Source organism: Dermacentor variabilis, chromosome 10 (genome assembly GCF_050947875.1).
Source record: "Dermacentor variabilis isolate Ectoservices chromosome 10, ASM5094787v1, whole genome shotgun sequence".
In the NCBI taxonomy this organism is placed as follows: domain Eukaryota; kingdom Metazoa; phylum Arthropoda; class Arachnida; order Ixodida; family Ixodidae; genus Dermacentor; species Dermacentor variabilis.
This window is the reverse complement of record NC_134577.1, coordinates 29,633,074-30,209,789: the sequence shown is the minus strand read 5'-3', so window position 1 is coordinate 30,209,789 and position 576,716 is coordinate 29,633,074. Positions and strand designations below refer to the sequence as shown.

General features: G+C 48.2%; 8 protein-coding genes and 1 long non-coding RNA gene across 11 annotated transcripts in view; 1 reads left to right on the top strand and 8 right to left on the bottom strand.

The window, feature by feature from the left end:
* LOC142559984 (uncharacterized) overlaps positions 1–29,323 on the bottom strand; it is a gene marked incomplete at its 5' end in the record, with an annotated part of 57,944 nt that extends 28,621 nt beyond the window's left edge. The window contains 9 exons of the mRNA XM_075671708.1: positions 1,061–1,333; positions 3,337–3,540; positions 4,907–5,104; positions 5,919–6,203; positions 7,311–7,586; positions 9,180–9,425; positions 13,269–13,562; positions 16,641–16,916; positions 29,248–29,323. Of these exons, the coding sequence (XP_075527823.1) occupies positions 1,061–1,333; positions 3,337–3,540; positions 4,907–5,104; positions 5,919–6,203; positions 7,311–7,586; positions 9,180–9,425; positions 13,269–13,562; positions 16,641–16,916; positions 29,248–29,323 (2,128 nt within the window). The remainder of the gene's footprint in view (positions 1–1,060; positions 1,334–3,336; positions 3,541–4,906; positions 5,105–5,918; positions 6,204–7,310; positions 7,587–9,179; positions 9,426–13,268; positions 13,563–16,640; positions 16,917–29,247) is intronic.
* Positions 29,324–63,401: 34,078 nt separating this feature from the next.
* Positions 63,402–127,476, bottom strand: LOC142560250 (uncharacterized). Its single transcript, XM_075672204.1, has 15 exons — positions 126,521–127,476; positions 94,463–94,732; positions 87,020–87,140; positions 86,720–86,913; positions 85,234–85,385; positions 82,455–82,599; positions 81,346–81,431; positions 75,882–76,104; positions 73,993–74,304; positions 72,545–72,751; positions 71,700–71,864; positions 69,610–69,694; positions 69,448–69,517; positions 69,293–69,379; positions 63,402–67,724 (listed from the first exon to the last, which is right to left on the bottom strand). The coding sequence occupies exons 1-15, from the start codon at positions 126,732–126,734 to the stop codon at positions 66,336–66,338; spliced, it is 3,720 nt and encodes a 1,239-aa protein (XP_075528319.1). The 5' UTR covers positions 126,735–127,476; the 3' UTR covers positions 63,402–66,335.
* A 12,172-nt stretch (positions 127,477–139,648) lies between these two features.
* nompA (no mechanoreceptor potential A) lies at positions 139,649–260,585 on the bottom strand. Of its 2 annotated transcripts, none has more exons than XM_075672200.1 (17): positions 260,206–260,585; positions 228,913–229,000; positions 211,159–211,259; positions 209,819–210,089; positions 203,310–203,585; positions 185,312–185,608; positions 182,706–182,954; positions 165,015–165,915; positions 163,945–164,106; positions 160,624–160,798; positions 159,996–160,144; positions 158,558–158,703; positions 158,387–158,480; positions 145,567–145,714; positions 144,393–144,690; positions 143,320–143,453; positions 139,649–142,793 (listed from the first exon to the last, which is right to left on the bottom strand). In XM_075672200.1, the coding sequence occupies exons 1-17, from the start codon at positions 260,371–260,373 to the stop codon at positions 142,593–142,595; spliced, it is 3,858 nt and encodes a 1,285-aa protein (XP_075528315.1). In that variant the 5' UTR covers positions 260,374–260,585; the 3' UTR covers positions 139,649–142,592. The 2 variants fall into 2 exon arrangements, with proteins under 2 accessions (XP_075528315.1, XP_075528316.1); XM_075672201.1 differs by having other exon boundaries at positions 165,015–165,912; positions 260,206–260,584.
* Positions 185,862–187,290, bottom strand: LOC142560249 (uncharacterized). The gene has a single exon (XM_075672203.1). The coding sequence runs from the start codon at positions 187,154–187,156 to the stop codon at positions 186,149–186,151; it is 1,008 nt and encodes a 335-aa protein (XP_075528318.1). The 5' UTR covers positions 187,157–187,290; the 3' UTR covers positions 185,862–186,148.
* Positions 256,614–259,362, bottom strand: LOC142560248 (uncharacterized). The gene has a single exon (XM_075672202.1). The coding sequence runs from the start codon at positions 258,879–258,881 to the stop codon at positions 257,271–257,273; it is 1,611 nt and encodes a 536-aa protein (XP_075528317.1). The 5' UTR covers positions 258,882–259,362; the 3' UTR covers positions 256,614–257,270.
* Positions 260,586–262,557: 1,972 nt separating the features above from the next.
* On the bottom strand, positions 262,558–268,001 carry LOC142559983 (uncharacterized). Its single transcript, XM_075671707.1, has 2 exons — positions 265,720–268,001; positions 262,558–262,768 (listed from the first exon to the last, which is right to left on the bottom strand). Exons 1-2 carry the CDS (start codon positions 265,998–266,000, stop codon positions 262,558–262,560), a joined length of 492 nt encoding a protein of 163 aa, XP_075527822.1. The 5' UTR covers positions 266,001–268,001.
* Positions 268,002–277,375: 9,374 nt separating this feature from the next.
* On the bottom strand, positions 277,376–281,148 carry LOC142560246 (uncharacterized). The gene is made up of 2 exons (XR_012823327.1): positions 280,661–281,148; positions 277,376–280,566 (listed from the first exon to the last, which is right to left on the bottom strand). It is a non-coding gene; the product is annotated as an uncharacterized LOC142560246 (long non-coding RNA).
* Positions 281,149–281,154: 6 nt separating this feature from the next.
* Positions 281,155–369,342, bottom strand: dome (cytokine receptor domeless). Of its 2 annotated transcripts, XM_075672196.1 has the most exons (16): positions 368,805–369,342; positions 350,245–350,355; positions 308,221–308,470; positions 306,647–306,937; positions 305,014–305,143; positions 302,843–303,030; positions 301,981–302,135; positions 297,210–297,449; positions 295,765–295,990; positions 294,127–294,492; positions 293,330–293,497; positions 291,893–292,078; positions 290,147–290,237; positions 286,764–286,836; positions 285,490–285,669; positions 281,155–284,681 (listed from the first exon to the last, which is right to left on the bottom strand). In XM_075672196.1, exons 3-16 carry the CDS (start codon positions 308,336–308,338, stop codon positions 283,203–283,205), a joined length of 3,891 nt encoding a protein of 1,296 aa, XP_075528311.1. In that variant the 5' UTR covers positions 308,339–308,470; positions 350,245–350,355; positions 368,805–369,342; the 3' UTR covers positions 281,155–283,202. The 2 variants fall into 2 exon arrangements, with proteins under 2 accessions (XP_075528311.1, XP_075528312.1); XM_075672197.1 differs by lacking the exons at positions 350,245–350,355; positions 368,805–369,342 and adding an exon at positions 315,200–315,418.
* A 197,565-nt stretch (positions 369,343–566,907) lies between these two features.
* Positions 566,908–570,886, top strand: LOC142560244 (uncharacterized). The gene is made up of 3 exons (XM_075672198.1): positions 566,908–567,172; positions 568,475–568,568; positions 569,994–570,886. Exons 1-3 carry the CDS (start codon positions 567,020–567,022, stop codon positions 570,449–570,451), a joined length of 705 nt encoding a protein of 234 aa, XP_075528313.1. The 5' UTR covers positions 566,908–567,019; the 3' UTR covers positions 570,452–570,886.
* The last annotated feature ends 5,830 nt before the right edge of the window (positions 570,887–576,716 follow it).

Below are 576,716 nucleotides of genomic sequence, written 5' to 3'. Positions count from 1 at the left end.
AATGTGCCCACTTCAGTGAATCACACCGATGCGTGCCGCTGCGATTTGCCTAATTCTCTGTGTCGAATAATTTTTCTGAAGTTTTTTTTCCTTATTTTTTTCCTTTTTCCATATTTTCCACAGGGTAGTCAGCCGTTACTTACACTGGCTAACCTCCCTGTCTTCTCTCTCTCTCTCTCTCTCTCTCTCTCTCACTCAAGTTCTGAAGAACAGGAAACATCGTCATTACAAACTCACTCGGTATTTTTCTTTAGCGTGCCTTTAGGAAACTCGGCACCGCTTTTGCGGCCTTCCGCATGGCGAATGCCAGAGCCAATGGTCCCAAAATGTTTTAATCCCTGAAATGATTGTTTCAATTGTTTTTGACTGATTGGCGCAGTGACCTACGGTGCCAGTTCACCCACCCAATGACGAGTACATTTCTTCAAAAAAATGCCATTACGAGGTTATCCAGAGATTCGGATGGTTAATAACTCATCCCAAGATTGTTTTAAATAGTTGAAATTTTTGGCGGATTAAGCGATAACAGTTTAATACCCCCACCTATGCTTTGGAAGTGCACTGTCACCAACAACATCCAAAGCGGGCACATTCCTCGAGAACTCTTATCGCCTACTGACCAGGACATCCTCTGGGCGTGGGTTCACGGTCCCCTTTTGGAATTTACTCCTCTACAATATCAGGGACTCTGGCCTGGTCCTCGCGTGGACTAGCACTGGTAGTGGACTGGTACTGGGCTTGACTTATCCTCGCCAGTATTTGGGCCCCGAGACCCCAGTATTTAAATTCTGTATATAAAGACGTTCGTAGGTTGCGGACGAGGCCAGCGGCGTTCGCTGTTTGGAACCCCTCCGCACACGTTTCGTCATCGTTCGATCGTGCCAATCTCGTTAGGGCCTTCAGAAGAGTACAGGCTTGGGCTGGATGATAATGCATAGTGACACTAGAAGCATAACGCTGGAAGGGTCCCGTCTAGTCTTTGTCGATCGTCCTTACCGCGCTATGCTTCTACTGTAACTCGTTAGGGCGCTCGTTTTTTTTCCCTCTCTCTCTCTCTCACCGGGCACGCAGATTCCTTCGAAGTACGTCTTTCCGGGGCTGGGCCTCAGGTGAGCCGGCAGCGACCCGGAGTAGTAGCCGGCGATGTAGCACTCGTGGCGCCGGTAGTCGATGCTGAACGAGTGGCAGTCGTCTCTCTGCTCGCATCGCAGTATGCACTCCTTGGTCATGCCGTCCGCCGGGGCCGTCAGCAGGATGGGCCCCGGTCTCGAGGCCGACTCGTGGCCCGACACCCGGGCGAACGTCAGCTTCTCGCCGGCGCTGCAGTGCCGGACTGGACAGCGATGGAGAGAAAAAAGAGAATTGTGGAGTTTCGTGTGCCAGAACGACGATCCGATTATGATGCACGCCCTAGTGGGGGAACTCCGGTAATTTGGACCGCCTGGGGCTCTTTAACGTGCTAAAATCGCGAGCTTTAGCGTGCCTAAATCTAAGTACACGGGTGTTTTCGTATTTGGTCTCCATCGAAATGCAGCCGCCGTGGCCGGGATCCGATCCCGCGACCTCGTGCGTAGCAGCCCATCACCACAGCCACTAGTAAGCAACCACGGCGGCTCATGGACAACGAGTGAGATGTGAGAAAATATCAGACGATGTGACTACAACTCGCTTCTATTATACCTTTAATCATATTAGCGCTCGTACATTGCGTGCTATACACTCTTTTGTATTCTGTACGTCCTCGTCTGTTTAGATGCTCGTCGCAGTCTACATCACGACTGCTTGTGTGTGTGTTTGTGGCTTTGTGTACGAACTAAGTGTGGTGCGACTTGCTGGAAGTCATATTTGTTTCATAAGCATTATATGTATATCGTAATTGCACACCGTTTTTGTTTTGCGCTGTATAAATTACCGTGTCTTTTAATATCGTTTCATCCACACCCATATAACGGCCCGTCAGGCCCAAGGCACGAGATCTGAGAAAAAGCTGAATATCGCGGCAACCTCACAACGCAGTCTTGTATTTACATTTCGGGCCTCGACTAGAATATGGTAACAACGTTGTAGTATATAGTTTTACGCGCTACTGCTGCCGGCTGCTCGGGAATTGAACGTCTTCGGAGATATCATGGTCCGTAAACTTTGGCGCCGAGTGTACCATAGCGAATAGTGAAATCTGTTCACTAATGAAAAAACAGTGCCCTAAACATGACGCCGAGTCAATAATGCAAGCGTTGCGTGTTCGCCTTAATTGACATTGTCGTGGTACGCAGAATGCTCTTTCTTTTTCGTCCAATTCACTAAGGTTTTATTATTTTCTTCTGTAATTTTTTCAGGATTCCAACGAAATCTTCAGTGTTTCAGAGTAGCAATGAATTACACAATGTGAGCAAGATGCACCAACCCCCAACATTACAAAGCACCAGTCATGCAGTTCACAAATCATCACAACTTGCCCATTCTGCATTTCCAGTAGCGTATCGGTTCATACAAAGCAGGCACGACACATTTCACGATGCATGATAACAAGCACGTTTCCATTCATTCCACCGCAGCCATAAGAGGTGCACGAGAAAGAGCACTGTTATCACCCCGAATTTGCAACAAACCATTCTTTGGGAAAGTAAATGCAACCTCACAAATGTTATTAAACTTGGGAATGGTGACTAGATGAGATACGATTTCCACTGCTTTCGTGACCAAATGAACTTACGATCGACATAATCTTCGCGTTGTATTGTTGGTATTTTCCACATGAATTTAGACGGTTCACATTTCAAAGCTATTCGAAGTGGACTAGTTTTGCAGCAACATGTCCTTATTCACCCAACTGCGTTGTATCTATTCAGTAAAACCGTTCCAGTGGGAACTTCCTCCAATGTCAGAACCGACTGCTCTAACATTACGCTTCACGTAAACTATAGTGTCGGTTTGACGAAAAGAAGCTGGAGGACGTGTCAAAGACTGATAGTAGTCGGTTGAAACATAATGTTGAAGTCAGTCTTCCAACGAAAGGAACATTGGAAGGAAAAAGTGCAGAAGGAAGGCAGGGAGGCTATAGCTTCTCTATGACCTCACTATAGCCCCCCCCTCCCCTTCTTCCACAGTGCTCTTTCTACGCGCTCCTTACGCTCCACTGTACACCGCGCGACACCACCATTCCACCCGCTCGCAGCGCCGAGCACCCAACATCCGTCCGTGTACCCAGGCCAGGCAGTCCAGCACCCGCAGCCAATGCCGCCGTTAACTCGCAGGCTGGGGCAAATTTCGGAAACGTAGGCTTACACTGGTTCCCTTGGAGCTGTAACGAGGTTCGCGGCACGCTCTCGGCGTTACCTGTGGGCGGGAACAGCGTGGGCGTGTGCGGCGGTTGCGACGTCGGGAAGGTGGGCGACGAGCTGGTGGGCCCACCGCCCGTCGATGAGGTGCCGCCGCCACCGGCCGCCGTGGTGCCCGAGCCGCTGTCGGTGACGCCGGCGCCGTCCTTGCACGAGCGCTCGTAGAACAGAATGCCGGGCCGGGAGTTAGTGCTGGCCGGACCTGCGGCCCAAGAGCAGGGAGGAAACTCGCTCGGCGTGAGTGCGACCCGTCAAACATAGCGCGTTGGGGCTGGCTGCGTTTCGCTGACGAATAAGTGCAAGGCGAAGGGGGCTCGCGGGAAGGTGGATACTTGATCAAGAGTGTGGAAACTAAATCGGCTCAGCACGAAAACAGTGTACGCAAGAGGACTTGCCACCGTCAGAGTAGTTCAGGTCCTCGACAGTTCCCGTCGTCTTCAAAGTCATACTTACATTTGTCGGTTGATCAACAGTGGACGAGTAGGAGGGGGAGGGAGGACTCAGGCTTTCTGAACAAAGCTAACGTTTCGGCAAGGAGGCTTTTCTAAATCGCGGCTCTCCCTGACGCAGACAAGTCTCCGTGCCGAAACGTTGTGTTTGTGCTGAGGCCTCCCTTGTTCGTAGACTGTTGATCAACTGAGAAATGCGAATATGACATTGAGAATGACTGGACGGTACGATCACGCACTTTGGAAAAGATGTTATCGCAGCGGAACACTCGTGGCATTTCCGAAGTAGAAAGCACAGCTCAGGGACAAAATGGCACAGAGAAAGCAGTGCCTGACACTAAATTACAGCTTTGACTCTTATTTATGAGAAAACCTGCACAATTCGAAGAGTCATGCGTGCCGAAAACATCAACGGGAATATGGACACAGTTCCAGCGTCACTGTTTCGCTGTGTGTGTGTGTGCCTGGTGTTCCTTCCCCTTTCCTCCTTGTCTTGCCCCTTGGACTGTAAGAAAACCGTGGCGTTGGGCCGGCCCGAAAGCAACCGTGTTTTACGCGAAAAGTGGCTGCAATAACTTCAAGCGCTGGCGTGACTCAACGGTTCCTCCGATGGGTACAAACGTCTCCACAGCTTTCTCAGAATTCGTGCGCTATAAGCAGCGATGTATACTCTATCTCGCAAGTCGTTTGCAGCACTGTAGGAGCTACAGGACTCCTTAGTTAGCCAAAATGAAGGCCGAATGCTCCTAGAGATGTGTTCATCCGCGCCGCCTCGTCTGCTCAGCGGCTGCTGAACTCGCCGTGTACGGCGGGCATGCCCAATGGTCTTATAACATGTCCCGTATCGCTGCAACTTATCATGTGCCCAGACGAAACGAAACTCCATAATCGTGCCATTAATCAGACAGTTACGCCTGGTACTATGTTCCGCTGCGCAATGATATTGGCTGTGCACGCTTCGTGCTTTCAGCAGCGCTGTAAACGACTTGTGAGATGGAGTATGGGCAATAACATGTTTCAGAGCCCAGCAGCGAGGAGGTCGCAAGCCCTGCTGCTTAAAACGGTCAGTTGCGAAGATATACGCAGTGATGTACTTTTTTTTTTTTTTCGCGCACTTACCTGCGCTTATGCGATCATCGCCGCTTATGAAGCACTGCCCATTGCTCGGGTAATAGGCGAACGAACGGCAGTTGAAGTTTGGGTATGTGGTGCAAAACGACTCGCATGACTGCTCGGAGATGATGCCGGTCATCTGCACCACGTCAGTGTAAACTGGGTAAGCGTCCGCTGTCTTCTCGTAAGGGCACGTTGGTGACACTGGAAGAAGCAGGAGGTTTGGGTGGTATCAGAAAGAGCGGCGTAATAAGTGCAATGCAAGTATTTGCTTCGGCAAAGGCCTTTGCAGGCCATCACCGCATAAAAGAACGAGAGACAAGTGAAAATCACAAGGATACGTCTTCGAAAGACTCATGCAGACCTAGAAGAATGTATTTTTTGTTAAGTACAGGCTAAACTTTCATCCAGAGTAGCAAAGTTATAATGGTGAAGCACGTTAATTACTTTGCAAACGTTAGTGTAACGCAGTTAATTAAAATAGTCTTTTGCTGTGGCTTGAAATGATCACTTCTTCACAGTTATGACGTGCTACTTGCAATGAAAAGGACGAAAATTAATACCTATTCATACACTTGCACTCGCCCGCGCGCCCACAGAAACCTTCACACACAATGCATAGTGAATGTAATCAGTTGGCGTGATATACTCGAACCTTGGAGATGCAGTGCTAGGCGCTTCGCACAGGACGGAAAGGTTCTAGTCCTTTTTTTTAATGGTACAGTACTTGACCTAAAATAGGTGGTGTAAGGTAACCTATACAATACGTGCGTGTGTTCCCTGTGTACGTGTCTGCACCGGACTTAATGCATGATCCATACCAACTGGTGCAACATGTATCCGTACGGCCATGCAACACCTCTCCCGTGTCCATTAACTAATGTCTAGCTCCCTCCCAACATAAGAATGCGCGAGATTGTTGGCCTCGATAACAAAAGCTAAGCGCTTCGATTAACCTCCAAATTTCAGATCTCTCCAGCAATATCGTAACGGACAAGGTCAGTGTGGGCGTGGGTACCTTCCAGGCACTGGTTCTCCAGGTAGTTGATCCTCGGGTTCGAGCTCTTGATCGTGCCGTCCGGCTGCGTGCGCCTGTCGTGGCGGCTGAGGCGGCACTCGGCCGTGTCGTCGAAGTACACGGCCGAGCGGCAGTCGAACGCCTGCTCGTTGAGGCAGTACTCCTCGCAGTCGCGTCGGCTCTGGACATGCGCGAACGACTTGTCGTACAGCGTGGGCACCAGCTCCAAGCCGAGCACCCGCTCGAAGGCCCACGCCTTGCCCTGGCAGGCCGTGGCGAAGTTGCCTGTCGCCACCGAGAGAAGCAGGCCGTACACAGTAAAGATATAGGTTGTCAACGTGTGTGAACAGTCAACGTATCTGGAAAGTCGAGATGTGCACGCTTAAAAAAATAAAATAAAAGGGTCATTGTGGTTACCAACTAGTTGTCACGACATTCACTGCATTGGTATAATCGCGCTTTCGAACGGTAGTATTCGTAACAATGTGGAGTAAACAGGGTAATCCCAGTTACCAATTGGTCTCAGATACCGGTTCGGGACGCAGATAGCCCCACTGGATACGATGTCCCTAGCCTATAACTCTTTTATCGGATCCGCTCTGAAATGTGCAGGAGTGGGTCTCATGAAGGCTTCTTATACGCTAGAAACATCGTATCCAGTGGGACTGCGTTTATAATTGATAGCTGAGGCCCATTAGTAACAGCGACTACCTTGTTTAGTCAATAACGTTACTAAATCTACCGTTACCAAGCGCCCTTGCATCAATCTTTGAACCGCCATTCATGTGTGAAGGCTACGCAAGGATATTTGCGTTTCACTAGAACATGGCTCCTACAGCTTTCATTTTCGTCGCACATGTCTACTGAAGCCAAAAAGACGTGAGGGCAAACGTGAGAATGGCCCACCAGTTAAGAGTGCGTTCGTTTTAACCATCTTTTCAAATCATTATACAAACCTATAGGGCACACTTAGTAACCGACATTATGTGTGACGTTAGCGCACGAATGTCGAAGAACGGAGCGACTCGGATGCTTTTCTTTCCATTCGTTCTTCGCTTTTTTTTTTCGTTCGTGCGCGCGCGCGCGTGTGTGTGTCTGTGTGTGTGTTGTGAAACTAAGCGCAATTCAACGACTGGCTTTCTTATAAATTCTACTCGGATCTCTTTGCAGGCCCTCAGAGTCGCCTTCTTAGTGCCTTATGGGTATTCCGTGCCATTCTGTCTCATCAAACGACTACGGATGTGCTTGAAAAGCTCACTTTAACTCCATAGCTCCAGTGACGAAAAAGTGCTAGCGCCGACCCAGTGCGCCCTGGAAACGTCCGGTGACGCACCCAATATCCCGATACTTCTGGCAAAAACTCCGCGCCGTGGGAAGCGTAGAGCCACTAACCTCTGAGGCATATCTTCTCGAAGTAATTCTCTCCTGCCCTGGGACTCAGCTCCTGCGTCCTTCCCTGCGAGTTCCGGTCCAACTTGTCGCAGCGCATGTTCTGGTAGTTGACACTGAACGCCGGGCAGTCGAGGCCGGCCATCTGGCAGAACTGCCGGCACTCAAGGGTGTTTCCCAGAGCGCCGGGGCTCGACAGCGGGATGGCCGAGCGCGCGGCCGAACGCATCACGAAGCCGGTCATCTTCTCGTACGTGAACACGCCCAGCGTGCATTGCTCTGTAAAGGGACACGTAACGTTACGCCACTGTCAACGCAGTTTGAAAACGTTCAGCACTTTTGTGTAGGCACTTCACAGAGCGCTGCCGTATACGCCGTCGGTGTGGGCTCTCTTTGCGGAACGGTGTTATCGAACTGTTAGCTTCTGGGCCTGCATTCACAAAAAAACTCTCTTACGATAGAATTGTTCGTATACGAGCGGATTCCAGCCAATCACCGATGCTAGGCTTATTATTAGCGAAGGCAGCAAGCCAATGGCCAAGAGCACTTGCGAACAAGAAGCTTTGTGAATTCGTCCCCTGGGGCCGGATTCATAAACCTGTTCGCTTGTAAGCGTTCTTTGTCGTTGGCTGGCTGCCTTCGCTAATAATATGTCCGGTGTCAGGATTGATTGGAATTTGTTCTTACGAAAAACGAATACAGACCCTGAAGTCTACGATAGTAAAGCTTTGGTTTCTGCGTTGACGCGCAAAACAACCATCATAATTTGTTATTGTGATGTGTGCTGAATGTCTATTCACATGCCAACGAAATAAATATCTCCGCGACTGCCGCGCAAACGTTTTGTACCGAGAAGCGCGCGTCTACGCATCTCGCACATTTTTTCGGTGTCCCATAGGCACAAAATTATTTGTGTGTTATTATGCTTACTTTGGGTGCTGCTTTTCTTTCCACTCAACTAGTATAAAAGTCGAAACTCGAAGATGCCAGCTCTTGCAGCGACAGTACCTAATTCTATACTTCCGGGAAACATAAAACGACTGACTACTGCTCGTTTGAAGGCGAGACAAGACAGCTGTATTGAGCGTACGTCTTTTGAACAGTAAAGCAAACTTGTGGTATTTTATTATATCGTTTCGCAGTAAAGGAGAGCGAGAGAGCTATAATAGGCTTTTCATTTTTTTTTTTTTGTGGCTCGGGGCAAGGATTTCATATGGAGCTCAACAGTGCTTCCACTAACCAATGAGCACGAAAGACCACCTCATTTATTAACAAAGCCCCCCCCCCCCCCCCCCCCCGTGTTTGGCCTCCAATTATTTTCTTTTCATCCCTAAGCGTATTCCTCCACGTAAGGTATGCAAACCGGATGTAGGCCTGTCTTTTCTTGCCCTTTGTAACTTTCTTTACGAAAGCGAAACATTCATTCCCTCTCCCACGTGCGTGGGTATATATACTGGATGCGTGCGATATGCGTATGTTCCCAAGCATACAACTTCGGCTCTGGGTATGTACCACTGGATATGTGCCCATTAATCGGCCGTAATGAATATGACACTGAGATGCGAGGAGTCCACAAAGCCTTAAATGTGTTCAAATATGTGCCGTGCGTCTCTGTGCCTACACCTCTCGTTAGCCTTCTTCCCTCGACAAGCAGCGTACACCGCCTTCGGCCACGTGACGTAGACAGCTAACATCTGCAGGCGACGAGACTAGCGGTCACATCATTTAGATTCTAGCGTCGCGTCGTATCTTCGCGTTTGTTTTAAATTTAATCATTTACGGCCCCGTGGTGTTATCCAGCACAAAAGACAAGGGCACTACAATAGGCCAAGGTGCCCCCAAAATTAGGCAAGGTCACCATGACAAGCGCACCGGTGATGCACTTCTTTTCTCCGTAGGCCGCGTTGGTCATGGGCGGCAGCCCGCTGGGGCCCAAGCTGATGGTGTCGTCGCCGCTCAGGTAGCAGCGGTTCTCCATGTACGAATAGGCGCGGCAGTTGAAGGTGGTCTCGCGGTCGCACTGCGTCTGGCAGTCGTCCACTGCCGTGGCGAACTGCAGAAGATCCATGGACACCACGCCCACGCCGACCCGAGTCTCGTAGCGGCACGACGTCGGAGCTGCACGCCAGCAAAGCGGCGCAAGGAGAGTCATCATTGAAGCGGAGGGTTTTAGTGCGAAAGTTGTGAAAAACCCTTTTGACTAATAGAGAAGCCAGCGTCGGCGACGTCACCGCCGAAGACATTACAGACTGGCAACGCTTGCTCTAAAGCATACACTGCTCCCACCGATGCACATGCCCGGATACCGTGCTCGGCCGAAGTTGACGGCTCCTCCAAAATGGAAGTATGTAAGTCCTATACTGTTTAACGAGCTATGGAAAGAAGAATGATGGGTGTAACGTTAGAGGATAAGAAAATAGGAGATTGAGCGAGGGAACAAACCCGAGTTAACGACATCTTAGTTGAAATCAAGAAGAAAAAATGGGCATGGGCAGGGCATGTAATGAGGAGGGATGATAACCGATAGTCATTAAGGGTTACGAACTGGATTCCAAGAGAAGGGAAGCGTAGCAGGGGGCGGCAGAAAGTTAAGTGGGCGGATGAGATTAAGAAGTTTGCAGGGACAGCATGGCCACAATTAGCACATGACCGGGGTAGTTGGAGAAGTATGGGAGAGGCCTTTGCCCTGCAGCAGGCGTAGCCAGTCTGATGATACTGTTTGCAAGAACGGCCTACTGTCCAGCCACCCACGTATTCCCAGTAAGTCGCCGCGACACACCGCCTCTTTACTGACTCACACTAATGTGGACGAGGGGCTGTTGTTGCAGTTCAAGTCATGCAAAAACAGCCTGCGATCATTAGAGACATTTAGCGTGTCCGCTATTCCGGCAAACCAGGGCGGTTTGGGCGGATTACCGGATGGTCGGGGGCATAAACATGAGCGGCTGGAGCGGTGCAGCCGCTTGGTGTTGTAGAGCTTAATCAGACAAACACAGAGCTAAAATCTCAGTAACCTACTTTATTCTGCTTCGTTGTTGGCTCAAGTTTTCGGCAGTGGCGTAATTGTGTTCAGAATTACGCCGCTGTCGAAAACTTACACCCCAGCTAAGAAGAATATAGTAATTGACTCTTTGTTTAGGTGGTTGAGCTTTGCACCACCAGCTGGCGCCACCAATCTGGCCGCTCACGTTTACGCCCCCGACCATCCGGTAATCCGCCCAAACCGCCCCGGTTTGCCGGAATAGCGGACACGCTAAATGTCTCCATTACCAGGCCTTATCCACGTGGTTTTAAGCAATCAGCACACTGTGTTGGCTCGGAGCAGCGCTTGAACAGCGTACACTCGGTGTATTGCTGGCCACGCGCCAGTTAAATAGTCTGAAACAAGACAGGGGTTCACGAGATGATGCAGACGAAGGGATCACGTAGGTTCGAACAAGAAATATGGCAGGCTAGACCAGTGAATGCAGGCCCCAGCGTTTCACATTTCTTTCGACCTCTGTTTATCATACCGAGCAGGTGAATAGTCTGCGAGTAACCGTTATTTCCAGAAAAAAATGTAGACGCCGGTCTCTCCAAATATTAGCAAGGAACACGGTGTGCTTCCTTCGAGAAGCTGCCCTGTGCTAACACCTAGAACACTGATCGAAGACAACATCTGGAAAACAACATCGAAAGTTCGATTAACCGTTTACGGAGTGTTTCGCATAGGGTTGTCGAACTCTTTTTAACTTTTGTACACCCATTCTTCTCTTCCTCGCTGCGGGGTAGCAATTTGTATATGCTCATCTCGATAATATCCAGCTTCAACTTTTAGTGTTTTTTCTCTCTCTCTCTCTGTCTCTTTATGTACCTATGAAAATGTTCAAGAAAGCGGTTGGACACGTGTATCATACTTTCGAGATAGACAAATGTCTAACCACTGCTGGAATTCCAGATATTGCGCAGTGGACAGTAACGTAAGATCTGTTTGACTTAATATTGACTAATTGCGCTTGGATCACCAGACCAAGGTGAACTTTAACCTCTACTGCAACGGAACCCGTCATCATCTCTTTTGTAGGTAGCACCGCGATGCGGTGCAAGCACCACATTTTCTTTTCATCAACTTGCTACATCCTACGTATTTTAGCGCAACTCATTTGGCTAATGCATAGAAATACTTACGTGTGCAAATTGGCACGTGACTGTAATCAATGCAAGTTGAAACAGCTCATCAGCGACATTGCACACGTGTGTGCTTGTGACTGGGTGGACCCTCACGCTTTGCACTAGGTTTTCCCTACTGTAAGACTCGTTTCGCTACAGACGACTCGGCAGGGATAGGAAGCAGTTGAAAGCAGCTCCCTTCTGCTGAGAATCAGACATTAGCCCCATCAGCTCACGTCCGCCAAAGTCAATTCAACAGGCTCTACAGGCTTCATAGAATAACGGAGAATGGAAGAATGTTAGCCACTGCCTCTGTGGTTTCCGATTGATCCGTTCTTATCTGGCCGGAAAGGGTTACAAAAAGGACTGCTGTCCACCGATAAGGCAGCCTTGTCGCACTGCAAAGCCGACCTCACTGCTGGCCCCGAGGAGAGGTCAGACATCAGCATCGCTAGCGCAGGAACTAAGTCGGCATTAGGCAAATAATACCTGCGCATATGTCCAGGCAAGCGTAACGAACGCACATCCATTTCCCACTCACATTTGTAACATACACTGAAACGTCCGTGGCCAGAGGCCCGGGGCTTCCCATATCTCTGCCGCCAGTGTGACGCCGCATCGAGCATAACCTTCCGCGAGAATTGTCCTCCCGTGGCACTAGAGGTCTGACGCTGTGCGACCGTCCTCAAAAAGAAGCCGGAAGTGAAAAGAAGAGCGCGGGTGGGTGGGCAAGGGGATGATGGAAAGCAACCGGACGCCCACGTGACACCGTCCTCTGCAGGCTTGGCCCTATTCAAAGTCCACTGGTCTCATTTGTGGGCGTACGTGTGGCACAGTTACCCCGTTTTTTGTTTCTAAACCGAATGAATGGCCGGTGAAAATCCTTGAGCTCAAAGCCAGCGTCGCCTTCTGTGGCCGTGTTGGGGACCTCGCGGTAGTGGGGGCCCGCTTCCCGCGTGCGGTGGGGAGGCAGCGCTGCTTCAAACGTTCCGCTGTCTTTTGCGTTGGCCCTCGTGTCGAGTACGTGGTGTCGTAAGGCTTCAATGCAAACAGAAGTTTTGAAACCCATTCAAGCATCGCGACTCGGAACTGCCAACACAAGGCCCGCACATTCCGTACACAGTGAGGAGCTACGATAATCCAAACCGCACTCCGGTCCATGACAGACACGGTCACAGGCGGAGCCCACAATATTTTGCACGACGTCAGCATGCCTTCCGCCGGTCCACCTGTAGAGATGCTAACAGAGGGATAACGACGACGGCAAATGGGAGCGCTTGCGGAACATTAACGGGTCTTTGGCTCCGTAACAATTCTGCTAAATTTTTGAGACCGTAGCCAGGCCACATATCTGATTCTACGCTAAAGGAATGTAAGGCAACCTAGACGTGCTCATAATTGGATAGTCTTGCGATCATTAGAGGAAACGCAGATAGGTCGGCCTGATGTAATAGCCCTCCCGATTTATTTACAGGGTAGGCATGAGCCTAAGATTTCACGTGGACGAGGAACGACACATGGTAGGAACACACTGTAGGGCACAGGAGCACCTTTATTGTGTTGTTCCTCGTCCGCTTCAAATGTTGTGCTCATTCCTACCCTGTAAATGTTCGCAAACTCACCCACCAACGCACATTACTAAAGCTGCAGCCTGCTCTACAGCCTGCTACTCTGCTAGGAAGGGAGGGGGAGAATAAAGAGGGATGCGAGGAGTGGTGATGAGGATACGAGCTCGTGTCCGGAAGGGGCTGTTCAGAAACTGCAAGCCTGTCCACAGGGAGTCACGCGTCGTGCGCATGCGCGTATACGTACCGGTGGCGGAGCACTGGTTCTCGAGGTAGTCCCTGGTGCTACCGGGCACCTGCCGGAAGGCCTGCGGCTGCGAGCGCCGGTCCTCGCGGCTCATGCGGCACGTCTTGGCCACCTCGTCGTAGTCGGCAGAGCGGCACGGAAACGCCTCTTCGAGCAGGCACATCTTGGCGCACTCCTCCTTGTCCTTGACGTTGTGCTCCTCGCGGTCCACGAAGCCCTCCAGGTGGCCCTCCTTGGCCCGCTCGAAGGCCCACAGGCGGTCGCCGCACAGCGCGTCGAAGGAACTCTTCTGCACTGCGCACAGCAAGCGAGGCGATTGAACTTTCTTTTTGTTTGTCTCGAAATCTCGTTAGTCGAAGATAGCGAACCGGGCGAGTTGGAAATTATCCCTGAGATCATCATCATCATCAGCCTGGTACGCCTACTGCAGGGCAAAGGCCTCTCCCATACTTCTCCAACTACCCCGGTCATGTACGAATTGTGGCCATGTTGTCCCTGCAAACATCTTAATCTCATTCGCCCACCTTACTCTCTTCCTTCCCCTGCCACGCTTCCCTTCCCTTGGAATCCAGTCCGTAACCCCTAATGACCATCGGTTATCTTCTCTCCTCATTACATGTCCTGCCCATGCCCCCCATTTCCCAGAAAATGGGCTGTGTTCTGTGATTCAAAACCGGCATTACAGTGCACGCAGTCAGTTCTCCGACACGGATGTCATGACCAATTGACATACGAAGTCGTGAAACTTCACCGCGATGTCCAACAAAAAGGCCACGAAGTCGTTTTTCAGTGGGTACCTGGCCACTGTGGAATCAGTGGCAATGAGTCCGCCGATATCGCTGCTCGCACAGCTCATCAAGAAGAGCACTGCATTCCGATTCCGCTTTCGAGGACTGACGCTGCAAGGCAGCTTCGACACCTGGCACGTAGCCTCACAGTGACCGAGTGGAACTCGCAAAACTTACGACTTACACGACTACATCGACTAAACCCATCCCTGCAGCTCCGACCTCCACCCGGACTTCCTCGACGTGAAGCTACGCTTCTCTGTCGCCTTTGGTTAGGAGTGGCCTTCACAAAGGCATACTCCACATTAATTGGGGTGACTGACAGTGCCGCATGCGAGGTCTGTGGCACCGAAGAAAACATCGACCACCTGCTGTGCCACTGTCCAAGATATGCCCTAGAGCGACAAGAACTTGCCAAAGCTTTAAAAAACTGGACAATCGGCCGCTTTCTGTGCAGGTGCTGCTGGAACACCGCCCCCATCGCCCGTCGGCCCATAAAGCGGTGAAGGCACTTTTGTGTTTCTTAAGGACGACGGGTTTGTGCGACCACCTGTGACTATTAAGGCAATTTCTGTAAAACCGCACGCGTCAGCGAACTTGCCACAATTTCATTCTTTCCTTCCCTCCTCTCTCTCCCTGTGATCTTTGCTTTCCCCTTTACCATTCCCCCGGTGTAGGGTAGCCAACCGGACGTTATTCTGGTTAACCTCCCTGCCTTCTTCTTTTCTCTTTCCTCCTCCCTCCCCCCATTTCTTTTTCTTGATTTCAACTAAGATGTCATCAACTCGCGTTTGTTCCCTCACCCAAACTGCTCTTATCCCTTAACGTTACACCCATCATTCTTCTTTCCGTAGCTCGTTGCGTCGTACTCAATTTAAGTAGAATCCTTTTTGTAAGCATCCAGGTTTCTGCCCCGTAAGATCCATGAGAGCAGCTCCATCCATCCATGAGAGCAGCTCACAGCAAACGGAAATTTGTCAAGCACTGTTTCTCCCGTCCTTTCCTAGTGCTTTTGTTCACTGCACACTGCTATCCTGGATAGCTTATATCACCAAAATTGAACAACGCTAAATGACGTGCACAGTAGGGGCACGTACAGCTAGACAACAGTGCTCTCTGTTTTCATCATTTGACTTATTTTGCGTGTTATAATTAGGCACTGTCTCGTGTTCGAGGGTAGGGCGAAGGAGTTTTGCATCACGTTGCTCCTTCTGTGCGTTATTTCATTGTGTGCCTATTTTCCGCGGCAAATGAACGCATATATGTATATTGTCAGGGAGCAAAAATTATAAAAGATGGTGTTGGCGAATAAAGTGTCACCTGGTGCCCATGGTCAGCACTGGCGTCCTTCGTTTATATCTGCATACTGCCTTCGTTTGTTCGCGCTGTTGAACTTTGAGAACGTTGCGCCAACGCACCAAAACGGAAGTAGTAGAGTTTGGACCTTACACCAGCTGTCACATCTGCATGTCTCCTGCACGTCACATCCGCACTTTCCACTGAGTGCAACATGCTCATAGTGCCCCGTACGAGTGAGGGAATCAGATGCCTACCACTCAGTAGTACGGACTTGTACCGACTTGCGAGGGGAACGCTCCTGTCTCTTAGTGCAGGCTGGTCTATGGTACTGTGCCACAACCAGCTGTTACCGCTGGGTACACAGCAGATCACCAGGTACGACGCCGACGCTAGCCGCAGGAATGGGAATGTAGTAAGACTGAGGTGATTCCTAGCTGCGATTCCGAAGAAAAAAGCTTAGCCGGCCTCGTCGTGTAGTCCTAGAACAGGTAACCGGTGGTTCATTAGAGTACCAAATTGTATGCCAAGGGCGACCGCGGACAGGCGTCCTGTCCGTGTCGTTCCTACAAGTCCAGTAATATGTTACGTGAGATGATGTCGGCCCGGGCAGGACAGGCGTAAGGGAGACTGATGATAAAGGCATTTCTTTTGTATTACTCCCCGCCCTTTGTACCTACCGAGGAACCACATTTCAGAGAACAGCGGCAGAACAGTTCTCAATATGCAAGACCCTATATTGTTGTATCGCGCTCTCTCCTACCCGCTTTGCAGTCTTTCGTAGCCAGAAGTACATGGTAGCCAACCGGAACGAATTTTGGTCAACCTCCCGGACTTTCTTCTTGTATCTCCATCTTTCTCAGTGCTTGACTACACTCGCGTTCTCTTTATCTTTTCATTAGTTAGAAACATTTGAGACAAAGTTCAAGGGAGAAACTTCTTTTTTTAGGTGAGTAAAGTTGCAGTCATACGCATCGTTCCACGCAAAAGCAAGTAGGACTCACAGTTATTTAGTTAGTTAGTTATTTAGTTAGTTAGTTATTTAGTTAGTTAGTTAGTTAGTTAGTTAGTTAGTTAGTTAGTTAGTTAGTCGGTCAATTGGCGAATCACTTAGCGAGATATTCATTAAGTTAGTTTCTGGTTACCGAGTCAGAGAGAATGTTGGTCATGTACTTAGGTCATATTTTCTGCCTTAAATGCAACAGAGGTGACTTCGCGCCGGGCACGAGCAATATAACTAAGTTAAAGAGCAAGAGTAAAAAAAAAAGAAAACTCGTGCATCAGATACCTCCTCTGAAGCATATCTTCTCGAAGTAGTTTGTGCTTGGCGTAGGCACGAGCAAGTCTCGGCGGCCGGCAGAGTTGAGGTTGAAGGAGGAGCAGCGGAAGCCGACGTAGTTGAGCGAGAAGGAGAGGCATTGCGCCTGCTGCTTGCACAGGTTGATGCAGTCCCGCGTGAGCGCCTGGTCCGGCTGCTGGAGCAGCGTCTGTCCGCTCACCGAGCCGGAGTAGGAGAGCCCCGTGGTCTTCTCGAAGCTCTCGATGCCACCGAAGCAGTTCTGGCCTGCAAGACAGAAAGCGGCCCGAGTTTCACAAATGCCACGCTGGAGCTGTGTTTGCTTTGGAAGTGAGAGTTCCGGTGCAGATGAGCTGGTGTTTGGAACAAGGAGATTTCCTCAGGAGGGGTTTTGGGGCGAGTTCTGTGGTGTATAAATCGCATTACAACACGCAGTTTGACGTCCCAGAGTGCCTCAGCCATAGTTAAGGACGCCCGTAGCGGGCGGTAGCGAATTAATTTCAACAACTTCTGGTTCTCTAACGTCCACCCTAAGTAAGGTAGACGAACGGCGTTCGTTGGCTTTGTCATAATGTTCCATAACGTTGAAATATGCTATGGCATTCCCGTATATACTCAGTCCCAAGTGATAATTACTGCGGCTACATATACTTTTACCAAGCGACGCTTACATTATGAAAACTCCCCAGCAACTATATCTGTTCTTTCCATCGTTCTTTGTTTTCACAGCTGTTCTCCCGGCTAGGTTATCAACGTGGGTAGCCTGCACTGTTCGGTGAAGAAGCCTATAATCGTCGTCGTCTCCCTCTGAAACCTTCTTGTTCGTCGTCTCTACGCTTGTTGCTCACATCCACTGTTTTCTTCATTCAGTAGTTTGTCCTCCGGCATATAAAACTGGTGGCGCTTCGTTAGTACAAAGTCTTAATTTGTTATGCGGTACAGTTTCTTTTAAAGTAAGCTTTCTTATCTAGGCGTTTGGTGTTATCGCAGGTAGCTTACGTGGCTAGTGGGCATTAACAGCAGGAAAATATTTTCGACGTCAATTTCACTATTTGCCTAAAATGAGCTAATTACAGTTTTAATTACTCATTTTAGGGCTCACGTGGTAATTGCGAAATGGAAGCCGAGCTTAACATAAATCCTAAGACTGGCACCACTTTCGATATATCCGTCATCCATTACAGTCATCCTAGTCGCGAACTGCTCGAGTCATGCTTATTGCGAAATGTCAACTGAAACGCCAGTGTAAGTCTTGAGTGCATATTTGATATCGTTTATCCGGGAAATGGCACTAGTCTTAGGATATTTGCTAAGCGGACATGATTTCGCTATTGGTCATTTTCAATATCGCAATTACAACACATGGCTAATTAATCACTCTTGAAATGCTAATTTTAGGCTAAGTTTGGGTAGTGTCTATGCATTATTATCAGAATTATTCTTGCTGCTAATGTTAATCTAACCACGTAGCCACATGCAAAAATAGCAGAAGTCTAGAGTTGAAAGACTTTTTTAATAAGGTTCCTTCGCACGAAAAGAAACATCATATACGTATTATGCATGCAGAGCAGGTTCCCTGCTGTACACTTCAGCTGGCACAACTGGTTGAAGCTTTATGTACTCTTTTACCAGCGGAGCTGTGTTAAGTCGAGCCTTCGCCGTCCGTTGTCACCCATGGTGGCAGCAGGCAGAGCGCGCACCGGGGAAGGGGGAAGGAGCGGGGTATAGGGGCAGGTGTTTCGCCGGCGCGCGCCCTTTCGCCCCATGGATTCTGCTCGGTGCGAGCAGCAGCGGGAGCTCACACGAGAGCGGCAGCGCCGATGTAGCACAAATGCCGAGCTTCGAAAGCGAGAAGCGCAGGCAAAGCGCCAGCGTAGGAAAGCCGCTATCGCCGAGGATCGAGAACTGAAGCGCAAGCCAAGCGCCCGTGGAGGCAAGCCAACCCCCACTTTCAAGAGAAGCCAACCCAATCCAAGTGCCAGCAGAGGCAAGCTAATCCCCAACTTCGAGAGGAGGAGGCCGAGCAGAGACTTTGACGCAGACAGATGCCACCCAGTGAGGGTGCCGATGGACGGCTCAAGAGGGGATTCCTCAACCGTGAGTGCGGCCACAGCTGCAACGTGTGTGATACTCTGTGGTTTGATCACAACCTCTCGCAATTGAAGAGTGTGCGTAATCCGGAACCGAAGCACGAATCTAGCAAAACGACGACAACGAGACAACGAGACTTGAGAAAACTACCACCAGCTGCGCTATTTTGGCAGCTTTCATTGCGTGGAACTGGTTTTACCTTTCTTTTTCAGTCTTTCCCATCAAATTTTAGTTCTTTCCTATATACATATTAAAAATTTATTAGTTTCCTTTATATTGCGTAAATATATGCTTTTAGCACTTCCATGCTAGATTTATACCTATGCTTGTAGCACGTGTATCGTTTTTTTCCTTGTGTGATCCTAGTATCGATGTATACGTTCTACCAGCTTTTTAAAATTGTCGTGCTAATTCTTTCTAATACTTTTCTGTAATACGAATTCTTTGTACTCTTCATTGTATTACCCCACCCTGCTAAACTTCCTGCTTGAAATTGCGGTGTCTAGGAAAGAATTCTAAATGAATAGCCGATTTACAGTCCATTGATGTTCTGATGAGGCTAGACATCCTTATGAGGTCGCGCACGTTAATTTTTCATACGGCGTGATACCTCTTATCACACTGCTCTCCTGTGTCCTCCTTTTTCTTTCTTGTCTTTTTCTGCGTTGATTTCAAGTATGTACCTCCTATTGTTTTCTACTCCTATACTTCGATTACTTTCTATATTGCCCTCAGCCCCTTGCCAAGTGAACATCTCCGTGTGCCAGCTCTGCATGAATAATACACATGAACTGTGCAGGTTTGTGGAATTTATGACGTCACCAAATTACCAAGAAGTACTGTGCAGCATTTCTGCTACATTTTGCTTTCCATAGCAGTTAATCATGGAAGTGGCATAAACTAACGATGCGTATCAGAAGGTCATGTTTAAGGCACATGTATTTGTTGGCACATGAATGTACTCAATTCCATTGACAGATTACTCTGTGTTGCTAAAGCCTGAATAGCCTTCATGCTCGTTGGCATAAATTTGATCACTACCTTGCAAGTCATTTCTATACACAGTTCACTCATTCACTCACTCACTCACTCACTCACTCACTCACTCACTCACCTACTCACTCACTCACTCACTCACTCACTCACTCACTCACTCACTCACTCACTCACTCACTCACTCACTCACTCACTCACTCACTCACTCACTCACTCACTCACTCCCTGTTCGCAGCGTATAATGCTTATCTTCTCTGTGGTACGTGACATGACCTAGGAGCTAATACCGCGTGCCCGTGAGCTAGATCAGCTCGACGCTACTAGAGCACGGCACTGCTTCAGTGACGAGGTCTACTCGGTCTCCTGGAGCTAAGGCACACCCGCTAAGCGTGAAAGAAATGCAGCAAAGCAACAACTGGGCTGTCGGGGCAAGCCTTGGCTGTCGTGCGGAGAAGACGGCAGCCTCCTTGATGCCACAGCGCCGTGTAGGCCCTATCAAAGTCAAGTGTCACGTGGTTCCGCGAGTATTGGGGTTCTTACGCTGGCGTAGTGGCGGTTCTTAACGACTGCGCCGCCAGCAATAAGGTTCAATTACGGACGCCACCACGCGAACTCTCGCTCACAAATTGACAAGAGGTCCTGCGTCTTCCAATAGGAAAACGTGATAGGCGCTGCAGCTATTGCCTTTTCCCCCCTGTCTTTCGGTAACATAAAGAAAGGTGTCCTGCTCTCTTCGTAATTGCCCTTTTCCGAAGGGACACTGGCGACAGATCAACCTTTTTCTCTTACAATGTCACTATTGTGCGCGCGTGTGCGTGCGTGCGTGTGTGTGTGTGTGTGTGTGTCTGTCTGTGTGTGTGTGTGTGTGTGTGTGTGTGTGTGTGTGTGTGTGTGTGTGTGTGTGTGTGTGTGTGTGTGTGTGTGTGTGTGTGTGTGTGTGTGTGTGTGTGTGTGTGTGTGTGGTGTGTGCGTGTGCGCGCGCGCGTACGTGCGTACCTATGTCACAGCGACACACAGCCAATCTGGAGGGAGAGAACATTTCATTGTGACAAAAGCAGTGAGATCGTGAGGATTGGCTAAAGGCGGGCAAACTCTTCGCTTATGCTTGCGTACACTTGAGAATGTACACAACAGCATCGGCGTAATGCGCGCAGCCTAATTCTATTCTAGGTCTATTTGGCTGCGGAATTGGCGACAGCGTTAAGGAATTGTCGAATTTATTCGGCACGTCATGCGCCGAAGGCACACTTCGTAACAGTGATAACCCGCTGAAAAACAAACCCCGACAATTTCAGCGAAAATATTTTCAAAAAAGGAGGCTGTAGGGTGCTTAACCGAAAAAGCGGCCCCTTGGCTTGCTTACTCGCGTTGAAGGGTCATGAAGGACTTCGAACGAGTCCTTTAACTGTTCGTAGAGGCTCCTAGTTCGTTTGTCTGGAAAGCTTAAATTTCATCGCCTGTGCCTTTCTAGCTTACGGTGGTAAATCACTTGATGAGGTTATAGTATGATGCGACCGTTGCGCCTTTCTAGCTCGAGGCAGGTGGTCACAGGCGGTCATTCCACGCACTTGCTAAGCACCGGCTACCGATGTGGCCACCTCAGTCCGAAGCGCCCTAGCGTGGCCATGTACCCATACTGGGGGCGATAAAAGTGTCTGCCTAGACGAGCCACGCATTATGTGACAGCATGCAGCACGTAATGATCGTCTCGAGATACACTCTGCGTGCCGCCACAGTGATGTTTTCGTTGTAAAGGAAACGGAAGCAGTTGCGGATAAAGAACGTATTGCGGTACACTGTGAAATAACATATGGGGGAGAAAAAAAAAAAGAGACGACAGAAAGAGCTTGCGGATGAAAGTTCGCTTTCTCGGTTGTCTCCTTTTTTTTCTTACATGTGTTATTTTACAACTGCGCCACAACACTTTTATTAGCTATGCAGCAACTCACCCAACATAGTACCGTGCTCAAGTAGTTGCGGCTTTCGTGAATGGTTCAGAGAGATTCACTTCGACACAAAGTTCATGCGTGCTCTTGCAATCTTTGCGTTCTTAAAAAATAATGACCGATACATGCTTAGCTGCTTGTGCGTTCAAACTTGTAGAAAAAGATATATATATATATATATATATATATATGTATAACGCTGCGCAACTATGGCTTTGCTATGATGCCGTCACTAACACAAGAATATTAGGAAACATCATTCTATTACGCGAAAACTAAGCATAAGACACATTTTCCGGCGTTTCTACCATTCATAGACCGGCGCGCTGCGCTCGGTTCCTTCCAACAGCACGATCCCGATGGCGCTCGCCTACGCCCATCCTCAGCCCACGCAAGAGGCTGCCTTTCTACCAGAAAGCTGGTCCACTCGCTCTCGTGCATAGCGCTCGCCGCCGGCGTTTCCAAGTACACATTACATTTGCATACGCTGCAGCTTGCGGGAATTGTGAGACGCATGCAGTCAGGGGTCTTTGAATGCTATCGCGTTCCACTCTTAAAGACGATGCTTAAGCGTCCTCCAGTGTTTTCTTGAATATATTTAACCCTCTCAGAAAGAAACCCGCATTTTTGTTTTCTTAATTGTCTACAGAGGAAGAGCGATCGCTTCGGGGCCGAAATTATAGCTCGGAAACAAAACAAAAAAAAAAAACGGAAATTAACGCGCCGCGGACGCGAGCCACACCATTTCGACGTCGACGTCGACGTGCCGCACCAACGCAGCCAGCGGCATGCGAAGGGGGTCCTGCTTTGCAGTATTTGTTTTCCCGTTAATTACTTATTTCTTTTCCGTCGCAGTTGTGGCGCGAGCCGCAGGCTCGCTGTAACCGGGTCACCGAGGAATTCCGCGTCGCTTCTCTTAAATTTAATTACGGCCGCGGAAGAGAGGAAGCCGCACACAGTCGCGCCGACGCGGCACATTTCATTGTGCGCCCATTATTTTTTAGTGCGGCCCGGGCGAAAACGAAAGGCGACGCGCGCTCTTCGCCGTCGTCGGGCAATCTAAAATGTCGGCGCCACAGCCCTAATTTTTCCGATGCGGCGCGGCAATCCTTTCGCGCCGCGGGTCTCGCATACGGAACGACTGGCGACGCGAAATATGCCACGACGAATGAATTAAAGACACGCCTTGCGCGGCTAGGGACCTCACGAGACACCGGAGGAAGCTATATATATATATATATATATATATATATATATATATATATATATATATATATATATATATATATATATATATATATATATATATATTGTAGAGAGCGTCGACGGAAACGAAGCAAGCGCAATATTGATTGGTTCGGGATTAATTATGCAGTCCCCGGAATCAAAAGATGAATCAGGAGTAACGAACCTCTCGTCATTTGTTGCGGGCATCAAAATATAGGTGTGCAACGGCGCACGAATCAAAGACGGGAAGCCGCTGTGCTTCGGGTGTCAGGAAGTAAATATGTAGGGTTTAGAAGAATATATATGTGTGTGTGTGTGTGTGTGTGTGTGTGTGTGTGTGTGTGTGTGTGTGTGTGTGTGTGTGTGTGTGTGTGTGTGTGTGTGTGTGTGTGTGTGTGTGTGTGTGTGCGCCAGCTAACATGGACTACGATTTCAAGAATACCCAAGAGCTCTACAGAAACCGTACTGACTGCATAGTAGCCGTAGTCGTACGTACTTACGGCGAGCATTTGCTTTCATCATGAAGTATTGCTTAATTAGTGAACTTTTTAAATTATTGCTTGAATCGCAAACATATCAATTACAAAGTTGTAGGGTACCTTGATCAACCTCCGAATCAAGCATTTGTTTGGTGCTGAAGTGAGTCTGCTTGCTTTATTTTGTAAGCCCTCGAAATATGCGAAATACGAAATAGATGCCCACTCGCACGCCGCTACTACATATATATATATATATATATATATATATATATATATATATATATATAGAGAGAGAGAGAGAGAGAGAGAGAGAGATTAATTAGTGGATTGCCAGAAAGTAAGATGAGTAATTGCAGGAACAAGTAGTTTTTCGTTTAATATGAGCGGGCCGCGCTTGCTTAGAAACGCGGAAGTAACCGAAGCGTTTGATGTACGAAAAGCTGCCGCATAGCAGAGATTCTTTCCACGAATGGGGAAATGGAAGTATGCGTTATTCGTACGTCTTGCTCTCTTTTTCTCTTTTTCTGCTGAAAGATATGGCTGGAGAACGATATTTAAACGGCACTCGCGACCAAAATAAGGTGCGGCGCATTTTAGGAAGAAGACTATTTACGTAGTCTTTCTTGTGTCCTTGTTTAGCGTCTGTTTATTATTATTTTTTTTTTGCGCAGTGTTCTCGAGTACATAGAATTAGATTCGTGGCTCACAGTTTTCGCGCTCTCTGGTTCTTCATCGTATGCTGCAACGGGACAGCACTTAATTATTGCTCGCTTCTGCTCTACTGTGTACTTGTGATAATGGAGTCAGAATTCGGTGTTAGTGAGAGTGCTATAGAGGTATTTTCCTTTTTAAGCTTTTCCTTTGTTTTTTTTTTTTTGTATTCTTATTCCGCACCGGTAGTTCTCTCAATCAATGCTTGAGGTTGCTTTGGCGACTCGAAGAGACGGCAGTATCGTTCACGAATAAGCAACGACGGGCGGTGCGGGTTATAAATAGCCTAACACTGAATCGATCATGGTTAATTGGCGAAAATACATATTTAACAACGCTGCACTTCAATAATATCCACAACGCTTCACGCGCTGTGTGAATAGATGAAACCACAGCTCTCAGTTTCATCGCTTTAGTGCCCCCAACCCCAATCCCCCCGATCTCTCAGCTAAATGCAAACTCATGGGAGACAGGCTAAACGTTAATGTGGATGGCGGTGGTGTCGCGGCAGAGGGCATTAACTAAGCTAAACTGGCGTGGCCGGCCGGCAAACGTTTCCCTTGAGGATCTCTTACGTTTATTAACAAGGGCATTTCATCAAATGTTGGTGTCGCAGAAAATCCGGCGTCGGCGTCTGGCGCCGGCGTCCCCGCGAGCGAATATTTCCGCATATATTTAGGTGTATGTATGTGCCACGCTCTGCTATATATGACATGTGGGTTATATTGCCACACCATTCTGTGACTTAAGGTTGCTCATACCCTTTCTTACATCCTTGACAAAGTTATTCCTCGGAATTTTTGAGAATGACATCCCACAAACAAATGTCACGAAAAAAACACCCACAGCGCATGTCTCTCATGTTAAATTTTCTCAGCCTAAAATAAATAAAGGTGTGTAAGGATAACAGAAACCTTGAAAATAATGAATTTTCTTGGCGCAGCGCTGCACTACCTCCGGGATCGGCCCACGCAAGAGGGCGCGTTTCTTCCAGATAGCTCGCCTTCGTGCATAGCGTTTGCCGCCAGCGTTTCCCGGTACGCGTTACGATTACATAAGTTGCAGCTGCCGGGAAGCGTGAGAAGCAGTCAGGGATCTTTGAATGCTATCGCGTTCCGCTCTTACCCCCCGTATTCAGAAATGCATCTTAACTTGAAGCCCATGCTTGACTTGAATGAAATAACGCCTGTCGTGAACGCACCAAAAGAAACGAAATGAGCGTCTTGCGCGCGATCACAACAGTCGTCATTTACGTCAAGGTCAAGCATGAGCTTCTATTTAAGATGCATTTCTGAATACGGCGGTTAAAGGCGAAGCTTAAGCGTCCTCTAATTTTTTTTTTGCTTTTTGTTCCCATCAGGATGCGGCCGCCATCGTCGCGTGGGCGTGCTCACGCGCATGCTCACTCACGTGCGCGCGCGCGCGCGTGTGTGTGTGTGTGAGAGAGAGAGAGAGAGAGAGAGAGAGAGTGTTTTGCACGTTGGGTATCTGCGCCGACCCTGTGGTGTCTATTGCTGCTGACTCTGTCAGCCTCAAGGAGCGATGGCGTCCAACTGTCCGAAGTATTACTTCCCCAAGCACATGTGTTCTCTAAAGGTGCGCCCATATAACACTGAGCTCCACGAACACAGTGAATTCAGGTGCGGTAATCCAAGACCTGTACTGCAAGAAACTACTCACTTATAATCCTCATGGGAACTACATATGAGGTATCCCGTTTAACGTTAGCCAGGCTGTTCAAAGGGAAAAAGAAAACGAAGATTAACCCCACAAAGCCCAACGTATCATTTTTGATACGCTGAATTTGATGCCTGAAAATTTTGATTTAGCGCTGTAAATCCAACGTACAGCCCGTACTAGACTTTCTGATATTATGGAGTGAATGTTCAGTTGTGAATAATTCAGCAAATGAATTACTAATTAAGCATACTAATTAATTTTTACTGAATTAAATTCCGCGGTTTGTGGCGGCTACTGTAAATCGCCCCCACGTGTCACCCACGCGATGTCTCTCGCGATCTCACGATTAGCGGCGCAGTCACGTGTGTGAGCAAGTTTTTATATTCGTTGACGCCAAACGGTGTTCGAGCTTCGTTGGGCTAAGGTGAAACTGCGCAAGATATGATTTTAAGGCCTACGGTGTTAGGTCATCAGACCTCCGACGGCCGAACACCGTAGCTATTATAGTCATATCATGCACCGTGATTTCTTTTTTTTTTTTCAACAGCTTGGCTAGCGTTAGCTGGGACACACGGTATACTTCGAGGCCAACCTACGTGAGTTTAAAAGCATGCTAAGCAGCCATACATGGTCTGATCGTGCGCGTATAGGCTTCCTTCCGCAGACTAGAAACAAAACGCCTTCCATACAAAATCTCTCGTAGAATTCGTGAATCGAGACACGATGATTCGAAAAGCGTTTCACTTCGCAACTTAACGCGGCAAAACAGAGAGCTAGAACCGACTTTCGTCCCGGCTTGAACTTTGAGGCCCCACTCAAAACCTCATACGCATGTTCTCGCCTGAATGCATCTCGCACACCATGTACACGCTGCATGCACGGTGCTACACCGATGCGCGGCCCGCGGGGGTGGGCAGCTGGCCTTATACGGCGGGCGCTTCGCTATTCTTCACGGGAGATAAGTTATGCAAATTGACGGCGACGTGTGAGCCTCCATTTCCATACATCAGTATAACGCGCTTGCGCATTAGCGCGCTTATAGAGACGGGCCGACCACCCGCGCGAAGCCGAGCCTGAACAGGAAAAGGCTGGCGCGGCCGCCAGCCTTAATTCAAATGCCCGGCGGGGGCCGATGCCAGCAGACGGCTGCGAACGACTGGCAGGATTCCTTTCGCTAATCTCTTGCCTTCTCGAAATTAAAGCTGGTTTTCCTTCCATTTTTCCGGACTTAGTCATCCGTGATCGAGCCGGAAAGCACACCGCTTAGCGCTCTATAGGCATTCGTCGCACTCGCCAGACGCATGGGTCACGTGTTGCGCCTTCGACGTACACGCCCTAAAACGAAGTTTTAAAGCGCGACAAAAACCAGAAGAAAGAAATATGAGCGACGATTACAATAATCCCTAATGCGAAATTTGAGCGCAGGTGTATACGTCTTTTCATTGCGAGATATATTGGCTGGCGCGCCCAATCTGTTTTGTGCGGCACGTTGCAAACGGAGTGAATAGTGGCGCGACTGCCTCGCTAATCGGGGGATCACGAGAGAGAGCGCGCGGGTGACGTGTGGGCGCGATTCACAACAGCCGCTGCAAACAGACCTGCGCTAATGCAGCGCGTTGTTTTCATAATAGTATCCTTGGACATGCTCGCCGCATGCCATCGGTGAGCAGACGACGCGCGCTACTCTGGCGCCAACTCGTAGCCGTTGATCGTCGCCTGAGAGCGGCACTACGCTTTTCTTCTCACGTTTTCGCCATACCCTCCTCCTCCACTTTCCGCCTCATGCTTTCTCTGCAGCCTCCTCCTCCACTTTCTTCCCTCCGCTCTTCTCGCTTTTCATCCCCCGCTGCACTCCGCGTTCGCTTTTTCATCCTTCGCTCTGCTCGTTCGCTCGGTTATGCCGACGCGCGCCGACGCGCGCCGACGCTCAACGTAGGAACGGTGCGTTTAAGAGATGCGCTCTAAAAATTAAATTACTTCTTTATTGCCTCGAAGCAGCGCAATTGGTTGCGAGGCACACCGTGGTGGAGGGCTCCATATTAATTCTTAGTACCTATGTTTCACCTATATATGTGTTTCACCCATGTATGAGAACATATGTAGGTTTCACATGCTGAGAATGGCCTGTAAGATTTTTTTTATTAATGGAAGCACTCGATAATACCTAGTACTGACATTTACATGATTTCTCTTCTTTTTCTGCCACCTGGTGATCTTGGTGTCATTTTGCTTCAAAGGTCTTGCCACTGCTCGAAATCAGTGCCAAGGCTTTGCGAACGCCTCACTATATCCGTTGAAATTCGTTCGCTATAGCCGAGTCTTTTCGAATGCTTAGCACTTTTGTACTATCCAATGATATCCTACGCCTGTTCTTTTATGCTACCCCGGCTCCACTCTCAAACACGCGCTTATCCATCCTCCATACAGACCCCGCTTCCGCCGCCGCACAAATACATCCCTATGTACATCCCACCGTCACACACGCGATACATACCTATATGCTCAAGCGTTGTTGGGCTTCTTGCGATCTACCTGACTCTGTGAACGTCTATAGTACTTCCTGTCTTCTTTTGTGTGTTAACATTAGGAGTGTCAAAGTGGGAAGCCGATCATGTGGGACACAGGTAGAGAGGGGAGCTTATAAGACCTCACATATATGTATATATATATATAGTGCTACTGACTATGGGCGGCTCCGGAACCCCGCCAGTTGCACTTCGCTCCCCGAAGAGGCAGGACGTGTGCGGAGTCAGCTCGTGAACTACACTTTCCAATGTGCTGAATGCGTACCTTCCTGCCTTTCTTCTCTCTCTGTCTCTCCCCTATATGCTGTCATTTATACATTCTCGAATATACGCAATCTGAGCGATTTCTCTGGAATGAACTAGGAAAGGTGTACCACGGAAACTTGACCCGCGAGATGCGATCTGACCCAATCGAAGACCGACGACTGCGCTCGCCATTTTCGTTGTGTGTTGCTTGTCCTTTGGACGCAAGTTTACCCAGCAAATAATTAGAGTCTCAGCTCACATTTCGTGCAGTATTTGGTTCTTCGCCCCAATTAAAACGTGACAATGTTCCACCTCGCCCAGTTTTCTTGCTGTTTCTTGGTGCCGCTCGTGTTCAGAACATCATAACATATACAACCAGCACCACTTGCACAGCTATCATAAGAAATAGTGCTAATCGGATTAACACTGCCAATCATCTCCAAAGGATGAATGCGCCGCCCAAGATTTTCTTCCTCTCACTATCTCCATATTAAAGCTCGCGTGATACGTATATTTGGCATATTTAACCACTCCAGAATTGCTTTCTGTAGCAGGGCTCCACTGTTAGCGAAACTGAATAATCTATTCATTACACCGTTCACAAAGTTGGCTTTTGCTACCTATGCTAGTACGTTAGGCGGCTTTGTATGGCGCGAAGTTTGCCCACTATGTTACGTGTTGAAGAACGTTCACTCACCCCATGCAGGCGAGGCCAGAAGCGCCGTTGAAAGGGCCAGTATCCATAACCTGGCTGCAGGGCCTGCAAGAAACGCAACACAGATTGTTGGCGGTTTGATTTCGAAGCATCAGCATAACAATTGTAGAAAACATTGGGCAGAACCCATCTCACGATGACTGTCGACGGTAATTCGGTTAGTTAGCATTGAAACAGTAACGACGCAACGGATTTCCACCTTACAAACGAGTTATATGTGAGGCGTGCATGGCAACGGGACTCTGCCGTCGCGCTTTCATAAGAACACTCACCGCCATCTATCGGCGCTGCCGCAAGGCCTGCGCATGGCCTCCGAAAATCATGCTGCTCCACACCATACAAACGCTGAGAAACGCGTCATGCGGTAGCCGGGCTCCTCTCACTGTTTTTTGTGGGCACACTGCGCCATCTAGTGGCACTGCCGAGAAGTCCGCGCGTAGCCTCTGAGACGAGAAGCGTGGCGCGCCGGTGTGTGCTAACGCCGAGGATCATTCCCTCGCTTGCCGCACACCCAGTGGCCGAAGATGGCGAGAGGTTCATTCAAGAGCGGCGCATATCGAGTGCATTCACGTCGCAGCTCGCTAAAGCGTTGGCGTGAACGTCGGTCATTGAAGAGCGTCAGCTGCCTGGGGCAGCTGTCGCGCAGCCTCCTAAGGCGTGGATTGCTGCCTTTGAGGAAGACGTGTTACGTGGGTTCGATTGCGCCCTGCATCGGAAAACATTAAGTGATCTTTTTGTTGTTCTTATTGTTTAGAGCGGCACACACCTGCTGGCACATACCCAGTGACCGAAGTTGGCATCAAAAAGTTTCATTGAAGTACAGACTGAGATACACAGTGCATTTCCTCTGCGCAAGTGCTACCTGCACACCGCGGGGGATCGGCCGAAAATTGGGCGCCTTGCACAAACTGAGTAGAAGTTTAGAAAATGAAAGGTCTTACTGGGGACAGACAGACAGGCTGAAATACTTTATTGATAGCAAGTGAGTTTGGAACCTCTGTGTACGTGGACCCCCGCGCGGTCCCACGCTGGGGTCAGACGTGTTATTGCACGCTGTTCGTAGTGCGATGCTCATATGGTTCGAGAAGTAATTTTAATGGGAGCCAAGAAAAAAGTCTTCACATTGCGAACGTCCCGGCGGCTGAACTCCAACGTGGAAGTTCCGAGGAAAACCAGGACGGGGACATTCATACTGAGGCCAAGCTTGCGTATGTCGACCTCGAGAAACGTTCTTCTTACTGAGGAAAATCGCTGACAAGCAAGCAGAAATTGGTCAATTGTTTCTCGTTCACTGCGCTGTATACGCAGAGGAGACACCGCCAAAGCAGGCGTGTGTAAATAGGAATTTAGTGCTGGGACGCGGTAGCATCGCCTCGCTGACGCAAATCGTGGAGGGGTATCCTGTAAGGGTCTACCTAGGGGACTGCCCATTTCGGCCGCTGCTGATTGGATGGAGTTGTGCGAGCGAGGAGTATACGAGCGGCCCCAGCAAATGAGCGGCGGTTGAAGTGGACATACGACTAGGCGGACTCTTACAGAATACCGCCCCACCCCCCACCCCCCGGTCGGGGGGGGGGGTATTCTGAGACACTCTATATATTAGTATATATTAGTATATTAGTATATTAACTGAGACAGTCTATACTAAATACGCAATCTTTTTGGAAAAACGAGGCTGGTGCGAAGCAAGGCATACTGTCTGGGTGCTCGAGGTGTTACATTGGTCACTTTTTGTTCCATTTCAAGCCACTCCGACGTGTTAATTACAGCGGCTTCCCACATCTTCCGTCAAGGCCACGCGCTTTTCGAGGCCCATCGTTACTAATGCGATTAGCGTTCTTTGGGAACTTCACGCACTTTTTGGTACGTCCGTCCGCAGCTAACATCTTTTACGCCAACTTGGGGGCCCGAATAGACAACTCGTACCATTGGGTATCTGGAACCGGGCGTGTGGCACTCGGTATGTGATCATTCTTGGCTACTCCTCCGGAATGGGTATACGTGCCACTGTGTAAGTGCGGCTACAGATAAGCAGAACAAGATGAAAGAAGTGAAGAAGCTGGAAATAGAACATTGAATAACTCAGCCAAGGAGAAGCGAAGAGGTCGACATCAAAAGCAGCCGAACGTGGAGAAAGAAGTGATCAGAATGGGACCATAGCACGCACAGAACGAGGATCGTTGACTTTCATAGAATACAGATGTTCGTAACGAAAAAAAATTCAAAAATTGGGCAACACCCTAAATGAAGAATTTGGCAATGCGATGTGTCTTTACATTGCTGTCGACATTCATCGTGGCGTGGGTACTGAGTGATTTTCTTCCCCACAGAAATCGAGCACGGTCATTACGCGACAGGGAGACGGTTTCGCTACAGCACGGGATGTCCGCGCCACGTAAGGCGTACCGGGACGGGCGTCATCGGAATGCGCCGCCACCCGGAATTCGTCGCCAGCTATGCGCGACCCTCCCTCCATTCGGCTGGCGCTTGTCGAACTGGAAAGGGTGAAGCGACGACAACAACGCGTAACGGGACCCTCTGGGCTAACAGGGCGCGTAACAACCGTGTCACCCGGCGCGTTCGGCAGGCGTTTCCGATGAATATGCCCCAACGTTACATCCATCCGCCATTCCCGTCCCTCTCTCTTTGGCCTGCGACAGGTGAACACATACTCCGCAACGGATCAGCGCTTTTCAGCCCGATTTCTGTCAACTCACACGCTTCGGTAAATACAGGAACCTTCGCGGCTGCCGCTTCCTTGCTCTGTGTGTTGGTTTTGTTTGGCGTTTCGGAATTTTCGTCTTTTCTTTTCTCTCTCTCTCTCCCTCTGCATAACGATGCCTGTCACATCTATAACAGTTCGTAGCCTTTTCTACTTCCTTTCTTTTTTTCTTTTTCGAGGCTTCCCACCTAGAGTCCGCTGGCTGCAGTTCGAGCTTCGGAACTGCGACTGACTGGCTCTGGCGGTCACGTTCACGCACGGAAAAAAGAAAAGAGAGGGGGGAGAGGGGGAGAGTGCGACAAACGCTGCGCCCGCCGGAAGTAGCGCCTTCGCTTCCGGGCGTTTCTGCAGCACGCCGATACAGTTTTATTATTTCGAGTCGCTCGGCGCGCGACCGCGGGGCCATGCCACCCGCTGACTACGCTGCGGCGACCGCCGGCCCCAGAGAGCCAGCCTTAAGCTGCTGCTGCTGCCGGAAGTGATCCTGCGGCAACGCAACGCGAAAGGTCCGGGCGCGCTCGCGCGGTCTTTCGCGTCTCGTCAGAGCAGACAGACGCCACTCCTTTCGTGAAGCGCGCCAGGGCGCGCGCTTCTCTTTATTCAAGGGCAGGGCTTCGGGTCAGATCTGTAGAGGTCGGGGCGCGCGAGACGCGGACCCGAATAATCCGCCCCAATCTACTGGGCTCTATACGAAAGACCGGGGCGGAGGAACGTAAAAGAAGGAGAGGGTTGACGCCTGCGCTTCAGAATCCCTGCGCTTCGAAAGCTCCGAACTGCGCGCCGATGTAGTTGTGTACAGCAACGTGGCTCTTCTAGTACTCCTGTGCCACGCGCACGCTTTCAAAGAGCGTCCAAACCGAAGACAATTGAAATATGTAGGAACGCCATTGATTCCCTTTTGCGAGTTTCCCCAAAGGAGCCAATCGCCATCGAAAAGCTCGATACCGTTCGGGCTTGATAGCGACCGAGAATTCGCGTGTGACACCGGTGTAAGGCAAAAGATTCTTGGGTTGATGGGATTCGACGTCTCAAGGCAACAAACGTGCTGGAAGAGATACCGTGGTCGAGAGCATCGAAATAATTTTCGCCATCGGTTGTTTCGCTCCGCGTGCACTTTGCATTCGGCGCCTGTCGAAGTTCAGCCGCGCGGGCCAGGAATCGAACCCGTGGCATCGTGCCCAGCAGTGGAACACGACTGCAGAGCCCTTCTATTGGCCAGCAGCTGCTTACTGAGGCTCATGCTTCTTGAGCGAACCGGTGAACACGGGAGACACGAGCACAGGGAACGGAGGCGCTATTTCCAACTGCCTTTTCAATATAGAGCAACACTGGCTTCGCACGTCTCCACATTACATCACTTTGCCATCGACGCGGCCATACATAATATCGCAAAGAAGCAAGCAAGCTCTTTATCTGAAAGTCAAGTGTGTTCGCCTTTATGTAGACCTTCAATACTGATCGCTTTGCCCTAAAGGCATGATTATGAACCACTGAATGCCAGCATCAAATGGGTACATGCAGTAGCATAGCCAGATAGATTGGTTTTTTTGTTTTTCTGGCTGTGAGCACCTACTTGACCGGGGACTGGGACGGGGAGAAAAGCGGGAGTGGCTGGGAAACCCGCCCACTAACACAGAAAATTAGCGTGGGGGAGCGGGGGGGGGGGGGGGTGCTATCCCCTGGCTACGTCACTGGGTACACATGTGCGACATTTAAGGTGGCTTAATTGATCACTAAAGTTAAACTGTCGCAGTCGTGGTTGAGGTTGGTCGCACGAGGATCACTGCGAATGTGAGATTTGAGTACACCATACCTATTTCGTGCAAGAAAAGCCGTAAATGAGCGACCAGGAAGCGACGACGAAGTGACGACAACGACCGGAGGGGTACATTTCCGCTGCGTTAGCGGATGATGGAGGACAGTCGTCGAGGAGCGGACCACAGCGACATGTTTTTCTATGCCTGCCGACTATAGGGAGCGATCGAGTAAGCGAGCGTAAAAGTAACCATGCGCATTATAGTGGGTCACGCATTACGGTTAGACTCGATAACACTGTCCCGGTGCACTGCATCACCGTGGTCCATCATCGTTCTGAAGTAGATTAAAAAAAGAAAATCAAATTCTGGCGGTTTACGTGCCGAAACCACGATTTGAATATGAGGCACGCCATAGCGAGGGACTCCGGATCAAATTTGACCCCCTGGGGATGTTTCACGTGCGCTCAATAGACAGCACACGGGTATTTCCTGAATTTCACCCCCATTGATTGATTGATTGATTCATTCATTCATTCATTCATTCATTCATTCATTCATTCATTCATTCATTGAGTGAGTGAGTGAGTGAGTGAGTGAGTGAGTGAGTGAGTGAGTGAGTGAGTGAGTGAGTGAGTGAGTGAGTGAGTGAGTGAGTGAGTGAGTGAGTGGGTGGGTGGGTGGGTGGGTGAGTGAGTTAACGAACGAACGAACGCTGGTGAGGCTGTTCTAAAATACGCGGACCTCCCACCCAACTAAGGCCGACGGCCGATGCGGCGCTGTACGTAACAATTTGCAGAGTGCCCGTTCCCTTCGGCGCGGCGCATGCGGAGGCTTGCCCCGGCAAAGCACCTTTGGCTTATGCTGATCCCACGGAGAAGCGTGATGGAGGCTTCGAGCTGGCAACAGCAGAAGCGGCAGTGGTGCGTCTATTCAGCGGCCTTCGCGGTATGAACGCCTCCTCCAATCTCGGGAAGAGGCCCCCAAAAGCCTCGCAAAGTGAATCGGGTCACGTTTCGGGACGGCGCGCTGCCAGTCTTCATCTATCCTGACGCGCGCGCGCCCTCGTGCATGCGCGGGGCGGGGGTTCGTTAGGTGTTGGTTCGGGGAGGAGGCGCGGCTCTTCGTAAATCTCGCGCCGGACAAGGTTTCAAAGGGTTCCGCGCCGTGGCAGGCCCTGTTGTAAGACGAGTCAGAGGTGTGGTCCATGCGGAAGTGCCCTTCGAGCTTACGGCTGCGTGAAAAGCGTCCTTTGCTGGCGATCGCGCTCTTTGGAGAGCTTGGAGCACAAAGAATATTCGATATGAAGGAAGTCGGTCCACAGCTTCCCATGACTGGCCTCGTACATAAAGAGAGAAGTTCACATGAAGATGGAGGCTTGGAGTGATCAATGGCGGCGGAAAAATGAATATCCCTGCAGCCAGTGTTTTGACGAAGAGGCTTGTCTTCGTCAGGGCAGCAGCTGATTTCCGTTGCGGCGCATATGTACGCGTAGGTCACTCTCCCTTATCCCCAATGGAGGAGGAGGAGAGTAAGCGGGTGCACCGAGTAAGGTGAGGGAAGTCGAAGTGTTAAAAAATGAAGTTTTTCTATGTTGTGATGGAGAGGGTAGTGCTGTTGGTTGTTCTAAGCAGGAGGAGTGACCAAACGGCAACGTTGCTTTTTCAACCACTGTCGCACTTCATTCATAAAGATCATGGGTGTCAGTGCGGGAAGACCATAGTGAAGCGAACGTAAAGCTCAGTATTGAATAGTGGAACGATTATGTTGATTTCACAAATCTGTGATTAAAAAAAAAAGATTGGCAGCCGCCGCATTGCCATTATGCAATAACCAACATGCAAAATCGAATCGCGCTATGTTTCAGTATGCGCGCTATCGCTGGCTGGTATGATGGTATTTTTCCCCAGAAAGGATGAATATGCGCACGTTCCAGCGTCAATTGTGAGTGAATTCTGCCTCGCGCAAGGGAACTGAAATGTGGCACGGCGACTTCAGGAAGCTATTGTGCTGAACGGAAGGCCTCGGTATGGGTCGACGATTATCTCATTGTGCTGTAGACGCTTATCTTACAGAGTTTGAACAGTTTGCTGCTACATCACTGTTTGAAGCCGTTTCGAACTCAACGACTTGTGTTGGTTGGCTCCAGCTAGTGCTGACGTCGGGGCAAACTTTTGTTTGCCCTAAGTAAGTTCCCTTCTGCCGGTCGGGCTGCGATTCCAGGAACATCGAGAGGCAGTCCGGAAAAAATAAAACTTAACGCGTAATCGAACCGTTCGCGACATGAGACACACGTCACTTTTCACAAAAGGCGAACAGGAGTGAAGAATCGCTTCCGAAGATCGATGAACGGGGAGCGTTCACGAATGGCTGCATCCTTTCACGCAAGATACAGCAGTTTCTGCTTCTGACAACCACCGAGACAGACAAAGGTGCCGCATAAGTTTGCCGACCAGGAGATCTGCGTGGCTGTAAGGTGGGTGACGTCCGTTTGACAGAGCACAAAACCCTGTGGCGAATGTTTAGGCCTCTCTGTCTGTGCCTTCAGCGCAGTTTCAATTTCTTGCGTGCTGCGTTAAAAAAAAAAGTTACAGTTAAATTTGATTCATCGCCACTCTGCTTCTAAAGCCTGCGACGTTTCTTTTGTTGACATCTTCGGTTAATTCAAACTTCGCGATGAAGTTGAAAAGATCCCGGAGGCCCATAAGCCTTACTCAGCGTCATGTGTCACGGTGATGACAGTGACGCCAAATGACTAACCCTGGGTTCACCGTAGGCTTCTTATTGGCAGCTCTTATAAAGCCGACTTGAAATTCCATATTTCAGCACCAAGTTATGCCAATGACGAGTCGATAGTGCTATGTATGGGAACATCTAGAGTTTGTCTGTGTGATTGTAGCGCGTGAAAATGTAGAATTTTGGACTTTTTCAGCTACGAAATAATCAGTACGGACACAATTGCATTTGCGACGCAGAAAAGAAAGGAGAATACTGGGGTCTGAAGTTCACGCTGACTTTGCACTTACCGAACGCTTTTTTCATCGAAGATGCGTTCTCATTTCGTAGTACGTTCTTCTCCGTCTCGTGGTACTCGATCTCGATCTGGTTTGCAGAGTGCATTCTTTTTGTTTATGGCGCCTCGATTGTATTGATTACTTCATTACGAATGTCCCAAAAGGCGCAATTGTTACATTACCAGGTATCCGTGGAGTCAGCACCATTAGAGTCTATACTCACAAGAACATATTATGTGTAAGTGTTAGACGAACGCGCTTGCTTGTCGCAGTCAGTTTCCGGTTGCCACTCCGGTCGCTGTCATATATGGCTGGCGGCCGAGCTCGAGCCAAAACGCACTAAGTCAGAGAAGTCATGTGGATACCGATCATGGTCATGCGCAGCAAATGTGTCTTGCACATAACGAATGTTATGTAAATTTCATGTATGCCTTCCGAACTCAGTCGTGTTCTTTTCCACTTCCATAATACTTTTCGTCCTCAAATACTCGACGATCGGCGAAACTCCTCCTTTCCGCTGCGTTGTAAAAAAGTAATGGCAGTTTGAACTCGAGCTAGATAGCGTGAAAATACATCATATTGTATACACCGAAATGTCGACAACACATTTAAAGAATATTCTGAGTACTGAACCAAGGATATTCTCAGCACGTTTCGAGATACGTACAGAATGCTAATTTTCGTGTTGTATTTTTTTCAATCGTTTGCTACACATTGTAATGGGTAATTAAGGCAGCGCCACTGCAGCCTACTGCTAAGTCACCGCCACGTGCAAGCATTGGTGCTTTTCCCATCATCTTTCATTAGGGCCTGCATCTCCGCCGTATTGGTTTAGAACAGTGCCGCGTGGATTCTACAGGGCGAAGTATTCAACATGATTCAACAGAATCGCCACTGGTTTACGATTGCCTTTGCCAGGGGAGACACGGAACGATTGTACCGGTTAATTGAAGAAGTGGAGAACGTACCATGCCAGTTCAATCACCGGTTCTGTGTTCCACCATTTCGAACGCACGCGCCGCAATTTTCTGGGTTCGTTCTCCGGGTGAGGTGACCACGAGCATCGTGCCGTAGGGCCGCACGTGCTCTTTGCGTCACAGAAATGAATGAATGAATGAATGAATGTCTCAGATGAAGACTAGCCTGTGGCGTTAGAGGCGTGTGAGGTTATTGAGTATATTGTTGTGGAGGCGGTGGATAGGTTAACAAGAAAATTAAATTGCGTGGTTTTCATTACAAAAACCACGATCTCATCATGAGACGTACAAGCCGTAGTGGGAGGCTTCCAATTGATTTTGACCACCGGGGGTTGCTTTACGTGCACCCAAATCTAAGTACACGAGCTTTCTCGCATTTCACGCCCATCAAAATGCAGGTATCGCCGCCGGGAGTCAAACCCGCTACCTCGTGCTTAGCGGCGCAGCGTCATCGCCACTTAGCCACCGCAATGCGTGGTGGTGGAGGGTTGGGGACGGGTGTGTGCTAAAGTTATACGAAGGCCACCGTCAAAATACTTCAGCAACGCCGCAGTCATTGGCAAACAAGGCCGATTTTGAGGAAGTCTGTGCGCTCGTATTGTGTACTTCCTCTCGTCTTTCGTCCAAGTTGCGCTGCCCACCCATAGGAACATGTTCAATCACCAACTCGCCCAGCTTGCCGTGTTAATGCCCTTTTCATTTTCGCATGCGTTCACAGGCCGATGTGCGGATATGTCGTGTTCTTTTTTTTTTTTAGTTTTTAGTGCCCAGTGCATAGTAAGGAGTAAACGCCGTTTGTAAAGATAGATTCAATCGTACTATCATAGTAGCTTCCGGAGGAGAGTGCGTCACGTGACTCGTGGTCACGTAATGGAGGCGTCAGCGATGATAGAGTCACGGATGGAAAATGCTGTACTCAGATTGGGTTTGCACGTTACGCGGAGTCGTGTGTGTGTTCCTTTTGTCAGTCACCGTTACTCTAAAGGGACATTAGAAAATATGACTAAATCGGACTGATAAAAGCATTCTATAGAAACTATATGTTTGTTAATTTCGGAGTAATATGTTGATTTTTAGGAAAGAAAATGAAAGTCCGAGATGTAAATGTTTTCGTTAATATCGCGCCGAAACACCGCCGGCGCTATGCCAGCGTGATGCTACGGATTACACGGAGATTTTTGTCTTGTTTTAGCCGTTGTTGCGCGCTAAATGTTCTTGAAACTTGCCAAGTTCAATCTTGGACCCTTTCAGAATGCAGCGTAGTCAATATTTACAGACAGAAACTGAAGTAGGCTGGAGCAGACTGCGCCAACATGCACGACGTAACCCCTAGCTGGTTCAGGAACTTCAAGGCGACGGCGCTACCCGTCTTTGGTTTCTCGCGCCTTTACGACTTGCCAACACTCTACTCACGGTATAACAGTTGCTTTTTTATATAATTTAGAAGGGTAACCTAATTCAAATTAGTTCGACCTATCTTGATCTTTAATGTCCATTTGACAGCGAACAGGCTATGTCAGGCATTGGCATATGTACAGTTCTTGTGGCATATCTTCTACTTGTTACTTTTATGACGCGTGATGAGGTAGTATGCTGTTCGTTCCATCCGCTTTCTTTCGCTGTCGTCAGGCGTTCGATGTTGAGGTTATTTCGACAGTAGCCTGAACCGCCCATTTAACGCCACATGGATGATCCGCCAATATCGGTTTCATCGCTTCAAAGCGGCTTACAGCACCGTAAAAGATATTTATTCAGATACTTTCATATGCCATGTGTTTAATGGCCTCGCGCATTCAGGAATTTATTGAAATAATTTCTCGCCTCCTAACTGCACTTTAACCTTGTATACCACGTGTAGAGTTTTTTTTTTTTTTTCAGCTTTCTATTAGATGTCTTTCGCTGTATCGCTGTATTAGACTTGTATGATGCCGTGGCTACTGGAACATCCCGGAAACCATTATTAATATTTTATTGCGATCATTTCAAAACGCACGCAATTGGAGCACGCCTTCATACCATAGGGTGCTTTTAGCAGGGCTTCTAGTTACGTCACGGAGACCAGAGTCAGTGATCACAAATCACAAACTGGTGACTGACCTAACTTATGGGGGCAGCGATCGAAAGCCAAGGCTTGACTGTGTGCACTGCGCTAAACAGATCGACCCGCGCGCCAGTAGCATGTGCAAACCACCTGACCACCACCTCCGAGTTGTGATATGCACTTAAATGTTTTACTAACACACTTTCGTCCACGAAGCAGCCCTCCAGTCGGCGCCTCTTCACGTGTACGCCTTAACAGGCAATATAATGAAGTGCATGGTGCGTGATGGCGTAACGTTAAGCGAGCTGTGTGGATCAGGGAGCAAACGGGAATAGCCGATATTCTAGTTGACATTAAAAGAAAAAAAATATGGAGCTGCAGGGCAGCTCACGTACTGCGTATATAGTGCAGATTACCGGTGGTCTACTATAGTTACAGAATGGGTGCCAGCGAAAGGGAAGCGCAGTCGAGGACGGCAGAAAATTAAGCGGGGTGATCAAAGTAGGAAATTTGCAGGCGCAAGTGAGAATCGGCTAGTGCAAAACGGGGGTAATTGCAGATCGCTGGTAGGTTCTCTCTTCCTGCTGTTGACTTAAAAATAGGCTGCTGCTGGCGATGATGATAAGGATGCGTGAACTGGAAATCGCAGGCCTCACGCCATGATTTCGGAGTCGGCAGTTATAAACAAAACAAAAAATGCGGGACAACTCGGTATTGTGAGTATACTCCGCATATTGATTGGAGATGCCCGTTACTTCCATCCCGTGAGTCAAAAAAAGCAAGTTTGTCCAAGCAAAATAGCGCATAACGTGCAAGTTACGAGAACTGCATCCGCATGGGGCACATCTACTACCAGTGCACGAAACGTGGTGATGCCTTCCTGCAGTTCCCGCGCGTCATCCGTCAGATAGGACACCAAGGGTCACTAAATGTCTATTTAAGTACTTTACGGAGACGGCAGCCTCCATAAATATATTTGCTACCGCGTGGTGTGACGAAACAGCGGAGACCACATGACAAGGCTAACGAGCCACATGCAGCAGCTTCATCATCAAAAGAGCAGACGATGCGCGCATACACGCGCAAGCCCCTCCCTACTCCTCCTCCGTTCAGACCACCACTACCACCACCACCACCAACGTGCCCTTTTCGAGATTCCCATCACTTACGGCGGCTTCGTGAGGCCCTCATTTGCGCTTCTTGCTTCTCATCCAGCTCTGCAACAGTGTCCGCATGGATGTCGCTCCCGATGCAATCCAGCTTCCGCACAACCACAGTTCGTAGGCGCACTCTACGCAGAACGCGGTCCAGCTAGGCGCGCAGGCGAGTCGCAGTTCCTACTCCTGGTGCGGCGCAAGACACGCCGTCGAGTCTCGCTTCTTCAGCATCGGCCCTCTGTTCCTGCTGTGCCCAAACCTCGCGTAACGACTCGCGCACCGACGCCGTGGTCCGAATACTCGGCACGGTCACTGACGCCGTTGCCAATTACAGCGTCGAGGCATGGCGCGCTTAACGAAACGGCGTGACGTCGAACTCCACCAGATCGCACGCACGCAGCTCCGCAAGCGCCGGCCCGACGGCAACGCCACCGTCAGCGCACGGGTCAGCGTACGCGATAACGGAAACGACAACGTCACGCCAATGGGGGGCCCAATGGCTGGACGACCGGACGAGGTTGCATTGTGTGTGGCTCCACCGCGTTTGTCCCCAAGCCCTCTCCCTTCCCCCTACTTTTTTAATTTTTTTGCTTCTTTTTGGCAGTGTCCGGTGGAGGTCCGCATTATGCCCTCGCGGCAGATGGCATCCCATAGCTATAGTCGGATCCAAATCGAAACGCACACCGAGTCCGCGCTTTTGAGAAGCAGCGCGTTACCGATATGATGCAGTGGGGTCGTGCTTTATATTACGGCTTGCATTGCGTGTCAACCGGTAATGGGTCCTGGATGTCAAGGGTGGCTTTGCGCGGCTCATCCGCTCTTCAGTGTTAGGCTTAGCGCAGAGCCTCCTGGTGACGCTCTACCGCACTGAGCAGCCGCTTCGACTCGAAGACACCATTAACTACTGGGTCACTTGTACGAATTGCAGTGGGCGGGGAAGGTGCTTAATCGCAGGGAAACCGCACTGTTGGAATTTTTCTGCAAGTTTGTTGGATTTAATATAATTATTTGGGGGAAAAAATTGGCAGTGGCTTAGCTCGGCTATGCCAGGAAATACGTAGCGAAAGCTAAGGCATAGCATGCATGTTAGCATTGGTTAATCTTGATTGCAAGTCCAGGTTAGTCTGGTTGTCTATCTATGTTGCGGCGTTTAGCCAGTCGTTCGGCGCGCTGTTCGTCTGTTTCCTGGGCGATTCGTTTCATCTTCATCTCGTTCCGATGTCGATTCCAGGCCTCCTCCTGCTTATCGGAATTGTGGCCGTCCATACTGCCGCCTCACCTGTGGTTGCGGCACACGCGAGCTCTCCTTTTCAATCCTCCGACATGTTATGAGGCATGCGACGCAGCTGGCGAAGGGAGCGGAGGCGAGCGCAACGGCGATGAACGCGGTGTGACGAGGAACGCGAAATCGGCGAAATCGCAAGTTCGCGGCCAGTAAAGCTTTCGCTTTAAAAAATTAACGTTTTACAGGAACGTTAGCGTCGACCTGTTCCTAGACGTTAGACTTGGAAAAAAAAAAACAAGACAAGAAACCAGTGAATGTGCTTCTTGCCTTATAACCGGTTGAATGTTAGCGCTATGACCGCGATTGCTGTACTACGTAGGGCTTTGTCTTTTCCTCATTTGTGCTGAATCACTTCTTGTCTAGATTTACGTATTTACACTTACAACTGGCCTTAGCGCTTGCGCCGTCGCTGCAGTAAATTTGCGTGTTGTGATTTTTTTTTCAACTTGGCACATACAAATCAAATCACTCCTCGAAGGGTTCCAGCAGTTGTCATTAAGATCCCCAAAGATCAGCGCTCATCCACTTGAACAAAAAAAATTGTTTAATGTTCTACTGATGCAACGAGATGAAATCGTAAAAAAAAGTGAGCATGTCATTAAATTATTTGCCCAGAATATTTAGATTACACGAGCGGTCGCACACAACAGCATCAGTAGTACACAGTCCCGACATCAGCCTTGCTCAAGACGTGAAATAATTTATTGGCTGCGACTGGAAGATTTCGTGCGGGGTAACCATACACTGCTGCCACACTGCGCATAAACGGGTCTATGGTTCGTGAAGGGACAGAAAATATACGAGGACGAAGCAGTGGGAACGTTGTTCGTTTCCATACGCTTACATTGGAGGCAAGGAAAAGAATGACAGAGAAGTGGGCGGAGGGGGGGGGGGATGGCAACTTAGGAGTCTACATGCAAGTCTTGTAGAATCCTCTGTGTCACAGAGGCACCCACATGTCCGTGAGATGAGAGAGATAATTTTTAACGGAAAGGCAGAGAGGTCGGCCTGAGCAAGGACATGCTGCGTCCACTGCGGCTTCCTGCGCCGGGGAAAGTTGAGACAGGCAAGGAGAAGGAGTGATGGCGATAACATGGGGATAACGATGCTGCAGGGACGCAGGTGTGTGTGTGTGTGTGCCTATATGTGCTGTTGAGTGTTTATCACTGTATATGTCAAAATAAACATCCAGCATCTGGAGTAGCATGTGAGGCTAAACGTCTGGCTAACATCTCCAGCATCTCATTAAAGCTTCTCTTTCTCTCCCTTTCACTCCCTTTCCCCTTCTCTCTCTCTCTATTTATCCTTCTCTTTCATGTCTGCGCTGCATTTCTTGAAAGGTAAGACATCTCGCTTTTTCACAGCACTTCTGTCTTTCACATTCTTTCTCTACTAAGCAGATGACGCAAACTCTGAATTTTCAAGTAAGTTGAAGTACTAACTCAAAGCCGACCACCCACTCGAATCCAGAGAGACACTGGGAAGTATTACTTGGCTGCCCACATTCTACTACACATTGAAATACGAATCACACCAATTTGTTCGAGCGCATGCCATTAAAATTATTTCGGTGCTGGTATCGACGCAATCTTCAGCAGAAGTGAGACGCGGAAAAACGATGAAAAAAAAAAATGCATGGCAAACCTGTAGCAACACAAGTTCTCGTGCTTCCACGACTTCGTAGAGCCCCTACAACGCTGTATGCGGTATGCGGCATTCTGAAATCACTCTCGGTCAGAGCTGGCACACTGGTCAAACGGAAGGCGCATTTTAATTGTTCGCGCCCAGTATGCGACGCTGGCAAAGGGGGTGAGAGTGAGAGATAGAAGAAAAGAGGAAGAAAGAAAGGAAGCGGGATTGCGATTCTCGCCGTGAAAACTTCATCGTCCGGGCGGAAGTCCCAACCCCTGTGACGCCGAGCTGCCGCTACGCCGGCACACACACAGAGAGAGAGAGAACAAACTTGCATTGTGACACGTCGGGAGGGGGTCTTCACCCGAGCTGCGTAATGACACGTTCCGCGCCCCGTACTGCGCGCGAAAAAGGGGGATCGAGGAAGAAGGGGAGGGGGGGGGGGAGGGAGGCAGAGTCAATCTCCAAAACTCATTTGCATGCGCGCGCATTTGCAATGCAACGGGCGTCGACGCTACAGTGAGAGTCCTTCAACCATCGGAAGCGTTTTATGCGAGAGTGCGCGACGAGAGATATTTACTGCGACTCTCGAGGCTACGGTCCCAGCTCGCCCTCTCCCTCTATCACTTCCATCTGCATCTCTTTCACGGCTTTATTGACGGCACCGGCGACTTCTTTCTTTCTTTCCTTCATTGTTTCTTTTTCTTTTGGCGGCATTTCACAAAAGAATACTCTTTTGCATGGAGAGGCACGTTTTCGATTCACCCCGTATACTCTATATACTCACTCGCCTGACGCTCTCCCGACCGCTCTTTGCATGGAATTTGCTTCTGACCTTTTGCCCCCTCTTCTGTACACTGAAAAACACACAAAAAAAGTTCTCTGCGTCTATCCAATCGACATTCGCCTGACAAACAGTTGCCGTCGCGTACGAAAGAATGGCATGGGCCATATTTCTTATCGGCGACATGGCGCCGAAAGCTTCTAAGGATTTTCCAGTACGTGAACCAGCTCAACGTTCTCATCCCAACGGGCCTGTGGAAATACATTACTTTGTTTTCGTTGTTTGCCGTCGGGAACACGGGAAGATGATATGAACAATAAAGAGAAACGCTAAATCAATTTTCATTGATAACGTACTCTTAGAAAACTCGATTTTCGTTAATATCAAGGTACTATAGGTTGGTAATTCATACAAAAAGTGTAGAGGAGAGCTTTCTTTTTAACATTTCATGTGCAGAACTTCAGTACCCGAACCTCAGCTTGACGTCACAGATTTCAAGGTAGTAGTCCTTTTTTGTTTTCGTTTTTTTCCTATTTGGCGCATTTTGGCTCTAAATGTTTTTTGAAGTTTGCTAAGTTCAGTGTTTGACTGCTCCGGAATATACGGTGCAGTCCATATTTACTGCTAAAAGAAAAAGAGGACTAGGCTTCTGCAGACACCTTCATAATTTGTGACGTCAGGATGAGCACGTGGAAGAACTTAGAGCCGGCGTATAACCTGCCGCCTTTCGTTTTCTCCCTCTTTTGTGACTTCCCTGAGCCACTTCTCACGCTAAAAGGCAATTTGTTGGTGTTGTTGAAGGGTAATTTACAAATGCAGCCTGCTTTTCTTTGGCGTTCCTTTCATCGCTTTGCCAACCTCCAGTGAGAAAGAGAGGGCAGACAATTGGGCGGGAAGAAAATGGAGAGGAGGGGGCTGGAAAACCAGTAAGTGAAAGCGCGCGCACAGACGCGACTGTGGGCTGCGCGCGGCGCAGTGGTATACTATGGAGCTGTCTTTCAGAATCGTCGCGTTGCTATAAGCTTACTACGAGCATGACGCGCTCTAGACCAGGGTTGCAACGCCGTTTCTACTGCGTAGACTAGTAATAAGGCTTCCTGAAAAGTGTGTTTAGAAGGGACTGCAAGTCCCGAGCGGACAGTTGGCATCGCTGATGCATCTGCTGCCGTTTCAGTGCAGTTGGGGAGAAATGATTCACAGTGTACACGACCAACAGAAGTGGAGTTGACAAGCACGAAGCGAGGCGACGAACTTGTCCTTTGCACTGCCGCTAATCGATAACATTAACCAACTTGGCCAACTCGCCGTTCCTGTATGATTTAATGAGCTTAGTCTCGACCATTTGTATCGGAAGTTCTGAAGCTTTCGTATTTTTCCTGGCCGGGGGGATCTTCGAAAGGTAATAAAGATCTGATGTGCGTCATACACAGCAATACAAATACATGTCGGGATGAAATAAATTATATAAGACCGCCTAAATATCAGAGTAGAGACAATTACTCGGGTTGCGCTTCGTCCAGCAACAGAAGGAGGTAGGGAATTTATTGCGCGTCCCCTTCAGTCATAAGCTACGATAGACTGTGTGAAAGTTACATAATTATACATTTAGGCACTGCATATTATATTTTAAGAAGGTCAAACTACTAGGATATGCATTCTAAATTTTCCAGTGAGCTTTTATATATAAAAGCTCACACCTAAGCTCGTCAAAAAGATGACGCCCTGAATGCCAGTACACTACAGCGATATTTAAAATCTCTGTAACTATATACAGCTATATTTAAATGCTCTGTAACTACACTTACAGAGCATTTAAATATTGCTGTAGTGTGCTGTCATTCTGGACGTCACCTTTTTGACGTCATGAATGATGTGGTCTTTCGTCGTTTCCTTCTGAGAAAGTTTTAGCCCAATGAGCTTTCCGGCTGTAGCGGTACTCTCTATTGCTCCCAGTAGCATTATCTCTCAAGATATTGGTCCCCGAATTCTAAGGCAAGGTCGGAGGCGGGGCTAGTTGGGAATCCATTGAACGCAACAGATCACGTGTGCGAGTGTGTTAAGTGAATAGCTTAATATCCTTCAGACTTTTTCAGCTGTTTTCGTGGTCGGTCGATGATCTTTGGCGAACTCGGCAAGGAAAACGTTCGTTCTCTCGCTCTCTCCGATTGCCTCTTTCGTTCGTTCGTTCGTTCCTTCCTTCCTTCCTTCGGGCTGTGCGCTTAAATTGGTAATCATCTTCGATGGTTTCTGCATATTAAAAAATATATTTCTGCCCTTCTCGATAAATATCTTAGCTGGAAGTCAGCGCTTGTGTCCGTCTCTTAGTTCGGTCATCCGTCCACTGGTGCGCTGTTGCTTACAAGCGAGAATGCTGACAAACTTTCGCTAAGGCTCTTCAAGTGATATAGGCACCTCGAAGCTTCGGTAGCGAAATCAGCATTACAGCTAGCGTTTTGATAGTGCGTTTCGCGCTTTACGAAGGCACTTCGAGACGACGCATAACTATATCTTATATCCTATATCCATAACTATCCTATATCCCAGTGTAGAAACTTTTTGTAGTGCCCTGGCATTCTCATAGCATGGACCTGTATCTCATCAGTGCCAAGAACAACTTACATTTGAATGAAATACAAAACAGCATGGATGACGCATGAACAACGGAGATGTTCACACTCCTAGGCGACGCTCATTCATATCACCAGCTGCTGGGAACGTTTGCATCCTCCAAGCGTTCCTAAGTACATCCGATTCCTCCTTGCTACCGATGTTACTTAGTGAAGTGCATTGGGCGGCATACACGATTAGGGCGCACGAATGCCACACACGGAAACAATAGAGCTATTGTCGACATCTAGGGACAATGTTCAACAAAAGCGCGCACGATATAAGCAATCAAAGTGCGGGCGACTGTTGTTATGATGCTACGAACTTTGTTCAATTTGCCTGCTCACTTGAAGCCACCTGCTACGGCAGAATCGGTTCGGAGATATCTTTAGCTTTAATTTTTCCTTGGACAAGGAGTCTTTCAAATTTAAAAGCATTTGTCTTACGTCGTTTTTGAACACCGTGCAACAAGATCTCGCCACTATTTGCACCCTTGTCGTTCTCTTCCATGCAACATTCCGGCTAAAATCATGTTTACGCCATGTTAGAACGCAGTAATGGGTCCTCAAAATGTCACTGTAACATAAATGTACGCTAAAGAAGTAACTCTAGCGAAGGCGAGTTAAAAATATTTCATCCAACTGATCAGATGCCGTCCCATAAAGATCGGAGCAAACGTTGCTTTCAGGAATACATTTACACACTCGTGGCATGTCACTTGACCTTTGTTGTGGTCCTAAGGTCACAGTCATGCAAAAATGGGTCGTTCAACTCACTGTGAATCTTGAGAGAATTAATCCAGATAAACACAACCGCAAAAACAAAAATAAACACTAAGCGCCCTTGACGTGTTTGCGCAGTCTGTAGGACATATTGACCAGTAAGTGCTCCGTTTATAACATCTTTTTTCCTTCACGCCACAAACACGCGACTTCAAACTGGGCCGCCATCCTTCGGCCACCCTTGTGAATAAAAAATTTAAAAAGAAATGAAATAATAGACCGGTAGAAAAGGAGTTGAATTGAAAACTAAACACGGGTGAATATGGGGCTCGCGTCGGGGCAGAACCATAGAAAACCAGTCGCGAGCGACACACATTCCAACGTACGTCGCTCGAGTCCCGTCGAAACCGCCGCGGTGTCCATCCAAGAGGCGGCAGGATGTAAGCTTGGCCAGCTATCCAGGTTCGCAGGCGCTATCAAAAGGATCATCGCGTCCCGGCGACGGCTTTGGCGTGCGTCGCCCCTTTGTCCAGCCGCCCAGAAATGTAGGTCGCGCGGAGGCTGGGCGCGTTTGCCTTTCCAACAGGTGCACGCTAGGCGGGCACACGAGATGGCGCTGTCCAGTCTAGCCACCGCACGCTATGGGCAGAAGAGAAATATTCGATTTATCTAAAGCGTCTCCTGCTTGCGAGCTTCCTTACTACTACTACTACTACTACTACTAATACTACAACTACTGCTACTACTTCTACTACTACTTCTTCTTCTGCTACTACTACTACTACTACTACTACTACTACTACTACTACTACTACTACTACTACTACTACGCTCTTAGGCAAAGTTACACCCTTTGGCTTGCCCCTTCTGCCACACAACAATAATCGTTATCTGCCTTGATGCGTTTCCTTTCTTTAACGCTGCGAGCCCGGAACTTTCCAGTAACGAACGGCACGCGCGTTATCAGAGGGAGCACTCCAACGGGTGTAAATTGTTCTATGCTGATAACGCGCGTGCCGTTCGCTACTGGAATGTACCGGGCTCGCACCGTTAAAGAAAGGAAACGCATCAAGGCAGATAACGATTATTGTTGTGTGGCAGAAGGGGCAAGCCAAAGGGTGTAACTTTTCCTGAGAGTGTACTACTACTACTACCACCGCGACCACTACCCTCTTCTACCTATTACCTTCTAGGTAATAGGTAGAAGGAAGAATAATAGAAGGAAGAAAGGTAGAATAGGAAGACGAAGTGATTCTTTGATAGAACGCTTCTACGTTTGTCTCCGCTTTTTCGCTTTGTTTTCCTGCATTTCTGGGAGCTGCCGCTCCCTCCTTGCGGCAATGGATGAAGAAATCTCCGAGGACTTTCCTGATGTGCAGCCGTCAGGTCGGGTAGCGTCCAGGAAACGTGGAAGTGCGTCAGGCGACACAGACAGCGAGGCCACTGAGATATGTTCGGACAGCTACGACTCATCGGACGATGACTTCCAGGTCGTGATGAGTAGATCAGCGAAAAGAAGACTACTGCAGGCATCTTCATCGCCCAGTGCTTCTACCGTGAAGAGTGCACCGCTGCGCTGGCCGCACACTGTGCTCTTCATGCCCGTGGACCCGGCGACCAATTTGCGGCTCCTCAACAGGCAGGTCCTCTCTTGCTTACTTGAGAGAATCGCACCAAATGAGATTAAAGACGTGCGAATAAACTCGCGGAAGAATGTCCTGGCAGTTGATGTTTTACATCGCAGCGCCCTACAACACCTACGTAATATAACTGATATCGACAATGTAAAGGTGCGATCAATGATCCCCACAGGCGGCGATGGTACTGCGGGCGTCATTTATGACGTCGACGTTGCCATTTCTAATGACGACTTGCCAACGCTGATAAAGCCAACGACAGAAGGCAATATCATTACAAGGATTTCCAGATTGGGAAACACACGCTGTGTGAAGATTTTGTTTGAAGGAGACAGCCTTCCTTCCCACGTCAAAGTAGGACATGTCCGCCATCCAGTACGACCATTCGTACCGAAGCCCCTCCAGTGTTTCAAGTGTTACAAGATTGGCCACGTGAAGGGTGTCTGTGTGAACAACGTCGTGTGCCCGCGGTGCTCTGAGTCTCATTCAGAAGACGCCTGCAACGCACATGTTCTAAAATGCCCTAACTGCAGTGGTCCTCACAAGGCCTCATCAAAGGATTGCCCGCGGATGCGGACGGAATTCACCATCCTAAAACGAATGGTGCGGGACAATTCGACGCATCGAGAGGCTGCTACCGCTGTTCGGCGACGTCGGCATCGCCACCGAAAACGTTCGCGAAATTCCGAAACTGCAGATAGGTACACGCCAGCTACCGTCAGACGGACTGCCGCATCACCGCACTGCGCCACCAAGACAGATACAAGGAAAGCAAACAAAGCGGGGAGGCTCGCCCGTCCTGAAGAATGGCCTGAGCTACCGAGCGCACAACTCCCTGCTCAGTTACCTCAAAACGCACCGACTTCGACGGCTTCTGCACCTGTTGAAGCGACGCTGACTGATGATCTCCAGGTCATCAACATTCTGCGGTCGCTCATGAATGCCATTCGCGTTATACTTACCAACATGAAGTCTACGTCTGCGCAAAGCGCACTACAGGTGCTGGACACTTTGAGTCCAGTACTTGCAGCTCTTGGTTAAAATCATGGCTCTCCAGAAGCCGTCGTTTCGTGACGAAGTCCGAAACGCGTCGATATTTCAGTGGAACGCTAGAGGACTGAAGTCACGCATGTCGGACTTTCGACAGTTTGTGTTCACGAATAAGTTCCCAATCATCGTCATCTGCGAGCCCTTATCAGATAACATCAGACTGTCCGGGTATGAGTGTTTCATGTCCGCCACCCACGGAGAATGCAGCAAGATCATCGTATTCATGCGACGTGATCTTACGTATGTCCATCACCCAGTGTCGCCTGACCAAGAAAACCAATACGTATGTCTGACAGTAAAGAAAGGCAAGCTCACTTTCACATTAATTGGAGCCTACATATCGCCCTCAAGTCGGCTGGACTGCGAGAGATTACGGCGAATCACGACGGCGACTCCGCAGCCTTTGGTGATTACTGGAGATTTTAATGCCCACCACCATATCTGGGGAAGTTCTAAGATAAACTCGAGAGGCAGAAAATTAGTGTCATTTGCCTCCGAACAAGAACTGTGCTTGTTAAATGATGGAAGCCCCACCTTCCTGCGTGGAACTGCCTACTGTAGCTGCCTGGACCTGACCTTTGTTTCACGCTCTTTCACTAGAAAGGTCAGGTGGTTTCCGGATATTGAAACGCGGGGAAGTGACCACCTACCCACTTATCTTAGGGTTGAAGGGTTGACGGACTCCAGGTTAGCCGGCGTCACACAATGTATCGACTGGCCAATGTTCAAGTCAATTGTCGAAGACGGCTGTCAGGATGACTTATCCTGTAGCCTAGAGGACATCATAAAAGGTGCCTTAGAGGTTGCGAAAAATTCGCTTCTGAGAACGTATACACGCACCGAATACGACATCGAGCTAGAGAAGCTTCGTGCAATTCGTCGTCGTGCAGAACGAAGATACAGGCGCACGAAGTCTGTACATGACTTGAGGTTGGCCAGAAGAACTCAAAAGAAGATTCAGCGTCGCATGGACAAACTCGCATCGCAAAGATGGAAATCATTCTGCGAATCTTTGGATCCACGAAAACCTTTGTCTCACATATGGAGAACTGTTCGTGGTCTCCGTGGAACCCCACAGCAGCGCCACCCTTTTAAGTCTTTGGCCCTTCACCAACAATGCAGCGAGATTGACGTAGCGGAAGCTTTCTGCAGGAGGATTGCTGGCGAAACTAGTTCCGCTGGAACATCGCCGCTCCGCCACTCACCGATTTCACGCGACCCCCGCATGGATAGTCCTTTCTCCATGGACGAGCTCGAAGCTGCACTGGCCTTGTGCAAGCGTTCCTCTTCACCAGGACCCGACGGTATAACCTACCGTGCCCTATGTAATCTTGGCGAAGAGGCTCGAAAAGTGCTCCTGCTCTTGTTCAACAGCTCCTGGCAGACAGGTACGGTTCCCCAGGAATGGAAGACCAGTCGCCTAATTCCACTACTCAAGCCTGGCAAGTCGCCTGTAGACATTGCATCATACCGACCAATTGCGCTTGCCAGTTGCATCGGAAAACTAATGGAGAGGATGGTTCTAGCACGGCTAGAATGGTACCTCGAACATTACCAGGTATATCCAGATGCAGTGGCCGGCTTCAGGCGTGGCCGTTCTTCCATAGACAACGTTATCGACTTAGTCACGTACGTCGAGCACCAGAAGTCCTGCAAAAGATTATCTGCTGCCCTGTTTCTGGATGTTAAAGGAGCGTACGATAACGTAACGCACGAAGCGATTTTCAACGCGTTAGAGGCAGTAGGACTTGGCGGCAAAGTCTATCTCTGGATAAGTAGCTATCTACATAAGAGATCCTTCTTCGTACTTACCGAGGATGGCCCGACCTCGCAGCATTACAGTAACCGCGGGGTGCCTCATGGCGGAGTACTCAGCCCAACGCTCTTCAGTCTAACACTCATTGGACTCACCGACATCCTGCCAGGCACCGTTAGGCTATCCATCTACGCCGACGACATTTGCATTTGGACGTCGGCTGTGACGCGACTGCAGCTTCGCGCGCGGCTTCAAAAGTCAGCCACTTTAACGTCCTCCTACCTTAGAGAACAAGGACTTCGTATATCATACGAAAAGTGCGCAGCGGTGGCATTTACCAGGAAATCAATGTCTCCATACGTGATATCCGTCGACAGACACATGATCTCGTACAACACGAGTCACAGATTTTTGGGAGTGGTCCTTGATAAAAATCTCTCCTGGACCCCTCATGTGAATTATGTGAAAAAGCGCCTGACAGGAATTTGTCATATGTTTAAGTTCCTTGCAGGAAAGACCTGGGGAGTACCAATACACTCTATGCTGCAACTGTACAGGGTCCTCTTTATTGGATTCCTACGGTACAGCCTACCGGTCATGTCCAACACCTGCAGAACTAACCTGAATATAATTCAAAGCATCCAAGCCCAAGCCCTCAAGATCTGTCTCGGTCTACCGCGGAGTGCGTCAACGACTGAGGTTATTGCAGTCGCTCAAGATTTCACTATTAAAACGCACATTATCATTGAAACAATGCGTGTGCACATACGACACGTTGCCCGGACCCCTACCCACCACCTAGCAAGTCTCCCAGTAGATAGGCCCCACACGACATTCAGTGCGACTGTCTTTGCGCACCGTGCCTCTTTTAGGTCAGGTTACACACCTGCGGCAAGGCCTTCCAGTCCTCCATGGTGTATGCGCCGTCCTCAAGTGAACCTTACAATCCCAGGCCTTCAGAAAAAGTCGGACTTGCCATCATCAGCGCTCAAGCAACTAACTTTACTTCTCTTGTACGAGAAATACAGTGACTGCACACACGTCTACACTGATGGATCAACTACATCAACCAGTTCCGGCGGCGCTCTATTTATACCAGCAATGAGAATAACCAAGCGGTTCAAGACTTCCCATGTCACTACGTCTACAGCTGCAGAGCTCGCGGCTCTCCGCGACGCGCTTCAAGTAATAAATGCTGAAAGTCCTAGAAAATGGGCGGTCTTCTGCGATTCAAGGCCGGCCTTGCAATGTGTGCAGTCGTTTCTCCGACATGGAACTCACGATCAGCTCACGTGCGAAATCGTGGAACTTGTTAATCACTTAATAGAAAAAGGCCATGATATCTCTTTTCAGTGGATACCAGGTCATTGCGGTATCATTGGAAATGATGACGCCGATAAGGCAGCTCGGACGTCAAACCAAGAAGACCGCTGCGTCCCCATTCCTCTCTCAAGGACCGACGCCGCGAGGCAACTTGGCATTCTAGCACGCACGATCTCCTTGGCAGAGTGGAACACCGCACATACAAGGCGCACAAGACTGCAAAGACTAAACCCGTCACTTCAACTCAAACCTCCAGCGGGTCTACACCGACGTGAAGCGTCTCTTCTGTGCCGGTTATGGCTTGGAGTTGCCTTCACGAATGCCTACTCAGCACTAATTGGAATGACTAATACTCCTGCATGTGATGTTTGCGGATGCGAGGAGAACATTGACCACTTATTGTGCCATTGTCCTCAATTTCAAGCACAAAGACAGTCTTTGTCCAACACATTGAGGACACTCGATAATCGTCCTCTGAGTGAACAGACCATATTAGAGCACCGTCCCGACCGATCATCGGCTCAGAAGGCAGTGAAGGCACTTTTGTGTTTTCTCAGAACTTCTGGTTTGCTCGAGCGACTCTAACTGAAGTGCTGTCCGTACACGTACCTACACCTTCTCTCTCCCTTCTTTCTCTTCCCCTTCTCCCATCCCCCAGTGTAGGGTAGCCAACCAGACTATTGACTGGTTAACATCCCTGCCTTTCCTGAACTCTCCTCTCTCTCTCTCTCACCTTCTAGGTAAAATGTTTGCACCTTTTAGGGCCTACCTTGTCTCCGAACATTGTCATCGGTCTTGCTTGAGCATTGTCCTGTAAACTCTGCGTTCCCTACTTTCCGGTCAAGAACGATATGCTCTGATAACTAGCATGCCGTTTATGACATTGAATTACAAGGTGCGCACCTTTAAACAAGAGGCACACGAGATAGTAACGATTATTGTTTGATGACGAGGTATACGTCTTCCAGTCAACTCGAAGAGACTTTATATGCGTAGACGCGCTAGCTAATAACGCTTGTTTATTTCCTTGACGTTACTGAGGAGGCGACACCTCTGCAGCATCGGTGTCCCTCGGGAACTCTTTATTGAATCGCGGCAGCACAGAGGGCAGATGCACAGTGGTTTTGTGCGTGGAGCTTGTACTGAAATTATAGGATGCCACCGACTACCGTATGCCACTACTACCAATTGCGGTAGCTCTGTTATTGCAGTTACTGTACCACGAGATCTATACCACAAGAGCATTTGGGCTATGGTTTTGAAGTGTAGTCCTGGTAACAAAGGACAACGTCACATGAACAGGACCAATTGGAAGTGCCTCATGTTTTGTTTTAGTTACTGTTAGAGTCACCATTACTTCTACTCGTGCTATTACTACTACTATGCTGTCACTTAGTACCTGTAATAATTTCAACAACACTAGAGTAACCATGTCTTAAAGGGACGTTAAAGTAAAAGACTAAATATGTTTAAACTGATAATCTGGTGTTTCGAAACACTTTATTTTTTGGTTAATTTCGGGTAAGAGGTTTATTAACCCTCCGCGGTAGCCCAGTGGTTATGTTGCGATTGTCTCGTTTGGCGCAGCGTACGATTTTGCGCGCTGTGCACGAGAACACGTGACTAGCGTTATAAGTCAGTGCTACACGAACACTGAGGCAGACGCAGGCAGTTCACAGCGGATGATGGCGCGCTGGAACGCGGTAGAAAATGAGATAGTTTCGGTGTCTGCGCGCGCGACTGCACGACGGTGGGGACAAGCAGGCGAAACGGAAGTGCATCTCTCTTGTCTTTGTTTTACTTCGTAAAACAAAGACACGCAGGCATTCGGTTTACAGATTTTATTATTTCTCTAAACTTTAATTCGTCTATTGAAGCTACAGATAAAAAAAATAACTGATGTCACCTCGAATAATTCTCCAAGTCAGGTGCGACGTCACAGCACCGCCACGTGCGTAGGCTAAGTGCGGTATACGTCGACTGTTCAGCTGGGCGGCCGGAATTCACCGGCGCGAAGCGTCTCTTCTTTGCCGGTTGTGGTTGTTAGTTGCCCTCACGAAAGCGTATTCAGGACTAATTGGAAAGGCCGACAGTCCTGCATGTGATTTCTGGGGCTGCGAGGAGAACATCGACCACCTATTGTGCCACTGTCTTCAGTTTGGAGCATAAAGACAATCTTCGACCGATGCATTCAGGAAACTAGTTGATCGTCTTTCGGGTGAACAGACAATACTATACCACCTTCACCACCGACCATCCGCTCGGAAGGCACTAAAGGCACTTTTGTGATTTTGGAGAACGTCTGGCTTGTGCTGGCGCCTGTGGCTGTAGTGCTGTTCGTGCACGTCTCTCTACCCTCATCTCTCTCTTTCTCTGCCTTCTTTCTATCCCTCTTCTCCCTTCTCCCAGCGCAGGGTAGCCAGGTGGACTCTTGACAAGTTAACATACCTGCCTTCCTTTTATCTCTCTCCCTCACGCACACACTCTCTCTCTCCTGCTGGGAACGCGGCGCCCGCGAGGAGAAGGGTAAACGGCATTTGGTTTGAAATTTAAGCTCTTTCCGCGGCGTGCAGGGATATAATGCTTAGCAGACGCGATCGTTAGCGCGCATCGTATTGCTCAAAATGGCCAGCCCTTGTGAGGGGCGAAAGCCTTTAGTGGTTCATACCCCCGATTATTATTATTATTATTATTATTATTATTATTATTATTATTATTATTATTATTATTATTATTATTATTAGTTATGGAAACATAGAAGCACACACAGGAAACAGGGAGGGAGCAAGCTGACAACTGCCATAGAAAGGGGCACAACGCCTGCCTACTCTTTCGGGGAGGAGGGAATGAAAAGAGGAGAAGATAGGAAGCAATGAAATCGGAAAGAAAGTAGGAAATAAACAAACGACAGAGACACGGACAAAAGAAAGTAAAAACACGGAAAATATGTCTATAAACGGGAGGCCAAATCAGTTTTCTGCGTGGAAGTTAGCAAGACTCTATATATAGGGCCTGGTCGCGTTGATCAGCACGCCCTCACGGAAACAGGCAATCGTCAAGGGTCGCACACTCGAGTCCAATCAGTCCATAGTCCTCAATTAGCAGCGCACGTTGTGTGACGAATGCCCCGACGGCCTTAAAAAAAAAAAAAAAAACGCTCGTCTCCCGGTACAATGGTTCAAAAACTATCATCATCAGCGATCGTTCATACCCCCTAAGAAAGCGGCAAGGTGACGACGCGAGACGGCGCATTTCCAAGTGGGCAGCAAGCTTTCGTCTTCACGTGTTACGGGAGTGTAACATGCTGCCGGTTTATAGAAATGTAGGAAACTCACAGCAATGTCCATAGTTGCGTTATTGATATGTTGGAGCGAAGTTTCAGCTGTGGATAGTTTAGCTATCCACAGCTATCTACAATGTTAATTACTAACACCAAATACTAATTAATTAATTAGTACAGTAAGTAAGTTATAATTGAAAATACATTTCTTAGTTTTTTCTACATTGGTACTATCCTTGTCCAGTAATAAATGCCCACAGTTTGGTCCAGTTTTCCTTAAAATGGTACTATGTTTGGGCGTTGTAAGGTGAGGAAAACCCAGCTGGTAAAAATAAATCCTCAACCCCCCCTGTGGCGTGCCTCATAATGATATCGTTCTTGTGGCGCGTAAAACCCGATATTTTATTTAGTTTCTTTCAGAGGTTGATTTCTAGAATGGAAAGTGAAGGCCGAAGCATTTCTTCCAATTTCGCGTCGAAAAAGCCTAGCGTCGGTACGTCAGTGTGGCGCGACATGTCAATGTATACTCTTGTATTTGGGCTGTTGTGGGGCAGTAAATATTCGCGAGACTGTCTAAGTTCAGTCTTGGGCACCTTTAGAATACAACGTAGTTATAAAATCTATTAATAAATAACCCAGGCCGCAGTAGAGGCCATAAAATTCAATAACGTCATGGCTAGCTGATGCGGGAACTTCGAAGCTGCGTCGCCACCCGTCTCGCGTATTTTCTGGCTTGTCAAGCCTTCTTTCCCGATAACGTTTTTCTTCGTTTTTTTTTTCTTTTCTGAGAGTACTGTAATAATGTAGCACAACTTAATTTTATATTCGGTCTCTCTCTCTCCCCCTCACTTTCATTCTTTTTTGCATTGATTTGTCTAGAGAAGGTTAGAAAAGCGAGGGAATGAAGCCACGCAAGGCTTCCTCCCCCCCTCCCCCCCATTCCTGCGCTTTCTTTCTTTTGCAACGGCACGTTAGTGTGACGTCACGGAGCTTAATGTAATTTGGCTGGCTTGGATCAATTTCGTAATGAAAAAAATATTTACAAAACTTGCCGTACAGTTCTTTACAAAGAAATGGAATTCTCATTTTTCGATAATCTATGATCCAGTTAGGCGCAAACGCTGTAGTGCAATCCATCAAGAATTTCTTACTCGGTTTTCAGCGCTGTGAGGGCGACGGCTCTTCGTTTCAGAGGCAGTGCCATGATAGCGAGCTTTCTACAGTGAAACCATATAGAAGCAACAACCGCACTTGCAAATCCCATGGAAGGGTTTGCTGTTGAGCGCTTTTTGAATATTGCGCTTACGTCGCTTACCCTGCTATCTGCCGTCACGGGGACAAAGCAGGCGCCTAGCTGCAGTCGTAGTGGAAAACAAACAAACGGCTGTGGAAGTAGCTAAGGCTTGTACGCTGGTGGAGCCATCTATTGACAATGTAAGCAACCTTAACGGTAAATTGTGGCCTCCGGGATTGCGGCAACTGCTGATACAGTCTCGGGGGCCATATTTGAATTACGTCCTCCGAGATCTACAGAGCGCGCATCCGGCAGTCCCACCTACCCCATCTCAACCATCGTCGTCTGTAGCATTATCCAGGGCGTTGCGTTCTTTCGAATAAAATATTTTCTCAAGGTTGCATCCAAATAGCGTAATTTTAACACCAGACACTTTCATAACCAACATATTTCCTAGCTGAGCAAATCGTGCAAGCAGAGTTATTGCAAATAAATGTTGAGAAATCAAGATGCTGAACTTCAGCGGACTGTAATGTGCTCGGCAGAATTCACAACGTAAGGAAACGAAGCACTTAATTTATCATTTTCTCTGTCTCCGCAAAGTAGAATTCGTATTTTTGCACGGACTACTCTCACAGCTCACAGTGTTAGGTGTACCTTTTCTGCGCGGCGAAATAGGAGCATCACAACTTTTGAAACATCGCGCCTTCTTCCTTCGCCCCGCCATCTATCGCAGTTGAGGTACAACTAGCACAGTGCCGCCATCTACTGGATGTTTTGAAAGCTGATACTCTTCCATCGGCCGCGGCATCTACCGTCTAGACGCCGAACTCTGATGTGCAACCGCAGCTTATATTTTCTAGCGACGTTGTCTGTGAAAATCGCAGACGAGATTTCTTTATACCCGTAATGCAAAGTCTTAAAAAAAACATTCTGTGACGATTACATTATGCAGAAAAGTAAAGGCAGCTTGTGATGCATATAAAACCCCGCATAAGAGCTTGCTCGAACGCCGGGGGTCGTGGCGTGCTCCTGTAATCCAGCTGCTTGGAGGCCAGTGCTAGAGGACGGGTTGAGACTGGGAGTTCTGCTCCTTGTTGATCTATGTTGATCGGGTGTCCGCGCTAAGCTGGGCGTCGATATGGCGACCCCAGGGGAACCCGGCGGTGGCCAGGTCGCCTAAGGAGGAGCGAACCGGCCCAGGGCGGAAACGCAGCAGGCAAAAGCTCCCGCGCTCTGCAGTAGTGGGATAGCACCTGTGAATGGGTGGCATTGAGTAGCCCAGTCGATACATTCGGACCTAGTACTTTTTTTTTTTTTCTTTTTTTTTTTTTTTTTCGGACGTCATTGGCGGGTACGAGAGCAGTTACCAATTTTTTCACCTGTCTGATATTTAAATCGGCCGGCATAGTTGTTTTCCTGCCTACTGCATTGGTGGACGACTCTTACGTTAGGCGACGTCATATATTCAGATTTATTAAGCTGGACGCTGATATTTGACATCTGTGAGGTCAGCGTACCCTCTGATCCCGTCACCCTGCGTGGCAATTCGTATGACTTTGGTTCGGTGTACGAATTAATGAGCACACAAAACGAGTTCACTAAACGTAGAAATAGCGCGTTTACAAAACGCAAACTGCGGCAGACTGTACTAGAATTGCGAACAGCGCAACACGGCATGTTGCTAACAATTAGCTCTTCAAATCAATTCGTATCGAAAGCCATCGATACACTTCGTCCCCGCATGCACGTCTACTTCAAATTTCCGGTAAACCGCTGACCATGGTCGGGTGCTCCATGGCGTTGACAGTAGCCACATGCGACTGTGCGTGCTTGTGCGAGTCATTTTGGAGTCATTCATACAGTTTTTATACAATGTTGACAACTGTACGATATGCCTGTAACAGCTGAGACTGGCCTGGCCGGTGTTTTCGTGCGTTACAAACCCTCCATTCCAGTTTACGAGGCTCACAGGCAGCGACAGTTTACGTCGGCGAAGTGCGAATTCGTTGCGTTCAGGCTCGCGTCACGCTATTAATGGTGTTGGCAGTAAACGTCTGTGATTGTATTTGCAAACGGCAGGTTAAATGAGACAGACCACTGCAAGTTTGATCGAACAATTTCTCGTGACGTTTGGGATACAACGACACTGCCTGCGGTACCGGCACTCACATTGGTTTGCTCAGCTTGCTTGGAGACACAGTGGCGCCATCGGGTGGGCGCATTAGAAGCGACTTCGCCTCTTGGTGTCAGTGCTCACCACTGTATGGCGCCACATAACCGCGTGAAAAATAATATCGTTCGACGTGGGGCTTTTGAGTTGTTTGTACCCTAGGTCCACTCCATTCGCCCTGCACTTCGTGAACTGGCCGGTTCAGTGCCGGTTCTTGCTACTGTAAGGTAAAGATTAGCTAGTGCGGAACGGGAAAGGCGCATCATGTGCGAACGCTGCTAGACGAGTGCCCGCGAAAAGAGGAAGTGGCGCGGCGCTGTTTCGTGTTTCGCTGGCTTTCTTTCAGGCTTGGAAAAAAAAAAAAATGTTTCGGCAGCATGTTACACTGCTGTAACATGTGAAGGCGAAAGCCTGTTGCACACTTCTTAAGGCCGCGCCTCGCGTCGTCGCGTTGCTGCTGTCACAGTTCGGCTTCTTCGGCTCGTTTTCGACGCTTAGCTGCGGCTTACATTTTCTCGGCAGGGTTCTGTCTGTCGTGCCGGTGGTTTGAATGAATATATGCACTGTTCGCTTCACTTTGCCGATCGCTTGTAGCCTTTACTTCCCCTTTCCCTTCCCCCTAGTGCAGGGTAGCAAACCGGAGGCTTTAACTCTGGTTAACCTCCTTGCCTTTCTCTCATTTGTCTCTCTCTCTCTCTCCGTAGCCTCATCCTTAACGGGGTACGAGCCATTGCGTTTTTTGCTTGCTTACTGCTGTATGAGCCATTGCTTAGGGGATATTAGCAACTGACAATGTGTCTTGGCGTTTTTTTTTTTTTTTTTTGCAACTCGACTGTACCCACGTTCCTGTGCGTTGCATGCGTGATTCCAGTGATTGTGCGTACTGTACGCTTCACCTTGACTAGTGCTTGTAACCTCTGCACTACGAGAGGGATGATCCTTTGCATTTTTCGCCTGCTTAGGAGGGTACAAGCCATTGCTGATGATGATAGTTTTTCTACCATTGAACCAGCTAACGCGCCATCGGGGGTATGAGCCACTCAAGGCTTTCGCCTTCAAAGTATTGTCACACGCATTGAGCAACAGAAAGCTGGATCGGGAATTTGCCAAGATTGTCTACAATTTCTCACCGACACTTTCAGTCTGGATATATTATTTAAGGAAGTGGATTAATCAACGGTAACTACGTAATCTGCTGGCTGCAGTGATTTGATTTTAATTTTAAATGCAGCAGACTTTATCAATATGGCCGGGCGCAGCGGTTGTTGTGAAAAATTATTTAGCCGCTTCCGCGTATAAGATGGGAGATCCCGAGATATATATTACTGTCGAAGTCTGCTTAAGACAATGGGCTGTCACGTGTCTTCGGCTTGGCTTTGCGATATGCGAGACTCCGCGTGCAGCTTGGACACAAAAGCAGCACACAGCATAGCGTGAGCGATGGGGCAGTCGTTCGCAGCCACTGTCTTTCACAGCCTCACACCCAGCTCCTTGTTGTCTTAGACGCCGATCCGGACTTGCTAAGGTTGAAATTAGAAGTGCACCGCAGTTGCAGAAAAAGACATATTCAAATTTTTTGAAATGTGTACTAAAAATTTTATTGCTTATGTTATCGACTGTTCTTCAAAAAAAAAATGTGAAAATTCAGATTTCATTTTGCAGTCACGCTGGATGAGAATTCGCGAATTCTATTCCGGGAGTGGGCGCAATAAATCGGGCTGTGACATATCAGTCAGCGACTGTATCTGTATTCTTTTGCACTCACACTGTAGACCAGGAAGGAAATAAAACGTTATAAAATTAGCGGTGTCGTTACGACGATAGTAAATCGAGTACAGTCGTACCTCTCTACAACGAGCGGAATCACGTGCATAACGAAATGCATTCTATCTCGGTTCTATTGGGAGCTGTGCGCTGCGCGGCCTTTACATCGTAGTAACCTCTATAACACATGACTTCAGAGGCGCCAGGCCCTTCGTTATAAAGGCGTTCGACTCTATTGCAAGGTAAATTCGTTTCACATATGCCAGTCAATGAAGTGTCGTATTGTGCCTCCGCCTGTGCACCTTCGTGGTGGTGCTGCCGTAGACGTTATTGTCGCGTACTCACTGTGCCGTCCTCTACGTCGTGTTGCCATCATCGTTGTGTGATCGTTGTAGCGATGCCGCCATCGTAATGGTCGTCATCCCAACGTTGTCGCAGCTGTCGTTGCGCTGTCGTTGTCGCATGCAGCTAAAGTTTGCACAGAATCGGCACAGATTTCCACCAACTTGGCGGCGCCGGGCGGCCGTCACGGTGCCGTCACGGCAAATGAGTTTTTTCAACTAGAGAATCAGCGAAAAAAAAAAAATTGACTGACGAGCAAGTTGGCAAAGAATCATGCGCGCATTGTAGAGCGAACGGAACACACAGGGCGACGACGTATTTCTGCCACGTCGTGTATTATTCCGTTTGCTCTACACTGCAGACGACCCACTGAAAGGTCCAGATATTTTTTTCGACAAATACATGTTGCTACCTGAAGGTCACTGCACCGGCACCTCAAATATGGCAAGCCTGCGCTCTCCGAGCCATGACGTCACGCCCGAAGATGGTGAGTCCATTGGAAAAGTACGCTTCGACGAAACGTGCTTCGTGGTAGGCGTCGTTCGCGTCGTCCATTAAAATGCATGAACTCTCAAAGCCTTCCCTGTGACGTCTTGGCTAGAGGTGCGTGGGCCTTCTGCTCTGTAGGAGATGTTTATTTCTTGACAGGTGCTTAGCGTGCAACAACTTTGCTTCACAAGGCTACTAATGCTGTAATTGCCACCATACCGCAGTGCAGGAAGCACGCACAGGCAGGGTCAAACGTTGACGGGGCGCGGGTTACGCGATCAAGTCGAATATCAGCCCAGTTCTAGCTTCCGGCGATGAAAACAGTACACGACTTCATTGGTCGTCTACACGTATATCGTCTACACGTACACACCTACACGTAGGTGAATGTGGTTCGGTGAGAGCTTAACCTCGAAAAGTAAGACAAAAGTTTATTATTGCATTTACAATGTACCCCGATTTATATACAGTGTGGCATGTTCTGCCTTGGAATATAAATGGACGGTGTCATCCCGTGAAGACACTGTTGTACTTGCGACATATGTAATTATGTAGTGAGCTTGACCTTGGTCCTGTGAAAGACTTGTGTGAAACGACTAGATTTTCCTTAAGGAACATCAGAATAGTCATTTAAGATTTGATGAAGCACTCGCACAATGAATGTCTCTATGAAGTATAAGTACTGAAGCACGTTGAAGAAGAGTATTTTTTTTCTGTGTCCCGTCTTTCTTTTTTTTTTCCCCTTCATGCAGTTCTACTGCCGACAGGTACCTCCCAACTTCCAGGCACTTAGCACCTCGGAAATTGCCGAGCAGTCACGATAAGCATCCGAAACTGACGGAACGTTCGACATGTGGACGGAATATAGAGAACTTGAGAACTGGCTTTTGCATAAGCGTTGTACCCTTTACGGAATACCGGGATACCGGAGCCGTGAGCGGCAGTAGTAACGCTGCTAGTGGCATCTCGTGACGCTTTGTCAAACTATAACGCAATTGAACCTTTTTTTTCTGCTGCGTTACTGTTCGCGTCGAAGGAGAAAAAATAAAAAGGACTGCTTGTAAACGATTAGGCCAATGCTGACGCTTTCTACATAAGTAGAGAAGGATTCGTCATGGCAGTAATAGCTCTGCGCGCCACCTGGTTAATGCCTACGCCACAAGATGACGCCACCAACACGGACATTTAGGCGAACGTGTCTGGTAGGGGTAAGAGCAGCACACTGGGTAGATTTAGCAAGTCTGCAACTCGTGGCCGTTTGCGGTTCACCGTATTACCGAAGCCATGGGTGGCGGTAGCAAAGCTGGTAGTGACACCTTGTGCCGCTTTGTCCAACTACGATTCGTTTCACAAATTTCTATCACGTCAGTGTTCTTCTTGTCGAAGCAAAATCATGAAATAGTCTGTACTTTAACAATCTTGTGGCTGCCAACGCTTTACACCAGCAGTTACGTAGGATAGGGCAGGTCACCGTTGTATTCGCTTTGTGAGCTCCCTGATTAAACCCTGCGTCAAAAGATTTCGCTGCCAGCATTGTCGCAGCCGCACAGTTCGGCGGTAAACCACACACGGTAAGAAAATTGCGGACGAAGTAAGACTTGCTCTCTGTTAAGTACAAGCTAAAACGTTCTGATAAACGTTCTTGCCCTAGGGGCTGTCTTGAACGCCGCATAGCTTCCTACTAAATTCACTAGAGCGAAATCTGGCGCAAATGACGTCGGGAGTTGCAAGAGTGGCGTTCAGTTTGCATGTGAATTACGGGTCGTGCTCCCTGATTAAACCCTGCGTCAAAAGATTTCGCTGCCAGCATTGTCGCAGCCGCACAGTTCGGCGGTAAACCACACACGGTAAGAAAATTGCGGACGAAGTAAGACTTGCTCTCTGTTAAGTACAAGCTAAAACGTTCTGATAAACGTTCTTGCCCTAGGGGCTGTCTTGAACGCCGCATAGCTTCCTACTAAATTCACTAGAGCGAAATCTGGCGCAAATGACGTCGGGAGTTGCAAGAGTGGCGTTCAGTTTGCATGTGAATTACGGGTCGTGCACAGGTTTCCCTGTAAACTTACTCTTTCTGGCTTCAAACAACTTTGTGACTTTCGAAATTGTAATATATTATGCTGCGTGATAATTGCAACAATTCGGATTATGTACACGCGCAGAAACTTATTACCCCCACGCGCTTACAGAAAGAGATGCGATTGCTAGGAAATTTGGGAAGATAACATCAGAAGCTCGAATATTATCTGAACCAACAAGCGCGAATATTACCTGCTGACAAATCCGCGTACCACCTGTACATTCCTATGGTGGTCGAACGATGGCAGCGCCAGATTTGCCTCTGGCAGTTTTAGAATGAAACTATGCTGAACTACAAGACGTTCCGCCATGTTGTCAGATTCCACTATCTTGCTTTCTCCGATTCGCTCCAACGATGGCCTATTCCTTTCCGATTGACTCAAAGGAACAAACATGGAGGAATCCGACGTTGTCCCAGGAAAGCAACCTTGCCCACAGTTCAGAGAGTTTCATTCTTAGACCAGTAGAGGCGATCTACCGCTGGTGACTGCACATAGCACCTCTATGCTGGTTCATGTACCACAGGAGTTTCATGGGAATAGTCTGAACTTCACCTTCTTAGCTCCTACGTCCATGTTGCTTCTCCTATGCACGTTCCTGTAACTGTTTGTTTAACGTGAGCTTCGTTATAGGTTAATTATTAGTTCCATTAACATAGGGACAGTCGCCTCTTCTCAGAACCTCAGGGGCAATGTTCAGAGTATAAAAATATGGAATGATGGTGCCCATGATCAATGTGATTATCCACGAGGCCTAAGATATCCGTGACGTAGCCTATAAAGTATCGCTATTCATTTATAGACTGAAAATATCGTGATGAATTATTATGGTTGTAGATGTTCAAAACTGAAACGCTTCAAAACAAATATCGGGAGGCTAGATCACAAAGGAACATTAAAAACAAACAAAAAGGCGAGAAATTCTCCGTGCCTTTTCTCGACAAAACTTTGCCCGAACATAGAATTCGTCAACTACTTGTGACTCCCAGACCGGTTAAACGACTCGCCAGCACCAGATTTACCTCTATTAATCTTAGTAGGAATTTCCTTTATGCCTCGGTCGGCATTGCGCAACTACACGGTCACTCTAGGCATCGTCAGAGCACGCACTACAGAAATTCGCTCCCGAGAGGCTTCATATGCGCCCAAGCGGACGACACCTCGCTGTTTAGCGCATTACGGTAGAATGACCCGTCCGCTCAAGCGCCCCCCCTTAACACCCCCCTCCCCCCCCACCACACACACACACGGATCACGCGTTCTTTACAGCACGCGCGAACGCACCCGCGTCGCAGTCCCTTCGCTTCGCCAGCACTTCCCACGACGTGTAACCGCCGCTGCGGAGCGTCGGTTTTGCGCTCATCGATTCTCTGGCTGGTCCCGAATACTCGGCACTCAAGAGGTCGGCCGCCTCCTCCGCGCACAGATCCCACTCTGCGGCTGGTTCCTCGCGGTCACCGACACCACCACTCCCTTCGAGGCACTCTGGCGGTGCCAGCGCGGCGACGTAGCAGCAGCCCTCGGCAATGGGCGATGGCACTGCGACCGCCGACCGTTTGGCGCAGGTTCCGGAGTCTTCTCTCGCGCCAGAGTCCGCACAGTCAGGTGACATCGTTGGGGCGCCAACTTTGCAGTAAGCCGGGGCAGGCGCGTCACTGTTCGCTTGGGACGGGTCCCCGTGGTTTGGCGCCCTCAACGGCTCTTGCGTCGCCTTCACGTAGGGCGGCGCGCAGTGAACTCCCGGCAGGGCGTCGTTGACGTCCCCTAGGGACGTGTTCAGAATGGTGTAAGAGTCCAAGTGGCTTCGGCCTTCGGAAGGTGCGCCCTCAAATGCGCACGCGTCGAAGCCGGCGCGAGTGTAGGGCTGTTCGGGCTGACTCTGCCCAGCCGTATTGTCTTTACGCCACGGTGCACTGCTACACTTCGCTTTTGCGCAAGCCTTCGGTGCGCTCTCGCGCGGCTTGCTCATCGACAGCAACGACGGAAACGGGGTGTAACCAGAGGCAGTGTTTTGCGCTTTCTGTGGTGGTCCTTGACTAGAAGAAACAACGCGTAACGGAAGCGATGTCGTGCATCCCAGCTTGGCGTAAGGCTGCATGCGCCCTTCCACCTCGCCGACGTCGGCGATGCCGTTCTCGCCGACCTGGACGTAGGGGGATGCCGGGGCCTGACGTGGCGCTTCCACAGGCACAGCGCAGTCCGGGGGCTTTAAGGGCTCCGATTCGCTCTCGTCGCCGGCGCTCGGTTTGCCGAGGAAGGCTGCGAATTTGCTGTAGCCTTTTTTCTCAGCTACTGAGGGTGCGGCGCCTCCAGACTGTGCGCCGAATCCACCCAGGAACATCGAGGACAGCCTGGAGTAGTTGGCTGACAAGGAAAGCGTTGGCACGTCCTCGGGGGCATCCTGAAACGTTGAGAACTTGGAGTAGGCATCGTTTGAGTCTGGCTGTGGGTCGTCCTGGGTGGTGGAGACAAGGGAATAACCGGCTGCCGGTGGATTCGTGGAGAAACTCTTATCGGGCACAGATCTCGTCTCAGCAGCGTCGGCTTCGTTGCCATCGCATTGGTACAGCTCGCCGAATAGACGGCCAAGTTCTGGACACTGCGAGCTGTCTTCGACTTTTTGGGCTTCACTTAGTGCAATCTGGGTGGAAAGAGAAAGAAAGAAATTGGAGACAACCCTGAAGTATTCTGTCACGTCTGTGATGCTAAACGTCCCAGTAGCAAGAACGTCACTAGTTCAATGAGTACTGGGACACAAGCGCAAGTAATCCGCTGGATGGGGTCAAAAACACATTTTCATGCGAGTGTTCTGCGAACTGACTAGTTGAACGCGGTTCTTGCTTAACGACATTGGGAGTGCTCTTAGCAGGATTACACATCTTAATCCGTATAACGTATAGATTTATTTTGCTTTATTGCATTGCTTCCTTATGTACGTTCCGCCGCTCGGACCACTGACGAAGCGCGATATGGAATGGCATTCAAATAGCATCGTTACATTCTACGGGGCGTGTACTGACGTCATCGAGACCGTCATATCGTTGCAGAACCAACACGATGAAAACCTGCCCATTATCTCGATCCGCTTCTCTCCGTCAGCACAGTCTAAGTTGGGAACGGGATAACTGTGGCGTGCGGGGCTTCACGTGATCGCTTCCCATACCAGGCCTCGTCGCTCTTCTGTGCGCCCAAAATGCGTGAGCGCTTCCCGCCAACCGGCGTAATGTGTTATTACGCCGAAACGTTTGTTCTGCGCCACGACCAACAGTAAACAACAGTGCACGACAGTTCTCCAAGTTATTTTACGTTATAGGGTGTGTTATTTCACTGCGCACTAATTCATGTCAGCGTGGACTGTGTGCGCACTTTGCTCAAAGTCTTTGTCTCGGAGAGGGACGCCTCCTTTTACTGTTAAACTTTTCGAGTCTGCTTCGTTCACGCTCAGATAATCTGTTAAATTACCACCGTATCTGCTTGCTTATGTGCCTGTTGTACACCAGATGATCCGCAAGTAACATGAAAAGCAAAAATTCGAAAACAGGAAAATATATGCGCAGTAGCGTACTGCGGTTTTCTCGGATATAACCAGAAAGGCGCGGAATTTTTTAATTAACGAGAAATCTTATAGACAGGATCGCTAGATTTGGCATTCAGTGATATGGCGCTTCGGTAGTACCAGTAGCGTTACAGCACCGCCTGTCCGTGAGATATTCAACTAAAATTTTCCGACGTGAAAAAAAAAAAAAACTTTGTCTTTGTGTACACTACGGTGAAAACTGCATCGTACTTTTGTATCTACACATCCGAATATTCTTTCTTTCTTTATTTTTTTATTTTTCGTAACCTGGTACAGCATATTGCTCTTATAGGAGGCAGCAGTCGCATAGTGCTCATGGATTCATGTATTGCGAACTTGCACTCTGTTCTCGCTGCTGTATCAACAAAAGATATCGCTTTTATGGCGAGAACCGAGTACAACGGACCCAAGATACCTAGCAGAGTAAATGCTATGACATGTAATTCGGGTATACTTTATGGGGCATACGGCGTATCATCTCAGTGAAACATCTCAGTGAAACATCTTTCATCTCAGCAGACGCCATATGCCACGGAACACATTTGATACACGGTACCGAGAGATCTGTTTTTAACATCCCAACTCTCCATCAAAACTATAAAAAAGAAGTTGTGCAAAGTTTCCACACCCACCTGTGGCAATCCATAGGGAGAGTCTTTGCTTCCTAACACATATTCTCGTAGGTTCGAGCGGACGCTTTCGCTTTTCTTGATAGGTTCCTGCGAGAATACGATTTGGGGGCACTCGTGTTAATGCGCCAGATTGTTATAAACACTTTAGAATTTACCTTCGCGAAGTCTGCAGGGATGAGTACTTTGATGGGGGTGTTCTTGTACATCGAGATGTAGTCCGATACACTGCAAAGAAGTGGCAAGTTTGCTTAGCTGATTTGAACTCTGCCGACCTGCGGATTGGAGCAACCATAACTTCTGCGCCTTTCGTGTCTTACCGTTTCCAGGAGAGAACGGCGACAACGGCGACGACCACCAGGGCGACGTACAACACGATGAACGGAGTGCCAATGAAGGACAATGCTGCGTAAAAAAGTAAGCGCAGATTATAAAGAAACGTTGAGTCTCGGTTACGGCGCTGTACCGGCACTTAATATCTGAGACCCGACGTGGTGGCTTAGTGGCTATGGGTTTACGCTACTAAGCCCAAGGGCGCGGGATCGAATCCCGGGGGTGGCCTCATTTCGATAAGGATGAAATTCAAGAACGCCCGCGTACTGTGCATTGGGTGCATGTTAAGGAATCCCTGTTGGCCAAAATTGATCTCTAGTCCCTCACTACGGCGTGCCTCATAATCAAATGTTGGTTTCGGTATGTAAAACCAAAGTTTTCTTCCGATCTTTCTTTTATATATATCTCAGAGCATTGCAAATCCTAGAGCTGTTTAGACCTCGCAATAGCATACGGAAAAAATATTACAGTTTTAGCTCGTGCGTAAAGATATTGCACTTCATGGTCTACCAAAAAATGTCGACGGCAGATGATGATGGCCATAATCTTGATCATTAATGGCATCGCCTTCGTCTCGAGCGGTGAGAAATACAGACCTACAGCGTGAGACAATAAGATTTTAGTACATCTATTGCAATATAGAATTCTACCTACCTCTATCTTGTAAATTTACATAACGCTGGTGACGAGACCGCTGCTTTTCTACTTTTTCCCTACTTCTTTTTTCCCTACCAATATTCTAGTCGTCTCTTGTGGACCTCCATCGCTTTAGGTCTCCCATGAGCTTTCAACTCCAGCGCTTCTGGAAAATGGACGTTTTCGTCCAGTTGTAGACATGTGGATATATCTTCGGATATATACCAAAGCGGCACCAGCAGCTGTGATAGCGCAATCTTATTGATACTTCTCCAACAACGCGCTAGATACGTTTTGTGTGTGTGTGTGTGTGTGTGTGTGTGTGTGTGTGTGTGTGTGTGTGTGTGTGTGTGTGTGTGTGTGTGTGTGTGTGTGTGTGTGTGTGTGTGTGTGTGTGTGTGTGTGTGTGTGTGTGTGTGTGTGTGTGTGTGTGTGTGTGTGTGTGTGTGTGTGCTGCGTCGTTGTTGTAGCAGAAGGGTTCTGTACGTGTCCTCCGAGATTGGGTGGTGCGCGTGTGGAGGCAATGTTCAGTGTAGTGGTGGTGGTTAATGCCAGAGTGATAATATGGCACCACCAGCGCTTTTGCGCGAGTACATGTCTTTGGCATCATTTTAACTGCAGTATATCTACGGACAGGCTCATTAATCTATTTTACGACTCAAGGTGGGCATGTAATTCAGAAAGTACTACAGTAAACAAAGGAGAACTTGTGAGTCGAAGTGTGAAATCAGGTATGGACGCTAAAATAACTATTATTGCTAGCAAAAGCGAAATAAAATTGGCGAAGTCACACAAGCAGCAACAAGAACATGCAAAAATATCTAACTTAGACAGAGGAAAGAGCCATGAACCACTTGTAACATTTGTTCATAATGCCTGTACGCAGGTACAGGCTGTGCTGCTTCCCTACACAATTTCCTTTTTTCTTTTTCTATACGTGTTCTACAAATGAGCGACCAAAAGCGCAACTTTGTAAGTCGAAACATAGCTGCATTATAAAATTGATGTATGTATAGCCTGTGAACAGCTTATAAACTAGTATTATGCCTTCCTGTGGAAGTTCGCTTCTGTCTTTGTATAATCTACAGAAATGCTATATACAACTGCTCATAAACAGTGCAACATCAATGGATTGTCTACGGACTGACTTGTAGCTTAGATGAAGGTGGGTTCAACAGCGCTAAAAAAATTAATATGCGAAGGATAGAACTAATATTCCATGTGAAATAGGAAAAAAAAAACAGAGAAAGCTTCTCATAACGCAAGTACTTTGTTCTCAGGTGCCGATAAAAAGCATGACAAGTGAACTGCCCTGAGCAACAGTTCGATGAAGTGCAAAAAAAGGTGCCACCCGGAGGCTTGTTTTCTTGTACACCGCCGCCTTTGGCTATATTCCAGCTCCCCGCTTCTTAATTTTAGCTAAGGCACTGGCAATACCTACATTTCGCTTGAGTCTTGAAAATAAGAGGGCGATGATGAACCGTTGCTCCATCTTCGAGCATTGTCCTCACACTGGCATGATACGTGGTGGCTGGCTCCAGACCGGACAGGCGCACCGCCTTTTCCGGGCCCACGGCGTGATCTAAACACTGCGTGAGATCAGCGTCTGCGAAAAGGAAAACGAAGGCGGCTTTCTCGTTAAGCACCAACTGCAACAAAACTTTTTACTGCTGCTATATTGGTTGCATGGCGGGGGCTGTCCACACAGCAACATGCAGAACACGAGGAAAGCTTGTTTCTTTTGCCTCGCACGTGTCACCAGAAACGAAAGGCTTTAGTGCCAGTCTGGGCACGTTGCTCGAGTTGATTCCCGAGTGCTATAAAACGGCGCTCCGCCTTCTGTTGTGAAAAATATTTGGGATAAATCCCCCGCGTTTCCTTGTACGTTGTGCCGGGTAGTGTAGTCTAACTCTGACCGTCAAAGTAGTGCAAGTGAGCCCACCTGTGTTCTGCATAATAAAGCAAGAAATAATGGCACAAGACCTGTACATAAGATGTTGCTTCATTGGTGTATCTAAAGCGCACAGGCCTCTTTACGTATTGCAATAAAACGCCGTCCCGCTTTTCTTATTTTTATTTTTTTTCCAGATAACAACTCTTCGCACAGCCCAAAGTTTTCGGTAACAGTGTTTTATTCAGCGGGAAAATTTGATGCCAAAGGAGCAGTATTTCCTTGTCGTTACTACAGAGATACGCAAACAATGCAGCGCAGCATTATAGACTTACAACTGCTCCGGGAGGAGTTTTCGGGGCCGATTGCCGAGATTTCAGGCCTCAATAACGTACCTGAGCCATTGTGTAGGCCCGTAACAGTTGTTCCTTCCAAGGACGTGTCGTTTCGTTGTGGCTCGTCCTGACCCTGGATGGCACATACACGTACAACTCGGCTGGCGACGAGGCCGGAACACTTAGTGAGGAAAGCAAGCTGCACAGTCGTGTCGGTGATTTCATCGTAGTGGACGGCGTCTTGTCCTTCGAATAAGTTCTGGTACTCTGGAACACGCAAATAGACACCTTGAATTGAAAAAAAAAATTCAATAAACAGCACGATTCACCCCATTAGCGAACGCATTCTAAACGGAAGCCACCCATGCGCTGAAGTGTCCGACATTGGTGCAGTCAAAAGTTCGACGGAACACGGTTTGATCGGATAGTATATATTTCAACAATATTGACTTTTTTACAAGCACTGCCTAATGTACTGAGGAGAACGCAGAAATGACAATCATTGACTGGCAAGACCAAGACAGTGAATTGACGAAAGCTAACATTCGTTGGTTCCAGTGCTTGTAAGAGCAAAGGGCAGAGTGGGAGAAGATAGGGGGGGGGGGGGGGTAGGTCATACGGGCCGCGGGTACTCGACGAAAAGGTCTCAGATGTTTGGAGAGCACTGCAGCGAACCAGTAATTTTTTTAGGGCTCGTATACACGAATTCACGGAAACAGCTGGGGTCCCTAAGGTATCCATTGCTAAGACTAAATTAATGCCAAGCCACCTAGCTGCTCTGCTGTTTTTCAAGCACATTTCCTCACCCCGCGTGAATTTTAGTGAGGAAAAGTTGGGCTGCATTGACCACCCTTCCATTTTGGGTACGAAAATACCTGCCACACGTGAAACAAGGTAGTATATCAAACCTCATTGACACATCTTTTTTTTTTTACGTTTTCCCAGCTCATACGCTCTGAAACGCCGGTCCTGTCTGGCGCCCATAGGGTCACCTTTATTAGCTTCCCGGTTGCTATGTTGAAAAACTGAAACGGCGCACGACTGACGCCGCGACGTCATCCGTCGAAGGCATATTTGTGGACCGCCGCATGTTGCCGATGAACACAGTTACTTCGTGTCTTCTGAATAGTGACTATCATAGCTCCAATTTAGTGAATTCTCACTGGGTCGTTGGCTTTCTATTTAAGTTAAAAAAACGTTTCATGTTGGAGCAGCTTTTTCCCCATCTGTAGTGCTGCCGCAATCGTTATCGCATATTACGTTTTCCCGGATCGTGCGTTCTTTTACTTTGTGATCCCCCAAGGAAGGTTACAAATGGGTTCCATTATGGTACAGATATTCTGCATGCTGGCCGTATATTTCGTTTCACCAGAACGCGTCTAGCTCCTTCGTGGAACGCGCTTGCTGGATGGCAGATGGGTCGTTTTAGACGTGCATCTAGAAGGATCCATGAAGCGAATTGCAAGCGCCATTGCTCGTCTCAAGTATGATTGGTTCGATTGTCTCACCTTTGCTGCGAGGAACAATGCAGTCGATCCACACCATGGGCGACACGGCCTGCGCCGAGCGAGTAGCGACGCCGTACCTGCACATTCCCGCGAACGCGCAGCCGACCGCAGTCATGACGTCTCCGGCCGACTTCACCGTCGCCCAGGACACGTCGCCGGCGCAGGACTCCGCCTCCTTGCCGTCCTGGCTGCACCAGAACAGCGTGTAGTGGTGCACTTGGTCGGACCTCCTCTTCTCCCACTTGGCGAGCGAGAAGCGAGACGACGAGTCCCTCGCTTCGCTGATGTAGGCGTGTTGCACCGGTGGCAGGACTGCGGCAATGAGAAACGCCGCATATAGAAAGAATCTTGAGATTATTCGCCGCTGTCTAAGCACGGCCCCATTGAATGCCACCGGAATTCCCGACACCGCCATCAACCCATTTAATGTCCACTGCAAAACGAAGGCCTCTCCCGGAGATTCTCTAGTCAGCCCTGTATTGCGCCGACTGACCCCATCTTATGCCTGCATGTCTCCTGATTTGATCACGCCGTCTAGTTCTCTGACGTCTTCCGTTACACTTCCCTTCGGTTGGCGCCAATTCTGTAACTCCAGCTGAGGCACCGGCTATCTGTCCAACGCATTACATGTCCTGTCCAGCTCCCCCATTTCATTCTCTTAGACTCAACTAGAATATTGGCAACCGCGGTTTGCAGTATAATCAACAGCACTGTCCTGTTGGCTCATAACTTTAGTGATAATTTTTCGTTGGATCGATCGTTGCGCGGTCTTTAGCTAAAATGTGACCGGCTTTAAGAGAGACTGCGCTCCTGGTCTACATTGACTATACAACGAGACACGAGTGTATCAGCTTTAACCAGTTGAAAACAAAATGAGATAGAGACGGCCACTCGGGACAATCCGCGTAAGCGTCGTTCGAAGCTGCGACGCTAAGTCGACGATGCGCATGACGTAGTGTCTCTGAATCCCTGAGGTGCCGTTCTTTCTTCAATATTGTACCGGTGATCGCACAGAGGTAGAAACAATAAGCGAACATATTTACAATATACCACAAGGCTGTCGAAACAGTGTGGCACCTTGTTCTCCCTCATCTTCCCCCTGCCAGGTACTGCTGCAATGTGGGCGGGTTCATACACATACGCCTCTTAACAATATATTGATGTTAACGTTGCCAAAATGAAACGGCGCTGGTGACTTTGTGATATTTAGCTCGCCGTATAAGTGGACCCATGAAGGGGATAGTGTTCTATTTGATTCGGAACCGGTACTGTACAAGTCGAACCCGGTTATAACGAATAAGCTGATGGGTAAAAAATAATTTAGGGGCGATTTTGCTAAGTGCGAGGGAAATGCGTGAGCATTGCGTGTGTGTGTGAAATGCGCGAGCATTACGCGTATATATATATATATATATATATATATATATATACACACTTTGACAAAGCCTATGACACTGCTAATGTTAACGCTTTAAAATTCGATACATCAAGAAGTTGTACATACCCAAACTCCATTAACAGACGTTTGTGACGCGTACGTTACATAAGGCTTTGTTGTCTCGAAAAACGAAACTATAAGCGTAGTAAGAACTAATTTTTGCCAGTGCCTCGAACTGTTTCTCAGCGTCACTGGGTTAAAATAGCGCTCTGGATTCGCGAGATATCGCGTACACCTGCTCCGGTCCGCACCCGGCAAGCTTCTTTATGGCTTTTTGCAGCGAACTCCCCATGCCCGATGTATTGAATGTCATGTTCGTTAAGAAGGGGAGATGATATTCCGTGAACACGGTTCAGTAAGTTCGACATAGCGAACGGTTCACTATATCTGCGTTCGACTCCTGTCGTTTATGTTCGCTTCGCGCGATGCGAGGTGGGTTTGTTTCACTTACGGAGGTCGGCGCTGGGCACGAGCACGCGAACGCCCACGTGCGAGCGTCCCAGCTCGTTCTCCGAGTACAGGTGGAACGTGTAGCTCTCCACGCGGCTCAGGTTGAACAGGTCCGCGTAGGAGCGCTCGCCGGACACCCTGTGCGAGCCGCAGTCGCCGCTGCTGCTGCACCAGTGCAGCACGTAGCTCATGTGGTCGCCGTTCCACAGAAACTTGGGCACTCGCTGCACGCGGGGGTTCGTGAGAAGACGGGGGAGAGGGAAAGATGCGAGGAGGAAAAGTCGGCCGTGCGTGTGAAAGCATCGCCGTTATTTGTTCAAGCACACTGTGAGCCCTATTTCCTGAACATGCAGGAAAGAAAGAGAGAGAATGTGTATAAAGGTAATTGAAGAAAGGAAATTTTATTTGGGGATAAGCCCTCAATCCAGGGGCCCTATATGATGGCGCTTTCGACGTGCCTTGCCCGGTGGGCCAGCTTGCGCCAGGCTCAATAAGTACGAGTAATAATCTTGGGAACAACAAAAGTGAATACATACATGTGTAAGAGAAAAAAAAGAACAACGTAGGACCAAATAGTTAAAATATTGAAAAGAGCATTCAACAAGAAAGTCAGCGCACACATTGCAACACGCGACGTTCACATTGTCAGGCAAGCTACAAACAACATATTTAAAAGCCAGATGCATCATTACGTGCAGCACTTGATGGGACAACTGGGAGAACGTCGCTTTTCTGGGAACAACCAAAATTTTTGCTTAACACGTGTGGCGAACTGGTGTTAACATTCATGACATCGCTCGGCAGCCTGTTCCACAACTCGACAGCTGATGGGAAAAACGGCAGGTGATATTCCCCCACTTCTGCTTATTGGTTAAGCCTCCTTTCAAAACTACGCGTTCTTATACATGTTGCCGGAGCTAGCCGGAGCCTGACACTGCCTCATCTTGGAGACTGGGGCGAAACTGAATAATTTGTATTTGATCCGCTGCCTCGTCCATCTCGGAGCAACATAATAGATTACTTCGTTGATTTAGAAGTCTCAGAAAGGGACCCTTGTCGACAGGGTTGTAAGAAGCAAGAAAGTTGTAAGTGGGGCGACTTAATCTACACTCGATCGTCTTGTCGCGACCAACGTTTAACAGAATACTTGCGAAATGCGAAAAACTTTCTGTTCTCACGCAACCTTCAATACAACTTGAATAAAATTTCTCTCCACTTGAGAATCACAATAACATGCAGTGACCAGATATTTACCCGTACTTCAAGCATCATCATCCCGATCAGCCTATCATTATGTCCACTACAGGACGAAGGCTTCTCCCTGCGATCGCTAATTACCCCTGTCTTGCGCTAGGTGCGCCTGCAAGTTTCCCAATTTCATCACCTCACCTATAGTTTTCTGTCGTACTCGACATCAGTTCCCTTCCCTTGGCACCCATTCGGTAACTCTAATGGTCCACCGGCAATCTACCCTCCGCATTATACGGCTTGCACAGCTCCATCTTTTTCTTCTCCTAATGTTGTCTGGAGTATCGGCTCTGCGCTGGAATATCTCTGGTCCCACACCACTCTCTTCCCGTCTCTTAACGTTACGCCTAATAGTTTTCGTTCCATCGCAGTTTACGCGGCCCGTGTTCTCGAGTTTCTTTGCTAAACTCCAAGTTTCTGCCCGGTATGTGAGCACCGGCAGAATGCAGTGATTGTACACTTTTCTTTTCAATGCCAGCGGTGAACTCCCAGTCAGGATTTGTTAATGCCTGCGGCATATACTGCAAGCCATTTTTATTCTTCTGTTAATTTCCTTTTCATGATCACGGGTCCCCTTTCATTAATTGACCTAGGTAAACGTACTCCTGTACAGCACATGTACTTTCGGGGATTGAACCTGGGACAAACGGCTTTTTTGGGGCGGTCACTTTACCATCTCAGCTAACCTGCACGCTAGCACATCGCTGAGTGAGGCCGAATAGATCTGATAGACATTGAACATGGCAGTTTGGTTCTGCGTAAATATGCAAAGTGGAGGAATACTTTTTATTCAAAAAGCTGGCAAATTTCAAAGAAAATGAAATGTGCAAGTTTGTAGGTTGGAAACTCTACGCCGGAAGCTTATATTTCAACGTGCGTTTAAAGAAGAAAAAAGGATTGGAAGCACGACCACTCTGATTGTGGTGTTCCAGGTGCTCAAGGTACCGAACTTCGTCCGATACGGAGTCACCCTGATACCGTGCCGCCTCTACAAGAAACAGATCGACGTCTGCCAGCAGTGTGGCCGAGTGGGACACCGCAAGGACGTGTGCCCGACTCCCACAATCAAGACGTGCCTGGCCTGCGGACTCGCGAACCCTATAGAAGACCATCGCTGTACCCCAAAATGTCAGTTCTGTGGAGACGACCACCCGACCGGAGGCCGAACGTGCAAGGCGAAATACAAGATCCCCTACGTAGTGCGCAAGCGACTATGGGAGCGCCGACAGGCCGAACGCCAGCTGCTGTCGGAGAGCGATTTCCCGCCACTCGACAAGTCGGCAGATGCGCGAAAGTCAAGGACCCCATCGGAAAACCGCGCGCCCAAATCCAGAGACAGCAGCTGCTGCAAGAGAAGACTCAGCAGGAAAACATCACCATCACGTGAGCGAGTGAGCTGGGTCGACGCAGCGAAAGGAAACAATATAAGGGACGCGCAGAAAATCACCGAAACCACGAAGAAAGAAGATATGAATAAGGTGCGGGAGGCAAATGAGATCCTAAGACAAGAAAACGCGGCGTTGCGAGCGACCATCAACAACCTCACGAAAGAGATCGCCGAGATCCGTCAGTTGCTGCTATGCAACAACGAGCCTCTACAGAGACCCACGCCAAGCACAAGCAAGACCGAGGAAACGACAACGAACATCCAGGAGAAAGCCATAGAGGAACCGGCACCGAAGAAGTGAGCCGTCGAGGCCACGCGCACGCAAACAGAAAACGATCGCATCGACAGCCTCGAAGCGAAATTCGAAGCGACATTCAGCAAACTCGAACAGCTAATCACGACAAACATCGCAGCAGTGACAGCACTGAAACAAACAATGGAGACCTACCAAGCCGAGAACAGGAACAGAGTCGCCTGCATCGAAAGGACCCTACAGCCGATGGTAAGCCACCCGACGTTTGCGCCCCTCTTGTCGCAACATCCACCAAACCAGGGAGCCCCGTACACGCCAACGCAATCATGGCCGCCAACGCAACACCGGCAGCAGCAGGTGTAACCGCGTGGCAGTGGAACTGTCGCGGCCTCGGAAGGAAGAAGGCAGTCATCGAACAGCACATCGTACATGCCGCGCGCAAGCCAGACGTTATACTACTACAAGAAACACTAACCGACGCACCGTCCCTCCCCGGCTACAGAGTGCACAAGGGACCGCCCGACGGCACAGGCCTGTGCACCCTGGTCAGCAAGGGACTCACGTTCGTCGAACACGAGCTGCAGAGCTATATCAAGATCGAGCACACGCTCACCGAAATCATCCCGGGCAGGAAGAGAAAAGGAAGCATATTTCTGCTCAACGTCTACAGCAACCCATCTCATAGAAAACAGAGATTCAAGACATTACTTCAACGCGATGAACCCTGCCTGGGGCTGCAACAAGTACACAGCAAAGGGCCGCGACCTGTACCAAGACGCCACGGAACTCGACTTCACCCTCATCACGGACCCGACACATCCGACGAAAATTGGTAACTCTGTGTCCCGGGACACCACTCCGGACCTCACGTTCGTCAAGAACGACATCCGGGGCGCGATCACCTGGAGAAACACGGGGACCGACCTAGGCAGCGACCACACCATCGTGGAAATCGGCATACCGGAACACAACGACACCAGCATCAAAACACACAGATGGATAGACTGGGATGCCTTTCGAGATGCCAGAAGCCAGGAGAGCGACGGTGACGACGAGATCGAAGACATCGACTCGTGGACGGCCGAAATCACCAAGAGCGTACGCGACGCGACCAAAGAGATTGAAACGGGCGCGGAGATCGACAAAGTAGACAGCCGGCTTGCGCACCTCATCGAAGCCAAACAGTCGATACTCAATCGCTGGAAGAAACAACGGCTTCACAGCAGACTGAGAAAGAAGGTGGCGGAGCTGAACCGCGCGATCGAGGATCACTGCCGCGCTCTCTGCAGGCAACAGTGGAACGAGATCTGCAACGCGGCAGACGGGCAGATGCATAGCAGGAAGACGTGGAACCTGCTGCGGCACCTGCTCGACGAAACCAAGACCAAGTCGCACCAAAGGGACAGACTCGCCAGGCTGATACATCGGGCGGTCTCAGCACACGACGTCGACGAAGTCACCAGGCGCATTAACGACAAATACCTGCCGACTACACCTACCGAACAACACGCGCCGTACAGCGGCCTGCCTAACGCGAAGCTCGATCGTGACATCGACGTCGAGGAGGTACGCGCGGCCCTGCACGACCTCAACAGCCGGTCGGCAGCCGGCCCAGACCTCGTTACGAACAAGGCGCTCAAGAACCTCGATGACGGCTCGATTGAAAAGCTCGCAAAATACTACATGTGCTGGAGAGCGGGCGCGCTGCCAAAGCTGTGGAAGACAGCCGAGACCTTCCTGATTCCCAACCGGGGAAGGCGCCGGACACGGATAACCTCCGGCCCATCTCGCTCACGTCCCGCGTGAGCAAGGTGCTGGAGCACGTCCTGCTCAACAGGTAGCAAGACTACCTGGAACGAGAAGGGCTGTACCCGGCCACTTTGATCGGCTTCAGACAGCACCTCAGCACGCAGGACGTGATGCTGCAGCTCAAACGCCAAATCATCGATGATGGCGGCAGCGCCCGCGACAACAAAGCAATACTAGGGCTCGAGCTGCAGAGCGCCTTCGATAAGGTGAAACACTCGGCGATTCTGTCCCGTCTCCAAGCTCAACATGGGCGAAAGATCCTACAACTACATCAAGGACTTCCTCACGGACAGCACCGTCCAGCTACGAGCAGGCGACCTACAGACGCAAGAGAAGAAGCTCGGGAGCACCGGCACACCGCAGGGATCGGTCATTTCGCCGATGCTGTTCAACCTGGTAATGATCGGAGTGGCCGAAAAGCTCGGGCACATCGAAGACGTCAGGCACACCATCTACGCGGACGATATCACGGTATCTTGCTCATCCAATGGATATGAACCGACATAATTCAACGAGTCTTTTCCGTCGATTTTACTCTGCTGGTATCATCCACCGCCTTAGTGAGGGTGATTCTGGCGATAACGTGGGCACGTCGGTGGCCAAAGCAATGGCCAGGCACGAAAGGAAGAACAATTGCAATACTGTCTTAACATTCTTTAAACCATGATCGGATAGATCGTGATTGTCCCTCTCTGTATTACTACAACAGTTTTGTATGTACTTGATTTAAGGTAACAGGCGCATGAACGAGGGAGCGTGAGTCGTTACCTGATAGTAAAGTCGAACTTTCCGGCGGTCGTCGAGGTCCTGGATGATGAAGCTGTTGTCAGCCACTTTGGGCAACACTGTCGGTCCTGAGCAGGAAATGTGCATAATTTTTTAGTTATTGTATCATACTTCTCCGGTACAAAGGAAAACCGAATCGCAGGGTGTTGCATATTTACGTTTAGTAATACCGAAATAAACTCCCCTTTGTTAACACGGTGAAATAATTGTGACTATACCAGCGGACAACTTTTCTGGCTGTGAAGCGAAAGCTATGGGGCAGGAGATTCTGTACATGTATTCAGAGGCAGTGTAGTCCGGGCGCCATTTGGCAGCACTTTCGGTTTCGGTTTTTCTGTCGAGACAGACACAGTTAACTCGGCGTGTATTTCTGGAGCTAATCGATGTTTACAAATTTCCCATATGTATCGAATTCTGAACAGCGAGCTACGGGCGACCTGCGTCGGAGCCCGAAGCGGCCGTATAGAACGCGCAGCTGCATTTTAAACTTGAAGCAGCCGCTACAAAAATGGAATACTTCAGAAAATAAATACCGGGCAGATGTTGCTCACGTTTCAGTTAACTTTTTGTTAATTCCTCCCAGATTAACGATTTCAAATTGAGATCGCCTGCCGAAGGCGTCAGTCAGTCAGCCCGCAGGATACAGGGCTAGGGTTCAGGATTTGGAGAAAATTATAATGGATTATGGTTAAGAATGAGATGTGGGATCATTTATTCACCCCCGTGCCTTTGGGGTGAATGAGAATTATAGTTAATAAGCGGTGCCGCATTTCATAACTTTTATGCCGCTTTCGTGCCGCCTGGTGTACCGTCTACACTCCTTAGCTGACAGGAATTACCCACCGGGGTGGCTTAGCGGCTACGGTGTCGGGCTCCTAAGCACGAGGTCGCGGGATCAAATCCCTGCCGCGGCGGCCGCACTTCGATGGGGGCGAAATGCAAAAACGCCCTCGTCGAGTGCATTGGGGACGCGTTAAAGATCCCCTGGTGGTCGAAATTCATCCTGTGTCCCCCACTACGGCGTACCTCATAATCGAGTCGTGGTTTTGGCACGTGAAATCCCAGAATTCAGTTTAGCTGACAGGACTCACGTGTTTTGTCGGTCTTGCAGTAGCGACTGTGGCTGAAAGGGCTCCATACTTTGTCCGTGGCCTTAGCGAACTTGACCCTCACTGAGAACTCGTACCGTGTGTTCGGTATGAGCTCCTCAACAGTGGCGGCGTGCCTGTTTTGAACCTGTTGGAAAGAAAAGTTGGTCAAACGTCTTTATGGCGCGTCGTTCTTGAAGCCTTTATAGATGCATTTATCTGATCTTCCCGACCAGTAATTTTTCGTGCGTTTTGTAAGTGAAGGTTCGAATCCTCCAAATCTTATAAAAATGCTGGCGAGCGCCACAGCGGCCTAAGTAATTTATTATAAAGTGCACAGTACCTGTTCCAATGAATCAGTTTCTGTTTGAATATCTATAAAAAAGTAGTGAATGCGTCATGACGTCATACGCTGGCTCGAGGTGCCATTCTGGACGTTTTCGATTTCCCCATATTGTCAAATTCTGCAGTGGCGGCGTTCTGAGGCAACCAGAGAGGTCGTAGTATAGCCCCCTGAGGCAATAATAGCCGATAATGTAGCCACATTTGACTATAGGCGATATTTGATAATATGGCGGATTTTGACAATGCACAGAACTCCATTTTCACTCCCTTCCTGCTATCGCAATACCGCAAAAGAACGAGTGCAGTGTACTTTCTTTTTTTCGTTTCATTATTGGGGAGGGTTTGCCACAGGGCATAAAGAATAAAAGAAAGTTAAACGTTTCCAACTCTGCATCCTGCACGAGCATGAACCGCAGCAGTGTCTTTGCAATCTTCTTGTCCATCACCCAGCGCTTGTAGTTGTCAGGTAATTGCGGCTTCAGTTCAACCTTTATTGTTTCGGTAAAGCAGATCGCCTGCGTTCCAGGACTTACACAAAGAAGACAACCCGCACCAATTTATTCGCAGTACTCGATGACATACCTCGCAGTCAAAACTCGAAAACGTTACTCGCAGTTCAAAACTCGGAGGACCGCTCAGCGGCGTTCGTGTGGACATTAATGCTTTCGCATTCACAGCTCATAAGTGCTTAGGGGTCCTCGGTGTCTTTTTTTTAGTTATTCATTCTTTACCGTCTTGAATCTCAGGTACCCTCGCCATCAAAAGAGAGAGAGGGGGGGGGAGGGGGAGGGACAAATGAAAGTCAGGGATGTTAACAAGGGCTGAGCCCGGTTGGCTACCCGGTAGTTGGGGAAGGGGAACGGGGAGGGAAATATTAAATGAAGAAGAGGAAGTGCCCTGTGGATATCGCCGAAATAGTAACAGTTCCCTGCTCTATATCACAGACGGTCACTCAGTCCAGTAGCCTCCAAAAATGGCAGCAACGCTTTTGTGCATCGAGTGTGTCCACTATGAAGCCCGTGCCTCGGTGCTAGCCGCATACCATTTTTTCTCGCCGCATACCATCTTGCTCTTGCCAGAGAATTCAGCGAGCCCTCCGCGTGTCCTGAATAGGCACGCTCTATATTTATACTTAGAAAATATGGCTCACAATGAAACCAAGTATGCGAGACTCAATAGGAGAAGAAAGATTCTGGGCATTGATGTTGTCAGTAGGAGCGGGCTGGGTACACTGCGCCATATAACGCAGCTGAACAACACCAAAGTCCGGTGTCGTACACTTAGAGACGGTACCACCACATGCGTCTATGATATTTCACATAGATACATTGAACGCAGATCTCACAATACTTATAAATCCTGCCAGTGACGGTGTTGACATGGTGTCCATTGGCCACCTTGGGAGTACACGCTGTGTCAAGGTTACATTTAAGGATGAATCCATCCCCTGATATGTCATGGTCAGCCACTTTTGGAATACAGTTCATGAAATTATTCCAAAACCACTTCTGCACCACAGGTGCCTAGAGCTTGGGCGCGTGAAGGTCATCTGTATACAGGCCCAGTGGTGTGTGACGGATGTGCGGAGAACCACACAAAAAGAATAAGAGAGAAAGAAAAAAAGAAGACCTGCGGTGCAGCTATCTTCAAACCCTAGAACTGCCAGGGCTCTCATGGCGCCACTTCCAAAAACTTTCCTCAAATTATTAATATCCAATTATGAACCCGCAAACATCATTCCGTTTGCGGGTTACCGGAGGAGCGTAAACGTGAGTGGCAGCGTTGAAGGCACCACCTGGACGCGCAGAGCTCAGCCAAAGACGGAGTTATTATTGCAGGAACTTCGTTCTTCATTGTATAGTTTTGGCAGCGGCGTAATCGTGAACACAATGACTATTAAATTGTTATATATTTTTTTACGAGAACACTGATGAAGCACAAAGACCTGTCTGTAAGGCATTGTGCTTAGAAGAATCGTCACAAGATGTTGGTATACCAGCGTCCGTTAACCCGCCATTTCGCAAACGCCATTGCGTATACCTAAATAACGAACACGCAAAGGCCCTCCATTGCCGGTGATGCCATGACCGGCTTTTCGAGAGCAACTTTGGTAACAAATTGAGGTAACAAACTTTCATAACTTTGCTAACTTTCGTACGTGCGAGACGCATGTGTGTGTCAGTGATAGAAAATGTGCGTCAGTGCAGCTGTACAAGCTAATTGTTAGCCACAGTGACAAGGTCGTGTAAAATATAACGTAATATACAGAACTGAGTTGTCCTCATGGTGCAAGTACGTGGACTGCCGACGCTCTCACACTTGAAGGTGAGAGGTAGATCTCACACTTGTAGGTCTCACACGCAACTCCAAAAGACAAAAAGCGATAAAGACGAAGCGAGAAGCTAAATTCCGCGGCTGCGGCATCTCTACAGCTTACCGATATCAAGATGTCTTCGCCATTGTCCTGTTTTACGCTCACTTCATACACGACGTCGGGAAACGTCGATATACGAGGCAAACTCGTCCAGTTCACGCTGGCATTGAACGCCATGGCATTGCAATACACGCGCTTCGGGGGTTCCAGCACCACTGAAAAAAAAAAAAGGATGAAAGAAAGGCGCTTTTATAGATGGCCCGCAGTTCACAAAAACATATTATGTTTTATGAAAAATTTGTAGCCATATTTTACTTAATGCCGGTTTCGTAGCATGTAGTGTAGGAAATTCAAGATGTTTCTTAACAGAAAATTCAAGGCTCCGAGAAAGCAGTTTAAAAAATAGAAGCACTGTGATGCCCGACAGTTCCACTACGAAACGCTGTTTAAAAAAAAAAAAAACGAGCGAACATTGTTTTTATAGCACACGCAATTTTAAATAAGATGCTAGTTTCTGAAGTCTTTATCGCATAAACCGTCACAAGCAACTACAAGAAAGATGGCTCTATAGTCCAGATGCTAATCTGACCGAATTGACTTGCCGCCTGTGATTGGAAAACCTTTTCTGTTACCTGTTTTCTTTTTGTTCTTCCTTTTTTCTCTTGTTTTCGCCTCTCGCTCTTTGTCGTCTTTACAACCCCTATATCCACCCCACCCAAGTGCAGGGTAGCGAACCGTAAATTCGCCTCTGGTTAAGCTCTCTCTCTCTCTCTCTCGTGGTGAACCGCACAAATTAAATTCAATAAACTTAGTAGAAAACAAAATTCAATATTTCTTTATCGCTTCGCGACGTTCGTTTCAGGGTTTCCAATCCAGATTATGGCATTTTCACAGTAACGGCTTTTTCAAGAGATTCAGAGATCGCTACAAAGCCTGTTAAAGTCTCCATAGCATCACAGACAGTATATCCTCCTCCGTCCAAAGGTCCACTTTTGTGGACATCGGCGTTTACCTTTTCTTTTAGCATGAAGCCAATAAAGATGAGCTAAACTATTCTGATGTAAGATTAGGCTACGAATGCAAGCTCCACTATATGTCATGCGTTTAGTCTATATTTTGCCAACGGTTTCGGTAAATGTTCATACTTTTTGTTTGAGACGTTACGCTGCACTATCACCGACCACGACAAATGGATGTTTATTACATTTCAAATGCAACTCCACATGACGCGGCAATCCAGGATGAAATAGAAGGAACAGTGAAGGATACGAAGCGTCATGTGGTGTTATTATACCTGTTGAAATATTGTTTAGGCACATAAATTAAGTTTTATCTGATCAAACTCCAAGAATTGACTCCTTGTGTACCTTCGGGGTCGTGCTTTCGTAAGCCCCTGTCATGTGATCAAGCAAGCAGCGTTTTTTTTTTTTCGCCGTTCGCAAGATATTAGCTGAAGATGTGAACACACGGCTGGATCTTCCACACGTGTGTACGACGCATTTCACATCTCGTTACAACGGTTAGCAGACAATCAAACAATGAGACCCACCATTGGCGAAGTGGTCCACGACGTATTCCCATTGGTTAGCGCCAAACATGTTGCTTCCGACGACCTCGAAGCGGAGGACCTCTTCTTCGATCCGGTAGATGATCCTTCCAGATGTCTTCAGCTGACACGTTAAATTTCGCGGCTCGATGCCCACGGATTTGTTGCACTCGATACGGCTGAACACTGTTCTCGGCCTGTTGGTAAACCAGAAAAAAAAATTAAATTAAGAAAGACCGTTAGTGGTCATATTCGTGACGTGCCTTTCTACCTTCTTAATGTACAGCAGAAAAGAATGTTTACCCAACTCGCAGGCTGACGGAGTACCGTGACTCGACCCGGTTGTCCGGAGTCTCCCAGGTACACTGGAATGTTTCAAACTTGTCTCCCGAGCACGTAGGGGCAGGAGGCATCTGCGGAAAGTCTGCAATGTCCAACACAATTGACTTAGGGCTTACAGTCCGTATATGTCTCTTCGGCCTCATCACATTAGCGTTCCGAGACGCCTTCACTTGAGCGCTAAACCTTTCTATCACTTGTAATGATGAAACTGACCTTGGATGAAACTGATTTTTTCCCTTTCCTTTCACAAACGTACTACATTCAGTGCCGATCGAGGATTCCGAGCACAACGATTTCTCCTTTCCGTTGTACTTCTAATGTGGTCTTTACATTGTAGCTTCTAAGGTAGACAGTAATTTGCAAGGAACATTGGCGATGAATCCAAAGTTAGGCCCGCTGCTGTGGCTGAGGGGCTATTTTGCCGCTGAGCACACCGGGCCTGTACCGTCTCGCCAAAATTTATGTGTGCAAGAATAGCTGGCATTAAACTCTATCTATCTATCTATCTATCTATCTATCTATCTATCTATCTATCTATCTATCTATCTATCTATCTATCTATCTATCTGCCCCCCCCCCCCCCACGCCATAGAGGAAAGAAAAAAAAATAGGAGAGGCCCTGAGGTCATGTTTTCACTCCGAAAGGCAGCCATCTTGGAGTGTGCCATCTGCATTTGCAACTCCATTCAGCTTGCCGGAGATAATGGGCGCTTGCTTTCAGCTTACGTTGTCACGAGCCACCGAAGTGTGCGCCTGCTGACACCCGTCACAACAATAACCTGCCAAACTTCCGTCACAGCTTTAGTGAAGCTGACGCGCCTCGGTGTTTTTCCGTAGCACGATGAAATATACGGCGAATCTCACTTTTAGGAGGCCGACAGCAACAGCGAGAGCTTAATAAGGAGCGCGGTTGCTTGGCAGCGAGGATGGTTGGCTCACCAGTCCCAGAGCTCCTTTGCGAAAAATACCGCGTGACTTCCGCCACACACTCTTAAGCTCATCCAGGCTGGCCTCTCCTATGCCTTCCTTACTCCGTGCATCGCGCTATAGGGTCCCATTTTGTTCCCTTTACTTTTGTTGCCGACTTCTTCCCTTCCCTGTAGCGGACTGCTTCAATTTTCTTTCTTGCAGACTTCACGCCTGTTGTGCCCTCTCTTCTGGGAGCCAACGAATGGGACAAATCCGTTATGGGTTAGTTTTCGTGCTGTCCAAGAATGTTCACGCGGCCATTTGCACGTGCGCAATGGTCCAGGTTGTCCGTTCGGACACACACGCAGTGGTGCTACATGCCCAGTTGCATATAGTCAGTGGACCCGCCGTGGTTGCTCAGTGGCTATGGTGTTGGGCTGCTGAGCACAAGGTCGCGGGATCGAATCCCGGCCACGGCGGCCGCATTTCGATGGGGGCGAAATGCGAAAACACCCGTGTACTTAGATTTAGGCGCACGTTAAAGAACCCCAGGTGGTCAAAATTTCCGGAGACCCTCACTACGGCGTGCCTCATAATCAGAAAGTGGTTTTGGCACGTAAAACCCCATAATCAAATCAAATCATATAGTGAGTGGGCCATGTTGTCTGTTCGGGCACAACCTAGTAACCCAAGTTGTTGGGTAACGTTCGCATACTTTCGCGTACTTAGCTCATCTACGAAGCTTTGAGTGGGTGTTAAAAAAAAGTCCAAGCATTAAAAGTAAATCGCAGGCCTGCGCACTGGTGTCCGTCATATCCCGAGTTATATTGCCACGTGGAAAACCCCGTCAGTAAATCAATCACACAAACACTTGTGGTCCCAAAGGACATTTGTCGCAACCGCCGCTTCATTGTGCTCACGCGTTAACGGTCACCGACCCTCATGCAAGCTGCCGTCGATGGGCCTAACATATCAGAGAAAAAAAAAATTGTTCGCACTGATCGGCATTGTTACAAGCAGCACTCAACGCTCACACATAACAGCGACCAACACATGACGATCAGCTGATGGGAGACGTCGCCTGTATGGCAAACAAGAGCAACAAAAGGCGCTTCCTCTTGAAAATACAGGTTTTAATCGATACGGATTGCTGACAAAGCGCCTTGACAAGCTTGAGCCTTCGAATCAATATCGGCGTTCGTTGAATTGTGCTCGTTGTTTCCAGTCGCCGAATGCGTGATCTTATCGAAAGAAGGGTGATTCCTGGAACGACCAACACGCATTCTGCCTAACGGCTGGCTTTGCCGCAATGCCTTCTCAAGCCAAAGCGGCGAGGTCATTCGGAGAAATTGCAAAGTCGTCACCTTGGCCAACTAAGCTGCACAATTTGTGATTACCATGTACCTTTCAAGTATCGGAGAGCGGTGTGTCGTGTTTCCTAAATATTAACTCCTACGACTACTTTCAAATACAGATTTATAAAATTTACAAGGTCCGTAGCAGCTCTCGTGCGCAAAATTAGAGGGCCTTCAAAGAGCAGATAACGCATATGCAAGGATTAAATCACTATGATGCCCGACAATTTGGAAGCGAAACACTGTCTTAAACGACCACCAGACATATTATTTTTTTAATGGACACTGAGCGCAAAAAAAAAAAAAAAATTGTGCTCGCTCAGCCTGTTCCACAAAAACCATCACCAGCCACCACAAGCAACATGGCTGCCTACCACAAAACCCTATCGAATTGGATCGGATTAAATATGATTGCATAATCGGTGTGCCGGTCGTGATCCTTCCGCTGCAGTAATAAGGGGGGAAAAGAAAGGAGAGAGAGACCACGAAGGCTATGCTTTTGTCAGCTGCATGCACCGGAGGCGATTCGTGGGGAAAAAAAGCGCGTTTGAATAGACGGCAGCGCAAAAAAAGACACGGATGGAGACGAGACGACAAGGATGAGCGCTGAGCTTCCGACAATATACCGAATGATTGACGAGTATATACGTGCTGTCCGAGCCAGGGGTTATTTCAGCTCTTTGTCGAAAGCGTGATGGACGCCATGCTGATGCATCCCATCCCCAAGTCTGGACATGCATTCAGGTTGTGCGATTTCCCGTGTCACACGCGTTTTACTCTTCTTGATAACGAATGTGTTTACAAGGTTTACAGGATAACGGATGTGTTTACAACACTGAAAAACGGTGGGACGCAGCTCTGCGCAGTCTGATGTCCCAACGTGGGAGCGGCCCTCTTCGGGCTAGGAAACTAGCGCGACCTAGTGGACCTCAATACAGTTTTTCCATCCATCCCTCCATCACTCTATGAAATATATTTTGTTTCCGTATATGGAGAAAATGCGTAGCCGGCATATGTTTTACCTTAAACGCATCGTGAACGAACTCCCGGAACGGTTAAAAAAAGAAAGAAACGCAGTCCGGGAGCAGCATACGCTTCTGTGAAGATAGCCAAATTTTAGTGGCAGTGCGTGGCGCGCGGATCTCGCAAGTGGATCGCCGACGTCACCTTTTGATCAAACACTCTCTTTTCAAACGAGGCCTTCTCCTCAACCGCTTCGAAGCTGCCGCCGGCTTGCATAAATGCCATGTGCAGTGTTTCCCTAGACGGCTGCTCTTGATTGACAGCTGACATCAGCTGAGTCCGTTTCTTTCTACAGACTGTTGTGCGTATTTATTGAAGCGGTTTAATATACACGCAAGAAACAAGCGAAAGTGGGCATTCGAATTTCGAAAAGGCTTACGCGTATACTTCCGGTAGAAGCCGACTATCGTCTGCTCACGCTCGCCCGCGCCCGCCCACATAGGAATTAAACTTTGGCTACCCTACTTATCGGTGTTGTAGCCGTTGGGTCTCGCTTATTTCGTTTAGTTTTGAACACGCAACTAGCCCCGGACCACACAACACTTTAGGTCAGACCACACGTTCGCTTGCCTGTGCGCGCTCACTCCTGCCTGCACCCACCTAGGCACCTTGGCAGACGCCGATTCGTATTAATGTCTTGACAGCGCTGGTGCCATATTTGTTTGTGAAATTTCTACAACTTCGTCGCTGGCTAGTAGAGCACACGTTTATCTTTCAATGCGTCCGTACGGGTCTGTATGAGTTACTCTCTCTGTCTGTCTGTCAAAGCAGGAAGAAACAAAGGTAACGCTCACATGCTGTCTGTCTGCATAGTTGCGCAGCTGCATGATATTTTCCGGCACCTTGGAAAACTTCAACTATTGTCTTCAACGTCCACAAACCGCACAGTGCGAAGCGCCGCGGAACGATTTCGACCACACGGCGTTCTTTGGAGCTCACTCAAAACGTGATACACCAGTGCATTGGCGTTCCGCCCAAACCAGGACGCGGTTTCCGCGACTGGGAATCGAACGCGCAACCTCTTCCTCGGCAGCGCAACGCCATATCCACATTAGCCACCGCGGCGTATAATGCCACCTCGGAGCTCTTGCTGTCGCACTACTTCTAGATAAAATTACCCGGTCACCTTGACCGCAATGGAAGATGCGAACTTGACAGAAGGATAACTTTAATAGTCGTTAGCGCTCATTCCGGTTTTCAGTTTGTATTTACATCCTCGGCGCTGTATAGGTACCGTCTGACACGGGCATAAGCTGCCGTCAGGCGCGCGATAAAACCGTGGGTCGGACGATCTTGGCAAGCTGCCCTGTCGTTTCCGCAACCATCGTGATGTCCAATATCTCGTTCACGACTCGCGCAGAAGTGTCCGCGGGATCGAGAGCCTTACGTCAAAGCCGACGGCACCTTATCGCTGACGCCTTGGCTTTCAGGCGAGACGCCGTAAAGCGAAGGCCAATGTCACGGCATTTGTATCGATTTCCAACAGGGAATGCGTGTCGATCACTCCACTGGTTCGACAAGTACGGCTTTCGCATCGAAAGACACCGCTATCTTTTACGGCGAAGCTGTATACCTCTACCGTCCAAGGAAATTTTCGTGTCGTAAACAAAAAACTCCCCATACGTGGGCCGATCCCGGAGATACTGCAATATCGGCCCGACCCGTGGCGGAGGTGAAGCAGGCGGTAAGCACTCCCCATACGTGGGCTGGTCCCGAAGATAGGGCAATCGTGGGCCGACCCGTCGCGGAGGTGCAGTTCCCCATTAAGGGGCCCACATGCACCGCTTTGCTGGTCATTTTTCTTCACAGAGTGGAAGGGCACCGAGTTTCTCTCTCTCTCTCTCTCTCTCTCTCTCTCTCTCTCTCTCTCTCTCTCTCTCTCTCTCTCTCTCTCTCTCTCTCTCTCTCTCTCTCTCTCTCCCCTTTATGTGACAGACTCGTGAGGCACGCAGTGGCGTAGCTAGGTCGTCTGGCACCCGGGGCCCATAGGTCTTCTGTCACCCCCCTCCCCGGAAGTAGCCGGCGGAAAGAGGGGTGTCTTCAGACGTATCTGACACCCCCCCCCTCACTGGCCTCTTGCACCCGGGGCCCACGGCCCCCCGGCCCCCCTGTTTCTACGCCACTGGACGTACGTTTGCTTCCCGCCGGTGCTGACGTCACGATTGCGAGAGACGTCCAAGAAAATCAACATCGTGTTGCGTACTCAGCACTTGTCCTCCTCTGTCCCAGCTCCACTGTGCACCCGAAGTTTCCACAGACTCACGTTGCACGTATAGGATCTGATTCAGACACTCCGGAATCTGTAGTATGGAAATGGCTAACAATGTGTTTCGAACTGTACAGCCATGAGCATGGCGTGAAGGACGACGTTAGTGAGCCCGAGAGTAAAACGAGCACACTCGGTCGGAGTCGTGAAAGTATATTTACTGAAACGGCAGTTGAACGTTCAACTCAGCACGACAACGAGAAAATTTTCGCACTTAAAGCTTCAGATTTTTTTAGAACGCGCTCTCGTAAACAGATATTTCTATGTTCTGTTGACCGTCAATAGACACATTACAGACTTGTAGTGTCTCCTTACCCGTATGTCCTTTTGTGTATATTAAGCATATACAGTACAGACGTGTCATGGCTCGTCATTCGGTATAACCTGCAGGGTTCCCAAAGAGCGTTCGATAAACCCTAAATGCTTTAACATTGGCCACAGTAGGCTTCGGGTGACAAATACCCCAACAGGGGCCTTTAGGGGCAATAAATTATGATGATGATGATGATGATGATGAGATTGTATCATCTGAATTTCGCGTCAACGGTAATCTTATCACCGATATTGTACGGCATAGAATTTTTACGCACCAACGCCACAATATGACTGTTGGAGAAGTTTTACTTGATGGCTCGATGCCGATTGAATCTGACCAACCGGAGGTCCACAACGTGCAGCCAAAGCTCACTAGAGGAGCGTTCGTTCCACTTCCACCAGAATTTTTCTTCTCCTCCTTCTTCTGCTGCTGCTGCAGTCAAAAATCGAACCCGCGAACTTGTGCAGAGAAGGAGAACACCGCAGGCATCGAGCCACCACGGTATAGTCAATCTACAGACTATCAGTAAATCACCTATGGACTAATTTTATCTCTTGTCGCCTTCTATCATCCTTCAAAAACTTTTACCCCGTCACATGGCAGCCAGTTCGCTCTTACAGCGACCTACCTCGCTGCTTCTCCCTCTTTGTGTTCTTCCCCTCCGCCTCAGGCACACTCTTCCTCGTTTCTTCTTATATCTTTTGCTCCTGCCAACGCGCAGGGTAGCCAACCGGGCTTTACCATGATTAACCTCCATGTATTTCTCAGACTGTCTATCTCTCTCCCTTGAATAACATCTCGACAGTTTCCTTAAGTGATATGCTCAGAAGTCTGTGAAAGATAATACAATGAAACACTTGTTAACGACGTCTGTATATGTGTGCAAACTGGGTAGATGTTCTATAGCCAGAAGAACGAGTCTACACGAAGACCGTAAAGAAGCAGATTCAATAATAATTCAGGTTGCATTTCTCTTGCTGTACGTGTACGTTTTACAATGGAGGGGTTTCGCCTTGCAGCATTTGTTGTATATTTGCCGCGGTGGGCCGAAATCAAGTCAGTCGGTGCTATGGCGAAGCGGGCAAGCAGTGCTTCTCGTCGTTTTCACCAGCACCGGCCCAGTGCCTTCAGTAGAGTGTATATCATGTTTCGACTGAAATTTTATTACATTTCCTAGCCCTGCTGTTGTTAAAGTGAATTGTACAAACATTTCATGATGACTCCTTTTTATTATCTCTCTTTGTTAATCCGCTGTAGTTTTTAACATAATGCTTGCTATAAAACGTAGAAACTAGGGCTGGTTGCTGTAGAATAGTACAGATTTCGGAAAACCAGCGCCGGTCTTCTGAAATCTGAACCGTGCCTGCTACTTGATTTTAACACGCTACGCTGCGTGTGTCATTAAGCTTCCGAAAATAAGGTGGTTGAGAAATCGTGTGCTTACACTTACGCCATGGACCCTGTTAAGGGACGTTACCTAAACTGCGTACTACCTATGACTATTTCTATAAACTAAAGTGAAAATGAACACTCACAACCGACAACGAGGCCAGTAGCGTTGTACACCGACTCGCAGGCCCCTCCGCTGACGATGCAGTAGTAGGTCCCCGCATCGGCGTCCGTCACGTGGGGTCTCGTCCAGGTGACGCTGGTGGCGTTGTTCAGCCGCGTCTCCGATTTAGGCACCAGGTGGTCGCGCGAGCGCAGGATTCCCATCTGGAATTTCTGCTCCGAAGGCCACCTAGTGAGCGTGCACGTCATCTGGAACTCTGACCCGTTCTTGAGCGTCACGTCCCGCGAAGCCACTGCGAACGGGAAAGTAAACAGGCAAACGAAGACGTCGTTGATTGCAAACAGTTTCTCATAACACTACCTGATGCTGGCCGCTAAGTTTTGCGGGCGATAAACAGTGTTCCACGCCGACCTTAGATGTCTAAGCAGGTCACTCCGCCCAACGAGTTTCCTATCAGAACCAACTCCGTGCGTTACAGCGTTGGGTACGTGGGGCTCGTGTCAGCGGATCAGTAACGAGAGCCGATGGTGCGTTCTGGCAAGGGACGAGTGCTCGCCCATCGTGCACTGCTAATCTCTCCAGCGAGCTTCCATTGAGTCGGCGTCACGCGGAGGGTGACTACAGGTAGACACTGGAGGAGTCCTTAAGCTTGTGGTTATCTATCGCGGTTGGCTGACGGCACCTGTAGCTTTCGCTACACTGCATGCAATTATTGAGCCGGAGCGTGGCCTCCGCGATCGCTACGACACACCGGTGCGATCTCGGAGGCCACGGATGGAGTATAGGCAACTCCGGAGCTGTGAACGTTCACATAGCATGAAAATTATGCGCAGTATATGCATCTGTCTAATATTCGTGCCCGTTCTGGCGTTAGACGTTCTTGTGGCTTTGCATATATTTACGTCTTTGTAAATTTCCAAACAATTATATTTTTATATCGCATGACGGCAATAAGGTGCGCTTCAGATGTTTTCCAAGGAACACAAAGTCAAATCGTGGTCACAATTACCCGAACTCTTTTATTCAAGGTGCTCGCCTCAGTACGACTGACGTAACAAACCAGCGTCCCGCATTTCTTCATCGATCTATTCAATGTTTCGGTCATTAAATAATATTTTTACCCATTCTCATTTTTGTCTTCTATGGAGTGGTTGTCGTTACGTCTTTTTGGCTATACTTTTTCTCAATACGCAAGCAGCTAACTTTTGGAGTTGTAGAATCTCCGAGCTTCTTTAATTCGATTATTAAACGAGCGACGAGAGGCAAACATGGTTTCCTCTGAATTCCCCAAGGGTTAGACAGTGGACGTGAGCTTTTAAGCAGGTCTGCGTGGACGGAAAAACTATGCAACGAGTTCAAATTCAGAAATACACACGCAAGCCCTGCAGTAAATTCAGGGTTTCTGGCCAAATTTTGTCTCGCAAATTGGACGATTTCACGAAAAGATACCGAAAAACAACGAAAAGACGACATAATCGTCAAAACGAATTTTGAAACAAAAAAGGCGACGCAAGTTAGCGTAGAGCTATGATGTGTAATTAGGGCGATAAGGCCGAATCTACACCCAGTTTAGGGTTTAATTCGGCCTTATCGGAGATAAGCCGAATTAAACCCGGAGGTAGTTCAGTCTGAATATTCCGATGCCGGAGGTACTGCATTCTAAACAACCACATTGTGCCCTGCGCCAAAAGGCCTTGTCTTCCTTCGGCGTCAACCGCTGTAGAATCGCCTTTCTATTGGTTCATGGAGAGCTTGCGCAAGTAACCAGCAGCGGACATTACTAAACCTGATCCTGCTCGAAGACCCTAGCCGAGGGACAGAATGATAGTATGCATCCTTAGGAACGTGAAAGCATTTCTTGAAGCGGAATATTCTCAATCTCAACGCAAACTCTTTGCTTAAGAAAGCCTCACGTTGTTTCTAAAGAACACCTCTGACTGCCTCGGCGATAGACAACTAGCTATGTGAGAACTTAGCCCACTACGTAATAGGAATGGACCAGAAAAATGAACGACACGTTTAGCTCCGGGTGGCTTATTTTTACAGCAAGGCGAATGCAAATGCAAGAATCATCCAAGAAAGGCGATGCGATAATTGTGGCCACGGCGGTGCGATGATAAGCTAGCACAGAGAGAGTGACATTACGCAACGTCTCGCTGCGTGACTTATCTATATGAAGCTGCTTGCGTCAGCCTTTTGTTGCGCAAAGAAAACTTCATGCCTATGGCGCGGTCCCCTCACCAGATGTCCCATTGCATTCATAAACAACGCGCCGCCTAGAATGGTACGACGCGCCTTTATCGAACGTAGAAGTACGGCACGCATTGTTTTACGGCGGGACTACCGTTTAAGTGGTAATAAAGAAAAAAAAAAGGCGCAGTTTCGCCCGAAAGGAGAAGCACCGGTTGCGATAGCAAATTAATAGATAGCTGTACGAAGTAAGGGTAGCAGTTCGTAATATTCGCTTGTAAACTTGTAAACATTCTCTTACTAACTAAATTAAAGTTGATAGAGTGTGTAACCGCGACTGAACGATGACGTATAAGGAAACAGACAACACAGACAGCGCTGTCCCTGTGTGTCTCTTTCTACGTCCTCGTTCAGTCGCGCTTACACATTCTGTCATGGATTCAAACCAACTAGCCCGCCAACGTGTTTTAAGTAAGTTTTAAGCAACAAGCGCGGTGTCACACGCGCACGGGTAAACATGAACACATCTCGCTCAATGGGCGCGGAAACTAGCTGTCGGAATGCCGGAGTGCGGAATCGCGACAGCAGCAGCTAGCGAATTTACGATTGTGCATCGCTCGCTTGAACGCGAACAAAACGTCAAAAGCACAGCGCATACGAAGCTACCGGCACTACGCGCACTCTGGCAGCATCGATCGCAGGTCGCTCGCTTTCAACATACGGCGGCCGCACGGCCGCGCCTAAGTAGCAGCCGCCGTAGAAGACCCCCCCCCCCTCCCTCCTCCCTCGCCTCACCCTCATGTCTAGCGCGCGACAGGAGAGGCCACGCTTCCGACACGCGTTCCTCGCTCGCGCACGGGAGCTCGAGCCACGTTCGCCGTCTCACCCTCGCAAGCTTTCACTCGCACACGCAACATACGGCGCGCATCGACGATTTGATTGCCCTTGAACCTTATACGGAACCTCACGGCGACGCCGACGACAGAAATGCGCCTGGAGTGTGCATATAATTGCCATCGCAATAATATCACGCCGAGTTAGACCGGCAGATTGTTCGTCTAGGAGTATGCAACTGCGTGCAATGTGCCAATACATGTTTCTGTTGCGTAGAAAATTGCCAGCGAAGGTCTCCGGTGCTGGTCTCGAATTTGAATTGTCCGCGCTAAACCGGACGAGTTGACGTAATCCTGACGTGGCCTATCTCTTTCTTTTATGCCGCTGTTTGTGAATCAGCCAGTAGTGAACTCACAAGTCACAATATATTCTGAAACAGGTGGCGCCACTCGAATGTTTTGTTTCTTTAATTTCCTCGCTTACGAAAGTTCTGTTCTCGCTACGAATTAGGATATTGTTATTACAAAAGCCTAATGTTTCAATATAACTCGACTGAAGAGGAAGCGTGAGCTTTGGAGTCTCCTATATATATATATATATATATATATATATATTTGATTTAGGCCATCAATATTTTTTATATGAAGTTTGTTGAATATCGCAAACTTTCAGAAGAAGGCAGTATCACTTCACAACTGTGCTACTCACATACATATTTAACATGATCTGCTTATTTTTCTTTTCTCGACGATTTAGTGTGCCAAGTAATATCTGTTTTCTCGGAGTATCCCAAACCTTCCCTTCTTTGGCAAGGCACTGATACGCGAGTGGGCGGCACTTCTTCCTGTGCCTGAAAAACGCAGCCCATGTCGCAGAGGCCGATCACCGTGACGCTGGTTCGCGAACCAACCAGGTGGCGCCGCCACCATCTGTGTGAGTGTGTGGCGAATACACCAGTTTCTGTTTCGATACACAGGAGGTTCTCGCATCATGAAAGCAGGGCACCTTGGCCCTGGCCTCCGAGCTCGCCACCAGCGCACCTTGCGCCGTTGAAATCTTGGAGGCAACGTTTTGGCTCGGTAGGCTCCCGCCATCGATGCGGCTGCCACGACCGAGCGCAGCCGGAATAAGCGCGACAGCGCGCTCGCTATTTTTGTTACGAGCAACGTTCTCATAAAAAAATTCGCTTTTCGATGGGGACGAAATGCGAAAACACCTGCGTACTTAGCTTTAGGTGATGTTAGAGAACCCCGGGTGGTTCAAATTTGTGGAGCCTGCCCATACGACGTGGCTCCTAATCAGACAGTGGTTTTGGCACGTAAAACCCCATAATTTCTTTGCACAGTTCTCATAAGAAGGTATTGTTAGAGATGCCAGCGAATTTTTCTCTGTGTCAGACGTCACAGTAACGTTAATGACGTCCGGTCCAGCATCTCGAGGCAATGTTTATTGTGAGATTAAAATATAATAAGTCATTCCCAACCTTCATACTTGAGAATTCGTACGTAAATATTATGGTGGTGGTGGTGCAGCAGGCGGTGTTAGCCTGGCATACATAGCCGGCAATTGTTCTGCTTGAGCTTCCTATGAGTGTCATAGCGTGCGTCACCAGGCGTCGAAGGGCCCCGTGTCTCGCATGAAGACAATCAGCCGTCGTTGCGCCCTCTTCCCGATTGCCACAGACCCTCCGGGTGAAGACGACGTCTCCGAAGGTCCTGTGCGAAAAACCGTTCTTTTGCAGACTGTCGACCATCGCTTTGCTTTCTGCGCAGAAGTGCGGGCACGTCCAAATGAAATGTTCGATGTCGGCGATCTCACCACAGAAGGCGCAGAACGCGGGAGCGCATCGTCCAGTCTTGAATAACCAAGCCGAGGTGTACGCGGAGTCGGTTCGAATGCGGCACAACAGCGTTGCTTCTTCCCGACTAACTGCGTAAATGTAAGTACGAGAGAGGTCTTGCATTTTAAACAGCGCAGCGCCATTTATAACTAAGCTGCAGCCGGCAGGTGAAAACAACGTGCAACATTACAACACTTGGCCGTATCAGCTGCCATGCGCTCAAAGCGTGGCGTTATTTGACAAGGTAGAAGGGATGTTCGTGAGCGTTCCGATACGTGGCGTGCGGGTTTGCCGATAAACGTTGTTCTCTCGTTCGAGTCCCGTTATCTCTGCCCCGAGATCGGAGCAACAGTGAATCCATATCTGTAGGTGGCGTTGCAGCTGTGTCGCAAGAAAGAATTCGTCGTCAGGCGCAGCTCAATGTACGCCACTTGAATCGTATCGGATTTTTTTTTTCATGTTGCAAGTACACGTCGACGCAGAAGATATAAGAGTGTACGAATAGCGAATTTTTTTAACCGAATCAGATACGAATCGAAAACTGATGGCAAGGAAACGAATGCGAGTCCAGTTATACGAAACTGCCTTGTCGTCGTAAAGCGCTTGCGTTCGCCTCAGGTTGTTCTTATTTAATCATGATTTATTATTATTATTATTATTATTATTATTATTATTATTATTATTATTATTATTATTATTATTATTATTATTATTATTATTATTATTTACAGGGTATTAAGGTGCAAGTGTTATCTAATCGTTCTAGTGTCTCTATACTGAGGCAGCGGGCGACAACGTAAGTGGCAGCATCCCCAGTTTCATCGAAACAAGTAATGACGCGGAATCAAATAATTAACAATAATATCATGTTACCCAACCTAATGATTTGGCAGAAGCCTTTTATTTTCTATTTTTATTTTTTCAAGAACACCCATTAAGTCCCTCACAGAGGGTACTACATAGGGGCTGGGGCTAATACAACACAGGAGTAGCACAATAATAAGTATATATTACGGTGAGATCGTAACACTAATCTAAACAGTGTGGATTAATCTTTAAACTAAATAAGAAAGTGCTATAGAAACGTTTCAGACGTTTAAAAATAAGTACCGAATCCGAAACAGGCAATGTCGCCATAACTGCCGACTTGAATGCGATTAGCATAAAGGCTGTGTCTACTCGCGGACAGCTTTCTGTCGCTATGAACGGAAAGCTGCGCGGGCGGAGTGTCTCCACCTGTGTCACCGGACCCATAGAGTTTCGTACAACAATTATTGTTTGAAACTCTATGACCGCGCCGACTAGTCCGACAGCGTTTGACAGTGCTTTTGGTCGCTCGGAACAGATGCTGAATAGACGCAGCTTCCACGTGCGACGGTTTCGCGTTTGCCTAGACGAGGAAAGGGAAGAGCCCCAAAATAAGTGAACCTTTGTGTGCAGCGGTGTGTTCTGTCTTATTCAACTGTTGCTAATAAAGCGTGTATGTTTTTTCTATTCCCCAGCTTAAGCTAGCGTGGGTGAAGGCGCGGGGCTCTATTTCAGAAGCGCTCTTTCACGTGCGCGCTTTGCCACCGTTGCTTTCGATCCGTTCACAGCCACAGAAAGTTGTCCGCGAGTATAGTGGTACACCGGTATCGCCACCGCCGAGGGTCGTCATCTATTTTTCTTAAGAGGTCGGGAGAAACGTAGAGATCTAAGCCTCCATCCTGCAACAGCAAAACGGTGGCGGCAGCGCCGTGAACGCGTCTGGATTATCCGCGCATTTGCTGTCGTAATAATAAGTACACGCTGCACGCATCTATATTTACAGTCCATCGATTCATGAGTCGGTGGAAAGTGAGGCTCGTTTGCTTGCAGTCCCCTCGTAGATTAGCGAACCTAAATGCGAAATACTCTCGGAACTGTTCTTTAAAAAAAAAAAAGATCATTAGTCTCTACTTGAAGCTATTAAATGTCAGGCCTGGACCCAACCGGTAACGCAATATCCTGCGGTTCGCTGCTCGAAATTTCCCGGTGATCACGCATATACACCCAAAGAGAAGTTTGCACCTTTTGAGGCTTGGCTTAAGTCCAAACAATAATCGTCGTATTTTATCTCGCCTGCCATTCTTTTTTTTTTTTTTTTTAGCGACGCGTGCACGATATTTTTATGTCAGAAAGGGCATGCGAGTTATCAACGTGATATATCACTCTTGACAGGAAAGTAAGGAGCGCAGAGTTTTGAAAAACGGCAATGGCAAGCAAGGCAGATTGCGATTAGTGCTCGGGGTCAAAGGACGTATACGTATTTGTTAAGGTGTATATTAAACGAGGGTAACGAAAAAAAATGCCAGGCGAATGTTTAAGCACAAATCTAGTTAGCGCTAGCCCAGCTGGGCAAGCTCCCTCTCACGAAAATTAAAAATTCTTGGAAACTCGCCTACACAAACATCAGCGCGAGCCGCTACGAAGGCGCTGCTGCGCTATTTATGGGGCACACCGGACTGTGCGGCAGGCTATGCCTGGGCCTAGAATGTATTAGTGGGACGTTGACACGGTGGCTCGCTACGTAACGCCTTCGCAGACTGCATGTGTGGCGGTGCCCACACAAACAAGTTCTGTACTCTGTTATTTGTCTCATTTTTCTCCGATATGTCGCACCCATTGCCCCCTTTCCTGGTACAGAGTAGCCAATCGTAGATATCCTCTGGTTAACCTCCCTGTCTTTCTCCTTTGCTTTTCTCTCTGTGTCTGGTTGTGGAATATATGTGGCAGCAAGCTTTGTCCGGGTGCACATGTTTTCCGTAACAATATATTGTCGCGTACGGGTTTGAACCGCTGTGGACAAAAGGACGTTGTGAGGTGAAGAGAAGGTTGAAGTGTCTCGGCGATCTGCAGATGGTGTTACCTTGACTACTGAGCTACAAGCTCGTAACTGCATATATTGTGAATACATATATATTCTCCCCCGTACCATTTTGGTGGAGGCGCGGAGTATATATATATATATATATATATGTGTGTGTGTGTGTGTGTGTGTGTGTGTGTGTGTGTGTGTCAGAACAACATTATTTTTTTTTATTTACCGAAGGCGTTACCTTGACTTTCATATCCAGTTCCGACGTGCGATAGCCGAAGTTATGGCGACATCACGACATTGCTTCAGTTTTGTTCCCGCGTCACGGGATCTTGGTCGAAATTGGGTTGCAGATTCGCGCGAATTTATCGGCGACCCAGACGTCATGCTTTCACGGTGGTATTTTTATCTCCACCTAAACATTATCTGCAGAACGTTTGATCCAGTACAAGGGGGCCGCGCAAAGAATGCTTTAGGATATACAAAAGGGAAAATGGTTTCACCTGCATTAGTGCCTTGCATGCTGAGCCAGAAAATTTATTACTTTACTGCGCAATAACGAAAGTCGCATGACGACGAAACGCTGAAGTTCCCGCGTCAGCAGGCCCTGACGTCATGTCTTTCGAACGTCATATGCTCGGGCCCATTGTATTGTATTGACTGTATTTCAAAAGAGCCAGAAACTGAATTTAGTAAGTTTCAGGAACATTTGCAGGGTCCTAAACGGCGGTACACGAAAACATGCTTTGAAATCTCTGACATCGCACTCATTTATTGGAGCTGGAATACAGGCACGTACATTAAAAAAAAAAAAGAAGAAGAGGAACGTTTACTCCAACTTTCTTTTCTAAAAACGAACCTATTGCCACAAAACTAACGAAATTAGACTCTTGCAAGAATACATGCGAAATAGTTTTGAAAGTCCAAGTATTGGAACGTGCTTATATACTTCGTCACTGCTATTGTAGTTCTGTACAAACTGACTCCGCCTCGTAATTAGTGAGTAGCCTTGTCGCTGTAGATGATCCATCTAAACTGGGGAGATGGCGTTTCATTTGCCGAACGACTTATCGCTCTGCACTGTCCGCGGCCGGCGGCGAGTTCTGCGCCGGCATTTGCAAGCCCGCGTCAAGCTTGGATTGTCTGCTTTCCTAAGTTTCATCTTTCCGCGTGACCGTTTGTTTACGTCTTGTTCAGAGAAAGGACAACGCTCGTATTCATCCTGTCGTGGGAGTCTGCAAGCTTGCGTGCTTGTATGAGGCGCAGGCGAAGCTGTCAGCCGACTAAATAAACGACCGCGGTTTACAAGCTCCGCAACGAATGCAATGTAACCGTTCTCGCCGGACGAAGTACACCTGTTTCCGGCGGTATCTCTACTGTTACGTTATGCAGCGTTTGTATACGTTGGTTTGGTCGTGCGCCTAAACAGCAGTCGCACAGAACGAACAATATTTTTTTTTTTTTTGTCTTCTGTCCTCCGTTTGGGCTCTGGGATCTTCCTCCCCCCTGTGCTCTGGGAGATTCGGTATTACTGGTCTTGGGTCTGGATCTCGATCTGGACCGCGATCTCGATCTGGTTCTGTTCGACGTCGAGCGGCCCCTTTCCCTTGCCTGGAGCTTGGGGTAATCTTCTAGTCCAGATCTGTCCCTTGTACGATGTTCCGACCGCTGTCTCCAGTCTTCCCGTCCTGGCCTGTACAGTCTTTCAGCTTCCCTTTCGTGGCACATCGCTGCTTCTTCCTCTCGTCTGACTCGCTCCCAGCGGCGCCTCTTTACCAAATACGGTAACTTGTACCTGGCATTACATCGGCGATCCGCCGTAGGGTGGTCTTTGCCGCAGAGCTGGCACTTCGCTTCGCACATATAATGACATCACGAAACATTATAGGTTAGAGAGGCGCATGTTCCCGCGACCTCACGCGAAATTGACAAAAAGCAGTCTGTCGCATGGCGGCAGTTACAAACTAGGACGTATCCGAATCCTGCGCTCTCGCACATCATATATCCGTATGTATATCCTACGGACAAATGCAAAACATGTGAATCCAGAGCCACTCTGGAGCATATATTATGGGAATGCCGAGGGATAAATAACAATAAAGAAAACGCGGCCTCTAGCAGCAGCCCTCGCACGCGCTGGGAAGCCGCGCTGCTCAGCCCCGCCCTCGAAGATCAACTATGGGCCGTCCAGCGGGCCGAGGATGCCGCCAGGACCCACGAACTCCTGGCCGTCACCTAGGCGGGGCCTTTGGCCCTCCCCGCCAACTCGCAGGGCACACCATAAAGTTCTTTCCTCCTCCTCCTCTGTCCTCCGCTGCTTTGATTGGGTGACGGCGTTAAACCTCACAAATGGGCTCCGTGTTAATATATGGCGCCCAGGGTTCTCTAGAGCGCACGCAAAAAAACTTCACGTGCAAGTCTTTTTTGCATTTAGGCCGATGACCTAAAGTTCAGCAGCAGAACGCCGCGTCTCCGAGCCACCACTTCAGGGTGCTATTGTTATTGTTGTTGTTGTTTATATAACAGGCATAATCATCATCAGCAGTCTATTTCAGGTCCACTGCAGTGCGAACATCCTCCCCAGTGATTTCCGATTAGTCCTGTCTTGTGCTAGCTGATTCCAACTTACGCCCGCATATTTTCTAACTTCATCAACGCACCTAATTTTTCTGCCGTCTTTGACTGCGTTTCTTTAGCTTTGAGACCTAATTCCACCGTATATCTGGCATGTGCAACGTGTAACTTTAATCATATGTAGATACCATACAGTTGGCTGCAGGAACGTAAGTCAGGCCGACCTCTCTGCATTTCGGATCATTAAAACTTTCTCTCTCTCCCATCCGTTTTGAAGAGGACAGAGCTAAACATTCGCAGTTTCGCCCTAAAAGCCCATTTAGAGCATAGATACAGGTAAATATTTATGGAACAACATGGTGACGACGACGGCGAACATTTGCCTGCATTGTCCATATAACTGCTATCGCAGTAATAAAAGAAAGCGAATAGGAAAAGATAAAGAAAGAAGGAAAGTAGGAGGAACGCATACCACAGCATCTCTCAGGTCAACAACAATAACAACACGTACACAGTACGAACCCTACAGGCGAGAGTCAATAAAGTCCACTGGTTTAGAATATTTCTGTGCCTCGTGTCGAGATGAAGCTCGACCTTTCGGAAGGAAGAAATCGTCGAACGCACTCCCAGAAAGTTCAAGTCGTTGGAAATTGCTCAGCAGCGCAAAGCGACAGCTGTTGAAAACTGGCTATCTTATATCGGCAAGCGCTGGAGCTTCTCCCTGTGCTGCCCAGAAGCCGCGCGCGCACGAAGGACTCGGCGTCCTTCTTTGCCGGTGAATCGGATGCGCTCCATTTTGAGTGCGCTACAAAATGTCATTTCTCGGATGCGAATGAAGAGAATGTCTTTACGTTAGGTGTTTCGCAAGTTACACACGCTTGCTACGTTTCGGAATTGTAATTAAAGAGTTTTATCTTGGCCGCCTGCTTCTTGCCGCTCGGGGCAAGTCACCGGGTTACCGACGCCGCGGACGGCAGTAGTATAAAGCCCCTAAATCTTTGTGAAGTAAAGCGACAAGTGGCCGGCAGTGTCTCGCAGTTGTGTGCCAAGAGAAAAGACAACTGGAGGACGCTGAAGCTTCCCCTTAAAGAGTGGAACGCGATAGAATACAAAGACCCCTGACTGCCTCTCATGCTTCCCGGCAATTGCAGCTTATGTAACCGTGTGACGTTCACCGGGAAACGCTGGCGGCGAACTCTATGCACGAAGGCAAGGCTTCTGGTAGAAATGCTGCCTCATGCGTGGATCGATCTGCTGTTATCGTTTCACACTTTTAATATTTCAATCTGAGAAAAGTTAACGTAAAAAAAATATGCGCTGTCAGTTTTTTTTTTCTTTTTCAGTACATTTGTTTGTGGGCTGCCGTTCTCAAAATTCCGAGGAATAAACTTAAAGTCCGTGTGACAAGGTGTCGCTACCGGCGATATGACTGCCGCCACACAACTCTGCAGTAACAAGCTAGTCCGCAAACGATAGCACATTTACGGACAAACTCTTGTGGGCTTTGCGTGTAACAACATCGCGACACCACGACTGCCCGCTTCGATCCAAAGTCAGCCTATTTACTTTCTCTTCGTAACGTTTATGATGAAATCAGCTCTCACTTAATGTGATCTTCCTCTCAGGACAATGTCGGCGACATTTTGTCGTAAAATCAGGTGTATGTTATCAGACTGTTACGCCTAAAAAAGACGCTGCCGTTGCCGCGAAGATGTTTTGTATTTCCATATAGCAGATGTTGCCACATCATTTGACGTCGGTCACCCGTTCACAATTCGCAACCCCCGTATAGGGAAGACTCGCCTAGGATGTACGCGTATACCGTCTTGCATGCATCTATAGTAAACAACCCAAACGATTTACTAAAGCTGTCCGATAACGACAAGGGTGGCGATGTGGTCTTCTTGGTGTACATCTTGACTAGAGGTGAATGAGCGCAGGGAAACAATAACGTCCAAACGCGCACCCGATGAGTAACTCTAGCAGTAGGGATCTTGCGTGGCCGGTTAACGCACGGCCAAATAGTGGTGCATAGTGTACGACCCTTTCGCAACACGTTCATCCGGGTGAGTGCGTTGTAAGCGGCGCCGTACGAGCAGTCGCGCGTCGTGGGAATTGCAAGAGCTTGCGGGAATTCAAGAAGGCGGCTCGGCTGAAAGAGGCGATATCTCTGCCGCGTCAGTAGGACTCCTGAGAGCAAAAAGAGACGACGATGTGCGCAGCTATATCGCTCCTGCAAGGAAACCTAGTTTATTTGTCGCCGGCTCTCCTTTGCCAAGCCCTCCGCGCTCGCCTTATACACCACAAGCATTCGCGGGAAGTAGGACGCCCGCGAGTGCGCTTTCAACGTCAACGCTTGTTTACCGTGCGGCTTGAGCAGCAGCTACGTTTACACGAACCCGAAAAAGTCGCCTCGAGTCGGGTCGAAATCCGGCCGTCAACTTCAAGTTCACGTGCCGAGTCGGGCCGATCGATCGCCGAGGCGAGTTCGATTAGCCGGTGCGAATACAAACGCTGGTTAACTCTTCCATCCCGCTTGGCAAGATATATGTAAACCTGGTCGAGTCGGGCTGCGTTATCTCGATTTCTAACTCGACCCGCTCGCATCGAGTTCATTTAACGAAGTTAGTGTCCTTCCCTAATAGGATCCAACTTCTGATAGCGCGTTCATATGAAGTATGCATGAAGGAGAGGAAATGAGAAAATTCGCAGGCATAAGTTGGGGTCAGCTGGCACAAGAGAGCAGCAACCAGAGATCGCCGAGAGACGCCTTCGTTCTGCAGGGTGCATAAGGAGACCGATTACGTGATGACGCTCTTGGACATTTATTTATACAGCCTCCACACATATACACACACACAATCTCTCTCTCTCTCTAAAATAAAGAAAATAACGGTATAGCCCATCTCACGGTGAGTGTCGACGGTAATGCGACGAACATTCAAGCATTGTAAAGACACACTGTATCGCTGAAGGCACGTTCATGGTCACGTTCATTTCATATGCGCAGTGGTCATTCTGAGACTTCCATTGCTTCGATTCGCAAAAGCAGAGCAAAGACAGAGTTAGAGCAAAATAAAGTAGACAACACAGCGCATGGCTTTGACGCAGTTCTCCTCTTTGCGCGCAAGAGCGGATTCAGTCTTCAACCTTGCGTGCAAGAGAAAAGTCACAAAATTACTAAGAAGGATGACATCACTCGAAAAATAACGCGTCAACCTTTCGCGGCGACACTTAACACGTACATCTCTGCAAATGCGACCGTGCGGCAGCTTGATCGCGCGAACTGTAAACTGAAAGTTAGAGCAAACATGCCTCGGCGCGCATCTGCTGAGCTCTCACGGATGTTACCTCAGGAGACGGTCTGAAGTGACGCTGTATTCTGACGTCAGCGAGCCTTGTTGAGAAACCGAGAATTCGCACCTGGGGACTCATCCGTTCTTTCCCGGATCTTGCTTGACGTTCTCTCTTCTGACGGGAGCTTTGGTTAGATTAGTTATGACGCTGAGAACGTATGTGGCAATTAGTCACGATTGATCTTTTGATGCAAGCTCTGGTAGCTTTGGTGAGATGTAGTTACGATGCTTAGAACGTATGTGTCAATTAGTCATCACTGGTGGTACTTAACCTGAACATGTTCCGCACCGATTCGCTGCTTGTTCGTGTTTCGCTGGCCCCTAGAAAACATTCGTTCGTATTTCTACGAGGATAGCGCTTTGCTCTCTTTCAGACATACCTAGTCTATCACCTCTGTTTAGAATTCTAACTTCTGGGCTAGCTTGTTGTGTCGCGAAGTAGCGCTTTGAGCAAAACGAGAACAAGGTGAAAACAGGAGCCAACGTTGCGACCAGTGGACTTGTCTTCTTCAAGCCGACCATATGCTTTCCTCGCCACAGCATATATAGGTGGGGTTTTCCCAAAGGGGAGAGGGCGTAAGGCGGGTGGGTGCGGCAACGATCGAAGGTGTGTTAGCATGTCGAATTGAGAATGAAGGGGTGCTGTGCACAAGGCTAGGGACCCGGGCGCCTGTCAGTCACGTGTCAACGCCCGTGTGTCAGCGGCCGTGGGAACGGCGTGCACAGCAGCCCTCTATTAATAGCCTGTTTCACTGGTGGTCGTAGGCTATCGTGTCTCTGAGAGAGATAATAGAAGGAGCGGCAGAAACCGGTGCTTGTAAAAAAAAAAAAAGAACGAAAAGGAAAATACTTCAACGGTCTTAATAAATAAATAAAGGGGGAAAACGGAAAGAAAAAGGAAAAAATAAAGAAAGAAAGGGGCAAAAAAAAAAAAGAACGCTAAGAAACCAAACCAAGTGCTGTTGCCTAGAGCGTGAAAGTTAGCATAGCGAATAGATTGTAAAGCTCCCTTTGAAACGTTTATGCCTATTGGTTGCAACGTCTTGAACTTATGGATAAGGTATGATTCTCTGTATTTTCTTTCTCGTTCCGAGCGCAAATTTGGCTGTAAGATGTAGCGTTTAAGTTCATCAAAGTTATGACATTGTTGATTGAAATGCTCGGCGACGGCTTTGGGAAGCTTTTTAGCTGTGTCCGCGCGATGCCCGTTTAATCTGACGTTCATTGATTGCCCTGTTTCACCGATATATTGTTTCTTACAGAAGGAACATTGAAACATATAAATCACATCCGAGCTTGTACAAGTGAAGCTAGATATGACTTTGTGTGTATAACTATTTGCGGTGCTTTTAATTTTAATGTCACTTTGAAGGTGCCTGCAGGTTTTGCACCTGGGGCGACAACATGCCTGTATTACGGGGGAACGGTGTTGGCTGACTTTTCAGTGCACTAAAATGTCTTTAAAGTCTCAAATTTAAACAGGGTAGTACCGTTCAGTACCGCATGGTGGCACGGTGATAAGGGGAGCGTTCTTGCATTCTTTCTTCCTGACAGCTAGCACCTTGAGGCGTCGCGCCTCTGGTAGCAGAGTATGCTATCAACGGCGATGGCAGGCTCTACACGCGGTTCGGAATGCATTCATTGCTTGAAGAAAGTACCGAAGTACCGGTTGGCTTCCACGTACTTGCCCGGGTAAGGTACGGTGGTAAGGGGGAGCGCTCCCCTCAGCAGAGTGCAATATAGTGCCCCCCCCCCCCCTCCGAAAGAAAAAGAAAAACCACCTCCCAATGCCTGCTTGAAGTATTCTTGAAAAGTAAGCGGGGTTGGTTCTTCATGAATTTTTCGTTGTCCATCAATAGTAAACGTTTCAGCAGCGCAATTTCAGGCATACGCGTGTCATACTTTTTATCCAAATTGTTAGTTTAAAAAGTATGAAGAACGCTTAACGATTTTTAGCATCAGATTTCTACGTTGTGGTTGCCCGTAGTGCTAATTAAATGTGCAGACGAAATTTGCAGGCAAACCGGAGCCAGCACGGAGGCCCAGGCGCCCTCCTTGTTCGCTTGCTTCGCGGCGTCAGACAGACACCACCGATTTCAGGAGCTGGCCAGTTAGGCTTCCGCGTAAAAAGAGAAATACTGCACGTTAATTATTATGACCCTAACAGTGGCTTTACACGAGCAGTGAAGTATAATATTTAAGTCCTTATGGTATTAGTTTTGCGTGCTGTCCGGTTAGACACTGCGTAAGCAAATAGCGTTGCTGCTGGCGCACACCTTTCCCGGTAACCCGGTAACCCGGTATACGGGGTTATCAAATTCACGCCCCATAGGTGGCGCATTCTGAATTAAAAGTGCGGATCTTAAAGGCTGTGATTTTGCTCTTTGCATGCGGCGGAAGCGATTGAGGAAGCCGGAAACACGCCATAGACGTCGGATTTCGGGCACCACCCATTCCGCAAACGGCATTACGTTTACGGTCTTACTAAAGCTATCTGTTAGAGAGCTTTAGCTTGTCCGCACACATCTTGCCCTTTTATGTATTATCTGGTTGCCGGAGAGGTGTATGGCATCAACAACGCTGGTGGCGGCATCTGGCGACGCAGAATGTAACCAGAGTTCACGCTAAGGTACTACTGCAGTGACTTACATGTGCTACTTAATCATTTGTGCAAAGCGTTAAAAGCACTAAAATATTGTTCTGTGTAGTCTGCATCTGAGACTATGAGGAATGTGATGCATATTTAATGCCTATTTTTCTAATTCCAAGTGGCTTCCCTTGTTCTTTGTTGCAAACTGCTAAATGGCTGAAAAGTTTCAATTCATCTATCATCATTATCCTCGGTTTCTTTAACAATTAAACCTTGCAGAGAAACCAGCGATGTACTGTACTTGATTCCAAACACTCGAATCCATGACAAATCAATGAATGAATCAATCAGTAGGCCCTGTCTGGCCTGTACGTTCGAGCTTAAATGTGTCATTTCCCGCAGCTTGCAAGACGTCATATATAGACGAGATAACAGTTGTTTCCAAACAGCCTGACCAGTACACTTCCCAAGCTTCGGGGCTTTCGAGGCTTAATGAGAGAGAATGGGATGATGTTATGCATCTCTGAAGTGCTCCAGAAGGTCTCGCTCATCGCGGTCGTTATACCTAAAACCTTTTAGTGAATAAAAAGTACTGGCCAGAAGAAAGCAAAAATAAGAAATAATGAAAGACTGCCATCTTCTCAGAAGCAACCGGACGTCCCAGATTTCTTTTTCTCTAGAGTTATCTCGCCACCGCATATCGCGGCCGGGGTTCACCGACCGGTGCCACACGGCGGATAGCGTCAGGCGCAAGCGATAGGCCCTCCGAAACGCCGCAGGTCAACAAGGGTTACCGCCAGATTGTCAGACGGTGCACAGTCTTATCGGCTCGGTTGTTTGGCGATTACCGCGAACGACCATGCTGAGCTGAGCGCCGCAACTCTATACAAACACCCCGCGTGCGAGAGCACTCATTGAGAAGGCGGCTTCACCGACAAGCAGCCTCGTTTGCACACACGTGTTCCTGCGCCACCGGACCTCCGAGACCAAAGTCATCGGAGAAGCCTGTGTGTGTGTTCATTTTTCTTTCTTTTTTCTCTCGAATCGCTCCTTTCTTGAGAGTGCAGTCAACAACGGCTCGTGTGACCAAAGTGGGCAAGGCCCGTCCCAGGCTCACTGATTCGCTCGCAAAAAAAAAAAAAAAAAAAAAAAGAGCCTCACAGTTTCGCCATAAGCGCGAAGCAGTGAATGCTAGAGCAACATGTTAGAATATTACACGAAGTGTAAGACTTGTAGCTGTACAGTGGCAGTATGAATTGAAGTAAACGTAAGCGAAGTAAACACGAGCTGTTGTGCTACGGGTCCTCTTTTTAAATCCTGCCATCAGACAGTTTCATTTAGGTTTATTAATTAAAGACAACGGCTTTCTTGGCCACTTTACCACCAGATTTCCGTATCGGGTGTGTTCTAAACCTCTCTCCTGGGCTGATCCCAGAGGTTGTGCACAGCCGCGCTAATAAAATTACATCATTTCCAGGTTTAAGCTCTGTTATTGTTTCGCACTGTATTTAAGCTTGAGAAGATTTAAGATGAAAGGCATCATGAAAGGACACAATCCCGCGCGGTTCGTGTGCCTTGGTTGCCAACTGCACTTTTTTTTCTTTAAATTGTATCCTACTGTAGAAATGGTTGTGTTAAGTGGTTCAAGTTCTTTGTTATTACTCTGCACTCTTAAAAAAGGTCGTCATATTCACTAGCTAAATACCAGCATATTATTTCTCACAAAAATGACTGCCTTCTTATTCAGTGAGTGTAGGAAAACGATGTTCAGTAATTTTCACTACGTGCTGACGCTAGAAAACAATACTTAGTACTGACTAAATACTACCTCGGTTGGGCAGTTATTAACGCTACTGAACTATAATTACCAACAATACAATGAGGCCTATTCTATATACAAGTGCCGCTTGCATTGTCAGATGAAGTCGATGGTTCCTTCCTCTTGGCTTCACTTTCTATATATATATATATAAAGGAGAACCACGTCCTCTCGCTATATATTAATTTATCAGTTGAAGGTATATATACGTAATGTTTACCAGCGACATTAAGACGCACTGACTCTGTGTAAGAATGTACTACATATCGGGAACGAGCAACGATAAGCAATAACACCCTTAGAGAACGACAAAGCTGCTCGAAGAACAACTTCAAGAGTATGTACTTTGAGGGAGTGCATTTTGTCCCAGTGGGCACCTATGTATTTAGTTAAATACAGCTGTGTGCAGAAATTTGTAAGCTCTACTGTCGGCATATATGTGTGCTACCGCGTCGCACGTAACTGTTAGTCCAACGTAACGAAGAACACTACAGTTCATCTCATTTGTGCATAGGACTGTCACAACCGCAGTTTAATGGGCCACGGCCTGTCGAGGCAGTAGTGGCTTAGTAGTTGGTAAAACTAATAAGAAGTCTTTCTGGCTAGTAAAGGCAGCACTTACTAGCTCTACTAGCCGCCGGCTAGTACAGAACTAGTAAGACGGTATTAAAATACATAGTAGTCTATTAAACGCGAGCATTTATTGGCTATTTACTAACTTTCTTTAAGCGTGTATTTCTGTTGCACTACAGTGGTGCAGGATTACCGTAGAAACACCGGTGCCATTTATTACCTTTCTCTTTTAGATTATACATTCGAAGGACAGTTTGGCGTCACGTGTATCTGCCGGCGACTCCTTTTCGCTTAGTCAACCAGTACACATAAAAAGTTAGGCCAGTAGAACAAAAGGCGAGTGTCGTTGCGTAGGAACACAAAACACATTTAAACTATTTGCACGAGTTCAACCACTAGCATTGCAGGGAACTAGTGTCTTTCTTCATCTTCTTCTTCTTTTCTGTCTTCTACGGCAAGCTGCCATAATTGGTGTTGACGAGTCACAAGGTAAACACATGATGTCCTTCACCTTCACCGGTGACTGGAGGAGGAGGAGGAAAAACTTTATTTGCTCTAATTGATTAGAAATTAGCGGTGGCAGATGTGGTCGGCCGTCTTCACGGTCTTATTCACCATCTGCGCAGGGTCGACGCCCCTATTCCAGGGCACCACTGAGGGTGGCTACTCGGTGAGCGTGTCTTACTATAGTCCATGCTGGACTTTCGGGTCGCTGCTGGAGAGCACCCTCTCCCACTGTTCCGCACTCGGGTCTTTTATTTGAAGGAATTGTTGGTTCTGAACGCATTCCCATGTAATGTGGTATAAGCTGGGCTTGGCGCCGCACCAGGGGCAAATGTCTCTATACTGGGTTGGAAACATCTTGCTTAGTGTGTTTAGATTTGGGTATGTTCCTGTTTGCAGCCTCCTCCAAGAGGTTGCTTCATGCTGATTTAGGCTGTTGTGGGTTGGAGGGTATTTGATTCGGACCCCCTTATAGTAATTCAGAATGTCTGAGTAGCTTGGGTTGACTGGTATGGGTTCCTCAGGGTCGGGGCTTGTGGCCGCTCGGTTTGTGTGCTCTCGAGCTGCCTTGTCCGCCCTTAGGTTCCCTTCTATTCCAGCGTGTCCCGGTACCTAGAAAATTGTATGCCTGACTTTGTTGTTAGCCCTGCAGGAGCGGAGGATGTGAAGCGCTCTGCGTCCTATTCTGCCGTTCATGTAATTCCGACACGTAGCTTGCGAGTCGGTGAGTATCGTTAAAGACCTTTCGGATCGGCAGCCCTCCACTGCCGCTAGAGCTACGGCTATTTCCTCAGCTTCCGTTACCGAGCAGTCCTTCATTGACGCGCTGCTGATCGCTTTGTAGTCCTGGCTTATTACTATCGCAGCTGTTTTTATTATGTTTGTGCCTCTTTGCTTGGCGTATACTGCAGCATCTGTGTATACTGTTGTGTTTTTTGTGGCCAGGTACTTGTCGACGTATTTCGCCCTTGCGTCCCTTCGCGCCGTGTGGAGGTTTGGGTCCATGTTTTTGGGTAGGGGGCTAACAGTGTATGTTTTCCGATATTCATCAGGAATCCCCTCCGTTCTTTGGGTTTCTTTGATTGATTCCGCGAAGCCTAGCCTTATTAGCAGTTCCCTTCCCGTTTTGGTATGCTGGAGTCTCATGAGCTGTGCGATACTTTGGGCTCCTTTTAGTTCTTCGAAGGTGTTGCTTATACCAAGTGCCATTAGTTTGTCTGTCGATGTATTGTTCGAGCATGACAGCGCCGACGGTAGACGAGGATGGAAGCTCTGTGTCAGTTTTGGCTGTCGCTAGCATTTATAGTCTTTGACGCCACCAGTTCGACTCCTATTTCGACAATCATCTTCCGCGCGCATGTTACTCGACGAGAACCTGAAGCTCAACTTGTGCTGTGAATGTCGCTGCCATCTGTGAGGCTTTTTGACGTTGGGAACCAGGTGCGATGGGATCTGGTCGGAAATGGTAGCCGATTACAATGGCTCTTGTCAAAGCTTTCAATAAGATGTTCGCCATCGTGGTGACAATAAGTGACTGGCTGACGTTGACGCTTTTGAGACCTCTGATAAGACAGTGCACGAAATGTAACTGATGCCTCATGAGTGTCACATCTCATCTCCCGCAAAAAAATAGCAACGATTGGCAGCTTTCGCAAACGACTCGAGTACACCTGCACAATGCGGCGCTTGTCGCCGAAGCGAGAAGTGAAGATCTAAGTGGCGTTTTCGTGGCAATTTTTTTTTTCTTTTTTCGGTCCAGCTGAAGCCTTCAATCGAACTTGCTGGCGCGCAGCGGCTATGAAGCTTTCGAGTGTTGTGAAATGTTACGCCCTTTGTCGGACTTTCAGTGGCGAGTTTTCACGCCTCGAACTGTCCCCGGAATCCAGGCTAGTGACAGATTTTTCCGCCGAGCGTCCGTAACTGTAGCGGCTAAGAGCTCGATTGATCTTTTCACATGAGGTCCTTGACGAGGCTCCGCAGAAGGCGTCCTTCTATTCCGAAGTCGCGAGAGAATTCCGGTTCTGTCGAAGCATGCATCTTCGGACTCCATCGCTGTCTCAAATTTGCCGCGAAGTCTTCATCGGGCATGGTGGTTTCTAGCTCGTCATTAAGCTAAGTGCGTGTTGTTCGCTTGCATTCCTTCGATCAAGTACGAAATCGCTACCCTCCGCGGTGGCGTATAGGTGGCTTTGGCGTTGCCGCTAAGCCCGAGGGGGCGCGATGAAATCGCGGCCGCCGCGCCTGCGTTTTCGATGAGGGCGATGTGCAATAACGCCAGTGTACCGTGCACTGGGTACACGTTAACTAATCCCAGGAATGGTTAAAATAAACCTGGAGCCCCTCACTACGGCGTACCTCGTAATCGTATCGTGGTTGAGGCACCTAAAACTCCGGAATTTAATTTCCTTCTCTGTGTGCCTCATTGATCAGCCGCGCGTTCGCCGTACGGGGCGACATTCGCTTTTCTTTCAGCCGGCGCATCTTCCGTGTTCCGGACTCGTGTTAGCAGAGGCTGAGCTCGCCTTCACGTTGCAGGGTAGCAAACCGGAGGTTTTAACTCTGGTTAACCTCCCTGCCTTTCGCTCCATTTGCATCTCTCTTTCTCTCTGTCTACGTCTGAAGCTTACAGTGTCGTATTTCGGCAGCGCTGCCCTGGCGGGCATTCGGGAACGTCCTCATCTGCCCTTCCCATGTGCCTTCTTCACGGCGAGTGCTCGTAGCGGCTTTCGACACCAGAGTTTGTGGGGAAAAAATGTCATTGTCGTTGCGTTGGGACGCAAAGTATATTTACATCATTCAAAGAGGCTGAGCAGTTAATGTTACAAAAACAGTCCACAGCGGGCTTTGTGTCTTTCCTGTTGTTGTTTTTGTTGACCGGAGTGGTCGCGGCGCATACTTACAGTTGTTCTTTTTCTCGTTCTTGTTGCGCATCGAACATGTGGGTTATACCGACTAATGGGGGACCAGCCAAGAAAATGAGCAAATTATCCCAATTGATTGCCGAAATAAATTTTCAGGGTTCGCATATATTAAGGGCTGTGGAAAGGCGAAATCATCGGTTGACAGTGACTAGGAATACTACTGTAAGAGTCACAAGTAAGTAGATGAAGAGAGCAAGGAAGCATATAAAGGACACACAAATTTAACAGCGCGTTTGTTTGGACGTTTGTCTGGACGGCGGAGCAAACATTTCTGTGGCTGAATCGCGCAGTCGAGACTCCAAACGAAATAGTAACAGAGTGTGCTGAATCCAGACCAACGTCTTCAAAGAGATATATCCAAGATTTTTTTTTTCTTCCAACAAGATAGAAAGAAGTGCTCCGTCTTGTACATGCCGCAACGGAACACCTGTATGATTGCTGCTCATGCTTATTCGCTCTGACTTTCAGAGGGAGCAGATATATTCAACGAGGTAGGCTCGAAGGAGGTGGGAAAAAAATATAATAAAGGAAAATGTAAATGAAAGTCGGATGACGCTCACGCGTTGTTCACGCAAAAATTTCGAGTCAGGCACACTGTACGTCCCAGCAAAGTAATCTTTCGCCGCGAGTAAAAAAAGCAAGTTCGAGTAGACTCTTCGTGCGTCACTGTTGGCGTCTTGGCGAAGCAGTGACGCGTTAGCTGGCAAAGTATAGTGCGCAGTTCGCCTTGCACTATTTCGTGCAGTGTTTGTGGTAAGGAACGTTCGCGGGTGCGAGCGAATATCCTCCTTTCGAGAAGCAAACTAAAAAAAAAGTGTGATTCATGCTCGTTTGTGGAAGTTGCGCCTCACGGTGGTGAAGTAAAGAGGCTCGGCTTTTCTTGTTCCTCTTACCTGTCGGGACTTAGCTACTGGTCTCTTATAAAGCGACAGTTTGGTTTCTTACTGCTGGTTTCGTCCAGTGTTTCTCAAATTTCTATTTGGACCCCCCCCCCCCCCCCCCCACACACACACCGTCCATTATTAAGCATCCCGCTAACCTTGAAGAAAACGATTAGGAGGGCGTTTGCGCCATCCAGTACACGTGAGAAGTGAGCCGAGCGCAGTACGAAGACTAATAACGAAGACGAATATGACGCGTTCAGTCATAGTCATTACATGAACAAGAAGAAAACTTAAAATTGAAGACCGCCTCCGTAACTGGAAATGCCACGTGCTAGAACACGACGAAGGCGCTGACGCCAGTTCTATCCGGTGCACACATTTTGATCTGGTATTAACCAATCTTGGCAGCAGGCTGAGACGGCACACTGGACAGCCAATCTGCTGGTCGTTAGCTCGATTCCTCGTAGTACAATGGGCACTTTCCTTTACCTGTAATTTTCTCACAAAGGACTTTGGGATTCCGGCGACGACACCGACGGACATTAAAACGACCGGGTCATTAAGCCTATACCAGCTTTGTTTTAAAACCGAGTAAATATTATACGGGTTACAGGTGGACCATTACTTTCTGTTCTATGGTCATTCTGTGCGTCACGAGATCTCGCTACCAGCGTTGATACTACCGTGTACTTCTCCCTAACCCAGTATACCGCAAGACGTAACAAGTTTACGGACAAGCTATAACTCCCTGTTTCTCGCTTAGCGGCCGTAACATCAGAAACACATAGCTTCAGACGTGGGCACTGAGGTTGCACCCGCGCGATCCCAAGTCTCGGTGGCATTTTTATGAGCGGTGCCACTTGATTCATAACGAAAACGCACGAAACAGCGCTCGTATGTCCCGTTCTAGTGCTGCAGCCCCTTGGCTTGCCACGCCCCAGCAAACGCTTTCCCTGGGCAATAGAAGCCGATCTCGAAGGGCGTGCTTTTGCTAATTACATGCCCTGCAAGCGATTGAGGAGCCGGAATCACGTCATAGACGCCCCATGTTGGGGGACCACCATTTCTAACTGTTCACATCATTTCGATTGCCCCTTTCCGCACATTGCGTTGCATCCTCTAAAAGCGGTCACGTGCGCTTGCTCCCTTCTCATCGAATTCACTCTGCTGCTTGTCACCTCTCCAAAGCGGCTCAAAAATGGCTGGCGTACTTTGTTTCCACTAGTAACCTAGTGGTTGCATGGAGCGTTTTTTTTTTCTTTCTTTAACACGTTGCAGAGCCCTGTCCGGCAGGACTTCACGCATTCGACTTGTTCCGACGTATTCGTCTGTATTATCTTCCTTTGTTATTCATGTATTTGTATTATTATTTTCATATCTTTATTTTTTTGAAGAACACCGCACCTCTCACTTGCAAACGACAATGAACAATGGGATGACATTTAGAGGCCGCAGTAGCGTTCCTGTTCGTTTGTTTCACGTAGACCGCGGCCGACTGTCTTCGCCCGTGTTGCAAGATATGTCTTTCTTTCTTTCTTTCTTTCTTATTGCGGGGACAATAGAAGAACGGCGTGGTTTCTAAAAAAACACGGCAAAATGTCTCGAGTCAGAAAGGCTTCAAGAAATCCAATCAGCATTCGTGTGCGCGGTTTCTCAGCTGTCTTTCCGGCTCTGAACGCATACTTGAAAACGACGCTAAAGAGAGAAAAAAAAAATATTTTCTTTTGTGTCCGTAAACTATATACTCTTCTACAGATTCAAAGACACTAATACTCTTACCGCTATAAGACGCTCGGTAAGCGAGACGAAGCGCATTAACGAAAGACGGGGCGCGGCGACGTCTCCGTGAAGTTCCCGCGCCAGCTGGCTGCGAAAGTCACGGACTTTGACAGCGTCTTCAAACCCTTAGTGAATTCTGCATCGGTAAAAATAGAATACATTGTGTTCTAAAAGAGGCAAAAAAAATTAACATCGCGAGTTTCAGAAACTCGTGCTCGGCCAACGCGCGGCCTAAATAAACACTTAAACACGAAATAACACTTCGAAATTCGTCGCGTTACAGTGGCGTACACCGCCATTAGGGATTCGGCGCGGAAGTAAAAAAAAAAAAAAGAAACTGAATCTTTGATCTTAATTTTATCCTGTAATAAACCAGCCTACACTTTCGAAGTTGGCGACATTGGTGTTTTGAAACGACCCTTCATGCGTGTAAACTGATCGAGCGTCTTGCTTTGGCGCCCTTTGTGTGAAACGGAAATGTAGAAGGTGACTTCTCTCAGCAAGGCGTACGCTGAGTCACCGTTGTTTATTGCTAAAAGCAGCCACACGTGTACGGGGCGGGCGCAGAAAAGTGCGCATTACGCGCCCCCTGCGCACAAATCTTGACTTTGAGGCGCCAAGCTTCTTAGTATTCTCGCAAATCGCGCAGGTGGCAGTAAAACGTTCGATGATCATTCTTTTCTTTTCCTTCTTTTTTTTTTTTTTTTTGGAAAGCAATAAAGACGCGGTTCTGCCGAGGCACGGCAAATCTCAACCCAGGAACGGGCGCCTAAGAACTGTGCCCTAAAATTGTTCATAGCTGATTGCCTGTCATCAACTTCCGAAGTGGTCATCGCTATCGAGCCGTCAAAACGCCGTTTCAATTCGCCGGTCAACATCTGGTGGACGTGTTCTCGGCGCCCTTCGGTCGTTCGCCATTTGCACTTAAGCGACTAATCGTAATACACGACCGCGAACGTTCACGTTTCTTGGAAAAGGGGGACCAAATATGTAACATAATATAACACAACGCTGAGTACAATTCAGCCATAGAAATGTGCTGATCCTGTGTTACAATCACAAAACTGTGTATATACGTCACGCAATATCAAGCAGATAGACACACGTGAGTTTAAGAGCCGAAAGCTTCTCTCCATATCGGAGAAGTCTTAGACTCCACTAAGGGATGAAGAATTGAGCAGAACTTCTTAGCGCCTATATGAAGGCCGCCTGTAGGAGCTTCCAGGAGAGAGAGTGAGAAAAACAAATTATAAGGTAAATGCTCAGCGATCGGACTTCCGACAAAAGTCTGCAAATCTGCAAGCTTGCCAAGTTCAGGTGTTTCGTGCGTAGCTGCGGGATGCTGAACTGAAAAAAAAAATAATAATAATGACGAGATATGCTCTTTTTGTCTGTATACAAATTAACCTACTATATTAGTGCCTGTATATGTAGATTTTCTGCCTACCGCGTATTTGATTGGCCGCAATACTGTTACTCGCCATGCTTGCTCAGTGGCTATGGTGTTAGGCTGCTGAGCACGAGGTCGCCGGATCGAATCCCGGCCACGGCGGCCGCATTTCTATGGGGGCGAAAATTAACACCCGTGTACTTAGATTTAGGTGCACGTTAAAGAATCCCAGGTGGTCGAAATTTCCGGAGCCCTCCACTAAGGCGTGCCTCACAATCAGAAAGTGGTTTTGACACGTAAAACCCCATAACTTAATTTTAGTTTTCAGCAATACTGTTAGCACAACAATCATTATACACCCCACCTTCGTTGATTTGTGGTTTACTGCCTTCCCCTGCTGAACATGAGCTCCTGGATTCGATTCCCGGTATTTCGAAGTATAGGCAGAACATTATAAAGCTCCTGCGCCTTCGTTATACCACCGACAGCATCGGGTGCCGCCATTGCTTTACGATTCCGGGTATCTCTCCCTCTCTGCACAGACGCTTTAGCGGCTGACTTTGTTACCGGAAAGACAAATAGATTTATCAACTTTCTTGCTATACACGAATCTTCGCTTCCGAAACAATTCTCTCAGCGTTCTTTCCGACGCAGTGGGTGGTCAACAAGACATAGATCATACAAGACACATTCGCGCAGCTGCGTTTGCACAGCAGCCCACGTATCGCGTTTGTTATTCGAGTCGCGCTCCGTCGTGTGCAGATGCGACTCGAAGCACTACAATAACGACGCTGCGATCGCACGGGCTGCGTGGTCTGCATATGCCACACGAGCGCGAGACCTATTCCCATAAAATGACGCGCGGAGAGTTCCTCTAGAAGTCAGTCGTACATAGATAGATAGATAGATAGATAGATAGATAGATAGATAGATAGATAGATAGATAGATAGATAGATAGATAGATAGATAGATAGATAGATAGATAGATAGATAGATAGATAGATAGATAGATAGATAGATATTGGTTCCAGAAACATTTCTTGTTCCAGCTGTTGATTAATTCATCTCTGTGTACCGCTCCATTGTTTAGACGTTATGTGATTGCTTATTAGTCTAGATACTACGCTACGTTATGTAGGTGCCACATTTACGTTACGAAGATGTTATGTTTATATCGTGCACGCTAAGAAACAAATTCACCCGCAATTACGATCCTCCCTAATGCGAAATTTTGAGCGCAGCTATATACGTGTTTCTATTTCCCGACATATTGGCTGTTTCGGAAAATCTATCTCGCGCGACACTTTGCAAACGGCACGAAGCATAGCGCGACTGCCTTGCTAATCGGGAGATCGCGAGAGGCAGCACTTGGGTGACCCGTGGGCGCGATTCGCAGCAGCCGCCGGGGACAGACCTCCACGCATGCAGCGATTTGTTTCCCTATATGTTATCGATGGCGTCATCGGTGAACAGACGACGCGCGCTACTCTGGCTCCATCTCGTAGCCATCGTCGCCTCAAAGCCCGTCTTGCAGCATACTTTTCTTCTCACGCTTCCTCCATACCCTCCTCCTCTGGTTTCCACCTCGTAGTTCTGCTGTACCCTCCTCTTCAGCTTCCCTTCTCGCGCTCTCTTCGCTGTCGCCGTCTTTCATCGGCGCTCCGCGTTCGCTCTTTCATCCTTCGCTGTGCTCGTTCGCAAGGTTACGAGGACGCCGACGCTCGCGGCAGGAACGGGCGCCTAAGCGCTGCGCTCTAAACAAAGAACAAACAGGACATCGGCCATGTCGTCCTGGATACATTGTTTCTCTTCAGATGGCAGACGCTAGGCATGTATTCGGTTCGGTCACAAAATTTAGCTGGCAGACCATCTTCGATTAGAAGATAGATCAGGTGCACACCTTCAGCGAAATCGCTACGGCGCCAGCGGCTCGACACCGGTGTCCCACTGGTGAAGTTTGAAACCAGTACACACACACACACACACACACACATATATATATATATATATAAAGGAAGCGCATTAGGCGAATAAATAGCTCTATATCATGTTTTTATTCGAGGGGGGGAGCTGCCATCAATCCATATTTGCTGAACGTGGAGAATCATCCGTTTCTGTTATGAATAGCAGCTGGGTCACCTGCAAGCGAATGGGGCAACGCCTGCTGCACTTGACAAGTATGATATTTTGAGGCGCTGGAACGCAGTACGTGTGCGAGGCGATATCTAACTAAGGAATACAACGCAGAGACAATGACGCGGGAAGCACACAATATTGCCATGCACGCTCCTATGTGAGCGTGACCCAGCCGTTCATTTCGGTGGAGTCGGCAAATGGGTCGTTGCGAAATGAAAGGTATTTATGAAAAAAAAAAAGGAAAAGAAGACAGCACCCAGGCGCGGAGAAATGAAAATGAATCGTACAGTATGTGGCCCCTGATGCATCGCAAACGATTTATAACGTGAACGTGTACCTTCTTTGTCACTAACACGTTCCACGCTGTTATTGTGTTTCTATTAGATGACACAGGGGATTTACTCGAAGATTGGACGTAGCACCGCTGTTGAGCTAAGAAACAGCGACAGCGGACTTTGTCCTTGCCACAACATGTCACCGTTGCGCTCGACTCTCTGGCGCCGTGAAATGTTTAGCTCAGACGCGTAACTGTCGACGCTTTGCCGCTCGGGGTTATAAGCTGACGCAGGCTGTCCAAAAAATTCCTATGCATATCCTATGCCAGGTTATACGTAGCGAAAGCTAAGGCAATGGTTAGCCTTGGTTAATCTTGATTGCAAGTCCAGGTTAGTCTGGTTGTCTAGCTATGTCGCGGCGTTTAGCCAGTCGTACGGCGCGCTGTTCGTCTGTTTCCTGGGCGATTCGTTTTCCTCTTCATCTCGTTCCGATGTCGACTCCAGGCCTCCTCCTGCTTATCCGAATCGTCGCCGTCCATGCTGCCGCCTCAACTGTGGTTGCGGCGCGCGCGAGCTCTCCTTTTCAATCCTCCGACATGTTATCAGGCATGCGACGCAGCTGGCGAAGCGAGCGGAGGCGAGCGCAACGACGAGGAACGCGGTGTGACGTCATGTGCCTCCTCGAAGCACGGCCACGGCGAAATCGCAAGTTCGCGGCCAGTAAAGCTTTCGCTTTAAAAACGGACACACCGCCTATCTTAACGGAGCGCTGACGTACAATACATATTCGACTTAACATTTCCCTGCTTGAGGACTGGTGGAAGGGCGTTCTCACGCGGGCCCGCTAAGCTAGACTCGGCGAGTATTCCCTGACGCTGTGACTGAACGTTTGCCGCGCAATTCCAACCCGGCTTAATCTAGCCGGCAGCGTGTCGCGCAGCTAGGCGCGCATATGTAGTCCTCGCGCGCATATATACTTTTCGCCTGTGACGTCCCGCCGGAGCGAACCGCGAATGCGGAAAAACAATCTGGAGGGGCGCGTTTCGCTTTCCGCGTTAACTCGACTTCGTTAGAGGCTGTGACCGCGCGACACAAAGACGGTAATACAGACAATGCCGTCATTCGCTGATGTGCGTGCTCTTGACGCTGGTGCAGTTTTCACGGAACGCTTAAGGCGCCTGGCAACCCTGAACTCGCCCGGCAACGCTCAATCCGCCCATGGCAATTTAAAGTAATTATACGAAAGAGAAGTTCTCTGTCCCTGTTCGCGAATCAGACCACCGCGATAGTGCAGATGCACGGGCACATAAAACGACATTTTAACTGGCTAACGCCCTAATGTTTATAGCAGTTGGAGCGGTGCCAAACGGGCGAACTTATTGTCATTCACCTTGATGTAATTCATCCATTAATGCGTTCGCTGTAGGGCTGGTTCGGCCGCGAAATGCGTACTTTCAACGCAGTGGCCTGCGCAGATGCAGCGTACCTAAAATATTACTGCTGTTGCTGCTCGAGTCCGCACCGGCGCCGAGCCACGTAAATACGGCCGCCAACAGGCAGGCGCTACGAGTGGTGGTGGTCTGTGGCAGCAGGCGGGGGGGTATATAGTCTGGCACGCTTAGCCGGCAATTTTTCCGTCTGGGCATCTCGCACATCTTTAGCAGGGCTGTCCTCGTCGAGTACGCGGTGTCACCCTCGATATGATCGGCAATATACTATGCAGATGTTTTTTTTTTCTTTTTTAGTAGCCGGTGGCACGTAGCGTAATTGCAGCCTTCGAACTCAACTACTCCAAGCCGCGGCCATTACTCTCGCGAGAAATCGAAACGCATAGTCGACTAAGTAAGGAAGATCGCTAATCAACCTTCTTATTGGTTGTCTTGGAGGACGTATTTCAATTCAGGAATTGTAGCCGTTGAGTACGCAAAGCGTATCCTTCTTGGAACGCATTATAAGGATCACAGGGGTGCGCCGTGAAACTTGCGGCCTAAGTGCGCTGTCGTTCCGCTTACTTTATTAACAAACCGCCGTTTCGTTCGTTGAAGCGCAAAAGTAACTGGGACGGCTGCGTATTTCGTCGCAGGCTTCGGTAATGAATATCTCGAAACTGCAGTGGGCGTCCTGAAGAAATTGGTAATAATAAATAAAGCTTTAGCGATTCAAGCTCCTTGCTTCAATTTATTCCTGATTTTTCGTAATCTGCGTGAAAATGTCCACGACACTAATATTATATCCGCACCCTACAGTTAACGTAACTGCGCACTTTCTTCTAAACGGAACAAATCTGCAGTAGCTGAGCGAAATTCATTCAAGTCCTTCTGGGGTAGCCGAATGAGCAAATTTCTGCGTTTAATGCATGCTTTTAATGACAAGGGTACGAGATACCACCGCGACATGGCGCTAGTGTCTGCCCGCAAACCATACAACAACAACAAAAACAACAACAGCAACAAAAAGAAGGTCCGGGCACCAACCAATAGCACTTTTTTATCGAGTCGTACGTCATCGCAAAAACAGCCGCTCGTTTCTAGGTCACAGAATGTTTACGCAACGATAGGGAAGCGATACTGCAAATGGCAAGTGCAGATTAGTACTGTGGAGGCGCTCGACGGGATGGCGCCAAGTGTATTATGCAACTTCAGGTGCCAGGCAGCTTTTCATGGGCTTGCAACATGGTATGGCTGACGGTGCGGTTCACCGTCGACTCTCGCTGTCTACGCAAGTTCGAACGCCTGCATTTATGTGATGAATGGGCTCGGTTAATGAAACTGACGCCTTCCTGCTTGGATCACATGAGGTCTGCAGTATCGTGTAGATAAAATAAGTCCTGTAATCCCACAAAGCCCAGTGTATTTATCTATCGCTGCATAGCGTAGACAAATAAAGTACCTGAGGTGCAGTTAATTTTTCACAGCAGTAACTCGTGTATAACAAATCGTAACAATACAAAGATGAATTAATACATTCTGTAGCCTTTTTTCTCGTAATTGCATATTAACTAATGTTATTAGCTTAATTATTAAACGTTTGCTTAACAAAAATTAATTATTGGTGTCTACGCGCCAAAAGCCACGACATGATTATGAGGCACGCCGTACTGGGACACCCCCGATTGATTTTGACCACTTGGCTTTGCGAGAACGCTCGCGTACTTTTAGATTTAGGTGCACGTTAAGGAACCCTAGGTGGTCAAAATTACTCGGGAGTCGCCCACTACGGCGTGCCTCATGATCAGATCGTGGTTTTGGCACGTAAAAACACCTGCATTTTATTGTGTTGTTAATACCTTTCTTCTTTTTACTTGTTCTTTTCTTTTTATGCCAGGGCCGGTATAAAGTAACGATTCCCCTCTGACTATACTGCATTCCTTGCTTATCCGCGGCTCACGGCCTGCCAGCGCTCACCGTGATAACGCTCACGGTGATAACGCGCGCTCGCACCACTGACGAATAGCGATGAGGAACGTAACGGAATCGTTTACGCTCAACCGATCCGGAGCATTGCGCAGCGCGTATGCAGCTAACCAAGTGACCGCACACGTCCGCACACGAGAGAGCGTGAGGGCCTCGCGCGCTCACCTCCGTCGACGTCGCAGGGCGGCAGGGCAGTCGGCGATCCGTCGTCGGTGGTCGTTGGCGCGGTCCGCGGCGCAGCGACCAGCGAGACCGGCTCGAGCAGCATCGGCAGCAGCAGCAGCAGTAGCTCCAGCACGGCCGGAAACGGGGCACCGTGCCATGTCCACGGGCGCCCGGAGCCCGGCGCGCACGAGCGTCGACCGCGCAGCGTCGCCATCAACCCGCTCACTCGGCACACACGCACGCACACTTCGGTGGTCGCAGTAGTCGGCGCTGTTCCACGCGAGAATCCTGACAATGCGGGCCCATGGCTTTTACGCCGGCGCTCCAACCGCGTGTCACGCACGCCGCGAGTGCAAGCAGCGAGTCGCCGAAGCCGACTGCTCGCTACAAAGCTACTTCCCGGTTTGCAGCCGCGCACACAGGCGCACACAGGCGCACCAAGGCGCGCGCCGCAATCGGCGACTCTCCTCGACTCGGCAGATTTGATTTTTTTTTATCCTCGTTTTTGAATCCTACAGGTGCACCAGAGATGGAACGGCGACGCCGACATTCGCTCGCGCGGCGCGGAAGAGAGCACGCCGCGCGCGGCTGGTAGCGGTAGCTTTACTCGTAGCAGTTGCAGACGCACGATGTGCCCGGCTTCCCTGAAGGTCTCCCGTGCCACGCACGTCGTCGGCGCTCGTCTGCTACAAACGTTCGTCTGCTGGCCCGTCCGTCCACTCACCTCGCCGTCAAAGAACGAACAAAGAAAAACGGAGGAGAGATAGCAAGTGGGCGATTGGAGGCGTTGCGCCGCCCTCCGGGCTCTCTCGACGTCGAGAGATAATCGGTCTCCCGCCGACGAAGCTCAAACACTCCGCGCGCGCCGCTTTAGCGCACTTGGCGATTTGCCGCCCGTAGCGAGGGCTGCGCTCCTCCGCTCGGGCGCTGCTATCTGCAGCGCGACCGAGCAGCCGCAGGTCGCATACAGTTGCGTCCTCAGCTGCAGCCCAGCATACGGAGAGAGTCTGTGCGCGACGGTGCACCCCGCAGCGTCATCTCGGGCGGCGTAAAACGACGTTTTGTGTCTCTCTCTCCCGTTAGCAGGAGAAGCTGCTGCCGCCGGTCTCGGTGTTTCTACGCGCTGCGTGCGAGTGCCTGGAAACGCGTCTCGACGGTGCGCCGAAGGAGTGATACATCGCAAACCCATGTTATACACGGCAGGCAGCGCTATACGAATGCTAGGGATGCTTCTCTCACTGTTCCCATTCGCCACCACAAAGTGGCAGTGCGTCGTGTATGAAAGGCACATATACAGGCGTCACGTGATTCGGTGTCACATTAGGCCTCGTATAGCTTCAGGTCGCAAAATGTGACGCATTCATCTGCATCAAAGGCGCTGCATCTCGGAACTGATTCACCACCGAACGAGTGCAGTGACACGTTCCTGCCACCAGCTGCCAAAGTGCACCGCGTTTCTCTCGCGACCAAAACTTAGTGCGTTGCCTTTCTGCAAGCACGAAGCTGCGCAAGTAATAAGTGATTTGACGTAGCCCCGTGTCCAGGAGTGGTGGTCGCAATATATTGCTATAATGGAGGTCACTGAAGTGACGAATAGAATAGTGGAGGTCGCACAGCGTCGTCATCGTATCCGCGGGGTTATGTCAGACAGTCAACTCAAGCCGTATAAATCGGCCCCCTATGCTTCGTCCTGACCAGACCCGCCCCTCCTTAGGGAGCTTGCCCGGGGGGCGGTGCCGCGAGACTTGAAAACCTAAACACACTTGTCAAAAATTACCGAAGAGAGAAGAAAAAGCGAAGGGCCTTCCGCGCCATCTTGGCTACACTTAGGCCTACGCTCCTTTTTCTCAGTTGGAAGCATCCGCAAAGCACGTTGAAACATTCATTCACATTGTAACAATGTGAACTAGACATTCCGTGAAAATCGTAACTCGACCTGCATCGCAAAACGCGCCGAGTGAGGCTTATATGACCGTGGCACTCGCAGAGCTGCGTGCAATACTTTTTGCAAATGTATCATGGTACAGGTATTGTGCCACTGTCCTAAATTTCAAGCACGCAGACAATCTCTGTCCAACGCATCCAGGAAACTAGATGATCGTCCTCTGAGTGAACAGACAGTACTAGAGCACCGTCCCCACCTGTCATCGGCTCAGCAGGAAGTGAGGGCACTTTAGTGCTTTCTCAGAACGCCTGGGTTGCACGAGCGGCTTTGATTCAAGTACTGTCCGCGCATGTCTCTATACCCTCTCTCTCATCCCCTTTTCCCTTCCCCCAGAGTAGGGTAGCTAACCAGACGCTTGACTGGTTAACATCCCTGCCTTCCTTGTATCACCCCTCTGTCTCTCAATCATGGTACAGGCAGATGATACTAAGCCCACGAGCACTTGAGGTGCATATATAAGATACTGGTAGGTCGAATGTATGCGGTACTTGTCGTTTGTATCTTAAGATACCTTGATAGAGCAGTTAATTTCTCATTATGGCTCCGCTACAGGGCCACTGCAAGTTTGCAAGTGTTTACTTGTAAATTTCTCCTCTCCCGCCAGCAGTTCCTGTCGAATTTCTTCTATTTAAAAGTCATTTCTTTTTGTTTTCTCGACAATATGATCAGGTATTGCCATTCCGCAAGACTCCACGGGGCCAGCTGGCCTTTGCATGAGATCAACGTAAGCGTACGCTAAGCAGTGAGCGATTTTTCCACGCCACCTTTGGACTGCTTTGTAGCCTAATCGCAAAACAGGTCCGCGTCTTATTTAACGGCGTACTCGTTTGCACATGGTCGCAATTTTCCCACACTGAGCTTCAGTGCATAATCTGCATATTCAGCAATGAATAGGTTCTACAGATGTATATAAGACGGTTGACAAACAATACGTCACGCTATTCTCTTTTAATTTTTATGCGTCACTGATGGACAGCAAATGTGTCGTAGGGCGCCAAGCTACTAAGGACGTGCAAACGCTCGAAACTTGAAACAGCGAACGTGGTAACATGTACCACCTCCCCGTTTTAAATGAGGTGCTCTTATTTTCATCATCATTATCATCGTGAAAATAACGCGATGCGTCCCTACCAAGGCTTAAAGTTCGCGTAGATGTAAGTGAAATTAAAGCTCGTGGTGGAGCAATATGCGCCGCTGACCATGGTCTTCCAAAACGCTCATCTTGATTTCACTTTGTAACCATCAGACGAAGAAATGGTAGATCTTGATGTAATGACAGAGAAAGCATCAGACTATCATAAGCCGCGCTCAGCTCTTCGGTAGAAACTCACATATATATATATATATATATATATATATATATATATATATATATATATATATATATATATATATATATATATATATATATATATATATATCGGCGATTACCTGCATTTGACAACAAACTCTTCTTTCGTATTCTCATGAGAGTGCATTGGACAAACATGGAAAGAACGGCAGTTTTCGAAATACGTCTTCTCACGATGGAGAAAATGCGCAAATGTGCATGGAGCTAACCCTTAAAATATTACGTTCGATGACGTATGAAAAGTGGAAGGGAAAGTAGCGTTGAGTGGGTAAGGGTAATGGAGAGGATACCTTCTACGGAGCTATATTGACTAGCAAAGAACGATATTAAAAAAAAAAGGAGAGCAGCTATGATAATTCAAAGCAATGAGCACTACTGTACGAACACCTCTAAGGTCCGGTTCTCTGAACGCGGTGTTACAGGGGAATATCTGTCGATGACGACTGTATTTCTCTTTATAGCGTCCCAAAATAACTCAGAAACAATTAAGCATGTTTTGCCATGTCAAAGGGTCCACGCAGAGGTAAATAAGGAGGTGGTCAGTCTTTCGAATGCTCTGAGTTTCAAAGATAGTTGGGATAAAGGTAAATAAGCATGGGTTTGGCATAGCGGTGGGACAGAGATGAGGGACAGCGGTGATAAGGTGACCGCGGCTAGCAGAATAAGTGCGATAAAACGATTCTCTCGTGTTTATCGCTCTCTTCTGCTGCTTCGAATTCCATTGCGGAACGTCTCTGCGGGTACTTCGCGGGGATTGGGTCAGCGCTCGTGAAGAGCAGTCAAAGTGCTCAAAATCTGAAGCGATATATGCATTGCAGTTCCAGATGGAAATGTTCCTGCACTGTGCAAAGTGTATGTCGAAATGTGGGCGTGAATAGCAATACATTTAATGACACGTGTTCAGAATGTATTTGTCGGGAATGGGCCTTAGGATAAGGTTTCTAACAATGCGGTATGCTATACTTGACTTCCGTTGACTGACTTCCTTGACACTTTCGTGTCTGTTTAGCGACACTTTACTTTTTTAATTTTGCGACCGCCGACTTTCTTCGGTGACTGACAGAACAATTGGCAATATTTCAGTGACTTCGCAGTTATGAAGGTTGCTACGGAAATAGGCTTCTAGGACGCACTTAATTATTTAAAAGCAGCACACGAGTCACCTAAATTGGCTGTATAACACGTAGGCGTTAAGGCTGTGTGACTACGATGAAGCAATGGTTGCCTTCACAGGATTGATCGTGATCACAAAATCATGCTTTCTTTTTTAATTCTTACCGAAACCACTTTGAATGGGTCTTCGCGCTGCGGGTTCTGCACTTTTACTAAATACATTCGATTGGTGGTTTGCAAATCTTATTCTGAGATGTCAAACGCAGCAGTTGAAAAATAAGTTGACTGTAGAAATGCGTGCAGGTAGGAGCAGCTGGGCTCGTTCGCGTGAGCCTGAACAGACTGCTTGCTTATCGCAAGGGTTCTGAATTTGGACAAATCAGTACTTCGAAGAGCCTTCAGACCAAGCAGCGAAAGCGTAGTATTTGACCTGCGTAAAAAGGTCACGTGATTGCCACCACCGTGTTAACAGGAGACGTTCCGCGTAGTGCAGAATTTTGCATCCTTCCAGGAGCGCCGAAAATTAGAAACTTCTCAGGGATAATGTGGACCAAGCACCTTTGCGTGCTGGGGAAATCACATTGCTTGTACGCGTTTGAGTTGTGCTGCTTTTGAAAACTGACAATCTGAGGGTGAACGCCGAATTTCAGCTGTCATCGTACGTTGTTATGTAAGTATAATTGTAAAGTAAAAGCCCGACCACACACTGATGCTAAATTTACTCTTTATTCCTCACTCACAGGGGCCCAGAGGAAAGAGGGACGTTTCTGTAAATGATTTACTACATGCTAGCGTATGTTAACGTTATCAAAAACCTACTTAAACGTAGTAGCGATATTGCAGCAACATTTACCGGTAATTAGCTGGCTTTTTCTTCTCAGTTCAGCGGCACACTTAAAACGATGATGGCAACACTGTTGCAATCTTTCTTGTAGTGACTATAATTAGTAAGTTAGTAAGATTTATTTAACTGTTAAGATACAGTGGCACATCGCATCCATTTTCCTCAATCACGGTTGGTTATTTAAAAATATTAATTGGCATAAATGTGTCGTCTCGTAAAATGAACTTTAACTGCCGTGAGTCACTTGCCTCGGCGACTCTGGAGGATTTCGTGGATTTCGCTACTAGTGCGTCTGGTAGCTTGAGAAACACGATACCTGGCATGGCGTATCGAAATTACAGATACCGATACACGTCCTGCCCAAGGTATCGCGACACACCTGCAGGATACCCAAATAGTATCTTATAAGATAGTGTCTCATATGCATATGTATCTTCCCAGCTTCCCAGCTCTGTTGCTAAGGCTGAAAAACGCAGGGTTGCCTGCGGCTTCGCAGCGGTGGCGTCTCTGGGCAGCCCGTACTGTTTGTGTTGCAACCGCGGTCTCCAAGCGGGAGGCGAGTTTCGGCGCGCGCGCTGCTACCGTGACAAAGGTTGCAATGTGGCCTTGTTGGTAATGCATCTTCAAGGAGCGTACGGTAGCGCGATTGCAAGCACGAACATAAAAATAAAGTCGACAAATTTGTATCACATGGCTTTCTCTCCCTTCATTGTAAGCAAATTAGGTGTTCCCCTCTCTTCGAATTAACAATAATTACCGGTAGAAATAAGTGCGAACTCGCTAGACTTATAATAGAAGCCGAGCAGATTGATGCCTTACGGGATTCAGGTATCAGCAAACCGTCATTGGCTCTCTCTGAAAAAGAGCTGAAATTTTTGCGCATGGCTTGACATACCACTTACAAAAATGTTTCGCTCTGATTGTTTATCTGTTCACGTGGCAGCGACTCATGTTGGCTGAGTGCATAAGTACGACCTGGTTTTCGATAATAAACATTGTTGGAAGTTAGCGCTGTGTGTACCCCTGTGTCTTCTTTTGTCTCGTCTTTTAATCGCGCTACCCTGCACCCCTTGAAGATGTTGCCGTGAGGTGTACGCTGACGCGCATCGCGTTGTGTTCGTTTTATTCGTCGCCAACGCCGAAGCGTGGTTTTCCTCGGGCAGGCAGTCGTCAGGTAGAGACGAAAAAAAAAAAAAGAAATCCCCTAGTCTAATCGCCGGGATGCGTTTGTGCGAAACAGTGTGTACAGTCTAAGAATACGCAAAGGCAACGGGGGGAGGGGGGGGGGGTGTCCTATTCCTGGAGTAACTCGCGTTTCTCACGCAAAAGTTTAAAACTCGATTTTCTGCGATTTACTCGATTCTTGTTGGAGTGCGTTCATCTCGTGCTTTGGCGCTCGTAAACGTGCGCTGATGTAAGTTTTGCGGAATTTTTTAACGTCATCTGTGTCAGGTAGCATAATTATTTTCCTTGAGCGAGATTGCTAAAAGAGACGGACATTACTAGCCCGAGAAGTCCAATCATATATTCTACTATTTAAATAAAGTCACGGTCTACTTAACATCTTAATTACCTTACGGCACGTATCAAAGTTTACGAATTGTAGCTGGTGAGTTTGTAAGACGTTCGCGCTTGAAATGAATTTACAGGATGACACTGGTTTGGAGATATTATTTACCAAAGTGTGGCACAAAATACATGGACCTTCCACAATTTGGCTATAACAGATTGGCTATTCAGTTGTACTGCCATCTCGCGATATCCATGCCGTGCAGCGGCAGCTATGGGTTACATGAACCAGCAAGAAAAAAGAAAGAAGAATCGGGAAAAGGGCTCCTTCATTGTCCAGTTCTAATCGATCTTGGGGTTACGATTAGCAGCGCGCAATGGGCGGACCCTTGTCCCTTCTTGCTACGCGCAGTTGGCTGTCCTAACTTACACACATAATAATCTAGTAAAACACTTTCACGATCTAGTGTGTGACACGTAACAGAAGGTCGCGCAATTAAAGACATAGTCGCGTGGGATCTATACATGCAATTAGACTCCTGTGCTCTTTGTTTCATGTAAATGCTACATATTTAGCCGCGCATGCTGGTGAATAAACAGTATGGCTTTAATTCTAGTTCGTAACCGTGGTACGTGATTGTTTCTTTGTTGCAGTGCCTTCTGTTACAAATATGCACATAATTTTGTACATGAGTTACGTAAGTTCGTGCACGTAATTGCATATATAAGTGTATACAAGTTGCACATGACTTTGCGCGTCGTTCCTATAACAGACTTTTTCGGTGGGCACGAGGCCAACCAAGCCTTGAAAGCTCTGCAGGGAGTTGATGTCGCCGTTTCACCCCCCTCAGTGCACGTTGCATCATCAGTTGGAGCCGGTATGCAAACGTGAAGAAAGCTCACAACGAGCGAACAGAGTTGAAGAGGTCCGTTTACTCACACATCGGAAAAGCGGCCGTGGATATGTACAGCACGCCTATGGGTTGGTGCGCACTATAGTACGTTCTTTGTTCGCGGGCCATTCTTGGGGTACTTACGGCCTCAAAGGGTCGCCCGGTGGCATAACAGCGGTGAGTTAGGTTCCGCTTTTGAGTGAGCGGTCTTTTGTTGCCTCATCCACGTCGCTCTTGTTCCTTGAAGGACGTTCCTGCCGGTCTCCCTTGTCTACTATACTTCAACTTTATTTGTGGTAGTTAAAAAGAATATGAGCGCAGAATTGTATTGGCCGTTCCGGACCGTAGCCGACTATTGATCCATGAACGTCGAGTCCACATTGTGATGCACTGATGGGGTAAGAATGTGACAGTATAAGAGAAACTAGAGAGAAATAGAAAGAAAAGAAAAGAAATGAGAAGAGAGATAAGCTTACAACAGTTACAGTATCTACAAAACACGCCAAAAATGATACTGCGTCAAAGAAAGATGGGAAGATGGATATTTTTCCCCGAAAGTTAACAGGAAGTTGGGTGTGGTCGAACAAGGGGTGTCTTATGTTGCGACAACGAAGCTTGCCTTTCGTTGGGAAAACAATTGCTTTCCTAGGCATTGTTTACGTAGCTACCTATGTCCCACTCCAAATGGGGATTAGAATGAGCGATTGCGTAGAGCAGGGTGGATGCAAGTGTTCAAAAACTTCGGTTCTGTTTCTATAGCGGGGGCACGGGGGTGAGAGGGAGGGGGTGGAGTAATTACCGGAAGAGGTTCTGCACGCCGATGATAGCGATGAACTACCATGGTACAAACCTTGCTGTCACAATGCAAGCATGGCAATGGACTGCCACTGACAGCTCAGTACACGCGCATGCAGTGCCGAAATGGCGAACGTCAATTAGTCTCCAGTGTGGACACAGCACCAGCTGTGGGTAACGTGCCAGCGTCGGGATTCGGCACTATAGTCGTGTGCCGTTGTTGATCATTATCTACATTATGCATTTTCGAATGACATGCGAGCCGCCCGCCATACGTCTCTCGAATACAGTTTCCTGTCAAGCAGGGTATCTGTTCCGGATCGTTATTTGACGTTGAAACAGATGGCAATGCACAGGAAAGGCGGCTATACGCGGTTTAATTGAGCGCTCAGCACGTACTATACGCGTGGACGGAGGAAGAGCGGACAGGACAGGGAGCTGACGTTCAATTAAAGCTGATCGCATCCTCGCGACGAATGAATAAATGCTCGCGAGAAAATAAAATTCACTCGCCATCCCGGCCCTGTGAAAGTGGATGTCCAGCAAAGCTGTTGAACACCACCGCTACAACTGCTGAAGAGGATGCTCAAGGCTTTATTGCTTTAGAGTAATGGTAATTTAGAGTAATGACAGTAATGACAGTAATGGTAATTTTGACAGCACGCCATCGCTGGTCGTATTGCCGTTTGTTTTACAGTGAAGCGGTTAGCCTCTCATTGGTCGGCATTTTTCACGTCGTCGTCCGTGGGCAAAAATGTGGGCCGATCCTGGAGGTATCCTGGACAACAAGCACAAAACAAGCATCTGAGCGACGTAATTGATGATAAGGTGCTCCTGATAACAATGCGAACCACGTAGGGCTCCCCGCATGCGTTTGCCGGTAAGGATTACTGTTGCGCAAGCTTCTGAGGCGACGGCAGCTTGTGACGTCGGGAGTGACGTCACTAGCCTTTCGTATACAAAAGCAGCCGCCTAGCAACAGATTTTATTGCTGTAGGAGACCCTCTCTGGGTGCGCAAAGCATAGTTAGGACTCCCGAGGAGCAGCATGAATACGAGGAGCGGCTGCTACGGAGGAAAACTTTAGTTAGAAAGCAAAAGCATGCCGCTTCGGTCAAACGCCACCGGCGTCCACTCATGCGGGTAGCGTCCTACTAAATCTTGAAAAAACAATTCAGCAGACTGTGCTGCTGCTTCCCTAGGCGTGGAGCTGTGTTTTTTATTTTACTTTTATTTTCAGAACTTTCTGAACCTGTTCTTTCAGGTCTATGCTGATCGAGACAACGTTTAAACACGTTCGACCTCGTTGCTCAGTGCACAGGCCTGCTATCTAGGAGGTGTTGTCTTAACTAGCAGAAATCAAGCCGCTTGAATCCCCGTAGTCTTCTTGTCCAATGCCACATTGGTGCTGTATACTTTCTTTGAAGTTTTCTTTCGTTACTTACTCCAACTTTGTTCTTGTTGTTTAAGGGTTGTGTGAACATAACAAAAGTGGAATAGAAATTCAGATACTGTCGTTAAACCGAGGAGTTAGCGCGAGGATCCCGAGGATATAGCAGCATAAAAATTGAAGCAGCACGAGGCTCCTGCTCCTCGCACGTGAGGGGTGACGCGATAGATTATTTCGAGCAGTGATACCGCCCCATTCACCCCTCCTCGCCCACCCTCCACCCCGCGACTTGCTTAGGAACACGTTGTCTTTCGTCGACTTCAACTGGAGGCTGAATCGCCCTCCACCTTCTTTTTTTCCTTCGTGAAAACTTCGCTGAAAACTTTAGCCGCTGCGGCCTATTTGGAAGGTTTGCCAGGATGTAGTAGCCATATAGCATTGATATTGGTCTGGCTTGAATATACACGCTTCTATATAGTTTTGTGTATACTGTCACGTGGTGGTGACGTTAAGAACACAGTAGCAATACTGTGAAAGGCAAAACTAGATTTTATTGGGCGAACCTGTGCCCACAAAACAGGCTACACTTATAGCACAACGAAAGCGGCGAACAGAGTCGGCGATCGTCGGAAATCTGATCTGCGGGTCAAGCGCGTCGGCTTTTATAGAGCAGTCGTCGAATGTTCCAGACTAATCGTTCGGACCCGCGTGCCTTCCACAAAGTTCTACACCATTCGCGTCAGGTGATGAAATCAGATAACATAAGTCTCGGCGACAACAGACAGCGGATAGAAGCATCGATAACTTTCCAGAACCTTCGGATACATGCAGGCGCGACCCATGCTGTGCGATTGCATTTGTTAGGCGGCGAAACGTGGTTGCCCGATAAAGATAAGTACACGTGTCAATACACATGTCGTACATATTGAATTATTATGCATATATATCTGTGTATTCTTGGGCCACTGCAGTCGAACCTGAACCTGATGGGCGTGTGTAAAGCGAATTATTATATATATAGGGCACGCGAAGTTCACTGACCGACACGTATACTCGTGTGCAATAGTTCCCTCATAAGGAACTGCACAATGGCCGCATAGAACTCGAGGCGTCCGCTACCATGGCAATAAATGCATAAAGGAAAGTGGACGGAAGGAGACCTAACTGCACTAATGTGATAAGAGTGCGTCGGATCAAGTGCAATAACATGCGTGAACTGTGTCAGGGACACCGATCAAGTGCGTTATCGGACAACCGGTGCGTACCTCGCTGCATGATTTCACCGTCACTCCCCTTCATACTACATGTACTTTGCTGTGATTTTTTTTCTTCCTTTTTACCCCAGTGATTAGTAGCAGGTCAAAGACATGCTCCTCCGGCCGATATGTCCACTTTTCCTCTCTTCAAACCTTCTTTCCTTTGAGTTGGGACGAAATTTATTTACGCAGATTGTACAGTAAGCAGTCCCGGTTTGCGTAAAGAGTCTCAGCGTTTATCACAAAAGAAGGACATGTGTTTTTTTTTTTCGTATCTCTGACTATGCAAATGAGTTTTCCCCGAACGAACGGGGAAAAATAGCTTTTGTGCACGGTGACCTCAGATATCCCGGTGTTATCGCTGTCCTGCTGAGCCCGAGGTCTCGGGTAAATTTCTCGGATCCGGCGACCGCATTGTGATGAAGGCGGAATGAAATAAATGCCTGTCTGCTTAGATCTAGGAGCACGTAACAAAAATTCCAGGTAACCGAAAGTAATCCAGAGCCTCCGGTTTTATCGCTGTCCTGCTGAGCCCGAGGTCTCGGGTAAATTTCTCGGCTCCGGCGACCGCATTGTGATGAAGGCGGAATGAAATAAATGCCCGTCTGCTTAGATCTAGGAGCACGTAACAAAAATTCCAGGTAGCCGAAAGTAATCCAGAGCCTTGCTTTACGACGCTCGTCGTAGCACCTGTGTTGCATTGGGTCGTCGAAGGCACTCAATTGATGACTCAAACAGTCGAGCGATAGACTCGAGTTTCCGATTTGAACATCTCTGAAACAGAAATGCTCTTGTCAGGGTGCCACGTAGTATATTTCGATGGGATTGTTGTGCATTCGATAGAAACAGGGGCATGGTTTACTTCGATGTGATTTAGGGCATGAAAATGCACGCAGCAAAAATTGCCAAATACAGCAAAATACAGCAAGAGAGAAATAACAATTAAGTAAACGGTACCTAGCAAAAGTTTAACTTGTTTTTAACTATTTGTAACCTCGCGAGCTGAGTTTTCCTAATACTTCATTTCTAACTACAAATTTAGTTTTAAACGAAATGCAACACCGTCGAATGCGTGCACCGCGAACGCGCTCCTGGTTTTCAGTATTGCCTTGCCTGGCACCATATCTCGCGCCTACTAAACTGGGCACCTTAATTTCTTTAGATCTTTGAATTTTCGAAATTTCTTTTAGTTGTTCCTGGATCTCAGTTGAAATTATCCCTTCATTAGTCACTAATAGCAAGTAACTTCGTCTTTCAAACGTAACCGGGATGTTTGTAGCCAGTTCGGAATTTACCTGGTGAAAGCATGTCAGCTTCTTTCGTCTGTTTGAATAGAACAATCGCAGCTAAGACTGCGTCATAGCTTACTACTCATACCTACGTAGACATTCTGGCTTTTGCAGCATCACGCACGAATCACGCCGACAATTAGTCTGTGCTGTGAGCTTGGGCAATCGAGCCTTGATTTATTTAGGAGGAATAGAGGTGAATTCCTTAACGCTTGATTTCTGCCAAAAGCCTGCTTAGTGAATCAGCGAATAAGAAGCGTGGTTGTTGACTGTTTGTGTGCATACGTGGAGATGGGGGAGCTGCACGACAGTGGGGCCCTCATCGAGCAAAACTCTTGTGACATCTTCAGCGAGCTGTCTTTCAGTGTTTATCGCCTTCATTAAAACTGCCGCCCGCCGACGGCCATACTTGAGCAATCGAGCTTATGTATATTTATTTATTTCGGAGGTCCGAAAAAGACGCATTCTTAGAAGTTTGCAGTCTGCCAAAAGTTTGCACTGCGATTGAGCGAATAACAGGTGAAGTTGTCGATAGTGGTTACAGAACTATAGGCTGCACCATGCTTGATCCATCGTGCACTCTCGGCAAGCTCAATCTCTCTTTACGGCTTCAGCTTTTCGCCAAGCATTGAACTTCACAGTGTAATAATTGTTACCTTTGGTAAAGTCCCTCCAGGGCAACAAACGTCCCCACCCCCCAATACACATAAATATGGTGACAAAGAATATGCTCAGAGACTAAGGTATTGTCCACGGCATTTATTCGATTACATCAACAAGAGGTCAGAGTGCTCGCGTAAAAGTAAAGACTCAAGACGCTTGCTGAGCTTTAACCACGCGCCCAGCAAGGCAAGACGTTTCATGTTCGTATATATTATATTCGATTAAAGCATTGCGCTGGTCGCTACAAAATGAAGCATGCTGTAGGGCACAATCTAAGGCACACATCGGACAATTTCCGGATGCAATTGCGAGTGACAGTGTGATAAAGCAAAGCACGTAAAAAAGCGCTAGCTCTTGCAGTGCAGTGTTGATAACTGACTTCATTCACCGCTGATCTGGTCACGCGGTCATGGAAAGGTAATAAGTGAGGTATTTCGATACCGATATTTATGGCCTGCCACCGGTGAGTATTCTAGCCTTTATCTAGTGCACAGCACAATTCGGTCGAGAAACTCCACATAAAGTATGGACTCTTATGATTCTGATTCAGTGCTAGTCCTTTTCGCCCTCTGACAGTGGTCCGAGCTGCGCTCCGCTCACGTTATCTCCGTGATTGGCCCGTCGCGAATGGAAGACGGTAAGAAGGTATCGAATCGCGATCATACTCATGTTATACCTATCCTGGTTACTCGCACCGATCCACATCCCAGGCCTGTAAGTTTAGGGATGAATGTGCGTAAATTCATGATGAGCGACCAACCTCACGCTCGTCCTATAGCTACATACTGTTCAGAGCGAACTGCTTCAAGCTCTTGTTGGGGTACGCGCAGGGCTTCTTTCGGTCGTCGCTTCTGTCAAAATTGTCGTCCGTTCGCCTAGAACCACGCCGATAAAATGCCCTCAGAGGTCGCCGATGTCAATGCGTCGCTCGCATAAGTTATTTACAGAACACAAGTAAGCCAAAACACATAAGTTGCTTCTTCAGTTTCTCTGGAAGTCCAGCTCGATAGAAATTGAGTGATTTTACAATACGGAGGGAAAACATCGATGCACGCAATGAGACAACACTGATTGCATTTAAGACATCGGAGCAAAACAATCGAAGCGCTGTCGTCGTACTCAGTTTTGCTTCGCGCGGCACCATTGTGCTCTTCGCGTTTCGAACGTACGAAACGTATTCAGAAGACTGTGCCACGAATAAAGGTCAAAGACGGACGACCGGACGTGCCACTTGTACGAGCTATCTTATCGCGCGTACAAACGACTCGCCCGTGCATAATCAGAGGCCACGTGCCTCGATCGTTTGCGTCCGCACCTCACGCCCACCTTCCCATCGCGTTCTATCTGTTCAGTCACGAGGCGCTTTCTCGAGTGCCCGCACGTGCTCGCAATCCTTCCGCGCCGGAAGTTTAACATAATAGGTGAGATAGTCAGAATATAATATCAACAGTCAGTGCTCAAGCTTCGCGTGCCGACATCAGCGCCGTAATACACACCCTAGCGAGCGGAGGGAGTAGTTTTCAGTAGCACGTGCGGCCATCTTGCGCCGGCGAATTCACATCTCGTCTCGAGGCACACGTGTCCATCTTCCAACGTGCCTGGGGGCCATCGCGCTTGCACGTGGGAGCGCATGCGCTCCTATGCGCGCGAAGTGGTGCCGTGTAGAATTTCGTGCCATTTTGTTGCATCCCTACCGGAGGGTTTCAGCCTATTTCAGTGCACGTGACTGCTGTAGCGCCTCCGCACCACCGCTGACTCGCCATAGACGCGGTACCGAACCGCCGCCGTCAAGTCCTTTACTCTCGCAACTGCCACGAGTATAGCAAATGGAATAGGAGTGGAGGTACGTACAGCTCCGCACACTAAACACGCTTATGAAAGGCTTGGCGAAAAATAGCATACGTCGCCAGAACCCCAGCTAAACGTCCAGTCCCCGGCGAACTTCTCTCAGCAGAACAGGAAGATTGAAGATATTTGTGTCCAGGAGGCATTGGTTATCCCTTGCGGTATGACAGATTTAAGTCCATGCGTGTTGAAATGCAGTGGCTGTCACTCACACATATTTTTGCAGCAGCTGTTTATGCTCGGCATATTATCCAAAGAGACAAAGCAAGAACACGAAAAACTTCAGAAATTAAGGAAACACAGCTTTGCGCGCGAATTCAACAGCCGGAAGGCAACTATGCACAAGTCCTGCCCGAGGCGCGAAAATACAGTCACGTGTCATTGAGCGCGCCTTGCTACACAGAAGCTTCACCGCTGGCTTCACGTGCACATTTAACTTACACCTCTATAACACATTTCGCGGTGCAGACAGACACAAACGAATACTCAAGAAGAAACAATCGCAGGGAGCAGCACGTGTTCATCTCCTTGGTTGCCACACACTGCGATATCTGTGCAATGACGACAGTGGCTGAACCGCTGATAGCCACGAGAGACTTCAATACACTTTCACAGGAGTGGTCTAGAATGCAATAATTTGAGATATATGTTCAAGCCGCCGTTATTCACTCAAGAAAAATGTCGAATATTAAAGTAATGGGACGACGAATCTACGTTGGTAATGGAGCAGCGAGATAATGAATGCTTCCGAGTATTTCTCTAGTGTGATTCTGTCAATAAACACAATTATCTTTTGTATTGCTAGCGCCTGAACAAAATAGAGCAAAAGAAAGTGCGTGTTTTTTAGGCAACACTGTGTGAAGCAAACTGAACTTGTGCAGAGAGAACCGTGTCACAGTATTCTATCCGTGATTATTTTTTTTAGCCTGTTAATTTGCATATATGTATACTGATATTACTCTGTACATTAACAATAAAGCAAGGGCGACTGAAAATATATTAATATACACCTCCTTACGTCTGGTACGGTATTTTGCGCGCTGCAGAAGAAGACAGTTCTACCAGAACACAATCCCGCATTGTTCGTTTTCGATTCCGTTCCTTCGTCGCTCAGTTCGCTCGGATTAAGCTGCCCTGTTCACGCAGCCCGTTCACACCGGTCAAATGCCGCCCGCGCCGTTCAGTCAAAGTCGCCTTTCATCTTGCCGACGTGCGACACGGTCAGGCTTCGCAGAGACCGGGACCTCTCGAACAGCGAAGGGTCCGTGTAGATCGGCTCGCTCGGGTCCTCGAACTTGGAGACCGGAGGAGCCGGCTGGAACTGGGACACGTACATACTGCAAGGACTGGGCGAAGTCATTCCGGCCTGGGCCTCCTTCACCTGTGGTCGGAAAGGAGAGAAGACGGTCAGAAAGAAAGAAAACATCGTGTTGCTGTCATACCAACACGGCCTTGCAAGACTGGCGGTGGCTGGGCATGCAGTCAAAATTGACACGTGGTGTCTCGCTTCACAGCACACCCTTATAGACCGGTGGCTTTAGCAAGCGTGCAGTCAGCGTCACTTTCCCCTGTCAGCTTTGTGATTTACCTTTTTTCCTGGTTACGACGGAATCAACGGGGCAAAAGGTACGATGGATGAAACTGCAGTACTTACTGGATGAACTCGATTCTTTCTTACTCACTGCCATACTATGTGACAGACAATAATGCTAAAGAAAGCACAAAAGGGAAGTTAATCGCCATGTCTTACTTAAAGTTCTTGCTCCTGCGCAGCAGCAAACCACCAAGCGTTGATCAAATATGCGTCGCGGGGGAAGGCGTTCAACGGGCCATTTAAGCAGTACTGTGAATCTCATGCTCAAGGTCAAAGGGCCTTGTTGAGGATAGCTGGCAGGGAGAGCACTTACCTGCAGCTTGACCCTTCGGACATAGAACGTGGCTCCCATGGCAACCCCCACGAGGGCGCAGATGAGAATAGCGAGTACCACCACCAGGGCGTAGTAGCCGGACTGGGCGACGCACACTGTCGGCTTCTTGTACACTGTCGAGAGAACGGCAATTAAAAAAAGAATTGAGAATGTTCGCTGAAATACACGGTATTACCCGCTTAGTGATTATCGCGTGGCGCTTCTAAACGCGAGGTCACGGGTTTATATCTATATATATATATATATATATATATATATATATATATATATATATATATATATATATATATATATAACGGAGTCCGCGACGTCACACTGCCGTAACGGCACTGTGGCTTCGGCAGGACATTTTCAGAATTTATGTTGCAGAATTGCTCTGTTGTGAACTAGTTTAATACTGAACGAGTAACGTATACTGCACAAAGAAAAAAATGCAATACAAGAAAGGGCGGAAAGGAAAATAGGACAGAGCACAAATAAAGAAAGAAAGATATGCGCTCATGTTCTATCTTCCTTTCCGCCTTTGTTGTGTTTTGAGTAGTATGCGTTACTTGTTTATTTTTAAAAAATTATTTGTCCAACATATTCTTTCCTAATGTCGCCGCGGAATTAACGGAAGTAGAGTTTCGAAAGAATATTTTACCGGTCGGAACTGATTTACTGTTTCTAAAGCGAGTTAAATAGTTAGCGGGCCGCTATATAGAGTGTCCCTTTAACTACCCACGATGGCGGCACTCTACCTCCTTACGTAAAATTAGAAAGTATTAGGTCAAGGGGGACGCAAGCGCAAGCGGGCCCCAACGCCATTGCGTCCCCTTAATCTAAAGCTCTCTTTCTCTCTACACCACACACATCGTCCGTGCTCTCTCTCTCTCTCTCTTCCCCTTCCCTATCTTTCATCGCCCCCATCCCTCTCCCATGTGTAGGGTAGCAAACCGGTCAAGCTTAACTGGTTAACCTCCCTGCCTTTGCTTCTCCACTTTTTCCTTCCTTCCTTCCTTCCTTCCTTCCTTCCTTCCTTCTCTCTACGCCACCGATCGCCTAATACTCACGTGCAGACGGGCCGTCGTGCGGAATGTCGGCACGCGACAGGTACACGTGCAGCAGCTCGTGCACCTCCTCGGCTTCCTCCTCGCTAGAGTTCGCGGCCCTGCTGGCGTTCTTCGCTGGCTTCGGAGACTGGCCGGCCCCGTCAGTCGCGACTGCTGCCGCCGCCTTGGTGGCGTTGCTCATCTTCATCACGGGCAGCGCGACGGCAGCCGGCGCAGCGGGCTGCTGCTCGGGCACGGAACGCCTCCGGCGTCCCCACGACGGGAACGTGCCGGGCCGGCCGCGGTCGCTGCAGATCACCTGGCGAAGGTACGGTGCGCGTGGTTGGTGTTGGGCTGCGGAGGTCGCGGGATCGAATCCCGACCACGGCGGCCGCATTTCGATGGGGGCGAAATGCGATAGACACCCGTGTACTTAGGTTTAGGTGCACGTTAGAGAACCCCAGGCGGTCGAAATTTCCGGAGTCCTCCACTACGGCGTGCCTCATAATCATAAAGTGGTTTTGGCACGTAAAACCCCATAACTTAATTTACCGATACGCGTTGTCTCAATTCACAATCTCGTGGCCTTGCCAGCGAAAAGCCTGCTGTTAAGTAGTTTCACATTTTGCGTACGCATATAGTTATGGTAAGCAAACCACATGGTTTGGGAGAGAATTCAGAAAGTCATACGAAAGAACCCCAAAGGAGTACAAAAGGACGCAGTCCGGGCGTGGCGCTCTGCGTACGCAAAGGTCCCTTTGAGTACCCAAACCCATTTGCGTACGCAAAATCTGAAACTCGATCCCTGTTGGGTGGCATCGCAGCACAAAGTTACTGGGCAGCTTCAAGAGAGAACTTGTACAGAGACATAAAACTGAAAATGGCATGCGGATAATTGTACATTCCTGCACCCGCATTCCCCTTTTCAAACCACCTGCATAAAGAATATAAATCAACCTCTCCGGCGGACATCAAACGCCGTCAATTTCGCCATCTTGTCTGCTCTGATTGGCTCACAAGGTCGCTATGCCGTCTCTGATTGGCGGAAACGTCAACGCACAGTGGAATTCGACGACATGGCGGAATTTGGCAGTGTCCGCAATTTCTCACTTACGCAATAACTGGATTTCTTACTTATGTATTTCGGCCACACCCGCGGCTACGCGTAGTAAATAAGGGCATCGGGAAATCTTACCGGCTCGCAAGGACCGCGACATGTTCGCACTGTCGCCTGGAAGACGAGCAGGTTTGAGTCCGGTATCTTGAAGGCGTAGAACTCGGCTTCCAAAGCGCCGTCTGGAGCTTTGTGAAGCTCGGGAAACACGTACAGGTCGACGGGGCACCTGCGAGTAGAGGCAGCCGTTACCACCAATGAAGACATAGCACCCCGTGTGCTAGGACGTCCCTGCACTCGAAACCCCACCGCGACTGAAGGAAGCAGACGGCAGCGCCACCCGTCGACAGAAGTGGTCGCTGCGCTTCATTTGCGCCGCATTGCAATTCTTAAGAAAGGTAGTGTGTTTTTCAGCCGAGGGGCGGCGCTGTGCCCAACCCGGTGGAGCGAAGGGACAACTTCGAAGACAGGATCGTCGCAGAATACAAGTGTGTAGTATAATACGCGCCATTGAACAAAGTACGCAACGAAGGCGATGCTGCCTTTCACGCGAACTTGCTTTACTTTACAAAGTGGTGAAACTCGGAGGCAGTGGAAAGCCTTTAAAGCGATCAGCTTTCGTCTGGCTCTTGCGTCCGTTTTCTTGGCGGGCGGCCGCAATTTCTCAGTCGATGCAACGGGGCGATAGTTCTCGAGCAACCGAATTGCATGACGCGTATTCTCTGAAAAATCTCGCGCTGTCGCGCGAGATTTTTCAGGCATCTGAAGACGCCATGGTTGTTGCTGGCGCTGTGTCGCGTTTCTCCGCCGCCTGGGCCAGCGACTGCGGGGAGCGTTCGTCGCCAAAGTCTGCTGCACACTTCCCGAGATGCGCTGTTTTGTTTTGCCGGCCCACTGCAGCTTCCTATATATAGACCGACTTCCACAGTGCCTAGGGTTTGCCTGTTAATAAAGCGAATGGTCAGGGGAGTGTCTGATCTCCGTGTTGAGTGAACGAGAGGAGAACAAAGCGTAGGTGTGCAGCGGTTGTTGTGTCATCGTGGTCACGCTGTCGTCATTTCATTGTCGTTGTGCTGCCGTCGTCGTGCTGTCACCATCTCTCGTCATCGCACCAATATCGTCGCGTTGACGCAGCTGCTGTTGTCGTCGGCTCGCTGTCGTGCCGTCGGTGTCATGCTGTGTCGCTGTCGCCACGGCGAATTGCGGCACACACTAAACATTTTTACACCCTTATGGGTGTTAGGAGGGGTGCTTTCGGCATTTACACCCATGCTCACACCCTTCTAGCACCCTTTTCGGCCAAAGCACCCTATCACAAGGGTGGATACCACACATAAGCTGTGACTTTGCTCAAAGAAGGGTGTTAAATCGAAGCCTGAAGGGTGTTGAACGTATTGATGCATAAATCTGAGTAACGTGTACACGTCCACGCATTCAGCAATGTGTGTATGTATTGCATTTTTAATGCGAAAGCGTTTCATGGCCTTTCAGGTAGGAAAGGTGGCGTTCTCCGCAACAACAATCCATACGGGACCCTGCTCATGCCAATCTTGTCATTTCCCTTGAAAGCATTCAGAAAGCATTTAGAACCGCGCCGCCCGTTTTATTCTCTCAAATTATTCACTTCATTCTAGCGTCACGTCCATGAAAAAAACACTAGGTGAACCTGACCTTTGGTTACGTCGCAAATACTTTCGTCTCTGTCTTTTTCATAGAATATGCTAATTTAACCCTTCTCGTAAAGAAAATCTTTTCACCACACCAAGTTCTCGTCTCGCATCGACCATCAACACAAAATTGATGTGCCATTCTTCCTTTTTGCCAAGAACAGCCACTGAATGCAACCGCCTTCCCGCCTCCACAGTCTCAATTTGTGACACCACTAATTCAAGGTCGCCGTTCAAATTATCTTATGGTTTGATTTTCTATTTTTGCGCTGCATTGCAATTATTGCATATTTTCACCACTTCTTTCTGTTGTGCCTACTAGGCCTCGAATGTATATAATAAATAAATAAAATGTGAAGTCATCACCGTCTTGGATGACGTCAGTAGTGATACAGAAGGTAGTAAATACAACAACGTTAAGTATGAGCAATTATGGGTAAATAATGTGAAATAATGTGAATAAGGGTGGAATAAATTGCATTAAGGTTCGTACAAACTATAGCACGGTGCATTACGGGAGATTATGGTAGAATTGTCAAGAACACGCGACAATGTATGAACTAACGTATCATGGTCACGTGACAATTCCAAGTGTAGATGCGTGAAGCGATTAAGTTTTCCCATTCCTAAGTGACTGTCGATATTTCTTCAAGGATTCTGATGTTACTGGCATGACGGCCACTCCAAAAATGTATCATCCAGAAAAATAACGCCCTTTCGCTTACAATTCCATTATCATTATTTTTCGTGCTCTCAGGAATATTAACATGCAATTAAACACTTCTAGAAAAACTGCAGTAGCAGAGCGAAAACACGAAAGCAACTTGCGCAATTCTGCACTAATATTTCGGTGCCCTTAATAGCCCAACAAAAAGTGGTGAAATGGAATAAGCTGTTTGGATACATTGCTGAACAAACAGGGACGTGCTGTTGGACGAGCCTCTGCTGTACAGTGGCATCAACGTACAATTTGCATGGTGAATCCATAAAGAAGACTTATAGAGGCGAGATCACGTTGGAAGTTCTCAAACCCGAATTTCCACGTACCTTGCCTAATTCATTCAGAGGTTTACTAAGCTACTGATCTCCTTTCTAAGTGCATCCTCAAATACAGCTTGTAAGGCTGAGCCTATATGTTAAGGGCTGGTGTCGTCAAAGCTGTAATTTCTTATCCAGAGCATACGCACTTGCAAACGCAGTCTTCAGTCTCCTCATGAATGTTTACGCGTCGCTGTCACACGACCAAGATGTGAGCGTCTTTATCGAGCCATGATATCGCTGAAACTACGCTGTGACCTCGCAAAGTTGCTTCGTTCGGACGCAGCGAATAATCTAATCGCACCAGCAGAAGGGCGCCGATCGTCTCGCTCACGGTCCCGATTTGTGTACTGTACCCTCAGTGATGCAGCACAGACTGCGCCCCCCACCCCAAAATAAAATGCCCGGCACGAAACGTAGTAGCAACTACCCGCCTCACCGCTCTAGTTAGAGACCACAACGAAGCAGCAGCAAACAGGCGGCCATGCGAGCATGCAAACCTGTCAGCATAAACGTTCAATTTGCGCGGCCGCTCCATGCCCAATGAAAAGCGACCGGAAGTGACGGCCAACGCTGTACCATCACTTCGGCGCGCGGCAGGACGGGAAGGCGGAAGCTGCGCCATCATGCTCGTTTTCGCGTGCGTTCGCGTCGCGCGCTATGCGAAGTAATTTTAAACGTGTGATTAGTTTTGCGCGCGGGGTAGAAAAAGATGTGGCCCATGCTTTGTGTATTACTCGTGCCCCACTTCAAAGCAAAGCGTTCGTACGCACTGGAAGACGGATCCACGAAGGCTGAAACGAGAAGTTGCAACGTGCCCGGTCGGTAGTACTGGCATGATCGAAACTTTCAGGCAAGTGCCCGTTTATTTGGTATTTGTTTTGTTCGCTTTAGAAATATCTCACTGTGATTTCGTAGCATAATTCATAATTCGCTAATGTAAGAGCAAGAGCAGCTGCACTCCTACTAGGGCAAGTTAACTACCTCGATCGCGTCCCGTGTGACTAATGTTTGTCAAATCTACATCGGGCGTGGTGCGCCTGCATAGTTACGCTTTGTTTCTCAGCGCTTGAACGTTCATTGATGTGATTCTCTTGTGCGTTCAGCGCGGCTGCTTGTAATACGGTCGTTCGCACTTCAGTTAAATGTGGTCGACCACTTTTGCGTCGCGTAGAAAAAGGACTGGCTTAGCCACCTTTCGAAGGAACCGGCGCGGTATTGGTTCGCCCTGATGCGGTCGCGTGCTGCTCTTGCTGCTTGCCGGACGCCTTCAGCATTTTTTCGGCTCGCTTTGTCTGTGCGTGTGCGCGTGCTCGCGCTCGGCTTGATTTGTGTGTGCGTGCGTGTGTGCGCTCAGCTCAGCTCGCTTTGTGTGTGTGCGTGCGTGCGCTCGGCTCGCTGTGTGAGTGTGTGTGTGTGAGTGTGTGTGTGTGTGTGTGTGTGCGTGCGTGCGCGCGCGCGCGCGTGCGTGCGTGCGTGCGTGCGCGCGCGCTTGCGTTCAGTACATGCCGGTTTGTATGGGCCGGCGTGTTTGCGCGTGTCTAGTGCGTACGTGTTTTGTGAGTGTGTTGTCTGTGGGTCGCTGTGTGTGCGTGCACGTGTTAGCGTGTCTGCCTGCATGCATGTATGTGTGCTTGTTTGTGTTCATCAATGTGCGCGTGCGCGCTTGTGTGTCTGCGCTTTGAGAGTGCGTATACTTGTGTGTGCGTGTGGGTGCGTTTTGTGTGCGTGCGTATGTATTGCATGAGGCCGGTAGAGTTTTACTCGCAATAAAACTCTTCCGATTTGGTGCAGCGAGTGTTCCCGCCTGAAAGCCGAGTTTGGTTTCAAGCCACCCTGGACAACTGCTGTATGAGGCGTCGTTTCTCGGGAGGACCAGTGGGAAGGCGCCAAGTATACGCTTCGTCCAATTCCTCCCATGCCCTGATGAATCGATATCCTTGTTTTTTATTGTGAAAGGAACGTTACATCCAGAGCATAAATAAATGATTAAGAAATCTGGTAGTGTGTTCCGCCATTACAATAATTCCGATCTTAAAGACGTGGATTTCCCATTAGCCCACATTTCTTTTGATGCAGACAACCGCTGAAATTGTTAGCGGCAGGTTATTCGAGACGTTCTACGTATATAGCAATTGTCTTCAGGAGCTTTAATGAATTTTGAAAATTTGAAGTGTTGTGCTTTAGAGGTATCATATACAAGCTTTAGGTCTCCGGGTAATTTGCATGCCCTTCGAGAGCTGTCGCCTATAGCCCTATTGAAATTCGTAACTACAGTTTGGAGCACTGGGGAAGCTAGAAGGCTTGTCCTGGCTCTCGAGAAAGTGTTTAAGCTGGAGGTGTAGGTTGAGGAGTTTGGGGTTGGTAACACAAAGCATTTTTTATGCCTTAGCAGTAGGAGGGACACAGGATAAAAAAAATGTATGTGTGTCAAGCACAGGAAGCTGCTCATGTGGTAGAAGCATGTGTGTGCGTGTGTGTGTGTGCGCCCATGCATGCGTGCGTGTGTGTGAATTCTCTCCTCAAAAGGGAGTATGTGTGTAAGAGAGCTATTTCTATTTCATTGCTGGTCTGTTTGCCAAGAATTGGCAAGAAAACACAATAATCAATTTAACTTGAAATAATAAACTTCAAAGCATACTGGCGTACTGGCGACAGCAGCATACAAGCATGCAGCTGTGTGACAATCTTAATGCATGACTGCAACATCTGGAAGGAGGCTTGCTTCTTCTTCAGTAAGCAGCACAAAGTCCATATTCTTGGCTTTTCTCGTGCAAACCAAAACGAGGCTCATTGCCAATGATCTTGTCTTTTGTTCTAATAGCATTTGTTTATCTTGTACTTAGAGCGTCCTTTCTCGCAGGTCATGCAGATAGTAGCAGCAATTTCACAATGCCCAGCCTTGGCGCCCCCCATCAAGAGCAAGCCACTTGCGTTCGCCTTCAGACAGATGGTTAATGTCTTCTTGAAAGCGGTTGAGAAGACAACATTGTAAGTAGATATAGTTGTGTAGTGTAATATAATAAGTCAAGTTATAATTTAAAACTCAGGCTCCTTGGCCGCCTAAGCTTGATATGATGTGCAGTTGTCTGTGGTTGTAAATATTGCCGATGGTACAGTGCATACTGCAGGTATGACTGCAGGTATGCTGAAGTATAGATTGGCATTTTCTTGATGGTCTTTCATAATGAGGATTTTCTTTGTGCAAGAATATTCACAGAATGCCGGGGCATTGTAGCATCATATTCTTGTGCATTCACTGCTAATTTCGTATGACCTTCCTGCTACCAATTTATTTGCAGGAAAGGAATATTTGTTTACTCTCTGCAATGATCTTGTTATTTGCTCATTGCATTACACTCTTCTACCTTTAATTTGTTCCCATATAATTATCGAAACCTTAAAATTTCAGCTGGTTTTATTTTGAATGTAATATCAAAATCAAAATGCACCGGATTGCAATCTAGACTGCAAGGGATTTAAAGAAATTACAAGAAACCAGGACCTCTCGGGAGCGTTAAAAAAACGTTTCCGCAGGTAATGTGTTTAATTGTACTGAGCTAGCTTCTCACGAAAATTGCAAGCATATTTCATTTCACATAGTTTTGCAGGATATAGCAGGCCTATCATAGTCTCTGAGCACAACCTTACCTCATTTGCATCATGAAAATGTCTCATGCTTAATTTGGGACAAGTTTTGAAAAATGAATGTATCATAATTTTGAAACTACACAAAGTATTGGTTGAGGCTGGACAGTTTTCAAACAACTTGACCATGTTGAACTTAGCCATTACAGGACGAAAAAAAACATGCACAGGAGCACTCATTCAATGAAATGTGATGCTTGTGGTTATTTTACACATGCAAAATGTACTTTTAAGCGAGAGAGGGCAGGTAGCCAATTTACAACCATTGTGACTCATGCGCGTAGTAGCAACACAGGATGAGAAATGGTTGTGTCTCTGAGGTTCATCGATTATGTGAAAACTCATATGCAGTACCCCCCCCTATGAGGGGTAACCGTGCAATATGTTTTGGGCAAGAAACACGATTGTTCTAGGAGACAAGAAATTTCAGGCTCTAGTTGAGAGGCTACAGAAAGAAGGACCATGTAAATAGTCACAGATTAACATAAACTGCATCGGAGTAGCATCACAGTTTAGAGCATGAGGAAGGATCATAAGTTTAAATAAGGGAATACTACTTGTCAGTGCATTGCCAAGCTAACCCATTGAAAGAAGGGGGCGTGCTCTAAGAAAAATAGTTGACAACACATGCTAAATTTTCGAGGAAAGTATGCCAAAATGCCCATTCTTACTAAATTAGTAAATAAGAAATACACGATAAATTTTAGGATGCAGAAAGTGTAATAAACTGCATTGGAGAGTTGGATATTGTTGGGCTGGATGCATGTATTGCAGGGCAAATGAGAATGCCAGTGGGGATTCCCTCATTTTCATTTTGTGTGCACTCTCTGTAAAACAGTTCTCTTTGTCTCCTAGTGTGATAATGTTGTGTAAAAACAGTCATTTTTAATGCCTTGTGCATTTCACTCTTAATGTGCCATATCCCGTAAGTTTCTCACCTGCAGTACTTATATATAAAGTGTAATGCAGATAGATATATTGCAGATTTCATAATGTCAATTTTGTATTAAGGTCACATACACACTCTTGGACAAATGTCTGTTGTTGAGAGATGTCATTGGTAGTCTTTAAACTTTATTCACTCTTATTTTCTATGGTGAAAAGGCTACTGTAAATTTATGTTTTTGCTGCTGTATGTGCCTTGTGTTCACAATGACATAGTGGTTTAGCATTCATAGTAACATGCAATTCCTTAATTTGCAAAATAGAAACTTCTATCTTTCACTTGTCTTGCCCAGTTGCCTGAGCGGTGCATTCTGCCCAGTCACATTAATTAAGTTTGTTACTTTGAGGAGCTTGTTGCATTATCAAATTTTCCGCAAAGTACATGTGTAATTGCACGGACTGAATTCTCATCATTCTCTTCTTATTTTGCTAATGCAGGATGCAAGATTCCAGCAATGCCATGCGCTGCATTTATTGGTCAAGATGCTCAGAGAATGAAGTCCCTGCACCTCGTGGTTAACCGTGAACATTTCTTTTTCTTTTGGAAAGCTAAAAGCCATTTGCTGCATCACTTGCATTTTTGCAGCTCAGATGTGTACTATATTTTTCTAATTTTGAATCAATATTGGCTGTTCAGTATAAAAAATGCCGTACAGCGTGAAGGACAAGGACTGTGAGAGACACACTCCACTGACTTTCAACAATATTTTATTGCGTTGCCACATCGTGTGTGTATACACAGAGGGGTCATGCGCAGAAAATGAAAGCCAGTCACAAGGGGTGTTCTAACAGCAAGTCATTGTAAAAAGAACATGGTCACTTGAAAAAAAAAAACATCACAATTTCTATCTGTTTAGATACAAAATTTCACTAGGGGTCAGCGTGATAGAGGGGGCACTAACGCACACACTACCCAGTTTTCTGGTGAAATCAGCTTCAATAATTTACCGGGTGAGCTGTCTGTCGCTAAAACTTCCGTATCTTAAAGAGGGGCATGCAGCCGCTGTCCCGGCAATGAATGCCCAAGTGGCCTTGAACAGTGTTATTGATGTTGTTATAGTGCTCTCTTAAACGATCATTTAGGCGCCTGCCTATCTGTCCAATATATTTACTGCCTCAAAATGGGAATTTGGGAAACCACATTCGTTGCACACATCGCAAAACGTTTTCTGTGCCCGGCAGAGCAACAACTCTGACGTGATTTAGGCGCGTTTACACACTTACAGAGCCTTGCCAGCTTTTCTGGGGCAGAGAAAAGGACTGTGATTTCTGCAGGTTCCCTAATCTTTTTTAGCCTATGGGAGACATCATGAACATACGGTAGCACTGCAAACCTGTGTCTTTCAACCGGCTGGTTCCTTGACCGAGTGCGCTGATCATCTTTTGTGCACTTCAGAAGCTGTTCCGCTATGGCTGAAATTAAGGCCAAAGGGTAGCCAACCCAAGAAAGGCAATCAGCCTGTGCAGCAACGCTATGTTGCATCTCGTGGGAGCAAGATTTATTGAGGCTTTAAGGAGGCAAAGCTTTACAATATCTCATTTGACTTTGTTGGACAGACAGGCAGGCGCCTAAACAATCATTTAGGAGAGCACAATAACAACGTCCATAACACTGTTCAAGGCCACTTCGGCATCCATTGCTGGGACTGCGGCTGCGTGCCCCTCTTTGAAGGTACGGAAGCTTTAGCGAGACACAGGTCATCCGGGAAACTATAGAAGCAGATTTCACTAGAAAACTGGTTAGTGTGTGCGTTAGTGACCCCTCTATCGTGCTGACCCCTAGTGAAGTCTTGTATCTCAACAGACAGAAATTCTAATGTTTATTTTTTTCAAAGGACGATGTTCTTAGTACAGTCACTTGCTGTTAGACACCCCTTGTGACTCATATTCTGCGCATGCCCGCTTTTGTACAAATACACATGATGTGGCAACATAATTAAATATTGTTGGAAGTCAGCGCAGTCTGTCATCTCTCGCAGTTCTTGTCATTCAAGCTGTACGTAATTTTATCTCATTAATTGAAACTATCCCAAGAAACTACCCTTGTTCAGTATAATTATAATGTTTGATACGACCATTTGCTGGCAAATGTTAACAGTGTGATATTTAACTTGAACTTTTGCATGACTGCCTATGCCTGTGTTCTTTTAGTAACCAGAGTATGGCTAATTTATTAAACCATATTTGCTAATTTGCATGCTCAGATGCTATACCTTAATCTTGAATTACTGCATCTAAGTGCAAATAATTTAGAAATTTACTATGTATTTTAAAACACTGTCCACATTTTGTGCTCAGCAAAATCGTTTAATCAACAGTGGTTTGTTTTTATCAGGCCTCCTACTGCACTTTGCACCCAGGCACTAGTAGATGTGGAATATGCACTCTTTTGATTTATAGTAAGAAAAGAACCTATTTTCAAACCATATTGTATATGTACCAGTGCCTTAGAGTTACAAAACAAAAATTTATAGAAACTGGTATTGTAGTTAGAAAAACCGCTACACAGCACCTTCAGCCCAGAGAACTCTCGTTTCACAAAAGAGGACAAACAATGTAGGCACTAAAAAATTTACGTATTTTTTGTGCTCAAGTGATCTTGTTGGAAATAGAAAATTAGCAATAAGGCTCCTGGCATAAACCTCACTTAAAGCATGTCTGTGCTTGGAAAGTATTGTTTCAGTCTAAAAAATGTTGGCCAGTTATGCTTTACATCGACTTTCCAAACTTTTCATAATGCTTTGCGATTACATTAGTGTACAAAATAACAGGTGTCTTTCTTGTGCGTTTGCTCTGCATTTCAGTTGCTTCCCTAATTCACCTTTGCAATATGCCTGTTTTTAAGGCATCAAAACTTGAATTTTCGTTCACTGGAGCCTAATACTAAAAATTTATTCCTTTATGTGGCCCAGAACACTGCGAATCAACCCAGGCTCTTTCAGTGCCGCTATACATAGTTTCTTCTCTAATAACAGATTTGATCAATACATATATTTTAGGTACCTTTGTGGGGAATGTACATGTTCTTGTACTTACCGATGTGTTTGGTGATTGTGCATGTTTATATTTCATGTGATTTATGTATGTGTTGTACTCTGTATTGCAGCATGCAATAAATATATTTGCGTTTTCTTGAAAATGCAGCATATATCTTACCAGTCTGTGTTGCATGTTATTTGGATATGGAAATCGTGATAACCTTGGTGTTGATATACATGCTCAAAAGTGTCAAGTTTGCTAGGTTGTATTTGTGCAGTGAAGACAGGTTTTCCAATATACACCATGAATTACTAATATGTAATGTGATCCACACGTATAGGTGTTGTGTATGCCTATCGAAGCTTCAAGGCCGGCTGTTCGACAGTGCGTTTGGTAGCCGAACTTGAACCTTCTGGCACACGCAATAGTTGCACGTGGATCGCTGTACATAGTAGTAATTGAAGGCGTGTACTGCCGAATCTGCCTTCCATACACGCTAGAAATAAAAGGGTGTACACCCTTCCAACACCCACACAGATGGGTGTTAATTTGGACGAGCACCCTTACACCCTAAATTTATTTTGCTGGACACCCTTCCTTTAGGGTGCTATAGTGGCACCCCAACTGTAGGGTGTAGACAACAGCACCCTTAGGGTGTTCGTCTGGCGACAAACTGATTTACACCCTTAAGGGTGTTAAAATGTTTAGTGTGCAGCAACACCAAACACAGTTATGTGCGTCAGCTACACGCTTCTGCAGTGATGCCAGTTTGTCCGTTTCATTTCTGCGGTCCGCATAAGCTGTTCGCTTAGTTTGACGATCATCACCGGTATCGTTAGTGCAACAATTCCTTCTTTGTTTCTTTCTTTCTTTCGCTTCTCTATTTCTTTCTTTCTCTTTACTACATCGGTCGCACTCCGTACATGAAGAACACTCTACACGAAACGCTCCGACATGTTCCTCGGCAATGTGTTTGTTCATTGAGTTTCTGGCGCAATACTTCTCTATGCGTTACGAAGCGTTACACACACAGCGTTTCCGACTTTGTCCTCCTTAAATGGTCATAGCCACAAAAGCATTTCCCACTCTCGTTTTGCCGAATTTCCTTTCAATTTTTTTTGAAGCTCGGTTGGATGTCACTGCGAAATGAAACAGATAAATCAACAAAAAGAATAAGCCAATCGCGCTATAATTTCTCTATTGCTAGTTAAATGGCATAAGACGTCGAATTCAGCGGCTTAATGATTTAACCCCCCCCCCCCCCAATTTCCCTTCGTAGAAAAGTGTCTAAAATTTCCCCCTTTTTTTTTCTTACTTTGCCTATTCTATGTCATGTTCTCATTAAAACACCTTGCATATAATCGGAACATTGAGTAAGAAAAACATGAGCGACTTTTAACGCGCGCGCACACACACACATAGACACACACACACACAAAGATATATATATATATATATATATATATATATATATATATATATATATATATATATATATGAGGCTGCAGGGATCCGGTAGTTGAAGAAGCACTAGTAGGTTGAGCACAAACGTAAGCAACATCATCAGCCATTCCACTCTTTGAAAGTGGATGACCAGCAAAGCTGTTCACGCGGCACAGCGGTGGCACAGAGTTTTGAACAAAGCTACGAACTCATTTACCGTGATTTTTGTATACATTCGCTTGGGACCGGAGAAAACTAGAAACGCGTGACGTGTCGACGGAACGGCCACGACGAGAGAGCGGAAGTAGATAGGCAAGCGCTCGGAACGCCGACAAAGGGAGGGCACTGCGAACTTTGGCCGACGCGGGTCAAAGTGTTCTTACCAGCGTAATATGTGATACGCGTTCTGTTTTGACCCAAGATATTAAACTTACTTTTGTAAGTTTGTGGAGTGCCTGTAGCCTTGCTTGCTGAGCGCTTGTAGCTTCTGCCTTACGGGGGTATGAGCGATTACATTTTTTTGCTTGCTTACGAGGGCGTGAGCCATTGCTTACAGGGAGGGGTATGAGCCATTGCTGCTGATGATGATATATGTCTGTTTTGAGCTTGTTCTTCTTTGAAACTTAGGCTGTTCTGTTCGTTGTATGCGTGACTCCAATGGATGTACGCACTGTTCGCGTCACTTTGCTGAGTGCTTGTACCGCGTGCATTACGAGGGGGATGAAGCATTGCATTTTCGCTTGCTTAGAGAGGTATGAGCCATTGCTGCTGCTGATGATGATAATTTTGTTTACGCACACGAAAAATACGCGGAACCCTAACCATGTACAGCTTCGCTGTAAATAAAAGAACGATGCTTTATTTTCTATGTTTCAGCCGGGGTCCAGCCTTCGTCATGGAATATTCCCTGACCAATGCCGGATCCCGGCCACCGTTATCGATGGGTCGAGCCGACATGACTCGTTTTGCACAGCAAAATGCGCTTTGAACAAGACGCACTGGTACTTTGACAATATCCGTGCAATGTTTTAGGACGAGTCCAGTTCGGTCCTGCGAGTTTAGGGAGCATAGTGAATGACTGTGAGCCAAGCATGTAAATCATTGCTATCATACATTAGAGCCTCCATTAAGAGCAAAGCAATGTGCAGTTGAGACTACTACCATGCCACCCATATACGTACCCTCTGGAATCGATGAGGTGCACCTGTCTTCCGGAGTAGGGGTCCTTGGCAATCACGTTAGTGGCAAAGATGTCGCTGTAGAAATCGAATTGGTCTGCGAAGATAGCATGCAAAAACTCCGCGCGTTAAACTCACAGCACGTAGGTCGCATGCATTTTGAGCTGCACTTACACTTTCCCCTTGCCTCTAGCCTGAATGTCAGCAAGTCCCCTACGGCGATGGTGGTGGTTGGAGTGCCCCGGTACAGGATGCGCAGCTGGACGTTCGAGGTCAGGATGTTCTGGGCCGGTAGATGCTCTATCTGCGTCGGGTACCGGCTGCGACCGATATAGAGAGTACGAGTTATTACGGTCATTACGGGTTTTCAAGCATAAAGCGATCAAAGAGCGGAGAAAGAGCTGCCTGGCAACTGCCACCAGAAGGGCTACAACGCCGGACTTCTGTGGCGTAAACAAGGTCCATATAAAACGGATAGCGAGTGACCGATAGGAGGGAGAGTGAAGATAATGAGTGATAAAACGAGGAGAGGGGAAAAAAGAGGAGTAGGGAAGGGAGAGAACGCGCTCTGGCAACGGTGCTTTCTCGCCGCAAGTTCGTATTAAACTTCGTTCAGAGACATCGTACTTTCTTGTTAATGCTAGGTACAGTATTTGGACTTAATAACATTACCAGATGCCGCGTTAATCTCCTGACCGCGCTAGCATTTTCGTGTGCGCCTTGGAAATTCCGCTATCAATCCCTTTTCGCACGTGTACTGTTCTGACAAAGAACGTGTCGTGTGCAGCTAGTAGTGCCTTCTTGCCGAAAGTTCATTTCAAGTTGTGTAAGCGACAAAATGTCATACTTTAAATGTCATGAACGCACGCGCTCAGGCAGTTTCATACGTCGCGAAAATTCCGAAATATCACGCCGTTAGCACATACGCGAGCCTAAGGCGATGTTTTGAAAATTTCGCCATGGTGGTGGCGTTAACGTTTCGTTTTTTTTTTCTACGAAATTATAACTGCAAAAATTGTGTTCTTGCTAGTGATGCTAAGCTATAAATGCATTAGCCCTTACAGTAGCGTGACGTAAGCGCAAGACGCTATACAAGAGGACCGCTCAATCTTCATCAGGGCAAAAACAACTGTTGCTGTGATATATATATATATATATATATATATATATGTCGCTAAGTTTCCTTTTGGGATATTAGCCGTGAAGGCGGCCACGCAAGTCTTTGAGACAATGTAGTATTATTACTTAGCGAGTTAACCCCAATTTCCCTATCGGGTACATGTGTCGTTTGAACTAGCGACTACAGACAAGATAAGGTGCCCGGTAGTGGCTTCGTTCAAGAGATTTCTGAATGTTTATCATCAGAATGTTGAGCTTGCTTTCACCGCTGTGCATCCCTCTTTCTACGTCATCATCATCTTCCCTCGTCACACCTTTATGTCTCCCCGTTCCCCCTCCTCCTGTGCAGAGTAGAAGGCTAGAGCGCGTTAGCTCAGGCCGACCTCTCTGCCTTCTTTCAAATAAAGTACCTCTTTCTAGCCACTTTTGTGGGCCGATGCCGAAGATCATGCAGTCTGAAATTTGGGCCGAAGGAGAAGAACACGGCACTTACCCGTCCGTCCTTGTGTCCAGGTAGTTAGAAGTCACAACGGCTTCACCAGGCCCCGAAAAGTAGCACGTGAGATTGTATTTCTTGTCCCTGCTTGTCTGCACGTAGTCGTTAAACTGGACCACGACTATGTTAGTCATCACGTCGCCATACTGCAAAATGTGATGAATATTTGGCTTAGTTGACCGAACGGGAACATGATAAACACAAAGAAATACGCCGCTCTACTTTCGGTATTTGTAATTAGTATGGAGGTGTTGGGTCTTGACAGACTTGCTTGAAATGAGGCGTGTTCTTATTGGCAATGTTATAATGTTCACTCCTACAGTGATGAAATATGAAGCATCTGACGCCCGCCAGTACTCGCCAGAATATTTAGCACCCTCTGGTTGTTTGTTTCAGCCCGTTTAAGTCTGACAAAGCGAAAATGAGTAGCCAGCATCCCACATGAGGCCGAATTGTTCCACACACAAGGCGTAAAATCTCGCCGCTCAGTGCGAGCAAATGCGCTGTACGCACACAGGCACATTCATCCCACGACACATTTGAAAATCTGACTCCGCATATGTCCCCACATGACGCGCGCACAGACACACCAAGTTTATCCACAGTAATCCCGTCTGCATCTCACCTGCTGGGTGCCGCAACGGGGAAAACCATTGGCCCGGCTTATCCTCAGCACGTTGACGCTTCCTCCGTTCCCGTCGTAGAAGCACGAGTCGTAGAAACCGTACGTGTATATCCGACCGTAGAAGCCGTCCACGGTTCTCAGGGAAAACTCCATCCCGTCCGGCGTGCACGTCTGGCTGACTGCGATTCGAAACGATTCATCGCTAAGAGTCCCTTGCGTACAGAGCAAGGCAAGGTCGGCTGCATCGCAAAGTGGTAAAACATTCACTCCTTAAACCTAGCTTAGAAACATCATCACAAAAGGTCCGTTGATTTGGTCACAAAAGGTCCGCTCGGGCGATCGCTGTCGGAGACCTTTCACTTCCGCGAGATTTCCCGAGACTATCACCGGGCGCTTCCGCGTCCATGAGCGACAGCGTTCCCGGCGCGCTGTCTTGGCACAGTTGACACAGTATCAGAACGCTGTGGCCCAAACACGCCCAACGCATCCGGCGTTGGTCTCGTGAAATGTCCTATAGTGATTGCCCAATAAGACGGCCCTACCGTGGTGGGCGACCCCGCGCAAACCGCCATCTTCTGTATGTGCCCATCACTTGTCCTCGACTTTTCACATCCACCCGCCCCACTCCCCGCCACCACTTCCCCATCGCGGGTGGCCGACCGCGGCTTCACAGCTTCAGGATCAGCAGTGCCGGGCTAATTTCATCGACGAGCCACAGGTCATAGAGCCAAGGAGTGAACGTAGCGCCCCCTTGTCGGATTCTAGCTCTCCAACTAGAGATAACAGCAGAGCTCTGTATACATATGACCTTGAGCTTCACCAAACATTCTGGAGCACGAAATAGCGTACTTATTTTCTCTCTACTTCTAACTTAGCATCAAATTGCACTCAGTAGATTTAGTTTAAGAGGAAGCTTTAGCTCGAGTACTCCTATCTAAATACATGTAAAAGGAGAATTCGTTTTTCTCGGCAACCACTGCACCAAATTTGATGAGGTTTGTTGCATTTAAAAGACAAACTTAAAATCTAGTGACTGTTGGTTTCGAATTTTCGAGTTAGATTGTCAATTTTTTATAAAAAATTGGCAAAAATCGAAAATTTTCACAAAACGAAACTATCAAGTTTACAACTCTGTAACTCAACCATTAAAAATGATAATACAATTCTGTGAATTGCATCTAATAGTACATCTAAAGCGGACAAAATTGATATGTGACACATGAATATAAAAAAATTTAATCATAGGGAAATACAACTTTTGCAAAACCGTTGTAACCAACGTAACAAATTCACGTAAGATGTAAAATGACATATTGAATTTGTCCGCTTTGAATGATCTAATGGATGCCGTTTACAGAACCGCGATATCAGTTCTTGATGCAGAGCTATGAATTTGTAAACTTCGTGCTTCTATTTTTTTCAAGCGGTCAAATATTTGAAAATCGTTTTATAAGAATTCAAGCCCTAAATCGAAATTCCACTTCCAACAGTCACTAGAATTTACCTTTCTCTTTCAAATGCAACAAATTTCATCAAAATCCGTCCTGGAGTTATCTCATAAAAACGTTTTTGCGTTTTACATGTATTTGAATAGGCCGCGTCGGAGTTGGGCCCGAGCTAAAGCTTCCTCTTAAGGGCTATGGTTTCGAGGAAGACTTTTGGAAAGCCCAAGGATAGCTAGCTAACCATTATTTCGATGTTAGTCCCGTATACCACTATCTGTACTGCGCGGAACTCCTTAACGCCTTAGATTGACACGCTGTCTCTCTCAATTATCTATAGTAGCTGACAACCTAATAATTACAAAGGTATATATACACTGTTCAACTGAAAGGAAATCTGAATAGATGCGCTGGCCAATTAGATTCGTTAATTTACTTACCTGACATTAAGCGACAGTGCTGCCAACCTCGGAAGCCAGCTTTCCCCTAACTCGGATTAGAAAATTCCCTGGATTTTCTTAAATGGTTGCAAAATATGGTTCTGTAGCTTGTTACTATCATTTATGTATATAAATTCTTGCTTGGGTTATGCAAATTGACTGCAAATTTTATAGCTTAAGTTTATCTCTATGTGGGCTCATTATAAGACATTCAAATAATGAAGTCACTGGGCTCAAGCTGATATGATGTCGCAGTGCAAATTGTGCTAAGAAGGCAGGCTCCTGTTTAAAGTCTTATTCGCGGAATACGTCCGCACGTATACACTTTGTTGTCGTTCAAAGTTGTTTTGCACCTAGAACAAAGTGCCAATATTACACGGAACTTTATTCAACTTGTAAGGAAGGCAGGCGACTGACCTCCCTTACAGAATGTAGGAGTATCAAAACAGTGTGTCAATTCTCGAAAACATTGTAAAATATCCGAATACTTTTTTAATGCCGTGTACTGACGTAGCACCACCACAACAAGGCGCTTACGCGTCAACTGCAGCCAAGCATGAAGATGCACGACAAATTTTTAGCTTTCCGTCAAAGCAAAACTGACCCAGACACATCACCACTAGGATGGTGTCTAAGGTTTCTTTGCCTAATGGCGATCCCCGGTAAATTTTAGATTTTAATATAGGCGTGCGTAACGGCTCTTTATTAGATTTGCTCGTGCTGGTTCGTTGGTTGTTGCAGCATACATTTGTTTCGTCGGTTGCAGATAAATACTTCATTTGGAATGCACATACATCGACAGCCCAGTTACAGAGGCATGAGCACAATCAACATAGCAGCAGTACTTCGTTAGAGGGCTCTGGGCACCCACACTCTGTCGTTCGCTGGGCGAGATGTGTTCAGTGCGCTGTTGTACAATCAAAAGCAATAGCTCGCATGCTAATGCCAAGTAGTTCGCCTTGACTATAAATCAAAATGCGCTGTCACGTCAGCATTTTTTCCACTTCAGTGCCTTCGCGCTAAATTGTTTTTAGATTTAAACAAATGTCTGCACTGAACACTGCCTAAAGTCCCTACAGTTGGCAGCCCCGTCAAGCAGTTAAACGTGTTTGAAACAACTATTTTCTCTCCGTCCAGATCGGTCTTTATGTCACTGTTTCAAGGTCACTTGTGTCACCTGAACGTCTGGGCACATATTTTAGGGCATCCTGATGCCACTGCTCAGGTAAATGGAATATTTTAGCTCGAAACAACTAGCCTTTTATTTTGTAATCAGCCTAGTATTCGCATTAGCCGACCAATGTCATTAAGCTGTGAGCGGACTACAACTGGTTCAGCACTCTTTCAGAGGTGAACAGCAGGTGCGCCGAGTTCTTGTGGCCGGGGCTTCTTTGTAATTCTTAGGTTGGTACCGATGATAGTAACTGATTTGGAGACACTTGCCGTCCAAGCAGTCGCCTCCCGCTCCACCTGGGCCGTGTCCGAGGTCGTCGCGCTCGTAGTAGTCGAACTGCGTGCTCTGGTCGAAGTGGGCGGGGTTGCTGAGCTGCAGCTGTCGGGAGTCGTAGTCGCTGAGCTCACAGTTGTCCGGGAAGAATGCCCTGAAACATGCGTACAGTGACGCAGTGCGAAGCAGGAACGCGGTGCAGCAGCAGCCAGCGCGGTGTTTTCTAGCGCCAGATATATATCGGAAGTGCCTGTTTAGTTTCAGTGCTGTGAAATTACCATCGTGGATCACCAGGCTCAAGTTCTGTGGAGAGGAAAAAGAACTCAACGAATTCCTCCAGCTGTTTTCGTGTTCTCGTCCCCAGTCGTTCCTGCGTTTTCTGGCGCTAGGAAATCACCAATCGTTTTACATCAGCCGGGCCAAACCGCTACGTTGTTCATTTAATGCACGAAAGACATGGCCGCACTTTTTTTATAAGCTGGAGTCTAAACGCGCTTTGATTTAGTAAAATTCATTTTGTTTTGGTGGCTTCCTTCCGTAGGAAAAGTGACGTTCTGCACGCCATAATCCTCGGTTCATAATATAGACCCAAACATCCACAACCTTGGTCGCTTGTTAAAGCAGTGCATTTTATTAGATGTCTGCTAATTTTAGGGGCATTTTGTTTTTTCACCCAAGGTCACACCCAAGGTTTTTTCACGCTCGGTCACAGAGACGTTATATTTTCTGGCCTTGTATGCGCTTTTACACGAAATTGAAAAAAACGCTCAACATCATCGCAATCAGCTTACTTGGAGACATTCTAAGAGACGTGCACTCCCAAGTACAGAGGTACTGCTCGCAACTCCTTGAACCTGCCTGCCTTTCGGAAGAGTCTGCTCGCCCGACATCACATTTCATTCTCGAGACCATTGAAGTATGTTGTCGATTCATATTGGGTGCAAGCAGGGAAAACGTGACCCATCGCGGTGTGCGAAAGCTCTCAATGTGGAGTTAAAGACGGGACAGCCAAAGTACTTCCACTTGAAGAAGACGCTGCCGGCGCTGCATCCAGGTCCTCACCTGAAGTTGAAGGACTTGCAGTGGATGTCCTGCGCTTCGGAGCAGGCCTGCTCACACTCTTCGAGCCGCTCGGTGCGCACCACCCGCCTCACGTAGAAGCTCTTGAGCCTCGTCCCGTAGCCCACCCGCCGGAACACGGCCGACGAGAACTTGCACTTCTCCGCCAAACCTGGCGGAAGCGGCGGCGCGAACGGTGGCGGCGGCGGGCCTCCCGGTCCCGCCACGGGGGGCAGCGGTTGGTGGGGCACGTGCGGAGGCGGGGGAGGCGGCGGGTGGGCGGGAAACGTCCCCGCTCCGCCGTGGATCGGCGGCACCACGCCGCCCGCTCCCGCGGCAGCTCCGCCGGGAGCTCCGCCGTATGGACTGGCGCCGTAGCCGCCGCTCCCGTAACCGCCTCCCGGAAACCCTCCGGCGACGGAACTGCCGCCGTAACCACCACCACCACCGCCGCCGCCGCCGCTGCTCCAAGACCCGCTTCCGTAGCCGCCGTAGCTACCCGTGGAGTAGACTCCGGAGCCATAGCCTCCCGAGGACGTCCCGTAGCCACCGCTCGCCGAGCCGATCGAGGAACCGCGGCCCGGGAGTGGGTGATAGCTGGTCGGAGGCCAGCGGCCGTGGGGGTAGCTGGGCGGGTCGTAGCCGCCGCCGCCGGCTACGCCGGGCGACGGGTAGCCCCGGTGGGTGCCGTGTATGCCGTGCCAGCCGTGGTGGTAGCCACCCGGGCCGCCGGAGCCGACGTGGCCGCCGAAGCCGGGAGTCGGTGGCGGTGGACCGTAGCCGCCGCCTGCGGTGCCGAAACCGGGAACGGCGCCTCCCGCTACTCCAACGCCGCCGCCCGCGCCCGCTCCGCCGAGTGCAGGTCCGTAGCCGTGGCCTCCGGCGTGGCCGGCGCTCCGGTCTGCTGGCGAAATGAACGCAAGAGACGAGTGAACGCGTCGAAGGAGCTCGTCGCAAATTAGCAGCAGCTCGAAGGCACCACAGCTCTTCGCGACCAGCGCACGAAGCTGGTGGCGTACATACGACCACACGAAGTTACATCACCTTACGCCGAGAACAGCGGGTGTGCTGGCGACCCCCCCTCCCCCTTTTTTCTTTGTTTTTTTTTTGGCGAGGATAACTGCACGTGTCACGTCTAACTACGATTCGGAGAGTGCTCTCGGGCTCCGTGATGGACGAAGTTCACTATATTTCGGCCACAAGGGTAATGAACGTTCACCGTGGCGATTACAAGAATAAGTCCCCGAAAATGCACTCAAATAGGGAACACGTGGTTCGAGCACTTGTTCCGGTCGTTAGAGTGTAATTTCCTGTGCAAGACAAGGTCAGCCGAGTAGTCTAGTCGTTAGCGGTATCTCTATAAACTATGCCATAATTATAATCCAGATATCGGCATCTTACGCTTCTCAAGCTTTACTGTGTATGTATGGCGTGCTCATATTTAAGTATTACGGAATTTTGAAAGATCGCCTGTGGCAGAAAGCACAGTTCTTGCCCTTGTACTTGATTATTCGAAGACGCTGACATTATTAGCATGAGAAATTGCAACACATATTCAGATAATTAATGAAAATTCAGTAACTAATTTCGTAATTAATCACAATACGGTACTTTTCTCAATTTATGAATTCTAACCAGTCAGTTTGCAAGACGTATACACTTGAAATGAATTTCTAGGATGACGCCCAATTCCGAGATATTGAAATCAACACGTAACAATATTATTTGTCAACGTGTTGGATGAATTACATAGGCGTTCAGGTCGGGGGGGGGGGGGGTACTTTTGTGTTCCAACGCATAAAAGAGCGTTTTGTAAAAAAATTAAGTGGAACATCAATGCATTTTTACGGCGAGTTTGGTGGCGCATATCTCTAAACTGATGTCATTCTGGAAATTCATTACAGTGAATGCGCCTCGCAATCTCACCGGCTACAATTTGTAAATTGCCATATGCGCCGTAAAATAGTTCAGAAGCGAACTGGTGATTTTTTTTCAGTTGGCTGAATGTGTTTCGATCTCTCGGGCAGGTAATGTCCGCCTTCTCAGAGTAATCCAGCTCAAGGACCAGAATTATGTGCAACGGGGTATTTTTGCAAAATTCCTTAAAATTTAAAGATGAAAACTCCGTGTAGTCGAAACGGTGGAACAAGAAACAAACGTGCTATCCTTGAGTTCGCAGGAAACGTACTTCACTGGGGACGCCTTTCTTGAAGTTTGCGCAAGAGTGGAATGTTCAGTTTTCTGAAGCAGTCAGCGCGAGTAGGGAAACGAGACTTAGTGATGTTCATCGTTTTAGAACAAAGCCAGAAGGCTTCCTCAGTGGGGCAGTTGGCAACTTTGCTAAATCCTGATTGTGAGAAAAAGGCCACACATACGCAAAGAAAACAACGCAACGAAAACCCGCGCCTGTGGTTGGGCTCTTCTTGTGTATGTCCCATTTTGCTTGCGGACACAAACGCCATTACCCAGAATCAGCCATGTTCATCTCTATGCAGTTGCGCCTTCGTTTAAAACATCAAAAGAGCACGTTATGTTTGGATGTATTAGCAAATTACTCTACTGCAATAGCAAAATGACAACCATTAGCGGAGGATTATGAATTTATGGATTAGCGGTACATTGCAAGGCAAAAGGAAGTGGCTGGAGTACCTTATTGACGGACAGGTAGTGATAGGAGAGATAGAAATAAGGAATTGATTGATTGCATTAGTGGCCATATTGATGAGTTCGAGAAACCGGGCCAGGCGATATTAGTGGGAAATATGAACGCGCACATGGATGATTTCGACGGGTATACTGATTACAACGGTTTTGCAGTGCCGGATCTATGTGATGAACAAAACTTTATAGCAGCTAACAAGGACAATAAATGTCGTGGACAGACAGCGTGGCAATGCGGAAACAGGCAGTCATGTTTAGACTACGCCTTAGTCTCAGAAATGGTCTGTGAACAACTAGACCAAATGATAATAGACGAACATGGAAAATATAGCTTGGGTAGCGATAATAGACGTTGAACGTTAAAGTTTGTGACCGATACTAAAGCAAAACACAAACCAGTAGCATCAGAATTTCTGAAAATTAATGAATAGCAAATAACTGAGATCGCAAAAAACATAGAGAAGAAAATGAAGGCTTTTCGTACTGCAGTCTGGGAATATAGGGAACTGGTAGACGTTATGCAGCAGAAAATACGGCAGACACGGCAAAAAAGAAAAAGAATGTTGTATTGGAAAGAGAAAACCTACGTGAGTGGTGGAACAAAGAAATAAAGCAAGCTAGACAAGAGCGTAAGCAGGCGTCTGGGGATCATCAATAAGCCAAAAGCTTGGGATTACACGAGGAAGAGGTTCTCTTTAGACGGAACGGATATCGAGAAAAGAAAGGGGTCGCGAGTGGGTTCGAACAAGGGAAAATTAAACGCGCAAGTGAACGCTGGTTGCGTAACCATTCCAAAGAGATAAGGATTCTGGAACCATATAAGGGCATTCGAAGTTGTAATCGAAAATTTCCAAATGGCTATAAGGGGCGAAGAGGGTAACATCCGCGAAGGAGGCGATGCGTTTCGGTACATCACAGACGTTATTAAGGATAACTTCGGCGCGAAAGAAAGCGTAGTTCAGACTCCAGCAGTTCAGTCTGAGCGCTAAAGGTTTAGCATAGAATACTTTTATTGGAAAACAGCAGAATGTCCCTATTAACGCGGCAGCAGGACCCCATGAAATCCGAATAAAGCTAGTCAAAAATTTCGGTCCAAAGAGCAACGCACTGCTGAGTAATGCCATAGAGCAAGTGACTGGAACGAAGGAAATTCCGGTTGGATGGCGTGAAAGCATGAACCTCATCTACAAAGGCAAAGACGATAAGGATAAGACGAGCTCCTACAGGCTAGTTGGCAATGGCAATGCAAGCAATAAAATTGTGACTGTCGAAGTGGGTGGAGAACAAATGATGTACTGGTGGAACTGCACAATGGGTTCAGGCAGAGGCAGACGTTTAGAGGATAGTACGTGTGTACTAACTCAGTGCAAAGGGATTTCAGTAGCTCACAATAGACCTTTATCGATAGCATTTTTAGACATTGAAGGAGCCTATGAAAACGTAGACAAGGAATTGTTATGGGATATTCTTAAGCACGAAGCCATGGAGGACGATTTCCTGGAGTTACTGAGGAAGATATATAGAGACTATCGAGCGCAAGTTGTACGGGAAGGTCGAAAGGTCATGAAATGGTGGGAATTAACCAAGGAATGAAGCGAGGACGTTCTCTGTATGCATTGTTGTTCACGCTTTATGTAAAGGGCATAGAAAGATGAGTGAAAAAGAGCGAAATAGGGTTTGATTTATCCTACATCCGAAATGGACAAATGGTACAACAGAAGCTCCCTGGACTGATGTATGCGGACGACATAGTGCCACCACCGGACAGTAAAAGAGATTTACAGAAATTTGCGTGGCGTCAGTTCAACAGCAAGTCACACCCACAGTTAAGCAATATAAAATACCTCGGCGTATACATAAACGAAGACTTACTCAAGTGCCCACCAAGAGAATCTGAAAATAAAGGGAAAGCGCAGCGCTGCAATAATGAAACATCGAGCACTGTGGGTCTACAATATCTGTGAGGTGATGCCTGTAAACGTAACGAGTAATAATGTCAGCGCTAACATTCGCAAATTCCATTCTATGCTTAAAAATCGGATATCTTGTCGCGGCTGGAAGTTAACCAAAGGTCGGTAGGCCACTTGACTTTGGGAGCCCACGGTAAAACCGCAAATCAGGCAGCGCAGGGGGACATGTGCCGAGGTTCTTTTGAAGTCAGAGAGAAAAACTGCACAGCGCAAAATTAGTCTTGAAGAAAGACTCAGGAACATGAATGAAAATAAATGGGCAATTCCAGTGCATAAGTGTCATCACCATCCATCAGGCTATTTTTATGTCCACTGCAGGACGAAGTCCTCTCCCTGAAATCTCCAATTACCCCTGTCCTGCGCCAACCGATTCTATTTAGCGCCTGTGAATTTCCTAATTTCATCACCCTACCTCGTCTTCTACCGTCCTCGACTACGCTTCCCTTCTCTTGGCACCCATTCTGTAACCCTAATGGTAGACCGGTTATCTAACGTACGCATTACATGACCGTATTCCTTCACACACTTTAGAGGCTGACTGGCGATCCTGAACTCTTGTTCCCTTGCCATGCTACTGATAATTTATTTCGCCTTTCTGCATATTAATCTTCAACCCCACTCTTACGCTCTCTCTGTTAAGGTCCTCACTCATTTGTTGTAACTCGTCCCCAGTATTGCTGAACAGGACAATGTCATCCACAAACCGAAAGCTGCTGATATTCGAAGTTGATCCTTACTCCTAAGCCTTCACAGTTTAATAGCCTGAATACTTCTTCCAAACATGCATTGAATAGCATTGGAGAGATTGTGCCTCCTTGTCTGATCCCTTTCTTTATATGTATCTTTCTACTTGTAGAGAATTAAAATAGCTGTGGATTCTCTCTAGCTATTTTCCAATATCTTTACATAAGCCTCCTGTACTCCTTGATTACGTAATGCCTCTATGACTGCTGGTATCTCTACTGAATCAAATGCCTTTTCGTAATCTATGAAAGCCATATAGAGAGGCTGATTGCACTGTGTGGATTTCTCGATTACCAGATTGATGACATGGATGTGATCCATTGTAAAGTATCCCTTCCTGAAACCTGCCTGTTTCCTTCGTTGGCTAAAGTCCAGTGTTGCCCCTATTTTATTGGAGATGATCTTGGCGAATATTTTATATAATACTGGAAGCAAGCTAATGGGCCTACAATTTTTCAGTTCTTTAACGTCTCCCATTCTTGTGGATTAGTGTAATGGTTGCATTCTTCCAGTTTCCTGGGACCCTTGAAGTCGACAGACACATAGTCGTATATAGTCGACAGTCGTATATAGAGCCGCCAGTTTTTCAATCATTATGTCTCATCCATCTTTGAATAAATCGACTGTTATTCTATCTTCTTCTGCCGCTTTTCCCGTGTTATGTCTTGTAAGGCCTTTCTGACCTCATCGCTAGTTATAGGAGGAGTCACTGCAACATGTTTATTACTGCTTGAAATTGAGGTATCGTGGCTGCTCTGGGTATTCTACAGGTCAATACAGAATTGTTCCACTGCTTTTACTACATCTTCGAAATTGCTGATGTTATTACCTTGCTTATCTTTCAGTGCATACATGTTGGCTTGTGCTATGCCAAGTTTTCTTCTCACTGATTTCATGTGCATCCATTTTTTACTTGTTCCTCAATCTTGCGATATAATTTCGAATATCCCTTATCTTCTCCTTGTTGATCAGTTTTGACAATTCCACGAATTCTGTCTGATCTCTTGAGTTGGACACTTTCATTCTTAGCCGTTTCTTTATTAGGTCCTTCGTTGCTTGGGAGACGTTACCTATTAGTTGCCTTGGTGCGTTACCTCCCACTTCACTTGCTGCTTCTGAAGCCAGCCTAGTTACTGTTTCAGTCGTTGCCGCTATGTCATCTTCGTGTCGCTGTTCTAAGGCTGCATATGTGTTTGCAAGTACTAGCCTGAAATCGACTTATTGGACCCTTACTGCGTCTAGGTTGGCCTGCTTTTTATTGAGCAATTTTGCTCTTTCTTCAAATTTAGGTTAATCCTAGACCTCACTAACCTACGATCACCGCACTTTACCCTGCCTAACATTTCAACATCCTGCACTATGCTGGGATCGGCAGAAAGTACGAAATCAATTTCATTTCTTGTTTCACCATTAGGCTTTTAAAGGTCAGTATTTTGTCGCTACGCTTCCTGAAAAAGGTGTTCATCATTCGCAGCTGATTCCTTTCTCCGAATTCTACCAGCATCTGTCCTCTAGCGTCCCTAGAATCGACGCCGTAGTTTCCGATTGCTTGTTCCCCACCTTTGCATTGGAGCCACCCATTACTAAAGTATACTCAGTTTACACTTTTCTCATCGCTAATTCAACATCTTCATAAAACTGATCTACTTCATCATCATCATGACTGGACGTTGCAGCGCAGTTTTGTACTACCTTTAATCTATACCTCTTATTAAGTTTTATTACGGCTACTGCTGCCCTCTCATTAATGCTGTGGAATTCTTCAATGTTGCCCGGTTTATCCTTATGGATTAGGAATCCTACTCCGTACTGTTTCTTATCTGGAAGTCCTCTATAGCACAGGACGTGGCCATTTGTCAGCGCTGTACAAGCCTCACCAGTTCATCTAACCTCACTAAGGCCAATGATATCCCAAACAATGCTTGATAGTTCCTCAAGGAGTCATGCTAAGCTAGCTTCACACGGGAGAGCTCGCGTGGTAAATGTTGCCAGGGTCAGTGTTGCCAGGATCTGTCTGGGTCCAGAGATTCTGGGCACCCTCTGCTGCCTTACAGGTCTGACCGCCGCCTTGGTTAGGTGCTCCGCAAATGCTGGGGACTGAAGGCCATTGGTTGATCGAACAAGTCCATTGGGAGTATGTGTCCCTGACACAAAATGGAAGATGTCAAGAAAGTTGGCAACGGAGTAAAGGATAATTGAAAATCTGAATAGACAACCAGGAGTCATGAAAAAGGAAGTGAGACAACCAAAGACAGTGAATTGGATGCAAAAAGTGGAAACAAAAAGAACCACGGAGAGTGACAAGAATGGGAAGAAGGAATTTAGAAGGGAAAATCTGTACGATAACCACAAAGGAATCCTACTTGCCATTTGAGGCTCGAGCCTGTTGCCTATAAGGACAAAAACGTACCGGAGCAAACATTTGCAACTAGATGAGGCTTCTGTATGCTGTAGCGAAAATCCGGGGACCACTCAGCACGTTCTAATGGAATACGAAGGGATCCACCCAGTGAGAACCGTAGGTAGCGCACACCTTCCAGAAGCGCTTGGGTAAAACTGGGCGGAACCATTAACCGGTCAGCAGTCGAGATAAGCAAGAGACATTTAGAGTATTGGTGGGGGGGGGAAGCAGGAAGGAGATTTATACGACCGGATTTCTTACAGTCATAGCTAGCGGTAGCAGGTAGATTTTGAAGGAAAAAAATGATTAAAGATATGTATACAAAAATGCTAGATCAGAAACATGTATAGCATGCCTTATTAAACCAAGCAGGCTAGGTGACTATCTGTCACCGCCACATTTCAAAGGGGATGCCAGTAAATCATCGTCATCACCACGTGCCGTGAAAAGCGTAGCGTCAGGCATATAAATATGCATCTATATGCCGAGAGCCTGCCGCAGCTGCTCCGCATGCGGAAAGGGCGCAGTTGAGATGGAAACGGCGCGATCGCTTGCGACAATGCGCGGTAAAGAAGAAAAGAAGAAAGATCGAAAGTGCGGCAAAAGGCAAGTCGCAGCTGTCTGGTGACGCAGTAGAAGGCTTCGCCAGCGGAAGAAATGTGTATGCGTGTACTACAAGCTGTACAGAACGCCACGTGTGCAAAGAACACATGTATCGTTCCTTTCCGCGTTCTTTTCTTCTCCTGAGGGACTGCGTATGCAGCTTCGAAAGGATTACTTAAACTACCACGGTGGTAGAATCTACATGGAGCCAATAGACGACGTACCCAAGGAAAGCACAGTGGAGAATAGCACACATTATTGATGCTGTGGAATCAACTGTAGATGACAGTGAAATTAGCCACCGATTCGGTGTTGAAGGGTGTTGAAAGGGAAAAACTACTTTATTTTTTTCCATCGGCAGAAACCGAACGCAGAACAACTGCAGAACGAGTTTGGCCGGTGCTTTACCATTTCACTTCATTTCTTTATTCGAGACAATTTTTTTGCAAAAACTGTCTTCGGAGACCCGGCAAAAGGCTTCAGCTATATATGTCCGTCGTGCTGTGCGTAATTTATCAATATTCCGCGGAATTTCCCAAATCTACCGAGGTGTCGGGAACTGTCCTAGTATGGACGAAGGACATGCTATTCGCGACAGTTGAGACACCTAACTGAAAGGCTAAAGAAAAAAATTGCATTCTGCCCGCCCCAACAAACTACGTCTCTTTCTTTCTACGTCCTCGTTCAGTCGCGCTTACACATTCTATCGTCAACTCAAATCAACTATCCCGCCAACGTGTTTTAACTAAATTAACCAGCACGGTGTTCTGCGGGCACAGGTAAACATGAGCACATCTCGCTCTATTAGCGCGGAAACTCTGTCAAAACGCTGGAGTGAGAGATCGCGGCAGCAGCTAGCGAATTGAGCTTCGTGCATCTCTCGCTTCCACGCGAACGAAACGTCTAAAGCACAGCGCATAAGAAGCTACAGGCGCTACTACGCGCACTCTGCAAACATCGGAGATCGCTCCGAAGATGGGAGGCCCGCGCTTGGGCCGGCACTTGGGCACATTGCAGATCGCTTTCAGCAGTACGGCAGCCGCCGGAGAAGTCGCACCGTCGAGGTAACGACCGCGTTCGCGCCCCCTCCGTTCGTGCTTCGACGCTGCCCATGTTCGCGGCGTCTCTTTGCATGTCTAGCACTTGCGCTTTTCCAGCGGCAGAACAGGCGTCCCACCGTCGAACGATGCGTGTCTACCCAAGCCTAATCACAGTCATGTCTAGCCACCGAACTATAGGTACAGCTTTCATATACCTGGCTTAACGATGACTGTATACCTAAGTATAACCATTACATCTAAATCAGAGGTTAACCAAGTGAAACCAAGACTTAACCAGGCCAAACCAAGCTTTCGCTTTGCATATCCAGGGTTAGCTGAGCTAATCCGCAGCCATTTTTTTCCATTGGTCGCAACTCGTGCACCTTCGAGGTGCTTAAGGGACTTTGGGGGCGGGCAAGGGACCTGAACGGTGCGCCGCCTGCGACGCCGCTGGCGGCGTTCATCTGCTACAGCGTTTTGAGACGCCTTTATAAAGGCGTCTCTGAACGCTGAAAGCTGAATATATGAACAAGCTGAACCTTGCTATGGCGCCGCCTTCGGGAGAAACTGCCAACATTTTTTTTTCTGTTCTTGTGGTACGTGTGTGCGTATTTGTAGGGAAATGTGCACTTTTATAGTTCTTATGTGTGTGTGCTTGGGTAGCCGGCTCTAGTGTAGCCTACACCTTCGCATTTGTAGGCAAACAAGAACAGAAGGCGCACCGAGGCACATCTGCAGGCATTTGGCATTTATTGTGCGAGGATTCCACGACGACGGCAACGACGACAGACGTCGACAGCCGGCGAGCGGCATGTTTACGGAAGAAGCGCGCAATTGTCGCAGTTGTCTGGCAGCGAGCGTTTCTCAGGCAGCTAGCATTGGCGATTCCGAGAATCATGCGATGCGTCGAAGATAGAAAATAACATGGAGGCATGAGAAATAACGGCGTTAGGGCTTCGGAAATGATCGAGACTCTGGCTTTCATATAACGTGAGGCTGGAGAGAAACGTTAAAAGCGTTAAGAGTCATAAAATTTCCACTGATGAACACTGATAAAGTGATAGAGACGAAGAGACTGATGAATGTCGCCGTAAGAGGTTCATTTCTTGGATAGAAAAGTAGACCAAAGAGCATGATCTTTTCTTTCTTCAATTTTTTTCCCTTGTTTTATCGGGTTCTCTCTGATTTGGTGCATACGTTTGCGAACGCATGCCTATATTTCTTTTTTATTTTATTTTTTGAGCGCGCGCCTGCTGTCGTCTGTTGCCTTAGATGAGCAAGTTGCCTTCGGGCAACGTTTGCCTAGAACCCTGCACAATTATTTTGAACTTCATGGGAAATAAAGTTAGACATTTATTCAAAGCCCAGCGCAGTTGCGTCGTATTGACTTCATGAACTGTAAATAGATTTTTTTAAATTTTTTTTTGTTGTTGTGGCGTAGTAAAAGTTCTCTAAACAGCAAGAAAAGCAGCAGTAAAAGTTTTTTTTTTTCTCGTTCAATTGCGAGCTACATTCATTGGCATCCTTATAAACATATAGCTAGACCCGAAAGGACGCGGTAACATCAAAGCGGCGTTGCTACCTGTTTGGTGCTCGTGTTAAATTGCCTTTTTTATTATCGTTTTATGTATCCATTTATTCTTAAAGCAATTTTAATATTACATAGAGGTGACATGAAGCAGTAAGAGGCGTAGAGCTTCAATTTTCTCTATTTTGACTGCATTTAACTCTACCTACCGAAATTTCACCAACAACATTAGGGCCTAGAGCAATTGCTGAATTGAAGCTGAGCTTTAAACAAGTCTTTAAACAAGCAGACATCCTGTGATTATAGTTCCAGTTTCCAAAAAATCTCTCTTCAAGATGTGGCAAAATGCAGTGATGCTCCATTTAACGCTCGTGAGTAATGTATGGAGCAGTCAAATTGCAAACGTAAGGGAGCCAACGATACATCTGCCACACCTGCGAAGTAGCTCATGCAATATCACAAGCACGATCAAACTCTGTCAAACGGGATTAAACGGCCGAAAAGTATTCAATAAAGCTGCAATTAGATGTTTATTTTTTTATTTTTCTGTTCTCATTTCGTTATAAACAAACTGACCACGAACAGATACCGACACAACGTCTTGTATACAACCCTGCGAAAATGTACGGCTGCACATTGCGAAACAGTTGGAACGATGCGAAGTCTAAGGTCATTTCCCGACGTCAGCGAATCTTAGGCTGCTAAACAATATATCGTGAAAGGTCGGCGTAACTGCTTTTGACATTAGGTTAGCAATGTGCCCGCATATCTCCTATAATCTATTCCCAAACTACTTGCCAATGCCCGCTCTGTCAGCGTACAGTCAGCTCCTTGGCTCACTCGCCTAGTCGATTATAATTTTTGCTAGTTAGATATACGTTCACATTACAGTTAGACGTTCACATTACTAACGATAAACATTAAGGTCAGCATTAATATGATGTCGGTTCATCTTTTCTTTTTCTTTCAGTGCCGAAGAGCCGCATTTCGCATTTTTCTGCTACTGTCTCTAAACGTATCTAAAGTTTGCCCCGCCGATTTACATGTCGTGCTGTGATTGTACGCACATTGATTTAGAAGTTAGAACACACCTTCGAATGAACGTCAGAGCCATATTTTGTGACTGAAGCCAGCGCTAGCCACTATAACAAATTTGAGAACGTGTTGCATTGTTCGGTTTATGTGGTTTATGAGAGAAATGATACGCATTCAGCCACTATTTGTAAATGGCTCATTCGTCCTTCTCTAGAATTTCTGGCACGCCTACCTGCAGATCTTGTAGAAGCGAAAACTATTAAACACCATTTGTGCTCGGTACGAAGTCCAATGTGAACTTTTCCGGACAGCATTAAACCAGCTGTACAGAAGATAGTTTTTGGGAGGCGAGGATCTTTAAATCACATTCATGCGCTTCGCAAAGCGTGGTGCGCTCGCTTATTACCCTCTGCGTAGTGCCGCGTTACAGGCAACTTGTACGGCAGTAGCAACGCTGGCAGCGCCATCAAATGAAGCAGATCCAACGAGTTGGAATCTGCATACAGCGAAGCTTTGTGCAAGTGCATAAAGAGTCGAAACACCAGTACACGCACGCATGCAAGCACGCACGCACGCTCACAAACACGCGCGGGCGCACACGCATTATGTCGAGCCTTCATTAAAGCGGAGTTGCGCACTACTATCGAGTACGACGGACGCCTTGAACGCATCATGGTTTCAGAGGCCGCATGCGCGCGTAGCGCAATTCCAATCCATTCTATCCACGAAAAGCGCTTACTTCCTCATTGCCGTGCAGCCGCGAACGCGCGAAGGCGAGCTTTCTGGTTCCTTTGTTTTCTCGCCCCGGCACGGCCGGCACCGCCGCTGCTGCGAACGCGCGGAGGCGAGCGCCATCTGGTGATGCTGCAAGGAACGCAGCGCACGGCGCATGTGCTCCGCTGTGATTGGTTGGCCTATTCGGCGAGGGTACAGCCAGGCCGCAGCGCCCATGGTTGCGCAACCCGGCGAGGTTCGCAAAGAAAAAAAGCTTCGCTTTTAAAAGAGCGCTGCACGCCGACTACCTTACAGCTGCCGATGTTTTACGCTAGCTGCTAAGTACAATATGGTTGGTCACTACAACAATAGCTCTGTGTCCTGTCCGGTTAAACTCGGTGCCGCCAGATCGTGCGACAAGTGTTGCTACTGTCAAAGGGTATTGCCCTTTGCGGAGTGCCACTCCGCAAAGAGCAATGAGTTTACGCACAACCTATTAAAACTCTTTACATTCGTTATGTCGCCTGGAAGCATGGCGGCTTCTGCCGCTTACCCTGATAGCGAAACAACATGGCGGCGTCCACGCGATCCGCTTCGATCCAAATTCGCCGTGGCTGATTGCTCTCCTTCGGGACAGCAAGAAATAAATCGCAAAGTCAGCCTTCGCTTGGTCTCATCTCGCACAGAAGACGCGTTACTAGCGAGCTTTCGTCGTTATTATTGAGACAGCTATTCGTTTTGACATTGTTAGGCCTGTGACGTACCTTACCGTGCCGTGACAGCGTTTTGATTTATCCTTACCAGAATGGGGGCTCAACAGCATTTCACCTTGACAGTGCAGTATGCTTTTTTTTTTCTCTCGCTAATATCTATCTTCTCTCTCCAGGTAAGACGTTGATCTCGCGGCAAGTTTTCAATTCTTTTACGGTCGTACGGCTGTATTTACTTGGGCAACAATTAAAAAGTGTCACTACTTTTCGTGATTGTCGCGTCCATGTGACAGCCACCCACCGCGACGCAGTAGTACGGCAGGACCTGTCGCAAGCACGGCGTGCGCAAGGTACACAGCTGCATGTACTCACTGTGACAGCTAGTGCGACTCTGGTTAAGTTTATGATGCCGGAAACGTTCTCGCGTTGCACGTGTGTTCTAGTGCAGAACAGACGTGCAACCTGCAGTATATTGCTGCTGGCGAGTTTACGCAAGCAGATGACTGGAGTAGAGTTAGTCATTGCAATAAATGTTCTTTCCGCTTTGGTTTCACCCCGCCGCATATGTCGCCACCATCATCGGTTCTGTTGGCGTCTGTACTTATGGGCACTGTGGCTTACGCTACACTATAGTACATCTAGGCCATCTTTGCACTGACAACTTTCTTGTGGAAAGTTGCGGGCCAAGTTGGAAGACACTTCGGACACACTTTCACCGTTCATCGCATCCCGCAGGTACAAGGGCCCGTCTTTCGTGGCGTGCTGAACTCAGACCATCAACCAGGAGGTTGCACCAGCCAGAATAAGTGATAGCCGCTGGCTCAGTGAAGGCCGCCACAGATGATAGAAGTCAGAACCGTTGAGAACGCAAGGTTCTGTGAGAAGCCAAAAAGCAGGAGCCGGAGGAGCGTAGAGGCAGTGGTCAGGGTGGCACGGAGGGACAGGCAAAGTTTGGTAACAGCGGTCGAGCTTTGCGACGCACGGCACAGGCTCACTGGATGGTACGCAAGCGCTTTGTGGTGGTGGTGGTGAAATCATGCACCCAAGCTTACGAAAAATAAAAGGCAGAAAAGAAACAAGCTGCAGGTTCGTGCTTGCGCAAAGCCCAGAAATCGAAAATAGCGTAAAAGGTAGGCGTCGGAAACGGAAATACGCAGATGGGTGCTGCAGTGCGTTGCAGCGAGTTACCGAAGCTGCAGCAGTGCGGTGAGTTGGCACTGATGCTTAGAAAGGTAGCTGAGCAGGTCGCACGTATGGGCGAGGACGGTTGGGATACAATGCTCGGGAAGGCTCGCGCCGCGCTTATGAAACGAGAGCAACACATAGATAGAACACGAAAGCGAACGTGTTCCTTCACTACTTGATATCCCCCTGTAGACTGTGCTTAACGCAATTAAGCTTTCGCAGTTTGGAAAAAAAAGTCTCACGCGGTTTACCTGTAAAAAACTCACGAATTGACTTTCTGCGACACTACTGTTGCAGTGCAGTTTTTTTCTTTTCGTTTACGGCACTACGTCATACCAGTTGTACATGATTGAGAATTCCATAAAGTCCAAAATTTAACTGATCGTAGTAGTCTCATTAACGAAGAATAAGTTGAACAGTCAGTTTGCAATAATCCTATTTGCCATTCATTTTGTGTAGTGGCTTGAGATGTAATTACGTTTAGACGTAGCTGTTCAGCGATAAATGCGCTTCGCACAATACTTTGCTGAATTTTTTTCGTAAGTCATAAATATCATGTTGTGGAGCAGCTCTAAAAAGCTTTGGCATCTCGCTTATGCGTTTAAATAAGAACGACGATGCATAAGCTCACGTAAACTACACTTTCTTTGCCCGTATTTTGGCGGTAGGATCCTTCTTCCTTCAAGGTTTCAACCGCAAACTCGTTTCAACCCGCAAAGAGCAGTCCTCTCAGCCACCCTATACAAACTGGACAAGCGCCCAATGACAGAGAACAAGATCCTTGGAAACTGGCCTACGCGAACATCAGCGCGATCCGCTATGAAGGCGCTGCTGCAGTAGTTGAAAGACAGGGGACATTTTGACAGATTGTGACTGTACACTGTGTGACGTAGGATTGTACGGTGACACTGTGTAAGACTAGGAACGTCTTTGCGGGCTGCATGACAGTGCCCACAGAAACAGTTCGTGTGTACGTGCGTGTGTAGGTTTCTTTTTTCTTTTTTTAATCCTTCTCTCTTTCACCTATCGCATTCCTCCCCAGTACAGGATAGCCCAACCGGAGATAATGTCTGGCTAACCTCCCTGTCTTTCCTGTGCCTCTCTCTCTCTCTCTCTCTCTCTCTCTCTCTCCAACACGACATGTGCTATAAGGAAAGTGTAATTCACCCGGCCTCTAAATGCAGCCATTTAACGCTTTTCAGAGACACAAAAAAAAATGCTTTGGAATATTAGAACAATTTGTCCAGGGTGGATAAAGTTATGTCGAAATATAGCGACGATATATAAAACTTGGCGACGCACGTAGTTACGATATATAGCTCAAGATAAGGGCGAAATTTTCATCTTACATAGTCGGCCGGAATCCCTATCTCTGCTAGCGCTTCTTCAATCTGCTTTCCTGTAGCCTATAACCACTGTGAGCTTACAAACCACGGTGCCTCTTCTTTCCTCGCAAGAGTCGTTCCAAAAATTTTGCCTTCTGTAATTTCTTTGATGTGAAACTTGATATCGTAGATAATTTTTGGAAGTGTTAACCAAGTTTGCAAGAAACCGGCATGGTATTCACATAGCATTAAATCTTTTTTCTCCCTCTCAACTTACAGAAATAATTGCAGTCGACAAACAGCAGAGATAGCGCCCATCTTTGCTTACAGCTAATAGTTCCAGCACTGCGCTAAATCATCGCAAGCCTAATGCATCCAGATGAAAACATCCGCGAAGGGTGTAGGCGTCCGCTGCTTCGACACGAAAGACTATGGATATGAACAGTGCGTGGGCTGGCGTTTATTTATAGTTAGCTTCCGTAGTGGAGCCGTCTGTACTGTGACCAACATCACGCAGCGTAATAAGGGCCCAGTATGTATAGATACAGTGCTCTTTAATGTGTTGCAGAGAACTGACGGTGTATATGTGGCCTACATGCTACTCTGCACAGGCAAGGAGATTGGGGACAGACGGACCCTAGGCGGAGGATGAGAAGGCGCTAAACAGGCTGGACAGCGAACGCGAGTTACAGACTCACGCTGTTAAAGAGTCGCGATCTTTTCGGCGCGGTTCATATGTTTCGTAATTGCAATAATCAAACCACACAATCACCGTGCTCAATGCTTCCTGTTTACACTGCGAGCTAACGACATACCTGCACTTAATGGTCCAGCTCTTTGTCTTACCACTGACTTCACACAGTGATCGTAAACTTTCAAGGTAGTATGCTCCAATTTTTCTTTATTCTCGGCTTTTTCTAACCGAGCCGTTTTCATACAATGAAACATTTTCCCGAAACAACCATTCGATGCATGCATAAGACCTAATGCAGATAACGTATCTGCAGCAGTGTTTAATTTTCAGCTCGCGGTTACCCTTCGTCGCGCTAAGCTTCAGGATCTGAAAGAAGCTGTATCAGCTAAGCATAATAAGTTCTACATTACCCCCCCCCCCGAACCACCAGCTTGCTTTCAACTTTACCGGCCTTTTTCTATTGTAAACAGCAAGGGAGTGCATTGAAGCACGAATAAAAAATGATTGACGTAGTCTACAGCAGTGTTTGCCGTTCACTTAAAATACTGCAGAGTGACCGATAGCACCACAGAATATGCCTTTATGCGCAGTTTTTTTTTTTTTCTAGCCTTTTCCCGACTTTAGAGGAGCTGCGCCCTGTCTGTGCATGCTACTTATTTGAACACTAGTTTGCATTTTTTAGAAAGCTGCACAGTCTAGTTAGTCTCCTTGCCTTTCCCTCCGCCCTCTCTCTCTTTCAAACGACAGTAAAGAGTCTACTCCACTGTGATGCACCGCACTATATGAGACATTATGCGCAATATTTACACATGCACATTTGCAACTCTGTCAATTTCTTAGCATGTAGTGCGAGTGTTACTCTAATCGATTGTGAAACGTTCATTTTCATTAGTTGTATTTTTCCTACCTATATCTTTCTGCCGTTTACAGTTCACAATCTACAATTTCGCAATAGCGAGAGCTCTTCAGCGTATAATCAAACTTCCCCACACTGCTGCAGTTAATGACCGACACCAGCATGTACGAGCTCACTATATATATCGCCAAACCATCCAGTGAACCTGCGGCCGTGCGTCGTACTTACACCACTTGAACTCGTAAAAGTCGTAGTGGTCGTCGTCGATCAGGTTCGGCCTGGGCTGGCCGTCGTAGGAGCTGAAGCGGCACATTTGGTAGCGCGACGAGTACTCGACCGAGCGACAGTCCCGGCCGTACCGCCGCATGCACTCGTCCAGGCACTCGTGGAACGAGTACGCCTTCACCTCCACCTGGTGCGAGCCGTCCAGCCGCTTGCGCCGGTAGCACTCGAACGTGGCGTTGTTGAGCAGCACGTCTACACAAGAGGAGCCCACAGTTGGCACGCGCATTCGCCGCTACGCGCACACACTCACGCTGGAGACATGCTCCGAAGGAGGCGCAAGGAAGGCAACGAAGGCAAGACCGCTTCCCAGCGGAGGGCCTTGGCGGCGAGTCGAAAGGTGCCAGCGGAAGAAAGCAGCGAAGAATGCCAAATGCGAGGTCTGAATGCAGCGAAGTGAAACAGAAGCAAATTTGTAAGCAAATTAAAGCAATGCGCCTGTGCAGGAGTCCGACTTTCTTTGAGGGGAAACCGCAGTAAAGAGAGAACAAGCTGCGAGTTGTCTCGGAGTGTGCTCCGGTAGCACTCGAACGTGACGTAGCTGAAAACTACGTCTACGCAAGGAAAGCCGAGACGCTGCGCGCACTCCGTAACCATCACGAAGCACTGCGCGGCATGTTGGAACATGTCCCAAGGGCACACATGTGTTAGCGCAGGCTAGAAGGCTCGATTGGACAGGCATCTCCGTTCCTTCGGTAAGACTGCATTTCAGAGAAGGTCATTCGCCGAGAAAAGGTAATGATGCGAAGAAAAAAGAAATAACTACTGCCTGGACAAAGACGTGTAATGCGCAGCTGCTTGCTGATTAAGCAATTTAAGCAAGGCCCCTGCTTTTATAAGGGCAACGACAGTGAAGGCTGGAAGGCAAATGTTTCCAACGCACCAGCGAAGCTCTCTTTTAGAGTAGGCTCTAATAAAAGAAAGCCACAAGAAGCGTGCGAAGGGGAAAATCGCGCTCTGAAAAATTCCAAAGCAGTGAAACGACTGCAGAACAGTGAAATACGCAGAGATGAAAAGCTGTAGAAGCAAAGCCATCTTCAATCTCAGATAACTTTCTTTTTTTTTTTAAGCCTCCAATGCTCACAATCGAAACATTTGAGCGGGAAATTACGAAGTCACTCCCTATGCTCCTTGTGTTCATCAACCCCGTTGTTCACACCGGAATTAATCATCGCTGAGGTCTCCCCTCAGTTCAACGTCACATTTTCCTTGCAGCACCACTATTTAAGAAACAGACGGAGTGCTACACATGTCTGCGGCAGTCTTATTAAAGCACTGACGTAATTGTTATAATTGTCATCACCAGCACATTCGTGTGCAGATTAGCACAAAGGCCTCTCGCAGCGATATTCAGCAACACATCTCTTGCGCCAGCTGACTCCGTCATATTGTGCAGATATCGTATTCTCATCGAACCACCTAATGCTCTGCCACTCTGAACTGCGTGTTTTTCTCTTGGGCAGCCGTTCTGTTATACTGATCGATTAACCAATATCTGTTTTACGCATTATGTGACCTGCCTAACGCCATCTCATTCTCGTCTCAAATATTATATCAGCCACCCACGTTTGCTCACTGATTCAAATTACCATATTTCTGTTCGGTTCGCATTAACGCTGTCATCATCCCCTTCCATCGCTCATGCTTGCGTGGTTCCTCGCTTCCTCTCAAGTTTCTTCCTTATTTTCCAAATTATGGTCTCTATGGTACACTCTTCGGCCCGCCCTGTATTCGATACAAGGACAGTCACTGGCAGAAGATTTCTTCCATTTTGACAGTAAAATTTTCTCTGATCGTCTAAAGGCTATCGTCACATTCCTGCGTGAAATTTCTCTGAATTTGAGATGTCTTAACTGAACTATCCCCCTTCGTCCCTTATAATCAACACTTTTCTCTCTTTCTGCGTTTATTTTACTGAAACTTACCGGTCACCTAGAACGCGGTGAGGACAAGGGCGAGCGCGTGTGCGCGAACACAGCGCTTGTGTTGCTTTGGTACCACCACCTCGGGCTTCCTGATCCGCCACTACTTCACTTCTACTGGGCCACCTCCTATACGGTCTACCTTCAGCCTACTCCTCCGGTTGAAGCCACTGGGCCCTCCCGGCCGGGCTGCTCTGATGCTGCTGATGCTCCCTCCTACCCTCTCTTTCTTTTAATCCATATCCCCCACCCTGCTCGCGCCGAGCCGTGCTCCCGCATGAGTTGCAGAAGATAGTGCCAGCCTTTCCTCCTTTCCCACAAGAACCACTTCTCTCTCGTCTTCGTCGTCACCGCGCTGTTAGTTTCAACCTCGAACCAGCGCCAACCTCCTCACTTCTCCATCTCTCAGGCTTCCCACCGTAAGAAGTCTATCTATCTATCTATCTATCTATCTATCTATCTATCTATCTATCTATCTATCTATCTATCTATCTATCTATCTATCTGTCTGTCTGTCTGTCTGTCCGTCTGTCCCTTTCCTTCATTCCTTCCTTCCTGCGTTCTTTCCCTCACTCCCGCTTTCCCGTTGGGGTCAGACGGGCCCCGCTCCGAGAGCGGGTCTCGGCTTACCGCGCTCCGAGCTCCCGCACAGCACCCGGTAGAGGTCGCCCGTGCTGCTCTTGAGCGGCTTGTGGCCCTCGCTGCCCTCGCCGTAGCCCAGCGGGTCCTCGTCGTACAGCGTGCACGTGCGCGCCTTGTCGTCGAACAGGAACGAGCGGCAGAAGTAGCCGCGCTCCGGCAGGCTGCGCGTGCAGTAGTTGGAGCACTCCTGCAGGTCGCGCGTGGACACCACCTCGCGCTCGAAGGCGCCGTCCAGCTCCTTGCCGGCCTCCAGGATGAACGCCGTCGTGGTGCACAGCTGGGAGCCTGCGCGCGGGACGCACGCGTCGCGTCAGTCCACCGACTCGCACTCTACGCAGCTGTAGGTTGCACAATAGCATATAGCCCCTTTTAGTCGCGAAATACGATGGACCATCGATAAATGCACAAAATATGCGGTACTTTCAATCCAAGGCGCCGTTGAATGCGTAAAAAGCAAGCCAAGGCGGTAGGCTAGTGCTCTGTGAACGCTCTAGTGAGTTGTTGTAGTTACAGAGTAAAACGCTTGTGCTTATTAACGCGATAGCGTTAAGGAGCTCGTGTCGCAGAAAAGCCGGTGTCGGCGTCCGCGGCGTTGGCCGTGAGCGATAAATCACGGCAGGCACTTCATAAATAAAAAGCAACTTCCAAGATGGGCTGGGTGGGAATCGAACCAGGGTCTCCGGAGTGTGAGACGGAGACGTTACCACTGAGCCACGAGTTTTTTTTTCTTTATTACTGACGTGGCAACAAGGCTACAAAACAAGACATTTTATCAATACACAACGGTCACGACAAAAACTCTGCCACTGGTTGGCAGTCACAGGGCTAAAAACGCTTGAAATTCGCTAGCTCAGTCATCACATTGAGCCATGTTGGTTTTTCTTTTTGCAAATTATACATTTCCTTAATATGACAAATGCTTTCAATGAAGTATTCTCTAACAGGCCGGGCATTTACTTCAGCATGTCTCACAGCCATTCTAGTTTTCCATAAACTATGTAAGGACACCAGCATGAACATGTCATAGGGTACATTGTCTTCATTTAGAGTAGGCAAGAAACGAATCCCATATGGAGTAATCGGCAAGTCCTTCTTTAGTGTTCTCTGTAAGATGTCCCAATGGAACACAGCATCCCAGCAGTCAAGAAAAATGTGTTCTACTGTTTCGGGTTTTTGGCATAGTAAACAGTTGACGCTCCAAGGCACGGAAAGGCCTTTTTCATCTAGCCATGGTTTCACAGGTAAAGTATTGGTGTGAAGCTGGAAAAAGAAGGACTTTACCGACGGGCGTACTGGCATTCGTTTTACTCTTTTTAGTACGTCCTTTTCAGGTCCAATGCAGAACATCGAGCGATAGAATGGCACCGGCAACATTGTGTCTACCAGGTCCTTATATAAGCGCTTTCGTGGTACCCTACTTAAGTATTCCATGGAAAACCGAACCTTTAACAGCTGAAAAGCCAAGACTACCTCTTTTAAGAAACCACGCGCTCTGCCTTGACTGCACCGATGTGACGATACAATAAACTCAGGTATAGCTTCGCTCAGCCTTGTTTGAAACATAGTTAATAAAAATGGGTCATTTTGGTCCCGTAAGAAAACAAACCTCGACACAATCTGCTTAATGAACAAATGTGCCAGACCTAATCCTCCATTTTTAACCGAACGAAAGAGATTAGTGCGACTCGTGCGCTCCCAGCTTGAACCCCATACAAACACTGCGAGTACTCTGTGTAAACGTTGTATGTTAGCCCTTGACATGCACAACACTTGGAGCACGTAAGAAATTTTAGCGACGGCAAACAGGTTGCACACTGTCGCACGAGCAAACATAGAGAAATTGCGGCCTCCCCATTTAAGTGTACCTTCACGAACCCTTTCAGTTTCGGCATTCCAGTAATCAACGGCGTCACGGTAGTGCTCAAGCGGCACCCCTAGGTACTTTGCCGGCGTGACTGACCAGCGGATATTTGCAGACGTACTCGGATGGTCTTCCCAGTTGCCGATCCATACCCCTAGGGATTTATCAAAGTTTATAGCACTGCCTCTCATTCTGCAGTATGATAAAGCCTCTGCGACCGCGATTTCGATGCTTTCTTTATCCCGACAAAACAACGCGATGTCATCCGCGTATGCCAGCACTTTCACTTCCGCGGACTGCACTCTGAAACCCGATATTCTATTGTCATTCTTGATTTTCCTACAAAGCGGCTCTAGGTAAATCGCGAATAAAAGAGGCGACAAACCACACCCCTGGCGCACAGATGACCGGACGCTAAAGGTTTTGGTAACCTCCTTGTTTATAATGAGGCTGGCGGTACAGTCTTGATAGCACATCTTTACCCCATCTAAGATCAAATCCCCTACCTTTATGTGTTCTAGAATACTGAAAAGAATTTTATGGGCCACACGGTCGAAAGCCTTTTGCATATCTAACTGTAACATGGCACAGTGTTCACCTAGGTCGTTACAGTATTCTAAAATACTTCTGGCAATATGAATGTTTGTGTTGATAGACCTTCCTTTAATGCCGCATGTTTGATGCGACCCTACTATTCTGGTCACCACTCCCTGTAATCGCTTTCCGAGCACTCTTGTAAATATCTTATAGTCTACATTCATTAGTGATATCGGCCGGTAAGCATCGACAGCTAACAATTTTTCTGGGTCCTCGGATTTCGGTATCAGAACTACGTGCGATGTCCGAAAAGAAGGAGGAACCTGTTTTTGCTTATAGGCCTCCTTAAACAACCGTAACAGGATCTCACTGACATCTCTTTTGAAGGCTTTATAAAAGGCCGCTCCGAGTCCATCGGGTCCCGGAGACTTGCCTACAACTAAATCATCTATGGCTCCTTCCACTTCGGTGATGCTCAGAGGCCACTCCAGGCGCTTTTGAATGTCTTCCTCTAATTGCGGCATGTTTGACAAAAAGTCCGTCTTGAATTCTTCTGTGACGTCTTTAACAGTCCCGAATAATTTGCTATAATGATCAAGAAATGCCTCTTCAATTTTTTGAGGTTGGCTCGTGATCTCGTTCTCGTATTGAATCATTCTGATTTCATTTCGCCTCGCGTATGCCTTTTCGTCAGATACACTGAGCCACGAGTTCGATGCTTCAAAGCGGTACAAAAGCGCCTCTAGTGAACGCGGTGTTGCCTTAGAAACGAGAAGTTTCTAAGGCTCAGGCGTGCGTCGCTTGCTCAGGCGCACATTTCGTTGTCGCGCCGAACGCTGCGTTGCTCGACGCTCACCGCGTCCGATGCGGGGCGCGTAGTCGCTGCGCCGTAGCCCATTGTCTTACACCCCTTGGCGGGTCGACGGGAACGCTGTCGCGTTCCACTCTTGAAGGCGAAGCTTAAGCGTCCTCCAATTTTTGTGCCGTCAGACAGGCTGCGTATTTTCATAACGGAGAAATAAATCCCGGGCTCCCAGTGCATGTACAAGTTAATCATTGTCTGCAAGCAGTAGGAGACAAGACACATTTCTCCTATTTTTATTTTTATTTTTTTTGTCAGTGCTGATGGAGCGGGGCAGGTCGAACAACCAGTTACATATTGTGGCGCCTTAAGCAAGTAGTTGTCTAGCGATACACTGCACTCTGCAATGAAATAGAGTCACTCGAAGTAAGCCAACTGTCGAATTTGCCAGGACCTTAATGTCGGTGTTTCTTTCTCCTCGTGTTGCGTTTCGCCTGCGACACGTGGTTTTGCCGGCGCGACTGCGGCGGGGCGGCAGACATTTTGGCCCGATCGTCGTCGCCGCAACGCTCATCGGCAGGTGTTTCCAGGCGCGACTGCGGCGATGCGACCGCAAAGGATCACCCTCTCATTCCAGTCATTGTGCCCGAACGAGGCGATGCGAAAGCAGGGATCATCCCCTCATTACAGTCATTGTGCCCGACCGGCAGCGCTACAACAGGGTGCTACGAGATCGTGCTCGACATGGTGCTACGGCAGCGCTACAACAGGGTGCTACGAGATCGTGCTCGACATGGTGCTACGGCAGCGCTACAACAGGGTGCTACGAGATCGTGCTCGACATGGTGCTACGGCAGCGCTACGACAGGGTGCTACGAGATCGTGCTCGACATGGTGCTACGGCAGCGCTACGACAGTGTGCGTCACCATTAGCCCATTGTACATTCACGTGCTCGTCTTTTGAGGGGTTCCTTCTTGCCCTCAACTGCGAGAGTATAAAAACAGCTGCCCCCGGACGCCAAAAGGAGGGCTCCGATTTCTTCTGTTGAGTGAAGTGCTCTCCCGTCTCTCTACTTCGGTCAAACCTGACCGCCAACTCTTTGCGATGTTAAAATAAACAAGTTGTTTCGTTGTTACCAGTCGACTCATGCTTTGCCGGGACCTTCGGATGCTTCCAGTTGTACCCCAGGCCGCCAGGCCAACGCTACCCTTGGGGCTTGCGACCCAGGTACAACCACGGGCGTCAGCGCCGAGTTCCCAACAGATCGTACCAGCGGTGCGATCAAAACATCTGGTTGGCAGCGGTGAGATCGCCTCCGACTTCAAACAACTGTCTGCCAGCGGAGAGATCGCGACAACGGAGGCCAGCAGCGAAGAGATGCAGTTGACTGTATGCTGAGCAGCTCAACGACGATCCGGGAGCAGTGCAACGAGCCCTGTGTGACGACTGGTTGCCTGCAGCGGAACGACTGCGCGGAATTCCTGCCTGCGAGGTTTGGTGAGTGCGGGACTTTCTTCTTCTGAGCTTTGCCAGGCTCTTGTTAGTGTCAGAAACAGAGCTGGTAGTTGTGGTTGTCGTTGCTGCCGGGTTAGTTTGCGGCAAGACAATAATAGGCAGTAGAGAAAGCAGCATTCAGAGCAGCCATGGATTTGAAGTCGTTGCGCAAACCGAAATTGTTGGAGCTTGCAAGAGAGTTGGGTCTGGATGTCTCGGACAAACTCAGAAAACCAGAACTGCTAAAGGCTATTCTTGAGTTAGAAGCTGAGGATGACGAGCTGTCGGAATGCCTTGAGACCATTGAGGAGAGGGAGACTGCAAAAAGACAGGAGAGCGAACTTAAAGAACAAAAAGAGCGAGAGCAACAAGAGAAAAAAGAAGAGCGCGACCGTCAACACGCGTTGGAAATGAAGCGTCTCGAGATTGAGATGGAACGCGCTCGTAATGGAAGTCAGGCACACGGTGCAGGAGAACGAGTATTGTTCAAAATGACTGACCTGATGCGGCCGTTTAAGCTTGGAGAGGACATTGGTTTGTTCCTGGTTAACTTCGAGCGAACGTGCGAGAAGCAGTGGTTCTCTCGGGAAACGTGGCCACAGCGCTTGCTCACTTTGTTACCCGGCGAGGCGGCCGACGTAGTCGCTCGCTTGGATAGAGAGGAGGCAGAGGATTTCGACAAAGTGAAATCGAGTCTGCTAGAGAAGTACAGGCTGTCAGCAGAGGCGTTCCGTCGGAAGTTTCGGGAGAGTGAGAAAGGCAAGAGTGAGTCATATACAGAGTTTGCCTACAAGCTTATGTCAAACATGCAGGAGTGGCTCAAAGAAGAGAAAGCGTTCGGTGACCACGATAAAGTTCTGCAGTGTTTCGGGCTAGAACAGTTTTATAGTCGGTTACCGGAGAACGTGCGGTACTGGGTCTTGGATAGGCCAGACGTGAGTACGGTGGCTAGAGCCGCTGAGCTAGCCGAGGAGTTTGTGACGCGTCGAGCTCGCGGAGCTAAGGACGGTCAAAAGGGTGAATTTGGCTCGAAGTTTGAGAGGCCGAAGTTCACACCCATGAGAGCAAAGGGGAACACGCGTAGTGAGGATGCGAGTGAAAGCAGTCCGACCAAACGTAAAGAGACGGCGGCAGCCGAAGCCGAACGCAGAAAGCGGTTCGAGATGAGGCAAGCGCGCGTTTGTTATACGTGCCAGAAGCCGGGTCACTTTTCGGCGCAGTGTCCGGAAACAACACCAAAAGTTGTGTTTTTTTCAATAGGCAGCACTGACGAGAACATGAAGCTTCTCGAGCCTTACATGCGAGACCTCCTCGTGAACGGGAAAGAGTGCCGAGTGCTTCGCGATTCCGCAGCTACGATGGATGTAGTTCACCCGTCTTACGTAGAACCCCATATGTTCACGGGCGAGTGCGCATGGATCAAGCAAGCCGTGGAAGCTCATAGCGTGTGTCTGCCGGTAGCAAAAGTGCTTATTGAAGGACCTTTCGGAGCGCTTGAGACGGAGGCGGCAGTGTCATCTATGCTGCCCCCCCAGTACCCGTACCTATTTTCAAACAGGTCCGATCACCTCCTGCGCGAGAAGGGGCTTTTGTTTGGTGAAGCTAGTGTTCAGGCCTTAACCAGATCGAAGGTTCGGGAGCTCGCTGCAAAGGCGGTAGTTGCGGGGCCGACGTTATCAAACAACGAAAAAGGGTCAGAGGCGCAGCAAGCTGATATTCCGAGCACGCCCGAACTGAATAAACTTGAGTCTGTAACGTTAAAGGCGCCAGATACTGGAGAGGAAACGCCCGACGCGGGAAAGTTAGAAGAGCTATCTACTGATTTGCTCATCGCGCCTACGTCAGACGGACTTGATAGGTTGCTAAAAGTCAGCCGGACGGCTTTGATAGCCGAGCAAAAAAAGGATGGCAGCCTGGAAAACGTGCGCTGCAATGTCAAAGAAGGTATCGCCAGGAAAACTGCGCGTTTTGTGGAAAGAGGTGGGGTCCTGTACCGGAAGTATCTAGACCGCAGAGGAGTGGAGTTCGATCAGCTGATCGTGCCTCAATGCTATCGTCAGGATCTGTTGCGCTTGTCACACGGGGGTTCGTGGTCCGGACACCTTGGAGTTAAGAAAACTAAGGACCGTCTCTTGCAAGAGTACTATTGGCCAGGGTGTTTTCGGGACGCAGACCATTTCGTGAGGACATGTGACACTTGTCAGCGGGTGGGCAAACCAGGGGACAAATCGAGGGCGCCGTTGAAATTGGTACCTATCATTACGGAGCCTTTTAGACGGCTCGTTATTGATACTGTGGGACCTCTGCCGGTAACAGCCACGGGGTACAGACACATTTTGACTGTGATCTGCCCAGCGACAAAGTTCCCTGAAGCAGTGCCGCTTAAAGAACTCAGCTCAGTTGAGATAGTTAATGCACTACTGTCCATATTTGCGCGAGTTGGTTTCCCTGCGGAAATCCAATCAGATCAGGGCACAGTGTTTACTAGCGCTTTGACGACAACTTTTCTCGAAAGGTGTGGGGTAAAGCTGTTACACAGCTCAGTGTACCACCCACAGTCGAATTCCGTTGAGAAGCTCCACTCCGTCATGAAGCGCGTGTTGAGAGCGTTGTGTTTTGAACATCGAACTGACTGGGAGCTGTGTCTGCCTGGGGTGATGTTTGCTTTAAGGACCGCGCCGCATGCGGCTACGGGGTTTTCGCCAGCTGAACTGGTGTACGGTCGCTCGCTTCGATCTCCGCTTCGCATGCTTCGAGAATCGTGGGAAGGTAGGGGCGACGACCCAGTCGTGGTGGAGTACGTACTTAAGCTCCTCGAACGCTTAAGAAGGGCACAGGAGTTGTCAGGTGAAGCAATGACAAAGGCCCAGCAGAGGGCCAAGGTTTATTATGATCGGACAGCCAGGGCCCGTCGTTTTGAGGTGGGCGATGAGGTCATGATATTGCGCACATCGCTAAACAACAAACTAGACGTGCAGTGGGAGGGCCCAGCGCGAATTGTTCAGAAACTGTCGGACGTTAACTACGTGGTAAGTCTGCCAGGAAAGCGGAAAGCACAGCAAGTTTACCACTGTAATCTGCTCAAACCTTATAGACAAAGGGAAGCAGTGGTGTGCATGATGGTAAACGTTCCTGAAGAGCTTCCGGTCGAGCTTCCAGGACTAGGCTCAGTGACGAACAGGGAAGACACCGGTCAAGTCATTAGTGACCTTATCAGTAAAGCACCGCTGTCGCCCGAACAGAAAACCGAACTACACCAGCTATTACAAGAGTTTCAAGGTCTGTTCTCTGAGAGGCCTGGTAGGACTTCTGTACTTACTCATGATATAGAACTTACCTCCACAGAGCCAGTACGATCCAAGGCGTATCGGGTGTCACCCCGCCAGAGCGATATTATGGAGGCTGAGGTAAAGAAAATGCTACAGCTCGGTGTTATTGAGGCAGGTGAGAGTGATTATACCTCCCCTTTGATTTTAGTTGAGGTACCGGGCAAGGAACCTCGTCCTTGCGTCGACTACCGCAGGCTTAATTCCATCACTAAGGATCAAATTTATCCGATCCCTAACATCGAGGAGCGCCTTGAGAAAGTTAGTAGCGCTCAGTTTATTTCCACCCTAGATCTTGTCAGGGGTTATTGGCAGGTTCCACTTACAGAAGAGGCTAGTAGGTATGCGGCGTTCATTTCACCAATGGGAACATTCCGTCCTAAAGTGTTGAGTTTTGGTTTGAAGAACGCGCCATACTGTTTTTCAAGTCTCATGGATAAAGTGTTGCGGGGACAGCAAGAATTCGCTTTACCGTATCTAGACGACGTAGCGATATTCTCCGCATCCTGGTCTGAGCATATGGCACACTTGCGGGCAGTGCTAACCCGCCTGCGCGAAGCGGGCTTGACAGTCAAGGCTCCTAAGTGCCAGTTAGCACAGGCCGAGGTTGTCTACCTCGGTCACGTGATTGGTCAGGGTCGTCGCCGCCCCTCTGAAATAAAAGTGGCCGCTGTGCGAGACTTTCCGCAACCGCGCACCAAGACCGATATTCGGTCGTTCTTGGGTGTCGCCGGCTACTATCAGAGGTACATCCCTAGGTACTCTGATATCGCGGCTCCCCTGACGGATGCTCTAAGAAAGACAGAGCCTCAAACAGTCGTCTGCGACGAGACAAAGGAAAGCGCTTTTAGCGCCCTAAAGAGTGCCCTAACAAACCAGCCTGTGCTACGATCGCCAGACTATACAAAAGGGTTCATTGTTCAGTGCGATGCTAGTGAGCGAGGCATGGGCGTTGTACTGTGCCAACGGGAAAAGGGAGAAGTAGAACACCCCGTCCTGTATGAGTCGTAAGCTGACCAGTCGTGAGCAGGCGTATAGCGCCACCGAGAAAGAGTGTGCATGTCTCGTGTGGGCCGTTCAGAAATTGTCATGCTATCTAGCCGGCTCGAGGTTTATCATTGAGACGGATCACTGCCCTCTCCAATGGCTGCAGACCATCTCTCCCAAAAATGGCCGCCTCCTGCGCTGGAGCCTCGCTTTACAACAATATTCCTTTGAGGTGCGTTACAAAAAGGGGAGTCTCAACGGTAACGCCGATGGCTTAAGTCGAAGCCCCTAACGTAGGAATCAGCCTCAAAATTGTTTGTTACTGATGTTTTTCTTCCTGAGGCAGGATTTTTTTTAACATATTGCTTTTGTTTAGTGTTTCAAAGTGACGATATGCTTTCTAGTGCAATTTTTCAATTTGTGGACGCGTTCTGAGTGATGCTAGACTACTGTAAGGAACTAGGCAGTGGTATAAAAAGGGGAAAGAGCCTGGCAGGGCTTAGTGAGGGTTGTGCCGTGCTTGCTGACTGAGCGGTTGAGTTTCAGCGTAGTTCTAACGCTTGCCGGGAACGAGAACAAAAATGTGAACTCTCCCGAAGTCACTTTGCAGTGTCCCGTGCGAACCTGAACGAGAGAACGAGGCCTTCTCTGTGGGCTGCGCTCAAGAAACGTCGAGGGACGCCCGACTTCGGTTATGAGCATCATCGAGCGACATCCCTCCGGACAGCGGATGCAGTCCCCTGTCCATCGGGATCTCCTTCCCCCGGCGGGGCGGTCTGTTGCGTTTCGCCTGCGACACGTGGTTTTGCCGGCGCGACTGCGGCGGGGCGGCAGACATTTTGGCCCGATCGTCGTCGCCGCAACGCTCATCGGCAGGTGTTTCCAGGCGCGACTGCGGCGATGCGACCGCAAAGGATCACCCTCTCATTCCAGTCATTGTGCCCGAACGAGGCGATGCGAAAGCAGGGATCATCCCCTCATTACAGTCATTGTGCCCGACCGGCAGCGCTACAACAGGGTGCTACGAGATCGTGCTCGACATGGTGCTACGGCAGCGCTACAACAGGGTGCTACGAGATCGTGCTCGACATGGTGCTACGGCAGCGCTACGACAGGGTGCTACGAGATCGTGCTCGACATGGTGCTACGGCAGCGCTACGACAGTGTGCGTCACCATTAGCCCATTGTACATTCACGTGCTCGTCTTTTGAGGGGTTCCTTCTTGCCCTCAACTGCGAGAGTATAAAAACAGCTGCCCCCGGACGCCAAAAGGAGGGCTCCGATTTCTTCTGTTGAGTGAAGTGCTCTCCCGTCTCTCTACTTCGGTCAAACCTGACCGCCAACTCTTTGCGATGTTAAAATAAACAAGTTGTTTCGTTGTTACCAGTCGACTCATGCTTTGCCGGGACCTTCGGATGCTTCCAGTTGTACCCCAGGCCGCCAGGCCAACGCTACCCTTGGGGCTTGCGACCCAGGTACAACCACGGGCGTCAGCGCCGAGTTCCCAACAGATCGTACCAGCGGTGCGATCGAAACACTCGCTACCATTAGGCAGAAATACAAAGAACGAGTTGCGTTCGCATATGTGTACACCGAAGGCCATATACCTGAGGCCTGTCAGAAACCGCATAAATAGTTGTTCTACTGAGTGTTATATTTAGTGTCGCTATTCTCCCTTTTTACGCAAATTTGTTTCGTCTGGCAAGTGACAAGGAGTAGCCGGTGCCACCACATAAAGGCGCCAACCTCTCCTAACATTAACTTCAAATAAAAAAAAGCAGAACATTTTTATTTCTTTGAAAATTTCTCTGAACAGGAACTACGAATATTCCATTCATCCACTGATATTTCTTTCATGTCTTCCGGAAAAGGCCGTTTTTCGTCATTTCAACCGAAATCGTCACAACGTAAAGCGAAAGTGCAGTGAACATGCGACATGAATAACGTTACCCGTGCAAGTGAGAAGAATCGGTGAAAAAAAGAAAACAAAGAAAATCCGTAAGCCGGAGCCCGCTCTATGACAGGAAAGCTGTGCGTCTACCTGATCGCAGCACAAAGAGCTCTACAAAACGTTGCGTAGCATCACGCGCCATCAACGGCTAATATCTCGGTGAACCTGCCGCGTGCCGCATAGGCTTAATCCCACGGGAAAAGGAGGAATTTTTCTCGGAGGTCTCATTTTCTTACGTAACGCGTGGTGTAAGTACGTAGAAGACTGCCTTCTCAGCTTGCACAAATTCTGACGTACGTAGTTATGGAAGACAATTAGGCTGGCTGCAACATTCGGTCCACCGACTAGAGCCGTCCTGAAATCTATTTTAAGTTTGTGCGGCAAATCCCTCGAGCTGCACCACATTCTTGGACTTTGGACTCGTTTTGTAAATGTCAGAGAAAATAAAGTGCAGTAAAAGAAAGCGGACGAACAAAATGGACATGATTTCTTTCGTTGACGACGTGTCTCTTTAAAGGAAACTGTCTCTGCGACGAAAGCGCGGCACTTGTGACGTCACCAGTGTACAAAGTTCGCCTTGTGCGATTCGTAAACGCCAGTCGAAGCCAAGCGTTCTGTCCCGTACCATCATCGTCACTTCAGCTTCGCCATCCGACTCTCGTCATGCCGTCGTCGTCACGCTGACGTTTTATCAATTTCATAATTTCAGTAACGTCGTCGCATTGAAGTCATTCCGTCATCGCAATACCGCCTTCGTCGTTCCATCGATGTCGGTCTTTCTTCGTCATTGTATTGTAATCATACTGCCGTCATTCAATCGTGATTATGCCGCCCTAATCATGCCGTCATCGTCAGATACTCGCTAGTATGCCTTCATTGTCACACCTTCGTGGTCGTGCCATCATCGTCACTCCAGCTTCGCCATCCTACTCTCGTCAGTCCTCAATCACGGAGCAAGAAACATTTAGGAGAGGAAACTCCCCTGTTTGCGGCAACCAGAAAAGGTCACACGCCCGCGTAGCCGTTATCGTGCTGGCAGCCTGGAAGGAAATTACCGCCGTTGAGAGCGCGCCGGAGCAGCCTGCCCGGGCGCTGCATTTTTTTTTTCGCTGCGGCTTCTACGACGCGCCGCATGGCGCCGCCACTGTATACGGCCCCGTCGGCGCATACAACAATTGTGACCTTATCTGGTCGCTCGCGCTGACGGGAGTTTCACCTCCTAAACCTCTTACTCCGTGTCCTCAAGCCATGGTTGTCATATAGATTCCACGATACAGTCATAGTGACATAATTGTCATCACACACTCGTTGTGCCTTTGGTTAGGAGTGGCCTTCACAAAGGCATACTCTACATTAATTGGTATGACTGACAGCGCAGCATGCGAGGTCTGTGGCACCGAAGAAAACATTGACCACCTGCTGTGCCACTGTCCAAGATATGCCCCACAGAGACAAGAACTTGTCAAAGCTTTTCAAAAACTGGACAATCGGCCACTTTCTGTGCAAGTGCTGCTGGAACACCGCCCCCATCGCCCGTCGGCCCATAAAGCGGTGAAGGCGCTTTTGTGTTTCTTAAGGACGACGGGTTTGTGCGACCATCTGTGACTTTTAATACAATTTCTGTAAGACCTCACGCGTCAGTGAACTCGCCGCAATTTCCTTCTTTCCTTCCTTCCTCTCTCTCCGTGTGATCTTTGTTTTCCCCTTTCCCATTCCCCCGGTGTAGGGTAACCAACCGGACGTTATTCTGGTTAACCTCCCTGCCTTCTACTTTTCTCTTCCCTCCTCCCCCCTCCTCCTCCACACTCGTTGTCATCGCATTGCCCTCATACGGTTGTCGGCCCGTCGTCGTCCTTGCATCACCTTCATACAGTCGTCGTCGTGTATTCATTGTCAAACCATCGTCTGGATGCCGTCGCAGTCGTTCTGACTTCATACCGTTGTCGTCGTACCATAGTCGTCACGCTGTCGTTTAACCGTTGTCATCCCTTCATCCAATTGTCGTCATGCCGTCGTCGTCATACACCTTCGTCGATCCATCGACGTCATTCCTTGATCGTGATTCAATCGTTATCATGCTGTCGTCATTCAGTCGTGAACATACCGCTGTTGTCACAGCATCGTCACACGGACGCTATCATGCATCCGTTGTCATACTGTCGTCGTCATGCAGTATTCGTCGTGCCAGCGTCACCGTTACCCCTTCTTCGCCATTCATTCATTGACATCTCAATGTCCCATGACGTTAGCATCACGTTGTCATCGTTATACCGTCGTCATAATATGAGAATTCACGTCTTATTGTCATGCCGTCGTCGTTAAATGTTCCATCGATATAGTTTCTTCTTAGTCATTCCACTGTCACATCTTCGACATCATACAGTCGTCGTCACGCCCCCGTGCTCGTGGGCGACCTTGGCAAGCGAGTGCCATATCAAAGTGGGACGATATCGAAGCATGTGGCATCAGTCAAAGAAACAAAAGTATAAGAATTACCACTACACGTGCTAAATAAACGTGACTTTAGGAATAAGGTCTGCTGCTATATTGTTCACGTGCCATTCGCATTACCATCGACAGTCATTACCCGCCGTGGTTGCTCAGTTGCTATGGTGTGGGGCTGCTGAGCACGAGGTCGCGGGATCGAATCCCGGCCACGGCTGCCGCATTTCGATGGGGGCGAAATGGGAGAACACCCGTGTACTGAGATTTAGGTACACGTTAAAGAACCCCAGGTGGTCAAAATTTCCGGAGTCCTCCACTACGGCGTGCCTCATAATCAGAAAGTGGTTCGTCTGAAAACTCCACATGTGTCAAGAAAAATTCCAACAGCTTCTCCCAATGCGAAGCTGGTGTGCGATGCACAAGTTCCACCGCTGTAGTGGTTGATCCAGACGGCGTAGATGCCGAAATAACAGCTGCTGCACTGGTGTAGCCCACATTTGCGTTGGCGACGAAAAAAGCGTGCACCGTATCACCACGCTGGTCCATATAGCATGCGGAAACTCGATTGTTCCTGGTCGACCCGATGGCTGGAGGGCACTTGTATGCGAGTCGCTTGAAAGGCGGTACAAGTGATAACGCTCAACAAATCACCGGCACATTTTGTGGACTTGGCACCCGACGCAATGATTCAGAAGCGCCCTTCACTGGCCTTTTAGAACTCAACCGCGATATGCATCATCGCAGACCTTTTTAGATGCCAAGGGTGTGCAATGTCGTCATGCCTGACCGAATTGTCTGGAAATGGAAGCGACGTGCTGATTTGGTAGCCGGTGAGTTCATACATACATACATACATACATACATACATACATACATACATACATACATACATACATACATACATACATACATACATACATACATACATACATACATACATACATACATACATACATACATACATACATAGATAGGCAGGCTTGCAGTACGCCCGTCGTCCTTTTCGTGCGTTACAATATATATGATTTAATTACATCTACTTAAGGACGGTCGTACCTGATCGGCAGACAGAAATGCTGTAAAAAAATTCAGATTGATTCTAATGACCTGATGGCAGCTTTGCTGGGATGTTTCTTTTGTTTTCCTGAATAATGAGAGTCGAGACTTACGACCGAAAAGTAGTAGCCTCGAAAAAGTGCGCGCCAGCAATTATCATATGCAAAAAAAAAGGCAAATGCGTATTTTTCTGTCACCTAGGCTCATCGTAAACAAAAAATAAAATTTATGTTGCGCAGAGGTGTAGTCAAGCCAGTAATTCTCGTTTTCTTCTGTGCCCTCGCAAGCAGGTCGAGCGCTCTCTAAACTATTACAATAAATCTTTACATTAACGTTACTTAATCTGGAGTTGTTAAATTTGTTTGCAAAACCGTGTAATACAATAAGCTATCGCTTTTTTATTTCGAGATACATCGGTTTTTGTTTTGTTTTTATTACATGGTATTTAGGAGATGTTGCCGCCTTTAATTGGCGCCGTGGCTACTCCTCTTCACATAGGGATTAAAAAAAAGAATAAATCGTGACAAAAATAATGAAGTTATAACAACACAAATGCCGATAACATAAGAACACCTATGTCACACTACAAGTGAAAGACAACTTGAAATCATAAAAACACAAAGTCCAGTCACGTAAGTAGACTAATGCCACACTAAAACAGAAAGTCAACTCAGAAACACAGCAACAAAGTCCAGTCACATATGTGCACTAAAGTCAACACGAAGTCCGGTCACTTAGATAGACTAAAATACGGGCACACAAAAAATCACGCATTAAATTCTTATGAAGTTACAAAAAAACCAGTCATTAGATTGGCCAAAGTCGGGTAAAAGAACATAGAATGCGCTATAACATTTAAACACTATATTCAATACTTTCCCGGAATATTGCTCGCTTATAGAAATCTTTGAATGGCCAGTAACGCTCGCATTTGCAATGATTATGAGACACATCTGTTTGTTTTGGCCGATTTTGTTTCTAACGATCGCGCTACGCTTTCGGTAGCGTGCCCAGAAGAAAACACCAAAAAGAGATCGTCCGTGCCGTGTGTCAGCCGCGCAAGACCTTTTCAGTAAAAAGTCTTTCAACTTGGTAAAAGACCGCTTACGTAAAAGAGCTTTTGCGTGCTTGTGTGACAGATGTATGAGAAATCCTCTGTTACGCACCACCTTATTCGGAAGCAATTGAAACTCAAATTTCCTTTTTCAGTCACTAAACCTGGCTGAATTATTTTCTTTTTTTTTTAGTGCTCCAAAAACGTTAAAGAAAAGGTAAGAAACGGCGTTCTCCACTTATAAAATTGTCCGATTGCTTCCTGCTTCCTTTGTATCGGCACTGTGGTACGCGTGAAATCGGCAACAACAATGTTACACGAGATTTGAGGGACTTCATTTGGTTGCATGCATGACGCCATCAGGCAAAAAAAGGACGTTCCCCATCCGTCCACCATGGCTTTCAGTGGCGCCGGCTAACACTCCTAGGGCTAAATCTAGTCGACATAAATAGCCAAGTTAGTGGACGAATCGATGGTCGTCGCTGCAGCACAGTTAGTAGCGCAACGCACGCGTAATGCCGAGGTTGTGGGTTCGGTTCCCGCCGGCGACAAGTTATCTTTTCGTGCACCTTCATCTCCCTTTTTCTTCATTGTTTTCTACATTCCAATTTCAACCACAGTTAATTTCCACGACGCTTTCCTCGGCCTTATTGTCTGTTGCCTTTAAGTGGCAATGGTTAACGAAATCGGGCGCCTCGTTCCCCTCTTTCTCTCGTTTATCCATTTGGTGCAGCATTACGGGGACAAGGCCTGCAGGTGAAAGCCGCACACGGGACGAACCCTATCTCCCGCTTTCCACCACTTGCGGCATTTGTCCTGTACGCTGCATCTGATTGTTTGTTCCAGTAGGCGTATGTACCGTTAACTATCACAAACTAAACCTGCCCTTCGGTTTACTCGTGCCTGACGCGCATAGCCGGGCTATCTTGACGGCACCCGCGCAAGAAAAAAACAGCTGGGTCGCTGTACAGAGCAGTTGCATCCAACGGTTAAAAAAGAAAAAGCAAGACCCTACTTCAATGAATTAAAAAAACATGAACATGAAAAAGTCAATTCCTCCTTCATCAATACAAAAAAAAGGAGAAGCAAAAAAAAATGACGGCATGATATGAGCGCGAGAGCTCTCCTCGATTTGTCGCAACCGCGTTGCTACAGCAACCGCTACGGTGTATCTCACCCACACAGTGCTAATAAATAAAATGTTTGTAAGTAGTTTTGCTATGTATAGTGCACCAGACGCGCCTATACACGGGGCGATGGTAAAGCACTGCCCGCCGCGGTACTTAACTGCAATAATTTCAGCTTGCATAGCATCTCGGAGACAACTTTATCAATATCCATTGAGGATTTGTTTAATTTCATTTCATTTATCGTTCCCGCACTACTCATACTGAACCCGGAGCGGTAGCTTAGAGGCTATGGTGTTGCGCTACTGAGCTTGAAGTCGCCGTGCCATGATGCCAGGCCGCATTTAAAAGGGGGCGAAAAGCAGAAACGCTCGTTATTTATATTTAGGTGCATTTTAGAGACCCGCAAGTGGTCGAAACTAATCCGGAGTCCTCCAATACAACGCGCCTCATAATCAGATCGCGGTATATTTATTTATTTATTTATTTAGTTAGTTAGTTAGTTAGTTAGTTAGTTAGTTAGTTAGTTAGTTAGTTAGTTAGTTAGTTAGTTAGTTAGTTAGTTAGTTAGTTAGTTAGTTTTGGTTTTAGCAGTGCGGATTAACGTTTGTTGCGTTTTGCAAATTGGCAAACAAGAAATACACGGCAGTGCATATTTTGGCAATGTAAAACGATTTTGTACTGGAACGAAGCACAAGAGCATATATTAAGCTTAGCGCGACATGCGAGACAAATCACTGCTGTAGACGTACTACAAAAAGTTTAAGGATCGTAGTGAAACGACTTCATAAGTCAGGTTATTCCATTCAGTTATTGTCCTAGGGGAAAAAAAAAAAAGTGTGGATAAAGGTGTTATACTACGGGTCGAAAACGGAATTATGGTCGAGGCGTGTCTCGGCCTCGTGGCATATCCTGTAGACAAAGAAGGTATCGGCGATATGTCTACCTTATCATAACCTTTAGCTAACTGAAACAACCTAAAAACACGATTTCCTTGCTTTAGCATTTGGAAATTCGCTTTTGCTAATAAAGATGTGATCGAAGTTCACCCGAAGCTGTTATAAATAAACCTCACCGCTCTCTTTTGCATTTTTTTTTCCAGTTTGCTTAACATGTTTTTCGGTGTACGGGTACCAAATTATGGACGGCTAATCTAAAGTTCGTTGAACAATCGCCTTAAACGCAATAAGGCGAACAGCGAGTGTAGAAAGTTTTAGAGCTCGTCTTCGCGAGAAGACGGGCTCTTAATGGTTGCGAGGATTAAAATCCCAGAATTTAATTCTATCTTTGTCCTCACACCAACTTCACCCGAAAGCGCACGCACCAAGCGAAAGCGAGCACTCACTGGGCAGGCAGAGGTTCTCCATGTACTCGGCGTTGGAGTCCGGCTTGAAGCCCTTGGGGTTCATGTACCGGGTCTCCGGGCTGAGCCGGCACAGCTGCCCCGCGCGGTCGTAGGTGGCCGAGCGGCACACCAGGCTCGCCTCGGAGAGGCACTTGTCCTCGCACTCGGTGCGGTTCGACGCGTACACCTCCTTGTCGCCGACGCCGTCCATCCGGTAGCTGGGGCTCCGGTCGAAGACGTACAGTCGGCTCGAACACTCGGTGATCACTTTGCTGGCTGCGGGAAGCGCATTCGTACCAGGGGCTTTAGAGAGAACAATGGCATCTCCGGGACAAATACACCATTCGTCCCTTCATTGATTGAGTCTTTCATTCATGCATCGTCATCGTCAGCAGCATCGTTACGCCCATGCACTGCAGGACGAAGGCTTCTCCCATAGATCACTAATTACTCCTTTCTTGCGTCAACTAACCCAATCTTACGCCGACCAATTCCATAATTTCATAGCACCATCTAATCCTCTGCCTTCGTCGACTGCGCTTCCTTTTCCCTTGACACCCATTCTGAAGCTCTAACGTACCACCCGATATCCGCCCTACGCATCACGTGACCTGCCCAACGCCCTTTCTTCCTCCTAATGTCCGCTGAAATATTGGCTACCGACTCCTTTACTTCCTCTTACTGTCCGCTGAAATATCGGTTACCCCATTTACTGTCTAAGCCACACCGCTGTCGTACTGTCCCTTAACGTTGCGCTTATCATTTTTTTTCGTTCCATCGCCCGTTGCGTTGTCCTAACTTCTTAAGCAGCAGTGATGGAAGCGACGCGCCAATAGCGCCAAACCACGCCGTGAAGGAGTCCCTGCTGCATGCTGCGCCGAATCGTCGTCTATCGCCGGTATTGCGCCAGATCAGTGCCGACACGCACCTACTCTGAATTGGGAACGCGCATTCTGCGCGCGCGAGAAGGCGCCGCGCATCAAGCAACGCTTCTTTGCGCCTTACCTTCGCACGCTTCGCATCACAGCTACAGCATACACGGCGCATAGCAGCCATCATGGCGGCTGTGCGCTAATGTCCAAGTGCGATAAGGCTTATCGCACTTGGGCATTAGACGGAACCTCACGGCGACGCCGACTGCGAAAGTTTGCCTGGAGTGTCCATATAATTACTATCGCAATATTAATTACATACTTATGGTAACGCACGACTGTGAGGGCGCAGCTGCTCGACATGCCTTTCTCGCAGTCGCTTAGTGGTGTATCGACAGGTGCGTTAAGGTGCATTTTATTACGACTTTGTAGCCCCGACATGGAAAAAAACTCAAGAACGGTACAAGGAAGTAGTCACTAACGTCCAAGTCACACAACACACACCATTTAATATATACCTGCGAGGATAATCAAAATAGCATGATTGTTTGTGTTCCATCTGGATTTGCGCTGCCTATAGTCGTGCTTCTCATCAGCTGCCAACTTGCTCAGCGAGTAATCTCAACTGAAGGGATATAGAACCCACACTTGTCGTCAAGGGTGGGTTCTGACTGTACATGTTTGTCTCCTTGTTTTTATTTTCGATCCCCCATCATCGTATAGCTAACACATACGATCAAATAAAACGTTTAGTTGAAAGTTAGCGCTGCGTATGTGTCTTCTCATTCTTGGTCCCTGTCGCATAGCACTGCTCCGCGTGTATTATGAATACAAAACCAACTAGTCCGGCAACGTGCCCTAGCAAACATCGCGTGAGCGCCGAACAGATGGTGCGCCGGTGCGTTGCATAAAACAGCCTAAAAGGCCACAGCTGTGACTGGAATGAGCTTATCCTTGCGCAGTATTATTAAAATGCAACGATACAGCGCTCGCACCATATAAATATAAGAAATTGGGTAGATGTGCATATTCAGCTTGCTTAGCGGATGAAACGCTATAGCAGATAACACGTTTAGCAGATAAAATGAATAACGAAGCGAAGGACAGCTTGGAGGGGGTGGGGGTTAACTCTTTACTGAAACGCAGAACTAACTGGTGAATTATGATTCCAAACAGCATATATTTCTGCTCTGTACTGCCATTTTTCCTGCTCCGAAAGCTGCACCGAAAGACCAAATGCCGCTTCCATCACTGTAAGCTTCTTACTTAACCTCGAAGTTTATGATCCGTATGTTAGTACCGGCAGAATGCAATGGTCTTACGCTTGCATTTTCAGTGATAGCGGTAAGCTGCTTGTCATAACCTGGCAATGCTTGCCGTATGCGCTGCAACCAACTTTTATTCTTCTGTAAGTGCCCTTGTCATGGTCAGGATCCTCTGTGGGTAATTGGCCGCCCTCCCCCGAACCGGCCGTGGTTGCTCAGTGGCTATGGTGTTGGGCTTCTGAGCACGCGGTCGCGGGATCGAATCCCGGCCACGGCGGCGGCATTTCGATGGGGGCGAAATGTAAAAAACACCCGTGTGCTTAGATTTAGGTGCACGTTAAACAGCCCCAGGTGGTCGAAATTTCCGGAGTCCTCCACTACGGCGTGGCTCATAATCAGGAAGTGGTTTTGGCACGTAAAACCCCATGATGTAATTTATTCACGCATTTATTCTTTACTTGGTTACTTGATTTATTCATTCATATGTGCCTTCTCTGCACAATTTCTGAATCCTTCTTTCCCTTATGCATTTCTTTCTTTACATATTCATTACTTATTTTCTCCTTTAATTATTCTTTCTTACTACAGTCTCTCATTCCCTTGTTAATTCTTTCCATGACATGTTAAATTATTTCCTCCCTTCACTCTTCCATTACTTTCTTAGATTCTCTATTTATTCATTCCTTTTTTTTCACACACCCGTCCTTACTTCCTTCACTCATTCCTTCTTTCATTCTTTTTCCTACACTCATTCATTCATACCTGTGTTCCTTCCTGCATTGTCTCATTCATGAATTGGCTCGCTCAGTAGCTCATTCAATTCCGGATTAATACATTTGTTTGCTACTTGTGAAAACAATTCTGAAGAACGAACCCCGGTTGCTATCCAAGAATACGTCTGGAATTCTTTGGGAGGCGGTTATTTGCGACAATATGTTGCACTGTGGTATGTGTGGCGCGCAAATGAGAAAATTGCTGTGCGATTGGCCGCTCGAGGCACTTTGCGTGTATTTGCGGGCTTTCACGCTCGGAAAACCATTTTTATGTGACACGTATTGAGCAACAGAAAGCTGTATCGGGAGTGTTTCCTGTTGCTCTACAATTTTCTCATTGATACTTTTCATCTAATTATAATATTTCAGAAGTTGATTAACTAATTAGGACTAACGTAACTAGGTAGAAGGCAAAAAATTTGGAGGACGCTTAAGCTTCGCCTTTAAGAGTGGAAGATAGCATTCAAAGATCCCTGATTGCTTCTCACGCTTCCCGGCAACTGCAGCTTATGTAACCCTAACGTTTACCGGAAAACGCTGGCGGCAAACGCTATGTACGAAGGCGAGCTTTGTGGTTGTTCTTTTTTTTTTTTGTTGTTGTTGTTGTTATCTGCAGTGATCAGAGGCGCCCGCTCCGCTCCTACTGAGATGGACCTCGAGCGGCAGCTGGAAAACGCTCTCGCGTTCGAAGGGGTTTCTGTTTGAGCTTCCGCGTAATAGAATTATGTTTACTCGTATATTCAAATTACAGTCCGACGCTAGCGTGTATGTAGATTGTGTGTAAGCGGTACTTTACGATTTTTCTGGCGCATTTTACTTTGAGAAATTCGGTTACTTGAATAACTTCTTTCCGCTACACTGAAAGCCTGGCGTGGTTGCGTATGTATGGGTGGGTATGCCTGGTACGGAATAATTATTCCCGAAGCGACGGTTGACGCTGGACGCGGGACACCTATGGCGGATTTTTTGCGACACGGTGCCCTTAACGCTATAATATAATCTGAGTATCTCCAAGCGACGGCAAACAACATTACCTTCGTTCTGTCCAGCTACGTGGCACTTGCATATATTTAAATCTTGGTGCATGATAGTTGGGTCACCCTGTATATTTAATCACATGCTACGGGCAGGGACGCTGGAAAAGGATAAGAAAACAGACCCAAACCGACAGGAAAGGATGGAAGAAAAAATGCAGAAGCTCCACTGGAGTTGTCCAAGTATGTGTAAGCATAGCTCCAAATTTCAGTTGGCCCACCCCCGAATTTAGGTTGGCCCACGTCCAAATGTCAAGTTTGCGCGCCCCTAAATTTCAAATTGGCCCACCCCCAAATATGACTTGGCCCAACCCCAAAGTCAATTTGGCATACGTCCAAATTTCAAGTTGGCCCACATTCAACTCTCAACTTAGCCCAACCCCAAACTTAAGTTGGGCCACCCCTAACATAGGCTTCCTCGTGCATTTTCTAAGAAACCACATGTATCCCTATGGGTATTCTCTGCTCATATTTTAAAAGTTGTTCCTTATCGCTTATAAAACTACCAGTTATCTACACTTGCACTGTCATACCTTTGCAAATTACGCATTTTTGTGCAGATACAAGGCATTACACTTTTCGCGTGACGGGGCTGGTGTGATCGCCGAAGAATACTTACGCATTAAAACAGAATCCCCGAAGCGAGGTGAATTTGGCATAGTGAGTACATTGAGCGTGTCACCGACGCGCCCGCGACCCCCCCCCCCCTCCACCTCCTCCCCGCCGAATGGCACGTTGTCCCAAATTACAGGCGCACAAATTGCGGGCAATGCGAGACAACCCGGCATGCTTCATTCCGAGCGCATTGCGACTAAAGGTGCATTGCATTTAGTAGAGCGCGCCTTTGGAATCAGAGCAGCATTGCAATGGCGAAGGAAATATTGAATGTTCTAGCAAAATTAATCTACGTGATCTTATCAGTGTGAGCAATCTATACATCAATACACAGATAGATCCCTATGATACACACACCGCAAAAGCAGTAACCGTTCGCTGCAGAACGCTTTTATGATTCATAACAGCTATCATCTACCAAACCAAGCATACCTCGCATGTCAACTAGATTCGAGTCTACCATTTTTACCGCAGTACTATCTTTGGGATTGACCCACGAAAACGGTTAGACAGTCGCAAAAAATCGCGGTTAGAATCCAAAGATCGGTAAACGTATTATAGCGCATGACAGTGGTGTTTGGGTTTCCTTAGAACTAAATGATTGCGCTACTATCCCGACTACATTCGTACCGCTCCCCGTTGTTCCTCGCTTTCCACCCTTCTAATTTCTAACGTACTGCCACCAATGATTGGCGCATAAATTCCGTTCTGTTCATCGGCTTTAGCGCAAAGTGCTCTTTATTCAAAACACGCTTGCTTCCTTGCAGAGGCGGAGGTGCAACTGATATCGCATCCTCTTTCAGCGTTCATGTCGTGAGTAACTATTTTCTCTATGTGCTCTCCCCCATTCACCGTCTCTGTGCTCTAAACACGGGAAAGGTGCTTGCATTTAGCAATGGAAGCACTGCATGTTGAACTTGGCGATTGGGCCGTAGCGCAGTGGTTATGGCGCTGGGCTGGCTTGAATGAAATTGTTTGCTGATTGGTTCGATACAACTAGCAAGAAAGCCCAGAAAGCCCAACGTGTCATTTTGGCTACGCTGAGTCTGATACATATTTTTTTTATCTAAGGGCCTAAATTTTGATCTAAGCGTGGGAAAGCTAAAGCAGTGCCCGTAAAGTCGTTTTCGATACGCTGAAGCTAGTGTTCAGATGTGGCGAGTTCAGCAAACGAACTCACTTTATACTAACTGTTATCTTAAATGTGTTTTTTTCCGAAATAACGTGCACTGTTTTTGGTACAAACGCCATAGGGGCATTTGTACCAGAGCCATAAGTACAGACAAGAAAAATTGTTTTAAGTTTCCTTGATGTCCAATGACAATTGGGCCTCGTGGAACTATAAAGTATATACGAGCTCGGACCTGTTTCTTACCTTACGTTGCATCATGCCTGAATCAAAGTACGGCCAACCAACCCCCACGACCGGCCCAACTGCTAGCTTCGTCACTGCGACTCGCGTTATACATATGCGCATGCGTACAAATTTTCAATGCGTTTTTGTAGGTACGTTATGCGCGCTTCGTATGCTATGCCTTTTCGATCTATATAATGCTAATACAAACATAAAAGCACTTTCATAGCGTACAATACCATCATAATTAGACGTTTTGTGCATTCTGTGAGTGCGCTTTACGCATGTCAATAGGAATCGTCTTATATGTTACCTACTGTTCGAACATTGATATAAGGTGTCTTATGTTCATGTTGGATTATTTAAACTTACTTTGTGTTTCTTTTTGTTCCTTTTCATACTATATTCAATAATGCCGACTGCGCTGTCCTGAGTTGCTGTCGTGTAATTTTGTGGTTTAAGTTGGAATTCGAAACTATAGCCTCTGGCTAAGGATCCTGTTTCCTCGTTCCGCATTTAAAACGTGCGTACACGCAAGCAGCAATGAATTCAATTCGACAACGAACGAAAACGAGTATGGCGACACGGCCGCTCACAGGAGAGGCAGACTTCGTTGAAGTGCCAGGCGTTGTTCTGGCGCACGAGCGTCTCTCCCCCGTCGGGCGACGCCCTGTCGTAGTAGAGGTAGCACACGGACTCCTCGAACTCCACGGGGGCCGAGCCGGCGGCCTGAGCCGGGGTCGGGGGCCTCCGGCGTCCCGGCATGAAGTCGAACGACAGGCACTGGGCCACGGCCGTCGTCCGGTCTTCCTGGCAGCGGCGGACGCACTCCTCCAGCACCTTGATTGGCTGCTCGGCGCGCGTGATCTGCGCGAAGAGAGATAGGCCGGTGTGCAAGAAGGTCGTCCGGTTCGCTCGACCGAGCAGTTAGTTAAATACACACAATTTTTTTAAAATTTCGGATCGAACAAAAAACCGCGCGACTATGACAATATATATATATATATATATATATATATATATATATATATATATATATATATATATATATATATATATATATATATATATATATATATATATATATATATATATATATATATATATATATATAAGCTCTTTTGTCATAGTCGCGCGGTTTTTTGTTCGATCCGAAATAAAAAAAATTGTGTGTAATTAACTAACTAACTAACTAATATATATATATATATATATAATACGAGAAGGAAGGGGCTTAACCGAGAGGCCCAATTTTCATTATTCGTATCATAAGAGACCAAAAAACAAATTTTTATGCAGAAGTCTGTTCCGTGCAAATTATACGAATAAGGGGATACGCAAAATTCTGCAAGTTGGCTTCTGCACGCGTCTCGTTGGACGAACACAAGGTGGTGGAAGTCACCCTGGAAGCGGAAATGAAGCAGCACAGAACGAGCCGGTACCACCATCCTTGACGTCGCCATCCTTGCCACCACACTTGCCATCATCTCTTCCTTACGACATTCTCGCTATTTCCAAGCCTACACTCGGCTCAACCGGGCCGTGATCAGGAGGTCACCCATTTTGTGTAGGGCAACCTGATAGTATGGAAAAGCCTACTTCCGGTATTGCGCACATGCGCATAGTAAGGTCGAATTCACAAAACTTCTCTTTCGCAAGTGTTCTTTGGCATTGCCCGGTCGCCTTCGCCACAGTTATGTCCAGCGTCAGGTTCGGCTGAAATTGTCTCTTACGAACAATTTTAGCGTAAAACGCTTTTTTATTTTTTGTAAATACGGGCCCAGTTTTGTAAGTCCCCCATGAGTATAGTACGCAAACCGTATAGATTTGTTGGATAAGAATGCAGAAAATTTTACTGCGGACATGCGATTGTATATCTTAAACACAACATTGTTTCGCGCCTCCCAGCAGTGCTGTGTTCGGGGGCACTACTCACCAGTTCGACGCGCTGTCGTCCCCCGCCGAAGCCGGCGCTGAGCTTGTAGTCGGAGATTTTTTCGTAGACTAGCTTCCCAACCCCGTTGTTGCAACTTTGAGCTACGCGTGGGGGAAAAGAAAGAACAAAATACAAGCGAGTGTCGAGCATTGAACTACGTGCTGTGACCATAATAAAGCAGCAAGCATAAACAGATTGAGCAGCATATTATGCATAGCAACATATGTATTCAGCAACATGTGTGTCGCGTTGGGGACGAGAACAGCAGAAGTGACAGGACAGCGCCATGAGTGTCCTGTCACTTCGTTTGTCCTTGTCCACGAGGCGCTACGTCTACTGCTCGTAATGCATTGCCAACAATCCTACCTTGCTACGTTATTGAAATTAATGAAGGGCTATTAAAGAAAACAAAATGCTGTATATTACCCCCATTGCATGGTAGCAAACCGCCCTGCCTTTCCTCTCCTCTCTCTCTCTCTCTGTAAAACACAATACGCTCCTACTAAGCAAAAAGCACTCGTTATCATCGAATATGTCTATAGTGAAGAAAAAATTATTATTATTGTTTGATATGAAAAACACATACACACAGGTGGAGGGAAATGGAGAAGACGCAGGCTGTCAACTGCGACCGAGAGAGGCACAAAACCTGCTATTCTTTAGGAAGGAAGGGGATAGAAAAGGAAGTGAAGATAAGAAGACGGGTGAGCAAGTACGAACAGAAAAAAAAAGACAGAAAATAACGACGCATAGCAAACATGCCCATAACACGGAAATAATCGAATAAATAAAAGAAAGTATGCAACTAAAGCATGTGATAGAACGAAAAGAAAGGTGGGGGAGGGGGGACGGTTAAGCGCCAAGACGCTGGGGAATTTTTTCAAATTTCTGTGACATCATCTTATGAGAATGAGGTGCAGGTTACGAGCACGGGAAATTAAACAGTGTGGTTACAAAATCTTCTCAAGCCCTAGCTCCGCTGACTTGCCAAAACTTATTTGTTATATTTCTCGTTTAGCATTTTGTACTGCTGACGTCTCATCGTGACCATATCTCTTTTATTTCCTTTTATATCATCTGCTCCGCCGACGTAGCTAAGAGGCTACGTAGGTTTTTCTGCTGAGGAAGTGATCGGGCGTTGCACTCCCGGTCGCGGTAGCCGCACTCAAGCGGAAGCTCGATTCAAAAGAACAATCTTAACCGAGCTTCGTGTGTGGACGCCAAATGACTCCACGTGATCGATATGATACCATGGGGCCTCCTCCTCACTGCGATGTGTGTCATAGCCGCTGTAGCTTTGTTTAGACGAACTCCACGCGAGAACGTCGAGTCAAAAGTCGGGCCGATCCAGACCGAGCCGACCACGCGTTTACATTCGTTCAGCGAGTAGGTGGGGCAAGTCGGCTCACCCCCTGCTAAACTTAACTAAACTTAACTAAACTTAACTTGGAGTGGGCTTAACTAAACCCACCCCAACGCGCCCGCGAACAGCTAGCATTTACGTGAACGCGATAAGCAGATTTCGGCTTGACGAACCTTCTCATGCTAACGCCCTTTTCTAGTTCACGTAAACGTAGCTTGAATTGCTTTGGCCGTTAAGCTCCAACACCGGCCGCGGTGTACCTTAGTGGCCCTATGGCGTCCTTAAAAAAAAAAAAAAAATTAGAACTCCACCAATCAACGCATCCTCGCATACATCTCGTTCATATTATTATTTCTTTCTTTTTCTTGCTTGTTTGTTTCGTCACGGTACGTAAAGAAGGCGGGAAGAACGGTGACGTTTTTGTTGCGACGCAATGATTGTTTTCTTCATTTCTTTTTTCTTTCTTTTTTTCTGGCCAGCCGGCCACTCTATTTCGCCGCACACTTTCCCCCTGCTTCCTAGGGGGCTACCTAGCGCCGGCGACAAGTTGAAAGCCGCTCTCCACGCCTCCCCCCGCACGCCCCCCGTCAATCCCACTCAACTGCGGACATTCTTTCGCAGCCGCCGACAATTGTCATGGAAAGCAGAATGTTTCCCGGCGACACGATCATTCAACTCAGGGTCAACTAACGACCGATGCGACGGCCAGATAGTCCGCCGTGATTTTGCATACCTGTGCTGCTGGCCAAGCAGTGTTTGCTGCTGCCACGTCAGTCCTCCTCTCTGTCTATTCCTTTTGTCATTTTTTTCTAAGTGTATTTAACATGCAAATACCGTTTCCGTGCAATCGTTTAGATAGAGAGGAGATGAAAGAATTCCGCGTTTTGGAGAGGCACCCTTGTTTCTGGTTCAAGGTAACCGTGGTACGCGACGCTGGGTTACGAGGCGAGGCAACACTTTCTGTGGTCACCGGTTGCCACACTGGCTATGCGACGTTTATTTGTTTCGACAATCTCTCATTGTTCACTCCGCGAAGACGTACAGACAGCCTTGCAGCCTTTCTTCTAGTTTCCGGGAACTCGCGTTGTACTGTGATATTCCGTGCTTGTGAATTCAGAATCCATGTAAAAAAAAAAAAAATGCGTGGTTCTTTCCACTGTCAGCGCTTAAAAGAACTCAGCAGATAATAGTAAGCTCACCCTGTTCGCGAACTTATCCCCTTTTACTGAGTGCCCAAACATCCCGTAGATTTCGTTTCCCTCCCTTCCTTTGTACTCAGTTATTTAGTATTTATGTCTTTGTTGAATAAAGAACCAATCACTTTTACGGAGAAACAGACGTGCACGCCGCGCTGGTGGCGCCATCACAGAGAAACAGACGTGCACGCCGCGCTGGTGGCGTCATCTTGTGACGCTTAGGCCAACTAGAACACAGATATTCTTGCGACCAAGTTTAACCATCTGCTGGAGCAAAGGTGCCGGCCAACTACAATCATCGCATTTTGGAGCTCCTTTTTCTTCGTTCTACGAGAACAGTGACGTAACAGAGACTTCTTTTCTGACGCGTTGCAGTTCAAGAAAGCGTCACACGACAGCGTTAACAGTGCTGGTACTGCGTCGCCGACGCGACCAGTGTTGCCTAGAGTAATACGTTTTGCGGGCTAGTTAAAGTGTGTGTGTGTGGCGGGGGGGGGGGGGGGGGGGCGTGCACGTGTGTAGGCGAAAGACTCCACCATAGTACTTCCATCTCCTTTGAAACGGGATTGATTGCATAGAGGAATGTCGATTCTTTGTCAAAGTTTACCGACGCCATATCCAGTTGTTTCAAATGGTTAAGATAAATAGCGAAAGCCTCGGAGCAGTGAGCTTAATTTATGCGAAACTGTACAATGTAAACCTCGCATTAATTACTGCACTTCATCAAAAAGTAACGTTTGCTGAACGGTGTGAAAGCTCTGTCCCTGCACTGCGAAAAGTTTCGAAAGGCTGGGAAACTAGGATTCTGCTCCGTCCCCCAGTGCGCTATTTAGCGTTATTTGGTTAGAATATCGTGCTGACAGCATCTGCAATTGACCGCGGGGTTTCGTTACTTCAATGCTCCGATCAATCACAGCACATGCCTCCCCGCTTCTCATCATGCGTAGTTTTCTGCTTGCTAGCTTGCCGCGTGCTCTCTGATGATGCTTGCCCTCGCGAGCGTCAACTAGCGTTGAACACTTTTCAATGTTGTTACACGCCCTGTACCTAACGTTGTGCCGTTGTTGCTACATCTTGGCTTGTCCCAATCGTCTTCAATCACGTCAACAGTACGGGAAGAGCCGGGCTACTTGTAAACGCGTACACATCCTAGACGCGAGCCTAAATTAGCCATGAACATCTCACTACGGAGTCTTTCGCAGCTGTTATGGCGACGCCTAGCAAACTAAACGTGAACGAAGGAAACGCAGCACGAGGTCTTGTCGACCTAGCGCATAGTCAGGGATGGCTGCTCCTCAACCCCAAAGTAGAAACTAACTTCCGCGGTCACGCCTGTCTGTTGGCAGAGGAAGCAAATTTCGCGGGTTATGAAGCCTACGTAATTCAAATCCATTGCATTTCGGCAACGTTTAGTTTGCCGTTTGACTCTGTGACGACTGTCTTCTGATTCGTGCGTGGGGTTTACGGTCCTGAAACAATCTGCTTTGTCGGTAGCTTAAGACCCGCTCCAGTGGCGCCTTACACGTCGTGTAAGGCGGCAGCTACCCTTTGTTATACGAATCTATGCCAGTTCTGACATGCGTAATGACGGCCGGTTATCACCGTAAGAGCACATTCACTTGTCCTTGAGGTACAGCTGGACGCTCTCTCTCTCTCGACTTTGAAGCACTGCTGGAGCATACATCAACGACCAGTCGTAACTTTGACTATACTGACGTATTTGTGTTCTGCCCTCATCGACCGCCAGTTGAACAAGCGACCTGATACTATACACTGTAAAACGACTGCGCCATGTGCTCAGTGTCATTCACACCTTTCCTAAAAGGTGTAAAAGGGGTAGTGTCCACCAGCACGGGCAGCACAATTCGAAATGCAGCTTTCAGGACTCTCAGTTGTCAGTCGTCAAGCGCTAACCAGTGATTCTCAGTAGTTCGCGGCTGCGCGCTGCCGACTCAGAGGTGGCGGCGACAGGCCGCGCCTGGTCCCGCGCGGTGGCACCGGGTAGCGCGTATAACGGTATAACCGTGCACGCCTAATTGCCCCTCCGCGCTTCCGGACCGAGGACGCGCCTGTTGCCGGTCGCTTCCTGAAAAGAGCGTCCCGCCGCTCCGGACGTCCGGCCAGCGGAGTCACCTCCCTCCCTCCCCCTTTCTCCACGAGCCGCACAGCGTTCGCATTCCCCCCCCCCCCCACCGCGTTGGGAGGGGGGAGGTACGGATTCGCGTAGCTCTCTGTGGACACTGGCTGCGGCATTTCGTAAGTGCATTGGTGCCTGCAACGCGCCCAGTTCATTTTTCTATGCGAACGAGGGCTGGCGTGCGGGCGGTGTGTGTGTGTGTGCCCAGTGTAGCGTCTTTTCAGTCCTTTCGGCCCCGACCGGCCACCGGTATCTTTTTTAAACCCGTTGTTTTTTGTCTGTTTATACGATCGCAGGAGCGGAAATAAAGAAAATGCCCTTTTTTGTCATCGCCGGCAGCGCGGGCGACCCCCCGCTTTGAAGCGCACCTCTTTCGACACTTTTATCCTTTTTTTTTTTCTTAATGCGGCTGCGCGTGCGTGGAATGTCTGAAAATTTTGTCCCGCCGTTGAATGACGTGGAGGGTCGGACAGGAGAGAAAAGATAGGAGCACAGTGACGGGCCTCGTTGGCTTCCGCCGTTGCTAGAAACGGCAGCAACGACTCCGTGCGGGGCACGGTTGTTGAGATGCACGCGCAAGCTTTCTCCGACAGCTTTGAAGGGAAACAAGGGTTGCGATATGGCGCCGGGAGAACAAGTTCTCGACTAAACACCCACACATATCGCTCTCCCGCGCTTCTCTTATCTTCGTGCGCTACGAAGTCGCTTCTTGTTTCTCGTATTTATACAGGTCTTAATGAGATTAATGAGCGTATCCGGGAGTGCATGTGCTGTTTGTGTGGTCGCCGTCAGTGTAGATCACATTTCGACAACTTAAAGGGAAATGTAAATGGAGGAAAAAGCACCTTGCCGCCGGTAGGAGCCGAACCCACGAACTTCAATTTACGCGTCCGACGCTCTACTAATGGAGCTACGGCGACGGCTTTTAACATGTTTGCATTCTTGGATATTTACGTATATGCACAATAACTGACCCTGGGAGTGCTAGCCAGTGGCACTTATGGCTATTGCGGCGGATGTGGCGCTTTTTTTTGTTTTGTTTTTACAGTTGGCGTCACGTAGTACCTGAACTTTTACGAGCAGACAGCTGTCCAATAAACTTTGGTAGTCTTGTTACCTGAAGGTATCAGACCTGCTAGAGTGATGGGGGAGGGAGGGAGTCAACCAAAGTTATCCATCTATCGTCTGTCTGTCTGATATAATCTAATCTAGTGTAATCTATACTGAGCTTAGCACTAAGAAAATAACGCACAAGCGTCCATGATTTGTGTCGTACATGAGGTGCAGTATGTAAGAGGAAGTTACAGTGTAAGCCTGAAATGCTACTTCGGCATAAATGCGTGCGGTATCATAGGCGAAATGCATGATCCAAAGAAAATTATTGTTAATTCAATGATAATCTAAAGGCAAATAGAGAGGGCACCGATTAGTATCTGTAATATCCAACGAAAATCGTGAGGCTGTTGAGTGAGCATTTATTTAATACACGTGGTACTAGGACAATGCGGCAGTGTAGTAGATATAACATCATCAGTAATAAGGATAGTGTATCCCCTTGCCAATATTTTAAAGCAAGGTTCCTTCGCATCTTTCTTCGTTTTTCCCGCTGCTGCTGCCGCTGCTCCTGGTGCTGCTCTCTTGCCGAATGTGTGTATCATCCTGAAAGTAATAACGTCGTCGTACCATTGACATCCCTGCTGGCTACTGGCTAGTCCTCTACGATTGGCCGGTACCGGACTTAGTGCAAACAAACACCGGGTCTAGTGAAATTTTAGGCAGCCTCCGGCGGCAGGTGATGCACGTAAGCGTGGACGTCAGCTCCAGCGCCAACTCGCCGTCGTTGCGATGCTATCGTCGTCGCCATTTCATTGCCTTCATGCCATTGACTGTGACCATTCCTTCGTTGTCTTGCCATCGTTATCCTTCAGCCGTTTTCACTCTGTCACTTATCGCGTTGTCATATCGTCGTCATCGCGCCGCCATCTTCGAGCCGTCATCATCATACCGCCATCGACATTCTGTCGTCGTCTTTCTATTGTCGTCACGCCCTTTTCGTCATCGCGTCATCATAACAGGGCCGCCGTCATGCCGTCGTGCTCGTTCCATTGTCATTTTTGTCACAGTGATTCCACTATCGTCACGACGTCATTGTCATTTCACATTCGTCATTTCGTCATCATGCCGTCGTCGACGTGCAGGCGTCCTCGTAGGGTCTTCGTCCATTTGTCGTCATGACATGGTCGTCAGCAAAGCTCCGTCGTTCCCTTCGCGACTCCGTATTTGTCACGCCGTTGGCACCATTCCAACATCGGCATCACGTTGTCTCCATGCCCTCGTCCGTCACGCTGTCTTCGTCATACCATCGTCCTCACTCCAGGGTCTTCATCCTCTCGTCATACGGTCATCTTCATGCCGTCATGGTCGTTCTGTCGTCCTGATTCTTCAGTCGTCACGCGTGGCTTGTGCATGAGTGAGCGCAACAACATTCTGTTGAGGGAAGCAGTTTCCGGTAAACATATCCAGCTGGGTCTTGTGGCTCTCTACTTGCAAACAGTCGCTAAGCAGGAACAACGTTCTTAACAATCACCGACGAAAGCTTCGCTTGAACCGATTCTCACAGCGCGTAGGATAAGCAATCTTTTTTTCTTAGCCTCTACATGAACAAGATGCTTAACCTAGTTCCAGCAGTTGTTGTACTTTAGGATACAATTTCTGCAGAGGTAGCATTCGTACGCAAGTTTTTACAAAAGTGCAACGACAGGTGAAATTGAAATCCAAACAAAACGTTTGTTTCGGAGAAGATTCGGACCCCGCGTGTATAACAGCGGTCGAACAGTGTCAGTATGGAAGCAACGTTTGAAAAAGGAGGCTTGTATTAGTCAAGGCATTGCAGAAAACAAGGCGTCTCGGTCCTGTCTATAAAGGCCTATGCTAAACGAAGACAGCTTCAAAGCCTGCGGTAACGTTCTGACACGATGACCTTTTTTGTTCTTTGTGCGGGCACTGACAAAGGTGAGACGTGTTTGTTCTGTCGATGAAGGCTCCTATAACACGAAGACTTCGTTCTAAGCATGATAGCGACGTTTCGACAAAAATACTTGTCTTTGTTAGTACAGGGTGCATTCGTTTTGTTGATAAAAGCTCATGCAAGACGAAGACACCTTCGAAACACGTAGGGAACGTTTCTACAGGAGGACCACTCTTCATTTGGGGTTCTGATGCAGGCAAGGTGTCGTTGTTTTCTCGATAAAGGCTACTACAAGACTATACTCCATGCTGAGGCTTCATTTCGCCTACGACACGCACGTCATAGTTAAAATGTATTATTAGCTTAGTCCTGTACCACTGCTCAGGTATCATATACGACATTGTTTTATGGCAAACTTGTTTTCACTGATCAAGAAAATGTTCACAAAGCCCTTGAACCACGTGGACCAAACAGTGTTCACGCGGCTTCTAACATATCCGGCTAACAGCGACACTACATGTGCCATCATCTAGACCACGCGGTGTCAATAATCCATTTCTTCGTTAAAGATATAATGAGTGATAAGTGTGATTTGATTTCATACCGCTTTTTGTTGCTGCTTTCATGCACCGTGGCTTCTTGGCAATGCTACTGTGGCTTGGTTGATCTATTTTCATGTAATAGGGAAGTATTAAAACGAAGCTTTCTTTCTTTGCCTTTTCCTTCCACTTTCCCACTACTGCTCCATCTCCCCCTTCCACTCCCTTTCTCTTTTTATCCCCCTTAACCATGCCCTCCGTGCAGGATAGCCAACCGGAACTACCACTGGTTAACCTCTCTCTCTCTCTCTCTCTCTCTCTCTCTCTCTCTCTCTCTCTCTCTCTCTTCCCACTACTGCTGACTGTTGTTTTGCCGTATAGGTCTTCGCGGAATGCGTAGATCATACTGCAAGTAATGTCGTCGTCATATCATTGACATCTCTGCTAGCTGCTTGCTAGGCTTGCACGATTGGCCGGTATTGGACACAGCGCAGACAAACTTCGGATAATTCGGGGTGTCGGAACCAAATGATTTTCGTTCTGGTTTTAGTTTCGTTCCACTGGAAAAGGTTCCGTTCCGGTTCTGCTCCGGAACGAAATAAGAAATAATTAAACAACCGTAACGGTTCATAACGGTTTTGGTTCGCATGCAAAAATTTTCGAAGGAAAGTAACGATAAACACATTGTATTTATTTTTCTCAATAAGTGAATTACGAATTCTGAGATCATGCTCAATGCTTTCAGGCAGGGCACTGAGCATAATGTCAGAAGCAGCACGTCATCGAGTGTACTCGCCGAAATGCGAGACCGATGTTCCAATAAAACGAACTTAAACGAATATAAATGAACGATAAAATTTCGGTAACAAAGCGTTGTACCCGTAGAAAACAAAACGATAACATCAGCGCCTAAGCCCTGGGTTTTGCTACGATCTGCCACGGCTTAGATTAGTGGAGCACTCTACCGTCTAACGCTCGCACTATCCCTTTCCGAAACACGTGATTCTGCGGACCCCTCAGATACGCGCTAATGCTGACGTTGCCTGACGTTGGTTGTTTCGGATTGCAGAGTTCCCCTTTAAACCGAAAACCAACAAAAAATGTTTTGGTTTCACTTCGAAACAAAATCATAAATGACCTTTTGGTTACGTTTTCGTTAAAGTAAAAAAATGTCTCTTTCTTTTTCGTTTCGTTCCGTTACGACACATTACCGCATATAATACGAATTACGGCGGCCCGCGGTTCCGGGTGAGGCACGTAACCGCGGAGATGAGCTTCAACTACAACACACCGTTGGTGACGTGCCGACATCGACACTCATCGTCGCAGTTTTATCTCCTTTATATCATCCGTTGTCATGTCGTCGTCATCCTTCTGCCATTTTCACTTTGTCGCTGTCACTGCTTTGTCACATCCTTGTCATTACACCGCCATCTTCGAGCCGTCATCGACATTGTGTAGCCTTTCTATTTTCGTCATGCCATTTTCATTATCGCGTCGTCATAACAAAGTCGCCATCATGGTCGTTTCGTCGTAGCTATTTTGTCTACGCAGTGATTCCACTATCGTCATCCCGTTGTCGTAATGTCTTTGTCATATCAGACCATCGTCGTCATGCTATCATCTTTATACAATTTCCATCCTTAAGCATCGTCATCCTAATGTCGTTGTGACATCGCCGTCATTTTAGCTCCGTCTTTCATCGCACAGTTGTCATGCCTTCGTCGACATATCATCGGCATAATTCCAGCATCGCCATTTCGTTGTCGTCACGCACTCGTCGTCACTCCATCTTCGTCATACCATGATGGCCATGCAGACGTTATGATACCGTTGTGATCGTTCCGTCATCACCATTTTGTCGTAGTTGTTCCAGTGTCATCGTCCCACTGTCTTTGCGCCATCGCGATCATTTCGTCGTCGTCGTTGCATCGTCACCATGCGGCCATCTGCATGCCGTCGCACTCGTCCCACCTTTTTCATCAAGTACGGCACGTGCATGACCAAGCGCAACAAGTTTATGCTGAGCTGTGTACTGTGGCGTCCACTTCCAAATGATCGATAATCAGGAACAGCATTTTTTCGCGAACACCGTTGAAAGCCTCGCCTGAACAGATTTCCAGAGCGCTTGGGATCCGCGGACTTTCCGAGACTATTTTGTCTTCACCACAAGCTTTAAATCGTTAAATGATTAAAAGACTATAACATTAGATGATCCAGAAGATTGAAAAAAAATCGGAAATGAAATCTGTCGCTTTAGCTTCCACTAAGGGGGTGAAGGCGAAAGCCTCCGCGCTCACGAGACTTTAATTACGTGACATTCTCATTCGAATGCCTTGTTACTTCCTGTTGTTTTCTCCGAGCGAAGGTCGTGTGTTCGGGTGCCTTAATTAATTGTGCCTTAATTAACTTCACCCGAATTAACTCCAAAGGTCTTGGGTTCGACTTCAACCAAAGGTCGGGGATTCTACTTCCATCAGTCATGAGTTCGAGTGCCTCAATTAACGCTATCCTAATTATTTGTCCTAATTAACTTATCCATAATTAACATCAAAGGTCGTGGGTTCGAGTGTATTAAGCCTATCCTAATTAAGTGTGCCTTAATTATATTCGCCTTCATTAACACCAAAGGTTGTGGGTTCGACAATCAGTGGTGCCACCATCAATTTTCGTGCGGTTGAATTTTGGTGCCATAACGCCTAACGGTCAATTTTTTGACAATGCCGTACAACTGATTTCTGACGCATGAGCTACATAAGGCTTTCACCTTAAAAATAGGGTATTTCCGCAAATGTGGCCCTTGTACAGTGAATCTAAAACAAAAGCGCCAGAAAAAAGAAAATAAATAGTGACGATAACAGCACGTTCTAAATGTTCGTCTTTATACACAAGTCGATAAAGCACCGACGGCATAATTGAAAGTGTCAGTAACAAATGCAACCATGGTACGTTTTAGGCTGTGGAGGGCAGGTTTTAGCCTAGCAGACAAACCGGATGCTCTGGACAATAAAGCTGATTTGATTTGAAACACTGGCTTCCGAAAGAAATCATTGAAAGCATACAACCCTGACATGTCCGCTCCCTCTTAAAGACTACTGTAAGGTCTATTACACTATCAATTATGTTTTTAAGATGCAAGCAATACTGTAATACGAAGATTAGAATTTTGAAAGCGTACGGCATTTCTAGAGTGGGGGCGAAATGCAAAAATACCCGTGCACTTAGATTTAGGTGCACGTTAAAGAACCCCAGCTGGTCAGAATTAATCCGTAGTTCCCTACTACGGCGTGCCTCGTAATTAGATCCTGGTTTTGGCGCATAAAACATCATATTCTTCTATACCGGGTTGATTTTTGTGTATATCAGATCACTGCAAGTGCAGACCAACATCTTGGCAGTGCGGTTCACAGTGATGACGAAAAAAAAGAAAAACTTGATAACAAAAAAAAAAAAAAAAGATTGCTTCAATGTCCACAAGGTGCTACGACCTTGAGCAGTTTGTTTAGAAAAGCTGAATTTATCGACTGTTCTTCATTCTTAAATGCTGTTTACGATTGTGATAGAACATAACACAGAAATCAGGTGAACGAAATTTCGTTTGGCGTAGTGCATGGAAGTGTATCATATTGGTCATTGCGTAAGGAAACCTCTTGTATCGATCTTTCTTCTTACCTTTATACCTTCCGCTTTCCCCAGTGTAGGGTAGCAAACCGGGTCTTCCGTTCTGGTTAACCTCCCTGCCTTTCTCCTTTCATCTCTCTCTCCCCCTCTCTCTATTGGCGCTTAATAGCGTTCATGACGTGAAAGCAACGCAAACAACGAAGTGCCGAAAGAAGGGCTGAGCAAAAAGAGGTAACCCTCCCCCTCCCCTTTAAAAAGAAACTATTGTTGGTGTCGTCGCAGGTCGCGCTATTGCAACAGAAAACGGTGCAGTGAGCGAGGAAGCAATCATGTTGAGTTCTGTGACACACAAGCATGGATTTAAAGTGCGCTTGCGACAGTTTTCTGGACACCTTATCTGAAGCCCTGCGGTCACTGCATCTTCCCACACGCACTCAGTGCTCACTCTCTCCCTCTTTTCCTCTTTCTATTTCCCTTTCCCCCACCATCAGTTTCGGGGAGCGAACCCGGGGCCCTTCTTGTTGACCTTCCTGCCTTTCCTGTCCTTGCTCTCTCTCTCTCTCTCTCTCTCTCTCTCTCTCTCTCTCGGTGACGAATTATGATTTAGTGTCCTTAAGGCCTGCAAATCTGAACGTTTTTTCTGACAAGACGATGCAAACTTCGCAGAAAAATGTTTGTTCCTGCAGCATGAATATTTCATTCACTTTAGTCCAACCTTCATGATTACAAAACTAATTCCTTACGAATGTTGACCTTATATAGGCGACGCGCTATATCATGAAAAGAACTGAAACCCTTCTCACTATTCAATGCACCATTGATTATTGGATTGAGGACCTTCTGATGCAAGAAAGAGCACGAGTTAAGTGCGGTGATACAGAGCAACTCGTCACACTTCTCGTCAAACTGAACAGTGTACATCCTATACTACCTGTGTTTTGCATTACTCTCTGTACTAAAGTAACTTATGGCATTGTTTGCTAGCAGTAGGCAACGTTTACATTCAGCGCCAACGTTCAAGGTTTTGTTTATGTCGTCCGATCATTGAAACGTACGTTGCGTCTCCATGTGAAGACACCGTGACTGAAAGTGGCAGATCATGCTGTCGTGTATTCGCTAGCCAAATTTTGTTGCGTCGCATGTAGAACGGAGCCCACAATGCCGCATAAAAGATTGCTCGCTCTCTCCTGCTGCTTTCTAGGCCCCTGTGACGTCATGCGTCCAGCGTATGACGTCATAGACCCGTGCGACATTTTATTGGCGTAAGCCATTGGGCGCATCGTTCCTCATCATGAGTACTCCCGAGCGAAAGCTATCGCAAGCATGCGCCTGTGCTTTCGGGTGCTAGAACATCGGAGTGGTGCACCCTTACAATATTCAGTGAACATGGGGAAGCGGGCGACATCCAGTCGCCGCTTCTTTCTTTCTTTCTTTCTTTCTTTTTCGCTCTCTGGCGTTCGTCAGACCATACGTCCACCTTGAAGGGTTGCCATAAATGCATCGTGGAAAGAAGAAAAGGTAGAAAAGGAGCAATAGGCAAAGCATTGCTATCGACGCCGTATGTAAACGTGGTTCTGAGAGGTAATGCGGGAAAATACAAAATACGCGTAGCGCTTTTTATGTCTCCGTTATTATTATTAGGTCCTTATTAAAAATAAATATTTCGGGAATGAACTCACTTAAAACATAGCGGTCATTACAGTGCGCGGGTTTGAAAAAAATGTGGCTGGGTATTTTTAACGAAGACCTGAACGATTGTAACCCGCCTGACATGACGAACATTTGCTGCTGTGCAGTGAATATTTAATTATTGCTGTTCACTATTCGGCATCAGATCTCAGCATCTCATGTAATGTAGCCGACATGAGGCAGCACACATTCCTTATTTATCGGCTCGGCAAGAAGTGAAGGATAGAGTCACGTCATTGAAGCAAAGTGAACGGCAATCCAGGAAAAGTTCTGGCACGAGGAAACAATATTTCACTAAAGCTAGTTTTTCTAGACTAAACACTTGACCAAAGCAAGCTCTTACACAACAAGAAAACGTATGGCGCAAATGAAGAACGCGAAACAAAAGGGCACATTTCACCAATTGGTATGATACGCTATATAGTGGCCATGTGTCGTGAGGATGTGTTCTTTGCAATTTATGTATCTTTGACAGTTCGCCTGAAGCGCTTCTTTCAGCAGTTGGTACGTTGCGTGAACTGCCTCAAAGCTACCATCTTAAACATGACTTATCCATTCATGTCTGGGATAAAGAGAAAAGTTTAATGATGACTGGACTGGGAAAGCCTAGCTAAAAGGCTTTGCATGCTACAGTAAGTGTAAAATATGAAGGGGTATAAAGGAAATTGAGTGAGAGAAAATAACGACAACAGAGAACACACGCGCGCAGCGCGCGATGCACACTAGAAAAATACTTTACAATATGTTATTCAGGCCTGCATACCACAGGAATGCAAGAAGCCCCCGCTGTTTTGTGTGTTTGCCAGCGTCCTATAAAATGCGATATCGTTTGGATATCCCAGGACAACCCTAATGCCACCGTTTTCAAAAAGTTGGGACAAGCAGCCTCCATAAGTGATTACCGTGAAATCTAGATTGAAGTGCATGCAACTTTCTTAAATTATTACACGCTAATAACCTCAGACGACACGATGACATGCTTCTTTGAGTGTGGCACATGTTATTCTACCATCTGCGTGAACCTGCTTCTGTAACAGCGGCGCCAAACTAAAAAGCTTAAAGAACCGTGCCGTAGAACTTTAGCCGCGAAAAAAAAAAAAAACCGCACAAGCTCATTGTTCGGAAGAGCATGAAATGGCACGAAGCATGCTTGCTAACTGCCGCTTTAAACATGTTTATTTGACTAAGCGGCATTATCACAATATCTTAACGCATGTAAAGTTGGGAACAACAGTTTGCTAGCCACAAACGTAACGAAAGAAAAAAAGATAGGAAGCTGAATTTTGACCTCATGAATAAGCAATGCAAATTAAGGAGTGTATTCCCGTGAGTAACGTAACATGGCAGGGAACGCCGCAATTCTTTTCAGTAGGTATTCCGCTCATTATTTCTGCCAAACATGGAAATCTTCCAGCAGATCTTAGATTCGCGAGCTGAAATGTCTGATACGTGATTAAACGTCAAATTCTAATCCGTACGTACTCAGGAAGCGTTACTTGAAAACGAATTCTATGTTCTCATTGGTCACAGTTTTACATATTAAACTTAGACATGTATGCACATCGTGGCATCGGCCAAAACAGCGGTGCTGAAGGAATAGAGAGGAAGGGAGGGGGGGGGGAAGTGTACGAAGAACTGAAACGGCACAAAAGATAGGAAGATGTTATACACCTAGGTCGGACAAGAACAAAAAACAACGGAACACTTCTTTAATGAGCAGGCGTCTGATAGTGACCGAACTGAGGTACCGATTTGAATTGCATGATTTTCTCGTCGCCAAGCACCCCAAACTTGCATACTGAGATCATTTCAGTTCAATTTTGGCGTTTTTAGGTTTCACTGCTCTCATTAATTATATGTCATTTCCGGGAAAAAGAAGATTCGGCAGCGACACTTAATACTGCTTACGTGTGGCAGTGCGCTAACTTTATACCGTTTGTAGACCCTGGAACGTCATGAAAGCGCTCATTTTATACGCTCGTCACGTGGCGCCACCTCTTCCCCGTGGGCTGCGATGTCACGTACATAATGACGCGCGTACTACGCCACACGTCGTTTAGTCAACCAGATGGCTGCGACGTCACGTGTGCAACAACGCACATACTAGGCGCACCTTTAGTCAGCCAGAACCGCGGAGCGGCCTTGGCGTCGGAGACGCGTGCTCGTCTCGCAGTACAGAGGGCCGGGTTTGACTCCCACCTAGGCCGAAACGTACCTAATTTTCTTTTCAAAGCCATTAATTTACTTTGTTTATAAAAACGTCCCTAACAAATTTGACGTCAATACGAACATTTTTTAGGAGTTCTTGCTCTTTCCGTCGTTGGCCATTTCTGGCACCATCTTAGTCAGTCATTTTTGGTACCATCTTTCCGTCACGCCGACTAAGACGAATTTCTGCTCAATGGGGCATATAATGCTGTCGCATTAAACAACAAAAAAAATTCCTCTGGGGTGGCGTAGTAGCTTTGGCATTGTTCTGCTAAGCCCAAGGTTGTGAGCTCGAATCCTGGCTACGGCGGCCGCATTTCGATGGAGGCGAAATGCAATAACACCCGTTTACCTTGCATTGAGTGCCCCTTAAAGAATCCCAGTTGGGCAGAACTAATCTGAAGTTTCCCACTACAGCGTGCCTCATAATCATATCGTGGTTTTCGCACGTAAGACCATAGAATTATATCCCTCTCCCCACAAAAACAGAAGAACGCACTTTGTGTCAATCTTGTAACATGTTGACGGTATGTCTGCTTTTATTGGGCGGGGGGTATTAAACGCAGCCAATACAAGGTTTACTGATGCCCAGGAAACTGACTGCTCAAAGGGAGGCACTGTTATACTATGTGGCATCATATCGTCATAGATGAAACAATACAAAAGGGCCGCATGAGGAAGGTGACCTGAAGTAACCGACAACGATCGAACAAGAGATAAACCGTCAGCTTGGAGCCAACGTTACGACAAGGGCACTTGTCTATAGGGCAAAGACTTGAAGGCAAAGAACTGCGGGCGTAAAATTGACTTTGACTTAACACAAGTCCACTTGCCGAAACGTTTGGCTCCAACGTTGGCTCCAGGCTGAGCTTCCTTTGCTTGCGCGCTGCTGATCGTCATCGTAGATTGTCTTGTACCCGATTAAAATATTTCCTGTAGCTGTCGCTTTGTGACTCTTTTTTTTTTTTCGGCAGCGGTTGTGTTCGCCGATGTTATGGCCTGGCAATGGCGACTAATTGTTTTTATTCCACCCCTTTCATTTAACTGAAGGGATGTTCTTTTGATTCATGCGCATCTGGAACAAAAGACATTAAAATACTAACACATTTTGTTGGTAGGACATTAACTCCTAGCATGCTTCATTTTTCCGCTCTAGCTGAAGGGCCCACAGGAAACCATCTCTTATTCCAAGAGCGATCGTTAACGCTCGGTTTAATCACCTACGCGCAGCAGGACCTGTCCGCCCAAAACTCTCGACTCATTGAACGTCACCTTACATTGTAGCGTTGACGAACAGGTTGACTGGGCGCTAGCGCAAACTGCCTTAATTCTTTAACTGAACTCCGTTATTGTTCCGGCTGTTGTAGCGGCACGTTAAGCGAATTGCAATTGTAAATATATGTTGTGACACGATTCAAGCACTCCGTTCCTCTACTTCTACTCAGTTTCAGCCTTAGCGTTCCGTATGAGCAATTCGTGAAATTTTCGAGCGCGTAAGTGTAAACAAAAGCTTTAGGAAACAATGATTGAGCCTTCTGGTTTGTAACGTTGACCACATAATCCTCCCTGCAAGACGTTATTCCTGCTTTCGTAACATATATAAAATACCTTGGCTTACTGCCAGCGAATGAACGTTACCTTACTAGGGGATGTCGGCGGCGATCGTGGTTTGCTAAGCGCTGAACCAATACAAGCTCTCTCAGATCGTTAGCGGGGAATTTGTTGCCTAGAAGACATCCGAACCAGAATTACTGATTACGTGGTCATACCGAGAGTTATAGTGCAGTAGGGCGCAGTGAACGTTACATACTGAAAGAACCCCGTATTCCCCATAACTCCTGCATCCAATAACATCATATGGCATATGGGGAAAACGTGTTTTTGTATGGGATCCTATATCTTTCATATCGGATTATTGGTTATGGGAGTTATGGGGCATATGAATTTTTCAATAGGGGTAGTACGTCGATGGTATAAACAGCAAGCCGCTCATGAAAGGAGGAAGGGAAGATAAAACTGTCCGTCGCACTCACCTTCGGTCAAAATCCTTAGCGCCGCGAGAAAGGAGACCAGGGGCACCATGGTGGACCAGCTATAGACCATCTTGGGCCGAAGCACCGTCTACGAGCAAAAAGCGTCCGTCATCCCCGGCACCGGACTGTTCACATCAGCCCGCCACGGGGCACACCAACAACGGCACAGGCATCGAGTTAAGTCAGTGAGTCGGCGGGTTCACACAGCAACGGAAAGTGCTCAGCGACCATCAGCACCACGCATGCACCGTCGTCCCTACTTGGCCCGCCGTAGGAAGACGACCGCGCGCGCGCGCACGGTGGCTCGCTCGCGGCAGAGTCGCGGCTTCCGGCCTGGCCATTGGCCCGTTGCGGAAAGCGCGCTCTCTGACGTCACGGGACGCTGCCCGCTGGGCCAATGGCGGCCCGCTCGGCGGCCGGCGGCATTCAAATGTGGGACTTCCGGTGGCCAGGTCGCACCGCTCTTCCCGGATCTTTCCGGGAAGCTTCGATGGACCGACTGTCCCTGCGGCCACGGTTCAGCGGCTGACGGCTTTGTTTTTTCATTTTTTTATTTTTTTTGTCAAATGGTGGCACGCCTTTTGTGGCGTGCGCACGCCAATCCACTGTTCGATATATTGTTCCACTGCGCCCACACCCGGTCGCTGAGTTTCGACTTTTGTGTACGCTGAAGCTTGCCTGTGCAACACTCATTCTGAATCTGTGTGGCTGCGGTAGGTATACGTGTCACGTCATCTCTCTGTGGCAACGGTCAATAGCCGTATACAGTCGAGCCACAGACGTTTCGAGCCGACCCCAATAACTATGTGTTGATTTTGATGTGTTTGAATTGGAAAAGAGCGAGGTAGCGACGCTGATACTCGTACAAAAAAATAAATTATGTAATTTGAAAAGGGCAGCGTCATTCCCTGATGCAACCGGGAGAGGTGATGGCGCTGGAGCTCCTAGAAAACGGATTGGTACCTATACGCATCCCAACACTTGTCGCACTCCGCCCAAACCCAGCTCAGTTTAAAAACAGAACAATTTCCCCTGGGGCATTTTCGTATCCAGAACAGTGACTTGGGACTTTTTACCTGCCACAGTGGAGCAACACATATGGCAAAAGGAGGTGGCATAAAGACACGCTAACTTTGACTCCTATGTTTCTGCTGCAATGGAATTTGTATTTCGCTTTCACATTTGTTAATGAATGCTGTAAACCAACGGTGTACTTGTAGTTGTAACTGTAATCATTGTAGCCGTTCGCTGTTCCAGAGAATCTGAAGGTTATATTGAAAATGAATACAATTTAAATAACAGTCATAAGCATCTTTAACGGAAGACTATATCGAGTGAAAAAAGAAACAAAAGCATCACCACCATCAGTTTACACAAGTAACGATCATTCAAAGTCCGTAATGAGGGCAGCGGTCATCCAGGTATACATCCATGCGTAAGAATTAAGTAGGGGAGCAGCTGTTTTTCACAGTAGCTGCAATTACTTATTAAAAGAAAAAAATGTTCAAAACACTACTCAATCACTGTTTGCTTAAATGATTAAGACGCGATTACAAACACTGCTGAAGCTACAGCATCTACGAGAAAATTTCAGTACACTGAACTCCCAAAAGGTTTCAAAACTGCAGCTTGTAATAACATAATTTAATTTTAAGAAGCTACATGTTTGGTGAGATCTTATATATTTCTTTATCTTTCTTTATTGTTTTGCATGTTCTTAGTAGCATCACTACAAAAATCACTCTTCGTACCTGACCGCAGTGATCCTTGAGGCAACCTATTCAAGGCCAACTGCTATTGGAAGCGTAAAAAGCCTGGTTTAACATACTTTGGATGCAGGGGAGCCTCCATGCAAAGTATGACGTTTGAAATAAGAGTAGAAGTGTCACGAAAAGCAACCAACAATAGCCGTTTCTTGTAACGCAACTGAAAAAAAAAATTTTAAGAACACCGCCATTACCGCACACCGGAAGTGACGCATGGCCTAGAAAGCTCAGCTCCTCGGTATGACCTCCAAGTTACACAGGCGCCTGCAGTTGCCCTCGGCGCGCTGACAAAGATCTCGGAGGCGGCGTGCTGGTACTTGCGTCATAGCGACAGTCACCAGGTGCACACTTCGCCTGGTTAGGTGCCTTTTAGAGGCCGCCAACAAGAAAACTGTACAATTGCCAGTCCTCTGGTTTTGTCAAGATTGCTTGATTGGTGCATACTACTTATAACAAATTTAGCCAAAAGAATATTGTGTTGCCGTTGGCCTATAGTTAACACACAGCTACGCTTAGATGTATCATAATCGTAGTGATTGCCCCCTGTTGAAAACGCTCTATGGGCATTTTGAAGGTGAAAAATTTAGCGCGAAGACCCAAGACAAAGAAGCACAGCACCATTGCTTGTCTCGTCTCTTCTTTGTGGGTTGTCTTGGGCACTCGTGCTGAACTGAAAGCAGAGGCTCGACTTCGCGCCAGATAATGACGAGGGGAATTAATAAGTTAATAAGTTAGGAATTAATAAAGTTGAAGTAGAAGTTGGGCAACAACAAAAGAATAAATGCTAAACTTTGCAGCCTCTGGACATAATTTATTGGCTATTTCTACAATGTTAATCAAAAGCTTGATATTATTATGAGCAGCACCGACAGAGCAGGACAGCAGAAAACTAAGAAAAAATGGCTAGACTAGAATAAACGGGGGCCAATACACGCGACAGCAAGTGAGTTTTCTATGAGCGCCAGTTCTGTCCGAGTACCTCGTTTGTCTTCCGCTTCCTCAGAACTGTTCTTCTGTTTCAGAACGTTACATCTTTGATCAGATGGATCAGTGTCTAAACGTCGCAGTGTCAATCTTCCGCGCCTCCACGTACTGTGTTGTGAAGTCACGACACAACGTCCTGGGAAACAAAAGTCTAACAGGCTGTAGAAAAGCGATTACATTAAATTATTTGCGGCGCTCTAAGGCTTGTCACTATGTTTAGTTCGGTTTAGAGCAGGGTATCGAACTGGAACTGTACCGAAAACAGCAATAGACTGATTTTTAAGGGAACCCTAACTGAACCGGAACGTTACGGTTTTTGTGTCTCTGGAGCGAAACAAAAATGAAAAAATAACGGTTTTCGGTTCGCTTTCGCCACACTACGTAACCTCTCATCCATGCATTGCCTGCATTTGTGGCTGTGGCGCAACTATTCTACCTCTCTTTAATACATCTGTGTGAATCCATATTACGTGATATACAACTGTACACATAGGGTACGGGAGCCTCCTTCGGGTACTGTGCACTTAGCTCCAGTACCTTTCTTGAAATGTTTTCAAAAAAGCTTAATAAATCAAATCAAATGCACATGAACCTCCTATAAATACAGAAGCGGTGGCACCGCTATTACAGTTTTCAACTTGTCGCATCGCCAGACAGGCATGTCAGTAACGCACTTTTGAAGGTTTGCAATTAGCGACCGCAAAATGCTTATTCGTTTAGAAGCGCTTTCTTGCAGGGCGGTAGCTCGATCACACTAGTTTGTTAAACTGAAGCAGATGCAATGAAATGACGCATCATGGTCCAAGACGTCCACCAGAGGAATTATATGAGAAAGTCTAGAATTTTTCGTCTGTGCGGTGACTCCCCTCATGGCCTCGCCCATTCATAGAAACTCGCGGGACGGATGGTTAAAGGTAGCGTACTTATAATCTTGCGTCGGTGCTGGGGAAAGGCTGCGTAATCCTGCACCAGATATTATACATCGGCATGCTGTCCGGTCGTCGTTATCATTATCCTATTTTTATGTCCACTGCTGAAAGAAGGCCCTTCCCAACGATCTCCAATTATCCCTGCCTTGCGCTAGCTGAGACCACCTTGCGCCTGCAAATTTCTTAACTTCATCACCCCACATAGTTTTCTGCCGTCCACTACTGCGCTTCACTTCCCTTAGCATCTATTCCGTAACTCTAACGGCCCACCGGTTATCTGCCCTAGGCATTACATGGCCTGACCCTCTCCATGTTTTTCTCTTAATGTGAACTAGAATGTCGGCTATCCCCGTTTTCTCTCTGACCCGCCGCTCTCTTCCTGCCTCTTGGCGTTACGCCTAACATTTTTCGTCCCATCGCTCTTTGCGCGGTCCTTGTTTTCGAGCTACATTGTTAACCTCCAAGTTTCCGCCCCGTATGTTAGCAGCCGTAGAATGCGATAATTGTACATTTTCTTTTCAGCAGCAGTGGTAAGCCCCCAGTCAGAATTTGGTAATGCCTGTCGTATGCGCTCCGATGCATTTTTATTCTTCTGTAAATTTCCTTCTCATGATCTGGGTTCTCTGTGAGTCATTGAACAACGTAAACCTACTCCTGCACAGACTCTAGAGGCTGACTGGCGATCATGAAATCTTGTTCCTTTGACAAGCTATTGCGCATCGCCTTTGTCGGCTGCATATTAATCTGCAACCTTACTCTTACATTTTTATCAGTTAAGGTATTCGGTGTTGTACCTCAAACAGCTATCTTTAGGTGTGGCTGGTCTGCCATGACCAACAGGTTTTCCAATGTAACTTTGCTCTCTGTCTTTGCTTTTCAACATAGTTCTTCGGGATCACATTCTTCCTCTTGATATAATGTGAACTCTCGTGCTGACTGTGTCACTATCGCAGATCAGAATGCGGAATCAGTGCTTCTTGCAGTTGTATCGTACTTTGTCGTCCCCTTTGGTGCTCTATATCACCGATTAAACCGGCCCCTACAGTACTAAATGTTGACCGAAAAAATAGCGCCAGTTAGCACGCCTGTATTCTATGTAATAAAACATTAAATTATGACAACATGTTGTACTGATAATTTTCGCTCTTGTGAATATCTAACGCACAAATATATTTTTATAGAAGGCATGTTCCTCTAACGGCTTCTTTGAATTTCTTTTAGTTCCTGTTTTTATCATACGCCTTTCCTCGGCTACTGAGTATGCTCCGACTTATATTTCAGAGAATTTCGACTAGTAAAGTTGTGATAATGAGCACACCTGTGTTCTGCGTAATATAACAATATATACCACAAAATAAATCATGTTAGCATAATGTCGGCTCATAGGTACCTCTAAAGCTCAGAGTCATCTTAATGAATTTCAGGAGCTTCCTTGATTTTCATAAATTTCCTATATTTAGACTACCCATTCTTAGCCCATTGTGTTTATGCCATTAGGCATGGACCCCTTCGCCCTGCTCCAGAATGGGTGTGTGTCACTTTTACGCAAGAGGTATAGAATATGTAATGTATTTCCAGACGTATGTGTCGTACTTGTCTGTTATTATACCTCTTATCACCATTTTTTCTTCGACCTACATCGCTTTACTCCTTGTGACATCGCTGCGTCAACGCTGAACACAAATGTGTGCATCACATTTGATTTGTAGCATTTATTGAACCACTTCACGATATCTTCATCGATCCCAGATATTCCAACATTTGCGTTGGATCCGCACAACTTTATATCTGCGGGTGGCCTGTGGGTGAGCACTTGTACCCGTTACTAATGTCTCTGTGCAGCTCAGGAGCTTTTGTACAGTGGAGTTCTCGTACAAAATAAGCTCACGCTGTTTTACTATATTTTTCGTTGGTCATGCAAAAAAAACCGGTTCAAACCTTTTTGAAGCGTTATTTTTTTCGCTCCAGATTTGAACCGGAACTGAAGCGTTATCGCTGAACCAGAACGAAAACCGGAGCAGCAACGTTTCGGTTCGGCTCTCTGGTTTAGAGGCCGAGGACTTTCGTTTAGTGAATAATAATAATAATAATAATAATAATAATAATAATAATAATAATAATAACCTAAAATAGCATTGAATACCCCTTTGAAATTAAACGTTACAAAATTTTCTTTTTTTAAGTTACGCGACGAGTATAAAATATATCTTCGAAGACGGAAACCATTAAGATGAGTCCGAGGGGTCTCCAGTGGGAATAGGCAATCACATTCCTGCCTTTGGGCAACGGGCCAGGGCAGTGGATCGGGGAGATCTGAGTGACTCTCTGAGCAGCACACCGTACAGAGCGAGCAGCATGGGTGGTAACACGGAGACGAATAAACATTTCCGTGTATGCGGATGTAGTATTAGTGGAGATTTATTTGTGGCTCTGTATGCACGGGGGGTGAGACGCCTCATGGCACCGCATAACGCTGGGCAGAATTGTTGCGGTATTGTGTCGATGAGTTCTGGCATGGCACCGCGATGACTTTCGTACGGCCAAGTTCACTCTGGAAAAGCAACCTGACGCTACACTGTACTGACACTCTTGCCTGCTACGACCGCGATACGCGAAGGTAGCGTCATCTGACGGCTCGTTCTAAACACGGCGCCGCTTTTTTATAGCCTCCGAACTCCGGTGGCGCACCGGAGGCAATGATGTCTGGTTCTCCTCGCCGCCGCTTTGCTTAAACACACCAGTTGATGGCGCTACTGTAGCATGTCTGGTAGCATAGGGAGACAAAAAACAACGGAGGCGTACAGAAAGAAAGTTCCCAATGATGAGTCAGAAACTTTGATGCTGGGAATTCCTCGAGTGTATTTTTTTTTTTCTGCAGAGAGGTAGGACATTAGTCAAAATAATGATAAGATTTAGTGGCGCAACCCACTGCTGCGTTTCAAAGGGGACGTTCATAGCATCCGTCCACCCACCCCTGGTAAATCTAGAGAGAAGTAGAGCAAGGGAGAAGGGCAGGTAAGGAGAAGGGTATTGCGTTTTCAGTTGGTGACGGTCAGTGCGACGGGAAGAGAACCTCGATACTGCGATATAAGCTTGGTTGCGTCGTGCTGCCAATTCGCAGGTATTCCGCTATAGAGTGCGGGCGGTTCTGCCTGCCTCGTATCCGCCACCGAATTCTCAGTAGGGGTGCGCGAATATTCGTAACTCTCTATTAAGGAATCGCATAGTCATTTTTGGTAAATACGAATTTTCCTCCAATAGTTTGCGAATGTATCAAAAAGACAACTTTGCGCAACCTCGCATAAAATTGGAGCAAGCGTACGTTAAACGTGAAAACTAACGTATTGAAGCAGGCTTTGACGCTCTCCGACGAGTCATGACGAGTCATGCGAACAAACTACTTTGTTGCTAATGCTCCGTTTGCGCTTTTAATAAACAACGCTGCATTTCGTGCAATGTAGTTACAACAATTTGCTAACGTTCTGAATACTGGGATGTGAACATCGTTTTACATCAGTTGTGCAAACGGACTGTTCATTATTCCAAAAATGTTCGAGAAGCATTCTATTCGATTCTCTTCTGGCAATATTCGATTCCTTTTCGAATTGTCTCTCAAAGATTACCATTCGCAACCCGCTGTACCCTAATCCAATCCAAAAGAGTAATCATTTTTTCTTGGCCGCCAGTGAGCCGATTCTGGTCACGTTTCTTCCATTTAAAAGAAAAAGTGTTAATCTCAAGATTCGTCATTCAGGTCTTAAATTTGTTTGCACTAATTTCCGATAATTGCTTTTTTTTTTCTTTCTGTAACGCATTAACTATACAACTCTGCCAATCGACAATAGCAAGAGATATCGGAGTATTGTGAAATGAAATGTATCAGACGGGACGATCCAATATGGCCGAATGTTATACTGAGGGTTCTGCGTTTTCTGAATTTATTTTGGTGGAAAATCTGAATCAATCTTGACTGTTTGCGTCGCGCTTTCTTTTAAGGGGTCTGTAATGTGAAATTAACGGCCTTTCTAGAATTACTCACCTTTTAGGTTTCCCTGTACTCTAAAAACTTTTCAGAAAAAGAAAGAAAGAAAACAACGCGAAAAGACAATAAGCCGCAGGAACGTTTCTTACAGCCAACATTTACACGTTCAGAAGGAATTATCCCCTTTACAATTCGCTATGACATGGTATACGTGCATATTTACCAATGTTGGAATCGGTCATTGCGGCTGGCACTTTTCGATTTACGATACTAAGCATCGAGAGCCCCTTTCAACGTTCGCACTGGAGGTTGGCAAAAGTAAGTAAGTCCAGTACAGTACGTAAAGAGACGGTTCCCCGTCTCGGGCATTTATTCTTCAGAAAAATACGGGCTCAGTGATTTCTTCAAAAGCATATGCGTGATACCTCCAAGTTTTCCTTGCCACTAAAGTAGTGTCAAGCACCTGTGGCGAGAGAAGTGAAGAGAAAGGAAGGAGAGGAAATGCAGGGAGGTAAACCAGACGAGCGTCCGGTTTGCTGCCCTACACATTGGGTGTAAGGGAAAGCGGGAATGGAAATAGAGTGAGCACTGAGTTCACGTGGGAGGACGCACAGGGACACTATGGTAAATGGTAGAGAGAGAGAGAGAGAGAGAGAGAGAGAGAGAGAGAGAGAGAGAGAGAGAGATGAGAAAGGCAGGGAGGGTGACTGATAGGAAAATAACAGCTCATACGTGTCCAACGCTACTGGCTGTACCGCCTTCATGTTTCGGTTCGCAATCTTAGCGGGGTACTGTGGATAGACTCGCTCGCTGGTGTAGTGAAAGTCGTGAGGAATGTTTCGCTGCACGGTAACGCTTTCCTGCAGCAGTGTTGTTGTTGCTGTTGTTGTTGTTGTTCATCACAGACGTTCCACGTGTTGCTGTAGAGCCATCATCACGGCAACGCGAAAGCGACGGCAACACATATAAAGAAGCACACAGGGCAACTGTTCTACCTTCCCATGCTTCTAAATCGAAACAGACAAGCAAACAGTGAAAAAAGGGCAGCTCTTATTTCAGCGCTTGTCCGGTGTACTTCACTCTGCTGCGTGTTGCCGCCCCTTTTGAGTTGACGTGATTAAGAACCCGAACCAACTGGCTCAATTTTATACCCTGTTTCTATCGAGTAAGTTCTGTTGAACGGCGAAATTACATGTTAAAATTAAAGCAATAAGAGCAAGTCCTCTCGGAGGCTGTTAATGACTCACAAAACTCCTCTCCGCGTCCACAAGGTCAAGCATGCCAGTGGACGCCCGAGCGGGGTCGTCCAGGTTGCGTCACTCCATCGGCTTAGCGCCGCCTGCGGCGGCACGGCAGCGAGATTGTGCCCATGATGAAGAAGTGTAGGCCTAGCTTCCAACTTAATTCTTACTTACTTAGGGCAATTTGTTTTGAACACTTCTTAGGGAAACTGACTTTGATGAGCGGGTTGCGAGAGGACTCTGTGGTTACGACGAACGCCGCCAGCTTCGTAGTTATTTATTTTTTTTTTTTTTCGCGAATGTATTCAGCGCACGGTAACGTCATTACAATTGAGGATCCCGATATTCGGAGTCATTCGGATGAACCCGAATCATCAATCCTTACACCGACGAAGTAAATAGGAGTGGCCGAACAGAAAATGTCATTGGCGCCAATGTTTCGGCAAGGAGGCTTGTCTTCGTCAGGGCGTCAACTTCAACAGCCGTTTAAAGCCTCCATATCTTCCTGTGAATTTCGGTCTTGCTTGGATTGTTGTCTGCCTTGTTCGGGAAATTGTTTTGCTTGGCACACACTGAATTGGATATATGGTATTTTTGGCGTCCTCTTCTTTTATAATTTAAATCTTCATGCTTTCACAAATTGCCGGAAATGACAAAATGTAAGAAAATGTCGATTCGTCATGCTTATGGCTCTCTAACTCGGCAGTAAAAAAAAAAATATCTAGGTAACGCGTGAGCTCGATTGTTTAGGGCGTCCAAACCGAACATAATTGAGATGTGCCACCAAGATGGCGATAGCACTTTTGCGCGGCGGGAGCAAACAATGTGGCCATCCTAATGTGTCACATGTCTCCGCTTTAGTATCTCGTACAAATGCAATTTACAGGATTGGGGTGTCAGTTTCTGGAGCGAACTTATGGCTTTGTGAACTTGTAGCCATTTTTTTGTTTGTTTCTAATTTGTGGACCTTCGGCAATTTTTGTAAAAGAAAGTCCAAGCCCTAAATCGCAGTGTTCGGCTTCCAGCAGCTAGCAGCTAGTACTTCTTTCAAATCAGTTAAGCTGCATTTCGCATGTGTATTCAAAGAACAATAATTAAGAAGAATATTTAAGATTAAGTTTCTACAATACGAAAACAGCCACACTTTACGCGGGGCAGACTTGGTAAGCCAGAAAAGCCGCAAACACGAAAGATGAGTGGCGACCCCTTCCGTGAAGATCCCGCACCGGCCGGCCGTGACATCATCGACTTCGACAGCGCTTGCTAGTGCCTAGATAAGATGAAATCAGTCGTGTTATAAAGCAGCCAACGACTGAACGTAATCAAAAAAAAAAATTATGGGGTTTTACTTGCCAAAACCACTTTCTGATTATGAGGCACGCCGTAGTGGGTGACTCCGGAAATTTTGACCACCTGGGGTTCTTTAACGTGCGCCTAAATCTAAGTGCACGGGTGTTTTCGCATTTCGCCCCCATCGAAATGCGGCCGCCGTGGCCGGGATTCGATCCCGCGACCTCAGAAGCCCAACACCATAGCCACTGAGCAACCACGGCGGGTTGAACGTAATCACTTTCAGGAACAAATTTCTCCCCCTCTGAGCAACAACGGCCCCAAATACGGAAAAAGAAAGAAAACAAGATACTTTGAGATTCATGACGTCACAATGAGGGTCACCGGCGATGGTGTTTCTGACCGAAATTCAAAACAATGTAACTTTAACCTTCATTTTCCTCTTCTAATAATCAACCTATTCCGCGAAATTGGCGAAAACATTAAAAGAAGAATTTATCCGTTTAAAGTGATTCTATATTGTCGGTGAATAGATCAAAGACGTCATACCGCTGACAAAAAGCTACTATGCGTTCGTCTCTGCAGGACCCTTCGGTAACAAAATGGCGTACTAAAAACAACAGCATATTTATTCTTTAGTTACTTGGAAGCAAAAATATTACTGCATTTTCACACGTACACCGCGCGCTGATGGGTTGATCCACTAACGCCCAAGCAAAAAATCTACGCGACAGATCATATTGATGTTGGGTACTCAATGGCCTTCTTACATGGGAACCGTATTGTGAGAGTTTTATGAATTGCGTTTTATTCTTTCAAAACGCTGCGATAGCATACTAGTACGCAAGGCATTTGTGGGAGCAAAACCCAATTCAGCTACTCGAAGGTATGTTTCATCTCGGAGCGCCTTAAAACAAAAACGCTAACAACAGAGAGTCAATTGAGACCTACGCAAGTACAGTTAGCTTTCTGATGGCAAAATTGGTACTTTAGTGGCAATTAGTATTTGTTAGGAGCCTAATTGAAATCTGTTACTTTAAGACTAGGGTAATTGGAAGCCGCTGAGAGAGGTCTTCGTCCGGCAGTGTACATAAATATAGGCCGATGATGACTGTTAAAAAGTTATTTCTGTTCAAGTGTGTATAACATATGACTAAGCAGGGTAATAGGGAACACCTTTGGTCTTTGTTTACGACACGCAGGAAGTGCTAATATTTTCACTGGAACAGCTGAAGACGTGATATTTCATAGTGGATGCAGTCACACAATAAATCATTCAGCATATCGCTCAGCGGTGGTTGAAACAATCAACATGCATGGTAGTGTCTGTTGCAATGACAGTCTATTTCTCACATTATTATCATGCTGCGTGCTTTGTTTGGTGAGATCCGCAAAAGACAGATTTACGTAAGAATTTTTGAGCCTATAATGAGGTCCGGCACTAGTTCTGCCTAATGGTTACCGAACTTCTATCACATATAGCTCATCATCGTTTCGCAGAGGGGCATGCATCGCCTTTGTATGTTTTCCTCCAACATACTTTGGAATTTGTAATAAAACAATCTATAAGTGATCTCCATTTATCAAAAATCTTCACAATACGAGTATATTCAAACTCAACAATTTTATTACTATATATAGTGTAACGTTGTTCGCCATTTTGTTGAATGTGAAGGCATAGGCATCGCCACCTTCATCGGATGCAAGAAAATGAGCTGGATGAATAGTAACGATGTCGATTCGATATGTATTATCTATGTATACTTGAGACTTTCTCTGGCATTTTTCTAATCAGAGAGAGAGAGAGAGAGAGACGACATTGCCGGAATAAAGCTAAAAGAACAAAAACGCAATCATTATATGTGGTTTGAGAACAAGCAGGACCTTCTAGCACGCAGAAACTTCCAGCGTATTTTATAAAGTACACCTGCATTCATGTTCTTGCAGCGCTACGAAGCTGCATAATATATGCAATGTCATGTTTCAATCGTTCGCGCCATTTCTTGCAGCTTACTTATGAAAACCAGCTTCGAGGAACAAATACCAAGCATTGTAAGAAGTTTGAGTTGCCCACAAGCTAAAGCTTCCCTTCAATGCACTTAAACTACCGATCCTTGCAATCAGCTCGTTGCAGTAAGAAATGTGGCAAAGTAGTGATATACGCAGCGCGGAGACGTTCGTATTTGGACTGGTTGGTTCCTGACTTGAGTGCAGTGTTTCATGAGTTGACTTATCGTAGAGTTTTAAGGGTCATGCCAGAGATGAGATAGCGCAAGGGTACAGCACGTATGTTAGTTAAAACGAACTCCATCAATTTTATTAAAGCAGTACTCAAGGTCTTTTGCGCACTAAAATGGAGGCTGGCTATTAATTCACACTGCGAATAAGCTACAAATACTCTAATTAGCGATTGAAACCTCTGAATTCAAGTCAGCCAAAAGAATTAAAAGTGATCTTCCATATGATGCAATTTTCCTGCTAAGGTTGCTCGCTTGATATCCTTGCGCAATGTTAAAAGCTTATCTGATCGTTCACAATAAGTTTCAGGAAATGTAAAAGAAATTCCCAAGTTTCAGGAAAGGAAACGGGATTATTTTCCTAAACGCTTAGTTCTGCGTCAGGTCGATTTCAGCACCATCGCCTTCAACGAGTAAAATGGGTGTACTATTGAAAATGCCCAAATTCACTATTTTTGTGTCATGTGACTTTAAGTAATAAGAACTGGTTGATTGACCAGTGTACCGACTAAATAATGCTGGCGGTTACTGCGCTTGAAACATTATTTCACCTTTGTCTACATTAAACGCATTGTTGCTGTCTGTACAAGCACACCTAGAAAAAGTACATGTCTATTCTGCCACCAGCAGGCGAGATTTTACGAAGCGAAAATGTTGCCTACCTGCAACGTCGGATGTAAGGTACATGCGCACTACTTCAACTCCAACCAGTAGTCGTCATCCATGCTCTTTCGAGAGCTGGTACATTCTTTGTTACGAGAGCTTCCTGTAGCAACGCACTCATAAAATCATTGGCCTTAACTAATAGCGTTTCTTTTTCCTTCAATGACAATTTACAAATTAGTGGCGATGCGCTAGCAGCAATTACTTGCCTCGCAAAATTGCCGTGACATTAACCTCCTCCCCCACCCCCACCGCCACATTTTCTCCTTCCTTAAGCACCGTAACATCGTTTCCTCTCGTTTCTCACAGGTGGCGGCACCGTGCCGGCAACGTTGACGTGGAGCGAGTTCGCACCGCGCTCTGACGTCACGAAGCAAGAGAAAGAGGAGGAAGTTGCTGGCTCGCTCTAGCAGCAAAAAGGTAGTTGGAAAGGGCGCGCACAATAGCGTCGTCTTTCACGCGTATACAACAGACTTCCTGCTTCAAGGTTTCAGAGTACGCACTTAGTACGCACTAGTACGTGGCGCCGCCTGTCGGAAGCCTTGCAATGCATGCAACCACGTTCCCAGGTGTGATCAAAACAAAGAATACAAAAAGAAACGGGATTGAGAGGGGTAAAGAGAGGGGGCTCCCTAATGTTGCTCGCGAAGATACCTTCACCGTTCTCATGCTTGCACTGCAGTGAAGATGGTGTGCGGAGCAATGATGGCGACAGGGAGACACAGCAAGTGCCACAATAATCGATATATTTATTTATTTATTTATTTATTTATTTATTTATTTATTTATTGCGAACACTGGTAAGATACATTTGAGATATGAAATTGTTGCAGTAGTGAAAAAAAGAAGAAGCGCGACGTGAGAGCCTAACGATTCTATTTCATGCTTCGTCGATGGTCCGGATCACCACTCAGCCCATATTATCATCAAGATGGTGTGGTCAAGAGCACGTATATGACAGGTGTAGAATGAAGAAAAACGAATCCTTACATTGTATCGGCCAGGGAGTCCGATTTGTCTAGCTATAATAAAACTGAACTCACTGTGGTCATAACTATCTAAAATAATTTCGCCGTAACCATCGTAACTAGCTAAAAAACGTTGCTATAAACTTATGTGTAAGTTTACTCTATAAATCAGATTTTCACACATCATACTTACAACTTATAAGCTGACAATGAAATATTGCTTTATCTTGACGTGACCTGTACTAAGTTTCCTTGCACCTGTGTGCACTGATGCAGTTCCTCATTAAAAACGCGTCATGAATGCAATTAATAAAATTTTGATTTTATATAGTTATTTTTCCCTGCGTACCTAAAGTTCCTACAGCAGTATTATTGCGATCAACGCGGACAACGTGAAATTTTGAGAGATGTGGGGAAATTAGTGATTATTTTCACTGTGAAATCTCCCCTATATCGCATGCTTTCATTCAACTACAAGCAAAGCAAAGATGTGATTAAGCGGTACTAAAAGGTATCTTTTGTCATTCATTCATTCATTCATTCATTCATTCATTCATTCATTCATTCATTCATTCATTCATTCATTCATTCATTCATTTTACATGAATTATGGAAGGATTTGTAACTACTCAAATAAAAGCCAACCTTGTATGGCTTTTTCTTGTGCGCCAAGTTGTGTCCTCGAAAGGGAATTTAAAATTACGTCAGCTATACATTTTCACCAAGAAAGAAAGAAAGAAAGAGAGGAAGGAAGGAAGAAATGCGAATGCACACCACGAAACTCAATTCTTTTTTTACAATTTTTATTATATGGACACTTTTGGCCTAGGCATGTGATAAGCTTACATGCAGGTCTGTAAAAAAGAACGAAAAGCTTTCTACACGGATAATGCGAACTGCATGCTTTTAACAGCCACATGAATCTTCCGGTATATTTTGTGTCCTCAATCACTGAACCACTTAATTTGAAAACAACAGTTTCTGCTGTTTTCAAAGCGCTATCTCCGCCGCAGCTCTTCTTTCTGCTTTCGCAGGAGTACTGACGGAAAATATTTTTCTCGTTCTTCGTTGGTTTTCTGGATAGCCGTCGGCCCAGTAATTACGCTATTCAGCCTAAATTACACGTGAACTCAAGAAGTAAGAAATGCTACTATTTTTTAATGCACTCAATTGAAAACGCGCTCCAGGGGCAGCGTGGCTTCGGGCGTGAAAAAAAAAGGACTCGTTACGTCATCAAAGCCTGTTCTAGCAGTTTCGTGGAACTAGACACCTCTGACAAACACACACACACACACACACACACACACACACACACACACACACACACACACACACACACACACACACACACACACACACACACACACACTGAGGCCGTGCTGCCAAAAGCCGATTCCATGGAGCACTCTACAGAAGAGGGGAGTCCGTGTTACCCCTGAGTTTTAAAAAATAATGGCAGTTATTGGACAACGAAAGTATAACGGCGCTGCCTCACCAACTTGGCTGACGCGGTTCCCCTCGTTGACAGGCGGGAGCGCTGTCAAACGCACCGCGCCACCTCCATTCGAACGTCGGGTGATCCGTTTCCCAGCCGAGTACGGTCGATTCTGGGAATTAGCGGCCTTAATAACCTGGAAATAACGTTGACTAGCGTTTTATCCAGTGTCGCGAAAGCAAGAAAGGCGGGTCTCTGATTTAATATTTCACTTCAAATCTGAGAAGACCTAAGATGAAAGGCATCTGCTGTCGGTGTTTTGTTTCATGACATTTGCTTTCGGGCTGCGGTTCTCAAAATCCTGAGGAATGATGTTGTCAAAGATGTAACACATGGTGTGGCAATATAACCTACATATACCGCATGTAATATATCAGGGCGTGGCAAATGGCATAGATGTTCCTGAATATAAGTGGAACCTCACGGCGACGGCAGAAATTCTCTTGCAGTGTCCATATGATTGATATCGCAATAGAATGTTTGTCATGACGTTAAGAGACAGGAAGATACCGGTGTGGATCAAAGAACAAACGGGGATGGTCGATGTTCTAGTCGACATTAAGCGAGAAAAAAAAATGCGGCTGGGCAGGCCACTTGCAATTCGTAGAGCACTTATCCGGTGGACCATTAGGGAGAAGGAAAAAAAGAGAGAAAGCAGGGATGTTAACCAGAAATGCGTCTAGTTGGCCCTACAAGGGGGACGGAAAAGGGGATAGAAAGATGAGGTAGATAAGGGTTGGGGGAGGAAAGACGCGGCGAGTTCGCGCACGAATGGACCATTAGAGTTACAGAATGAGTGCCAAGGGCAGGGAAGCGCAGTCTAGGACGGAAGATAGGACGGCAGAAAACTTGATGGGAGGGATGGAATTAAGAAATTTGCATGCGCAAGTTGGAATCGGCTAGCGCAAGAGGAGGATAACTGGAAATTACTGGGAGCGGCCTTCGTGTTGGGGGGGGGGGGGGACGGGGGGGAACGGGGGGGGAGGGTGCAGTGGACATAAATATAGGCTGCTGCTGATGATGGTGAATAAATCAATATCGGTAAAACGATTCTGTCACTTCGAACTTTCAGAAACTGAGCGTGCCATATTCCCTCTGAAACTCATCTTCCCCGTTTGTGTCTAACCAACCAACCAATCAATCAATCAATCAATATTTATTTCGCATTCATTCATTCGGAGCCAAGTATTTCGCTCAATGCCTCCAATTCTTTTTTCATTTCCGGAAATGCAGCATGCTGTGATTGGTGCCGCACCTCCGCCAGACAACCGCGCGTTTCCATAGCACACACACACACACACAAACACACACACACACACACACACACACACACACACACACACACACACAAAACAACAAAAAACTGCGGCGGAATCCATCTCACGACGACTGTCGACAGTAATTCGTTAGCATTGAATCTGCGGCCGAAGGAAGCGCTTGATATTTACTCTTAACGTTTCCGATCCTATTAAGTCGTGCGAGTGACGAAGGAAGGACGGAAGGAAAAAGGGGAGAAGGAAAGGCAGCGAGATTAACCAGTTTAGCTTAAACGTTTTGCTACCCTACACATGGGAGAGGGATGGGGGCGATGAAAGATGGGGAAGGGGAAGAGAGAGAGAGAGAGAGCACATAGCACAGCGCACACACATCGTCCGTTGGAGTCCATCAATCTGGCATGGTACGTGATATCACTGTCACAGCCGCTTCTCCAATCCCGTCTCTTTCAAAAACCGAAGTAGTCCCTTCGTCGCCTTCACCTGCGATGTCTTCTGTCGGTGGCATGTGAAAATCGTGTCGAGGGACAATGGTCTAGTGTCAAGGTGCGCTAGAACGGATGCCAGGGACTGTCGCTGAACATTATATTCAGGACAGTCGCACAGAATGTGTTCCAGCGTCTCCTCGCAAAGACAGGCATTGCAGAGAGCGTTGTCGGCCATTCCAATGCGAAATGAGCACGATTTCGTGAAAGCCACCCCTAGCCATAAGCGATAAAGCAGAGTCGCCTCTCTTCGGCGGAGTCCAGTTGGCATATAGAGATGCATCAAAGAGGGCAGGTGGTATTGACGGTTGCTCTGGTTGGTCTGACGACAATTCTGACTAATCGCATTGTCCAGAGCCTTGAAAGCGAAACTATCAGTAAATTTAATAATGAGTGTGCTAGCAACACAAAACACGCCTGAAGAGTTCGTCTTTGTGTCGTTTCTCACCTGTGAATGAGAAATTACCGCACTGGACATCGATGATTTGATTTGATGATGATAAGCGTAATAAAATATGTAAAAACGCGCACCATTATCGCAACATTAGGAAAGATAATTAGCATAATTGTAATTATGTATTCATTGACATTTTCCCTAAAGTTGTGCCCGCAAAAGCGAATAAACCACCTCGGCAAGTAGCGCTTGCGTATCTAGCGCAGCCTTTTAATTAAAATTGCAAGGCCCTGTATTTACGGGGAAATATTGCGCGCTTATTGGTTAATATTGCGTAACTTTAGCACCACACATTACCATAGAAATCGTGTTTCTTTTTTTTTTTGTTTCCTTCTTTTGCATTGGTGTCTCTGAGCAGCCGCGAAATTCCACCTGTATTTGTTACAATAAGGACACTTTGTTCCCGCTAAACGTTTGATTGCGTCTCGTCTACTGCGTTCTTGAGGTGAACAATTGGTAATTCGCTGCGTAATTAGATTTCAGAAACCACCGGTACCAAGATACAAGTTTTCCAATGTAATTTTGCGATTATGTCCTTGTGAAACGCGTTGTCAGGAGCCTACTCTAGCGCCAGTGTTCCCTGGAGAGTAGACGGCCCTTAAGGCGGTTATTGACGTTCAACTCTGCGCTACGGTAATCGATTTGCAGATTGCTGTAGTTGAATGTGAGACAACTAACGGAGTAACTGCCTCTAAGAACTCAGCTCTAACTCTAAGAACTCAGCAGTTGTCTTTACTAATTCAAACTCAGCTGTACTTGGGACGCTATAGTGCAGCTCAAAAAAGACGACACTAGAAGTTCACGTGAACACACAGACACCGCGTCGTGTATATATGTGTTCACGTGTCTTCCCGCGTCCTCCTTGTCAGAGATGATGTTCTAAATGCTCGCATCAAGTTCTTGCACGAGAGCGGTCCAGATTTGAGAATTTGAAGTTCTCTGCTGTTTAAGTTCACCCACCACCATATTCACTCTCATCAGCACTTCTCTCCCTCTCTCTCTTTTTATTCCAGTCTCCCTTCCCCAATGCTGAGTAGCGGGTCAAAGCTTTGATTCAGGCCGACCTTCCAGATTTTCTATCATAATAAATCTCTCCCTCTCGTGCCCACGTCTTGTTTGCGCTGCGTTAGTATTCCAAGATGGCAAACCAAAAACCCCGCATTGTGACACTAGTTGACGTAGGTTTGCCCTTTAGCCATCGAGTGCTATTTTTCTTCCCGCATCGCGACTTCTAACTTTATGAGATTCTGAACCCTGCTTAGCCGCAGTCGTTTACAAAGACGCTCAGTCCAACATCTTTCACTACGTGTTCCTTACCGTGTAAATTTGATCCGCCAGACACGCTAGACGCTTTATGTAAATTTAAAAATCATATTGTATCAAAACACACTGTCCCCTTTTCTGATTTCATTGCCGTAGTGGGAAAGGAGTTTCAGCCGTTCAGCCAGAGAATGCTTCGAAGTAAAAGAAGTGCTTAGGCGTGCCATTAGCAACGCTATCTTTAGTACAGAAGGGAACATTGGTACTTATTACCAATTTTAAGAAATTGAATAACTCAAGCCGGATCCACTAGGACAAGTTTCGTGCTGAGCTTTGTCTCGCTTCGTAATAATTTTGGGCGTTTTGTACTGCGGGAGAACGCAAATTATCTGTGAAAGCAAGCAGTTCCTGTTTGACGTTTCTATTATTTCGAAGTTTTATTTCGTTTTTTTCCCCTTTACATCGTATTACTTTTCTTCGTGATACTGGTTAGAGATGTCATTGTGGCAGTATGTCGTTCTATCATCAAGCCCAGCACCGTCATTATCATCATCTATAAGCGGCACTGGTCTTTAGTGCAGAGCCGTCGTTCTTCGCAACGTTCTTCAATTTGATCCTATCTCATCAAGTTGTGTTGATGAGCAGCAACCGGCCGCTTGCTTAGGCACAGTCTGGAAACAGTGCCTGCGCTGTGCCTCCCGCAGCTCCATTCTAGGGCATGCCATTAAGCCGCCGTTAATTCAGACACTTACAAAGTGCTTTGCAGTCGCTCAGATAGAAAGAAATAATAATAACGAGCAGACAACAACGACGAGTAGGAAGCCGTTGCGATCGCTATCATGCTTGCAACGGAGTCGGCGGCCAATTTTAGACACCGAAGCGCCCAGCACACGAGCACGCTGAGGCTCCTGAACGGGCGACTTTCACCCCCCCCCCCCCAAAAAAAAAAAAAAGACTGTGACCTCTTCGTGTGCGCTGTGTTCAGTTCGTCGCTTTGGCGGGGTCTCCTCTGCATGAGAATAGAGCTGTCCGAGCCGGCGGGGAACCGTACGACAACGCAGCAGGAGCCGTCTGTTCAGCGTTTTCTTTCTATGGTTCCGCTTTGTTTTCTTTCTGCGCGACGAAAACCGTCACCCTTCCCTTCCCCCCTCACCTTCCATCTCCTTCTCACTGTCCTTCCTTTCTCGCATTCGTTTCATTGAGTCGTCCTCTCTTATTTGCTCCACGCCACCGGTAGTTCCGGTAGCGACGTTCTCACACGCAGCTCTCTCACCGTATCGTATGAGAAGCAAACTGAAGCACTGCCTCTTCCCTCTCACTACGCGTACCCTCTCCAGAAGAGCCTTTCCTCGACGTCCGTCATGCCGTCTCGTTTCCACATGAAAACGACAGCGGCCGGCGGGTGTCCGGTTGTCAGGCTGGCGGCAACAAACGCCGTGCTTCCCTTTCGCGTTTGCGGCGCGCCGAGCTGTCCGTGCCCATTGCCCGGTCACACTGCGGCCGCAGATTCAACATCGACCTGACCAGTGTGATACATTCAATCGTACGGGCGGCTGGCGTTTCAAATCTTTCTCTCTCTCTCTTATAATATACAGCGAAGCTGTTTATGGCTGGTCTCCTCTCCCTGGACATAGACCAACAATTTTGCATACGTGGGCCAGTCCCAAAGATAGTGCAATGCTGGGTCGATCTACGGCAGAGGTGAAGCAGGCTTTAAGCACTCCCCATACGTGGGCCGATCCCGAAGATAGTAAAATGGCGGGCCAACCCGCGGCGGAGGTGATGCAGGCGTTAAGCACTCCCCATACGTGGGCCGATACCGAAGATAGTGCAATGTGGACCGACCCGCGGTGGAGGTGAAGGAGGGCTTCAGCACACCCCAAAGGTGGGCCGATCCCGATGATAGTGCGGCACCGGGCCGACCCGCGGCGGAGGTGCCCTTCGCCATTAAGGGGTCCACATTCACAGCTTCGCTGGTCATCCTTCTTGACACAGTGATAGGGCACTCGATTTTTTTAAACGAAGCTTTCTTTCCTACTACTGCTGCTGCTGCTGTCTGGCGCACCATGTTATGGGGTGGTTCAGAGCGTGTGTATACATGACAGGAGGGAGTCAGAGAGGAAAAGGCGACGCGAGAAACTCGTTTGGACCCCACCACGTCGAATGTGCACAATGCCCTCTGGAGCTCACAGGTCGTCGTCAAAATGGCCTCTTGACAGCTGTAATTGACAGTTGTCACAGCTGTAATGTACAGCTGTGACTGTACAGCTCTTGACAGCTTCCACGTCCTTCCACGTCTTTCCCAAGAGAGGAAGAGCAGCCAGGATTTTTTAACAATGTGATTGATTGATTGATTGATTGATTGATTGATTGATTGATTGATTGATTGATTGATTGATTGAGTGATTGTAACAAAGCAACACCGGGGCTATGAGAGACGCCGTAGTAGGTTGCGGGTTTTATTTCCGCTCGTGGCGACCCCGTTTAGGTGGGGGCGAAATGCAAGAACTTTCGCGGTAGCGTGCGTTGGGTACGCGTTGAAGAATCTCCAGGGGGTCAAAATTAATACGCAGTCCCCCCACTAAGGTGTGCCTCATAATCATACTATAGTTTCGGCACCTAAAATCCCAAACATTATTTTTTGAGCCAATCAATCAATTAGTCAATCAATCAATCAATCGTTTATGCAGAGTCAAGCACATTTGGGGGAATGGATGTGTCTGTGCGGGATTAAACGAACAAAGCCTAACGTGTTACTTTTGCCACGCTGAGCTTCATATCACAAAAGTGTGATTTAAGTGTGGCGAATTTAACGAAGAGCCAATAGTCGCGTTTTTTAAACGCTGGAGCGAGTTTTCAGATGCACCTGCTTGAGTAAAGTAATTAGTGATGAATAACTGCTTTACTAACTATACTTTACTCAATAAACGTTTCATTGATTCTTGCATTAATTACTTTTTGTGGCCAGAAATGAAGCGAACACGTTCTCCTAATTTCTCTCAGTATGACATGTTGTTTGGCCTTTGTGGTGTTAGGCTCTCTGCCATCTGTGGTTGCGCATGGTGTCTCATAAAAACCTCGAGCAAGAGAGTGAAGATGCTGTTATGGAAGTCTTCAACGGTTTCAGCGGAGTTACGAAACGCGGTCACGTATTCCTTTATGACTCTATTCTGCGCAATGAGTGCCCGCGTTAATCAAACATTTCAACTCCTTTCACGCGGCGAGATTTACCACCACACCGCGATTTCTCTCTTATTAGCCCCTTCTATGGTCAGAAGGGCTCAGAAGAAAGGCTTGGTTGGTGTTTGATGTTGAGACAGCGCAGTAAACTGCAAAAGACCCGAGACTCACACGAGAAAGATAACTCGTTTCATTCCGTTCTTTCAACTGAGACGCATGAGGCACTGGCCATAAGTAAGATGGGATGGAAAACCTAGTGGTACCTCCCCATGCGCAACAGGTATTTATGAAATAAAGTAGAATCCATCACCCTCCCTCAATAGAGTCAAATTGGGAATGGACAGTTCCAGCGCACAAATCCTTTGACATTGGAAGAAGACATCGTCTCGCGTAGCGCGTGGCCTGGTTGCAGGTTGTGCGCAAACGGTCAATTTTGCTTAAGCTAACGCGGCAGCTTACGCTGCCGCGTTAGCTTAGCGTAAGTTGCCGTCACAATGGTGTCGTCTCGACGCGAAACAAGGTTGCGAGGCGAGCTGTCGTGCAACGCGTTAGATACAGAGAAGAACGGAGAGGGCTCCCGGATGATAATAGAAAGAGAGAGTTACGTCCACGCACCGCCGACGGGACAGACGCAAAGTGAAAACCGCACCCCGGCAGTACATTCACAAGGCTGACGCCGCGCGGGGGTCATTTGAATAGGCACGAGCGAGCGCGTGCTCTCCCGCGCGCGTTTTGATAGCGCCTGATTATGAAAGGACGCGACTGACCCACATAGCTCGTCCTCTCGTGGAAAGCACGCGGCGCCCGGCGAGGGAGAACAGAAACAAACAAACGCGAAACGAAAAACACCTTCGCGCAGTGTCCGACCAGGGACGCGTATACCCTTCTCTCTCTCGCATCGCTTGCTGTTCCGAGCAACGGCTGGAAACATTGCGCGCGCGGGGAGTTCCGTTAGTAGTAGGCACAGATTCCAAAAAAGTAAGAGAGCTACTGGCCTCGCGTTCCTTTCAAAAAACGCAGCCCATGTGTATGAAAGGTATGTGAGAACATCATTCGCACGCACAAAAGCGATCCTCTTTGAACTCTGTAACAGCTACAAACGAAAAAAAAAAAGCAAACGTCCGGCGGCGAAAGGGTTGTAGTGTTCAAAGGGTGACCGACTCGTTGTGTCAAGACGATGACCTTGGGAGGAGCGCCGCGGGCGTGTGCTAATTGGGACGCGGACGTACGTGACTTGCTCGGAGCGGCCTTTTGGAGGCTTCCCTGGGTTGATTTTGCAAACTGAGCTTGGTTTTGGACACTGGAAAGCCTTGAATCAATCGCGTTTAGCCTTCAGACGGTACAGTCTTCCACGTAGTGCTGCTTATGGCATTTTTCTCCCGTTAGATAACGGTGTGCGAATGCCTGGCACCAGCGGTTTGTAGCCGGTGGACACAAAAAAAGTGCCATTGAATGAAGAGATCTAACAGAGTTCTCTGTTCATCTTTCAAGCCGTTCTTGCTCTTTCTATCGCCAAATTGAATCGCGCGGCACTGTCCTCGGTGCTTCTGCGAGTGAAAGTACCTGTCGTGTATATATGATAGTCTGGTCATAAGGTCACGTGTCTGGTCATGTGGTAGGACTGCCGTACCACACCCGATGCTTCGGAGGTCGGGGGACTGGAGGGCACTGTCCTTCTCGGTCTGTGGGCCTTCGCAGCAAATAATGCTATTTGCAAAATATGCTAAATAAGCAAATAATGCTTTGGCAAGCCCGCATCTGCCTCGTGCCCTTCTGTTGCCCGGTACTCCTGAAACACGTATTCTTACAATCCTTACATGTTTCCTGGATTCCTCTGGACGCCTCTCATACGATGACTTCTCTATCCACTCTAGGAGCAAAGCACTTAGTTTTCCGTCTCCACTATTTTGTTGTATAATGTTGCGTCTTTCTACAAGTGACTTTACATGTTGCCGGCCAAGTACTCCAATTAGCGTCTGCTGACTGATTGTCTAATCTCTTTCTTTTGAAAATCCTCTATAGTGCTTAAACTTTACCTTCAGTAGCGTTGTTCAATAATTTTCTTTACTTCAGTAATTATAGCTGCAAGGGTAGTGTCTTCCTCGACGATATACCCAAGCTCTCCTTAAGTATAGCATTCCCTCAGAACATCCATCAATGTGTTTAGTATGAACGGGCACCAGGATCGAAAAACTCCCCGAGTACCACTGTCATCTCAAGGCTTACAATACCGCTGATGCATCTGCGAAGTGTTGTCCTTGTTTCTTTAGGAGCACTTACCTTGAATCAGCCGGACGTACGTAGTTGTTTCGGGAGCCCCCTGCCATACTGCTGCTCCCTTCATCCTGCTTCTGCACAGTTATAAGCTTCTTTCAAATCAACCGTGACTATTAACACGGCTGCTCATATGGTACCCTACGCTCATCTATTATCTGTCTCGGGGCGAAGATTGCATCTGTAGCAGACGTACCCCGTCGCGCGTCTAAGTTGTTGGGCGCCGGATATTCGTGCCTGGTCCCTGTATTGTCTCCAGGACCAGTTTAAAGGTCCTCGTCATGGGATTTGGCAATCTCAGTCATTGCTTAGTCATTGTGGTCCTCAACGTTGCCCTTGCGTCGTTGATGGACACAGCCATGCTTGTTCTTCATTCAATCCGGATCTGTTTCTGCCCGCGAATTTTCGCCACCAGCTCCTGTAGTACGGCGACGCATTTTCCTCCCGTTGCCTTTTGAGGTGGAATTAGCAACCTCTTTGGCCCAGATGCTTTTTTCAGTTCATCTTCTACAGTGTTGCCGTAAGCTCACTTCACACAACGTCCTGCGCAAGTCGTCGTTGCAGTTTTGTCGTTGCTGCCGTTATCAGTAGCAAGTGAAATGATAGACTCATTGATGGGCAGTAGACAAATGATTGGGGAGGCACGTTAAGCTATCCACCCTCGTGGTATCTTCGTTCATTCTCCGCGTCAAATAATTGCGCCGAAATAATGCACAACGAAATTATGTTATCTATTTCCGCACATTTTATCGTGTCCTCCACTGGTAGGAAATCTGAGAAGCGAAACTTAGTATTTTGCTTCCAACCTCTTGTGTAACTGGAGGCATTCGTCGTGCTGAAACTACTGTGACACGCTATCCTGCACTGTGACAGCAATGAAGACCTCTAAACTAGCTTTGCTGAGCGCGTCGGTCCGTCCGTTCGCCGTCAGGCTACCTTCTCATCCTCAGATTCACCCTCACCATGCGGCGAAGGAAAAAAAGAAACGAAATTGTTCGCCTATGATCGCCATTAGATACCGAACTAATGCCCCTGTGGTCATGTGCAGTTGGGAGTCTGGTTCTGGCAGTCTGTAGGTGCAACAAACTTTCAAAATTGTTTTGTAGTCCTACGATGTCGCGATGCACAACAAGCAATGCGCTGTAGCTGTCTGTAGTTGCCATTACCGATAGAGGTACCGTGAACGTTTAGGGCCTAACACAGAACGAAAATCACGACTAATACAGAACCGCCTTTATGTTTATGACAGTGCAAAAGAAGCCAAAATAGAAGAAAGTGCGACGGAGCTGTCAGGTACTATAAAAAGAAAATCTAGCTTACGGATTTCTATTCAACAGAAAAGGATAATGCGAAGTTCCGACTGGTGCTTTAGAAAACTTGCTCATAAGTCGGGACTGTTCCGCCAAATTCAGAACGGTTGGCACCCGTAGTTGAAAGCCGGAACCGCTTGCCACTGAGCTTTGAACATTCGTGCCTCGTAATTCCTGCAGGTGCGCGTCATGGAGAGTCCGAGAGCGGTGGCCTCTGTGGATGTATCTCGAAGGCCACGTGAGGCGATACTAAAGAGGACGAAGACGACGTAGCACACACAAAACAAAAAGTTTTTGAAAGGATGTCATATGTAAAAGGCAACAACGACAACAACAAGATGGCGGTGTATACGTCTAAGTACCTGCTGCCTCTGTCGCCGTTAAGTTCAGAGCAGTCGCTGAAGTCTGCTGATTTCTTCTTTTTTTCTTTCTGCGCCATTTCACAGCAAGAAAGAGAAAAAAATGGCCAGTGTTCAGTGGCAGACATTGTGTTCCTTTCCTTCACTGGTGCATTACGCACAAGCGGCGCCCTTGCCTGCTTCCGCGGGAGCCACGGGGACACACGGGGGCAGGCAGCGACGCTCAGCCGGCGACAGCCGCAGACATTCCCATTCGGCACCGGCAACAATGCACACAGCGTGTGCCGTGAACGCGCTTCCGAACGGTATCGACACGCACACCGCACGCATCGCGTCCAGGGTCGCGCCGGCGTGACAGGTCGCGAGCGCGTGTCAGCGTCGAGGCAGGATGAGGCTCTTTATTCGAGCCCAAACTGGGGGAGTCACGGGACGCCGGTCCACCGAATGCATGGTGGTGGCCTTTCGGTTGTGAACTGCGCGACCTACTTTTCAGGAGTTGGGTCGTACACCGCAGTGGACTTTCGCGCTCTCGCGTCGTGCCGCGTTGTGCGCGACCCCTCGCAGGTACTAAACGTGCGCCGCGGCCACGCTTGTATGCATGGCGCTTGCGCGCCACCTAACACCGCGCGCGTGGTCCTTAAGCGCGTGGGGAAAACCGAACCTTGTCTCTCCAGGAGACTCGGCAGGCGGAGCACACAGTGAGGTCGCTCACGTGTGTATATAAAGTTATTTGATTCGATATTTTAAGGATTGCAGAAGCTCCCGGTTTCATGAGAAGTCGCTTCGCGGAAGGCATCCACCACCCTTGGACCCAGGAACTACAGCGGTTTCGTTCCACTTAGGCATGCAAAACGCAAACGGTTTCTCTTGGTAGCTTTGTCGTCTTTCCAAGAGCACAGTTCTGCAGGTGAGCAGTTCACTGAAACTCGCAGTGTTACCAAAGCGACCAATGTCGCATCACGTTGTTATTCTATCTTATAATTCCCGTTGTACAGAGGAACGCGAACACACACACAAGTTTTTGTAAGCATAGAAGTCATTTCTCCATCCAAAACGAACATATCGAGATGTCTGTGACAATGCGTTTCGAAGCACGAGAATGGAAGCACCGAAAAGTTCTGGAGCAAGAAACGCACTGCGCAGACCCACACCAGCACGCGCTCTCTCTCTCTTTTCTGTGGCCACTATTTGTCCAGAACGTTGAACAGCATTGCTCCCTAACTAAGTTAGATCCAAGACATCACAACCTACCTCAGGAGCTGAGACGACTCGCACGAAGAAAACTGTGCGTTGCCAGAGGCACTGTCCACCCGGCGTCCAGAGCGCTATCGTTCGTCCCCTCGTGTGCTCAGAATCCCGCTCACGCGGAGAGGCGACCTGTCATGGCATTCCTTCTCCACGGGTTTCACATTAAGTGGAGCCCTTGCGTCAGGACGCGGCATTTACCCCCATCCGCTAAAAGCTTTCTCCCTCTGCCTGCTCTTCCACCGTCACCAGGACGTGACGTCTGGCAGGACGTCACATCCGGAAGGGCGCGTCTGCCACCGTCCAGCGCCGCTAGCCCATCCACTCGCGTCGGATCCGCATCCGTTCTCTGACCGATATACACAATTGTGTGCCGCGCCGACGCGATGATGCGCCGGCACCATGCCGTACTGGCCGACACAATAAGAGTTGTGGAATCGGTGTGAAAGAACCGCTGTCGGGAAGCTAGTTCTCCGCCCTGTGGCGAACTAATGGTGGTGTCAATGGTTGGTGCGCTCTATAGATACACTGTCCTGGTCAATGGTGACGCTTGTCGCCCAACGCGGACGCCTCTCAAAGCCGAAGCTGTTCAACTGTGGTCGTGTGCACGCCCATTCGCCTCGTGACACATAAGACCTTGTCTCTAACGTCAATGGATGCTTCTCGGCGTATATTCTGTGGGCGCCAATTGTCGAAAAGCTCAATTACGAATGCAAACGTGATTAACTCTTCTCTAGTCGGCCCTGGAGTATATACGCTTGCGCGCTTTTGACAGCGTCCGGACTAAGCCAATTCATAGTGTCCAATGCCAGCACTGTATCAAAGAACCAAACAACAACGAGAGGGCTCGAGCGTAGACGATCTATTATTTTGTTAGCGGACTAACTATAATGCGCCGCAACGTGCAAAGATTTCACCCGCGGAGTTCATTCGATGTTTCGGTTCACAGGTCTAGTATACAATCAGTATCGTTGGCGAGGCACGAGGCAGTCCCGCATCGCCGACAGTTTCCCCGGTTCTTCCGGGCACTTGTACGCTTCCCAAAACTCTGGCAACGAGCGCACTGAAATCTCGCACCTGTCGCGCATGCGCACTAAAGACGGTGTCGGCTCTAGCAGAGGATGACTGCAGAACTGAACGCAGAACACCTGGAAAAAGTTCCTGTCGAACGCGACGAGACCTGATTCTTCGACATCATAACAAAGACGTTTCTGTTGCTTGTACGCCTGATAGGCGAGGCGAAGCGACTCGGCCTGCCTAAAGACCTCGACAGCTTGGCTCTTCGAAGCGAAGCTCACTCTATGTTGTATCGACGGTGAGCAAATGCCGGTGCCTGTAAGTTCTTGCGGCAGTGCGACGAGCAGCTCCCGCACGAAGCGAGCCCGTAGAATCGCGTAATTAGAGACGTCCCTGGACATGTACGAAGCAAACTGCGGTGCAGAAAGGAAGTTCTGGCTGGCAATGACAATGGCGCGCAGTTTCTCGACGTAGCTGAAAGAGCCGAGCCACTGCTTGCGAGCCAGCATGCGCGAGTGAGGTGGCCACCTGGACTTCTTCAGAGCACGTTCCACTGCCTCCTGACGCGTTGCGATGAACATATTTTCGATGTAACTTTGCGTGTGCTCCACGTCACTCTCTGCAAGAAAATCAGCGACGTTCACAGGCTCGACAAATACGACGTCTATATGAGTAAGCTGCTCGCGTATGCCATCTTTGGCAGCGGCATCAATCCTGGCACTGTCGTTCAGACTGTCCATTAGGTACCCCCTGGATTCTTCGAGCAGTTCCGACGCCGACGTGTTGTGCACGTGCCCTCGCAGGGCCTTCGCTTCCAGATTAGCGTAGTGCGTGGGAAACAGCCTGCTGAGCACCTCGGTGCACGATACATGTACCCAACCAACTCGTTGCTCCACCTCGGCGTAGCGCTCGTAGAATTCGTAGCGTATCGTTTGCGACGTGACCAGGACAAGAAGGTACATGGACAAGACGGCAGAATCCGTTCTGACTATTGCCGAAAAGGCGTCGCGAATACTGCCAATACTCCTGACAGCTATTTTCGTTGCAAACGACGCCTCGCTGTTCAGCGAGAAGGCGCGGTTTACAGATGAGGCCCACATTTCGTGTGGCACTCCTTCCACGTCGAGTTGCTCCAGAGGCAGCGTCGTTTCAACCGTGCTAGCCATCTTGGTGGCCTCATGAACCGTTCCGTCGAGATTTACCAGCGCGCGAAGGAGTTCGTAGCGGGCTGCAGCAGTTTTATCTATGGCGACAACCATGGTTTCGAAGTAGGAGTAGAGCTTGTCGAGGCTGTACACGGCGGCCGATATGTTTCGCACAACTTTTCCCACTGTCATTCGCAGTGGCATCGAGCGGCGTTCAAAGGTCAAGGCGAAGAACGAGTGAAGCCTGTAGAGCAGCGAGAACTCAACCAGCCGGGGCAGCATGCCGGCTAGAGTCGAGTTTCTCCAGGTCTCTAGACGGACGTTGAGGGCGTGCAGCACTTCGTCGGCGACCGAGTCGAGGGACTTGCGCGTGGCGAAGTGCTCAGCGCAGCCGTTGTAGACTGAGGCCATGGAGGCGATCACGGTGCCTTGTTGAACTTTCTGCGTATACCATGACAGAGAGCGTTGTAATACATGCCCGAAGAAGGCAAAGTGCCAGCACTAAGAACCACACGATTCGCCTGCTCAGCATTTATGCTACCAAAAACGATATACTGCTGAAGGCTCGTAAAGGAGTTTGCTTTGAGTAGGCAACTTGACACTCGCATCTTCGCGTACACTACTGTGGGACATAGTGAACGGAGGCACGAAAGAGAGAGAGAGAGAGGAAAGCAATATGGTAAAAGTAGTGAAGTTAACCAGACATGAAATGATTATTTTAGGCGAAGCAATTGAGTTTATTATAAATTTTACAGTTTTCGGTATTAAAAAAATGTATAGACGGGTTCACATTGGTGGGGTCGGTCCTATGTTTTCAATTTGTTACCACTGCGGAGTATTAAACACAGTTGGCAACCAACTCAGTATATTATTTCATGCTTGCGTTTCTTTCCTCAAAAACTGATCAACCTGTTCTCATCCCGTATTCTTCTTTCCATAATTTCGAGGATTTGCCGCAAAGCGTATGTAGTTTTAAAAAAAGGAACAAAATGGGAATAAGAATAAACACACGCAGACCTGCCGGAGGCAGGTACTGTGACATTGAATTAGCACAGTTGTTGTGCGCCTGGTAGTCGAAACATTAATTCTTCCGATGCCGTACATACGGACCAGAGCACACCAGCGCCATATTAGGATGCGCGAATGCTTGTCTGGAGCACTGCAAATCGATCGACAAGAACTACGACTAGTAATTCAGTTAAGGCAAACCATATGGCTTCCTTAGGTCAAAGCTATCGAATGCAGCAGATGATTCGGTACGGAGTCACGAAATTAGAAAATTTGAAAGTGCAGCGCGAAATCAGCTAATAAAGTATCATTTCGTTTCATTAGAAATAAAAACTGACTTGGTTCGTACACCTATCCATGTTGTGTTTCATGCTGCGCTCAGCAGAAACCGCCCCAGGTATTTGGTGATGACGATGTCGAAGCACCATGATGATGATGATGTCGATGTAAAAAGAATATGATGCCGCTGACGATAGCTCCAGCTGCCCTGGCCACGGCGACCGCATTTGGATGGGGGCGAAGTGCGAAAACACCCGTATACTTAGATTTAGGTTCACGTTAACACAACCCCATGTGGTCCAAATTTCTGGAGTCCCCCGCTATACGGCGTGCCTCAAAATCAGATAATGGTTTTGGCAGGTAAAACCACATCATTCCATTTTTTTTAGCTGCAGCTGCAACCTACCTATAGTGTTCGGAGCTTTGAAACAGAGAGCATCGCCCTCACCTCTTTGCCGAGCAGTTGGAGCATGTAGGCGACAGTGGCGGCCTTGGCGTACACGCGCTGGTCGTCCGCGAAGGACGAGAAGCGGTCCGGCGCTCCTGTCCACCTGCCGCACACGTAGTCGTAGAAGTCGACGCACGGATCGAACTGCGCGCTCACCAGGTCGCGCATCTCGGAGTCGATGTGGGCGCAGCCCTCGGAGTGGCAGGTGGCGCCGTAGCGAGCCGCCCCGCGCCGCGCCGCCCACGACTTGACGAAAGTCGACGCCGAAAGCAGCGCCGCGGCTGCGCAGAGGGCGACCACGGCGGGACACCTGGACTGCACGGTTCCCGTTCTTTTGGCGATGTCGCTTGGGACGTCGCGACGTTCGGGCTCCGCTGGACGAGAAAAGTGTGGTGGACCGTGGGAGCGCCGAAGCCGACCCCGAGGGCTACTCTCTTTCAATATCTCGAAGAGTTGCTATAACATTTGATTAGTATACTTACCGTTACGTATGTCCTTGAATTCTTGATAATGATCAGCTAGGAACATTTCAGGTAGCGCACGAGAGTTTATCGACCGGCTGCCTGCTCCTAAGTTCACCAACGCACTATATACGTGGCGTCTGCGGTTGAAGAGATGTTCCACATCCGCCGCACTGGCCACGAGGAGCACTGGCTTGCGTTAACAATATCAGATCTCGTACTGACAAGGAAATATCCAACAATGTGGACATGAGAGCATCAGTCGCCGTGGCTCAATTGGTTATAGCATCCTACGCGCAATGCGAAGGATGTGGGTTAGGTTTCGACCGAGTGCAAGTTTTTTCCACTTTCATTTCTCTTTACCTTACCAATTCTACACTTTAATTAAAGTAGCAAGTAATTGCCCCTATGCTTTCCTTATCCTTATTGTCTGTTGGCTTCATATCTCAAAACCCCGTAGTGTAGCGCTGGGCGCGTACTCCGCAATATCTTAAAACACGACGAAAAGCGCCTGCGATACGTCTTAACAATGACAACAAGCAAGCGAGGTCTGAACATCGAGGGGTGACGGTGTGTGTGACGCGTGCCGCCTTTTGGTAATAACCTCAAGGGTGCCTGCTGAGACAACAAGCGCATAAGTGTCTCGCAAAACTGAAAGCAGTGTTTATTGTAATTGTGGAACCAACTTTCTGTAATTGTGCGTTCAGGAAAGCGGCACATGACTCTAACCGCCGCATTCAGAAATGCATCTTGACTTGAAACCCATGCTTGACTTGATATAAATGACGCCTGTTGCGAACGCGCCAAAGATGCTCATTGCGTTTCTTTCGGTGCTTCCGCGACAGGCGTCATTAAAATCAAGTCAAGCATTGGCTTCAAGTTAAGATGCGTTTCTGAATACGGGGGTTAACGTCATCGGTGAAATGACGCGCAGTTTGCCATAATACGGATTATGAGACCGCACGTTGGACCAGGTCACTGCGTTTACTACAGATGACCGTGACCGTTGATTAGGGGTCTTATCAGCAACTAAGAAGTTAGTATGCGTAAAGTTATTAACGGAAAGAGTTAGCAAATGAAGCAATTACTGAGTTATTACGAAGTTTGTTTGGTTGTTTGTTCTATGCACGGTGTGTCTGTTTGCGCAACCGTGCTTACGACACAGCTAAATGACATGGGGTAGGCCGATCTTATACCAGGTGTTTCAGCGAACACTCTCTGAACTTTTTACAGGTTGTCTGTGACAAATAGAATTCCAGTTCATGAGCTGGTTTACTCAAAGAGGCGGAGATTGCTTGCACAAAAAATTGAAATGCATAATGTACTAATTAACGAACATTCACTAATTAAGTCTTTAGCTAATTACGATGTGGCCCATATTGCAGTTTACAAATTCTGGCCGTGTAGTTCGCTTGGAGCGAATTCTCAGGATGGCACGAATCTGTGGATATTAACTTCGGAACTTTGCGGAGAAATGCATTGGCGTCACAGTAACTTTTGTGCTTCGATTCATAAAACGACGTTCTGGTAAGAAAGTAACTGGAACGCCAATGCATTTCACCGTAAAGTTCGAGAATTAATATCTATCTCGAAACTGGTTTCATCCTGAGATTTCGTTCCGAGTGAACTCTACGGCTAGAATTGGTAAACATTGCAATATGGCCCATACGGTACTTACTTAAAAACTTAATTGGTGAAATTTTGTGAAGTCTGCTATCTGCCACAGGCACCATTTAAAAAGATTTGGAAGTGTGCGCCACACACACACACACACACACACACACACACACATATATATATATATATATATATATATATATATATATATATATATATATATATATATATAGCGGGAGCCTAATCTCGAGTAGGATGGGCTCTGGATCACGGTTCAATGGCCATTACTGCTGCCCAGTGTCCACTCACGCTTAGCTGGAGTAGGCTCGACGATCTGTGGAGCGTGAGTGGCGTCTTCGGGCTTGAGCTCCGCTGGTGCGGCCACGTCGCTCACCTCCAAGATGCCCGGCAGGCTTTTGCTCTTGGCTCCGAGCAACGGGCGTGCTCTGTAGCCTCTGCCGGGAGGCTCCGAGAAGCGCCTTCTCCTGCCGGCGAATTCAGAGCGAGAAAACGCAGTTCAGTTATGCCGCAAAAATATTTTTTGAATAGCAACGCAAAGTACAAAATAAACGTGCTGAAACACTTAGTAGGTATACACCAAGAACGGCGCCAGCTGAGAGCAAGCCCTTAAATGCCCCCCAATGTTTCCATATGGAAGCCGAGTTTCCTTCTTTGTCGACCCCTGTAATGTCAAACACAGTTTCACATCAAGGAAAACTAGAAGTCCACACTAACTTTCATTGCTCCTACAGCGTTTCTTTGCCCACCCCACCCATCTTCCTGAACCTGCCTACTTATTTGGCTTCAGAGCTGTTCCAACGTAAAATAAGTAGGGTACGGGCGCTCTGCCAATTACACACACATCAACAAAATATATGGCCCTGGCACCGAATGAGCATGCATTCTCGTCTGTCCAGCAGAAGAGTTCCCCGATATGCACCGGTGGAGTACACCATTAGTTGTACCCCATTAGTGGTGCGGAAAGCTAATTTGCCAAGAATTAAAGACAATAAGGAGGAAAAATACAAGAAAGGAAGTCGAAGGGACACTAAAAGAAAAGTATTATTTGAGCTATATAATTGCCCTACTACAATACCAATACACCCATTTTCACGATGAGAAGCATATTTGTAAGCCAGAAACAACGGATGAAAACAAACCCGCGGACACGCTGGTGGCGACGCCGCCGTGAATTTCCCGCACCAGCTCACCTTGACGTCAGAAATGTTGACGCAATCTTCCCTGGCCTAGTTAATTTTTTATCGGCAAAAGATGGACTACATTGTGTCCTGAAAGAGCAATAGGCTGAATTTAGCAAGTATAAGAAATCTTCTAGTGAGCCACAACAGCGCAAATACTTAAAAGATGCTCTGTGATCCGTGAGAAGAAAGGAAGTTAACCGAGGGGCCCGATTTTTATTAGTCATATCATAAGGAGCCAACAAACACTGACACCAAAGACAACACAGGGGAAATTACTCGTGCTTAATATCGGGGAAGTTACTTGTGCTTAATGTAGGAGAAATTACTTGTGCTGAATGTAGGAGAAATTACTTGTGCTTGCAGTGACGTGCCGGCGCGAATTAAAAAAAATTAATTGTGGCGCTTATTTTCTCTTGTAATAACCGACCTACTATCGCCAAATTATAACGAAAATATAGTTCTTAAATATTTATCAGTTTAAACTGATTAGTGTCCCAATAATGAAGGACGAGGTTGAAGGACGAAAAAAAAGGAGGCAATAAGGAAAGAAAGAAAAGAGAAAGAAAGCAAGTATAATAAGAAAGAAGGAAGCAACAAAGAAGGAAGGAATAAAAGAACAGTTAAAGGAGTGCTTGACGCACGTTTTTGAAGTTGTAGAATCTTACTAAAAGAACCACGCGGGCTGCCTTTTATCTATGTACATATTATTTTTCTTTAGAGCGCAGCCCGTTCCTGCAGCAAGCGTGGGCGTACCTCGCAACCGAGCGAACGAGTATAGCGGAGGATGGAAGAGCGAACGCGGAGCGCAGCGGGGGATGAAAGACGGCGATAGCGAAGTGAGCGCGAGGAGGAAAGCGCAGGAGGAGGGTGCGGCGAAAGCGTACGAAAAGCGCAGTGCCGCGCAAGACCAACGACTCCTAGATAGCAGGCCTGTTCCCTCTGCTTCGTCATGCTACTTGGACCTAAATTTCCACTGTCAAGCCTGGCGTCACGAAAGCGATGACGTGAAAATCATCGCGGCCTACTCGGGAGCATCTCCATTAGATTCTATGGCAATCGGGCAAGGTAGCATGACGTTATGGATAGAAGTGCACCAGCCTTGTGCTATCTAGGAAAGCGTTGGTAAGACGGGCTCTGCGGCGACGATGGCTACGAGATGGCGCCATGGTAGCGCGCGTCGTCTGTTCACCGATGACGCCACCGGTACCATATACGGAAACAAAGCGCTGCATGAGTGGAAGTTTGTCTTCGGCGACTGCCGTGAATCGCGCCCAAGCGTTAGCCACGAGCTTCCTCTCGCGATGTCCCAATTAACAAGACAGCTGTGCTGCACTTCGCTCCGTTTGCAACATACCGCACGAGACATATTGTCCGCACCAGCCAATATATCGCGAAATGAAAATACGTATAGAGCAGCGCTCAAATTTCGCATTATGGAGTATCGTAACGACTCTGAATTGTTTAACAAACGTTTCTCTCTCTCTCTCTCTCTCTCTCTCTCTCTCTCTCTGTATGTGTGTGTGTACACTTCCTGCACATAAAAGAACGGTACGTACTTGGCAAGCATAAGTGTTCATCCACACTTAATTGTGAGATAATTTAATTTGATATATGAAAGTCGGTCTCAAATGCGGACCCGGCATCATCGTCATTACCGTGACGTCATGACACAGCACAAGCTCTGCTCACGTAGCAACAAGGCAAGATATGATGTCGTTGCTCACGAAAATAATAATGTTAATAGGCAAGAGCTTTTCGCGCCTTCCTTGTGGCGGTGCTCGCGCGTCGCAGTCGTAGTAATAGCGACTACAGAGCGAGCAAATGTATCATGACGTCATGACGCCCCCACTCCATGGGTACCGAATCGAATCTACGCTCTAAAAAAAAAAAAAAAAGTAGCGTGTGCACCTTTCTAGGTGCACACGCTACTTTTCTGTCAAGAATGCTATATCAGGCTGATAACGCGCACGCTGTTCAGATCAGCAAGTACCAAGCACGCAGCATTAAAAAAAAAAAGATGCAGTTTCTCCCGCAAGGTGAAGTATCGATTGCGATAGAAAATTAGTGCACAACTATACGAAGTAAGGATGGTAGTTTTATCAGCCGTATCAACTTGGAAACATTCGCTTACTAATTAACAAGCATGTGGTGCAAGCGCACCACATGGAATGAACGAAGGAGATGGAAGGAATGAAGGAAGGAAGTGAACAAAATGAACTGAGAGCGCTCGTCACCTCTTGCGCGAATGCCGCACGCCTCTCCCGCTGGCCGACGTGGCGCCCAGGAGGGCGCACGACATCGATGTCGAGCGCCAGCTGTCGGTCTCGAAGCGGGTTGCGGCGGTCGTGAGCGATTTGGTTCCCCGGCGAAGCTGGCACAGCAGCAGGCTGCGGTCGTCGCCTTCGTCCCAGCCTCTCGATCCGATCCACGGGCAGAGCGTGGATCGCGCCCGGAGCCCGTCGCGACCGACTGGAGTCTCGCCGCGCGCACCAACGCCGTCTTCGCTGGCCTCCATGGAGCTGCTCTTTCAGGGCTATCCGAAATCGAGAAGAGGGCTGACAAGCAGCACACACTGGGGCATAAAGGTTGTGAACAGAGATAAGGTGCCTTAGAAAGGCCGCCCAACGTTCCGATAGGAGGACCTATCTTCGTCAAAGGCGGCCTTGTCATCCTGGCAGGCTAGTTTCAAAGCCAAACTATTTCGGCATCTAAACAGTTGCCTAGGAGGCAGACATAAAGGCGATTAATGCCTGACAAAGTGTCATCCCCCGTCCCCCCACTTCCCAAGCACATCGCGCAACATCAGTGTAATAATTGCTACATTGCATGTCGACAAAACTTTCAACAAAAATCGGCGGAAAGCACTGGCAGTGATGCATCAAAACCAATACTTTCGACCAGACTAATGTGCACAACATGATGTGTGTCATGAAGTACAGGAAAATTAACCAAAACAAAGAAACAGGAGCAATTAAAAACGAAACTCACAACTATACCAACATTTCGTGCTCACTTTTCCCGATAGGAAAAAAAAACGAGTTAGTTAACGGGTTAGTAGAGTCCTTCAGGGTTACGCATTCACAGCACATACAGCCGCCGCCAGAACTGACAAGAGCACAGAAAACACATTTCTTGAGGTTTAACTTGTAGAAACTGTTTGTATTTTAAGCGTTTTGGAAAGAAACTCATTAAGCTTGGAAATTCAAGGCAACCCATTCACAAATCACTAGCACCCCTTGCAGTAGCATTAAAAAGGCGCTTAAGGTGTCTTCGGGTTGAGTATGACTGACGGCGGCTCTACACATATGACGCCAAAGGTCTAGGAAGTCGCTTCGGGCGTACTCCTTTGGGATACTTTGGGGCATACTTTGGGGTGCGAGTACGTGCGCGAACTACATCTCAACAGCCGTCGAACAAGAGATGCATCCGTGAGAAAGCCCCTTGCCAATACGTAGTCTCGTATATCTCTTGTTCAACCATCGATAATTCTATTGCATCCGACACCCTTAGGCTGAGAGCTAGAAGCGTCCCTCATTTATCCACTGATGATCGCTTCTCAGTCACTATCTTCTTGTGAATGCGTATCCTGTTTGGATGTCAGCCTCTTTGGGGCAAGTAAAGTTTTGCAGAGGCTCCAGCCTGTTCACATGGGCAGTGCATTCTAAACTTCTGCGCTTAAGAACGAGGCTGCGGGGTGCTGTCCTTGTAACTGTTGCCCCGATAGCGATGCGGCGTGTACCCACGGCTGGTACCAAGGAAACTCCTTGGACGATACCGACGAGCATTCGCATTGGAATCGCGAAGCAACTAATTTCTCACAGCCTACCTGGTTAGTCTTGTTTTGTTGTGTCCTTGTTGATGATGATGGCCTCAAAGACAGTGATGCATACCCACTATTACGGATTGCTCCTAGAATCGGGCGGCGCGGGCATACAATGATTTTTTAGAGAAAGTGTTTTGTGAGTTGAGTAAATGAAACAACAAGAAAATGGTGTAAGCTGTCAGACGCGGATGAAATAACGTGGGTGCTTAAATTTGAAAGAGAGAGATAATGTTTACAGAAAGGAAGAGTAGTCGGCCTGAACTTATAGCCTGCTACTCTGCACTGGGGAAGAGGGACGACGAGGGAAAGGAATGTTGCATAGTGCTTACGATAGGAGAAAAAGGTGCATATAAAGAAGCCCACAGCGTTACAGCATCTCTAAAACCGCGCTTCTAGACCAGCGGCCTGTAGAAAATCTGCACTTGTAATCATACTTGTACGTAACGATATCATAAGAAGCCAACAAACACTGACACCAAGGACAACATAGGGGAAATTACTTTTGCTTGTACTTAACGAATTACATGTAATGAATTGCTTACTTACTTGTTATTACTTGCCATTGTCATGTTTTCACTATTGTACATTATATATTTTCGTATTTGCATTTCGTCATATGCTCTTGATGTCATCATATCTTACGTATATTGTGTAGCCTCGTCGCCAGCCATATGTGGTTTCCACCAATTTCTAACTATTTACACTATGCATGTTGGGGGAGAGGGGGGGGTCGTTTTTTTTTTCTGCTTGTGTATCCAGTGATGACTGTTCTCTATTTTGTTATCTGAATTGAGTGTTAGGTAGGCTACTCACACTGCGTGAACCCACGCTGCCTAGAAAATCGAAAGTAATGCAGACGAGATGAGAAGACGGGAAAGATTAAAAGTGAGAGAGAAAGACGAAGATTGGAAGAGGAGCATAGGAATAAGCGGCCCGGTGCCTACCCTTCTTCTAGCGATAGGTTTTATCACGTCTGTCAGGATTCGAAGATACATCCTTTTAACATCAAAATCAAATCTTAAATCATCCTCGGAACTACACCACTTACAGTTCCCTTGGAGCAGGAAATTTTGCAAAACAAGACAAACGGAAGTGACATTAACGAGACTGCGTTGTCGAGTTTTATCTCTAAATTTATACATACACTGATATGGTCTGGCAACATCCCCTTTGTGCCATTTTTGCAACTCTTTAGACACGATGGAACACTACTTACTGGATACCGGCGTTTCTCCTCCCCGAGAAAAATGACACTATAAATTACAGCGCGACAGCTCGGCCTGCCATTGAACACTGCGGTACTGCTGTCTTTCGGAGAGTCTGTGCTTGGGCACTCACACAGGAATCTCTATATCGCCTTAGAAAAATTCATTATTGAATAAAACCGATTTCATTGTTGACCGTATGATTACGTTCGTTCCTCCTTTAGTGCCTCATTTCTTTATATATATATTTTTTCTCTTGATTGAATGACAGTCTACTGAACCGTTTTGAACTTTCCTAGCTTCAATTTATGTAACATAATTATAGATTTTAAATTCGTTACCTGAACACATAAGTCTGACCGACTCTTGACCAGTCCCCGTGAGTGGGTATGCGCCAAACTCATCAAGGTCATCATCATCATCATCATCAAACGACAACTACCGATTTTCCCCGAATGGGTCAGTCCGGAGGTGCCGTCTACGTGAAGCCGAGGCCAAAAGGGTGTGTTGCCTCTAGTCAGGGGCCTTAAAGGTCCAGACACTCGGCATCAGCTCAACCCCCAGGATCCTCTTTTCCCCGGACACGGCTAAGCCGCGCACGGTTAAACGCGGGAGGGTCCAACCCTCGTGTGCTCGGGTACGTGGTGTCGCAACGCACCAAACGCCTGCTGACGCAGACGCCCCTGCGGGGGATAGGAGCCTCTCATCGACGCGCGCCCGATGGGAGAAACCAATTCATTTCGTTCTCACGCGTACGTGCGATAAATACTAAATATGCGAGCAAGCGTTTCTGACACTTGACAGTGTTCACACTTTGGGCTAGGGGTGCCACTGCAACCTGTGAGATGTGTGTGACGCCTGGTGAATGCGACACCAAGGCGAATCCGGTGCGCCATACTTGTTTGGCTTCGTTTCAGCTAATGCCTAAATTAGTCAAACGTATTTTTTGGCTATAGTTGGTTCTTTATAGCGGCAAACTGCGCCAGAAAACATGATGGACAAAAAGAGGAGATGGGGACGCGATCGTCCCCGCCTGCTTTCCTTGTCCCTAGTGTTCTCTGGCGCCGCTTGCTTCTTAAGGGGCCCCGCTCCAGGCCACACAGCAAATTTCTGTTATACGCTGGAAGTCGTTACGTGCCCTCTAGGGAGCGTTCTGCAGCGTACGAATTTTTCAAATCGGTTCATTAATAGCCGAGACAGAAATATTTCAGTGCCGCGAACCCATGATTTCAGGAGGCGAGCGTCACCGCCAACTTAAGAAACTCTCTCCATTTGCGCCGTCTAGCCTCCGCAAGTGAATTTCGTTCCTTGCGTCCTCCCATACCGGAGCTTGAGGATCGCGTCACATGTATGTCACGGACCCCGCCTTCATTCATTTTTTCCCTCGCCTTTTTGCTGCGCGGCGCCCTTCCGCTGACGACGTCACGCGCGAGCTGTTGCGTTTGTCTCGTTTTGCGCAGCACACGATTTTGCGCGCTGGGCACGAGATCGGCTGACTAGCGTCACAAGTCTGTGCAGACACAAGCGGTTCACAGAGCATGATCGCGAGCGCGCTGGAACACGGTAGAAAATGACTTACTTTCGTTGTCTGCGCGCGCGACTGCACGACGTGGGAACAAGCAGACAAAACGGAAGTACGTCTCCCTTGCTGCGGTGCAAAGCAAAACAAGAACACGCAGACATTCGGTTTGTGTGTTTCATTATTTATCTGAACTTTAATTCATACGTCTATTGAAGCAATAGATAACATAAACGACAGATGTTGCCTTGAATTATTCTCGAAGTCACGTGTCACTTCGAGCGACGTCACAGCAGTGCGATGTACGTAGGCGCACTTGTGCGATATACGCCGACTCTCCGGCTGGGAGCGCGGCGCCTGCGCGAAGGGCAAACGGCGTTCGGTTTGAAATTTAAGCTCTTTTCGCGGCGCGTAGCGATGTAATACTTAGCAGGCACGATCGTTAGCGCGCATTTTACGCACGGCGCTTGTCAATTCAAAATGGCGAGACCTGGTGGGGGGGGGGGGGAGACCTTTAACTTAATAGAAATAAAGAAAACTATACCAAAAGAGACGGAGAGAGAAGGCATGGCCTTTGACGGTTTCTGCTAACTCTTTTACCTCTTATTTTACGATGTGCGTATTAATGACACTCGTCCACGATGTGGTTTGTACCGTGCCGTCCGAAGTAACAAAACGCCCCCTTTCACATGAAAGGCTTCGTCGCGCGAGTGCTAATGGACAAAAAGATGCAGAGCCCGACATATTTTTATTCAGATTATATGGACAGTCCAGGCGCATTTCTGCCGTCGGCGTCGCCTTGAGGTTCCATATAAAGTCCAAGGGCAACAAAATCGCCACTGCACGCCGTATGCTGCACGTGTGAGTGAGAAACCTTGCGAGGGTGGGCCACGTTCACCATGGATGAACACACGTTCATCCATGGCAATTTCTACTCCGGGCGGCCCAGGCGGCCGCCCGCGCCCGCCCGGGCCGCTGTTTCTTGAAAGCCCTCAGCGACGGGAGTCCGCCCATGCGCCGTGTTTGCGCGGCGGCTCAGTTGGCGTTGATGCGAGACGAAGCACGAAAGTCGAATTCGCTCGCTGCTGCTTCCACTTTTCCTCGCTCCAGCATTTTGACAGTGACTTTCCGCGGTCGTCGAGAGAGATGTGTTCACGCTTGCCTGTGCGCGCGACCATGCTTGTCAGTTAAGTTAATATTCCTATGTTTGCAAGTTTATTAGACCGATAAAACTACTATCCTTATTTTATATAGCTGTCCACTAATTTGCTATAATCGATGCTTCAGCTTTCAGGCGAAAGTGCGACTTTTCTTTAGAAATGAGTATACGCTATACGTAAGTGCTCTCTTTCGCTTTTAACGCGAAAGCGTTAAGAGCTCCGTGTTGCGGAAAATCCGCTGTCGGCGTCCCGCGTCCGACGTCGCTCGGCAAAAATAATTTTGAACCACGCAGAGCCTTCGTGTGGCGCAAGGAAATTACTCAACTAATTGAATTTCTCACGGTCAAATGCGTAGAAAAATCGTAAAGTACGACTTTACGCACAACCTACAGACATGATGGCTTCTTATTCTAATTTGAATATGCGAGAAAACATAATTTTGTTACGTGGAAACTCAAACACAAACCCTTTTTCACGCCACAGCGTTTTCCAGCTGCCTTTCAAGGTCCGTCTTAGTAGGATCGGAGCGCGGCCCCCTCGGTTCCTTGCACACTGTCAAAAAAAGAACCACGAAGCTCGCCTTCATGCATAGCGTTCGCCGCTAGTGTTTCCCGGTATACAGCACGGTTACATAAGCTGCAGTTGCAGGCAAGCGTGAGAAGCACTCATGGATCATTGAATGTTATCTCGTTCCAAAAGGGGAAGTTTAAGCGTCCTCCAAATTTTTTAGGCTCCTGTGCAGCTATTATGTGCGCAATCAAACGCCTAATTTGTTCAACAGAGAAGGGAAACCGAGGGGCTCGATTGTTGTTCATCATGACCACATATAGCCAACGGACGAAAGAGAGAGAGAGAAATAGAAGACAGGAAAGGCAGGGAGGTTAACCAGACGCTCGTCCAGTTTGCTACCCTGCACCAACGGACAAAGGAGCCATCGAAAGCACAGGGAAAATGAGCTGCGGTTGAAATTGAAATGTGGAGAATAACTTTCCGTGGCTGAATTCATTTTTTTTGGTTGGCTCTAGGTTGCTATGGTTAATTTATTCATCCAATTTCTTACCAATTACTCCAGCGCACACGAACTTGGTTACTGCTCTCCGCATGTCCACTTTGTTTGAATCTTGCGAGTAGCATAACGTACGAGAAGTTCGCCCGAGGTCAGTTGCAAAATGCAATTATTATATTTCTTTACATTGTTAACTTCATGGTAAGGCGTACAGTGCGCTTTGCGGCTCCATTTTGAGGTTCATGATGGAAAAAGCGCTACTAAAAACGGAGACAGCAAGAACACAGGACAAAGCGATTTGTCCTGCAGTTCCTGCTAAGTCTCCGTCTTTAGTAGCGCTTTTTCAATCACGAACGTTTACCAACGCGCCCAACTGACAGCTATACTATTTTGAGGACTTCCTTTAAAGGAACCAAATACTCGCCATAGCATATCCGCCCGGCCTTTCCCTGCGTACAAACGGCTCGAGCAAAAGACAAACTCAGTTTGTGACGTCACAGCAACGTACCGGCGCCGAGGTTACGGCGCGAAGTTCATGCACAGCATGCCGTTTAACGGTCTAAACTGGTCTAATGTTACTCTTCTGTGCCGCCTTCTAAGGTGTTAAATTCCAATGGCAGATTGCAAGCCCTCGGCCGGATCACGAACGGAACGCGTCGTTCCCACCGAGGTCGCCCTCGTCAAATCTTTGAATGGAATGAATGCGCTTCCGCGGGAGCTTTTATTACAGGGAAATCAAGCAATAGGACGCTTGACTAGAACTGGATCGGTTGGTTGTCAGAAATACATGAGAAAGAGAAGGCCGCACCTAGAATATTTTGGAACCACATAAAATTATTAAGCAGGAAATCAACAATAATACAACAACATATCCTAGACGGAGGTGGAAACAAACTAGGGGAAGCGGCATTAAATTACATCCTAAAAATAACAGCCGAATGCTTTACCAAGGCAATGACGAGGTTGTATTTGACGAAATAAGAGCATGAAAGAGAGCCAGAGAGAAAAGGTGCTGGTGCTGACAAATTTCAACTGGAAGAAAGCGGAAGAGAAAATTCCTAAGCGCACAGCCACAGGGCTAGACGAGGTTCCCGTTAGGCTGATTAATGAACTAGGACCAAAAAAGTAAGGAAGCTCTGTTGAAAGCAGTAGAAAAAAGTCTGAAAGATAAGACGAATACCAGACAGTTGGTGACAAAGTAGAATGAATTTAATTTATATAGATAAGGGGAAGAAAGATAGAATTCACTCGTATAGACCGTTGACCATTACATCGGTAATATACCGGTTAGGAATGCAGGCTATCAAATTAAAGCTGCAAATATGGGCAGAGGATAATGGCATTTTGGGAGAACTTCAGAGTGACTTCAGAATAGGTAGGCGTTTGGATGATAACTTATTTGTTCTTACTCGGTGTATAGAGATATCAAGAGTAGAAACCAGACCGTTCTATGTGGTCTTTTTAGAAATTGCAGGAGCTCATGACAGCGTAGATCGCAACATTTTGCGGGATATCTGGAAGGGGAAGGCTTAGGCGACGATTGTCTACAGTTATTGAGAGATATTTACCTAGAAAATACCGTTTGCGTTGAATGGAAAGGGATGAGGAGCGAAGAGAAAGTTGATATCAACAAGGGACTGAGGCAGGGGGTGCCCTTTATCCCCACTGCTGTTTATGATGTACATGGTGAGGATGGAGACGGCGCTAGAAGGAAGTAATATCGGGTTTAATTTCTCATACAGACAGGCAGGTAGAGTATTAGAGCAGCAGCTCCTGGGTCTGTTTTACGCGGACGATATTGTGTTGCTAGCTAACAAGCAATGTGATTTGCAACATCTGGCTAATATCTGTGGACAGGAAGGCGAGAATTTAGGTTTGAAATTCACTGTTAGAATATCAGGTGTTATGGTATCAACGAAAACAGTGAACAGACAGTGGAAATACAGGGCCAAGAAATACCTCGGGTAAAAGAATATAAATACCTCGGTATATAGATAAACGAAGGCAATAGGTAGATGGAAACACAGGAAAACACTAACAGTAAAGGGGAAGAGAAATGCGGCCATTATGAAACACAGGGCGCTACAAGGATACAATAGGTACGAGGTGCTCCGGGCTATGTGGAAAGGCGTAATGGTTCCAAGACTTACTTTTGCAAAAGCGGTTGTTTGCTTGATATCAAGGGTACAATCAGGACTCGATGGCAACCAAAGCTTAGTGGGAAGCCTCGCATTGGGGGGGGGGGGGGGGGAGGCTCATGGGAAGACTAAAAATGAAGCTGTGCAGGGTGATATGGGCTGGACAAGTTTTGAAGTGAGGGAAGCTTACAGTAAAATTGATTGTGAAGAACGACTGAGGAATATGGAAGAAAGTAAATGGGCTGGGAGAGAGTTGAGGTATTTGTACATGAAAAACATTGATTCACAGTGGAGGAAAAGAACGAGGAAGCTTACCAGCAAATATGCGGCCTCTGGGGTGACCAACACAGCAACGAAGAACGTCAAGCGGAAAGTCAGAGAGGTTGAAATAGTCTCATGGATGGCGGCAATGGAAAAGAAACCTGCCGTGAGTAACTACGTAAGAGAGAGAAAAAAAGAACAAAATCAGGAAGGAAACAGTTTACGGTGGCTCAAAGGGAAGCTCATTACTTTTCGAAGCAAGATCGGGATGCCTTAGAACACGCACTTATAAAGCGAGACATAAGGAAGAAGATGCATGTGCTGCTGTGCTGTGCTGCATGTGCAATTGGAAGACTGGTGGAAGTAGGGAAACGACAAAAAATGGAGACGTACAAAAATAAAGTTCACAATAGGGGGTCAGAAAACTTGGTTATGGGAATTCGTCGGGTTTTTTTTTTTCATTTTTAACCTAGGTAGGACATCAGGCAGTATAACAGCAAGAGCTTGGGTCCTGTTCCAAAGGGGACGCTCATAACATCCATCCATCCATCCATCGGGTAGGCCTGATCACTATCACCATCATCTGGATCATCACGGCATTCCGCGCATTGGTTTTTCTTCCGTGTCGGAGGAATCGTCACTGGACTTTGGAACTTACAGTGCCCGAGTCGGAGTTGTCACTATCCAGGAGCAGGAACAAGAAAACTGGCAGTGCCTCGGCTATGCCAGGATATACGTAACGAAAGCCAAGGCATAGCATGGTTAGCCTTGGTTAACCTTGATTGCAAATCCAGGTTAGTCTGGTTTCTAGCTATGTTACGGCGTTTAGCCAGTCGTTCGGCGCGCTGTTCGTCTGTTTCCTGGGCGATTCTGTTGCTCTCCATCTCGTTCCGATGTCGATTCCAGGCCTCCTCCTGCTTATCAGAATTGCCGCCGTCCATACTGCCGCCTCAACTGTGGTTGCGGCGCACGCGAGCTCTCCTTTTCAATCCTCCGACATGTTATCAGGCATGCGACGCAGCTGGCGAAGCGAGCGGAGGCGAGCGCAACGGCAAGGAACGCGGTGTGACGTCATGTGCCTCCTCGGAGCGCGGCCATGGCGAAATCGCAAGTTCGCGGCCAGTAAAGCTTTCGCTTTGAAAACGCACGGTGCGACGTAGCGTCCATGTTTTCCATGTTGTCCGTAGCTGCCCGTGACCGGAAACAGGCGACCGTGACAGGAAGGCAGAGGCGGGCGAAGGAAATACGTCACGCGGACTTCCGGTCAAATCTGCCGATTTCGGCGGACCAAATGTTTTTGCTCCGCGGTGCGATCCGGAATCGGTGGCTGCTCCCAATCTGCCAGTGGAACGCACAACTCAAGCTCTCATTCTGCCAGTGGAATAGGATTGCTCCACACAGAGTAGAAAAACTTGATCTGAATCTATCATTGGAATTCAACATTCGTTTCATAGGCACGCGCGCAGTCAGTTTGCTCTAGAGGAATGAGATTATGCTTTCGGCTGCGCGCCTGCCGGTTATAGTAACGGCCATCTGTTTCAAAGGGCAAGGCGCCACTTCATCATTATCATCACACATGGCCGCAGTGAAAGCGCATGAACACAAAACCATTACTCCTGCCTTGTTAATTTGTCATCAGCTGTCGGAAGTGCAACTATGTTAGCTAATGCACTGTGCTCCATTCACATTGCAAAAATGTGGAACGGTAAACGGTCTTGCGTCAGCTAGTTAAGGTGCAAAAATCCACAAGGACACTAGACGGCACTGAAGTTACCTCTATACACTGCAGAAGACAATGATGTTGGACACTGTGAAACAATGAAGTTGGACATGCAGAGCGCTCTCTGGTCCTCGTGGAGCAACGTTTGCACCTTATTTGCTTCAGCAAATGTGAACCAACATGACCTTGTCACAACCATCATTATCCTTGAGTGTGCTTGAGGGTGCCATTCTCGACTCCGTCAATTTCTGCGATATCCTCGAATTTGCCATCTGTTCGGCTCGAATCGAATTACAGGCATAGGTCGGCATGACTCGGTCACCATTACACCGACTCATGTACTCTCCACAAGTGAGAGATCACCAGTGAATGACATAGGTTGCTAGTGGACACGAGTATGAAAAGGAGTGAATGCCATTGACAAAGGTATGAATGACAGGCGAGTACGAGTGGACTTGAGTGTGAAAGTGAGCGATTGTCGGGAAGTGCGAGTGGATGCGAATATACGCATGTGAGGAAGTGCTGCTGGACGATTGCAGCAGAGCAACAAGTTGGGGTAGTTGGTGGAAGTTCAGCTTGTAGTGAGGGAGTCATTACACCATAAACACGTGGACAACAGAAGTAGAAGTGGACAGGACGTGCATCCTGTCCACTTCTATTTCTGTCATCCATGTGTTTATAGTGCAGTAACCCCTTATTACAAGATGAATGAGTGCGACTGGAATGAGTGTGAGCATCACTGCGTGCCCGTAAGTGTGCATAGAGGCGACTATGAGTGCGAGTGAAGGTTGGTACAAGAGGGCGCGAACACAAACGTGAGTGAGTGCGTAGCCCTGAAAAATATTGGCGAGTATGAGCGAGCATCCACTTATCCTGCCAACCTATGCCCACAGGGCCGCTAGGGGTTCTATGATTGGCCGAAACGCTGCCACTCCGGATTTCCGAGAACGCCCTTTACACGAGTTGGTACCACGACATGCAGGTGCAACATTGCGGCCCGCTCAAGTTGACGGTGCTTGCTCAAGTCAATCGGCCAATACAAAAAACACACATACACGGACGCGTGTAACAGGTTTTTATTATCATTTTTCTCAAATACTAGGCAAATGTGCCAGGCACCTGTCGCAAGTTTTTTTTTTTTTTATATCTCTGCGCTCCCGCCAGCCGTCTCTACGGCAGACACAGCGTTATATTATGCCATACACAACATATTACACACACACTCACAACAAACACACAAGACGCATGAAACGATTGCGAGCCCTCGTCGACGAAAGCCCCAACGTCATAAACAAGTTAATCATCTGGCATTATCAGACAGGGTAGGGGGAGAATTAAAAAAAAACAAAGAACAAGGTTGGATGTGGGGTTGAGGAAACAGGTGAAAACAAACAATAGTAGCTCTGTAAGGGAAGACCCCCGTCATCTCAGACTCGTGTGGTTTTGTACTTTCGTTGACGATGTTTCAACGCATCTGCCACCACTCGGGGCGGCAAAACAATCAAGTGTCGCAGAGCTGACGTGTGGCCCCTTCGCTGCAATTATGTAGGCAGCAAAACTAGCCTGCAAGTGGTAATACCATCATTGCAGCCCAAGCACAATGTCAATGCTTGGACTGAAGAAAAAAGGAAATGCCCCGCGAGTGTGGTCTTCACGTCAAACAGGTCCTGTGTTCCAAGTTCCCAAGGCAGCGTGAAGTACAAGCAAGCTTGGTCCGGGTAATGATCGGCTGCACAAGGCTTTATGCTTCACACGGAGGCACTGGCTACGAAACTAAGTCTGTCCGAGGATAAGCATAACAATCGTGCCTCCAAAGTTTACATTGCACTGCATTTTTGCGAGCCAGCACGATCAAACAGAAAACTTCCCACAATCAGCACGGAAATCGTCACAACATCCCAAATTTGAAAAAAAAAAAGGTTAGCATTCTGCGTTGTACGCATGTAAAGCTGCTGGCTTGGCAGCTATTAACTGGCTTGATTGCAAATGTCAAGCGGCACGAGTGATATCAGATGCAGTCACAAATTTTGAAAGCACAAGGCTCATGTCATGCGTTGTTAAATGATAGATTGAGTGCAATAACGGTCATAATTGCCAGTGCTTGAAAACCCAAATCAAGTTAAGAGGCTCAACATTTCAAAGCATTTTTGACATGCAGCTACATTTAAGCACACAAGCATTTTAGCACTCCACCCATGTCGAAATATGGCCACCACTGCCATGAATCGAACCTATGACGAGAACTCGCAGCACGTGCAAATAAAAGGTGCTGCAGTGGTGGGCCTCAGATCAATTCCGACCATTTAATTCTCTCTAAAACATTCTTCTTGTTTGTTTGTTCACTCTCGCCCCCGGCAACTGACCCAGTTGTGAAGCAAACCCACGAGCTTGTACTTGGCAACAAATGACGCAGACACACACCTAGCAAACAGCGCCTCATACGAGTCATGTGCCCTTCAAGGCTTCGAGAACCCACAACTTCCTCGTCGCAAATGATCTCACAATAAAAATATTGAGGACGCAATGCGTCACACCAAGCTTTAGCGTTCATCAAGTTTCCGGCCTGTAAAAGGCTGCGATTGTTCTTACAAGACATAATGCCTCACCACAAATGCCTAGAGCACACGAAACACACACAACTCGACAAGTGTCCTTTCCACTGCTGTCAGCGACACTTAGCACCAATGGTGAACACAGCGGTGCAGGTGCCGACGAAGCATCAGGCACCGCTCTACAGTGATCAGCAGCACAGCTGATTAGGAGCCGAGCACCAGATATGCAAATGGGTTATTCACAGATGGACATTTATGAGAAAGAATTGATGTGATGACTGCCAAGAACAGCTTGGGAGCACTTGCGCTAATATAATCTTTATGAAGTGACACCAAGAGAAAAAAATTACCGAAGCAGGCCAGACTCGTAGATTGCTCATACACAACTCTGCATTTCTTTCGCAAAAATATTTGTCATTAGCAAAAATCATTCACACATTTTACTGCCTGAACTGCGATATCGGTGACGTCTTAACAGACCGAAACATTATATGTAACAAGTGCAATAAGAATAACGGATATAGAAGAAAGAAAGTCGCAGTTTTGCCCGATAGGTGAAGCATCAATTGCAATAGCAAATTAGCGGACAGCTATACGAAGTACAGCACACTCTCACTCGCATACAGCATAGAGCGCGCGCCGACGATTTTATGTCCCTTGGACCTCATACGGAACCTCACGGCAACGGCGATGGCAGAAATGCGGCTGAAGTGTCCACATAATTGCTACCACAATATAAGAACGCAGTGAGCTTTCCCACACAGAGTTAGTGTGTGTGTGTGTGTGTGTGTGTGTGTGTGTGTGTGTGTGTGTGTGTGTGTGTGTGTGTGTGTGTGTGTGTGTGTATATACATACACATACACACCAATGAAATGCCCTCAGCATACTAGGAAACGAAGAAAGTTTGAAAAACAGGTGGCGGTATCACTTTTACATTCCAGAAGCTGGTATGGTGAAGTGGTGTCACAAGCTTTAGTGAAAATCGGTTGAGGCAACTTAATTTTAGGGTATCGATAGACTTTGTTCTATATCAAAAGAATACAAAAAAAATATATACATAGAAGTAACACTGAAAGCTATTTTTCTTTTTAATGTGCAAAAGAACATAAAACCACAAAACACCTAGATCTCCAGTGTCTTCCCCACTGTTGGTTCAGTGCAAAAGAAACTGAGAAGTTGGTTTTCAATAATTATTTTCGTGGCAATAAGACTTTTTTTGTGTGTGTGTGTGTGAAACACCTTGAGAGTTCTGGACAAGTAATGCACGAGTCTAGCTAGGTTCATAGTTTGGTTTAGAATACAAGGAATTATTGAGTAGAATACAACATGTTGCTGAGGGCATAGAATTTAATGCAAGGATTACTAGAAGGATAACTGGCACCAGTACCAGAGGCAGCATCAATTACAGCTGTTCGACTAGCTTGTGTATAAGCCAAGTCTCTCTGAGACAACTCTTAATAGTTTAGCTTCAAACATTCTTGTGGGTTATCATAGTAATGTAGAAGCTAAATAAACTATTACCTCATGTTCTTTGTTGGGCAGTAATGCAATTAACTCACCATCTAACCACCAACGTGTGAATTTCTGCAGAAATCATGAGATTGTACAGGGAGTCTGACAAGTTACCTGTGCCAACCATTTATGCTAAAGCATTGACGAGATCTTGTGATATCTGATAAAGCAAATAGGCCCTCTAACTTATAATGAAACAAACCTTTAAGAGGTCGAAAGTGCATTCATGGCTAACTGATTTACAACATTACAGCTATCACTGTTTATTGATTGATCAACTGTGCTCAAGGTAGCAAAGCAACACCGGGGATATGAAAAAGTGTAAAAAAGGATTCTACTGCTCAAAAGCCTTTAAAAAGCACAAACGCCTAAGTACGCTAAGCATTTGCACATTCGATCTTCATTGAAACGCAGCTGTTCCAGTCGGGAGTAGAGCACTGCATGAACCCGGGCTGACCCGAAAGCCCGGGCCGGGCCGTTCAAAGTGTATTTTGGCGGGCTCAGGCCAGGCTTGAAGCCGCATGTCTGGCCCAGGCTGGACTCAGGCCCACTCATTAAGTTTAAAAAAAAATTAAATTATGGGATTTTACGTGCGGGCCCGCTCATTAAAGGGTCTAAGCAGTGCCTCGAGCACACGCGAACATTATGCAGGGCATGGTACAAGGCATTCTGTGCCAAGCTGAGCGATACGTGCAAAGAGCTCTTGGTATACCTTAGCAAAGAAAATAGAAAAACAGATGACGTTCAAATTTTTTTTCTTTCCCGCAAGAACCGCGCATAATGAAAAATAAATTATACAAAATACCGCTCTTCAGACTGTTTCCCTGCTGTTACTGCCTTTGCTATTATTGCACAATTACAGCTCTTTATACTTATTATTGTAGTACTAATGCAAGAGGTGTCTCTTTCTACTTGTGCATTTATTTTGTGCTGTATGCCCATGAATGTGCCTGTTTGTGTGTATAATATCCACACACACACATAGATGTATAATCATGCAAAAAAGGTGAGGCGTGCAGACAGGACACAAGAGAAGAGAAGTGGACAACACAAACGCAGCTAGTTGGTAAGGATTCATTATGCAAATTCATTATTCACTTCTCTTGTGTCATGTCTGCACGCCTCACCTTTTTTGCATAACGAATCCTTACCAGCTATCTCAGCTTTCTGTCGTTATATATATATATACATACATACATATATATATATATCTGCATGCTAAATGACCTCATTGGTCCAAATCTGTAAGTAAAGAAAGATATTTTTTTACTTATAGGCCGGGCCTGGTCATGCACACACGGGCCCTGGCCAAAATGAACACTCGGCCACTGGCTTAGTAACAGGGGGCCAGGGTCCGTCTGGGCCCAGGCTGAGCTCGGTCATGTACGCCCAGTCTTGGTATCACGGGCCCGGGCTGGGTTCGAGCTTCATAAAATGGGCCGTGCAGTGCTCTAGTTAAGAATCAATCCTATAAAATTGACCCGAGTCACCCTCTCACCCACGCCAGGTGAGTGAATAACTGCAATGCCAGAAAACCTCTACTAATGTTTGCATTAAAACTCTATGGTGCGAGGTTAACCCTTAGAAACCCACAGAGAAGTCTTCCAACTTAACGATGCCACACTCTAACCATCATGACGCTTTCCAAGTTCACATAAAGGCAGGACATTCACCTGCAAGAATGCAAGCTTTTGCTTCGAAACCCATGGGTGCTCCACTGTACAGCTTGAGAGAGGTTTGCTGGGCTACGCACTGTAGCTAAACATATTGCACAATCACAATGAACACTGCAAAGAACTTAAACCACTTCAAAGAAGGGAAAACATTATAGACAAGTTTCACGAGCCTGTACATTGCTTTTGAAAAGCTTAAAAAGGAAAGTAACTTTTGTACAAACCTAAAACGTTGCCGCCATAGCTTGTGACATTAAATGTAGAGCTTTAAAAGAAATATGTACAAGCTCAGCAAAACGTAAAGAAGAAGGGGGACACAGGCTGTGCTTGTGTTTGGCACAACTAAAGAGATATTCTCCTTTACTCGGCAACTCACAAGAGTGACTACCAAGTTCCACTTCCTCTTTGCCCCAACACAAACAATGACGGAAGCAACACTTTTCGCATTCAAACACACTTCATCCTGTGCAGTATGCAGCCCCGGAGACGCACACTTCGGCAACAACTGGATTGCCTCCAGAAATGCAAAAATTGTGCATGACAGATTGGCAGACAAAACGGTGACGCACACTTCTTAACGAAAAGGCGAACAAAAGCCACCTTATCTCCCTTCTCGCACATGCATGAGCAGAGCTCACCAGGCTGGTTGTGATGGTGAATGACTATGACAATGAGCTGACACGAGCACTCGAAGCGATTTTCCTTCCTTCCATGTCATCAAAACATCCTTGTCCCTGAATAGCTATAATAGCAAAAATGCTTCACATGTCTACCCCACCGGAGCTCGAAGCTGTGCTCCAAGGTTGTCGCTGTCCTGAGAGGCGAGCTTGCAACGTTAAAAAGCACTCCCGCTCATGACTAGAGTGTCAGATATAAAGAACCACCCCGTACGTTTCCCCTGAGAGGGTTACCAGGCTGTCACAGAGGGTGGACAATATATGACAGTTGTAAAAACCAAAGAGAGAGAGACAAGAACAATCCAACAAGGCAAGTTACAGGCACGCCCCCAGGGCCTTCTGGTGGCGGCGGCCGCGACGGCGTAACGAGGAACACCTTCGCACAGAGCAGCCGCAAGATCTGGAAGCTGCCAGCAGCAGCCCTATATCAGCATCCAAAACTTTAGGCCTTCCTAAAGGCCCTCACACGAATCACACCGAGCAGTCCACCTGAGAGGATGATTCAGGTTTAACACCTGGCACAAAGCCAACTGCCGAAGTCCTTGAATTCACGGCATCTACTGTAGTGGGCAGCATGACATAACCATTTGTCTTTGCTGCCGATGTCGGTGGAGGTAGTGCACTGTCATCCATCTCGCCGTCTCCAGGTGCAGAGCGCCCCCAGTCGAAAGCAGCCACATGCGTCACATAGTCCCCGGCCCCTCCTTGAGTTTCACCCGGAGACACAGAAGGCAGAGGAACGTAGCCGTTGGACGCAATCCGTGGCTCACTTGTCAAGTCGAGTGGAGGTGGCTTTGTCGCGGGCACAACAGTGGCAGCTACGTATCCAGGTGTCTGTCTCGCTGTGCGCTGTGGTGACTGATGAGCTTCCACAAGTTCATCAGTGCCGGGCCCAGAGGCACTTGAAAACGAAAAGTCCTCGAGTGAAGCGTTGTTACTGTTGTCATCGCCAACAATGGCCATGTCGTCAGACGAAGAGTCGACGTCGCGGAAATGTTCGTGGGGACTAGGCTCTCCGGCAGGCATTGTTGTAGCTGGCACTGCAGCCTGGTGAACCCCAACTACGTCCTGAAGTGGGACATATCCCGACGTATCTGGCCTGGTCAATGGCTTTGGAGGCTGGATGCCGAACTTGGAGTAGCCCTGTCCCGACTGTGGCTCGACCGCGGTCGGCTGGGTTTTCATGGCTTGCCCTACTGTGACATATCCACTGGACGGTGGCTTCGGAAAGAATGGCAAAGGTGTACTCTTCAGGTTTGGCAGAAATCGGGGCTGCTCCAGAGCCAGTCCGACAGTAACATCTGTGCTGGGAAACACATGCCCTGGTACACCATTCACACTTGGTTGTTGGCGAAGTGCGAGCTGGGAGTAGGGAAGTGCTGGCGGCCCATCTTGCCTTCTGGTGTCGGGAGATGACCTGCACGCGGTGTAAGGTGCCACTGACACATCCTCGCTGCTTCTTGCCAACCCAAACTTGCTGTATGGCGGGAGAGGTTCCACGAGCTCTGGAACATTCTCAGGTCCCTCGAACAGTGATGGCTCGCTTGTAGCCAGAGCTTGACTCTGCAGTAAGGGTGCCTGTGTATCGGGAGTCACTCCTAGTTTGCTGTAGGACGGCTGTGATGAGTCCGAAGACGGAATCACAATGGGAGGAGTCACTTCGGCGTCGAGTCCAGAATCCTGGCTCTCGCGGACCCTATCTTCATCGAGCTTGGGAAGATTGGGCCGACAGCGTGCGAGCGGCGTGTGGTTTCCACCAAGGAGGAGACAGTCGGGGGAGGGAGGTGCTGCCGGGTCACTCTCGGCACCGGAGTCGCACGACGAGGCGGCGCCCGTGCGCGCCGTGCTGGCGGACACGACGCTGTCCTGGCCGTTAGTGCTGCCACCACTGCTGTCACCACTGGGATTGCGGCCAAAGGTGTCTGCACGCCGAGTCTTCTTGTACAGCAACTAGAACAAAGTAGTGTACCATGGATTGAGAACCTGTCCATCTGAAGTCAGTTTATGCGTGTAAAGTCGTAGTGCAAGGTTTCCAAGTACCCTTCCTGAACGAGTTACTAGGCCTCTCTATTTGGCCCCACTCTGCAATACCCGTAAAAATTTCCACGGCTTGTCAACCTCCCGAGCTTCATAGGGCCAACAGCACCCTATCAACGATTCTTGTCACTCATAAGGTGGGCTTCCACACTTTTATCAAACACTGTTACTCAATCCCTGATAACTCAAGCTCACATAAATCAAACAGTATATTGTAAAGCTACACCATGCACAATGACTAGAGAAAAACTTGCTATACTGAACGCAGTTCAGCTGTGGTTACTCACCACTGCTACAATGACATATTCTGCTTCTATCGATGCGACGTAGGATGCGAGAACATGATAAAACAGTGACATAATTAACGGGAACATAATACATGCCTCAGTGGTCTGTTTAGGTCGAGACCACGAATATGTAACAATCAGGAATGTAACAGTGTGATTGTACTGTACAGCTGTTCGTAGTAGCCTCGCACAGAAGTGGAAACAAATGAAGGGTATTGCAAGAAAACGTGACGCACATGTGAAGATTGCAGGGCTATAGGTGAGCACACTGTTTACCTTTCCATCTTCAACAGCACAGCACCACTTACGATACGGTCAAACAAAAGAACATAGCACATGCCTGTGTTCTTGTGCTCGTCTTCGCTGTAAGTGCTGCTACTGATGATGAATCTCTACCAACAATGCTGAAATTTGCAATCATGATAACTGTTTACCTCTTCAGTTGAAGAGCTGCTGCCCTGAGAACGCCCCGAGTCGTGACGTTTCTTAGGACCAGCGTTGTCAGCGGCAGAAAAGCAGCCCATCCGGCCGTAGGCGATGTGTGGACTCCGGTTGCTCTCGCTTGTCTTCCCGGCAGAACCATTTTTGCTGTTCTTGTAGCTGTGCATCTGGTTCTGCGTCGCAGACAGATGCGGAATAAGCATAGAGTTAAACACACGATTTACTGAAGAGGCTTACTATGCTCAAAAAATACCTTGACGTTACAGGTAATTTGATACCTAGCAGACATGTAGCCTACCAGTCTTTTTGCTGTTTACAATGTGTTTGATGCAACTTCGACTGTGGCATTACTTGCAAGCATTTCCCCCACGTGACCCGTTAAACAAGCCATCACAGAAGTTAGGTGCACTGCTCATACCGGATCTGTGTCCTTGCCATCCCTCCCATCCCCACACACTGCCATATACCTTGGTCAGCAGCCACAAAGCAGGCATTTAGCAAGCATCAGGCTAAGGAAGCAATTGTACGCAATTGCATCAACGAGAATATACATGTGCAGTGGAATTTCTAGCTGTGCAAGCATATCACCCCAAAAGTTTATCGTAGTGACAACACGTACGGAAAGGTCCGTGAAATTCGAGAGATTAAAACTTATATTGCCCCAACTTTGACAGTACGCTAAATGTTACGACTCTGCACGTGCAATATCTCATCAATACTTCGTCACGGAACAACATTGCCATCACTTGGTCGTCCCCCGTACCCTTGCTCTCATTGGCAAATAAGTGACACCGAGAATTCCAAAATTTGAGCACCTGGCTAAAAGCAAGTTGACTTAGCACAAAATCTTCCATCATTTCATTGCCGAGTTGCCTATACAGCACCAAAGCTCCCGACAAACAGCGCCTTCCATTAAAATGGCACAGTCTTCAGCGAAAGTACTACATAAGATGGCCCATCACAAAATGAAGGCGTGAAAATTCCAACTTGACTAACAATGTTGTAGCATTTCACACTGTAATTTATGGATGTCATGTTGGATGTCAGGTCACGAAAAGCACTAAAACATCCATTTTCCATTGCACACAAATTTGCGAGCAGCAGTACAGCCATGCTTTAGCATGAATTTTCATAAATTCACTTCTACTGCCTCAAAACAGTTTTCTCATGCCTTCACGGTGAGAATTTCGGATCGTATGATCCTTCTACTTCACTCCGTTAGGTCCACATGATGACATTATATGTCCATGAAATATTTCAAACTCACTGCTTCTGAAGAATCCAGGCCATCAGGAAGCTGAATCTTGATCTCTTTGATCATGTCAACTTTCTTCTTCATCCTACGAGAGATAGGCGAAGTGAATTAGTCCCAAATGTCTGTGTTCAGCTATGCAGGTGAGCTTACCAAATCCACCCAACCATTCGATATGTTGCTTTCACCTAAACCATAGATATATGCATCATAGGACAAGGGCCAGAATAAAGTAAAGATTTTGTTCCAATGCAATTCTTTACCACCTTTGCCACTGCTCGTGAATAGTGGATGACAAAGAAAAAAAAAAAGAAAGAAAGAAAGAAAGAGAAGTGAGTGAAAAAAATCCTTACGTTATGTATTTGCCGAATGATAATTTGGACTTGACGGTGACATCATAAACAGAGTTCTAAAATACCGGATTTGCCAGAAAATAACGTATTTACACAATTGCAAGACCTCCCTTTTAAAATTTGAAAATGTGAAGTGGGGGGGTTGACTTACAGTTGAAACCAAAACATGGCACAAAAAAAAAAAAAAAAACTGAAACTAACGGGATATCAGGGGAGCTACAACGTAGTTCCAATTTTATGTCTGCTCTACGGCCCCCACCCATAGCTTTCCGCTGTCCCGCGCGTTTGTTCGCTTTTCTGAAAGGTTTTTCAACATTTCTTTAGAGTTTTACAGCGCACACAGCACTCATGTGGGGGGTGTCGATAGTTCATGGAAGTGCGGGTGTTCCATTTGCAGCGGTACCCTCAGAACAGCAGCGCTTGCAGGGAGTATCGATAGCTCATGGAAGAGCAGACACCGCTCGCGGCTCACGTGTTTCTCTTTCCCTGTAGCTCTCTAGTTTCATCTGTTCGATTTGACTGCCGGCCACGTGCTACTTCCGTGCTTCCTCAGTCGTCATCAGTGCTCCGAGTCCACTAAGCGTTCGGCGCTCGTTCACAGCGGCGTTGAAGAAGGCTGCCATCCTTTAAGCTGAAGAAACAAATAACTGTGCAGCGGGCCGCAAGTCTGGTGTTTCTTAATGCGTGATGCGAGAGTGGCGACGGCAGCGAAGCAAAATTTTCACCTGTGACGGCAAGCTAAGAGGTTTCTGTGGGCCGAAGTCGGGACGCTTTTCGGAGCTGAAGGCCAAGCTTACGGCGTACGTCGCCAAAATGCGTGATCGGTCCCTGCCAGTGACGTGCGACATGGTCATGAGACAAGCCTGGATCTTGGCCTTTTGAGGACCTGCTCCGCCGTGAGTATGAGTGGCTGGCGGCAGAAGACAGCGAACTTACGCCAAGCGGATGAATGGCTGGCGGCAGAAGACCGCAAACTTACGCCAAGCGGACGAGTGGCTGGCGGCAGAAGACCGCAAACTTACGCCAAGCGGACGAGTGGCTGGCGGCAGAAGACCGCAAACTTACGCCAACCGGACATGTCAGATGAGCCTTCCTGACGGCTGTGTGGGTGCTTTCGGCGTGGACTTATGCACTTATGTATGCAAATGCAGAATTTCGCTGGACGGTGACATGCTGTGGGACCGTAGCAGCAATGACGATGGCAGCACTAGTGAGGAGGTACTAGTAGTCCAGTGACCATGCCAGCTACTAACAAATTTTTTTGATGGAATGCGCCCGCGGGTATGCTCTTTTTTTTTCCCCGGTCACACGCGATATTGGGGGGGGAGGGGGACTTACATTCGAGTTGACTTACAATCGTGTAAATACGGTGACTTCATTGCACAAGAGGCCAAAAACGTGTGCCGTATTCTTAGGTCGACACCTTCAGGGATACCTTCGATTTAGCTTACTAGCACAAGACACATAGGAATCTACAAGCGATGGCATTATCGGTACAATGCCAAGTACGCAAGGTTATAACACAGTCAGAAAGGTTGTCGCCCATTGACATGTACGGCACCAATCACGCGAAATAGCACGAAAGGGAAAGTATCTTCAAAAATCATCATATGAGTATGTGGCCAAGGTGTGCTGACGCATTGCTGCTCCCACACGTGCTTGTCTTTGGTCTAAACAGCCAGTGGTCATAATTTTGTAGCTATACTGTTTCGTATGCTGCTCCTTTTCACGTTTTTCGTGCTTCGTCATTCAGTGGTCAGAGTAACACTCTTCCATATTACCGTGTCATCAACAGGATCAGCTGGCTGTGACCGGTGGATTATAAGAGTGACATAGGATCAAGCAGACAGCATCACTACAAAATTACGGCGCCTGTTTCAACCACTGCTATGCTGTCCCTGGCAACATATAAAATGTTCACTGTGCTGTTATAGCCAAATTGTTGCATGTTTCTTTGCAACAGTCATTGTCTGGCACTTCCCTCAAGGGCCTCGTCGGCACAGACATCTAAGGTGGAGCTGGTGCTACTTGAAAATGCTTCAAAATGTCACCTGGGACTGTGTTGCTATTGACACATAAATTAACACTAAGGATTGCTGGATGCACGAAACGAAACTCCCCTGACCGATCGCATAAATCAGAAATGCAGCCTTTATAATTTCGTGGCTTATCTGGTCCTACGGTTTCGGCGCAGTGTGTGGCTACTAGATTGACTACGCTTTGATAGTTTCAGTTTTGGGGAGGTGCCAGCAACCTGGCTGACGGCCGTGCCGGCAACATATGAAAACCAAAATAATGCTATTTTACTCTACTTGCTGGCGAAATTAGTCTAAGTTCAAATTATCGCACGGCGCGCTGTAATGTGTTCAGAAATTTCAGTGCCCGAATTATTGGTTTGCAACTCCTGCCTACTTCGCTTCACTGGAATGGCCTGCAACAATATTTGTGTCTGCCACTGAACGAAGCACTTGTCTCCAATAGTCCCACTTTACGATTCTGGCACATACAGTGGCTTTCCGAGTAAACTAATTACATTCTGCAGGGCTTTTAAATCATGTGCTCTGTAATGATTTCCTTGGTTACATTACTGTAATGTAGAACATCACCTCTACCGAATGTCTCAAAAACTCCACTTCCGCCTTAACTCGTGAGTTGAGTCAACTCATCAACTCCGTCAGAACGTCAACTCCTGCAGTTGACGTTCTGAAATAATTTAACGGTATTCCAAAAATATTCGTCTTTACAAATAGCGACTATTCAATTCTATGCCTGAATCGATCAAGAAACTATTATTCGATTCGTTATTCAAGAGTTTCGAATATTTTCTCACCCCTAACAGGAAGATGGAGACATGAATTGATAAACAGCGAATGAAGAATGGAAGCCCCAGGATGAAGTCAACATAATGACTCGCCTTCATCAGGGCAACGTTTCCCCCTTGCTGGAGCATTGCTTCCCACCTGGGACTTCCCTTCTCCACGCACTGCTGCTAATTGGCTAGTATCGGTGAAAATAACAGAATGCCGTCAAGGCTGTCAATCTCACCATCGTGCTAGCAGGTAGAGCACAAAGACGAGGACAGTCAGGCCGACAGCTCCACCCACGGCACATCCAACCACGAGAGGAATGTCCGCCCCTGAAGACGCGGATACAAGCACAGAAATGTAGCCACAAGCAGCACCATCACTGACAAAAGAAATCTCACTGCAACATAAACTGACACAGCTTAAGGTCCCCCGAAGCAACGTCTCTCACCAGCAAAAGCAATCTTACTACAGCAGTAACTGATAGTGCTTTACATCCTCTTGCTAGCAGATGCAAAGCATTCACAAGTTGTTTCCCTTAAAATTTGACTACTTAAGAAAGCTCATCATGTAAAGGAACTTGCATGCACAAGGCCCTGCTTCCACGAATATGTTAATCTATATTGCAGAATAGCCATCTTGTAAAGACTGGCACTAAATACAAGCCAGGGCAGATTCATGTGTCAGTCTAGAAGGACGTGGCATGAACAATTTCAGGGCCATTTTCCAGCCGTTCAGGCACAGGAATAGGCCCTTTTTCTCATTCAATCCATTTCTCATTTCTCATTCATAATGCAAACAGGCTGTGCTTTTACACGCCATTTGCAAAAATGACTACACCACTAATAATTAAGCAAACTGCCTTGCAGGAAAATTAGCTCTACGATTATAAAAAGGGCCTCAAATTCTCAAACCGTCCTAAATTGGGACCCACTTGGTTCCTTTAAAAAAATGGTGTAGTTCTCCCTCGCCAACAAATAATTAACCACGGTCACTGACAAGACGAGAATGAAGCAGAGGCTGCTTCTAAAAAAAGCATGTTGCACCTAACACAAAAATTAACACATCATTTTAATTGCAACATGGCCGTCTCGTCACTGTCATTGTTGCTTGAATGCAGCCCATAATCAAGATCACTTTTAATGGGAGTTCATAAAAAGCTCCTGAATTTCTGCGATGTCTTAAATACGCACAAGTTTTCTTTTTCTGCATTATTTTAGCAATGTCAGGAATTGAGATTAAGGCAACACCAACAGTCAACAAGAAATGTCACACCAACTGTGATATAATATCATCAAAACCTACCATAAAATTTTAGTTTGACCAACTTTTGAGCAGATGGCACAACTGTCTACAGATGTTTCAGATTCACAAGTTATATCGAGCAGAACCAGGAGTGCGCATCATTAAAAGACTAGAGGAGTATAATTGGGTACAGCACCTCAAAGTCAGGAACAGCTGTTTTGCTATTGCAGAAGCCTAATTTACTAATGCAGCTTAACATGGCATTTCCCTGTAGTCTTTTAAGTCTTTTTTTTTTTTTTTATACAAACTACGCACACTAACATCAGTAAAAAGCTCTGTCCCCCATGCCTTGGCTCCTGCATCTGCTAGGCAACCCATGCTGTCAATGTTTGTGGAACAAAGTTTAAGAAACAAACAGAATAAGCGTCTATTGGCACTCTGTTTCTTTTCTTTTTTTTTTCCTTTCTCAGACTTTGCTCCACAAACACTGACAGCCACGCTTCTACTATCCCAACATTGCGCTATGCCAACTAAATGAGGTATTGCTACAAATACTGAAACATGGCTGAATAAACGTACACTCGCCAATTGAAAAAATTCAAAACAGAGATTGACGTTTCGGCGCCCAATACGGGTGCCTTGTTCGGTTGAACAAGGCACCCGTATTGGGCGCCGCAGCGTCAATCTCCTCGCCAGACTAGTTTTCGTCAAACCCTAGATTTCAAATAATGAAACACCGTACCAGTGCCTTCGGTCTTGGCACACTGCGCGGGGCTGTCCTCGGTAAGCTTCCCGTTAGACGAGGCCCTCACGACGGCTCTGTAGACTGCGTTGGAGGACAGCCCATCCAGGACATGCTCTTCATCATCCCGGTCGGTGATGTTGTAAACTCTGCAGGTCTTGGGATCGTATTTGCTGTACAGACACCCTGACGAAAAAAAAGAGGAAATGAGCGCGCAGTTAGAAAAAATAGATTTCTGGTTCTAAAAAGTGGTGCGAGAGCTTTCAATATTTAGCGCTAGATACAGCCTGTTGCATGCCAGTTAGGCTTGAAGTTGATTGCCTCCAGTCAACTTGTCGAAACCACAAACAAATAAACCAAACAAAATGGCGGCTCAGTGACTGAGAGTTTAAATATGCAAATAAAGCTTTGTTACTGATAAGTGAACATGAAGAAAATAATTTTCTTAAAACAACATTGAATCGCAACAAATATTAGGAAGCTTTCTTTGTTGAAGTCATTTTAGAAGGGACAAAAGGGTGAGGTATGCTCGGAAAACTTGTGGAACATCGGGTGCAGCAGGTGAACATTCAGGAGGAACACGCAGCCTGTGACCTGTGTGCTTGAGTCATTAACATGAATAATCCAATTTCTTGTATTCAGTTTCGAAAGCTGAAGTTGAATAGTGTCAACTGTTTTGAAATTTGAAAGTTTGTATTATTTACACTGCCCACCCAGTTCTTTCTTATTCATGTTTCCTTCCTTGTTTTTAATGCCACGTGTAAGGTGATAGTGGGAGAGATTGATGCCTGGGGTTGGCCATGCTTCCTGTGCTGTTGTAGTTGTTTCCCGCATGTCCCACCTTCTCCCGCTTGACTGCCCTTGCTATTATGATAAATTGTAATGCCGAGACACAAAAATGGACAGAGAAAGAGACGACACACAAACACTCATGTGCCTTGTTCTATTTAACTGTGTCTATAAGCTGAGATATTGTGGGAATTTATAAGCTATTCTATGTCATCTGTACATTGATCGTCATCATGTGGGCTTCATATGGGGTTCTTCTTCATCATCGCTTGTGGAGCTGGCTCTCGAGTGTGATCCGTGCTGTGGGTGTGGTCGGTTCGCCCAATCTTTGACGTGGAATAAACGTCGTGACAACTGCTGCGTCACAAGTGGTGGAGGTGTCACACAATATATGCAATGTAGAACCAACAAGGCCACCACAATTATACCCTCACTTCATTTACAAGCCTTCTCTGCAATGAATCGGTGCCAACCAGCTCGGACCAGCGCTCTTCATAAAACCCATAAGCAAGAAATTCGAGACAATGTATTATCCTTTCGTCACAGCTGCCAGAATGTTCAAAGATGCATGCAACTCAAGAATTTATTACGCAAGCACTTCAGTTAAGGTCCATGGATGACAAGACAAATGCTTGTAAAGGGGCTCACCAGCAGCATCGTGTAGCGCCATCTTTTGGTGGCGTGGCAAAACAGCGCAAGCTTCGATCTGGTAGCTGTTCACGTATGACTTCAGCGCACTGCACTCAAGTTGCCAGTGCATCAGCAGTGAATGGGCACTGTCTTTCTCCAGTGTCACTTGCGTGATCTTCTCAAGCTCTGCAAGGAACATGAGACATGGGAAAATGTTAGACCACACAGTGAAAGAAAGAATGCTAGCATGAGAGCTCGTTCCCCCCATACTATTGAGACTTGCATTACCATCATTAGGCCATTATTCATCGCATCAGCAAAAGCACATCCCCCAAGATCTCCAATTATTCCTGTCCTATGATTGCAAGTTTCCTTATGTCATCACTCTCCATACCTCTGCTGCCTTCAGTCCCTATCCTATCCTTTCCTATCGAACCACGCCCATTAGCCTACTGACCATCAGTAATCTCTTTTCCACATTATATGACCTGCCAAACTTCACATCATATTAATCTCAAATGAAATGTTAGCCACCTGCATTTGACGCCTAACACATGTTGCCCTTTCACCTGCACATTGCATACTTACACGAACACAGCACGAGAGAATTTGAGTGTGTGTGAAAAAGAATAAGCTTCATTAAGGCCATACGCCAAAGTACACGTGCCCAACGTAAACATAGCTGTTGATTTAAGTTATGTGTTAGCACCACATACCCATGAGCTACTGCACTGAGGATGAGGAGTCAGCACAGGAACAGTATGTGCTTTAATTACAATCATTCTCTTGGTACATACTTCTGCTGCTGGACTCACCTTTGGACACTGGAATGACGCACGTCGTCCAGTGCATCTCTGAGGCCTTGTCAACGGTCTGTGCCGCGACTGCAAATTGGTACACGTTGCCTGCGTCGAGGTTGAGCACTATGGAGGATGTGTTGAGTTCCGTCTTCTGCCACTTTAGAGATTCGTTGCAGCTGTAAGAGCGTGGCAACATCCGCGGGCACCAGAACACTGTGTAGCTCACGGGTCCTAGCTCCGAGCTAGCTGCGTGCTCTTCCTCAGCTGATATCGAAGTCGAGGAAGTCAGGACGGGCACTCGAGCGGACGGTGCCCGCCATGAAACCACGTAACTCCCAGAGCCGTGGGCAACAACTTCTATGTCCTGAGGTACGTTGATCACTGGAAAGACAATTACACGTGGTATTGCAAGATGCAGTGCGATGTGTCTTGGCAATACAATACCCTTCAATACGAAAAAACCCACTCTTGCCACGAGAGCAGGCTTGACAAGCCAGAAAAAGCACAAGGACAAATGACAAATGCCGACGTTCCTTTGAAGTTCACACAATGGCTCACCGTGACATCACAAGTTTCGATGGCATCTGCTTGGGGGATTTGGTCAGTATGTTAATCTGTAAAGGCTGACTGCGTGGTGGTATTCTTAAGGAGCCAGACTAAACTTGGCAAGTTTTGATAACCTTTACTGCGCTATTGCAGCCCAAAACAAGAAACTGCTTTAAAATTCGTTGATGTCACAGTGATGTATTGGCGGTGCGGTTTAGGCATGAGAGATTTAAAAATTGAAGTATGGCCTTCATCTTCTCTTGTATTAATCAACTCATACAGCAACATTAGCACATATGCAGTTCTGAAAGAGTACTTCACTAGTCTAAACTATTTTAGTGCTTCTCTATACTAACCATCACTGACACTTAACTGCCAGTGAGGCTGTTCAAAGGCCAATTTTATATATACGTGCCATGCCACTGACTACACATTTTCCATGTACACCTGATGTCTCGTATGCCCGACACACCTTCAGCACTACCAGGGCATGCCACTTGCATTCTTAGCACTTCAGCCATCACTCGACAACGGTGTGTATTTCAGAAATTAGGCAAATTTTAGCACCTTTTTCTCAATTATTATTCATTTATGTTTTTTCAATTATAAATATTTCTGCTTTAAGAGCAAACAAGTATTTCGTATCCAATTGATATTCTAGGCTTGTATAGTGCTTATAGTGTACAATGCGTATAGTGTATTCTGCTTTTCTGTCTCAGTAGTGTGAGGATCCTAGAAATCCCAACTACAACTTTAGAACTTACTTCTTGATTCATGCTACCAGTGTAACAGAAACGGGACACAAACAGGAGATGTAGAGACCACCAGTGCTGGACTACAACTCTTAGTACCTTCAGGCCCATTCTCCCCATGCTATGTGTCAGTCCATCCATCAGTTTGGTTAACCTCAGAACTATTGCAGCCTGCAATGCACAAGTATAAAACTTCACCCTCAACCGTCAACTTGTTCAACGAGAAGTTCAGTTGTAGCCCTGCGTTTGTTGTTTCTGCGTCTCCTCTATCTATCTTGTTTCTATTGTGACAGTGAACTAGATCAAGACTCTTACAACCAACTGGCTCACTTAACAGAACTACTCAAGAACTTACGTTCATCATATTTGTCCACCTGGAGGCTGGAGTGAACCCGGGAAAACCCGATCTCGTTCAGCGACCACAGCTGAAAGTTGTAGCGCGAGTTGCGAAACAGGCCCTCGAACATGACCGTGGGCATCTCCACCGTCTTGTTCTCACAGCTGTCTTCCGGCACGTCCTCCTCGCAGCACTTGATGAGGTACTGGAGAGTGGCCCCGCCCCACTTCTTCTCGGGGAGTGCCTGCATTCGGCCGTGAACAGTACAACCATAAAGCACAACTCATGTAGCCTGGACAGCAGTGGGAACAACAGAGGATGCTAAGCTAAACGTTGGTTCAAGCTGGCTGATAATCTATAGGGTTTCTTTGTGCGTAGAATGTGACAGACGACAAAACTCAGGACAGGCACAAGTGCAAACCGGTGCCTGTGCTTGTCGTTTTGTCTGCCATATTTGGCGCTAGAGACCTAGGTGATACAGAGTGCTACTTGGCACACTAAACGAACACTGGTGCCCCATGCAACCGTCTCGCTTACAGTTTTTCTGTCTGTGTATTTTACTAAAATATTTGACATCGCTGGACAGGCGTAGTGTAGATTTCGATGCAACTCATTTTCAAACATACCGAAATACAAGAACCAGTCACCCAACAGAGGAATTCAAGACCCAGTTCTTTAGGTAATGGTAACGTCTGCAACCATGCAACCGAAGCAACGTCTCATCGAATCTGATGGCTGTCACCATCGACCAAGTGTTTCCAAAAAGAAAAAGAAGAAGAAAAAAAAGGCAGGGGGAGGGGAGTTGCATTTTCGATGGGCAGTTATTGCTGCATGTTATTGTGGCACCCGGTTGAGTAAATTTAGCAGAAAGACTGACAGGAAGCTTAGCCATGCAGCTGGATACTAGCGCTGTAATTAGTGATTGTTTTAAAATATGAAGGGCACCTCTATTGTTCCACAATAGTCTTGTGCAGGTACAGAAGCTATAAGGCATGCTCTCAAGCTTGAGACTGAGCAGACTGTGGCACTTTGATGCAGACAGACGGATGGTGCACTATCGTGAGTTGAAATATACCAACAATGAAGGCTAACCAGTGCACATTCTTTCAATTCTGCATTTGCCAATTACATGTAATGACAGAATGACTTTGGATTGCAGTCTTAGTGTGACACCTTTTGCTATTGGGCTATTACTTGCAAAACCTGTCTTACTTTGTAATTGTCTGTAAGCATTTCGTTAGTTTGAGACTAACCAAGTGCATTCGCATGAATGTGCCCTTAAATGGATGACAACACCCAGAGGTTCAACTCGAATTACACTTCACCGTAACGCCGAGCATGCACTACCTTTGAATACCTTCGCATAGTTTTCCAACCAGCATGAGTCATGAGATGGTAGCAAGCATATAACTACATTCATACCTGAATATAAAAGCATTAAGAAAGAAGAGAGCCGCACTCACCTCAAAGTTAAGCATGATGGTCCGTCTGTGCTGATAATTCTGCACCTTGAAGCCGCTCCTCGATATTCGAGGTGGCGCTTCAGGCACATCTTTCAGTGTCGTCTGCGAAAGCACAACGTCGTCGGTCCACAATTCTTCCCGCACTGCCTTCGATGCCTTTCCTCGGAGCCGAAAGGTGTATGCAGTGAATGGGTTCAGGTTTTGTATCATTAGCGACGTCTTGTTGAACACCTCCACAGTCTGATGAAAGAGTGGGAACCACAAGGAACGAAAGATATTTTGAGAACTCAAACAATTAGAACTACAGCAAGCATGAGATGATGAGAAAGGTTTCATGCATTCAAGCTCGCCAGAAAGAAAAACTTGCAGTCAAAAGTTTGTTGTTGATAACTTCGGCCCAAATTGTTATGGAACCTTGTCTTCTATCGTTGCACCTTCTCTAAATTCCAGATCGTTTAATGTACCAATATTTTTTCGTAGTATTCTTTAAGCTTTGGTAGGTAACCAGGAATAAAATTCCTGTAACTTTGAAACTGTGTAATGTAAAAAGAAAGATTAAATATACACATATTTCAAATCAGCACATCAAGAACACAGCAATACTATGTCAGATTATGCTGTTAAAGTACTGTTAAAATAAAACTGCCTTTGACTAGCCTAGAAAAGAGTTATTCATCAGCCGACAAGATCAAGTACCAACATTTTTCGGACTCCAACTGTAGTGCCAGTACTGGATTTCGAAATATTCTCTTATATTTGAGGTTTTTTATGCACAGAAATTATTGAAACCTGCTCAACCGTCTTCAGTTTGTCATTTCCCATTTATCTGCAGTTAATAAACACCAAAAACATACAGATTCTCCAAAGTGCAAGGCAATCTTTTTCTACTTATAAACAAATGCTGCCAAAATCATCCAACGTCACTGAAAGCTGGTACAGGAACTTCAGAGCTACCCCTCTATTTTGCAAGTTTTCTGGGCAGCATTGTCGCCACATAAAAGCTTCCCGAAACACTTTACGAACCTAGTAAGAAAATGCTGCCGATCTGTCGTACTCTATGAGTACTTAGAAAAGTGTTTCAAGGCCCCTTTAGGTCCTTCCTTTGCAATCATGAGCGTAATGCGGTCGTTCCGGTTGGGAAATATTTTGCACATGTTGGATACCACACTGAAAGAGCATTTGGATTATGGAACTAGCTTTTCGTGATTTATTTAAGACAGTTTTCATCACTGCTGAGGCTACTGTAGAATGTACAGTCTCAAGCCAACATCAGTGATCACCACGACAACCATTTTCTCTTAGGTTTTCATCGTCACATACTTCTTCAGTGCTCTCATCCGGGGACATTTGCTTGGTTCTCTTAACATGCAATGTATAACACCCCAGCACCAAAATCATCCTCAGAGTTATTAAACTGCTGTGCATGTTCCCCCCCTCCCCCCCAGTAACCTGGGCAGATCTTTTCCACTGTTTGCGGAGCTGCCCCAAGCCCATGGTGGTAGAGCCTATTCCCAACCCTTCCCTTTCCTTGTGGGAGGCCACTCTTCGGGCCACTTGCTCGGATGACCAGCTCTGGCTGGTGGACCGTGGTTGCCTGGAGATATCGGCCAGGGGGCTACCGGATGTCTAGGGGCCCAACCACATTTAAATAGATCCAATAACGTTTTATCCATCCATTCATCCATGCACCAGAAAGAAAAAAATTTCACCAACTGCTCTGGTGCTTCACGCAATGATGAGCACGTACGAATTCCATCAAGTGTGTCGCTTTTTTAAAAAAGCACTGCCGTTGTGACGCTAAGTGAAATTATCGACAGTTGGAAATGTTAATGAAAGGTGCCGCAATGAACACCGGCGTACAAAACCAGCGCACATGACAAAACCGGCGTACATGAGCGCTCATCCTGGAACTAGTATTATGACATGTCGGAAGGAGTTTGACACAATGCTTGCTGCCTGATAAATTTTCACCTTCATATTCCAATGTGGTAGCCCTTCAGACCAAAAGCAACATGCCACTAATGCAGAAGCATGAAATGGCAAGTGGCCGTGGGCACTTAACAGAAAAGAAAATAAGGAGAGGGGGACACACTGCATTTGTTCTAGGACTTGGCTAGCTGCCTGAGCAGCGTAACTCTTGCCAGCTGCATGGACGCCAGAAAGTAAGTACACCGCTTAGATGGGCTCTTTGAAAATGATAAACATTTACCCGCTTCAACTACTCTTCTCGCCACCACTTTTGCAGAGACAAACGGCCATTGTTCTGTCACGAGACGCCTGGACAAAGGACAAAAACAACTAGGGAGCTAAAAGGCTAGGTAAAAACGAAAACAAAGAAAGCACTCAAACAAAGCAAGGGGAGAGGAAAAATACAGCGAAGAAGGTAGGAAACAAGGAAAACACAGAGGCCTCTCTAGCACAGGGGGTCTGCACTTTGTTCTGCTAATTATGTGCAGTACTACAAAGGCAGAGCTAGCAACCAGGTTCCCAGTATTATACAGCGTCATGACATACTACCCATTATCAAGAGTTATGGACTACTGTTCCAGATGTGGCTGCCCCATACATACGGAGACGTTTTGGCACAGCCCCCACTATATGTACAGTCATAAGCAAAAGTTTACAGGACACTGGTTACACAGAGAAATGTGAATTTGAGCTGTGTTAGCTCTGGGCCGTCCAGCGAGCCCACGATGCGGCCAGGGAGTTACAACTCCCAGTCCCAACGTGGGAGTAGCCCGCTCTATGGGACCTTGCGTCCCGTAGCTCGCAGGACCTTTCATTAAAGTTATTCAATCCAATCCAAAAAAGGCATAACGTTCCCAAGTCAGTAGACCACTACATAGATCGCAAAGGCTACTACTACATACTAAGACTATGACCTCAAAACTATGTACCCACGTTTCCTGGGAAGTCAGATTTTTCTCAAATCCTGTGTCCCGTAAGCTTTTGTGGCCGACTGTATGTCTTGAGATTTGTACATCATTATGAATTCACACTGGGAACAAACTTTTCAATTACTTCCTCCCAGAAAAATTATGATTACCACTGTTGTAAGATGTATGGCATAGCATCCAGAATTGTTGGCATAGATTCCTGCTACTGTACTGTTATGTTGACACAACACAATTTTCCCATAATGACACAAGCTGACGTCGAGCGCAAATGCTATATTTGTGTTTCATGCCTCTATGTTCAGTAATGAAAACATGATGCCATTCAAGCAACCAACCAGCTTCAACCCCACGCATAAACAACTGCTTCAATCAATTTATTATGAGCTGTTTCGACTGTCTACACTATTGCGGCAGCGGTTACCGTGTTTACTAGCATAATGATCACACTTTCTAAAAACGAGACTGGCGCAAATTTAGGGGTGCAATCATAACACAGGGCTAATTTTCTGCAAAAAGAAAAATTGTTTTTCTTCCCGCATTTGCTGCAGGCTGACAAGAGGTCAACAAACAATCGGCTGCCGCTGTAACAGTGCAGGACATCAAAACAAAAATGGCAGCTGACAGAGTAAGCCGAACGCACCGAACATGATTGTTTTTTCTCATATACATCACGTGCATTGAAACAGTTTCTCCCATATCAGTAATGAATATTAGCGTTAATATCAGCACGTTTATGGCAATAACGTAGCCATGTCCACTTTGAGGAGACGGAAACGGAGATGGGCACTTCAGCTGCCAGTGACAGACAAACACATGGCAGGCATGCTACGAAAACTGCAACATTTGTCTTCACTACAATCTTAATATTGCATGTGTCCGCTACGCGTGGGTGAGTATCTTAGCTGTGCTATAAGCACCGGCATATGAATAGAGTACATTTCTAACATATCGATGTAAACATGGCCACTGTCATTGCCGGTCAATATTTGTTGCGTGACCACGAGTGCAGATGAGAGGAATCTAAAGGCACCTTTTATGTTGTTGTTGACCACAACCATTATAAAGCCTACAAAAAATAAAGACAACGCAAGCTTCATGGCAGATTTTTTTTTCTTTCTTAGAAGTGCAGAAAGTGATAAAAGGAATGAAATGGGGCGTTTGCTTATTAATGTGTTTGGTGCATGCAGACCGCTTGGTAAGTCTTGAAGAGTCGTTCGCATAGAATATGACAGATGGCAAGCACGATCATCATCAGCTAGACTTGGCAAACGACACATCGCTGCGGCAAGATCGAGATGCCATCATGTCGCGGGAAAGAAAAAATAAATAAAAAAATTCAAGGGTGCGATCATACGTGAGTGCAATCATTATGCAAGTAAATACGGTAATCAATAAACAAGGACGACACTTCATTGTTAAAGTTCTGAAGACTTGGCCTACTTTTACGAATTTTATGCACAAAAAAACACAAAATACAAGAGCCCACTTTGAAACCTGACTTGCACAGATGTAACAGCATTTTGTTATGATCAGAACGTCCAAGAAAGGTAATTCACTAATAGTTATGTGCGAGACCTACTTGAGTGCCTCTAGCATCGACGGACTTTGTTTACTATTATCGTTTTACCCTAGTGAGAACAAGCAGCCATCATCAGTTATGGCATCAACGAATTTAGATCTCAATAAAATAAATCTGAGGGGAGTTTGGCGTTCACTTTCTACGCCAGCAGCCAACATTTTCCACCAAAGTGGTGAACTGCTAGGAACTAGATTTCCAGAAAAAAAAAATAACAGGAAATTTATTCTTGTGTTCACACATTTATTGCCACTTGTTAACGTCCCTTCAAAATGAGATAAAAGAAATGACTACGCACCTTCCAGTTGGACTCGTATTGAGACTGATAGTGGATCTCGTAGATGACCAGCAGCTTCGGATTCTCCCTCTGCTCGATGCTAGCATTCCAGCTAAGCGTGACGCTCCGCTTGGACACCGCGCTGCACTTGAATTCAGTTGGCTCGGAAATTTTCACTGCAGACACAGGGCGGAACACGCTCAGAACGCAATATTTTAAATGTTATCACGCGGTGAATATCACAAGCATGTTTCACTGCAACAAAAGAGGTTAAAGCATTCAGGTAGCCCCTGTTTTCAACATTCACACTGATAATACTTTCCATAAAGTGAACAAATATTACGAACAGCATTGCAACAAAGTCGTATTCAATGCGAAAATACATTTGTCATATCCGATATTCATTGTATGTATTTGTCACCTCCTCATTTTAAGTGACATATTTTAGATTAACCTATGCTTTTTCCAATATTTCTTTATATCCATGCTCGTGTATCAACATCTGACTTAGTAGGGTCCCATAAAGTTGGCGCATTTATGAGGGATATGTCGTATTGTGTATGACAAAACAAGTCATATTTTTACAGAGTACAACCTGATTTTTCATGCACGTCTGATAAAGTCGAAACTTCCTGTGATGAAGCTGCACGACACCAAAATACCTTTGTTATGTTTAATATTTGTTACAAGCATACACATAGATATCAACAAAAAATAAGTTTGTGAATAACAAAATGCTTCGTTATATCCGTGTTTATTATACCGAGATTAGATTGTGGTACACTACATCTGACATACAGGGAGTTGCGGTGAAAGCAGTGAAACCGCGTAAACAACAACATATCCGCCCACTCCTGGGAGCAGAATGCAGAGAAATTCTCACCTATTTTTAGATGCTCTATAGTGTAGGTGAAATTTCTCACACCGAGAGCATTCGTCCCATTCATAACCAGGCGAAAGAGAGTGGTCTCCTTGCGAAGCGGTGGCGAGGACCCCAGAGTCCACGAGCAGTAAGAGCCATTTCCCGAGTGTCCTGCCTTCGGGCACAACCGATAGAAGCCTTTGTGCGTCCTGCACAAGGAATGTAAAGCAGGTCATGTCATCTCGGTGTTCACAACAACGTCGTGACAGAAAGCCCTTATATCGATCACCCACGTCACTCTTACCACAAGGTATATAGTGCAGCCACATAATATTATTTCAGAAGGTTTTTTAATAAAGGAGTACATATTTACAAAATTGTAGGAACTCTGCCAGACGCATTTCCACATAAAAGGACAACAGTTAAAAAGTACAGACTTGCCAACATTTAAAAAATATGAAAAATACTACAGTCAATGTGAAACATTACTAAAATTTAGTGAAATGTACTAAAATTTGTTTTACTGCTATGTGCACTCTTATGTACTTGACATGTGGTTGGATAAACTTGAACTCAAACATGATTGTTTATATATATGCTGGCTATTATTTTCATGTGGACACCATGCGCAGTCACTCCGCTCCATTGTCGCAGCAAGAATGATCTAACAGGAATTGCTTTGTCTAGTTTAGTCAGGAAAGAATCGCGTAACCGTAGCCAGCATTCGAGCTGCCGTTATACAGTAGTTCTATAATTTGGTGAAGCTGCTGCGGTCAAGTCTGAATAATCGACAGGCACAAAAAAGAAGTTGGACTATTGAGAGATCGGTTATTTGCAATTTCTTGAAATCGAATTTCGCTCTAGACCAGACACAAATGAAAAGTTGCAATATTACCGATATCAATAGCACAATTGTAAAAAAAAAGCTATAAAACTTGGGCATCTTCAATAAAATCGCAAATGTTGCCGGTACACATGTAGAAAGGTTGTGAAGCATAGAACATCATTATTTTATACAATGTCGGTCTCGAAATGCCAGAACTGGCATCGCGGACGTTATCCTGAAGTCTCCTCACAAAGTAAATTTGCTGACGTCAAGAAGCAATAAAGCTAGGTATGACAACATTTTTCGTTAAAAAAAAAAATAATGCAAACAAACGTGCTCCATCATGCTTCTCCTGACTGTGCTCACGTGTGACACAGGGATCACAGGAATCAAGCAGGTCAGTGTATTATGTCACCATGACGCATCCACCTCATAAGTACCGTAACAAACTTGTTCATGCGAAAAAGTATTAGAGTACAAGTACCCAGAACCTCATGAAAAACAGCAGAAAGCTGCACAGTCGTGCTCATCACATGACCAATTGTACATTATACCTATATAACTATCAAATTGGATACGTGACGACAACAGCAAGCAGAAGGATGTGAAACATGCTGAAACATGACAAGCAAAGGAAACAGCTTTCCAAAATGATTACAGTGTATACATTCAGGAAGCCAGTAAATACTGGTGGTAAACTCCGCAAGTGGTTAAGCTTGGTACTCAAATTATCCCTAGTCCATCTGATCTGTATTCATTTGATCCTGGTGAAAGAAGCAATATTGTTTTAAATTATACGAGGTTCAAATTTAAAGATACCACGTTCAACATTACATAGCACCTAAGTAAAACAGACACTTAAGGTAATGTTTTCAAGAAAATGGCCATAGGACATCAAAAATGAGGTACTAACTTGGGTGATGAAGGCGGTGTATGAATTTATCACTGAGTGCACAGTAACAAATATCCCGAGTTCACTATTAAATCTATCATAGAACAGCAAACCCTTGCTTTAACAGTTTCAGCCTTACCAAACAAAAAAAAAAAAAAAAAGAAAGATTTTTGCATAGTCGTGGTTACCAACATCATTTCAACAACAGCACCATGTGCTGCTTGCTATCCAGACCCGTAAAAATGATGCAGGCTTTGTATTTCGAGATCAGCAGAACATTCCATGCCAACTAATTTTCAGCTAAAATCAACATCAAAAGCCAACATTTCAAAAGCAGGTTGCAACAAAACAAAGGCTCGAAGAAAGATGGCAGATATTACCAGAATAATTTTGAGCTCGGCATCGAGCTCTGTAATGTCGCCTGAGCAGGCGCATCAGTTTACCCCGCAAAACGCACACACAGCAACTACTCACCGTGTGTACGCAAACATCTCTCCCAGCCTGTATTCAGTCTTGACACTGTTCGGTGGAGGCTCCCAATAGCAGGTAAGGTTTTTATAGTAATAACTGATGCACCGGAAGTTTTCAACAGGAAGTGGTGGCTCTGTGGAAAAAAAAAAAAAAGAACAGGAAAATAAACCCAACGGTGAGGTCATTTAATTACTTGCAGCCTCAACCTAAAGTACACATCATATGTTAAAGATCTGTTAAAATGGAGCATTTAAATTCACCTGCCCTAATGCTCAAGAGGCCTGACAAGTTTGGAGAATGGTGGGGAGCAAAGCAAAAAAACGCTGAAAGTCTATTGCACAGGATGGAATTGATGTGAATTGAGGCTTTCATGAAGTGGTCATTTAAATGCCATACAAAATATAAATGCATACAATTGTCTTTACTTCCGCTCTATGCAACATGTATTCTCATGCAATGTTTACATCTACACACAAGACTACTTGCAAGCTAAGCTGAAACTAAGTGCCAATTTAGGCAGATGCATTGTGTGACGCGTTGATTCAGCCACGTCCCAAGGGTGAAGGCAATGTATTATGCCTGTCGATGGAAAAATGGCAAGGAGAGATTGCACCTGCAGATAAGTACCGTAAACACCCGTACATAATAGTTCCTTTTCTCTTTTTTTTTTCTTTGACATGCATAATCTCAGTATCGCATCTTAACCAGCTACCAACAACTTTCCACATCATTTCAAGCCGCTAGTCGCACAGTTTTGGTTTTGAAAAAATGGTGGAAAGCAGGCGCATATTGCCATCGTCGTCAGGTGCTGTGATGAAATCCAGCAACCCAATACTACGAGCACCCTGCCACACCCAAACTTCTGCCAAGCCCTGCAAAACCACATACTGCATGTATGCATACCAGTATGCACACGTGCATACACCAATAAGCACGCCACCCATCATCTGGTTTCCCCTTTGCCAAGTTGCACGAAGACAGCTCCGTGGAAGGAGCAAACAGAGAGCAACTTAAGCTGCGAAAACTAGCATGGCGCAACAGTTAGGGGTGACCAAAGAGAGCCACTGCGGCTGACGACAACAAGAAAGAAGCTCTTTTTGTCTGCACCGCAAAGTTACGAAGGTCCAAGAAAGGACAAAGTTACCAAAATTCCAAAAGAGAATGCTGCCTAGAAATTTAGAACGACTTAACTGGCAGCCTATGCCTACAAAAGTAGCAATGCTTTCTGAATCCAGCGACAAACACTACTACAGGTATCTTGCAGTTACATCTTGCAGCTACTACAGCAAAATGCAATGGAGATCGCTATTCTGAAATAGTAATGGCCATAATGATATACTAATGGCATTGTGAAGGCAGACACTCACCGCACTTTGCATAACGATGCGTGTGTAACAATAATGGAGCTTTAGAAATAATGTCCCCAAGCAGCTCTTCGAACCTCAAAGCCCAAACTCCTCCGTATGCCTTTTGCGTTATCTTGACCACTCTTTGCCCAAATATAAGAAATTCAAAGAAGTCAAATATCATGAGCCAAGCTTCAACATTAGCATATTCTCCTTAACCCATAACTTGAACCATTCCCTGCTCAGAGAGCAGTACAAACACTGATGCGCTCAGGTGATGTAAAACCTACCTCCTATGGTGACCTGTGTGGCGCAGACGTGGAAAACCTTGTCGGTGGCGACGCGGATGTTGCAGTTGTAGTTGCCTGTGTCCGAATACTCCGAGCGCTCTTTCCGCAATGCCACCCACATTTCGCCCACCGACAGCAGCTCGCCAGGCACCTTAGTGTCATTGAACTTTATTTCCAGGTGGCTGCCATTCACCGAGTACCGCCTGCTCGAGATGCTGAACTCTGGAGTCTCGAGGGTGCAGTTGAGCACCAGAGGGTCGCCCACTTTCAGGCTGAAGTCCTTGGGCATGTCTGCATGCAGAAGGTAAGCGCTCAGGAAGGTGCACGCCTTTCACACAGCAGTAGGACTGATTGCCACACATGTGCTTAACTAAATGATTGTGTTAGCAAAGTTTGCAGCAGCATTTCCATCACACCATTAGAGTCATGATACTGGGCTGGCAGCCTGCAGAGGAAGGCATTAGGAGCATAAAACAAGAAGATAATACATGGCCATGCATATTTTGGACAACCTTCATGCACCCATGGCGCTACAGACTGGTGGATCCCCGCTGTCAATTTAGACGTATGCACTTTCCTCAATGATTAAAACTGTGCGAGGTTACCTAAGCTGTGTTCTTTTTGCTTACATATGTGGGAACTGCTTCCTCCAAAATCTTTATCACTTAATGGTTAAAAGCTAGTACTGGTACAAGCCTTAGAAAAGTGCTACCTGTATCAGAAAAACATCCTTCTCTTCCATAAAAAGTTTGTGGACAGTTCTAGCCTGATATACAAACACAGTTGAACATTGACATTATGAAGCTTCGTGGACAATTTTTTGCTAACTTCTCAATATCAGATGCACTGAAAACCATTCAGGTTTTACTGTGCTATCAAAGTATTCTGCATTGGAGCTCTGCCTTGAACTGTCCAGACACTAAAGATAAACATAAATAAGTTAAGATCGATAATGTATCAATCCAAATCTATGCCTTCACTAATATCGTGGTAATAAGCTGAGTAAAAAAAGAATGAAGAGAATTAAGGTGAAAGTTCCATTTTTCTACACTTCCATGCAGAAACCCAATGCCAAGTTTATCAGTGCGATGCGACAGATTTTAAATTATTATATTTTGTTTTTTGTTTTTTGTTTTTTTTTTTTTTTCAAATTTGGGCCTTGTGGCTTGGTAAAACCTTTTGAAACTTGAAAAGTTCAGTGTTTCGCTTCTTCACAATACAGTGTCTTTCATCTCCGCCATTAAAATCCATGACATTAAAGCAAGCTGGTTTGAAAACTTCTGAGGCCACGGCATCACCTGTCTTTCAGCGTCTTTTCTGGCTTTTCGAGCCTGCTCTCACTGTAACAGTGACCTTTTTATTTTTTTGATGATTCAGAAAGCAATTTACTAATGCAGTTAAAATTACTTTTCTATTTAGTTTCTCTTAAATGAGCCAGCCAAAGCTTTCCAATCAGCACTGAAAAGATGGCAACCGCTATGCTTAAGATTCGTTTCATTTCATCACGCTCCACAGAGACAGACAGCTGCGTCGCATGCTCTTTGGAACCACACAGACAGCACAGGTAATCCTACCTCCAGAAATCGGTGAGAACACCGACTTGCAGAGCGATGTGTGGGCACCTGGGAACACCCACAGCAGGAGTAGAAGTCCAGCGCCACTCGCCAGGTGCCGCCACTGCCTCCCGTCCATGACGGACCGGTGTGCGCGTCCCTTTGGTTGGTTACAAATGCTGCTACAGCAGGGTCCGTAGAATCATGCGCCTGGCGTGGCTACTGGTGTGCCGCCCTTTTCAGTCAGCAAGCATGGTTGTTCAGCAACGCTCTGTAAGAAGGTTCAAGGTGACAAGAATCAGAATCGCCAGTTAGCGCTTTGCCCAAAAGCAAAGTTGGCTTGCGTTTATTGCAGTGGTTGTGTGTCCTTCATTTGCACTGCAGGTCATGACAAAAATTAAAACATATGGCACTGGCAAAGGAATGGATGTTAAAGAGACAAAGGACCAAGCTTACACAGTGCTAAAACTGACAGAAAATCCTAGATTATTTACTAAGATTGTCCACATTTTGCCATTTATGAAACAGCAACTGCTCAGGAAAGTTCCCATGTGACACATGATCTAAAATCATACGCCAAAGGACCACAAAGCAAGATCAGTCATAGACACAATGCCCCAAAGAGTGGTTGACTGAAATATTTGCCATTATGCTCATTGGTGGCCACGCTTCCCAGGAAAAGCTCCTCAATTTCTGCCGCACCTAAAAACGTTTCCAAAGGTAACAGCCCTATACTGAGCTAGCGAAACACTCACCCAATCCTGCAATTGGCAGTTAAACCGAAACGATTTATAAGAGTAGTCCACGGCTTCCTGTTTACAAACACCAGTGGCCAAGGAAGTGCAGTGCGCCCAGTCCACCAACACATGTGCCCCACACTCACACGGAAGCCAAGGTCGACTAACAGGACCTGCCAATTCACCCTGGCAGGGGTGAACAACATGGCACGGAATGCAGAAAGCCGAGACGAGAGGCCTCATCGCTTCCACCCTTCCAGAGCAAACATCTCCCTTCGGGCTGTGCCAAGGGGAAGGCCGTGGCCTTGCAAATCCAAAGAGAAACGCCCCTTCCCACTCGTCACATCTCGCCCTACCTTCCCTTGCCGACAACACCTCCTCTCAAAACCAGTTCCGCCTGGCCATGGCCCGCCGAACACCCTGGCTGGGTTACAGATTGCAAGCAGCAGCAAACCTTTCCCTTCCCTCTTATGAAGCAGAGCCATTTGCTCTCCAGCCTTTTCCGCTGGTGCGGTGCAAGATTTACAAGACGCACCACACCCTCCGGATGAAGAGGTAGTAGCCCGTGGTCATCATACCTTGGCCTCTGCTTCCCCCCGCCCCTCTCTCTCCCTAAGCGTGATTGCATGCAATCAGACTGAGAGTTGCGCGTGTGTAATGATTGCTGGCTCGCTGCTGGCGCCCTTCGATTCTCTCTGTCGTGTAACCAACCCGTAAAACACACCCCTTCCCGACATGTAACCACCCCAAATCATCCACCTTGCATAATCTTTCCTCATGGATGCGACGGGTGCAAATGACACAACAGAGCCTTCGGGTGGTGCAGGTTTTGGGTGCAGGCCACGAAGGGGTTGGCCCTGCTTGTTGAAGTAACGCGGTCAGTGCAGGGCAACAACACTTCGACACAAAACAAGAAACATTCACAATATTCAACATAAAGCAACAAGTACTGGCGTAAGGACACGCCACCTATCACAAAGTTTCAGCAGGCCTAATGCTGTAGACTTCTGATAAAACGAGACAGAAAATACAGCCTCAGGGCCACGGGCATTCATTCCTCACTTGGGGATGTAGTTGCATCATTACAAACATATCTGGCCAAAGACAAGGCGGAAACTATGTGTCACAAATTTAGGACAAAAGTACAGAACCTTAAACAGAAGTCAAGTGATGCTATTTTAGCACCTCCACATCCTGGCCTTTGTTGGTTCAATGTCAACAAATTCTTTCTACACTCCACGCCATTTTCTGCTGATGCATCGTGCAAGCATATTAGCTACCTGCTGCAGATTTCCTCCACGGCGACGATGTGCAATACAAACATAGCCTTGCTAAGAGGGAAAATGCCTGAACAGCGGATGCTCCCAAACAATGAAAAGCCCTTCAACTCGGAGATTCTTTTTCACTGTGTAGCGTCGTGGGAAGGGACATTCAACCCTGTTGACAGCCACGAAGCTTTTGAAGTCGGTGCCAAACACCACGATCAGAAAGTGGGAAGAAGGGAGGGATCGAGGGAAAGCCCTGTTGCAGCCTGCCTTGATGGGCTCAAAATAAGTTGAGCCCCTCTCCGACCCAAAGAAGAAGCAATGGCTCACACGCACGGGAGACAGAGGAGGAGCTTCTGCGACAGTGCCCAGTGGAATTCTTAAGAGATAAACACAGACCGCTGTGACGGGCTTGGCTGATAGCTTAGATAATAAACAGCAGGTCCCGCTCACCACACAATGGAAGCAGACAAGCATAAAAAAAACACACTTCACGTAGTGTGGCACGCAATGATGACCTGGCCATCTCCCTGGAATAGGTTGACCCAGCCTCGCTATGTGAACTGGCTCTTAAGAGTTCATGCTTGTGCTCTGTAAAGCCAGAGGATGCACATACTTTTTTGCCACTCTTTAAGAAAACAGCTCCTATATTTTTGTTTTCTTCCCTGCCTCTGAGCTTGGAAAGCAGCATCTGTGCAGGCAAGCTGACGTTGCCCACTCTCCCAACATGAAGCTGCTAAAAAATTCATCAGTGTAAGAAGAAAAACAGAAGAAGAAAAAATACAAGAAACATCAATTGTAAAATAAATGCAGGAAAAAGAAAACATACACCTGCCAAGTTATAAGCCTCACCCATAGTGCGAGGTCCCCAGTGTCGCATATCTGAGGTGTTCCCAAGTCAAATCAAAAATGTTTTTGGACGAGGACTGGAGGGAAAGGGAAAAGTGGAAGGAAATGGATACAAGCAATGTGGGTAGAAACAGCAGTTAATATAACATGCCTCGGTGCAGCCACTCCGTGTTTCTGAATGCACACCACACGCTCTCTTTGAATTGCAAATGCAACAGGAATGCAAGCGCTGTGCAAGAGGGTTATAAAGCATACGTGGCTGCAGCACCTGCTTTGTGCCATTGGTTATGCAAGCTACTGATTTGCATCATTTCATCCTGGCGTGGTGGGGTGCAGCAGCGATCGCGAGAAACACAATGACTTGTTGCACAAGATGCTGATTTACATTATTACATCCAGTTGTGCCTAAGTAGCAGCAACTGCAAAAAAAGAAAAAAAAATATAAGTGGCTTGTAGTAGGTGACTAAAAAATATGTGGAGGCAGACAAAGCATGGCAGATGACACCCTGCTGCTTTACACTAAACTAGACTGTCAGTTTTAACGCAGGACACAACAGTAAAAAGAAGGCTATGCATGAAGGTTCCACCAGTTCCCTTGATGTCAAGCAACGAAGGCACCAGAGATACCATCTTCAAATGATTTGACAACAGAACTGATCTGCACAAAAATGAGCATGTAAAAACAATGTGTGCCTTCGAAATGTTTGCAGAGGTTGGCTGAGAAATGATATTGTGATTGGCTCCTAGCCGTGGGTGCATTAAGAACACATGGCAAAAGCATCACAATGTTCATCCTATTGGAATAGTATATGGTGTGTATTTAGCAATGAGCATGCACATTAAAACTAGAAATGAAATATTTTCATTCTTGAGTGACAATGCTGTGTTTCTTAAAAATCACAGGAAAGTGATCCTGCGTAATGTAACGATTAGATTTACGACATCCTTCACTAAACCAGCCCACAGGGAGAAAGAAAGATAGAAGAGTGCAGATTGACACCTTCTCGCCTACTTTCATGCAAAAGCTGCCTTCTTGGCTGGTGAAGGCAGGCTCCCATGGCCTCAAGTGAAGGCACGCCGTCGTGCAGCATCTGCGTTTGCTCCAGGAGGGCTGATAAATGCAAACCTCCAGCAAGCAAGAGACAAGAGCCCCGCGCCCCAATAAGGGGGAAGGAGGAGGTGGGGGGGGCGCAAAGTAAAATGTCGAGTACTACATACTAGACAGTGCACACACTCGCGCGAGCTAGCGGGAGAAGCGAACAAGATAGGGGGTCCTCAGAAGACGGCGAAGAAGGGTGTGCGCGACGATGGACGGACGGGCCGGGTGTGCAACGCCACCAGAGGGCGGGGGTGCAAAAATCCCCGTCTCCCAAAGAGCACTACGCCCCCTTTCCCCCCCCTCTTTCGCCAACACCTCCCCCCTCCCCCACGTCCATCCAAAGCGAAAGGAGGAGTGCAGCTAGAGATATATCCACCAAATAGCGGAGGAGGATAGGAGAGAAAGGATGGCCTGTGAAGTGCACCGCCGTCTGCTTATCGGCGTCCCCATCCATCACCGCGGGGGACTCGACCGGCGGTCCGGAAACGACGAAGCCGGGGAGCCCCTTTCCCGGCACCTCGGCGAGCATCACGCTGGTGGTGGCGGCTCGCGAAGGCGCGCGGGGAGGACATAGAAGGCGCGCACGAGCCATTTTTTTATTTTTCTTCGCCCCGCCAATTCCGTGCAGAAACAATTTGATCCAGCTGATATCGGGCAGTAGCGCCATCAAAAACGACAAACAAGAGATGGACATGAGAACACCTTGTCACCCTAAGCCCTCACAGCGACCTTCAACTTGCCTTCTTGCTAGCCAGTGCTTCCGCATGGGACGTTGTATCAAAGCAAATCACAAAGACGGTAGCAATATACGTAGATATGGTGTACTAGTACATATTCTGGTGCACTGCAACATAACAAACCAGCTTGGTGACAATGGCCACCCACGTATTTGGGCTGCTCTCCTGACACCCGTCCCTTCATTCGGATAGCAAGGGAAGCATCAATACGCAACAGATTTAAAGTTTGGATAGAACAGCGCTGGATACGCTACGTCACGCGCCGCGAGAGCGGTGCACGCAACTACCCGGCGGACGACGGACGCTTGGCAGTTCATTTCCCGTCGCGCAGGCACCCACGGGCGATCCCTGCCGTGGCGTCGCCCAACACCCTCGACAGCAGCGAGGAACGGTGTGGATGGCGGGATGGCGTGCTCGGCGGACGGCGCGGCATTTAAAGAAAAAGGACGAACGAGGAGGTGACGGAAAGGCGAGATGCCGGCTGTGGACACATGGCCTCCAAGATGCAACGCGCGCCGCTCGATCTCGGAGGCAATGCTGGACACGATGCGATTCCAGAGGTGAGCGAGCGATGGCAGTACTTCAAACTGACTCGTTGACGCGCACTGCTCGGTCTAGTAAATCGCACGCCAGAATCGAAACTGCGAGTGTGACAGCCAGCTGGCGCGCGAGGATCCGAATACGGCGGCAAGACCGACCGACCAGCACGTCCGTTCCGAGTGAATAGTCCCCACTGTCACATTCCGTGGTAAGACGTATTCACTGCGGCACCGCTGCTGCGGTGTACTGACCATGTATACATGCAGTCTCTAGTCGAATAAACGTCAACTGTGGTTCGAAGCAGGTTGCAATAGCCAGTTGATTCATTATGATTTGCGTACAACGGCTGGAATGGCATTTTTGGGCTTGCATTGTGCGGGTATCCAAAGGATGCCAAGAAGTGAGGGGACATAGCTTTGTCCCGTACTTCCTTTGCCAACAATTCTTCGGAAGATTTACGCGCTCCCTTGTGCAGAGAGTATATCATCAGAATAGAGCACGCTGGATCAGGCGTACCTCCCTGAATCTTTATATATATATATATATATATATATATATATATATATATTATTCGTCTATGCGTTGCCAAGCCAAAAGCGCAGTGGTTAGAAAGCGCGTAGTTTCGCTTTCATTTCGCGCCGCTTTCCACACCTGACGGTTCGAGCCACCTGTTTCGCTCGCGAAAGCTCGTTTTCTTTCTTTTTTTTTTTTCAGGTAGTAAATGACGTTAAAGAAAACTGCGTGGGACCTGTACTCCAGAATGCTTAACACCGTAAGGACAAACGACTTACCCACCGCGCGACTCTCAAAACAGGCAGCAACCGCTGAGAAGCGAAATCCGTTTAAGGAGGCCCCCGTTTCGCTTCGGGAATCCATTTAGGAGCGAGTCTGTGAACCAGAGTTCTTGCTTCGCACAACGAAGTGCTGTCGGAGCATCCGACTTGCAGAATTTTTTCAAAATCGTTCGTCATCGGTTCAGCATCGATGTCAATTACGCGCCCTGCATATCGGGCCTAAATCAATTACGGAACATGGCCGACTCGCGTTTCCTCCTACAAGATTGGGCTCTATTCGCACAGTATAGTTGCGAAAGCCGTCAAACCTATATAGCGAACCTTTACGCCAAGTTAACACGCGGTCAAAGGTTAGTGGCAAATAAAGAGGTAACACAGAAACACCTTATAAACGACACACACGCGAGCCGGAATAGCAGGCTGACAGGTAACGGTTGAACGCTAATGCATGCTTAAAGCAGGATACGCTTGATACTACACGGCTAAACGATGGCTACTCCGAGTGTCTGAACATGCTGACGCATTCTAGACGCGTCTGGTGGTATAAGGTTAGCCGCGCGTCAAATCGCCCGTAGAACCATATTATGCACTGAACACTTAAGAAGTCATGCTCTGAGTTCCTGCTCACATGAAAACCGAAGAACAACAAGATTGATGGATTGATTGATTGATTGATTGATTGATTGATTGATTGATTGATTGATTGATTTTAACGTCCCAAAGCAATACTGGAGCTATGAGAGATGCCCTAGTGGAAGATTCCAAACTAACTTTGACTACCTGGAGTTATTTAAGGTGCACCCAAAGGAAGGCACACGAGCACTTTTGCATCATTTGCATCTCACCCACATTGAAACGCGGTCGCCGCGGTCGGGAATCGAACCCGCGACCTCGTGCTCGACAGCAGAACGTCATAGCCGCGGAGCCCCACGGCGGCGGGTAGCAACATGCGTGAAGGAACCGCTCAGTAACAACTCACGTCGCAATCTTCGGTGCTCGAACACGGCGTAGGCACAGTCACTGACCGTTACTACACAGTCAGAAGGACTCTCTCCGCAAAAGTAGGCGCAGCAGCGTGTTCCGCCAGCAGCTCGCAAGGCCCGTTCCGCGCACCGCTCGCAGGCTCAGTGACTGGCACTCGAATGAAGGAACACAAGGCCCCCGCGGACGCCGTTCGTATCACACCAGCACAGAGCACAGAGTGCGAGACGACGAACCCAGCGGGGTCGTAGCCTGCTCCTCCTGAGGGCCCTCTTTATAGAGACGGAGATTGCGCCGACGACCCTTCCGGCAAGCCACACACAAAGCCGAGAAGGTCAGCCTAGGGAGGGAGGGAGGGAAGGGGGGGTGCAAAGCAGACCCTAGGAAACGCTTGGAGGAAGGGGAAACCGGCGGCGAAGGGATTCCGCTAAGAGGAAACCGAGACGTCAGCGGCCACGTGACCACCACCGTCGCATCCCAGGGCCCGTTCGTCTTCCCAATCAGGACCGCAGGCCGGTAAACACGGATCTCGGCGGGGCTTGAGCGACGTGACCGGCGATACAAGAGCGCGGCTCTGCGTCGTCCATCTGTGGTGGTGCGCCTATACACGCATCCAGACGCAATGGGCCGGCAAAGGAAATCGCCGATGATGCAGAGATGGATGTAACCGTGACGGCGGCTAGGGCCAAGCGGCGGAAACGGCGCTAAGGCCCAGTGGTTTCGTTTTGCTTGTTCGTAGGAGTTAAGGGGAGAGAGAGAGACGTCGAGAGAGAGAGTGAGAGGTGCTCACGAAACAGCGGGCGAACGTGAATATCGCCATCGCACACCAGTCGGCACGTTCTTCGCAGAAGCGTGGCGGGTGAGAACGCACGCGCTCTCGTCGTCACAGTGCCGGCCAACCAAGAAACCCGAGACCAACCGAGCGAACGAAGTTAAGGGATCGCAGCTCACCACAGCTCGAACTCAACAGCCGCAACAAACAGCTAGATCGACGCTTATAATTTCTTCCCACACTTCATTTCCAAACAACCAAGACGGCGCGTCTTTATACGCATGCACGCTTCCACCAACGGCGCTTCTGAGAAGCTCCGCGCGTCACGGAGCAATCCATCCGACCAGGGATCCAGCGCACTGGCGGCTGGAGGCGCGCAAGCGAACGGCGAAAGAAGGAATGCCCTCTGTACGTGGGGCAGCGTGCGCGGCCGCGAAACCATAACAAAGGCAGGCAGAGGAAGCAGAGATGACGCGAGGGCAGAGGAGCAAGCGGACGCTCTTCTGACGCGATAAACACCGGAGATCGCGGGGCTGGCAGTTTATTATGGTTAGGGGGCGCTCATCCACCAACTCTCACTTCTTCCATCTTTTTTTAATTTTATTTTAGCTTTCTTCAGGGCCACGCAAACACACGTACGCGCAACACAGCGCCTCGTTGCTTCGCTGCACCGCGGGCACAGGTCCCAGAAGCGAAGCACTACGGGGGACGTCTTGGAATGGAAGCCTCGAGCGGGGGCGTTTGCCGACCGGAATGCACGCGGCGCTGGAACCGCGCGTACAGGAGACTGAGGAAAACAACGAAGGGAGAGGACCCCTCGCGGTTTGGAGTGCTGTGCCTCCTGCAGGCCCCGACGGACTTTCGTCGTGCTTGCATGGGAAGAAGGCATCGAACGCCGCGCAAAAAAACAACGGCGGGAAGAGAGGAGGGGGAGGGGTTCCCATTTCTGTAAGGCCGTCGGTCGACAGACATGTACGCCTCGCTCGCGGTCCGAGTCGGGAGGGTCTTGAACGTCCGCAGAGGAAGCGAACGTCATGGTTGAGAAGGAGCTTGACGAAAGCGGGGAGCTAAAGCAATATACAGTGTGGTGCGCGCCACTGTTCCTCTGCCGCCAGGCCGGGGGTTCTTGCGTGGAAGGCGACGGTAAGACAACATGTAAGGGGCCCCTGCTTTATGGAAAGGAAGTAAGCAGAATAACAAAGGGTGGTTTGACCTAAGTTTGCGAGTGGGGGCAGCGCTAACGTAAACGGGGACGTTGCCTTGAAGCCTGGGAGGCTTGGTTAAACAAATTGAACCGCTTCTCCCTCCCTCTCTCTCTGTCTCTCCCTCTTTCTCCTTGCTGGGTCTGACAAACTGCGCCGCAGTAGCGAACGTTCCCATCACCTTGTGCACCAACCACGCGGCTATATGGATCCCTCCACGAATAGACGCGTGCGAAACGGTAAGGTTGAACAAACGGAGGCTACACAAGAAATTCCATGAAACGATACGTTACGTTCAGTGGAAAGGCGAGCCTCTCCCGAGAAACTAGGAAACTACGTTTTACAAGCCACAGCAGGCATGTTTATTTGGCTGTACCACCGCATAGAGGACAACGCTGACAAAAACAAAAGCGATATGGCCAGACTAAATCAAACGAAACAATACAGACCACGGCGACACAATTTCAGATCTTTCAGAGCTGGTCACTTGAAAGCAGGCGCAAAAACAAGGAAACAAGCTACGCCATCAGCGATGATTACGTTAAAGAAAGACGAAGAAGAAAAAAGAAAGGCTATTTCGAGACGACCGACACACTAGTGCCCTAAGACCACAGAGCGGGTTTCAACTGTACTTTCACCGACACACGGTCACACACTGACAACACGACGCACACAGTTAAAAAGAAAATTTAAAAAGGCGCATGATTCGAAATCGGGGTTATGCAACACTTCTTTTAGTATTGGTAATTAACCCGCGAGCTGTCAGGCTGTTTTAAGCTCTTACAGAAGGAAGTCTCGTTGAAAACACACACACACAATAATGCACCAACGCCTAGCGAGTGAACAAGATCGAATATCGCAAAACATGGGCCCCCGCCAACAGGTCTACGAGACAGACGAATACTGACTTCAGGTCTTCGCTTGCTGTACGTGTCGGCCAGCGCGACTGTCTTGCAGCGTTTGCAGTTGCGCTAGGAAAGCATGCGGGATCGGGCACGCATGCGCGGGAAACATGTCCCGCGCACCATGCGCAGTTTTCAGCTGGCTCACTTAGGCGCGCGCAATCATCACTTGAGCGACATGATCGCGCTGCCTGCAGCAGAAGCAGTGCGACCATTCGCTATAACGCCGTCACCGCGCCGGAGGTCGAGAACCTGTAGGCCAGTGTTTACGAAGACGGCGTGTGGACAGCTGCCGCCGGCGTCGCGGAGCCGGTCGCGGGACGCCATAAAGAACGGCGAACGCGCAGCTGGAGATCCAAGTGGAAAGCACCGAAAAAGAAAAAAGAGTGGAGGGGGGTTGGTAGGAGGAGAGGCCGGGTTAGGGACCGCGGCCCAACAGAAATGTGCGTGCCACTAACACTGCAAATACACGAATAGTTTCCTTCACGCGTCGAACGTCGACTTTTGATACGCGCTACTTGGATAAACAGCGATGTACTGCTATAATAAAACTTCGCCTCGTTTCAAGATTTTATCCCTCGTGGTGTGACACACACACACACACACACACACACACACACACACACACACACACACACACACACACACACACACACACACACACACACACACACACACACACACACACACAGCATCACTACAGTATTCAGCCCTGTGGCCCTGTGTTTCCGTGCTCCATCTCACCACGCCGTTCTTTTCGCTCCTTTGAAAGACGCGCACGCATTCAGGCCAAGTGTGCGAACCCCGTGAGCAGTCACCGTACTTCACAAGTTTAGCAGGCTCCGAGCAGAGTATAGAAGCTACATGCTTCCGTACGGCCTATAGTGGACCGGCGGCGTCCGAGCGCACGCAGAGCTACTTTCGTAACGCGATTGGGCGATTACCTTTCACTGACCCTCTGTCAGCGATCCGACGAGTTTAGAATTCATTTTAGCGTTACAGAATGTTGCACTGCGACTCTCGACTGATCCACCCTTCCATTATTTACGAAATGCCGCTTTTACAGAAACGTAACTGGAGCCTGGCGACTTTTCCTTTGTCTTTCTTTTATTTTTCTTTCCAAGAAAGTAAATACTCCCGTCTTTATCAGTTACGGTCTCTTTCAGGAGGGGTACAACGTGTCGACAATCCCTGTCAGCAGAAAGATTCGGCTTGCTTCTGGGAAGCTCTCCCAAAGAGTCTAATCCTTAGAAAAGAACATGTAACACAACACTTCCTCGAGGTTTTAGCAGCTCAGGAAGAAAAGAAAAAAAACGACGTCTGGTTACTTAGAAAGCGAAGTACGGATTAATTTAACACCAACGCGCGAGCACGTTTTATCCGGGAAACGCTGGCGCAAGCTCGCTGACATAAGCACAGTCGGCACCCCGACCCTGTCAGTCACCCTATCCTTATCTATCAAATGAGCATGACGGACGCTGTCTACCGTTATCTCGCGCCTCACATCCAATCGGGGCGGGCGGGCGGGCGGGCTCGGGGAATTCTGTCACGCAGAAGATATGGGAAACCTTAGCATGAATCTCTCTAAGATGCTTCGAGCGTGGCATGTTTGAGGAGCTACTCGAAAACAGCAGCGCTTTCTCGTTCCTCTATGGGCGCGGTCTGGTTCTCGTCATCGCGCGCAACCACAGATAGCAGTAGGTGGCCCTGAACTGAAAGGACCATCACCGCGCCACTGGGTTGCGCGCTCCGCGGTTCAGCTGCGGCGCCGGCGAGAGCGCACGGCGTCGGATGCGACGCAACGTAACGCCGCGCATTCCAGTTTCCAGAGCGAGCCCCGGAGGCGCAGCCAAACGCAGCTCGGATATCGGTTCCAGCGACCGCGGCGCCGTCGCCGCGTCCGGGGGAGGAGAGTGGGGGGGGGGGGGGGGGGGGCAGCTCGAAGGCACGCGCAACGTCGAACGTACTACAGTTGCGTGCAATATGAGCTGCATGCAACACCGGTGCCCGTGGTCGAATCGGCTCCAAGACTGTGCGACTGCGCAGACCCAGGGTAAGTTCCACACCTAGACATACCTTCAATTAGTGGTATTTATTAAAACGCTATTTGGCGTGTCAGAGCCGCCGCGCAGCCCTGGAGCCCCTTCGACCACGAACAAGGGTGTTGCAAGTCATATTGCACGCGACTGTACGTACTACGCGCAAGTGGCGTACAGTACGCGCTGTCCCCGGCTTGAACGCGATAGAAGTCTCCCCAACACCGTGGGTGCGAAACCCTCCGCCCATCCCGTCGACTCTGTATCGGGGAATCCCCCCCCCCCCCCCACACACACACAACCCTCAGAAGTTGGGCCTAGCGCGCGTACTTGGCGTGATGCTACCAGACAAAAACTGCGTCTGCACTTTACCCCGCCAAGTTTCAAGAATGCAAGAAGCGTCTATCGGGTTGCTTCAAACACCGCGTTGTCCCGGGCACGGTTGTCCCGAGCGATCTTTACGCCAGCCGTCACTTCAGCCTGCGGTTCAACATTTGAATACCGTGTGGCACACCGTGGTACCGCATCACCTGCGTCGGGCATAGCCTAACGCAGACTAACCGGGAAAAAGTGGCAATTATAAGGGAAACCAAGGGGCTCAGTCTTGCTCCTCCTCCCCCTAACCCGAAACTCTCAAAGGAAAAAGCTTCCCTTAAGATTGTCTGAAGAATAGCATAGTGGTACTGAGGAAGCTACTGATTGAGGATCTTGCCTTTTATTGTATCCACCACCCTGCAGGATGCGTTCTCTCTCTCTTTCTTTGTTTTTTTTTTCGTGCAACTGAAGACGTTAATAGCGCCTCTCTCAGCGCACAAGAAGTGCTCGCGACAGTCGAAGCTTTGAGATTACGAAGCTGCGCGTTGGTATTGGCGCGAGGGTCAGCAATCCTGCCGAGGTTTCGCGCGACAGGTCGTACGGAAAGTTTCGCCAGCGGTACGTATAACCGAATGCAGTGTCGGAATGAAGACGACTTCGGCCAGCGCGTTCGTCAGCCCCTCTCCGTATGCCTCGCCCCGTCGACGAGACGAGAAGGAAACATCAAACTCGACCCTGAACGCGCGCGCTCTTCGTCGAGTCTCCTGCAAGCGCGCGCAACCAGTCTCCCTCCGACGACTCCCGTTTCGCGGCCCCGCTACCATCGCCGCCCCTGTGGCGGCGCCCCCGCCGAGGTCCTATCGCACGTACGAGCTTCTTGGCCACATTTGACAGGCGCGCCAGCTTCAAGTGGCCGCGAATGGACGGCGCGACAAGAAAGGGCCAATCGGGGTTGGTTTCGCCGGAAAGGCTCGCCGCCACGCGACACTCGTCGCGCTGATAGAGGAGCAAATAGGGACAGCACCGATATACCAGGAGAAGAGGAACACGCTAAGCACGCGTGCTAAGTGCCTGATTCAGCTGTGTACTCTGCGTCTTCGAGGAAACGAACGGGAAGTAACGACGCCACGCAGACGGCAAGCTGAAGACGTCGAAAGCGCGCAGTTATATATGTCCGACGAAAACCCGGCTGGGAAATGCGCTGTGCAGGAGCCACACGAGATACGATGCGCTGTTACGCACGCGCGAAGACCGCGTATAACCTGTTTAGCTCAAGCAGGCAGCAAGCAGTCTTCTTGGATGCCGCCCTTGCTACGACTGGTTGCATGTACGATAGATAGCATGCGCAAGCGTATACCGTATATCTGTCCGGTTTAAATGTCACCACCAGTACGGGGGGCGCGTCTTCTATAGACATCGGCAGCTGAAGCTCGCGTCTGCAGAATCTGGACAACACGACAATCCATCAATTCGAATCTCTACAGTAAGGGCTAACGGCGCACACTACCAAAAGCGATTGCTCAGGCTCGCAACAAGCTAAGAACACGATATATCGTGTCCATGCGCACCAGGCGAGTTACCAATAAACGTGATTGCGGCAACTTTGACACGAAAGCCTCGCTGCTGCGCTGCCAAGACTTTATTTCTTATTAGACGTGCTTCGTGTACACAAAATTAACATCTTTTTTTCTTCAGTAACAGGGGAGGCCATCCACGCCTACTGCGTTAATTCAAAATTATGACACTTATAAAGACATCGCCCAAACTGGCTCTCGCTACATCTCCCCCGCATAACACTTCCAAACTAAGTCTTAACGGCCGCGTCAGTTAGGCAGTAATTTGTCTCAATGACCGTTACCCGCCTCAGCGCGGCTTCAACTATGCGAATTGCTGCTTCCGTCAATTCCTACACCACATTCCTCATCACAAAAAACAAGGAGGAGTGAAAAAGAAAACAAGGAGGCGACAATTACCAGATGAACCAAGACAGCGGCGTGCTGTGCTGAAGAAGCTGCCACGGTGTAGTGACCTCCGGCAACAAGCTCGGGCGCCGTTATCACACGACAACGACGACGGCATGGCGAGGGGTAACTACAACTCCCGACTTTCAAGCAACGTACAAACACGAGAAAAAAAATAAATAGAAAAAAAAACACAGAGGGAGTCAACGAAACTGAAGATAGACAGCTATAGCTACATGGCGCCGCCGTAAACCGAGCTTAGATGTTATGACATGCACTCTCCAGCGACGCTGGCGACGCGGGAACGCGCTCTCGCACTCTTCGAGTCCTGGCACGCGCAAAACAAGACGCCGAGCAAGCGAGCGGCAGACGACAAGAAAGCGTTGCCGAGTTCAACGACCCGTGCGCCTGTGCCGTCATCTCGCTTGCAAGTAGCAGCAGCGTCTCCCCTGCGCCCTCCCTGCGCCTGCACAACGGGTCGCACGGAAGTAGTAGTCGTCACCGCTCCGTGCTGCCGGCGCCTCGATAATCGCATTCGCCAAGGTTGCCAGACCTCCCGAGAGGCGCCCCAGAGAGAAAGAGAGAGAGAGAGCTAGTTCAGCGAGCTGCTGAACGTGCACGGTCGCCTTAGTGCAAGTCGCGTCGCGTCATAGCGTCTTCAGTAGGTTTACAATGCCTGCTAAAATGCTCCGAAACGCACGACAGTCAGTCAGTGGTGCACTGGGGTGGAGCCACGTTCTGGGACATTCTAACCCTATTGGCTCTATCGCCACACGCACGTCGGTTGCTTTGGTCAAGTGGCCGTAATCGTATACTTGATATGCAGCGACATATATGCTCTGACGCAATATTTGCAAGCCGAAGCGTTTTGCAGTATGTCCTTCAGTCTTTTCCAAGTGCCCTACGTACGTCAGATATACTTCAAGCTGAACTCCGCCTAAAGGTAACAGTCTTCGTGACACTGCAACCATCCTATTGGTTAGGGAACGCGCCCCCCAGCAGAGCCCTCCAGAAATTAACTTCACACAGAATGACTGTTTAGCAACGCGCCCGTTCTTCGAATATATTGCTGGAAATATGAGAACTTGGGCCCGTGTTACCACTGTCTCACAAAACCGCAGTGTTCGCTGTTATGGTTGCCGAACAAGTTTATTACGCACGGTATGGAAACTTATAACCGTTTCAGCTTCGACTGCTGCCAATATCCAGGTGTCATTTCGTTTGGAACGTGCACGCATTAATCTACGATAGTTCGAGCGCTGGACTTCTGACACCGCAAGCACGGAGGTTAGACAAGTGCGTCCATGCAGCCCATCAGTTCCATAGCAGCTATGAGCTGAACGATCGCAGCGCCCCATGAGATCCCCCTATAGTTGTTTTTCGTACAAAGCTCTCGCGTTCAGGACGACTCGTACCTTTGGCCACAGTGCACGGAGGCAACGGCACAGCGTATACGACAACGCTTGTCTTCTGTCTCGATCCCCTCACAACCGTCTTCGTGGGTCGGGCGAGCCAGCGAACGGCGCCAAGTCCAGCAGCTTACACCGAGTATAGATGCCTGCCCGCGTCGCGGAACGTCGCGCGATGATCTCTTTTCGGCAGCGGATTACGACCGACGGCGGGGATTCGGGACAGCATAATAATAAACACGGCTTTAACTGTCGCTGCTACCGCTGTTATCCGCAGCATAAAAGCCGGGACCGGCTCTCGCCTTTCGCCGGGGCGAAGACTTGGGGGGAAGCGGAGTTCGGCAGGGGGCCTTATCTCTATCGAGATGGCGGAAGAAAGGGAAATAAACAAAACACAACGGATGCGATTTAAAAAGAAAGGAAGAAGGGGCGGAGGGCTGCCGAACTCGATCTGTTCGAAGCCGTGGCGGACTGCAGGACCTATAACGTTGCAGAAAGGCGGAACACGGGGAGAAAAAGGCAGCGAGAGAAAGAAATAAACAATATTACAAATGGAATGATGATGACAGGAGAGCTTGAAATTTATTTTCACTTTAGGCAAGGCGACTACGGTAGAAGAAATTCGATGCCACGCACGCGGACAGAGTTTGTAAAGGTCAAGACACAACGATACAAATGCGAAATAAAGCTAGACTGCAGAAACAAAATCGAACAAGGCGAAATACGCGTTGTATACATATATATGACCATACCGAAGAACAGAATGAACACGCGAAGAAAGAGCGCAACACGCTATCGCATCGGGAGTTCAAATCACGCCCCGACTTTTTTTGAGCCGAGGGGAGGGCGGATGTTTTAAAGCGACCGAATCCGGCATAAACTGGAAACCGCTCCCCGACGCTGAGCGCCCGTGGCTTGTACACGGATGGCGCTGCCTCGAAATGGAAAAGAAAGCTTTCCGCCGAGAGAGCCACAGACGGTCTTGGGCCGGCCTGTATGTATAAGCAATGACACGGGGAGCGACGCACTTACGTCCGCGAATTTATTTTCGTGGTGGGAAAATATAGACCGCGCAAGAAATGGAAGGCAGAAGGAAATGTTGCGCCTCACGCGTGCGCGCCCGCGATATTAAAAAAAAAAGCTCGCAGCCACGAATCCGCGCTGCTTCAAAGTAAGCGGATTGCCCCAAGACGGAAAGATTAGGCCATGCGATGAGAAAAGAAATTTGCGGGCGCAGTATGGATTAGAACTGCTGTGGTCACCGAAGTGGTGGTACCACGATGGAGGCGGCGGTTTGGCAATCAGTGACAGCAGTGGAAACAAGTCGCCATGCGAAAAAAAAAAAAAAATCTGCCGCTGTCAGTGACACTCCTAAAGGCAACGCGCGGTCGTTAACGTGAGAGCTGTATAGGGAAGGAACGGTCAATAATAACGAGCCGACCAGTTGCCGAACTTAGCTCGACGACACAGGCGACCGCGACAGCAGTTCACTGCGGCCGAAGAAATGGTATGCACTGAAGGGTTTGCGGCGCGTTCCGAGACATAAATGGGAGCGCCCCTCGAGGCGTTGTCGCCGAGCTACGTGGGAGGACATTCGTTTCTAACACGCCTCGGTTGTAAATCCTGCGCTCTCTTTTTCGCGCGCTCCGAGGCGGTGACGCGGAGTCGGCCATCTATTTTCCAGTACCCAGCCAAACCCAGCCAAACCCAGCCGCCAGGAGCCGCTGGTCCGTATAGAGCAATAAAAGGGTGCCGCCACACTTCGTCACCTTTTTTTCTGAAAGTCGCACGCTGTAGCGGAGGCCGGCCAAGAGAGCGAGAAAAGAAAGAAAGAACTGAGACGAACGACATGAACGAAGCAAACGAAAGAGGAGTGAAAAAAGAATCTGTGCCCTGAAGACAGGAAGCTGAAACCATCTCCTTCACCCCCCACCCCCACCCTTTCTTTTTTCGTCCTCGACATCAGCGAAGCCTGGCACAGCACCTTTGCGTTCCCTACTTCGTCTTTCACGCATGTTGAAAATAAATCGAACTCCAGAAATGAAATGCACCCCCGTTTCTTTCACAAGAGCTCTTCCTATTTCCTCTGCTGCGACAACACGTGGAAGATAACAGCGCGGGGGAGGTGTAGAAGACCCGCGAGCTGTGGTTCTAAATCATGAATTATTTACATGCGTGTAATCTCGAGTTTACGTTCGGTTGACTTTGTACGAACACCTCGACGACCGCAAACAGGCGGACCACACCCACGAAGGGGACGTATGCGTCTTGATATGCGCGTCAAATGTAAGATGAGAGGTACCATAGCAGTGGACAGAATAGCACCGCATCTCGCGTAGTCGCTTCATGTCCCTGATCCTGTATACTAGAGCTTACACGTCGGTGACTCGGTGATTGCACTCGGCGACAGCAGTTTCAGTGTTTCAAAGGTGTTTTCAGTTTCAAAGTCGCCAAGGACAACACAGGGGAAACTACTTGAACTCAGTAATTTAAATAAAGAAATCGCATATATATTGTTACGGGGAGGAAAATACGTAGTATATTTACAGGTTACGTGCAGAAGGACGCTTCGAATGTCACTCAAGATGGCTACCGAACCACACGAACATCACCGAGCGTCGTCATCTCTTTTCTCTTCGTATTCATCGCTGACAAGCGCCTCGTAGCGTGACCCACAGGGGCGAAGGCGTACACCGTCCCGGTGCTTGCTGGAACCAAGTGATATGGCTTTAGTCTTGTGACGTGCACGATGTCAGAGGCAGACCGCGCCATGGTGACATCGAGAGGTTCGATTTTATATGTCACGTCGTTTACTTTGCGCAAGACACGACGATATGGGACAGAATATGGCGAAATCAACTTCTCACACAGCACGTCGTGATGGTGCCCAGAGGAGGACCACGTCACCAGGGTTGAAATGGGCAGCGCGGTGGCGGTCGTCATAGACGCGTCGTTGCTTTTCCTGCAAAGCGTTCAGGCGCCAGCGGGCAATTTCGCGCGCATCTGCAGCTCTAGAGATGACATCACAGGCGTCGTTCCCCACCCGCGGCAAGTTGTTTTCTCATCCACTTTCAACTTCATTAATTTATAATTTCTTTATTTCAATTAGCAAGTACAGGTAATTTCACCTGTGCTGTCCTTGGTGTCTTTTGTTTGTTGGCTTCTTATGATATGATTATTAAAAAGCGGGCCCCTAGGTTAACCCCCTTCCTATCTCGTTATGCATACTCCAGTGTCCATTGCTAAAATTTAGGCAAAGTCATTGGCTACAACCGTCATTTACGAAGAGGTCAACAACAACGCCGAACACGTCTACCATGCAAATTTCAGATAAGCGGGAACGACCAAGTATCAGACAGACACACGCTAAGGAACTGGGCTGCCGGGTGACGTTAGATTGTAGACAAGTAAAATTGACGCGATTCAGACCTGCGATTCTAAACTTTCGTTCAACAGAGCCTCATCATCTTGGAGTCGAACCTTCGACCCTGCTGTGCGCAGAAGGATGTCCTGCTAGTTGAGCCGCTGATGCTGGACGAGCACACCTAAGAGGAATCGTTGTGTCAGCGCCCTCTGCTAAAGCAAGGTAAGTAGACCATGATACGGCCAGACTAACAAGGTCCGCAGAAGTGTGCCTTCCCACGACGGTTCCACTCAACCGATCGGGCGACCAGTGTGATGTGACGAGCGAGATAGTAGTAGGCCAAACTGCGAGGTTTACTAACGCGGCCTTGGACTATATAGCTTGTCAAAGAATGAACAACGGTAATGCTAATTAGCACCTGGAAATCGAAATGTAAATACCCCACGTCGACAGCCCCATAAATCAACGAACAAGTCAACGTTGCATTTCCAGCTCTAGAGCCGTTTATTAAACGATTGAGTGACTTTGACTTATTGATATATTTCTTACAACAAATCAGTTTCGGGAATCTGAAGCATGCACTTCCGATTTAGACAACAAAGCCACGTGGCAGGGCATTAGGTCACGAAATGAGGTTAGGAAATTCGCATACTAGAAGGTCAGTGTCGGCTCTGGCGTAAGAAAGCGGTGATCTGAGATCGCTAGGAAACTTCTTCCTTACTGGACATAATAATATAGGGTGATGACGGTGACGGTGATGATGACGAAAATACAACAAGCACATCAAAGTTGCGTTTCTAGGTTTAACATGGACGTGACTGGCTGATTTTTCCTAATCTAAAGACAACTCGCGCACAGGTCACACAGGTCACGAGACGACGTTCTGCAACGATCGTTGCACCTAAACGAGCTAGCAGTTTCGTCGGGGAACCCCACTACACATACGTATACGGACACATCGAATACCGAAAGACCTGGACCCATACTTCGTATTCGATGTTTACAGTCAAGAGGAAGCTTTAGCTGGCGCCCAAATCCTACGCGGCCTATTCAAGTACATCTAAAACGCACAAACGTTTTTCTGGACCTCTGGACCGATTTTAATTATATGTGTTGCATTTGAGAGAGAAAGGTAAACTCTAGTGACTGTTGGAAGCGGAATTTCGATTTAGGGCCCGAACTTTGTTACAGGAATTTTGAAAAGACAAAAGTTAAAAAAAAAAAAGCACAAAGTTCACACATTACTAGCTCTGCATCAAGAACAGATATCGCGGTTCTGTAAACGGCATCCGTTAAATCATTGAAAGTGGAAAAATTCAATATGTCATTTTATGTCTTACGCGAATTCGCTACATTGGGGGCAAGGGTTCTGGAAAAGTTGTATTTCCATATTACTAAATATTCGGAGACGCATGTGTAACAACAATTTTGTCCGCTTGAGATGTACTATTATATACAATTCACAGAATTGTGGTATCATTTTTTTTATTGCAGAGTTAAAGAATTGTAAACTTCGTAGTTTCGTTTTCTGAAAACTTGCAATTCTTGCCAATTTATAGTTAAAAAAATTGACGACCTAAATAAAAAAATTCGAAACCAACAGTCGCTAGATTTTAAAATTTTTCTTTTAAATGCAGCAAATCTCGTCAAATTTGGTGCAGTGGCTGCCGAGAAAAACGAATTCTCCTCCTACATGTATTTAGATAGGAGAGCACCTGAGCTAAAGCTCCCCCTTAAGGGATACACTCCTATCGAACTACAACTTGCGCGACTTCACTAACTTCGCACTGCCGGGCCGATCCAGCCCCTTGCACACTTGCGAAACTTTAAAACTTGTTGAAGGCTTAAACTTGTTGCCGGAACGCCCACTTCTCGGTGACGGGACTGTAAACCCGAAACGTGCAAATTTTGCATAAGCACTTCTTGCATACGACCTACAGGATGTCATAACGAGTGCTCCTCGATAAGAACCGCCAAACCCAACTCACGGGCAGGCTGCTCCTTTATTTCCTACCCGGTGTAACAGCCACTGGTAAAAGTAGCTGAGACAACTAGGACAGAAAGCGATAACACGGATAACTTGGACACTTCCTGGTTCATCTTTCATGTAACCATGGCGAGCTAGTCAATTAAGTTCCTAAGAAACCGCTATCACCAGACCACTCCTACTCGGAAACAGGCTGGCGAAACTAAACAAGTGAACAAAAATTCTCAGAATATGCAGATATACTGCTGCATGAGCGTCACTTGGTAACGTAAAGTGGGGGCACTCGGCAGCCCAAAATTTCGCGGGAAAACTGATGCGACGCAAGTTCCCCGAACAAAAAGATGTACAAAAGTGACGTTATCGGGGAGAAAGTAGCGAATCTCTCGAGTCCAGGAGATTGTTTCCAGGCGCAATATTGAAAACGACGAAAGGTAAGAAACGGTAAGAACGCGCGCATTACTATAGGAATAAAAGTCACAGTGGGAGAAAAACAATTCAGAAAGAAACGACCTCGTGGTCTGACAGACAGCTGTTTGTTCAATCGTCTGTATATGAAAGAGCCGACTTGCCCTCAATAGTAAATAACGGCAGACTTGTTTTGTTTTCTTCTATTGCCCTTAAAACGAGTCTCAGCCACGCATCTTAAGAACTGTTGCGCAAGACCTCCAGTTTTACGATGGCCCGTCATTTCTTAATTTAACTATACCATACGGGTGAAAGAAAAAAAAAAAAGCCTTGCTAATGTGCCGTCCGTAACTTTCCCGCATATGTCGTGGTTCCCTATAGGTTAGGTTGAGATTACCGCTAAGAATAAGCATCAGCTTTGGGCAAACTCCAATTACCCTATTTTTTAAACACACGCGAAACGCAGAAACGTTGGCGTTAATCGATCGCTACAGTGGCTTAAACATGTTGGATTTTAAACAGTCGCTGCCCGTGCAGATTCTCAAAAGCTTCAAAGCTACTTCTCTTTTTTTCTTTAGCAGAACAGAAATGAACCGTTACAGAACCGAAGTCAAAGTAGATATCGCTACTTTATAAAGCATTCTGACACGGACATCTGAGTGTGCTTCACATTGCTGATGATCTCGGTTCATTCCAAAATAAATAAATAAAGAATATAGCCTACTACTTTCGTACTTGGTCCTGCACAGAAATAATTAGGATACGCTGAAATGCCACGAAATCTGCGGCGCCACACTGATGTCGCTGGTGCTGCCGTTTGGGCTTGAAACCAGACAAAGTGACATTTAACTTCCATTATTGTTCAGTGTTCAAGTCACTTCTTCCACCTCAGTCATTGTTCTGAAAGAGTACCCTGCCAGTCTAACATATAGTATATCGTTCTCACTTAATGTCTTTCTAATGGCGATTAACCTAACTTCATGAAACTCGAGCACGCGCGCGTTATTCGGTGTACTTCTGCACCGTTGCAGACGTACGCCACTTCCCCTAGGCAGACGTTAGCAAAGTACTAAACAAAAAATACAGGCAGATCGAGCTGAAGGCCCTTTTCGAGCAGCAATGACAACAGGAAACGGGACAAATGCGGCGGGCAAGGGGAGGGGCATGGGGAGAAGTAAGAGCGAAAGCTTCGGGAAATGCGGAGATTAGAGAATGCGCAGGGAACATGGAGGCAGGGAGAGGAAGTGAACCATTCTGCAATTGCAGAGGAAGAACAAGTCGGGGAATAGCGTTCGATTTGACTTTACGAACAGACAAAGCAAGCAGACGACACGTGTGAAGGACAAAAAAAAAAGAAGAATAAAAAGGTCATGCACGCAAGACGGAGATACAAGAAATGAAATAAATGCGACTGAAAAGGTCAGAAGGCACTTGGGGAATAAAATAAACGCGAGGAAGCGTTGGTGCTGCTTTGGTGCTGCTTTACCTTCTATTCTTTAGAGAACGAAAAGCGAAAATATGGCGGTGACGGGTGCCAGTGTCGCTCTTATTCCTTCTGTACAATAGTAGTAGAGCGAAGTCAGGAAAAACATCCGAGTTTAATTCTACTTAAACACCAAGCCCCTTCCGTCTTCATTTGCCAAATCCATAGACCGTAGAGCAATTCTCTTTGTACCAACATTCATTCATTCATTCATTCATTCATTCATTCATTCATTCATTCATTCATTCATTCTTACAAACTATAATAGACACGTAAGACAAACGAAGGCGCAGAAGACTGGGACAGTGCGTGTTCTCGTCTGCTTTAAGAACCGCACTGTTTTCTTAAAATTTGAAACGTAAGCACAAGCAATAACCTAAAATACCTCCAAAGGAGTTTCATTCTTCATACTAACCATTGCTGCCGGCAGTTCTTAACGAAAAATTTAAGTTCCCCAGATGATACACCGGAAAGGGAGGTAGGCGGCCTGTGTCTTTCTCAATGGACAGACAATACGGCACGTGGCTGCGTACGCCGCGGACAAAGAGTGGGGCGAGTAAATCGGTACACGCGCGCTCTCTGAACGGGCTGACTGCGAACGTTTTTACGCCGGTACAAGGGTTTGTACAAAACGCAAAGTATGAGCTCCCCGCCCTGGAGACGGGAAGAAGCTACAATGGGGAAACGGGGGGAAATGACTCCGAGACGTGGGGAGCAGCGAAATCGCGAAAGGGGAAATGGGGGGAAATGGGAAACCGGTACGCGGCGCTCACCGAGAGCGTGAGAAGTCGTAGTGGAGAAAAATTAAATGGGGAAGTATAAGAAATGGGGAAGTATGCAACACAGCCCCATCCCCCGCACTCCCTCCAGCTGAAAAATCGGGAAATTGGGTGAGGAGGACTACGACAGTCGACAACGTATATACGGCGACTGCATACGGTCGGATGGAAGCGGCGAACAAAAGAACGACGTTCCGAACCTACCGGAGCTCTCGGCAAAAAAAAAAAAAGAAGAAGAAGAAGAAGAAGAAAAAAAAAAGAAAAAGACGAGAAAGTAACAAGCGAAAAGTTCGCTTAGCAACGGAGTCGGGAGCCGAAATGAAATCGGCTTTGGCGGGGCAGGCACGGCGTTTCTCTAAATTAGTCGTCGCTGTAGCACAGTCCGTTCCGCTCAGATGTACACGCGAGAAGCCAGGAGCAGAAAAGATGGACCCCGAACTCCGGTTTCAATGCAATCGAGGTTGTTTTCGTCCAGCGAATGCGCCGATCCAATTGCTTTCGCTTCTTTCTTTTTTTACCGTGCTAAATAGGCACAGCCTGCACAAACGGAGGGCTAAAGGCGCAGCTTCGCAGCGATGGGCACGTATACACTGCACGGATGGCTTATGAGCGAAAAACCATTACCGTTCACACGCGCGGCCCGGAAAAGGGGGCACAGTACTTTTTTAGGGATTAGGGAGTGCAGCTCGGCCACCAGTGTTGCGGAACTTGTTTTGAGCAGCGAGCCGAGCTTTAGAAGACACAACGGCTAACTGGGGTTATTAGCGCGCAGGGATTGGTGCGCATTTCTTCCGGCAATACAGGGTGTCCAGTCAGTGACAAAAGCAAAACGCGACCAGGATAAAAGGAGACCAAAAGCGCTGTTTACAAGACGGCCCAGAGTTAAGCGAGAGACGCAGTTCAGGCGTTGTTAGAGATTGCGGCTGCCGGAACACCTGACTAACTGCGCGCGCTGGTATGTTAAAAGCTAATCGTCGTGGATTCGTTTAGTAGGACTGGCTCGCTGCGCGAGTTACGTGACCCAGCAACCATTTGCGTTTAATTTATGACCGATAAGCCAATGGAACAAGCTACCATCCGATGTCGCAACGATTCTCTCAAATGATGTGTTTTCAAACTCTATACGCCCACTGAAGTAAGATAGTGTTTTTGTGCGCATGTGCGAGTATGAAATAATAATAATAATATTTGGGGTTTTACGTGCCAAAACCACTTTCTGATTATGAGGCACGCCGTAGTGGAGGACTCCGGAAATTTTGACCACCTGGGGTTTTTTAACGTGCACCTAAATCTAAGCACAAGGGCGTTTTCGCATTTCGCCCCCATCGAAATGCGGCCGCCGTGGCCGGGATTCGATCCCGCGACCTCGTGCTCAGCAGCCCAACACCATAGCCACTGAGCAACCACGGCGGGTTGCGAGTATGAAAGCGTTCCGGGTATATGTTTTGTTTTGCCTGCTTTATTTATTGGTTCTTTGTTCGAGTCGACGTGGGGATGAAGCAAGAGCAGAAACATGAATGAAGGCCAGCGACAGGGAAAGAAAGAAAGAAAGAAAGAAAGAAAGAAACGGAAAGCATACGAAATGCTACCGCATCATAAGCTAGACGCTGAGGTGGAAACTCGTATTGTGTGAAGGAGAGAAAAAAATATTTTTTGTGGCCACGTTTTGAACAAGGCCGGCCCTTTCGTAAGCAAAACGAGCTTTCTAGTGTAACTGTAATCCAGCACTCAGGAGCGCGATCGAAATAAACCATGACGTAATTGCAAAACTTACGTACACAAACTATAGTCATCGACCTTCGGAGCATCTAAGGAGAGGCAGAGCTTTTCTCTCTCTCTCTCTCTCTCTGTCAACTCTAACCTATCAGTCGAACTCGCCATGTGCATCGGGACGAGCAAAAGCGTCATCCGTATCCCCGCGCATCGATACGTCCACGCAAAAAAACACTTCATCCACGCCGGCACCGACTCCCAAGAGGCCGCCGTCAAGTCGAGAAATACATCACGCTATCTCGGTGCAAGTAAGCCCTTGCTAACACCTACGCACGACGCAGGTGTTAACAGAGAGGAGACAGTGCGCACGCCGCATGACGAACGGGCGTCCGACTTGACTCCGGCGTGCGCTCGAAGAAAGCGCTGACGCCGAAGTAGTGAAAGAACGCCCCCGCGTATATGCGGCCGCGGCAGTTTTGAGAGCGGTGACGAACTTCCTACGGGGGCAACGAACGATTCTAGAACACGGGCGCTTGCAAAAGCGAGGTCAATCAACCAAAAGCGATGACGTAGTCCCGCGCTGTTTAACGACAGCCGCACACACGCGCGCGCACACACACACACACACACACACACACACACACACACACACACACACACACACACACACACACACACACACACACACACACACACTGAAATCACTTCGGAGGCATCCGCAACTCGCACCCTGGAGCGCGTGTGCATGCATCTGCGCGCTTCGACACCTCGCCGTCCCACGCGAGCAAGGCATGACGAGACGGATCGCAGCGGGAGATGCGTCGCCCCCTCAAATCTTGAACACGCGACTTTGCCTGTTTTGTATTCACGGCGTCATTCGATCGACCCTGCGGGGGACGTGCGCTGCGAGAATTGGAAGGGGGTCGAAGTAATGAATGTTGGATGCAGGTTGGTCCAGAACAGGCATACCGAAGGCGGGGGCTTATGTGCGCAGCTGGCAAGCCGAATCAATAAGTCACCTGCTGCTGTGCGCGTTAGAAATGCAACGGCGAGCGAAGGCGAAAGCTGAACACTGGACACGGAGAAAACGTAGCCAGACAGAGTCATTCGTCAACACCGTATGCGGTTATTGGCATGGCTACTGTAGGTGTGATTTCTTATTTATTTATTTTTTTCTCTCTCGTTTTCAGCGAGGCGACTCGGAAGAAGCGAACATCAGATAAATGCGGGGTATTTTTCCGAAATACACGTCGCCCGGACAAACACTGCCCGTTTTCAATCTTTACGCTTTCCGTCGTTCTACGGATCAGTGAGGTATGCGGCGGACGAGGCTTTTGAAAACAGCGAAAGAGTACAAATTTGGCGACGGTTAGTACGTGTTATAGTTAAACGGGGTAACAACGCAGGTGACATGATAAGCAGCGCTTCGTCCGTTCTTTCCGTTTGTCCTGTCCCACGAGCTGTTACTCAAACTGTGCAAACGGGACAACGACCATACAAAAGCATCACTGAGATAGACAGGTGCTGCCTAAAAGAAAGAAAAAAAAAGTAACAATAATACAAATTTTAGAAAAAGGCAGTGGAAAGTTTTCTTTCGTACCATGCACCTATGTTACAACACATGATACCATGCATCACACAGTCCCTCTCTCTCTCCCCTCTCCCTCCCTGAGCGGAGCGCTAATGACACCCATCTTTATAGCAAAGTAAAATAAGCAGCGCGCCTGTTTACACCGGCGGCGCTTCCACAACGCGACACGGCGGCAGCCAAACGGAAGAAAGACGAGGCATAGCAATAAGCACCACCAAGGTCTACGCCGACACCCGCAAGTGGCCGCGACACGTGCGACAGCAGACGACGACGCTTCCTTCTTTTCCGCCCCGCCCGGCGCTGGCTGCCTGCTTATTTAGGCGGCCATGCACTATGCATGCGCTTCGCCTCGGCTCACGCGTCTTCGCGCAACGCGGCGCGCATGCAAAATGGACGGAGCGCCGGCACGGCCTGCGCGCAATTCGCACGAACGCACAGACGAACGCATGGCGCGCGCACCTCGGCCGTCGCGTCGCACGAAACGCGGGCACGCATCCAAGACATCCCGCGAGAGGGAAGAAGCGACGCCGAGGCGGGGGACCCCGCCGACACGCGATGCACGCATGGCCGGCGGAGCCGACAAGCGCGCGTTTTCGAAGGTCGCCGCTCGTCGCGGTCGTACGAAGAAAGCAGGGAGCGCTAACGCGGTTCGGCGCCTGTGGCTTCTCGGCGCCTGCCTAACTCAACGTCGTCGACGACGTCCGGCATTGTCTCGGCTTCCGCACGGAGACAGTGACTGAGCGAACGCGGCCAGTACGTGGCTGTTCCCGCGGCTCAAGTGACTTTCGCCGTACGAATGAAGGGACTGTCGCTGGAAGCATTGCTGTTATGTGCTAGAATGTTACGGCAACCGGCAGCCCTGATTGCCGAACACGCCGCCTTATATAGACTACTCTGGTTTTGATTTACGAGTGCCGCCATCCTGATTATGCCAAGCCGTGGTCTAACAACGTTCGCTCACTGCCAAGCGCGCAGTGTGGCAGGCTATATCTTGATTCGCTATTTAGGTCCGAACGCTTCCGTGCCGAGCGCGTTTATGTTTGTGCAGTGGCCGTCAGAAGTTGCCTCGTGCACGTGCAAGGATCCCGTGTTCGATGGCCCAACGAGCTATGGCACGGCGGTGTGGACCACATCAACATTAGTCCGCAAGCACTGCGACATGCAAAGCTGGGCTATTACGAAACGTGTTCTGATCATCACACTTATTGGCGGAACTAAGAAAGAAGATTTTGACACATCGCCCCTTATCCTCCTCCTCTATTTAAGGACAATGAACAAAACGTAAACGCCTACCACATCATGTTATAGATGAAAATGACCGCTCCATATCTTGTGATATGTGTGGTACGTACATAAATATGTTACGTTTTATGTGCAGAATGTGGTGCTATATTTTACTGACCCTTAGTTTTCATTATCAAAACCAGGCAGTGCGAGATGGCGCTTCTAATTTCCTGCAGGCAACCGACGCTCTGACTCTGTTCGCGTCGTGTCACATATCTCTTAAGTCAGTCCGCTTGCTGAGGCACCCATGCAGAAAGAAAACGATGGAACCTCCGACACGCAGATAATAAACTAACGAAACCACGACGGCATGGCTGCGTGTCCTTCTCACCGACACTCGAAGGCGCCGAAACCTCACTCACATGCTGACACCTTGGTGGTCTAAGTTACCTTACGAAAGAGTCCGCATGACGCCACGGCGCTCGAAAGGCGCGGATTGCCCGTGCAACAAGAGACGCCGATGTCGTCTCTGAGTGTCGTAACGTCCTATGCACCCGGTTATCATCGCGTATGAACCGCAGACAGCTGGCTAAAACTGTGGGCGCCCCCTACAAACTGTGGCTGAATATTGCATTACCGCCTGTTTGCGAAACTCTACTTGGCTAGCCCAAGGGCGCCTCCGACCGATTCGCTTTTTCTACTTATATCTGAACGACCCACAGGCGACTACGCGCTGCATGCCATCCGTGTCACTACAGCTGTCATGTCAGTACATAATGACACGACGTCCGCTCGAGGCACTCCAGGCAGGCAGCTCACGGGGTTACGGACAGCTACACTTGAAGGCCAGGCGCAAAGAGCAAATGTGTGAAAGAAAAAGGTACGTTACATGCATACGTCCAAACAGGCGCACCACTCGTCCCACTCCTTACCTCTTACAGTCAATCAACTCCCACCAAATCAGCAGCCTCTGATTGGTCAGTATTCTAACACGTGACTGTTCTTCGTCGCTAGATGCCAACAAAACCATAGGTGTGGTAGCCGCTACACACACAAGCGCGTGGTATTACTGCTGTAAACTTTGGCACTCCGAGTAGAGGAAATCGTTTTGATGCCACGGTGACGTATATTGCTAGGCCTCTTTATTATCCCCCCCCCCCCCTTTTTTTTTTGCTACTGCAGCGAAGTGAATGAAATTAATCCGCAAAGCGTGAACCTGCCTGCTCACTGGCCAAGGTTAAACTACAGGCTACATCACCGAAGCCACTCGTATTCCAGAACCGATAGGACCACGGATACGTAGGACTAAACACACCCATTCGCTCCATATTCGCCCACAAGAACAGGCGTGGCGTCAGATCGAGCACAGAAATAAGGCCACACTTAGAGCGAGTCTCAGTTGCTGCTGTCAATTCCCGCCCTTCGTATGTATATCCACGTGCAGAGGCAACGCGAGAGCGACCCTTAGGCTACAAGATCCAGTGACAACAAGCGCCACGCGTAGGACCCACCAATTACGCCTCATATTTCACGAAGGAGGAAATCGGACGGTACGATAAATGAGAGGTATAGGTATGCACACATTGACAGCAAAAAGACCTCGTCAAAGCGAGCAGATATGCCGCTGTCGTTCCTTTTTTTTTAAATTATTATTAGAGTTGAACCTTGGATTTAATGAGGTCGACGAGACACGCGAATTATTTCGTTGAATCGTGAACTACGTGAAGACGAAAGAACTCATGCGAATAACACATTTAGTCAAGAGCGGAATTTTTGTTTCGTTGTAGGACTACGAAACTGAGGACTAAGTCTGCACTGAGAACGCAACACAGATTTCAAATCGGCTGCGACTGAGCAGCTGGCGCACTCTGGTAAATCAATGTTGAGCTTGCTATGCTGAAACCACTGCAACGGGTAGTTAGTTTCGTACCTACATTTCCTCCCGAAATTTCGTTAAAACGGGTGAGACGGCAACTTCGTTACTTCGAGGTTTTCAACTCACTACACTCCGCTCCATACGTAGCAGTCAACGCTGTGGATGGAGGCTGGAGAGACTTGTTCGCACTCGGATATAGTTCGACTTTCCTTTTTTTTTTTTTTTTTGCTGTTTTTTACCACAGTTGTGCGCAACTCTTTTTTCATATAGGCTCAGTAGTGAACGAAACAAGTTTTTAAACCTTAGAAACAAACACACCGCGGTATACAGCTGCTAATGCATTTTTTTATAATTATTATTATTATTGTTTCAGCCGGTCGCCAGAAGTGTCACGTGCATGCTCAAGTGAGCGAACGCAGTTGGCACGCAGGGAAGCACGGACGGAACGCGCAAGGTTATAACATTTCCTGACCGAACTTCTTGCGTAGCTTCCACAGCGTCGACTGCTCTGTATGGAACGGAGCATAGTGTCTATCAATATGTGTTGGGGAACCGAAAGTATCGTAATATCTGGTTTCGTTAAACCGATTTTTGACTGCCCTGTTATATAAAAATTTAAATTGCCGAGTACGTGCATTGCATTTTTTTCCTAAAATGCACTGCAGCAGGCGGGATACATGAAGTAGCAACAATACGATTCTAGCCTCTTAACGCGTTAGAAAGACATACTACGATAAAATACAAACACCGCCTTGTGCAAGAGATACCCAGTAACGTGGTACGCACAAAGAATGACGAGAAACGTCGCCGCTCAATCTAACTTCACATATTTTCAAAGTGTGGTCAGTTCTTGACGATGACGACGATGCGCTTAGTTGCGCAATTGGGCCAGATGTGGTAAAAGAGCACCACACAAATATCGAACAGTTGTCTATGGTCTGGCAAATGACAAAGGGTAAATGTAACACGGCTGTATAGAGGCCTAAATTTAGTCGCCATATTAGTGCATAAAATATACATGCATTAAGAGTGAGACAATGACTAGTGAGATGTGCTGTGAATACAGATTATATATGGAAGCAAAACAAATTTATTATTATTATTATTATTATTATTATTATTATTATTATTATTATTATTATTATTATTATTATTATTATTATTATTTAGCACCACTCCCTCGCCAGGACTCTCAGAAGGAAGTGCCTAAAAGCATGTGGTATACAAAAGACCGCTGCGGCAGCCTACAGGATAAGAGGCTGTGATGCGGGTCGCTTGGTTTCTCGACAGTAAATGTGGCGGTGCTACTTGATGACGGAATCAATACGTGAGCGAAAGGACACGAAACAAGTGAAACTGCTCGAAGAAGAAAGGGTTGCGCGGGGCGAAACGACTCCAGGTGAAAACAACCAGACATACGCACCACCGTGCGACCCGATACGCTATTAGCCGGGCCACGCACTTTCAGACGGCGCGAGGCCCAAACGTATACATTCGCGCACCGCCGGCGTCATTAGCGAGGGACTGCCGATCGATAATTGCCCCCCTCCCGTCGGCGGGCCCCGCAATGCCTAACGCGCCGCCGCGGTTTCTCTTTTGTCGTGTCGATCGTCCTCCACGGTGGCCACTCCACCCGGAGCTCTATAATGGTGCCAGCTGCAGCAACCTCATGGGAAACCCAGTTTCAAAAGCGAAGCGCAGGACTGGAATGGAGCTCCGACGCATGTCGGCTGTCGCGTCACCTGTGAGCGCAAAACTGAACTAGATTATCGCTCGTTGTAAGTCGCGAGCGATGTCGAAACGTTGACATGTAGCTTCACCGACAGGCCGCGTTTCGTGCACGGCTGTCGACAGAACAGCGGCCAACGAAACGTTCTGAAAAACAGTTAGTCACCAAATATGGAAGGATTTATGCAGAAATGAAAGATGTACGGGATTTTGCACGCCTGACGGCACGCTACGCGAGTGCGACATGAACTGCAAGAAGACATGTGCGCCGATCAACCGTTGCGTCACCTGTAGGTCGGCTTTATGTTCACTATCAAAGCCACCCTCTGAGAGGAAACAAAGAAACGCGCTTCACACTCGTCTTCTATTGAAACGCACGGGCCTTCAGCCTTCTCGCGTTACATGACGGCTAAAGGCGTGCAGAGTTTCGGGGGTATCGCCACCCGAGCACGTTGAACGGATAGCGGCTTGCACACGCTAAAGGAAGCTTACAGCACCCATAAAAGCATTCCGCCAGCGCCGCTTCGAAGGTCACACAAGCCAAACCCTCTCGTACCCAGGGTAGGTATATCGCACGCTAATTTTGGGCCCGTCGTTTTCAAAACTCCTAATACTCAGATCGCGTATAGTTCTGAAGTACAGTGCGGTTCAACGTCAAAGGAAACACGTCATCGTGCGCGGCGCTCTTTGCCAGCTCTCGAGCTGCAAGTTCCTACCGAAGCTGTGTCAATGCACCACACAGGTGTGCACCAACCACCAGTCGCCTGCTCCACAGCGTGACTATGTTGCGCACTTGCCCGAAATAATAATTCACGTGCTTTATTTATTACAATCAACGTGTTCCCTACGACAGTGGACAGCAGTATAAATCGACAGGATGCTAGTCGCTCCAGCGAGACATCGCGCTGAACGTTGCTGCGTCACGCAAAAAGCGAAAGTGATCGATCGACAGTACACGGCTCCGGGGGCTTTCTGTTATCTATAGGGGGAGCCGTTGGGGGAGAGCCGTCGCGACAGCTTGCCCCTGCATTCCTACCCGTCGCGATTTCGTCCCGTTTACCTTCGAAGCCAAATACCGCGCATGGCATGAGAGGCAGCCAGGCCTCGCTCGCGAAAGCTTCACGTCATCGAAGGTCGAAGACTGCGCGCGCGCAGCAAACGGCGCGCAAACACGATTGCGAGAGGCCCGCGCAAACTGCCCGAGCCAAGCCATCAGCGGCCGCTTCGAGGTGTTTGGATCGCACCGCTGGTACAATCTGTTGGGAACTCGGCGCTGACGCCCGAGGTTGTACCTGGGTCGCAAGCCCCAAGGGTAGCGTTGGCCTGGCGGCCTGGGGTACAACTGGAAGCATCCGAAGGTCCCGGCAAAGCATGAGTCGACTGGTAACAACAAAACAACTTGTTTATTTTAACATCGCAAAGAGTTGGCGGTCAGGTTGACCGAAGTAGAGAGACGGGAGAGCACTTCACTCAACAGAAGAAATCGGAGCCCTCCCTTTTGCGTCCGGGGGCAGCTGTTTTTATACTCTCGCAGTTGAGGGCAAGAAGGAACCCCTCAAAAGACGAGCACGTGAATGTACAATGGGCTAATGGTGACGCACACTGTCGTAGCGATGCCGTAGCACCATGACGAGCACGATCTCGTAGCACCCTGTCGAGCACGATCTCGTAGCACCCTGTTGTAGCGCTGCCGGTCGGGCACAATGACTGTAATGAGAGGATGGTCCCTGCTTTGGCATCGCCTGTTTCGGGCACAATGACTGGAATGAGAGGATGGTCCCTGCTTTGGCATCGCCTGTTTCGGGCACAATGACTGGAATGAGAGGGTGGTCCCTGCTTTGGCATCGCCGCAGTCGCGCCTGGAAACACCTGCCGATGAGTGTTGCGGCGACGACGATAGGGCCAAAATGTCTGCCGCCCCGCCGCAGTCGCGCCGGCAAAACCACGTGTCGCAGGCGAAACGCAACAGACCGCCCCGCCGGGGGAAGGAGATCCCGATGGACAGGGGACTGCATCCGCTGTCCGGAGGGATGTCGCTCGATGATGCTCATAACCGAAGTCGGGCGTCCCCCGACGTTTCTTGAGCGCAGCGCACAGAGAAGGCCTCGTTCTCTCGTTCAGGTTCGCACGGGACACTGCAAAGTGACTTCGGGAGAGTTCACATTTTTGTTCTCGTTCCCGGCAAGTGTTAGAACTACGCTGAAACTCAACCGCTCAGTCAGCAAGCACGGCACAACCCTCACTAAGCCCTGCCAGGCTCTTTCCCCTTTTTATACCACTGCCTAGTTCCTTACAGTAGTCTAGCATCACTCAGAACGCGTCCACAAATTGAAAAATTGCACTAGAAAGCATATCATCACTTTGAAACACTAAACAAAAGCAATATGTTAAAAAAAAATCCTGCCTCAGGAAGAAAAACATCAGTAACAAACAATTTTGAGGCTGATTCCTACGTTAGGGGCTTCGACTTAAGCCATCGGCGTTACCGTTGAGACTCCCCTTTTTGTAACGCACCTCAAAGGAATATTGTTGTAAAGCGAGGCTCCAGCGCAGGAGGCGGCCATTTTTGGGAGAGATGGTCTGCAGCCATTGGAGAGGGCAGTGATCCGTCTCAATGATAAACCTCGAGCCGCCTAGATAGCATGACAATTTCTGAACGGCCCACACGAGACACGCACACTCTTTCTCGGTGGCGCTATACGCCTGCTCACGACTGGACAGCTTACGACTAGCATACAGGACGGGGTGTTCTACTTCTCCATTTTCCCGTTGGCACAGTACAACGCCCATGCCTCGCTCACTAGCATCGCACTGAACAATGAACCCTTTTGTATAGTCTGGCGATCGTAGCACAGGCTGGCTTGTTAGGGCACTCTTTAGGGCGCTAAAAGCTCTTTCCTTTGTCTCGTCCCAGACGACTGTTTGAGGCTCTGTCTTTCTTAGAGCATCCGTCAGGGGAGCCGCGATATCAGATTACCTAGGGATGTACCTCTGATAGTAGCCGGCGACACCCAAGAACGACCGAATATCGGTCTTGGTGCGCGGTTGTGGAAAGTCTCGCACAGCGGCCACTTTTATTTCAGAGGGGCGGCGACGACCCTGACCAATCACGTGACCGAGGTAGACAACCTCGGCCTGTGCTAACTGGCACTTAGGAGCCTTGACTGTCAAGCCTGCTTCGCGCAGGCGGGTTAGCACTGCCCGCAAGTGTGTCATATGCTCAGACCAGGATGCGGAGAATATCGCTACGTCGTCTAGATACGGTAAAGCGAATTCTTGCTGTCCCCGCAACACTTTATCCATGAGACTTGAAAAACAGTATGGCGCGTTCTTCAAACCAAAACTCAACACTTTAGGACGGAATGTTCCCATTGGTGAAATGAACGCCGCATACCTACTAGCCTCTTCTGTAAGTGGAACCTGCCAATAACCCCTGACAAGATCTAGGGTGGAAATAAACTGAGCGCTACTAACTTTCTCAAGGCGCTCCTCGATGTTAGGGATCGGATAAATTTGATCCTTAGTGATGGAATTAAGCCTGCGGTAGTCGACGCAAGGACGAGGTTCCTTGCCCGGTACCTCAACTAAAATCAAAGGGGAGGTATAATCACTCTCACCTGCCTCAATAACACCGAGCTGTAGCATTTTCTTTACCTCAGCCTCCATAATATCGCTCTGGCGGGGTGACACCCGATACGCCTTGGATCGTACTGGCTCTGGGGAGGTAAGTTCTATATCATGAGTAAGTACCGAAGTCCTACCAGGCCTCTCAGAGAACAGACCTTGAAACTCTTGTAATAGCTGGTGTAGTTCGGTTTTCTGCTCAGGCGACAGCGGTGCTTTACTGATAAGGTCACTAATGACTTCACCGGTGTCTTCCCTGTTCGTCACTGAGCCTAGTCCCGGAAGCTCGACCGGAAGCTCTTCAGGAACGTTTACCATCATGCACACCACTGCTTCCCTTTGTCTATAAGGTTTGAGCAGATTACAGTGGTAAACTTGCTGTGCTTTCCGCTTTCCTGGCAGACTTACCACGTAGTTAACGTCCGACAGTTTCTGAACAATTCGCGCTGGGCCCTCCCACTGCACGTCTAGTTTGTTGTTTAGCGATGTGCGCAATATCATGACCTCATCGCCAACCTCAAAACGACGGGCCCTGGCTGTCCGATCATAATAAACCTTGGCCCTCTGCTGGGCCTTTGTCATTGCTTCACCTGACAACTCCTGTGCCCTTCTTAAGCGTTCGAGGAGCTTAAGCACGTACTCCACCACGACTGGGTCGTCGCCCCTACCTTCCCACGATTCTCGAAGCATGCGAAGCGGAGATCGAAGCGAGCGACCGTACACCAGTTCAGCTGGCGAAAACCCCGTAGCCGCATGCGGCGCGGTCCTTAAAGCAAACATCACCCCAGGCAGACACAGCTCCCAGTCAGTTCGATGTTCAAAACACAACGCTCTCAACACGCGCTTCATGACGGAGTGGAGCTTCTCAACGGAATTCGACTGTGGGTGGTACACTGAGCTGTGTAGCAGCTTTACCCCACACCTTTCGAGAAAAGTTGTCGTCAAAGCGCTAGTAAACACTGTGCCCTGATCTGATTGGATTTCCGCAGGAAAACCAACTCGCGCAAATATGGACAGTAGTGCATTAACTATCTCAACTGAGCTGAGTTCTTTAAGCGGCACTGCTTCAGGGAACTTTGTCGCTGGGCAGATCACAGTCAAAATGTGTCTGTACCCCGTGGCTGTTACCGGCAGAGGTCCCACAGTATCAATAACGAGCCGTCTAAAAGGCTCCGTTATGATAGGTACCAATTTCAAAGGCGCCCTCGATTTGTCCCCTGGTTTGCCCACCCGCTGACAAGTGTCACATGTCCTCACGAAATGGTCTGCGTCCCGAAAACACCCTGGCCAATAGTACTCTTGCAAGAGACGGTCCTTAGTTTTCTTAACTCCTAGGTGTCCGGACCACGAACCCCCGTGTGACAAGCGCAACAGATCCTGACGATAGCATTGAGGCACGACCAGCTGATCGAACTCCACTCCTCGGCGGTCTAGATACTTCCGGTACAGGACTCCACCCCTTTCCACAAAACGCGCAGTTTTCCTGGCGATACCTTCTTTGACATTGCAGCGCACGTTTTCCAGGCTGCCATCCTTTTTTTGCTCGGCTATCAAAGCCGTCCGGCTGACTTTTAGCAACCTATCAAGTCCGTCTGACGTAGGCGCGATGAGCAAATCAGTAGATAGCTCTTCTAACTTTCCCGCGTCGGGCGTTTCCTCTCCAGTATCTGGCGCCTTTAACGTTACAGACTCTAGTTTATTCAGTTCGGGCGTGCTCTGAATATCAGCTTGCTGCGCCTCTGACCCTTTTTCGTTGTTTGATAACGTCGGCCCCGCAACTACCGCCTTTGCAGCGAGCTCCCGAACCTTCGATCTGGTTAAGGCCTGAACACTAGCTTCACCAAACAAAAGCCCCTTCTCGCGCAGGAGGTGATCGGACCTGTTTGAAAATAGGTACGGGTACTGGGGGGGCAGCATAGATGACACTGCCGCCTCCGTCTCAAGCGCTCCGAAAGGTCCTTCAATAAGCACTTTTGCTACCGGCAGACACACGCTATGAGCTTCCACGGCTTGCTTGATCCATGCGCACTCGCCCGTGAACATATGGGGTTCTACGTAAGACGGGTGAACTACATCCATCGTTGCTGCGGAATCGCGAAGCACTCGGCACTCTTTCCCGTTCACGAGGAGGTCTCGCATGTAAGGCTCGAGAAGCTTCATGTTCTCGTCAGTGCTGCCTATTGAAAAAAACACAACTTTTGGTGTTGTTTCCGGACACTGCGCCGAAAAGTGACCCGGCTTCTGGCACGTATAACACAAGCGCGCTCGCCTCATCTCGAACCGCTTTCTGCGTTTGGCTGCCGCCGTCTCTTTACGTTTGGTCGGACTGCTTTCGCTCGCATCCGCACTACGCGTGTCCCCCTTTAATCTCATGGGTGTGAACTTCGGCCTCTCAAACTTCGAGCAAAATTCACCCTTTTGACCGTCCTTAGCTCCGCGAGCTCGACGCGTCACAAACTCCTCGGCTAGCTCAGCGGCTTTAGCCACCGTACAAACGTCTGGCCTATCCAAGACCCAGTATCGCACGTTCTCCGGTAACCGACTATAAAACTGTTCTAGCCCGAAACACTGCAGAACTTTATCGTGGTCACCAAACGCTTTCTCTTCTTTGAGCCACTCCTGCATGTTCGACATAAGCCTATACGCAAACTCTGTATATGACTCACTTTTGCCTTTCTCATTTTCCCGAAACTTCCGACGGAACGCCTCCGCAGACAGCCGGTACTTTTTTAGCAGACTCGATTTTACTTTGTCGAAATCCTCTGCTTCCTCTCTATCCAAGCGAGCGACTACGTCGGCCGCCTCGCCGGGTAACAAAGTGAGCAAGCGCTGTGGCCACGTTTCCCGAGAGAACCCCTGCTTCTCGCACGTTCGCTCAAAGTTAACCAGGAACAAACCAATGTCCTCTCCAAGCTTAAACGGCCGCATCAGGTCAGTCATTTTGAACAATACTCGTTCTCCTGCACCGTGTGCCTGACTTCCATTACGAGCGCGTTCCATCTCTATCTCGAGACGCTTCATTTCCAAAGCGTGTTCGCGCTCTTCTTTTTTCTCTTGTTGCTCTCGCTCTTTCTGTTCTTTACGTTCACGCTCTTCTTTTTCTTTTTGCTCTTTAAGTTCGCGCTCCTGTCTTTTTGCAGTCTCTCTCTCTTCAATGGTCTCAAGGCATTCCGACAGCTCGTCATCCTCAGCCTCTAACTCAAGAATAGCCTTTATCAGTTCTGGTTTTCTTAGTTTGTCTGAGACATCCAGACCCAACTCTCTTGCAAGCTCCAACAATTTCGGTTTGCGCAACGACTTCAAATCCATGGCTGCTCTGAATGCTGCTTTCTCTACTGCTTACTATTGTCTTGCCGCAAACTAACCCGGCAGCAACGACAACCACAATTACCAGCTCTGTTTCTGACACTAACAAAAGCCTGGCAAAGCTCAGAAGAAGAAAGTCCCGCACTCACCAAACCTCGCAGCCAAGAGTCCAGCGCAGTCGTTCCGCTGCAGGCAACCAGTCATCACACAGGGCTCGTTGCACTGCTCCCGGATCGTCGTTGAGCTGCTCAGCATACAGTCAACTGCATCTCTTCGCTGCTGGCCTCCGTTGTCGCGATCTCACCGCTGGCAGACAGTTGTTTGAAGTCGGAGGCGATCTCACCGCTGCCAACCAGATGTTTGGATCGGACTGCTGGTACAATCTGTTGGGAACTCGGCGCTGACGCCCGAGGTTGTACCTGGGTCGCAAGCCCCAAGGGTAGCGTTGGCCTGGCGGCCTGGGGTACAACTGGAAGCATCCGAAGGTCCCGGCAAAGCATGAGTCGACTGGTAACAACAAAACAACTTGTTTATTTTAACATCGCAAAGAGTTGGCGGTCAGGTTGACCGAAGTAGAGAGACGGGAGAGCACTTCACTCAACAGAAGAAATCGGAGCCCTCCCTTTTGCGTCCGGGGGCAGCTGTTTTTATACTCTCGCAGTTGAGGGCAAGAAGGAACCCCTCAAAAGACGAGCACGTGAATGTACAATGGGCTAATGGTGACGCACACTGTCGTAGCGATGCCGTAGCACCATGACGAGCACGATCTCGTAGCACCCTGTTGTAGCGCTGCCGGTCGGGCACAATGACTGTAATGAGAGGATGGTCCCTGCTTTGGCATCGCCTGTTTCGGGCACAATGACTGGAATGAGAGGATGGTCCCTGCTTTGGCATCGCCTGTTTCGGGCACAATGACTGGAATGAGAGGGTGGTCCCTGCTTTGGCATCGCCGCAGTCGCGCCTGGAAACACCTGCCGATGAGTGTTGCGGCGACGACGATCGGGCCAAAATGTCTGCCGCCCCGCCGCAGTCGCGCCGGCAAAACCACGTGTCGCAGGCGAAACGCAACAGAGGGCAGCAGCAGGAGAAGCGGGATGGGACGCAAATCGAAGGCGACTGCAAGACGGCTGCGACGCTCGAAGTGGCGAGAGGCATGAACTTGCGCGCCGATTTCGCGAGCCTGCAGTTCGGTGCAGCGCAGGTGAGAGAAGGCGGAACCGCGGCGCGAACTCGATAGTTAACGTACACTCTCAATACTGTTTGAAGCAAGTTTCACTAAGTGGGGCATTTTTTGCAAATATGTACCACTTAGTTGACAGAGCCTATGTGGAGCGATATTGAGATGGCAAGCTCTACCGAAGGAAAATCGCACGCCGCAGAGCAAGTGGAACTTACAATCGGCGTCGTTGCCGCCCATTATCGGGTGCCAGCGGGTGTGCGCGAGCTACAGCTAATCCGCGTTGTAGCTGCTAATGACATTTAGACACAGCAGTCCGCCTTCCAATAAGAGGAGCAAAAGAGGTGGCGAAAACTTCCGCCCAAAGCTTCCTCGCGTCTGAAGCGATACAGGGCGGGCCACTCCGAAGAACAGTGGCAATGCGATATCGGAAGGTGTTCACCACGTCACCATCGTCAGGCTGCTTGCAAGCTTAAATATAGAACACTTCGAATCCAAGTTGTACGCGGCCTTTCGCGGGTAAGAACACACTGTTTGGCGCACGAAACGTGGGACTGATGAAGAAATGAAAGAAACGAAGGGTCGCTCGGTGGCTTCGCTGGCGCTGCACTCAACTAGCGAGCAGCAGCCAGGACGAACGCAGCGGAAGAACAAGATGGCGTTTCGTCACTCAGGTGCTGAGTGCTCGCAAGCGCAGACACGGAGATGTGCAGACAGACCGAGAGAGTCCAGCAGGCGCACTCTAGAGTCACGACGTGCGCAACGGGTTGGCAAACACTCTGGGCGAACCGCACGTACAGGCGCGCTCGCTCTTTGAAACGACGATCCCGCGCGCGGCTGCAAAGCGCGAAGAAAAACAGGGGACCCGAGGCGCTTCCTTTCCTCTCCCCTCCGGCGGGACGATGACAGCTGTCAGTTAGCCCAGCCTCAACACGCTGCGGCAACGTGACGTCAGCGGCGGGTTCGTTCCCATGCCTCGTCACCGCCGTTCGGAGCCCCAAGTGCGGGGCACGCCCATCGTCTCGACTCCTCGACGAAGAACGGCTCGAGCTACGTTTACATGAACCTCACAAAGTCAAGTAGGGTAGGCCTGTCGGCCCGAAAATCGTCTGGTTCGCTACGTTTACATGAACCTCACAAAGTCAATTAGGGTAGGCCTGTCGGCCCGAAAATCGTCTGGTTCGCTACGTTTACATGAACCTCACAAAGTCAAGTAGGGTAGGCCTGTCGGACCGAAAATCGTCGGGTTCGTGCCGAGCGGGCGTCGAGGCAAGTTTGGTCAACAGGCAATGGTTGGCCTCCAGAAATTGTTGACCACAAATAGCAGCACACCTGTCTCGTGGTTCTGCTTGCTGAAGCTGGGAACGCCGTAACGCTCGCATATACTAATCACATAGTAGACTGGTAGTTTCAAAGCGCTCTGACGGTAGTGTGAATCAATTTATGATAGAAAAGAGTTCACTACAGCGTTATTCCGCCCTTAAAACGGTAGGAACGTACTTGTCCCGTGAGGCGTACAGCTCCCTCGTTAAAAGACCCTTGAGGCTTTGCACGAATGCTCGGGAAGGGCCAGTGGAATGCGCCGAAAGTCGCTCCCTTCTGACCCGTTCGTGTAACTGTTGATCACGGTAACACTGTACGCTTCTGACTGCGCGCATACGAGATGTGCTCAAGTAGCTGGGGCCACCTCCTCAACCTGATTTCATATGTGGAAAGCATAGACTCACACGTCACATGCAGCGTATACGGCACAACTTTGAACATTTGGCTCTCTCTCTCTCTCTCTCTCTCTCTCTCTCTCTCTCTCTCTCTTTATGATCTTGTCGACTATAGTAAGGCCTAGTGGAGAAACTATAAATATCCCTTTCTTTATTTCCTTCATTCTGTACTTTGCTGCGCATAGGCGCAATGCATCTCGAAGCATAGGCTCCGAGAGTCGATATCGCACTGCCTACGACTGCACTGCCCGATCTCGGAAGCTACGCTCGGAGGATGTCAACTATGCAGTCAAACCCGCTGGACTGAAGCATACGGCACCGATTTATGCGGACAGAGAATTCTGCGAAGTGTTTCACTCGAGTTGAATTCTGCATACATTAAAAGAAGAAATGCCAGGGCCTTCGATGGCCGAGAAAAAAAAAAAAGTAAGTGGGAGAGGCACGCGCAAGAATACGAAAAACAAGACTTACGTTTCGGGCGAGTGTCGTGGCGGCGTCCATTTGGATACGCGGAAAGTAGCAGCAGCAACAGCGGCGAGGGAAATTGCGATGCGCCGGTGGTGGTCGCTCGCTTATCAGCGCCTGCAAAGAGAAAGGCGCCGCCGTCAGAAAATGCACATTGGGTTAAAAAAAAAGGGGGGGGGGGGCATGGCAAAAAAAGAAGAAATAAATAAAAAAGGAACTCGCTGTGCAATGTGCGTCTGCACGGTTTAGGATATAGAAACACAGGAATGCGTCGTTAGAACTTACTAGTGCAGCAAAGAAAAAAAGAACAGGAACGCACCGGCGAGACAAAGAAAGAAAAGATCACACGGCAAGCAGGAGGTATTTATTTCTACTATTTAAAAATCAGACGTCGCGGCATACCGCAGAGCTATGTGGACAGACTGCCTAATGTTGCAACATGTTGCGAATACACTGTCACCCTGAATAACACACTACATTTTCTACGGTATCAGTACCCAATTTCGCTATATTACAAAAAAAAAAAAAAGGACGCTGCATGTTTCTAAAACTACAATAAGCAGAATACTGTATGGTAATTTGTTTTTCTTTATTGCAATTTCGATGGAGGCTCCGAAATAATAATTTCGTTTTTCATGAAAGTTAACGCCAGCGTACGAATTGCTCCGAAACGCTTATGCTTATTTATTTATTTGTTTGTTTTTACAAACACTGGATCTCACGACAGTTACGAAGCGCGACCATGACGTCACGCTTTGGACTTCTCTCTCGAGTGCCTCAGTATACAGTCACCACATTGCTGGTCCCGTTGGCGCCAACACTGCCTGGAAGGTCAGCACGCTTTAAAGCTATCCACTAAAACTCCCCATGACATTCACCCCGGAGATGCGCTACACTGCCGACCTCGTTCTGACAGTGTAATCGACCACAACACTTGCCACTAGCAGAAATATCTAAATAGCTTACGATATTTTGACACACACACACACACACACACACACACAGACACAGTGAGTGAGTGAGTGAGTGAGTGAGTGAGTGAGTGAGTGAGTGAGTGAGTGAGTGAGTGAGTGAGTGAGTGAGTGAGTGAGTGAGACTGTTGCAAATCGAGCAGTTTATCAACTTCGCCACACCTTACGTGTCCGAACAGCCGATGTCGAAAGTACGCGCGAAGTAGCTCCAACAAACAACTGAAGCAAAACGGACAGAAATGCAACGAGCACCGCGACTCTCTATTTGTGGCGGACTGACTTCGTCCGTCACCTGGAAGAAAAAAAATAGAACAAACAGAACATACAAAAACACATCCTGCAGTAAAACAAATAAATGCCTTTGGAACTGCCTGCAGAACGCGCTCTATCACCGGCGAGACTGGCCTCTATACCGTCTTGTCCGAAAGAAAAAAAAAAAAAACAGACCCGGGAATAGGGGGGCAGGACAGTGACACCCTTTCAAGAAACCACCATTTTGACCACGCGCATGTGCGCATACTTCGAATGGGCGCAAAGCGGTTAGACTACACCAAAGAAAAAAGAAAAAGAAAACTGCGAGAGCTAGAAGGCACACTGCGTGTGGTGGTTTTTTTTTTTTTTTTTCTTCAAGCCCACCTGTGCCTTATCGAATACACCCGATCGCCCCCCGAAGACAAGACACTCCCGATTAATCACAGCCTCGTTCTCGAGCGAAACCGCGCCCCAATGCGACGGACGAAAGCCAGATAGAAGGCAACAACGTCGGCGATGGGGGCGCGGCGATAAATGATCCAGAGTAATCTGGCCACGTTTGAGAGGACAAGCGAGTTTTCCTGCATTAGAAAGGACAAAACGGGTGTGGAACTCGTACAGAACTCGCGGTCCCAGAAGCACTGGCGTTTTGAAATGGACGTTCTCTGTGTAACTACTAATGAAGCACGCGCAAACGCATGCTCTCGTGCTATCTATCTATCTATCTATCTATCTATCTATCTATCTATCTATCTATGCGGTCTCTTCTTACTCCTTTTTCACTGTGGTGTGTGCGTGCCCCTGCATTCGTGGAGTGAGTGAGCGAGCGAGCGAGCGCTTGCTCGCGGGCTAGCTTAAATTTGAAAACATGAATTATCGCGCGAGTCTTATTTTCGTCAAAAACTCGCAAGAGTCATTCCCGTTTCAACACTGCCAACCCATGCTCCGATAATATTCGGTACTGAATATCGTAACGATCTACTTTTCTTTCCGTTATTGTATACATATTATCTATCCCGCCAAGTGGCCGATCTCGACACTACGCAGAGGTCGTTCCAATGACGAATGGAAAAGAAATGGTATGCATATATGAAAGACCTTAAACTTTTCGTTACAAAAGACGGCCCTCAATTCTTGCCGGCCGACTTACATACATCTCGCTCCGCCGCCTCCGCAATCACAGAGCGCCACCGACATACACCGAGAGAACCCGGCCCTTGACAAGGCGGTGTGCAAGAACTCATTAAGCCGTTCCTCCGAACTACGACAAGGCTCTCTATTTGTGCTTCTTCGCTCGAATTTCCCGCGAAACGCCTCTCTTTACTCGCAAGAGCCAGCCAAGCACCATCTCCCATCCGCCGACCACCTCAGATCCTCGAGCGTAGTAAGTAAAGCAATCCACGGAAACATCGGAGAATCAGCAGCAGCGGCAAGGCCTTGGGTGCCAGGATGAAAAATGTCCCGTACAGGAACGACGGGGAGGGGTGCGCGCGCACGTAGGAGCAAGGCGAGGCCTAAAACAGCGGGGGGCGGGGGAGGGGGGGGGCAAGGCCTATAACAGTGTGTGTGGGGGGGAGGGGGGGGGGTTACCCGCACTGGGGAGCCGGCGAGCGACTCGCTGGCGGACACGCATTACATTATAAATAAGGTCACGGCGGCCCGAGCAAACGGCCCAGTCGAGGCTGTGGGGGAGAAGAAAGGACGAGACCGCATAGATAGAGCGCGACAGGGAGTCTCTCTGTCCCCACTTCTTCTCCCTTCTTCCCGCCAAACGACCACATCGACGCAGGGAGGAACGAGGGGAGACGCGTGGCCCACGGAGGACGCCCTGCATGCAAAAATGTGGGGCTCGCGACCCAATATTACAGTCCTCCCCCCCCCCCCCCCCCCCCCGCAGGCGCCGTTTCATATCGAGGTCGCGGGAGAAGAAAAATGCCTAATATTAAAACGGGGCAAATAAGGAGGGCTAGTGGAGACGGAAGTGGCGCTTGCGGGAACGGTGCGCGGAGGAACATTACACGAGTCGACGAGCTTTGGTGTCTCTTCGCCGCCGGGCTTCGGCGCTGTGCCGCAGAGCCGACCCTAGCCGTATGAAGAAGACCCAGCGCGCGCGAACTGAGGGGTGGCACTTTTCTGAATGGAGATCATTTTTCACGTCCGAATGCCCTGTGCTCTAATACCACGCGTACTTACATTACGCGCTGTGCTCGCGGTAGCCTCGGCTGCCTAATGTCCTGCTAAACTCGATTTGCATATGCATCACATTATGTTTGTGCAACCAACCATTTCCTCCTCGACTTCTCTTTTTTTTTTTTTCATTTTTCCGCCTTTCGTTAAACGTAGAACGCAAGACAATTTCAATAACTTGAAAAAAAAATAGAAAAGCTGAACAACGAATACAGTTTCAACACGTCGAAACTGGTGCTAGTCTCGAGCTTCCTAGTAAACCAACCTGATTTGGGCACTGTCTGCCTTCAGTGGTACACGTGCTTAAGTTGTGAACGAAAAGCTTAGTATAATTCATCAAATCAATCGGCTTACGAGTGATTATAACGCAGTTTCTAGTCCTTCGGTGCCCTGCCGCGAATTGCAGCCTCGCCTGTGCTAGACTTCAGAAATTTCAGCTTTCTTCTTGTACCTATGAAATACGTATCAAAATGGGCAGGTGCCGCAGCAGATGCCGCGCTGCGTAGCGCTAGTTAGCGTATTTGTGAAGCAGGCAGTATAGCGCCTGCTTTTTCGACATTAAAAGCGGCGGCGACATGCACTCAAGCGGTGTGTATCGTAAAGACTGGAATGACAATGTAGAAAACACGAGTGACGCGCATACACAAGTCGAACGCCAGTGAGATGCAACTCAGTCAACTCGACATCGCTTTAGGAACCGCACTGAAAATGCGACGGCATCGAAAGAGACATCTGCGTGGAGAGAACAGGTTTTAAACAGCGCGCGAGCTGCCGTGCAGTCGATGATAAGACTGCCATGGACTGCCACCGCAGTCTCGCACCGCCAGAACACGGGGGGGACTTTGAAAAACGCGGCGGCCGTAAAGATAATCCGGCTAGCACGAGCCACAGTCAGGCCGCGGCTGCTGCGAGAGATAAGGATCTCGCTTTTTCGCTCCGTCTCGGAAAAATCCCGGCAGCAATAGCAGTGAAGAGATCGAGCCGCCATCTCCGAAAGAACGAGGCAAACAAAAACAGCGCGTCGTTAATCGCCGCCGCAACTGCATCATCAAAGAACCGCGCGCGGTCACCGTTTACGAGGAGACGGTGATAAAATAGACAGGGGAGGGAAAGCGGCCGGGTCGGTGCCGAGGCTATCTGGAACGTCAGACAAGAGTACGGACTTTCTCGCCTTCGCCTTCTTACACAATAGTTAAGCTTCGAGATGGGTATAAGGATTTGAAGGTGGAGGCGGGGTCAATCGACGATAAGCGAAGCTCGCGTGTGACTCAATCGAATGCGAGAACACCCCGACCTCCTGTCGAGCATCGTCGATTCTTGGGGACAGTGCGACGCGAAGGCGGCTGGAAAAGGCAGCGAAAAAACGAAAAACAAAATTCCAGGAGACGGGAAACTTATAAAATACAGCAAAGTATGAGAGCCGAGGACGTGACTAGCGTGAGCAAGGTGCCGTTCACCGACTGCGGACTGCGTCAGCTGCTGGTGCGGTGTGGCAGACGCGAGTGAGACGCTAAAGCTGCGTCGTGGCATCTGCCTCCTGTGGGTGGGCGAAGAGAAAAAAGTAAGACTGTACTGTCTGCGTAAGCGAAACTGACTAAGAAGCAGAAGCAAGCGGCCGATACGAAACGACGGTAGGCAGGTTCGTCGCGAAACAAGCTTGCGTGGGACGATCGCTGACAGATCAGACCGGCTCCTGGCGCCGTCTAAATTGAAAAGGATGGCGGCCGCCCGGTGAAACGAGAAAGTGGTACGCTATATACGTTGCCGTAACTTTTGTTTGTTGGGTCTCTTCTCGTGGTGATGTTCAGGCGGGGATAACTAGTGGGTTGTTGCAAAGTCAAATAGCTACGTTGGCAGGAACAGACGACGCACGCCCGAGAAGAGCAGACGATACACAGCGTGTGTCATCTGCTCGTTTCCAAACATGCACCTTTGCTGTATATAACATGTGTGCCTCTCTAACCGAGATAATATAGGCGCAACGGAAGCCTTATTTCTATCCACCCACGCCTTAGAATTTGAGAACTCCGTTACACAGCAAGGCAGTTCTTCTGGTGTAGGCCGCTGCTTGCGAAAATCTCATAAAGCCGACTTCGCGTACACTCGTGACATTGACCACGTTTATCTTGGGAAATGCGACGACTACTATCCATCACGCGCGTATCTCTCTCATATCTACCACGACACGAATCAACTCGGCGTCCTTGAAAGGCGCGCCTGAACGCATGCACTTAAATGCGCCTTCCAACTTTCATCGCCAACGCACACGTCACCTGATGCAAGCTTTCAATCCGTCAAGAAGACGAAGTAGCGTGATCCGCCTGATGTGTAACGCGACGTACGATGTCTTCGCTAAACGACCACGCACCCCACAACTGGGAGAATCTATTCACTTGAAGCACGCTCATGAGGTCAGCCTAAACAAAAGACGGTCCCTTGTAGAGCTTCGGAAACTGTAAAAGATATAAAGACCATCAAGGTACGAGTAGGCTAGGTCGCTGATTTGAACTAGAAAGAAAAAGAAAAAAAAAATGAACGTCCACTCTCATTTCCATTTGCAGTTCGCCGAAAACACGCGTTGTCTACTCATCGTGCTGCGGCGATTACTTGAACATCTTCGCACATTTCAAGCATGGCCACTGCGACGACTAATGGTTGTAATTGCACCTCGGGCTTTTTATACTGTGTAAAAGAAAGGCGCCTCGTTGTCGGCAGGTGCTGTTTTCCAGGGGAGCTCGACATGTCTATCGCTACGTTGAATATTGTCCCATCAACTACATTATTTACGCAGTTCATGAACCGAGACGTTCGTCAACCTCATACAACGACATGGCCGCGGTGACGCGTCTTACGTACGTTGTGTACATACCGCGGTGACTCAGTGGCTATGATGTGTAGCGCCGGTAAGCGCAAGGAAGGGGGGGGGGGGGGGGTTTCGACTCCGGTCCGCGGAGGCCTCAATCCGACGGGGGCGGAACGAAAAAAAAAAAGGAAAAGAGAGACAGATAGAGAGAGGGGAGAAGCGTTCGTGTAGCATGTTTGAGTGCACATTAAATAATTAACCACAGTCAAAATAAATCTTTAGCCCCTTCACTCAGCGTCCCTCATAACCTACTGCGCTATTACAATACGTTGAATCACGTAACTTTGCGACGCAAAGCTACGATAAGGTTATAAAGAAACGTTTTCGTGCCCGTCCCGCATCAGGGCACCGGAATCCACCGCGCACACTCTCACACTTTCACTAGCCCATTCCACCCCCTAATAGGAGCGATATCGCTGTAAACTGGATATGGTCTCCTAGATACATTTAAGCCCGGAATACATGGAGCGAATAACCGGCGTCCGAGCGACGAACTTCCTTGGGCGGCGAACGCCCGACGGTCGGCGTCCAAAAATTTGACGGCCGCCGCCGATCTGTCTGTCCAAATATTTTCGTCGGGCCGCCGGAAGCGTCGAGCGCGCAGCGGTGGACAACAGCCAATCGGGAGGCGCCAGTTCCGGTCGCTAGGCATGCTGGTCTTTCGCGCGCGGCCTTTTCTCGTCTTCTGCAACCACGTTGGTGTCTGCGCTAGTGTTGGTGTATTTTTCAGTTATAAAAGCGGTATCTGCCACCTTAAGAAGCGCTTATATTTGTTTCATTGTTTACCACAACGCGTATGCTAAGTCTGATGACACTGGCGCCAACACGGCGAACTCGCGGCGGCGTCTGCCCGCTGTTCGCCTCATGTATTGCTATGCAGCGCATCTTCGACGTCTTGCCGCCGTGCCCCTGTTCGCCGCGCCGCGTTCGCCGTGACAATTCGCTCCATGTAGCCCGCGATTTAAGCTTCCCCGGGAAAGCTCTCAAGATCGAGGACAGTGAAGTATACAATTGATCGCGGTTCGCTCTGCATGCACTACTCGGCGAAGCCTTCTCCTTATTATGTATGTCTCACGCACATAACCAATATCTTACATCTCTGCCCCCCCCCCCTCTTTTCTATCTCGAATGTGCGGAGCGCACTAGGTATACGAAAAGATGAGCTCTCAGCACACCTTTCGTTCGCCACTACTCAAGACATCGAAGACACGATAGCCACGCGCATGCAAAACAAACGCTATTTCATCAAGTCTGATGTGGCAAGAGACGATGTAACCGTAGTCATTGGCCAGAAAGTCAAGCGTATGCGCCAGCCAACGAAAGAGAGCACACGGCGCTGTAGCATGGCAACGAGGTCACACGAATCATCTCTCGCGGATCCGTTACGTAATAAGCTAGCTCGCGCCTCGTGCCCGAAGCGAAACGCAGCTGCTTGCTGACGACCGCATGCAGAACCAAGACATTCCAACCAATGCCGATTGAGAAAGAAAGAAAGAAAGAAAGAAACGTTTCACAGCGATGTAGAAGAGAAAGACGGAAGAGGGGAGCAACACAGTCTGCGCACGCGAGAACTCGATAGCCGGCCCGACCCTGCTTGCCCGCCACCACGCGCGACCAAGGTCGTCGCCGGCCTCGTTACACAAGCGCACGACAAGGAGCGGTGGGGCAGTAAAACGAAGCGCGGGACGCTTTGAGGCACCGCCGCCGCCGCGACACGAGGCGGACTGAGGGGGAGGAGAGAACAACAAGGTGGTGGTTGCAGCCGAGTCTGCAGAACTGAGCGTATTTTCCCTCTCCTCAAATCACGAAGAAGAATGCCCGCCTGATCACCAGGACACGGGGACGCACCAGCGTCGGCGAGGATCCGCTCCGGCGACCGCATGACAGGTTTGCGGTGCAAATCCGCTTTGCGGCGGACTGCGCGCAGGTCACGCGAGGAGACGCCGCGGAGCGCCACGATAAGCTAAGGTATCACAACTCGACGAAGGCCACCTGGATACAAAGGACCATCATTCTCCTTCTTCTGCTTCTTCCTTACAAGAATTACGCTTGCCTTAATTTTCTGTTCGAAAAAGAAAATAAACGCAAGTCAGCGGAGATCCTCGCCGTACTAATTATTACAACAACTGCAATTGTGTGCTGCACATCGAAGCTTTCGGTAAAACCATCAGAACACAGTATCGAAGTGTCATCATCCGGCGATTAGCATCGTACAAACGCGCCTCTCAATAAATAAATAAATAAATAAATAAAAAATAAATAAATAAATAAATAAATCTTTATTTTCCGAAACAAATGAGCAGGAGGCTACAGGAGAAAACGCCGCAGCTTGAAGAGCTCCTCGGCCCCATGCGGATCGACAGGTGGCTAAAATTAAACGTACTTACTGCAGACAGGCTGGACAAAATAAGGGTTACACACAGACTTACAAGTATCCGACGTAACGAAGGGACTATTGAAATAGACAACTGGTATTCAAATTTCTCCTATTTAATTAAAGTAGGCGTTTACTATTAAATAACACTAACCGAGACTTTTACTATTGGACAATTTTGTGTGTGTGTGTGTGTGTGTGTGTGTGTGTGTGTGTGTGTGTGTGTGTGTGTGTGTGTGTGTGTGTGTGTGTGTGTGTGTGTGTGTGTGTGTGTGTGTGCGTGCGTGCGTGTGTGTGTGTGCGCGTGCGTGCGTGTGCGCGCGCGCGCGGCACGTTGCTGCGACGTAGACCTACGGAGAATTCCTCAGAGTCGAGAGCTCGTTTGTGTATACGCTCCACGAACAAGAGAACAGCTGCCACCACGCCGTCTTTCGCCTCGCGCTATATTATGCACAGGCCGCGACACGCGGTTGCGTCGATCGCAATCGCCGCGAGACACTTCCAGCGAAAACGAAAGCCACGCCGTTGCGGCTTCGCCGCGCCGTACGCACGACGATGCGAAACATCTCGAGCTAAGAGCTGGCCTGACAGACCGACCCGACATCCACTGCCGGTTACGGCAGCGCCAACCACATGATCATCGGCGCCGTCGTGTGTTTGCATCACAGCGCGCTGTAGTCACCCAAATTACTAATTCGGAGTGAGCGAGCCGTAAAGCAACACCATTTCAATGTTTATCGGGTTTGACGTCAAGAGACTGCAAGAGCGGTTTACGGGGGATGTTGTCGCTGAGGGTTCTGGATCAACTGGCCGCCGGGGGTCCCTTAAAGTGCACACGACGCGCGATACACGAACCTTCTTGCGTAACGCCGCCCCCCATCGGAATGCGGCCAATGCGGTCGCCGCAAGCAGGAATCGAACCCGCAACCGCCACAGCCACCGAGCCGGCGCGGCAGATAAACCAACAAATGAGAAAAATAGTAAGAATGGCAGTATCGACCGAAGTGCAAAGCCCCAACAAGTGACAGCACACACATAGCATACATTTATATAAATATATATGAATATCTGATTATTATTATTATTATTATTATTATTATTATTATTATTATTATTATTATTATTATTATAAATACTGACCATCAGGGCGATGGTGAAAATTTGCCAGTTGTGTCCACGTTAATTGATATCCCAATAACAAATTTTGGACAAGGAACAGAACTGAACGCGAAGGAGGAAGACATTATTAGTTTTAAAAACTCCACGCCAACGGTTGTCTGCGGCTCAACAGCTCGCGCAAGCGAGATCCGACCGCCAGCGTTGTCGCACCCGGCCTACCAGGCCATTGATCTCGTTCAAGGACGCCGACCCAAAGAAAACCCCGACGCAACCGTCTTAAAGAGACACTTCTTGTGGATGTTAAGGCACGGGGGAGAAGTAGAATCGAAGTTTAAATGGCGCGCACTAGGGAAAATGTCACCACGGTCGAGTAAACGCCGAGGACCGCGTAAGATTCGCTACTCGACGAACCCGGGTTCGTTCACAAAGGAGGGCCACCGCACCTCCGGTTTAGTGCCCGCACTAACGAAGAAAAAAAATATAACTAAGAAGTCCTCGGAGAAGAACAGCTTACGAGAAAGCACACACTCCCCCGGAAAGGCGGCAAAGCTTCTTTTCTCAATGGGATCAAGTGGCCATGAAGGATCGCCGCAGAAGCAGCGACCAAGTACTAGCAGAGACGGCGACTTTTTGTTCAAGAAGCAGACGATGTGCCTTAAACACCACTGGTCCTTTCCCAAATATCCCCTTCACATTCACTTGGAAAGAAAGAAAAATCCTTCTGAAAGAAAAAATATATATTAAAAAACACGCAATCGTTCTTCCCCGCGTGACAAGTCGGTATGGTGGTGGTTTCAGGGGCGTCGGTAGCTGAGTGTAAGCTGCCACTTCCGGTTCCGGTCCGCATGTCGCTGTCTTTATTTCCTCTCTCTCCAACTCTACGTGACAAATGACGGTTCTCTCGCCCTCCTTGCCCTTTCCCGCAGCTTTCAGTGCCCTCTCCTAAAGCCGCGCGCGGCGTTTTTCGGTCACAAAGCGAAGAAAGCCGCCGGCGAGGCGATCCCATACAAGCACAGAGGCGCGGTCGGCGCAACAAACACGCAAGCGGGAAAGAAATACTGCTCGTGCAAACGGTCGCGTAAGGGGAAAGTGGGGGGGAAAAGTGGGGAGAAAAGGCAGGCCATAAAATATTCTCGAAGTGGGAACCGGCGGCAGGCAAATGGGACAGCCGAAGGACAACTGCGGTGCGTGGGACAGTAACAGCTTGTTGTACACATACGTACGTCCTAACGCGCTCTAAAAAAAAATGAATTTTAAAAAGACGACAGCAAGCAAAATTCTAAAAGAGAAGAAGGAGACAGTAAGCTGCAGGAAGCAATTGGCCGCCGCGCAAACTCGGTGTCGGGGTTCTTCTTCACGCATGTGTGGTCACGGCGCGAGGATGTGCTGAGGCCGTATTGCCGCGACTAAACAGGGCCGGTGTGCGGGGCCAGGTCACGAACATTTCGTCAGAGTGTCGACGCAACCGAACTGTGCTTCTTGACGGTTACACATTTCTATCTTACCTTATTCCGTACAGTTGTGAACAATATTCTTGCCCCCTAAACTCTGCTGTTCTACACCCTCTCCCTGTCGTCTGCTAACTATCCCCGAAAAGTAGTTACGCAGAAGGCACCAATGTATGGGCTTGACGATTACTGTTCGATGTTGGAGAGGGGTATCAGTCGTCAACACAAGCGCACTGATACGTCCCTCCGAACAGTGAGATAACCCAACTCTCAACCATCGTTTTCGCAGACACGCTCCGAGAAAAACCAGCGAGGGAGAAGGGGCGAGGGAGGGAGAGGCGAGACAAGGATGCCAACGACCGCAAAGTATCCACACAGAACGGGCGCCAAAAGTGAACCGACAGCTTGCACCCTTCTTCCTCGCGTCTGTTTCTCGGCGCGTCCTTTCCAATTTGAGGACACAAAAGTTCGAAAGCCGTCGAACGAGCGCGTCGAGTATCTAGCCGCTTTTCAGCTTCGCCTAACAACCCGTGTCATCTTCGCGGGCGCTTTAGAATGAAGGTTCTGCCAAAAAAGGAAAGAGGGGGCGCAAGAAAAAAAAAACAACAAAACAGCGGAAATGTGTTTTCAATCTGTCTCCCGAACAGAGACAGCGGCGCTCGCGGGTCTTCCTTTAACGAGGCGCACTATCGGCGCAGGCACTTTCTCGCCGCGCGGCAATAAAGAAAACGCACGAACACAGAAAAAAGCTCCGCGACCACTAGCGCCGTCGTCATATCGTCGTCACCGGCTGCCTGGACCGGTCTAATGTATACGTGCGCGCGCTGCCAGCGCCGTCGCACAGTAGCACGCAGCACGGTTCAAAGGCTGCGAGAGGCACCAGATCGTGCGACCGCAACGACGGGCAAGAGAATAACGTGGTCTACATCTTAACACAAGCGGCGAAACGCAGCCATGTCATGGGCGCCGATAAAGCGGGCGCGTAGCTTCTGCAATTATGACAGTTGCAAAAGTGGCATTCCGAAATCCGGCAATGTTTCATGAGACATGCTTCACAAGTTAGCCGACCGACCGAACGACCGACGCGCCACCAAGGAGCGACCAACCCCAAGATCCGCTCCGTAACATCGCTCGTAGCATAACCAAACGTATGCAAAGCGTCGTGCAAAATAGGTCCAAGAAAGGCGTTGCTGCGTGCGTGCATATGCGTGTCTCTGCGGCTGCAACAACCATTATGACACCCTGTCAGCACAACTATCAGAAGAGCGCCCTTTTGCTGAGTCCTAAAACGCGCAGAGAACGTGAATGACGTGAACCAACGACGGGGAAGACCGTAGCGTGTCTAATATCAGGAAAGATTCGGCAACTGCAGGTTTCACATCACCGAGTAAAGCCCCGCAGTCTAGGCTTTGTATTAGAAGCTGCAATGAGCCGCAGAGGCAAAGATCACAAAGTTTGCGCCCGTGGGCAGCAATTTCACAGCTTGAAAATAACTAAGCGACATGAGAGCCATTTCGCAATGTCCAAGCCGCCCAGAACGAGCTTAGACATCGCGATACTGTGCAGCAACCGCATCACGCGTGTGCCTGTACAAACGAAGAGAAACAATGGCGACGGCGATCTGAAGTCTGAACCCGCAAGACGCTGAGGAAAAGCGACGAGCGCGCCAGGCCGTCACAAACTAAAATCACGGAGGCAGCGTACTACACTCGAGGGCAGCACGCACCGCGACGCTGCGCGCAACTTGCTCGGCGTTGGTAGTGCTACACAGCTCCGGCATAACCTGCTACGCGCGCGCTCTCGCCAAGCGGACGGGGATAGACCTCGGCCTTCGAGAGAGAAAAACACGAGTCGGCGAACTCCGCGGGCGTCGCGGGACTCTACCCTCGTCCCCCTCTCCCGCATCTCGCTTTCGCTACCCCTGAAGGACAAGACGTGGCGCCGCCGCCGCCGCCTTCTTGCTACCTGCAAGGCGCAGCGTGGAATGGCAGGAAAACGCGATGCGTCCGCGCAGCTGACGTAGCAAGGAGGCCGGCCGAGGAGTGACGTCTGGTGCTCGCATCCTCCGAGCCGTCGGGCGGGCGACGTATTGGGGCGCAGATCACGGCTTCGTGCATTTAGAGCGAAGCTTTCACCGCGAACCCCGCCGGACTTTGAAACCGACTGCTGGTGTCGTCTTGCCAATTCACACGCAAGGAGAGAGAGAGAGAGAGAGAGTTGTGTGTCCAAAGGTGGAATCTCCCAGCACAATAGCTAATATGCTAAAACCAATAAGGCCATATACTTCCGAAAATGCAACGTGCTACAAGTCTGATGACTGGTGGCGAGGAGACCCTTCAACACGTTCCGTGTGCCTGTCCGGCGGTAGCTCACTCATCGTCCTTCCCTGGCTTTCTCCTTTCATCTCTCTTCCTCGGCATTGTGCCGTGTTAAATAAGTGACGTTTCCAGAAACTACGCTTTATTTGCTCCATTTGGAAACCCATTCAATTTGAATCTCCCGGTATCGAGACGAAAGGACTAGGCACCGCGGCTCTCGTGCGGTCTTCATTAGCTTTGCTAGTGACCTCCTCGGCGAGCAAGTAACGGTTGGAAATTAGGTATTTCTTGCTTCAGTTATGCCTAAAAAAAACATGCATCAAACATCGCAAAACACACGCAAATTCGGTGCTGCAGACTTTTGTTTCTTCCAGCACCTCTTGCTGTGCTTACCGAAGAAACCCGCAGTGCATGCGCTATTTCTCTTCCTCCTATTTTGCGTCCCGCTATCCTTTTATTCTGCGAAGGGTAGCAAACCAGAAGTGTCTGTGATTGACCTTTGCGTTTTCTGATCTGTAGGTTTCCCCTTACTCTTTCCGGGCGCCTTTCCTCTTGTGACCGTGACAGCGGGGAAAGGCTGACCACGGCAACAAAAAACATTAGGACATACAGTACTGCAGTGTTATAAGAATGCTGCAATAACTTAATGCGTTATTCTGAGAAACACTCCGCTAATCCCTTTTCCATGACGTGGGGTAGCAAACCTGGCAGGAGTCTGGTTGACCTGCCTGCCTCTCCATCACTTTTCTACCTCTCACTGCAACGCAAAATATATCGGTTAGAATCTTGTGTTCTGCGTGGCCTGTGCGATTCTGAAAAAAAAAAAAAGAGCGAGAGAACGCAACGCAAGGAGGCAAGGAGAGAAAAGACATGGCGGTCAACCAGACGAGCGTCCGATTTGCTACCCTAGACGGGGGTAAGGGAAAGGAGAATACAATAGAAAGAAGAAAACAGGGAGTACTGAATGCACGTGGGAGGATGCCCAGGGATGCTATAAGCTGTCTCTTAAACCAGTGCACTTCAATTAGGGTACTAGTGCACGAACCGATTCTTGTGCCAGTGATTGGTGTGGCCACGATCTGAGTATCTTTTACTCGGATAACGGTCTTCGAGTCCAGTCGGCTTAGAGCAAAATTGACTATGCTGATTATAGAGCTAGAGGGGAATGATAATCACTGCGGGTCTTTAAGGTGGTGACGATGATGAACACTTAAGACGAGCTTAACACTCCAAAGGATGCAACATCATATGTGGGTGCATCCACGTCTCGCAGTGCGTAATGTACCGCACATCTTCCGCTTGCCTCCGAGAAACGGGACACGCATGACCTCGCCGCGCAAACGACCTCAAGGCTTCCGTTTTCGCGGTAGCGATTAGCCGGCCGCTATCGTCGTAAATTCGGCGCCAGCGCCTACGAAGGGGAAAGAGATTCAAGCGATAAGCGCCAAGTTGCCAACAGCTACAGAACTCATTTGGCGACAAAACTAGAAATGAGGTTCACGAGGGTCGCATTGTGGGTGTTGCTGGCAACGCATCTGGAATATTGTATTCCCGTAACGCGATAATATACAGGCCCAAAGACGAGACGCACAAGCACAGACATACACAAGTGTAGCGTTGGGTGTCCCCGTGTGTCTTTTCTTTTTTTTTTAATTTTATTTCCTCCCTTCTTTTATCGCGTAATGGGAATACCAATTTCAGAAATACGGGGCACGCTTTACTGTATGAAGCATATTGCAGATGGGCAAATTGAGAAAAACCTTCGTGTATGTGGCATATTTTAGCGACTGGCACCTTTTCCCGAGGCGCAAATTCCCAACTGACCGGTGTTGTGCCTGGCGGTCGGTCCTTCGGAGCGGGGGATGCCCCACCAGCGACATGCAGTCGTCACAGTTGATGTTCACGCCACATCATTCGCTTCGCTTCAAGACGGCAACGTCGCCCTCCTGACCGTCACGAATTGGCCAGTTATCGATGAAAGGGCCCTTCCCGAAAAGAAGCGTCGGCGACAGGTGGTTGCCTCCTATTGCGACACGTTGGAGACAGGTGCACCACGTGCACGAGTAGCTCTTGACAGCACCTCCAGGTGCCGGGTCCTCTTACCATCTGACAACGGTACCACAGTGTGCTCCGATAGCTGGAACCGTGTTGGAAAACTTGATCATGCACCTTTTCTTTTTTTAAAAATATATTTCTGTTTTCATTCTCTTCAACGTCCCTCGGAACCCTTCTTTCTCTCGGCACGGTGCCACCAAGGGAATCTTCGTTGGCCGCACGGAACCCCGACTTCACGACACCGGTTAGCTACTGACATTTTTCGTCAGCCAAGGACCGGGAGAGTGAGGTTTCTGCAAGCGTTGGGGCTTGCCATCAGCTTCGTTATACAGGGTGGAAAAAAAATTTGCATGTGTGAGCTATTAATTTTGCGCGTTTCCTGACATTTCACGCTAACCTCTCGCTACGAACGAGTCATTGTTAATTTCCAGTGCACACAGGCATTAACAGCCCTTTCGGTACGTGCTAGTTATCTGAGCCACTGCTGACGAATGCCGTTTATAGGGCAAGAAGTCTAATGAGCCTTGCATGGGCCGCAGAGACGTGGTTGTTGTGGTACTCTTGGCGCGTTCGCCGGCGCTTCTAAGGTATGTGTGGTCTGACTATACATTGACAAGTGCCAACAAAAACATACAAGTTTGTTTGCGTCGTGATAAGAAGAAAGTGGGGAAGCTAATAAGATAACTTTTTTCTTTCTATCACTCCGAACGAGAGGGTGCCACCTATATTGTTTCATTCCAGAACGGTCTATAAAGTGACCATGTGCTTTAATTCATACACTGCTTACCAATGTCGCGAACTAACTGACTTGAGGAGCCGCAATGCTACCAAATGAATCTCGAGCGAAGCCGCCATGTCTAACCTCGTAACACAGAGACGACTACGCTGCACTTCGACCTCCATTTTCCAACCCAACGCAGTCGTTGTTTTATTCCATTCATTCCGTCTGATCCTAGTACGTACGGTATTAAATAAACGGATGCAACGACAAGAGCAAACCACTAACAGAACAACAGGTGACGCTGCAAGAACGTAGAGACAAAAAGCGCGGAAGGAGGCTGTTTGCGCGCGCGGTTATATACACCGCATACACCTGTTCTAGTTAAAATACCGAAAGCAGGTGTGACGAGCCACGAACGCGCAGCGAAGGCATTCTGGCAAAGCCAGAGAAGCCATTTTCCATGGGACGGTCAAGACGCGAGACCCAGTCCCTGCCGCCCCTCCCTCCCCTCCCCTCCCCCCCCCCCACACACGCAAGAAGAAACACAGAAAGAAAGAAAACCGGAACCGCCAGGTTGTCGCTTCGTGAGAGTCTCTCTCTCTCTCAAGTCGCCCTGCTGCATATAAACACAGCGATGAGGGGAGGCAGGCTTGGCCACCAGTTGCGCAACACTCGTGAACCCGAAATATTCCGTAATCGTCAGCGACGCGAACGCTCGTTCACCCTCTACCGCGGCCTCTCCCTCCTCCATTCCACCTCCGCTAGGCAAACGATCGGCAAAGCAATCCTAGGCGCTAGCGAGAGCGTTTAGTCGAGAGAGAGAGTGGTGGAGAGAAGCGGTCGTTCTATTCTCCATCCACAAGAACCCGCGTGCCAGGAATGGCGAAGAGAGAAACGCATTTCGATCCCGGTCAGCTCGTCACGATTTCGCGCGGCTGAATATATATATATATATATATATATATATATATATATATATATATATATATATATATATATATATATATAACCCACGTAGGCGCCGCCAAACTGGTGTGGCTGGCCGCCAGAACAACGTGCCTTCGCATCAGTTCCACATGCTTACAGGGATTCCGACATAGCCAGTATCGACAGAACGAACTTGCACGCACGAAGCCGATTACCAGAGAGCGCGAGAACGTTTCTAATGGGAGCCAGGAGGGCCGGGCTGAAGTGTGTCTGAAAACATGGATCCGAATCCGCAAAGATTTTCGTTTGCGAATGATCCATGCCACTGGCCGGCCACCTTCGGTAATGATACGTCCAATAGCAGGATTGGCTAGCAACTGCTCTTACGAATGGTTATTGGCGTAAAAAGAAAATCTTATATGTATGCCCTAAGGCTGATATTTTCCCTCGCCATACTTATTCTTGGCGAGCGAACGGTGATGACAATGAAGTCGAAGCGACACCATGCTGTCGCATTTCCCGCTGAGCGTGCCATTAGAACGGTAATAAGTCAAGCAGAATAACCTTGTGAACTTGGTTTTTACCTGAGGCGCACCAAATGCACCTCAACAAGGCTCACGTAACGTGGCAAGATCTTCGGTGAGAAACATGAGCGGTGGATAGTGTATATAATACAGGCAGATATTACGCTCTCGGTGACCGCCTGGGTGGTCTCAGTAAGAAACAGAAGCTGATTTGATTATGAGTGGACTAGGGAAGGTGGCATGAATCACCGAACACAGCCTTGGCTCATTTCAGTTGCGCTGCCAAACGAAACAATCCGTTGGGTAAAACACTGGTTTTAGCTAGGCTGTGACTCGTTGGGGTAAACCAGGAGTGTTCTAATTTCTAGACACTTCACGGCACCGACTTCAAGCTAATAATATAGCAGACGCCCTGACAAAGGACGCCGCTGTTGGTTCCAAACACTGCTCTGACGTTTCCCATCTATCCGCGACGAAGAGCAGAGCAAGGAGAGGTCACTAAAAGCTTGTGGCTCCTTCAGCAAGATCACAAGGAAGATTATCGCGTAAACGCACACCGGCGCGAAAAAACAAGCAACTCTTTCGAGGAAATTAAAGCGAAGGCGTCAAGAAAGAATATTTGCCAACCACGGCGAACGAGGAAAAATATGCAACTGGAGGAGGACTACAGCTAAGGCAAGCGTGCTTTCAAGCAGACCACACGAAGGAGACACGGATAGCAGGGCCAACATCAACAAACACTAACCGGCGCACCGAAGGAAGCATGGACCCCAGAGCCACTAAAACACACACAGATTCACGACATACCTCGCTAGGGTTCGACGACGCCGGTGAAGGAGGTAGAAGGCCGGCTGAGGTGCTGCAAGAAGGGCCCAGAGGGGTGCCGTGACTGCGCGTCGACGAAGAGGATGCCGCCGTCGGATACTCTCGCCCCACAAGCACTCGCGCCGGCTCCTTCGTTTCGGCACGAGCTCCGTCCCTAAACGAAGCACCACCACGAACGAAGGAGACGCGACGCACAGAGGCTTCCCTTGCGGCGGCGATCGGGGGAGTCCAAGGTTCAACCAAGGAATCCGCGCGTCGCCGGCGGCAACAGAAACGCGAATGGAATGTCACGAAGCGTCGGCGCGCACGGACACACGCACACACACCCAATCGCACACATACACACGCACGGGGAGACAAGAGAGAAGCAGCCCGGGGCCGCCGCTGCCCGCGAGAGTAGGACGTCGATGGAGACCGGCTTCCCCGCCGCTCGATAGCAGCGTAGCAGAAGAAAGCCAAGCGGCAGCAAGACTGGTTCGCAGCCGCAGCCAGCCACCAGCCGAGTAGTCTCCGTGGCGCCGCAGGAGAACGCGCTTTCCGGCCGCGCGGCGCGGCGGCGCTGTCTTCCTATCACTAATGTGACGTCACGCCCAACGTCACGCGCAGGTTCGTTTTCGCTCGCCTACCAGCCGCTCGCGCGAGGCGACCCGTCGCGGTGGTAGGTAGGCGGAGCCGACACCCTCAGGCGGAACGGAACGCGCTCCTCGCTTAAAGCATCCAAGCAGAGAAGAAAGCTCGGGGGATTCAAAAGCAACATAGAAAAACAAATAATAATAAAACAATAAGCGCGCGCAGGGCGCACGGCTGCGGCGACACTGGACTACCGCCGAGAAACCGGCAGGAAGGAGGCGCTGCGGTTGCGCATGCTGGTAGGCAAAAGCGGCGCGCTCGCTCCCCACGTTTTGCGTGCCAACTTTTGTGCGTTTTGCTTTAGCAGTGCTGGAAGCACAACAGTGCAGCCGGCTTCCCGTTACCGCTATTTTTTTTTTTTTTACTTTTGACATCCTCCCAGGTCTCTCTTCCCTGCATTTGTTCTGGGCTCCTTTGCAGCTTTCGTTCGACAATGCGCAGCCGCTTGTGCTACCGCCTTGACTGTCCCCGTCAAACAACCCACCCCACTTTCCTGCTTTGCAATTTGGGCCCTTTGAAAGAGGAGAAGAAGGAACATAAAGCGTTTTGCCAAGAACGCCCTTTCGAGCACCTCCCGAGGCACCGCGCGTCATCAGGAAGTGGAAAAAGCTTTTCCCTTCGCACTTTTTTTTCTTGTTCCTTGCTTTACTCCGTGGCTAGTTTCATCCTCCGCATTTTGTCCTAAAAGCGTAGTCGTCTCCTCTTTCATGGGAAACAACAAATTTCTACGCTCGTTTTCCCAGGCGCGTTCGTAGACAAAAAGAAAAGAAGCCTCAAGAAAGCGATTTATCTGCAGCCAAGACAAGAACAAAAAGAAGTGCCCCGGGCACAGCCTTTATTCATCGGTACGGAACACCGTGCAGAATAAGAAAAGAGGAAAGTGTTTGCCGAGATAAAACGGCGGCAGAGACGGTCGAAAAAGACGGAATAGAGCACACAGTGAGGGTCGAGATCCTACAGCGGTGGCTACTGACCGGCTCGCCAATTCCACAAGTTGCGAAGAGCTGGCTATCTTCCCTAACTAAAACCTATCGGGTTCGTTTAGAAATCACAAAGGACCGCCGCGCGCCATCCGTTCTTTGTGGAACTGATTCCAATACGGTCCCTATTTGCATAAATCCTTGGCAATAGAATTGCCGTCGCAAGGGCGACAGAAAAGACTGACAAAGAGATACAGCGAAGTGTATGCGAAATAAAAGAGCGGGGGTTAGGTGGAGCCGTTGATTCGGCCACATTTTTATGTGATGCAGTGAAGCTCAGACACAAGCTACCTGCTGCTGCTTAATGTCGGACGGTGAGACGACGGCAGAGTTGAAGCAAGGTGCTATATTGGGTTCCAATCTTGGAAGTACTGTGCGTAGTTTCAAAAAACAAATAAAGAAAAAAAGAAAAGTCTTCGCGCATGCGGACTCGCTGTCACTGCCGCGAGTAATGCGGCGATCAATAATTCAAGACGCGCTTCGAAATTGAGCTCCAGAAGGAACGGCAAAAAAGATAACGTCTTATATGAATAAGGGAGGGGGCATTTGATGAGCCATGCATATTAATAACGCTAATGCAAAACTGCACACCAATGTTGATAAAGAAAAAAGAGTAAACGATGCAAGGTATTTTGTGAGATTTTGTTAGGTTCCGAATGACTGCCAGCGGGCACGTTCTGACAAAAACGTTGTAAACGCAGGAGTTCGAAAAAGTTCGTTGTTGTTTTTGCGAAATGTGGATGGGCTGCATGGATGGAGATGAAAGTTGCGCGCAGCAAGGACGAATGAATGAAACAATCGAAAGAGAAAATTACTTTACGAAAACGCAGAAGAATTTAGGTTGCCTTGGGTGCTCGACTAAAACGTGCAACTGTGTGGACCACGATATGGTCGGAATATCGCTTCTAGGATCGTGGTGGTTAACAAGAGAGAGAGAGAGAGAGTGAGAGAGTATAGCCGGCGGTAAAAATGCGCCGCTTGCAGTGAAATCAAAACAGTCGACATTAGAAAACTCCCACGATAAAGACGATAAAACCGGAATATGTGCACGTGTACGCACGCATACGAGCCAAACACACAACCAAAATTTAGTCTTTGCATCATTACGGTTTTTCATTGCGAGGATAGGGAATGTTAGAGCACTACACGTGCCTGCATGGGCCTGAGCCAGGCCGTGCGAAGCGCTTCTTTTTTTCCCCGTCTTTTCTTTCTCTCTTCTTTTAATGGGAGGGGGGGGGGGGCGCTCATTAAAGGGCCTAAGTAGTGCCTTCGAGCACACGCGCAAATAGCTGGCTCTTGACGAAGAAAATAGAAAAACTGATGGAGTTATATTATTTTTCTTTTCCGCAACAACGAACATTGTTTCCGCATGAGGATAAATAAATTATACAAAAAAAATCGCTCTTCAAACCATTTTCCTGTTACCGCTTTTGCAACTCTACAATTTTACAACTCCTCTATACTACAATATTTTAGCGCTAACACAAGGGGTGTATGTCGCAAGGGGAAAATTGGCATTCACACCAACTGTAGCACGAAGCTACGTGCTACAATTCGGATGGATGCTAGTTTTTTCCCTTTCATGTACTTTCCTCCACCTTGCGGGCTTCGACAGAACTGATTTGCGTTTACTTTATGCTGTACGCCCGTGAATTCGCCTGTTTGTATGTACATATCAACCTAACCTCGATTTATAGAAACCTGATAGGGCGACATTTGCCATTTAAAGAAGTGCTCTCAGTTCGCCGACACATATATACGGAGCCCTATGCGTTGAAAATCACGCAGCGACGGAGTGAGCTCAGCGGCTCGCTCAATGCAACGAAGTTTCTGGTAGAAATGCGGATATGCCCTGTTTCAGTTCACGTCATGGATGTCACTGATACATGTCAAAAGGGTTAGGGGCCCCCTTTAAAGAACACAAGACACGTTCAGCGGGTTACGATAAATGCGTACGTAGACAAATTTCTTGAATACGATGACGTGTTTCGTATGCTTTCGGTTGAACGAATTCTTGCGATTCGACGAACTATTTCTAAGGTCCCAGCGACTTCGTTAATGACGATTTAACTGTGTACCTGCCAAGCGTCCTTTGATCAACTCAAGCATGGGCTTCAAGTTAAGATGCATTTTTCAATACGGGGTTGCGACTTACTAGTCGGTGGAGCGAGGTGATCTTTTCTCCCTCCCCCTGTCTCTGAAGCCCCTGCTGATCGATGGCAGCAAAAGGGTGGCTCCGTCGAAGCGTAGAACGCTAAGTTATAGCTGAGTAATGGAGCGGGTTATTCGCAACGATGGGCCTTATCCCATAAAGCGGAATGCAGGTCGAGCACGTAATTTCTCTTCTGAACCCGTGGTACTTCGCTTCTGATTACGCTACAGAGCGACGGCAGGGATCCGGGCCAAGGCGCCCCGCGCTACGGTAATTGACTAACGGATTTGAATACCCCAGGTTCCAACCCATCGAACCCTTCCACCGAGCAGGCGGGGAAGAAGGGGGGGGGGGGGAGAAACCGTCGGGGGAAATGATTTCCCAGAGGGCGCGCCAGGGCGACTTACATTAATAAAGGGGTCTTAAGTAACATGCGAACTGCATGGTTCTGTTCGATATTACGCATTTTTGTATAACCCCCCCCCTCCCCCGGGCTGGTCTTATTCCTTCCCCATTCTCATGGCCTCGCAATACGCGCACTCTTGTTGCCATTGTGCGCCATGCTCACGTTATATGGCGGCTTCCAATGCCCTCGTTGACTTCAATGCAGAGCTTTCTGGTTCTACCCTTTATGCAGCAAGCGGACCCATGTACATTTGGGAGGAGCACCGCACGCTTTATTTCTTTCCTTCGTTATTTTTATTTCATCCGCTTGCGTCCCGTCGTGTCGAGGTGACGTGTACACTATACAGTATCGTAAAGTATCACACCGTCACGTGACGACAGTGGCGCAGAGGCTACGGCGCTCTGCTGCTGAGCACGAACGAGGTCTCGTGTTCGATTCTCGGCGCAGGATGTCGCATATTTCGATGGGGCGAAATGCAAAAAGACGTTCGTGTACCAAGCTCTGGGTTGGACGCTAAGGTCGCCAAAGTGAATCTGAAGCGTACGGCGTGCCACATAGTCCTAGCCTTGCTCTGGGACCTTAAATCCACTCAATCAATCAATCTGACCAATCGACATTCCAGCACACGTCTTTCGGCTCTTGCACCAGTGCTCCCCCTTAAGTACATGCGCGCCTTCATTGTCAAAATCTAGCAAACTTATAGCCATACATGCAGACATCCCGCTGCAGGTGCTAGCGTCCTACAACTACAGCGTCGCGTCCTTCCCAATCGGCGTAGATTCACAAATTTGTTCCGTACCGCACACAGGGCAACTTGCATTTTTTTTTCTTTTTTCCCACTGTGACCTGCCTGAGCCTTGGACGTCGCAGTGCATGAATGCGCGCGGCGAAAACACGTTTGGTAAAAGCGAATGATTCTCTACAAGGGCTCGTATTCGAAGCAAAATGCTTAGAGCTCAATAGATTACAGGGTCAGTCAAGTTGTTATTGCAAAATATAATAAGAAATTCTTTTTCAGCCAGAAAAAAATACGCCTCAATGTCGCTTAACCTTATATGTCAACGGTGAAATTAAAAATTAATTTAAAGAACAGGACCATGCGGATGTATTGTCACGTGGAAACCAATATGGCGCGCGAAAGGAATAGTTGGCGCAACTTCATGCTGTAGTTCGCGGCGAACACATGAAACACGGCGCTGAGAAGAAAGGCGGCGAGTTGCGCTCGCTTTCTCATCACTAGCCCCCCCCCCCCCCGTCTAAAAAAAAAAACAAAACTGGGCTGCATGTTTATAAATGAGCTAACCCAGACTCTGCTTAAGCAAAAAAGAGAAATAAATATCAGCAGAAAGACAAAAAAACTTGCTCTTGCCGCTACACGCCCGACTGCGCGATACGAAACCTGATCGATGTTCACGCTGCAGCGCGCGCGCGCGTGCGTGCGTGCGTGCGTGTGTGTGTTTGTGTGTGTGTGTGTGTGTGTGTGTGTGTGTGTGAGAGAGAGAGAGAGAGAGAGAGAGAGAGAGAGAGAGAGAGAGAGAGAGAGAGAGAGAGAGAGAGAGAGAGAGAGAGAGAGAGACGGTATCGTGCATTTGCATCCCTCTCATGGGTACACTATCCGTGCCTTTGATTTGCGCGGGGTTCCGACCCGATCAAACGTCCAGGCGGCGATGATCCGTCCCCGCGACGCCAGCGCATCCGACGGGGAGTTACCGTGCCGCCTGCTTAGTCCTTTAAGAGCCGTGCTCGACAGTAATTCCTTCATTTAATTATTCACGCGGAATATAAATCGTGGCAAGCTCAAATAAAAAAAACGAAACGATGTCACCCTCCAACCTTTCTTTCTCACTGTCTTCTATTTCTACTTGTACAGTCACCATCCTGTCCTTTTGTTCCGTATATGAGAGACAGGGTTCAGAGATGCGCCACGCGACGATGCGAGTACAATGAGCAGTGGAAATATTATGCGGGGAGTACAGGCTCTGCGAAGTTCCCGACGTGGGAGCAAGCTGCGATAATAGACCGACGAGATCCCAAAGCGCGATGTTTTATGACTTTTGGAAAGCACGCACTCAATAACTCAATCAATCGAGTCGCTGGCTCATTCTCTCCGTTTGCTCCGTGCATCATACTCGTTACTCAAAGACGTTGCACCTTTCGTTGACTTGTAACCCACTATATAGGATAGTTATCACTGTACCAGTATGTATGTGTGTGTGTGTGTGTGTGTGTGTGTGTGTGTGTGTGTGTGTGTGTGTGTGTGTGTGTGTGTGTGTGTGTGTGTAATAGAGGTACAGTGGCGCAATGTAAAATAACATAACGGAAAAAAGGCAGAGACGACATAAAGCAAGTTGCGCAAGCTCTTTCTGTCATCTTTTTTCTTCCGTGTGGTATTTTACACCGCGCTACAATACCTTTTATTAGCTATGTACCAACTCGCCAAACATAGTACCCTGCTAAACCACATTATATATATTATTGCCCGATTTTTTCCCTAGGTACAACATTATCTCTGAATTTATGTATTTATTTAATTTGCAGCATACATTTCTCTCTCGAAATGCGGCTCACTCCACAAATGCGCGAATCGTTTCAAGCGTTGCAGTCACTGCCCAGTGACACACGTGCCAGTTTTGAGATGCGCCCGGCACTATGTACACATATACGAACACGTACCACGCAACGAGGCGGGCGACCAGGTCGGTACGCGCATCTCTCGAGACGGTGCGTAAATAAGGCGAACGCAAATGTGGAAACGCAAGGGCGACACCCCCCCCCCCCCCCCCCCCCCCACACACACACGTACACAGTTACGCGTTTGAATAGCTGCTTCCGCGTGCGCATACACCGCCAGACACGCATGCGCACTACAGTGACACACGTTAAAAGACGCACATATATATAATATGCATGCATATGCGTTTGCATATATATATGCGCAAGCCCGTATGCACACACATGCACGAAGCACAGAAAGACCACACAGACGCGAAGGCGCAAATACGCGCAAGGACGCGAGCACTCGGTCCGTTTCTTCCTGGCGCATAGACGCTTCGCTCACTCGTCACGTGTTTGGCCAATGCAAACCCCCACCACCTTGCCCCTAAACGTTCGTCTGCTGCCCGGGAGGCGCGCTTTCTCCAACGCCGCGGCATGCAGGCACGACGATCCAGCGACGCGATGCGGTCGCTGCTGGTAGACCACTCACACTCTGCATCAACTGCAGCCGCCGCCGCTCTGCCATCAGAGTCGTCGTCGAGGTAAGGCGAGAGATTGCGCAACGCTTTCTTTTAGTACGCGGGTGCGGGCGCGCGACGCATAATCGAGCGCCACGCATAATGGAGTGTCGCGAGACACTCGAGCGAACTTCGCGTTTCGTCAGAGCCATCCCACATGCCCGCGCGCCTTATGAGGCAATTACGGCGCGCCGCTTATACATATAGCGCCATTCCGGCGAGCCGCATTCGTATGCATGCATTTATGCATGCGTGCACGCGCGCGCGTGCTCATCGATGCACTGATAAGTTATACGGAAACACGCGGTAGGCCTTCTCGTCGCGCAAAGCGAGAGCTCCAAATTTACCTCATCGTCACGAGAGAGAGAGAGAGAGAGAGAGAGAGAGAGAGAGAGAGAGAGAGAGAGAGAGAGAGAGAGAGAGAGAGAGAGAGAGAGAGAGAGTGTGTGTATACGCAAAACCGAAAGCGATGAAACCTAGATTCCTGCAGGAATTAAGGTCCAGCAGCTTCTGATTAAAAAACACTATGGCATGTTCGCACAAAGATGAAGGCTTGAAGTGCAATAATTGCGGTCGAAGAAAAGGCGTCGCTGGAGCCAGCGTTTCCACAAAGGGGCGCGCATCTTCATTACAAAAAAAAAAAAAAACGGGGCAGTTAGGGCCGATTTACGCTCAAACCGCCCATGGCCGCACGCCGCACCGCAAGCCAGCGGTCCGCCAGTAATGGCCGACGTGACGTCATGAGAGGCGGTCGTGAACTTTTGCCTCCGTGCCATATCCGTGCGGCGCCCGCACAAACATGGCGCTGGTTCGAAGCGAAGCGGGGCGCAAGCTCTAGACCCCTAGGCTTCAGCGGCCGTTTGTTTTTTGTGTGGTTTATTGTGATGATTGCAAGAGCTATTCAGCACCTGCAAAGCTATTTGTTTAACGTTACAAGCAGCTGTACTCTTCCTGACAGTCTTCAGTACGTGCGATCGCCAAAGGAAACAGACGGATGTGCGTTGTGTTTACGCGAGGATCGGAAGGAATGAAGCCGCCGATTTCGTGTGTTTTAGGCCGTTTTTTGCATGTGCATTACAAACGTGAAGGCCATCGCACACACCTGCATTCTAAGCATGACACTAGTTCGGTACGCGCCAAAATGAAAAGATTTGCGATCGCCCACATCAGCATGTAGTGTTCGTAGGCGTTGTGTGTGCGCGCTTCATCGATACGAAGATTGCACGTTTGTGCAGTGCTGGCTTGTGTTTCAGAAGTGATGGCACGATGTGTAGCGATGAGCTTCGTAGTCGTCTCATTGCAGGCATTCGTAATGTGCTGTTTGTGTCTTGCTTCGTGTGAGCTGTTTTGCCGGCTGCGATGCGCATTGGTGACCGCGAACACGTACAGAATGTTCGAGCGCTAGCGTTCTTACTTTTACGAAGCGTAAGTGTACTGTGATATGCACGTGCAATGTGTCGCAGTGGTGCTAGGCGTATAAGTGTTCGTTTCATGCAATATGCATATGTTCTGCAGTGAACAGTGCATAAGCGTTGCGGGCGAGTTTTGGTTCCGGCCCTTTCTGTCTCGTTCACGTATCTTGTGGGTTTTTCAGAAGTTATTTCTGTGCTGTGAAGGTGTTTATAGTCGCTGAGGGCAATATAAGGAACAGCTTAAAAGTTACATGAGTACATGCGCGCTATCGTGAAATGTGGACGCGCGTGTGCACTGTTCTCATGAACGCAAATTTCGGGCACTCTTCATTTTTGTCATAGGGACATTGGTGTAAACAGCAGAAATCCTGAGGCGTATTTCTAGATTAAGCAAAGTATACATTTTTATACTGAGAGATTTGAGCGCCTTGCATGTGCAAGAAATTCAGCTGGTTGTTTCTTGTGTCTGAGTACACACTGTTAGTGCCAACACCAGTGGCACAGCATGATAAGCATATAATGTGAAAACTAGATACTTCATTTTGATTCTTGACAATTTGCATTTTTTGATAAAAAGCTATATGCATGTTTTAACAAAGCATGAAGATGACAACACAACTGGTTCGAGGATTGTAGCCGAAAAACTTAAAGAATGCGGGCACAGAAGGAACAACTATAGTCGGATACAATTTTAGAAAAAAGGGGAGGCCTTGCCCAGATGACCAAAGCGCGATGTCCGATTGCCTCCGTGACTAAAATAATTCCACTCAAAAAATCGTGCTTCTAAAATACGCAATTCTAGGTATAAATAAAGACTTTCGTATTTTAATAACTGGTTTAGTAGAGCTCTCATGTGCTACAGCACATGCCGGATCGCAACCGAAAAATAACCCCTTGCCTTCCACAACGCTGCCCGTCGTCTGCTCTTTAGCTTCATGCAAGTGACAAAAGTAGAAAGAGCAGCTCTGGCTTTTGTGCTTGTTTGCATGTACACGGCACATTTACTACTCCTGTTCCGAGCTTCAAATGAATCAGTTGCTATTGAACAAGTACTTATATAAAACAATGCACTTATCGCAACTATTACAAACTCAAGATGCTCGGTGTCAGCAAAAGCACAGTGTTCAAGGTGAGGAGGGCGGTCAAAGCTTTGCATATTTCGGGTGGCAAGCTATCGACGCCCTCGCGAAAATGCCCACGAAATGCGGAGAAAAGAAGACACAGCAGGAAGTATGACACATTGTGCACACCGAGGCCGTGTGCACGATTTCTTTCGCCGCAACGAGATATCGACGGTCGAGAAGATCACTAACGAGTTCTCGAAGCGTATATGGTGTTATGTTTGTGCCCTGGAATTTGTCTGACGGAAGGCCAGTGCTATGGTGTGTCGACTGTGGAGGCAGCATTCATCCCCGCATGGTCCCTGCTTCGGGCACACGACTACGTGCACGGCTCGGGTTTCCCCGTGGCTGCACGGCGTCCACAACGGAAGCGGCCACCGGATCACGGACTGCTATTCGGCCCCTCCCCGTGCCGGCAGCAATGCAACCCCCCCTCCTTTGTCCAGCAGTGCCCGCACCACGAACGACTCCCACTGTGTTTGGGACTGTTTCCAAAGGAGGCCTGTGTTTCGACCCTGTGCCTTACGGTTGTCCCTTTGTCCTATGCGGGCCATAAAACTTCCCCGGCGCACCATTCTGACCGACCGCCAGATCCGCCCGACGCCGCAGCGCGGTTTGAGGAAGTGCCGGCCACCGAGAGCGGCGTTAGGACCACGGAGGCTGCCCAGACCCTCTGTCTCTCGACCTTGTTTTGTCCTTAGGGACTGTCTGGCGAATCTGTGGACTGAGGGGTGTTATTTAAGCAGCTTGCAGCTACTCTGTTGGTCTCTCTCCTGATAACGATGACAACATGTAAACATTATATAAAGAATTCTTCACCGAGAAAGCTCTCCTCGTCTCTGACTCTGCGTGAAGTGGGGTCCAGACCTCCTGCCAGCCACACATACCTAGACACATGCAACAATGGATCTCCCATCACTGAAGCGGTGTACTGTGCGTTGCCTGCTTGTTGAGATCTGATTCAAGCACGAGAAGAGGAGCCACAATTCGCTGCTGACCGATCAGGATGACATCGCTGAATGGCAGAATCGCTACCTTCGTGACGTGGAGTGCTACGGGCACAAGGCCGAAAGATCTTTTTCCTGGACGAGACATGGGTGACAGCGGTACACACTGGGTCGATCGTGTGGACAGACATCGTGGTGCAGAAGCGCGGACACCTATACGCTCGAGCAAATGGCCTGTCAACGGGTCTGAAACAACCTTCTGGAAAAAGTCAGCGCCTGATTGTGACGCATATTGGCAGCGAGGATGGCTTCGTCAATGGCTGCTTAGTTATGTTCTGAGGCCAAAAAAACAAGCGACTACCACGAAGAAATGGACGGCAATCACTTCGAGGGATGGTTTAATGACGTTCTGCAGAAGTTGCCTGCTGGTAGCGTCATTATTTTGGGCAATGCACCTTACCATTCCCGGCGAGAAGAGAAATTGCCGTCAACAGCTTGGAAGAAGGAAAAAATACAGGAGTGACTCAAAAGCAAAAACATCACCTACAGCGAAAGGGTGGTTAAAAAGCAGCTGCTTGAGTTGGTAGCATCTGTAAAGCCATGCCTTCTGAGCTACATCGTAGACACTGCAGCTGAAAGGGCCGGTTGCATCGTACTCGGGCTCCCACCGTACCACTGCGAATTTAATCCTATCGAGCTCGTGTGGGCAAAGGTAAAAAATGGCATAGCTGAGGACAACAGAGGCGTCAAGCTGTCCATGGTCAGAGACGTCTTGAGGGAAAAAATCAAGCACGTAACGGCGGAAGACTGGAGGAATAAACTTCACCATGTGATGGACCTGGAGGCAAAGTTCAGGCTTGATATGTCTGGAAGTGACCACATGCAACCCATCATCATCCAACTGGGTTAAAATGACAGTGAAGAAAGCGACTCCGTCTGCGAGCTGTCCGGCATTGAGCCACTCGATGAAGCATAACGGCTTCTTTTTAATGAAAGAACTGCCCTTATTAGGGCTACCAAAATATTGCCAGTGGGTTCGCAGCAGCCAAGCATTCTGCCGTGACCTCTCAAATAAATAAGCAGTTCATTTGGTGACATATTCCTTTTAATGGAAGCCCAATTCAGAAAAAGCAACGTCCTGCACAGATCGTGCTCAATATAAGTATTGGCATGGAAACGTGCTGAAATGCTGGAAAATCTGAATGCAAATACAGTTGTTAACCCTGAATAACTATGTGGGGCCCAAAATTGCTCATTCGGGCAGCCACTATCCAGCTTCACACGAAAAAGCAGTAGTCAACGTGAAAGTGACAGCCACACCAATGTGCACGCCAAAGCACATTGTGCTTTGCGTGCAGTTGTGCTGCCCCTACTGTTATTTCCAGCCCATTGAGATGACTAATGCCAATGTCAGAAGGCCCAAAATACTCTATTGGGCAGCCACCTACGAGCATGACGGGCTCTGTGATGAGATAACAGTCGTCAGGGCATGCTTGAAAGGCACCTTTAGCATCTGCACTTCAAAGCGCAACCATGTCGTAGACATTGTAGGTGAAACAGCAGCAGTTAGCGCGAAATTGACCGTCACTCTAGCAGTTTGCATGAAAAAGCACATTCATGTGGTCGCATTCTTTATTTTGGTTATATGGCTCAGGCAAGTAATATGGACAAGAGAACAATTATCAAACATCATTAGCTTAGTGAGGACCAAAATACTCATTTGGGTAACTATTAATAGCAGTAGTCGAGGGCACGCTTGAAAGGCACCATTAGCAGTCTGCATGTCAAAGCACAGTCAAGCTGTCGCCACTGTCAGTGAAATGGCAGCAATCAACGCAAAAAGGACAGCTACTGTTGGCAGCTTGCATGCAAACACACATTAATGTGGTGGCATTGTTTATTTTGGCTACCTGGCCCAGGCAAGTAATGCGAATAAGAGAACAATTATCAAACATCATTAGCTTAGTTAGGCCCAAAATACTCAGTCGGGTAGCTATTAATAGCAGTAGTCGAGGGCACGCTTGAAAGGCACCATTTGCAATCTGCACATCAAATCACAGTCATGCCGCAGCCTTTGTTATATTTGTTTATCTGACCGCGCAAGTAACACCAATGTAAGCACAATTATTCACCCTAAATAGCTCTGCTAACATTGTTTGTACTAAAAAATGCTGAGTGAAGTTGAATGTGTTTTATTGAGGCAATTATTTAATTCACAAGCCATCGGCATAGTGATGGACAGCCAGGTTCAGGCTATGACATTCGTGAAATAATAAATGGTGAAAGTTGCAAAAGCTCTCAGTGCACTGCTTCGCTGGGCTCCATTCACTGAAAAATGTCTTTGCAACGACGAAAGCATCAGACAGGAAATGATACCCCACTGCACAATGTTATTCATGTTGAATATTTTTACCATCATATGTGATGGGCAGTGAAACCGTCTGTTTACTAAGACTGAATGCATGAAAAATGCAACAGCATAGCAAGGTGTTGTTTTGCAATATTCAGCCTTTCATGTGCACTTTTGGCGAGCTGCCACATGCACTGATGCATAAGCATGAACAGAGGTAAGAGGCAAAGTACTGTGCAACCCACATGACGCTTTTAAGAAAATGTATCTCTAAACCTTTCTGTTTTCATAGGCGACCAAAATTTGTTTTGAGCAAGTTGGTTAATCACATTGCAGCAACAACACAAGAAGCAAGGACAGAAAACACAGCGAGTAGGCAGATGGAAAAGACGAGGTAGACCAGCGAGAGAGGTTTTAATAAGATGGAAGAGGCCAGGCCTGCAGTGTACAGGAGTTAGTGCTTTGAATGAGATTGGTTAATGAAAATGTGTAAAGACTTTGCTAAAACAAAACTAGCAAAAACAAATGCTAATATAAAATAAAAGGACAGAAATAAGAGTAAGCGCAAACACGCATGGTAGCAGGCACGTGTTCACACACAAATGCGAAAACTAAGAAAAACTCGAATAGAAAGAAATGTGGGAAATTTAAGAAAATCGACAAAGAAAACACACATTTACAAACAGACGCAGGTAGAGGTATTATAGGAGTGGGTTCACAAGCTGCTTTACCTACCTTCTTGTATGTTTTTTTTTAACCGCTCTCTTAACACTGTCTTGGGAATTTTTAATTGCAACATATCACGAGAATCGAAAAGCAGCGTGAAGCTATGTTGCGGGAAACCATATCGAGTGCTGGCAACACAACTTATGCGTGACTGTGCCACAGCAGACATTCTACAGCTTGCGCGTGTGGTGAGCACTGGTGGAAAGCAATCAATCGACGGTGCTACACAATGCTCGAACACCACCATTAGACGCTCGGCTATCTCACTGCTGACAATGATCGTTCACGCTAAGTTGATGGCGAGAAATCTTTGCGTTGGAGGCTTCTTTTGCAAATATTTTCTGTTGAGACGCTCGTAAGTTTGTTTCATGCGCGCACGCTTTTCTCATTTCTCCTAAGGATGGTCTTGCTCCATCGCTTCACTCCGTCCAACGAGAAACGCAGAGACGCTACACGAACACAAGCCGCTGACAGTAGGCACCAGACTTTGGCAAACTTTTCTTGTCGTAACTCGTAATTTCATGAAGTACAAGTCCTGAAAAGGAACGACGATAGGCTAACTCGGGAAATCCTTGAGGCATTCGAGATAAGTAAAACAGGAGCGTAATGTGTAAGCACACCGTCAGTGGCCTTGACAAGAAAGGAAGTCACCTTTTTGAGACAGCCTCAGATGTATAAGAGAAGAGATATGGTGATGAAATAAATAGTGGGAATTTCAATCAAGAAATCAGTTGACAGTGCAGCTGCGTACTCGTCTAGTCGTTCCTTCTATGCCCGTGTTCCTTAAATTCTGCTGCTACAACCCTCGAAGAATAACCAAGTAGCCCAGTTAAACACCCTTTTGTCAATATATAATATTCTGTTGGCTGCTGGAGCATGTAGTGTGTATGTAAGTGTCGAAACCATTATTTTAAGCTGTTGTATTGCATAAGGATGTGTGAATATTTGCAACTTTGTAATTATGCGTCGAATAGTGCCCTATTCGATTCAGTGGTCACCTTTTGTAAATGTGAATATTTTTTTGATATGTTTCGGGTATTTCAAAATGCCAACTGCACCCACATAAACACTAAATTGCAGAAAAGTACGGTAAATTTTCACCATGACAGGCGTGCTACAGCCATAAAACATCAGAACTTGCGTAGAGGAGCAGGCTAGGTTACTCAGGCAGCCACACTTTGCAGGCTCTACAGTGATCATTTGCATCCTCTGAAGAGCCCTGTGCATGCGAATATAGTACTTGTTTGCTTGTATGCTCAGTTTGTGTTTTTCAAATGCAATACTTAGTAAGGTACTATACTATTACAGAAATTTGCTAACTTCAAAAATACAGGGATATAAACATCAGTTTATGTTAATTACGATAATGGCTATTCATTTTTAGAAAAGTGTTCGATTCAATTTGCTTCTGGCACTATACTATTCGGTCCCAAAAATCCTTATTTGCTCACCTCTAATATTGCATCTTTTTTGTGCTGTTTTTCACATGTGCATTGCAAACAAGACTGACATAAATGTGCACTCAGAGCATATTACATATAATTAAAAAAAGAATTCCCAGTGGGCTAGTTGGTTCGACATAACACTGTTGCACAAAGTGACGAAGGGACAGGACTTAAGAGAGAAAAACAATGCACAACACCCAAGTGCAAACTAACAACTGTTTTATTTTTCGGAAAATGAGACCTTCATATAGCCTACTCGCATGTTCAAGGATGTTCTTCCCAGTCTAACCATGCCATCTATTGTCAGTCATTATGCTAATCACTTTACTGACTGATATAGATGGCACATGGGGTCATCTTGATGTTGTAGGCTTCCATGACTTCTTTTTCTTTGGTTACTACATTTGAGCAAGATCCCCATCCTGTGGAAGATACGGCATGAAGCGCAGTGTATGGCAAGGTCTCTGGGTGCTTGTATCAGACTGCAGTTGTATAGGTGGTCGCACAGTCAATGGTTTACGCACCTGCCTGTTTGGCCCATGTAATCAGCCCCACGTGTCAGAGGTATCTTGTAGACCATGTCTATCGTGCATTCAGTCAATCCTTTAACGTGGTTTATAGTGCATGCATTCAGGGTATTCCTTTCGCTGGTCATTCCATTTACTTTTGAGCACATTTCCTTTAGCTTTTGTCGTGCTGTGAGGACCACTCGTTCGCTCGGTTAAACTGAGCGAACGAGTTCAGCAAAAGATGAGAGCGAAGGCAGCATGCAGTGGGAGATTCAAAAATCGGCAAGTGAGAAGAGGCATGAGGAGGAAAGTGGATAGGAAGGTGCAGCATAACCATGAGGCAGAAAGGAGAGGAGTGTATGGCAAAAGTGTGCAAATAAAAGCGAAATGCAGTGACGGTAGCTATGAGATGGTGCCAGAGTAGCACGCAATGTCTGGGAAGTTGGTTGGCGGTGGCTTCTGTGAACCATGCCCATGCGTCACCCATGCTCTGGCTCACGTGATCTCCAGATTGGCAAGGCAGTGGCGCCATACTTCGCTCCGTTTGCAATATGCGACACGAGACCGATTGTCCTTGCCAATGAAATGACAACACATGTAGAGCTGCACTCAAATTTCGTATTAGGGAGTATCGTAATCATCTGTGATATTTTTCTGTCAATTGCATGTGCTCTGCAGTAATAAACATTGCAGAAGCATCACTGATCGTTTATGCTCTTATGCCTCTCAATATAGGTATTTTATCAAAGCAGATTCCTTGCTTTGTACATGTTTGTTTCCAGAGCTGTCTCTGAACATTTTACGCTTTATGAAGAGGGGAGGCTAGGGAACAGCTCAGAAGTTATAGCACTGCTCCACGTATTGCAATTATTCATATTGTGCTAGGTGTCATGTGCTGTAATGTAAGCTATGCAAATGCTCCTTATGCAATTTTTTGCACATGTGGAGACACAGCAAAACACCCTCTCTGCCACTGCCCAACTGTCGCATATCTGTACACGTGTACATGTGTGATAGTGTTTCCCTTTCTGTTATGCGGGCCATATTGCGATCACATCAACCTCGCTCACTATGTGTATGTAATCATTGGCCGCCAAGCTGCGGTGTACTTTTTGTCCTTATATTCCTTGGCTGTAATTCTGCCACGTTAAGTTGCTACCATGCAATAAAACATGTTTCAAGTTCAGTCTGCCTCTTCGTTCACGGAAGCCCTGGAACACGACACCAACCTTTCACGCTAACAATGTGTTCTGTGAGCTGCACTCCATCTCAGTAGTTCCTTGCTGCACTGGGGAAGCTGCAGGGCTCCTTAGTTAATAGGAAGGCTGAATGCCCCTCAAGGTGTCTTCATTGCACCGCACCGTCTGCTTGGTGTCTGCTTTCCATCCTGTCAGTACATGCTCCATTGTTGGAGGATTGATGAAAAAAATGTTTTGATGCCATAACCAGAAGCTTTGTTTACGTGCATGCGACAGCAGAGCTTCGCTTCACCTGTACACTTTCCTTCCATTTACCTTGCAGCCACCTTAATAAACAGCAAGTATGAACGCCCTCATAAATGTTCACTTGCGGCGCAGCGTCTGCTCGGCGTCTACTTGCTGGAATGAAAGCAGTTTAGGAAATAATCTAAAGCTCTATTTTACTGACTGCAGCATTTATCATGGGTGCAAAGAGGGTGTTGCGACAGAAAGCCTGTGGTGCAAATTCAAGGAAATGTACTAGGATGCTGATCAAAAATTTTATAGTTGTATAGTGCAAAACCACATTTACATACAGGAATGACATAACACTGGCCATAACTTAAAGCAACGGTTCATGGGATACACATATACGGGCACATAAGCATGGTGCTCAATGCAACTTTGACTTGAAATGATAGTCACTTTTCAGATAGAAGTGACATGATGACATACTGGTAATCAATGCCTGTTATTTCTTTGCTCCCAGAATGATCAATTGTATAAAACTTGTACTCAGATACAATAACGCATCTCCGAATCACAGATGTCACATCCCATCTGCCCTATGCAACTTTGCCACATGAAATGGGAAACTCACTGACATAATCAGTTACGGATTATGCCAGTGTTATGCTGTTTCTTGCAGTTTTGTCTTTCACGAGTATTTGTGTAATGTGAAAAATAGTACCCTGATGTTCTAAATGTTATGTATACTATATGACAATTCTATTCTTTTTCCATGATCAGAGCAGGCTTTTGTGTCAATATATAAATTGGAAGTTTTTTAACAACGAATATGTGACAAGTACTTGCATGTGAACAAGCCTATGCAGCCTTCCGAAGGCAAGCACGGTAACGAATGTATCTTTTAGCCATATTGGCACAAAACTTTTCCATAGGCTTTTTTTTGCCTGAAGCCAACCACCCATCTCGATCTAGCAGATTTATCTTTTATGTGAAAAGTCTCTGCTGTTTTCCTTGCAACAAGTCCTTTTACATGTGTCCGCAAAACATTGGCCCTTCATTATGTTTGTTTTTTCTACAACTTTCATGTTTTTTTGGAAACAATTTATTTTGCATTTTTGGAAGCTCTTCATACAGCAGCCATTATTTCTTGGAAAGCTTCTTTGCAACGAGGCTCTAAAGTTGTTGATACACTATTCAAGTATTTTTTTTTTATATATAACATTAGTAGCCTTGCATTTAAAACTTTTCCTTTGTCCCCAATAGTTAGCTCTATTTCGCACTAGTTGGTTAAGATGTAGTACCTAAATATACGGAAATAAATATTGCTACTACAAGTACTCATGTCGTCGTTCACTATTCAATATTTAACACTTACTATTTTTGTTCAATTTCTGTTTGAAAAAAATTAACATTCGCCCACCTCACAATGCATGAAGAGGCCCCCAAGCCATATTTGTGATGCAAAAAAGAGATGAGGCATGCAGGCAGGACACAAGAGTAGAAGTGGACTTCTCTACTCTTGTTTCCTGTCTGCACACCTCACCCCTTTTTTGCATAATGAACCCTTACCAACTAGCTCAGCTTTCTGTCGTTCTAAGCCATATTTGCGCTTTCTGAAGTCTTACTTTGCTGCATATAATAGTGGCAAAAAGCAGCTTCTCAGAGAGAACTTGATTTTGTTGTTCTATGTATTCTGTTCTTCTACCATAAGTATAGTGAACTAATAACTATGTTGCACACAAATACACAGCCTCTCAATGGAACAGACATTTATTTGATACACATGAGTTCGCACCCTGTTCATCTAGATTTCAAAATTATGCTGATTGTGGCCAGCCTATAGCATCTATAGAAGCATGTCTACGGTGTGGTGTGAGGGTACATGTGCAGTGCTACTGTGAAGCTAGTTACAGTTCTCACCGCAATGCACCAAGTAAGGTTGTTGCTTAATTGTTATAAAGAAAGGCAGCATCAGCTAGGCTGTAAGGGCAACAAAAATTATTTGTGCAATTCACCAAACATACAAACAGAATATAATACGACTATAATGCCTTGTGCTAGTTAGTATTTCAAGTGATTAAGATAATGATATAAGGGCTGTTGGGTTAATCTGGTTTATTTGTCGTGTTAAAACACAGGCTGTGAAGTTAAATTCAGCATGTCTAGGTTGTTAACATGTCTAAGTATTTACGAAATTGGGGTAGCAGTGAGACTCCCTGGGGAAGCAATACCTCAGTTGTACTGATGGTATGGCTTGATTATATAATTTCATCATTGCTTGTTTAGAAATACAACGGTGGGTTAGAACCTATGAAATCCCACAACAGCAAGGCTGAACATCCATCCTTGCTTCTCAGAGGCTTAAAGAATGATAAACAGTTATGCTTTAGAGCATATTTTGGTAACAAATATATGCCATCTTCATTTCAGTGGAATGGAAATAGGTGATTGAGCACAGCCATGCTATTGTAGCATGCGTGAAGGAATACAGGAGAGCCTGGGGGCTAATATATGTTAATAGAGTGAACAAGTAGCTGTGACTGGCAAGATTATTTTACTCCACAGAGGATGCTGCAGTAAGGTTCGTGCAACTGTAAGCAATACGAGAACGAGTAAAAGATTACTTGTAATATATGGATTTGTATGGCAGATGAGAATGTGCACTCAGTTTGCCACTACGCATTTTTTCTATTTTATGTTCAGCACAGAGTGTGAGTAACTATGGCTTCTTAACTGGAAATTTCTGCGTTCCGTTTCACAGTGCTTATGGGGCTATCTGCATTCATTTGACTACTTATGAAGTGATTGCATAATAGAACATGCCCACATTACAGATTTACACAGAACATAATATGAATTTATCATAAAGCTCCACCCAAGAAACTGTCTGTTGGTTATGAAAATAAAAAATGGCAACAAACATTCCCTTACTTTCTTGTGCTGCCCCGCACATGCTGCTAATTAACTAATGTCTACAATGCAGACATTCTGTTCTTTCATTAGGGTTAGGTGCAAGTTGCCCTGACACAATGAACATGCATTCATTGCCCACAAGCTACTGCATGTTGGAATCGGTGTTACAGCAGGCATGGCAAATGTTCTCCCCTACTTGTGTCTTGTGCACCATATGAGCCAGCATTTCATTTCATTGTCATGTACCTGTTTAAGCTGTTACTGATTCAGAAAGGCAAATATAAAATGACTTACTACGTCAACCATTTTGCATGCAAGATCCTTGCACTCATTGCAATGCTTATTAGAGAGCTTTAGATCGGGGGGATGCAATCGTTGAGGCTCGAAGTACTAGGGGGCCTCAATGCTTGCGTCCCCTTAATCTAGATCTCTATATAGTCGCTTGATAATCTCGCTCTGCTTTGAGATGAAGTACGCGTACTGTGCACCTGTTTGTTAGCCTATGCACTTCTCTTTCTTTTTAATGTGGCTGTGCATCAGCTAGCTAGGTTGTCACTACATGAATGACGTTTGGGCCAAGCCCAACGCAATCAGGTAACATTACTTTGCTATAGCTCACTGACTGTGCAAGCTTCTTTTTTGTCTAGGGAAAAGAATAAAAAGAGAATGCATGCATAAATGATGTTGACAGCAGCAAACGGTCTCAAGGCAATCATCCTTGATTGTCGCCATTGCTGAGAGAGCAAGCATGCCTGTCTTCACTTTGACCACAGGCTGTACATTGTTTAAATGCTGATAGAAGTATGGATAAATAGTGAAGGGGCAGCAGATTGGCCACCCAGGCCTTTATGCATGGGCATTGCTGCCTTGTGTGCCCTGTAAAGCTCTGTCATCTCTTAAGGCATGAATGACATAACACTACTTCTATAGGCAGGGACATTTTTAGCACCAACAAGAAATGTAAACATTAGGTGAATTCACGCCTATATGTGGTGTCTTTTCAGCAATATGAATTAATATTTGTTTTCATGCAAACATTCTTCTCTTGAAAACATATCTGACAAGCATCTCTGCCTGAAGAAGTAACTGTGATATGTACATATCACTTTTATGTATGTCATAATTGTAATCAATTGCTCAAGACGTACTGATGGCTAGTTGTTTAGTCATGACTTAACATGGCAGTGCACTTTGAAATAATGACGTAACATAGAATGAACAAATGCTAGCTCTGTGCGCCCCTGTGCGTTCGTTCGGTGTAACATCATTGTTCAGAAGTGAAATGCCATATTACATCATGTAAGCAATTGTAGGCTCACTATTAACTTGACAGCTACTAAAGAGACCTCAGCAGCAAAGTGCAACTAAATCAACAAGCCACTGTTGATGATTCACATGCGTGCTCGGTGATGAAGTGACTTGTCAATCAACACAGCTGTATTCCGTGATAATAGAACATCTGTATAGGAGTATGTTAACAGATAATGCTGCGGTGCTTCAGCGTGCTACGCTGTTGCTGTGACAGATCCCTTGCTCATTGGCTTAGATACACCTGTGTGTTCGTGTATGCGTGTTCTTCCAAGCTGTTACGTACAGGGTCTGGCCCCATCCGTGAAAGGAATTTGCATTGGTTGGTGGCAGAAAACAGACCGAGTTTATTTTCTACAACGGATGCAGAAGAGAGCCACATGTGTTCGAGGGGGCAAACTCTTGGTCCCTGTCTAGTGGCCGAGACGCTGAGGGTGATGGAGAATTCTTGGAACTCGACTCGGGGCGGGGTGGCTTCCTGTTTCATCTGCACTGGTGCCTTATCCAGCCGAGGAGTGGTGGTGCATCGCTTGTACAAAACACTTGCCTCCCTTCTCAGATGGAGTCGCCGTAGTGATCCGGAGGGTGTCGTTCCCGCTGCGGGCATGACTCTGCAGTTGTGTTTGGCACGGTCTCAGGGTCAGTGCCAATCTCTGGTTTGGTCACCGATGATTGCGAAGGCTCCAGCATTCCTGAGAGAGTGGCCTCTGACGACGTGGAGTTATCTGCTTTTATCCCAAGCATAAATGGTAGCGGGACACTGCTCGCGGTTAGTGTACAGCCCTTATACTGTGTTGCCGAATCTTCTGTGGGGTGTCTCAATATACCAGGCTTGATGTGGTCACATTGTCATCGCACTAACCTGTTGGGGCGTTTAATGAGCCACAATCTGTGGCCTAGCTTTTCCAAAATCGTTCCCTCTGTCTAGATCAGATTCCATCCGAAGTTTCAAAAGAAAACTGCTTGTCCTACAGCGAGTACTCTCGACTTTGTGTCCCTGTTGCAGTTGGTATGGATTTTGTTCGCTTTTGCTTGGCGCTGAATGCACGTGAGAGCTGTATCCAGCTCACACCCAAACATAAGTGCAGCTGGCATTTCACCCGTTGATGTGCAGATTGTGGTGTGTTGCTTTAGAAAAAGTGGGCCAGCCTACACGCGAATGTTTCGTCCTTGTTTTTGGCTAATGCTCGTTTTGTTTCAAAAGCCATCCTTTCTGCTTGGCCATTTGTTGTAGGATGGTACGGTGTGCTTGTTACATGGACCACCGCATTCTTGTTTAGGAAGCTCTCAACTTCTACTGAAATGAAGGATGGCCCGTTATGCCTGCCTGCCCAACAAAAGTTAATGCCTGCCCAACAAAAGTACCTTCTTGCACATGCCTTCATGACCACAATTATATGGTGGTTTGCAGGTGCGAGTTTAAGAAGGTAGTTTCTTGCCTTTGTTGGAGTTTCCATCCGGAAGCCTCTAACAAGGCACCCTTCCTGCGCTGAAAGCTCAGTCTTCAGTTTCCGGCACGATGAAAACTGTTCTTTTGGCAGTTTATGAACTTCACCATTTGAAACAGCCTCCAGCACTTGGAACAGAACTGAGTCTTCTCGAGTCATTCGTGCTAGTTGACGCGGTGAAAGCTCGAAGCTGGGAATGGTAGCCAACATGAGCACGTCTCTTAGGGGATAAGGTTTATCTTGTGCCGGTAGTGGAAGTCAGCTTAGAGTGTCCGCATTTTGGTGCAGTAGGCCAGGCCTGTACAGCAACTTGTAATCGTACATTGCTAGTTTAAGGCACCATTGCGTAATCCTTGATGAAAAGACCCGGGGTACTTGCTTTGTTTCACTCACGATTACAATCAATGCCTGGTGATCTGTTATGGTCACATGCCGGCCAGCTATGTACTTATGAAAATGACTGATGCTGTAGATTACTGCTGCACTTTCTTTGTTGAGCTGGAAGTAGCTCTTTTCGGCACTTCCCAGTGTTCATGAACTGAATGCAATGGGCGCCTCTCAGCAAATAGCATCTTCCAGAGCGAGGACGGCATCAACGCCGTACGGCGATGCGTCCACAGACAAAAGAAGGGGATCCGTCCCGTCGTAGTGAGCTAGCACTGTAGATGCACGAATCATCTCCTTAAGTGCCTCGAAATTGGCTTGATGCTTGCTCTTCCACTTCCAGTGCGTGTTTTTCTCTAGGAGCCTATACAATTCCACCACGACCATTGCTCTGTTGTCCAAAATGAGGTCGTCAAATGAAATAAGGCCCAGAAAAGCCCTTAGGGATGTCTTGTCAGATGGTTTGCGTGCTTGAAGCATAGCCTCAACCTTTTTCTCGGTGTTGCAAACACCATTGCCATCAATTCGATGTCTCAGAAACTAAACTGACGTAATTCCGAACCTGCACTTTTCTTTCTTGAGGCGTAAGCCTTTCTCAGTCTCGACAGAACCTGATTCAGACGCTGTGCATGCTCATTTGCACTATTCCCGTTGACAATGATGTCATCAAGGGGAACACTCACCCCTGGAATTCCAGGTATCTATATCTCCCTCACGCACTGGAAGATAGCTGGTGCAGCGGAAATTCAGAACGGGAGGCATTCCACCCTGAATAGTCATTTTGTGGTGTTCACTGTGAGCAGTGCTGCTGTTTTTTCATCAACTTTCAGTTGTTGATATGCTTGATAAAGATCCAACATTGAGAAGAGGGTTCCACCATGCAGGTTTGCAAACACTTCATCTATAGTTGGTAGCGGGTAAGATGCCTTCTTCGCTGCTGCATTAACAGTAACAGCTTTAACAGTACTCCTGTAGTCACCACAGACATTAAGTGTACCGTCGGTCTTCTGAACAAGTACCAATGGGGTTGCCCCTTTGGTATGCTGCATTGGTTTTAGGATGCCTTGGCGCTGCAGATGGTCAAGCTTATGTTCCATAAGCGCCTGCAGCGCCACTGAAATCAGACGAGCCTTGCAAAACATTGCTGTCGCACCGTCTTCAAGTTCCAGGTGAACTAAAGGACCTGTATAGCTTCCAATGTCTTCCTTGAAGACATCTGGGTGTCATCCCATGACCTCTGTAATTTCTAGTGCTGGCTCTCCAACGTGGTTGATCCCCTTCACCTGAATTTGAAGTGCCAAAAACCAATCTCTGCCTAGGAGGTTGCACCCGGTGCCCGTCATAACCAACAACGGCAGCAGATAGTCCTTTGATCTCAACATCACATGAACTTGTGTGGAGCCCAGGACGTGTAATTGTTTACCTGACCATGTGCACAAATCGAGCGGCTCGCATGAAAGCCACAAAGTGTTTTTCTTCCACCTTCTGTAGGCTGTGTCTTCGCTTATCAGGGAGCATGCTGTATCGTCCACCTCAAACTGGACTGGCTTTCCCTCCACTATCAAGTCCAAGAGCAACTTGGGGCAGTGTGTACGTACACTATCTGTGTGCAGCTTGCAGCAGGATTTGCTGACAGGTGGTGGTTTGACACTGTGTGCCCATAGCTGTTAATTGTCGGAGCGTGGTTCCGTGTTCTTTTTCTTTGAGATGCAGGCATGCTCGATGTGACCTTCCTTGGAGCAGAAACGGCACTCGGCTGTCTTGAATTTGCATGTTTCAGGGTCGTGCAAGCCGTCGCATCGATAGCAATGTCACGCTGACGTATGCTTGCCTCCTGACTTGATTTGCGACGTCCTGTTAATTTCCTCCGAGTTTGCCACTCCCTTGATATCTCGCTGATGCCTTGACGCACTTTCCGCTGACAAGGCTAAGTCCACAGCGCATTGAAATGTCAGGCTTTTTCTGCGAACAGTGTCTGCGGAAGACACTGTTCAGACGTGCCAGACGCCGTGCCAGACGCCGCGGACGAACTTGTTCCGCAGCATCACGTCTTGGGGCGGCATAGTTGGGTTCGCCGCTGAAGCGGTCGTTTGGGTGTCAGGTTACGTCGTCAATATTGTAGCCGAAGGCAGCGCTCCGAAGTTGCAGTCGGCTGTCAACGTTCCGAGGGCCGCAGCTTAGCTGCTGATCGACTCGTCTGGCCGTTGGTCGGGTCTTTGAAACACGTACCGGGTCTAAAGCTCGGATGTCCTGGTGTCGAAGTGCCGCCTTAGAAGTGTCACTAAATCATTTAAGTTTACTTCTGCCGGGATCTTCGGCGTATATCAGCGCGCACACGGTGTTCGAAAGTGTTGGCTCCACAAAGCGTGAGGAGAAGTGCCCGCTTCTTCGCTGACGTCGCTCGCCACGAAGTAAAACTCGAGGCGCTGGATCCACGATTTCCATAACTTGCCCGAGAAAGGCTCGACAGGGCCGTACATTCGTCCTATAGCCATGGCCTTAACTTCGAAAACTTACAGATCCGCTTCGCAACTCCTGCCTCATCGCCAGTGTTACGTACGGGGTCTGGCCCCATCCGTGAAAGGAGTGTGCATCGGTTGGTGGCAGAAAACAGACTGCGTTTATTTTCTACAAAAGACGCAGGCGAGAGCTGCATGTGTTCAAGGGGGCAAACTCTCGGTCCCTGTCCGGTAGCCGAGACGCTGAGGGCGACGGAGGATTCTCGGAACTCGACTCGGGATGGGGTCGCTTCCCGTTTCTCCGCGCTGGTGCTTCGTCCAGCCGTGGAGCGATGGTGCGTCGCTTGTCCATAACACAAGCTTTCGCTAGCACAGCTACAGAAAGTTCGCCAGCACGCCGTACACAACCGAGCACATAGTGACGTATGTTGTCGCAACATTATGCGGTAGCCATAAACAAATAACAAAAAAGCGGCACAGGTAAGACGACTGCACAGTGTTCCAAAGGTGGGTCACCACGTCAATGCCACACATGCAGCACAGAATGTGACAGAGTCGCGTTTTCACCATGACGCGGAAGCTTCTACCTACATCGACAAAAATATGCTAGTGTCGTCTGCTGTTGGCGATAGTTGCCGACTTCGAACAGTGTTGCTCTGCGCACTGCCGAATGTTTGCCAGCTTTCAACAGACGTCGCGTCCCCGAACCGAAGTGCGGATGCAGGCGCATTCGAACCGCTCGAGCTAACTAATAAAAAAATAACTAATAATACACAAACGTAATAAAAAAAATCCTGGCACGGTGCGAAATATCGCTGATCGCCAGCACTCGAGGCTGCCAACTCGCTGATGCATGTTGCCAGTTACTGGTTACCTATTTGGACAACCAGAGGGCGCATGCGAACCGCACCGCATCATGCGGTCTCAGCGTAAATGCAATTTTGTGACCGATCGCGGCGACCGCCCGTTTTTCACGAACCGCATGCATGCGGTGCGGCGTGCGGCGATGGGCGGTTTGAGCGTAAATCGGCCCTTAGTGCCCTGACGAAGCCGAGCTGCAGCCATTTGTCGCGACGTTGCCGCCGACGACTCACATCCCCTGTCCGACCACTGTTATTCAACTTTTAATATAGGAGCCCCGCAAACTGCACGTCTTCAATCTGCTTGACTGAGCTCATAGAGACACATAACGAGAAATATTCGCTGAGGCTTGTTCGTAACCCACGCTCCAACGATAGCAAATCGGCCACAGTAACCACAGGAGGAGGGGCTTGCATGACGAACCAGCAAAGGCGTAAGAACGAAAGACGGGTCCCGAAGCCGTCTCCCGAACGAGCTCGCCAATGACGTAGGTCGTTTACACAGCATCTGTTAGGGCCTATAGTTACCTGTTCATAAAAAAAAAAAAAAAAATCCTGGGTTTTACGTGCTATAAACACGATCTGATTATGAAGCACGCCGTACAGAGGGGGGACTCCGGATTAATTTCGGAGCCACTTGGGGTTCTTTAACGTGCACCCAATGCGCGGTACACGGGTGTTTGTGCATTTCGCCGCCGTCGAAATGCGGGGCCGCCGCGGCCGGAGTTTGACGCCGCGACATCGTGCTTAGTAGCGCAGCGCCAAAGCCACCAAGCAACCACGGTCGATACTGTTCGCCGGTATAGACGTACTGCAGAGTATTCTAAAGGAGCCAAGGACTGAACTTGGTAAGTTTTGAGAACTGTTTGCCATACGCTACGACAGAGCAGAGTCAAGCTTAACGGCGAAGAAGAGCCCATTTAACTAAAATTGCACCATTCAGGACATAGGGGGAACTGTGTGAACGTAACCACTAGGCGAATACGCAAACGATAAATTATAATACAACCTGGGAGTCGGGGTAAAGAAACCGGGTGACGTCTCTCCCCACCCAATAACTGGTGCAGGAACGCGGAAGTCAGGGGAACACAAAAAAGGTTCTTGCACGCGCGTATGAAACCACGCATATACAATACGGGCAAAAAATGAAACGAACAACACAGGAAGCAAACGTACATCTGGCACTTTGAGTAACGAGTAGCGGCAGCCGCAGATGCGAAAGTACTATATTGCGTACAGGCAGTGTGGCCGAGCACCGCACGTACAGTATGCGCAAAAAAAACACGTCGCACACACGCGCTTCGGCCGAGGGAGCGTGAGCGTCGTGATCTCACCGCACGTGCGACGTGCATGCAACACAGCAGCGCGAGCGTGGCCAATATATACCCAGCCCCAAACGCGCGCATACGCCACACAATGCAGGCCGCAAACAAAACGCCCGCGACGCGTGCCGGACGGCCAAAGGTACGCACGCCGTCACGCCAATAGTGCGCTACGCGTCTCGCCAGACGGCGTGGCTGTCGCATGTCGCGTTCACTCCCCCCCCCCCCCCCCCCTACGCGAAGCGGCGTACCTATTATAAGCCGCTTGGCGGGCAGCTTTCATTTCCTGTCTCCACTGGAGCGTTCATTTGTCACGGAGAGAACACGCCGCGCTGGGTAAACGTGGCCTTTTGTAGATTAAAGTCGCGCGATCCATCCACGCGACTCACGCCCTGTGTACCACGTGCGAGAATTTCGCTCGGCCTGTGGTGTTTCAAGGCAGAATCCCACGGCGTTAACGCCGCGACTGATAGTCGTCATTTTTCTCGCAGCGCGGTAATATGCAGTGACAACCGCACGATGCAGTGTAACGTGTTGCTGTTATTGTTCACTGGCACCGTACTCATGATGTATCACTTTCGCAGATGTGTCTCTCAGCTCGTGTTTATTGGCTAAGGCACTGCCCGAGTGCCCGTCCTCGAGTGAGGCATCGATCCCGGTATTTCACGCTGCCAAAAGTGATCGACCGAGAACAAGGGCTCAGTTTTTGCACTATGCAACGTAATCCAAATAGAGACACCGAAGCCGACGGTAGTGTCCCTGTAGCGTACACGGGGACGCTATGTTGAAGGAGACACAAGCGCCACCTGCGATTCTTGGTGTGTTATTGTGGCAATCATTTGACTCGAAAGGGTTCCGTTTCGCCGGTGGGAGATTTGAATTGAATTGTGGGGTTTTACGTGCCAAAACGACGATGTGATTATTAGACACGCCGCAGTGAGGAATTGCGGATTAACTCTGACCGCAAGGGGATCTTTAATGTGCTGACAATGCACGCCGGGACGCGTTTTTTTTTTTTTTTTTCCATTTCGCCCCCATCGAAATGCGGCGTCCGCATCCGGGATTTGATAGAACGATAGCCGTTAAATGCGCATATCAGAAGTGACGCTTGCTAACACTCTTCCTTTTGTGTATCCTTTGTTCTGTTGAGAAGAAATGGCACGCTACGAGCTCCCCGGGTCATGGCTAGCTCAACCGCGCAGGCGTGGCACGCCCAGCTGCACATGTACTTACGCACCAGGGTGGTCATAAGCTGTGTGCTTAGCAATGTCCGCTCTTCCACGAAGCGACCATAAGCTGGCAGCTGACCATTGGCAGCATTTGGTACCTTATTGCTTAATACGTGGTTTGAATCAACATTCACTGACGCTCTCTATACTTCTTGAACAACAATTAATCCAGGAAGTGCGAGAAGCGCAAAACACCAGCTACAATGAGAAATCATTTCCTATACGGTGTTATTCCGTATTTAACGTGCTTTCGGAAATGTCAGGCACAACCGAAAGCTGCCAAGAAAGATTCAATCCAAAATACGTGCGCTGGGAGGCTTCCCTGGGGATGCTTGCGGACAACAACAGACAACTGATTTAGATTAGTAAACGCTCACTTAATTTCATTTAATATGCAGGGTATGATGCCATGTCATTGGTTCTATGCGGACAACGTTTTAAAGTGTGTGGTTTCGTAATATTCTTAATGCAACTGCTCAAAATAAAAGCTTCTCTAGAAGTTATGCAAGGTCGATCGCATAAGTCTGCTGTACTGTTTTTTTATTCGTTTATTTGTTTTAGTTTTCGAAGAGGCAGTGCCATAATTCGTAAGCTTCCAACTTAGCCTGCTCCTTCTTCAATAGGCTGGAATAAACAAACCGCTGAGAAGCGCACAGTATATAAAACTTGCCTGGCCGAACCCACAGACTCGAGGTACTTGAGTATCGCAAGCGCCATCTTCCTATACTGAGGTTCGTGGCGCAACGGAGACTCACCCATGATTGAGTCCAGATACGCCCGGCCGTTCATCATCGCCTATCGAGAATGTACGACAAGAGAGCTTACATCGCGCTATAGCCGGCAGCAGCAGAAGCAAGCGGCCGAAGCTATGGGGAACATTAACGTCGCCGACGACGATGAAGGCGAATTCGGGCCAAAGCCGAAACGGGAGCCCTTCGCTTCCGCTAAACACACTCGCCCAGCTCCTATCGCGACGTATCAGCGGGACCCGAATCATCAGTCACCGCAAAATCAGGGCGCGACGAAAGCAGGCGCTCTCTCCTCACCTCTCCCAGAGCCTGTAGTGTAGAGCACGTATACACTTGGCATAAAAATCACATGGTACAGCTACAACAACAAGGAGAAAGCATTAAAGAAGTCGAAAGAGAAAATGGTGAGCGGGTGTCAAGAGAATTCCGCTTCACAGGGCGAAGAAGCAGCAGAAGAAAGGCGTCCGCCGCCGCCGCTTAGTTCTCGGAACGGAAGGAACGACCGGCTGGAACCGCACTACGAAAATGCGGGGCAGAAAGACACGAACCAGACGCGCGCGTCCAGACCGAACGCTGCAGCGCCCAGAGCGCTATCTGGCAGGCTAGTAGTACAAACAAGGGGGCTCTCGCTCGCCAGCGCGCACGCGGCCACGCCACGCGCCGCGAGCGCCCTCTGCAAGCCGCATGCTGCCGCAGCCGCCATGTCTATAAACGGTCGTGCAGTGAGCGCAGCATCACGCTTCGCCCGTTCGCCGAACGACTTTCACAGCCGGCGACGCCCCGAGGAACTAAACTGCCTTGGGTGCAACTGGGTGCAAAAGCAGGCTCCAACTTTGGCTTGCACCGCCCCCCCCCCCCTGCTCCCTTACTTCCTTGGACTAAGTATACTGTCGACGCTCGAAAGAGCAACCTGAGCAATGGAAACGCGAGCGCTTAGCACCGGCAGGAGTACTAAATGTTTATATTATTGCAAAAACGAGGGAAGAAATTACTGCTCGGTCCGGCAAGATTAATTGATTGATTGATTGATTGATTGATTGATTGATTGATTGATTGATTGATTGATTGATTGATTGATAAACCTTAACGTCCCAAGACAACACTAGAGCTACGAGAGACGAGGTATATAGTGAAGAACTTCAAAATAATTTTGACCACCTGAGCACCTAAACCTAAACGTATTCTAACGGGGTTTCTTCTTTCGTTTTTCTTTTCCTTATTTCGCCTCCACCCCTTGCCCTCCCCAAGGAAGGAAATCGTCCCCGCGACCTCAAGCACAGGAGCAGGACGCCAGCTACCGCAAGTGTCAGACTATTCTTTTTTTTTTTTTCAATAAGATTATACAAAATCGCCCCAAGTTAATTTCGCTGTATAAGTGCCACCCAAAAACACAAGCGATAGCTGCGCCGACGAAATGGTGACAAAGATGACGACATGACTCTTCAAACCACGGCTGACATTATTCTCATACTTAAGAGGTATCGCATCCTTCTCGAAACGAATAACTACTTTCTTTCTTGTTTTTTTTTTTTGGGGGGGGGGGGGGGCACTTGCGGAAGAAGCGTGCGTGTGACAAAGTCTCATAGCAATTAGACAAGTTACCATAAGTTCCAACACCAAATCTTGAAGTAACGTAAAACAGCAGCTATCCCTCTAAAATTCGCTGCTCAGGAACATGTTACAGACTTCAGGCGCATGCTCAGCGCTTCACACACAACGGTGTTTTACGCGAAAGCATCTACAGAGTCACGATGACATAAGTTTTCCAAGAACTTGACGAGCGATAAAGCTACGCGCTAATCTCTCCGCGAACTGCCGCTGCTGTGTATATACCGGGAAAAGGATAACGCTAAGCCAAACAACACTAACTTGCAGACGTTGCGCGACGCCAGTTTCCCTCGACCAGCGGCGATTAATTAAGTACATCCAACAGCACGTCACACTGATCTATAGAAGGACTAAACATAAAGAAGTGCCAAAATTTTATAAACGACCGAGTTTCACGCGCCAAAACCACAACACTATTATAGGGGACGCCGTAAAGAGAGAGGAGGAGCGGGAGGCTGCCGATTGATTCCGACTAACTGGGGTTCTTCGACGTGCGACCAAATGCTGGCTTGTACACACAACCGTTTTCGTATTCCGTCCCCATCAGAATGCACGCGGCCACAATAGCAGTGGTCGAACCCGCGACCTCGTGCAGCACCATAACCAGTGCCAGGGCGGTTAAACGAGCTGTCCTAATAAACACCTGGATAATGCTTTTATATGTGACGACGCGAGTGGCGCGCACACGGTGACTCGTTCCCAAAGGAGAGAGAGAGAGAGAGAGAGAGAGAGAGAGAGAGAGAGAGAGAGAGAGAGAGAGAGAGAGAGAGAGAGGGAGAGAGGGAGGAAGAAAGAAAGAGGGAAAGACAGGAGCTCTAAGCAGGATTAAAGGCACTCCGCAGGGATAACACGCCCCTACGTGGTGCCGAAACTGACCGTTAATCATGCGGAGCAACACATCGTTCAGCGCGCGCACACGCGCGCGTCGGTAATCCCCGTAACGTCTCCGGTCGGGAGCCCCGCGCGCGCGGCCCAATTACTGGTGGCGCCGCGAACGTATTCACAACCACTTTTGATGAATGACGGCGCGGCAGAAGCGACACGCCCACCGCGACGTGGCTGATACTTATCCATAAAGAAAGCGCCGTTGCGGATGCCGATATAAACGCCTTCGCGCGAGTATTATTACTGCAGGCCGCAACGAATGACATCAGCGGGCACGTCATCACCGGCGAATGCGCTCGTGATCGAAAAGAACTGCGGCGACTTTGGGGAACTATTTCGGTACACCGTTATTCATTTGATTTTGTGTGTATGATAAATGTTCTGTCACCTATATGTATACAGACACGCGTGCATCTGCGTGAAGGCTGCGGTTTCGTGCTACTGGCAGCCTGGCATCCTTAGGAAATTCAACATTCCATCATCCGCAAAGAAAATTGTATACTTGAACATCGCTTGAACGATATCGCCGGTTCAACATCGTAAAACCCAAGAATATTTCGTTTTATCTATTACCATGGCAATGACGTTGATTTATTGGCCTCGCCTATGAAACGGGGCGTTGACAAATTTGCTTCATTTAATCTGGTATGCCATAAAAGTTTTTCTTTCTAACATTTTGGCTTACATCTCCTGAATCTTTCTTCTTTTTCTTCCTCAAAACTTCCGTAACTTGTACCGCTACCTATGCCTGTAACCGATCCAGACGTATCAATTTCTTCCCTGACGATTTTGTTGTTGTTGTTGTTGTTCACCAATATTTTAAATGTCTCTTGATTATCCCGACTGCTGACCGGTTTGTGCTTCCGTCCACTTTAAGTACAAGCGCTTCAAGAAGGTGTACGTCACCTACGGGTCTCAACATCGAAGCCAAATTTAACGCGTCCCCCCCCCCCCCCGGCGGCCGACGGCGGCGGCAGCACGTGAGCGGCAAATGAAACGGTCGAAGCGCCATACTGTGCGGTGCATGCTGTCTTGTGTACGGACCAAAGAACAGCTCATAACAACACGTGAGCACGTTATTATCCACAGCTACAAGAGCTGTACACTCACTAGGCCAGTTGCGCTGGCTGTTCCAGTATAGTGGCCCTTTAATTAATTAATTAAATGCGCGATGGTAGTGAACAGAACTAAAAAACAGCACTGCACAAGAGTGCTATCGCCATAATAGGCAGATGATAAATTAACACTTGCGCCGTTAGTACGCCTCACTAACGCGTAGCACAAACGCGCCCTCGCGCTGCATGCTGTCTGCCAACGCAACGACATTCAAAGAGGGCTAAACACAGCGGCGCGGCAACGTTGGTCGAAAACCGAACCCGGCCGCGGCACCATGTATGTATGCGACATAAACACGCCGCTCGACAGGCACCGTCAATCTTTCTCCGAGTTTCCAATTAGGTAGGTCACCTCCCCCCCCCCCCCGCCCCACTCCCCTCCGTGAAGACAGCACTTTAATTTGCGGACCACGTGCGGGTGCGCGCTTGCGGACGTCATCTTATGTATACGAACAGGACGACTGATGGAAATATATACGCTACGTATACGGTCGCGGACTATGTACACCCGTGCGCGCGTTTAGATCGCATGACATGGAAGCGGAGGTAGGTTTCCGTGCGCTAAATGACTAAGCGGCGCGAAATGCGCATGTGTATACGTGGCACGAGACGCGGTAAATGCGAGTCATAATAAATGCGCTATATACACGAGAAGCGCGCGCGCTCCGCGCATGTTTCCGCGTGTACATTACACGCGCGCCTCATTATGACTAGCGCACGTTCATTAAGACGAGAGTAAACGAACGGCTCGTGTTATGCACAAGGTCGAAGCCCGTGTCCACAAAACAGGCGCTGTCGCCGCAGGTTTCAACGCCGAAGCATGTGGGCTGGGCCGGAACCCGGTCGTCGTGCAAGAGGCATTTCGTATGCAGGATCCCAGCGAGTAAAACGTGGAATTATGACAGCGGACCCATCTATACAGGAATGTTTTTAAACACACTCGACAGGAAGATGTCCGTTACAGAGAGGGGGGGGGTGAGGGGGGAAAAAGCGCGGAGGCACAAAGTTATATTGTCTGCCCCGCAGAGATCTGTGCGTTTTCTACAATGGCGGTTGACGATAAAATGTCGCCTGGACGATGACAGGTGACCAAATTTGACGCCGATTAACGTCGCGCGATGACGATCGACGCGCAGGAAGTGAACGTAGCGGTCGAAACAAGGTAAGACATGTTTTATCATAGGGAACACCTTGATAGTATAGTATATACATTGCAGTGCGTCGCGACCGCCCAATTATGCATAGGCGAAATGCCTGTTAATCAGGCGGAAGAGCTACGTGTCACGTTCCACAATTGAATAACCAAGTTTTCTCCTGGTGATCGACAGCTTCCTTCTCATCGCTGTAACAGCAACGATCAATTCTGAGTATCTTTAACGTGCATCTAAGCGTTCGCACAGAAGCGTATTTTGCGTATTCCGCCCAGATGAGAATGCGACCCTCCTGGGCGGAAGTCGAACCTGCGACATCGCGCCGAGCAGCACAGTGGAACAGTCACTCAGTCAATATACCACGACAAGGTATTACTCTCACAGTTTTTGCTCCCTCGTATGACGCCTTGCGAGCGACAATACGACGGTTCCTCCTCCGACGGGAAAAAAATAAAAGAACCCCTCCTAGGCTAGGAGGGGTTCTTTTATTTTTTACCTAACCCCAGAAAGAAGGAAAAAAAGAAATGGGGGGGAAGGGGTTGTCATCTAGGTGCCTTGAAGCTGCCCAAAACTTGAAATGTGATATACAGGTTGCAGCTCGTCTTCCTCCACCACATTTTTCAGCCGCATCAACGGGCGCGGTTTTATGGTGTCCTCATCAGGTTTCAGCGGGTGTGCACACGAAACTCCATTTTACAAATTTCCTGTTCCTATATACTCTCTATAAACCGTGTCGCCGGGCCATTTTACATGATGCTATCAGTCCAATGCCTGCCAACAGTTGGTTTTCCTTTATTTCTTTTTTTTCTGACTATTACAGGTGTAACACAGGCATCGTGTAAAGCACAGAGCAACACAGATTTCATTTACCTGTCTTTGAAAGTGCTCATTGAAAGTGTGCGCGTTCCTTAAAAGCACGGGGAGCGTGCCGACCTATATATTCACGCTGGCGACTGTTCGAAGGGCACGGGATCCGAGCCTGCACAATACACTGTAACGGAAAGCTGCATGCATTCACCGGCAGACACGACCTTGGCGGTTTGACCACCTTCCCGGGAATCATCCATGATTCCTATAATGCACGTGTGCGCACTGTACATCTGATCTCGCATCCGCGCACAACACGGCCGGCCGTCTACCACTAGAAAAGTACCACCTGACCTTCGAACTGAACAGGAGCGGCAAAGTAACAAAAAAAAAAAGGGGGGGGGGGGAGAAAGCTAACGGTGAACAACAAGCCACGGGAAACCGGAACTTCGCGAAAAGCACCACATTTAGAATGACCGGAGCCCGGCGGAAGTTTCAGGTACCACGTACACAGCACGGGCTGTTTTGCAGCGGCCGGTCGTTCTGAGAATAGAACACTTCCGCGCTCATCATGCAAACTCCGTTAATTCGATCACGCGCGCAGAGAAAGGCGACGTCCATTATGCGAAACATGACCCGCAGCTTCCCTGGGCAGTGTTCGATATGAACGCGAAGTTCCGCATACATCAAAGCCCCGCAGTTTCTTTTTTTTTAATGCATAATCCGCGAAGCTTCCGCATCAACGCGCATGCGTGATCTGTGCCGTCACATTATATATTCAGTCTCAATGCCCATAACAAGACCTTTCATACAACTCGACGCATTTTCTCTTTTTCTTTCTTCAACTTCGTGTATTTCGTATTTTTTGGCACCAACCAATGAGAAGACCTAAAGCACTGCACGATGTTGGGAGCGTGTAAAAATCCGTTAGAGCCCCGGCCCAACGAAACAGCATTCTCTGAACTTCAAACGCGACGCAAACAATGTAGCCGACATGCTTCAAAACGCTCGCACACTGTAAAATGTGTAGCGGTGTTGGTTATATATGCACACTTACATCCTTATATTCACGTTTAAGGGCGCGTAGGTTACCTTACAGTGATAACGATGAAGCTGAAATACGCAACCAAACGGATTTTCATGGTAACGTTATTCCGGCATTGTTAACTATACGGGGGCGCGCTTTATCGCCGCAATTATTCTTATACATGCTGCTTTGTTAGACCTTTGCAATATATTGCAGGACTGCACGGAAGGGACCAGCCGATTGCTCTTAAACGATTTTTGAAACGAAGAAATGATTAGGCATGAAGGAGCGCAGGTTTGAATAATTAACGATGTGCGCCGGTCAACGACAAATGCTGCCGAAAGTTTCTTCTGTTATCAAAATAACTCGATGAATAAATTATGTGCCTCTTGAACTACACAAGGCTTCCGCATACAACTGCGCCACCGTGTTATATATTTCTTCTATAAGAAATAAACTAGAACTAATACTCAGGCCCGCTGATACACCGTCGTTACGCGTACATATATACTTTACAAAGATAAGAAAAAAAGAAAAATATTATGACGTAAGTTTCCAGACTTTAAAAAAAGCTGCTCTTTTATGACGATTACACAGCTCATGTTGCAACCAACAATGAGGGCACATAACCACGCTACCACACGCACGCCCACACGTAGGTACACACACAAAGAATGAAGAGCCTTCCGGTCCGTGTAGCTACAAGCTCCGCTGAACGAGCTGTCCCGTATATTAGCACATCGCATTATATATATAGCAGCGCTTTCAAAAGTGTTTACCATTACCACACAAAGCCCTTACACCACCGCGAACACAAGGCGGCGGCCCGACACAACTCTCGCGTGTGTTTCGCCAATAGCTTCTTTTACAAATACTGCGACTAATGCAAGTATCCACCCGTCCGTCCGTCGAACTAACTAATGTGCGCTTGCGCGGGGTCCGTGGGTGGAACATTTACAGTAGCGACCCAACCGTACGTAAGTCGCGATGCAAAACCTTAACAAGCGAGCGAGCAACATGAACAATTGTTTTAGCAGCCGTTTTGTTTTAACCAGGTTTACTTTGCACACCGAAGCTTCCTGCAGCAACCAACCACACCTTCTGTGAGACTCCGGCACGAAATGCCACGCAACTTGAATGAATTAACGCTTTATTTCATCATCAGTTCAAGCATGCATATTCAGTGGTACAGCGGGAAGGCTTGGCGAAAAGGCAACTGAATGCCTGACAATGCGCCAGTCTCCGCCCAGACAAAGACTTCTCAAAGTGAAGCAATGCGCAGATTTTATATGAAGCTGTGTAAACTGCGCCACAAAGCTCAAACAATGCATCATCCCCCCCCCCCCCACACACACTTTGATTTAGTCCGTCGGGATGGATGCATGTAATCACTCAAAATGAATTTGCCTCTCACTACATTCCTTCCTTCCGTGAGTATAGCTCACGACGCGCTGCAAGCATGCATGACAAGCTTCAGACTTTAGGCCAATCAGCGAGTACGTTGCCGCATCGCGGGTGTACCGTCAGTTTCGTCAGGGGGCATAATTCAGCTCTAGAAAAAAAAAAAAACTGCTCTTCGATCGACGAGCGGAGACAAAACGTTCCCTTAGTGATAGCACGTAACAAAAACCCGTGTTCAAGTGTTGCTTCTTTGTTAGGCAGCAGGCGCCTCGCTTCGCTCTTGGCAACGAGAAAACGGCGAAGCCATTCGTTGCTCCGATGGCAAGCGTTGCAGCAAGGTGCGCTGTTGGCAGTGCAGAAGTACATCGAAACAATCGGTTCGCGACGAAGTCTGGAAAGCTGCGCAGGCGTGCATAATCAGACGCGTCTGACGCAACCACCCTCGCAAGTCAGAGCAAGTCAGTGTCGGCTAACAAGGCACAACAGGAGAACGCGTCTTGCCGAATAGGAGGAGGACTTTATATAAATTCCGGGGATTTGGAAATATAACGAGATCTAACGAGAGAAAGACAAGAGAGAAACAGGATTCATTTCAGGGAAAGCGACAGTCATTGACAATATTCGCCGATGATTCCTGCACTTTTTCTTCTTTCTTTTTTCATTTCGTTTCTCCCTCAGCTTTGAGGAGCCGCTCGAAAATGGTATAGCATGTGCGCCATATCGTGGCGGCGGCGGCTCGCGCCTGTTTACGCTCGGGCCTCCCATCGCCGCAAGCCGCACACCGCACGCGTGCGGTCGCGCGAAAAATTGCACATGTTGAACACTTCTGCGCAAATTCCGGCTTGCAATGTGTACGGTTTACACTGTGTACACAGTGTAAACCGTACACAGTGTTTACACTGTGTACACAGTGTAAACGGAAATTTGTGCACAAGTGTTCGACATGTGCAATTTCTCGCGCGACCGCACGCGTGCGGTGTGCGGCTTGCGGCGATGGGCGGCTCGAGCGTAAACAGGCCCTAACTGCTGGCCTCATCATGACACCGACCAATCCGCAGAGGGCAACGAGCGTCATACGAGTTTATGTAGTGTTTAAAAACTCGCAGCAGCGAATCGAGCGCACGTCAGCTCGTATGTATGTGCGTCAAGCTCGAAAAAACGCGAAATCTGCTGCCATACGCGTCTCCTCATGGCGTGGAAAGCTGGCAAACTAGCCGTTGGCATATTTTGTAACCTGGAACTCAAATCCGTTGCCGTAACTGCTGACGGCAGCCACGATCGACGCCTGGAGCTAATCATTGGCGTTGATGAAGCGTTAAAGATGAAGGCCAGCGCTGTAATTACACCTGGCACTTTGCGTCACATAACGCGCAGAATATTGAATTGGCTATATATGACACGTGCTGCACTTCTGCGGAGCAAGCATTTGCATTTGGAGATGACCATGATCCTTAAACACGGAACGTATCCGCAACGGGGGATTTGCCAAGAATCGGGAGGTTGCAGAACACGCAATTTTCATTTCCTGCTTTACGCTTTCTTTTTTCTTGGTTTGTTTAATTAAAGAAATTAGAAGATAGGCCGGCCCCTCTATGGCCGGCATATGTTTTTTTTCACTGGGCGCGGTCACCAATGCACACTCCAAGGAGCAGAACGATGGCGCGGCAGTTATAATATATAATATATACAAGAATTGAACAAAAGAATTGAATATCTTGAGGTAACAGTTCAGCAACAGGCCAGGAAATTGACTGAATATGAAAACTATAGTCGTCGTAACAATCTGCTGGTTTTTGGTGTTTCTGAAAAAATCGGCGATTCAGAGACGGAGTTAAAGGCAGCTGTCATAGATAAAATTTTTCACGACACGCTGGGAGTTGAAGTAAAAACCGTCGAAAAAATTCATCGTATAGGGAAAAAGAACAAAGAACGACCTAGGCCAATTATTATGAAATTTTATGACAGCAGAGAAAAGCAACAAGTGCTAAAGAACTGCAATAAACTGAAAGGACAATCGGTTAGTGTAAGCAATGATTATGCAAAGGAAACGGTAGCGGTGCGAAGGAAGTTGTGGGAAAGTGCCTCTGCTGAAAGGGCGCAGGGCAAGAAAGTCTTTTTGATCGACGACAAGCTCAAAATAAATGACAAGTTATACACATGGGACAACGAGAAGAACGCACGCTCGCTCCTGCACTCCCGAGATAAGTTCAAGCAACGCACTAGAAAAGCAGGCAACTCGCATGATGGCTCTGACATCTCGGATAATTCCAGCGAATCAATGCCTGAACTCACCCCGTCATAGCTACGAATCTTATCTTTGAATGCTCGTAGCCTTTTTAACAAAGTAACCGAATTAGAATATGTATTACTGACAGAAAGTCCACACGTACTCGTCGTAAGCGAAACATGGCTAAACAACGGTGTGCCTAGTCACTGTATGGTACCCCCAAATTACCAGATGTTCAGATGGGACAGGGATACTCGTGGTGGGGGTGTTGCAATCATTGTCAAAAGATCTATAGATGCAGTAACGGTCGAGTGCACTTTGCCTGAAACAGTTTGGTGCAAAATTACTTATGCGAGTGTTACTTACCTTGTTGGTGCAGTGTATAGGCCGCCTGCCACTTCACCAGAGTTTTTGGATGACCTTAATATGTTCTTATGCACTCACTTGAACCGTACCACCAGACTAATAATGACCGGAGATTTTAATTTGCCAAGCATCAACTGGGACAGACTGATACCTGGGAACGTTGAAATTTCTAGTTCCGAAGCACTGCTGCAAATAATGTTTTCGCACAATCTTAAACAAATCGTGGAAGAAGACACGAGGGTAACACTCGAATCCCGGTCACTTTTGGACTTGGTGTTTCTCTCGGGCAGAGTGGGTGACTATACTGTGTCTGTTAAAGACGGAATATCTGACCATAAAATGGTTTCTGTGCACATTCCGGTCAGAACAAACACTCGTGGCCAACCCTTTGTACCTGTACAATTTAAGGATTATAGGCAGGCAGACGACACATCCATTCAAGATTTTCTAGAAATGTCATATAGTGAATTCGAACTTGCCTGCGATTGTGAACCAGTTGAAGATCTATGGCTACGTTTCAAGAATATCATAAAACATTGCGTTGACAGATTCATTCCAACTCGACAAAAGAAAATAAAACCACGTAACCCTTGGATTAATCGACCTATTATACACATCAAGCGCAAGATAAAGAGGCTGCGCAGGAGAAAAGACAGCTCAGCTGAGGTATCGAAATTACGAAAGAGTTTAAAAACGGCTCTGATGGAATCAAAAGAGCAATTTTTTAATAAAAAACTATGTAGCTTCGTTAAAACGGCACCTCGGAAGTTTTGGCTTTACCTTAGTGGCAACAAAGAGGAAATAAATAGAATTCAAATTAGTGACAACATAGTAACAGAAAAAACAAAAATAGCAGATCATTTCAATAACTTTTTCCAGTCTGTTTTTTCTAAACCAAGCAATGACGACTTTGACGCGTACCCGCCTTCCTCCCTCTCATGTTCGATGGAAGACCTGGTCGTGACTCAGGCCGGCGTGTTTAATCAACTGTTACTTTTGGATTCTAAAAAGGCTAGCGGGCCGGATGGGATTCCAACCCAGTTTTTAAAGCGATACGCTGAGTGGATATCATTTTTCTTGACAATAATCTTTACAAAGTCCCTACACACTAACTCGTTGCCACAAGATTGGCGGTGCGCAGTCGTAACACCTGTTTTTAAAAACGGCGACCGACTACTCGCAAATAATTATCGCCCAATTTCCCTGACAAGTATCAGCTGTAAACTATTAGAACATATCATAAGTAAACATATACTAACTTTCCTCGAGGATAACGCGTTCTTTTATCAGCATCAGCACGGATTCCGAAGAGGGCTATCTACCATAACACAGCTCATAGAAACGATACATGATTTTAGTTCAGCTATAGATGCCCAAGAACAAATAGATGTCATTTGCATAGATTTTGCAAAAGCATTTGACAAGGTTCCACACAGTAAATTACTTTTCAAGTTATACAGAGCACGAATTAGCGAAACCATTCTTAAGTGGATTAAAGCCTATTTGAACAATCGCAGGCAGGTTGTGCATGTGGATGATTGTTTTTCTTCTACACTAGAAGTACTTTCTGGCGTTCCTCAAGGATCGGTTTTAGCTCCATTACTGTTCCTAATTTATATTAATGATATTAACGAGGTTACCGAATCTCCCGTAGAATTGAAGCTTTTTGCAGACGACTGTTTAATTTATTCTCGAATAACACAAGCTACCGACCAAATTAGAATAAACCGTGTCCTTCATTCCTTGCATCTTTGGTGCGAAAAATGGGACATGGAAATTAATTACACAAAATCAACTTTTACGCATATAACTAATAAGAAGACTGTGCAGCTATTTTCTTATAATATTGGAAAAAATAATCTAAAAAAAGTTGATACCTTCAAGTATCTAGGTGTTACAATTGCACATAATCTGCAGTGGCATAAACATATTAATAATGTGTGCTCGACAGCTTCCCAAAAACTTTACTTTCTGCGGAAGAAATTGGAACATGCAACAAAAGAAGTCAAGCTGATAGCTTACAAAACATTCATCCGCCCATCCTTGGAGTACGCTTGTGTTGTCTGGAGCCCGCACCAAAAAGTCCTAAAAGATAAACTGGAACGAATTCAAAGAATGGCCGCTCGTTTTATTTCGTCAAGATACAGAAGAAGGGATTCAGTGACGGAAATGCTGAACTCATGTGGGCTCGAGTCACTTGAAAATCGAAGGAAAAAATCAAGACTAAAGCTTTTATTTCAAATAATTCAAGGGCACTTTAAGATTAAATCAAATAGATATATTCAGCCTCCGGGAAAACGGAGCGCGAGAACAAACCACACACGATCCATCAAGCCTTACGAGTCACGTGTTGATGCTTTTCGTTTTTCTTTTTTTCCTGAGGTGATCGAAATTTGGAATGGTTTGCCTGCTGAAGTTGTCGAGCAATCGGACGTGCACAAGTTCGAACGTTCTATCGACATCTTTTGTCAGGAGCACCCAACTTGATGATTATGATATATGAATTTTGTATGTTGTACAAAATTGTACATTGTTGTACATTGTATTCCCTCCCTGTAACGACCCTCAAGCGAGGGTCAACAGTATCAATAAAAAAAAAATAATAAACTGCGTATTACTAATGCAGAATCTCGTTTCTATATTGCGAGTACGCACACTTGATGTCGAAGGTGAACCAGCGGCGTAAGGCAACGAGGATAGGATCACAGAGCAACACTTCATTTATACAACTACCAACTGAACATTGTCCACTAACATTACTGTTTAGGCGGCGCAAAGAAAAAAAAAGACATTTTTACTCCCGAGAAGAATCGGTATAGTTGGCGTACGTGCTGTTATTTGTCTTCGCATTCCCGGCGTTCTGCATCGCTTGTTGCATATATGCGTGTGAGTGAGTGCGTGAGTGAGTGAGTGAGAGAGAGAGAGAGAGAGAGAGAGAGAGAGAGAGAGAGAGAGAGTGTGTGTGTGTGTGTGTGTGTGTGTGTGTGTGTGTGTGTGTGTGTGTGTGTGTGTGTGTGTGTGTGTGTGTGTGTGTGTGTGTGTGTGTGTGTGTGTGTGTGTGTGTGTGTGTGTGTGTGTGTGTCCTGCAAACATCATGTGTGGGTCCAGCCGGCGGTCGCTGCTTCGCGAGGTCTGCACTCGCCGACCAGTTCAGGTCAAGCGGCACACTCACAAAACCACGCCGCATACCTGCCTCTGCACTCCGAAACAGTTCCCGAGGGACGCCGACACTGAAAGAAGCTCGCCTCCACCGCGATGTCACGGAAGTGATCGAACGTAATCGGATGGCGCAAATAAAACAAATTTGCTTCGAGTAGGCTATAGATTGCAATTGAATTGAACGAAGAATTACCCTCCTCTGGGAGACCCAAGGAGAGACGACATAGCGACAGAATGGCTCTTATATTAGAGTGTTCTGACAGTGGCGCGGCACTCGGCACCCGCAGTACGGAAGATTATAGAAGCCGTTCCGCGCGCAGCGCCGCAAGGCTACCCAGAGCAAGTGCGCGCGAATGTAAGAAAAGAGGGGAGGCGGGGAAGGAGGCGGCGCGACGTGCCGCTAACGTAAACGGTTCCTAGCTCTGCGGCCGCCCGCTCGCTCGCTCGTTCCAGCCGTCCGACCAACCAGGTAACAAATCACGCGCCAAACCAGCTGCTGCGCGCCCGCTTCTCGGGCGCACGAACAACGAGTCCTGCGTGCTGCTCGAGTGAGCGCGTGCGTGCCCGCGTGTGTGCCTTGTTCTCTCGGAAATGCCGCTTAGCGCGAAAAGGGAGAAACGTGAAACGGCTTTCGCGCCGAGCCGAGCCGCGGCTCACGACTCCGTAGGTCGGCGGCCGGCCGGGAGCACGGCCCGTGGTTTGCTGCGCGGGAACGCCGCTCGGACGAGCGGCTAGCTTGACAAACTATATTCCGATAGGTATGCACAGTTCGCCATCGTTGTATGCCAAAGGCGGCGATCACGTGGCCCGGATCGCGCGAGATACGTCGAGACAGACGTGCCCGCAAATGCGCGGCGGCCCTGCAGGGTGTCGAGATGCTACGCCGGCGCCGACATCGAAGCGCTCCATATACGGCCCGACAGCACGCAGCGCCCTCTGATCTCTCTCTCTCACCCCCACCCTCATCTCTCTCTCTCTCCATGCGAACGCACGCACAAGTTCTGTAATCGTTAATCACCACTTCCCAATGTCTGATATACTGGGACCGACTAAGCTACACAGTACAAATGCAAACGCTACATGCTATAATACTACGAGTGATGACGCAAAGGAAAGGTGATTTAGAGGGACACTGCACAGAAACAATAAAAACGTTTAGACAGCTGAACTATTCACTATAGATTCTATTTTCGTTAATATTACGTTAATAGGCTGATATTTAGCAGAGAAAATGAAGATCAAAGTACTATTCTTTTTCTTTTTTACAGCAAAACCTGTATATGACTAACCTTCCGTAGCTTTTCCGGCGTCCTGCAACAGAAACAGTCTTAGCGATTTCTAACATGTCAAAATGCGGAACAGATTAGAACGCTCGCCGTGAACAATAGCGTGACATCAAGGTTATCGCAGTACATGAGCAGGAGAGGTATCGGCGCTAAAAACAGCTGCGTTATCGACGGGGCGGGCACGTATAGTTCGTACGCCCAATGAACAATATGCGTACGAGGAGCGGCAAAGGGAACAGCAACGAGAATGTAAACGGCGCCGGCGCGAAGTGTATGTATGTATGTATGTATGTATGTATGTATGTATGTATGTATGTATGTATGTATGTATGTATGTATGTATGTATGTATGTATGTATGTGTGTGTGTGTGTGTATGTATGTATGTATGTATGTATGTATGTATGTATGTATGTATGTATGTATGTATGTATGTATGTATGTATGTATGTATTCTCTTTAGTGTCCTATTTTCTCTTTAGTGTCCCATTAAACTGCCTTTGCGGTTAACTGATATCCAAGACGAAAGTTGATTCGATTGCGACATATACTATTCGGAGTGGCACAGTTGAACTGAGAAAGGATTTTTCTTTTTCCCTACAAAAGAACGCCGAGACTTGACCGATTGAAGCAACGGGAACTGGGTCATTAAGACACAGAATGCTGCCCTGCATCGAAGTTACAACTCCACCCCAAGCACAGTAGCAATAACACGCCACTTTACAATTAAGCGACACGCACTGTTTCGTCTCCTCTCGTATCGCCTTTTTTTTTCATGCTGTTTGATCGAAAACACCTATACTTTAATTAGCGAATCCAACAAGCAATATCATAGCGAGGTGGTATTCGACGGCCCGCAGCTACACGCATCCATGAGCCAAATAGAGTGGAAGCCGGGGCCGGGAAGTATACTTCTTGAGGCCCGCTTACCTGAGGCTTGACAAGCGCCGGGGACTCCGCAAAACGGGTGCTTCTTGCAAAAGAGGATCCACCAATGCAGCCGCTAAAGAACGCCACACGACCCAAGCGGAACGGGGACAAAGAACACCCACAGGGCCGGGGTATTCTTTTGTACAGAGCACGGGGCCGTGTTTACCGACCACACGCGCACGACGAGACAAGCGCAAGGTAATTCTTGGACATCCTAAGGAGGAAAGCGTGCACCGGTCAGCTATCACAATACTTTTTTTTTTTCGGGAACAAACAATAAAACGATAGAAGTTTGAGCTGGAGTGCAAATACGCGAAGGACGAGACTTATTCAAACAGAAGGGGCTTCAAGACTCTGTCCACGTGCGCGTCGAGCCAGGCGGGAGCAGATTTGGCATCCCTCTCTTCCCGCCTCCCAATGCGATCCGCGGATTAGCCGGGGAGAGGAAGGACAAAGACGGCGAAGCCAGGCAATGGCCACGGAGCTGAACGGCGCGCCCGCTGTACTCCAACATGTGCCCCGCGCGCAGACGGTTTACGAACGAGATTAGGGGGGCCATTGTATTCGTTTCCGCGCGCGCCACCGGACAGCGCGAGAGAGGATTAGCCGGACTCCGGATTAGCGCTCCGAACGCGCCGAGAAACGCGGAAGGAAAACTCGGCAACAAAGAAAGGCCGGCGAAGGGACCGTCCGTACGCTGTACAGGCGGAAATAGGCGTAGACCGAACAAGGAGAACAGTAACACTGACACACGCTAGCGTCACCCTTTTGGCCATCTTCCGTCCGCCTCTCAAGCTTCAGAACAGCTTACGCTGTGAGCACGCTACGCGCGAAGTAATTGCGGGACCACCCTCCGCGTGCAAAAGACCCAACAGCCAGCGCGTTTCGTATGAATGCGTAAACAGCAGAAACGTCTTGAAATGACAGCGCAAGACGACGAAGACAGAAGGCAGGAACGCACAGGACAGCGCTGTCCTGCGTGTTCCTGCCTTCTGTCTTCGTCGTCTTGCGCTGCCCCTTCAAGATGTTCAACCAGTACCAACACGCCCAAATGTCGATCCTTATAAACAGCAGAAACACGGAACAAGTATAAGGCACGGATGAGGAATGGACCGTCTTGTCCAATTCTAGCAGTCTTCCTGTGTTCGCAGTGCTTACCGCATTACCTTCATACATACCAACAAAACCAGTGAGAATTTAGCGTGAAACGCCCTAACGCGTGAAATAGAGGTGGTGCGGCCCGGTACGTTTTCGTTGGCACAAAGAAGAAAAACAGAGCGACAGGGATTATTAACAACCAACAAAGGGAACGACACACTCACACGTAACACTAGTTGTATCATTGTGCTACCTGATTGTAGGCCTCTCACCCAGAATAATTGTGGGAACTACAACAGTAACAACTCAGCAGTGCCTTTCAAACAGCAAAGTAAAACTGAGGAAACGAAATCGAAGGGATTGCAAGCGAGGGCTGCTCACACTTGCGATGAGTATTGAGAGTAAATTAATCTATAATGACTACCTTTAAGTCAATAAGTGCGTGCTGCGAGTCTATAAAAAAACCGGTATGGATTAGTGCGTTGTAAGATGGTAACATTTTTTCGCCGGACGGGAAAAGCTAATGTTATTCTTAGGTAATGAGATTCGATACATCAAATGACGTTATGCTAGTTCCAGCCAGTAATGTACAAGGTTAAAGGATACCATGTCATTCGCATAGGGTGGCGATGGTGGTGTATCAAGACACGACACACACAAGCACAAAGACAAAGGTAACAGCGTATGTGCGAAACCTTCTGATGTAGGCGTCTTCTGACTAAAACTAATTTTAGATTTTTATGATAATCCAGAACATACGGATCACTACTTCAAATCAAGTACAGTATGGCATAGTATAGCACAGTATAGTATAGCATAGTACAGTATATTATATTGGCAGTCCGCAGGAGCCTGGCTAGCACGCACGAAGCTCTGGACAGAATACGCTGCAGCGGACGCAGCCAGCTAGAGGCACAGAAAAGACAGCGTCAGTTCGGCGAATCCTTCTAAGTGGAACAACAAAAAGAAATAGACACTGGCGCCGTTTCCAGAAACGCGCGACCGTCTCCGCTCACCACTTCCTCCTTCCTCACGTTACGTTGCTTCACTCCGGCTTAGCATTCTGCTGTCCTTGTCTCCGAGTAGATATATAACAATGGCGGGCGCGGCGCCGTGTTTACGAACTGGCGCACAAATTGTAAGCGCCGAGCCAAAACCATCTGCGCGAGGTTTTCTAGAAACATGGCTCCTCGTAATGCGGTAGTTTCGCTACGTAACTAGGAGCCGAGCTTAACACGACCCCCCACGAGCATGTATTTGGCTAAACTCCAAAGCGTCTGTCCGTCTGTCCATCCGTCCGTCCGTCCGCCCGTCCGTCTGTCTCACTACATTTTCATGAACTCGAAGCACGCATGCAGAGTCATAGCATAGATGACTCGGCTCGACAAGACGGCGTTTACACTCATCTTGCCGTGCGGGTTGGCCTTGGAAGCCTCGATGCCAGCGCCAATGTAGTATTGAGGCACCCTTTAGGCTGACCGAGTAGACCTGCCCCTTGCAGGCGGGTTGACGCTCGCTTGGCCCAACCCGGTAGCATTTACACGGATGCGACGACTGCTCTTCGGCCCCACAAGCCGACTCGACGCGACTTCCTCAGGTTCACGTAAACGTAGCTTTTCTCTTTGCTGCTGACGGCCACAGCCAAGTATGTTTCTATCACTCCCTCCCCTGTGTCTTGCAATCTTTGTAACGTCCATAGACTTTTTATTGCTTCCATTATTTTTGGCACTTTCGCTTAAGCGGTGCGATTGAACATTAAAGTGGCAATCCCGTAAGAGTGGCATCAGTGTGGGAACGCCGCGCTCAAGCCTCGTCTTCGATGATGACGATACGAGTATCCAATTCGAAACAGGTGTTGTAGCACCTGCCATCTCTCTCTCTCTCTCTCTCTCTCTCTCTCTCTCTCTCTCTCTCTCTCTCTCTCTCTCTCTCTCTCTCTCTCTCTGTGTGTGTGTGTGTGTGTGCGTGTGTGTGTGTGTGTGTGTGTGTGTGTGTGTGTGTGTGTGTGTGTGTGTGTGTGTGTGTGTGTGTGTGTGTGTGTGTGTGTGTGTGTGTGTGTGTGTGTGTGTGTGTGTGTGTGTGTGTGTGTGTGTGTGTGTGTGTGTGTGTGTTCTTTTCTTTTCTTTAAAGAACATTAGACAAATTAATAACACGAGGCTGGTGGCGCAACCCACCAGCCGGTTTCAAAGGGCACGCTCACAGCATCCATCCATCCGTTCCTGCATTCGCAGGCTAAAATAATAGGGCCTATTTTTCCTCGAGCGTTAGTTAACCAGGCGAGCGCTTATCAAGCGTGGATGCGAAAATAGCACGAGCCGCTCACCTTTCCGCAACTTCCTTCCACTTAAATTTTACTTGTCTCTGCCGACTCGCGACAATTTATACTCGACCATTTGCTTCGCCGCTGTTTCATCACCGGTTTATACCTTATCTAAGCCCTTCCGTGCAGCACAGCAGAAGCTACGGGCCTCTCGACCAATCCGGTGGGCAAACACGTCTAGAGGTATCTCGCCACGTCTTGCTGTAGATCCCGCGCAACCATGTGCGTTTGCAGGCCCCGCAGCTTCGGCCCTCCTGCACGGAACTGGGCAAAGTTTATATATAAAGAACTGCCGGTGCACCTTTCTCGCGTACCTGGCGGACTGCCACGCTCGCGCAAGCATCATGCCCGTCGTTCCTGCATGCCCCCGGCACGCGCTGTGATACAAGAACTATACTTACTCAAGTGTCCCTTCGCGTGGCGGTGATGCCGACACGTTGTTCCTCTTCTTGCGGTCTGCAGCGACGCTGACACGAGATTCGATCCTGCGAGTGAGAAATAAATAACGAACGCTTTTGTACGAGGCGCTATGACGGACGTCATGAAATTATAACCCAAACCTCGTCATAACGAAGTTCGCGTTAGAGACTAAAATACAAATGCTATCACATATACGTTGTGAATATACATGCCTGATAAGCACATATTCGTTACACTTTATATCTGCTAGGAATTTTTCAAGGTTTACCTCGCTATAACTGTGTTCGTTACATCGAGGTTAGACGGTACTAAACCCGAAAAGACAGGTGTCGTGCCGCTCTGTCTTTTAGTCAGATGACTGAGTAAATCGTTAGAGAGGTACGTATTACACCAAATGATTGAGACCCGTAACAAAGAAAATGTAAGAGTGGGGTTGAAGATGAATACGCAGAAGACAAAGATAATAATCAATAGCCTGGCAAGGGAACATGAGTACACTTACTGAAGTCAATTACTGACGCGCGACCCTGATCAAGAGAAAGAAATTTACAGAAGAATAAAATTGGGCTGGAGTTCATATGCGGCAGGCATTGCCAGATCCTGACTGGAAGCTTACCACTGTCACTGAAAAGAAAGGCGTACAATTACTACATTCTACCGGTGCTAGCAAGTTGTGGACTGCGCATAGAGCAATGGAACAAGCAATGCTAGGCGTAACGTTATCAGACAGGGAGAGAGCGGTATGGGTCAAAGAGCAAAAAGGGGCAGCCGATGTTCTAATTGTCACTAGGAGAAAAAAATGGAGCTGGACAGACTATATAATGCGTAGGACGGATAACCGGTGGACCATGGGTGCCGAGAGAAGGGAAACGCAGTCGAGGACGGCAGTAAATAAAATGGGGTGATGAAATTTGGAAATTAGCAGGCGCAAGTAGGAATCAGTTAGCGGAGGACAGGGGTAATTGGAGATCGCTGAGAGAGGCCTTCGTCCTGCAGTGGATATAGAATATGATTCAGATTATTATTGTTATTATGAATTGGGAGAGGGCATGGCGTGGGAGCGGTGCGGCTCCAGGCCGGATAAAGTGGAAACGGGAACTGTGAAAATAGGAGGAAGATGGCGGAAAGATCAGGATGATGAACGTTACTTAAAAAAAACGAGCAAGAGGGGCAAGCTGGCAGGTTTGAACAATTGCACGATGACGGGCAAACAGCGCGATGGAGGACGTAGATTTAGAGAAGCAATGGATGCAACATGCGCTGTGCGCGTCCATTCGATCTGCAAGTCCACGTACTTCCAAGCTCTGTTTATCCGTAGCGGTATAATAAAACGCAGGTACGATATAAGCATTGCTCTACGTGCATTAGGCAGACGTGAATCACAATGTTGGCCGACAGTGGTTGATGCTACTGGAGCGCAGCTAGGAATTCCACCACAGATTGCGCTGCTCTTTTCGCTCCGTACTCATAGAGGATGACGCGATGCATTACGGCAGAGCTAGAGGGGGGTGAGGGGGTAGTAATTGCAAGGATACATTAGTAATAGGTGGTGCTTAAAACATGGCGTGTTTCACGCGTTTTCGGCCCCCACATTACTTCCCGCGCATGCAGGCAGCAAAACCATAGCCTTCGAGATTTGTTTCCGTTTTCCAGATTCGATTTATAGTAACTTCACAGACCGGTGTGAATGGCATTGTCACACAGCACGAGTAGAGTTGAGGAACAGGGTGCCTGCTGCAGAGGGACTCCCAACCCTGCACTTTGTATAAAGCACAAGCGTCCCAGTATAGCTCGTTCGAGAGTTCCAGTGTGTCACTTCGTACAACGCTGCTGCATTGGCGGTTGACAAATGACGCAAGCACGCATTTCTGGAGAAATGCCCAGACATGACACAACGAGAAGTGTTTGGCAGTGACGGCCGCCTGACTTATAGAGCTGTATGTCGACAGAGCGAACCAACGCGAATAAAGTGGGGCGTTCGTTCCTCCAATCACTGGCGCACATTAACTTTTCGGTCGCAGGCGGTAAATCGTTCTTTTTTTTTTCTCTCAAGTTTATATAACCGTTTACGCCAAGCGACTCCAAGAAGCCATGGTGCTCGTAAACATACCTGCGATACTTTGGGTGGTGGGGTTTAGGAATCCTCTTTTGCCCTTCTCGCACAATGTGCTCGGAAACAGACAGACAGATGTGATCACAGAAAAGCTGGGGCCCAGAGGAGAAACAAATTGTTTTCCCTCGCAAGCAAGCGCAATAACAATAAAGCACTCGGGCACAACTCTTATGCGGATGCATTGTCTACAGCAGAGGCAGAAAGAGAGGAGTGAAAAGTGAAGTATGAGCGCGTTATATATCGCACGGGTAAGCTCGTCACGTCCGGAAACGTATATAAACGAGGGGGAAGGGGGGGGGGAGTAATTCTCTTCCAAAGGCTGACTGACCCGTTGGCCGTCGCGTCCCCCTCGCGAGACGTGACCTCCCGTGAACTCGCAAGTGACCCGTCGCTCCGCCAGCAGTCGGAGGAGGGGGCGGAGGGGTGGGGGCACAAAGCCAGGTCGTGAGCACGAACGAAGGCTAGAGGTACGAAGACAACGCAGAGGGGATGACGGCCGCATAAATCCCATTGGGGTACAACGATGGGCAATTTGGGAAATTTAAAAGCGTGGAGAGGGGGTGAAAGAACGACGGACGCACAAGAATGGGAGGATAAGACGCCAAAAAAGAAAGGGGAGGAACACAATTCGAAACTAGAATAGGAAGCCTCCCGTTCTTTTCCCAAGAAAGTAAAACTGAGCCCCCCAACCGCCTCCACACACACACACACGCACACACACACAAAAAAAAAATGCTGCCTAGGTGGCCGAGTAACCGTTCAATTCCTTTGGTCCGTTTTAGCCAAAGCGCCCTCCTTCTCCGCGCTCATGGCGCTTTCAATTCGCTCCCTCGCCGCCTCTTCATCGGCGAAATCATCCGGCGTCCATTAAGCCACCGCTCTCTCGAAGCCGAGCAGAGCCAAGGCTCTCGCAATGAGGAAATCGGGCCTCCGAAACGACCGCGCGTGCCTCGTCGACGGAGGAACAAAAGGACACACGGCGGGGGAAGAGGAATAAAACAGGCGGACGGGAAACGTGGACCCGGCCCTCATCACGGCGGGTAGCCGACCTTATCGCCCGCTCCTACACGCATTCTTCCTGATCCACTTTCTTGTTCTCTTTATATTTTTCGTTAAACTGCGACTTTCGCTAAAACGGCGCAGTATTATCGAAACTGGCGCGCATCCAGCTGCCCAACACAGAGGAATTTGTGACGTTCACCACTACAACTTGATTATTGCTTAGAGACACCCAAAATTCGACCAAGAAACAGAAACTTCGATAGTAGCCCACCAAAGTGCGACAGATTATCTTATGTGTATGTCCTACAAAGCTCCATACATTTCCAAAGGCCCGCACACACAGCACACACATGATTAAATATTTAAAAAAATTATGCTGTTATGATCATCACCAGCAGCCTATTTTTAATGTGAACTGCAAGACGAAGGTCTCTCCCAGCAATCTCCAATTATGCGTCATTCGCTAGCTGATTTTAAGTTGCGCCATAAAATTTCCTAATGTCATCACCACAACTAATTTTCTGCCGTTCTCGACTGCGTTTCCTTTCCCTTAGAACCCATTCTGTAACCCTACGCATTACATGTCCTGCCCAGTTCCATTTTCTTTTTAACGCGACAGCGTTAAGGAACTCGTGTCGCAGAAAAGCCGGTGTCGTCGGTGTCGGCGTCCGCGGCGTTGGCCGTGAGCGACAAATCCCGGCAGGCACTTCATGAATAAATGCTTCAAAGCGGTACAAAAGCGCCTCTAGTGAATGCGGTGTCGCCTTAGAAACGAGCCGTAGAAAGTTATACTGCGGTGTATATCGGTAATTATGAACATGTAACTTACAGAAGTCGCAGTTACACGAGTAGCGAAGTGCGTTTCCGCTACATTTCTTCTGCGCTTTCCGCACACACAGAGCCATCTTGCGGCAAACACAGAAGACCCCCTCCTCTGAATGTACGGCGCTGCTCCGACAGGTGGCGCGCCACGCGTGCATTGGGGTTGTGCGGGGACCGGTGCGAGGCGCGTCGCCGCCCGGACTCCCTCTCCCCTGACGACGTTTCGCCTTGCTCCCTCACGGGTTGCAGAATCAAGCGTCCTTCGTTTCTTTAGATCACTATCTGTCTATCTCTCTGCCCGTGCCGATCACGACGTTTGGCTGGCGTGCATCGTTTCCCCCTCCGAGACACCAAGTTCTTTGGTTCGTTCCGCTTGCTCAGGCGCACGTTTCGTTGCCGCGCCGAACGCTGCGTTGCTCGACGCTCACCGCATCCGATGCGGGGCGCCTCGTAAGTGATTGCTGCGCCGTAGCCCATTGTCTTTTCTATCTATCTATCTATCTATCTATCTATCTAAACGTCAGCTAGAATATCGGCTAGATTTCGTTTCGATGTCGGGAGGCTGCTGAGCACGAGGTCGCGGGATCGAATCCCGGCCACGGCGGCTGCATTTCGATGGGGGCGAAATGCGAAAACACCCGTGTGCTTAGATTTAGGTGCACGTTAAAGAACCCCAGGTGGTCAAAATTTCCGGAGTCCTCCACTACGGCGTGCCTCATAATCAGAAAGTGGTTTTGGCACGTAAAACCCCAAATATTATTATTATGTCGGGAGCGGCGGCTAATATACATGCTGCAGCAATGAACGCGTGTTTCATCGCGTATACTGTTCCGAAGTTCACCAGTCACTTGCGGCACAGCATACAGCGACGACGTTATAGTGGCAGCCTCACGCCGTACAACATATTAACGCCGATGCGCCTGAGGCTGATAAGGCTGCAGCTTCGACGATTGACGCCACCATTGTATCGGCTGACAGCACGCCAGCAGTAACACGACAGGCTTTGTATCGCGTGAGTCGGCATTACAGGCTTCCTTGTCCCCTCTCCTCTCCTGGAAGTGTGATATCCTGCTATCACCCAAACCATCGCCTGGTCCGATGTAGCACGAGCGCAGATTCAGCAGGGATATCTTGCAAGGAACCGAGAAAAGTGAAGCCGTGGAACGAATACCGCCAGGAGCGCGAATTTAGTCGGCGAAGCGAGGGCAGCGAGTCTGGTGGATTCCGCCGAGGCGTTCTCTCGAGAAGACATCGCGTGTTTCTGGCGAAGTGGCAGTGAGCGAGACTGGGAGGTGCACAGCGGTTTGCGACTGTTCGAGGAACAACGAGCGACAGATGCCACGCGCAGCCGTGCCGGAGCTTCGTACAAGAGGAGGCTCGTTAACCACCCGGCGCCAACACAGCTGCGGAACTCTGCGTGGTGAGTAGAATACGTGACACTTTCTATTCAGCTGTTGCGCATCGCATCTTAACATGTGCGTTTGATCTATAGCGATGAAGGAGTGAGACGGGCTGTTGTGCATATAGCTAAAATATATGTGCTAAAAGACAGGCTGAGTAGAAAACGCCATGGCCCTAAACACTGGTGTTGCCCGAGAGTACGCAGGAGGCATTATTTGCATCGATACCGTCTTGCGTGACTACACTGCACGAACGTGGCTGGAGCTTTAGTTGTGCAATCTCGTCGTTATGCTGAGTGATCATATCGCTGTAGCAACTGTGCTCACTTGCGCGCCTGACGAATTCGAGGATGTGTAGCTTCTTGCTCATTGCGCCAGCGCGGCGTCTACAGAAGCGACCGCGGTGACGCTAGTGCGCGAGTCGTGACGCTTCGATTGGTCCACAGCATGCTAGTTTTCTGACACCGCGTTCCCTATAACCCGTCTTACGTTTTGCCGGTATTATTAGCCTGCCTGTTTCGTAAGTGACAGTAACTGCGGCAGCACGCGGCAAGACAGGAATGCGCCGCGTTTTTGGTATAACATACGGCGATCTTTTCCATTGATTGCAGCCCAATCATTTGCAGCGCAGTCCGAAACCATGCTGCGCTTGTAAGAGTCTCATAGTCCGCCCTGCATAGCTACTGGAACACTGCACAGTTTTTGGTTCAGCAACGTCCAACGCTTCCTGCCTCGGAGCAGAATTAACGTTGGCTCGTCCTTTTCCGCCCTCCCGATTAGATAGCAGAAGCAGGCCAATTCCTTTTGTTTCCGAGCGCCCTTTAACACTGTCATTCACCAAGCCGTTAGCCAGAACCCACCGTTCCTCTCTATTCTCCATTTCTCGTTTACGTTCGACTTCGCTTTCGGCCGCGACGGGGCAAAACGAATCATCTCGAATCTCCGCCGCATGCCGTGCTTCTTCCCGCACCACGCCTTTTGTATAGTTGCGAGAATGAGGGGCCCGTTACGAATGTCAGGGGGAGCGCTCCGGCCGCAAAGGTCATTTCAACCCCGCAAACGAATCGGGAGGTGTTCGAGAAGCGTTCCGGTCACAGGTACGCCTATTACGCAACGACAGAGGGCTGTGAGAGCGTGCGATTGGTGCCGACCCCTTGAAGTGCTAGTCCCGGGCCTCCTCCGCCTTTGCCATGCCGTGCCGCATTCAATCTTATACGTCCTCTCCCGAGCTTCGGGTCTTAGCGTACGCCATTCCTGCAGCCTCCCAGCCCACCTGCGCTCCCAACGGCGTTAGTGGCCCTCTGTTCTCCGTATAATGGAAGAACACAGTTTGATTAAATGAAATACGCAAAGCAGCATTTCTCTAAGCGTCATTCAACGCACGTCACAGCAGAAGAGGGACATGAGGTTCAATCTAAGTTTTCAGGCGAGGGGAACTCGGTTCGCGAGCTGTACTGGAAAGCGTATCGCGGCCGAAGCCTGTAAGATAATCATACGAGAACTCTGTCATACCAAAAAAAGTGGATAGTTTACGATGCATTATAAACGAGAAGACACAAGGGACATGTACAATGGGGATCACGAAAGAGACATAGGAAAACAGCGTGTAAAGGAAAAATGTCGGTACAGTGATATATCAACACATCGATGCTGCGTCCCAACGAGCAATAAGACAGCGAACGCTGACCTCTGTTTAACGTGAGGACAAAAAGAAAGAGTGGAAGAAGCGTACGAACGATCTGGAAATGCGAAATTTCGACAAATCCAGGCCATTCAAGTAACTAGCACTGTAGCTGATGTTTCAACCCCGCACCAAGCCTGCGACCACCACCAAGCTGCGCCGTCAGCAGCTCAAGTGTAGCAAGCACGCCTCACGACAAATAGCTGCGTCAAACGCAGATGCTCAAGTTCTTGGGCTTGAAGTGTTGCAGGGGAAATATATTGATTGTCCTGTCCCGGGTCCTCTTTTATTGTTTTCTTAGGTGCCGGAGTTTGTGGCCGATCGGTACGTGGCTTTAACAGACAACATACATACACAGCGGTAAGACCTCCCGTCTTGCCCTTAGATCCCAGATTTCCAAAGTATTCACTGAATGTAAGATGGATCAAAGATCACAGACGCACACAAACCAAACGCTATACGTCCGCACGAGTTTAAGGGCCGTTCAAAAAGGGTTCGCGAGCGTTCGAACGTGACTCCCTAATGTAAAAAGAAACGCACGCTGGGCGTCTTGTGAAACGCATGCCAGACAGCATCAAAAGGCGACACATATCGATCGCCTAAAAAATCTGCAAGCAAGAGAACCATGCATCGGTCGTGCAACCCTGACGCCCAGCCGCTCAGCGCGGTCCACTGAACGCCGAAGAATCCGTTGTAGTGGAATGCCAAGATGCAGGACTGACAAGAGACGGCCAACACACACACACACACACACACACACACACACACACACACACACACACACACACACACACACACACACACACACACACACACACACACACACAAAGAAAGGTCCAAGCCAATCGTAACGTAGGGCACATTTATCAGCGAAAGAGGCCTCACAACGGCAAACAGCTCCTGCGGACGAAAGGCTTTGCGAATGCAGTCCCCGAAGCTCAAACATGTAGCGCGCACAGCGAATATGTACCGTCCTTGCACGCTGCGAACGGCGGTGCAGCCGCCTGAAAGCGCACCTCGCCAAAAGCGACGAACGAGTTGTAGCAACGCGGCGACGTAGGCGATGCGGAGGCACCACGGGCGGCCAAGCGCCCTTTGTCGCCGCACGCACCGCACGCATCGCCTAAAGTCTCTTCGCCCCCCCCCCCCACCATATATGGAAGCGCCTCAAAAAGTACTCGCAGCCAAATATATTGGGCGTTCACAGAGGATCTGCGCGGCGCCAGCGAACAAAGAAGGCAACGCCATGCTATAGAGAGAGAGAGAGACGATTATGAAAAGAGCGCGGTGGTGACGGATACAAAAAACGACTTCCCCCCCAAGAAAGGGCACATACGTCCCAACGGCGAGCAGTCGTCGCATAGTACACGTTTTAAACCAGAACGCCCAAGTGCGCGCTCTGTGCATAGCGTGTCTGTCTGTCGGTGCTATGCCACAGGAAAACCGCTCTTGTCACTCCGCCGCAGAATTCTCAGCAATGCAGCGAAGCCGTACGTTGGCAGCCGCACGCGAGGGCATGTTCTTCGTCACTTGCGCGTGTGGTTGTGTGTTTCGTGCATTGCGTAAACAACAAATAACAACAACGGCAATGAGCACGAGTACGGTTTCCATTCGCTGCATTCGAGAGATTTCCGTGCCTGCCCTCGCTGACAAGCCGCTGCTGCGGGTACAAGAGGAGCAGACGCCTTATGCTGTGTCCGGCAGCACGATCGTAATATTTTCTTTTATTTTTTTTAAGCATGGGAACGTTCTTTCTTTTGAGGTTTCAGAAAGAATGGTTGGTGCGTGCTAGACGGCCAAATGCGAGAATGCTATATAGTACACATTTGTCGAGCTATATATTTAGACATATTTTCGAGCTGCTTTCGTCGCAGAAGTGCTCCCAACTGAACTTTAATCGCGCAAAAAAAGAAGGAAAAATTCATCAGCCTTCTACTCTGTGAAGGACGAGCAGCGAAGCTGTGGTGTGTTCTACCTCAATCGACGCATCTTTGTATATATAGGTATTATTATTATTAGTAGTAGTAGTATTACAAACATGAGGTTGTCCGTTTCTCCCCTGTAGAAGCCCGCGTATTGGCAGTAGACGGGATTTCCACAATATTTACAACTTTACTTTGAACTACGTAATTGTGAAAAATAGATGAAACTCGGCGTAATGTTAGAGTCGTCTTAGCGGCAAATTGTCATGTAACTTGTTTCGGGATAGTTTCGATAAAAGAGCTAGAGCCATTTCCTGTGTCCATGCTCCCTCCGTAGACAGCCATAGCGGCCGATTTCAACATGATTCGTTTCGGGATACTTTCGATAAAACAAGAGTTACAGCCGTTTTTTTTTTAAACCATACTCCCTCCGTAGACGTCCATGTATTGACAGCAGACGGGAATTCTGTAACGTTTACCACTTCACTGTGAACTAATGACGAAAAGTAAATGGAACTCGGCGTCTTAGCGGCCAACTTCAGTATCATTTTTTCCCCCAAGATACCTACATTAGATTGAGAGCTACAGACTATTCGCGAGAAAGTGGCGATTTTTTTTTTTTTTTTTTTTTTTTTTTACGTCGTGGCGACGCGTAGACGGACGGACATAAACCTCCGCCTGAGTGCGGATACATACAGCTTCGCTGTAAAAAGAAAAGCCCGGTGCCCGACTACGTCGTCAACGAGCCTTCGAAATACGTCTGCACGCCATCTTCTCAAGAAAAAAGCGTTACTGCCATGCATATAATGTCGCCCTCGCCCGCTGCTCTACATGTACACACGCGCTTCCACTCTCAAAGTACACGTCAGCGCGATACATGGTGGCTATGAGGTGCCTCAAGCGCATGCAGCACGCAAAAGCATCGCCTTCGAGATCTGTTTCTGTTACTCAAAGTAAGCTATCTCTGGGCGCTGTGCTTGGACACTAGTTATTCTCCGCGCAAGCGCAACAGTTGAGAGCTAGATCGCATTGGTGAGCGCTGGCGTGTCCGAAAATGTCCACTGCCTGAAGGAGGCAAGCTCGAATCACAGTAGCTGAGGCGGGAAAATATTTCGTTTCTTCTTCGCCATATGGCAGGGTGAAGTTGAGGATAAGAAAGTGGCCTCCCGACGATGCGTAATGGAAAGGTCGGCCAGCTGGACGGACACAGCGAATACAGTTTCGAGCTTCAAACTGGTGTCGCAGGAAAAGCAAACAAGTTTGGAAGCTTTACAGAAAGGAAAGGGTTAAGCCAGGACATTTAAAAGATAAAAACGTACCGGCGTCGTTCGAAGCCGCCAATGCACGGTGAGGCAAAAATGCTCACTTCTAAAAGCGAGCCTAAACGTTTGTCCACGAGCGCATCCCCCGTTCAGTGTTCCCGAAGCTGAAAATACCCGAGTCCTTTCGCGAAACTTATTAGGCATTGAGTAAAGAACAACGTTTCGCGACGTTCGAAGCTGTCATTAAACGAGCCATACTCTGCGGCGAGCTTGAACGCTTGCGAGCTAAAAGCTCAAAAGCGTTTCTCCACGATCGTAGCACGCCACTTTGCCGATAAGCGCGAGCGAATGCGAGACCCGTTCGCGAAATGCAAGAAAAAAAAAAAGACGGGAGAAGCCCGCGGCGCCGGCGGGGACAGAGTGCCCGCTGCCGCTCTCTCTCTCTCTCTCTCTCGTTTCTATTCAGAGATGACAATCGCCACGGAACGAGCCAGAACCGATTTCACCGTCCTGCCTCCCCGTCACACTTAGGCCTTTGTCCGGCGGGCACTACCGCCGGCCCCACGCTACGCGCCGCAAGCACGCCCGCTGTCCATCTCCTTCCTACCCGACGCCGAACAAAAAAAACACGTGCAAGCTGTCTGAAAAAAGTGCGCCGATGGCAAGCAAGTCGCCGAGAAAGCACTGGCGACGACGCGTACGCTGCCTACTCCGAAAACCGCCGCGCAGTTATACACCAGGAAACACCACAGGCGAACGGGCAAGCCGGCAAGACGTCGAGAAAGAAAGGAAGAAAGCTCTCGCATCGTTCAGCTTGAGAGCCAGCGCGAGCTCCCTTCTTCAAAGCAACGCGCCAATCACACCCTCTCGCATCCCTCTTTTTTTTCATCCCACTTTGTCTCCTTTCTGTCCCCCTCTTCGTACCACGAAAACTGCCAGCCTATTCGTATCTGCCGCGAAAGGAAGAGGAAGCCCCCACAGCGATGACCATCACTTTCAATTTTTGTTTTATTTCTTTCTTTTTCCCTTTCTTTTGTCCAGCTGCCCAAGAGTGGGCATCCCGAAAGAGGCACGTCCCGGACGCTAGAGGGCGTATATACCAATGCCCCGATGTAGCTCTTCGTGTAGTTGCGCGCAGCTCGTACTGAAGCTCCAGCAGCGTCCAACTAGAGGAAGTACCATGGAGGAAGGAAAAATACAGGAGGGAGTATTACATCACGCAACCAACCTTGGCGAGCGAACGCTCCGTGAAGCCGCAGTGGTGGCCCAACACGTGACCTCTTGAGTCGAGATCACGGAGCAAGAATCGAGATTTTCTGAGACGCTGGGTTCCCTGCAACAATGTCAGTAGATATTATTCGTTGCGGGCTTGAACGGCTGCCCTGCCGTGGCTTTGCCTGCGGAGCGGGAACACTAAAACCAACCGCGAATTTTGACGTGCGACCACCTGTTGGGCCTCCGGGTCTGGCTTCAACCCCGTTGACACATACTCCTTCCTATCTTTTCCTTCCTCCATGGCAAGTAAGCACATGGAAAGTAAACAACGTTCCTGAACATTTGTGACGCATTCGTCTGTTGCCCCTGTCTTTCAGCGCTTATTGCCTCAGACACTTGATTAAGCAACAATGACCCGCTTACGTGTCTCCAGGATACCTGAATAATCCACCTAGAGTGCGGCACTGCACCAAACTAGAGCACAGGCCATCCGACCGCACTCGGGAAATCGCAGCATAAAAAACCAAAAGAAGCCAGATGGATTTCCGAAGCACGTAGATCGACAGGTGTCCACTGCCTGCAGACGTCCGTTTCCTGCGATGCACACGGTCTCTGTAGGAGAATATATATAACAGAAACAAGCGTGCAGCAAACGCTTTTTTTTTTCTCCTGTTCCCTTTTTAACTGTACGACCTTGGTTTGCCTCGCGAACCAACCGACCGCAAGGCAACACAGCCGGAATCCCACCACTTGCCGCCAACAACGAGTTTGACGTGGCAGGGGGGCCCTGAGCACAGCTTGCTTCGGGTAAGGAGCGGTAACGGAGGTCCCGGGAGGTAAAGCCGCCGCAGAGAACGAACGGTACGATCCGCATTTGCTTCGTGCGGCTGGAGAACACGCTGTGCCTGGCTTCGCTTTTGCCTTAGCACGCGCATCGCGCACGACACCCGGGTTCCCCGCCCGAGCGTCCCAGACAACAAACGCGCGCACCCCCTCTGGCATCGATGCCAGCGCCCCCTGCAGTGACGAAAACCGATGAGCACCCCAATACGCCCGGGAAGAGTGTCCCTCAGACATCTGTCTTGAACTCGCGTGTCAAGGGAGGCAGCGAAGGACATCGGGACACCACCCGCTGCGACGCTTTTAGAAACGGGAACACAGGGTTTCAGGAGCGGCCTAGGGATAAAAAGCGAAATCCCCCGGCTCAAGAAATGCCACTTTTTGCCTTCACCTCATTCGGTGACCACATTCCACAGCTGCGGCTTAGAGAGCCGAGAAAAGAGGTTAAGGCGGTACCCCCTTTTATGGGTTGCTTTCACCTTCGCAAAAAAATGCGCGTTAAGACCTTCAATAAAGGGCGTAACACACTTCGGTGAGAAATATATACGACCCGTGAGAAGGGACCGACCTGCGGAGCCAACGCTTTAGCTCCGCATTTGCAAACGTGCAAGCAAGGAAAGAAAAGGATGGCCTCGCGCAGCTTCCTTATCCGCACTAATTAATTATGGGGTTTTACGTGCCAAAACCACTTTCTGATTATGAGGCACGCCGTAGTGGAGGACTCCGGAAATTTCGACCACCTGGGGTTCTTTAACGTGCACCTAAATCTAAGCACACGGGTGTTTTCGCATTTCACCCCCATCGAAATGCGGCCGCCGTGGCCGGGATTCGATCCCGCGACCTCGTGCTCAACAGCCCAACACCATAGCCACTGAGCAACCACGGCGGGTCTTATCCGCACTCTTAGACCGAGAAGCAGCCCCAGGGTTCGCGCCGCTTCGTGGGGAGAGCCGTTGCTCGGGGCCGAATCGTAACCGAAATGATAACGACGATTAAAGATTCGGCAAGCGACCAATTCCGTCACATGTTTCGACATTAACTGGTCTTAAAGACAGACTTTAAACAGTGCCGAATTTTCTCCTTCACCCTCTTTATTTTCTTTATTACCTCTTTTTTGTTTTAGTCCCTTTAACCCCTTTCCCCAGCACAGGGTAGCCAACCGGTCTGAGAACTGGCTAACCTCCCTGTCTTTCCGTCTATTCCTGCTTCCCTCCTCCTTGACACTATTCGTTAGCGTGCCTTGAAGTTGCTGGGAGAAGCGGTCACAATGGGTTCGCAAGAAAGAAGGAAAGAAAAATGAACAAACAAAAAGCTTAGGCTAGCAGTCCGAAGAAGCAAAATATGGCTACAAGGCAAAGCAAGAGGAAGAATAACAGCGAGGGAACGCCGATAATGGAGCAGCAATGTCGATAACGACGCGACCTACCAGCACGACAGGGCACAGTTCGCAAGGTGCATGGATACCGTTTTGTTTCCGCCAGGCACAACCGGGACACGCACGGGGGAAAAATATGGCAAGACGCGTGCTCAAATGGAAGCCGCGAAATACGACGTGGAAGCACGCAAGCGATCGATGGAAGTGGAGCCCCGCAAGATGAGCCTATAGGGTGCATAGAGTGCGGTCGTTTCGGGCACCGGAAAAAAAAAAAAAAAAGATCTGAGCCAGCGGATGCAGACCCGCGAACGAAGCCGGCGACCGACCGCACGCGCGTGCGTCGGCGCAAATCGTTGTTTAAATGTGGCAGAAGCATATCTGAACAGTACTAAACAACACAGTGCACGGTACCATCGGTCGGCACGCCAGAAAGCTCAGTTAGGACCCCGAAAAAGAACGCGGAATGGCAATACACAAGGAAACGCACTACGCTAAGTGGCTCTGCCAAACCGTTCCGGTTTGCTTGGAGAAACACCTCAGACCGCGCGGCGGCAAAACGGATTATGCTACATTACAGAGGCACTAAGACATGGGCAATCTCGGAATATGAGTCAGGCGTATAAGTGGTACTCATTTTAAAACCATGAGAGGATCATACGACCCTTTTAACCTGTTTGAGCGAAAAGTGCCACAGCAAGGCCCCATCTGAACGCGGCCTCCGTGGCCGGTTTCGATCCTGCGAGTTGGAGCTCAGTTCGATCCTGCGACTTGGAGCTCAGTTCGATCCTGCGACTTGGAGCTCAGTTCGATCCTGCGACTTGGAGCCCAGTTCAATCCTGCGACTTGGAGCCCAGCAGCGCAACGCCATACAGTGGCTGGGATACAACGACCGCTGAAAGCGATGATTTACCAGTACACAAAGAAACTTATGTTTTATTTTTTTAGTTTTCCTTTCCCTTCTCTAAAGTTAGGCTGCGACAATCCATGCTTGCGTCTGTGGCCTACCGAGATTACCACGCGTTCAAGCCTCGAAACGTCCAGTTGAGCTGTATTATATTCCTCGTATCTTCAGGTTTTCCGCGTTCCCTTGCTCTTTTAATAGTTTATCTTTCTTTCTCTCTTTCTTTCTTTCTTTCAACGTTTCACCCGGCTTAGACACGGCGCCGCAGGAAGATAAGCCACGGTGCGCCTGGCTCCCCGTCGTCAGTACCTTGGCCGGCGGCCCCAGCCAGCGGGCACCGGCCGCTTCGCCATGCACGCAGGCGTTCACGCATGCATGCACACGGAGGGGGCACAGCTTGAGAGCATTCACGACGTGCGTCGCCCTAAACAACAACAACGGTTCGAATGCGTCCTATCGGTCGCAGCACACTCCTTTTTCCAGACCCGGCGCCGGCGTGCAGACCCGCTTCACAGACGGACGGGAGAGACGGGAGCGTTTAAGAAAAGCGGGCGAGCACCGTCGCCCTGTTTGCGGACAACGATAGGGATAAGGAACGAAAAAGTGCGGCGCCGCGCTGGCGCCATCACCTTCCAAAGGCACACCGTTCCCTCTTGTTTGTCGTTTATTCAACAGCGGCAATGCGCGCATGAATTTGCGAGCCCGTAGCTCCGCTGCGAGCGTTCTGGGAAGAAGAGAAGCGTCCGATACGGTGGCGTCGGATCTCTCGGGCGCCATTAAACGCGCAGCACACGAACGTGTGCTCTATAGGAGAAACGCGCGAATCAAAAGGGGTGGATGGTTGGGGAGGGGAGAGCCAGGTTCGTTCACATTTCAATAAAGAGCTGCGTAGCCTGGTGCAGCAACAAATGTCAAAAGAACTATTCACTATAGACGCTACTGTACAGCGCTGTGATGCCTGTTGCCGTGTTCCTCTGCAGAGAAAGTTTTCATGCGCACACCGCCTGAAGGCTCCCTACGTCTTCATGTTGTAGGGCGCCGCCCTGTGCACAGTTTGTATAGTCAGTACCCGACACCGTTATCCTACCCACGTGCGAGTATGCAATAAGCACACCTGCCAACCCTCCCGAATCTTTCGTAATTAAGTTTCCGAATGTGGACCCGTTTTACGATCTTGAAGATCCTGCGTCAAGTTTTTACAACAGAAAAATTCTCTTTGCGAAAAATGTATCGCACATCGGTCTCTGTACTTCCCGCTACAAGTATTTTGACGGTGCAGTATGGCGGTGCTTGCTTCGAGCAAGTCTGTATACAAACAAGTTCACCAAGCAGGTGAAATCGGTAACAGCTAAGTCAATGAAAAAAAAAAAGATAATCATAACTGTGATATAGAAACAGTTTTTCCAAGTTTGATGCTGCTAGGTGTGCTGAGTCTTAAGGTAAATGCTCGTTACTCAAGTGCGTAAGTAGTCCAAGAAAGGACATGCACTGAAGGCAGGCTTTACGAAAGAAAGAGGGAGAGAGAGATGCGTGCTATCTTTCTCCTCCTTTCCCAAATTGTAAAGTTCGCAGGTTGTTGGCAGGTAGGCATGAGTATACGAGGCCCGTGCGTCTATGCTGTTGCTGCGTGGGCGCTGGCGGCATTCGTTGAGTGTTATAGTAAAATGTGCTATATGAAATGACATTTTTAACCTGCCCTGCTTGACCCTTCAGGCAAGAAACAGCAAGCTATATCGCATCAAACGAGCAATACCGCATCCATCCGGGCAACACGTATCAGCCGTCTGGCGTCACGAACGCTCGGCCATGCAAGCAAGACAAAGGGTGATTGGTAGATGGGAGACGAATTGATAAACAACACAAGGGCTAACTATAGAGAAGCCTAAGCCAGCCTTTCGAAACACCCCGTCATGTCCTAAGAAAAACATGCCCATCGTTTCGAAACGTTGGTTCGAGGCCGACACTTCCCTCGCTAGCCCACAATCAAAGCGTCTTGCAGCCGCATGCTGGTCACAATAACTGGCAGTGGTTATTATTGGTATTAGTGGTATTGTGGCACTGGCTACTGTGTTCCCTATTTCCACAGTAACTATCAGACACAGCGACTGCCATCGCGACTTTCGCAGCGACTAATGTAAGCAACTCCAATATTAACATTGCCAGCGACTGTCACAGCAACTCCTATTCCAGAGCTCGCAGAGTAATTGCAAGGAACAGCGCCACGAACTGATGCATCAAATGTCGCTGGACACTCCCATAACGAAAGCTTCCATAGCAAACGCTAGGGAAACTCCGAAACTAATTTCAATGGCAACTATCGGGACCGCGCCGTGAGGGCCCTGCACGACTGATTTGAAACCCGCATGCCGCCGTCCACATTCGGCCGCGATTCGGATGGTATAACCGCTATGTACGCTCGTCTATCCCTCTCGCCATGTAGCACGCACGTAACCAAACCTCGGGGCATGCGGGTAATCTCTCCCAGATATTGCGCAAATAACAGCAAGTACGCGCACACAGAACCGTCGATATGCTATACGTTGTTCTGTGGTATAGCAGGCGGCGCTCCTCTCTCCTTGCACAGTGGCAGAATGCGCACGGGACGCACGCGAAACGAGGTCTGCGATACTACGAAGTCCACGAATAGATGCGGAAGCATTGCTCAACGCCGATCGTTCGACGGCAGAAGGCCGAATGGAATTCACTCGAGTACATTGAAGTACGATAAAATGAATAAAATTATATGAAAATGCGGCGTTTATAGAGTGAAGGATATATATTACTCCTTCGAGATCGTCCAGAACACTTTCTTTCTCCCTACCTTCTTTTTTTTTCTTTTGGCGAAGCTACTGATGCTGCAGCCCTACTCCGAAGGGAAAATATATATATTCCGTGAAGTGTGGAGTGACGCTTGCCAACTACATGGAGTTTCGCCGCACAGCGAAAACGCTGTTGTCAGGCGCAAATTTCCACGATGGGGAATGCACTGCATTCTGTACGACCACACGAACATAATTTTCGCGGTCACCATAGATAGTGAAGTCGGACGCTCCGACAGGCCCCACGACAGGCCCCACGTATAGGAAAGATGAAGTAATTAACTGTTGCGAGAGTGATTGCACGTGCTATTTATGAAGGCGCAAGTTTACGAGGCAGTTAACACGCCACGATGGATAAGCATTCGTGCTGCAACAGAAAGCGTAAAACAAAAGCGCTCTCGTGATTAATATTCGGTTACGCTGTAGCGAGCAGGAGGTCACAATTGTTGTAATGTGCCTTACTGTAACGTGTTTCCTAACTCTTGTATATTTGAGTCAATAGCACCGTCACCGTCATCATCCCTACCAACACGACCAACGCAACATCTGGCCTATATGCCATCGTCTTCCGCAAATTAAGGCAGCCATATACTCCCGCACACTTTATTATCCTACTACGATATATCTGACTCCCTGTTGCCTCAAGACCCAATCGGTCACTACAGCAGGCTATCTCTCCTACGCATTACAAGGCCTATCGAATCCGACAGTGCCCCTTGCATCTCAACTAGAATGTTAGACACGCCAAGCTCCTATCATTACACGTTACTGGCAGTTGGCGCTTATGCGTGACAATGCGGCTCTGCAAATTCTAGCATGACAAAGCAAATACAGCTACTGTCGGAAAATAGGTACAGAACTGTACGCTAATACGCGCAGAAAGAGAACTTACCGTGTGCTTTCCACGAAACTGACTACCTTCTTAGTCAGACTTGGCCTTTTAAATCAACAGAAGCGAGAACATTTCAAGAGCTACACGTCAATTTTCAGGATATGGGTAATGAACACACGCGGGGCGGACAATAATATACGCCATGTAGCTGCGCTATGCAAGCGCGAGCCGGTTTTCATTTCGACATCTGACCACGCGAGAAACTCGGTACTATGCGACCCAGGAACGACAGACGCTAGACACTGAAAGAATCAAGGACGGAGCGCTCTCAATGATGCAATGCCGAGAGCACATATGACTGCCGTTTATGTTTCTTTAATGGCGCAACAGTGGCTGCGACTGGCTGTATAACGCGGTAATAGAGCGCACAGCTCAGCAGCACAAAAGCATGGTTATTCCTGGGCGAACCAGGAAGGGCTGTCTTAACAGACGACTTTTTATCTCTCTCTCTCTCTCTCTCTCTCTCTCTCTCTCTCTCTCTCTCTCTCTCTCTCGTTCTTTAAATTATTATTTATTATTAAGTTGCTTAGCAGCGAAACACCATAGCCACTAAGCCACCGTCGGCGGGTCCCCCTCTTTCTCCGTGAAAAATGGGACTGTCGTTATGAACATCCGAGTATACAACTAGTCCAGTGCACGAGATTTTGTGAATATAATTTTTCAGGAAACGGCAATCGCAGTTTTATTGCGGCGGTTAATGACAACACCTTCAACACTACGCCGACCGCTAACGAAATTAGCTTTAGAATTTCTAACGCACGGCCTCTCATTTAATTTGTGCCTCAATACAGCGGGTGATCACAAGTGCGTAACGCTTTTTCTTCTTCTTAAGTATTAGTAACTCATATGCCTCCCACACGCAAACCACATAACCTTGTGGTCGCTTTGAACCCTGCCCGCTCTCAACGCAAAGAACACCACCAGACCACCCTCGGCGAACTGTAAGCCACGTCCAAAAATATGAGCGAAAAGAAAAGGAACCGAGTTTTTAAAAGCCTAAGGAAATGCCTACAAAACTGGAAGAGGCAAAAGAATAAAGCCCTTTACTAGCGAGGGACATGCTACACAGATACGCATGCAACAAGCCGAAGGATTGATATAACTAAAGAAAAGGAGGAGGCTGAGAGCGAGGAACGGGGGAGGGGCGGGGGGGGGGGCGCGTAGCGACTTGCTTATAGACAAGAGCGATGCACCTGACATGACGAATGTCGCGGATGTTTTCCCGTTCCCGCCAAAAACCTGTCCGCCTCTCTCCCTCCACCCTCCCTACTACACACTCCGTGTAAGCACCCTCAGAAAGCGTTCTCCGTTAGAACCTCCCGATATACTCCCCCACCCGCTCACGCACAATTTTTTTTTTTTCCCCGCGCCGTCATCTATCTCTCGGCACGAGCACAGGCGGCACACAGCGCCCCCCCCCCCCCCCCCAACAAAAGCACGCACGACTCCCCCCTCCTCTTCACTGCCCGTGCCTGGACTGCATGCATCCCAGCGCCACCCTACTCGGCCGGAGGGCTCGCAAGCAACGAATCGTGACCGCGAGGAGCCAGACCCATCGCAGCGAACCCCACTTCAGGGCTCGGCGAAAAGGGAAAGGAGGGGGGACTTTCCCCCCCCCTTTTTTTTAAGTAATGCGAAACTGAACGCGGCCGCAGCCACCTGCAGCCTCGGCAACGCCGATCTCGTCACGCGTGGCGCGCATGCGCTATGGTGGCGTTGGCCCGTATCTTGGCAAGCAAGGTGCACGCAGGCCGGCTCCATCTCGCCACGCGGATGAGCGGAGCCGGTGCACCCCGCTGTTCCCGGACGATTGCCTCCATCGCCTGTAGGCCTGTGCTACAGCACGCGAACGCCGCTGAGCGCGGGAACCTAGGCAGACACGTGAGCATTGAGCTCGGTACAACGAACACGGATATAACGAACTATCGGGTATAGCGCAGAAGCTCTAGAATGCCTCTCCGATATTAGCGCGCACAGATGTCTTGTATTAAATTTCGCTCACGACGAAGGAATTTTTCTGTCGAATCCTACGTGTTTATGACGAGGTTCTAACGTATTATTAAAGTTTAGATAATAGTGAAACAACGGTGATGCGGACGGGAAATGTTCGTGGCGGTAGTGGTGATGATGAAGAGGGCAATCCAAAGATGGCAGAGGCACAAAGCTAGCTTTCTTTTTCTCTTTTTTTTTTTTTTTTGGTGCGTCTAAATGTTAGAAGACGTTGTCTTTAATGTAATCTTCAAATCTGCGCGCTCTAGTTAAACTTGTCGTCACCACATGGCCGCACCGGCGCTTCTCCTCCCGTCAACGCCACTGGTCATTCCGTCATCCCATTAATCGCGATACGTCCTTGCACCCAGAACGAAATAATTTCGTTATTCAAGCTCAGAATCACGTCGCTTCCAAGCATGCGGCGTGCATTCTCGATCGGCGATGTGTTCAGATGACTCGTTCCGCTCTCAGATTACAGCGGCGGCCAAGGTCTCCTAAAACTGCGCCCACAAAAAAAAATGTTTTAAAAAATAGAAGATGAACAAACAATAAAGAACAAACGTCGGGGAATCGGCTCGCAGAATGCTCGAATCGCATCGCCGCATGCCGGAGCGCGAGGCCGCCGCATCGCCATAATAAATTCGCCGAAAAACAACCGCTCCTTTTGCAACGGATCCCCGAGCACGAGCGCAATAAAGCGCAAGGTCGCAGGCGAGGAAGCGTGCGGAGCTGAGCTAAAATGCGGCCCCCCGAACACGGCCAGATGAGTCGCGCAAACAAGGGATCCAGTTTCCGTTGCGCGAGCACGCTTCTTCTACCGGAGCGTCTTTCTCCGGTTTTGTCTACCCGGGCCTTGCAGGACGCAATGGAGAGGGGGGAGAAGGGGGAATGACAGGGCGGCGTTATGCCGGGACCTAACCACCAAAGAAGTTGAACGCTTGTGTGACGGACTGCGAATACCCCTGCTTTAATGTTAGGTACATTTCCTTCCACGTTTCAGCTTACAGGGTCAACACTTTATATATCGTGGCCTGCTCACTTTTCAGCATCTGGAGAGAGAAAATAATGGGACATTTCCTATTGCTTTTTACGATGCTGAAGTTGTTCGTCGGTAAGCAGTATTCTTCGTTCTATTCCAGAAAGAAATAAAACTAAAGGGCTATAAGATCTTAAAAGCATCATTTACACATTATATGTTGTCTCTTGAAAAAATAATAATCGGTCGGAGCGCCTTTCGCAGACACTTCTGACACAAATGGTTCCGTGTCCACTGCAAAACAAAGCCCTCCAAAGAAAAGAACGGTGACGTGCGCGGTAGGGGAATAACCGACCTCTCTGCAAACGAAGGTCATGCGTGCAGAGTCAAATAAATTCTTAATAAAGGCGTGGGCCAGAAGGCTAAATGCCCCTACTGCAATGGAGGCAACTCGAAAACTAGAAACAGCGAACACGAAATCAATTTTTCCGTAGAACCAAGTAGCAAATACATTTAACTAATTATTCATTAATCATTGAAAATAAAGAATACCTTGAGAGTGACTTAAGAAAACTCTAGAAGTTACTCCTACACGGACAAGACCTGACGTGTCTAGCAAAGGAGGGCAGGAAGTCTTTGCACCGCGTACAAGAGATTGGACTTAGCGTCCTACAAGAAATTGGACTTAGCGTGTCAAGTCCACGTGCGAATGGATGATGGTGTGGCGACAGGGACAGATTAAGACGAAACATTTGCGAAATTTCGTTTTTCCCTACATAACGGGCAATGACGACGGCTTAGAAAAGCGATGGCTTCGACACTGGCACTACGCGATGATTAAGCTGTTCGAACTACGAGGCGCGTTAAAAAAAACGAAAATGCAAAGATGATGCTCTAATTTCACGAAAACGCAAACCCAAAGGTCCCTTATGCGTACAGGGACTACGATGTTCGGGATTTGATTAAGTTAGCTTCCAGGTAATCCTGCAGCCTCACATTTAGGAAATGACAAAGTTTATACACGGTAAAAAGGCAGGGGGAGCGCCGTCGGCTGAAAATTAAGAGGCATTATCCTATCGCCACAGAAACCTTTAGTCGAGCTTAAACCTATTAAACCCCGAGCTAAACCTATTCTTCGCTGGCCGCCAATATACAGCAACCCACGAGAGAAATGTTAAGCTCGCGTTTGACAATTATATATATATATATATATATATATATATATATATATATATATATATATATATATATCGGCAAATGTTCTTAGAAACTATAGTGGCCCGCGGCGTCAATGAAAGCTGCAACGTTTTATCAAATCGAGCTAGCGGGGGGAAAAAAAAGAAAAGGAAGCAGAGAAGGACAGACAGGAGCATGAAACTATGACATTACGTAATCACGTTACGCAGAAACCGCTCGAAATGTTCTTATCCTAATTTAGCTGATTAGGCCGCGGCTTTGCTTTGTTTCAACGCAGAACGAATCGATCTGGCTTATCGCAGCCGCTAAGGATATAACCATGCCGACGACTCAGTGCTAGAGGCGCAACAAAATACTAAAAAAAAAACGCGATAGCTTGCGAACAGGAGCGAATCTAAAGCCCTAATTTCGAAAGACGTTTCCTTCACGCGTGACGGTGGTGAAGTTGGTCGGCTAGCGCACGTCGATTAATCAATTAACGCATCGATTGGGAGGGACGGTTCAGTCTTTGTCCGGCTGATCAGGTTAAATCACAGTTTCTGGAGACGTTCTCTTCGAAAAGTTTTGTAAGTCTCCCAACACTCGTGGTATCGCAAAGTACCTAAATATCGAAATGCGAAGAGGTAGATGCGTTAAATACTATTAGTACTACGTTTCTAAAGACGCCAGCACGTAACCCTGAGTTAGTTTGGCATGGTGTGTAGTTTCTTTTCTTCCCTAGGACCCTTGCGTCTCTACATGTAAAGAGATTCCTTTCGCTCTAATGTAATCTTTCTTACCGTGCATCATTTACGACGAGATGACCCCGGTGATAACGTAGGCAGAGAAGGGAATCACTGACTCACAAAGCACGTAAATGAACAGCCTGCCAAAACCACGATTTGATTACGACGCATGCCATAGTGAGGGTTATTTATGCATTTAGACGGCCTGGTGTTCTTTAACGTGCACCTAAACGTTTGCACACGTTTTCTTTTTTTTTTTTTTCGCGCACAACGAAATGTGGCCGCGGCATGCGGTCGGGATGGAACCCTCGACCTTGAGCTCATCAACGTAACGCCATAGCAAAAGGGCTACCGTGGGGGTCGAAATGTTCAATTATCCGGGGCGTCGATTTTAATGTATCTGGCTGGAAAAAAGAAAAGCTCGTTATAAGCGGAGACAAAGAAGGCCAAGGTTTCGTTCTCGCCCGAAGAGCAGCGCCGGTACGTCAGTATGGCGTCACGGGTTTTAATATATTTTGGCATGTTTGAAAATACAATACTTCGGCACGTTTCAGAAAACGTTCCCAAGAACTCGGGAAGTTGAGCTCGCTGTCCCTTTATACCGCAAGAGATTCCGTTGATTATGGATGAAATTTTAACCTAGTCCCGAGCAGAGGATATCCAAACTTGTAGTGGCGTGATCAGAGGTTCGCGCGAGAACTTCGATACCGCCTTTCGTTCTTACGTTTTTTAAGATTCCGCTCACCGCAACACTGGCGTTTCTGGAATTCCAGAAGCGCAGTTAACCGATCTAACTTAACCTTATGTAGCTTCCTCTTTTTAATGCCAGCACACGTCCTGGCTGCGACAGGCGCCACACTTGAGGGTCTTGACCGTGCACCCAAACGTAAGGTACATAAACGCTTTCACATTTGGCCACAATCGGAATGCAGTCTCGGCGATATGCAATCGAACCCCCGTCTCCCTGCTTAGCTGCAGAACGACTCAGCTACTGAGCAACTGCGACGAGTGACGCAACAAGCGCATGCGCAGTGTGACGAACAAGTTGCGTCATATATATCCCGAGGACTAAAAAAAGAAAGAATTGACCGACGATTACGATACTCCCCAAAGTGAAATCCGAGAACAGCTCTATAGACCGTTTTTTCGTAGGCGCCGCCATATTGTGAACGCAGTGGCGCCGCCTATGAGCAGCGCCATACTGGCTTGGGTGAAAGCGGTCTTTTGCGTGGCAGGTATACTCTCGGCGGTAGGTTCTGGTGTTTGTTTTCGCGGTCGTGCGGTCTGTTTAGTATGACGCGCGTATTCTACGTGGTAAACGGTTCTGTGAGACTTGCTGAAGTGGTTTAAGGCCTCATGGCCGGAATTTCTGCTGCGCGATGAGGTGGACGGAACACGCAGCGCGATGTATGCGCGCATATTTGAGCCTACAATCAGCCTCGGAGATCAATTGTGTAATTCCGAATGTTCCAATCACTAATGTGACCTTATTGCAGTATTATCCTCTATTTCTAAGCTGCGGTTTAGGAGCTATGAAACATACGCTACGATCGTAACAGCGTGGGTACCGTTTTGCTACGATAGGAGCTGTGCTGTTATACTTTGACAAGCGTCCAAACTGTTCGCTGCAGGTTACATTGCGTGATTACTTGGTTGGGTGGATGAGATTTCCATCCATGAATAAAATAGTTTTGGCTAGTAATAGCAGCATACCTTACAGTCTGAATTAAGCTTGTCCAGCAAAGCAACCGTTTACAAACTGCGCGAGCGTCCTAAGCAGTAGTAGGTGCTGGATTACAGATATCTTTGTTCTATATAGCGCATGGTCCAAGCATACGGCATCAGCGGTTATATATTTATAATCGTTGTGCGGTGTTAGCCCGTTTTCTCTTGCTTTTCAGAGAAAGAGGATGATAACCGAATTTTTTTTTTCTGTTGTATTCGTTCAGTTCTCTACGACGCACTCACACGTATTACAGAAATTTTATGCTCAAAAATAGCCATCGCATTCTTTTTATGCGAACCCTCTCATATATTATGGCTGTATACAGGCCAAAAAGGCAATGCCGAAACACACAGCTTATATATGTATTGTGCTGCCTCCCCAACCGCAGTGATCGCTATGTTGAGCAGCGCCATGGACCTCATGCAGCAAGGCTAGCGTAGACATATGGTAATTTCAAGCATACTAGACTTGAAATGCGTGAGAACCATGCCAGTGTATCACAAATATTTGATAGCGCCTGCCGCTCAGATGTTTCGTGGTTGCCTTAGGTTGGCCGTGCACGAGCGTGCGCTCTTATGTTTTGTTTTACTCCCTACGCCAATCGATCAGACAGTGAGCTGATTTACCATTTAATGCTGGTAATACAGAGACGCCGGTTTTCTTTGTTGAATTAAAATCGATATAAGCAAAATAGTAAACACATACAGGCACCGCGACTGATAATGCGCGTACACCGCGGCTGATTGTGCGCGTCACATTTTCGCGCCCCCAAAACATATTTCTGCCTACAGTAGTGACCGACGCACCGAAAGGCTTCCCCGACGACCTTATATGAGGACATGGCGTAAATTTCACAAAGTAAGACCTAAAACATCTCGAAATCGTTCCGCAGCACGCGACCGCAATACTTTCAAGCAGCGCCGCGCCGGATCGCCCAAGCCAGAGAGGAGGAAAGGCTCTCCGCGCGCCCTATCCTCCTCGCCCGATGAAACGGTCTATACGTGCTTTCATTTCGCGATATATTGGCTTGCGCGGACGATCTGTCTCGTGCGGCACGTTGCAAGCGGAGCGAAGTGTGACGCGACTGCCTCGCTAATCGGGAGATCGCGAGAGACCGCGCGCGTGGCTGACGCGAGGTTTCTCGCGGACCTCGCAGACGACGCCCGCTCCACTCTGGCGCCATCTCGTAGCCGTCGTCGCCGCAGTGCGCCTCTTGCGCGGCACTGCGCTTTTCAAGTTTCCGCCGCACTTTCCCCCTCCGCTTTCCTCCTCGCACTCTCTTCGCCCTCGCCGCTTTTCTTTTTATCGCCCGGTGCGCTCCTTCGCTCGGTTACGCTAAAGCCCCTGCATCCACGCGCCACCGCCGCTTTCTTAAGTAGCGACCAACCTTTGTTGTGCGCCGCCTTTTCCCCTCACACCAAATCCGGTTCCGGCATTTCCGGTTTAAAAATTTCCGGTTCCGGCGTTTCCGCTTCCTGGAGTTGCGCTGCGCGAATTTCCGCTTTGACTGCTGTTAGACGATGGTGAGACGCCCGCGCGTGCTTAGCAGAGCTGTGGCAGTCACCATAAGAAGAATGCAAAGGGGACAAGCTGCTGTATTCCGCTGAAGTAGTAGTTCGCGGTCGCTGTTTTCCAAATGCACGAAAAACGGCAGTGGTCTCCAATCGCTCAGGCACTACATTCCGCTGTACGTTGTCGCTCGTGCCACAACCCGTCGCAGGTTGACGCGAAGCAGCGAACACGAGCAAATCGCTGGTTACAATAGGCGGTGGTTCTTGGATGGAATCGCATTCACAGTTTCAACCGCAGCTGGTGCAATTAAAGCCTCTCCAGCGACGCGAAAGTAACAACGCTAAAAAACAAAACGTCACTTCCACTCGGAACAGGAAGCTGCAGCTACGTAAGTTCCGCTTGGCGCCGGAAGCTAAGGGGGTGAGTGGGAGAGGAGCATGGAGAAGGACGGCAAGTTGGCGGTACTTAACCTGGTAGGCGGAAACGTGTATGGAGGGGCTTAGGTTACGCGGGCAACGCCGACGCTCGACGTAGGAACGGCCGGCGCTAGAAGTTGAGCTCTAAGACACATCTTGTGTGAAGAATGCTATAGCATGACACAAGTGACGCCGCCTTCAACTACTGGCATCTACGTCCCCGATGTGTACCGGCTGGTGAAACGAACACTCAGATGGAAACGCCGGTAGAGTGACGGTCGTCAGACTCCCTTTTGATCGCCCGGCGCCGAACCAGACGAAAATCTCAACGATCTCAGCTCCACACCTACTCTGCCACATTACGTAAGACCATGCTTAATATAGACGCCCTTCCCCTCACCACGCTCAGCTGGCGGTCAGCCGAGATCTTTAACGCTCTTCCAGTGACGTCTTCATCATACTGCATTTCTTCTTCCCCCAGTCAGCACGTGTGCCTAGTGCGACACTATCAGAAAACTTGCACATAGTGTGCATCGATACAGACCTGATGCCTTCTGCGGCGCCATTTCAAAGCGTACCTATGGCAGGATAAATAGCGGCTGCCGCATTAGGTAGTTCGGCCGAGTTCGAAGAAGAGCTCGATGTCCAGCGAGGACATTAATGATGTCTAGGCGGAAGTCCCATTGGTTGCTTCGTGACGCAACTGCTCGCATGTGGTTACGGGGGTGCGTAATTTGCTCAACAACTTGTAAAGCACGGAAGCAAAGAAGTAGAGGAAACGGCGAACGCGTTAGTATGTGAATAGCCTAATCGGTTTGCGTGAGTCAGTAAGATGGGGAATGTGGGCTAGTGAGCTAGAATAGGAGAGGGTGAATGGCTGTGCCTGAGTTACAATACACAAAGGGGAAATGTAGCTTTGAATGGTGGTGCTTTAGGCGAGCTGCTTATCCACATTGTTAAGCGCTTGTCCTCGTCTTTTCTTTGTCCCCCTGCACCACTAAACATTATAAGCGGGAAAGTAACTGTTGCCACTGTATGCTTTTCTCCTTCTTTTTCTGTGTTTGAAACTCTTACACCCCTTAAAGCACGTATACAAAGAGGTGAAGCCGGCGCCGCATCCAGCACCAACATCTGCTTGAACATTGATTAACAATAACGTGAGTGAGTGAGTGAGTGAGTGAGTGAGTGAGTGAGTGAGTGAGTGAGTGAGTGAGTGAGTGAGTGAGTGAGTGAGTGAGTGAGTGAGTGAGTGAGTGAGTGAGTGAGTGAGTGCCAGTGACTGAACGAGGTAGCTACAGGTTTACGAGCAAGGCAGTGAGTCACTGCAAGTGAGTGAGTTAGTGAGGAGGCGAGAGATGAGTGAGCGCTCAGGCGGACCTGCAAACAGTACGAGAAAGAAACTTCATGCCTACCTATTTACTAACGCCATCAAGTGGGTGCCAGCCGTTAATGAGATTTTAGCGCGTCTACAGAAACACACTTGTCAAGGCCTGGTAGCGCCATTAAACCGTCCATGTGTGGGAAGGCAGCGCGTAAGTGTCTGCGACAAGCTGCGACTAAATTACTCGGCAATGAACGACGCCTTGACAGACGCCGGTCGACTGCCAGAAAGAACAAAGCTACACCAGCTCACAACACAAGCGCAGTACCCAGGCTGCAGCATCCATCTCTCGTTGCGAGCGAGCAAGCGATGCCAAAAACAACGTCGTTGCCGGCTATACATACATACGCTGCGCCACCGTGGCGTCATGGAAACGCGGAAGGAGTGCTTTCGACCGCGCGCGAGACACACGGAGCGGAGCTGGGCTTCGCCGGCCGGGCGGATGGCAGGATCGCGACGTTGTCATCTCTCACGGCTCATCACTCTAGGGTGGGTAATTGAGCCTCGTTAAACCGAGTGAGTCGTTTCAGCGCGGACTGCTTAATTTGCACGGTGCGTGTAAACGCAGCTGTGTACACACCCTACGCTAGCTTCAATTTCGAACCCTGCGTGCGTGCGTGCTTCGCCTGCTCGACAGAAAGTAAACAAGAACAAAGGAAAGCAAAGTAAATGAAGAACTACGCTACTCGCCGAGGCATCTATACCGTTTCAGCACTTGAACATATGTAGTAACGCTCGGGCCAACGCTGTTCTCCGGTCCGTGCTCAACTCTTCTCACTATACAGTCCCGCGCGACACGATCAGCAGGTTTGCAACTAAAGAAATTAAGAAAACGAATGACGGCGCTCCGCAGCTGGGAACACAGCGGACCTCAAGAAGGCACGATATTAGCGTCGCGCGCCCAACACCGGTGTCGCTTTCATCCACACAACAATAAGTACTCCGTACAGAGAAAACAACATGGATAACAGCAGACTCGCGTTCTCCCGAGATAACGACACATCGCCTATGCAGCAGCCCCAACTGTTCCGGACAAAGGCAACAGAATCCTCATTTGGGAAGGGGGGGGGGGGGGGGGGCTTACGACGCACGTCAATCGCCTCTGTCGGGTTCCTAAACAGTTCATTGTCCTGTCCCTTAAGCGAGGCGAAAACACATTTCGTCCTTCCCACGGCGGGACTATCGATCGCGCCTTTAATGTCCCTTAATTCAATTTTTTTTTTTCCTGGCGCATCGCAAGAGCGCGGGCCGCCGTCATGGTCGATCACAGAAACCTACGGCGAGCGAGCGAGCGAGCGTACCAAGAGCAATCGCTCTAAATCAGCTCAAAACCAGAATTGACCGTTATAGCTTCGCTCTCGGCACAAGCGCGTTTACTAAACACGATGACGATATATATTCTGAGTGTGGCGGATGGCGCAAATGTTGTACGAGCCGACATGCAGCGTGATGCGGCGCAGGGTCCTCGCGTAAAAAGAAAATATTCTCAGACGATAGGCAGGCATTGCTGCTTACAACGGCTCCCAGTACGGTGCATCCTGCGTTGTTATCCTAGAAGTTCTGCGACAGCGCAGAATACGCGGAAACGTTTCTTTCTTCACTGCATGATTTTTCTAGACGAAAACAATTATTCCTTTCGAAGACCCTCTTATATATGCCACCACACAGACAAAAAAAAAATTTTGACCGACAATTACGACTGGTGGACCGAGCAAGGCGGACAGCCGAGGGCCATGACATCCTGGAATAAGGGAGCCACCCACTTGTGGGCGACATGCTGAAGATCGATGGCACTATTTTTTTTAATAAAGTTTATTTCATCCTCATCATCATCTCAATTACGACCGTCCCCAATGCAAAAAATTGGAGGACGCTTAAGCTTCGCCTTCAAGAGTGTAACGCGACAGCGTTCCCGTCGACCCGCCAAGGGGTATTGGGCTACGGCGCAGCGACTACGCGCCCCGCGTCGGACGCGGTGAGCGTCGAGCAACGCAGCGTTCGGCGCGACAACGAAATGTGCGCCTCAGCAAGCGACGCACGCCTGAGCCTTAGAAACAGCTAGTTTCTAAGGTAACACCGCGTTCACTAGAGGCGCTTTTGTACCGCTTTGAAGCATCGAAATCGTGGCTCAGTGGTAACGTCTCCGTCTCACACTCCGGAGACCCTGGTTCGATTCCCACCCAGCCCATCTTGGAAGTTGCTTTTTATTTATGAAGTGCCTGCCGTGATTTATCGCTCACGGCCAACGCCGCGGACGCCGACGCCGACGACACCGGCTTTTCTGCGACATGAGCTCCTTAACGCTATCGCGTTAAAATTTGAGCGCAGCTCTATATGGGTCTTCATTTCGCAATATATTGGCTGGCGCGGGCAATCTCTCTCGTGCGGTACATTGTAAACTGAGCGAACTGTGGCGCGACTGCCTCGCTAATCGGGGGATCGGGAGAGGCCGCGCGTGGGTGATGCGTGAGCGCAATTCACAGTAGCCGCCGCAGACGGACCACCGCTCATGCAGCGCTTTCTTTCCACATATGGTATCGGTGGACAAATCTTGTGTCACAGCAACACGCCAAAGATATCGCGCATATGTCGGACTTTTAAAACTATGGTTGTGCGTCTTTTTGCTAATCCACCGTTTACATTCCGTAAATTCCGCAAATTGTAATTATACGCAATGGCAAGATCATTAGCTACCGTAGACAAAGACGTCAGCAGTTACGCCAGAGGCACGCCTTGCGACGAAGAGCTCAGCCAAAGGGCATAAATCTATTATAAGCAGTGACCGGCTGTCCGAAACGTAGCTGTGTACACTTGACAACTTGTGCAATCATAAAATACTGCGCGATTGTCAAGCTTAATCAACGTGACGGGTTCGGCTGCAACATATTCACGCATATATAGTGGCTCTTCTGTTTCGATAAGAGCAGTCGTATGAAACACTAACACGTTTCTTAGGCGCTGCAGTTCAGCAATCCACCACAAGAGGTCGCTGACGGCGCTGCTGATGCCAGTAAATCACCATCATCAATCACCATCTGCAGTCCGTGTCTCCGGCATAGCATTAACTGCAATGTGTACACGGACATGTAAGCTCTCCTTGACATATATATCCTACTTTCCGGCTGCTATGGTTGACATATATATCCTACTTTCCGGCTGCTGACGTTGAGAAAAAAGCTAGACCGCAACCGCCGCACCAGACTGAAACGTAATGCGAGCAAAAACTCCGCACAAATGCCGAAACAACCGCGACTGAACGGGAACGCTTGATGTATTTGCATACATATAAAGGCATCCATCAAGGCGCTTGCCGCCCATAATGCCGGTAGGTACACCGCTGCACCCAAGCGTCAAGCGCTGCCTGCAAGACACACGCGAGCATATCCGGCTATACGCAAGGCGAGCCTGAATCGCGTATTTTCTCTTCAGGTGGGCAAGTAGTGCTTTGGTGGATGCTTCGTGAAACTCATTCCTATAGTGAGAGAAGTTTCGGCTATTGGAAAACCGCACCGAGCTACGCGCGAAATCTAAAAATAAGCCACCAATACACACACAGGCGTATATACCTCTACGCCCCGGCAATACGTGTGTGGTGTGCGGAAACGGGAAGCTAGAAAAAAAGCGAGGAAGGGGGGGGGGGGGGGAGAGAAGAATCTATAGTCTCATTCCCCGAAATAACAATACAGAAACCGCTGTCGCGGATGCCGCAGTGAGGCGGTAAGTGCCTGTACTTCGTCCCTTTATACACGGCGCGTGAGTACGTTCCCACCAGGTATAAATACGTACACGTAGTACATAAGCAAGTTATAAAAATTGGAGGACGCTTAAGCTTCGCCTTCAAGAGTGTAACGCGACAGCGTTCCCGTCGACCCGCCAAGGGGTATTGGGCTACGGCGCAGCGACTACGCGCCCCGCGTCGGACGCGGTGAGCGTCGAGCAACGCAGCGTTCGGCGCGACAACGAAATGTGCGCCTCAGCAAGCGACGCACGCCTGAGCCTTAGAAACAGCTAGTTTCTAAGGTAACACCGCGTTCACTAGAGGCGCTTTTGTACCGCTTTGAAGCATCGAAATCGTGGCTCAGTGGTAACGTCTCCGTCTCGCACTCCGGAGACCCTGGTTCGATTCCCACCCAGCCCATCTTGGAAGTTGCTTTTTATTTATGAAGTGCCTGCCGTGATTTATCGCTCACGGCCAACGCCGCGGACGCCGACGCCGACGACACCGGCTTTTCTGCGACATGAGCTCCTTAACGCTATCGCGTTAAAAATAAACATCGATCCACGTCGCGAGAAACGTTAAACGGCGCGGCATAATAGCGTGGGCATGTTGTGCTTCCAATGCAAACGCACTTACAGATTGCGCTGCGCCTCAGACGCGGTCCAGATGACGGCGTCAGTAGCAGGCTTTTCTTTTTTCCCCTCGCACGTGCATAAAGAATGTAACCACAAACTATGCCGGCACGATACAGCACACATATCACGTTTAACTCGACTTTATTAATTCCACAGTAATAAACCTTCTTTTCCTCTCTTTTTCTTCTTTTTTTTCATTTCGCTCTGAAACTGAGCTCACGGATTTCAAAGCATTCTTTGGCATTTAGGTTGCTGCCGCTGGGTAAGCAAGCGTTCACTTGGTAAACTCAGTATATATGGCTCTTTCTGAATACAATCTCTTCCATTTTTAACGATAAAAAGTCAACTATAGGGCCGAGCAGTAGCCGTCAAAATCCGTGACGTAACGGCAATAGAGTGCGGGAGCTTCAAGGCGGCGTCGCCACCCACCCTTCAGTAATTTTTTTTCGTTTTTTCTTTCGTTTCTTTTTTTCTTTTGTAGCATGGCAATTTGCTGATACGGCCAAAATAATTTTGGAATTCTGGGGTTTTACGCGCTGAAACCACGATTTATTATGAGGCGCATTGTCATTGGGGGACTACGAATTAATTTTGACCCCCTGGGGATCTTTAACGTTTTCCCAATGCACGGAACAACTGTATTTTTGCATGTATAGCAGGTCAAAACGGAGGGCGACGAGGGCACTGTTGCAGTTTTTAAGGCCAACAGAATTCGACAAGCGGCTGTAGCTTGAACAGATGCTTAGAGTGCTGCGAGTGCTACTGTGCTGTGCGGTGACGGTATGCGGTGACAGTGACGGGGACTTCACCTCCCCCTCCCCTCTCATCCTAGCGTAGGGTAGCAAACGGGATCATCCCATCTGGTTAACCTCCCTGCATTCCCCCTATCTTCTCTCTCTCTCTCTCTCTTGCAGGGCAATATTCCATCTCACGATATCATGCTTCGCAATCGCAGACCAGCCTGGCCGATGAATTTTCCACATGTCGGCGAAAAAAAAAAAAGGTTACTTCCAATGAAGGCAAATAACAAGCTGAAACTTATAGCACACGCGGCGCACACATTTCCGGCGAACCACATGACACTCAAGATCGATACGCCAGGCAGCCTATATTTAAACCACTCAGGGTCGCGAGTAAACGATATGGGGCGGACGCCGCCGTGTTTGCATGCGCCTCCCTACGACAACAGTTTACGTAACGACCGCTCTATACGTCCCTCCAAAATGCGACCTAAAATGGCTGCGTGCAGCGGAAACTTAAAAAGATGAACTTACGTTTTGCTTGCGCCGCTTTGGTCCCCCAAGACTTCTTTCAAACTAGCACCTGAAACGAAAAGACAGCAAGCCATTTTGATGTGCCGATCCTATATATCGACAAGTGCCACACAGCAGAGCCCGACAGGGGTAGCGAAAGAGTGGAGACGAGGCACTAAAGAGGCGACAAGGACAAGCGCTTGTCCTTGTATCGCCTTTTTAGTGTCCCGTGTCCGCTCTTGCGCTAGTCACTTCAGCATGGAATACCAACTAGCCCGGTCTCACACCCGACAGGGGACCCGCCAGTATAAAGAACATACGAACAACCCAAAGCGAAAAAAAAATGCGACGTCCCAATTTGGGACAAACGTCTGTTCAATGCGAATACCGTGACGTTAGTTACACCTAGCGCAGATCTGCCAGCCTGTTAACTTTAAGTTCGTGAAGATCCCGCGGAAAGAGCAGCGGGGCGAAGGGAGCATGGACATTTCGTGGTATACACACGCACTTTATTAGCCGTGATTTACCTTTACACGCAGCCGACAAGCAGCAGGAAACTTGGATCAGTAGGGACTGACAAGCAAAGCAGTGACTTTTTCAGCGATTGTAATGTTGCCGGTCTGGCTTTGTTCGAAGGAACAACCCTCCCCCCCCCGCCCCGCCCGATGTCCTTTCACCATCAGACTTTTAACGGTGCGGTCGTAGACCAACGAGCAAAATTTTATTATGAACATTTTTTTTCGTAAAAATCGACTCAGCATTCGTAAAATCGAAGAACGAGCGCAAATTCGTAAACATTACGACAAGGACCGGGAGAGTTGGCAAGTATCCGAGCGGCTTCGGCTGTTCTTGTTAGATCTTGTTCATCGGTCGAGTAAATTCCCTGCTCCTCCTCCTCCCCCCCCCCCCAAAAAAAAAAAAAAAACTTGTGCATTCCCTGTCAACCTCGGCTATCCGGGTGGCTTGATTCGACTTATACCTCTGCTTTCTATGCATCACTTCCCGCGTGCGTGTCCCAGGCTAGTTTTTTTTTTTTTCCTTTTTCTCCGATGACTAAGGCTCACGTGCTTCCACGCGTTCTTCTTTTTTTTTCCCGGAGACGCAGGGTCCTCGCATTACAGTCGAGCAGAAACTCGGCACCCTTCTGCACTGTTACGAAGCCTCTCCCATCCGTCCAGCACTGCTGTCAACGCTTACGTGAAGGTGTAATGCGGCAGGAAAATATGAGGCAGGACGAGGAATAAAGAACGAAAGTGCGACTACGAAATGGAGCAGGAACGGCAAGAAGGAATGCGACGATAGTGGCGCTTTCAATGAAGATGCAAAGAAAATGAAATGAGTGTGATGGGAAGCGAAGAAGGAAAAAAAATGTGCGTGCGTGTGTGTTTGGGGGACTGCATGGGGAAAAGCTTCGAGTCTGTCTCGGCCACGCGTAAGCGCCAGGAAAACACGCACACACGCGCACACACACGCACACACAAGAAGATCGAAGACAGAAAACCGAGGGGCCAGATTTTTATTAGTTCTATCATAGCGAACCAACCATACGTATTTGAAGGAAGTAGTTTTCCGATCCGGTGTCTTTTAAATGGAAAGTCCAGGCGCACGCAAAAAAGCAAAAACAAATATTTCAATTAGACATTTAGCGCCCGGCCTTCGTATGTATAGTAGAAGCAACGGACAGTCGCCCATGTGTCTAAACGTCTTGTTTACTTTCCCCTTTTCTTTCTTCCTTAATGGAATGATGTCCCAGCTAACGTTGTTAGAAAGCTGTTCAACGAAAAAAAAAAAAGCATGAAGGAAGGAATGAAGAAAGATTATACAAACGCTGGGCAAGACGCGATTCTTAGACCAACCGTGTTCGGTGGTCAGACCCTCTTCTCACGACCGAACACCGCGCATCTTTTAAATATATCTTGGAGCGCTTCTTTTTTTACCTTTTTCTTACGTTCAACAGCTTGGCTAACGTTAGGAGGGGACACACGGTATACATACACGCGGCGAGGAGTGCGAGCAGAGACGGACGTCGTATACACTGCGCGACATTTTCTCCCCGATGTCTCCCTCTTTTTTGCAGAGAGGCCCTCGTCTGCACCTCTACACCGCGCGTTGCTGTGCCATGCCCCGCTATCGATCGCCCACACTGCACGCAGTGCCCGCACCCGGAGGGAACAAAAATAGACTGCCGGCGGCGGCGGCTCCAGCGGTGCGTCAAGCTGGAGCGCCGCCGTTCGGCCGCGTGTACGACAGCGTGTGCCTTCAGTACGGTGCACCAGCGTGCGAGCGTTCCAGTTCAGCGTTGAGTTTCGTTACGAAAAAAAAAAATGCTCGAGGTAAAACTCTGGCGCTAGTGTCTGTGGGAGCTGCAAGCACTGCGGTACAGCCAGTACGGGAACGACGTTTAGCAGAGTCCGGTCCAGTGTCAAAAGGAACGCACGATTCCAGACGAAATTAGGAAATTCCCGGGCGCTTGTCGGAATAGGTTGGCGCGAGACAGGGCTAATTGGAGATCGCAGGGAGAGGCCTTCGTCCTGCAGTGGACATAATGTAGGCTGATGGTGATCATGCTTGCAGAGCGCGTGGAAATCTCCCCTTCTGACAGGTGTGCCGAGTCACCCGGCTTTGCAGCATACGACTTTTGGTTGCTGGCGCAGCCATCCTCCTCCTAGATCCGTGCGCAGAACACTAACGTGGCACCTGCCGGCACTTGTTGCAACTATAGCGTGCCAACCCGGTGAGAGCAGCACTGGAGTGTTCCCTTTAACTGTGGGTTGCACTGTACGTGGATTTGCCTAAACACCGTCTCCCTGGCTTCAGAAGGCTTTGCGATTCTGCAAGTTTATCATAGTCGACAAAAAATATTACGTTATAAGTGCAACTACTCGCGGTGATTATGCATATGCGGAGAATATTATTGCCTTCCCTCGTTTAGGAAGTTACGAACGCTTCCCAAGTTAGGCCAAACAAAGGTAGATAACGCTTAGTAAACAAAGCCACAAAAACGTCTGAACATACAAGCACGAATATTGAGGAAATACATGAACCAACCACCATTCCCATGATGGCTGAACGATCGCCGCGCCACGGTTCCCTCTAGCGATTACAGTGGGAGGCCCTACATGCTGTGCACTGGACACTGCAGGCGACTGCATGGAACTTGTTCCGCGCGTAATTAATCTCGGCGTTCTTACGACGAAACTCATAATCAGAAACGGTGCGAATAAGTAAAATGTAAAGTGCACAATCGTGTGTGAAGCCAACCTACGTCAGCTTCTCCCCCCCCCCCCTCCACCGAGGAACACTGATGAACAGTCAACTCAAAACAGGCAACGTACGCTCTATAGAGGCCAGTGTTGTGCCGTTTTATGGCTATGGATGCCTACGGACTGTTTGTACTGAGAGGCACTAGACATATACACTGTATAACGAAAAGGAAAGCATCAATGCCCCTACGCTTCACGCGCAGTGGTGACGGAGCCCCTGAAGAACGGGAAGTGCTATGTGGGAGGAAGGCCACGGTGTGTGTGTTGCGTCTAACGGCAGAGATAGTAGGATACAAAAATTTGCATTTTCTCTTCTCATTATCCCTTTTTAAATAAATGAAGAAAGACGAGCGCATTGCAGCGACTGCAACGGTGGCACGATCCTTTTACTAATACGCCATTACATCAGCCGTGGAGCGCGCTCTCGCGTGGAAACTACCACGGACGCGCGAGACAGACAGAGAGAGAGAGAGAGAGAGAGAGAGAGAGAGAGAGAGAGAGAGCTCGATATACGATGGTTGCGCAGGGGACGGCACGTTTTTCTTGCGCAATATCTCCCAAGCCTATGCGTCTCCTAAACTCTGTCTTTTATCTCGAGGAGTAAGCGATTTCGACATGGTACAATCAAAACACGCTTCTCACCATAGTTGCAGTTGACCCTCTAGGGGCTACTATACTACTGGCATGTATTGCAGTAGCGGTGGCGCAGTTAAACTCGGCGTGAAATTGGCCTAATCGAATTAGTCGTCGAATCTGTGTCCCATAAGCTTAGGCGACCGACTGTAGCGAACCTTTCTTGCCGGAACCATATTTCTCTTACCTTTACTAACAGTTCTCACCGGCGTCTCCTCCTAGAACCCTTGATGATAATAATGTGGCATAAACGACCCAAAATGTCATTCTGATACGAACGATCGCGAACGTGGCAGTCTTTCCAAAGCAAGAAAATCAGTCCTAATGGGAAGCTAGAATTCATCGGTCTAAGAAGCTTAGGCGCTCCAACTTGAAAACAGCCAGTGTTCCTAATAGGGCTGGCGGAAGGAACACACAGGAGTTCCATTTGGCTTCGGCTACAAAGAGCAGTGGACCGCCCGTCAAGTCCTAATTAATAAAGCAGGCGAATAAGCCTCCTGACTTAAGTCAAATCTTCCAGCTTCCGTGTGTGTGTGTGTGTGTGTGCGTGTGTGCGTGTGTGCGTGTGTGCGTGTGTGCGTGCGTGTGTGTGTGTGTGTGTGTGTGTGTGTGTGTGTGTGTGTGTGTGTGTGTGTGTGTGTGTGTGTGTGTGTGTGTTTAAGCGTCGAGAATGTCGAAAGATGGCAGCCGTCATCAGGCGCCTTCATCGTTTGTAAGGGCCTGTTATTTTTATACGTACTTTTGTCGTCGTCTTGACTGCCCTATTCCCCAGTGCATCAGAGTAGGCAGTCGAACAGTTACTCTGAGTTATCTGCCTCTCTCTCTCTCTCTTCCTCCAATTTTCTTATTCCGACATGAAATCTTCCCGCTCTGCTTTCACTCATCCATAATCGCACACTCTACGTCAGCACGAAGGTGAGCGCTAAACCTGCGTTCAAACATTGATTCCTATAACCACAAATGTCAAAGCTGCACTCACTCTGGTTTCACTCATCCATAATCGCACACACTACGTCAATACGAAGGCGAACACTGAAGCTGTGTTCAAACATCGATTCCTATAAACGCAAATGTCAAAGCTGCACTTGCTCCCTGTTTGCTAAAGGATCTCCCTCCCTAATGGAACTTCTTTCTCTGGCGAAGCAGGCAAAAAGAAAAGTTACCGGCTCCGATAGCAAATCTGGAGTTCCCTTTTCATGACCTTTTCAATCCTGAATTGCCAGCACACGGCTTCAAAACGCTCGTTCTTTCGATGCGAAGTCGTCTCGGGTCAAATATGTGAACAATGGCAAACATACACTGCACACTTATACGGTCGCCAAATGGATGGTTCTAGTTCAAATAACCTCAGTTTCAGACCTATTCACAAAATCGTGTTTGTTTGTAACATACTTCTTACAGAGCTGTTTTTCCCAGGCTCCATAAAGATAAAAATCCACACAAAGAAATCATTCGAAACGTGTTTTCGAAGCTGGACTTCTCGACTAGTGCGAGATCCACCGTACATGCGCGGAAGCCCCTCAATGTGCAGTATAATACACATACGGAAGCAGTTGACTGACGTGTACGACATTGTCAGCATATGCTAATATTAGCCTAACCATCTCATTTGCAGTTCTTTTTTCTGAAAGTTTAATTGCCACATTTCTGTACGCAGATCATGCTAGTCCAACCGTAGTCGTTGGAAGTGAAAGGGATATGTACCTAAATTTCTTTCTTATACCCCGTACACCATACTGACAGGATGTTTCAGATTCGCCACCATGAACATACGTGGCTCTGGCTAACACTCCATGGGGTAGACCCGTAGTACACATACACACATACACAGTTAAACACCCAAGAGAGTGCACTGGAGGATGGCCGCCGCGGTATAGCTCAATTGGTAAAACACCGCAAACGTAATACGGAAGAGATGTGCTCGACTACCACCTACGGCGAGTTGTCTTTTTCGTCCACTTTCATTGTTTTGTTATTCCTAGATTTCAGTTAAACCCAGCAGCCAACTACCCCTGTGCACTCTGTGACCTCATCGAGCGTTCTTGTTTCGTATCGTTGTTACAAAGACACTGAGCCCGACAGTTCCCGTTCATCTAACACGCACTTTGGCATACCGTTACCACTACCGTGGCCTCGGAGATCGCAAGGGTGAAAGTCGCACCACGACGATCTTGGAGGCCACGTCACTGCTGTTGTGCACCAGCATCCTCAGAGCCTTGCCTTACGCGCACGCTCAGCTGGCAACGATAGGGATACGCCAAGGCACATTTACAAGCAGCAGCGCCAACACCCGCACCACTTCGCCGTGTGGCTAATTTGAACCCACGGCGGCTCGTCGCGCGAGAAGACCGCGTCGGCCAACGGGGCGATACAGAGTATATGCCAGCGGCCAAGATTCGGTGTTCGGTCTCACTTAGAAAAAGCACGCGCTCCGGATTTAGCCGGTTTCTACCGAAACTAATCGCCGCTACAAATAACTCCGCGCATCGCCGTCCCTGAAAGAAAAACCGCGCGAGATATGTGTGCGAACAAACGAAAAAAAAATATTTGGAGCAAACAAAATTTCCAACACACTCCGAAAGCTCCCGGGCCCCATGCCAAACGCGACTACGGTGGTTTGGTGAGACGGCGCTGCAGCCTTCCAAGAAATGTGAGGCTGGCCTTGAAGAAGCAGAAGCGAGAAGACGAAACGAAGCGGCGGCGTGAAATTGCACGCGTCGAGGCCTCGGTCATCGTCGTCGCGTCTTCGTGACCCGATGCCGGCCGCCGCCTCGAGCCCATCCATCTCGTTCGGACGCCAACGCTTGTTCCAACCACGCGGGAAGGTCTCGGTGGCGCACCCCCTACACCGGACTCGCCCCTCATCCGCGCCAAAACACAGCGCGACCAACGCTACCAGGTGGTCTGCGTCCAGAAGCGCTGGGAAACGTTCATCAGCGCAGCCCTGGACTGAAAGCTCCCTAAGCTAGCGGCACCTCTGGACTAAGTTTTCATTCATCCATTCATTCATTCGCCGGGAACGTACAAAAAGCAGAAAAACCAGAACACCGCACAAAGGCCCACCAAGTGTCGACATGATTTTATTTGGTGATACTGGAAATGTTCGCAACTTTCATCACCGGCATTTCCGCAGCATCTGGGTGTTAAATGAATGTACAGAACTGGCAGACTAACAAAAAATAAATTGGATTTTACCAGCCAGAAACACAAACAAGCCGTGGTCGGGGGCTCAGGATTAATTTCTTACCACAAGGGCTTCTTCAATGTACCCCTTCTACGTACATGTACGCGAGCGCTCTCGCATTTCGCCACTAAGTTAGCCGACGCAAAACACATTAGAGGCGGCACGTTGGTCGTAACGCCTGGCGCAACACACACACACACAACACTAATGATTGGTGTTACCTTTATACCCGACGAAATGTTGCTAACACCGGCGAAACTAATCAGCAGTAAATGAGAAAATGCGCCCCTCTATAAAAAGGTTATCGTGATAAGTGCGCACACACAGGCGGGCATCGTGGCGACTGTCGCTTTTCCGCCCATTTAGCTGAACGCTGCTCGTTGCGAGGCCAAATTTATCTGCCAATGCTTTGCTGATGCTTTTTTTTTGCCTCAGCTGCTCCTGCAGCGCACCAGGGATCCCGACGCAGACGCAAGCGCGTCGCCCAAATTGGATCCCAGTATCTGATCGCGGCGCGGTCCAGCCGAACCCGGCCGCACCTCCGCTGCAGTGAGCGGCCGGTTAACGGCGCGGCTAAAAGCACTGCGCTCGACAGAAACTGTACGTGCAGGCACTGCGACCAGAATAGATGGGGAGTGTACAGGTAGACAGATACACGCGGCCTTCGCGAGAATAACAAACGCGCACGCCGATATCAAGGGTTCGAAAAACGAGCAGCGGGGAAACAAAAAAGAAAGAAAAAAAGCTGCAGCACATGCAGTGGAGCCCACCCACACGGCTACAGACACGGCACACGCGCGGCACCGCCCGCGCGACTTGCCCGCAGAAAAGCGCCGTGACACGGGGATTATGGCACACGCGGCGACCGGTTGTGGTAAAGAAACGACGGAGTTGGTAACCGAATCTTTTAAAGGGTGGATTCTTGCTCGCAGGAAATATGACGATAGTGCGATACGCCTAATGATGCAAGGCTTCGCGACGCCTGCGCAGAAGTGGAGCGTAGCGCTCAGCGCATGCGTGCGAGTCACGCAGAGCAAAGCGCACGGGGGCCATGTCTCGACGAAAGGAACCTTTGCGGGGGGGAGGCAGTCTCGAAATTAGATACTGTGTGTTTAACGTCACGATGCCGGTAGTGGGTTACTAGAGAGCAGGGCTCCGGAATAATGAGACGGCCTTCTTTTGAACGTGCACCTCAAATGCATGGTCTAGGATAAACATACTGCAGAGGGTGGCTGAGAGAGGGGAGGGAGAGAAGCGGATAGTAGGAAGGTTAACCATAACGGCAAATCCAATTCGCTACCCTACACTGGGGAAAGGGTCGTAAAAAGACAATAGAGCCAGAGAGAGAGAGAGAGCACACGCGCTCACAGCGGTCCCCATCACCGCACACTATCACAGCACAGGATCACGCGCAGCATAATGAACGCTGGTTCCGGCTGCAACAATTTTTGCAGATCCGTTGTCCTTATGAACTGTAGGAGCTCCTTCATCGTGATCTGCTGCGATGGCTCGCGAGGTCATTTGATACTATTATCAACACTCGAAATCCCACGGAGGTCCCCGCGTGCAAAACGCCCACAGTACGCGCACCGACCTGCTCGTATCCTGCCACCGAAATTGTGGAAATAAGGGTTGAAGACAGGTCCTCGCGAAACGCCGTCGGCGAAGCAATTCCTCAAACGAATTCTGTTTGCCTTATTTCTTTGACTCTGTCTATGCGGCAAAAGTGAAAAGGAGAAAATTACGGAACCGGTGGGTCCGCAAAGCGCTGTGTTATATCGACGGAACTAAAACGGTGGTAATTTCGCGATTGCTTTCGGGGACGTCTATGCATGCGCACTGTTTCGTGCGCTAATGCATGGTTAACGCAACCAGCCATTATTTGCGATCACTTCCAATTAAGTACGATCGTACGGTTTAGAAACAGACGGAGAGTAGTGGCTCATTAACCTCGACAAAAAAGAAAAACTGCATCATGGCGAGAAGCTCGACTCCACATGCAAGGCGCTTTCATAGAAATGAGCGACAGACAAAAGAAAAAGAAAATCAAGTAGAAAGGCAGAACAAGGAAACTGAACGTGAGGTTGGCGAGTGTAAAGGGGTGAAGATGGGTGGCCGCTGCATAATGGTGGTAGCAGCAAGATTGGTGTGTCAATTAATCTCAGTGTAATGCGGCCAATTTCTCTGCGCCGTTAATGCGGCGGCGATCATCGCACCCTGCCACTTGGCACGTAACAAGCCACCTACGGAAGCACGAGGACAACGACCTTCCTCTCGTCGAGGCGACACCGAAAGTGGCGGGGACGCGAGGACTCCACAACGCCAAGTGCACCCGGCTACCGACCCAGCTGCGGCGCGCACAAGAAAGACTCGGCAAACACCCCCTCCCCGCCAAGGAGCCGACGACAACACGGAGATTCGCCCACGATCAAAGTGGCAAGGGCCGCTTATCGGGCGCCGGCGCCTGCAGCAGAGACTGCCGACCGTCTTGCAGTCCTCCTTGACTGGCACGGGACGGATATGATCTCCACCACGACTCCCGTTGCCGAAGGCGACAGACACTATACGGGTACGAATACCAAGAACATTACATATAACAGCGAAATGACATTGAAAAATAAACCAGGAAGATTACTAGAAATTGGCTTTTATCGTCGCTCTAGGCGAAAGGCTATAGATGAAATCGCCCCTTTTGCACCCAAACAAAAGGGCCAGTGGCGAAGAAAATTCGTGCTCTCCCAGGAAGAAAAGCTATCCCGAGACCAAGGTGAGCATCTTTCGCCTCAGGCGGCCCCAGTGAACGCCCAATAACACAGATCCAAGAGGTCACGCTGCAGACAACACGAAATATATATCCAACGCGACTGAGCACCGCAACCGGACCTGAATATGAGATGAGAAGGAATAAGCTCCACAGTGCATGTTCCGGAAGACAGAATTTTGACGTGGAATGTTCTAGAAACATCCAACAGGAGCGGTATGTTCTCGTTGTTACCGACTCCGCCGTCTCTTGTTCATCTTCGAAGGAGAGAGATTATTTTTTCATTCCAGAAATCCACTAGACGGCCTGCGCAAGCAGCAATCCGTTAGCAGACAGACGACCAACGAAACACTGCGGGCCAGCCGCTTGGCTCCGCAGAATGCAACGCGCCGTCAGCGCACGTGCGAGTGTTATTCTGTCTACCGCCCACTATTTTTTGGGGAACTCGCTCGCAAAACTGCCCGCGGCAGGGCACGGGAGCCGACACTTCCAGGGTGTTCAAAGTTCAACTTCTCGGGGCTGACGTGTCCCGGTCAGCCCGTATTTGTTCGCCCGCTAATCGACCGCCGTCGCACTCCAGGAGAAACGAGCGAGAAAGATACCGCGATTGCCAGGACGATTTCCGGTGCACGTCCAACCGTAGAAGAAACACTCACCCGCCAAGCCAAACTCTCTCTCTCTCTCTCTCTCTCTCTCTCTCTCTCTCTCTCTCTCTCTCTCTCTCTCTCTCTCTCTCTCTCTCTCTCACACACACACACACACACACACACACACACACACACACACACACACACACACACACACACACACACATGCGAGAATAGCCAGGACGTACAAACTCGTCAGGTGCTGCGCGCAGAGGATGCAGTGTCGGTATTTAACGCAAGCAGGAATTTCAGAATCTCAGATCACTGATCACAGCCGTTTCGATGAGATTCTGAAATTCCATCGAAACGGCTGTGACATCATTGACCGAAGTGATGAAGGAAGGGCACTGCTTCGCGTAGAGTTCAAACAAGTGGCGCCGCGGACAAACGTCAAGTACCGCCAACAAAGATATCGCACGCCGAGGGACAAGTGCGAGTCGGCGCGCACAAACACACAGACGCGCACAAACCAGACGCGCGCGCGCACACACACACACACACACGGGAAGTCTACAAGAGGGCGACCAACGTCCCTGCGTGGGCGTGGCGACTTCTGGAAAAGAGGAGCGGTGTTAGCTTTCCATACCCGAAGCTCAACCCGCATAGTTTTGCATCCCCCCCCCCCCGCCCTCTTTCGCAGTGTTCCTGTCTATGCGCGCACGCGCATAGACTTTCCCTCTCTCCACTCCTGCCAGCCACATCGCCGGTTAGATGTCAAGGTTAGCGGACGGCGTTTGATAACCAGGTCAAGGAACTCCACGTCAAAAGAGTGGTGTTATTGGGCAACGCCGCCTGGCTTCGCGATTCAGTTGAGGAAAAGGCTTTGAGCATTTGCCCTGGAGAGTAGGAGCCTTAACCATGCGGTATCGATAGCACTGAATAAACCGGTTCTGTGTCCGCTGAGCCTAAAACCTTCTATCAAATTAGCATCTGTACTGGTATGCGAAGCCTAGCTGTACACTAACGAGTTTAGCTCCCGCTGCTCTCCCAGCTTTTCATCGAATGGCAATACGTCTACATCAACGTTAACGTACGGTCCGTGCCGAAAGTTACGAAGGCCACAGAGTACGTCATCATGGCTGCGGCTCAAGCGGTGTGATTGGCGGCCCCTCTGTCAATACTGGCGCTTCAAACACGCATGAAGTCAAAAGCGACAGTCCTTGCCAAGTCTTCAGCACCTCAAAACGCATATAGTAAGGCTTGAGGCCCGGCAGCGAATTCCGCTAGGCGGATGGATATCAGATCAACCGCTGACAGGATACCGTACTAGTCAAAACTCATTCGGCGGTTCTCTTTATTGCAGCTTAAACAGCGTAGAAAGCCAAGCGGACGACAGCAAAATTTCTATCTTTACAGCCAGCAGCAGCCTTCAGAGGCCTCTCACTTTCACTCGGGCATTGCAGTCGCCTTTGTTCGCCTAAGATCCGCCGGCGGGAGCCATGCACAGAGACAGAGTACACGAGTTTCGATAACACCTCAAGGGCCCCATCCCGGATAACGATGACAGCATTATACGAGCTAGCCCTCTTTTAGGACGGACGAAGAAAGAAAGGTGTGGCGAACTGCGTTCTGAAGCACTTTCTCTACAACTGATACGGGAATACTTGCGCAGGCCAGAGTCGGTCTCGGGCATAGGATGCCAAACAGCAACAGCGGCGGCGGCAGCAGCAGCAGCTGGGAGAAAGCGTACGAGGGCGCGGCCCTCGTTGAGAGACCGTCAACCCTGAGAGAAAGGGGGAATTGGCGCCCTGCGGCAAACACCGTCGCAGACGCGCCAGCAGCAGCAGCACCCTCCACACGCACACACTCGACCACGTCGACGAAGCCGCCGCAACGTCTTCGTACTGCCCTATCAGCCGCGGTGGTGCATGCGCTGGCGCCACACAGCGTGTTTACATTGCTTGGCTCGCGATACCGTAGCAACGCAGTTATCCGAGCGAGAAGAGAGAGACAGTGATGGCGCGACAAATCGAGACGAGACGAGACAAGACGGGGGAAGAAAAATATCAAAATGGTGCGGCAAACACAGCTGGAAGTGAGAGTGGTATAGTGCACCAACGTGCCTCTGCGGGTGGACCGGAACTCGTGCTCCTCGAGCCGTTTTGCAAGCCGCGAGTCGGTCGCGGTCACTGATCCCTCGCGGCATATTATATGGCGTGGCGAGGAACTCGAACGTGCACGAACCACCGTAGCATGCTGACCAGAGGGTGTCTTTTCCTTGAACTGACTCGTCATGTCGGGGCGGAACACTGGCCCGAACCGGGCAGTCGATACACATGGTGCCTCCTTGAACTTGTCACTTGTGTACGCTGTATTAGTGCACGTATTAGTGGGTCATTATTACATACATCACTTCTGTCATCTGTGGTAGCACGCAGAGGAGCACGGCCAGGCGAACATGTATACATTTATGAAGGACGTAGTTCTTCGGACCCAGTGTTGAATAAATTGAAAGAAATGCAGGCTCACGTGTATATATATAATTGGCTTATACGCCAGACGTCCATAGACCAAACTGATCCACACTGCGCGCATACCCATATCGCCTGACATTTCGTAAGCCCGTTAGAGGGCGCAACTGGCTAGGCTTTCCTTCCTAAAGACGGTACCACAGGTCAGACTAGTGAGCCATGTTTTAAAGAGCCGATTAGAACTACAGAAAGCAGGGCGAGTTGCTAAGTGTTCGTGATCTGAAAAGCGGGAGCACCATTCCGGGCAAGTTGGTAATCCATAACTCAAATGATATTGCGCAACAAAAAACGACACGCACGTAAGAGAGAACGACACACGTAAGAGAGGACGGTGTGTCGTACTCTCTTACGTCCGTGTCGTTTTTTGTTGCGCAAGATCATTTGAGTAAATGAAAAGCGGGCGCCGAAAACACAGGTACCAGGGGAACGACAACCCAACAAGTCGATCACTCGCATTATATAGTACTGGCACCGAGCGAGCTAGGCCTCGTCCTGTATAAGAGAACCATTGTGGACTAAACAATCTCTTAATTTTCTTTTTTTTTCCTTGTCCGTAATATACCTTGTATTTAGCGGATGTCTCCACAGAGCCTTGTATGCAAACAGCAAAAAAAGATTACGACGTGAAAACAGAGTCACTCGTGTTACTTAGCGACTAAACCTAACAACGATGCAGACACATAAACCGCGCCGAGCTTTGCGCTATCCGCTTCTCCATATGCGACGGAGGCGGGAGTTTATAAATTGAGCTACAGGAACAACTCAGAACCACACCCCCGCCCTCCCCATCGACGTCCCTTTCGGACGTCGCAAGGCCCGATTTAGAGGACGAGGTCTGCTCAGTCACACACACACACACGGCGCCGACCAAGCGTCTTCTTTCCGGGACTCTTGACGAATCGGATTAGCGAGATCGGCTAACGGCGAGCGGCGCTCGGCGAGCGTGCCAGCTAAGAGCTATACTAATTGCAGGACGCGAAGTCTCGCTCGAATGCACACGCGCACACACACAGACACACACACACACACACACACACACACTCGGGTGAGGGTGAGGGGGAGGGGGGCAACTTCCTTTTGCGAAGTTTCGGACAATCCGCTTTCGCTTCGATCGCCTGCCGCGCGGATACGCGAATAGGCGGAAATCCCGGAATCCGGGAGCCTCGCGATCGCTACAGCGACGCGCGGGTTCGCGTGATAAGACACCGGAAGAAAGCTATGTCAGCACGCTAAGAGGCGTAGTCTCCGATGGCTGACCTTGAAAGTTCGCAGGTACAGTTAAGACTTCCACTCGTCGAAGTCGATTGGACCCCATAATTATTTCCTTACACCGCGAGAACTTCGTTAAATCAAAAGCGCTTAAAACACTCGTAACAATATCTTTTATGACGGATCAAAAAAACGTAGTCCCTTATTTCCTCCGTATATACGCATTCGTGGAACTTATGGACTTGTAGTCCTTCATGCATAGAAACGGCAAACCTTTACAGTTCAGTGCCGTCCATCACCAGAAACGTGGCACATACCTGCATTTTACCCATACTCCCCATAACTTCTTCAAATAGGGCGAGATGAGTTCATTTAACTGTTTCGAGGCTTTCAGCTCATTCTGCTCAATGAATATGTATCGGGGAATCGAAATCACATCGTTATATCGAAAATTTCGTAAAATCGGGTTTGATTGTAGCCTAACCTTCTAGAACAGATGCAGCACAAGTGTCGGACGCAGATGCGCTAATCCGGGGTGCTATTCGGGAGATTGAAATTGCGCTCAACTTCTCGAATTTTCGTCACTCTTGCGCCGCTCTTCAGCGAATCGGAGAGGGTGTAGCGCAGCCATGCGAGCGAATAAGAGCCGACAATATTAGATGATTGACAATATGGCGGAATTTGACAAGGGCCCATGGAGAGAATAGCACCGCTGGGCCGGTATAGCGTATAACGGTGCCTTTCGATCTGGTGTATTCCATGTCTTGCTGTCTACCGCTCACGGCCGGCCGACGCTGGTAATAACGCTGGAGCCACTAATGCAACACGCGAATGGAATGGAACTGAAATAGAAGTGTTAAGATTGTTCCTACCTATAGCTTCTTGTAATAAACATGTTCCACAAGACTGCGCTACAGAACACTCCCCGTCACTGCTGTGATTGTATAATGTTACGCTAATCAGGGCCTCGGATTGCGTTCTGAAACGAAACACGAGCGGTATCGCCAATGCCGCTGTCGGTCGCACCTATAACGCAGTGACAGTTACGTACAGATAATGTAGTTTTACGTCACACTCCTCTTCCACTGGGAGAAATTACGTCGCCGCAACCAACCTAAAACATTTAAATTTGCGCGGCACATATACTGTTACTCAATGCAAACAGTATACCTTGTCTGTGTAGAGCCAGGAGTGGCTGGTCATTGTCGGCCATGTATGTAGCGCTTGTGCGGCATATGTCTCTTAGAATCGAAACATTGCGCTGAATTCTTCCAACGCGGTTACGATTACTGTCTATTGGGACCCGTACTGCCGGGCTTTTCTAAGTAAATTGATAGAAATTTCAAACGAGCCGTTTTTCGTATTCTTCGCATGGCCATACCACGTCATTTCAACGCCAACTCGGCGAAGAACAAGCTTTGCTAGATCCCAAACGGTGCGCAAAGGGGTTAGCTGGAACTCGACGCCGGCCGTGTAATGGTTTAACGAGCGGTCGCATCATTTCCTTCACATGACAATGGCAGCTCTCGCGACTGTTTCGCAATGCGGGCACTTCTCCTTGCTTTACGGCATAGCGACTGCGTCAATTCAAAGAACCGGCGACCAGTATCAATTGCAGCAGCCCCCACCTGTTTCATGTATGCATGCAACGACGCCAATCGTAGAGCTCTGGGCGTGTACGATAGTTCTGTACTGCCTCTGTATTCAGTTCTGTTCGGAAACGGACACCTCGTGGAAACGCACGCCCAGGTGACATACTTGCAGGAAACGTTCGCGGAAAATGTCCAGCAATCGCCAACTTTACATATTACGCAACATCCAACAAAACCAGCTCTACGCTAGGCACTTTGTTAAAGCACCCGCTCCGCTTGTCTTACACAGTTGTGTGCACAACAAAGCCACAACAAGCACTGTGGGTTTACTTCGCTGCTTGCTTGTCCGTTTATTTCGATTCGTGCTTGTAAGTCCGCTCGTGAACTCGACGCGACCGGGTCGAGACAGAGGTCGAGCTGGCCCAGCCCGACCAGATGGCGTTTTGGGGCTAATCCACCCCTCACGCGTACATTGACCAAGCTCGATCGACTCGACGCTCGCTCGGCCCGGCCAGCTAGCGTTTACGTGAACCAGACGACCAGTTTTCGTCCCGACAAGCCGACTCGACCCGACTTTATCGAGTTCATGTAAACGTGGCTTATGTCTACGTCACTTATGACTTCATGAAACACGGTGTAGTCATGAAACACGGTGTAGTAGTAGAGGCATAACGCCAAGGACAAGAGCCACTATCGTCTGCCACAGCACGCGTTATTCGTCAGGGATTTTTTTTTTTTTCCTTTACTGAGCTCTTTCCGATCCGTCGGGCAACAGACGCAAATTGAAGCTCCTCCGAGCCCAACGTTAACGAGTTCACGGCTGAACCGACACGAGCTGCTACTTCAAGCGCGTCTTTATTATTTCATTAGCCAAGCAGGGCCTCGCGTTCAACGCACCTTACCTTGCTACTAAGCAAACGAGATAAAAAGTAACGCTCGCAAAACTTGGAATGTCGTACTTAAGAGCCATCACTCTGCACGTAACCAAAAGGAAAAATGCAAGTAATACAGACACTATCGAGTCAGAGTGGAAGGAACGGCGACAGAGGGTCACGTGGGAGTGAATACAAGGAGCAATCATAATCGCTGATAAAAAAAGTGTTTCACCTGCGCCGAGACTCGGAGTAATGAGGCGTTGCCTTCGTAATGAGTCCAGCGACCTCGGCGCGTGTAATGTGACCACCCATTTAAAGCTACGTACGCCGCTTTCACCGGGCCACATGAATACCACGTTTTCTTGGTTGCGAACGCGCATAAAGTGTGCGCACATAATTCCAAATTGATTGATTGCTCCAGAGATTGAGTACCAGAAAAGTACAAGCGTAAAACCGAGGATACAGCTGAAATGCGGAGAAGCCGGCAATACAGGCGGCTTGTTTTTTTGGTTAAGCCAGATGCCTAAACGAGCGAAGCACAGCGCATCAGGTCTCGCTTTTGAGCTTCGTGCGTATACTGGAAATTCAAAGAAACGAGGACTACAGCAGCAGCACAACGAAGTTGGGACAATACTGCGAATAAAAAACATGACGCCTGGAACAGATACCACGAGATTTCAATCAACTGTGCTTAGTCAACACTTAATTACCGCTGTGCGTACATGTGCTTGACAGTACAGCATGTTATGCTAGAATGCTTATACTTGAGCAAATACGGTGCCGCTCCGTGTTCCTACAGCCTTTACCCAACCCATAAGGAGGAGAGAGAGCAAAACATATTGCCCCGAGGGCAGATTAGCACAAAGGGTTTCGCGCGAAAGCGCGCGTCAACACTCTTATACGCACTCCTAACGGGTCTAGTTAGCGCTAATAATCTCTCTCAGACGAACAAGCAGCGTGACGAAGCAAGCAGAAACAGGCAGTGAGCAAAACAACGGTACACGCGCTACTTGCGCCATACCCCGTTCTTTCTGTCCAAGGCTTTTTGCCATAATTCATTTCCAGGAGCTCTCTCTCTCTCTCTCTCTCTCTCTCTCTCTCTCTCTCTCTGAGTCCCACAGCATCTCTGACACTGCGCGGCTCTTCAGAAAGCGTTCTTTCCTCGTATGCAGCGTCAGCACGAGGCGATGCGGCAGCTACTGCGCAAAGACGTTTGCCAGTCGGCGACTGTGCGCTGCCCTTTTGTTCTCTGCGCGGAAAACGAGATCAAACGACCGTTTCGCGCCGACAAAGTACGCACGCACTGTAATAGGCGGTGGCATTTGCCTGCTCCGCTGCGTGAGATGCGTGCCTCTATGCGAGGCCCTCCAGACAGAAAGTGCCTACAAAAGAAGCCTCCGCATAGCGCCTGCCTTCGGCAGGGCGTCACATCACCGAGCACAGACAGCATTCCAGGAGGTCTTTCCTCTTCTTTGTTTATTTATTTATTCTCTTACTCTTACCAAATGTACTATGCCCACTGTGGCAGTCGAGAAGCGTGGGACCAAAGAATAAATTGGCTTATTCTTGTTTCCGAACAAGAGCGCTTACACGCAACTACGGTGATATACGGGGATGTTTAGTTGCTGTATATTTTCGCTTCATTTCCTTCCCCCTTTTTTTTTTCTTTTTCCGTCTATTACGAGGTTTTATTCTAGGCCACCACTACAGCCGGATGCGCCGATATAAACCTTAAGTTAAACGCAGCCACGCGTACTTGGCGAGACCAAAGGGTGACTTATTTCACGCGAACGATTATGCGCATAGCGTGGAATTTCTCCAGCCAGCACAGTAACGGGCGTTGTACACACGAGCACAACTGTACCGTAAATGACTGTCAACCTCTTGTCAATGGAACACTACTAGGATGTCTGATGCATTACGATCGTCAACGATTTATACATCCCGATTTACGTGCTACCTATATAAGGCGCCCCGAGTACTGACAGTGCGCGTATACATTTACATAAACAACTTGCATATAGCATAAAACCAGACAGCTTCAGTACACAAACAGCACACATATTCGGGTAATAAGGCGATGCAGAAAACCTAGTTGGAGCAAATCCAGTTTCGAGCTGATAGCTGCTGTCGCAGCATCCTGGCCTCCCAAGATCACAGCAGCGAACGCGCGCGATCTCTGAGGTCACGGCAGATGAGACGCATTTGCTACAAATACTACTAGGGGAAAAACGCTGGTGATAGTGTCTGAGGGAGCTGAAAGTGTACGGCGGCTCAGCGAGCCAGAAAGCAATGGTTTTGTACACTCTCCACCATTTCTAAAGGGAACGCTTCATCAAAGTTCGAACAGCAATTCCGGCAAACGTGCAAGTCAGAACCTCACTCACTGTCATTTGTTACGTTGTTCTCTTGTTGGAGAATTCCCGCTCGCCGAACGTTCTCTTCATTAGAAGCACCCACGAGAAAGATTACCGGCTTCCAACACAAATCCGTTGCTCCTTTCCGTACCTACGGGACAGCATACGTAGATTTGCCTAAACTTCGTCCTTCCGGCTTTCGAACCACTTTGCCAGTTTGAAAGGACGAAGTTTAGGCAAGTCAAACCAGTTTGCACTGGCCTCATGGATCTCGGAGGCCGTTCACCGGCCGGACAGACGAGCAAGGTCAGGCGCGGCACGACCAGAGGCGCGCACGAGGACGTTCTCGTCCAGCCAAGTCGCCAGCGCGATACACGGGAAAGACCACTCGCGCGTCGCCCTCACAAGAGGAAGTAACGTTCACATTCTCCCACGGAGGCATCTGTTTCACACGGGAGAGTTAAACCGTCTCGACGACCAAACGCGAAGCCTTGGGCACATTACGCGGCGCATTTAGAAGAACCTGAAAGGCGTGCCAGCGGGAGAAGAACGCTGTACGCTTTTGTAAAAGCATACAGTAAGGTTGAAGCTACGATGCGTGGGTAGAGTAGTGGCCAGTCTTCTCTTACAAGAAAAGGCTTAGATAACCTGCAGATTACATTACGCATTTCAAGTTTCATAAGCTACTATGGCCACTTTTCATGTTCGTTTTCTCTGCACACAAACCACAGACATAATCAAATCGATGGTTAATTAAAGCTGTGAGGCCAGCAGGTTATCTGCATGTAAATAGGGTCTGTAAAGTATTTTATGGAGGGATGAAGTGCGTGTGGTCAATGATGAAACTCCCCATTCAACTGTACTTAAATGCGAAGCACGTTCCTTCTTGTGCGTTCAAATACCCTCAAAGCTCATTTTGCTTCTACTCGATGTTCGATCAAGAACCAACGAAACTCGGACGGGCAAAGGCAGACACGGACTTCATCTGGAAGATATATCCCGCGTTTTTGTCGCGTTCGTGTAGGCGGTGGAGCCCATCCTTGCATAACTTAATCGCTCAATCGAATCTGAACATGTGTACATCTTAACAGAAGTTATCAATAGTGCTTGAACAATTAATCTTCGTGGAGGCTTCATCTACCATCCCTTGTTCGACCACTTTCGACCATTTCAAGTCTCTACCTTCCTGTGATCCTGTCTTGTTCAGCTTCACAGAAATTAGCGTGACAGTTAGAAGTCGCCTGCTTTCCTTTTCATGAGCAGACGACGAGCAGACGACGAAACTAAACGGTCTTAGGGCACGTTTGCACCCATGACTAATTGAAGCGGGTCTCCAGCTGGGACAATGCTGTACGGATTTAGCGATACAGCGCGACGCAGTGGCAAAAAAGGGGGGCGCAAGGCGGGAACTACGATGACGCAAATAGGCAGCTGGCGCCTGCAGACGCTTCCAGCTTTGTTTTCGTCCAGCGAAGGACGCCCGTCTCGGTTTTATTACTGGCCTTTTCATCCGCCTTGTTTATCTCGCGCCACAGTGCAAAGGAACAAGCCGAGTGTTCCATTAAAGGCGAGAGTATGGCGGCGAACGGGAACGAAATTAGCGTAGTAAATTCGCGTTAAGAGTTGACCAACTCGGCACGATGCACGCACGTAAACACTGGACGCAGCGAGACGATGTGGCGTGAACGCTGCGTAACTTACGTGTTGTGTCTTCCAAGGCAATGTCACAGTCAAGCAATTGCATCAGGCTAATTGGTACAAATCCATGACGGTAGGCAGCGCAAGGACTTACAGGGGCACTGCACAAAGAACCAAACACCACAAGCGCGACATTACTGCGCGCTTGTGGTGTTTGGTTCCTTGTTAAGTGTCCCTGTAAGTCTTTGCACTGGCTACATCATGAAATGTCACAGTGACTATTTTCTTTTTGCGGGAGACAACTGTAGGAATATTTATGGCCGGGCATTATGATGCAAGCGTCACGAAGTTCTAACTATTCTTAGTTTAGGCCAATTTCGCGCTGGCCTCTCCATGCTGTTTATTAAAAATTGCGCGAAGAAAGAATGACGAAAGGGCATAGTTTCACTTGTCACGGTCAGAGAAGCGCACCTGCGTGCGATTCCGTCGTAACACATTCGTCGTAACATTATTTATGATTACCTGAACCAGCACACACTGAAACAGGTCCTAATTGTCCAAACTGTCTACACAATAGATGCCGAAGTCGCGACACACCGTGCAAGCCATAATAAGAAACGCGATCTGAAGTAAGCACGCCCTTTCATGATAAACCCGCGGGCACTGGACATACTATCGTATTTCAGTGGGTTCACGCACACTGCGGCACATGCGAAAATGAAAAGAACAAGAAACTGGTCTAGCTGCCCGCAGAGGTCTACATTTAGGAAATTTTCGACGAATATATTTTACGAAATCCGATGCATCAGTAGTAGCAAAGAAATATTCCGACTCGGAAAGGAATCGCCTGAGGAGTCTATCGCTTCAACGTCCGTTTCTCCACACAATTAGACCACATCCTAAAATCTACACTTACACATCGGCTTCCCCGTCACCTTGGGACTTCGTCTGAAAGCCGCATTCACCAAAAGCTACCTGTACAGCCTTGGACTGACGGCATAACCGTACTGATATTGTGGCGCATTAGAAACTGCGGAATACATTTTGTTGGTAAGTCCAAGTTACAGAGAGGAGAGAACTTATTTCGGTAGAATGGAACAGGTGTGTTTTTTAAGAGCCACTAGGTTCAGGAAGAATACTAGGTCGTATCCCTTCTTCTGCAAAGCAATGACAAGCTTCAAAGTTTATTTTGGAAGCCCCTTCCTGCAACGAGCGTCGGCGTCTCTCGTAGCAAAGCGAACGAGCACAGCGAAGCATGTAAGAGCGAACACGGAGCACCGCGGGAGATGAAAGACGCCAATAACGAAGAAAGCACGAGGAGGAAAGCGGAAGTGGAGGGTGCAGCGAAACCATGGTGCGGAGGAGGAGGGTATGACAGAAGCGTGGTAAGCGGCGCGCCGCGCAGGACGGGCTCTGCGGTGACGATGGCTACTAAATGGCGCCCGGGTAGCGCGCGTCGTCTGTTCACCGATGACGTCAGGGATACCACATATGGAAATAAAGCTCTGCATGAGCGGATGATAGTGATAGGATGAAGGAAAATATATTCTGGTTTCTGCTTCCCATGCGGGGGCACGTCTAAGTGACTACAGGGAGGTGGTGCAACTGTATGAAGTGAAGAAGCAGAGAGGGGTAGGAGGCAAGCATCAGCGAGTCCATGACGCATGTGTACGCTGGCGGCCGTGCAGTCGGGCTACAGTGTGACAAGTCCAGCCGGGTCGGCAAACTCCACGAGAGCCCGCAGAGCCTGGGCTAGTGACTGTTTACCTGCAGGTCCTCCCCACCGTTGAAGCCGGCAGTCCTAGTCGGTGATAGGTGTTCACCGCGGTTTGTCGGTGTTGTGCGAGCTTGGGGGGCAGAAGCGCATGATGTGCTCCAGCGTCCCTGGTGACCCGCGTCTGCTACAGGCTGGCGAAGGGCAGCGGCCTACCTTGAACTTGCGTGCGGCAGGTCAAGCACTGCCCGCCTGGAGGTCTGTCAGCGGCGGCTGCTGTGGATCGCGCCCACGCGTCACCCACGCGCTGCCTGTCGCGATCTCCCGATTAGCGACGCAGTCGCGCCACAATTCACTCCACTTGCAACGTGCCGCAGGAGACAGATAGTCTGCGCCAACCAACAAATCGTGAAAACACGTATAGCTCTGCACTGAAATATTGAATTAGGGAGTATCGCAATATTTGCATTCCTTGAAGAGATCGGCTTAATTGACAAGCTCTAGAATATTTATGTGAACGCCCATCACGTCTGCCTCACCTATAAGTACCATGATCATCTTTCCTGAATATAATGTTCAAAGACAGTCCCTGGCGTCCGTTCTAGCGCACCTTGACAATAGACCATTGTCAGTTGCAACTATTTTCGCATATCGCCGACAGAAGACGTCGCAGCTGAAGGCGACGAAGGGACTTCTTCGGTTTATGAAGGAGACGGACTTGGACAAGCGGCTGTGACAGTGATGTCACTTACCGCGCAAGAGTGACAGACTGTAACTAACGATGTGTGTGCCGTGTCATGTGCTCCCTCTATCTCTTCTCCCAATCTTTCATCCCCCCATCCCGCTCCCATGTGAAAGGTAGCAAACCGGTTAAGCTAAACTGGTTAACCTCCCTGTCATTCCTTCTCCACTTTTTCCTTCCTTCCTTTCTTCTTGTTTTTTCTTTTTTCCTTTTCGCACTCCTCCGCCTACGACAGCTTTGTGTCCTCAATCCCCTTCCCCATGCACAGTACCATGCAGGCGTCTATTTATACGCCAGCAGAATTTTGTATTTTAATAAAGAGCTTTCTCTCCCTCTCTGTACTAAACACGTGCACAGAGAAAAAGAGAGCACATTAAAGTAGTCAACCAAACAAAAGCAAAATCGACCCACGCACCGTAGCCTGGTCAATACCACTGCAGACGTAAAGAGAGAGAGAGAGAGAGGGGGGGGGGCTTCGAGGCATGAAAGACGGTGCGCCGATACAACGCACGGAGCTCCACCTATACGCCGGACGAGATAGCGATGCTGAAGGTTCAAGACCTAACATAACCTAACCCAGTGTCGATTTTTTTTCTTGTTGAAGTTCAGGCGTAAATGTTAAAAACAAATCAAACAACACGCCTGCCCACTATCTCTCAGACACGCAACTCATCTACTACGCGCAATATGCGTAATAACATGAATGTGCGATGACGTGAACGCAGCTCACCAGGTCACTGAAAAAAAAAAAGGCAAGGATTAAAAAAAAACGAGAAATGAGAGCCTAAAAGGCGCATCGCGGTGGGTATCGAACAGGAGAAAACACGCTACACTGCTACGACGAACGCGTCTTCAAAGTCCATCATCCTAATAGGATCCACCGGCCGTGTCTTACGCGAGCAAGCATAACGTTGGCCTCGTCATAAAAGAAAGGAGCGCTCTTACTGGCAGGCAGTCAGGGTAATACGGCGCATACCGACGACGGAGCGCAGGACGGCGATAGATGTGTGACGGTGGGCCATCAGGGTTATTACCGGGAGTGGGCGGGGGGCGGCGGGGGGAGAGAGGCTGTGGTTGCCGGCAACAGTGCACGCCCCGCAAGTGTCCACGTGACGCATGCGAGCTCGCACGAGTGCGACGTTTTTATCTTCCCGCCGCTCGATATGTACCCGTAATGGCGGGAACAGCGCTTGACATTACGCCTCTGGAGAGGTGCCGTAAACCGTTCTTTTGAGCGTAAGCGCCGAACGACGCGGATACAGTTATGAGCGCGCGCGCGCGCGCTCATAACACACACACACACACACACACACACACACACACACACACACACACACACACACACACACACACGAGTGTTGCTCACCTCACGTGTTTGTGGTTGCTGCGTTTGAGGTTGCTGCGTTCAGAGCCTGCAAGATACTTTCTCAGCGGTGGCCGCGGCATTTATAGACCTGCGCACGAGGTCGTGGGTTCGATGGCAGGCTGCGGCGGCCGCATTTCGAGGAAGCCGGAATGCAAAAAAAAAAAACGCTCATGCGACTATAGATATACAGGCACACGTTAAATAACTGCCAAGTGGTCGAAATTCTTATTAATTCGGAGCACCACACAGTCGTGTCTGTCAAGAGTCCGAGTGTTTGTCTTGCGACGTTAATCAAACCGGGGCAGTCGTCAATTTATAGTGAGGGTTCCATTCACGATTTTGGACAGGTATATATAGGAGGAAAGTAAACGGAAAAAGCACAACAAATGTGCATCGGCGCCGGTGTACAAGCGCGTCGTTGTGCAGCCACCAGGGAGAGTATATCCAGGAACCAATCACATTCTGCGTGCACACAAAGCCGGGCGTTTTATTATTTCGCGGGTTTCGGGCACCCACTAGCGCGCCCGCGAGCCCCCATACACACGAGGTTTGCAAGAGACCCGCCTATTCGAACAACTTTGTAGGAGAATGTGAACGTTCAAGAAAGCGAGGAGACTTGAACAACAATAACACCCTCACAAACAAAGCAGGCTTCGTTTCAGCGCGCGTGACAAGAGCCGCGTTCACAAAACGCGAGCGATCACGCTGAATAAACCTAACGAAACAGCCCCGTTATCGACAAGAGTTACACACGCATGCTCCGCCGCGCGGACACAATAGCATTAACGAACTCGTGAACGGCCGAGAAAACGCACCCGGCGCGATAAAAGTTGGCCGAGAAAAATAAAAATGAGGGCGTACGTTGCACAAAAGCACCGACAGCAGCCCGCGACTTGCAACAAAGGGGTCGAATAAGGACGGCATGAATGATATTGGCACGTTACAGCGCAGCGTGGAAGGGATATTGGCCGGACAAAATTTGCATGACGCGCACAGAAGCACGAATGAAATGTTGCGGCAATGTCTTCCCTTACAAAGTGAAACGAAACAGAGAGAAAACAGGCACGAATGCTCTGCCAATATAGGAGGCACAAAGTTACTTACAGTAAATGGTGTCCCGCATTCATGCCAAGAATAATGCGGCGCTGTCCATAATCATATCAAGCATATAAGCCGATCTATTGACTTTACATTCTCTTGACTGTGAGCTGAACTACAGGAACGTGAGCATGGGCTGCTACTCTTGCTTGTCATGTCATGGCGCTGCATGACACATCATTTGTTTAGCTTTGGAACTACACGCCCGGTTCTTAACATGTTTGTTGAGTACGTGTAGCATGTTTCATTCACTTTGAGCGATTGTGAAAGCTTTTCAGAGAGCGATTATCAAAGTTTCAAGACGGCAGTTTCTTGAATAGTCAAACTTCCCAAGCTGTCGCAGTTAATGGACAACGAACAAAAACGGTTCAATCTTAGTGCGTGTGACGTATGACGTAGATGCATACATCGGAATGCTGGAAGTCATATTCAATCGAACGGTAGCACTGTTGCCGACATCGTGTGGATGTGCTCAAAGACAGTTTGCAAAACCACGTGGGCTATAAGCAACGACGCGAACCCTCGAACGTACTCCGAAACTTTAGAATAAAGTCTATAGCACCATCTATAAAATCTTGTAGCGCATTACGGTAGGTCATGCCAACACAGGGTGTGACAACCAACGCTATTGTTCCCGTTTACCTCTTCTAGCATTGTCACATACGCCTACAGCAGTATATCTAGGCTGTGTTCAACGATTTCTGTACTAAATTTTTTTTTTCTGTAAAGAGTTCTCACATGTTGAACTTGTGCGCGAGAAGAAAGTGCACAGGTAGCACAAAAGGGATACATTACGTGTTCTTTTTTTTTTTCGCCTTTTTATCTGAGACAATGCAAACGTCCGAAAGAAGACGCGGAGTAGAAGCTCCCACTCTAGAAAATGCCGTATATCTAGTCTAAAGTGCGGCTCAATTGAATCAGACGGTCTAAATCTGGTTTTAAAAACGTCGCCAAACATCCCGTCTAGAAAGGAGATTTCCAAATACCTAAAGAATATCACCAACACCGCTGTCCAAATTCCGTTTTAAGACGTTTTCGCAACGCCGCGAGTAATTCGGTTCAGTGTATCGTTCTTCTTTCTGCAGCTTCGTCTTAAGTTTTTTTTTTTTTTTTTTGCCTTTCTTCTTTCCCAGAGCCTGATCAATCCACCATCTTCGGCTCACCGTCGCGTGCATTCATTCGCACATACAGCACACGGCACACAACATTGCTCGCGCAATAAAAACATTCGCAACAAGGTTGACATTTGTGCAACATATATAAAACAGATCTACAGTCACGGTAACGCGAAAACGAATCTCCTGGAAACCACGGAATGAAACACAGTGCAGGCAACACTAATCTTCCACTCGCTTCAGTCACGGTATCAAAGTCCTAAAACATGTTCACGTGGATCGGAAGTACTGAAATTCGGCCAAGCTGACGCAAGTTCACGTTATTCACGCAAACAAATTCGCGACACAAGTCCAAAACGCCCATGTGTCGTGCGTCCGTTGCAGGTTAAAGAACCAAAGGTGGCCGAGATCAATCCGGAGTCACACACAAAGGCATGCCTGGTATTTTCATATCATGATTTCCGCACGTAAAAACCCCGGAAATTATTTTAATTAACACGCATGGAAAATACGAGACACAGAAAACGCAGCATCAGAATGAAACTTTCTGTAGATACTTTGATTAGACGCGAAACAACAGGGAAAAAAACAACAGAAGTTGAAGAATACAAAAATAATAAATAATAAATTAATTATGAGGTTTTATGTGCCAAAACCACTTTCTGATTATGATACACGCCGTAGTGAGGGACTCCAGAAATTTGGGCCACCTGGGGTTCTTTAACGTGCACCTAAATCTAAAGAAAAAAATAGTAAGCGGGAGACAATTAGACAAAACGGTCACATCAAGTCGGCAAAAGAATGGCCAGGCCAAGTGAAGCCGGTTCTTAACACGAGAACAGTACCCACAACGGATAATTAAGTTAAAAGAACACTCGCAGTTTAGTCCGAAAGGCGAAGCATCGATTGCGATAGCAAATTAGGACACAGCTACACGAAGTAAGCATATCTGTTTGATATATAAACTTGAAAACATTCGCTTACTAACTGAATTAACGAGCACGGTGTCAGCGCGCACAATCACACGCGAACACATCACACTCGATGAGCGCAGAGACTCGTTACAAAACGCTGGTATGAGCAAGCGCGGCAGCTGCAGAGACAAAGTGAGGTTCGTGCGGTCTCTTATCGCTTCAACGCAAGGGCGGCGATGACAAAGCGCATAAAAAGGTATGAAGCCGTCTGCGGACGCCTTTCAAAACAGCGCGCGCAACCTCGCTAAGTACACACTTGTCGGAGTCGCAGCTCCCTCCTCCCGCGCTGCCGCTGAAAGCCTAAAGCCCCTTGATAATTGAGCCGCCATCGTTAGTTCCCCTTGCCCCCGGTCGCGATATGCGCGCTCGCTGCTGAAGCACAACGCCGGCCCTCCTCCTCCATCGCTACCTCCGATTCCCTCCCCCCCCCCACGGCCTTTTCCGCGACGGAAGACGGCGAGCTTTCTCTCCGCTTTCTCCTTCGCGCGCGCCAGATTGAGCACCGATCGCCGGCTTCCCTCGCGTGATTTCACTCGCACATACAGCATACGACGCGCGGCGACGGTGTTATCGCCCTCGGACTTTATACGTAACATCACGGCGACGGCAAAAATGATCCTGGAGTGTCCATATAACTGATATCGCAATAAAAAGAACAATAAACACGTAAGAGTGTCAACCAATACATAGAATATCACTATCATTTATTAATAGTTTCAGAGCTTGTCTCTGTACTGACAGGTTATTCAATGAACCGAACTGATCGATAATGCAAGCATGGTTATCAAGAAACTTTGTTACTGACATCAAAGCCCATCTCTCCCGATCAAAAACCGACAGCGCATGCGAACATGTTAAACAGGCATGCTGATCAAAAATATTTTTTGCCGAAAAAAAAAATACTAAAGCGGGAAAACATCACCTACTGTTATCGTTCAGGTGTGAAAAGCGCTCGATAAATTTCAAGCAATCGAGCTTCTTTGACGTTAACCAAAATCACGATACACGAGCGTTTCTGCGTTCCGCCTCAATCGGAATGCGGTGGCAGGGGATCGAACCAGTGACCTGAGCAGCAGAACGCCATCGCCACTTAGCCCACGCGGCAAATGTCTAGCAGAATCACAACCCAAAATCCATCAAAGCTGTTAGTGCGACCATGCATTCAAATTAAAGCACTGAGTCAAGTTCTCAGTCGCCAAAGACATACAAATAACAACTTAATCAACGCTAGATGGGAAATGAATAAGATAACAGCGTCTCCACTTGCGCACAAAGGCTGCACGGATTCGCTTTTTTTTTTTTTTTCATGTCAGTAAACAGGTCAAAACAGACGCTCACAATCGCAGCCTTTCTCCCGAGCTTGTAATGACGGAGTTCAAAATGAAATAAGTTCGTATGGCTTCTTCAACTTATACGTAGGGTGAAGAAATTACAACTTGTAAAACGGCCCCGTACTACCACATATGCCAGAACATTTCGCTAACGTACAACGAGATGCAAACCCAGAATCTGACCAATATCACAGTTATTGCTTAAGTAGTCGTCAATCTCAATGCACAAGAGGCGTCAGCAAATTTCAGCAAAATATAGCGAGTGACAGGCAAAGATCGGAATTATCGCTGACCAGAGCATAAACGCAAAACGCACCGCGCAGTTGTAAAAGGCAAACAAGCTCACCCTTCCGGTATTGCCTGCACTTCTGGATGCATAACAAATAAACAAAATAAAAATAAATAAATAAATAGGCATTTTCAGTTATCTATAGCGTTCACATATCAAAGCGAAAATAAATAGAAAAAGGCGGGAAGGGTGCAGAAGCAGACACGGTGCCCCCCCCCCCTCCACTCCACCGCTAACTTCGAAACGTCCTTTGGCAGCAGACAACAATATGGCGACCTCCCTCCCCGAGAAACCAGCGAAAAATGGCGGCGAGGCAGACGACACCGCAGCTACTGCCTCATCGCTTCCCGTTTCCCGCTCGAGCTCGCAAACGTAATGGGTTCAGCGTCATCTTATCAAATCAATATGCTCTTACTCGTTATGTTCACCGGAGTCGCGTATAATTATGAAAACTGCTACAGCACCCACTTCATGTATAAATGCAGTACGAACTGGGCGCGAACACGGAAAGATCACAAAACCACGATACCTTTCTTTCATTAAGGGCCCACACTTATGCGCATTATAACTAGAAGAGGCAATTACTAGAGCAATGCGCGTATTACTTATACAAGTACTCACATTTAGAAGCTCTGCAGTGCGCTCCCAAGGTCTGGAGGCGGATGGTGCCCCTTTCCTCGGGCCGCTGTCTCAACTGTCCGCGCAACATACCCTAAGTTCCGTCGACAAACAGCCCGAGGAACAGTTTTATGGCACATCGAGATGTAAGCTGCCAGACAACAGGAAGCAGCTTCTTGTGTTGTCGAAATGGTGCACCGGTCCACGACCACAAAACATGACGCAACGATCGCGCAAGAGGTCCGTTACGCTTCCCGCCAAAAAAGCCTAGGTTGCGTGGGCACCACGCACAACAGTCGTCGTCGCCGTCTAAGCCGCAACTGCGAGCACTGGGTGCGCGCCCTCCGCGAGTGCCGGGTCATCGGCCTGGCTGATGGTGCCGTGTGCAGGTGCAGTCTTATTGGTTAAATTGGGTCACGAGATCTGCCCGTTCGCAAGTAGTACGAAGACGTGATAGAGGAAGACGCTGCCTTTGGCAGTGCTACGCGTGTCCTTGAACTTGTTGACCGAGCCAGCTGCGTCGGTTTTAGAGGGAGGAGGGAGACTCCGTGCGTTTAGTTTTGGCGGTAAAAGGCGATTTTGAGGAGAAGACGCAGAAAAAGTAGATGTTTGATGGCGACATTGAGCGCTGTTTGATTGGTGAATATTTCCACTACATTAGTGTTTTTTCTAATTAAAATAAAAGAAAGATGGGGCCGTCACCCTACAGTGATGATGCCTACTCGTTTTCAACGGCCCCGTTCAATTGCCTGCACTTGATGCGTAACTAGTCGGTGCATTCCGTCTAGAAAGTGTGATTCCAAGGAGAGCTCCTGTGTTTGTACAGGAGAAAGCATAATTGGTCAGCGCGCACTAGAAAACAACTCTTAATTGCTCTGTAGTGTGTTGTCACATCTTCGAACTGGCAACGTTCATAGCGTGCGCGACGGTGTGGCCGCCTCTTTTTAGTTTTATCCCATCGTATTACTTCATTTTTGTTTCTTGTGTGTATTTGTGTGTGTGCACGCGCACATTTGAGACAAACAGTACAGTCACCTGAAGTTTTCTACGAACTGCGCGCAACAACTTTTGGCCTGCTGGTGATTGACCAGCGCCGAGGACAACCTCTGTTATTATTCCTTTGTAGTTGAAGCAGCAGTGTTAGTTACTGTAGATTTTGTAGGTGCCTTGAAATAGTGACGGCCGCGCGCTTGAGATTTTAACTTGCGCGCTTTGCGTCGTCTTGATAAGTTTTTTAGCGACAGTTGTGATCTTGCTTCCGAATCCCTTCATTTCTACTGTCCCAGTTTGTCTATGCAATATACCTTCTTGTATCTTTACATGTATGTTTGCACGCGAGATTAGGTGCTCTGCAGTCTTATTAAACTGCTTTTCTTACATGTTCTTATTACCCATGTTATTATGAATATATCTGAGCGCTGTACGAAATGTTGACAAGGGTGTTAAGACCGCTGTCAGGCATTTTCGCTTTACTCCCCAGCCTTCTCTCGATTTGGCAGGGAAATAACAAAATGAAATGTAATCTGCACCAAGACTTGACATAACCTATTGTCCATAACGGTGTACTGCGTGTCTGTATCCAGTGACAATTACGTTTTAGCATTTAGTTGCCTTTCATGGTACAATGTAGGCATGCGGCTGTTTTAAGGCGTCGGTGGAGAAAGACTGCGATTCTCAGCAACTCCTTTAGTGTGCTTCCTGGCTTGAAATAAGCATACAGCCTATAAAGTGATTACACGTACGACACGTACTCGGTACTAGGACATTAACGCGTCTCAGTTGTCGTCCATGTCGCTGGAGTTCAGCTTCAAAACATATTGTCACGTAGAAGCGTACACGGAAGGAAAACGTATTTGCAGTATATTTACATGACGAACCACGCGCCCTACCACACCCCATTTCACTGCTGGTGTAAAACTTAAATCTTCAAACACATTGTAGCTGGACAAAACGCCTCAACATGTCGTTACTAGCATTGTTACTATTATGCTGCTGCCGCCCCTAACGGTTCCCGCAGCCCTGTAATCCGAAAACGTTAAAAAGTTTAACGAAAAACTAAAACTGTCTAACGACTCGCGACATTACTGCACGCCTGTCCACGCATGGAGACCGTGCGCGTGAGAACGCAAACTGACGGCTCCCTTCGGCCTTACGTCGCGAATTACACGGTAGAGTCGACCTTCGAAACCACGGCACCGTGACTGCCCAGATTAACACATCGCCGAGGCGCAAAAGACAGGTGACGCCCCTTCGTTCGGTCGCGAAGACAAGGCGTGACACGAGCTGCGACAGGGCGCATGCGCGTGTTGCGTAAGCGTGCCGCTTGTGGCCCCTCGTGGAGACGCGAATGCGCGCCAAAAGAAGAAGGGTGCACCCGGGCCGAACAGGGGCTCCAGAGGCAAGCCTTATTCGTCTAGCCTTAAGGCTCTTTCATATTCTTTCTTCCTTTCTTCCTCCGTCCCCCCCCCTCCCTCTTTTTTTAATCTACAAGAATGAGTGAGACAAGCGGCACGTTAAAGCACGCCGACTTGCAAAACTGAAAAGTAGACTAAGTAAAACAGGTCGCCTCAAAACTTCAAAGAGCCCTGTTTGTTCGTTTCTTTCTTTCCTGCTTATGTATTCCCATCTATTGCTCTATTTATTTATTTTTCTCACTCGCCGCTCTTTTTATGTGTGTGTTTGTGTGTTAAGTCGACAGCCGTGCGGGTGATGGATGATCACTAAAGGAGCGTGCGACATGGTTCCAACCGCTGCTCGTGGCGACAAAAATCTGCAAGCTTTGACGGGCGCTGCGCCATACTCGTTCTTGCCCGTCATACAAGCTACGGGGACGCTAGAGAAGCAATCGTGAAATTACGGGGGCGTTAAAATTTTCTGCGAAACGGACGGGCAAGAGAGAGAGAGAGAGAGGAAAGCCACAGACAGGAGACTGAAATGGAGTAAAATACTGTAGGGGTCTTCCAGAGGGTCCAAATATAGCATTCGCATACACAGCAGTGCACTTTCCAAACACTGTCGTGCAAGAGACGCGCCAAGCGCACGGCCCCCTCCTCGACACCTTCAGTCAAGCGGATCGCGCAATACAGCTAACGGATGTCCGCAGAAAAAAGGCAAGTGCCGATTTTTTTTTTTTTTTTGTCCTATTCGTTCCTGCCTCCTTCGTTCGTGGACTGCTGAACCAAAGAGCTGGCTGGATACGTTCATACTTGCATAATTTCTGCAAAGTGCCAGCACCTATTGCAATTCAGAGTTCCTGCTCACTTCAACCTGATCTACTTTGTAAGTTGTGTGTGTGTATATGTGTGTGTGTGTGTGTGTGTGTGTGTGTGTGTGTGTGTGTCCGCGTGCGTGTGCGCGTGCGTGTGCGCGTGCGTGCGTGTGCGCGTGTGCGTGCGTGTGCGCGTGTGCGTGCGCGTGCGTGTGTGCGTGCGTGTGCGCGTGCGCGTGCGTGTGTGCGTGCGTGTGTGCGTGCGTGTGTGCGTGCGTGTGTGCGTGTGTGCGTGCGTGTGTGTGTGTGTGTGCGTGCGTGTGCGCGTGCGTGCGTGCGTGCGTGCGTGCGTGTGCGCGTGTGCGCGTGCGTGTGCGCGTGCGTGTGTGTGTGTGTGTGTGTGTGTGTGTGTGTGTGTGTGTGTGTGTGTGTGTGTGTGTGTGTGTGTGTGTGTGTGTGTGTGTGTGTGTGTGTGTGTGTGTGTGTGTGTGTGTGTGTGTGTGTTCTCAAGCTACGAGGGCGTATATTGACGGCGGCGAATAAGGCGAACGAGAAAAGCTCGTCTCGTTCGCTTCCCATAAAATAAATCTGGAGATGCAACGAGCTGGAATGTTCATCAGTGCCTCATAGGCTGCCTAAACTTAGTTCAGCTGACTTCAGAAACCACAACAGTGCTTTTGCTTTCTGCCGCTGCGACGAGCGAAGACGTAGAGTCCCACAACATGCACTCCACGGTGAAAGTTTTGCATATGGGAAGGAGGAAGGAAAGCGGATATACTTATATAGAAGTGATAACATGATCAGTAAAAGATAAGGGAAGTCGGAATGACTTATTTCTGGGTTCGGCCGAAGGCCGAACCTTTATTTCCTGGATATTAGGCTAAAACTCTGACACAAACTCTGACAGACCTGCAAGTTATATGATGGCTTGTCAATTTACTACACATAAATAGGATGGAAGCGTACAATGGTTGTCACGTCTAGATCTCCAAAAATTGCTTTTATTGAAAGCAAAAGTGTTGAATTGATTTTAACCTCCCAAAGCAACAGAGGAATTCTCAGAGACGCCGCAATGGAGGCCTCTGCACTAATTTAGACCACTCTGGGTTCAATATTCGCCAGAGTTCGGTACAAGAGCGGTCAATATATATATATATATCTGGGAAAGCAGCCGCACACGGCCAAAGATTGTAGCCCACACTAATGGAATGCCTGCGGTTCGACAACGGTTCTTAAGATGGCAGTACGCAAAACTCGCGCACCCGGAGAAAGAGAACGCGCCCAACTTGTACGCACGCACGCATCGCGACAAACCAGGTCCCTCTACTGGTCCAATGTGAGAGCCACAGGCGTGGGGCACGACTGGAAGAGCAGGCTTAAAGTCATTAGAGAGTTTTAGATAAGAGGACGCAAACTGCTTTTAGAGAGTTTTAGGTTAGGGGACGCAATCGGCTTGCGTACGCAAGAACTAGGGGCGATGGTAGTGCGCATGCGCACACCCAGACGTAGGGGTCTGCGCATGCGCAGTACCCTGTCCCCTACCTCCTGCGTACGCAAGCCGCTTGCGTCCCCTAATCTAAAACTCTCTTTTACCTAAAACTCTCAATGTGTTACTCTCAACGCAAGCAGGCAAGCGGTGAGGGCGGGCGCGCAGACATTCGTCTCAGCGTAAATGGCGAAACGGCCAAAGATACCAGCCACACAGAGTTATTTAAAGAGATATCATACTCTACAGACCCGCACTCTACAGCCACACTCGCACGAGGGCCACATTACGTCCGGTCCTGGTTCAACGCCGCTCCCCCAGCTCGGACACCACCGTTTTCGCCAGTGCCCCCCGCCGCACATGAATCTCCACTACACTCTAAGTAAAAAGAGAGTAAAAAGTGAGTCATGGCAACTTGACTCTCTTTCTTTTTTACGAAGACCCATTTCCGCGCGGGTAGAGTCACAAAACAAGAGTCAACATTTGTGTATGGGTCGTTTGACTCTTAATAGCACGCGAAGAGTCGTCGTGGAAGATACCGACTTTGATATTCGAGATGAATCTGGCGAGAGAAAGATTAAAATGCAGGAGAAGAAATACCAGATAACGTCTTCTGTTTTAGGCGGGCCCTCGGGTTCCTGTCCTGGTTGTAATGCGGTGTATCATTCTTTCGTCCTTGTCATGTTCTGCAATTACATCGAACTCCAAATATCGATTTTCCTTGAACATGTTTGTTAATATCTCGCACGCTTAAGTGATAGCTGGCTTTTATACTAAGGAAGACCCGGATTTGTCACACTGGATTCTACTATAACTCAAAAAAAAAAAAAAAGCATTGGCTACTAAAGAGAGCACTGCAACGAGATAAGTTCAGTAGGCGCACTCAACAGTGTCGATTGTAAATGTAATTGCGCTACGTAAAATTAAATTTTGAGGATTTAGGTTCCAAAATCAAGATCTTGTTATGAGGCGCACGGTAATGGAAAACTGCACATTTATTTTCAGCAGCTCGGTTTATTTAATGTGCACGGAATGCACAGTATACGCGCGTTTTCGCACTCTGCCCCCAGTGGAATGCGACTGCTGCGGCTTGATTGGACCCGTGACCTCGAGCTCAGCAGCGCAACACCAAATCCACTGGGCTACTGCAGTGCGTTGCGTCCCGCGACCAGAAACAACCATTAGCGTACGCAGCACTGCTTTTGAACCCCCTAGAAATGTAAAAACAAAAATGTAGCAGTTTTACCCCATTGCTGCGTGAACCACTGCACGAACAACTGCACGAACCAAGCTTCGTAGTTTCATCGCCTGAATAAAGTGCAGTAAACAGTCGCTTACTCCGTAAATTAGCAAGCACGGGGTCACGCGCGCACGTGCAAACATGAACAGATCTCACTCAATGACCGCGACCACTCGCTGTCACAGCGTCGGCGTGATGAAGGGCGCGAACAATGCGGACAGAACGCTTCTGCTGCCTCGTCCTTCAAAGCGTCTCCGAAACTTGAAATGGCGCTATAAAAGCGCCCTCCCCCTCTCCCCCCCGCTTTGCACCCATCGGAAATTATCGCCAAGACAGAGCGAGAGTGGCGCCAGACCGGGCTAGAGCAACGGCCAGAGGAGGAGCGTGCTAAACCAGCGCCTCCTTTCCCCGGCTTGCGCGCGTTTTATCACGTGGCCGCCTATAGATACTTGGACACCCATCCAGGCACTATACGTCTCGGCTCACCCTCGTACACTTCCTTTAACGCGCCCAGCCAACGGCGCAGGATGGGATCTTATCGCACTTGACTATATACTTAAGCTCACGGCAACACCGACAGGTATATTTCGGCGGTTGTGTCCATATAATTGCTATTGCAAATTTCGCAATAAACAGAAAATTTTACTACGGAGCAACCACGCTGCTTCTCCATGCCGTGATAGAGCGGTGAACTATAGTTGTAGAATATGTGTTGCTAAATCTCCGCCAAATGATTACGCTCGCATTTGGTGACAGCGGCACACAGTCGCAAGAACTTGTAGAGGAAATACCGTAGATCTGGCAGCTTCAGGTGCACTAGATCATTCAGTAACATGGGCGGCTTTGTAGTTCTACCTTACATCAGAGCAAACTGCACTCGACAGAAATCAAGGGCAGCCGCACCGTTATAGCTAAGCAAATTAAGGACAATTACGCCGGGTCTTCACACTTCGAGCACGCTCCGACAGCGCGATAGATATTTCAAACGCAACCACACTCGGACGAGCAAATTTTGCTTCTGCCAAGTGAACGTAGCGGGTATTTCAAGACGCGTGTTAAATTCATGGCTGTTTCATTCGTGAACATTACTTAAGTGACGTGAAATTATCAGGGAGCAAAACAGTTTTTATCTGAACGCAAGGAAACAAAACCGAAACTAGCGCAACTGTTTTGCTCAGTTGTGCAGATACAAAATGATCCAAAGCCGAAGCCGTCAATAGCATGACGCCATTTTACAGTTGCGCTGCATCACGCGCGAGTACGTTGTCGTTGAGTGGTTCTGAAATCGCTGCGTTAGGGCGACTGCAACCAGGCGTTGCGGCAAGTTACGGTGGGAGCTTCTGTCCGTGCTGTGTGATTGCGACGAGGGGGACCGCCGCCAGCAGCAGCGTGTCGCCGATGTCGTCTTTGCCGACATCGAGCAAGTGCAGCTCGCCGGACCGTCACAAGCGCCCGAAGTGCTGCGGTTTGCACTGCATCTTTCATTGTGATATGGGAGATCGCAACGGACAGAGACGACCAGATGCATACGAGCGACTACCAGCGGGCAGTGACCTGTGCCATATTTCTCTTAACGTCTAAGGTAAGCATATCAGCTTTTGTTCCGAGTTTACAAACGGCGCGTACTCGGCCCTTCCGGTATGGCTACATTTTGCTCCACGTTTCTCTTGGCAGTTCACAGACGTTTCTTAGGCATGCGTGCGCGTATGTATGCGAAAATACTACTGGCAGACGGAAGCCTCAGGAGAGCGTCTGAAATTATTGCAAAGCTGTACTGCCAGGAGAAACACCCTTCTTAACGACTCTAGTGACGAGTGGCCTGTCGCATCGAAAAATTCGTATAATATCAAGTACTGCGTAACTTGAAGTGTAGATACAATACTCGCACCAGTGTGACTTTCGCTGGCGAAGGCAGGTAGTCGAAAAGACAGCTTGTGTATTCTGAAGGTTTACTAGCGCTTTAGGTATATTACGGCGAATAATAAAAGCGCTACAACGCTGTATGGCAGTGTCAGGCGACGTGGGAGCACAGATATTTTAAGAGCGGTAAAGCGGCTGGCTGCTCAAGCGAACAGACACAGCGCTTTAAAAGCGCTGAAACAGAACAAATTTTATGTGCATTTGGCTGTAAGTAGAAAACACATTAGCTCACAATCTAAGCCTATATATAATGTATTATTTTTACGTAATCTTTATTTTCACGGTTGTAAATATTTGAAAGCATGAACTTGCTGCAACGTTTATATAGTAAATCCTACTAGGCTTACAAAACCTGGCTGTGTTATGTGGTGAAATTGTAATATTGCTACTGGATTTTTTTTATATTGAGTCCGGCGTTTTATGAAAAAAAGGATCCTTTTATTTGTAGTTTTATGTTAATGCGTATATTTGCCAAGCAGCAATGAGTTCATTGCAAAGTTGTACCTTCCAGTGAGCTGCATATGAACCCAAGTTTATCCTGTCTTGGCTATTGTAATGTGCATACAACAATTTTAAGTATATACAGCTGTAGTTAGCTTAGTCGCTGCAGCATATTTTGTAAAAGTAGAAGGCCATTTATTATTTTGCTGCTTCCATGCAGAAATACCTTTTTTTCTTGTACCAAGAAATGCCGAGAGTATTGAATGAAATGAAGTGTGGTGTATTTTTCTACTAACTTAATAAAGGAAATTTCATCTGCCGTGTATCAGAGATTAGTTTACCTTCTTGTACTAAACAATGCGTTATGTCCTCGACTACTGCTGTTGTCCTGTGTATTTTTATAATTTTGATATGTATTTTATTTTAGGTATTCAAGAAATGGCAACAGCCAGAAGTCGCCATCTTATCCAGCACGTTATGGGTGAGACAAATTGTAGCAGGCACTTTTGCATATCTCATTAGCATATGATGCTATCTGTTGTAATTTTTGTGTCCGCTTTCCTGTCTTTATGCATTTTAGTATTATTGTACAAAGGGTAATAGTTTTACATTGAGACAGAGTAATCGCCCAATGACTGGAGAAGACAACATACACAAGCCTCCTTTTTCCGTATCTCTATATTGCGCAGTTACTCTGTCGTTATCTACCAACAAGGCCAAATTCCTCATCAGCTACATTTACTAATGATCTGTTATTACAATTTCATTGACATAACATTGAAAGTACAGAGGTACACAGGAAGATAGAGTTTTGACATGATGAAGAGCCATAGAACAAGGAGCATAGCTGGAGCCAATGTTTCGACAAAGAGGAGATTTTTCTCAAAACGTTGGCTCCAGTGAAGTTTCTTGTTTTATCACTATTTACGGTTAAAAGAAAGCAGTATTGCTCTTGCTCAAGTATTATGCATTATGGAATAGAAATTAGCAGGGGGAAATATCAGGAATGTCAAAATTCTTGTATATTCCAACGCTAGAGCGAAAGCCAGAAAAACAAGATGTAGAGAACCACATTGTTATTTTTCACTGCCCAGTTTGGCCAGCTTCATTCCGAGCTTGCACTTTGTTGCATTAACGACCACTGGAATTCGTTAATTTAATTAGCTTGGTGATTTACTTATGTTAAGAGATTTTGAACTTGTATTAATGCAGCTTACATGATGCATGTAAAGAAATTTACAATGACATTGTAAGGTGGCAGGCTTGCAGTTGACTAGCAGATCACTTGATGGTATGAGCTCAGGTTTCAACCGAGCTTCCATGCACAAATCAGTTGCACATTTTTTTTCATTGTTTGGATTTTCATAAACTTAAAGGGACACTACAGTGAAAAATGATTTCTTCTGCATCAGTAAATTACCATTCTGCAACACCAAAAACACCACTCTTACAATGATAAGACGTTTGACAAGCCACGAAAAGCGCAGGAACGAAATACGGGTGGCGACGCCTACTTAAATTCCCGCACCTGGTGGCTGTGATGTCTTGGATTTTGATGGCATCTTCTAGGGCCTACTAATTATATATAGCGGTACAGGTTGACTACATTGTGTTCTAAAGGAACCAAATAATAAACATGGGCAGTTTCGGGAACCTTTATTCAGCCAACACAGCCCAAATGCGAAAACATACTTTAGAATCCCTGACGTCACGCTGACGTACCGGCACTGGAGTTTCGGCGCGTGATTCAAATACTGATACTTGGACCTTCATTTTCTCATCTAATAATCAAACTATTTTTTTGAAATGACTGCCTGCAGGGTTCTCGAACAATACTTCATTAGTCCAAACTGATTTATTGTTTCACTTTAGTGTCCCTTTAAGTACCGTTTCTTTTTTGTCGGGGTTCTATTTGAGTGGTAGGACCTAACTGTTTGCCTTTATTTGTGTTGGTAGCCATGTTACACAGAGAGCTCAATTTTTATTGTAAATCGTGACGTGGTAGAACTAAGAACATTTGTGCAAATTTGTTGCAGGTACACTCTGGCGGCTCCTACCCCTGCGTCCTACCACCACCCTGTCCTGACTACGTCCACTAGGGAGTTGGGAGCCTTTGACGGCTTCTGCCACTGCATCCTGCCACCACCATGTCCCGATCACGTCCACTAGGGAGTTGGCAGCCTTAGTGATGATGCCAAGCAGGCTGACAGCAGACAAATATTCAGGTAAATACCTGTAATTAAGCGGCGTCTTTTTGAGTGAAGTGGCTTGTAAGCACTCAGCAATGAAAGAAGTAGCTTCGAAGCAGTTTAGACTCCCTTCTGTCTGTGCAGGGATGCTCAAGCCTATGCATTTTGTCTTAGCTCCCAAGAGGCTGTGTGTATTAGACGAAACGTGATGCAAATTTTGAAACTACAAGAGACCAATTGTAAAATTGTTTTCTTGCGTAACACAAAAACTACTTTGATAAAGCTTTACCACTTCAAAAACAATACAGTGTACTCTCATACATGGTATTTGGCATAAGTTTACTAGGGCTGCCTCAATGGTAAGTAGGCCGATAAACGTACACCAAAACTGACTTCTTTTCCAAGTTCATCCTCCTCTCTCTGCTCTGCTGCATAATGTATCTTTCTGAAACCAGTTCTTGCACACAGCACAAGTCCTAAACACATGGATTACATAAATTTACAGCTTTTGCTGTAGGTCACTTTTGTGAAAATAAAGTTAATAAGCCATTTGGTCCATTTTTAATCGGCCATAATAAAGTGAGCACTGGCTAATAAGCAGTTAAGTTTTTGGTGCAAGGCCTCTCTTCATTGTCGTTAAAAATTTGTGTCTCTTAATGAAGGAAGCAATTTTTTTGGCTATGCCATTTTATGATGCATAGTTTGGTGCGTTACACAAAATGTGACATAGTGTTTACGCCAGTAAAATTTTTTTTGCTTTAAGCATTGCGTGAAATTGCGATTTGTTCTATATTGAAGGGCCCCCAGTTTTCAAAAAGAAATTCCAAGTGGTCATGTGCCAGGTTGGAACAGCTGGCATGGAATAGCCTACTGACACAAATAGGGAGGGTCGTGCACACTTGACATTATGTTAAGATACTATTATTGATCTAGAAAAGGCAAAATGAAGGATACCATCCTACAAGCAGCTCTTCACATTCATTTACACTTTTGCACATTTATATACCTTGAGTCTGGTGACTTGTGTCTGTTTTCATCATCTGCTATGTGCAGATGGTAAACTTCAGATTTGCCCTATGGTGCAGAATATTTTGGTGCTTATATATTTGGATCTGTGTTTTTCAGGTTGCCTTGAAATTTTACCCAAGCCATGCCACATACTCAGGCCAGGCCTCTAGCGAACTACGTATAACCAGGCTCAACGCATCAGTGTCGAGTGAGTCCGGAGCTCAAGGAAACCTGCTGTGCAACCAGCGCGCGACACTTGGTGACCCCTCTACGTGTTTCATCTATTTCACAGCTGTACCTCAGTTTCCATCTATCCAAACAGCATCACCAGCTGTTTCTTTTCTTATCGATCACTTATCGAACCATGGATGAATGTTGGGGTGGAGTGATTTGAACAGACATTCTATTTGTCTCTTCAAATTCTTTGAAAATATTTCTATTATTATAATTCATGTTTCTTTAGTACCTAGTTTTTAATAGTTCCTTTCTCGTAGAGTTCTCACCATCAACTCCTGCTATTATAATGTATATCTGTCTTTATGCCCCGTTTCTCATAGTTCTTTTGTACTTGTGGATGTAATTGATAGGTTCTTAATTCTTGTTGTACATAAGGCTAAACTGAAAACTTACGGTATTTTTTTTCTTCCTTTGATAACCTACAGCACTGCAATGTGTTCAAGAAATTTAACATAACACGGGCTCTGGTGCAGGATAAATTTAAGAGCAATATATTATTATTAATATATTATTATTAATATTATTAATATACTTATTTCAAGCACCCATTATTTTTGAAGAACTCAAGGATATAAGAGCACAAGAAAGAAAATATTAAACTAGAGAAACATGGGTTCCCCTCATATGTCTGGTAATAATGTGACTTTTTTTCACTGCAAATATACCAGTGGTACTCACATACAACGTTTGAGACATAAAAGCTATGATACCCTTGGCATTTCTCAGTGCTTATTTTCCACACTGACGAATGTCAAAGGCAGCATAGGTTTCATGCACACATTGGTTGTATTACACCTTTCGAGTATTGCATTTCTCAAACACAGGTTTACAGCAGTGCTTTGCATAGCAGATGTATTTCTTAATTTTCAGAATTTGTTAATGCAAGATTAACGCTACAGATCATGTATAAATAATTTTACAGACTATATGTCCATGGATGCATGCTTCTTCTGATGACGAAGCAGTGCCATGTGGTCGGGGGATGAATGTGTTTATTTCAGATTTAAACATTGGCTTCCAGGTCTGGGTTAGTCTCCTACACTGAGTATTCTAGGTCAGAGCCTATTTACTAGAGGAAAGTGAATTAAACTAGGAATTGTAAACACCAAAAGATCTTGTTCGGGACAATAATGTGACAATCAGCAAGGTTCTTTGTGCATTCATTTCCAAATTTGTGAAATTATATTTTGACTGGTTTCACTAACGCGAGAACAAATATTTGTTTGTTCTCACACTAGAGTTGGCTGCCCCCATTGCCACACAACCCCTTTACAGGCTAAAAATTCAGTGTATTAATAGGCTGTTTTTTGGTTTTACGCACTCAGTGTTAAGGGATCCAAACGGTGACGTACAACAGAATGCAGAAAAATGACTAAGGAATACAAGCAGGGTGTGGGGCTTTCTAGGCAGATTCGTGCATGTGCTATCTATAAAACTCCCTATGGTATGCCGGAAGGCATTTTCTAACCCTTTTGTAGAAACACTAACACCCACTTATTAAGGGGAGTGCTTCTCGAAACAACTTTTTTAAAATTTGTACTAGAGGTTTGAATATACTACCATTCATAGGGAGTTTTATGTAGATTTGAATTGTCATTGGTTTTTGTATAGCTGGTGTTTCTTAGTTATGTCCTACATAGTGGCAAAATATTTTTACGCGCACTTTCTTGCAAATATTTCCCAATTATTTTTGCAGTCTACAATTTTTGCTACTAATGGTATTCATTGCAGAAAGGGCTAGTACATGGCATTTAATAAAAAAGTATCGGTCTGTAGATTTTCTGTCTTTAGCATTTGTTCTGTTCCACAGCTGTTTCTTGAAATCTGAAATGATGTACCCATCTCTTTGTTAGCGATAAACAGGGAAATCTGTCAGTATGTTTTGTTTAAAATGGAGCTGATCAACGCAATAGTTAGGCTATTTGCTAATTATAAATTACAATAATAGTGCAGGACCATAAAAACAGATTGATGCTGAATAACAGCTGTGCCCAGCTACATCCACACAGCTGTGCCACACAATGTGCATGTGTTCTGAAGAGCCAAATGCCCCAGAGAGAAAGCAAGAGTAACTCATTGTTTGTCATCTTGTACAAGCAGATTATGCGCCAGATGTAATTTATGCTCAGTAAATACATAAATCAGTCATGTGAGGTGTCTCACCTCAGGTTGCAAGTTCGAACTTCTTGTAATCTTGCTTGTTTTTGTTTCCTTTGTGAGCATGAGTGACTTAGTTGCCTTGGCACATATTGTCAAAACTGTTTCTTCACTGGGAATCGCAAAATTTCAATTACACATAATATTCCCAGTTAATGATATGGTAGACTTCGAGCTTAATTCTCTTATCTTTCATATGTTTATCTACCAAATAGTTTTATCATTCATTGAAACATATCCATGCAATGCACAGTGGGAACCCAAATTTTAGATATCTGTTCTTGCTTTCTACCCTGCTCTACAACATAATGAAGATACAAAGCAAAACTATAAGTTTGCAATTGTCCCCCATAACCAGAGTTTCGCTTAGAATTTGAAAAACAAAATTGACATCCTGCTATGGTGTGAGAGTTGCTTTGGGCACCAAGTGAACTGCGTAGCACCTGTGCTAGAGTACACAACAAAGCAGAAAATCTCACCAGATTGGAATGGCAGTGGTAAGTTAAGAACAGATGTTTTATTTCGCGCACCATTAATGTGGCTTATCATCTGCTCCTGTTTTGTTTTGTGGGAACGCATACATTGGGAATACAGTTTTTTGCACCAATCTTACCTTAGCGGGACACCAGAGAAAGGTAGAAATCAAGAACAGGTATTCACACTTTGTTGCCCACAGTGTATTATCTGGATTTGTTTCACTCTACAAAAGACTACTGTGGTAGATAATCAAAGACAAAGACAAAAGAATTAAAAGAGGTATGTGTCAGTCATCCTTCCATGGCCTCCAGTGTTTATAGAAACACTTCTTTCTGTATATATGCCAAGCCGTTGGGAGGCTTTACGTAACTCAGTCATGCTTTCCAAGTTAAAAATCGGAATAAGGACAATCACAAGAACATAATATGAGTGATTTGTAAATGTGGCACCTAATGTAACTTATTTACGTATGTGCTGAGGGTAGATTACAGGCAGTGCATAATCTGGTCTTACAGGATAACTTGTGATGAGTACAAAAAAGCCTTCCTCACATCTTCCTCTTTGTTTCTTTTGGATCTTGGTGCACCATGTGTATTGTTACAGCTGCGCGCATACAGCTGGGTATAGTTTGTTTGCTATCTTGCTATCTTTGCCGTAACAAACTACAGCTACCTGTGCTACATATTTTGTCAGCGTGTTTGCATTATGGCAAGTTTTGTATTAGTGGTTATTGCAATCTGTGAAATTGTCTGTGTCAGCTATTATTCTTCGTCTTGGAAAAGTATGTTTGTTAACATAAACAATTAGTATAAATGTTGCTGTATTTATTTTTGTAATATTATCTGTTGTGAAGCTTTTATACATTGTTGCATGTTGTATGACAGAATAAAATTGATGCACAAATTTTTAATGTGGTATTTTTCAGATCAATTTTCCACTGACGCTGACACGCACAAGTTGTGGGGGAAAAGTGCCAACAAGAGTACCATAAGGTAAGACAGCTGTTTTTACTGTTAGATTGGATTATCAATTGCCAACCAGTTGTTTTCAGCAAGCATAGTATAATGCATAGATTATGTAATCTAAGTTGGAATACTGTTTTTATTGCACTTGATTATCTGGGTCTCCTTTGTACATAAGTGCAGCCTTTTTCATTTGTTATGTGTAGCTTACTTGCTTAAAATGTTAAATCGTAAGTTCTAAATAAAAACACGTCTCGAAGAACAGTGAAATAGGTTTAACTTATAAATTTTTGACATTACAGGCTTGTGCAGTGCTGAATTGAACTTCTACACGAATTACATAATATTTTGGGGTCTCATTATGGTTCTGAGTTGCATTGCAGTGTCATGCATATGCACCTGCAGGCTACATATTGGATGTTTATTTAAGACTGTTTTGCATGGTTGGCTATTGATTCCAGTTTAATAGTAATGAGAACTGTCTTGCTTTCATGGTGATTCTGTGCTGACTAATACATTTGAATTTTCCAGAAGACGACAAAGGGTGATGAAATGTTAACTTTTTGTTGCTAACCTGCCATGTCCTTTTTGGCAAGTTTGCTATGCATTCTTATATGTTGTCTTTTTACAGTAATCTTGAGAACTAGCCGTAGTTGTGTGTACTTACAGCAAAAGTTGGTGACACATTTTGAAAAGCGGCTCGACACTGCCATCCGAGAGTCAAACGACTTACATGGATTAGTTATTTTACTCCATCTGCAAGAGTCCTGCACCACACACTAAGGGTAACTTGACACACACTGCTGGAGTCATCAGACTCATCAAGAATAGTTACCCGAATCCTTCAGCAGTGGTCATGTGACCCCTTATCTTGAGTCGTCTGACTCATGCAGAGTAGTTAACGGACTCCCTCAGCACTAGTCGTGTAACCCTTTTGAGAGGGTTAGGAGACTACTACAGGAGAGTATGCATGACTATTGGGTGCGGAGTCACGTAACCACCTTGTATCGAGCACAGATAGTCTCGGGACCCTCTTCCGAAAGGGAGTTCGCGTGTCTCCCACAAAGTGTGTCGTATACGTGGCGAGTCCAGACTCTCCGAAAAGAGTAAGAGGTACTCCTTTTTTTCTTAGTGTGTAGATGCCCGTTTATGACAGCTGCGCGTGTCCATATGCGCGTGTATACGTATCCTGTGTACGCGTGTTAGTGTGGTGTGCCTTTCTGCGTGTACACGTGTATGTATATCTACATATACGGGTGCGTGCGTGCGTGCGTGAAAAATCTATCTCGCATCACGTGGAAACACTTCGCCGGCGACTTCCTGCTGCCTTCCATCTGCACCCGCTGTTCTTTCTTTATTCGTACCATCAAGCGTACGTTCTTCTCTTACATCGCTTGACGCGTAGTATACACCATAGGAGGGACGACACGCGGCAGACGCAAGAACAAGACGAACGCGTGAGCAAAAAGAAGAAGAAAGAAAGATGAAACGCACTCAGAAAGCGAGTTGCTGCCATTAGCTCCATCAATGTACCGCATATACACACATTGAGCGTGCCTCGTATACCTGGCCACCTGCCCTCTGCAAACATTTCTTTCTTCCCTTCTTTCTTTCTTTCTCTTTTTCTTTAACGGTACATCGCACGGCATTCTTCTGGGAACGGCTTCACGAAGACGAAGAGAGTGGCAACGGATAAAGTGAGCGGCCCGTCGCAGCCAAGCGCGCGATCCGCTAAGTGAAAAACTCCAGCACGCCTATACCGAGGCCATAAGTCCTAGGCTGACAAATGCGCCGTCGAAAGCAGAATAGACGCAGACACCTCGAAAGAGGAGGGGGTGTGGAGTAAGGCGAGAAAGTCGCGAGAACCAAAGTGTACGCGGAAGGGGCGACATAAACCAAACGCTGGTTTCGCCGGAACGCCGTAGGAGTCTCAATCAACCCGCGAATTGAACCCGAACGGTGTTGTTCCAGAGGAAACGTGTGACACACGGGCACATACTAACTAGCTGTGTGTCCAAGGAAAATGCTCCGTGCAAAGCGAAATCAACCGCAAGCAGTTTTCTAGCAGCCAATGTGGCGCTCTGAAAATTGTTAGGTTGGCCTTCTCGCAAGGTGTTCTAGATGTCTGACACACGCCTTGCTGCTGCAATGTACAAGGAAGTTTTGAATACATTTCAACAAAACACGTCGATTAAAGCTGCACACCAAGTAGTTTCTGAGCACCCGAGGTGTAACTTGTTCAGTCATCCTTTGCAGCCAGTTAGGGAAAATGGTACGAAATAGCTCAACTGAAGGAGGTCTAATGCAACTGTATGCGGAATCTTAAAAGGTCGCCGGTGGCAAATAGCATAATTGTAGTCAGAGAGCTGGATTAGTCAAACAGGCGCTTGCACGAGAAATCGGCATAACCCGCTCAATAAAAAAACTTCACTAGTTAACATTTTAATGGATTCATTTAAGGCACATATTTCAATTTACGAACTGCAGCCGGCGAAATTGAAAGGCGTATCCCTTTGGAACAAATTTTCAGGACGGAACCAATATTAATACGTTCATTCGCAATGTCTGCGACGAAATACACGGCTGTTCTAGTTACTTTTGTGCTGCAGTGTATTAAACGGCGGTTTGTTAAAGAAGCGCGTGGAACAATAATGCATTTTTACCGCAAGTTTCACGGGGCATATCTCGAAACTGGTGTCATTCTGAAAATTCATTCGAAGCTAATATATCGCCTTGCAACCTCACCAGCTGCAATTCGTAAATGTGTGCCATAACTATTTAAAAATGTTAGTGATTTTTTTGTTAATTAGCCGAGTATGCATTTAGATTTCTTGTGCACGTAATGTTCATTGCTTCGAGTAATTCCGCCCAAGGACTAGAATTACGCTATCTGCCAAAGGTGATATTTGAAAAAAGATATCTAATGTGTAGAAAAAAAAACACCCCGTATAAAACACTAGATGTAACGTCACTGCCTTAGCCTACGCGCGAGGCTTATCCTTTAACTTTAAAAATCAAATTCGACTCATTGGCCCACTGTTGCTCGGGAGCGGCGAACTTGCTACGCAGTACTACGAAATGGCCACAAAAGCGCCCGCACCTCTTGCGTTTGAGACTTACGAAACAGCCAAAATAAATGTACGATGTCACAGCACTGCACGAACAGCACAGCTCAACTGATCAACATCTATAAGAGGAATCCAGCGTTGTTTGCCACAACCTCAGCGGGAAAAAAAAAAATGGGTTGCATTAATAGCACGGACAGAGAAAGACTCTCCAATCACCGAAGAAGCCTTGACACAGCAAAACAAGAACAAAAAAAATTGAGAAACGCTTACGTGCGCGCAACTAAATGAATGCGATATACGCAGCGCGCGCCCTCGGCTAGCCCGAAGGTCGCAGGCAAGACCCGATCGCGGCGGGGGCGAGGCCATAGGTCAGTGACGTCACGCTGGGTAAACAGGATGCTGCGGCACTGCAGCACTCCCTCTCGCCACGACGGCCAGCCAACGCTGCACACATACGCCGCAAGGCACAGCACGTTCACTGTGTGCCTGGGCGCTCGGTACATACTGCAGACCACGCGCGGAGAGCGGAAAGAGAATCCGAAACGTCCGCTCGTAGCGCGCACAGCAGGCGGGCCGCACGGCCGACGCTGCTTTAGAAAAAAAAAAAAGCTATACAGGCGAGCGGCACTCAAAAGGGCCGGAGAGAGGGTGCGTCGGAGGAAGGCGTGCCACTCCCTTTTTCTCGGGAATGTGAGTAGAAATAGCGGTTGAGAGACATCGGGGCGGTGGGGACTTACCATTGAGCCTACGATTGCGTCGTGTAGTCGTGTTGATAAGGCAGTGAATCACGGCCACGACCTTCTTACCGGCACCGCAAAAGGTATCGAACAGTCGCAACAGTCTCACAGGTGTGAAATCCAAAGAAGGAGCAGAGAAAGATGGAGGAGTGTGCGTGCGTGCGTGCGTGCGTGCGTGCGTGCGTGCGTGCGTGCTGAGAGGAAGAACGATTCCGTAAATCAAGATGTAACAGCTGCACACATCTCCTAATCATCAACATTCTGACTGGCATGTTTTAAGCTCGAAACGCCGCAGGAAAGCTACTCTGCCAAAGCGCACAGAGCAAACGCTTAGCCGAGCAGTTAAAATGAGACGTACTGGAACAAAAGTCAGAACTTTATGTACTCGCGAACAACTTTTTGTAGGAATGAAGGAGAAGCTCCGGAGCTTAAGCACGTGTGTTACTGCACCCAGTGTTCCCACAGCGTTTGACAACGCTTTTAGTTTTTCGAAAAAAGATGTGCTGAGTCAGCATGGCTACGCGTGCGACGGTTTCGCATTTCCCCGAACGCAGAGAGATAACTCATGTTTAGCACTCACTCGTGAGTGATGTATTATTTTGCTCTTGTAAATAAGATTTTACGGTTGTTCTTTCCGAGCTTAATAAACCTAACACGGACGATGTTGTAAGACTTTTTTCAACAGCCCTTTTACTTGTAAGCGCTCTCACTGCGTAGCTTTCGTTCAGAAGGTTGTCTGTGATTAGAGTTTGGTTAACAGTGTTTCCGTGGCAAAAAGTGGAAGCGGGCCTTGAAAACGACACTACCATAGATCTAGAATGACCGTTCTTACCGTTGAAGGAGGCTTGGTGAAGCATAGTAAACGAAAGAACGAATGTAAGAACGTGGAAAAACTCGAACGCGAGCCCTGGGAAAGTTGAGCTTATCAAGAAGCAATTTATCTCCTACCTGTTTATCTAAGCGGCAGCCTCCACTGTAAAGCTCACTACTTCGGCTTTTTTTGTTTTCCTTTCTTGCTTTCCTTTTTTTTTTTTCGGCGAAAGGAACAGATCCCCACAGGCGCGTTTCCAAGTGCTAAATGCATCTGTTGTCGTTTGCGCCCATTTTCTCACCGCTCGAATCCTCTCCGAAGAGCGATTTTCTTAAGCAGCAAACGTGCGACAAAAGTACGACGATTATCTTTATTAATCGCCTGCCGTCTAACAACAACGAATCGCTCGCGTCCTGTCTCGTATCATCTGCTCGGTCTGCTCTCTACATATGTCACCCAGCTGCTAAAAGGACGATCCAGAAAGCGGTTGCTGGAGGAACTACTTTACGCAGACATACGGTCGAACCTGCCTATTTCGGCAGCCTGGTCTCCCCTGTTCGACGGAGCTCTCTCGGCTCGAGACCCGCTACCGATCAGTCATTGTATCACGCGGTCCGAGCTCCGGATCTGCCATTAGAACAGACGTGCTCCGAAACTATAGAAACCTTTTGCTCGGGAAGCGCTCCGAATCTGCCGTTTGGAGTGCAGTATTAGTGCCACTACATCGCCTCTTCAACCTAACTACCTGTAACATCATTCTACGCCTATGCGTTCCCCGTTTTATTTGCATTTTCTGTGTGTTAGCTAAGCTGTTTAAGTGCAAACGCATTCGCAAACGCTCGCTTTTGCGCACGGCACATAGTAGCATGAAATATCTCCTGGAGTTTCATCTGGACAGCCGCCCGCTTGGCCAAATTGCGCAAGTGCCGCATGTTTCTCTATGCACATGCCCCCCTCGCAACCACGTCGTACATCACCCGTAAAGTAGCCCGCGAAGTCATCAGTCAAGGTGACACTTGCGGTAGTCATTAGAGCGCTTGCTTGCCCCGTTTTTTCTGTCCCCCTCTCCCAGCCGCAATACAGTTTTGCTTAACGACCCGAATGCAAGGTCAGCGGCAAGCGCCTCGGCTCGCTCCTGTCAGGAGCTTCGGAATCGCTAGTCGCGGTGAAACAGCCTGCGACACGGCGGCTTACGGCCAAAGTGTTTGCCAACTGGTTTCGGTAGCGCATATAATGTTAGCGGTCATTGTGGGAGAGAGAGAATCTTTAAAAATGGCACGTCGCTCAAACGCTGGCACAAGTTCGACAGCGTCCCAAGCGAATCCACTGCCGCATCTCTCTCTCTCTCTCTCTCTCTCTCTCTCTCTCTCTCTCTCTCTCTCTCTCTCTCTCTCTGCCGCCACTGCAACTTCTAGTGCACGCTGTTTCGAAAGCAACAGCCGTTCGATCTCACTATTTGTGCAGGAGATCTGACTGTCCCCTTAAAAGCAAAATAGATCGCTGTTCTGAATGTATAAACTGGGGAAGGCAAGCTACATCTGAGCCGGCTATCCCAAAACCCCAAATTCGTTAATTAGGCAAAGACGAAAAGGGAAAGTAAAAAAAAAATCAATCGCCGGTATACACACACGAACACAAGCACAAGAAGCCGTCGTCGTCTTCGTCGTTAATTTTTGTTGCTCTTGTTGTTCTCGTTGTTAGTTGTTGAATCTGACAGTGGGGTATAACATCCCGAGACTGCAGAGTCGGTTTATTTATTTATTTATTTATTTATTTATTTCCCGAAAGTACACAGAAGAAGGGGCATATGTAGGTGCGATGTGTACACCACTTATCAGGTGTCCATCAAGCTATAACTCTCTATAAGCGAGAAAGAAAGAGAAGGAAATAAAACGGAACAGGAGCGGAGTTTGCGAACTTACGAAAGAAGCTGTTCCCAGTGCAGCCTACGTTGGCGTGGGTCCTACGGTACGCTGAAGCAGCCTCACCTAGGTCGGCTGGCAGCGCCCGCACTGGGCCGTCGGGCCCTGGAAATTAAGAAACAAGGTCCCGGTCAGGACAGATCGGCAGGCAAAAAGAAAACAAATCGAAGTCGCACGCATCCTTGCTGTTCGGCAAAGCCCAGCAACAATAAGAGCACGGATGTCATGCCGCGGCGTTACAGTTCTCACAGAGTAATTCAGCGGGGCAAAGAACGTATAGTCGTCGGCAATAAGAAAGGCAACAGCAAACATCTATCTTCAAGCCCATGTGGGTGTTAACACACATGCCCTTCACGAAAGTGTGCAATGAGACTAAATGTTAAACCGGAAAACTATATATCGTTGTATATCGAGTTACTAAATTTGAAACGATGCATGACGAATTATCGCCGTTTAAAAAAAAAATGGCTGTTCCCTTTCATATTGGTCGCGACTGTACCATCATCCTAACTCGGAACTCGAACAGGAAATAACTTCAGAAGAACTTGATCGAGTTTGGCCCAGCTGGTGTTCACTGCATGTAACGTTGACCGCCAATAACAGACGAAGACAGAGAAATAAAAACACAAAACTACGACACGGGCGATAACTTCCAACTTCTACGTATAAATGCATTGAGGTACGACATGTAAACGCTCCGAACCTCGGTTTGTACGCATGGCGTAGCCCCGAGTGTACGCTTCGGAGACGGAATTAAAACGCCGTTACAAGCGCAGGTGAACCCGGAAACGAAACAACGCAGTTCGATATAGTTTCGGAATGTTTCAGAAAGCATTTGTACCGTTGCGGTTACCAGCAAGCGTGTGCACCCCTGGAGTTTTCAGATTTGGCCGTTAGAAACAACGCACTAAATTTAACCGACAATGCGATGATGGTGGTGGCAGCTAACTGGTGACGCACATTGTGCAGTGGCACAGTAAAGGTGAATGAACTGTGCAAGTACCTAAGAAGGAGCAACGTCGACTGGGGTGACGTAGCAACCGCATTCACAAGCATGAAGGAGTCAATCGCTAAGGAAATCCCGTATGCTCGAAATTGATTCGGAGGCACACGCTATGGCGTTACGCTTTGTGTTACAAGGATATATATATATACATGAGTGTGTTCATTGCATACGGCTATCTACAATCCCATATTTTTCACTCCGGCAAAAATAGGAGTAAAAGCAAGAACAAGATGTCAACGGGCACTACACCCACACGAACCCGTCACAAGCAACACAAAGACTGCCTTTATGGGCGCAAGCACCGAAACAACAGTCCATCAGCTATGGGACAGTAATCCATTGCACAGGAGCGAAGCAGCCCACGCAAGTCCCTAAATGTACAAAAATTGTTGACATATTTGTACATCAGCCTTATTGCAGAACGGAGAACCCCGCTGCGATATGAATACGCTAAGAAAAAAAAGCATGACGTAACGAAGACAAAGCACGTAATGTCACTCATACGCAATCCATGAGATTTGCGTCTGCATATGTCGTACTCATACCAATCAATCAATCACTGAATTATAACGCGGTCGCCTACCCAAACAGTACAACTACAAAAAAGGAAATTAAAAATAAATAAAGGCTAGACAGGCAGCAATACAACTTATCTTCAGGGCTGCCACGCTGATATTGCCACTGAGCCAGACAACCTTCGGCAAACACCATAAGAAAATTTGCAACGGGCTCCAGACTTGTTCTCTCGCGTATTCGGCAGGCATACCATTCCGAAAGATTACGCGAGTCGCATTTCAAAACGGCCAGACAGACCACCTGTCACTACTGCGTTCGCCGAATAGTTGGAACTACAGATAACGGTGTAGCAGGCACGCTAGTTCATTAAAACCCCGCCTGATGGATTCTTGGTCGCCAGCCAGTAAAGAGAGGCCACCGATACGCAGTACTAGTCGCGAGGACGGGTGTGTCGGCTTTCATATCAAATCCAGGCCGCAATCCAAGCCGGCGCGCGATTTAGAAGTCGCGGCTATACTCAGAAAGATAACATCTGTACAAGGACAGACGGCGTGTTCTATTTGTATATCCATACATTCATGTAGACTACATCGTGTCTGACTACCCGAATCCTAAATGACACCGACCAGTCCAATACTAACAGCTTCGACAGGCGCACGACCTTGGCTACTCCCAAACCATTCGAGTTTCTTCGTTTCGGGAGCAAAGTGACCTTCAAGACGATTTCGCGCAGACCGAAAAGAGAAACTATAAATCAGGAGATACGACGTAGTGACACACACACAAGGAGCGGATTGAAGTAGCTGTAAAACTGTCGCAGGAGTGCGCCAAAAGAAGAAGGGAGAAATAGAGAGTGCAGCTAACAAACGCAAGCGTAGCTAAAGCTAACAACGGGCAAAGAAAAATCGTTCCGTCTTAATTCGAAAATCGCGTCCAGCCGTTCTTGCCCGCTGCTCCGGTTACGATTGCGACGGGGCGTGATCGATCGTGCCAAGGCCGTCGATGCCGCCGCCGCTGTAGCACCGGATTGCCCCTGGAGAAAGGCTTACCCCGCAATACGGCGGGCGCAGCGTTTTTGTCTCTGGCACGGAATTGGCGCGTCTCCAACGGACCTCCCACGCGAGAACAGATGGGACAAGAGCAAAACGAAGGTGCGGGAGCAAAACAAATAGGGTCGCGACAAAGGCGAACTGCGACAACAGAAGCAAGAGACAGAAGACAGACAGGGTCTGTACAATTTCAATGCGAGACGCCCAGTAATTTAGGACGCAGCTCTCGCTGCACACTCCCTTTCTTATTTTAGAGCGAAGCTGCTAGCTTCTAGTTGGTCGGGATTTTTCGTAGGCTCGTGCGCACCGAGAAACAGTACCGCCACCTAGCGGTCGCGGCGGCCACTCATACAGACTTCAAACAGAAGCTGGAAAAGGGCTTTGTCTTTCGAGCTTCCGGGTAACAGGATTATGTTTTCTCGTGTATTCGATTTACAATCCGAAGCTATCATGTGTAACACAGTTTGTGCAAACCTTACTTTACGAATTTTCTGAGCCAATTTGAAAAATTCAGGTAGTTCAATAAGGCAGTTGCGCTTGGCGGAGTGCCCAGAAGAACTGAGGAAGTATGCTGTACTTCCGTACACATGCGTGCGTGCGTGCCTGGCGTACAATGCTCACGGAATGAAACACGACCAGGGAGCATTTACTAGTAGAATCCTGCACATGTGCGACGTACTCGAGAGTACCATGTCATGTCGCCAGGTTTGAACTCATGCAAACGCGGCTAACGTCTGCGTTACAAGAAGGCACCACTATCGCTGCCGCTCACGTAGGCGGTCTCCGGTAACGCGGTATTCCGCAAATAGCGATTATACGTGTACAGACAACCTAAGCTCTCCAATCGGAGGAGTCCTTCTTCTTGTGCTCTTTTCTGGTTGGCTGAGGGCACTTTGTGCAGCCTCTGCTGCACCGCAAGAAATTGGCGAGGCGGAATATTTAGAAAAAAAAAAAAACGATAAGGAAAACGACAGTGCAGAGGACGTGTGATGTCGACGAAAGTGCTGATCGCTGCACATCGGTTAACAGTGGGACGCGGAAAAAGAGGGCGGGCATTGGGAAACCGACGCGACGGATGGCCAGCATCAGGCTAGGAGAATAGGAAGAATGTTTCACGTCGTAAATCAGTCGCGTGGAACGATTCGTTGATTGCGCGCTCTCAGCCCGACTGACCGATACAGCACTGGAAGGTTCACTTAGAGAGCGATCATTTATTTCTCCCAGCGCTCACTTGTACCAACCAAGAAAAAAAGAACGAGAGAGAAAGAGAGAGAGACAGAGAGAGAGAGAGACTTGGCGGACGAGAAAAAGACCGCGGCAAGTGTACCAAGGGTACAGGTGGTCCTACACGGAAACTTGCGCTTTTGCCAGCAAAACGCGCCTGTTGTGAAATGTACATTAACAGTTTCTCGGAGATATTGGAGAGCTTTCGCGCAGGGAAAATTACTTGTGACCCACGTTTTTATGCAGACAACTAAAAAGAAAAACGGAAAGGAGATTTAGCGTTTACCGCCGATTTGCTATCGCTCATATTTTTGGTAACGTTTTATATTCTGGGACGGGGGGGGAGGGGAAGATGGAGGTCAGCTGCTGCTACTACTACTGCTGCTGATGGTATTAATGATCAATGATTCACTGCCCTCCTCGACTGCGTTCTCCTTCCACTGTCATCATTCTGTAGCTTATAGGCTTCCAGTTATGTGTCCTACGCTTTACGTGGCCTGCCCAGCTCAATTTCTTGCTCTCGATCTTGAGTAGCACATCTGCTACGCCCGTGCTAACTGATTAAAACGGCAAACCTAGCAGTCGAATCGGTACAGCGCGCATGATTCGTTGTCTTACTTCTCAGAGTAGCAAAAACGGGCCATACGCTGACTGCCGTTCTACAGAGAGTCTCAGTTTAATTTTGATCAGCTGCACTTGTTATTCAACGTGTGCCTAAATGTAACTACACAATCGTCCTCGAGTCCCGCCTGCATAGCTATGCGGCCGAAAATCAAAACCCCCGACACGGTGCTCGAAAGCGGATTCTTCCAGACAGCGATCCACTGCGGCGGGTTTCATACAACACGACGTCGCGCTGCAAACATTAAGAGAACATGACATAAACGACGTGTCAATAATAATAATAATAATAATAATAATAATAATAATAATAATAATAATAATAGCAAAATGAGCCAGCGTATCACTCTGTAATACCCCTGTCAAGCGGGCAAGTTAAGTGCACTTACTGGGAGTGCACTTCGGGACCTTGAGTCCCACTTTAGGCAGCGCGCTTCTTAACGGGAAAACAGAGTGCACTCCCAGTAAAAAAAAAAATGGCGACAGACTAAGAGCGCGTTTTTAAAGGTGTAAATTAACAAGAGAAAGCTGCTAAAAAGCGATTGTTTTAAGTAGAATTATATATAAAAACAAACTTCATCTATTTGTCTCAACAAAAAACGAAGACGTTTTTCTTATAAATCTGTTGCAAGTCAATGCTGGCCAAGACGAATGCCTAGCAAATCCAAAACAACATGGCGGCGTGCGGCGAGGCGGCAGTTGATCCTGCTAGAACAGAATATGAGCAGTTATATATGAGCAAAGATGGCGAGTTCGATATTTAGCTACACTGCAAAATGCCACGCACACGGCTCAAAGCACGACCGGCATGGTCCCCCCCCCCCCCCCACCCCCCAGCACGCTTTCACACCAAAATAAACACGAACTGAATGAACCTGGCGGAGCCGCAGTGCCGCATCATTCTGGCGCCGTTAGTTGCGTACATGATAAATTCGTTTCTTTATTGTGCTATTTCGCTTTTCGCTAAACACAAATTATATTGTTAAAAGCTGTTCACTAACTGAAATGAACTTCTGTGTCCTTTTTCTATGCATTACATTTTGCGTCGTTGAAAGCGTTGGCGGCGAGGCTACGTACTCGGCCAGCAAAGTGCGTTCCGTGAACGTACCAAGGTCGATTCAAATAGGTCGCGAAGCTTCGGGCGAAAAGCGGTTCAGTACAGATTGTCACCGACATCAGCATGGGGGGTTATGGGAGCAGCGATTGAAGCGCGACTAGGTTTGGAGGGAACAAACATTGGGAAAGAAAAACGCGTTTTTTAATTCAAACGAGACACAGTTGGATTCATTCAAGGAAAATAAAGTTCCTAGTCAATTTTATATATTCGTGACGAGTTAAGAAAATACAAGTTTAATTTTATTATTATTAATAAATGCATTTCTTTTCAGCGCCCATCGCTACAGGGGGCGTTGACGCCACTATCACTCGCAATGCCATGCACGTATTCAAATGGGCAGAAAGGCGCACTCGTATCAGCTGTTGAAATACGCCCCCCTCACAGTTTGTGCTTTCTTGCTTGTCGAAGTTTGTCTGAATTTGGTGACGCGGGTAGCTTCATTGCTTCTTAATCTGTTCAGTCAAAAGTAGTGAGTTACGATCGCCAGATAATTGTGTAGTTGTTTTCGTGCGACTGCGCTGCCCGACGGGCTTGGCATCCAGCAATAGGATCAGCACTGTACACCTAAAGCTTTCGTCGGCCTCCAAAGAAAGTATGTTCTGTGCAGGGATGCGATTTCGACAAGCGTACGGCTGGCCTTTTCCTGCATCGCTTTCAACGCTGAAAGCTCGAAACGCTCATCAAGTCGAATGGCGGGGCATTTGAATATATAGCTCCAAAGGAAGAACAACAAAACAAATTTCGCGCCTTCGAAAACAAAATGACGTCACTTGTGCTTTTAACGGACATGGCGTCACATTATTTTTTCTTCCGCCGGAAGTGTTCCCACCACATACAGATGGCGCTAAGCCCCATGGACCACCGATGGACCGCCATGTTTTGAACGTATGGGCTCCTATGGAAGCTTCGCTACCAGGTATATTTACCTTGAACGTACTCCGACTTGAGTGCACTCATCTGAGAGTACACTCCGCTGCGACGTTAAGATTTGGGAAAGTGCACTTAAAAACTGAGTGCACTCGCCGTAAGTGCACTTAACTTGCCCGCTTGACAGGGGTATAACAGTATCAGTAACAGGCAATAAGAGCCTTCGCGCCGGAGAAGAAAACCAGGCAACGCCAGTCGTAAACGCTCCGTGACCGACCGCGACCAGAGGCGCCGGCAGTAAAAAGAAACCCTCGGAGGCCAGAGTCAAAAAGACACCGCAACGGAGTCAGCGACGGCCAGCTGCCGTCTGCCTCCTCTCCTAAAGATTCGAGTCAAACGAGGCGACGGGCCCGCATCGAGTGACAAGAGCTCGGGGGAGGTCTACCGCGAGCACGTATGTCTGACGTGCATTATCGTTGAACAGTATATCCGCATATACTCTGTTCCTCGGTTACATATTTAGCAGGCAACGCTGCGGAATATACGCGAGCAGTGCGACCTCAGAAGTCTCCTTATTCTTCTTGCGTCACAGCCTTGTAAAAAGCCAGTAAGCCCCGCTGAATCAGGAAATAGTTGCCCAGGTGTCTCCCTTCGGTGCACGCACAATCAATATCAGCACGGCCTCCGAGATCGGCACGCGCAACGCTTAAGGCGCCAATACACTCCGACGTAACGCGCGCGCGCGCGCGCGCTCGTCATGGCGACGTTACGTTGGCGAAAACACGACCCCCTACAGTCCGGCGGCATCTGGCGCCGACGCCACCGGCGGCATTCGGCGCGCTCGGACGTCGTCCGGCGCCGAATGCAACCGACTGCATTTCGCGCCGACCACGCCGAGCAAGTTAGCGCCTAGCGCCGTCTCTCGTCGAGGTAGAGACTCACTACTCGGCCGCAGCCAATGACAGTGTGGCTGGCATGTGACGTTCTCTGACGTTCCCTCCACGGAGGCGGCACTGGCTGGCCGGTTTCTCGCATCCTTTTTTTTTTTTCCTTGCCTGCTGCAGTTTGTTTCCGACACGAAATAGTTACCACTTCAGTAAAATTATATCGAACGTGTGCCTGTTATGCAAAGCAGCGCCTAATACACTAGCACCAAGCTACTGGCGAGATCGGGAGCCGCGACGTGTGGGCATTTCACGGGCAGACAGCACACACCTACCGTCTGAGCGAGGCTGCTCGCTTCGCTTGCACGTTTGCCCTTCGCAACGACTGCGTCTAGTAAACCATTGTATTTAATTACGGGCGACCTAAATGTAAAGTGTTAATTGTTTTGGCAAAAATAAGCGCTCTTTGACGAGCTCGCGTTGGATCGCCAGCGCCGTCGGCCGCAGCGTCCGCCTAGCTAGGCCTACCGACCCTATCACTGGTTGTTGGCGGAGCCGTCAGTAGACAACGCGCCGTCGTGAAGTGTTCCGTCACTCGCAGGGGCATAATTTTATTGACAGTATTCGCGTAAAGCAAAGCAGTGTTGTGCAGAGTTGTTTGTATTGTGTTTTTCGGTGTGGATATGAAGTGAAGCTGGGGGGCTGTATCTGGGCGGAGCTTACGCGCCGCTCAATCTTTCGGATGCACGCACCGTGTGCCCCGAATCGTAGTATGCCGCACGTCGGATCGGACGCCGAATCGTACCGTGTGTCTCCTGCTTAATTTCGTCTTGCGGAATGTGTCTGCATCCGTGCCAACGCCGAGCAACAGTCCGGCCCGCGGTCGCTACCGACTGAGAAGCGCGCGAAAGATTTGTTTCGATGTTCCACGACAGGCGCCACGGAGCGGCGCGGTGTACTGCGCATGCGCTACTACAGCTGCAGCAGGGGCGCGGCGTTGTACTGTAGGGGGACGGATTTACGCCTGACGCGGCGTAGCCGACCTGCCGTGACGTAGCGCAACCACCGCGCGCGCGCGCGCCGGGTCACGTCGAAGTGTATTGGCGCCTTTAATCCCGGAGGCAACGGTAACCCCGATATCGCAGCAAGCGTTTCGTCAGAGGCCTCCAGAATAGCGCAACAGCGGGGCGACGGGGCAGCCGCGGTGTTCCTCGTCAACGGTGGCTGCACTCGCCTGCATACCGCACGCAGCCAAGTTAAGAAAGACGCCAAAACACGGAGAGGTCTATGCACTCTCCTTCCCCCGTCCTCCGCGTGAAAGTTTCTCGGAAGTCGACGTCGTTCATCGCGAGCTCCTACAGGATCTTCTTCCGTTCTCGAACGCACCGTGGTTCCGCGCCCGTGCATTTTCGGCGGGCATAACATACGGCGGGCGCCGCATATATACAGGCACGTATATATCTCTTCCTACCACTTAGCACGGGCACGGCTAGGCCCACCACAACGCCTTCCGCACCGCGCGAGAGGTGGAGCAGCCGGCCGTTTCCGCGTCGCTTGGCGTGGCGGCAGAAAACGCGGCGGTCGTTAAGCGCAGGCGTATATAAACTCTCGCACTTTCTCGCTCACTCGACGCTCCGAGTGGCGCTGTTGCGACATTCCGCGAGGCTGCAGCTGGTGCAAGTGTTAACACGTGTCCCTCGCCAACTCGAGCCAAAAAGGCACCACGGGTCGGTCGGCCGAAGAGAGGGAGAAGTGCGGCGGTGATTGAGAACTAAAACGTGTGCACCTGTTGCCCGCGGCGTCGCTAAATTTCCGGCAACCTGCTTCCCTTAAACTTCGCCTCACACCGCCGTTTTCCTTTTAGTCTTTCTCTCTTAAATTTCGCCCACTATTCCGGGTATATGACCGCGCACTTTGCGCGCTCGGAAAGGTCAGGCACGCACTTAAGCGATGCTGCTTCTACGTGACGCCGAGAGACTTGCAGCCATGGCCGGCCCTTGGGTTGCTGTATCAAGTTCCTTGCCCCTGTATCCAGTGCGGGGTAGCCTACCGGGCGCAGCCTGGTTAACCGGCCCTGCCTTTCCCTTATGACTTTGCTCTCTCTCTCTCTCTCTTTCTCTCTCTCTCATTTATCTATCTATCTATCTATCTATCTATCTAATCTTTGCCCTTGCTGCGTGCTCGAAATTCCCAAGCAGTCATCTTTGACTTCTGTATAGGAAGTCCACGACCTTGTGTGCCGAACGAACACTGCCTGGTTTTCCATAGCGAGAGTCACCACACAAACGTCCGTGACGTAGTTCTTAACATTCACTTTTTTTTTTCACCTTAATCGACAATCCCCTCAATGTAAAAGCGCCGCCGCTTCGAAGAGATGCGGCAACGCGGAAAGTTTCGATATGATTACAATACGGATTTACTGCGGTCAGGGCGCTCACACTGATGAATGACCCCGAATACACTGGAACGATGTTTTCGACTGGTAAGTAATTCGCCGACATGACACCCTCTCGCATATTCACGGAACAACCGATGTTGCCAAAGTCCCGAGTTTTATATCAGGTTCATCGGAAGAATGGCCCCGCTACTGCCACGGTCCAACTCTTGCGTCGCTGCACCGCCAGAGCTCAACATATCTCCTTGAGCGCGTCTCACCCTGAGATGTCGTTTTCCGGTTATTTCTTCTCGGGTGTCAGGGCCTCTCCGAAAGCACTCAGCACTCCTGTCCTCTTCACACTTCCCTCTCCCCACAGACATCTGAGTCCCATCAGGGCTGCAGAAGTATGTTTCTTCTTCATCTCAGCTTCAACTCCCCCTTCTCTGATGCAATCATTTCCAGCTTGCTGTCATAGACAGTCGACTGGCGGGCGATACTGGTCCAAGATGTTCTGCGGCTGTTCAGTGGCACGTTATTGTTAGCGCGCCGAGACCACTTTTGCAGTGGCCGCATGCTTGCGCTTTGGAGGCGTTGGGACTACTGCGGTACCTCGGCGTGGAGCGGTTTCGCACGTCGCCATGTGATGACGTACGTACAACCACCATGCCATTGAACTTCCTCGTATCACGCCGTTCTGAACATGCACCGCTTGCTGAGGCCAGATAGATCAATACCGAGCAAATAAATGCTGCCTTAGGATGTTCTGGAAACTCTACTCGCTACACCTTCCTTCACTGAACGTTGGAACAGACGTTGCCACAACAGCGTTCGGCGTCGCTGTTAAGCGAGTGGTGAAGAACCGGGCGGGACAACACGGTCTAGCGTAAGCTACATCGCAGCAGCGAAGCAGTATGTCGCACCGCAGGTTAGAGGGGGCCCCCAAAAATGGGAACATTCATTCCTGCTCTGCAAAGCAGCGACGTCTGTTAGCGTGGAAGACGGGCGAGAAAGAGCAGGCTCGAAATACGGCGAGGGCCTCAGGCAGTACCCCCTCGTAGCTTATACTACGAGGTACAAGCTCTGCTCATAGTAGTGCATAAGACAAACAAACAAAAAAGAAGGGGCACTTGCGTAACATGCGCGAAGGGTCACACGAAAGCCTGCTGAAGAAGCGTGGGTCGGAACGCGTTATAAGTATATATACATAGACGAAACGGGCGCCCCTATGGGTGAATACATATGTGCTGCCGTATACGGTGGATGTACAGCCATCATCACTCTTAACCCGAACTTGAGGGGTGTTGCGTTTCGCCTGCGACACGTGGTTTTGCCGGCGCGACTGCGGCGGGGCGGCAGACATTTTGGCCCGATCGTCGTCGCCGCAACACTCATCGCCAGGTGTTTCCAGGCGCGTCTGCGGCGATGCGACCGCCTAGGGATCCTCCTCGCATTCCAGTCATTGTGCCCGAAACAGGCGATGCCAAAGCAGGGATCTCATTCCAGTTATTGGGCCCGAAACAGGCGATGCCAAAGCAGGGATCTCGTTCCAGTCATTGTGCCCGAAACAGGCGATGCCAAAGCAGGGACCATCCTCTCATTACAGTCATTGTGTCCGACCGGCAGCGCCACGACAGGGTGCTACGAGATCGTGCGCAGCGCCACGACAGGGTGCTACGAGATCGTGCGCAGCGCCACGACAGGGTGCTACGAGATCGTGCTCGACATGGTGCTACGGCATCGCTACGACAGTGTGCGTCACCATTAGCCCATTGTACATTCACGTGCTCGTCTTTTGAGGGGTTCCTTCTTGCCCTCAACTGCGAGAGTATAAAAACAGCTGCCCCCGGACGCCAAAAGGGGGGCTCCGATTTCTTCTGTTGAGTGAAGTGCTCTCCCGTCTCTCTACTTCGGTCAAACCTGACCGCCAACTCTTTGCGATGTTAAAATAAACAAGTTGTTTCGTTGTTACCAGTCGACTCTTGCTTTGCCGGGACCTTCGGATGCTTCCAATTGTACCCCAGGCCGCCAGGCCAACGCTACCCTTGGGGCTTGCGACCCAGGTACAACCACGGGCGTCAGCGCCGAGTTCCCAACAGATCGTACCAGCAGTGCGATCCCAAACATCTGGTTGGCAGCGGTGAGATCGCCTACGACTTCAAACATCTGGTTGCCAGCGGTGAGATCGCCTACGACTTCAAACAACGGTCTGCCAGCGGCGAGATCGCGACAACGGAGGCCAGCAGCGAAGAGATGCAGTTGACTGTATGCTGAGCAGCTCAACGACGATCCGGGAGCAGTGCAACGAGCCCTGTGTGACGACTGGTTGCCTGCAGCGGAACGACTGCGCGGAATTCCTGCCTGCGAGGTTTGGTGAGTGCGGGACTTTCTTCTTCTGAGCTTTGCCAGGCTTTTGTTAGTGTCAGAAACAGAGCTGGTAATTGTGGTTGTCGTTGCTGCCGGGTTAGTTTGCGGCAAGACAATAGTAAGCAGTAGAGAAAGCAGCATTCAGAGCAGCCATGGATTTGAAGTCGTTGCGCAAACCGAAATTGTTGGAGCTTGCAAGAGAGTTGGGTCTGGATGTCTCAGACAAACTCAGAAAACCAGAACTGCTAAAGGCTATTCTTGAGTTAGAGGCTGAGGATGACGAGCTGTCGGAATGCCTTGAGACTATTGAAGAGAGGGAGACTGCAAAAGAAAAAGAAGAGCGTGAACGTAAAGAACAGAAAGAGCGAGAGCAACAAGAGCGTGACCGTCAACACGCTTTGGAAATGAAGCGTCTTGAGGTAGAAATGGAACGCGCTCGTAATGGAAGTCAGGCACACGGTGCAGGAGAACGCGTATTGTTCAAAATGACTGACCTGATGCGGCCGTTTAAGCTTGGAGAGGACATTGGTTTGTTCCTGGTTAACTTTGAGCGAACGTGCGAGAAGCAGGGGTTCTCTCGGGAAACGTGGCCACAGCGCTTGCTCACTTTGTTACCCGGCGAGGCGGCCGACGTAGTCGCTCGCTTGGATAGAGAGGAAGCAGAGGATTTCGACAAAGTAAAATCGAGTCTGCTAAAAAAGTACCGGCTGTCTGCGGAGGCGTTCCGTCGGAAGTTTCGGGAAAATGAGAAAGGCAGAAGTGAGTCATATACAGAGTTTGCGTATAGGCTTATGTCGAACATGCAGGAGTGGCTCAAAGAAGAGAAAGCGTTTGGTGACCACGATAAAGTTCTGCAGTGTTTCGGGCTAGAACAGTTTTATAGTCGGTTACCGGAGAACGTGCGATACTGGGTCTTGGATAGGCCAGACGTGAGTACGGTGGCTAGAGCCGCTGAGCTAGCCGAGGAGTTTGTGACGCGTCGAGCTCGCGGAGCTAAGGACGGTCAAAAGGGTGAATTTGGCTCGAAGTTTGAGAGGCCGAAGTTCACACCCATGAGAGCAAAGGGGGACACGCGTAGTGCGGATGCGAGCGAAAGCAGTCCGACCAAACGTAAAGAGACGGCGGCAGCCAAACGCAGAAAGCGGTTCGAGATGAGGCGAGCGCGCTTGTGTTATACGTGCCAGAAGCCGGGTCACTTTTCGGCGCAGTGTCCGGAAACAACACCAAAAGTTGTTTTTTTTTCAATAGGCAGCACTGACGAGAACATGAAGCTTCTCGAGCCTTACATGCGAGACCTCCTCGTGAACGGGAAAGAGTGCCGAGTGCTTCGCGATTCCGCAGCAACGATGGATGTAGTTCACCCGTCTTACGTAGAACCCCATATGTTCACGGGCGAGTGCGCATGGATCAAGCAAGCCGTGGAAGCTCATAGCGTGTGTCTGCCGGTAGCAAAAGTGCTTATTGAAGGACCTTTCGGAGCGCTTGAGACGGAGGCCGCAGTGTCATCTATGCTGCCACCCCAGTACCCGTACCTATTTTCAAACAGGTCCGATCACCTCCTGCGCGAGAAGGGGCTTTTGTTTGGTGAAGCTAGTGTTCAGGCCTTAACCAGATCGAAGGTTCGGGAGCTCGCTGCAAAGGCGGTAGTTGCGGGGCCGACGTTATCAAACAACGAAAAAGGGTCAGAGGCGCAGCAAGCTGATATTCAGAGCACGCCCGAACTGAATAGACTTGAGTCTGTAACGTTAAAGGCGCCAGATACTGGAGAGGAAACGCCCGACGCGGGAAAGTTAGAAGAGCTATCTACTGATTTGCTCATCGCGCCTACGTCAGACGGACTTGATAGGTTGCTAAAAGTCAGCCGGTCGGCTTTGATAGCCGAGCAAAAAAAGGATGGCAGCCTGGAAAACGTGCGCTGCAATGTCAAAGAAGGTATCGCCAGGAAAACTGCGCGTTTTGTGGAAAGAGGGGGAGTCCTGTACCGGAAGTATCTAGACCGCAGAGGAGTGGAGTTCGATCAGCTGGTCGTGCCTCAATGCTATCGTCAGGATCTGTTGCGCTTGTCACACGGGGGTTCGTGGTCCGGACACCTAGGAGTTAAGAAAACTAAGGACCGTCTCTTGCAAGAGTACTATTGGCCAGGGTGTTTTCGGGACGCAGACCATTTCGTGAGGACATGTGACACTTGTCAGCGGGTGGGCAAACCAGGGGACAAATCGAGGGCGCCGTTGAAATTGGTACCTATCATTACGGAGCCTTTTAGACGGCTCGTTATTGATACTGTGGGACCTCTGCCGGTAACAGCCACGGGGTACAGACACATTTTGACTGTGATCTGCCCAGCGACAAAGTTCCCTGAAGCAGTGCCGCTTAAAGAACTCAGCTCAGTTGAGATAGTTAATGCACTACTGTCCATATTTGCGCGAGTTGGTTTTCCTGCGGAAATCCAATCAGATCAGGGCACAGTGTTTACTAGCGCTTTGACGACAACTTTTCTCGAAAGGTGTGGGGTAAAGCTGTTACACAGCTCAGTGTACCACCCACAGTCGAATTCCGTTGAGAAGCTCCACTCCGTCATGAAGCGCGTGTTGAGAGCGTTGTGTTTTGAACATCGAACTGACTGGGAGCTGTGTCTGCCTGGGGTGATGTTTGCTTTAAGGACCGCGCCGCATGCGGCTACGGGGTTTTCGCCAGCTGAACTGGTGTACGGTCGCTCGCTTCGATCTCCGCTTCGCATGCTTCGAGAATCATGGGAAGGTAGGGGCGACGACCCAGTCGTGGTGGAGTACGTACTTAAGCTCCTCGAACGCTTAAGAAGGGCACAGGAGTTGTCAGGTGAAGCAATGGCAAAGGCCCAGCAGAGGGCCAAGGTTTATTATGATCGGACAGCCAGGGCCCGTCGTTTTGAGGTTGGCGATGAGGTCATGATATTGCGCACATCGCTAAACAACAAACTAGACGTGCAGTGGGAGGGCCCAGCACGAATTGTTCAGAAACTGTCGGACGTTAACTACGTGGTAAGTCTGCCAGGAAAGCGGAAAGCACAGCAAGTTTACCACTGTAATCTGCTCAAACCTTATAGACAAAGGGAAGCAGTGGTGTGCATGATGGTAAACGTTCCTGAAGAGCTTCCGGTCGAGCTTCCAGGACTAGGCTCAGTGACGAACAGGGAAGACACCGGTCAAGTCATTAGTGACCTTATCAGTAAAGCACCGCTGTCGCCCGAGCAGAAAACCGAACTACACCAGCTATTACAAGAGTTTCAAGGTCTGTTCTCTGAGAGGCCTGGTAGGACTTCTGTACTTACTCATGATATAGAACTTACCTCCACAGAGCCAGTACGATCCAAGGCGTATCGGGTGTCACCCCGCCAGAGCGATATTATGGAGGCTGAGGTAAAGAAAATGCTACAGCTCGGTGTTATTGAGGCAGGTGAGAGTGATTATACCTCCCCTTTGATTTTAGTTGAGGTACCGGGCAAGGAACCTCGTCCTTGAGTCGACTACCGCAGGCTTAATTCCATCACTAAGGATCAAATCTATCCGATCCCTAACATCGAGGAGCGCCTTGAGAAAGTTAGTAGCGCTCAGTTTATTTCCACCCTAGATCTTGTCAGGGGTTATTGGCAGGTTCCACTTACAGAAGAGGCTAGTAGGTATGCGGCGTTCATTTCACCAATGGGAACATTCCGTCCTAAAGTGTTGAGTTTTGGTTTGAAGAACGCGCCATACTGTTTTTCAAGCCTCATGGATAAAGTGTTGCGGGGACAGCAAGAATTCGCTTTACCGTATCTAGACGACGTAGCGATATTCTCCGCATCCTGGTCTGAGCATATGACACACTTGCGGGCAGTGCTAACCCGCCTGCGCGAAGCGGGCTTGACAGTCAAGGCTCCTAAGTGCCAGTTAGCACAGGCCGAGGTTGTCTACCTCGGTCACGTGATTGGTCAGGGTCGTCGCCGCCCCTCTGAAATAAAAGTGGCCGCTGTGCGAGACTTTCCGCAACCGCGCACCAAGACCGATATTCGGTCGTTCTTGGGTGTCGCCGGCTACTATCAGAGGTACATCCCTAGGTACTCTGATATCGCGGCTCCCCTGACGGATGCTCTAAGAAAGACAGAGCCTCAAACAGTCGTCTGGGACGAGACAAAGGAAAGAGCTTTTAGCGCCCTAAAGAGTGCCCTAACAAGCCAGCCTGTGCTACGATCGCCAGACTATACAAAAGGGTTCATTGTTCAGTGCGATGCTAGTGAGCGAGGCATGGGCGTTGTACTGTGCCAACGGGAAAATGGAGAAGTAGAACACCCCGTCCTGTATGCTAGTCGTAAGCTGACCAGTCGTGAGCAGGCGTATAGCGCCACCGAGAAAGAGTGTGCGTGTCTCGTGTGGGCCGTTCAGAAATTGTCATGCTATCTAGCCGGCTCGAGGTTTATCATTGAGACGGATCACTGCCCTCTCCAATGGCTGCAGACCATCTCTCCCAAAAATGGCCGCCTCCTGCGCTGGAGCCTCGCTTTACAACAATATTCCTTTGAGGTGCGTTACAAAAAGGGGAGTCTCAACGGTAACGCCGATGGCTTAAGTCGAAGCCCCTAACGTAGGAATCAGCCTCAAAATTGTTTGTTACTGATGTTTTTCTTCCTGAGGCAGGATTTTTTTTAACATATTGCTTTTGTTTAGTGTTTCAAAGTGATGATATGCTTTCTAGTGCAATTTTTCAATTTGTGGACGCGTTCTGAGTGATGCTAGACTACTGTAAGGAACTAGGCAGTGGTATAAAAAGGGGAAAGAGCCTGGCAGGGCTTAGTGAGGGTTGTGCCGTGCTTGCTGACTGAGCGGTTGAGTTTTCAGCGTAGTTCTAACGCTTGCCGGGAACGAGAACAAAAATGTGAACTCTCCCGAAGTCACTTTGCAGTGTCCCGTGCGAACCTGAACGAGAGAACGAGGCCTTCTCTGTGCGCTGCGCTCAAGAAACGTCAAGGGACGCCCGACTTCGGTTATGAGCATCATCGAGCGACATCCCTCCGGACAGCGGATGCAGTCCCCTGTCCATCGGGATCTCCTTCCCCCGGCGGGGCGGTCTGTTGCGTTTCGCCTGCGACACGTGGTTTTGCCGGCGCGACTGCGGCGGGGCGGCAGACATTTTGGCCCGATCGTCGTCGCCGCAACACTCATCGCCAGGTGTTTCCAGGCGCGTCTGCGGCGATGCGACCGCCTAGGGATCCTCCTCGCATTCCAGTCATTGTGCCCGAAACAGGCGATGCCAAAGCAGGGATCTCATTCCAGTTATTGGGCCCGAAACAGGCGATGCCAAAGCAGGGATCTCGTTCCAGTCATTGTGCCCGAAACAGGCGATGCCAAAGCAGGGACCATCCTCTCATTACAGTCATTGTGTCCGACCGGCAGCGCCACGACAGGGTGCTACGAGATCGTGCGCAGCGCCACGACAGGGTGCTACGAGATCGTGCGCAGCGCCACGACAGGGTGCTACGAGATCGTGCTCGACATGGTGCTACGGCATCGCTACGACAGTGTGCGTCACCATTAGCCCATTGTACATTCACGTGCTCGTCTTTTGAGGGGTTCCTTCTTGCCCTCAACTGCGAGAGTATAAAAACAGCTGCCCCCGGACGCCAAAAGGGGGGCTCCGATTTCTTCTGTTGAGTGAAGTGCTCTCCCGTCTCTCTACTTCGGTCAAACCTGACCGCCAACTCTTTGCGATGTTAAAATAAACAAGTTGTTTCGTTGTTACCAGTCGACTCTTGCTTTGCCGGGACCTTCGGATGCTTCCAATTGTACCCCAGGCCGCCAGGCCAACGCTACCCTTGGGGCTTGCGACCCAGGTACAACCACGGGCGTCAGCGCCGAGTTCCCAACAGATCGTACCAGCAGTGCGATCCCAAACAGGGGCCTTTTTCCTTCTCCTGCCGAAGGGGCTGAAGATGTCAGGTTTGGATGCCGTGGATGGTGCAAGCTTAGTGCGACTTGCTTCCAACGCAGAGCCCTCGGGTATTTCAGACGCTCTAGATGTCTCTTTGACGTTCGGTGGCGGGTGTATGCTTCGTCCGAAAAAGCAATATCCTCGATATAACAACGCTGGACGAACTGCCACAGGGCTGCTTCGCTTTCTCGATTTCTCCGCGTCCAGACATCTCCGATTGTCACATTCACCACCTGGTAGGCAACAGACAAATTTAGAAAAAGGAAGACAGCTATTTGCTACGTCCTACTAGGAAGACACGTATGTGCACTCTTGTGCAAAACAAATTCCTTTTTTTCAGGTTCGAACTAAATTTTTTTTTTTTTGTATTAGGTAGCAAATATGCCGTTTGTACTTGAGAGTGTCCTTCGGGCGTATGACTGCACCTTAAACCAGAATTAATGGTTACTGTTTCGTCAAGCGATGCCCAGTCACGGCTTGAAAAAGAAGTGCTAAGGGGGCCTTGTTACTTTTGCACGTGCTTCAACATTATACACGTACTTAGGTTGGGCCACGCTGCACGCAACTGGCGCACACATGTACGCAGACAAAACATAACAAGGGAGCTCGCAGGTGCAGAAGGTGTGCGCCGAGAAACACCGGAGGGCAAACAGAGGAAATGAGAACTAAAGACAAAAGAAACACAGCTATATAGTTCATGCGACAGAGCAGGTGCGGCTGTACAATTCACGCGGCAGCGCCGATGCAAAAAAAAAAAACAAAAAACGAAAGCTAGACGTGGCGGCGGCAGGCTACAGAACGGGAGGTCCCGCAAAAGGGAGCGTTCGCGGAAGAAGGCGCCCACGTGTTTGGGTGAAAAAAAGCGCGCCCAAGAAACACGGCCTCAGTTTCCATCAAGTGCGAAAGATCGAGATCTACAAATTAAGCTACAGCTAGCCTAACCTAACCTAAGCATTGCGAGTTCTAAAGTGATACGGATATTTGACATTAAATACATGTGCCCGCCGGTGTATACTGGTCAAGTGGCCCTCATGTTGTGCTGCTAAGCCGAGGTCGCGGGTTCAATCCCTACCACTCTAGCCGCATTTCTATGGGCGCGGAATGCTAGGTAGCACGTTCGTGTATACTTAGATTATTAGGTGCGCGTTAAAGGACCCCACATGGTGGAAATTAATCTGCAGTCTCCCCAATACGGCTTGTCTCATAAATATCGTTGTCCTTAGGGTTTCATTTCAAGTTATTACACGACCTAAACCGCGAGTGCGGCGCGCCAGACGAAAGAGAAGACACCGAGAAACGTCGTGTCGTCTTGCACATGCGCCGCTCGTGCTACACATCGCGTAACGTATTTCGAATCTCCATCTAAAAGTGTTTGCAACCGAAATGTAACCGAACTGTAAATTGGGAACTTTAGCTACGTTCCCTCACTGCCAGGTTATGATTGTTTCCTTCCCATTACTGTTCACGTAAGCAGTGTCGCGTTATATCACATAGAAACACGTGATGATCACAGTGTCTATTGATGTTTGATTTGTTTTCTTTCTGGCAATTGCTACTGATTTGTGGATAGACTTGTTACATGTGCAGCTGTTGCTTTGCTTGCTTTCTGTATAGGCCGATTTGTAGCCTACCTTGTATTTGACCACGAACTAACCGACCATACATGCTACGGTCAAACGATCCGCAAATAAAGAAAGAAGACTTCAGTATTAGCAAACATGAGTCCACGCAGGCAGTTCGTTGCCAGTGGCTCATTCACGGTCGCTCTTTTTGGCAACATAGTTTAGCAGTAGTGGGGTGGAACGACCGTTACGACCCCATATGGCTAGTAAGGCCGATGTTAGGCGACCCTCAACGCCGCGCAGTTAGTCGCGGATGCATGCGTTGAAGGCAAAACGGAAGAAAATCGACCGCGGTCTTATCGCCAGTACAAACTTTAAAGTGGTTGAGCTACCTGCGGCGACTGCAGGTGTCGCGAGAGTCAACGATACCCACGCTACGATCGATGAAAATATATATATATATATATATATATATATATATATATATATATATATATATATATATATATAGAGAGAGAGAGAGAGAGAGAGAGAGAGAGAGAGAGAGAGTCCAGCCTCTGGCGCATATGCAGTATATGCATAAGCGCTTCGCTGTTCACGTGGGCCATCAGACACGCTCCAAGGTGGCGATGCTTTGCACAGAAGCCCATACGTTCGAAACATGGCGGTTAATCGGCAGTTCACGGGGCTTAGAGCCATCTGCGAGTCGAGAGAACAGTTCCAGCGGAACAACAAAAAAATATTGTTACGCCATATCCGTTAATAGCGTCATTTGTGATTCATTTTTGTTACGAAAGGCGCAAAAATCGTATTCGTGGCCAACTACTAAGCTGTATTGATGGGAGTTTCGAGCTTTTAGCCTGCAAAACGATGCAGCAAAAACATATTGTAAAGGATACGAAAGGCAGGTACAAAAGAAAGAATAGTAGACGAAGAGAATGAAGACTTTGAGAGGCCGGACTGCGCTGCGTTACATTGGCGTTACATGTATTGCCGTTACAGTTAATTTGTTAAAAAAAAACGTCGTTTCACGCACTGAAGCACACAAGTAACTGGAACGCCAAGGCATTTCTCCACAAAGTTCGGGAATTTATATCTCGAAACTGGTGTCGTCCTGAGAATTCGTTCCAAATGGATCCGCCTTGCGAAGTCCAGAGCTGGAATTTGTAAATTGCAAAATGGGTCATCAGATAACTAGCTAAAAAGTTCATTAACGAATTCTCGTTAATTAGTCAATTTTGCATTTCTTCTTTTTCTGCAAGTAGTGTCCACTGCTTCGAGTAGACCGCCTCATCAACTAGAATTGAGCCATCTGCCACAGGCAACCTTTAAAATTTTTTGAAAGTATTCGCTGAAACACCCTGTATATTACTGTCCTCTAAGTAGATGAACAAAACGAGAACAAGGTGAAAGCAGGAGCCAACGTTTCGACAAGCGGACTTTTCTTCAAGGCAACATATGCTTCCCTCGCCACAGTATATATCGGTGGGGTTTTTCTAAAGGGGAGAGGGCACAAGGCGGGTGGGTGCGGCAACGAGCGAAGGTGTGTTAGCGTGTCGAATTAAGAATAAAGGAGTGCTGTGCACAAGGCCAGGGACCCGGCCGTCTGTAAATCACGTGTCAACTCCCGTGTGACAGCCGGCGTGTCAACAGCCTGCGCAGCAGCTCTCTCTTACCTGTTTCAACTGGTGGTCGTAGGCTATCTTGTCTCTCTCCCTATTAGAAAAACCGCACCTATATAGTATACTGTGGCGATGAAAGCATATGCCGCCTTGAAGAAGACAAGTTCACTTGTCGAAACGTTGGCTCCTGCTTTCAGCTTGTTCTCGTTTTGCCCATCGTCTTGAATTTCCATCTTCCGCCTTCCCCATGTTGCCCTCTAAGTAGTATTTTAGCCTATTCAGGATTGCGTGTTAAGCGACCTTTCCTACGCATGACGCAAGTGATACTGGTCGTAAGTTCTCGAAGCTCGGGGGCTTACCCGGTTTCGGTATTAGTATAACTTGTGAGATTTTCCATTGTCCTGGGACTTCGCCTGAGCTCCATGCTTCATTGATGAAGTATGTTAGTGATTCAACTGAAGGCTAATCGAGATTGCTGGGTTATCTGTTTGTTACTCCATGAGAATCAGGGGCTGACTTTCGATTTAATTCTCTCAACACCCTCCGTATTTCAGATGTGGTGAAGGGCTGGTCTAGCTGAGGTTGAGGAGCTCCCCTGTATTATGATGCAAGTGGTTGGTTGGTCCTGCTCTTTTCTAACTGGTAAGTATTTGTCAATTACTTGCTTCGTGACTGTTTCGATGGGCTGAGTGTTATTCGATTTGTTTGTTAAGTTCTGTGGTTCTTTTTATCAGCCTACGATTTAGCGTTTGGGCCCGCCACCTTCCGGTTATGGCTTCCTTGACCTCTATTAAGCGAGCAAGTTTGGAGTCCATTGCCTCCACATTAGTGTCTGTAACAATCCGTTTGTACGCTGTTTTGACGTCCCTTCTCATGCTCTCCCACCAGTCTCTGAGGTTCAGTTTGGTGGGGTTTTTTTTCCGCTTTGGGTTCTTAACTGACGAACAAGGTCCTAATCTAGCCCTCGAATTCTCGAGTTCTGCCTTTCTGAACTTCCAGTTTGACTTCTATTACGTAATGATCGCTGCCAAAATTCGTTTTTGTGTTAGGCCATGAAGCATACTCTGTGTTCTTAATGAAAGTAAGGTCAGGCGTTGTGTTTCTGCAGACAGAACTGCCAACCCTTGTAGGATGTGTCTTATCCGTGATTAAGACGAGAGGAGGGAGGTATTCCGTAAGAGTCCTCCTAGTGGACTGTCCATTTCGGCCGCTGTTGATCGGATACAGCTGTACGAGCGAGGAGGAAACGAACGGGCCCCAGCCAATCAGCTGCGGCCGATATGGTCAGTCCATTACGTGGACTCCTACAAAATATCTCCCCTGGCCTAGCTCGTCCGCGTGGTTCCACAGGTTCCTGCCCTTGGCATTCGTCGTAACGTACCCCCATAGCTCGTGGGCTGCATTGAAGTCTCCCAATATAGTCCGAGGTCTAGTTCCAGCTTGATTAGCAGCTTTTCGAATATTCTCTTGAAGTGTTGTTTCTGGTGTTTCGGATCGCTGTAGATGTTGAGTACGAATAAGGTATCGTTCCTTTGATTTTTGTGTGAAATTGGCGCTATAACCTCAACCATAAGCTACTCTAGTTTTTTGTCCACGATGCCTAAGTCATGCGGGATGCGGGTAAGCTGCTTATCTACAAGCATGTATAGGCCCCTACCGCACGTTTGACATCCCATGTCCCTGTATCCAGTGAGTGTGACATATCCATATCCTGTCTCCTGAAGTTCGATAATATCCGGTTAACACTGAAGTGACATAAGGTATTGCTGGAAGACGGTACGATGCAAAAAGGAGATGTGCACGTCTGAACAAATGATCTGGGAGTGTGGGTCGCTCGGCCCTGGCATGTCCCGGAATCGGTTTTCAGGAATGCTTAAATCCCACGATCACATCCGTCAAGTCCTGGCTGTCCAGTACGCACGTGACAGGGCTAGGAGGTTTGACCTCCCGGTCCCAACATGGGACTAGCCAGGCAGGTGCCAACACCTCGTACAGGACTTGAATAATGTTTGTTTTTTCCTCCTCCGATCACGCTATCTGCCACTGGCGCAATTTAGAAATTCTGTATTGTCAAAACACGCGCACACAGACACACAGCACAAGTACAGACATTCTGCTTTAATTTTCCAGCGATGAAGCGGCAGCATGTAGATCATCGCAGTGCTGCACGGAACTGCAAAAGCCGGCCGAACGGATGCGTTCGTCCGGCGACCCTCGCGCTGGAAAGCAATGCGTGTCACGTATCGTGCTTGCCGACGACCGACGGGGAATATCAATTTAGCCGCGGCGAAAATAGAAAGGAGAACAAAGAAAAAAAAATAGAGACAAGAACGCACCGCTTTTTGATGGCCGCAGTCGGCAGACGAGAGCGTACACGCACGTGTGTGTGTGTTCGCGACTCTGCGCGGACAACCGCGGGGTTTATGCGAGCAGACCTGACCGGCTGCAGCGCACCTGCGCTGTCGCGCCCGATGCCGCCGACTCGATCAAAATTTGTCAGCGCCGGCGCACGGGCAACACAACGCTTTTGAAGAGTCCGCCACGCGGTGACAAAGCGACAGCGGCGCGAGAAATTGATGGCGCCCGCGCGGAAGTTTACACGTGAACGGCGACAACACGCGCGGACACGCACGTGCGGCGACGGCACATAGCGTCGCACGTAAACCTGCGCCGCTTAGCGCGAACTGAATTTTGGGGGTTTTCCGTGCCAAAAGCACGATCTGACTGCGAGGCCCACACCGATGAACAGCAGAGATCCGTGCTAGCTGTGGGGCCGTATTATGGAAGGATTCTCTTCGCACGATTACATTCAGTTCTTATCGCCTGTCCCACCGAGCGGCCGATCCTAGCGATAGCGCACAGCTTCGCGCGGGCCAATAAAGAAAAAGAAAAACTTAATGGTTAAATTGATTAAATGGAAAAGAATAGTTAAATTCATCGCCACAAGCTGCCGGCACAAGCGCCGCTGTTCCCGTCTTCGTCTGCCGCGCTCCGTAAACGGCTCTATAGTAAAACCGCAAAATGCTTCAAACTGTCTGACTAAAGGTAAAGCGAGAAAACGTGTCAGCAGCGACTTGTCGACATGTTTTTGCGCACAATACAGTGAGCGGTGTGCAAAAACGCAATCAGTCGAACACTATCTCTTTCTTCTCTTTTTTTTTTGTTTTTACTCCGCTGGCTGTCGCGCACAAAAAAAAATAAATATAATGTTTAACAACGAATTACGACAGCAGACAGCAGGACTGAAATGAATACTACAAATGAACGCATCCGTTACAAACGCTCTCGCATGGCAGCGCATAAAATAGTCCCACAGACTACATGCCCCCATAAAGAGAAAATTTCGTGGGACAGGAAATGCAGCTTGCTGTAACAGATATGCAGCCTTCAAAGCCATATTGAAAGCGACGACGGTTTTAACCGACCGTCCCGTAACGTAAACGTTCAAACAACCAGCAATGACGCGGATTTTTTCCTATGAGTAAAAAACACACGAAAGTACTATCAAAGCGTTTCGTGCGCAGTACTATCGTAATCTTCTAGTTTTCAGAGACAAAATGACCTCACTAAACGTTAGCATAATTTTCGGTGACCGTAACTCTAGAATGCATTGTTTTATTGTGCCCGCATTGTCCTACAAAAAACAGGCGTCCGAGTACAGAATTTACGAGAACAGAGCTCAGTTCGATTCATTCCCCTCGCATCATTTCCTTTCGTGCAATAAGTTAACATTGTGGAGAACCCAGTAACACTTTGGTAGTCACCATTTCCGGAGCCATAATTAATTAAACAGTCAATGTATCAGATCGATCTGCAGGTTCAACTAAGTGTGTACTGCTACAAGGCCACATTATTCTTTGGCGACGAAATGAATTCGAAAAGAAACAAAGAGCGTTAGCGTCTCAGAAAACAGACTTGCAACACCAGAAAAATACCACCAGGAGGCGCACCTTTAATTGGCTAATTATCAAATTAACTGTCCCGAAGCCCCACAGGGGCTGCGACAGGCACCACGGCGAGAGAACAAGGCCGCTTCCTTTTTCAACTACCGAAGGTAGCGTCCTTTACTTCGAAGGCTAACCAAACTGCATGTTACGTAAGCCCAAGTGAGCGCTTGCGAAGCCACAGCAAAGCCATATATACATAATCATCTGGCGTGCGTGTATGCGAGTTCGTTCACCGAGGCACTCGTAGAGCTTCGTTAACAAAACGAGCAGTGGGTGCATGACAAGCAGCCGGGATAGATAAAGGAACACTGAACAACCAAAGTGCAGCGAGACCTTGTTCCATAAGGAGCCGCTGTAGTGGGAACGCAGGCGTCAGCTACTCGGGAGCGCTATTGTGCAATGCACGAACGTATCTGTCGGCGCTCAGAGAGGCGCCCGCCCTGTGCTAACACTATAGCGTGAGTGCCTACACTCTCTGGTTGACTGAATACATTATAAGGCACTAAACTCGCGTCCCCACTGCACTTGCTCTTAGACACTGATTATAACTGGGCATGGTGTGTTGGCGCATATAGGGAAATATGTTAAGCGTTTTGGTTACAAAGCACGAGGGACGAGTGCGTAAGTAGCCCTTCGTTGGCACTCAGCCGTTATGAGATTTTAGCTGTCTCGTGAAAGCATTGAAAGTGATCGTGACATCTGTGACTGACACTCCGCGACGATGCATGGTTGCGCATATAGCGCGACGTCTTCAGTCTAGAAAGATTGCACAGTGTGATCAGCAAACGCCAGTTGCAGTACTCGTTCCGTGTCTTGTCGTCCGTCATCTTTCATGGCGCTCAGGATTGCTTTATCCTTTGAAAATGCACCTGCTCAACTAAAGGCACCGTTACCGTATACTGCTGTGCGCACAGCGACAGGCGCAGTTCCTTCTTCGTGTTTTACCTGGCTAGATCCGAATTCATTACGGAGCACCTAACTGGCTTGTCCCGTCAACCGTAGCAGATCGCGCTACACGCGAAAGGAAAACGCAGGAGCCGGGGAAAAAAAAAAAAGAGAAGTAAGGAAAAGAAACGACGCAAGAATGCTGGGACGCGGGTGAAACCAATTCCGCACACGGGCTTCAGTCTGTCATAACCTGCGAAAACTTATGTGTCACGACGCGCGGCGGCGCCACATTTGGCTTCGCTAGGCTGGTGACGGGAACGTCAGGCGGCAAACGAGCCAGCGCCAGCCAGCGCAGGTGCGAAAAGCCACTCGTCTCTTCTGCAAGCTGCAAGCCAACAAGAGACCGAAAGCAGACTGGAAACGAAAAAATACAAAAAAAATGAGCGATACCCGACAAAGACCGCAACGGAGGGTACGCGTAGCAGCAGAAGTCGCCAGATGTCGCTTTTTCTGAGTGCATAAAACACTCCAGGTACGACACTAAGGCATTCAAGTGTTCTATTCTGAACTTTGGACAAGCCGAATCCATTAATGGAAAAAGAAAGACAGAAAAGCGACAGAAAGGGAACCAGTCTAAAGAGATCCATGGGCGACGCCACGTCTTTGGAACGTCTGCCCTCTGCGCCCCCCCCCCCGGCCCCACCCCCTCCCTTCCTTCCGCTTCACCCGCAATCTACTTTCCGACACTCCAGACCCTCTTTACGACACAGCTACCAGACGGCATTTCTCTGTCAGGCGTCGCCGGTGTTGCGGGGCTAATAAATTGCGCATGCAAATGGAGAAGAAGCCCCCTCGGCTCCCAAGATTGAAAAATAAAATCACACGCGCAAGCGAGAAAAGAAAAGAAAAAGAAAGAAATGTAAGAATAGTAGATAAACTGACGGGAGCTATAGACCTGCTCAGTCCGTTGGCGGCGGCAGCAGCGGCTTGACGTTCCAGACGCGTTCCAACGCCTCAAGCGAGCCGTGCCCAAACCCGCCGTCTCCTCAAGTACTCTATTTTTACGCCAGAGTGCGCCTCATTCCACCCCGCATCGCCCATCCCCCCCCTCCCCCTAACGCCAACAAACTCTTGCTTCCGCAAGTTCCTTCACACCAACCCTTCGCAGGCACACGGGACCTTCCACTTTCGTTTACGGCGTCGTTAGGCGCAGAAGACCCAAAGGGGGGAAGAAAATGAGGACGGGGAAGGGAGAGTGCTAAGGGTAAAGGTAAACAACAAAAAAATGCAAAGGACGAGCTCGGGATTGAGACGCCGCCGAACAGCGATTGGTCTTAGCGGTCGTAAATGGCTAACGAGGCAAGGTTATAAAAGAGAACGTGCGAAGCGTTCAATCGCTTCCTCTCTCTTGGCTGGCTAGAAAAACGAAAGACGGGCGGTTGCACAAAAACTCTCCTTCTACAAGCCGGGCCCCTCCTTAAGGAGTCATTACACACGACAAAAGGGAAATAAGACAGTAGGGGGGGCGGCGTTTGTTTTTCGCGCGTACACAGAGGGCGTTGCGCGCTCGCGTGCTGCTGCCGAACACATACAGTCCGTAAAAACATTTGCACAGAATTTTACGAGAACGGGACGGGGGTCGTAGAAAAATTGTACGACGCGCAGGCGAAGGCCCGGAGACGTGTTTGACGAGCGCTGTGCTCGTAGTGCACGACAAAGAAAGAGGCGCTATCTGCGTGCGCAAGAGGCTAAGGCTTTTTATCTGGAAACCTTAGACGAGGCATCCCAAAGATGCCGCCTGACAGGCGTTCTTCGAAGCTTCGTAAGAGAGAAACGCAGCGCGCTTCCTTACGTCTCTGTGACGCCGCTCGAAGGGGGCACACAGGGAACATCCACAGAAAGCGAATGCGTCTGCTGTTCATCGAAAGCGTCTGCCGCTCGAGTTGTCTTCTGCACGTTCCAAAACTATCAGGTTTGCCGTGTTCCGGGCAGTTCGGATTTTATTAGTGACGCCCGCTGCATGTCGCCGTTGAGAGAACGAGCGTGGTGGCGCCAGCTACCACCCTGCTTCAAAGAGCGCGCTCGTGATATCGACCCACATGCCTATTCAGAATCGCTGATAGGCTCTGACGTGTGTTCCAATTCAGACGAAGCGATGAAGACAGTCTGCGTTGCCCGCTAAGAAGACAGCTTCGAGCCAAAGCAATGAAACGCGTTTGGAAGACGTCTCTGCGACTTGACGCCACCTTGCGTCGACAACGCGCAGCAATGTAGCGTTCACAACAATGTAGCTTTCATCAGGCGCATAAAAAGGCGTGACTACGTTTTCTTGCGCGCAGGAGGGCTACCGATCGTGTTTCCGAACGTTCTGTACAGGCGCCAACCTTGTTTGAACAGCGACGTAGCCTGCATCGTTGGTCACTTCGACGCCGTCTTCGCAAAGGTGTCTCGGTCTCGCCGGCTTCTGGAACGAGGCTCATATACATATGGCCGCTGTCCGATGTCTATAAAACCGTCTACGGCGAGTATTGCAACATGCAACACGGCCATAATTGCACAACATCCTCACTCTTCCACCTGTCACTCTACCACCAGCTGCGCAATACCGGAGGCTTGCAACAGGCAGCGCGAAGACGTCTTAAAATCGACGAGTCGAACCCGTACTTGGTTCCGAGTGGCTCTCTTTCACGAACTTCCATTCCACCTTGCGGGTTTCCGCAGGATTCGTTGCGTCAGTGAATGTTCCCGCACTGCAGTGGATGTAGCTATACAGGCGGATAAGCGTGACAAATGAGAAGAAAAAAAATGTGTTTCGTGCTATAAATATCGATGCGGCGGCCGCGTAGTAAGACGCTGCAACGCAGTTTCAACACTCGCTTTGCCGACCACCTTTGCGTCGCGAGAGGTGTGGACGAAGACCTCGCGAGCACACGCACGCACGCGCGCGCGCTAAGAATACCGTTGCCGCCATACATCGCCGGTACATTTCCAGTGACGCATCGCACGTTAACCCTGCTGCTTTTTCACGGCGCTCACTTTCTCAGCTTCGCCTTTGACTGAAGCGAAGCCAGAAACGGGAGCAAAGCGCGCGCACCCCAACCACCCCATACGCGAGTATAACGCCACCTGTAGAGGTCACCCGTGTACGAGACACGTTTTAAAATAGCGCCTAAACACGCCGTGCACCCCGTATATTTACCGTTCGTGTATACGCTCCCACGCCTCCAGCCTCTCAAAAAAAAAAAGAAAACAATCTGAACCCATTTATCTCAAGAAGCCATTCATTCGAGGTCATTGTTGAGGCCCCAACAGACCTGCCCAAGGTGTTTCTATTCGATGAGCTTACATAACCGAAAGTTAGCGAGGCACCACGGAGGTACAGGAAGGGCTCGATCTCGTGATTCGCAGAAGCCGAAGAGGCACAGAAGAGCAGGGAGTGAACGAACAAATGACGTGCCTTAGCCGTCGAACGAACCTGACGGTGCGCGACTACAGATAGACAAGAACGACTCAAAGCGATCGGCGAACTGTGTTTAAACCCACCTGCAGACTATGCACAGGATTGCACGGTGGATCACTTCACACGAGCACCGTTCTGTTCTGTCATACTGGCGGGTCGACGTAAGCTATTGTCAGCGTCTCGATCGGAAACGTTAAACGACGTGTGAGCCATGGAGCGAAGAAAATAAATGCACGACAAGGCGGCAGTCTTAGCCAATCCCCGTTCTTGCGTGTCTATAACAGGCACTCATTAGTGCCGCAAGGGTTACGGAGCGCCGCGACCGCGCGCCCAACTACGTAGTACGTCCCCGCGCTGCAGTCAATAAGCGATGCGGAGTGCGCGCCTTTCTCACACGTCACATAAAATGAAGGAGGGAGAGAGTAAGAAACAAGCCGTCTGAGTATACACAATGGGATGTAGAAAACGGCACTGCACTACAGCTGGTAGGGTGGTAACTTACACTGTAGAAACGAGGCTTAAAGGCTTTTTACGATTCCCCTTCTGCGCAACTTGCGCCCCCCCTCCCCTGAGAACTCGCTCCAAAATGGCACTACCGAGAATTCGACGCGCCCTATCGCCGATCGGCTCTGCCTTCTTTTTTTATTCTTTTTCTTTTTTTTTTAACGCCATGCCAGCGCCCCTCCGCGTCTATGAGCCCCCGTCTCACTAAATCTGTGCGACGCAGCGAAACGTACGGGTCGCATTTGTCAATCAAAAAAAGAAAGGGGGGGGGGGGGAGAAGAAAAATGAAAGAAAGTAAAGGCGGTAGCTATTTGCTCGCCGCTAAGCCAGTTCTCTACCTGTTGTACCATAGCGTGAGGATCACAGGCCAATTAGCAGCTCGCAGTGAGCTGGCCTTTGCGTGAGCAATTTGTAAAAAAAAGAAAAAAAAATGTTACTGAACCGATAAAAAACAACAAAGGAGTGGTGTTCGAAAACTTTCCTATGGCTTCAGCAGGTGCAAAAGTGCGTTGGTGCACCATCGATCAGTGTATCATCTGTAGATATTGATACGACTCTATCGCGTCCCCCTCGCGTGAATCGAGTAGCAGGAGCTTCTGACTGCCTAAATATTTTGACCGCACCATCTTAGGGATCGGCGGGGGAAAGAGGCTAGAAACACATACCCCATGCGGAAAAGTTGCATGGAAAAAACAGTTCTTAGTCGCGCTTTGTCCCTCGTGTGCCTGTCGTTTCTGCCGTTGCTGTTCCGTGTTTCCTGCTGTATACGAGCCTGCGCGCTTTCAAAAACAACACGAACCAAAAGATACATAGCCCCACATCTTGTTTTACGAACACTTCTTTTGCCGAAGCACGCGGCCGGTTATCGCGCTCCTGGTTGGACGACGCGGCCCGTAGTCTTCACTGCACTGCACGGATTTCCCCCCGAGTCGGAGCTACAGCTATGAACTTCCACTGCCTACCTGTTGTCGCGAAAAAGTCGTACGGGACGACGCTGTTCTAGAGCTCGGAAGCCAAGGGCCCCCTCTACACCCTAACATCGCGAAGAGATGGGAGAGTATGATCGCAGGCAACCGGGGACATGGCCGTAGGCTAAGGAACACGCGTAATCCGGGGACAGCGGACATAAATGAGGCGCGCAGGAGCCGGTTCAACTGGCGCCGATAAGGTCTACTGCCGCTACACGGGGGCCAGAGCAGCCTACATACGATCGCAAAGCAGCGCCGGCTTGTTATTCTTTAACGACCCGGAGGAAATCGCGCCAAGTGCTGCTGCTGCTCGACGAGGGGATACAAGGCGCGCGGGGCAGGGCAGACGGCGATTTATACGCTTTCTCCGTGTCGCCGTTCTCGGAGACGAGAGGTTCTTCGAGCGTGGCTTCATGCCTCGCGGACTCCGAATAAAGCTGCGCCGGGATTTATACAGTTGCTGAAGACCATTGACCTCAGTGAGTGCTTCGATAGACGTGACGTGCATCCTCACCACGGTGACCCTCACTAATGTTGAATTCCAATGGCAGATCGCGAGCGCCCGGCCGGATCACAAACGGAGCGCGTTGTTCCGACTGATATCGCCCTCGTCAAATCAAGCGAGAGGGTGCTAGACTAGAAGTGGATCGGGTAGGCCTCATCGCCATCATCTGGATCATCCCGGCATTCCGTGCGTTCGTTTTTCCTTCCCGTCGGAATAATCGTCGCTGGACTTTGGAATTTACGGTGGCTGAGTCGCAGCTGTCACTATCCAGGAGCAGGTAACAAAAACGCACGGCGCGACGTAGCGTCCATAACAGGAAGCAGAGGCGGGCGAAGGAAGTACGTCACGCGGACTTCCGGTCAAATCTGCCGATTTCGGCGGAGCGAATATTTTTGCTCCGCAGAGCTATACGAAATCGGTGGCTGGTCCCTGTCTGCCATTGGAACAAACAACTCACGCTCTCATTGTGCCATTGAAATAGGATTGCTCCATACAGAGCAGAAAAACGATCTGGATCTACCATTGGAAATAAACATAGGTTTTTTTTCTATCTCCTGTCGTTTCATCCCGCTTCCCTTAAGTAGGGTCGCAAAACGGAGAGGGTGTCGCGCCCTCCACTTCGTATATACAGTCGGTCGCAGAATGCTTTCGGGGCGATGACATGGTCGCCCAACTATTCTGTTTGTTAGTGTAACTCACTTATCATTGGCCAATAAGTTATCCAAAAAGAAGAAGCAGAAGTAGAATAAAAGCTGCTATGCGCACATCTTTAAGACGAAATTTCAATTTGAAGTCGCTGCCTCTAAGTTCCTCCCAACGACCGCCATTTCGACATGGCTCGCCTGACATCAAGAAGTCTGTAGCGTGGGACCCGAAACCCCAGGCTACTTGCTAGGTGCTTTACGGCTGTTATATAAAAAAAATGAGGCAATTAGAGCCAGTGCGGCTTTGGCAAGATAGCTTTCTTAGTACGCACTTACTATTCATTCATAACGAACTTAGCCACAGCGAAATTTCGTTGCTGTTGGGCTGGCAAGAGCTGCGGTACGCGAGACGTCCCTCGGCGTCCTTTACGAGGAAGCAATGCAAACGCCGGCCGCCAGACGTAATCCGAAACGCGTCACTCTTCGCTCACTTTCACTGCTCGCCCCATCTCGCTTCACTGGCTCCACTCCGTGTATTACTGTTATCGCTCTTTATCTCTCGATCCTCCTTCCCGCTCCTTAGAACTATCACCCCCGCGTTTCGAAACTTCCCTCCACTATCGCAGGGTCTTACGTCCTGCTCGTCACAGGCTGTCGCGTCTCGCGCGCTTCCTGGTTAGCGCTTGATTGGCCGTGCCACTGGCGCCCAGTGGTTTGCGGCGGTCCTCTCCAGGACAACGCGCGGATCTCGTGTCGTCAAGGGGGCCTCGGACGATAAGAGGGCAGCAGTTCTAGTGACGGAGATACGTGATGCCACGCTTGTGTTGATTTCCTCTTATGTTCTTTCTTTTTTGCTTACAGATAAGCATTCACTGGGCCTGAATGCCCGAGGGGGCAAACCAGGGTGCGGATCAAATTAAAGGTCGCGTGATAAGTGACACGACGACTTCGGTGCTGGACCTGCACAAGGAATGTTCTTAAGCAACTACGCATCTGTGACATTGCGCGGGACGCAGTAATGGACGGCTGTGGATCAATTTTGACCCCCTGCGTTTTTGTTGTTGCTTTATTTTTTTTAAATTGCATCTATATCTCCTCGCTATATTACGTCGCTCCCATTACGACCCAGCGGGCCATCGAACCCTCGACTTCGTTCCCAGCAGCGATACGCCACGACAGTGGAGGCACAAGGGGGGGGGGGGGAGGCAATGTATACGCGTGCAAACACCGTCGCGTCCGCATTAAGAATAATGTAACCTTCGTTAATTGCGGTTCTACAAATGAAAGCACGAGGATCAGGAGCAGCTGGGAAAGTCTTAACAGCATAAATTGGTGTCCTCTTCATCTGTCTATTTAGGACAAAAGCCCCTTTCTCCTAGCAATCTACACTTATCCCTGCTTCGCACAAGGCAACAACTCACCCCCATCCCTCCCAACAACATAAGCCTGCTAATCTCAGCATGCTACCCAGTTGCCTTGGCACCCAATATGTAGTAAGCGACAGAGTACCTGCTCTACGCATCTCACAACTTTCTAAAAAAGTTTGCTTTTAATCTCAGTAACAATACCGCCGAGTAATGGCGGGGAATAATGCAGCTACAAACGAAGACAGTCCCCAAAACAAGAGATGCAACTCTGGCGCCAAAAGAAGGACCTCTCTCTCTCTCTCTCTCTCTCTCTCTCTCTCTCTCTCTCTCTCTCTCGCACACACGCACACACACCTACACATATCAGCCATGGACACACACGCACGTGTTGTTAACATCTGCTGAACACCTACGCGCAATAAAGGGGGGCGGGAGAAGAGAGAGAGAGAGAAATAAAAAGAGAGCCGTGAACCGTGGAGGCGCGAATAATCTTGAGGCGCGGTAAAACAGGAAGCCCGAGGTGTCAACGATCCGGAAAACTGGGCTGCGACGAGCCGACGACCTTGCCGAGGAAGAGCAATGTCAGGGGCGACGACGTTCGACAATGAAAAGAGAAAAAGACGGAAAAAATAAAACTCCCGTGGCGCAGAAAATAGAAAAACGCGCTCAACGCAAGGGGGCGGCGAGCCGCCTTCCGGAAGTAGCTTCCCGGCAGCCCGTCCTCCCCTCACGCGGAAACGGAAGAGGCAGGCATTCGCCCTTCGCGGAATCGGATGCACGCATGCAGCGGTAGGAGGCGCGGCATGACACGGGACTTCTTCGGCGGAGGTTCCCACGCGTTCTGAGTAGATACACGAACGTGGGCTGACGACCGACCAGTTACGTCACGGCGTGCATTATGCGCGACCACGGTGTAAGAGCAGGTTCTTACACTACTACTCTTACACTGTGTGCGCGACATGGTGACACTTCAGGGGGTTTAATTCGGATGTAAACGCTACCCTGCGCCAAGCTCGAATGAAAATCATTACAAAGATTATTTCGATTGCACATACGTACACGATACACTTGACCTCAGAATGGGTGAGCCTAGCTATAAGCGATTTCTGTAGAATGTCATAGTCAACAGATTGTCCTTGTACACACAATTATGGCCCTATAGAGTTCTGTTCCGACTTTGGTCATTGTGCATAGAGTATTATCGCAGGTTGCACATGGAGTTCTAAAAGCCTACGAATAAAATTCTACACCAATACAAAGGTCTACAGATTCTAAATAAATTTTCATAAGGACAGACGGAAGTGTACGGTCATTCAACTGAACGTGCATCAAGGTCATCTTGAAGAGCGTTGGTACGACTAACTGGTGCAAGGGCTCCTGGAACAAAGACGTATCGGCCGGATAGGACGCAAGGCCACGTGATCGCGCTCTACTCAGCGGCGCTGAACTACTGGATCCTTAGATGCCATGTTACAAGCCTAGATGACTCTCTGCCGCGGTATCAGCGTACTTACGGCAATCTCAACGCCGTGACACGTCTTTCCGACCAGTCTGACCGTCAGTGACCTGGGCCAACCTCTGCAACGATAGCAGGTATCGGCGGTGTTCGTCGTCGATACCGGGACACGCTCAAGGGGAGCTGAAACACTCGAGACAGACAGACATGATAGCGAGCCGAGGGAAAGGCGTCACTCAGCACGGTAGCTCGTTCCGCCACATAACTCTCCGAGCACAGGTCCCGTAAAGCGAGAGCATAAATCAAAGCCGGCAGGGCAGGCACCCGCTCGGCTTGGCTTTTCCTCTATCGACTCCGGGAGAAGGGTTACCGCTGCGTCGCGCGTCTGCAGACCTTCCAGAAGTGCGTCCTCTCTTCCTACTTAATCGTTGTGGCCGTGCACGGAACCCTTTTAAAAACTCTTTCCCCTCGTTTCCGCGGAAGCAGCACTTTCGCGACATCGGCGCAGCAGATAAGGCATCCCCTCAAGGCGACCACGTTCCCCGCTCCCCTGTCCCCCCCCGTACGCGCGCGAGCCACCTTTTCCGATGCCAATCGCTTCTCGAAATCTGTCGGGTCGCCGACTCCCCTTCGAGAAAGCTGCGCGCCACCGCTGACCCCCACGGAGAATTTTACAGTGGGGTTAGCTTCATCGCCTTTCAAGCTGCATCCCTCTCGTCTCAGCCTTGTCTCGCTCGCCGAGACACGACATCTTGCGACTACGATGACGCTTGTGAACGATAGACGATCTGCGGCAGACATTGCAGGCGGAAACCTGGAGCCACTTGCACGACGCATTTACACTGAGGAGTAAAAATTTAAAGGAAAATTTTAAGTCCAGCTTGTGATTGGTAGCGAGGGCTGAGCTTTCTTGTAAGCGAGAAAAGGACGAAAATGAAAAATCAGAGCGGCGCCACCTGTTGTGGACTATGGTACCTCTCCTCTGACATCAGCATTGACATGTTTCGAAGAGCGCCACAGAGGAATATCACGTGAAGATTACGTCAACTCGTCCGCGATGGCAGGGCTGTTCAAATTGAGGAGCAGCAGCAGGGCCTTCGGCGGCAACTTTCTAGGAAGTGACATGGACGAACTATTTATCGATCTGGTTCGGCATGACATTTTCCCTTGGTGTCCCTTTAAACGAGGTGTTATGCCTCAATACAACGATGAGCTTTCCTTAGACGTTTTCCACGAGGCAGTCCTTTCATCAGCACGCACCCAGACGACGCCGGCGCCCAACACTGACTGTGACGCGAAAACAAAGGAGCTCACTTCGAGGTGAGAACTACCGCTCTACCTGAACCTGACCCTCACAAGCTAAACAAATTGACGAAAGGAGGTCAACGTCGAAAGCTACCTTGGGTGCAGCGTCGACCTCGGCTTCCCAGATTGTTACACGCTTGCGCCACATGCGGGAACGAAGGCGCCACATAGGAGGCGGAGTACGGCGAAACGGTGCGACATCATGGCAGGGATCTTACGACCAATTTTCGACGTTTGTGATTCGCCGAGATGCAGTCATCAGATTACCTAGTCTAGTTTGCTAGGGAAGACGGCTGTTTTAAATGCCCTGACGTGCCCTGATGTTTAACATGCTCCTCCATGGAGTGGGGTTCCGCATCTGGAGCCAGTGTTAATAATGTTAAATAAACCCCTTTAATTCATTCCTATTACCGGACGTACTACTCATCAATGTGGCTGGAGGATTCCCGGCGTAAACCTAACCCCGAGCCAAAACAGAGGGCAAACAGTGTTGCACCTTAGTGGCTCAGTTGCTATGACACTGTGCTACTAATACGAGGCCGTGGGTTCAATTTAATTGTTGTCGAGCGACAACGATTAAAAAGCTTCGTGCAAGTGTCACTGCTTGGTCACTTAACAACTCGCGTAGAACGATAATTTATAGCGTCGCTTGAGCGAAGCTTCGTGCCAGTAGATAACTTTTGCTCACGCTTCGTGCTAGCGGCTCTCAAAGGTTATATGAACCGCGAACCCCCTTCTACTGTCGTTCAAAGTCTCGGTAGAAACCAAAAACAAGGATGGCGACCGACCAACGTTATGCGCCGCCGCGCGTTTTCTAGCACGGCAATGGACGGGGGAGACGCATGCATTCTCACTGTGTCGACAATAGAAAGCCCTACCTTGAGTTGAAACAAGCAGGCAATGTTTCGACAACAGGTTATGTCACTGCTGTAAGGCCTCCATCTTACAAGCGGATCCTCGTCTACGGCAGCCCGGCTTTAGAAAAAAAGTCTGCAATCGACTAAAGCTTTCGCTGGAATCAAGTTCGTTGTACATTTGGGTAGCGAGAAAGAGAGAAAACTCGTATACGTTAGTAAAGTAATCGAGAACTACAATCCACAGGCTCTCTAGTGTGCTGAACAAAGAAGAGCCGATCTACAGCCGAAAGCTCACTTCAGCAAGCATAATCGTTTCCGGCTCAAACACGAACTTCGGACTCAAAGCTTCGAGAGGGACCAATTGCCAACGCACGGCTACGACACCTCGTTCCTATAAGTTTGGAGCCTGGCACGGTGTTAGAATGTGCAGCCAGGACAAGCAGAAAAATGGCCTGTTGTCTTGTCTACGCTGCCTGAAGTGGGCGCCGTGCTGTCATTCTTGCCTATATTGCATTCTTTACTCGGGGCTCCACTGCCACATATGTTGCCGCACGGATAATGCGTTAGCCCGCTGTCGTAGCAGTGTCGGTTTGGAAGTCAATGCGGCTGCGTCGGTTCCGCCATAACGCAAGAGATTTCACTCAACGTTTGTTTTAACCGGGACGGTCACACGCACAAACCTACCTCGCGGTTCGGTTCGTCGTCTGCTCGAAAACGCCGTGCCAAGAAACGCGGCGATACCACGACGCTCACAGTAGCGAGAGAGCTGGGGGAAAAAAAATTGTTTCGTTCTCCACGCTTCCTCCTCTCCAGCTGGCTGTGCCTGCCCGCTTCCCTTTGCCTCCCTTCACCACCACGGACGTCAGCGCAAGTGCGCCCGCTGCCAGCGGGGATCGTGAACCGCTCGACCTTGGCCGCCGCCGCAGGGACGGAGCAAGGCACGCACCGCGACGACGCTGGCTTCTCTCTCTCTCTCTCTCCGCCAAGCACGCGCACCCTCTCTTCGACTGCACCCCCAGCCAAACAAGCGCCACAACCAGGGCACAGCAAGCTACGGCAGTTAAGCGTCACCCCCGGCGGCAGTGGTGGTGGCCATTTAAATAACTGCCGCAATATAAAACACGTGACGAGCACGGAGACTGGGAGGAGGGGACGACGTCGCGCCGCCGGCGGCGGCTTCTGGCGCCGAATTGAGGGGGCTCTCCCTCGACACCACGGCGTCGCCTGTGGGATGGTTTCTTTTCGCGCCTCCGTGCGGTTCGGGTCCGTCCTCGCCGGGCGCTGGCGGCCGGCCGCGAGCGTCGGTTTGCATCACAGCATAAGAGCCGGCGGCAGCAGCAGCGTGGCGTGCGACATCGACGCCGGAAGGCAGGGTTCTTTAATGACTCCACTTGCGAAACTCCCACCCCCATTTCGAGATCTCGGTGGAGGTCTTCGCGCGATACGGGCTTCGGCGAACTTGCGAACGTGCGCGGCATCTACGAGAAACGGCCAAGGATGCGTAGTGGCGTACAATCCGTGTCGCCGATTGGCGTGCCACAATGGTTCGTTTGTCGACAGACGACAACAGCACTATTTACGGAAGGACCGGAGCCCAGTGCAGTGACACCGGTGCAGAAGTGAAAGCTGCGCGCGCATATCTTATTATTTATTAGTGACATTTTATGGTCATTTAGTCAATTTATTAGGCAATTATTAGTCGTGCCATAAGAAAGCAACAAAGGAAAGCACCAAGGGCCTAAGGTTTCTTATGATATGACTATATGCATGTCTAGAGAGAGAAATTTGCCAGTGAAAATTGCGGCCTCGAGTGGTCGTTCTTATCGACGATTAAAAACATTATGCTGACGAAGGTCATACCACGAACAAGGCATTTTAGAGTGCAGCAGTAAAGACGTATTCGCACATAACGCACACCTTTTGCTTCCCGACAATTTTTCGTATATCCTGGTACGTTAACTTTCACATTCACCCGCTAAGATTAACGCTGCGTCGTCACTGATGGTGGCGCAGTGCTGCCGGTATTTACGATACGAGTAGCGCGGCGTATTCTGACGTATTTCACAGTACTAGCACGTTCAAAGTTGTAGGAGTCCCGAGAGAAAAGATCGAGGGCCAACTTTCGCATTGCCACGAGGCAATTCAGAAGCGGTATGGATTATGTGTGTGGCTCGCCGTGCATGATAGAATACACTTACAAGCAAAGGATCACCGGAGTTACGAGGAACAACGTGAAGTGGCCATAAAATGGCGAAAACTATTACTTTTTTGGCTGTCCATCTATACAGGAAATGCCATTAAAACATTAAGAGAAAAGGCCGTGCACTGACGTGAATATCCTTCGGAGAGAATACTTATCATCTTCCCTTCACGTGTTTGTTTTCTTACCCAGCCCAAGGTTGTAATCGGTCAGACAGGACTTTAGAATCACGCGCGAGAAGGACGCGGAATCTTATGGACACGAATGAAAAAGAAAGGAAACAAAGGAAAAGGTTTTCGGGAGTTCCCTATTTACTGGACGGTTTTTGCAGACTGGGAATCCCGTACGGTGCGGTTTTCGAGCATCGCGCATGCCTTTAACCATGGGCAGTGGCACCCCTGAACACGTACCTTCTCCGCTAGCTAGCTGCTGTTCCTGGTCAGCTATCGCCCAATCTTCTCTTTCTCTCTCTCTCTCTCTCTCTCTCTCACGCGTTATTTCTTCCCTTGAATAGCAGCCCATGGTGTCTCTCTCTTTCCCTCCCTCCCCACTGAGGACGCTGATCGCTCCTACTGGACGACTACGTCGCTTGCATTTTGAGTCCCTATTCATTATGCCTCACCAAGTCGCACTAACGGCCAATAACCCTTACGAGCACAGAAGTACACGCGCTCGCAAAGAGAAACAAACAGCGACGAAACAGACGGACACGCGTGGAACAGAAGGCAATGTTCGACCGGGGAGTCGACCTCCCGTCCAATAAGGCAGTCCAGTCGAGCGACGCCCACTAAAACGAGCCGACCGAGAAAAGAAAGAAAGGCACAACAGAACGAGGAGAAACAAAATGTATTAAAAAATGAGAGAGAGGAGGAGGAGAGGGAGAGAGTGGCGGCGCGATGTCGGGTAGCATGGGTCTAACGAGGTCTCACAAGTCACGTCCCTTGCGTTGCCACCAACCGTGCGATCACGGAGCGGCTCAACTTCGATGATGCCATGCCGGCCGGCCGGTCGGTCGGTAGGCGCAGCCGAGAGGCAAGGGTATATATACACTTAGAATACATGATGTCGACGCCAGGCCGGCTCGCAGCGTTGCCATGGTAACGGCCGCAAGCCGCCGAAAATGAGACGGCCCCGAGCCCAGACGACTACGGTTCCCTTATGCTCGGCTCTTCGTTCTACCGTTGCGAAACGCCCGCCACGCGGGCTCACGCTTACAAAAGCACTCACGCTGACCGGTACACAGCTCGGAGCTCAACAAATTGCGTTAAGCCGCGTTAGCGAAACAAATTAATGTCCCGGTTACTGCAGGCCGCACTAACTGCGATGTTAAGCTGCGAACGTCAGTTACACACTCTAAGAAAAAAAGGACTAAAAGGGGTAGGGAGGTTAGTCCTTTTGGGGACTAACTGATTTGCCACAACCATTAGTCCTTTTGGGGACGAACTGACATGGGATGAACTGTTACTCCCCATGCGCTTACTCCTTCGGGGACTAACAGTTGCCCCTGCCCGATGGTCCTCAAGGGAGTAACTGTAATTCGTTCCGATGCTCCGCAAAGGTGTAATTAATTAAAATGGGCATTTATACCCTAATAAAAAAATTAATGAGCTGAAAAAAAGAAAACATGCCCGACAGCAGGATTCGAACTCACGTCCTCTCGCTCACAAGTCAGGTACTCTAACCACTTCACCACGCCGCTTGCTTGGCAAGACGGGCTATTTCAACAAGGTTAAGCATGGGAACGCAAGTGCGGCAATATAAAAGTGACTGTATTTTGTGCAAGCTATGCAGTCAGAGTCTAACGTTGAGTGTACTTGCAACCATAAGCGACTGCGAAAAGAAATCAGCCCGAGTATTTTTAGGGTGATTTAAACTGAGGCAAACGGGGCACCGAAGACGACAGAGATGGGCAATTTCTCTGTCGCTTAGCGCGTGCCGTTTGAGCTACACATCGCTTCAGTTCGCAACCTCCTTGGAACGGAAGGAACTTAGGTACTATAGACCAAGAAAATCTAGCCGTCTATCAGTGACTTGCGCGTTTAATGTGTATCGCTCACTTATGGGGTGCGCACGAAGGGCATGCCTCTTCACATTCCAGTTTTAAGTTTCACGTAATTTTCTCACGAAGAGGCAAGGCGCTGCTTTGCATGTAGTTCAATAGACAATGCACGAACTTCGAACCATTCACGATTTATAGACAATACCGTTTTCGCCGCATCGCTCCATGACACAGACGAAAACAGCTAAGTGCCTGGGGAGTAACTGTTGCCGTTCGTCCTCCCATTGCTCTCTTTCCGAGCAGGGACTAAACACTTACTCTCTGAAATTTGCACACGGCCCGCACATTCATGCAGTTAGTCCTTTGAGGGACGAAAGCGCCCTTTTTAGGACTAACGGCGCAGTTACTCCCGTTTTCCCCGGGATTTTTCTTAGAGTGCAGCCTACTCCAATTAGGCCCAGGAGTAGTAAAAAAAGAGAAGAAAGAAAAACAAAAGCAGCACTCATACGTGAATGTTACCAAGAATAACAAAAGAAAACGGCGGATTTTTTCCCCGTGATAATCAGCAATGTCACCACAGGCCGTAACTGCGGTTCAGCTTAACCTAGTTAGCCTACCGTTGTAACTAGGGTATAACCGTGGCCCCTTGGACGACCGAACGGCAAATAGCCGTCTGTTTCTCAATCACAGAGAGACCACGTCTGTTAGCTCCCAAAAGACAACACGCAAGATATGACACGAACGCAAAGCAGGATTTAGCAGACGACGACGCCAGTGTAGAAATCCAGAAGTCTCGAAGAAGCCACGGGTATTTCCTTTTATGCACGAACGAACTGGACCTATCTTGCCGGTCGGAGCTACATGAAGTTAAAGAGAAAGGATCGCCACGGATCAAGAAGTTACGCAATGGGCTGCCGTCAACCAGGCGGACAGAGAACCGTCGCCGGAGAGCGGCGGCGGCGGCTACTTTCGCCGCAAGTTATTCCGCTTCCTCAAGCGGGAAACTTTCATATCAGCGCCATCTTGGTTCATCTATTCAAGTACTCAATTCCGAGAGACGATTTTTTTTTTTTTTTTTTTTGCTTTTTGACGACGTTCCCTTTTGATCATCTGTTCAGCGAATACAGTTCGCTCGTTCGACGCATTCCCGCGTATGATGCGCTGGATCGACTCAATACTTCTTTTTCTCAAGTGCATTTGGGCTTTCTAAGAGGGAGCGCAGTTTCTTGTACCATCGACAAGCGTATGGACAGTCTTGCGAATCAGTGAGCTCTCTGAGCCGGAAAAATATATATGCATATATCAAAGAAAATCCCAGATGGGGAGTGTAGGCGGGAAGCAAGAAACAAAGCTGACGCCAAAACGTCCTCAGTATATAGCATAGACTATATATGCGAGAAAACTAGTCAGCTGACCACTGACGTCACCTTTCGTCTCCGGCATAGCAACAATAGTGTAGTGTCAACCAATATATATATATATAAAGAGGCACTACTGTCATGGTGCCTAGCTCTGTATAATTTCCCACTTGCGGAACTTTTACGGGGACTTTTTTGTTTTTCCCTCCTTAATGGTTTATTCATCTCTTTCTTCTTTATGAGAAAGTTTAGAACTTCACGTTGTTACACATGCTAAGACCACTCCAAAGCACATCTCCTACAGTGAACCTTAAACACAGATACGCGCGATGACAAAGCTGAACTGGCCGTCGCAGAATGGCGTTCCACAACTTTCCTCACGAATTTCACAACCAAAAATTGCATCTCTCGACTTTTACATGACGTGTAGTTTTCATAGCAATCATTGGCATGACATGTTTGCGACTCTCGGGGCACGCTAATGACCGTACCGAAATTACACGCATATATATTGAGAGGCTTAGGAAGTAGCCTCTTCCTGCTCCACTAATCATCAACAGCACATCCGGTGCCGCTGGAGTGCAATGACTCACGCCCAGCTAATCCCTATCACCCCTGTCCACTTCCTGTCGTACCTGTAAGCTTCCCAATCTTATCATTGAACGTAATGCACTCTCTGCCGTCATCAACAGAATTTCTTTCTCATCTTTGGCGCAAAGTTTGTTACTACAACCGCTATACTATAGCCATGATAACACGTGTTACTATAACCCTCCCGTTATCAGTTCTAGGCAGTGCATAAGCCGCCGCAACTCAATCTATCCCTTTAATCTCAACTACAATATCACTTACGCTTGTTTTCTGTCTAACGCATACCACCGTCATCATGTCAAATTTGCGCCTGTCATTTTTTTTTCTTCGGTTTCGTCGCTTGTCGCGTAGTCCTTATTGCAACTACAACGCCTCAGACGCAATTCTTACTGCTACAACGTCGCGTACGGCTTATCAGCAGCCCACGTGTACTCTCTAATCCGCACTACCATCGTCTCATATATATTAAACGTTAATACGCCTGCCATTTTCATTTCCATCGATCGCTGCGTAGTCCTCATAGCTATGGCATCACTTATCGCAGGTAAGTAAGCAGTGCTGCCACTGTAGTGCTTACAGTCGCAGCGAAGTAACGGTTGTTACGAAACAACTGCGCTTCCCGTCTTGGTTTCGTTTGAACTACATGCCCATCACGCAGCCATGACATTGCCAGCGACGGTTTCAACCGCGTCGTCCCAACGCACGCACTACGGCGCAACGAAGGCGCGCAGAGCGTAGTACGTTACGACCTATATCCGTGCGCGCCGCCAAGGGCCGTGAAAACAAACTTCCGGCGTCCTTTGTCTTCCTCGTTTCAACGCACGTGTCACGCCGGGAATATTCTGTTTCTACGCGAGAAACACGGCATAACCTTGCCACCTTGTTTCCTATTTTGCTTTTGTTCCCCGAAGAGCTTCGTTTTCCGCCCACCCGTATGTGTTGCACTGCAGCGGGAAAAAGTAACAGGAAATACAACGCCGCGCCGACACCGTAAGCTACAAACAAAAGACGCCAGTATGTACTATCACAAATGATTATCCGCGTACACCATACTGATTGATTGATTGATTGACTGATTGATCGATTGGGTCTTGTCGCCTCGAAGCAACGCAAGGGATACGAGTGCAGCTCTTCAATCAATTCGTGTGCACCTGGCCGTTGTATTAAAGGGCCCCTGAAACGGTTCGGACAAATTCTGTAGACGCGTAGGGCACAACTTAAGCAGAACATTCGCACCACAATTTAAGTGAAGCGTTACGTATTAATGGAGCTACAAGCAATTACAAGTTACCCTCCTCCCTAGCCATGCTTTTCCTCCTCAACTCGTTCGCCGAGCATCAGGGCTAAGCTCCGCCTTCACTGGTACTGCGTCACGATGCGACGTCACACCGTCCACTTCCGGTTGTTTTGGAGCCCACCCGCGCGAAACCTCTCCGCTAGCCGCATGGCCGTCGACCCCAAGCGAGAGCTATCGAAGCAGCGTGCGTTGCGAGCATTCTGTCGTAGCGCCGAACGTGTCTGGTATTCCGGTAATCACACACTAGCTGAAGATTTCGACAGAACGGTGGAGGCATAATCTCAAGCCGATGAAGGAACTTTAGCGTATACGTACGTGAGCTGCCTGATCGGTGTCCACGGTCCAGCCACCCGTTCGCGCAGAGCTTAACCAGCCAAAGAAAGAGCTAATATTGTTCCAACCAAGTGTAAAACATTTTAAACATTTACAAAAACAACGTGTTAACGATTACACTCCTGCAAAATTTACGCCAGCAGCAAAGAATACATTTTGTTACTGCTACTGTGTGTTGTTGAGCTCTATGCCACCAGATGGCTGCACCGTGCAGACCATTCAAATTATCGCTTCTGTTCATCCCCTGAAACGACACGCAAGGGGACACGGCCAGGCCCTGTCCCCTTGCGCTTGCGTTTACCCTAATACCGGACTCGCGAAACGCTGTTGCGTTAGTGATCTTCCGGTGTAAAGTGACGGCCGCAATCGCGCAAATCCTGGCGCCGAACGGATAGCGGCAGTCCGATGCGCTGCAGCCAGTCCCCTCGTCTACTGGCTTGCAGAGGGACACGATGTCGCAGCTTGACATATTGCCAGTCGCTACGTTTGCAGTCCACAACGCAACAAAGTCGAATCATAGCGCTAGCGGAAAAACAGACCGACACTGACGGCGGAGCTGTCGTCAAAGAACGAGCACGTTGTAACACAAGCAGACGACACTTGCTGTGTGCCGGAAGTGCTTCAGTGTACTGAAAAATTGCACTTCTGCATTCTGTTTATGTTTCTTTCTTTTTATAAAAACAAATGAACTAACACTGCAACTACTACGAACATCATTTGTTTATCATAAAATTGGAAAAATTATCGATCACACGCTTTGGTCAGCCAATCGGATAGCTCGCCCCACTGACGTCATAAGGGTGATTTCCGTCATATGGGTAGGGGCGCCTAAAAATTCCGCCGAGCAGTGTGCTGCGATCGGCAGCGATGTGCATTTTTACAATCTTACAATAAATTACACCCTTTACATGGAGCACTCAGATGTGTCAGTTAATGATCAGAAGGCCCTACTCTAACGACTCAGTACGTTTGTAGAAAATCGTAAAAATCGTTTCAGGGTCCCTTTAAAGTTCAAAAGAGCGAAACAGTGAAGCGACAATGTTACGCATCGCGACGCTTACATACCGTACAGACTCGTGTAAGGGCCGCACCCACAACTTGGCAGCCCATAATTTGGAGAAAAAAACAACTCCAGCGGAGAAGCAATTGTGTTCAGTAGCCCGATGCCGCGCGCCTGCGTTGGCTAATTTTCCTGCGCTGCGTACTTCCGCTTACCGCTACTAGATGGCAAGGGCTCCGCGCTGACCTCTGATGCAATGGGACATCCGGGAATACGGAGTGCGCTCAAGTCGCCGGCTACGTGGGCACCATTTTGACCAAAAGGTTCGGTCCCGTGTAAGGGCCGCGCCTCGTCATAATTGTGAAAGAACGTGCGGCCCTTACACGAGTCTACACGGTAGTTGTCGCATGAGAAAAGCTAGACCACCCCGTGGTTCGTGTGACCTTACGCGATACTGATTCATCATCACCCGTTCCGTATATTTCGCGCAACTCGTCCCGTTCCGAGTCAACACGCCACAGCACGCCAGACGGCATGCACGCCACAGCCAGCTGATTTGCACGAAAAAAAGCACATTTACCGCGGAACGCTCGCCACCGATTGAATAAAGCGGCTCCCTTAGTGGAAATTTTGGTACAAAAGCTCCCAACTAATACAGGCCCGTCAAAGCGGCCCTGTGGTCGACAAATAGGGATGGGAGGGAGGGGGGGGAGGGGGAGTGATAGAGGGAGGTATGGAGCGACGCCTAACCGCAGAAACGTGGCCCATACCAAAGACGGGGGGGGGGGGGGGGGGGTCGCTCACTACCCAGAACTCGCATCATTCCAGTTCAGAGAGGACACGCAAGTGGTGCCTGAAAGGAGCGATGGGCGAGAGGGGGGAGGGGGGTTAAATGATGGGCGCGCAGACATTTGGCCCGGCGGGCTGTTTCCCGCCATCGCGACACCACAACACCTGTGGCAGATTTCTGTATAGAACTACAGGTGCCACGGATTCCCGCTTTCCTTTCGCCACGCCCTGCAAACCATACGCGAACTCGCAGACTGCACATGAGCAAAAAACAGACACCCAACGTACGCGGACAATGTTTTCCTTTCGTTCGTATGATGACGCTAGCGCCCGGAAGTAGTTTAAGCCACGCCGCGTCTCCGCACCAGGCTCAGCCTCTGCAGTTTTCTGCACACTTCAGAGGCTTAGGCTAGAAGTGGCGTGTACACGTCGTTACGTGCGCCTTAATGCGACGCACTCAGTCTGTGAGCTGTGTAGATGGATCCATAAAGTCACGTGATATGTGAATGCCCTCATTACTGTGAAGACTGACAATGTTTGATGCTCTTGCCAGTCTACACAGCTGACCGGTGTCAGAGGTCATTATAGTGGGCTCTTAGTGTCACTAAATTCAGTTTTGAGTCATCTATGCCTTACATGACTTTTTAAAAATAATGCGCCTAAGCTCTAGGCTGTAATTAGATGTGTTCTGCCACATCCCTCCCTCCTCATTTTTACCCATCTTCTCCCTCTGTCTATCTTTCCTTTTAATCAGCACAGGGTGGCTGGCTATACAGAGGAATAATCATATGAAGCCAACAAACAATGAAGCCAAGGAAGGCATAGGGTAACTTACTGCTTTGATTGAAATATAAGAATGATAAATCAAAGGGAAAATACACGAAATAGATTATGCAGGTACAACGCACATTTCGAATGAAAATTAGGCGTAAACTGTCATGCACAGCTGACACAGACCTTAATTGCAGTATGAGCAAACTACAGCAATATTTTTTTCACTTCTGGTAAAAAATCTTATATAGGGTTTAAAAATATACATCTGCAGCACCTCAGTTCCCGCAAGGCTACATGCAACAATAAAAAAAATTGATGACACAACGTACATACAGCTCTGTACCACGTTCTAAGAAGCTTCTTATCATGGAGTAATTGTGAACAAGCAACAACATAAAAAGGGACACCGATCACCAGCCTCATGCTGTTCCTAACATTCACCCACTTTTCACACAAGCATTTTGTGTTTGAAGAACACAACTGCAGGCAAATTAAAGTGAACTTACGCCACAGAAAGCCTCAAGGAGAACTCGGTGGTGGTTCCCTGTCAACTCTCTCTCTTCGTGGAGCTCGACCAAATCGGAAAGTATTCCAAGTGAAGAATTCTGCACCAGCGTTTCAATCTGCTGCCTGTAACATTTCGTAAGAAAGTTAAAGCAAAATCCTTTTTGAAGATTAGTTTTAGGATTACTCCGAAGCTCTTAAATCCTCTTTTACCCTACCTGCATCCAATGTTACAAGCAGAGAGACAAATAAAGATTTGTTTACAGACTAGTTATTTAGTATAGCGCAGCAGTCAAGACAGCAGACCGCCTAACCTAAAGAACCTTCTCCCTCACAATGACTAGCATCCTCGTCGCTGGACTCACAGCACTGTGCGGCAAGTAGGTTTAAAAGTATGAAACATGAAAGAAACATGCAAATTTTACTGGCACCATTACATCGAATGTTATAGTATTCGAAGCCTTATAAAGAAACTAATGCATACGCTAATATCCCTACAAATCCAGCTCCTTTCTCGGGTCACCATAATCGATTACGACAGGCAATCTTGAAAGTTACATCTCGCAGAGCATGGTAATTTTAGGTGTCGGCAAAAGAAGTGAAATAAAATGTCATGACTTAGAACCACAAGATAGTTTCTGCCACAGGGCTTTCTTAAACGTACTCAATTAAAGTTATTGCACCAGTATGATAAGCAGAAAATCCACATGCCGCAAACTTTAATTGCCCCATTAAGCCATGCCAACTGCCAGATACGAAGCCTTGACCATGGAAGGTGCTAAGCGTAGCCATATGCATCAAGTAGCCAAAGCTCTTTCCTCAAGGTCCCCTTCACGCAAAACAAAAGACACCAAGCAGTCAGCAGGAACACTTGGCTGTAAAGGCAAATGGCCATTTCGTGCAACTCACAAACTTCCTCCTTGGCTAAGCACTAAAGTAGTCCTTTGTCTTAATTACACTGACGTCATGTGCTCCTGCTGTATGCTACGAAATGCTAGCCCGAGTTTTATTATTCTGCTCAAACTTGTGGACTGTCCCACAATGTGCTATCCTGCTATACAAGTCGTATATTAACATTCAAGCCATGCAAGAAAAGACTCCTTACATGAAGTTCAACTATATCCCTTTCTAGAACATAAATTAATCTTGCAGTAATTGCAACTCCCAGAAGTGGTCGAGAATGTGTGTAATCTCTCCTCCCCTGCTAAACAGAAGAAACTGAAAAAAAAATATACATGTGTAATTGTTACGAAGCTCGATGCAAGCAGTGCTGGTGATGGCTACCTGCCACCTATCTCTACATATCTGTGCTCTACTAACTCAAGACTGGCGCTAACTTTGAAAGTCAGCGACAAACATGCGTGTTGTCTGTGTTCTACTCTCCTGTTTCTGATGCGCTACACCTTTTGCCTTCATCATGATATACCAACAAGCCCAACGTGCAACTTTACACAAACTGGAAGCTTTTAAAATACTTCACGGCAAATTAGTGGCTGACTTGATGACATCTTTGTCCTGCAACAGAATTGAGAGGGTGCATGTGCATAACTTAGCTTGCTTTCAGATCGCAGAGAAGCTGGGCAACAACGTTTGATTTGTTTGGCTTTGATGCCCCTTGAGTCAATAAATCACTGACACCTCGACAATATTACAGATTCCAAGCACTCGTCAAAAGACCCAGACATACCAATCTGCGCTAAAGAGCAATGCTGCCGACAACATCCAATACAACTAGAGCAGCAGAAGTGGATGTGTAATGCGAGTAGAAGCACCTTCATCATCACCATCAGCCTATTTTGTGTCCACTGCAGGGCAAAGGTCTCTTATTGCAATCTGCGATTCTGTCTTCACCCCTGTCTTGCGCTAGCCAATTCCAACTTGTGTGTTCAAATTTCCTACTTTCATCACTCCACCTAGTTTTCTGCCATCCTCGACTGTGCTTCCCTTCCCTAGGTGCCCATTTTGCAACTCTAATGTTTAGAAGCACTTTACACCTCATTGAAATATTGGAGGGGACCAAGCAATGTAATCAAATACCTTTCCTAAGGTAATTCTCTTTCAAATGCAATTGGCAACGTGTGGTTCCTGTAAAGAAGGATGTGCTCCTCTACATATACATCTCCTTCATATGCTAATTTTATGTGTGTTGAAACATTTTGTTTCAACACATTTCCTGCATCTTCAGCATTTTCAACATAGGAAGCAGCATTAAGAAGCTTGCATGTTTTAGTGATACTTGTGTCTGTTTACAGATGTGGACTCCATATCTGAACTTTAAAAAATTCTTAAGGTTTCGACACCTCACGTGCAATCATGCTTCAGTGCTTGCCCACTACAAACCACTACAGTCAGAAACAGCAAAAATGAAGACTTCAGAACTACATGACGACATAGCGGCATCTCGGCAAAAATGTACACGTTTATCGTTGAACTCCTTTGTCTGGACAAACTCGGCACACAACAATAACCTTGGAGCGCAAGTCAAGTTATAAGTGTCTAAGGTGCATGAAAAACATTTTATATAGTGTTACTTTAATTGTGACCTCTCATTTTGAGGCTGCTCTTGATGTACCGAATTGCGCATGCAGAATCTGAAGGGGATTCATCGTAATGCTTACAGTGCTCAAAAACAATCTTGTAATATATTAGCTGTCCGGCGTGGGTACAAAAATGCTGTTCTTTCATTAATACCATAAGTTGCCTAATGACATTTCTTTTGGCAGACTTGCGACACATCCAAATTTAATGACATTCGATGCAGGTACGTTGATGACGGCATCTCCTGAAATGAGCACTTGGAACGTTGTAAAGTAAGAGCAAGACGTAAGGTAAGGTACTAAATAAAATATAAATGCATTTACGAGTTTAATTTCCCTTCAGGAATAGCCAAATTTAAAAACGTGCATCTAATGGTGTCATTAGATTGAGTTTGTTGCTGTCTTCTACGTTTCACCCAACCATCAAACACAGTAACTTTGGCCATTACATGCCGAATTCAAAGCCCAAAAGCAAAACGGTGCATGCCCCGTCAAAGCAGTTCCAACACCGACCTGAGGAAGTTCGCTGACTACAACTCCTTGCAGGAGCATTGTCCTAGAAAATTATGTATAAATTATTTTTTACATGATAGAGACTGTTTCAAATACTTGAATCATGTTTCACCAGGCTAGCTTTGGCGTCGAGAGTATGCAGTGCTCAGTCGAACTAGTTCTGGCGAACACATTTGATAGCAAATGACACTAAGGCTAATCGCATTAGGTTTGTCCACGTGACATCACACAAATGGCATTAAAATTTAAGGCATTAACACGTCAATGCCATTTTCTGCACCCGTGTGGCACTGGCATAAAGTAATGGCCTGCCAACACCGCACAGTGGTTGTACCTAACCAATATAAGCAGCACAGAACTGCCATGGCATGCTCTCTTCAAGAATGCTTCAGAAGCTAGCACGTGAATTTACACACAAACAGTGACTGCTCCCTTCCTACCAAACGAGATAATCAACAAATGGGTCATTGCATCCAATATCAATGTCGTGAACATCGCAATCAACACTATTTGTTTTGACCAGTAGCACATGTCCAATTCAGAGGACAGGAACAAGCAACCAGGAGTGAGCACTGTAGCCTGTCTGACATAAACACCAATGTCAATGCCAAAATCAAGCGGCAGTTTTATGCACTGTTCATGTTTACACCGGCTACGCTCTGGAAAGTGACTGAGTGACCGTCACAGAAGGGCATTATTTCAATTACTCTAATCAGAGTTGACTAAACATGGATTCATTATGCAACAGACACCGCAAAGGGCAGTTGAGATGATGACTTCAGTAGCCGAACTGTAAATATCCACACCTCCACTCGATGTAACACACCACGATAACCATAGGCCACTTCAGCGCTTATCTTGGCCCTTACGCTCGAGGGCTTCTCGAAGTGGTCGCCATTCTGTAGCAGTCGATTTGTAATCTTGTCTAGCCAGTGTCTGCGGGGTGCGCCAGAAGCAAAATACACAAAACAGTGATAACACAATGGCACGCGCCGGGCCATTCAAGTTGGGAGAAGAAGGTATGGTGTACTAGAGAAGCACCCTAGAAGAAAGTCCCCCTCCTGGGGCGAGGTAACAATGCCCCGCTAGACGTAAAAACGTTACGCAAGACCGATCGCTTGTCGCCTACGATACACAATGCCCCAAAGGCCAAACTCCGCGCGACCACGCATCACCCGACGCTGACACACTGTAGCCGACAATTGGACACGGAACACAAAGCGAGCGCCCACTTTTGTGGCGCATCAATCACGCAGGAAGTACCGTTTGTGTTGCTTGATATGGGCTCCGTGGCGTGGAAGCCCCTTGCCGTAGCGACGGCATGTCGTAGCAACACGCACGGTTCCTAAACGACAATTCAAGCCCATCACAGGAACGCTATTCACGAGCTGGTCACGAAGACTACCGTTCCTGAACGCCCGCATCCGTGACCTCACAACGCATGGATGTCGTCGTGTTGTTAATGCGGGCGTAATAATGCTACATAATGCTTTGTCGAGATTAAGGCGCCGATGTTTCGCATGGGTGGTGACGGTCTGCTCCCGATTAATTCTGACAAGCAGAGCTTTTTTGACGTGATCCGGTATCTCTGTGCTCAGTTATTTCAGCATTCCGCCCCCATCGCGGCTATGCGAGCATGCGTTGGCTGAATACGAAGCGTTACGTTATCAAAAACTACCTGCCCAACGCTTGAGATTGCTTTCAATTGGACGTCTTAATCGTCGACGCGGGAAAGCTTTTCTTGTTGGGTTAAATAGACGCTACAAAGAGCAAGCGATCGCGCGAGAAACAGCGCAGAGGAGACTGACGGCGGAGTTTGAGCAGTCTGAGCTCATCAAGAAAACGAACAAGGTGAACGTTACGGGCTCGTGGCAAGACATTAAAATCTGAGAGAACCGTTCTCACCAAAGATCACGTTTCTTACTAAAAGAAAAGGACGCGATAAATAGCAACAGCTCCGCCTAAGGAAAAACAAAACTCTCTCGCAAGGAGCGCACTACGCCGAAACATCGCATTGCCTCCCCCGCAATGACAGGCCGTATTTAATCAATGGCACGGCCCAAGAAGTGTACAAGATGCGCTGACACTGGGACAAACTTCAGCCCCAGCAAGATCGGTGACTTTCAACACACGTAAATAACGGGACCACACCACTTCAGAGTGCGAAGGAAATGCCGAGATTGACATTAGGCCTAGTCGAGCCCCTCGATTCCCATGGCGCGAGCAAGTGCAACGCGATAGCGCTCTCGAACGAAAGCGCGTGGATCATAAACAAGCAGCCGAACCAACTCACCGATCGGAGTTCGGTCAGTACTCCTCGGGCACAGAGTTGGCACCGTGGGTCAATTCAGTTCACAACACACGCAAAAAATATTGACGGCGCACATTTCCTGAGCACACAGACAAGCAAAGGGGGGGTTTTCTTTAGCTCAACGCCGGAGCCATTTCCAAGAAACCACCACGAAAGTAGCGAAAGTTACCCGGCGACGTCACGTATCCTCGGCCCCATGTGCCTAACGGCAACATTGGTGAGCGCCGCAATGGTGGCGCCATCTATGTATATTGGCTGAAACGAACGAAAGGCGTTGACCCTGACCAGGGCGACTGACGCAGTGGTGAATTGTGAAACCCTGTCGAGATAGCAGTTGTGGCTAGTTCTTTATTATGTGGTTGTAGTTGCACTGCTCCACATCAACTGCAGTCATATTATGTGCGGTGCAGCTTGTCCAGCGCTGTTGGCGCTGTTACACGCAGAGAAGTTGAGTTAAGCTTTATGCGTCGTTGCCCGAATGAAACAATGGATAGTTAGTCTTCTAATCCCGAAATATTGTTTAAAGCGCGTGACGATCATTACAAGGACGTCTAAAAAGTCAACCGATATATTGAGGCATATATTTCAGCGCTACAGTTGAAATTAAACGTGAGAAGAGAGGAAACATCAGACACAGTTCTTCAAAAAATAAGTTTTAAAAAGTCCTGTTATGCGCAAACGCAGCGTTATCATATCGCGGTCGACGTGCGGTCGGTCGCAGAACAGCGAACTGCATGGTACGTCTGAGCCCGCCTTTCTTTTCCTTTTTTTTTTTCTCGGGCCAACACGCAAGACACACCCTGCGTTCTCACAAGCACACGTACCCGTTGAATGATCCAAATTGCGCTTGATGGTTCCCAGAAACGTGTCTCTCTACAGGCGCTTTCCGAAAGCCCCCAATGAGCGTTTACCGAAGCACCAAGCTCGTAGCACGCCATACCACGCGATCGTTGCGAGAAAATCTGCGTAGGGTTGCGTGCCGAGAAAAGAACAAAAAAAAAAAAAGAACAGTGAGGCTAGACCGCCTTGGAGAAACTTCACATGAACTGTCTCTCGCGCGTAGTTATCGACATTGCGCTGTATATTGTGGTTGGCGTCGGCTCGCGCATTTCACACAGTGTCAGCCGGTCGGGTGTATACCCGAATGATTCTTTATTCGCGTCTTACGAACACCGGCAAGATTAATGCCAGCGCGCAGTAAATATCGCCCGACGACGCGACTTTCTCTCGCTCGACGATCGGGGTGTCACGAAAGTGCCGCGCGCGACGTCGACGACGACGACGAAAAGACAGGGCCTGCGTCGCGTCACAGTCGTGGAATCGCGCTCGCGACAGATTCCCGCGAATGAAAACCGCCATACATCACGGGGCCGAAGACGGAAGTGCGTGCACTGTCTCGGAGCAGCTCGAAAGAAGCCATCTGGGCGGGCTTCACAGAAGCCATTCGACGCCCGCTCCAAGTGGCGCGGGTCATCGTGTGATTAACGGAGGCGCCCGCGAGCACGCATGTTGCGCGAGTCCTCGGGGCGAAAATTTTGTTTCGTACGAGAAGAGGGACGTAACTTAACACACACACACATGTATCAGTTATAGTTATAGTTAGTTATAGTTAGTTATAGTTAGTTATAGCCCGTCCTGAGAGCCTGCGGGTTTGTTGGCGCCCCTCGTAATATTTTATTTCGTAAGTATGGGCGTCAGTTAACGCACATATGCGATGTAATATAGTTGGTAGTTACCGCCCGTCCTTAGAGCCTGCGCGTTTGTTAGCGCCCCTCGTCAGCCTGTGTTTCACTAACTGCATGCCCAACAAGCTGTGCTCCTACGCAAATTTATTGGGATGGGCAACCAGCGCTGAAACTTCGCATGCCAGCAGCGGTGCCGTAACGCACGGCTTACCAAACGGCGGCAACAGTTTTCAGTAGCACGTGCTGCGATTTTGTGCCATCAATTTAACCGCTCGTCTTGAGGTACATGTGTCCAGATTCTAATCTGACTGGGAGCCGGAGTGCTATAGAACGTTTCAGAGGCATATGCGCTTGTCCAACATGCATGGATGACCATAGCTTGGTTGGATGCTTTTATACAGCAGTCATCGAATGTTCCAGACTAATCGTTGGGACCCGCATGCCTTCTACAAAGTTCTACACCATTCGCATCAAGTGATGAAATCAGATAACACAAGGTTCGGCGACAACAGACAGCGGATAGAAGCATCGATAACTTTCCAGAAACTTCGGATACATGCAGGCGCGTCCCGCGCTGTGCGATAACATTTGTTAGGTGGCAAAACGTGTCGCCCGATAAAGACAAGTACACGTGTCAATACCCCCCTCTTAAAAAGCGTCGACCCGATGCTGCAAACAAAGGAAAGTAATAAATAAGCACTCGTAGCAAAGAAAACAACAAAATAACGAAAGTTCGCTAGCGTCCGTAAAACGGTTTAAGACGCACCACGTGGACCACTTCAGGTCGTGCGCGGCGCCGCTGTGAATGCGAAATGCCGTCTGGCACGACCTCATAGTCCAGTGCGCCAATACGTCGGATGACCTTGTAGGGTCCGAAATAGCGTCATAATAGTTTCTCAGTCAGTCCTCGTCGGCGTACCGGGGTCCATACCCAAACACGGTTGCCGGGCTGGTACTCGACGAAGCGTCGTCGGAGGTTGTAGTGTCGGCTGTCGGTACGCTGCTGGTTTTTGATCCGTAGGCGGGCGAGCTGTCGGGCTTCTTCGGCGCGCTGGAGATAGGTAGCGACGTCAAGATTCTCTTCGTCAGTGACGTGCGGCAGCATGGCGTCGAGCGTCGTCGTCGGGTTCCTGCCGTAAACCAACTTGAACGGCGTAATCCGTGTTGTTTCTTGCACCGCCGTGTTGTAAGCGAATGTTACGTACGGCAGGACGGCATCCCAGGTCTTGTGTTCGACGTCGAAGTACATTGCTAGCATGTCGGCGAGGGTCTTATTCAGCCGCCCCGTAAGACCATTCGTCTGTGGGTGGTAGGCAGTTGTCCTCCTGTGCCTTGTCTGACTGTATTGCAGAATGGCCTGGGTGAGCTCCGCTGTAAAGGCCGTTCCTCTGTCGGTGATGAGTACTTCTGGGGCGCCATGTCGCAGCAGGATGTTTTCGACAAAGAATTTCGCCACTTCGGCGGCGCTACCTTTCGGCAGTGCTTTAGTTTCAGCGAAGCGGGTGAGGTAGTCCGTCGCCACGACGATCCACTTATTTCCGAGTGCTGACGTCGGAAAGGGTCCCAACAAGTCCATCCCGATCTGCTGGAATGGCCGGCAAGGAGGCTCGATCGGCTGTAGTAATCCGGCTGGCCTTGTCGGTGGTGTCTTGCGTCGCTGACAGTCTCGGCAAGGCCAGCCGGATATTGACACGTGTCGCCCGATAAAGACAAGTACACGTGTCAATATAGCTAAAGCGAACGTTGATACAGATTTGCGTTTGTTCTGATCCAGAATGTCGTACCATTTTCGTGGGCACCCTATCTGATGGTGTCATCCATAGGCGCCGACTGCGGGGGTGCTCCGGGGCCCGAGCCCACTCCGGAGTTTTTCGGGGGGGGGGGGGGGGGGGAGTGCGCTGGCAGTCCCTCCATGCGATGCCGAATCCCTCCCCCACCCCCACCCACACATACCTAAAGTGTCATTACCAAAGCTTTGTCACGCTGTCACGGTGCAGCATTGTTCGATTCGGAGAAGCACCGATCAACGGGCGCCAAAATGTCGCAGGAATAGGAACCGGCGAGCAAGACGGTTATTGCCGGCCAGTCGGGCAAGCGACCGAACGAAGCCGAAGGCAGGTTTAGAGAATGTCTTTTTCTCGTCGACGCCCCGACAGCTGCTTTTTGTAGGAGCCCCTGTGCATTCTCTGCCCCGCACGTGCATTCAGAGAGAGAGAGAGAGAGAGAGAGGAATATAGGAAGGCAGGGATGTTAACCAGTCAAGGGTCTGGTTGGCTACCCTACGCTGGGGGAAGGGAGAAGGGGAAGAGAGAGAAGCTTGCTAAGAAAGCAGGGCTGCGAATACTCCGAAATATGTGGTGTCTCTGTACAATCCTGTGTCCACGAATTGCTTACAGTGTATGTGTGCTGACAGCGCCGTATGGCTAGCTGCCGTCGTTTCTTGTGTGTTTGTAAACGGACAATACAGGCCCGCCACGGACTCGGGGGTGTGCGTGTGTGGTGCAATACAGGTGCGCGACCTCTGACAGCAGGGGGGAATCACCCATTCCCTCGACCCTAATTAAAAGGGGCGCGGCCGAGAGCTTGGGAGGAGCCGGGATACAATTGGGTGAACTTGACTGGATCGTCGCCAATATCTGCCGTTCCCCAACACAGGGAACTAGGGAAAAGAGAAGTCAAATGTAGACGCACATATTTACAGCAGGAATTTTTATTTCGCTATACTTAGGTACTGCGCCTGTACTCACTATCAGGGGCAAAAGAAAAGCTTTAAACACAAGATCACTAATTTTCGTTAAAAAAGAAACTGAGGCTATTCGTGCATCGCTTTTCCTGCAACATCTTTAGAGCCTGGTTGCAGACAGGCTTTCCGAAAATGAATGGCCAGTGTACGCCAAGTTTTCCAAAGACGCTAAATAAATGGTTGCTGAAAAAAAAAAAAATGAAGGTCAGAACTTCTGGGAAGAAAGTAATATACTAGAAAAATTGTGTGCCCCAAATGCATGTAGAGGAGCCCGTTGCAAGGAAAACATCAGCGGTTGTAGCATAATAGCTATTGGGACTGCCAAAAACGCTAAATGACCGACTACCAGCAAAAATCAGTTTGTCGTGTAGGCTCCCGGTGTCAAAAAAAGAAGAAAGAAACGAAAAGAGAGAAACAGCAGACATCGCACCAACCACCTTTGTGTCTGCAGAAACAACTGCTTTTCTTTATCTTGTACACCACATCAGTGACGGCAGTGAAAAAAGGGAACAGAGTAGGCAGTTTAGGCGCTTATGTACAGAAATGTGGCAATCAAATAAGACTTCGTCTAGATCGACACGAGAAATCCCTATGTAGGCTGGCTTTTAAGCCAGACGTTCTTACTTAATGACTGGAAATATTTCAGGAGAATAACTTATTCGGAGGCCCTCGTATGCTCGTTCATAACGTCGAGCTCATAAATATGCGCAACAACTGCGGCTCTCCAGATCGAGAAAGGATGGACGAGCAAAAGCTAGCGTGGAAAGTGCCTGGGAAAGTAAAAGTATCTGTCTAGCGGAGAACTATTCCCGTTCGCTAACAGACAGCAACTCGTCAGATATATTGTTGCACTACTTGCACAGACCTCATACAAAGCTTGTGCGGTTTTATTCTTTATTTGCGTTATAAGCCTTGCGGCCAATCCCACAATAAGGAGAACAGAAATGAGTCACTAAGAGCGATTTAGGAACAGAGCCGCGAAATGCGCGGGAAACAACGCCAAAACCTGTTCGGTCGCTCGGCGCTGGGCTGTACGGCGTCGTGGTGCGCTCGAACTCGCTTTGAATGTGCCGCCGCTTCTTACGCAGCCGTCACGTGGCCGTCGTTACACGTTGCACGCGGCTTCGTGCGCAGGCTGTCCGTGTTTGAGAAAGATGTTCTTATAGGCCATTTATTGAGTCGCCGCATTGAGTATATATTGAAAGTCAACTGTCAAGACATGCGTCCTATATCAGAAAAAAAAAAAAAGAAACTGGACAGGTGGGTATAGAAGCCGCTACCTGTGCCCGAGTAGACGGCCGGGGGATGTGGCGTGCCCCTGTAATCCAGCTTCTCGGAGGCCGGGTCCAGAGGACGGGCTGAGGCCGGGAGTCCTGCACCGCGGCCGAGCATGTCGACGGGGCGTCCGCGCTAAGCGGGGCGTCGATATGGCGACCCCGGGTGAACCCGGCGGTGGCCAGGTCGCCTAAGGAGGAGCGAACCGGCCCAGGGCGGAGACGCAGCAGGCAGAAGCTCCCGCGCTCTGCGGTAGCGGGATAGCGGCCCGGAATGGTCGCCGCGGTACAGCCCGGACGTCAGTGCCGGACCTGGATCCTTTTTTTTTTTTTTTTTTGCCACTTGCGTTTTATACATTTTGTTACTGTTATGGTTCTTCTTCCAGAATGATCACGCTTCAAATCAACAGGATGCCGAGAAAGCAATTCGAATTATTTTGCGGTTCTGGGACCCGACTGTCGTATGCGGCACTGCTCTCCTGCCAGATGATATCAGTTGCGAACCTAGATAGTCTTTTATTTTTCTCATCTGCTTCTAGTATCTTGTTTCTTTTATTTTGACCAATTAACTTTTTACGTTTTCTATTCGAACAGAGTGACAGAGAAAGATAACTTCATTCGCACCGACAAAAAAAAAAAAAAAAAAAAAAACAAAGGAAGGCCGCTGATCCGCAGCTTTCCTTTCTTTTATTTTTCCACAGCTTAGTTTCTTTCAGTAACCATTTATTTAGCGTAATTGGCAAGCTAGTCACACAACAGCGACTCATACTTGAAAAGCCTGTTTGAAACCAGGCTCTAAGCCTGTTGAGGATCCATCCGTATAGCTTTTTAATTACAATTAGTTATCTTTTGTTTAAAACTGATCTTGAATGTCCCTTATAGTTAGCTGGCTTTCTTTCGGGATGGTGCCTAATTGTTGTGCCTAGTTTTTCCGAAACAAGTATGCCTGATGTAAATATGCGCGTACGGATTTGACGATTCGATATTCGATTCGTTAGATACGTAATAATCGTATTGGACTTGTATTCGAAGAGGTCTATATTCGCCTACCTCTAATTATTACTTTCCCACTTGTTTTTGCTATTATTATTATTATTATTATTATTATTATTATTATTATTATTATTATTATTGCTTACTCGACCTCGTTATAAGATTCTTCGCTGTCGAAGCTGGGACATTCATTCTTGTTGGTGGCTCCAACTAGCGGCCGGCAAGGGAACAGAGATCATTGCCTCCGAAATCATTTACCTAGAACGCCATATCATCGCTGAATGTCATAGAGCTAAGATCTCTTAACTCCCTTAAGTGCGTGCGTCTGCTGCGTGATCATCGCTAACAGACGCCTCGCGGCGTATTCAGGTCGTGACCGTGATTCGCGCACAATCGAACCGACGGCACGATCAACGTTACTAGATCCTTTCAGTTGTCAAACTCCCCTTGCGGCGGCCGTCGAGGCACGGCCCCTTTTCGTTTCCACTCAACAGGTGGCGCGGCGGCCGCTGTTAGCCCGGCCGTGCTCGGCGCCCTACGCTGCGAAGCGCTGGCGATTGCTTAGCGAGTGGCGTTATTTTTGTTGAAATCACCAAATATGCACAGCGCGTCATTAATCTATTTGCAGCTTATTTCGTACCCATTCCTAAGTTTAAAAAATGCCACGACTTAGCCAACTGAACAAGGAAAGCACTTGCGCCCAAAGCTGTGACGGACCACTCTTCACTGCGGCCGTCGTTTGCGTCTGCTAGAGCACGGCCGCTTTTTATCCTGCGGCCGTGGCTAGATACTAGCAACTAAAAGAGAAAGAAATAAGACAAGATCTTTGTTTTTCTCAACGAGTTCAAAAGCTTTTATTACAGGAGCCGCATACGGCTTATGAATTTACCGCGTGGCTTTACAAAAGACGAGCTTTTTTGTTTGCGATGGCTACTTTCTCTCGTGTTTCTAGTCTGCACCCAGTCTTCGAACAGTGGCACAAACATCAGTACCAATGCATGATCAGCAAGGTGGTTTGCATTTGGTGCCATGACTTCACCATAGTCTATAAAATCATCCATTCTGCATGAGGCCTTATTGAAGGAGACACCTCGCTTCAACTTTATCTCGTCAAGGAGCAATACTCCTAGCCGTGTCAAGTGACTTTTGTTGCTGAAATGGCTTCTGACACTGTTCAATGCAACTTGGTTGAATCCATACTTGCATGGTATTCCTGCTATTATTTGGCGAAGGCGAGCCTTTGATGGCAGTGGTAGCAGCTGCATATCACCAAGTGTAGGCCTTCGGGCTTGAGAGTTGCAGTAACAAACATGTCATAAGCCATTCATCATCATATCGCCTCCCATTTTTTGACTTGGCTTTTGCAGCCATGAAAGCTGTTTTGAAAGCTAGTTGCTGCCTGGCCGGAAGAATATGAAGAGAGCAGTCAATTGTCTCTTCTGTAATTGCACTAAGCTTCCTCTTCATGAGAACTTCTTCCTTCAGTTTTTCTCGCCTTGAGGTTGCACGAATTGCTTTGCGACGCAGTAACTTCAAGCGAGCAGCCTGATTTTTCTTGGTATCTTTTTGCTGTTTCGTCCGCTGCAAGAAAAGCTTCTCGAGAGTCCGGCACTGAGCACATGTAGCATTGACACTCAATGCCGTGCATGTGTTGCGCCTCCACGTTTCACCATGCTTTGTTGCCACCACTGACGAAGAGATTTTTCGGTACTTCTTTGCAGGACAGCCCTTACACAGCTTCAGCTGTTCCACATATAGCACGAGTCATGTGAAGTCTTCCATACACTTGAACTCAGTGGTCTGCTTCCCGGCATACACACTGCGTGGCACAACTCGACCATCTGCGCTGACAAATTAAGGCTGTCTGACAACACCACAGACATTTCTACATGCGGGATATTCTTTCTTATCCCGAGCTTGTACAAAACGACCGTTGCCTTAACAACGTCAAGGGACCAACCTCGAATTTTTCGTCCCTCTTTCGCCACGCGACTGAGCACATGAAACACATTCTCCGCCGGCATGCTGTCATCGGTAGGCAAGCTCGCTTCGTCGTCGGCAGCTCTGACAGCAGCATCCACACACTCACCTTGTTTCTTATGCCGCTTTTGTTGTGCTGGTGATCGTCTGGGAGCTGGTGCTCTGCGCTTCCGTGTGGGTTTCGAGAGGTAACTTGGGCAGTTCGGAAACAGGCGAGGCACGGCGTCATCTTTCAGCGTCCATTTGTCGCGCGGTATGACCACAATATCACCACAAATGTTGTGTTCGAAGACCTTCAAAATCTCATCATTGATGAAGTGGAAGTCGCAGACGGAACACGAGCTTGAAAGCTTCTTGTCCAGCCGTGGTATAGCGCGCTCCCACTGTTGAAGGCGCTCAGCATTGCGGGGTGCCTTGAAAAAATGTCTCTTGTCCACGGATCGCGTGGAGTCGTAGCCGCTCTTACAGCCTGGAACGAAGCAGCGTGGCATAGTGCATACGATTGGCAGCGCGATGCACTAAACATTAAATACCGCGAGTGCGAGCGCAAACGTGAGCAAACGACGACTACACACAGCGGCCACCTGCGCACAACGTGCTGCTACGCTGCGCCTTGCCGGGCTAACTCCGTCGTGCACGCCCTCTCGCGGCGCGCAACGGAAGGGGGCCAGGCGCCGCTCAGCAGTTTGAGAACTGAAAGAATTTAAGAGCGTTGGGCACGATCGTGTTTTGCGACTTTATATCTTGGAGGCAATGCATTGCACAGCTTAGTGCGACTTCACGTCACCAGGTGACACGACTATCCCGCTGGTTGGCAGGATAGTCATCACTGGAAGGCGCGCCTGCCATTTGTTCCGCTGAATCCGAGCTTTCTCAGCCATTCTCGGGCCCACTTCTTGTTCTTCACGTTACCTACGGCTGTTCGATCGTTTTGGGGACACAATGCCAGGCTGCTGCGTTCCCAACTGCGGAAATCACTCTAGGAACGGTTGGAGACTCTTTCATTTTCCCACCCAGCGAGAAAGAAGAACGCTTTGGCTCACAGGAATCAATAGGAGAGGCTGGGAACCTACGAAGTGGTCCTCGATATGCAGTGTAAGTATAATTTCAGTCGCGCACGTGTTACACGATGCGTTGCTCAGCTGGCGCGTGATTTATGGGTGGCCGCTTGGGGCCACGTCGCTTCATTCACTCGAATTAATCCTACTGCGCACTTTTACGGGTACCGCGAGCTCGCAGCAAACTGTCGTGAAGCAGAGTGAAACGCATTTGAAAAACGCGTTCGTCGTTTATCCTGATAGCGAACGCTGCCTGGCCCAATATGCGTAATATCCATTGTACAGTAGGCGCTATTTGCATAGGTGTGGTAATAGCTATGCTTTCCACGTTAATAAGGAAATGCTTTGAGTCCCGTGCTCACGACCAATGTGTACAGTTGCGACTACTGCATATTGGCGCGGTCTGTTGCCTCCACCTGAAGTCGGACGCCTCCAAGACCGATCACGGAGGCCGTTGTGACATGGCGGAGCTTCTGCTCCGGTGCGCCATGCGTTTCGTCTTACGTCAGACGTGTCCGCCGTTTACTGCCGGTTACAGTAGTTTATTTAACGGGAGAGCGGCCTCTTATGTTGTCCTGAATACTTTACGTGATGCATGAAAAAGCGTTCGTATTTTCTTCGACGCCACGGTGACAAACTTTGAGGTACCTTGATACCACATTTGCGGCAACCATGAACGCGCGCTGGCTGGTGGAGAAGCTAAATACATTTCGGTGCAATTTGATGCACCTTTAAAGGGGTGCATACGTACTTACGAATTACCCCGTCGCGACGGATTGTACGGAGCACGACGTCAAGGGTTCGATCCCCGGCCATTGACGTAAAACGTAGGACGAACGAATGGAAATATAGATAGTATACAGGTGAGAATACGTGCAGCATGGCGATTAAAAGCCTTGACTAGTTTACATTTGCTCCGCGCTGAACGTCATTAGGACTCCGAATTGAAGAGGAGCGCAAGCAGAAGTAGGCGCCGTAATTCGTGATGATACGCTCCCATGAATACTAAGCGTAAACATCGGACTTATTTTTTTCTTGCTATAAAAGAAGCAGGGCAGCGCCTCTAAAACAAGAAGAAAAAAAAGGAAGACAGAAATAAAGGTAAATAAACTTCTTAAACCACGTGATAAGACCATAAGGCCGACCCACTACGGTACTGGCCTGCTCTTCACGGCCCAAGTGTTGTTACGTGGTTTAAATATCACTGCAAAAAAAAAAAAAAAGAAAAGAAAAGAAAACCGATAGAAGTGCCGGCTTCTCCGTGTGGAGGCAACTGTGCCCGGTATAGTATTGTGCCACTGGAAGCATAAATCGTAACTTTTTCTCTCTCAAACTGCAGGCTCACTTTGAGGACGACAGCTTTGAACAAAAGCGCGCCGACGGCTGGAAAAAGCTGAAGCCAAATGCCGTTCCAAAGCTGTTCCCGCCAAAGGGTAAGTTTCCTGTTTTGTGACACCAAGGCTTTCCATGACTGTCTAATCAACATTCTTGTCATGCTACTCTCGCTCTTTCCGTACTTAAAGGCGTGGCCCATACACAGTTCATCTCTTTTGTGCTTCTGTTATAGTCGCACTTATGTAATGGAGAATTACGATTTCTGGCTGATATTCTTTATCTAATATCGCTGGTCAGGTGAAACCTGGTCGCTCACATTGCCTTAAATTCATTAGCGGAGCGGGGGAGGGGGTGAGGGGGGGGGGGGCTGGGAAATGCTCAAGTAAGTCGTAATTTGATTGGTTGAACAAATGCTTTGCTGTTTGGCCTAACACGGAAAGGAGGAAGGGTGAGCACGTGGTGTCTTGGAAGGGGAGAACGTGCTGCTGTTGATGCTGAACCGTGTTTCTTATTGAGCTGTAGAAATAGCCCGTTTTCCTATTGGCAACCACTCTCTTTCTCTCCTTCTATCTCTCCCTGCTTTCGAATACTGATCCCTGATTCGATACCCTGCCGCGACACCCGCATTCTGATGATTGCGAGATACAATAAAGAGTCGACTGGCTATCATTTAGTGTACGTTTTTGGAGATGTACAAAAGCAGTTCGGAACACCCGCGTAGACGTCAACAGACTCATGTAGCCGCAATGCCTATAGCTAAATGCCGTTACCCTCTCTTTACTGGCACTGAAACTATTGAACATGTTGACCCTTCAACACGTTTCATTAAAGCTTTTTGGTTCGCGGGATTTGTCGCAAAGCAAGCGTAATGCGAAATAAACAAAAAGAAAAGTCAAATAAGGGCATGCAGCCCTGCATGACGCAGGTACCGCAGCGATGAGATCCCGCATTTCTCTTCCGTTATCCAGCGTGTATAACGTCCTGGAATATTAGGCTCTAATTTAGCCTTCCTGAACATCTTGTACTTAATATCTTGAGTGCCCAGTCAGAGCAGGTGACAATTATTCGCCCCGAGACATCGAAGCTTGGCACTTAATTGGGAGGTCACGAGTTCCTCGGTTATCGCATCAAGTCCAGGCCCAGGTTAAGGAGCCGGTCAGCAGCACCCCTTCACGAAGTTCCCGAAGGCGTACTTACTCTACACGGGAAAATTTATTCTTCGTGCGCTCTTTATACTTCTTGATTGTATTTTTCTTTCGCTTCCTCGGTTACCTTCTCCGTCATATTTCTATTACTGTTTTGCGTTTTATTGCTGGACTGACGTGTTTCACGTTTTATGTACTTATTGTTTATTGTTTCTACTTCGTTGTTCCTATGCCACGCTGCTTTTGTATTATCCGGCTAATCTTTTTTTTTTATTTTCCTTTTGTGTCTGTGTCACTCCTGCAAGGGCTTCTATAGGGCCTGCAATGTCCTCTAAACGAATAGACTAGAACGTCTAATGCCGCATTCTCGTTCCGCAGCATCGTCTCGCAAAAGAAAATCGCCGAAAGGCTTGACAAGAGCAGCAGCAGCGCCCTCTGGCGTAAATGACGATTCCATCGTCGTCGACGGAGCCGATTCGGCACCGACACAGGTGGAGGTACACCTGCTGTCGTCCTCCAACGGCACGGATCCGTGTCGGCAAGAGAGCTGCATCGTGCCACAGCTAGCCAACTCAAGCCGGACGCCCCGGAGCACGACAGTCAAGCAGGAGCTCGCTGCGCCGAACGCTGCGTCATCCGATCCTCCGTGTTCTAACGACTCCTGCGCCGAATTGAGGCAGCAGCTGGCAGACGTGACGAAAAGGCACGACCAACTGCTGGAAGCCTACGTGATTGCGAATTCGACCGTTAACGCGCTTAGAAGTAAGGTCGGCGAGTTGGAAAGCACCGTGGAAATTCTCCGACATCACCTTCAGCCCAGCAACGGCGCCCATTAGCAAGTGGCTCCGTGATAAAACAACCAAAGGAGTATGCGTGTTCAATAAAGCTGGCGCTTGGATTTTCTGCACGAAATTGGTTACCGGGCTTTAAATCGGTCACAGAAGAGTCCGGCACGAGGTTCCACGACAAACATGAATTTCTGCTCTGGTTCTGATTTAATAGATCCCTGTGTATGTGCCAAAACCTTCTGCAGAGGAAAGCTTTGAATTCGAGATTTTGTGCGCTTCCTTATGGGAATAAGGTATGCCGTTCGCAGGAAATTATGAACAAAATATGCAACATTCCCCTTTCTGGCTTAGGGCTACGAATCGTTAAAAAAGATAACTCCGGTATAATTGTACCAATCAGGACATGCATTCAAATATCTTGTATTCAACATGGCGTGTACTACTTTCGGTCGGTCAATGTTTACACGACAGGAAGTCAGCAACATAAACTTGATAACAAAAGCTTTGTGTAAACGAGGGCAACTTATATAATTAATTGTGTGCATTTAAAGTTGTCGAGGATTCATTGAAATGACATTGAGTCAACGAGACCACAATATGCGAACATCTCAAGAAAAATTTTTGTGGAGGCAGGCTTCAGAGGAATTCTTTCTTCCTTTATGTTCTTTCCTGGCAAATCTCGTTTCCAGAAAGTTTTTGTGGCCGACCGTACCTATATATGCTTTGTTTGCACTTCGCTTATCTCACGCTCAAAACAATAGAGCCCAGTCCGGCTGCGAGCACTTTTGGTCACATTCAATGATGCTAAAGCTGGCTTTAAGAAGTCATAATTTATATAAGTAGTGACAATATATATGTGAACGAGAAGAAGGGAAACCGAGGGGCCCGGTGCTTATTAGCCATGTCATAAGAAGCCGTCATGTATATATGTTTACACATACACCCATACATACATACAAACAACTTGGACAGTGGAGGGGGGAACGGCGCCGCGGTAGCTCAAGCCGGTCGCTCCGCGCTCGCTGGAACGGCGCATTGCCGCACTCGAACTTGATTTGAACGTCCCGCCACTTCTTGCGCAAGCAATCACGTGTCCGCTGTTACACGTTGCACGAGGCTTCCTGGTGGCTTTCCGTGTTGGTGAAGGCTGCACTTTCGACCATTTTGCGTTGCACGATGAACCGAAAGAATCTAATGCGAAGAGACGCGCCTCATGTAAGAAAAAAGAAACTGGACAGGTGGGTGTAGAAGCCTCTGCCTGTCCCGGAGCAGACGGCCGGGGGATGTGGCGTGCCCCTGTAATCCAGCGTCTCGGAGGCCGGGTCCAGAGGACGGGCTGAGGCCGGGAGTCCTGCACCGCGGTCGAGCATGTCGACGGGGCGTCCGCGCTAAGCGGGGCGTCGATATGGCGACCCCGGGTGAACCCGGCGGTGGCCAGGTCGCCTAAGGAGGAGCGAACCGGCCCAGGGCGGAGACGCAGCAGGCAGAAGCTCCCGCGCTCTGCGGTAGCGGGATAGCGGCCCGGAATGGTCGCCGCGGTACAGCCCGGACGTCAGTGCCGGACCTGGATCCCTTTATTTTATTTATTTATTTTTCTTTCTTAGAAATTTCATGGCAGCTATTGTTCGTATTTCGAAATCGTCGAGCTTCAAATCGGCGGGATGCCTAGGGAGCTGTTTGAATTCTTTGCTGCTTCGGGACTTAACACGCGGACAACTTTCTGTGGCTATGAAGGAAAAGCTACGGAGGCAAAGCGCGTACAAGTGAGAGCGCTTCTGAAAAGCGTACCGCGTTTTCATGCACGTTTGTTCAAGATGGGGAGGAGCAAATATAAACAGCGTATTAGCAATAGTCAAGGCAAAACAAACCAGTGAATGTAAAATTTACTTATTTTGCACGTTTTCCCTTCCGTGTCTTGGCAAACGCGAAACCGTCGCACGTGGAAGCTGGATATACCGTGTTTACTCAGAGGTCGAGAACAAATTGGCAGCCCTTCTCTCAGAAGGCACTCGCTCTTCGCGCGCCTTCTCTCCCTTATTATTCTGTCGCCCGAAGCTTTCGCAAGGACATCGTAATGCCGCTTCAACCACTGCACTGACCCGAGGCCATCACTGATGCCACATGACCACCACACTTATTTTAATCACGTGTAGAGGAGCTCTTCTATCAGACTCTCCTCCAAAAAGGCGGGTTCTGATTGGTGAGCGTTCTGCATTCATAGCATTAAAATAATTTGTGATTTGTTACATGTTCGAGATATTTATGTCTCATACTTTGACTGTAGTCCGCAGCTACCTTAGGAAGGAGAAAATAATAGAAAAAAAGAAGAAAAAGAAAAGCACAGAAGGAAAGGAAGCACAATCGTATGCCTATACTCCTGAGGATTGAGTATATTGAACGAGAAAATCTCGATGAGGGTGGTTGTTTGGTCACGCATTTGATAGCCGCAGTGTGTGCCGAATGTAAAAATTTCGATATGCTATGCGCATATCAACGGTGTATCATGCGTGGTTTATGATTCATTCCCGTCCCGGCAACGGCGGCACGGGAATTTTTATTTTTTGCTTCGAACAGTTTCAACCCGAACGAACCCTTTCAGAAAGCTCTGAACCTGTTGGAACCGTTTTAATATCCGCGCCAAAGATGAACCTGAACCAAGACGAAGAGCATGACCCCGAAGCGAACCTGAAAGAAAGGTTTCGGTTCGATACCCTGCAATGAATTCTTCCCTTTGGCTAACAGACTACAGTATAGGCGCCACCTATGTTTTCAAAGACTAAGTAAATATAGGATGTCGGTACAGAAATTGCAGTAGAAATGGTGGTCTCTATTTTTACTTACGTTTTACTTACGGCAGTGCAGTGATCACTATCGGGAGATGCTGGAACATCTTCAGCACCGGCTTGAAGACTTCGTGCGCGCACGACGCTGGATATCGTTCAACACACGGTGAACGGCTGCCGGAGTTATCCGTGCAATGTGCTGGGTAATGGCTGTCTGTAGCTCCTTCAGCGTATCATGTTTGTTCTCGTATGCCGGTCCTTTGAGTGCACACCACAGACGTACTCAGACGATCTACAGTTCATACGTTATCATATCGCACGTGTAGCTAGACCTGAACTTTCTCGTTGGTGCCAGATCGTAGCACCACATAGCGATATATACCGGGTGTTTCCCTTTACTAGAGCCAAAAAAAAAAATATATGCAAATGCTACGCAGCTGCACATATAACCAAGGTAACGTTGTTTGCCGTCGGTTGGAGGTACTCGGGTTAGGAGACACTCGGGGTACTTTCTTGCGTTCCGCCTAATTCTATAATTAATCTTAATTAATCAACTGATCAAATATTATAGTTAAAAGAGCCAATGAGAAAATTGTACAGCAATATGAAAAAGTGCTTTTTCCGAGTGTGAAAGAAGCCCGCGAATACACGCAAAAATGCCACGCGACCGGCCGTTCGAGGCACTTTGCGTGTATTCGCGGCTTCTTTCAGGCTCGGAGGAACACGTTTATGTAGCGCGTATTGAGCAGCAGAAAGCTGCATCGGGAGTTTTTCATATTGCTCTACAATTCTCTCATTGACACTTTTCGTCTAACTATAATGTTCGAAAAATTGATCAATTTAGTCTAATTATCTAATTAGGTGGAATGCTAGAAAAATATGCTGAGTATTTCCAAGCGACGTACGGCGAACAACATTACCTTGGTTCGGTCCTGCTACGTGCCATCTTCATATATTTAAGTTTTTCCTCGGGTTACGTGAAACACGTACCCTGTACTTGACGGCGGAACCAGCCACGCGCTGTTCTCCTCGACGTCGATATTCCGAGGGGCCCCAGCGGCCAAAGTAGTCGCGCTCAGCTACTGCTGTCCGGCTTTCTGCTCTCATATCGTAAGCTCGCGATAACTTCGATGGTATTTGCGACAAAGTGGTGGAGGCGCGGGGCAAATCCTACGGGACGTGGAGAACGAGAGGAGATGGGCAGGAGTGGGCAGTCACGCCGCGCCCACCGGGCACAAATGAAGGTGCGTGCTTTTCCATATATGTCGCTTCCTTGCTTTTTTTTTTTTTGTCTCATAAGGCTTTCGGCAAATCTTAATCTTAATAATAATAATAATAATAATAATAATAATAATAATAATAATAATAATAATAATAATAATAATAATAATAATAATAATAACGATGATTAAGTGAATCAGTCAGCGCGATTGACGAACAGAGCCACGCGAGCCGCCAGCTGTACTGGAAACGACGCGAAAACCGGTTCGGTCGCATGGCTCTGTGTAAACGTCGCGCTATGCTTTGAACGTCCCGCCGCTTCTTACGCAAGCAATCACGTGCCCTTTGTTACACGTTGCACCCGGCTTCGTGGAGGCTGTCGGTGTTGGCGAGGGATGCATTTCCACACATCGTATACTTTGTAACTTTCCGCATCGTACGATAACCTGAAGATATCAAATCTCGAGACATGCGCCCTAAATAAAAAAGATAAGGAAAGAAAGAAAACTGGACAGGTGGGTATAGAAGCCGCTACCTGTCCCGAAGCAGACGGCCGGGGGATGTGGCGTGCCCCTGTAATCCAGCGTCTCGGAGGCCGGGTCCAGAGGACGGGCTGAGGCCGGGAGTCCTGCACCGCGGCCGAGCATGTCGACGGGGCGTCCGCGCTAAGCGGGGCGTCGATATGGCGACCCCGGGTGAACCCGGCGGTGGCCAGGTCGCCTAAGGAGGAGCGAACCGGCCCAGGGCGGAGACGCAGCAGGCAGAAGCTCCCGCGCTCTGCGGTAGCGGGATAGCGGCCCGGAATGGTCGCCGCGGTACAGCCCGGACGTCAGTGCCGGACCTGGATCCTTTTTTTTTTTTTAATGCAATTCTTTCTTTTTTTCTTTCTTAGAAATTTCATGACAGTTATTCTACGTTAAGGGATTAAAAAGGAAAAGCAGATTGGGTGAGGTAACAAACACGAGTTAATGACATCTGGCAGTGGGCGCAGCCAGGATTATTATTATTATTATTATTATTATTATTATTATTATTATTATTATTATTATTATTATTATTATTATTATTATTATTATTATTATTATTATTATTATTATGATAATTGTACGTAATTTGAAATCGTCTAGCTTCAAATCGACGGGATGCCTAGAGAGCTGTTTGAATTCTTTGCAGCTCCGGGACAATACACGCGGGCAACTTTCTGTGGCTATGAAGGAAAAGCTACGAAGGCAAAGCGCGCACAAGTGAGAGCGCTTCTGAAAAGAGTCGCGCGTTTTCATGCGCGTTAGTTCAAGCTGGGGAAGAGAAAACATAAACACCTTATTAGCAACAGTTAAGTAAGACAAAAACCTTATTAGCAACAATTAAGTAAGACAAAATTAAACTAGTTAATGTAGAAGTTTACTTATTTTGCAGATTTTCCCTTCCGTGTCTTGACAAGCGCGAAACCGTTGCACGTGGAAGCTGGGTATACCGCATGTACTCAAACAAAGGTCGCGAAGGAATTCGCAGCCCTTCTCTGTAGGCACTCGCTCTTCGCGCGACTATTATTCTGTCGCCCGAAGCTTTCGCAAGGACATCGTAATGCCGCTTCAACCACTGCACTGACCCGTGGCCATCAGTGATGCCATATGACCACCACACTGATTTTAATCACTGTGGTCAGTGCTCACTGAGCTGGAGAGGCAAAGCAGAAGGGTGGGTCTAAAAATTAATCTGCAGAAAACTAAAGTAATGTTTAACAGGCAGTGTCCGTGGATCCGGATGATGAGACTGAAATAATCGGAAGAATAAGAATGGGCTGGGGTGCGTTTGGAAAGTATTGTCAGATCGTGAACAGCAGGTTGCCATTATCCCTCAAGAGAAAAGTGTATTAACAGCTGTGACTTACCAGTACTCACGTATGGGGCAGAAACCTGGAGGCTCACGAAAAGGGTTCTGCTTAAATTGAGGACGACGCAACGAGCTATGGAAAGAAGAATGACGGGTGTAACACTAAGGGATAAGAGCAGATTGGGTGAGGGAACATACGCGAGTAAATGACATCTTAGTTGAAATCAAGAAAAGGAAATGGGGGGGGGGGGGGGTCATGGGCAGGACATGTAATGAACAGGGAAGATAACCGATGGTCATTAAGGGTTACGGACTGGATTCCTAGGGAAGGAAAGCCTAGCAGGGTGCGGCAGAAAGTTAGGTGGGCGGATGAGATTCAGAAGTTTGCAGGGACAACACGGCAACAATTAGTGCATGACCGGGGTAGTTGGAGAAGTATGAGAGAGGCCTTTTCCCTGCAGTGGGCGTAACCAGGC

Excerpts from the sequence above, each read along its gene's own strand:
- LOC142559983 (XM_075671707.1), bottom strand. The coding sequence starts at position 266,000 with ATGGAGGCCAGCGAAGACGGCGTTGGTGCGCGCGGCGAGACTCCAGTC. Across the intron at positions 262,769-265,719 it reads GTGCGGCATTCGCGCAAGAG|GAGAAGGCGCTTCTCGGAGC; the intron begins GTGACGAGCGCT and ends ATTCGCCGGCAG.
- LOC142560249 (XM_075672203.1), bottom strand. The coding sequence starts at position 187,156 with ATGTTTGCTCGTGCGACAGTGTGCAACCTGTTTGCCGTCGCTAAAATT.
- LOC142560244 (XM_075672198.1), top strand. The coding sequence starts at position 567,020 with ATGCCAGGCTGCTGCGTTCCCAACTGCGGAAATCACTCTAGGAACGGT. Across the intron at positions 567,173-568,474 it reads AGTGGTCCTCGATATGCAGT|GCTCACTTTGAGGACGACAG; the intron begins GTAAGTATAATT and ends CTCAAACTGCAG. Across the intron at positions 568,569-569,993 it reads AAAGCTGTTCCCGCCAAAGG|CATCGTCTCGCAAAAGAAAA; the intron begins GTAAGTTTCCTG and ends CTCGTTCCGCAG.
- dome (XM_075672196.1), bottom strand. The coding sequence starts at position 308,338 with ATGGACGGGAGGCAGTGGCGGCACCTGGCGAGTGGCGCTGGACTTCTA. Across the intron at positions 295,991-297,209 it reads CCATCATGCTTAACTTTGAG|GCACTCCCCGAGAAGAAGTG; the intron begins GTGAGTGCGGCT and ends GGCCGAATGCAG. Across the intron at positions 294,493-295,764 it reads GGTGGACAAATATGATGAAC|TGATCAACGTACCTCAGGAC; the intron begins GTAAGTTCTTGA and ends TTGTCTTTCCAG.
- LOC142560248 (XM_075672202.1), bottom strand. The coding sequence starts at position 258,881 with ATGGCCTCAGTCTACAACGGCTGCGCTGAGCACTTCGCCACGCGCAAG.
- LOC142560250 (XM_075672204.1), bottom strand. The coding sequence starts at position 126,734 with ATGGCGACGCTGCGCGGTCGACGCTCGTGCGCGCCGGGCTCCGGGCGC. Across the intron at positions 76,105-81,345 it reads AAGTTCGACTTTACTATCAG|CGAGTGCCCAAGTTTCTGTG; the intron begins GTAACGACTCAC and ends CCCCGCGTGCAG. Across the intron at positions 69,380-69,447 it reads TCCCTGCAGACTTCGCGAAG|GAACCTATCAAGAAAAGCGA; the intron begins GTAAATTCTAAA and ends GTATTCTCGCAG.
- nompA (XM_075672200.1), bottom strand. The coding sequence starts at position 260,373 with ATGCGCGACCTGGTGAGCGCGCAGTTCGATCCGTGCGTCGACTTCTAC. Across the intron at positions 203,586-209,818 it reads CAACGAAGTCTGCCTCTCCT|CCAGCAAAGTGATCACCGAG; the intron begins GTGAGCGGCCGT and ends CGCTTCCCGCAG. Across the intron at positions 164,107-165,014 it reads TGCAAGTCCTTCAACTTCAG|GGCATTCTTCCCGGACAACT; the intron begins GTGAGGACCTGG and ends CGCATGTTTCAG.